The sequence below is a fragment of the Ovis canadensis genome, chromosome 10 (genome assembly GCF_042477335.2).
Source record: "Ovis canadensis isolate MfBH-ARS-UI-01 breed Bighorn chromosome 10, ARS-UI_OviCan_v2, whole genome shotgun sequence".
Taxonomy (NCBI): Eukaryota; Metazoa; Chordata; class Mammalia; order Artiodactyla; family Bovidae; genus Ovis; species Ovis canadensis.
In genome coordinates, this window is record NC_091254.1 from 66,708,175 (window position 1) to 67,284,890 (window position 576,716).

At 38.9% G+C, this 576,716-nt stretch overlaps 3 protein-coding genes and 1 long non-coding RNA gene across 28 annotated transcripts; 2 read left to right on the plus strand and 2 right to left on the minus strand.

Annotated features, from left to right (window-relative positions):
* The first annotated feature begins 10,233 nt into the window (after positions 1 to 10,233).
* CLN5 (CLN5 intracellular trafficking protein) lies at positions 10,234 to 20,090 on the plus strand. 2 transcript variants are annotated; one of them, XM_069601860.1, is made up of 4 exons: positions 10,234 to 10,672; positions 15,760 to 15,925; positions 16,823 to 17,048; positions 19,237 to 20,090. In XM_069601860.1, exons 1-4 carry the CDS (start codon positions 10,494 to 10,496, stop codon positions 19,749 to 19,751), a joined length of 1,086 nt encoding a protein of 361 aa, XP_069457961.1. In that variant the 5' UTR covers positions 10,234 to 10,493; the 3' UTR covers positions 19,752 to 20,090. The 2 variants fall into 2 exon arrangements, with proteins under 2 accessions (XP_069457961.1, XP_069457962.1); XM_069601861.1 differs by having other exon boundaries at positions 10,251 to 10,672; positions 18,009 to 20,090.
* Positions 20,091 to 23,600: 3,510 nt separating this feature from the next.
* FBXL3 (F-box and leucine rich repeat protein 3) lies at positions 23,601 to 46,668 on the minus strand. 2 transcript variants are annotated; one of them, XM_069601858.1, is made up of 5 exons: positions 46,057 to 46,668; positions 39,550 to 39,901; positions 36,450 to 36,572; positions 33,227 to 33,398; positions 23,601 to 26,094 (listed from the first exon to the last, which is right to left on the minus strand). In XM_069601858.1, exons 2-5 carry the CDS (start codon positions 39,898 to 39,900, stop codon positions 25,451 to 25,453), a joined length of 1,290 nt encoding a protein of 429 aa, XP_069457959.1. In that variant the 5' UTR covers position 39,901; positions 46,057 to 46,668; the 3' UTR covers positions 23,601 to 25,450. The 2 variants fall into 2 exon arrangements, with proteins under 2 accessions (XP_069457959.1, XP_069457960.1); XM_069601859.1 differs by having other exon boundaries at positions 45,890 to 46,629.
* Positions 46,362 to 62,106, plus strand: LOC138446645 (uncharacterized). Its single transcript, XR_011259487.1, has 4 exons — positions 46,362 to 46,693; positions 49,263 to 49,339; positions 52,486 to 52,735; positions 59,645 to 62,106. It is a non-coding gene; the product is annotated as an uncharacterized lncRNA (long non-coding RNA).
* Positions 57,083 to 330,217, minus strand: MYCBP2 (MYC binding protein 2). 23 transcript variants are annotated; one of them, XR_011259486.1, is made up of 87 exons: positions 329,601 to 330,217; positions 295,099 to 295,174; positions 284,936 to 285,151; positions 277,921 to 278,074; positions 270,195 to 270,391; positions 263,746 to 263,988; positions 263,435 to 263,506; positions 261,928 to 262,024; positions 258,183 to 258,256; positions 257,905 to 258,043; positions 256,104 to 256,180; positions 254,708 to 254,912; positions 253,105 to 253,269; positions 249,636 to 249,794; positions 241,620 to 241,824; positions 236,022 to 236,167; positions 235,666 to 235,767; positions 227,565 to 227,672; positions 220,878 to 220,997; positions 219,724 to 219,805; positions 211,914 to 212,031; positions 205,398 to 205,602; positions 204,618 to 204,771; positions 200,281 to 200,453; positions 199,221 to 199,346; positions 199,005 to 199,132; positions 193,382 to 193,473; positions 188,924 to 189,058; positions 187,510 to 187,593; positions 186,136 to 186,232; positions 183,862 to 184,054; positions 183,093 to 183,367; positions 176,047 to 176,268; positions 172,771 to 172,962; positions 170,414 to 170,620; positions 169,432 to 169,563; positions 167,255 to 167,433; positions 164,792 to 164,934; positions 163,292 to 163,392; positions 162,359 to 162,577; positions 156,924 to 157,149; positions 155,272 to 155,390; positions 154,111 to 154,198; positions 152,884 to 152,933; positions 150,209 to 150,381; positions 147,414 to 147,558; positions 143,413 to 143,628; positions 139,811 to 139,866; positions 138,217 to 138,332; positions 135,916 to 136,013; positions 135,096 to 135,212; positions 134,235 to 134,375; positions 125,439 to 125,513; positions 122,413 to 122,637; positions 121,450 to 121,582; positions 117,445 to 117,567; positions 114,484 to 114,663; positions 103,050 to 103,151; positions 98,562 to 100,205; positions 97,456 to 97,625; positions 96,271 to 96,515; positions 95,194 to 95,361; positions 93,857 to 94,014; positions 92,656 to 92,855; positions 91,491 to 91,640; positions 90,019 to 90,179; positions 88,864 to 89,020; positions 88,459 to 88,683; positions 86,326 to 86,391; positions 84,979 to 85,218; positions 84,569 to 84,658; positions 77,712 to 77,792; positions 76,432 to 76,698; positions 75,334 to 75,617; positions 73,655 to 73,751; positions 71,692 to 71,811; positions 69,659 to 69,760; positions 68,780 to 68,908; positions 68,276 to 68,408; positions 66,946 to 67,049; positions 65,842 to 66,030; positions 64,933 to 65,040; positions 63,601 to 63,810; positions 60,948 to 61,055; positions 60,159 to 60,387; positions 59,852 to 60,017; positions 57,083 to 57,912 (listed from the first exon to the last, which is right to left on the minus strand). XR_011259486.1 is itself a non-coding variant. In XM_069601839.1 (86 exons), the coding sequence occupies exons 1-86, from the start codon at positions 329,897 to 329,899 to the stop codon at positions 57,797 to 57,799; spliced, it is 14,367 nt and encodes a 4,788-aa protein (XP_069457940.1). In that variant the 5' UTR covers positions 329,900 to 330,217; the 3' UTR covers positions 57,083 to 57,796. The 23 variants fall into 23 exon arrangements, 21 of the variants coding, with proteins under 21 accessions (XP_069457940.1, XP_069457939.1, XP_069457936.1 ...); XR_011259485.1 differs by having other exon boundaries at positions 84,560 to 84,658; XM_069601839.1 differs by lacking the exon at positions 60,159 to 60,387 and having other exon boundaries at positions 84,560 to 84,658; positions 114,484 to 114,639.
* Positions 330,218 to 576,716: the final 246,499 nt, after the last annotated feature.

Below are 576,716 nucleotides of genomic sequence, written 5' to 3' on the forward strand. Positions count from 1 at the left end.
GAGGCATGATGGGTTAAATCATTGGCCATTGGTGACTGAGTCAACTTCCAGCCCTTTTTCCCTAACCAGAATATGGTGGGGGAGGGGAAGACTGAAAGTGCCAATCCTCTAATCAACCAGCTCCCCAGGCAACCAGCTCCCCTCCCACTTAGGTGAAATCAAAAGCTATCTTATTAACACAAAGAAGAACAGCTTCAAGGTTCACTTAGGAAATTCCTTGGGTTATAGGAGCTTTGAGCCAAAAACTGGAGTACATCCAAATATATACAATTATAATAAATCACAGTATCACGAATTAGTACAAAATTTCAGTTTAGAGGGTGGTGAAAATGTTCTGGAAATAATAGTGGTATGGTTGCACAGTACTGTGATTATTTAATGCCACTAAACTACACACATAAAAATGCTCAAGATGATAAAATTTGTTATGTATATTTGGATCACTGGTAAAGAACTCTCCTTGGGAGAAAAGTTATCACCAACCTAGATAGCATATTCAAAAGCAGAGACATTACTTTGCTGACTAAGGTCCATCTAGTCAAGGCTATGGTTTTTCCAGTAGTCGTGTATGGATGTGAGAGTTGGACTGTGAAGAAGGCTGAGCGCTGAAGAATTGATGTATTTGAACTGCGGTGTTGGAGAAGACTCTTGAGAGTCCCTTGGACTGCAAGGAGATCCAACCAGTCCATTCTGAAGGAGATCAGCCCTGGGATTTCTTTGGAAGGACTGATGCTAAAGCTGAAACTCCAGTACTTTGGCCACCTCATGGGAAGAGTTGACTCCTTGGAAAAGACTCTGATGCTGGGAGGGATTGGGGGCAGGAGGAGAAGGGGACGACAGAGGATGAGATGGCTGGATGGCATCACTGACTCGATGGACGTGAGTCTGAGTGAACTCCAGGAATTGGTGATGGACAGGGAGGCCTGGCGTGCTGCGATTCATGGGGTCGCAAAGAGTCGGACACGACTGAGCGACTGAACTGAACTGAGCTGAACCCGCAGGAAAGGAAAAAGTTTCCGGATGCGTCTGGCCCCACAGCTCCACAGGCTGCAAAGTGAAAATACGCACCCAACCACCTCCCCGCCTCCCCCGCCCCGCGCCCCATCCGCAGGTAGTCCTGACCTTGCCCTGGTGCCTCAGGTGCACTGGCCTTTGATGCGCTTGGCTGCCATTGAAACGTCGCATCAGCCAGGAGGGCTGGCAGCTGAGCCTTGCCGCTAGATGGCCGGAGAGGGCTGCACTCAAGCGCCGCCTGGCGGCGGATCGGACTGAACAACCAGATGGAGAGAGTGTGGCCAGGGGACAAGGTCGCGTGGGGGACGCGTTGCACCCTCTGAAACTGCGCATCCAGAGGCGGGGTAGCTGCAGTTATTCTGTACTTTGTGCTAGGAAAAAGAAAAGTGTGCGAGGGAGTGTAACCCAGATTTTATTAATCAGAAGCTCATTTCAAAATTATCTTTAAAAGGAAAAAAATGGAATTCTACCTTTAGCTGGACTAAAGTAAGTTCCATACAACTTATTCCAAAAGAGAACATCAATATTTACATACAATAATTTTTAATTTAAAATTTCAATAATAAAAATGAACCTGTATCCAAACAGACACACACTCACAGACGTAGAAAACAAGCTTATGGTTACCAAAGGTGGAAAGGGAGGAGAGAGATAAATTAGGAATACAGGATTAATATGACACAAACTGCTGCTGCTGCTAAGTCCCTTCAGTAGTGTCCGACTCTGTGCGACCCCATAGACGGCAGCCCACCAGGCTCCCCCGTCCCTGGGATTCTTCAGGCAAGAACACTGGAGTGGGTTGCCATTTCCTTCTCCAATGCGTGAAAGTGAAAAGTGAAAGTGAAGTCGCTCAGTCGTGTCCGACTCTTAGCGACCCCATGGACTGCAGCTCACCAGGCTCCTCTGTCCCTGGGATTTTTCAGGCAAGAGTACTAGAGTGCCATTGCCTTCTCCAAAGACACAAATTACTATGTATAAAACAGACCAACAATGAGGATTTATTTCATAACACAGGGAACTATATTCAACATCTTGTACTGAACTATAATGGAAAATAATCTGAAAAATATTTTTATATATGTGTAAACTGAATCACTTTGCTATACACAAGAAACTAACACAGTACTATAAATCAACTGTATACTCCAATTAAACATTTTTTAATCATATGCAGTAGATTTTTAAAGTACTCGGCTCCAAGGCTGGAAGTAAAAATGGTATTTTTGACAGAAAAAAAAAAAACTGGATGAGAAGTGCCACTGCACCCTTTCATCTGCATCAAAGCTGAAGAATAAATAATTTCTTAAGACACTTAAAATGGAAAGGTTGATGACCAGGTACAGCATGGTAATCCAGAGCAGAGAAAGGAGGCAGTCTTGGCTAGGATTCATTGTTCCTAGTGATATTTTGTGTTTCACAAATGTAGCAAGTTTTTAGAAAATCCAATTTCCATATATGTAACCTAGTTTTCTTCTATGATCCTAGGAAAGAAATAGTGAAGAATGTGCTTGCCTTGTTTAGAAAGCATGCTCCCTGACTTTCTTTTGTATGACTTTATACATTGACCAGAAATTTGAAAGAAATTTAGCCTCGTATTATCAAAGGATGAAATCTACAATCTCTATCAATTACACTTCCACTTCCCCTATTAGATCTTTAATTAACCCTGTCTTCCTCTAACAGAAACTTACTAAGCCCTCATTATGTGCCTTGTGCTAAATAAAGAATTCATCTAATTTCCAAAAAAAAAACCCTACATTTCTCAGTCTAGAGGTAGATGCTGGTCATAAGTCATGCATCAGTTCAGTTCAGTTCAGTTCAGTCGCTCAGTCGTGTCTGACTCTTTGCGACCCCATGAATCGCAGCATGCCAGGCCTCCCTGTCCATCACCAACTCCCGGAGTTCACTCAGACTCACGACCATCGAGTCAGTGATGCCATCCAGCCATCTCATCCTCTGTCGTCCCCTTCTCCTCCTGCCCCCAATCCCTCCCAGAATCAGAACCTTTTCCAATGAGTCAACTCGTCGCATGAGGTGGCCAAAGTACTGGAGTTTCAGCTTTAGCATCAGTCCTTCCAAAGAAATCCCAGGGCTGATCTCCTTCAGAATGGACTGGTTGGATCTCCTTGCAGTCCAAGGGACTCTCAAGAGTCTTCTCCAACACCACAGTTCAAAAGCATCAATTCTTCGGTGCTCAGCTTTCTTCACAGTCCAACTCTCACATCCATACATGACCACTGGAAAAACCATAGCCATGACTAGATGGACCTTTGTTGGCAAAGTAAAGTCATGGATGGAAGACTACAAACCCTTGAGACTGATTCTAACTCTTGACCCAGAAGGACATTTTCATAGCGCATCACTGATGCCTAAATTCAGAAAGAGGAAGTATACATGGTACCAACATCAGGCAGGGGAAAGATCAGCTGCCTATGAAAACACCTATGCATCTGCCCACATCACTGAGGTTAAGGGGGAGCAAGAGAAGGAGGAGGAGAGTTAAAAGTCAACTTGACAAGCAAGATAACCTGGTGGTGGGTGCAAACCTGGTAGTGGGTGCAGGTTTCAGGTCTGCCTGCTAGGGATCTACCCTGAGTGATATTTGGAAGGTTACTACAGTCTCTGCCTCTGCATTTCCTCAGTTTGAAAGATGAAAGGGGGAAGCAGCACCTTTTTCACAGAGCTGTTGGAAGGATTAAATATAGTAAATGCCAGCTGTGTCAAAACCTTAATAATCATGTGTTTCAGCTCACTGAGTGGTAGGCGCTGCTTCCTTTTGCTTGATATGCATGGAAGAAAAGAGAAGTTTTTGTTCTGAAGCTGGTTTTTCTCCACAACAGAAGTAAACAAACAAAAAAATGAACAGCTATAAGATTATAAAGATTTGTTTAAAAGATTTAATGTAACAAGAGTGAAAATTCAAAATTATTAAAATTTAGGGCTCAGACAGTAAAGAACCCTCCTGCAATACAGGAGACCTGGGTTCAATCCCTGGGTTGGAAAGATTCCCTGGAGAAGGAAATGGCAAACCACTCCAGTATTCTTATCTGGAGAATTCCATAGACAGAGGAAATTGGATGGCTATAGTCCATGGGATTGCAAAAAGTTGGGCATGACTTAGCAACTAACACTTTCACTTTTTCACTTTCAGAACATTAATTCTAGCTCCATAGGTATTTGTTTTAAAGTATTCCATGTTAATATAGGACACTAACTTCTTCAAGTGAATATAATTTGTAATGTTATTAAATTCACAGTATACTGTTAAATTATCTTTCACTGAAATAAGTTATACTATAAGTGAAACTGTTGATAAAAATCTGAAAAAAGGATTTATCAATCTATATCTAGTTGATATCTATATAATATATATATATAAAGTTGATTGTATTTGCTTAAGCCAGTTAAGCACCTGTAAAACATGAAAAAGCAAGAGAGTTCCAGAAAAACATCTATTTCTGCTTTATTGACTATCCCAAAGCCTTTGACTGTGTGGATCACAATAAACTGTGGAAAATTCTGAAAGAGATGGGAATACCAGATCATCTGACCTTCCTCTTGAGAAACCTATATGCAGGTCAGGAAGCAACAGACTGGACATGGAACAACAGACCGGTTCCAAATAGGAAAAGGAGAATGTCAAGGCTGTATATTGTCACCCTGCTTATTTAACTTCTATGCAGAGTACATCATGAAAAACACTGGGCTGGAAGAAGTACAAGCTGCAATCAAGATTGCCAGGAGAAATATCAATAACCTCAGATATGCAGATGACACCACCCTTATGGCAGAAAGTGAAGAGGAGCTAAAAAGCCTCTTGATGAAAGTGAAAGAGTAGAGTGAAAAAGTTGGCTTAACATTCAGAAAACGAAGATCATGGCATCTGGTCTCATTCCTTCATGGCAAATAGATGGAGAAACAGTGGAAACAGTGGCAGGCTTTATTTTGGGGGGCTCCAAAATCACTGCAGATGGTGACTGCAGCCATGAAATTAAAAGACGCTTACTCCTTGGAAGAAAAGTTATGACGAACTTAGATGGCATATTAAACAGCAGAGGTGTTACTTTGTCAACAAAGGTCCATCTAGTCAAGGCTATGACTTTTCCAGTAGTCATGTATGGATGTAAGAGTTGGACTATAAAGAAAGCTGAGCACCAAAGAATTGATGCTTTTGAACTGTGGTGTTGCAGAAGACTCTTGAGAGTCCCCTGGACTGCAAGGAGATCCAACCAGTCAATCCTAAAGGAAATCAGTCCTGAGTATCCATTGGAAGGACTGATGTTGAAGCTGAAACTCCAATACTTTGGCCACCTGATATAACAAGCTGACTCATTTGAATAGATCCTGATGCTGGGAAAGACTGAAGGTGGGAGGAGAAGGGGATGACAGAGGATGAGATGGTTGGATGGCATCACCGACTCAATGGACATGAGTCTGAGGAAACTCCAGGAGTTGGTGATGGACAGGAAAGCCTGGCGTGCTGCAGTCCATGGGGTCACAAAAAGTCAGACGTGACTGAGCAACTGAACTGAACTGAAGACATGTACTATATACCCATTTCATAAGCTTTGAGGAGGGGCTGTAAATGATTTGATTAGCATCAAGATATTATGAAACCCTCATAATAAAATTGGTACAGAAAATGAGTGTGTCCAGGGCAAAGGATCTTACCCTTTATGTTCCATGGACCTCTTTAGTAGCCTGGTTAAACCCCTGTTCAGATGAATGTGTTTTAGTATCTAAAATAATAGTAACACTGGATTTACAATATTCACACTGGATTATAAATGTCAGTGAGAAAACTAATCAACAGTCTATCTAAGGGAGAAATGGAGAATCTTATTCAAGCCAAACTGAGGATTATCACCCAGGAGACAGTCTCTCAGAGAGCTCTGAGAACTGTTTCAAAGAACTAAGAAGGGGGGGAAGTCAGTATCTATGTGGTTCTGACAAAGTGGGTACGTGCAGTCAACCACATAGCTTGGCAGAAGGTTGCTGCTAGTCATGAGGAACAGATATCTTAGTTAATGGCTTTATGCTTTTCTAAGTATGGGAAGATGTAAGAATCAAGGTTCATAAAAATCTTTCTCATGAAAACATCTAACTCTCTGAGGGCCAGTTCTATCAGTTTTCCCAGAGCACAAAGTGCCTTGTCCTGATCTTCACCCTGAATTCCTTTTAGGGTGTATCATAGGTCAGCAACTGCAGTGGCTAATAAAATGATTCTTGTAGAACTGGATGGTGGGCAACATTATTTTCCAGTCCCTTCCCTTTCAGTCTTCATTTCAACCAAGGTTGGGAGGCATTTCATGACCAGTTTGTCCCAAGGTACTAGGAATGCTCATCCCCAGGTCAGGAGAGGATTTCTTTAATAGCCAACTCAGTATGCTGTTACTGAACTAGGTCCTTGGGGCTTCCCGGGTAGCTCAGCTGGTAGAGAATCAGGTGTCCCCCATTCGATTCCTGTGTCAGGAAGCTGGCCTGGAGAAGGGATAGGCTACCCACTCCAGTATTCTTGCGTGGAGAATCCTCTTGTACAGAGGAGCCTGGCGGGCTCCATACAGTCCATGGGGTTGCCAAGAGTCGGACACAACTGAGCAACTAAGCACAGCACAGTGCAACCTTAGCCAAAAGCTTCTGGACTGACTGTTTTATCAGTATGTCCTGGTCGGGGACATGGTGCCCTCTTGCTGCTTCTTCCCATATCTAGAGTTACACTATTACAAGCATTCATCTTATAGAACTGTATATGTGGTCAATCATTTCAAGTCACATATGCATTCATTGCATCTGAGCTTTAGTCACACTTTTGGTAATTCCAGAAACAATAATCTTGTAAAAGCGGTAGAAGAGTAACATAGCTAGTAACATTACGAAGTCTTAATACGTATTTAAGCTAAGAACTTCCAACAGGTATGACTTAGAACCTCCCCTGGTCCTCTGAGCTGTCTGTTCTGCATTAATACCTATCTTTAAGACAGTGGCCTTGTACATGAAATTCACTAAAGATACCTGCATGTACGAAGCCAGTCGTGGATCCTGTGACTCCTTACAGGACTGAGAAAGGAATGACACTCTCTGAGGAGTTACAACATGCCTGATGCCAGAAGAAAAATTGATCTTTGTGGTTACGCTGGGATTTCTGCCACTGGGGAGGTCTCATTAACACATAATGCGGTTGCACAGTACACACTGGTCAGGAAGGGAGGAGGCCTAAATGGGCAGGGAAAAAATTTATGTTTAAGTTATTCTTGTCTTGCCTTAAACTATGAATTTTTATTTCATCATAAGTGAGAAAGGAAAATTACCTTGGACTGTAAAAATTTGCTCTGCCATTCAGTAGCCTGGAATAAAAGGCTGGTAAAACCAGCTGCAAAATTAACATAAAACAATGTGTGTACATACTCAGTGGTGTCCAGTTCTTTGTGACTCCATGGGCTGTAGTCTGCCAGGCTCCTCTGTCCGCGGAATTTTCCAGGCAAGGCTACTGGAGTGGGTTGCCATTTCCTCCTTCAGAGGATCTTCCCGACTCAGGGATCAAACTCTTGTGTCTCTTACACTGGCAAGTGGATTCTTTACCACTGCGCCACTTGGGAAGCCCAGAACATAATATAAAATTTCTCCCCAGACACAGTAGAGCTGTAAAGTGTCATCGCCACCTCCTGCTTTCTGATTCACTGAGAAAATTTGTTCCCTAAACTTAAAGACTTAGAGAGTTTGGGCTGTTGAAATTATATCAGTAAGAATGAAATATCCCACCTTTGTCTGAAGTTTCTCAGTCCCTTGACACAGGGAAGCAGCTTCTATTGCAAGCTTTATAACCCAGGTGCAGAGCTCCCAATCAGGGACTTCTAGATACAAAAATTCCACCCCTATTTTAACTTCATAGTTTCCAAAGAAATAGAACCTTGGGTCCACTTTGTTGTCTAGATTGCACATTGATTCTGCGTTGACACACAGCCTTGCTTTGAGCCTACCAAAATTCTGCTCACTTAGAATTTACCTAAAGGCCACACTACCTCAGAATCCTATAACTCTGTATTTCCTTTGTTTGGGGAGATGCCATGAAGTTCCTCTATGTACAGTCTCCCACAATGCAATGATTAATAAATCTGATTTTACTAGACTACAGTACTGTTTCACTATTTTGATCTTAGGCTAACGGGAAACCCCAAGGCAACCCAGTTGAATTAAAATTCAGTCTATCTTTTGGGTTCTCAAAGTTTAAAAACCTCGAACTAGAGAAAAGTAACCAGTATGATGCGGGATGCGGCTACAACAATCTGGAAGTATCCTGGAAACATCCCAGGGTACTGGAGTCATCGCTAAAAAGAACAGAAGGCAGAACCAGAGTAGAGCAGATGGGAGCTACCAAGAGGCTGAGTTAAGGTTGATAGGAGGAAATGGTTTCTCATCACTAGAGCTCCCTGACCTTGGAATGAAGAGACTGCACCTTCAAGAATCTCCCTTCAACCTGAAGCTTGTTCATTGCAGCTCTGGGAATTCCTGAGCAAGATGCAAAGTTCCAGTTGGCCCTCTGGTTGTCTGGTCTCTAACACTACAATGTTACTTCCAAGAACTGCTTCTTTTAGCTTTAAGCTGAAGTGCAGGCCCACGCAGAATGCTACAAGTGCCCTTCAAATCCAACGGTACACATCTGCTTGCAGGGCTTGGATGAATTCCCTCATCTTGGCCAGGACTTTGGAGAACCCAGCTTAGCCTTGACGATTTTGAACTGGATGGTGGTATTTGGAGGAAGGTTAGCTTTGGCTACCTAAATGCTTGTGAAAGTGTTAGCCACTCAGCTGTGTTCCATTGTTTGGAACCCCGTAGACTTAGCCAGCCAGGCTTCTCTGTCCCTGGAATTCTCCAGGCAAGAATACAGGAGTGGGTAGCCATTCCCTTCTCTAGGGGATCCTCCTGACCCAGGAATTCAACCAGGGTCTTTACTGTCTGAGCCACCAGGGAAGCTTAGGCAAGTGTTAAAATGAAGCCCTGCCTGAACTTCCCCAGAGCCCCCAAACTCCAGCAGCAACTGGGTGAAGGCGAGTGTGTGTGTGTATATGTGTGTGCGTGAGAGAGAGGAGGGCAACAATTCTCATCAACCCCCACGAGTCCTGGGAGGCATGGGGAAACCAGTGACCCCATTCGCCACCCCATGAGTCATGGTGGTCACTCAGATCATTACAGTTCCCACATACCTTACAAACACTATGATGGATCTATCCTGTTGTAGAGGAAGGAAGGTGCTGGAAAGCCCGGTCTAAGTTCTGCAGGCCACCCTCTTGTAAAATGTGACTCTAAGTGCCATGTCTTTAATGTCCTATTAATAGACATAAACCAACCTCTGTGTATGAGAATAGGGCCGGCCATGTATGAGGGCAGAGGAAGGGCAATTGATCGCCAGAAGGGGAGTTGATCCTGTTGCTTTCCTGAGGCGGCTGAAGGGTCAAGGAAGACAGAGTGATGTGGACTCCTGTCCCCAACCAAAGTGGCAGAGCTACCCAGGAGGAACCCGCCTGGGAGGCAGGTGGGGCTGGACTGTGTCACAGCGCTTAGCGGCGATAGCCCCGGCTGTGTCGTCAGTGTGGCCACTGGCATCACCAGATCCGTCGGGTGAGAACCAGTCACCGCGCCATCTCCGTTTTCCTCACTGCACTCACCTCCCCCAAATACTCTCCTTCACTCAGATGTCTGTTGTCACCTAGTCTGGGCCCTAAGGGATGAAGGGAAAGTGCGGCGCTCCCAGGGGGCAAAGAATCCACCTGCCAATGCAGGAGACGCAAGAGTTCGATGCCTGGGTTGGGAAGATCCCCTGGTGAATGGAATGGCAATCCATTCTTGCGGGAGAGTTCCATGGACAAAGGAGCCTGGTGGACTACAGTCCATGAGGTCACAAAGAGTCAGTCTCTCTCTCTCTCTCTCACACACACACACAGACACACATACCCCAGAGGAGCCCAAATCCCATGGACAGAGGAGCCTGGCGGACTACAGTCCCTGAGATAACAGAGTCAGACAGACAGACAGACAGACACACCCAAAGGAGCCCAAAGCTGGCTTTTCTGTGCTTTTGCTTTTCGTGGTGGTTGTTGGGAGCAGACGCTCCAAAGGAGCGCAGCCGTGAGGCCAGGAGAACTCGGTATTACGAGTCAGTCAGAGAAAAAGGGTTCCTGTTCGGGCTGCTCAGGGGAGCCGGACCGGAGCGCCTTCCGGGTCGGCCAAGTCCGGAAGCCGCCCCCGCGCAGGGCGCCAGGCAGGAGCAGAGCCTCGGCGGCTCCGACACCCTGCGCTGAGTTCCCCTGCGCTCGCGGAGGCGGCGGAAGCCGAGGGGACCGAGCCCTCCGCCCGGGCGCGCCAGGCAGGGGCGGGGCCGCGGGCGGACCGCCGCCGGGGTCCCGAGTTCTGCGCATGCTCGGCTCGCTGGCCCTCCGCGGTCTCGGGGCTGGGGAGGCGCCGCCCGCAGCGGGAGCCGGCACATGGCGCAGGCGGGGGGTGCCGGTGCGGGGGCCTGGGGTCGGCGGGGCGCGGGCGCAGGTGCGGGCCCGGAGCGGGCGCCTTGGCGCTGGGCCCCCGCGCTGCTCTGGCTGGCGGCGGCGACGGCGGCGGCGGCGGCGGCGGGCGACCCCTCCCGGCGCCAGTGGCCGGTGCCCTACAAGTGAGTGCGCGGCTGGACGGGGCGGGCGTGCGCGCGCGCGACCGAGGTTTTCTGTCCAAAGTGCGTGGGGGCGGTGGCGGGGGGGAGTTGCGTCCAGGTCGCGTGATCGTGCGGGGGAGGCGCCGGGAGACCGTGAAGGCGCGGCGAGGAGCGAAGTGGAGAGTTCCTGGGGCGCGGCTGTTTGTTGCACGATGCCCTGGGGTCTTTCTTCCTCCCGAGGCCGTTGAGCCAGTTCCAAAGTGACTGTCCTGAATCGTGGGGGAAAAGGGACTAATGTTATTTCGTTGTGTGATTTTCGGTACAAATCGCTGACAATTTGAGTAGTTTGGGGAGACTTAATAAAGTATTTTCTATCGTGTCAGGTCCCGTCATTAGTTATCGTGCGTAACATTTGCACTCCCAGTTACCAGTTAACCTAGCTATTGGGACTTCCCGTTTTCAGCACTCAAAGTTGGGTATCTAGGGAATCCCCTCGCCACGTCCTGTCCCCCCACCTCCTGGGTGAGTGGCCTAGACTGTCCACAGTCTTCAGCCAGGAGGTATAGGTCGCTGGTGTTATGCTGTGGATGCGGAGATGTAGGAAGCGTGTTTGAGCCTTTGAACTAGAACAGTATTTACGTAGCCTAAGGATCAGAGGTTGCTAAGCAGAGAAAAGGAAGATAAAGTGTCAACATCAGGCAGGGGAAAACCTAGCAGCTTTTGAAAATGCACACTCCTTTCGGATGAAAATAGCGAGTTGGCAGGCAGGATAACCTGGTCGCGAGCGAGTTCTAGGCTCTGACCGCAGCAGATCGAGTCAGGCCCCATCATCACTAGCTGTGTGATCTGGGAAAGTCGCTCAGGATCTCTGTGCCCACGTATCCTGAGTCAGAAAGTAGGAATAGTAGTTACTTCAGGTTTTATTGTGGTGGTTAAATCTAGTAAAGGCCAGCCAGCATTTCAGACCTGATACAGTATTAATGTATTCTGCCTGCTGAATGGCTTGCTGGGCCTTCTTTTGCTTGATATACAGGAAGAGAGAAGTTTGAAGCTGGTTTTCTTGAAAATGTTATTAACAACAAAGTGTTCCCCCCAAAGTAAAAATATAATATTCAGTAAAACAAAGAAGAGAGTGAAATCCAAAACTACTTGATTTACATTTAAAAGTTTGAAATGTTAAGCACGTGCCTTCATTTACCCCATAATAAAATTTTAATTTTATTATGTTTACACTTAAATTATACTTTTGAAATTACCATTGACCTAAATTTGATTTTGCTGTAAGCAGATGAAATTTATGTATAGTTAACTATTCATTTTTAAATCAGGTAAGCACCTGTAAAACAGGTAAAAATTTAGGTGAGTTTTTAATATTTTTGTCTAAATCAAGATTTAAACTTTTTAAGTTATAGACATTTTTGTTGATGTGTCCCTGCTGCTGCTGCTGCTAAGTTGCTTCAGTCGTGTCTGACTCTGTGTGACCCCATAGACAGCAGCCCACCAGGCTTCCCCGTCCCTGGGATTCTCCAGGCAAGAACACTAGAGTGGGTTGCCATTTCCTTCTCCAATGCATGAAACTGAAAAGTGAAAGTGAAGTCACTCAGTCGTGTCCGACTCTAGCAACCCCACAGACTGCAGCCCACCAGGCTCCTCCATCCATGGGACTCTCCAGGCAAAAGTACTGGAGTGGGGTGCCATTTGTTGATGTGTTAGGATTGATTTCACAAAAAATCTGGTAACTTCTCTGGCAGTCCAGTGGTTAAGACTTCACCTTCCAAGGCAGGGATGCTGGTTTGATCCATGGTCAGGGATCTATGATCCCACATGCCTCACAGCCAACAAACAAAACATAAAACTGAAGCAATATTGTAACAAATTCAATAGACTTAAAAAATTAAATGATCCACATTAAAAAAAAAAAAAAAACACCCAAAACAGTAGGTCTAGCTAGGGCCCCAGAGATCTAGGATTCTTAGAGGACAGATGAAGTGAAGTGAAAGTAGCTCAGTTGTGTCCGACTCTTTGTGACCCCCATGGACTATACAGTCCATGGAATTCTCCAAGCAAGAATACTGGAGTGGGTAGCCTTTCTCTTCTCCAGGGGATCTTCCCAACCCAGGGATCAAACCCAAGTTTCCTACAGTGCAAGTGGATTATTTACCAGCTGAGCCACAGTGGAAGCCCAAGAATACTCAAGTGGGTAGCCTATCCCTTCTTCACCAGATCTTCCCGACAAGGAATTAAACTAGGGTCTCCTGCATTGCAGCCAGATTCTTTACCAACTGAGCTATCAGGGAAGCCCATAGAGGGCAGATAGCAGCTTGTTTCTCCCTTTCCTCTCTCTCCCCAGTGCTACGTATGAAAGGAGTGAGCTCCTGCTGATCTCAATTCATTGTAGCCCTCCCGCCGCTATTGCCATGGCCCTCTCAGGGCCCTTCTTGATGCATGCCATGACCTCCACTGACCTCAGCCTTAACTTGGCTTCCCTCCCCACCCTCTTCTAACTCATAAAATGAGGTTTATTTTGGAGCAAATTCAGTTATATCACACCTGCCTACTTCAGATCCTTTAAGCTCCTTCCTGGGCTCAATCCTCCCCAGTTGTGTGCCTCTAGGGGGGGTCTTCACAGTGTCCAGGCAAACCTAGTTGTATTGCACTTCTCAGATACTGTGTTTTCTACAAACTGAAGATTTGTGACAACCTTGTGTTGTCAGATTTTTTTTTTAGCAATAAAGTATTTTTTAATTAAGGTATGTATGTCTTTTGTAGACATAATACTGTTACATGCTTAACAGACCACAGTATAATATATATATTATGTATCACAGTATAATACGTAATATTATGTAATATGTATCACAGTATAATATGATTTTTATATGCACTGGGCTGGGAAACTAAAAAATTCCAGTGACTCACTTATAACATTATTTAATGTACTGTGGTGGTCTGGAAGCGAACCCACACCATCTCCGAGGTGTTCTTGAATTAGCTCAGAAAGACCATCCCTGCCTCCACTTGCTCTCACCACTCCTGCCTCGAATCTTGAATTCCAGTCTTAAAACTACTCAGCAGCTCAGTGGTAAAGACTCTGCCGGCCACTCAGGAGCCACAGGAGACATGGGTTTGATCCCTGGGTCAGGAAGATCCTCTGGAGGAGGGCATGGCAACCCACTCCAGTATTCTTGCCTGGAGAATTCCATCGACAAAGGAGCCTGGTGGGCTACAGTCCATGGCGTTGCAGGGTCGGCTGCAACTGAGCATGCACAGACCCTGCTGCCCTTCATCACTTGTTTAATGTCTTGCCAGCTGTTACTCCCCTTGAGTAGTTCAGTTCAGTTCAGTCACTCAGTCGTGTCCAACTCTTTGTGACCCCATGAATCGCAGCACGCCAGGCCTCCCTGTCCGTCACCATCTCCCGGAGTTCACTCAGACTCACGTCCATCCAGTCCGTGATGCTATCCAGCGATCTCATCCTGGGTCGTCCCCTTCTCCTCCTGCCCCCAATCCCTCCCAGCATCAGAGTCCTTTCCAATGAGTCAACTCTTCTTCGCATGAGGTGGCCAAAGTACTGGAGCTTCAGCTTTAGCATCATTCCTTCCAAAGAAATCCCAGGGTTGATCTCCTTCAGAATGGACTGGTTGGATCTCCTTGCAGTCCAAGGGACCCTCAAGAGTCTTCTCCAACACCACAGTTCAAATGCATCAATTCTTCGGCGCTCAGCCTTCTTCACAGTCCAGCTCTCACATCCATACATGACTACTGGAAAAACCATAGCCTTGACTAGACGGACCTTAGTCGGCAAAGTAATGTCTCTGCTTTTGAATATACTATCTAGGTTGGTCATAACTTTTCTTCCAAGGAGTAAGCGTCTTTTAATTTCATGGCTGCAGTCACCATCTGCAGTGATTTTGGAGCCCAAAAAATTGAAGTCTAACACTGTTTCCACCGTTTCCCCATCTATTTCCCATGAAGTGATGGGACCAGATGCCATGATCTTCGTTTTCTGAATGTTGAGCTTTAAGCCAACTTTTTCACTCTCTTTCACTTTCATCAAGAGGCTTTTTAGCTCCTCTTCACTTTCTGCCATAAAGGTGGTGTCATCTGCATATCTGAGGTTATTGATATTTCTCCCAGCAATCTTGATTCCAGCTTGTGTTTCTTCCAACCCAGCATTTCTCATGATGTACTCTGCATATAAATTAAATAAGCAGGGTGACAATATAGAGCCTTGATGTACTCCTTTTCCTATTTGGAACCAGTCTGTTGTTCCATGTCCAGTTCTAACTGTTCCTTCCTGACCTGCATACAGATTTCTCAAGAGGCAGGTTAGGTGGTCTTGTGTTCCCATCTCTTTTCAGAATTTTCCACAGTAGGAATAGCATTTTATGTTTTGTGTCCCTCTTTCCTAGTATAATAGTAGATCCTCAATAAATATTGAAGGAATTCCCGCCCTACAGACTGTGTGCTCAGTCGTGTCTGACTCTTTGCAACCCCATGAACTGTAGCCCACCAGGCTCCTCTGTACATGAGATTTCCCAAGCAAGAATATTAGAGCAGGTTGCCATTTCCTTCTCCAGGGGGTCTTCCTGACCCAAGGATCGAACCCGCATTTCTTGCATTTGTTTCCCTCCTTCCTACCATAATATATTCCTAGTATGATACTCTATAAATATTGAAGGAAATGCTGGCAGATTCTTAATAGAAAATATATTCTATTTAATAATGATAGTTTTTGAATAATGTTAACATATAGAATGTTTGGGAAATTAAATAACATTGAAAACTACTCTTTTATTCAGGAAATATGTCTACTAAATAAGATGTAGAGGTATAAACATTTCAGATATGGTCCTTGTCTTCAGAATTCTCACAGTGGGAGCAGGGAACTGGGAAGCAGGCAATTATCAGTGCTTTTAATGTATCATTTGCTATTAAAGACTCATTGGAGTTTGTTCATAGGATAACAAATGTCTATTTATGCACTATGGGCAGAATTTTGGATATTTTTTCTAAAAATGTTACAGTGAAATTAAGATCTGGATTCTAAGATCTGTGAGAACCAAATTCCTCTTGGAGTGTAAGTTGATTTTTTTTTTCGTCATTAGACGCTTCTCCTTCCGTCCGGAACCAGATCCTTATTGTCAAGCTAAATATACTTTCTGTCCCACTGGCTCCCCTATACCAGTGATGAAGGATGACGATGTCATTGAAGTCTTTCGATTACAAGCCCCAGTGTGGGAATTTAAATATGGAGACCTCCTGGGACACTTGGTAAGGTTGCATCTTGATCTTATAACTTAAGTGATTTGATTAAGTGGATTTGAGGGAATAATCACTATTCAAAGGACTGGTTTTAGAGTATGTTCTTTGGTGTTCCTCTTCAGTTCAGTTCAGTCACTCAGTCATGTCCAACTCTTTGACCCCAAGGACTGCAGCACACTAGGCTTCCCTGTCCATCACCAACTCCTGGAGCTTGCTGAAACTTGTGTCCATCCACTCAGTGATGCCATCCAACCATCTCATTCTCTGTCATCCCCTTCTCCTCCTGCCTTCAGTCTTTCCCAGCATCAGGGTCTTTCCCAATGAGTCAGTTCTTCACGTCTATGGCCTAAGTTCCTCTTCACAGATTTAAAATGAGCAGTCCAGAAAACACCAGGTTTTATGATGCTGACAGTAATCGATGCAGTTGCTTTCATCCCTTTTGATATTCTGAACCCAAACCCAATTCCTGTACCCAGATCCTAGAAAGAAGGAAAGGAGGAAGCCCAGAAAGGGAACAGGGCACGTAGGAGTCACTTCATGCCCAGGGCCTGTTGTGCACACGTTTCCTGGGTTAGCTCACCATCTGAGCTTCTCATCACCTGAGAGCTACACAGAGTTCGAGAGTCTGTGGCGTGGAGACTTCTCTTACTCATTCTAAGCCGTAAGGAGATTCTGAACATCTGCACATAGCATGCAGTCTTCCTGAGATGAGCCGCAGTGGCCAAAACCAGAGTGGATGAGGGCAGGGAGTTAGAGGAGCCATGAAGTGGATGTGAGAATAGCAGTAGGGAAGGGAAACAGTTGTGCTACTCTGTATGCACTTCTGGTATTGCTTTTTCTCCTGTCTGGCTCCTGAACCAGTGGTTACTTTCCAAATGCTTTTATACATATATGACCTTTCCACAGAAAATCATGCATGATGCCATTGGATTCAGGAGTACTTTAACGGAGAAGAACTACACGATGGAATGGTATGAACTCTTCCAACTTGGAAACTGCACGTTTCCCCATCTCCGACCTGAAATGAATGCCCCTTTCTGGTGTAATCAGGGAGCTGCCTGCTTTTTTGAAGGGATTGATGATAATCACTGGAAGGAAAATGGGACGTTAGTTCTAGTAGCAACCATATCAGGTAAGTTTCAAAAATATGGCAGAATTAGATGATTGAATCAGTATCTGAGTGACAGAAATGACTTTCATTGAGGCCTCTCAATAATGTTCTGCTCTTTAGAGGTCAACTTATAAAATACATTTCCTGAACTACTAACCTTTGACCCTATTATTCATGCAAATCTTCAACTTATCATGTCTACAGATACGATATCTTCCCTATTGTCATCATAAAAATAAATGCAAAGAAACTTCGTACAAATTGGACTTTCTAAAAAAAAATAATGGAGTTTAAATCTCTGTCTTAGAGGTGACCACTAGTTTGTTCTCTGAATCTATGGGTCTGTTTTTTTTTTTTTTTTTATTCTACATACCATATGAAGTCATATGGTAATTTGCCTTCCTCTGTCTGACTTACTCAATAAACATAGTATCCTCTAGGTCCATCCATGTTGTCACAAATGGCAAGATTTCATTCTTTTTTATGGCTGAATCATATTCTATTGTATGTATAAGCCACATTTTCCTTAATCATTCATCCCTTGATGGAAACTTGCATTACTTCCTTGACGATTGTAAATAATGCTGCCATAAATTTAGGGGTACTTGTGTCTTTTCAAGTTGGTGTTTTCTCTTTGTTTGGGTAAGTACCCAGGAGTGACTGTTTTGCATAGAAGCTGCACCAATTTACATTCCCATCTACAGCACCTGAGGCTTTCCTTTTCTCCATATCCTCACCAACACTTGTTGTCTGATGGCTTTTTTGATGATTCTGACAGGTGAGAGGTAACATCTCATTGTGGTTCTGGTTTGCAGTATTGCTGTCTTTTAAATGTAATTTGGGACTCTCTTAATTATGTATCGTGCTGGTTTTTTTCCTATTTTCTAATTGATGTGCCCCAAACCACCCCAATCATATAAAAGTCCATTTCTCTTTTAACAGTGTTCAGCATGATAAATGACTCCCCTTCTTTCATTCCAGGCCAGCTCACATCTCTCCTTTCTCCGTATCCACCTACCTCATTATCTGCAAAATCTTCCTTCTGACATAACAGTATGACGATATGGACAAGTGCTCATTGTTTATTCTGTAGAAGAGTCTGTAATATGCTGGCAGTTAAATCTTTTGTTATTCATCTGCCTTGTGATTAATCCTGTTCGTTGACCTGTTTTCATGTTACCAAATAGTGTTTTGAAGTATTCTTATCTCTTCATCACAAGCAGTGGCTTTTCAGAGTTGGAGAACGCTAAGAACAGTATCCTCAGTTCTAAGAAAAGAGAATTTATATTATTCTACAAGTTTAATTCCATACAGTTGATAAAAGGAGCCACTCTATCCTATAGGGCTTGAATTGATTTTATGGACTCAAGCTGGAGTAACCTAAGAAAGTCACAAACAGTGACAAAGTGAAATGTTGGGATCATGCTGTTTTAGTCTCAGATGAGGTTGTAACCATGCAGAGTATAGTATTTTGATAACATTTGGAGAGATCCCTCTGGTCTGATAGAAGGTGGTAGGAGAGAGTGTTAGCCATCCTGGAGTCTATATAATCCATGAATTTGGTCAAAACTATTTCCAGTTTAGTTGATTCATTGGAAGAATCTGTGTGGTGGGTAGAAAGATTGTAAGCAGACACCCAATAGTCGCAAGTACAGGGAGAAAGGGGAGATGCTAGATATTGAAGGTAAATGGGGTATGGGGTTCCTTCTCAAGGAGCCATTCCTTGGACAGCAAATTCATATCCTATGCATACTTTGTTTTACATAAAAAAGCTTCATGTTTCACCCTCCTCGGTTCTTCATACACGGTCTTGGCCCCATTCACTCATTCCTTTTCTACAGTTTTTCCCTTGCTTCCTTTTACTCTTTTGCTTCTGAATCTAAGATTTGTTGAGCCGAGCAGAAAATGAGGGCTTCAGCATGTATATAATTTAGCTTTTGACTATAGCTTAAACAGTTACAGAATCTGTATTTTTTTATACACTTTGTTATGTCTAATGTTTATAGTTCAGAGGTATCTTGTGCCTTGAAAAATGAAACAAAAAAATTGGCTGAACATGGATTCTTGTTGTAAGATGTAGGTTTGGGAAATTGAGAAACTGTTGTTTATTCAGGTACTTATGGCCTAAATCTGGTTAGAGCATTTTACTTAAAACTAACATGATCAGCTTTAATTATGTTCACATAATTTTTGTTTTGTTTTTAACTAGGAGGCATGTTTAACAAAATGGCAAAGTGGGTAAAACAGGACAATGAAACAGGGATTTATTATGAGACATGGACTGTCCAAGCCAGCCCGAAAAAGGAGGCAGAGAAATGGTTTGAATCCTACGACTGCTCCAAATTTGTGTTAAGGACCTATGAGAAATTGGCTGAACTTGGAGCAGACTTCAAGAAGATAGAAACCAACTATACAAGGATATTTCTTTACAGTGGAGAACCTACTTATCTGGGAAATGAAACATCTGTTTTTGGGCCAACAGGAAACAAGACTCTTGCTTTAGCTATAAAAAAATTTTATTACCCTTTCAAACCACATTTGTCAACTAAAGAATTTCTGTTGAGTCTCTTGCAAATTTTTGATGCAGTGGTTATACACAGAGAGTTCTATTTGTTTTATAATTTTGAATATTGGTTTTTACCTATGAAATCCCCTTTTATTAAAATAACATATGAAGAAATCCCTTTACCTAACAGAAAAAACAGAACACTCTCTGGTTTATAAAACCTTAATTCTACTGCTTTTCTTTCTACCAGCACATCAGTTTTTCAGGGAGTGGTTTTACAAGTGTGGGATTTCTAAGGCCTTTCTTCCTTGGGGCAGAAAGCTAACATACATATGGGGAGCATTGCTTGCATAATGGTACCTCAAGAATTTTTGGAAAGCTGTAAACTCTTACTGTGTTGGCCAAAGTGAACCAACCCATGAGGTGATCTGGATTTCAATCTCCAAGCCTTCGTTCATATGAGAATTATATCACGTCAGATATAAAGGATCTTTGGACTCAATGTTGCATTGTGGGTATGGTGTGCTGAGGCTTAAATTAAAATACCTTTGGTGACATTCTCATGGTGGAAGCTACTTTTTCAAGGTATGATGGTTACGCATTTTCTCATTTTAAGTACGTTTTGGTAGTTTTAACGGACTTTATAGCCTTTTTAACTTCAGGAACCAGGTCTTGCAGTTTGATTTTGTTGTATTCACTTACCTTTAAAGCGTAATTTGGACACCATAGCTGGAGCGGTCGTGTGTCCAGATGCGGTAAAATCAGTGGTAAAGAGCACAGGTTTCCACCTAACGTTTCAGAACTAGCCAGTAACCAGCAATTTGTGACTTAAGCAACTTAACATTTCCTAACGTCAGTTTCCTCATCTCTAAAGCGATGTTAGGACTGTTACAAAGATTGAAGCCATGTATAGTTTGGTCTAGTGAGGCCCCAATAAGTGGTTAACTGTAATGATTAACCAAAGAAACTGCCATCACTGATCTTGTCTAATGTTTACATGCCAGCCTCTCCTGACTTTGTAACAACCACTTAGCCTTTGAACTGGCAGCTTAGTGCTTCTGCAGTTCTTCAAACATACAGGTCGTGGGAGCAGCTGACTGCAAGTTATGTCCGGGTGAATAGGCACGCTCTTAACTCCTCACTGCTTCACAGTCCTTCCGCCACACACTAAAGATACAGCAATAGATGGAGGTACACTTCCCAGAGAGAGGGCAGGTTTTTGTCAGGGATCACCAAGTAGCTGTGCTTCTCTTAGGGCCATCAAACAAGGTTTCAAGGTCCTTAAAGTGGTTGATGATCAACTGAACACCTTATTTCTCTCCATGGGAAAAAATACTAGTCAGTAAAATGATGCAGAGATCAGAGGAAACTGTCTGTATTTAATATTTAAATGTACCAGTCTTATTCCGTTTCTGCCCACATTTGAGTGCTTCCCGGTTAGCACACTGAGTTTTCATAAAAAGCCTAAGCATAGGTACTGTTTACATGATTCAAATGAGGAAACAGACCTTTCCATAGCTACCCAACTAGTGGTAATAGAGCCTCATTTTGAACCAGGTTCTGCTGACCGAATGGGATGCAATCAAGCAGGGTTTTTCAGTGCTCCTCAAAGTGTGGTCCTCAGACCAAGGCCTGGACCAAATGTGACTCACCCCATGTGTTACTGGTCTGTGAGGACGTACTCTGAAAGCAACTTAGACTAATTTTCTGTTGAATCTTAATAAAAAAAAAAAAATGGAGCTTGTACTTTGTCTTTGCTTTTCTTTCACTTGCCTAGGAATTCATAAGTCGTCTTCAAAACTAGAGGCACTGAAACACAGTCTGAAAACAAAAACCCAGCCCTTTAGCACAAGTAGCTCAAGAAGCACCACACCATTTTGCTGATGCCTGCTGCAGGGAGGGCACCTTACCCACGTGGACACACAGAACTTGCTCTCACTGCCTCCATCCAGCCGACTCATGTTAATAGCATAAAACATTTCTCCTTACTTTTGCCTCTAACCTGCTGGATGTCTTCCGAACGTGTCCTAAGAAAACTTGGATTCTGCACTATCACCATCTAGTGGCTAAAAGCAGTCAATGTCAGCTTCTACAGACTTAGGAAAACTGCTCTGGGAAACTGTTTGGACTTCTAGAACTGCACTGGGGTAACAAGCAGAAACTGCTGTGCCAGGTTTGTGGTAACTGTCAATCAGAGAACTTCGCTGCAAAAACAAATCAGCACATCCGTACCTGGGACTTGAATGCAAGATTCTAACAGTTACATTGCTTCCCTAGTGGCTCAGATGGTAAAGGATCTACCAGCAATGCAGGAGACCCAGGTTCAATCCCTGGGTTGGGGAAGATGCCCTGGAGAAGGAAACAGCAACCCACTCCAGTATTCTTGCCTGGAGAATCCCATGGAGAAGCCTGGCAGGCTGCTTACAGTCCATAGGGTCTCAGAGTGAAACACGACTGAGCAACTGACACACACAAAAAGCATTCACAGGTTTTCTAAGAATACTAAGTGGAGAAATTCTATGAAAGTGACATATAGACTCAGGTGACTGTAACAGCCTACAGCATTCATGTTAAGTACTGCTGAAGAATTTATCAGACCTGCCAACTATGCTTAGAAGATGAAGGCTTTGAAGCAGAGATGATTCAGGAACAAGCTTTTAAAATGATTATTGGGAAACCAAAACAACTGCCAATTAAATTTTGCTGTCATCTGAACTACTATGTAACTTACACATTTCTGTTTTTCTGTTAAGTTGTAAGTGTATAAAATTTTGTCTATGAAAAACCATTTGGTTGCAGTTTGACTTATGTTACAGCCTTAGAATAAGTATATCCTCACTCATTCATTCTGGCTCCATATTAGGTAAGTACACCCACAAAGTGTCATCATTTATAGCTACAGGAGAATAGTCAGAAGGTGAAAACAGCTCTTAAACTTTTAAATATTTGGGACTTAGAGTAATGTTCTCAAACCTCACACATACTTTTCCCTGTTCACAGCAAATGAGTTGGCCAAAGTTTGTTCCCAGCATCTTCCTCATATTTACCCTTTATTGTCCAAATAGCATCGTGCTCCTCGAACCTTCTATAGTTTCTATTTAAAACAAGACACTTAGTCATACATTCTTTTACTGGACTGATGATTCTAAGGATAAGCTCTTAATCCACTTTAGAGTAAAAGGTTTTGTGTTCTTTTTTCATGTATCATATGATCTGTCCTTTTTTTCTTTAAGGAAAGTTGGGTACCAGCAAGTGGGTAAAATTTTTCTGGCTGCTTGGTAACATTTAACCGGCTTCACAGATAAACTGGGCTGGAATCTACAGAAAGATAGGGTAGAGCTTGTGAAAAAAGTGTTGGTTGCAGTCATGTCTGATTCTCTCTGACCCCAAGGACTGGGACCCATCAGGCTCCTCTGTCCATGGAATTCTCCAAGCAAGAATACCGCAGCAGGTAGCCATTTCCTTCTGCAGGGGATCTTTCTGACCCACAGATCAAACCAGGGTCTCTGGCATTGCAGGCAGATCCTTTACTGTCTAAGCCACCTCAGAAGCCTGGAGCTTATTTATAGCTTATTAAAGGACCTAGTTCAGGCCTGAGCCGCCTTCATACCAACCCTTCCCTTCTATCCTAAGCTTTTCCATAAATATAAAAAATTCTTTGAATGCAGTAAATTGATTTAATCTTCAGTCATGCCTGTTTTTTCCTGATAATATTGTTAGTAGCCCAGATTTAAGATTTACCAGGGTAAAGTGAAGTTATTTTATGAATGTCATTAAGACAGGAGATGAAAATAACATTGTTTAGAAAATATTCTGATTGTACAGATTTATGTAAAGACGTTTCTAAAAATGCTAGCTGGTTACAAGGATCCTAAGGATTCTATTTCTGAACAGTCTGTTTTATAAATGCTTATTCTAAATGCCTAATCTTGTATCTTCAATTAAAAAAAAAACCATCCTATCATATACATTATTTAACATTATAGCCATCAAATATGGATTTGAAACTAAAACCATAAATCTGACTTGTTTTAAAATCAATTTTAAGAAACTAATAATACAACAGCATTAGTAACTATCTTTATTCTCAAATTGATAAAAGCATTTAACATATACTTTACAGTATAAACAAATTAAGTGCTATGCATTTTGCTTATAAAGTGACAAAAGTATTTCAAGCATTATATAATTTGTACAAAAAGTAAATTTCCAAATAAAGCTTTGGTTAGTAAAACTGATTACATACTGTTAAATCCATTTTCCAGAGTTTTTCAAAGAAAAAAGCCTTATCCACTAACAGGTATTTCTTGTACAATCCAAGCTTCTTTACTGTTTAATTAAGAGGGAGGAATATATAATAATTGCTTTTAATTTCCATATCTAGATCAGCCTCTTCCATTTATATGTGGTCAGAATACCATCACTTTTGAAAGCACAAATTATGTAGAAAATCACTTTTATTCTTAGGAAGGTAATCTATTTGAAAAATAGGTTCATAAAACTGTTGGCTTCCGTATCTACCAAAGTGCTTTCTAAGTTTCAAGCACTAATATATTGCACTGGGGGTAAATCACTTCTAATTTCCCCTAGGAGGGTAATGTCTACCAGCACTAGTGCTCAGAATCAAAGTTTATGTAATAACCTAAAAAACTAAATATAGCCCCAAACTTAGTATTTTTACAGTTTCTACAATGTATGGATTACCTTATTCATATGAAAGTAGTAAAAATGCTACCTAACTTAAATGATGTAAAATACCAGTGTAACCAAATTAACAATCACAAAACAGACATTTTTCTATTAAAATTTTCCAGTCTACTGAGCAATATTTACTCAAAAATGTGATCATGAACTTAAATATATGCTCTTTTAAATTTACTGTTTATGCTGAACTGTACATTGGTGCTCCTTTTGTAATTTTTTGAAAATTCTACTTACGTAACTATGTATTTGAAAATGTAAAAATGAGCTATCACTAAAATTCACTGGAGACTAATATTCTTTCATGGAAACAATTTATAAACATTTTTAAGTTCTACCTTTATTTCACTTGGGTTTTTTGAAATACACAAGCTTCTCATTTCAATTATTGTATAATGCTGCAAAACTAGTTTAAACAAAGATAAACCCAAGAAGAACCGGTAAAGCATTCCTTACTTAACATATGATGCCCCAAGTACCACATACATGGTAATGTATCACAGAAAAGAACTGGTAATAGTTTAGCAGATTATAGAGCAATCCTAAAATTTTACACAAAGCTAAACATTGCCTCCCTTCTAGTCCACCTATTTTCCTTTAATTTGATCTTGGCTCTATTTATTATCTTTCTATAATAATCCCTGTGTGACATCAGTTTAAGTGTTCCAATTAACTACATATACCTCTTTAAATAGCTCTGCAACATTTTAGAACATTCAACCAATCTTTTTCATGAGATTCAATATATCCTACATTTTTCTCACAAAACGCTCACTTTCCTGAGCTATATTAAACACCTTATAACAGGTGTATGTATAACTGAAGACCCTAAAATGTCAAGTTTACACTTTAAAAAAAATGCATAGAGAACATTTTGGAAAACTTATTAGTATGTACTTATTAGATATTACAATGTATAGGATTTGTTTCCTTCAGACTATAAAATATTTAATCTTTATTACTGGTTATTACTTTCAGGTCAATCACTTTCTAATTATCTGAGATCTGATTGATATTAGAGAAACAGACTAAGTTTTCTGACCGAAACTGGGCCATGGGTCTTCCAAAATACAACCCTTATATACTCAACGAAGGTATCAAACTTCTGTGCCACAAAATAGAAGAACTGTATCAGACCTACAGGAAATAAACTTTTATTATAATACAGTATGTTAAAATTAAGGTGCTGTTCATCATGCCCTAGGTCATCTGGCCTTTACCAAGTGGGCATCATGTCTGGAAACCACACTCTGCCAAGATGCTTAGACACTTCCCAGTGAATCTGCTCCAAACTATATTTTTGGTCAGGAATTAATACTTCTTCCATAATGGATAATTGTGACAGGCGGCCCCCACACATCTTCACAAACTCAACAAAGGCACTACATGAGACTTCACATTCCCCTAGTCCAATAGCTGACAAATTTTTACAACGTTCTGCAATGCGAATTAACTCTTCATCAAGTGGCCGTAATCCATTAGCACACACTACTAGTTCAACTAGTCTAGGGCATGTCATTCCCACACGGCCAAGCACATCTTTGCTTACTGATCTCCCGAAGTAAAGATGGGTGGCAGGTATTTCATACCGAAAGAATGGATCAAATTCCTCTTCATATAAAAAAAAATACATCACTAAGTTCACTTTGGGTGAATGTCTGATGAAAGCATCCCAGCTGCTCTTCTGAATGGTATGGAAGTGAGTCTGTCCTGGATTCTCACTGACTACATCAATGCGCAAATGTTCTAATCGAACATGTTTTTCAGAAGATAAAGCCAGCAGTAATTCATCACTTAACAAGTGGTAATTCAGGGCCAGTTCACGTAAGCCATGACACTGATCAGCCACACACAGGATACCTTGGAAGAAAAAAGACCCAATTATTTATAAAGTTGTGCTCATCATCTGTTTGAAAATGCAATTAAGTACATGTCCTACAATAAGATTTCACATTTGCTATACCACTTATAAAAGTTTAGGTGCACTGATTGAACCCGCAGAAAGTCATACACACAAATTTATCTGATCACTGAAAAGAGGCTATAAGACATTTTCTGACATTCAAAAATCTAATAATGAAAAAAATAAGATAAAATCAGATATAATGAATTATATTAATATGAAATATCTGAGAAAAAATTTTAAAAAGATTTCCATCAAATGAGCAAACAATTTAACCTCTAATATAGGCTTGTCAAATTTCTAAGAAAAAAAATACTGAGATATCACTGGATGAATGAAACGAAAACTGCTCAGTTAACATTAATGGAAATATACATTATAATTTTTAAAGCTCTAACATTCTCAGAAAGCTCTTAACCATTCTTTAACTGGTTCCTTATACTTCAGGCACTATGCTTCAGAACTACCCAAAACCCCAAACAGGAGCAAGTTTTACCAAAGGTTGGTTTCTGATCTCTGAAGTGGCCTATTGTAAGAACTCTGCCCCAAAGAGACACCCTGATACTACTTCATAAATGACAAACTCAAGCCACTTCTTTCCAGTGTTTAGAAACAAGGATAGGAAACAAAACACAAAATGTATGAGCTACTGTTTATTGTACAAGTATGACATGTCAGGTCCTACATAGGTTATCCTACAAGTACCCACCCCCCCAAAAAAATCTAGAAAAATAAGTATCTTTTCTATTTTAAGGTCAAGTCAGCGATCATCGAAAAAGCAAGAGAGTTCCAGAAAAATATCTATTTCTGCTTTACTGACTATGCCAAAGACTGACTGTGTGGATCACAATAAACTGTGGAAAATTCTGAAAGAGATGGGAATACCAGACCATCTGACCTGTCTCTTGAGAAACCTATATGCAGGTCAGGAAGCAACAGTTAGAACTGGACATGGAACAGACTGGTTCCAAATAGGAAAAGGAGAACGTCAAGGCTGTATATCGTCACCCTGCTTATTTAACTTCTATGCAGAGTACATCATGAGAAATGCTGGGCTGGAAGAAGCACAAGCTGGAATCAAGATTGCCGGGAGAAATATCAAAAACCTCAGATATGCAGATGACACCACCCTTATAGCAGGAACTAAAAAGCCTCTTGATGAAAGTGAAAGTGGAGAGTGAGAATGTTGGCTTAAAGCTCAACATTCAGAAAACGAAGATCATGGCATCTGGTCCCATCACTTCATGGGAAATAGATGGGGAAACAGTGGAAACAGTGTCAGACTTTATTTTTTTGGGCTCCAAAATCACTGCAGATGGTGACTGCAGCCATGAAATTAAAAGACACTCCTTGGAAAGAAAGTTATGACCAACCTAGATAGCATAATCAAAAGCAGAGACATTATTTTGCCAACAAAGGTCCATCTAGTCAAGGTTATGGTTTTTGCAGTGGTCATGTATGGATGTAAGTGTTGGACTGTGAAGAAGGCTGAGTGCCGAAGAATTGATGCTTTTGAACTGTGGTGTTGGAGAAGACTCTTGAGAGTCCCTTGGACTGCAAGGAGATCCAACCAGTCCATTCTGAAGGAGATCAACCCTGGGATTTCTTTGGAAGGAATGATGCTAAAGCTGAAACTCCAATACTTTGGCCACCTCATGCAAAGAGTTGACTCACTGGAAAAGACTCTGATGCTGGGAGGGATTGGAGGCAGGAGGAGAAGGGGACAACAGAGGATGCGATGGCTGGATGGCATCACGGACTCGATGGACGTGAGTCTGTGTGAACTCTGGGAGTTGGTAATGGACACGGAGGCCTGGCATGCTGCGATTCATAGGGTCGCAAAGAGTGGGACACGACTGAGTGACTGAACTGAACTGAACAGCTAGCTAAAGATAGCAAAGCTGGAATTCAAACAGACTGGGTAACTCCTAAGTCCATGTGCTCACCTACTGCCTAGAAAGTGACAAGAAAGAGGTCACCAAAGTAAGCCAAAGCTTTTACAAAGTAGTGGGAGGAGAATGTAGGCAGTGGAATCAGTGTAGTGATAAAGTGAATCACCAGTACAAGACAGTCACCAGAGGGAGTAAAAGCCATCTGTGCTTCACAATTCAGCTGCCACGCTTCTATTCTCCACAAGGTGTGTATATATACTCTGAAATAAACCCTGATCACCCAAGTTAACATGAACACATCTCTCTTCTTTGCAATCACATAAAGACTCATCTAAAAAGAAAATGAACACATGGGTAATGGTAAGCAAAATGCAAATGAAAGAAACTTTGAGGTATCCCTTAATAACTACTAAAACAGCTGTTGACAGGCATGATTCTAAAAATTGTCCTCAAGATGTCATGCTATAACCTCTGAAAACTGTTCATGTGATAAGGTGAGCACTCCCATGAGTATGTAGTGCTATAAATAGCACAGTTAGCTGTAAAATAAGATTAGCCAGGCGATCCTAATCTAATCACATGAGCCCTATAAACAGTTTCCTCTAGATGGCTGCAGAAGAAGTCAGATTCAGAGCTTCTGTGACTGAACAGAGAAACTCAAGCCATGCCTCCAGCTCTCACCTAAACTGAGGTGCTAACGAAGAACTGCTAAATTTGCATTTGTTAAATATGCAGCAACAGAAAACTAACACACAGTTACAAGTGTTTAAATATTTAACAGAAAACAGTGACAAAGATAAAACTGGTACATTATTACAATTCAATAATACAAATAACCTAATTACAACATAAGCAAAGAATCCAGGTAGACATCTCTCCAAGGAAGACGTACAAATAGTCAATAAGCACAGGAAAAGACATCTGAGAATTCAAGAGAATACATATCAAACCACAGCAAGATACCAGTTTACATTCACCAGGACAGCCATCATCAAAGACAGATAATACATGTTGATAAGGGGTCAAAAATTTGGAGCCCTCAAACACTGCTAGTAGAAATGCAGAAGGGCACAGCTGCTTTGGAAAACAGTCCAGCAGTTTCTCAAAAGGCTACCCAGAGTTACAATATGATTCAGCAGTTCCAATCGCTGTTATACACCCAAGAGAAATTAAATGATATGCTCATACAAAAACCTGTATATAAATTTGCATAGCAGCATTATTCGTAATAATCAAAAGGTGTAAACAACCCAAATATCCATCAACTGATCAGTAGAAAAATATGGTTATTATTCATATAGTGAAATATCATTTGGCAAGAAAAGGAAATGAAATATTATTACACGCTACAATATGGATGAACCTTGAAAACGTAAGGCTAAGTGAAAGAAAGCCAGTCATAAAGGACCACATATGATTGCACTTACATGAAATGTCCAGAAGAGGCGCATCTACAGAGACAGAAAGTAGAGCAGGGACTGCCTAGGACTGGCTGGGCTAATGTTTTGGAGGGTGACAGCTAAGTGGGACATAGGACATTTTGGGGGTAGTAAAAGTGTTCTAAAATTGACTGTATGATGAACGCACTGTGAACTGTATCATATGTGAATTACATTTCAATAAAACTATTACATTGGTGGTGGTGTATAAATTCATCCAACTCATTTTGGAAAAAAACACAGCAAGAAACATTAAAAAAAAAAGAATCTAAACTCTTTGACCTAGCTCTTCCACTTCTTTATTTAATTTGACCAAAGGAAGGAATTAACAGAAGTAAAACTATGTGTAAAATAGTTCATTTTTTTAAATCAAAGCAAATAGTGGAAACAAGTTAAATATTCAACAGTAAAAGAACTATGAGGCAAATGTTGGCCTATCAACAAGAAAGAAAACTAAGTAGCTAAATGTTCATTAGTTCAGCTGGTAATTACTGAGTGTCTTATATGTTAAGAACTGGTTTTAGGATGGTATAAGAGTCAACAGGAACAAAACATCCTTATCCTAACAGAAAGCCAGCAGATAATTAAACAAGAACACTCTGCTAGTGTTAACAAGGGAATCAGGGAAGACTTTCCAGAACTATCACAGGCCTACAGAATTAGAAGAATCAAGCGAAGGCAAAAGGCAAGTAGACAAGGAAAATTAATGGTTATTTCCTGTGCAAACACTTAGACATGGACGAAAACACAAACATTCTAAGAAATGAAGGGAACACAACATGTAATATGTAAATAAGAGAGTATGTCAAAGACTGAAACCCGATAGAAAGACAAGGACCAGAGCACATGGGACACCTTGTCAGCCTCAGTAAGGAGTTTGGATCTTACGTAAAGCATAGTGAAGTTCTGAAGGAAACTGGAGGTTAAAAAAAAAAATCAAATTTCTATTTTAGAAAGATTACTCTGGCACTACCATGGAAATCAAATTAGAAAAGAGCAAGGCTGCAAGTTAGGAAATCAGTTAAGAGGGTACTCACAAGGGTACTCAGTGAGCTAGATTAGAGATGAAGGAAGGCAGTGTGTTAATTTCAGCTGCTTAACAGAATACCACAGACTGAGTGGCTTAACAATAAACATTTATTTCTCCCATTTCTGGAAGCTGGAAGTTCAAGATCAAGGAGCCAGCAAGGCTGGGTTCTTCGAGGGCCAGGACTCTCTCTGGCTTATAGATGGCTATGTTCTTGCTGTGTCTTCACATGGCAGAGAGACCAGATATCTTTCCTTTTCTTTCTTAGAAAAGCACTAATCCCAAAGAGATTTCTCCAAATAACTCCCAACCCATTTTCAGACACCATCACACTAAACTAGGGCAGGAGGTGAGGAGAACACCACAAATTCAGTCCACAGCACAGAGATTTAAAGCCGATTACCAGTGATGGAGTCGCCAGACCTCAGTGACTACAAGGATGTCAAAAGTAAGGGTACAAGAATTCAAGGATGTCTGTTAGGTCCCTGGTGCCATTCACTGAGATGGTAAAAAGGGAGATGTTAGAGACTTCAAAAAGGGGAAAGGACGATCATTAGTCTGACATGCCACAGAGACAGGCTAGAGGCACTGGGTCACTGGCAGTTCAACACACAGCTTTGGAGTTCCGGAAACACTAAAGCAGGAGGCGTTCACATACACAGCACAACTGAAGCCGCTGATGAAGATGACACAGCCCGGGGTTTACAGAGTAAAATAACAAAGGGCCCGGTACAAAACACAGGGAGACACCAAAACTTAAGGAAGGAAAAGAGAAACCAGCAAAGGAAACAGTGGGAACAATCAGAGAGGAAGGAGGAAAATCACGAACTGTCATACAGACGGATGGGATGCAAGGGCTGGAGGAGGCTCAGACAGGGGTAGATACATGTATACTTACGGCTGATTCATGCTGTTACACAGCACAAAAGTAACACAGCCCTATAAAGCAATTATCCTCCAATTAACATGTTTAAAATAAGTCCTCCAATTAAAAATTTTTAAATAAACAAAAAGAACAGTCACTGGTGTCAAATGGTACTCAGAGGTCCGGCAACAGACAACTGTTAAGGACTGTATGAAATGGGAACAATTGTTTGATAAAAATTGAACTAAAAAACTGTTCCGTGAAGAAAGCATAGAAAACAGTTCTTTAATTTCAACTTAGAGAAAGCAACTATCTAAATATGCAAAATATGAACAGAAAGAATACACACAAGTATTAAATTTATGCTTATATTCTTAAAGAATATTACAGGAAAGCTCTCTCTTTCCCAAACAACTAATCCAAATGCCACTCAAGCTTGATAAGATCAAGCAAGCTTATACTATGAGAATTGATATATATATTTAATAAAAATAAACGAACATGGGATGTACCAGGATAAAGAGAATAATGAACTCAGTTTCACGGAGAAACTAGAGACCCAAAGGCTCTCATACAGTGTGTAAGTACTCCAAGTTACATTCAGGGTGCTCTGGGAACAGCAGGTGGGTGTTCTAAACCAGACAAGAGAAGGAAAAGAGCAGGACACATGAACTAAATTTTGAAGGCCGGACTGGAGTTGGCCAGATGAAGAAATGAAAGAAAGAAATTTGTTAAAGGTACTCCTCAAGGTACAGTATACCGACCAAACACATGTACAAAGAACTGTCATTATCTAGGACTCAAATAAAAGCTGCATGTGAGTAAAAAGCAGAGAGCAGTGAAGGTCAGGAGACAAAGAACTCTGTACACTACGAAGCTATGGGGCATGGACCATACTCTCTATACAGTGGACAGTAAAATGTGACTAAGGTCACAGTAACAAGGAACTGCCAAAGCCCAATCTTCTTAACTTCTAATTATACTTAGGTTATCGCCACTAGAAGCGGCAAAAAAAAAGCTAGGGAAACACTGCAATAGACAGACCTCACCATTCCCATCAACCAGACCCTCCATGTGGGAGACAAGGAAGGACAGGAAGTAATGTCCATCCAACAAGGAATCATTTTCTTAGGGGAAGGCCAGGCTTCGGTAACAGCAAGGAGCGGGGGAAATATTCTGTTAAGAGATCAAAACAGATTTCCCCAATAACACAGCTGAAGGCTTAGGAGAGATGTCAACAATAGGAGGGTAAGTCAGGAGTGAAGACTAACACAAACTGTAGGTTTATAATCATTTTACAATACAAACCATGTGGAATTTAAATGCTCTCAAACTGAATAATGTAATAATGCTTAAGTCTATGCAAGAAAAGCTGGAAAGAGCTTTAATAATGCTACTCCTCCATTTGATGGGCTTTCAGCTCCAAAACTCAACTTTGGAAAAGGTTATCTTGCAAAATGTGAGGTAATGACTTCACCACAACTCTTCTCTATGTTATGAAACAAAAAGCAGTTGTGAGATTGCTTTGACTCAAAACTATCATTAGCTCAACCATGATTTGAGAAAAGTCTACTTCACCAAAATGGCCATCTCAGACCAACCTCATACCGTCCCTTCCTTTTATTTTTTTAATTTACACATTTTCTGGCACAGGTTGGACACAAACGGCCAAGAAGATTAGAAAAGTTCAAAGTAAATGTCTAGGTTAGGAATGCTACAGAATTTACCCTACTGCTTACATTAAAAATATTATGCAATAGGAAATAAATCCTATGAACCCACCTTCAAGGTTAATAATTATTAGTTCGCCTTCATTTGATAAACACAACACATTTTACTAAAATATCTGGCAAAACAACACCGCACCTGCTGGAGAGACATGAGGGCAGCTGCTCATTTTCAGCAGCCTGAGTGTATCGCTGTTGTTGGCCACTAGGACTTTGAGCGAGGGATCGTCTACTGGCGTGTCGTCTATCTTCAGCGAGGACAAGGATTTGGAGTTTACAAACACAACTGTCAGTGCAGAGATAAAGTGAGACTGAAAGATAAAAACAGTGAAAACACTGCTTCAGTTTTTACAAACAGAATTGAAGGGTCTTCATATAATACATATATAGTTCATCTGAACCCTGATGATGCATTTATAACTGTTTTGGGGTGGCAGCAGCCCCTCACTCTGTTGAGGGAATATGGCAGGAATATAGTAGAGAGGTGACCTCCTGTCATCTTTGTAAAGGGCCTTTTTATCTGGGGGAAAAAAAGATTTCAAGCCTCAGGACAGGTGTCTCTGAATCACAACAGTCACTGGTCAGTAAACAGAGGAACTGTGGAACTCTGAATGAGAACGCCTCTCAGACACTTCACATCACTCACCTTCTCTGGAAACCCTGCTCCAGTGTATTTAACACTGAACTGCATTCTTTTTTGGTGACAGTAATGACCATTAAAATAGTAATAGCTATTAGCATAATCATCAAAAATTAAAGTCAATGAATTTAGAAGCTATATAAGACTTATTTAGAATATGGAAGCTCATATACAACTTGATTCTAAAATAATAAAAACTGTAACTAAGTAAAAGTTCCAAATTTAAAACTCCTTTAAATATGTTAAATTATACTACTGTCAAAGCTATTATAAGGTATTTTAAACACATATGTACCAATTAATAATCTATACTTTATAATATTCTATATAATAATTATAATATCCTGTTGGACACAGAATCTGACCTAAAGGAACCATTGCAGGGAAACCAGAACTGAAGCACAAGGCATGGGACTCTGAATCAGAGCTAATAAGCCATGACCAATGGACTCGTTACACCAGTGGAAGAGACAAGGGCCGGCTAGTAGCCACATTTCCTCAATTACGTTTTCCTACTGTGGTTAAATAACTATTTAAATTTTGGTTAAGTAACTGTTCAACAACTTAAATGCTACCATCTTTCTCCTAACTGGATTTCCATATCAAATTCAGCTGTATCTTCTACCATCGCACTACATTAGTTATATGCATGACTCCATCTCCTGCCTTCCTTTTTCCCACTTCCCTCAGAGTTAGCTCTGGTCAAATACGCTTCTTTCATGATCTCTCCAGTTCTCTCAGGATTTCCAAGATGTATCAACAGCCTATTTCAATCTTCTACAAAAGCCATTAACAGGAAAAGAAAGAAAAAGAGCATAAGCATCCTATGCTTACTGAATAAGGAAGCAAGCAGTCCCAGATGCACCCCTGGTTCCCCAAAGCAAAATGACATCAAAGGACAACATTAGTACTAGTGATCATCCTGAGTAATTAAAAAAAAAAGGAAATTATATCCAACATACCTTATAGCATGGTATAGCCTATATATACCATATGTTTGCTTTCTAACTACAGTAAGTAATAGAAAAACCAATTCAGATGATTTCATTTCCCATGTGAAGCTTAAACAAGGCACTACTATACCATGTAACTCTGTGCCTCTAAGAGTGAGGGCCTTGAATCATGGTAATCAGAACCATCTGGTCTGCTCTTAAGAAAAAGAAATTTGGGACTAGAAATATCCAAAGTTTAGAAGTTTCAGAGATGACTGTTATGCATATTCAGTTTGAGAACCACATGACTGAACTCATGTCCTCAGAATCGGAAAATGTTGACACAAGCAGACTCTTGCCCATTTCCCTTATTTTATGCAAGGAAATAATTTATCTCAAATGTACCTTATTGAGACTTTGAAATCAACCTGTGATACATCTGTTACTGACAGTCTACTGAACAACCTGGGTTATAATATACACTCAAGGTAGTAACACAAACATAACTCAGATAATGAGGGAAACCGGTTCTGGATCACCACAACAAAGCGACTATTACAATAAAGCAAGTCACACAAGTTTGGCTTCCCACTTCATATAAAAGTAATGTTTACACTATGCTATAGTCTATTAAGTGTTAATAGCATTACATTTAAAAAAACAATGTATATTCTTTAATTAAAAAATACTTTATTGCTACAATATGCTATCACATAAGTCTTCAGCAAGCTGTAATCTTTTTGCAACAGTAATGTCAAAGATCACTGATCACAGACTACCAGAACAAATATAATGAAAAAGTCTGAAATACTGCAAGAATTACCCAAATGTGACATAGAGACATGAAGTGAGAAAATGCTGTTGGAAAAATGACATCAATAGACTTGTTTGACACAGGGTTGCCACAAATCTTCAATTTGTAAAAATCACATTATCTGTGTAGTGCTGCAATGAAAGGAGGTGTATGTCTTCCTGAATCATCCTAGTAAATTCAACAATTAGGTGTTTAAAGAGGTGTCTATATTTTAGCTTGTGGTGTATTCTGATAAACCCTTATGATTTATTGCTGGATACTAACCTACAGAATACGAGCTAACATACACAGGGACTTCATTAGGTGCCTTTCTGAAAATGCACACTTATTTTTCTATTTTAAGAGAAAGAGACTATTTCTCTTTAAAAGAAAGAGACTATTTTCTATTATTAGAGAAAGAGACTATTTCTAATTACATGCAAGAGCAAGTTAGAACATATATGTGAATATAAAAATTATGAATATAAATTTCACCAAAAAAATTTTAAATAAAATCTGTGTATTAATCCTAACTGACTAATATTAACTGTGCTCAAGAAGCAATCTTTACACAGTCAACAAAAGATTTTCTAAGCGAGCTCTATCTGCTCTTAATACTGGCACTACTTTTCATTATAATCTCACCAATCTGCTCTGAAAGTACAAAAAAGAGCATCTATTGATATATATCTCTTTTCTTCTAACATGCTTATATTTCAGTTTTACTTAGTCTATTTCAGTATTTCATATCGAATCCTCTGCAAATTCATTCACTTTTTAACATTACCCAAAAAGAAGCACAAAGTGATTCAAAAACAGGAAAAAAAAATCATTTAAGACTTAACATTCTAAATAGTAACTGGTTTTTCAATATATACACACCACTTTTCTTATGTTCCCACTATAAGTGCATGAAAAGGGTAGAGTTTCCCTGGATTTCTCAGTAAAAACTAATTAAAAAAAAAAACAAACAAACAAAAAACAAAACCACAGATACCTTTGGTAAATCCATAAAGCTTGGCCGAGCAGTTGAAATAAGTCCAAGTGTTTTTAAAGAGCAGTTCACAAGTTGTGATAATATATCACAAGCTGCTTCAGCTGATTCTTTGCTGCTGTCCACCTGGGAAAAGAAATACCCTTTACACATGAATATGGTCACACTTCTCTGTGTACATTTAACTTTACAAAAGCAAGAAATACAGTTATTAGTTTACTGCATTATAATTTAAAGAATTAATATTTATCCTTTCAATCATCTACCCTCACATACAATGTCAGCCTTTTCTGAATTCCCCTGAAAAATTACAAGGGCAACTGTCAAGACGTAACTTTGAGCGTGATAAGATACTTACTTAATGTTAAAAGGACTTAGCTATTAAGTTGATTTATTCCAAATGGACTATAAAACCTAGTGTAAACATAAATTTATAATCTTTGAAAAATAATTATATATTTGGTAGTGGATCGTATCATACATGCAAATACAATGCCAACGGTACAAATGCTTTAAAACAAACTGAACGAGTATTTACTCAAGAGATTCAGGTAAATCACAACCTGGGATTCATCATTAATGTTATTAACTGAAACATGAATGTGAAGTAAAATGAGGTCTCCAACTAGTCAAACATGAAAACCTGAGCCAAACGAGCAGTGCCCACACACTGCGGCCATACACTCTTCCGCACAGACCTTTCCTGGGGGAAGGGAAACAGGACCAAAACACTCCTTGAGGACATAAGGAGCTCTTCTTTCAAAAAAGGAAGATGTCCCCCAGGCTATAAAGCATCTTAAACAGTGCAGTTAAAAGTAACATCATTTCTTTAATTTCCAGATCGATGTACCTTACCTTAACTCAAAAATATTCTGAAGATCCTGCTGTAAAACTGATGCACCAATTTACATTACAGTTTCAGAGCTACTTTTCCTCTTTGGCTAAGCTTCTCTATATCAGTGGTTCTTTTGAGTACTGCTGTGGTCCTGAACCAATAGCAACATCATCACCAGGGAACCTGTTAGAAACGCACACTCTCACGCCCAATCCAGACTACCTGAATCAGAAACGGGGGTGAGGGTGGGGAGGAACCCAGCAATCCTTGTCTTAAGAAGTACTCCAGGCATTTCTGATGCACATAAAGTTTAAGAACCACAATTTTACATTAATAACTCTGACTACAAGATTCTCTGGCCAACAGTCAGTGATGAATTAAACACAAATATTATCAGGAGAGCTCAGAAGGATCTTGGGGTGTGTTCTTGCAAATCAGAAATTTCCTCCGAAAAATAAATGATCCCTAAAAAAAAAATGCTTAAACTTATAGGAGAAATGATTTTATGATGGTTATACAAGTTGGATACAGCTGAGCTGTGCCACAGATTAACACTGAAACAGCCAACCCACTGGATGGAATTGGTCTTTAAACCTAGGAGATTAATGTATTATACTTGTTATAGGATTTACCATAAGAACACTTTTAGACAACTCAAAGATGACTGAAACCAAAGAGAAGGCTCTTTAGGTTTCCTCATGGGCAGGCAAGAGAGGGACAACACATGAGGAGTTCCTGAATTTTCGTTTGTTCTATCCTCCCACCATTCCCCTAGCCTTGCCCTCAGCTAGGGTTGAGATATAACATCCAAGTCATCTAGTTAAGCATTAGATATCCCAAATAATGCAAGAAGAAGGAAATGGCAACCCACTCCAGTATCTTTGCCTGGAAAATCCCACGGACAGAGAAGCCTGGTAGGCTACCATCCGTGGGGTCAAAAAGAGTTGGACCTGACTGAGCGACTTTACTTACTTACTTAAATAATGCAAGGGATATTTACACCAACCATTAGCCACAGATTATCTGAAATTCACTAGGCATCCCTTACTTTGACCTGCTAAACCTAGCAATCCTTCACTCGGTGGTCTAAGTGTCTTTGTGCACTTTTCTGGAAAGACGGCCCTAAGACACCCAACCATTTCCAACATCAGGCCTCTCCTACTCCTGTGACACATATGAGAGAATAAACAGACAATCTCCAGCTGATACAGAATGACAGTCTTGGGAGAGACTTTAGTTTTGGCAAGGATCTCTGGGTTAAGAATCACTGCAGTATCTGGGTTTAACTTGACCTGTTTAACATCAGCTGCATATGGCAAATCAGGTATTCACGTGTTACTTCAACAGTAATTACAGGATGTGTTAAGGACTTAGTGAACATATCCACACTTCATTATTCATCCCCAGAACAAAACATGACAAGCCTGCTCACATACACCACTGTGATTCTTTATACCACTCTGAACCTCTCAAAGAGCAACCTCACTTCACTTATCTCATTACTGCCTCACTTCCAGTATGTCCCTGCTAGCAAAGAAAAGAAATAGTTTTCTTTGGCATCTTTCATGTACCTTTTTCTATTTCTCTCTAAAATACATTCATCTATAGTTTCTGTATCTCCTTTCTCTTTAAGGAACTCCATATCACAAAGCCATCAACAAACAAAACTCAGACTTTATTTTATTAAAATGAAGCTTTAATAAAAACCTCTACATCTAACATATATTTCTTTGGGCTCAAATTTGTTCATAATAATTCAACGTGACAGTTTCAGTATATGATTTATCTTTATTTAATGGCTGCTTCTGGTTTCAAGAAATTATTAAAATAATTATTAAGATTTACAATAAAATGGAATAATTTAGCCCAATACGGTTATTTGTGACAGCCTCTAAGGTACACAGTTACTCTAAATCTTTAAGCACCTTCCCTAAAAAGGCAATAGTTTAAAAACAAGGGAAAATGTATCAGTTTAGGACACAAAAGCCACTGCATGCATATATACTAAGTTGCTTCAGTCATGTCCGACTCTTTGATAAACCATGGACCAGAGCCCTCCAGACTCCTCTGTCCATGGGATTCTCCAGGCAAGAATACTGGACTGTGTTGCCATGCCCTCCTCCAGGGGATCTTCCCAACCCAGGGATCAAACCTGAGTCTGTCTCCTGCATTGGCAGGTGGGTTCTTTACCACTCGCGCCACCTGGGAAGGCCCCACAAAAGCCACTAAATACACTTTATTTTTAAAAAGAATGATTTAAAGTATTACCTTGAAGCTGACGTATTGTAGATGATTTGAATGTCTTTTAATAATCTGTTTGATCAGCTCTGGATGTGTAGCTTTTAAATAAGATGTAGCTGGCTGATTCAGTTCAAATTCAAAACATCTCCACAAGTCAGGCATGTGAAATACCTGGTTCCAGTTGCGGCAAACTTGTGAAGCATGAGCCCGGTCAAGAAGAGGCAGATACTTAAATACTTGGAGAACAATGTCCTGAAGGAGATTACCCCAATCACAAGTCTGAGAATGCTCACTTGCAGTCCGCAGTCTCTTGGATTTCTCGGCAATACCTTCTTCTGATGAATCATGGCCACTATCTCTTCCTCCTCCTCGTTTCATCCTATTCAGAAAAAAATTCATCATTCTTTTTTTGTACTTAACTTTTCAACAGACATAAATCCAAAATTCATTCTTCTATCACCGAGATTTCTGTACACATGCCTATAAATAAAAACATAAACGTGCAGGAGAACTGGACCAGACATTCAGGGAGAACGTCAAAGCAAAATATAATAATAAAAAAAAACACCAGTAGAGACCAACTGTTATTTCACAACCTTACACCTTTGGCAGGTGCTTTTAAGCATGTGTATTTGCACTGTACTATGTGGGGAAGAAGTTTATCATAGCTTTGAAACCAAACCATGCATTTATATTTCCAAAGTTGTAGTCTACTGCAGGAAGCCAGTGTGAGGAATCCAGCCTGTGACAAGGTCATGAGGAAGGAAGCCGACATACGCAAGGTCGTGATCAGACTTCAGGGGTCCCCCTGGAATTTCCTGAGCATGTACCCCAACAACAACAACAACAAAAAAAAATCTGCCGGCTTTTGTACTCTGCTTTTCCACTTTTCTGATATTTTCTGGAAAAAAAGTCAATTCATGGCTTTAGTCTTCTGCATTTGAAAGGGATGTTTCAGTTAAACCCCCTCTGATAACTCTCTAGCTTGCCTAACAGGTTCCTTGGACCTTTTACAGCTTGTGAATTGCTTCCAGCCCCCCAACTGCGAGAGGCACAAAGCTTAAAAGCGTCTTAAAGATACAGAGCCTTTTCTAAAGAGTTAAAAATCATATTGGTAGAGGGTTTTCACTGTTGACTCAATGACTGCTGCCAGGCCTCCATATTCTTTATCTTTTAGGCACCTGGGAGGATGTTAATCAATGTAAATGGGATATGGAAAAAGATATATAGTAGTTTTGATGTTAGCAACACTAGACTTTTGAGATATTACTTTTCTCTTTGTTATATATCACTGCACTCCTCTTGTGTCCTTGCTATGTAAGAATGTAACTTTATTTAGTGCTTTCTGAGAGTGGCACCAGACTTTGGGAAGATCAACACAAATAAGTCTTCTGGTTGACAAACCCTTATCAGAAAAAAGGCTGTAAAATGTTAATTGGCCCTTTTGGCTGGAAGATGATGTAAATTACCTAAGACTTGTGTATACAATTAGGTATGCAGAGAGAAAAGCCTGGTTTTGATAAGAGTCTGGGCTGCTAACGCTGCCTAACTTTGTGTTACCCACTGATCTCCTTGTTTTATCAAAAGTATAAAAGGCCTTCTGAACAACAGAGGACGGAGCTAGTCACTGGACTGGTTTCCCGTGCGTGTGTGTGTGTGCGCGCGCGCGTGTGTATCTCTCTCTCTCTCTCTCTCCTTTTCTCCCTTTCCCTCCCTCTCCTCTATAATTTCAGGCTGAATTCCCATCTGGGGCACGGAGGCTCGCCAAGTCTACTTACTTGCCCTGGCTGTTAAGACCTGCGTGAAAGGGAGCCTAAGGCGAGGCACCCTTAGGTATTCAAGCGAGCGCCGGTGGCCCAATGTAGATGGTGCAAATTCCTTGTCTGGGATTTTATTGGTCTTCTTCGTAATCCAAGTTATTCAGCCCTCTTTCTCCACTTAATTTTCCTACTACACTATTGTTTCTTAATCCAATCTTATATCAATCAATCAATAAGTCTTTCCTCGCCAACGCCGTCTACCCTTCGAATTCCCTGGATCCACCGGGGCTGGACCCTGGCAGTCAACTATTAAGAAATACAAAAGAGAACCTACAGGGACATCTCCTCAAGATTTCTTAAAAGTCATCAAAGGATACCTACTATATGAGTTTCTGAATTCACGGCAGACGGAGCCACAGGAACGTTCAGAGAGCATCTGAATGAAGTCATTGACAGATCTTTCCACAGTGAGTAGCCTGCCATGTGTGTTACTACCAGACCCAATCTTTGCCTAAAACGAGCAACCTCATCTCTACTGTGCATAGTTTGCTCTGGAATGTGGCTGCTTCTTCCAACACTTCACTAGTTGTTGCAATGTTTTATCCAAGTTGTATTTCTGAATGACAAGTGAGTGTTTATTCTATGTATTGGTACTGCCTTCATTCCATTTGGATCTGGTGGTGGTGTAAAACAGGAATGGAATTTACAGGCAAGAATACTGGAGTGGGTTGCCATTTCCTTCTCCAGGGGATCTTCCCAACCCAGGGATCGAAGCGGGGTCTCCCGCATTGTGGACGGATTCTTAACCATCTGAGCCACCAGCGAATGGCGTAAAATAGTAGTGTGAGTAAGGAGGCTGGGTTCTGGAATTGAGCTCCCTGGCTCTCCCTCTCACTGCTTATGTGGCTATTAACAAATTACTTGACCTTCCTGGGCTTCAATCTGTAAAATGGGGATAACAGAAACACACTGGGATCTTGTGAGGAATTATGGCATCACTGACTCGATGGATATGAGTCTGAGTGAACTCCGGGAGTTGGTGATGGACAGGGAGGCCTGGCGTGCTGCGATTCACGGGGGTCACGAAGAGTCAGACGCGACTGAACTGAAGGAAATGGCAACCCACTCCAGTGTTCTTGCCTGGAGAATCCCAAGGACGGGGGAGCCTGGTGGGCTGCCATCTATGGGATCGCACAGAGTCGGACACGACTGAAGTGACTTAGCAGCAGCAGCAGCAGCAGCAGCAGCAGCAGCAGCAGCAGCAGCAGCAGCAGCAGGGCTTTTGAAAGGAGACATCAATGGCTGCTGAACTCAGGTATAGGAAAGTAGTCTTGTATTAAGAACATTAAAGTAGAAACAGAGGTTCCAGCCAGAAGGCAAACAATGATCCTAAATTTATTTTAACATGAAGTATATATGAGAATGTGTGAGAATACAAGGTCATGTATGAGAAAAACACACTGGAAATAGATTACCACATTAATATAGTAACTGTAAGAGTGGGACTGTGTAATATTATATTCATAATTGTGGTATAACAACTGTGGTGGGATTACATAATGATTTTTTTTGCAATATGCTTTGTTAAACTTTACACATGCCTGTTAATGTCAATGAATTACACTGCAATCAGATAAAAGGTCTTGTTTTATCTGGAAATTTAAGTACTGAAGGCTCTAACTAAATGAGGGCAACTGCAGTCCACTCACTGGTACCTCTATTTAGTTCAGAGCCTGCGATTCTTTTGTCTCTAGAGAGCAGTTTCTGGCAGGTACAGTTTGGATTTAGAGTCACAGCTTTTTCACACAGGATGGCTTGTAGCTCCAACTCCCTTCTCCTGGCACATCAGTACATCAGAATTCTGATTCCTGTGTGGAACAAACATACAGCATGCATGGCTCTCAACCAAATACGTCTGTGCAGACTCTTTCTTTCCAGTAGCTAACTCTGAAGGACTGGAAGCAGAGGACCCTGGCTCTCATGCCATTAAGATCAGTCCAGGAGGTCTAAGGACATGCGCAATAAACTGCTTATTCCTCATTACTCCTACTTCCAACTATACATTAAGTGAAGTAAATGATGTATATTCCCCTATGCAGAGGGAGAGAAAGGGAAAACAATGAGAGATGATAGCAAGAGGCTAGTTTTATGGAAGACTAAAACTTACATGCGAAACAAAGAATATGTTTTTCAAATATGTTTAGAGAAAAGATGTATAGTCTATAATGTCATCTTTAGTATTAAAACAAAAAATACTCTCCTAGGAATAATGTCTCACTAAAGGCTGAGATAACACTGTCATTATGACCCATTTTGCTGCTTTAACTTATCCTGAAGGCGTACTTTAATTTTAGCATACAAAATTTGGGTCAAAGAACAAAGAGTTTGCTACCCAGGGTTTATAATTTCTCTTCTGACTACCTAAAACTACTCAGCATTTTGAGATACTGAGATTCAAAAAAGAATGAAGTTATTTTTATAATTTCTACCGCTCACTACAGACTGTTGATCTTCTACTTCTGGAGAAAAGTCTTCTAAAACCAGAACTATTCAATTTAAAGATGGAACGATTCATACAGATACATAAACAAAACGACGACCTTATTTACACAATTATCTCTGCTAATACATTGCTGGTTCTAACAACATACTTTCTTTTGTCTACTGCATCCTTGGTTTAAATAGAAGTACATTTCAGTATCTTTCCAAATGGAGTACAGAAAAAAAGCTGACATATTAAAAAGAGGGCTTCCCTGGTGGCTCAGTGGTAAAAAAAAAAAAAAAAAAAATCCACCTGCCACTGCAGGAGATGTGGGGTCAATCCCTGGTCAGGAAGATACCCTGGCAAAGGAGATGGCAACCCACTCCAGTATTCTCGCCTGGGAAATCCCATGGACAGAGCCTACAGTTCACTGCGTCGCAGGAGCAGGACATGACTTAGCAACTAAACAACAGTCTCTAACTAGCTGAACTGAAGTCTTTAAACTGTCACATTTGACTGCTGTAGTATGTCAGAATTACAGTATATAAAGCAACAACAAAAAAATTAAAACCAAATGCCAATACAAATGTCTCTGTATTACCCTCATTTATGTGTAAAAACATCAGATCATAGTGGGCACCTAGGAAAGAATGTTAATGTCAAATCTTTTCCAAGACAATTCATGCAAAAATTTGCACTGCCTTCAAAAGTATTTTATTAAATCTATTTACACATGAAGCTCTGATATAAAGAAAGTTAAACAACTTAGAGGATCTACCAGTCTGCAAAGAATTTACATCAATGGACGACTTCTTTTAGTTAAAGTGAAAACCCCTCTCACACTAGAACTTGAGTGCAGAGAAGATGGATGATCAACCTCTCTGAGATTTAGGAGAGCACCCAAACTAGGCCGATTCATAACTCTGGCAGTTCACTTCAAAATGCGACTTTTCCAGGCTCCCAAAAATCGATTCAACTTGGGCCACTAAAAGCATTCGCTGAGACTGATACTCCTATGGAGCATCAAAAAAACAAACGAATGAGGAAAGACTCCATCCTGATCGAGCAGCACAGAGAATTATGGTATTAACTCTTCACATTTCCATACGCTCTGAAAGGAGTAGTCACTTTGTTCATCAGATGAAGAGCCTAAGAAAACACTTGGCTATGTGCCCTTCGTTGTTTTTTTAGTACACTGCGATCATAGTAATTTTAAAAGCTCATTTGTATTCAGCTCTAAAAAGCCTGTTTTGGCATCACATTTCCTTTCCATTTATGCTCTGCTTTTGACTAATAATTGACATGCATTCTTCGGCTGGAATACAAAGACCAAATGGGTGCAAATAGTCTGACTCTCAAAACTAGATGGTATTAGAGAGTGGGGTGGTGAAAATTGGTTCACCGATCATTCGTAGATACTGGGAGTTGATGGCATTTTTATAAAGATTTCAGGAGAAGAAAAAAAAGATTCTGAAAGATCTGAGAGATACTTGACACATTCAGCAACAAAATAACTGCTTATCTCTAAGCACGGTAATGCAGGCCAATCACTTAACAGGCTTTTTCCTGATCCCTGTCTGCAACTTCATCTAAAAGAGCTACTCTCGCTCAAAGCAGGGGCAAAGCTGCTCATTCCAAGTTGACCAACTTTTCCACTTGGCTACGCGCGTCCGAGGTTTGCCCTCCTCCCGCGCCACCTCCTCGAATTGGCTTTCCCAGACTTGTCTCCCGCCCTACCCCGGGCGGTCTGTTTTGGCATCTTAATGTCTCTCATCTCTCAAAGCCAGGCCGAGCGCGAGCTCTAGGGTGTCGGTCACCAGGCCCCGCCGAGTCACAAAGCCGGGCGCCAGGCGCGGCGAGCCCGGGGCGCGGCGGCGGCGGCGGCGGCGGCGTCGCGCGGAGGCTGCCGCCGGGCGCCGCGCGCGCACCACGCCTTGTTGACATGTTTTGAAGCAGGTTCGCGGGGCAACGCCCCCAAACGGGCTCCAGCGCCCCGCACTCTCGAGGGGCGGCCCCCGCACTCTCGGGTCCCCGTGGCCCCCTCCGCCCCCGGCCCGCCCACCTCCGCGACCCTACCCGGTTCCCGCCGCCGCCGCGAGGCTCCGGCCCCGGCCCTCCGCGTTACCTGCTGCCGCGGGCGGCTTCCCCCACCCTCCACCCCGGACTCCGGGGGCGTCTGGTCCCGCGGCTCTCACATGAGGCCCCGCGCCTCGCGCTCCCGCCGCCGCGGCCCCCCACGCTCCGCCCGCATCCGAAGCGCTGGTCGCCTGGGGGACGCCAACGCGGCTCCACCTTTGCGGCTCTGGCTGCCCGGAGAGAAGCCGCCCTCCTCAGTCTCGCGCCATCCGTGTCCTTCTCCTGGGTCCCTTCGTCGCCGGGAGAGGGACGGCTGCAGGGAGCTGCAGCCACCGCGTAGGTTCTCGGCGCCGCGGCCCAGAGACAGAAACCAAAATGGCGCCCGGGCTCGCGGCCGCGCGCTTCTCCCGGCGGCGCGTCCCCGTCTAGGGGGGCGGGCGGGTGCTCCGCGGCGAGTTCCAGGAGGATGAGCCAGGGAACCCGAAGGGGCCGCACCCACGCGGGAGCGCGCTCCGTCCCGCACGGCTGGGGGCTCGGTCTCCTGGTTCCCCGGGGAGTGTCGGCAGCCTTCCTCCCCGAAACGTGACTGCGGCTTGTAGGTTTTTTGTTTTGTTTTGTTTTGTTTTTGCGTCTTGAAGCCGAACGTGAGGGGGGCTGGAGCCAGCTAGATGCCTAACAGACTGCGGTGCAAAGTGGAAAGTTTAGGGAGGCGGAGCAGCTACAAGAAAGTAGAGTCCCTGGGGCGGGCTGCAGCTGGTTCTGGCCGACCCGTAAACTAGCTGCGGCAGCGGACACACCTCCGCGTGGGAGGCTGGGCCTCCGATGGCCACGCCCGCTCACGTCACGGGAGGAGGTAAAACACAGCTTGTAACAATACACACAAAATAGACCATCCTTGGCATACTACGATAATATGCATCTTGTATACATAAGGTGTTATATGGCGGGGCATTAAAGCAGAATGGTGACACTGTTAACGCTGGGATGACGGGTGATATTTTAAAAATCGCCTTTATAAAGTAGACAGACTCGTTTGTAAATTGCTTTGTAAATAGCTTTCTGAAACACAGTAAGAATAGTGTAAGGGAGTCGATGGCGGATAAAAGAAAACTCCGGTGAAGGCTTTTGTAAATAGAGGCATCTTTGTGTGTAACTGCTACCTGGTTAGCTTGTTTTCAAAGTTTGGATTTGGGGATACTGGGTTTTCTTAAACTATCCTTAGGTGCAAAATCTAACTTGAATCATGCACCATCCCCATTCCCCTCAAAAATAATTTTTCATCATAGATGTCTTGTCAAAGATCTGCCCGGTGTGTAAGAGACTAGAAGACAGTGAAAACCAGGCATCCCAGCACTCCTCTACTCCCCCTAAACTTGAGCTAGGAAGGCGTGGGTAAAAGTACGGTGAGAGTCATTGTGGGAAAATGCCACTGTTTTTCTGTTAAGGCCTGGCCATCAGATCAACAGTCAAAGGGAACAAAGTCTAGCAACAAAATAATGTGTCTGGACCTGCACTGCAACGCTTTTTAGGTTCCTCCTTGACTGGATGAGGAAGGACAAGAGGAAGAAGGGCAATGATAATAGTTACAAGAAGAAACACAAGTCAAATACAGACATATTTATTTAAACTTACTTTAACAGAATAAATGATCAGCAAAACACATTAAACCAGTCAACATAACTAGTAAACACTGTATCTCATTAAAACGTTCATACTCCAATTGTAGCCCCCTTTTAAAGCCTCAAGACAGTCTCTTCTCTCCCTAAAGACAAGGGTGGGACCTTGGCTCACTTTACCAATATCTAATGCTTTCTTTCCTTCCCTGTTACTGTTATTTAAAGATTTTATTTTCCCTTTTTGCAAAAAGCAACTTGTGCTTATTTTAAAACCAGTCGAGGGCTTCCCTGGTGCCTCAGTGGTGAAGAATCTTGCTGCCATTGCGGGAAACACAGGTACAAGCCCTGTTCTGGGAAGATCCCACGTGCTGCAGAGAAGCTAAGCCCTTGTGCCACAGGTATTGAGCCTGTGCTCTAGTCTCCAACTTCTGAAACCAGGGGTGCGCCTGAGAGCCTGTGTTCCACAAGAGAAACCACCGCAATAAGAGGCCCTCACACCACAGATAGAGGGGGGCCCTCACTTGCTACTACTAGAGAAAATCCTGCGTACAACGAAGACCCAGCATAGCCATAAATAAATACAAAATTAGTCAATACTTAAAATTTTCAGTTCTGTTTTTTAAGATCAGTGACACTGTCTGGGGAAGGGAGAGGGTGGCTGTTGAGTAATCTGGTCCAGCAAGGAAGAATATTTTGTTACCAACCCAGTTTAGGATTGTTGGTACAAGTGGTAATAAAAAAACAAACCAACAAAGAGTCAGATTTATTATTGTTTTTAAATTCTCTGCAGATAGTGTAACCCATCTGCTGGGATGATCAGGTTAGGTTAGGTTATGTTGAGTAGTTCTTTCAATACCATCTTATAATTCTTTGTTTCAATGACCTTCACAGTTTTTAGGAGCACTGTTCCAGACTTTTGTAGAATGTTCCTCAACTGGGGTCTGTCTCTTGTTTTCTCATTCATGGTCAGACTGAGGTTATGAGTATTTCAGAGGAAGGACACACATGAATAAAGTATCACTGTCATCGTATCATATCAAGGATACAAGTTTGAGATCAACTACAAACTGGCACTTGCCATCTGTCTCTACCAGGATTAAATCATGTGCTGCTGCAGCTGCTGATTTTCCAGACCCTCTGAAATGAGTCAGGGTGGAGAACAGAAATGAAGCACTCTGTGCTCTGGGGAAAATCTGGCATAACAGGTCTTCGGATATTTTCAGGAACTGATTTTTATGAGCCCAATTCTTATACCTCCTTATATCTGATATACATGCGTGTGAAGTCACTTCAGTCGTGTCTGACTCTTTGATACCCTATGGACTGTAGCCTGCCAGGCTCCTCTGTCCATGGGATACTCCAGGCAAGAATATTGGAGTGGGATGCCATGCCCGCCTCCAGGGGATCTTCCCGACCCAGGGATCAAACCTACAGTTCTTGTATCTTCTGCACTGGCAGGCAGATTCTTTACCACGGGAGTCATCTGGGAAGCCCCCTCATGTCTAGAACAGCACTAAAATTTTTCATGGTGATGGCTGTTCCTTGTGACCAGCAGAAAGCTTCACCAGACTAGCAGAATGCTTCTGGGAAAAATACGTGCTTGATTGCATTTACTCTCCCTTCACCAAAATCACATATATACTGACCTTCTCCTCTTTGGAGCAGTTTCTCAGAGCTATCTGAGGTGTTGTCTCCTAGGCTGCAGTCCTCATTTTCCCCCAAATGAAGCTTAACTTGCAACTTTCCCATTGTGCTTTTTTTTTTTTTAAGTCAAGAAATGTAAATTTTTTTTTTCTCCCTTTCCAGACTACCCTTTTTGGGAGGAAGTCTCTGCATTCACCCCACACTAAAAGGTTGGAGAAAGTTATGTTCCATCTCCTGAGGTGAGACTATCTACATATATTATTTGGGATATGTCTGCATGGAGGTTTGCCTCTCATCTCTCTTTATTTCCTAACTTTTCCTCTATTTTATTTCTATTTTTCTGTACTGAAGCCTTTCTAATTGCCTCAAATCTGTCTTCAAAATCAATATCTCCAAGTCAATGCTTATTCTTTGGTCAGTGTGCTAGAACTAGCCACCAAAATGGGAGAGAACAAAGCTTCATGGGGCTGAGGCCGGAGGAAGATGGGACTCCCCAGGATAAAGCAATTGGAGATTCATTCTCTATCGACTGAAACTCCAAGACAAGAACAGCAGGGCAATTAAGGGAGGAGGCTGGGCCCTGCTCAGACCACATACTTCTCCTTTCCGAAGTAAGGAGACCTCCCGGACCATACATGCTCAGAAAGACTCCTTGGAGGCCAAAGAGCAGTGGTGCTCACTAACGCCAGGCTCCCACAGCCTCTTTGGTAGAATCTAGTTTAGCTAAAAGATGCCTGTGCTCATGTGGGAGGATCCTGAGATACACTAAATATGGACTGTGAACCCGGTAAATCAAAATGACTGGCCAAAGGAAGCCAGGAAGAAATACCCTGTAAAAGTGATTCAATCTGCCACAAGGGCGCAGTTCAGGGACTCTCCCTCTGAGTCTGCCCATGTGCCTATCCCCATGTACTGTATACTTGCTTCACTACTTTCCGTCTTTGTGGAAATTCTTTTCTGCAAAGCCAAAGGGTCAGAGCCCTTGTCACTGACCACTGGCCTAGTGGCTAGGCCCTGCTGCTTTCACCACCATGACCCGACCTCAATCCCTGGCTGAGAACCCAGGTCCCACTCCAAGCTGCTGCAGGCCAAGGCCACCCAAGATCAGGGCAACGCTTAGCGAACGCCAACAGACAATAATAAACACCTGTCTCAGTCAGAAAGTAATGAGTGGTTCATCATACTGTAGTAGATAACTGGAAGAGAAATAAATAATAAAGACAAGACAGGGAAAAAATAAGGAAGAAAAGCTGTGACAAACCTAGACGGCATATTAAAAAGCAGAATCATTATTTTGCTGACAAAGATCCCTGTAATCAAAGCTGTAGCTTTTCCAGTAGTCATGTACAGATCTGAAAGTTGGACCATAAAGAAAGCTGAGTGCTGAAGAATTGATGCTTTTGAACTGTGGTGCTGGAGAAGACTTGAAAATCCCTTGGACTGCAAAGAGATCAAGCGAGTCAATCCTAAAGGAAATCAACCCTGAGTACTCACTGGAAGGACTGATGCTAAAGCTGTAGCTTCAATACTTTGGCCACATGATGTGAAGAACCGACTCATTGAAAAAGACCCAGATGCTGGGAAAGATTGAGGGCCGGAGGAGAAAGGGATGACAGAGGATGAGATAGTTGGATGGCACCACTGACTCAATGGACATGAGTTTGAGCAAACTCCAGGAGCTGGTGGAGGACAAGGAAGCATGCAAATAAAAGTTAATAAGGTAGATACAACTCTAGTCAGACTGATTAAGAAAATGTTGCAAATTAGCAAAGTACAGGATTTTTTAAACAGGGAACGCACATTAATGTAGCCACTGCTACTGCTACTGCTACTGCTGCTAAGTCACTTCAGTCGTGTCCAACTCTGTGTGACCCCATAGATGGCAGCCCACCAGGCTCCGCCGTCCCTGGGATTCTCTAGGCAAGAACACTGGAGTGGGTTGCCATTTCCTTCTCCAGTGCATGAAAGTGAAAAGTGAAAGTGAAGTCGCTCAGTTGTGTTTGACCCTCAGCGACCCCATGGACTGCAGCCTTCCAGGCTCCTCCATCCATGGGATTTTCCAGGCAAGAGTACTGGAGTGGGCTGCCATTGCCTTCTCCGAATGTAGCCACTATAGGTATTCAAAATAATAAAGTATGTTGTAAATAATTATTAGCTAATAAAATAGAAAGCCTAGCTGAAACAAAGTCTAGAAAAATATAAAATGCCAAAATTGACAGGAAGAAGTAGAGAACTTGAATAGATCAATAAACATTGATGTAATTAGCAAAGCCCTTTCCTTCCAAATAACTAGATTCCAGTATTCTTGCCTGGGAAATCCCACGGACAGAGGGGCCTAGCAGGCTCCAGTCCATGGGGTCACAAAGAGTCAGACAGAACTGAACAACTGAGCACACAAACACACACAGATGGAATTACATGTGAGCCCTGCCAGACTTCCAAGTAAGAGTTAGTCCTGCTGCAAGTTGTCTGAGAAAAAAGCATAAAGAGGAAAAGCTGCCCAGGTCATTTTATGAAGCTAGTATATTCATGATTCCCAAAGAAAGGAAAACTGAAGCACCATTTCTCTTATAAGTACAAAAATTCAGAAAGAAATATTAATCAAATTCAACAATGAACTCCCAAAACCAAAAAAATAAATAAAACTAGGATGAAACAGTGAAAACAACTCTGGAGCCCCCTTGACCTCCTTCGCCTCTTTCACAGCACATATCACCTCCTGGCAAATTATATTTTGCGAGTCTGTTGTGTAACATCCCACTCAGATATAATAAACACCGTGAGTCTTAGTCTGGCTGACTTGCAGATCCTAGGCTCCTGGAAGAGTTCCTTGCTCAATATATATTTCTTCAAAGAGTGAAAGAGCATGACAGGACAGGACTTCGGTGTAGCAAGCTGGACTTCAGCCATGTTGCACGTATAATAAACCTGTCCTGGGGAGTAGATGGGAAGATCTACATTGCAGGGGAGGAAGAATTCTAAGAGGTGAATCAGAGAGGGACAAGAGGGCTTTCATAGGTGAGTTTGATATGAACCAGAGGATCCAGATCATACCAGCAGCCCTGAGCTTTGACAGAGTCGGACACAACTGAGCGACAAAGCTGAAGCAGATTCTGTGCACGACACTCAAGCACTGCACAGTGACTGGCCACTGTAAGCCTTCAACAAATGCTCTCTTTTATTATTAGCAAACTTTGATTACTGTTCATAATGTTGTGCTACTCACATGTTCTCTATTTTTGTTCTGCAACTGTCTTGTCCGTAGGAGCTGGCCCAGCGCTGCACGTATTAACTAACTTGTACATTTCACTTCCGCAACTGTCTCATCCTTAGGAGCTGGCCCAGCGCCGCACGTATTAACTAACTTGTACATTTCACTTCCCAGGCACTCTCTACGTGTAAGTCACGGTTACCAAGCAAGTGGGAACACAGCCTCGTGAGCATGTCCTGTCAAGTGTGGATATAGAACAGGTGCTCAGCTATTTATTAAATGACATAATGAAGCAAAACAGCTTACTTCCTCCTCAAGGAACACATCAACGCCATAGCTGTCACCACACTCTCCCTGAAATGCCTTGTTCACTTATGCTTGTCAAAACTTATCCATCCCTGCTCTTTTTGAGGAAATGGACATTGTAAGTAGTGACTGGACATGTTTCTTTTCGTGCTTCGTTAGCTAACAAATGTACTGTGCAGTTGATGGCCTCCTCTCAAGCTGTGTTGGGAGACTGCATGGTTACTTACTGCATACTCTCCTCTAATCTTGGCTTTGATTTTCTTTCATAATCTGTCTTCAGTGTAACTCCACCCAGTATCTCTGTTATAGTCTATGTATTTTTTTTCTAAGTTACCTTATGTCGCTTGTGAAGTGAAGCAGCCATAAGTCATTTAAAATGTTATCCTTCTGTGTCAGTCAGCGAAGTCCTCTAGGAGGCGGATGCCAGGATAACGTTAGAAGGGCAAAGAATCTGTGTGTTGGGGGCTGCCTATGACAGAGCAACGGGTGGGGGAGCCTGAGGGGGCAGGGAGAGCTTTCAGACTGCCGTGCAGGTTGGCATCTATGAAAGGACAGGGAGGAGTGTGGGGCAGGAAAAGCCTCTGATTGCAGCAGGGCTGTAGGAATCTCCCTCCGTTAGGCTAGCCCAAGTGCTGGTATACAGATGGCCCCAGGAAAGGGACTTCCCTGGTGGCCCAGTGGTTAAGAATCCGCCTGCCAGTGTGGGGGACACAGGTTCGATCCCTGATCTAGGAATTAGGATCCCACCTGCTGTGGGGCAACTAAGCCCATGAGCCACAGCTACTGAGCCTACCTGCCCTGAGACTAGCCCCGGCTTGCTGCAACTAGAGAAAGCCTGCTTGCAGCAACGAAGGGCCCAAGTGCTGCAACAAAGACATAGCACAGTCAAATAAATTAAAAAAAAAAAAAAAAAAGATGGCCCAGAAAAGAAAGATTCTTTAGGCAGAAATGGCCTGGCCCTGTACCCTGCCATGTTCTGTCTTTCACTGGCCAGGGCTGCAGGGGAAGAGGGTGGCTTTGGACCAAATGCTGTGCTGCGGTAGATCTCCTAGGAGGGGCAGGTACAGGCTGTTGGCCCCTCCCCCGCAACACCCCCCCGCCCCCGCCCCCTGCCCCCCCATCCCAGAAGGAGATGGGAGCCGGGTCCTTCCAGATCTACCTTGCACTGTCCTGGAGGCAAAGCCTGTTTTGTTCCCTTTTGACTCTTGCCCATTTTACTGGTTTCCAGTTACCACTTCATATTACTTCTTTTCATCAGAGCAGTTGGTAATGTTATAGTAATAGTATGATGGGGTAGGAAGTTTGAGCAAACTCGGGAGATAGTGGAGAACAGGCAAGCCTGGCTTGCTGTATGTAGTCCATGGGGTTGCAGAGAGTTGGACAAATCATAACAACAAAACAGTAAGATCTGGATTCACCTCTCAGGTTTTTGTCCAGCCAAATCTGTATTAGATTAGCTGAAACCGAATGCAAGTTCTTTAACTTCTTTAAGCCGCTGAAATGAGATTAAAACCATCTGCTGAAATGAGATTAATGTTTTACCTACTCAGTTGTCTGCTTAGCAGCTCTTTTGGGGGAAGCAATGGAGTTGCTGGAAGGATTAAATAAAACCCTTAGAATTTAATGCCTGCTGTTGAGGAGGTGTTGAATAAATGTTCTTCTTTGCTCTTCACTTTCGAATAATACTTTGTGTGGGTTAAAGCACTTTTGTGAACGCTTTCTCAACTGACTGAGATTAGATATTATTACTTCTGAGAAGCTATGACCAAGAGGAATTAGTGACTGACTTAAGGTAACACAGTCAAAACCGAGGCTGACTCGACTTGAACCCAAGTCCTCTGACTGTGGTTGTACTGTTGGCAGTTCTCAGGAAAAGGAGTGGTTACTTTTCCATCCTATCACCACCGTCAGAAACACGTGTGACTAGGTAATGGTGGAATTCAGTGACAGAGTGGCCAGAGAGAGATGTCGGGCTGAAAAAAGCTGAAAAAGAAGGAGAATAAGTAATCACTGTATGTGAAAAGTTAATAGAGAACTGCATATATTTTTCAAAAATGCTTACTGATAGAATAAGGAATTTTTAGACCTAAAGAGACTGGCCAGAAAGCTGCTTAAGAAAACTGGCTTTTTCCAGGTCTGAAAATATAACAGAAAAAGAGTTTATTTCCAGACGCTCCAACACTCGCTCTCATGATTCTGCTGTTTCCTGCCTGGTGTGTTCCGTGCACAGCATCTGAAACCCGGGGGCACAGTATGCTTGAGCCAAGCATGCTTGACCCATCGGCCTTCTGTGCTTAGTCAGAACGTACTTATTCATGAAATGCTTTTCTGGTTTTGCGACGTCTGGAATACGACTAAAAGTAGTTTCCTCAAAAACAGAGAGAAACTGGAGTCACTGAGAGAATGTTTCAGGGCTTTGCTGTTTTTATCCTTGCTATTAACAGCAGTATTCACTTGAGATGGCTCATGCCAGTCAAGCCAGTTCCATGGTTTTCCTTCCCTCTTCCTACTTATACAGATTACAGTTCTCAAGTGTCTGTGACGCCTCCTATCTGTGTGGCATTCTTAAGTTTCATTCCTGTGGCTGATGAGTTTAAGTCAGATGTGTTCACCACAGCCTCATCACATCTGGTTTTCTAGGGTGAACCTAGGAACTGCTTCTGTCTCTGACCTACTTGTGCTTTCTGGAAACTCTGAAAGCCAGTCCTGAGCCTGTGCCCTCAGAATCCTCCCACAGGCCTGGGAGTGGGACAGGATTACTGTGGAAGGCAGGGCTGGGAAAGGAGGGAGAGGGAGAGCTTTGCTGAGGTGGAAGCCAGGCTGCGGGGCTGTCTGGGAGCAGTGTCACCGTCGTCCCTTCCTGATACCTGTTGCCCAACATCAGCAGGGCAGAATGACTCTTGAAGAAAACGGCTGTGTTGCCCTGAAGGTTCTGGAATCTTTTTGAATTTAGGGAGAGAGTCCCATCTGGCCCTTTGTCAAAGACAAACTGGGAGGGCTTAGTAACATGTGAATGCATTCAGCACCCTTTTCTTCTTCAGGTATCAGGGTTTCTTCCAGAATGATTAATCCAAAGTATTCTGAAAGTTGAAATTGAACTAGTCCTGCCTGCAACCCTTTTGGTTTGACTTGGGACCACCAGAAATGCCCTCAGTAACAACAAATTACTCCCCTCACTTTTGAACACACTGGGCAATTAAATGTGGCTTGCAACTCTGGGGCACTGTCACTAATACAAATAAAGTTTGCATAATGTCCTTCTCCTGAGAGATTTTGAAAGAAAGTATTGTCATTACTTTTTCAGGGATGGTTCAGACGTACCTTATTTAGATGAAAGGGGAATTTTGTACCATTTCAAAGTTCATTCTGGCTCAGCAAGCCCCTCCCTGCATGAACTGCATCACACCAGTCTTTGTGAGACACCTAGGTTTGATCCCTGGATTGGAAAGCTCCCTGGAGAAGGGAAAGGCTACCCATTCCAGTATTCTGGCCTGGAGAATTCCATGGTCTGTATCGTCCCTGGGGTTGCAAAGAGTCAGACGGGACTGAGTGACTTTCACTTTCAGTTTTTGTAATCTTCAGATTCTTTTTTTTGTTTGTTTTTTTGCAGTAAGGTTTTGAACACCAGAAAAGTTTGACTACTCACACTGTTCTATCACATTCTAGAATTTTCTGTGCACCTACTTTTTTCCCCAGGCCTTTCTCTACATCTCCGCCTTTGATATGCTATTTATTTTTCAAGAGGCAGCTTAAAGGGCCTCTTAGCTAACCCCACTCCCAACAACAAAAATAACAAAAACAAAATACCACCACCAACAATCTTTCCTAAACCCTGAAGCATCTGCCTTGGAAATTTTTATGTGATTTATTACAAGATTCTCTAATTAATTATCTGTGCTCAGACTTGATCTTTTCTTTATATTTTAAGTTCCCTCAAGGCAAAGATTATTTAAAATTTCTCATGAATGCTTAACAAATGGCATTAAAATAATGGATACTAATAAATTATATATTTTCAACAGCAGGAATTTAGAACAAAACTGATCAAAACTTTTCTTGGTCTCATAAAATAAATATAATCTGATTTAACTGTAAAAAATGATCTACCAAAACACACAGTCTGTAATAAAAACAAACTAGTGATTTTTGTTGATCATGTTATAAAAGTTCAAAAAGATACTGGTTAAGAAAGTGGAGGTTGGTCAATTTCCTAAATGTTTTCTTCTATCTCTGGCATATGTCCATTTATATCTATTTATCTATCCATCCATCCATCCATCTCTCCCTCCAGTGTTTAGTTAAGATTCCAGCACTGTACGTCATTACTACTCTTATTTTCCCTAAAAGTTATAAAAGTTATGATTTGTGCTATGTTAGTAAATTCCTTTCCAAGGAAAACTGGATAGAGGTTGTAGACCTTAGGTATTTAGACTGTCTTTCCCAATTTAACACTATACACACTTGATAGACTTTATCACTGTATAAAAATGTACAGTGGTTTATTGACATGTACATTCCAATATGTTTACAGCTGCGAGATAATGAGGCACACTCAGTATTGCACTTCATTAAAATTTCAGGCTCAAACTTAACCTAGAAGTTTAAATGAAACTGCATTTGTAATTTAGTAATTCTTATACAGGACAAACATTGATATCTTTATATACAGTGATACTTATTACATTTATATGCCATCCTAACACATTTTGTTTTTTAAATAACAGTCTAGGAAATAAAACAGAATATTCCTCTTTTTATCCCCACCCGTGATGCAATTGTACAGGATTACAAAAAGGCAGTATACAATAAACAATGATTATTTTTCTTTTTTTTGCTTGAAAGCCAGCATCATTCTTAGTCCATGGGCATGGCAATTCTTTGATATCAATTATCTATAAATGTCCAATGCTTCACAGGCCAATGACGATAATGGCCACATGCAAACACCTCACAAGTTTGATGTCTTGGTTCAAAAGAAGATAAACTGAAACAATGGGGAAACTTTCCATAGCAAGAATTATGTACATGGTATTTGGCATCCTTCTTGCACTGTGAATGGTTTATTTTTATGGATGTAAAAATGGTCCCGTCCTTATCCTGAGCAGAGTTTAAACTTCACCACATCCGCTTGGGAGATGAAGGCAACTTCTCTCTCTGTAGACAAAGGAATCTGAGTGTTCTAAAAAGTGTGAGCATTTCTGCACACTCCACAACCCAGAGCAAACTCTTCTCCAGTGGGAGGATGAACAACATGGAGAGGACATTCAGTTCCTTCTAACTGTTTGCCTTTGGGACCTGTATACGTTTTGAAGGAGGCAAAAGAATATAATTAAAACACACACACACAAATCTAATGTGATGGTAATAAAATAAGAATATTAAAATCAAAATGAAAGTAAAAACACTTGCAGAGGTTTGTGTGCTTACTGTTGAGGCGGTGTTCAAATACAGCAATCCACTTAATTCTCTAAGAGCCACAGAGGCAGAAAATATCCCATTTTACAGATAAGGAAACTGAGGCAAAGTTAACATAATATTTCTGACTCTTAGGCCCTCATCAATACTTAACTCACAAGTGCTGTGAAGACTAAGTTCCCTGGTACCAACAAGGCAGTCAATAAATTTTCTAGAAAGGAATGGATAGACAGAGAGATTCTCTTCAACTTCTTAATCTGGACTCTTGTCCTTGTCCATACAACACTGTCCCCTTTTCACACCCTTCTTCCGTTGACCTTAGCTCAACACTTCCCCTCCTGTTTATCATAACCATTACCCTAAACACTCTAGTCTCACATTATTCTCATCCTGCTTCTTCCAAAATCATAAAGTACTTCTACTGTTTTTTTTTTTAAAAAAAGAAGTTTTTAGAGTAGCCATACTTAAAAAAAACCCAAACAAACCCTACTCATCTTATTATCTTTGTTTTGGAATAGATAATATATTTCACATGGTTTAAAAATAAAAATACTTTAAAAATTACACACAAAAAGAAGTCACCTTTGCCCCATTTTTAGCCAATTTTTCCTATTTCCCGCAATAGTTAATTTTATTAGTTTATGACTTTTTCCAGTGCTTTTTAAATGCAAATAGAATATATCTTTTCATTTCCCTGCTTCTTACAAAAAGCAGCATACTATGCACATTGCTCTGATTTTTCATTTAATAGCCTCTCCTACAGATCTTTTCATTTCAGTACATAGAAACTCCATCCTCAGTCCCTTTCATTTTTTAATAGAGCACAGTAACTAGCGTTTAACCAACCTCTTATTGGATACTTGCACTGTTTACAGATTTGTATTATTATTATAAACAAGGATGTAATGAATAACCCTTTGTATCTGCTCTTCAGTATTTTTCTCACATGTGTATCCCCAGAAGTGGGATCACTGAAGGGTAGATAAATCTGCAACTTTGAAAGGGACCTCAGGGTTCTGCCATTTGCATGCTGATAAGCAACGGATGCGAGTGTGCGTTTCCCTTCCCAGCTTTAACAACACTGGCGTATGTGGTGTATGTGGTGTGTGTGTTTCTGTGTGTACTTTCACCAGATCTAGATCTGTCTCCTCTATGTTCACGTTTTAACTCCCCTTCCGCTGCTCTCGCTTCTGTTCAGCCTGGTATTCCACCTTACTGCGATCACTAGCCTCCCGACCTCTTCTGACTTTTTCAGTCTCCTTTTGGTTTCACATTCATTTTCTCTCAGCCTGACCTCCAAAGACCATCATTTCCCCTGTCTTCTCAGTGGCTTCTTTAATTCCCTCGGCTCTCTGATGCTCATTCACTTTGCTGCCGATTCCCAGCCATTCTAGATTATTAAATCACTCGTCCACTTTATGGTGCTGATTCCAGACTTCATTTAAAAACAGAAAAAATTCATAGCTGCTCACAATAAAGGCACATGTGTGACTCCTCCTCCCCCAAATCCTTTTAAATGGTTCTATTATCAATTAATAATTTCAAACCTCTCACGGCACTTTAGTACTGAGCAGCAATCCTTCTGCTAATTCTTAGCTGTCTTCCTTCTCAGTCCCCATGCTCTGAGCCCCTCGCTCCTGATGGTCATCTGTCTACTTCACTCAGAAAGTCGGAAGCTTGCAAGAGCTGAGGAATTCCCTTTGTTTAGGACAGTCTGAACTGGATTTCTGCCACTTGAAACAAAGTGTTCTCGTGGGATCATTAAATAAAAGAGAGACCATGTGCATCATAACCGTATTTATAAATACTGAAAGCATACCTGCAGGACAGTGTGGAAGTTCTTCCTTAGGAATACTAGTCATTCTCTGAAAATCATCATGACAAGCATTACAGAAATGTGTTGTTCCAAAACAGAAAAAGACAGCTACTGAGCAGCAGTAGCGACACTTATACTCCAAAAAGTCTGTGCCGTGTTTTGGACACATCTACAGCGAAAGAAAAGAAACGCAAGATTATGGTGAGTCTATTTTAACTGCACTTAATATAATCATATACATAGCTCATGAATTCATGCTTTGAGAGCGTACACAGCTCTCAAAACTGACTGAAAACTGGATGATACATACATTAAAACACTGAATAAATGTGTGGCTTGGCCCAAAAGGTTTGGACGAAGTCCCAAGTTTAAATCCCAGCTCCATAATAACCAACTTATTTAATAAGCTATCCATATAATTTTTCTGTGAATGCTTCTTGGTCAACAAAATTGAAACTTATTAATATTTCTTTTATCTCTCATTCTCAGAGATGTACTGTTAAGATTTCATTGAAATGGAGAAAATCCTAAAAGTGTGCCTGCAGGTTTAAGAAAACGAAATAAGTAAAATTTATTACTTGTTGATACATGGTGATTATTTTATGGGACACAAAATTATAAAATGCAAATACCAATACCATCCAAAAGAGATAATATATACAAGATGATCTGGAAAATTATACTCTGCCCTATAAATCTCAGAAAATACTGGGGAAGAAGCCTATTATACCATCCCCATGATTATTATATTAGTAGTCTAAAGAGGCAATGGCACGCCACTCCAGTACTTTTGCCTGGAAAATCCGATGGACACAGAAGCCTGGAAGGCTGCAGTCCATGGGGTTGCCAAGGGTCAGACACGACTGAGCGACTTCACTTTCACTTTTGACTTTTCACTTTCATACACTGGAGAAGGAAATGGCAACCCACTCCAGTATTCTTGCCTGGAGAATCCCAGGGACGAGGGAGCCTGGTGGGCTGCCATCTATGGGGTCGCACAGAGTCGGACATGACTGAAGTGACTTAGTAGTAGTAGTAGTCTAAAAAAACAGATGTTTAACATTTCTAAACTGTTCCTTCTAATGAAATGTTCTCCCACCTGAGCCCTGGACACATCAGAACAGGCACCACAAATGAGTTCTCTGGGATCATAATCATCGCCTTGTCCAGCCTCAGCATCACAGCGAGCTTCACCGCCAAAGTACGCCTAAGGAGGGAAGACACTTAGGTTACAGCAGCAAACAGAGAACTCTGCCATGGGAGCCTCAGTGTGGCTGCGGTGGGAGTGAAACCGAGAGGCCTCCGCAAATGTCATTGTCTGTCAGACATTCCCTTGCAATGCCGAGCGGACACCTATACAGGATGCCGCTGTAAGAAACAGATCAGGACAAGAAATACGGTTTCTGCAATTCTGGAATGGACTCATGCTTACCGTAGGAAGTTTAAAGACTGAACTGTGATAGCAAAATAACAAAAGAATGGATAGTACTCCAAGTAAATATCAAGAGCAGGATATTAAGTAGTAAAGAGAAACTATGCTTTTCCAAGGCAAAGTTTGAATAGTTTTTCCTTTTTGAAATATTAAATACCATATTCCCTTCTACTCCTCTAAAAATATGCCTAAAATAAATATTAGTGTAAAGTTATAATCTTGAGGTTAATGGGAAAGAAAAAAATCAAACATGATCATATAAAAGTTTTTAAAAAGGAAAGGCAAATTTAGATATTCCTTTCAGAACACTGCTCATACTTACAGAGCTACACTGTATGCAGGAACTCAACAGTATCTAATACAGACACCTGAATATATGAACTTATCACAATGGGTAATTTATCTTTATTTGCTTTGGGCACAAAATAAATTCAACAAATTATAATTGGGGCATTCTGCATATATAACATGTCTCACAGCCAAAAAAACTGTATCCATAATTCTGTATAAATGAGTCAATAGAAAGTTATTATATGTACTAGAAAACAGGTTGAAAGACAAGGCTTCATTGATGACAGAGAGGTTATAAATGGTCGTGCACTGGCTAAATCAGACCTCAGAAATATTTATTTGTCCTGGGGGCCTATTCCAGCTGTTTCACTTTTCGAGATTCCTGGCTTGGCTTCCTAGGCATTTGACTCTCATCTGTGTGGTAGCACAATATTCATTTATGAGATCCAGTACATTTAACACAGAGAAATAATATTTTATTCTTTGTAATAATTCAAGGTTCACAAATAAATGGTACGCACTGGTCTTTCCTCGAGTGTGGATATTTGTCTGCCTTCTTGGCTTTCATCTATTTAGCCTGCCATTTATTATCTGTATTTTCTTTTCCTTATGTTGAGAGACTACACATCTTTCATATATTGATTTCTTCCTTCCTTCCTTCATTCTCCAGTGGTGTCTAATAAGCAGTAACTACTGGAGATAGAGAAATTATAAAAAGTTGTCTTCATCCCCATGGAACTTACCAAGTGGGACAGAAGTTCCCCCATGGGAACTTACCATGTGAACATCACTGTGATGCAGAATAAGAAGGGTTAAGATGGATGTATCCAAGACATCAGAATGGCGTGGTGGCACTGAGGGGGTGGGGCACACTAGAGAGGAGAAACCTGAGCCAAATCCAGAAGTGTGATTGGACAGATTTGATCACGCATCAGAGCGTGTGGGGATGGGTGGGTCACGGGTGAGAGTAAGATGCAGAGTAGGAGGCAGAGAAGAGCGTTCCAGGAAGAGAAAGGCCTACAGGATGGGATGGAAAGGCGTACAGGATGTCAGTGAGGGAGCACACACGGCCCAGCTTGGGGAGCTGCAAGTTGTTCTGTAATGTGGTGCATGGGGCACAGATGGAAGCATATTGGGAGATGAGACTTGGAGAGTTGGGGTGTGTGGCGGGGGGCGGGCTACAGGATTGTAAGCAGAACAGTGACACTGTCAGATTCAACATCGACTAGTGGAATTGTAAGTGTGAAGCATGGAGTGGAGGGAGGGGTTAGGGGCTCCACACAATGAGCCCAGAGAGAAGGTTCCTCCTGTAATTACCAAAGGAAATGATTCAGGATGCTGAAGATGTACGAAAAAGGAAAAAAGCTCAGAAGAGATTGAGAGGCAGAACCGATTTTGTTAATACAGACTGGGGAATGAGAGAGTCAGAAGTATCTGTGAGAAATCTAAATGTCTGGTAGACAATTGGATATTTATATCTAAACCTCAGAAATTCTGGAGGGTCAGAACAATACAGGTAGGCAAAGGCATGGGTCTGCAGATCACCAAAGTCACGGAGGTATTACTGGGCTAGAATGGATGGCTGGGGAAACAATATGTAAGAGTAGTGAATAAAAAGAAACTCTGCAAGGGAGTTAAAGAGGAGTCACCAGAAAGGCAGGAAGATACCAGGAAAAGTCTCGTCCTGGAAACCGAGGAGGTAAGGATTTTTAGAAGGGAAAGGTCAAAAGAGTTAATTAAGCAAGAGAAGTCTATTTAAGAAGTAACTGGATTCAACAAACAATACTGATGGGAAAGAGATTATGCAGAGAAATATTTCATGTTCTGGAAACAATTTGCATATATTTCTAAAAAAAGCCCAAAACAAACTAAGAAAATAAAGTCTACTTGAAGCAGAGCACCAAACGTTTTCATTTTTAACTTCAGACTGTAGGCATGAGAATAATTAGACATCATGTGACAATTCAACTTCTTAATCTCATAGGTAACCTCTGGTTCTTAAAAACTCGTCCTATGACTAGCAGCATACCTTTCTGCATTTGTAACAGACATAATATGCATATCTATTCATGGCATAGCCAGCGGGGTCGTTGTAAAATCTCACACCAGGAGTTGTGATAGCTTCGCTCTTATGCAGACCCTCGTATTCCAGTCTCATCAGGGCTTTTCTTCTGACATCCTCATACAGCTCCTTTATTGGATCAAGCAGGTCTTTTAACACTATATGATTTATCTTGTTCTGAAATTAAAAAAAAAAAAATGAACACTCTCTACTCAAAAGAATAATTTATTTATTAATTCAACAAACACTTGGTATTCATCTAAGTGCCAAGCACTGTGCTAGGAGATAATGAAAACATTTCCTAGATAAAATATCATTGAAAAATAATCCTGGATGGTCCTCACAAGCCTGTATTTTCCCAAGAGCAGCGAAAGTGGGTCACAAACATGAAAATTCCAGTGCAGTAGCTTCATATTTCCGAGTATGAAATATATCTCTTGCTGTTATATCTTTAAATATATCTTTAGCTGTTCCTGGAATGAAAGGTTACCCTGCTGCAAAAAGTGTGTGTGTGTGTGTTTTGGTTCCTTGGGGGTAGGGCAGGTTACATAATAGATATGAACAAACAGTATTTCTCTATTACTTTCCTGTATCATTTCCTAAACGTGACTTTTCTCTGCGACACCAAACGAAAAGGGAGAGAAGATACTACCGTCTTTTTGAACATGGCTCAGTCTTACCAATGGCTGTGCTAAGTCCATGTTACATGCTACACGCCATGTGCAAGCACATCCATGAACAAGCTTTTGTGTTAAGCATTGTTAGCCTGCCAAAATAACTGCTACTCTGGTCACTAGCTTTGCAGAGATATGTCGGAATGTGGAGAATTTTCTCCTTATTTTCCCTGCGCCCTAAGGAATCTGTCCTAATAGCACTTCAAGCTCAGGTTTTACTCTTTTGTGGCAGCTGTGAGTACCTACTGGCACCACAGGCTCATTCTTCTTTTGGGCAGTCATGCACTGTTATGTCATGTGGTCTGAACCCTCAGGGGTCTGAAAGCAGTGATGTGTGCCCTTCAATGCACGACAATATCTACATCAATTTTCTGATGTGATAGTTTAATTTAATTAGCTTTTCAGGGACAATTAATGTCTTGAAATGTATTAGAATAGATACAGATCTTATAATATTCTTAGGTGCTACCTGTGTGAACAGAGTAGAAACTGAAGGGGGCTGTTGATACACAGCAGACTGGGAAGGTCACCTAGAAATGCTGCCACGTGTTTATTTTGAAACACAAAAGATGAAGAGAGAAATGAAAATAAATAGAAAGTAGATAATTTCTGATGCTTTCCATACCTTGCAAATGGGACAAGATATAAATCCAAACGTTATCCTTGGACCAAGCCATCTGTTTTCCAAAACTCGTCGACAGCACTGTAAGTGGAATACGTGACTGCAGTCCAGCTTAAAGGAAAAAAGGAGAAGATATAACCACATGCAGTAACCATAAACACGAGTAACTGACAGGTTACTCAACGTAGGCTGCTATTTAGAGCAGGTAAGAGAAAAATCTAGAAATAAGGTAGAATGAAATTCCAGCCTTCTGTTATTCATGGGACATTACAAACGAGATCTTCAGCTCCTCCCAATTTTCATTATTTATGTATCAATATCACCTTATAGAGAGTAAGCTGGGTTAGGGAGAAATGAGAAATATTCAGTTTTGTATCTCTTAGGAAGAAGAAGAAGAAACTATTGATTAAAAAAAATTTAAGATCTGTTTTCGAGAATACTCATTGTCTTAGAGTCACAAGAACTGAACATATAAACAAACAACCAGTAAATGTTAAAGAAAATCTTACTGAGCAAATTCTAACTTCCATAATATTACTAGTATATTACAGATGTATGTATATACATTATATATAGAGGTATGTATTATTATGCATGGATCAATTACATAATGCTGTAAAATGCCATGCTGAATTTGGAAATTAAGAAGAGAGAAGCTATTGAATAATTCTCCTTTATGAACACTTTAGACATTCACTTGACTATACAGGCTCATACAAACCGAAGACGAAAGCTCAGTGTAAACATGGACACAGAACAAAAAGAGCATTTGCTCTCTAAGAAACTGGTAGACATTAGTGGGACAGTTTCAGCCAATTATAAGAAAGAGTCAATCGCTTGTTTACTTGATGAGTACATTCATACTTCTTACTGAAAAATCTAGACAGTTAAGGCTTTAAAAGCACAGACAACCTGAATGGCCGGCGCGGCCGAGAGTGCTTCCGTGAAACAGATCATGCACATGTCGTCAGCGTCCTGCTTCAGGGTGGCGGCACTTTTATCACAGCCGTGTAGACAGGGCAGACAGTGCTCTTCGTTTTTAACACCTCCACATGGATGGCCACAAGGGTGGGTCTTGCTACAGGCTATCTTAGCATACTCCTGTTAAAGGTGAATTACAATACGGCACAGAAAATATATTTTAAAAAGGCAAACAGCCTGGTAAATTACATCCAGTATGTTAATTTCCTAAGATACTTTCCCATAGGAAATAGATATAAGGCTAAATAACCACAAAGTAGTTATTTTTATTCTCTGCTTGAATATAACTTAGGATTATTAACAAAGTTTATTTTTCTTTTAATGTGATTAAAAAAAATTTACTTTACATAAAGAGAAAGCTGATTAAAAACTGAACTGCAATTTTAATCTATTTGTTATCATGCATAGCCAGGAAGTAAAAAAAAAATTCCTGACATTAATCATCCAATCACCAACTGTGTGTATGTTAAGTCACTCAGTCGTGTCTGACTCTGCGACCCCATGGACTGTAGCCCACCAGGCTCCTCTGTCCATGAGATTTCCCAGTCAAGAATACTGGAGTGGGTTGCCAACCAACTACCCTGCGTCAAAATGGGGATTACAAAAAATACAGGTATCTTTCATTATCTGGATTTATCCAAATTCTTGTTAACTAAAGTGAATAATCAAAAGTATTTGGATAGCATGGGACATATATAGATGTTTAGGCTTAAACAAATTCAAGGAAACAAGTGAATAAAATGTGTAATGCAGCCCATGAAGCAGATCTTTATCTGCTTCTAGCACAGAAGAAAATGTTAAATATATACAATGCTGACGGCTGGGAAACATAAAAGAGATTGCTTTGGGTTTGAGGGCTTTAACTGATCATTCTCCAGCTTTGGTAACACATCCAACTCTTGACATGGGTAATATGCTAATTTAGAAAACAAAAGTGATTCTGAGCTCAAACTCTCACTTACACCAAGTGAAGGTGTCACGAGGGAACACATAAGAAAGCTATTCCTTACTGTGATGGCCCAATGCCACACGCACCTGGCAGTCTGCGTCGGAACAAACGCTACCAACAGCAGATAACTCCGTTCCGCTCCTGGAGCCACAGAAACGGCATGCCTCCGAGCTACTTGTGGTGGGTTTTCCTAGGCGCAAGCAGAAAAGAAAAATCCTCCTTAAGCATGTTTTCTACATATTTTACTATAACTAATTAAAGGAAAAAAAAAAAAGCAAACCAGGAATATATCACTTGCTATCATTGAGAAATCAGCCTGGCAGTTTTGTAGCCAAATGGTTGTAAGCTGCCCTAATTACAAAGCAAATAATCGCACACACAGAAAAGGATAAGAAACTAAAGAGCTATCTGAAACCAAATAAATTATTAACTGATTTATTTATACCTTACCACAGAAATAGACTAGTCAAGACAGCAGGTCGAGCAGCTATGGTCAGCTTCCTCATTATAAGACCACAATATCAGACAAAATATAGCAACAAAAATTAAAGAAAAACACAGGGAAGAAAGAGAAATCATTCAAGTATCTTTCCCAGCAACAATGTTACAAGATATAGAGAAATTACCAGAGGATATGAAATGTGAATAACAGAAAAATCCCCAGAGAACTGAAGATAACAGAGCAATTTGAAAGGAATTTAAATCTATTTGAAATAGCTGAAGAAGGAACAGAATCCATAAAACAACAAAAGGGAAGAAAACAAGATTTGAAAAATACAGACCAAGCTCATTATAAAACATAAATATTGTATAAAAATCTAAATATAATAACTGAATTTAGCAATACTTACAGAAAATATGTTTTTAAATGAACAGTTTATATCATAATTACAAGGATGGTTCAAACACTAGAACAGTTACTAATGTAATATATGGTATGGAGGAATAATAGGAGGAAAAAAATCAGCAGTGAAGGAAAAAAAGACTATGCTCTTGGAGCATGAAAAGTTATTTAAATTTGTTAGATTTATGCCTAACATCAAAATTAGAAATTTGTGTCAGATAAACAGCAGACTAAAGAGGTGCTGAAAATCGGGAATTTCTAAGATTCAATGTACCTTTAAGCTGAGAATACTCCAGAAAAAAATCAAAAAATTAAAAAAGTTTAAAAAATTTAAAATGAAAAATTCATGTTTCAGATAAAATGACTTGCTCAAGGTCACACAGCTAGTTTATAATATAGAACACTGATATAAAAATATAGATGGTGATCAATGCTGTCATAATCACTTATCAGAAAACACTCAAAATTATTCACATTAAATAATTAAATTAAAGTAACATCTAGTTTAACCATACTCAGTAGGGATAGTTCACTCTACTTGCTAGGCATGGTTCACTCCTAAATCTGTTTACCTGTGTGTTCTCGGAATTCCACCATTGCCTTCATTGTTTTAGAATCTGCTAATGCCATCAACCAGAACAGTTTGGTTCTGCCACAACCTTCATGAAGGTCAACCTTTATAGCTTCTTCTTCTTCCTTGAAGACCTATGGTATCATTAGAAAAAAGAGGGAAATAAATTTATCACTCTGAAAGAAAATGTATAAAATTTAATTATGCAATAATGAAAACAGCTTTATTAGGCACTCTAAGAAACTTTAGGTATTTCTAGTCTTCTCTTTAACCTTCACAACCACCTCATTTTTTTATAAATGTGGAAACCAAGTCTCAGAGATTAAACGACATTCTTGATTGACACAGTTGGTAAATGAGACAGCTGGGAATTCCACCAAGGTCTTTGATTCCAAGGTCCGTTATTTTTCCCCCACGACACCAAGTCTCTTTCCCATATTTATTTCTCACTGAGTATATTTTATGTTCCAGACACTCTTATGCATGTAAATGCAGAAATCGTCACCTGTCTTTGATGAGTTTTGGTCCGCCGATGCAGATGAAGGAATCTGTCGCAGTCAGTACATAGGTTTCCACATACATTGCACAAAATGATTGCTGCAGTTTCACCGTCATCATGGTTATCACACATTGGCTAGAAAAGGACATTTCCATATGTTACAGCAGATTAACCAAAAAGGCTTAAATACTCATACACCCTGAATGTGATTTATTTACAACAGGATCAGACTGTTACTCTGAACTCTAATAAGAATTTAGAATTTGAATGTTAAACAGAATTATGGCAAATGTACTTAATTATAAAAAATCCCCAAATCCATGATTAATGGGCTACGTATGTTCAGTGATGAACAAAACAAACATTATACTTTTTTTAGAGACTTAATAAAATTTCTCCTGTTATATTCAAACATTCTGTATGCTAAATGAATAAATAATGCATTTTTGACACATGAATGTTAAGGAAATGTTTGGCCTATATAAAGTTTTTCCTTCTGGTGAAGCAAGGGATACTTCACTACCTCTAGGTACATTTGTGAATAAGTTGTATCTCATGTTGCTCTCTTACTGTTTTATTTCCTTCTCATAAGACATTTTAGTACAAAATCTAGATACAGAATCAGAGTCTGGCTAAAACCAACTTTTGATATGATGCAAGCATGACTCAGAGAAGAAAGGAGTTTTTTTCAATATAATTAAATCCCCTAATACACTATGAAGAGGAAACCCTAACTGCAGAGACTTGTGAGATGAACTTGGGCCGTGTGATGCAATTTTTTAAGAGCTCCACTAATTGTGCATTTTGACACGTGGAGTAAAGCTAGGCTAAAGCTTAGTATAAAGAAAAACAAGCTAGATTTGTATAAAGTAACTCTGATCTTACCATCTGTTTCTGCTGTCCATCCTTTCCCATCCATCTCCCTGAGGAGAGGCGGTCAACATGGTCCTGGTCGAGAACGCACAGCGAGGCCAGAGCAAGCCAGAGCTGGTGAAGAAACGCAGTTATACCACCAACTTAGAGGACATGCACTGCCACGGCTAAGCAATGTTAGCTGGACTTGAAAAAGTGTAGGTCCCCAGAGGTACTCAGGTCTTCCTGATGTGGTAGCAGGCACACACGCCCACTACTGTGTGTACCAGGTTCATAGCAGGAATGCAAACATGTACTGAATAAACCACTTGCTCTGATGAACCATTCTGTTGTCTTTCTGACATATAAAATTACCCTTTATTATTCTAATGTGTAAACAGCATATCAATACATAGATTTATATACTTAATATACCAGTGTCTCCTACAAATTTTTCCATTTAGTGGCACTGAATTCTAAGGAAGGTGGGAGAAAGGGCTGTTGAATTTTTCAGTCCCATGAGAAGTAGGGTAGGTAAGGGACTCTCAGAAATCTCTGTATACACCTAACAGCCTAGTGCCAGGCTTGACACACTTTGTCAGGAATAAGTCAACATCTTACAAGGTTTAGAAAACTGTCCTCAAATACAATTTAGAATTTTCTGAGGCTTAAAGCATAGGCTTTATTTTTACATAGAATATTACTTCACTACCGAAAAACAGAAAATGACTCAAATGTTTCAACGCTGAGAAGTGCAAATGAGTGTCACTGGACGTGGAGTAAAGAGAGAAGAAAAGCAGGGAAAGAAAAACCAGAAGAAAAGTGTGCAAGGACAAAGGTGAGAGCCAACTGCAGAACCTGTGCAGCCTGTGTGTTGGGAAAGGGTCCCAGAGTCACACTCACTGGCAACCTGGCATCAACTGGCTTTTTCTGCCCAAGGGAAATACAAGTATATTCTTTTTCAGACTTCTGAGGATCAGCTTAGGCAGTTTCTACCAGTTTTTACTTCTTCCTAATGCTGTCACACTACCCTGCTTCAAGGAAATGTCAAATCTCTTTTGGAAATATATGGGACATGATACTAGGTAGGTTAAGATCTACAGTAGATCTCTCATTTGAAGGATGCAATCTCACTTCCTAAGAGACTCTGCCCCACTGTGCCCTGCGCACACTTTCTGCTCTTTAAAAGTAAGGCCTACATACTCAGTAAGTAGGCTATGGGCTCTATTACGGAAGAGGCAGGTGGGGGCCTTGTCTTTAAAGGATCTTCAGTCTATCACAGTGTCACACTGATACTAAAGTTATCAGGAAACATCATCAGAAACACAGTACACTGACATATAGGTAATACAAAATCAGTATATCCTTTACAAAATCAGTATATTCTTGAATTAATAGTGAATGGAAGTCGCTCAGTTGTGTCTGACTCTTTGAGACCCCATGGACTATACAGTCTATGGAATTCTCCAGGCCAGAATACTGGAGTGGGTAGCCCTTCCCTTCTCCAGGGGATCTTCCCAATCCAGGGACTGAATCCAAGTCTCCCATATTGCAGGTGGATTCTTTACCAAGTGGAGCTATGAGGGAAGTATACCCTTAGCTCTCTTAAAAATAACAAAAACAAATGACAAAGAACACATAACAGTGAATATTAAAAATTACTATACTTAGCTTGTAATACAAAAAACCCTTCATACGTTTTCAACAAATACAATATTTGATATGAAAATAAAAAAGTGAAGCAGGTGGGGAAGGGATGGATTGGGAATTTGAGATTAGAAGATCCCATCTACTATACAGAGAACTGATAAACAGCAGAGTCCTACTGTATTGCACAGGGAACTATATTCAATGTCCTGGGAGAAACTGTAATGGAAAAAGAGTATGAAAAAGAATATATTTATATGTGAATCACAGCAGAAATTAACACATTATAAATCAACTATATTCAATAAAGTAAATTTTTTAAAAAAGTAAATTAAGCTGACTTATTGATTTAAATTTGTTTAAACCTATAAGGAAAAAGAACAGGCAACAACAATGCCGACCAAATCAAGGAAGCCTACCCTAGTTGTTGCAATACACCTCACGGGAGATCTGAACTCCTCCTCCATCTTGGTCAGGGCAATGATGGTTTCCGCAATGGCATTCTTTGTCACTCTCGACCACGCTTCTGACAGATGACCCTAACGAGCAGGACAGAATAATGTGATAAGCAACCAGATTAGGTATAATCAAAGCAGAAAATTCTGTTCTTTTAACATTCCTCACCAAAAAAGAAACTTTGCTAGTGGAATTTTAGATCAAAGGGCATACTTTAAAAATCCTGTACAACCATATTATAAACTCAACCTCTAATTACTATTTAGATGATTCAAAAGAAAAGTATGTAAAAATTTAGGTTCCCAAGATGGGGAAACAATGGAAATAGTGTCAGACTATTTTTCTGGGCTCCAAAATCACTGAAGATGGTGATTGCAGCCATGAAATTAAGACACTTACTCCTTGGAAAGAAAGTTATGACCAACCTAGATAGCATATTGAAAAGCAGAGACATTACTTTGCTAACAAAGGTCCGTCTAGTCAAGGCTATGGTTTTTCCTGTGGTCATGTATGGATGTGAGAGTTGGCCTGTGAAGAAAGCTGAGCACCGAAGAACTGATGCTTTTGAACTGTGGTGTTGGAGAAGACTCTTGAGAGTCCCTTGGACTGCAAGAAGATCCAACCAGTCCATTCTAAAGGAGATCAGTCCTGGATGTTCACTGGAAGGACTGATGCTAAAGCTGAAACTCCAATACTTTAGCCACCTCATGGGAAGAGTTGACTCACTGGAAAAGACCCTGATGCTGGGAAGGACTGGGGGCAGGAGGAGAAGGGGACGACAGAGGATGAGATGGCTGGATGGCATCACCGACTCGATGGACATGAGTTTGAGTATACTCCGGGAGTTGGTGATGGACAGGGAGGCTTGGCGTGCTACGATTCATGGGGTCACAAAGAGTCGGATATGACTGAGTGACTAAACTGAACTGAACTTTTTTCCTACAGAATTCAAGGGCATTTCACCTTACATTTAGATAAAAACATAACAAATACTAAGGTGTCTATGACTGAGACATTTTGATCATTAAACCCTGTTATTTAACATAGAATTCATACATCTAAGCTGATTTGCTTTAGAGGAGTATTACTGGAACCCAAGAGCATAAGTGGATTTAAATTACAACTACCTTAATTTGCTAACTTGATTTTTACTGAACATCAACATGTCACTACTATAGAATTTTGGTATTCCCAAACATCTTTCCTAAATATGTTCATCCAGTGAACATACTTAGAAAGCCTATTTGAGAACTGAAAACATTCTCCATTTCTCCCACTGAGGAAATGTCCATGCTGCTGGAAAAGTGATAGAACTTCATTTTTTTCCAGAACACACTTACTAATCTCATATCCATGTGCTATCAATCTTTAAAGGCACAGCTCCAACTTCAATTCCTCTTCCTCCAAAATGCTTACCGTTTACTCCACCTCTCAGGATCTACCATCCACAGTGTCCTGCCCTCTTCGGGCTGGACTTCTGGAAGTAAGAGAGCCAGGCACTCTGAGAAGTAACTACCTTTCCTCCACACTCTTGGATCTCCCCACAAAAGCAAAACCTGGACAGCAGTACAGGACATTCAATAAACCGTGACAACAGAAGAAGACTGAGAAACTTCACACTGAAAAAGGCCTTTTCTTGGCTAGAGTCTTGGACTCAGGCTGCTTTGTAGGGTTCAAAGAGTATACTTTGTTTTTAAGCTTTAAGTCTTGGAAGACTTATGGAAATATTTTTCAAGCAAATTAATTGGGAAGTTTGAAATGCACACAGTTTACACAAAAGGAAAATTTTTCACCAACTGAAAAGACAAAGTGTGTGATAGTGAACTTACTAAACAGGGCTTGTGAATTAGGCAAAATAACATGAATGTTGTCTGAACAATGATTATACTACTTGTTTTGTTAATCAGGTTTCTACTGGGAACTTACTGCGGCCATATCCTTAACAAGTTTAATGATGATCTCTGAGATCTGGGTAGGAGTGGAGCCCTTCATCCACCAATGACTCTCACCTCGACGGATGTAACTGCAAAGAAAAGTCAGCATTTGTAAACCAACCAGTAGTAGTTACAAATGAATAGGACAAAAACTTATTTAAAATGATTCAATTGGTTAGGGCATTTTAAAAGAAAATTAATCACAATATTACTCTTAATCTATCTCTTCAACTCTAAGAGAGTAGCTATTCTGATATATGTTCCCTTTCAAGTATTTCATTGTTTATTATTATAAATATCAAACATTATTTTTGCATACATCTTTTGGAACAGTACCATTCAAAATAGATCCACAAACACAAACTATTTGTTACCAGTCCACATAAAGATAAGCGCTTGCACCAGAATATGTCAACTATGTGACTTATCTACTACCATTTAGTTCAGCTCACCAAGGAAGGGATACACTTGTAACATTCTGGTGCTTAATGTCATGAATAGGCTCCTTCTTTAGCATTATTCCAGATGTCCTTAATCTTCTGCTGCTATATACAATTCTGTAATAAACAGCCCTCTTCAATATCTTTCTGTACCTGTATGAGCGTTTTTTGAGAGAAACAGTTCTACAGAAGTAAAACTGGTAGGTCAAAGGATATGCAGATTTTAAATAGACTGATGTTATCAAACTGACATCCAAAAAGGTTTTAGCAATTTAATTAGATGTCAGTTTGCCAATGCAAAGATATTTCACTATTGTTTTAATCTACATTTCTCTGACTACCACTGAAGCACCTTTTATTTATTGGGATTTGTAGTTTTTTAAGCATTTTTAATAATTTTTGGCTGTGTTGGGTCTTGGATGCGGCACATGGACCCTGAGATGTGGCATGCAGTCTTCTCTGTCATTGTGGCACGTGGGCTCCAGAGCACGTGGGTTTGCAGTTGCAGGCTCAGTAGTTGCCCAGCAGCATGTGGGATCTTAGCTCCCCAACCAGGGATTGAACCCACGTCCCCTGCATTGGAAGGTGGATTCTTAACTACTGCACCACCAGGGAAGTCCTGGCATTTGTAATTTTTCTTCTCTGAACTGACTATTCTTGGCAGAAATCTGTATTGGTTGTTTGTTTTTTCACTGATTTGTAGTCATTCTTCTAATATTATGACAAATAATTCATTGCCCACTAACTGTTAAATATTTTTTTTTCCAAGTCAGTTGTTTGTATTTTAAAAACAAACAACTTTCACTTTTATGTAGCCAAGCCTCTGAGTCTTTTCCCTGTTACTTCAGGTTCTGTGTTTTATTTAAGGACATCTTCTCAAATTGATGATTACAAAAATGTTCTATAATTTGTCCTAGTAGAGTTTAAAAGCAAAAATATGTGAAGTTTCAGTTGATCTCAAGTTTACTGTGTACATGGTGAGAGGGTCTATAGTTTTTTGTTTTGACTTAGGAAGTATTCTAACATCATATACTCAGCAAATTTTTCTTTCTCCACTAATTTGAAAAGACACTTTTATTATACACAGCATTCTCTTTCACACACAGGTCAGTCATTTATGGCTTCTATTTCTGGTAAACAAGCAAACAAGATGGAATCTGAAGTGTCTGAAACCTTCAAACAGTAGCTCACTCTGTTCTATTTTTGTACCAAAACAAATGCAATGACCCACCTGGAATTGAAAATCATCGGGAGGGTGACTGTTGTCACTCCTTTGCCCACGGAGGTGCCAGCTGTTCCTGTGATGGTGGTTCCTTTGGCTTTTAGCTGCACTGTGAGTGCTTTGGCAATGCATCCTAGAAACATGTCCAAGATACCTAGCTTATTCCAATCTCCTTTCTCTGTTGAGTGAATAATGTCACTGATATCTGCTGGTGGGAGAGACTTGACTCCTATAATGCTGGCCAGACGGTTAGGGGTCACTTCAGGCAAAACTCTTCTTAGTAAGGAAGTCACCTGGTACGAAAAATAAAAACATTCTATTTAAAGATTTGGGACTGACATATACACACAGCTATATTTGAAATAAATAACCAACAAGAACCTACTGTATAGCACAGGGAACTCTGCTCATTATTCTGCAATAGCCTAAATGGGAAAATAACTTGAAAAATAATAGATAACCTGTACACGTGACTTGAATCACTTTGCTGTCCACCTGAAACTAACACAACATTGTTAATCAGCTATACTTCAACTTTTTGAAAAAAGATCAGTGTTTTATTTAAAGTATTCTTTTTTTTTCTTTTTTTTGAGTCCAGCTGCCATTCTATGACTCCAAAAGTTTTGAGGGCAGAGAAACGATTTAAGCTTGATTTAATTTCTCAAATGACTACCACTCCAGGGCAGCAAGAAAAAAACACATCTCTTACTTGGTCATTATATATTTTAAGGTAATAAGGCTGAGTAGCAGAATACTATTTATCACAATAGCACATTACTAAAATGGAACATATTTTGTTCTTCCATATTCTCACTATAACGAGTCAAAAAGAAAAAAATGGGGTTAAAACACAATCCAAAAACCAAAATATGCTATAACCAACAAACAAACAAAAAAAAACCCCCAAAAAACAAGAAACACTGATTCTCTTTGTTAGAATAATTTTTAACAATGTTTCAAACATGTATACCTGTGGCCAATTCATGTTGATGTATGGAAAAAACCATCACAAATACTGTAAAGTAACTATCCTCCAATTAAAATAAACAAATTAATTAAAAATAAAAAGTAACAAAATAAGCCTCCAGGTAGGAGATGTGCAGTCACCTGTCTCTGGACGCGTGGGGAGGCGGTGTGGAGCAGTGAGAAGAGGTCCTGGAGTAGAGTCAGCTGCTGGGCCAAGTACTGCCGGCCTACGTTGGAGCCGCTCAAGGCCAGGACCATGGAGAGCAGCTCAAAGCAGTAGGCATCAGAGGAGGCATCTTCATCGTTGGGCTGGGAATTGGCATTTTCTTTGCTTGATATGGCATGTTCCCATTCCTCGCGGACTCTGGTGGCTTCCATGCGAATGGCCTGGACGATGTGAGCACACACCTGTTCAAGGGCAACATAAAGAAAATGTAAAAGTGTATTTGTAAGGTCTAATTAAAAAAAAAAAAGAATATTAGTTGATATTCAATTTAATACTCCTCCTCCCAGTTAATTCTCCATCATACCATTCTCTTAACACATCTTAAAAACAATTAAGGAAAACGACGATTAAAAACCTGAGTATTTAAATCAATTAGTATAGAAATGAATGCTATACTGGTTACCAATTCCCTTGCCTGTGGTTTAAGACATGAAATGAAAACAAATCATATTTAATCACTTCTAAGGCATCTTTGTGATTTGTAATTGATACAACTCATAATTTAATTGGCAGCAATTTCCTTTTTTTTAGTGACAGAAAATAACAGCACATTTTACAACCGGTAGCTTCTACAAGTCAATAAAATGCTGTTAAAAAGATAAAGCACAAATAAATTTATGTGATTTATTTAAAAATGACTTAAGGTGTTGAAAGTTAAAATAGTGGGCCAATTTACAACCTAATTCAAAAGTCAGTATTTTATTTGACTTCGAAAGGGTTAATTTTATGTTATTTAGGTATTCCCGAAGTGAATTCCCATCACATGAATGACCTAGTGCTACTATACCATCTCATAATAATTAGAAATATCTAACACTGGTTTAGTTAACATTATAACTGCTCAGCAGAATAATTTAAAAAAAAACAACAAACAAACAAAAAAAAAAAACAAAGGGGAAAGGAACACAGGAAACGCAAATGAAATCTGATATAACTGGGTATTTGACACCAAAATGAAACAATCTACCTGAAAATGAGAAAAACAAAGAGCAGCAAGGTAAGAAAGTTAACATTCATAACAAAGTCTTTAAAGTGATGCAGGTAGCCAACATACTCCTTTCTCTCTAGAAAAAGGCAGACACATTCTGCAGGACCTATAAAAGAGTCAGCATAAAAAAGCCTCCATAAATTTTGGAAAATGCTTTATGCCCTAAAAACAAAACTGATGAAGATTATGAAATGACTATTGACCAACCTGTTTTTGTAGGTTAGTCAGTTTACTCCTGCTGAAGATGATTCCAACCATATGCTCTTTCAGGTCAGCATCTGATGTTGCCTTTAGATACAGAAGGGGAAAAAAAGGAAGCAGGCTCTTTTAATAAAATTCATATATTTGACATTTTGAAATGTCTTGATAAGTAATTATGCAGGTATATTTATAAGGTGAATTCATTTTAAATTGAGATCTATAACACTAAGAAGAAGGATAAAAAGTTTGAAGAAATCACTATTGGCTAAAGTGACCATAAAAAAGACAAAATTTCTGACTTTAAGAAATCCAGAGAAGTATATTTCATGGATTTCTTATAATCTAGTCAACTTGTGTCAATTTGTTTAAATCTATTTCTAAACTGTGAACACTATTAGTTCATATCCTATATTTGGTTATTAGAAAAGCAACTCAGGAAATCGACATTTGGTTAGAAAGGAAGTGTCCTAACAACACTCTCTGATAGTGGTGGTCTTAAGTTATTCCAACACTGACAGTAAACAAAGAAACCTATCACAAGAAGCAATATGAAGGCTGAAGTTTTATAGAGCCCATCATGTGTAGGACACTGTTTTAAGGGATAAATATACGAACAGATATAAGTATACACATACACACAACCTTATTTAATCTTAAGAAAAACCCCATAAGGGGTTTGATGTTCTGCCTGCTTTATAGGTAAGAAAACTGAGGCAAATCACCCTTGTATTAGAATTGAAAATGACTCTTGGTTTCACTTTTCTTAGGATAGAGATAGCCACAAGAGAATGTTGCTCCCAACTTAATAATGAGAAAAGCTGGTAATCTATAGAACTGTAATTTTTGGGTGCCCACTAGAAAGCTGATATAGGCAACCAGGGGAACTAAAATCTAAATTGACAAACCCATATTGCTGGACACTTCAAATTGTTTTTGTACCTAATACAAGCAAATGAGCAAACAATGAACCTTACCTATCAGCAAGGGTCTTATAGATCTGAACAAAACTATCAACCAACTGAATTAACCACATTTATAGAACTCTTCAAATAATAACAGCAGAGTTCACATTCATTTAAGTGCACATGGACATTTGCTAAACTATATCATTACTATGAGCCAGAATTCAGCTCTTAATAGTCTCAAAAGTGATAAAATTATACAAAGTATATATATATGTATATATATATATATATATATAGTATACACACACATACACACACACACACATATTTGACTACAAAGGAATTAAAGTAGAAATTAACAATACAAGGCTATCAGGAAAACTCTCAATATTCAGAAATTAAATAAGACACTTGTAAATTACCCAGAAGTGAAGGATAAATCAAAGTAGAAGTCAGAAAATATTTTGAATTGAATGAAATGGGGAAAAAAAACAACACTCAAATCTGTGACACTAAAGCAGTACTAAGAGGAAAATCACAGCATTACTTATATGAGAAAAGAAAGATCTCAACTCATATTAGGAGTTTAAGAAGTCAGAAAAAGAACACATTAAATCCAAAGCAAACAGCTGGAAAGATATAAAAAAAGAAGACACATCACAATAGAGTCTAAGGATAAGAGTATATTATGAACAACTTATGCCAATAAATCCAGCAACTCAGATGAAATGGGCAAATTACTTGAAAGGCAAAGCTCACTCAAAAAGAATGGATAACTGCAGTTTCCTTGTATCTACTAAGGAGAGTAAGTTTGTAGAATAAATTTTGTGTGTGTGTGTGTGTGTGCTATGTATAGGTGGAATACACATTAACACATGAGTTCCTTTTAGAGAGGAAGATCTTTTAACTTCTTTCATAATTTATTTTGCTTTTTCCTTTTTAAAAGCAGCTGTATTGACATATCGTTCACATACCATATTATTCATTCATTTAAAGTATATAGTTCAATGGTTTATATGCATGCCCAGGTAAGTGCAGCCATCACCACAGTCAATTTGAAAGCATTTTTACCACCCCCAAAAGAAACACTGTGCCACTCAGTTATCACTCCCCTAGCTCATCTTCCTTAAAGAAAAATGAAGTACATATAAGGAAACACTGCATATCGATTATTATACACAGCAATATATGGGTTATTTTACTGAATAAGAGAAAATGAAAAAAGGGAAATATATAAGAAATCCATTCTGATAAAAATTCTTAATAAACGAGGAACATCCTCAAACTGACTAAGCGCAGTCACAAAAAATCTACAGTGAAAGACTGAATATTTCCCTTTTCCAATCTAGCAAAGGCAAACATATGTGATCTCACGACTTTTATTCAACATGGTAACTGAAAGTATTAGCCAGTGGAATAACACAAGATTGGAAAGAAAGAAGTAAAACTGGCTTTCTTTGAAGACCATATGATTATCTATGAAGAAAAATTCCAAGGTTACTACAAAAGAGCTTCTCAAACTATTAAGTAAATTTAAGAAGACCATGAAAAAAAGTGAAAGTGAAAGTCACTCAGTTATGTCCGACTCTTTGAGACTCCATGGACTATACAGTCCATATGATTCTCCAGGCCAGAATATCAGAGTGGGTAGCTGTTCCCTTCTCCAGGGGATCTTCCCCTCTGGGGACTGAACCTAGGTCTCCCACATTCCAGGCAGATTTTTAACCAGCTGAGACACCAGGGAAGCCCAAGAATACTGAAATGGGTAGGCTATCCCTTCTTCAGTGGATCTTTCCCAACCCAGAAACTGAACCAGGGTTCAAATGAACCAGGGTTCCACTGAACCAGGGTTCCTGCATTGTAGGCAGATTCTTAACCAACTGAGCCACAGGTGTCCCTTAAGAAGACTACAGGATAAAAGTTTAATGCACAAAAGTTAATTGCATTTTTATGTACTAGAAATGAATAACTGCAAAGTGAAATAAAAATATTTACAATAGTATCAAATGCTTAGGGATCAATTTTTTAAAGTGTGTATAAGACATGTACACAGAGCTGAACTATAAAACATTGCTGGCAGAAATTAAAGAAGACCTAAATAAATGGGCAGAACTAAATATAGTATTCATGGATTTGCTGTTGTTTAGTTGCTAAGTCTTGACTCTTGTGCAACCCCATGGACTATAACTCACCTGGCTTCTCTGTCCATGGGATTTCCAGACTCAATATTAAGATGTCAGTTCTCCCCAGACTGACTTTGCACTTTGGTGCAATTCTAATCAATATTTCAGCAGGCTTTTAAAAAAGAATTTATGTTTTTTAGTGGAAGAAGAAGAAATTGATAATCTGCTTTTAAGCTTTATATGGAAACGGAAAGAACCTGGGATAGCCAAAACAATTTTGAAAAAGAACTTGGTTGGAATCTCTCTCTACAGTAATGAATGTACTGAATCTCAATACAGCCTGATGTTGGTGTAAGAATGTACATATAGATTAATGAAACAGAATAGAGTCCAGAAACAGACCTATACACTTCTGGTGGACTGACTATTGATAAAGGATAGTCTTTTCAACAAATGGCAGTAAAAGAATCAAATATCTTCACATCAAGAAAAAGAACCTCTACTCTTAATTTATACTGTATAGAAAAACTTGAAATATATATAGGTCTTAATAAAAGAACTAAACTTCTAATGTTTCTAGAAGAAAACAGGAGAAAATCTTTGTGACCCTAGATAAGACACAAAAATCATGAGTCATTAAAAAAAAAAAAGATAAATTGAACTTTATCAAAACTAGAAACTTCTCTCTGAAAGATAAGTCACAGACTAGGAGAAAATATTTGAAAATGTATTTTTACCAAACATGTATTTGGCAGAAGACCTATAAATATATCCTGAATACATGAAGAAATCTTCCAACCCAATAATACAAACAGCTCAATATAAGAAATATGGGTAAAAAATCTTAATATACATTTTGGTAAATGTAGTACAGAGATGGCAAATAAATACATAAAAATTTGCTCAATATCATTAGTCACTGGTGAAATCCATGTTAAAACTACAACAAGGGGCTTCCCTGGTGGCTCCGTGGTAAAGAATCTGCCTGCTAACACAGGAGACATGGGTTAGATCCCTGGTCTGGGAGGATCCCGTATGCCAAAGAGCAACTAAGTCCATGCACCAAAACTACTTAGCCTGTGCTCTAGAGGCCAGGAACCACAACTACTGAGCCCACGTGGTTTGGCATTCATGCTCTGCACAAGACAAGCCACTGCAATGAGAAGCACGTGCACCTCATCTCGAGAGTAGCCCCCTGCTCGCTGCAACGACAGAAAGGCCAGGGCGGCAACAAAGACCCAGCACAGCCAAAAGTGAATACATGAATGATAAAAAGTATTTACAAAGTTAAAAAAACCACAAGATGCAAGTACACACCTATAAGAATGTATAAAACTAAAAAGAGTGACAGTATCAGGTATTGTCAAGGAGATATGGATGTTGGTGAAAATGTAAAATGGCTTAATCACTTTGGAAAGAGTCTGCAGTTTCCTAGGAAGTTAAACATATACTTATTATACAGCAATCCTACTCACAGGTATTTGCCCAAGAAAAATGAAAACATGTCCATACAAAGATCTGTATGCTAACGCTGACAGCAGTTTTATTACTAATAGCTAAATAGAGGACATAACACAAACATCTATCAGAAATTTGTGAAAGGATAAATAAACTACGGTACTGTGATTCATGGGGTTGCAAAGTCTTGGACATGACTGAGAGACTGAACTGAACTGACCTGACTGAAACTCACACAATGGAATACTCCTCAGCAACCAAAAGAACAAACAACTGATACATGTTCTTATAACTACCTATAAAAAGTCAGACAAAAAGGCTACTTTCTATACTGTTCCATTAAATAAAACCTGGGAAAAAGCAATACTATAAAAAGTGAAGTCGCTCAGTCGTGTCCAGCTCTTTGCGACCCCATGGACTGTATAGCCTGCCAGGCTCCTCCATCCATGGGAATTTCTAGGCAAGAATCCTGGAGTGGGTTGCCATTTCCTCCTCCAGGGGACCTTCCCAAAGCCTGGGATCAAACCTGGGTCTCCCACATTGCAGGTGGATTCTTCACCATCTGAGCCACCAGGGGATGGCAATACTATAGGGGCAGAAAACAGGCAGAAAATAGTTCAGCGGTTGCCACGGGGGAGGAATGAAATAAGAGGGCTGAATGCAGAGGAATGACAGGGAAATTCTGGGGGGGGATGTGTTTTAAAAATTGCTTGTGATGGTTTCACCACTGTACACATTGGTCAAAATTCAAAACAAATGATTTTAAAAGGATAATTTTGTATGTAAGTTTTACTTCAAAAATCTGACTTAAAAAATGCTTCCCTTAAAAATTACATTATCTCACCAGAATCCAACCACTAGCAAACCTTTCCCATTCATCCCCAATGCCTCAGCATACACCCTTCTACTGTTTGGCCAGCCTCTGTAATGCTCCCATCCTCTCATACTTTTAATCTAACTTTCCTCCACTCTCTTTCAGGTCTAACTCAAAGTCTAATATCCTCCAAGAAGCCTTCTCTGTCCATTCCAGGGACAATAACTTCAATATTATACTCTGAAATTCTACGACATGTGCAATTTTCCCACATATTTAATATAGTGATTATATACTAGAGAGTATCCCTGATGGTCTGTTTTGGGAGGGAGGGCATGACTGTTCATGTTTAAGAATACAAGGCAAGGTTTTTGAGGGCTTGATACCAGTTCTCAAGGTTGTTCAGCAAACAACTGCCATTTGCTAAAATTCAGTTGATAGCTTAATGAGTTCTCAGTCTTATAGTTGTCAAAATGTTATCTCCAAAAGATGCTGAAAAATAATTACCAGGGTTTATGAAATCCTTTTTTTTTTTAAAACAGATTCCAGATAGAAAAATGTGGATGATTTAGTTGCCTCTGTGTCAGAAGGCACAGAGTTAGCTTAGGTTAAGTCCTTGAAAATATCTTTCAGAGAACTGTTAAGACGAGTATTTACAGCATCTATTAATAAATACACAAGAATATGGAGACTAGTAATGGTTGACTTCTCTTTCTGAAAATGGATGAAGTTCTCTTCTTAGACACAGTGCTTTAGTTTAGACCAAATAAGTCAGGCAAATGCACTTTAGAAGAAATTTCAAGGACAATATAAAGGACAGGTTGTTCCAATAAAAATTCACTGCACACATGTGTGTTTATGCCATGGTGGATATAAAGACAAACCAGACATGTTCTTGGTCTTTAGGAAGCTTTGATTAAGTTGAAGATACAAACCATGTATCTATCTTAGACATGGACTTGGGCAAACTTTGGGACATGGTGAAGGACAGAGAGGCCTGGAGTGCTGCAGTCCAGGGGGTCGAGAAGACTCGGACATGACTGGGCAACTAAACAACAATAAACCATGTGTACCAATAAACCCAACAAGAGAGAAACCAAGAAGAGACACAGAAATTACTATGAAGTTTAGCAGAGGAAATATTTCTTTGTGTCTTTGCCATGAACCTTCTTCATGATTTCCCTTGAACAATCATAAAGAAGGCTCACGGAGAAGACAGTAGTTTTGAGCTGAACTGTGAAGAACAGAGAAGATGGAGGAAAGTGCACAGCACAGTCAACAACGAAGCTGATTTTACAAATGACATTTAAACACAACAGCCCAAGGTTTCGAGCAAATTTTGTTGTTACTTAAAATACCAGCTAGATCATACATGAGCAAAAAGTGAGTATCTTCTGATAGTTCCTTCATCTTCTTTCTAATATAAGTAAAAAATACTAACTGCACAGAAACTAGTATCACATATACATTAAAATACATAGCAATATGGATTATTCCACTGAACAAAAGAAAATGGAATAGGGAAATAAATATTTTTAGAATATAAATAAATACATTGTATACTTTTTCCTCTCCTTCAGGTGATGACAACAGTGCCTTTTCTTCTTGTTCTGGTGTGGGCTCTGCGTCTCCAGAGATGAGCTTTCCAAATACCTGGTGAAGGAGACAGGGAGGTGAGAGCAACCCAATGGCAGGAACTACCTCTGTGATGGCTGGAGGACTCAACAGCTGACTCTGCAAGCTTTATAATGTTCCTATGCTACTCTTACTGTACACCTCTACTTTTCAGAATTTTGAATGCAAAATGAAATACAAGAATTTGGGCTTTGAGAAGAAAAAAATGGGCCAAACTTGTAGCTAACAATCTCTAACAAACTGAACAAAATACTTTCTTAGGCTCTTGATATTATTACTGAAGTAGTACATTATTTCATTTTATCCTGTGCTAGAATATGTGTAGTAAGGACACTCACTTGAGATGTAATGAGTCTGAACACTCGCAGAGTCTCAGCTTCACAGTTCCTTTGCTGGGCCACACTGGCTGAGATCTGGCCAGCAATTTTTGTGCTTTCGCCATCCTTCCAGCCCAGGACCTTAACCTGTCGAACTCTCAGTGTATTTTCTGGACCCTTTAATTCAATTTTGATGATGTGATTATCCCCTCCTGGAAGTTCACTTGTTACCCAACCAATGTGCCTGGAATCCAGATCAACCTAGGGGGGCAGAAAAGGGATAGAAACCCGATACAAGTGGATTACTATTTTGTTACTGTCCTAGACTTTATGACAGTGGTTATTATGTCCTAGTGTTAATAACAGTAAGCTCAAATAACAAATAATTGTACACACAGAAAGTGTACTGGATTATTTCAGATTATCTTATTTAAATCTTGTAAAGATAAGCAATACTCTAATAGCTACAGATGAAGAAAGTTAGTTAACACAGATGACAGGAGTCTAGTAAGTGGTGGAGTGGAGAATTAAAATACAGGTCTGCTTACATTATATGTATTATATGGCTTCTGAGCACAAGTTACATAAGTGAAACCACTGGAAACAATTTTCATGACTGTACCTGTACTGCCTGTAAGTAGAAATACTCAAATGATTAGCAATGAAGTCCTGTTTTGTGCATCTTTACATGAAAGCACATTTAAAGCAAGGATTTTAGCTGTGCAGTTAGTTAATGTTTTACTTTTGAAGAAACATTATAATACTATGTAAATCCACATTTGTGATGACTTATTTCAGTATATTTCATTGAGAATCTAACTCTTCTCAAGGATTAAATTTCAGTGTACTGTAAAATGGTTTTTGACACTATTCACTCACAAGGGAATGAGTTTATACAGCATCTGTCACAAGCCCAAATAAGACATGTTTTCTAGAGTAGGTTTGTATATTGACTTTTAACCTGGATATACTGCAGTGTTGTAAATTGAAAGATCTTCAAGGTACAGGACAATAATCTACATTATAATCTGAAGTGTGGCTGAATTATAGCGGCATTTGTGAATCAAATCTATGAAGAATTCTAAGGCACCCTGAATCTCCACAGGGGAGCAGAAGTCAGGGTGGAGGGCTGTAGGCACAGTCTACTTACTCATGACTACAGAACATTTAGGAAAATAATGGGTAAGATGTTTAGAACAGAGACAGTTATAACTATTCCCATATGTGGACTATTTGCCAACTTAGTGTTTTGAAAAGGCATGATTTCCTATAACAGTGTGGCATGCCAAAATGAGAGCTCAGCAGTGGGGACTGAGAAGAAGACATCTCCGCCAGGCAGTGAAAACATCCAATGACAGCTTTAATTACCTGCTTTATTCTGCACAAATCTTCTACTGCTTTGCCAGTTAAGAAGGTCATTGAGGTGACTTTATTCTAAAATAAACAATTTAAAATCGTTATTACACCATGTTCCTGGCTCTAGAGCGGACAGTGATTTCTTACAGCCTATCAATATCATATCAACTCTTCTGCTTGTCTTCTATAGCCCTTCTTAACTGACTTCATTCCATCTGTGAAACCAATCACAGTTCCCACAACTCCAGTCTTTTTCTTATCCTCACAAACTCCGTCTTGAATCATACATTTCAGTCCTTCTCTATGGGCTCTGAGAGAGGAGGCTGGCATTCCCTCTTTTCATCCAAAGTCTAATCATTTAAATTCTATCTCTATCATGAAGTCTTTCAACAATTCGCCTTGCTACTTACGTCCCATTCTTATTACATTATTCTCATTGCTTCTGGTGTAAAAGCGAGGAAGGCAGGTAGCTTAAGCGACAAATACTTGCGAGTATCATGATGCCCCCGGACAGCCATCGGGACTTGGGGGAGGACACATGAGAGAGATGAGTTCTATCCCCTTGAGATCTTTGCCAAATTAGGGAAGGACCATTTAACATATAAAGTAAAGTAGCAAAAGAAATTTAATAGCTTTAAGTACTGGAAAGAATCATACTGGTACTAGAGTCAGAGAGACCTTAAGATTGAGTAAGTTTTATGCCAAGTACATCAAGACATATGGACATATGAATTCCTTAGAGAGTTGTATACTTTTAAGTGCTATAGGCTGATGCAATTCAAATTAACAAATGCTGTGTTTAAGGCAGTGTGATGGGAAGGCTGGGGGACACACAGTACACTATGTAAGTCTTAATGATGATATAAATCAGAGGAGGTTTCCTAAGAGAAAAGCTGATGCCAGCATATCTGTAAAAAATGAATATTACCGTGATTCTCTCTCCTAAAAGACAAAATGTTAAATTGATTGCAACCACTGTTTTGATGGAAAGTATATTCTACCTTAAAACATGAATCAAAGATAACACTGTACTGAGCAGTGAGTTCCTGTCAGAAAAATGTTCTGATTTATTATACCTGACTTTCAAGTAAGACAAAGTTGTACCGACTGAACTCTTGGGTCTGAAGAGGTGATAAGCTAGTGATGTAGTGATAGAGTAGCTAAGCCTTTCTCTTACTCAATCTGTGCTGACGGACAGAAGGTGGGGTGACTGTAGACAGCAGGGAATGCTCTGACTGCAGACTAAACTTCTGTGGTCGGCATTCTCCATTCAGGTCATCTGAGACCCAAACCCACCACTCTGGCTCTCCCAGGGAAAGGAAATATACAAATGGGACAGGAGCAGCTTGGCAATGGCCCAAGGGGACTTATTAACACTGTACCTACAGGCCACTTCCTTTCTGAGGGAAAAAATTCTAGAAAGTATTCTTTCTCAAGAATGGGATAGAAACATGGGAATTTAGCAGTTGGTTTTACAGTCTTATTGGCTTTTAATACTCAAGTAAATAGGATGCTTTTTCTTCTCCAGTGCTTTTTGTTAAAGAGTGCTCAATTCAGTTGAAACATGTAGACAGGCTAGAGCTAGGGGGAATATATAGTCTGATTATATATGTTAATACAGGAATTTTCCCCAACTCCCTTCTGATGGTGCGGGTAAGGATTAAAAACTGAAGGCTAATTATGCTATAGGTCAAACTGCATTAAATGCCACTAGAGTAAGGTAAAAAAGAATCCAGAGGAGAGAAAGAGTAACTTTTATAGAAGAGGTACTGTGGGAGAATTTGTCTGCTGGGTCTTATACTTGGGAAGAATCTGAAAGGTAGAGTTTAAGAGAAGGACTTCCAGGCCAAGGAAATAACTTGAACAAGGGCATGGAGGTAAAATATCATGGAGTAGATATTTATTTTGCCTAGCTATAGATTTCATATATTTATAATCAGAGCCTTTCTTAAAATGGGTATTCCACAGTGCCCCAAGTCATATTAATCTGTTTTTAGACTTGAGTTATTTTGAGAATATAAATAGGTTGTTTGGTTGGTGAAGTTCCAGATGAAAGCCTTTTTGCTAAAACTCAGAAATGAGACTGTTATCATTAATAAAGGTCTGACAAGAACTAACAAGCCACAGGTAAGTTTCCTTTCTTACCCCAAGATCTCGGGAATTGTCCACATGAATAGATACATAGCGGGCATTGATGCCTTTTACACAGTTGATGGTGATGTTCTTTGTTTTGTTTTTATCCTCATCTCCTGACTCCCAAAAGGTTTCTGTGGAACCATCCGTCAAACTGCCAATCATGGCAGGTCGGCTTGAAGTTTTTATGTCAACAATGCTGGTTAAGTCCTTTAAGCACATTACTATGCACAATTCCTACCAGAAACAAATAGACATAATTGAAACACTCAAATGGAAATCTTCCACAACAGTAAAATAGACATGAGATAGAAATAAAAGTAAGTATCAAGTTGTTTAGGAGTAATTTTCAGTTTCTCCTTCAGTACATTGTTGAGTATTAACAGGATAACACAGGATAACTGTTAGATGACTGACCTGACTCATAGCTTCAAAGCCAGACTGTATGCTGATGCTAAAACTCTCTTCACTGTCTCCATCATCTGATTTTGACAAAATATTGTTAATGTGATGAAAGACATTGCTCTGATGGAGGAACTGGTGATCAGATTGCTTGAATTTCAGACTCCAGCACCTAAAAAGGTGTAAGTAATATAGTAAATAATTCTTTTTCAGGAACCTTTAAGGAATTCCTTAAAAAAAAAAAGCACTCTGTAGCTAATCTTAATGCTGTAGGTAAAATAACAATATTAGAAATTTTTAAAATTCAAGAAACAAAATGATTTCTATTGGCTTTTGGAGAAATATACATCATTTCTGTTGAACAATGTAAATTCTAAGGAAAGTTCATCCATTTTAAATACAGCCAAACTGACACATGAAGATCAAAGCTATAAAAGCAAAAAAGGTAATCAGTTTTGTAGACAAGTGTTATCCCAACTATAACAGCCTCTTAAAATTTATTAGTCCAACAATTCTACACTAATTCATCAGAGTATAACACACTTTGTACTTCTAAAATCTTGCACTACAGAATCTCTTCTCTGCTGGTCTCATCATTAGGAATGTGGGTAGACAAAATCACTCTGTCAACCTATTTCTTATAAAAATCAGTGGAGGATTTACTTGTATGTAGTCCAGTATGAGGTTCTAGTGATAAAGTTCACAATGTAAAAGTAATGGTGAGGACTTAAAAGGAGGAGATACTCTTCAATGTAGTTTCAGGATTGGCTGCATTTCTCTTGATATTCTTTTCAATTCAAAACCCTATTTTGAATTCAGTTTTTGAGATTTAATTGCCGTCTCCATTTTTGCAACATTTAAGTTTCTACTCTTGAGGAGCACTGAGACATGTGATTTGGGGTAGCAGAGAAAGGAAAGTGAGGAAGATGGTTTCAGACTGTGACAATTTAGAGGACTCAGAAGTATACCATCCACAATTTACAGAGGGGCCAACAGGCATGAGCTGAGGCGAAGGGCAATTCTAAATTATAACTATAATGAGGGAGGTCATTCATATAACACAGGATTCTTTCTACCTTAAGTATTTAAAGAGATCTTTCAAGCATTTCATGCTCTGACTGCTTCAGAAAACTTTTCCAGGGTACTTAGGACACTTGGAAATAAGATTACCTCAGGGCCATCTGCTGTAATGAACTGCCACTGGGGAGAGACATCATAAGATCGGAGATGGTCTGAAGTAGGCGGTGAAACGTGTGTGGTAAAGGATGAGCAGCTTCCCCTGCAATCACTATATCTGAGAGCGGATGCTCACATACCCTCGTATCTTTCTCCTAAGACAGAAATGGCAGGCAAGTTCATCAGTTTGGGAGCTGGAAGGAATTTTTCCCACAAAAGAAAATGTGTACTTTAACGATACTGATGTAGTAGAAATGTAAACAACAAAACCAAACCATACCTCAAACATCCAGTAAGATTAATTATGCTTACATTTTTAAAGGAAAAAATGATAAGGTCACCTATAAATAAAATCACCAAACCAAATAAATGCCACATATGAGGATCAATTCCTGCGTACTCACTAATCTACTAGCAGAAATGAGCCTTTCCCTTCAGCTGAGCACCACCCAAACTGCTGGCCCACAAAGTTGGGAGCCAGTAAGCAACTGTTTCCATTCAGTAGGTTTTGGGGTATCTGTTACACAGGAACAGACAGCTCTTACGAATGTGTAATAACGTCACATTGTAATTGTGGATTGTTTTCAATTTTCCCTTGCAACCCTATTGATTTTCATTTGATATCTTTGAGGTTATTTTATTAACTACATGCATACACTGAAGATACAGAATTACTCTTTTTATCATTTTGTAGAGAGCCTCCTTATCCCTATTGATAATTATATCCTGAAGTCTATTTTATCTGATGTTGAACTAGCTGTAGCAACCCAATTTTGATTGGTATTTATCCAGTATATCTTTTTCTACTTTCAACCTTTTACTTTTAATCTTCCTCTGTCCTTATGTTTTAAAAGGTACGATGCTTATAAACAGTACCGAGCTTTTGTTTTTTTCTATCTATTCTGACAGCTTTTTTAAATTGAGGATTTAGTCTTCTACTTTTTTACTGTAGAAATATAAATGAGATCCATAAATCACAGCTACAGAGGTATAAATGTGGCTGGAACCCAGGCTTCCAGGGCCCACAGTCAACGCTTTTCCATGATACAGGCTGCCTCCTATAAAACTAAAGTCTCTTCTAGCCAAACTTTTTGACTTTCAGGTCCAGGCACAATCTCATTTTCATTCTCTGTGCCTTACAGTAATGCTGTGAAGTAGATGGCCCTTCTCTATAATAATGTTGCCTTCTTCATCTTATATTGCACTGTACAGTATATATCTTCCAACTGAGTGCTTTGTGTGTGACAGTGATGGCTAGTGAGAAACCAGAATTGATTGACAGTGTTTCTGGAGACAGAGAACTTTCATTCAGCATAGTTAGTATGTTGCTCATAGCTCTGAATTGGTATTCTTGCCTTTAGGTTATATAATCTGTGAATACCTCATGTAAATTATGGTATTACCTGAAGAGAGTTCGACTCTTCTATAAAAATATGGACAAATAAAAAACCAAGAGTCTCACTCACTTGTTCTGCATTTTCTTTGTTTGTTTTGTTTTCCTCATCCTCTTCTTCCTCTGGTTCCACTGGAGCAGGAGTCAGAGACGCCACGAAATGCCACAGAACATCATGGAGAGAAGTGGTCTGGATGACGTTACACAGAAGCCAGTTGAAAGCCTGCACGAAAGAGAAAGTGAAACTCGCTCAGTCGTGTCTGACTCTTTGCGACCCCATGGACTATATAGTCCATGGAATTTCCAGGCCAGAATATTAGAATGGGTAGCCTTTCCCTTCTCCAGGGAATCTTCCCAACCCAGGTCTCCTGCATCACAGCTGGAATCTTAACCAGCTGAGCCACAAGGGAAGCCTGAAAGCCTGAATAAACAATGTTAAATAAGTCCAAGATAAAGAGAACCTTCTGGGACTCAAGTATTTTATGGGAAGACTCTAGGAAGACTGATTGTCATTTCACTGAAAGTACACTGAACTTACACTGTCAATAATTCTGGCCCTAATTTAAAAATTAATAGTAGGGAATATAATACCTATGAAATGCAATTCAAAAATACTTTTCCAAACTACTTTTCATTTCAAAAATTTGTCTGAATATTAATTTACACAAGCACATTTTTTCCAACTTGCATTTAGAATCAACATGCATTTAGAATGTTTCTTAAGTTCTACACAAGCTGCTACTTACTTAAATATAGATTCATGTGGTTCCCACTGATGAATATCATGAGTACTTTCTACTCCATGATAAAGAAAAAAGATTTGTTATAGATACAAGTCTATGATATACAGTGATCCATTTTCAGAGAACAGAGACCCAGATAAATTATCTTCGTTAAATTTATAATTCAAAAGCCCTACTTCGGATCCCTTTTGCATGATTACTCTAACTGAAATGACACTGTGATTATAAAAAGCTTTTTTAAGAAGATATTGTCACGATTCAGATAATAAAGCAATGTAGAAATGATGTTTTTCAGAGTGCTTAACTATGAAACTCAAATTCATTTATATTCCTAAACCTAGGAGTTTAATTTTGTTGCAAACACAGTATTTTCTATTCACTGAGGTCTCTTAATTTGTCACAATTTCTGTTCAGTAGAAAACTGACATCATTAAACAGAACCATCAGATGAAGCTTATGATTAATGAATTAATAATCCTATTCATGTATTCTTACCTCCATAGCAAAAACTCGACAAGCAGATTTCCTTAAAGCTTGTTTCATTGCTATTTCCAGACCTTCTAGATCATGATGCTGTATAACAAAGGCTAAGACCGGCCACTGGAAGTTTCGTTCTCCTTTGGAGAGGGAGCTGTGGGCTGAGATGAGCCGGGACAGCTCGGGAGATGGATGCCTCAAGAGCGAAGAACCCACTTCTGTTTGAAGGAAAAAAAAAAGTATCAATTTTCATAGGCAACACATATTAATATATTTAAAGTGATTTCAAAAAACAGTATCCAGCTTATTCACTTAAGTGTCTTTGGGGGTTTTTTTGTTTTTGCATTTGACACAAATCTTAATGATTTCAATTTTTTACTGAAGCTCAGATTTAAATATCTTACTTAAAAGTTATATACCTATTAATTTTCAAAGGTAAGTTTTGAACCCAGGTCTGAAAGTTCACACTTTCTATAACACTATACAAAATGTGATTTATTTTCTCCCCAAATGGAATCCCCAGCATTTTCTAAAGGACTGCTTTGTAACAAATGGTATTTCATTAAGAGCCCAAAGATACTTGTTGAATATATCCTCAATATTTTCCTAGAAGATCTTCAACAAGATATATAATCATCTACCTAAAAATATTAGGTCAGATCTTCGTTTAGTAGTTGGCCTGATAAACCACTAACAAGTTATCCTTTGCTTCTTGGATTTCTTTCTTTATTCTTAAGACAGAATTAATTAGCCTCAATTTGGGGCTGCCAATACTAATTAGTCCAGACTATCTAAAATTTTTCACTGATTACGAGCTAGCCGTATCTCCAGTTTTTATTATCTGTTTGAGTGATAGTACTTACAAGAGTTAATAAGTTTCTATTGAGAATATCATTGTGAAAGTGTCAAGTCACTGGAACTGCTGATTTACTGAAGCTTAGTGGGAGGGATAATGGTAGCAATATTCAGCTTAGATACCTAACAAGTAATATATTTTAAAGATCTGTTTATTCTTGAATAATAGTGCATGATGTCTGGGTGTCTCTTCCAACTAAGATGTAAAATTTAAAGAGGCACATTTATGGCTGTGTCACACAGAAGGAATGTTTAACCACGATTTAAAATTAATCCATTCCTCTGCCTTCAAAAATTAGATTTAAAAAATCTACAAATAAAATCATTAGGATCACTCAATCTTCTTTTTCATCTTTATACTTACCAGTGTCTCCACTGTTAACTCTTCTTCGAGGAATGGCTTTAACTCGTGCAGGTAAGATGGAGTGCTGTTTATCATATTCAGAAGCAACAACGGAGTAGGATCTTTGGAAGACAGTTCTCTTTGCGAGATCAGTATCAGTTATGGGACTAGTTTCCAAACTGCAGATAGAACAAGGTGACAGATAACTCAGGAGAAAAAGGGAATGATATTGACACTGTATTTACTTAGTTTTTAACAGCGTAGTCAAATGTGTGAACCATGTGGAAGAATACAAATTCAAAGCCAACTTGACAATATCTCTTTAAGCCATAACTGGATCTTTCCAAATGTAATCACATTTTGACCGATTTCAGAACTGCATCTTAAAACTTTTGCTTCTCTTAAATCTACTTTGCATTTTAAATGAAAAAGAAGAAAAGGCATCAAATATTCTAAGCTTCTCTCAGAAGCAAAAGCACTGGTGGAAGACACGTCATGATATTCAGGAAAAAAAGGCAGATATATTCATAATAACACTGAATACGAACAATGAAAATATATACACGAGGAAACCTAATAAGAGGGAAAATGAAAGGATATAATTTTCCTCTGGTTCTGAATGTTCTATGAGGTTTCTCATTCTCTGGAGGTGCTACCCAAAGCTCTATCTGGAGCATGGCCATACCACAGTGTACTGAGAGATGACAAACTGGTTCCTAGCCTCAGTTACACTATACTTAAAACTGTTTGAGAACTCAGTGGTTTTCAGGAGGGCTGTTGCACACGACTGAAGCAACTTAGCAGCAGCAGTAGGAAACCAACCTCTTTTTTTTTCTTTTTTAACTATACAACATTAAAAAACAGTTACAAAAGTATTAAGGTGGTTATGTAATTTCTTTTATTGGGGCATTTTAAGAAAAAGATAAATACCTTTCTTTACTTTCTAAGACAAATTTACAAAATATTCTTTTTGTTTCTTTTCCATTGGTCAGGCCTGGTTTAAAATCCTATGGCCCTCAGTAAAGCTTATATATAGTAACTGGCTAATTCTGGCCATGTTGTGTCCTTACTGCCTAAATGAGTATACATTCTTGTTAGAATAGATGATGAATGTTGTATATAACTAATTGGAATAAAGGTGATCTGTGCTCTCCAACTGGATCTGCTATCAAAGACCTCACCTGATTCATGAATGCATGCCTTTTCTTACTGCTCTAATAGTCAGGACAGTTGACGTGACTTCCTTCCTGAGATGGAGGGATGCATCACTATGAAAGAACCTCTAGAGCATTCTCTTCTGTTTAAAATCTCTCTTCCACCAAACACTGGACTCAACAAAAATATAGTAACTCAAATACCTGGGTGGCATGGACTTCATGTTGCTCTCGGGCTCTTCAAATACGTTGGGACTCGCATCAGGGGTTACTGATATGTACGGGGCTGGCACAGATGTTGAACGCAGGTACCTCATTTCATCCTGGAATAGGTTGTCATCTTGATAGCCCACAAAATTTTCATGATGATGCCTGCATTAAATCAAACCCAGTAACTTAAAGTATGATGGTAATACAGATACTTTCCATTTTTAACCTCCTTTGTAAAAGCAAAAATAACTCATACATCTATAATTGAGGAGTGTAAAGTATTAAAATAGCGGCAGATATAAGGAGGAAGAAATAGAAGGCTGATAATTTTACACATAGGTATTCCAGGTACCACAAACATTTCAAATACAAAATTGAATTTCTTTCCTTTTGAGAACTTTTCCATCTTTCAATGTTTCAGTGAGTGATCCCACCAGCTATCTGGGTGCCTTAAGCTAAAATATTTTGGTGTCACAGAGGGCTCAGCCCTCGGCCATGACCAGTCCTTCAGGCCTGTGGACGCTGGGTTCCCTTTCACTATTCTCTCTTCTTATTTCCCCATCATCACTGCCTTGCTTCAGGCTGATGACATTTCTTGCGTGGACTACTGGAGTATAGGTAGTGACCTTTATGGTAGGAACACATGTTAGAGTGAAATTTGAAAAAGATTAGAGATATATGAGATGTTTCGTGGGTTAGGGGGGAATATATCTATTCCCCAAAGGGCTAAAAATTGTAAAATTCATAGAGTATGCCATCAATTTTTATATGTTTTACCATTTGATTCTATCCTTTTCAAACTGGAACACAGAGGTGCTAGTCTAAGTACAATAAACAGGTGACTGAAGCTGAAGGCTTTTTGCACTTGGCATTCCCGGTGATTTTTTCCAACGTCCCAAATGTACTTAGTCTCACATTTTCATTTTTGTTTCCTGTTCATTTTACTGAATTATAAGTTCAATGACAAACAAACTACATAACTCTGCTTCTTAAAATGGAACTGCTGGTTGGTAAGTCATGCCAGCAGGCAACTTCCAAAGTGATTTAAAAAAAACAGCCAAGTGATATTACCTAGCTAATGTCTGCAGGTAGAGACAAGGCATTTTAACAGGAAGGTCCTCAGAAATGCCCTCTTTCACGCTGGGGAGTTGAGACTGGAATGGCTTTGCTGGATGGTAGCACAGAATGCTGGGTTCGGCAGCGCTGCTCAGCGACAGCAGGAAGAGGGCATTCGCTTTAATCACCTGGTGGGCTTCCATGGTGGGCAAGGCACGCGGAGTCTTGACTTGCATCGGTTTCCTCCTAGACTGCTTGACCTGGAGGGAGAATTTTTAGGGATCTTTTCCTGCTTATATTCAAATGTGAGATTTTTTAACCTAAATACTTTTGAGTTGATAATACAAATTATTAAATACTTGTAGAACTACTTTAAAACAATAATAGTGATTACCAAAAACAACATTCACTTCATGTTTCTGAACTGACTGAAACTAATTTATATCAAATACAAACTGTATTTTTTTTCTCTTTTTGGTAAAAGTTAAAAACCTAACTAGTAAAATCTAGATGTAATTATTTAAATAAAAGAGTAAATAACGTGTGCGTGCGTGTGTGTGTATGTGTATCTGGCAAATCTTTTCAGTTAGGTGTGTCACTAATGTGAATGATCCTCACTTTCTGTAAATCCTTAATATAACTAAGTATTAAGAAAAAGAGAGGAGATAAAACAGCAGAAAAAGAGAAGGAAAAGGAAAAGAGAATTTAGAGAGAGAAAGGGTTAAGAGGGAAAGCTAAATTATGTAAGCAGATGACTGAGTAGCATAATATTTTTAATATCAACTATATGAAGTTGTCTGATGACATGATCCTAAAAAGAGATTTTTTTTCCTCCCTCTTTAATCTCCTTCCCCATCCCAACCCTCTGGGTTGTTACAGAGCCCCTGTTGCTTTTTTTTTTTTTTTAATTGAAGGGTAATTGCTTTACAGAATTTTGTTGTTTTCTGTCAAATATCAACATGAATCAGCCACAGGTATATGTATGTCCCCTCCCTTTTGAACCTTCCTCCCACCACCCTCCCTAGCCCACCTCTCTAGTTATTTCAGAGCCCCTGTTTGAGTTTTCTGAGTTGTGCAGCAAATCCTCAATGGCTATCTATTTTACATATGGTAATGCAAGCATCCATGTTGCTAAAAAGAGGTTTTTTTATAAGGTTTATCCTTATCATTCACAGTATAGTCAGAAAAAAATAAAACTACCTTCTCCCGGGCAGCAGCCTGTTTCTCCCGGAGGTATTTTTCTCTGCAGCGATCACACACCAGATACCACGTGCTTCCCCCTATGCCGCCGTCGCCACAGTTACCAGCCCATCCGCCACAGAAGTGCCCGATGCTATTGTAACCTTGTCCACCAGCATACCGGCCACAGCCTTTGAAGTAAGACCATAAATAGATACTGAACTAAGAGTCCTTAATAGTCTGATGCTTGCTTCCTATGCACAAATGACAGATTTCCCTTCTGAAAGCAAGCAAAGTACTAACTTTTTCACTTTTTCTAACCCCCCTCCCCCTGCCCCCACAGGCTGTTAGTTATATCAGCAAACATGCACGTATGACCAGAAAGTAATCGACTATATGACGTCTAAAATACTGAAGATACTCTATACACGCAGATGAAAAGAAATGTTAAGACGTGGGAACATTTAGATTTATTTAAGCGTGTCATAAATTTGGACAAAATAGATATAAAACATTCTGTACGAACAGTAAATTTTACAGATCACATATTTTACGAAAGGTTTCAGGAAGAGAAAAGCATCTACCCAAATCCGTAATAGGTGAATTTTGTAATACTAATCAATTGTTATAGAAATAGTTACATTTATCTAAAATACTGTCTTTTGATGAAACAGCTGATTATCTCTTTCACAGGAAGAGGCCCATAGAAATCAATATAATCTAATTTAATTTGCAGTTTTGGACGGGAAAACAATACAGTTAAAGGAGACTTAACGCTGAGACCTCTCCTGTGTGTTTGGATATGTTATTTCTACTGTGTGAGACAGCAATCCTTTGGGTAATATGTAAAATATTTTAAAAGTTAACAATATCTCAGAATGTGACACACTAAAATGAAATAGTACTAAACTGCCTTGCCATCGTAGTATTAGAATTTCTTTACCTATTTTCCACAAAACTTATGCTGTATTGATAAAGCACTTTAAAAATTACATTCTAAGAAAACTATAAATTCTGGGCAAAAGTGTCCCTGTCCTTTAAGGTAATTCATGGAACAGCTTAAGTCGGAAGCTACCGCATCTATGTTTTACGCAAAGCGCTTGCGCGCACTCCAAAGCGCCACTTACCTGGGTGAGCCTGCCTCATGTGGTACGTCACAGGGTACGGGTGGGGCTCCCCACACAGCTCACAGATGGTGTCTTTCTCTGGCCCTCCTACCGCCAGCTGGGCCATCTCCCCAAACAGATTACCCCTGGGCCGGACTTCGGTCTTCTCTTTTTTCTTCTTTTCTTTCTTCGCCTTCTTATTCTCTTTCTCACACTCTTTCTTTTTGAGGACTGCACAAGAACCGGGACTTGGGAAAATCATATTCTGGGACGCTGCTTTGATAGTGGCCAAAGAGATGTCTTCCCAGAAAGCCACCAGGTGCTGCAGCGTCAAGGGGAGCGGTGACTTCGACTTCGTCGTGTGGTGCGTGGACATCTCAAAAGTGGCCTCGGCTTTCCCGTCTTCGCATTTTTCATGCAGGGGGGGTTCCTTCAGCATGGACAACACCTTATTTTTGTTGATGCTACCCATTTTAGATATGTCTGGCCCATGAGGTGCAATATTAAACATATTCAGTGCTGACGATATTTCCAACGAGTGTCTATTTTTTAATTTGGTTTCCTTTTCTTCTGACGGCTGCTGGCTGTTTAAGCTACTTCTTATAGGCGCGTGTTCTTTGGAAAGGTCTGGATTAAATTTTAAGAAAGAAGAACAAGCCATGGCGTCATGTACTATGCCTTCGTGCCACAGGAAAGAGGCGAAGACGGCCCGGGCACACTCAGCCACGGAAGGGGACATGGCTTGCTTGGCTGGCTCCAAAGGTTTGGATCCCTCTCCTTTGAAGAGAAAGCTGGATTTTTCCTTCTTGGGCCTGGTGTGCCTGTTAGCACATTTTCGACTTATTTTGGGGGACGCCCTCATTTCCTGTTCCTCTTTCAGTGGGGCTTTTCCTATGCTGAAATGCACTTTATTTGAACCTTCATCCACACTCTTAAATTCACTGCTCTCATCACAGGTGCTGTCTGTTAGGCTGTTGGTTTTTAAAGTACTTGAGGTGCAGACTTCAACCACCTCACTGTGGAGGTTTTCTTGTACCACGTGGGGAGAGGGAGCTCTGTTTTCAGAGCCGGGGGAATCTTTAGAATCCTTTGGTACTGGTTTTGGTTTTGGTGATGTTGATCGCCCCCTCAAGGGTTCTGTGAGGGGCATTTTCTTCTTGCGCAGGGTATCTGGATCAAGGGTGTAAGAGTCTGATTTGGAGCGTTCCCGGGGAGGATCGAGTTTCGTCTTAACAGGAGCAGTGCTTTTCTGAGGTAGGTTTTTATCGTGTGGTGAGGAGGATCTCGGAGAACTAGCACCGGACGGGCTAGACCTATTGGCTGGGAGCGTCTTTGGCTTGGGAGAGGATGACCGAGAACCTGGGCCTGGGGACTCAGCTCTGAAGCCAGAAGACATCCTCCCGTCAGATTTCAGAGTCTGCAAGGTGTTGTGGTTGGGGGACAACGACCGACTATGAGAATCTGACCGCAGCTTTGCAGCGTCGGATTTCAGCATGAGAGACTCACTGGCCGACAGCCCTTCTGTGCTCCTGGGCTTCCTCTGCTCCGCAGCAGTCCGGCTCATGCGCCCATCAGGTTTAAGTGCTCTACTGTGTTTGGAGGACAGTTCTGGTTTTCCCGACGTACACACTGGTCTAGGAGATGCTGAGATGGTTCCTCGGTCACCTGTATGGTCCATTTCATAGTGAAACTTGTTAATACAATTATAACTTACTGATGATTTATCTACTAAACCGTGAAATAAAAAGTAACTAAAAAATTTGTGTTGCTTTTCACAGACAAAAATATTTAAAAATTAAAAGCAAAAAAGGGGAGCGAGGAATGATTTCTCGACAAAGTTCGATTACATTTTATAATTCTAATATTCTTATGATTGGATTAGAATAATTTATTACTAACATATGAATGCTAACAGAAAAAGGATAAAAAGAAAAATAATCTCGCTTTTTCTCAAGCAAAGCACTAGGAGTTTCTAGATGGACACCATTTATTTTCGGCATCCTGGCCCTCCTTTGGTGTCTCTCCCTCCTACTATTTCATGCCTTCTTTAGAGGCACGACAGCAAGGATGCCTTTGCTGTCGGGAAGTGGTACAGCCTTCAAGATTATCTTTCCTGCCTAATATCAAAACTCCTGCCTTTATTGCAAGTGATATTATTGTTAGGAGGAAAGCAATCTGACCAAAGTGACTCAACTGGCACAAAAAAACCTGAAAATCCATAAATCTTGCTAGAAGCGTTCGGTATTTTTTTTGAAAACGGATACTTAGTAAATTGAGAAGAATTTGTTAACTGGTTACGTTGCAGTTTGTTCTTTTTCTTTTTTAAAGGGAAATGAACAAACTTGGATAAAAGTAGTAAAGTGTTTTGGGGCTTGTTTGCATATGTGTGTGTGTGTACAGTCATGCTCTAGTTAGTACTCTGGCAAGAGAGTTTTGCCATCGAATCTGTCTCCTCATGGAAGGCTCACAAAGGTTGATATTTTTGTTTGTTACTCCCTTTCACTGATGTCATGTCAAGAATGGGTCAATATAATAAGCATTTGATAAATATTTGTTAAGTGAGTAAATAAACTGCTATTTTCTTTTTTCCCTTCTGCTAGTCACAATCTTCAGATTCTCTGAAAATCCATTACGGCCAGCACCACCACAGGGCAGAGGGGACAGGAGCCACTGCTGTGTAAGGGTCAGATTTTATAAGCCAAAGACTGTATTTGGTAGAATCAGACATCAGCCCAGTCCTTGCCAACTGATTGATGCTGGAAATACCTTCATCATCACTTTATTTCATGAGCTAAACCATACATAATGGTGAATCCAAGCAAATAAGTAGTTAATCTTTTATACTTGGCATCTCTCTCTACAAGATCAATTTGTGAATTTTCTGAAAGGGGCGTGCTTTCTAATTAATGATGCACAATTCTTCACAAAGGAAATCTCTACTGTGACTGGCTAAACAATAGACTCCTTCAAATGTCAGGAACACCATTTATCACATGCCAGCAAACATTGCTTGTTATATAGAGAGGGTCAGCATGCGGGCTGCTCTATATCATATTCCTATGCTTCAAGTAATGGTGAGTATTTTTTTAGATCTGTTAAGTAGTGACAGCTGAATGCCTGTTGGAGCCTAGGTGCATAAATAATGCACAATTACTTCTTCCTGACATATATTTGTCAAATTATAAATGAATCCTGCTGAAAAAGTTAGTTTTCCAAAATATATTTCATATATTGAAAAAAAATGTCAAGTTAGCTAAATGTGGTAAACCCATATGCTAACTAACTAATGTGTATCTTCTTCGTTTGGGGTTTAAACGTTTTGAGGCATACAATAAATATCACTAAAAATGGTCATATGGCTGTTTTAAGTGTCACTAAATAAAAACACACTTTGTCAAAAAGCTTTTGATCATAAATACTTTCACATTCATCACTTAATTTTGTTTGATGCTCATGTTTATCATGTGTAAATTTAAGTGATAATAGACACTTTCTTAATCTCAAAAGAATTCTGAAGAAAAAATAATACAAGACAGGATAAAAATTTAGTACATTCTAACAAATTAGTAAAAATGTTAAATAGTAATTCATTAATAATCTGCATTTATGCCAAAATCATAAGTAAAAGGTTATATAATACCCTTCTATAATATAATGCACCCATAATACTCTACCCTGTAATATGATATGCCATAGTATATACTACTTATGGGTTACACCAGACTATCTACTACAGAGATCAGGTTCTACAATTATTCCATAAGATTATATAGCATTACTGTCAACTGTAACAAGGAGAAATATAAAACTGTTTTACTCATTTTTAAGAATACAAGATTTTAAAAGTTAAATATTACTCTAAGATAAAAATATGTGATTAGGAATATACAGTACTTTAGAAGACCAAAGCAAATTTTAAAATGGTCTGACATTTTATCAACTGTCAATAGCTTAAACATTTCTAAAATTAAGCGACTAAGGAAAATATAAGGAAGACTCAAGCCAAATAGGATGGCTCTGAAAACAAAGGTAAACTAAAAAACTTATATTATCAAACTTTCTCATAAAAAACTAAAACAGGAAAGTTATTTTTATATTAAAAAACAGAAAAGTGAGTCTAAGACTAACCTGTCACATAAGACACTATATTCTTACGGATCACAACGTGCTCAAGGCTTACACATATATCACTTTGTTCTGGTCATAAGGGCTTTACAATTCCCCAAAGGCATTTCTTTCTATGTACTTATTTTATTTAAGACTTCATACAGGTTCGAAATTAAACTAAAGTTTACTACAGATATAGTAAACAGGCATATCAATTAGGATAATCAATACAATATTGAACAGATACATCACAAATTACCCCAAAATATCAAGTTTAAATAAAATGATAAACTTTAATCTTAATGGAATGAGATGAAAATGACTGAAGTGAACTAAAACTTCTTTCTTGAAAGCTCCTACGTTCATTAAGAATGGCCCATCCGTGGAGGCACGCATACCCACCCTTCAGTTTGTGAGACAGAGATGAGAGAGCAGAGGCAGGCCCAGCTACACCATAATTTTTGTAAATGCGCTCACGAGAAGCAAGGTTGCGAGATGGAGATTCTATAGTGGAAAACATTGGCAAAGAAGCAGCACAGATTCAATGGAAAAAAAAATTTAGCAGAGAACACAAGCAGAAACAAAGCATTTCAAATGGTATGCAAAACTATTAACTGCTATTAAAAATTTCATATTCTGCTAAAATTTTCAATAAGTTTATATTTCTTTAAAATTAAAAACTGAAAACAATGGTCAAATTAATTAATTTAGACTAATAACGACAGCGCCAAATGTGTTAGCTTAAAAGTTAAATAACAGTCACAGCACTGATAAATCAAATTTGAGCATTTCTTTTCAGACTAATATTTCTTTAATTCAGTTTTCTTTAATTTGGTGCTCACTTACTTATAAATGAAAGTTTATAAGTAATTTTTTTGGTAAACAGTGTGAGATTAAAAAAATGTTACTTACAGTTTAACCTACTGTCCTCTGGCTTTCTGTATGGACACAGGACTATAATTTTTCCAGTATGCATCTCAGAATGGACCCAAGTTGACATTTATGGTCAACTACTTTTCTGAGTCCATCTTCAGTAAAAACTACTAGTGCCAATTCCAATATTTAGCGTTTGTTTTGTAGATCATATTACTGAGATACCAAATTTTATTTATAAAATGTATCACAACACAAACAAAGCAAAAAAAAAATTACAAGTCACTGAAATGTTAAACACATTAATGATTCACCATGCAGAAAACAAAGTCCTTAAAATGAAAAAAATATATATATTTTTCAAAGAATTAAGAGAACCTTTAAAGTGGTCTTTCAAAAGCAGTATGCTTTAAAAAGAAATTTCTAAATCTGAAAATTAAGTCACTATTTAAAATTTTAATTTCTGGCAGTTAAATGTAATCAACTGAGCTGAAACAAATTCAGGTAATAAGGAGATAAGTTTCTTAATATCATTGAAATAAAAAAATGAATACACACTTATCTCAAGAGAAAAAGTAATGGCCAAGATAAAAGATGAACTATTCATAAGGCAAATGTCCTTCTATATATGGTAACAGTGTATGTATTATGTGTCAGACAATGTCCTAGAAATTGAGCAAAAAGTAACGAATAGAAATGAAGTCCCTGCTCGTACGGAACTTATCTTCCAGTAAAAGGAGAAAGACAATGAACACATACACCCTAGACGGAGTGGTGATAAACTTGGGAGTCGTAAGCACACAGATGTTGGGTAATACCCCATGCCTGGGTAAGACCCCTGGGGGAACGAGGTCTAGATGAGACCTCGGAATACAAACCTGGACATTCCTAGAAATACAGAATAGAGGAGGATGTAGGAAAGAGGTCAGAGGTGAACAGCTGAGGTAGGAGATAACCCGCAGGAGAAGAAGGTGTTTCAAGGGAGAAAGAAAAGGCAATCCTGTTAAACACTGCCAACAGAGCAAGTAAAATGAAATCTTAGAATTGACAATTGAACTTAGCAAAACAAAAGTCAAACACTGACTAGGGTGATATCGGTCGATAAGGACAACTGCAAAGACCCCTTGTAAGCTGGTTCAGGAGAGAATGGTAGGAGTGGATGGAGGGATGGACCCACACGCCATCAAGTCATGTTCATCTAAGCTAAAAAGCTGTTAAAATTTTAGTATCTTTGAGCATTCTTCTTTTTAAAGTCTATAAAACTCAAAGGCATCAGACTCTACAAAAGGAGTTCTTACGCTATTAATACTGAGTCTACAACTCGCCCCAAAAACGTCAGTTCGAGTGCCAGTTTTTGACTGGAATTCAAGGGCAATTCAAACTGCCCATGTAAGGACAGTTTCATAGCCTGGTCACTAAAATTTGTGAAGACCGTATGTAGCAAGGGGACACAAGAGCAAGAAATTAGAAGACTATCTTAATTAAAAATACCGATAACATAAATGTACAAAACTATTGATACATGGACACTTGTAGGATAAGATGTTAGAGGTTTAAGGACAAACTCCTGGAGAGGGTTTTGAAGCCAAAATATGCTTGAAGTCTTTTCAATATGTTACAAAACCTAAAGAGAATAGGTATGATTCAGAGTGAACAAGAAGAAACAAATATTTTTTGAAGGTCTAAAAAAGGTTACTTTTAAATGTCTAAATAAAGTAACCTGCGATTTCACACAACACTTCTAGTCATTTAATTTTACAAAATTTGCCCATGTTTAAAATACTTTGAACTAAAGATTGATCTTTCAATTTAAAAACAGAAGTGATCTGAAGAGAAACATTGCTACCTACGCACAGAAGAAAAACTTGATCAGCTTTTAGACATTTGATGAAGATTAATCATGCACCTTTTTATCTTGCTTTAAAACAACTAATTATTAATCTCTGTAGGCTTTTGATTTTTTGTGCATAATATAGTTAACTAAGGAGAATAATCCTTAAAACAAAATCCTTAAAAAGCAGGATTTTTTTCTCCAGTACTCATTTGAAGTCAATGTTGTTTTGTATCAAATATCCCTTTATTAACAATATGACTCTTTACATGTCATTTATTCTTTGTTTTCTTTGTTTTAAATCCCAAGTTTCAAATTCCCTGGAATATTTCATTCATTCTCTGGTCACAGAAACTCTGAGTTCACTGTAATCTGTATTTAAAAACTTATTCCCTAGGCTAATTATAATAAAAGTTTATCTATTTTTTTTTTAATAAGGAAAGCATTCACATTTCAGTTGGCCAAAGACAAATTGTGGGACAATACACTGGAAGAAATCAAGGCACCTATCACCATTTAGATTTAAAAAGGAGCATATATTCTATCCCTGTGTCAGGAAAATCCCCTGAAGAAGGAAATGGCAACCCACTCCAGTATTCTCGCCTGGGAAATTCCATGGGCAGAGGAGCCTGGTGGGCTACAGTCCATGGGGTCACAAAGAGTTGGACCCGACTGAGCATGCACACATATATTCCTTCAGTGTTGAGTCAACAATGAAGAAATGATCTTTATCCATATGTTGATTAGCACCCAGGGTGCTTCCATATCTTGACAATTATAAATAATGCTTCTGCAAATACTGGGGTGCATGTATCTTTTAGAATAAGTGTTTTTGTTTTCTTTGGATTATACCCAGTGGATCTGCATCTAAAGCTGTCAGTCTAGACAACTGCTAGCTTGAGCATGCAATTGTCATCACTATCATCTTATTCTAAACCCTCCAAGACATCAATAGACAGATGTGGGAATAATACTTATACTTAAATATACTTATTTCTTATCTGCATATCTTTTGGCTAGGTTGGCTATTATAAGTTTGGCTATTATTTATGTATTGTCTCCTTGATAACCAATACATTCGCTTTTTGACTTTTTAAAAAAATAAATAGCTTTAAAATAAGTAATTTCCAGAATATCTGAATTGTAAGTTAAGCTTAGCCACTTACTGCCTGTCATAAGAGTCTATACTGTCAAAATATCTGTAGTTCTATTCAGAGAAAACATGCAAATGTACAATTACTGAGGTTCAAACTGAGTGAAGAAAGTCAGCAACACTGTCCCTGTCATTCCACTGCAAACATGACACAATGTTATCACTGTTTGCAGAAGACTCATACAACTAGATTTCTTTCTACATCTGAAAAACATATACATAAATAAATATAGGTATGAATAAGCACTAACAGGATACAGAATCTTAATAAATGTGTCAGAAGAAAAAGAGCTTAAGACACAGAATTGAAACTAAAATTTGTTTACATAAATGTCAGTATACTAAATGAATTATAAAACTAGAACAAAATTTTCAACCTTAGAATAAAATAGAAATATGTCTTTCACTAGAATATAACATTAATCCATGATAAAAATGCAGTAAGGAAGATGGATGAAAATCTGTAATGATATATTATCAACTTGTTAGTCAACAATGCCATCTTCAGTTATGCAAATGCTAAACATTTATTCAAATTATAGCTTTCTGGAAGCTAAGTTACCCAACTGAACTCATTTTTTCCTTAAAATCTTTTTATTCTGTGTATTGGTATCAGGTAAGCATATAATCTTCCAAAACAAAGGAAAACTGGACATCATTCTAGACTGGCTCCTTCGACTATCTTTAGCACTTCCTGTACAATCTCACTGCCTACATGTTTCTAAACGTGTTCCTTCTATTTTCCCATTGTAATTTACCTTAGTTTAAGCCCTACTCAGCTCTTCTCTGGAATTTCTGCTTCTAACACTCTCCCTTTCTCCAGAACCCTTCTCATAATATTTTCAGTTATCTTTCACAAATGTAAGACTGATCACATCATTCTTTTTATTTAAAATTCTGCAGAACTATATAATCCTTCATCTGTTTCTTACACTTTACTCATTTTACACAGTATTAAGTCTAAACTACTGAGAATGGCTTACAAGACCTTCACGAGGTGGCCCCACCCTGTCTAGTGTAAGACAGTGCCTGGAGGACACTAACACTCTAAGCTACCAATGCATGAGTTTCTTACGTGAATCATGTTTTTGAACATAATCAAATGAGCTTATTCTTTCGAAGTGCTTAAAATGGTACCTGTTATGTAGTAAAGGACTGCCATGTGCTACTGCTGCTGCTGCTGCTGCTAAGTCACTTCAGTCGTGTCCGACTCTGTGTGACCCCATAGACGGCAGCCCACCAGGCTCCCCCATCCCTGGGATTCTCCAGGCAAGAACACTGGAGTGGGGTGCCATTTCCCTCTTGAATGCATGAAAGTGAAAAGTGAAAGGGAAGTCGCTCAGTCGTGTCTGACTCTTTGCGACCCCATGGACCGCAGCCTACCAGGCTCCTCTGTCCATGGGATTTTCCAGGCAAGAGTACTGGAGCGGGGTGCCATCGCCTTCTAGCTATTACTATTTCATACTTTCTCCTCTTTCCTCAGACCACCAATGCACTCTCCCCGTGCTAATTCTGAGCTGATGACGGCTTCTATTCTACTGAGAAAACAAAACAAGACAAAAAACAAATGGAGAAGATTCTCATGCTGTGAACACTACGTATTCTTTTCTCTCCTGTTCTGACAGATGAACTATTTCTGCTCCTACTTGGCCAACATTTCCACTTCGTGCTAAATCCCATCCCCTCTTCCACAGAAGAATACTGTTCCAGCAATTCTCCCCTCTCTCCTGCATCAGCAATATTTCTCTCTATTGGATCATTCTCATTAAAAAAAAACACCTTAATGTTACCTTTTCCCCCCCTTAAAAACCAAACCAAACAAAAACCTCACCAGATCTCACGTCCTCTATCTTGGATTCACTTTATTTTTTCCTTCCCTTTACAGTAAAACAAGACAGATTTATCTATAATAACTATCTTCAATTTCGCATTCCCCTTTTTATCTTGAAGCTACTCCATCAAGCTCTGGCAGCTCACCCTACTGGAGCTGCTCTTATCATCAGTGACCTCACGGTGCTAAATCCACGATGCTCAGTCCTCACTTTACCCGACACATCACCACATCTGATACAGATGATCACTGTTCCCTGAAATACTTTTCTCCACTTGGCTTGGTTTTCCTGCCTCTGTGGCCACTTCTCATTCTCTCTCGCTGATTTCTCCTCTTTCTCATGTCAGAACACTGAAATGCTCCCAGGGTTCTGTCTTTAGCTATCCTTTCTTTTCTCCCTACACACACTTTCCTGCTGCTTTAATCCACCCTTAGGGCTTTACGTGTATATAACAATTTTCAAATCATTCTGCTATAAGCCAAATAAACTCCTAACTTATGTGTCCAGCCCAGACAGTTCCCCTGAACCCCAGGGTCATGTGTCAATCTTATCTCCACTGGATTTAACAGGAATCTCAAACTTAACATATCTAATCAATCATTTGAGAATACAGTGACAATTATTGCCACCTTGATCCAGGCCCCTTTGCAGCGAGCAACTCTAATCAAGGAGTGGAGTCTATTTCTCCATTCTTGAATCTAAGTGCACTGCTTTGACCACCAGAGGATGGCAGATGTGATGGTGTGTCAGTGCAAATCTCAATAGATTGTGAACACTTTTTCTTTCTCAGAATCCTGCAATGTCCAGGCAGATAAACCCAGGTTAACCCACTGACTGACAAAAAACAGGCCTAATCATCCTTTTCACACCAGCCAATGGCCAGCTAACCCCCGAGGCAAAAATACCTGGCTGACCTACGGATGCATGAAGAATCCCAGGCAGGGTCCCAACACCTATCCAGCTGAGCCCAGTCTTCTCTGCCAATCCATAGAACTGTGAGCTAAACAATGCTCATTTTAAGTCAGGAAGTTTTGAGGTGGTTTGCTATGCAACAGTAGCTCTAAGCTCTCTAATCTTTTCTGGCAGAGTAGGCAGCTTTTCTCCTGTGTTTCCAATGCATCCTGTGAATATTTGTTCCTGTAGACTTAAAAAATAATGTCATTTTTAAAAAACATGGCTGCCTTTGACAGTATTTCAAAAGATTAGTGATGGTATTTTCTCTACCTTATTGCTCCCTATAGCCTAGCATAGAGCAGATACTTAACAAACTCAGGTAAATAGGTGATGGAAGAATAAATGGCCCATCTGAAGAAAAACAGGAATGAAGTGTAGAATAAACTTAGTAGCCAAGACAGAAATGGGAGCGAGAGGAGAGACAGAAGGTCAGATCTTGTCAGGAGAAAGCAAAGAGATGCACCAAGGCACACTGTGCTATAAATAACAGCAGCATTCTTTGGGGTTTAAGCTTCTAGAATGAACTTCATCAGGGCTGAAGAAGAGGAAGAGGAACACGGGTCCAGACTTTGCTACCACCGAGAAGATGGTGACATGGAATGAAAATAAATTCTGGCCCAGGACTGAAATGACAAGGATGTGTAGGGAGGCTAGAGATGTTCGAGTGCAACTGAAATATATATATATATATATATATATATATATATATATATATAGGCTCCTGTGACAGACGCTATAGGCTCAAGCATGAAACATTTTATTGAGATTATTTGACTTCATAACATCTGTTGATATCCTTTAATTTTTTTTGACAAAAATTATAAAGAGGTAAAGGACCTTAGAAATCAGCTTAGTGTCACAAAACTAACTGGAGGGAGGAGAAGAGATTAAAACACAGGTCTCCTTCCTAAGTCAAGTGTTCCATCCATGCCTCAGCTCACAGCGGGCAAGGAAACAAGTGGATAGATTCTAGGCTGAGACTGCAGTCCAGGATAAAGATGAAGTCTAAGACTCAGAAACAAACCTGCCTTTAACACTAATATCTGGTTACAGTGTTACCATATGAAGAATTAATCTCAAAGCAAATAATGAAGTTAAGCTATGAAAATGTATGGAGCAGTAGCTAAAAAACCTCCTTTGTACCTTTCCAAACCCCATCCTGACACTCACTCCACAGACAATAGAATGCCCTGTCTGAGATGGTGATTTTTCCCCTCTCTGCCTTGGACTGTGAGAGATGCTGAACGTTTGCATCAAAAGGCAATATATCAGCAGATAATGATCATCAGGCACTGCATTTTATGGATGAGTTAAAAAGGGCTCTAGAAATGTGAAGTAACCTAACTAAAGCTAGTGAGTGGCTGGAGAGGAAATGTGAGCTTAAAGTCTTTCCATCACTACATCACTGGAGGCTAGGTAAGTAAGTAACAGTGCTTTAATTAAATGGTAGTATATTCAAACACTAATCAGTACGCATGCAGATACTCAGACGGACTCTTGTCACATTTAGCAAAATTTCTGTCTCACTTGAGAATGTGATAAATGAGTATAAAAGAAAAAGTCTTGTTGCAAAGTAACACAGAACTCTCATAGCTGAGCTTAAAGTATGATAACCATATTATATGTTATATGTTTAAAATCTCTGACAAAATGGTGAACTGTCTTAATGCTCTATTTGACATTTTTTTCCTACAAAAAAGCAAATTATTTAGCTTTTTGGACAGCAGCTAGAAAATATGTATGCTAAACATAGTCCTGTGAAAAACACTTTTTCGATTGGATTAGCTTATGCAAAATTCCATCAGTATAAACTCAGAATTATTAGACATCACAACATTAAAGCTGGATTTAATAACTAAGGAAATATTCCTTCTCTATTTTTAAGATGTATTATGAATAAGTTCTGGAATATTGATCAGAAGATAACAAGAAACACAGCATCTCAAACTCATGGTTCACACTGCAGAAGTGATCATCTTAGGCATTCACAATCAATAAATACTCTCTGAATGCTTGTGACGTGTGAGATATTGTCAGAGGCAATGGGATAAATAAAATGATGTTTTCAAAAGAAATGAGGAAAGACAATGAAAATTAAGAATGCAATATTCTTAGAAGAAAATGGGCAATTCCTTTTCAACTCAATTCCTTTTCAAGAAAAGGGGACAATTTCCCACCTCAGTCCATTAGAAACTTACTGCCAAATTACCTACCAATTCTAAAGTCTACTTAAATAATTTTGAAATGAAAAAGTAAATGGTAGAATAGCAAAGGAAAAGTTTATATACACACCTCTCTCATGCCTTTGCATACATATAAATATGGTAAGATAAGGAAAATTTGTGACTTTTATTCCTATAATTATTCTATTTCATTAGAATAACATGAAATAATTTGTATGTACATATGCATGTGCAAAATAATTTTGCTAATTTAAAAAATAACCAAATTAATTTAATGTGCCAGATTATTTTCAATTCCAAAGATTAATTTAAAACACCCTATGCTTAGGGGGAAGAAAACCTAAAGAAATATTGACAAAAATGCTCATAAAGCTGACATGTGAGGAGGTTTATATATGTCCTCCTAGAGCCCATCTACTTAAATGGGAACTTGAGTTACGGTATTTGAAAAATCTTTTCCTTTCAAATCATGCTATAGTCTTAAACTATGAAGGAGAAAATAACCAATACAAACAAAGCTAATATCCTAGATGTTAGAACTAAATGGAAATAGAAATTTAAATATTATATATTAAAGAACAGATTTTTTTCATTATCTTTTAATAGGCAAAGCTAGATATATAAAAACATGGCCTTTGTAGTCAGGAGAACTGGCCTCATCTTCTGACTCTACCATTTACTATGTGTGTTTCTAGGGCGTATCACTTATCCTTTTTAAGCCTCCATTTCTTTACCTGTAAGATAAAGATATCATCTCAAATGAGAATATACTACAATGCTTAAGGACAGTATTTAGTACATAGTGGTGACTTATCAGCATGAGCAAAAATTAGTAAATACGGTCTTCTATACATAATATTTTATTTTAGAAACACAAAAGGATAAGACAAAAATGATGCTTATTTTACTAATAATTAGTAAAGGAAAATTCAGTATGAATAAACCATTTTCTGAAGCAATATGAAAAACCGGTGGGATGGATAGCAGTGGAATTCAGGAAAGAGTATCTTAACGGAATTTTAATTCTGCCGCATTCAATCTTCCCAATATGATGAGATTACTACAATTTTAATGTATTTATAAAACATTAAACTATTTTTAGATTCCACACTTGTTTTTAGTTTTGTGCTAAAGATTAAAACTTCTGGTTTCTGGAATATGGTAATCAAGCTTTAGTGATATTCTGCTGAGAATAAGAAGTTTATATCACTGGAGCACACACAAGAAATGATTCAGAAAACAGGTAATTCTGAGACATTTCTATGCCATGATTTCAAATGTGCTCCAATATGGTGGTAAAGGAAGGGGTCGTACTAATAACACTCAGACAGAATGTGGACAAGATTACACTGACACAATGTCAGTTAGGAACCTACTGTCCTTTAAAAGAGACAAATCTGATTTTCTTTGCATTGTTTCATAATATTTCACTAAATAATTGGTAAAATAAAAACAGTAATTATACTTTCTTTAGACAAGTTTTTGAAGAGTTGCAATGACCCTTGAGGAGGAACAAATAGGTCCTTATTCCTTAGTTCTCTTGTCTGCTGCCACTATGACATTATCAGGGTAACTTCTCTTTTACAATTTTATATTTAATATGAATTTTCTGCCTGGTTACAATTTTTTCCTTTTTATTTCCTTGTCCTTACCTTTAAGACTTCCTACAACCTGGGTACATCTAATGTAAAATGTTTGTTGCTCCATTAAATGGGTAAACTAAGTCTTCATCATAATATTTATCAAGGAAGAAAAACACTATTTCACACACATGACACTATCATGTTTCCTTGAAATTCTTCTTTTAAAAGATATTAAAGTGAATATTATATATGAATGGAGATAATTAGCTAGAAATTGATACTACTTATATTTAAAAGCTAATTAATTGAACTTGCCTAATGCTTAGTGCAAACCTAGGAAAGCTTATACTCCAGTATATTCTTTTCCTAAAACAGATAATAATATCACAATGAATAATATCATTTGCTAACGATATACTACCTAGGTCCTAACAAAAACTAAACAAGCTGGTATTCTCTTAAGTAATCCCAATAATAGTCATGAAGGTATTTTTGTAGAAAAATAATTTAGATCTAAGTGTGAATGGACTTCCTTAAAGTAAAGCAAAGAGGTCATACACTTGAATTCAGACAGATGACTCTACAAGCTGAGATAAACTTTCTCAATTCTGTGACTGTGTTTACATACTATATAGTCAATATGTAAGCTGACAGCCAAGAAGAGCATACTGGTGTCATATTAGGAATTTTGAGACATTTATGCGGAAGCCTCAGTAGCTTATTAAGAAAAAAGAAGACTTGGCTAGTATAAGTGCAGTTTGTTTGGTTCTATTTTCCAGATCAGTATGAATTACTATTTATATCATGGATGAAGGGCCTTTTGCCTAGAAGGCTGAACTGGAATCAAATAACCAGTTTAATATATTAAGAACAACAACAATAATAAGCAAGAAAAGAGACAATTTGAGATAATCTGGAAACCTAAGTTGCTAGTCATTTCAGAGACATCAAATTCACTTAAAAGAAACAAACAAACCTGCCCAGGACAGCCTCTCCTCCACCCACTAGTAAAGTGAAATAGGTTCATTCTCTTGGGGCATTGCTAAGTAACAAAACTCCAATGTAAATCAACAAAAGTTATCCCTAGAACTGATGCTTAACATAGTCATGCATTTTATAAAAAATATATATCAAATGTTTTCTTTATATATTTTATAGTATAATTTGCTTATTTTGGAATTAGAACAAAAAATAATAGTAATGTTTTAATAACCACACTTAATAAAAATGTGATTACAAATAAATGTCTTAGCTGAGGTATGTCTTAAGTCAGAACACCTTAAGTGCTTCAAAAACGTGGGAAAGGATAACATCCTTTTTAAATAAAACCAACTAGGTGAGTTGAAAAATAATTAACAACTGATAAACAACTCAGAACAAAGCTTCAGAAATGGTTTGATGAGGCAGGTAAGGCTGACAAGACTTACTCTGAAGCTGAGGCTGCTGGAAGGAAAGGGGCTGTCCGAACACAAATGGGCTGTGGACTAGGGAAGAGGGAGGTTTTGCAGCTTGATCAAAGATGGAAGGAGCTGGGAGATTGGGTCGTGACTGAATGGAATTCAATATGGCACTCAGTTGGTCACCTGCAGTGGGCAAAACAGCGAAGACTACAACTTGTTATTAATTAACATCCAAAATGGCAAAGTAAATGGTGCTTTACGACATTTCAGATAGTCAAACACTAGATAAAACAATGCCAATTCAGAACTCTTGAGGAAGTTGGTGATCATTATCCTCAGATAGGGACTGAATGCTATGTGTTGTTTTAATAACAGAAGCACTCCAACAAATTTTACATAATAGCCCACCTATAAAAACAAACCCATTTAAATTTACTTACATCTAGCAGTAGTAGGAGAACATACAGAGTCTATGAAGTAACTATGATAAGCTCATTTGTATCATACAAATATAAATGAAAACCTAAGTTAATGTCATCTTCTATGCAGGATCTGACAGTGATTATCATCACTCTGTCTCATATGTAGTATACTTCATGCAGAAAATATGCAAATAATATGAATAATTTAATGTAGGATTGAAGGGGGGCAAAGTATGTTATTAACTTAGCAATATTTAGTTATAAATTACTAAATTTATATTTTCTTTTTTAAAGTTGCTATTGCCAAAGAAATTATACATTTTTAAAAACATGAACTCTTTTGCTCAGATAGACAATATAAAAATCCGTCAGACCTATAAGATAAAAAGGAATATAATCTACCTTATTTAAACAGTACCTCAAACATGAATTCTGAAATTTTGTTCAAATTAACTACAAAGGACATTACTACAAAAATAACAAAATATGAAACGATATAACTGGATGGATGATAGCTCCTTATTTATGAGAATACATATATTCAAAGGTTTAATTGACGTTAAAGAAGAGGGGAGAACAATAAACATTTCCAGACTAGCTGAGGCAGAAACTGGAAAACAGCACTTCCCTAGCCTAAAACTGTAAATGAAACACCAACAAGAAATAGCACTGTGAACAAAAGTTATATGTTTTTACTTAAAAAAAAAATTTAGTGCTGCAGATTACAGGAAAGATTTTAGAGATGATGAAGAATTTTATAAAATTGTTTTAAGGGAAAAGAATTTTTGCAGAAACAATTGCTTGACCTTGGGTAGTTCAAGAGTTAAAGAAAATGAGAACTACTACTAAAGGCAAGATAAAAACAGAGGTTATATATATATAATCAGATCAAAATTTCTTAATATTTCTTTGCTCCATCTAAGAACCTTTAAAGTCTATTAACAAGTCCATGCTATTTCTGAACAATATTAGCAAAGTCACTTTTAAAAAGTAATACACTATTTTTATTTAATAACAAATGTTCTCAAGAAAAAAAAAAAAGACCAAACGTTCTCAGAAATGTCTGTGTCTCTTAAAAGTTGATTTTTATTCTTAAGATGTTTCATCAAACTATGTTTTAAAGACTGATTTAATGTGACAGCCACCAGTACAGTCTGGACATATTAGAGACTTAAAGCATACAATTTGAATTAAACATGGCTTTAAACAGATTGCTATACAGGTATATGTGGTAAGTAAACATTGAGATTTTAATTTAAGGATTGGCAGTGGTAGAAGGAAAGGGACACGAAGCAAACACCACAAATCACTTACCCTACTTAAGCATGAAGATCTAGTTTAAGTTAGCTGAAATCTGAGCTACCAGAAATGAGAGAGCAGACAGTACCTAAGCCTGTAGGTTAGAGCAACCCAATACAGGAGGAAGAGCCAAAAGAAATCTTGTAGCTAAGGCTTCCTTCATAAAAATACATTGTGGAAAGCAATAAAGGTATCAAATAGAAAATGATTTTATTTTGAATTGAGTATTTCCTCCATAATGATGTATTTTGTATTTCATTGACTATTTCACTATCTCACTTTCTCTTCAAGTCATGTATTAAGACAACTGTATTTGTTTCTGAAAATCAAATCCTACGAATTAGTTAAAATAACATTTTAAAGTTGGAGTATTTCCATGGAGACTATCTTCTCCTTCCTATTGTCCGGTTGAACGCCACCTGCCGACAGTATCACTGATTTTGAAGCTATGAGTTAGGATCAGGTTCATTAGAAACACTGTCCAAATTTACATACAAATGGAATTACAGATGAAATTCAAGCATAAATTATTCCAAAGTAATTATTATTTGGACTGTCCGTGATTCTGGTCTCTTCTGTTAAAGCTACCAAAACAAACTGTATACTTTTAATATTTATATGGCTTAGGGGTTTTGTTTTACTTTTTACAATTTTTTGGTTTCATTATAAAATCAAACCCAAAGATATCATTTCATGTAATTCAAAATTAACTACGATAACTGATTATATTCAAAATTACACATATTTAATAAAGCTAATATACAATATTACTTAAAAATATTACTCAAAATATTTTGATTTTAAACAGATCATTGTGGAAAGCTTTTTTTTTTTGCTCATTAACATTTAATAGCAAGTGGATGATTAAAAAAAGTTCTACTAGATATAGTGATATAGAATCTTAATGATGTGAATTCAAAATGAGTGTTTATAAAATGGGAACAAGTAAATAAGAACTATAAACTTAAGCTAAAATGGATAGAAACAAAACTTGTTAAAATAATACTTTCAAATCGAATATGTATGTATACCTATGGCTGATTCATGTTGACATTTGACAGAAAACAGCAAAATTCTGTAAAAAAAATTATCCTTCAATAAAAAATAAATTAATTAAAAAAGAATACCTTCATAAGCATTTTGTTAGTTTTCTTTTAACAAACTTTAAAAAAGTTCTGTGGGTGAACAGTAATAATAATGGGTAAGAGAAGGTAATAAAAATACTACAGTTGTTAGGTAAGTAAGACACTCACTTTTAAATACCTACCTTTATTATTTCCCAGTCCATAATCAAATCCTTGGGCACTGCAACTTGCCCCTTTATTAAAAGCTTGTACTGAGAAAGGGCTTGGAGGAGGAGTTTGAGAATTTTGATCCAGAAGAACTTGTTCTACAATAAAAGGAACATCTATAAAATTAGTTTCTTATATGCTATTCTCTATAGAATAAAGAGAGAAAATGGCAAGAAAGATTTTTATGATGAGTAAATTTCAAAATAACCTCACATTTAGATTTGATAATAAGTCTACCAGTTAGGTCACTGACACCGACAAAGTGCACAACAAAGCTTTGTTTTCATCTATCAAATCCACTATTATATTTAGAAATGGAATATGCCGTTATGGAGTCAATTTGCTTTTATTGTGGCAGGATATATCATTGAATGTATACTAATATTTCTGGACCAGGAACTTATATTCGTAACAAACTTATACAAGGACATTTTATAAAATAAAAACAGATGTCCCATAAATCGGAAATTAAAATATCCTCTATACCAGTATTCAAATAGAAAAGTATCTTCAAAATATCTAAGTATATAGTATCAAAAGAAATTTTCATTTATAAAATATTTTAAGTTCTCAATGTGAAAATTATGGAAAATTTAACTCTGTACTTATTTTTACTCATTATATAAAAGATATGTTCCCTAAATGGAAGGATGATAAACCTGGTTTTATAAGCACTTTTATTAACACAATGTAACTAATAAAAGGCAAAGTAAAATCTATCAAATGAATGGTAAAAAAGAAAAAATAGTATTTATTCCATTAAAACAGCATTATGAATAGCTGATGGTTTAAAATATATTTTAAAATTTATATCCCTTTAAACTGAAATGGAATTATAAGAAAGTGGCAATGTTTTCTTCCTACCCATAAGTCAGAATTCTGCTGTACTGGTGGTAGTGTATGGTCTCACTCTTTACCAGCATGTCTAGGCTTTTTATTTCAAGAAACTAATCCCAGCACTTCTCTTAGGCAAAACTCTTCAGTATGAGGTATTTCAGTAGCAAAACATTTCTTCTGAAATTTACCCATGAACAACAATCTGAATGGAAAAGACAGCTCTGCTCTCACCCTCTAGACTGAGAAAGTCTAAGTACCAAGTATGTTTGTTTTGACCACAGCAGTATCTTTGCCTATTAGCTTTTTCTACAGACATCAGAGGCCTACAAAAGATTTTTACAAAGAGGAAAGGATTTGTTTTACTTATGCTGCTCTATATGAATAAATTACTATAGTGACAAATCTTACTTCCATACTAATTCAGTTACATACTAATACCAATGAGCAGACTAGTTGAGTAACACATCAAACTAATCTTAGTGACTTTAGGGCACTAGCTTTTTATTTCTTTCCTATGACCCCAGATTTTATGTCAAAATATTAAGATTCACACTACACACACACACACACACACACGCACGCGCACACACACACACGCGCGCGCACACACACACAGCAAAAAATCATTAAGCGATTACAGAGAAATTTAAACTTCTCTTAACACCTCTTTTAGGGTTGAGTATATACTTTAGTAGAAACAACATCCTGATTTAAGAAGCATTTTATACAGGAAGAACTTCTACTTTCTAAATAGATGGGAATACAACTTCCCATATTAAAACTTACTTTCTAGTATGGAAAGCATCTTATATTTTAACAATAATAGCTAACCTTACCATCTGCCAGCTTTGTTCACTTAGCTTTCATATTCAACTTATAAATTATCTTCATTTTGTAAATGAGAAAACAGAGGCACAGAGATACCAGGTAATTTGGCCAAAGTCATACAAATGAAAAGCTACAGAGGTGGCATTAGTACCCTGGCAGTGCAGTTCCAAAGCCCGCTGTTAGAATTTATGCTCGTTGCTAGTTGAAATTATTGCTGTTGTTTGTTGTTTAGTCACTGAGCTGTATCCGACTCTTCTGCAACATGATGCGCTGCACCTCAGGCTCCTCTGTCCATTGTATTTCCCAGGCAAGAATACTGGAGTGGGTTTCCATTTCCTTCTCCAGGGGATCTTCCCGACCCAGGGATTGAACCCAGGTCTCCTGTGTCACAGGTGGAGCCTTTACCTGTGAGCCACTATGGAAGCCTTGGTGTTAAAAGCTAAAATGATTACTAAGCTACAAAGGCTCTGACAGTCACTTAAACCCCTCTCAGATTATTTAATTATGTTTATAAGAAGCTGATCTTACTTTAGGTTATTTTCATTTGTATCTCAATATCCCTGTATAATGGAAATGTTTAAAGACTGATGGATATGTAATAAATATATCACTAATATATATGTAGTAAGTATACTATAACTACTAAAGTTAGCTTGTAAAATGTCTGATTTACATGAAATGAAGTCTTCTACTTTTCAAAACATAATGAACAGTTCTACTCTCTCAGAACATTATTTTATGATGATATCATCCTTGAATAAGAAAAATGTATCTGTAAAGGCAAGGGGAAGAAGCAGGTTCTCAAATCATGTTCAGTGGATAACTGATGCAGTGTGGTATAATGAGCACAGCATTTGAAATATGGACGAAGATTCTGGCTCAAGCCTTTCATCTGCCCGGTATCCAGTGGTATAACAAGTCATTATAAATTCTATGAGCTTTAGTTTCCTTAACTGTAAAATGAAGATTATATAACCTATCTCAAAGCATGTTGTGAGGAAAATGGGAGAATGTTTAATGTACCATGTTAATAAATCTAAACATACTCTATTATCCATACAAATTCCAAACTTGCCTTGAATCTATCTATACTATGGCCATATTACCTCTTGGATAATGATTATTACAACTTCATACTCTTCTGGATTAAAAAACACATGTTCTTTTAACTGTCTGACCCTATCTATAAATTTTGAGATTTGGTAGAAAAGTCTTATTTTGATAATACTTTTGTGACTCAACTTGTATTTAGAAAACTTAGTGAACAATGAGTATGTGCCAAACTGTTTGAGCACTAGGAATACAAAGATAAAGAATCTGTGGCTGACCAAGAGGGATGCACAATCTGAATATGAAGAAATAAAAATTAACTTCTAGGTAATATCAGTTTTGTTCTAGCAGTGAATTGGGATCATTAGGATCAGGGTTAACCCTTTACTCTGTCAGGAGCGGTTAAAGCTTCACCTGAATGATGACATGACTTCCCTGGTGGCTCAGACGGTAAAACGTCTGCCTACAATGTGGGAGACCCAGGTTCAATCCCCAGGTCGGAAAGATCCTCTGGAGAAGGAAATAGCAACCCACTCCAGTACTCTTGCCTGGAAAATCCCATGGACAGAGGAGTGTGGTAGGCTACAGTCCATGGGGTCATGAAGAGTCGGACACGACTGAGTGACTTCACTTTCACTTTCAAATGATGACATGGTCTGAACAAGGTTTGGCCACCAGGAGAATGAAGAGAGGACAAAATGGAAAATCTCTTATCAAATGAGATCATTGTTGAAAAACAGCAAAATAAAGTTTAAAGCTGAAATTCTAACAACAAAACAGGAAACCCTCAAAAGAAGCTATGCATATATTCAATGCTCCTTTAACTAACAGAGAATTCAACAGGATGAAATTGCCTGGGAGAAGTACAATGATCAGTGGCTTGAAAACTGAACTTCCATTTAGTGGTAGAAAGAGTAAAACGTTTAGTCCTCAACAGGAACAGAAGAATTATCATTTTCAACGATGATTTAATAAAATTAAATAAAATTCTGATTTTATTAATGAAATAAGAAAGCAGGTTTTATAAGACCAATTCCTATGTTTCACAGTTCCTTTTAATTCTCTTCTTTTACGTGCATTCATTTAGCACCTAGGTATTTCACACATGAAGTTCAACACTTGCAAGATTTTTAAACCCTCAGCTTTGATTTTACGTCAAAAATAAACACACATAAAAGCTCTTTACAACAAAAGAAATACAGTACACTTTAAATTTCTGGTTGCAAAGGTAAATCGGAATAAATCACAAATTTAAGCCAACTTGCCATCTTCATGTCGGAGGTACTGGTTTCCGCCTCTGTCTCTAGCTAAGGACCATGCCTCTCCTTCATCACTCTCACAGAACTCTACCATGCTGTTCTTATCCAGCTGCACCCATGTACCTTCAGAATTGGTTACCTAGTACATAACAAAAAGCATGATTGATTGGCTTGATTCTTTCAGAGCGCTCAGGCCGAACACCAGCAAAAAGTTTGAGCAATTATTCCAGTAACTCTCTAACATCAAGTTAGTTTCTGAAATTAAGACCACAGCCTGAGGTAAGACAGAAATCAATAAACAGTCTTGTAAAATAATGCTCACTGATGACTTCAGTAAAAACAGTAGGTTTTTAAGGCACAGGATAATTCATACATAAATTTAAATGGTACCCCCAAACACGTGGCTCTTTGTTTGGCACGTAAAATGTCCTAACATAGCACACTTTCTATCGGTTAGGTTGATAGTGCCTATACTGCAATCTGAAAGTGACCCTGACACTGAGAAATAGCATGACACACTACATCGTCAGCTGAGGCAAATGCCAGAGTGGACTAAAGAGGAATGTTATTTGCTCAGGACTTCAGTGAGACACACGAATGGGCACAAAGAAATGAAACCCTTTAAACACATCTCCATGCTGATTCATAGCAAATATTTTAAAGTGCTATTCATCCATGACAGTGTAGTACACATTTGTAATAACGGAAAGATATGTGCAAATACCGAACATTTATAAACAGTACAAATCATTTTGCTACACTGCTTTCACAAGAATAATTATGAGAATAAAATTGTTTTAAAAAAGCACAGATAAATCGCATTAGTATTTTCAACACAAGTAAAGATTAAGAACATTAACATTTAAAAACCTGGGATGGAAATGACAACCTCTGGAAGAAAGAGATGCTTTGGTTGTATTATATTAAGAATGAATGTCTTAGAAGTCATGAAGCTACAAGAATCCATACCTCTCCCACTGCTTTGACTTTGTTTCCCAGAACTAACATTCCAATTGGGATACCTCTAAGGTTAGGGCAGCTTCTGATGTTGTGACCGGAAGGTCCCGTCTTCACTACCTTGTACATGCCTGGCCCTCCTCGCAAGAACGGCATATCTTGTTCTTGCATTGTGGCTTCCTGTGGGCAGCAGGAGTTTATGTCTTTGAAAAAGTCATCAGTATTAGTTTTAGGTTCCTGAAAATTTGAATAGGAAAAAGAAAGTAAACAAAATACAATCTATTATCACTTTCAACATACTCTTCTTAATAGCTTTTAAAGCAAGTTCATAATACAGCAACTAAGAAAAAGTACACATATACAGAAATAACTGAAGTGTCTGTTAACACTACACTAAAGAATCTTTCTGTTATTAAATTCTGAATAATGTTTAAAATAGAGCTGGAGAAGAAAATTATAGCAGGAGAGCAGCTGAACTTTAGCTCCTGTCCCCTCTAATTTGAGGAACATGGCAGTACTTGATTTTACGTCTGTCAGTGAAATATTTAACAATAGGAGAAATGAAAATAATTTACTATATGAACCACAACTGAAGAATTCTGAATCATTATTATTGCATTGCTGCCTGTTGGTATGGGTTAAAATTCTAAATCTTCATTTTCTTCCATTTTTGTTTGTAATAACTATTAACAAATAGGAAAACAGGTATAAAAATTCTGGAGACTTATCTATAAACAGAGATAACAATGATGAAAAATGTGCAAGAAATAAAACCACTCAATTTTAACTAGTTATGAATAAGAGTACTTATAAGAGTTTAATAACTCACCTTTTCTTAATATAGCACAAATAAAAGTCTCGTTGATTTGCTAGACTATTATTAGACAGTGATATATTAATGCTATTAACAGAAAAAGATGATCATGTTTTAGTAGAGAGGAGAGATTAACATTAAAAAAGCAGTTTCTATAATGTATTTGGATACCAGAATCACTTCTAAAATGAATGAAAAGAACATGCCTTAAACTATTTGTTGAATCTAAATGCCATGATGAAACTACTTTCTATATAAATGTAATAAAGAGAAATAACAACCTTCCCAAAATATGGGAACATCTTTTTCCCAACTAGATGTAAACAAAAGTTCCACACTGGAAGTTCTTTCATTGTTATTATTACTTCTTTAAAACACATCTAAACTGCACTTTAAAACATTTTTTTGTATTTATTTATCTGGCCGCACCAGGTCTCGGTCAGGCCACATGGGATCTTTCAGCTGTGGTATGTGGGACCTAGTTCCGTGCCCAGGGATCGAACCCAAGCCCCCTGTATTGGGAGCAAGGACTCTTAGCCAGTGGACCACCAGGAAGTCCTGAAACTGCACTTTTAAACACAGTGATACAGGCTCTACAAATTGCTTTATTCAAATACAGTAAAAAATGATCATAATGGAACAGTTATTTAAATACTTGGTTAAAATTAAATTGATATTTAGTTATGTTATAAATAGGGTAAAATTTAAAAATCTACTAATATATTATGCAAGATAAAATATGACTGAATAGCTCTATCCCTAAGAGTAGTATCATTCTAAAAGATATGTATAGATACCCATTATGTAGTAGAAATTAAAAATAAAATCACAAAGTTAAAAAATATGGATTAAAAAATTCTCTGTACCTCTGACTTCAAGATAGGATTGGTCTGGAAAAATTTTCAATCCATTATTAACCTTCACATAATACTGTGCAAATTTCATTGTGGTGATAAACAATTATCAATTTTGACTTACACAAATACAAGGAATGGACAATATTTACTTATATTTTATATAATTTTATATCATATAATCCAACACTCAGTTATCCATTGACAATTTCATGAAAATGAGAATTTTAACTATTTGAAAAATTTAAAATCTAAAATAAAATATGCATTTGTTTACCTATTTTTGCATATGTGTAAAAGTTTATACATGTGCACACCTATAAGAATACAAAGACAGTACTCAAAATAAAATCGAGAGTAAGGTTTAAACTTTAATTGGGCTATTTTATTCACAAGGTTTTCAGTAAACATTTAAAATGTCTAGAAGTGAATAATTAATTTTAGCAAATATATCATTTAGTTGTAGCAAACACAACTATTTCATAGTTTTTTAAAGAGTAAAATTAGTCATATGTACAACTGTTGTTTTAAAAATTCCATGGTATGATGTAAAAACTAAGCAAACAGTAATAGATTTAGTGAAAAAAAAACAACTTCATTGGTCTTTATGATACATCTTGAGCATTTAATTAAGTTTTGATAATATTTCTCATTTGACCACTCAGGGTAACAGTGAGGGAAAAGTCTGGGCAAAAACTAATAATAACTGCAAGTTCTTTACTGAATGACAACATAGGAAGACTGTATTAAACTACTTAATATTTTATTGATTAAAGAAATATATAAATTAATAAATATATAGCAAATTTTATCCTTTTTTAAAAATACTGAACAGTATAAAAATAACTGATAGACCTAAAATCACAGAACTATGTCTGTTATTCTCAAGCAATTCTAAAATTCACGTTTTAGTTAATACAGAGATTTAAGACCTGGGCACCATCATATGAAACTGATGAACTGCAATGTTATTTTTTGCTCCTTGCAATTCCATCCCATTCTCATATGAATATTCAAAACAGCACTGAGCAAGGCTAGGGAAAAAAACAGAATAGCCATGGGGCTGAAATTCTCCCACTTAATAAGCAAGGTCTGAAAAAGCTAGACTTGTATATAATTGCTGGAGAAGCTAGTCATAAAATTAAATATAGCAAATCTGAAGTCAAGTAAAAGTTGAATAATGCAGTCTTTGGCAGAAATAAAGGGAAAGGGTTTATAGGGAAACTCAATTGCAGTACTTTGTATGTAGACTGTTTTCAGCAAAAAAAAAAAAATAATCTTAAGCACAGGCTTCAAAGATATAATGTAAAGTTCGTTATACATGCTGAAATACCTGCACAATGTATGACTGTTCCTTACAGTTAACTCACCTGGGGGAAAAAAGCTTTGGAAGTCCATGCAAATACGTCCAAATCCCTGACTCCTGGGCTAGCATTAAAGATATTCTGAGTGACAAAGTTTAAGAAAGAAAAATATCAACAAAGAAAGGGAACAGGAGATGATCTGCAGAAGACGCGTTCATAGGAGTAACAACGTTCTGTATGCCAGCACCAGCACCAGAATATTATTTCACTACAGGGAAACTGAAGCCACCTGAGTAAACCACACAGCAAAAAAATTCTCATACATAAGTTTTTGTCAAAAGCTCTCCATGGATATAGTGTGTCATGCCATTTGCTACAATTAAGAGTCAGACATTGATATCAAGCTTAAGACAGTGCAAGAAGGACAACTTAAAACTCCTTTAAATGACTGACGTATCTGTTCCAGTAAAGCCAGATTTGTTTTATTATTAAAAAAAAAAAGGTCTGCTGTTTATAAAGACAATGTGAAGAATACAGATTGTATAGATAGTGTAACTAGTACTACGAATAATAAGTGCATGTAATTAATATATGTGAACTTGTTATTACTTTTTTAAGTACAAAAAAATCAGAAAGTAAAAAAAGTCTAATTCATTTTTTTACTTTTGCTCTCTTCTATAAGTGGGAAAAAAAATCACTTGGAAATGTTACTGAAAGCTGTTAGCAAATTTGACAAGAAAAACATAGAGAAAAAAACAATTAATTTTTATCAAAAGGTAGACCTAGTTTTCTCCCTCTCAAAAGTTTAGGAAATGCACAGAGCATTTAGAATCTCTACATACAGTCTAAAAATATTCTGTTAAGGAACAACCAATTCACAGCAACATGGTCCCAGAAAAAACAACATTTTTACAAAATGTTTTCATGACAATTAAAATGATATACATCTACCTAGATATATCATTCTATTAAATATATTTACTTGATCTGAACTGAAAATCTTTTCAAAAACTAGCAATTACACAATTTTACTGCTTATATAAATACAAAAAAAGAGGACATTAAAAATGTTAATGAAAGTTATGAACAACAAAATTCCCAACCAACTGCAAGCCATTTTATATAATGAGAATCTATTTCATATTCTCCAGTTCTGTATCTTCCTCACGTATATATGTACATGGACAGATACAGATATATATCCATATACATACACCTCTGCTAACACAGAAATACAAGACATATAAAAGCCAGGGGAAAAGCGTTTCTGTTAATGTGTCCACAGATAAATGCAAAACAAAACCCAAAGGTCCCTCCACATTTAAAAATAGATAGCAGACAGGGTACTTTCTCTTTAGGTAAAGTGGATACATATTGCAACGCATTCTGAAATGCCATTTTGGGCGTGAAAAGGTGTCCTTATTGGTTCATCCATGTATATTAAGAATTTGCGGAGTATTTGCTCAAAGGTTTTTCTCCTTTTCAGAGACAATGGTATGGACTTTCAAACTAAAACAATATCAGTGTTTTTTAGCACATTCTATTTTTTAGCATAATTTTTTTCTAATATGAAAAGCAGTGTGAAAAACATTGTAAGAAGTAATGCAGACTGAGTTAGGAATAAAGAAGCAATGTGGTGACTGACAATTTCAAAAATTTTATATTTATTTCAGTGTTTAAACTCACTGAGTCTGACAGCATGAGTTAGTATGTCCTCATGCTAACCTGAAATAGCTTGAGATACCTTAAAGTGACGTAACTGCTAACCATGGTAACAAATTGCCAATACAATTTGTACATGTAAATTATACGTGGATTCAAATTTGACACTTCTTTTGCTTTGTTCTACATTTGTAGAAAATTCTTAGTGTACACTGGTTTATTGTAAGGCTATTTTTAAAACGCGGTGTCCTAACAATACTGCATTTATCAAGTATCAAAAAAGCACCAAACAGAAAACTGAAGTTTAAAAATAAAATAAACTTCATAGTTTCTTTTGAAAATACAGGAAAACTTAATCTAAAGATATGGACATACATGAAAATATTAATTTCCTCAGAGTCTCAATTTCTCACCATTAAAACATATAAATTAGTTTTCATATTGCATAATTTTATAGACTGAGTACCATTACATATGTATGTATGTATATACATACATATACATTAAAAAATACATACATATCTACAATAATCTAAGTCATCTTATCCTCAAAGACTATTCTGAAGGCAAAAAAGTTCTGCCAAATAAAATTATAAAACTAAAGTATGCTAAAAATCTAACTAAATTGATGATCACCAAATTGCAGCTCTAAGACAGTACACTTCAAGGCACAGAAGAGACAAAATAAAAGAATAATTTTTATGGTGAAATACATGACCAAACATGCCCAATGCTTGAGCACAGAGTTAGGAATTACTATTTTTAAAGTGAAAAAGATAAGTATCTCAGGAGAATTAAATACAACATATATACCATGACAGTGTTATTTTAAAGGCCTCAATTCCATTCTGTTTAGGAAACGTAAATGTCAAGCTTAGGAATGAAATAAAGCTTTTGACACCCATTTAAGGACAACATATTTATTAATGGTGTATTAAGTAAATATTTAGTATTTACTAAGACTGAAAAACAGGTCTATGCATACACATACACACAAATTTGCTAAGAAAACAAAACTAAGAAATTTGGGGTATATTAAAGCTGTGACTACCATGCATCATTAGGTATCCCAAAAGAATTAAATTGGACATAAAATATATGCTAATTTTACCAAGTACTCTGAGTAATGTTATATGAGAGAATAGCGAATGATATTTTTCCTTCTCTCCTCCAAATCTTCAGAGTCCCCAAATATAGAAAAATCAACCTACTTTCTATATGTGAACATCAATCAGCCTAAGTAGGTAGAAAGTGGTTTGTATAATTGCATGGAGATTCAAGTTGCTTCTATAAGAATTTGAATAATATTAGCATTGTAAATATATCTTTGAATATTTCTAATGAAGTATTGTCTGGAAAATCCCATGGACGGAGGAGCCTGGAAGGCTGTAGTCCATGGGGTCGCTGAGGGTCCGACACGACTGAGCGACTTCACTTTCACTTTTCACTTTCCTGCATTGGAGAAGGAAATGGCAACCCACTTCAGTGTTCTTGCCTGGAGAATCCCAGGGACGGGGGAGCCTGGTGGGCTGCTGTCTATGGGGTCACACAGAGTCGGACACGACTGAAGTGACTTAGCAGCAGCAATGAGGTATCATCTACTTTCCTTGATATAAACTTTATCACTCAACCTTACAATGTTAAAAGACCTCATTTTTGACAAAGTAGACAATGAAGTGTGCCTATAAATTTCAAATCACTAGTATCTATTTTTATAATAGAAGTAAACTTGCTTTCCAAAAAATTTAGGCTCTATCACAGGCACTCAAATGTTTCCCACGTTACATGCATAAATTATTTTTTCTCTCTTTTTAAACTTATTGTTTTCCCTGGTGTATGAAACATTCTATTAGCTTAATGTGTAGTTTCCAAATCTTAAGAATTTTAACTTAAAACCAGCTTTCCCCAGGTATCCTTGAACATACATCACAGTATTCATTCTCATTTAACCATTAGGGTTATGAGCATTTGTATTTATTTAATTGTGGAATTCTAGCCAAAATAATATGATTTTTATAGCTATATTTACTTTATCCTCTTATAACTGTATCTGCCCTTACGTCTTCACTAGATGAAGATAGACTAAACACACAAGCACAGGCTCTGGAATTATAAGGACTGGAGTTTTAGAACTAGCTCCACTGCTTACTACTTATGATCTCGGAAGAATAGTTCTCTTCTCTCATTGGAAAAATGAGAATGATACAAACTTAATATCAAATGGATATACTGAAAAGTAAATGAGAGAATAAAGGTAAGGAGCATAAGACAGAAATTATTTTAAGCAGTATCATCAAACCAAATGCTAAGAATTAAAATTTAGCATTCAACAAATGTTGAAAGTCTGCTACAAACTAAATGAAATATTTAACACTTTGGAAGAAACACACAGAGTAAGAGGGGATCTTCAGTGAGTCCTAACCCTTAAGGACCTTAGAAACAGAAATAAGAGGTATATAAATACAAATGGGCTAAAGAGAAGGAAAACAAACTAAGCATTATGAGTAGCTGGAGAAGATGTAAGCCTTTTCTGCTTTTACAGACAAAGTGCTACCTGAGCAGGAAGGGAGAAAGTTAATTTCCCCAGTATGTAGAATCTTTCTGTCCTCAATTCATGCTTCACCCTTATTAACTATTTATTAGTTACCAAACGCAGTATGCCTTCATAACTTTGGATATTTGATTCTCTAATGTGAAATTCCTTCACTCTCTTCTGGCAATGTTTTTTTGAAACCTCCTCAAATGTCACCTCCTAAGTGAAGCCACTCTAACTCATCATAACGCAACTTAACTTGGTGAACACAGTACATCTACCACATTACACAGAGAGCACTCTAAGAACAAGAATTGCACTCTCAATTATTTTGTATCCCCTCCCCTCTACCTCTCCACCCAACACCTTCTTCCCAGCTTAGTGTCTGGTACATAGCAGGGACTCATATGCTGAATGAACAATTAGTGAAGCGATAACTAACTACATGGATGAACAATGTCAACAGAAATTTTTGAGCTTGGCCAATTAGGAAAGTATTAGAAAAGTTAGGGGGTTGGGGAAAGGAAGCAAAAGCATTTTAGACAAATGAAATAACATAAACAGAGACTAAAATGTAATGTTAAAACAGTGTATTCTAAAAGGGGCAATAAGTGTAACAGACCAGGAGTACCTCACAAGGAAGTATCTGTGTTCTTCATAGTTATCCTGATTCTTTCCAATGATTTAAAAATGGTTTTAGAAAGAACACTCATAATATGAATGTCTAATGCAATTTAATCTCTAAACAAGAGCATTACTAAAGTCATATTTGAACCAAATTAGGATGTCATTATTTTTTAGTAAAGTAATGACATTTAAGGGCTTCCCTGGTAGCTCAGACAGTAAAGAATCTGTCTGCAATGAAGGAGAACAGAGTTTGATCCCTGGGTTGGGAAGATCCCCTGGAGAAGGGAAAGGCACTCCACTCCAGTATTCTTAACTGGAGAACCCCATGGTCAGAGGAGCCTGGCGGACTACAGTCCATGGGGTCACAAAGAGTCAGACAGGACTGAGCGACTAACGCTTTTACTTTCAATGACATCTAAATAGAACTACTGCCGGTCAGGCCAAAATGTGACTAAAGAACATATCTACAATGAAAACCAGGGTTCTGCAGTATGAGTACAGAAACAGGACAGGGTAACAAAAATCACTTTAAAGTTTATTCTAAATATAGCTACTTATGGCAATCTTTTTAAAAAACAGATCATCAAATATTCAGTGTTCAGTTTCCAATCCCTACCCCTATTCTCCCCTTCAGTTTGCTTAGGTCAGGCTCTAAATATGGCACATCCATTCATGTGAACACAAAATTGTTTTAACTAGAGAAGTTGAACATGTTGATGTAAAGATTGCTCAAGGCAACTTTTTGGTACTTTTGCATTTTTTTAAGTGAGTGGCATCAGTCCTTGATAATCTCTAATTTTATCTCAAATCTGCCAGCTTTCTGTTTAACTGAATAGTTTTTACAATGGTTAGCCATAACTGACAGCTGATTCATTCACCAATGAAGTATAAAAAGGCAGAGTGGGTGGCAAGTTATTTCTCCAGCAGTAGAAGAAGAGAAGCAGAGGAAGCAGCAGCAAAGTGCATTTCTTTCGCTGTATTAGTTCCCCCAGGGGATGAGATGGACTCATACGCTCTGTCCTGCAGAGTAAGGTACTCACGAAAAGCTTACTGACTGTCGAAGAGGCCTGTCCTGGTCCTGAAAATCAAAACCCTGGGAAATCAGCCTGTTCCTGCCTATGCCAGGCTCTGACTCCAGTTTTCATCTAACACCCACACTGAAGCAACTTATTACCAGTTCTGTCTGAAGCCCCATGCCGGTTGTCACACATACCCTCTGTCCTCCTTGGTCACAAACATACAATGCAAATCCTTACTTAGGTCATCTACCTGTCCTCTTATTTTTATACCAGAACTGTGCTAGGCTTCTTCCTGATCCAACAGCTAATTATTCCCATTTGTCCCATAACTTTATACTGTACCTAATGGGACCCTTTCTCTGATGGTAAATGAACTCACTTTCAAACCTCACAGGTCACAGTGTTGCCAGCACCTGTATATGTGTATGTGGCCACATTAACAATCCATTTCATTCAATAAAATGCTCTAAGTATGAAATCAATTTCAAATATGCTACATTATCACACAAGTTGCCTGTCTCCTTCCAGCTCCTTTAGTACAGTGCATTCACTATACTGTTGCATTTTATTAAGACCTCCGAGTCCCTTGGACCCTCCACTAATCCTTTCACATTTCTAACTTAAGCTGCAACCCACAGCTGGTGCTCTCAATCGCTCTTTCATCAGCATCTGAAATTCCCTTTTGTCCCTATTTTCCTGTCACAGCAGCCCAGGAACTTCCGGCCAGCACTGTCTGCTTTCCTGGCTTTCTTAATTCTGGAGACCCAGGGCCATGGGGAAGAAGGGTGTCTCCAGAATGCATCTATCCAGCAGTCTCACTGGGTCCTTCGTGGTGCAACAGTCCCTAAACAAGTAGTTTTCTTTGTCAGATCGTGCTATTTCTCTCAAATATTACTACAAATTCTTATGGCTTTTCTAAACTCTCTAACATAACTCAGTTGTTTTAGTCTCAGCTAATGGCTTTTCTCTTTTCTCTATGGAAATGATGGTTTCTTTCACCTCTTCCCTCTCTTCCTCATTCCTAAAAACTTACCTACTGCCACAAATACCATCTCCTTATTCACAGAAACAATTTACCAGTGTGCCTTCAATTCCATTTTCTCCTCCTTTACAGCCTTCAGATTCCTTTTCTGTATCTTTGATGCCCACCTTTTTTACTGGCATCTTTTAATTTATAATGATCTCAAGTCACTATCATCCTTAAAATTAAGGAACCAGAAAAATCTCAGCTTTCTCAGTGATACCAGATACTCTGAGTTACTTACATCAAAAGAGAATTCATGTCATGTTTCAACATAAAGACAAACTAGAAAATACCAAAAGCTACTTCCTTTTGCTTTCTGTCTCCAATTAAGTCAGAGATAACCTCTTCATTCACTCACACAGCAGTGAAAAGCCATTGAGTACTTGTATGGCTCACTCCATTTACCTCCTCTCCCTCTGACCTCAAGATTGTCTGCTAAAAACCATCTCTTGGCTAAAGTTTAAAAGCATCAGGTAACAGAACATGAGGATTCCAAAATGAAGCCATGGCATTCAGAATACTTCCTGCTCATCCTTGCTACCTTTGTTTATTCTCTTGTTTTGTCTGTATGAATATCCTCCTCCTCCAAAAGTACCTCCTCAAATGAGCCACAAAGGAATTAGGAAAAAAAATCTTTGAAGCAGAGGTAATTTCGAAGTCATAAAGATAATATAATCTAACATAATGCCTTATTAGGGCCTTAAAATACACAAAACCCTATATTGGTCAAAATTTAAAATATAAACTGCTAACAAAATAAACACAATGGCTACTGTAATTACTGCTGTAAAATATCATCTTCATTATCCTGAAGAATATCTGGTTACTATAATGAGAGATGGATTAAAACCATTTAAGGGCAAGTTTCTAGCCCTAGATTAAAAAAAAAAAGCAGTAGACCAAAACTCTCTTGACTTTCTCTATCATGCATCTAGTAGTTAAAAATATATAGACAGCTTCTTTCCCCATTGTACTATATAAAACAAATACAAAAGAACAGAAAAAAGAATGTGATTAATAAATCCAAATAGAAGTTCTATTATGTTCTTCTCAAAAGCATCATTTTGTATAGCCACCCTTTTGGAGAACATTACTCTGGACTATCAAGGAGAAAAACAAACAACACAGTGACTGATTTGATAGAGTGAGCTTTATGCACTGATTCTTTTTAAAGAAATTCAACTGTTTAAAATACTAAGATTATTTTTAAAATAAAAATTTATATTAGCAGTGTCATGTCATTAATGTCATTCATTCTTCAACATAAAGTCAAACTAGAAAATACTAAGAGCTACTTCCTTTTGCTTTCTATCTCCAGTAAAGTCAAATATTTAGTTGAGATGGAAAGGAAAAAATTATAAAGAGAGCCATGGGTTCCTATCAGATTTAGTGACACAGTAAACTTTTGAACACTGGCTCTATGTACTCCACTGCATCTGTCAAAGAGGCTAATAGAATTCTCGCAGACTCTGAGACTGAGCTTCAACTAGAGCGCTATAGTACTGCAAGTCTAAAAATCCACCTTGTTTTAACGAGGTAGTATCATACACCAAGAATGAAAAGATTCAAACTTAGACAACACACAAAATTACAAACCACCACCAAAAAAAAAACCAAAACATTATATGTGTTTCTGAAATGAATAGTAATACTGAATTCTTAAATTTTAGTGTGGAGTTCATTCCAAACAGTAGCGTGAATAAGAAAGGAAAAAAAATGTTAACTACTCTCATTAGCCACTCTCATTCCCTGTCTCCCTGGAAAGAAATCAGCAGGCCTAGTTTAATTTACTGCTTCCTCCTGTGATGGACTATATAAGTGTTAAAGGCCTTAGCCTTGCCAAATTTCACCTTTATTAAACAGAAGCTCTCAGAATTCAAGCACTTGAAGTTATTTAGTTGTGGTTTACCTCAGAACTGAGAAGCCTTAATTAAAGAAAGCCCTGTAATGAGGACAGGGTACACCTATAATCCTCTTTAAAACCACCTTTTACTTACGTCAACAGGGACCAGAAGACTTTTCCCAAGATGCTGATTAAAAGAGAGGCACCAGGCTTCGGTATAACCGTTCATGTTAGGAACGTACTTCTTTATCGTCTCATCATTGAGCCTCAGCCACACACCATCATCATTGTGGATCTATGGGATACAAGCACCAGAAACAAGCCATGCCTGCCCATCACTCCGAGGAAGGCAGCAAAGTTCTGAAAGGCTCAAAGCAGGCAAATAATGGTGGACATGGACATTAAGAATCTAGTTTTTGCATAAGTTAAGTATGAGAGAACCTTTAAGGAAAGAAACCAGGAAGCCAAGCAATATGATAATTCACATGGTGAGATCGTAAAACATATTGTCACTTTGAAGTAAAAGCACAAAGAAGTCACAGTTTGAGATAAACACTTCAATAATAAAACCAGAGGTTTCCCAAAAGAACACAAGCCTTTCTTCCCCTCAATTTAGATTTTAATAATCAGAAGTTACTGATTATTCTAATAAGTTACATTATTAGAAAAATGTCCTGTCCAAAGTGAAGTGATACAACAAACACATACAAAAACAAACAACATTTTAAATATTTAAGAAAAACTACTCGTTTTCACTGAATTCTCATACTGGTTCTGACTAGCATGTTAATTTTTATGCTAAAAATATAATTTTAGTTATTCATTGATAGAGAAAAATAAATGCAATGTTTGAAACTCAATGAACAAAATTTTGAAATTCTGTGAAACAATTTTCCAAACACTACCCAAACTGCTTAAAACATATTCTAACAAAAAATTTAGTAACCTTATATCATGCAAACAGTACAAAAATTTTTCATCCAAAATTTATTACAAGTGTTTCTTTACAAATTACCTCATCAATGAAAGTGATGGTTCCATTGACCTTCACTATGCCTATCTGCTCACTCTGAAGGGAAGGGTGGCTACGGATACGGAGCCCTGCACTATCCTTGGCCACAAATTTTCGAACCTGAGAAAGGCAAAGACAGACAGATGAAACAGGGGAATCATGGTAGAGAGACCTCAGAAGTGGTAACAGATAAATAGACTTGAAAGTATAATTCTGAGAAAGCTTCCAAAATTATTTGTAGCTGGTCTTCCTGTGCAAATAACAATGGCTTATTTGTAACAATAAGAGAACATTTTTAAGTATAAAACTGTAAATCATTGAAAAAATAGAAAATTATTTATATATTGATAAGTTCTTTTCTAAACTTTGAAGACATATGATAAAAAGGAAAAAAGAGCCTTTTTTTCCTTTTAGGAAGGTATGATATAAATTCTATTACCTATGTTTCTTTTTTTTAATAAGTAAGTAGTTTACTAAAATTCCTATAGCACTTACTCTTTAAATGTTAGGAAATGAATTTAACAGCACAGGATACTTTAATCTTGACAACTGTACACACTTTAATGTCAACAGACGTTTTGTTAATCGTAAACTTTCAATAACAGAAAGTATACAGAGTCTATAAATTACTATAGCATTATACCAAGAAATCAAAAAGTACAGTTTTATCCTTGAATTACCATGAACTAGTCTTCAAGTTTATTTAGGAATACTTAGAATTCAAATACTGAAATTAGTATTAGACGTTGGATCCTTGAAGCATCAATGAAGAAAATTAATAAATTTCAGACTGATTCATGTTCTAATTTCATTCTCCCCTAACCTTATTTGGTTGAGGCTCAGTCTTTGGTTTGACCAGTTGAGTTCCTGGTGGTATCATTCCTTTTGGTGGGTCTTTTACTTTGACTTCTAGGCCAGCATCTGTAAGAAAAGGAAGGGAACTGTAACATTTGAGAATATAAGGGACGGAAGACCCTTAAACCTAACTTCATATACATTCACAGGCTGTTTTAGACAATTAAAAGAAATATCTGAATTCTGTCCTTCAAGGTAATTAATATTTAACAGCTAAAAAATAGACAAGTACTTGGAAAAATGACTGTGAGATTCCAAAGGGGAGTCTCAGGGATTCAGGAAAAGAGGAGGGGCTATAGACTATATTAAATAATACTGAAAATTTTTAAATAACAAAAAAAGAAACCCTTGTGTGATTGAACATTAACATCTGATCAGAGCACTACTTGTCATCTATAACAATCTTCTCATGAGTAACAGGCAGCACAGCTTGGTGTTAGACTTGATTGTTCCTAATTCTGTCATTAACTGTTTGACTCTTTAAGAACAGCGCCTAGTTCACCGAGCTGTTGTGAGAATAAAAGGATTTTAAAAATACATATAGAATATATGATTGTATAAAAATTTTTGATATATATTACTCAATAAATGTTAGCTATCATCATCATCATTATTCTAATGAAACTTGTCCTTGCCTACAGTCAAGCAAGGTCCTAGCCTACTATCAGTTTAGTCACCTCTGGGGAAAGTTGATTTAAGAAGTTAGGGAAGAAAATGAAGGTTCTAAGCGACTATGAATCTTTTTCTTCAATGTCATTCCAGAAAATATGTATGAATATGAGTGGATTTTTCTTATTTATGTTAGTTTTCTTTACCCACTATTAGCAAAGATAAAACCTTTCTTGACTGTCTCCACTTTTGAACTTCTGTAATTTGTATCCCTTGCATGACACTACTTGTATTTTATTTTACTTCCTGTGATTTTGTTTGCCCCCTTTATCTTGCAATCATCAGTAAGCTGTTCACTTGACAGGAACTGCCTTATCTAGAACAATGTTTCACTTAGAACCAACAGAAGTTTGCTGAACTAAAGGCTTTAAGGATACTCTGAAATAAAAGAGTACAGCAAAAGGCTTCCGCTAAAGGTTTCTCAGATGGTACAGATGAATCTGATATATCTAATCCTATAGTTGTTCTTTAGCTGCTAAGTTGGGTCTGACTCTTTTGCGACCCCATGGACTGTAGAATGCCAGGTGTCTCTGTCAATGGGATTTCTCAGGCAAGATACTGAAGTGGGTTACCACTTCCTTCTCCAGGGGATCTTCCCGACCCAGGGATCAAATCCATGTCTCCTGCAGTGGCAGGTGGATTCTTTACCACTTTGTCACCTGGGAAGCCCCAATCCTACAGTTACACTACATTTAATGCATATTCTATATATCTTACAGTTACATCAAGGTAAAGCACCTCTTTATCTTCATGTAAAAACAAACTAAAGTTTCCCAAAGGGTATTTTGGTGGAACGTTCGAACAGTGTTACTTTTATCTCTACCCCCTCCTTCTCTCTTCTCTACATGAAAGGGTTTCATGATAAGTATTAAACGAATTGAGAGGATTTTTAATTACAGAATGTCTTAAAAGTCCAAATATGATAATATGAATTGCATGAATATCTGAGACGAGACTACAATATATGGTTTGTTCTAAATCTACCTGATCAGAGGAACCCATTTGCTTGAGGAGCATTAAAAAAGATAAGTGTTCTAAAGAATCCATATTGATAAACTTTTTAGAGCTTTCTTATCCAACTGCTGTCCAAGTATTTGGATAATTTAAAAATAAAGAGTAGAGAAAGATTAATCCCCAAAGGAAAGGTAACATATTTTTCAAAGTTAGTGGAAGGTAAAGAAACTCACTCTTTCAACAAGTATTTACTGAGCACTCATTGTGTGCCAGGCACTGAACCACACTGGGACATCCAAAGATGCAAGAGGCCTGCTCACAGCCAGGAGAGGAAGATATACCATGACGGGGAGACGAGGTATGCATGTGGTTACAGGGCAGCACGGAGGAGATGGAACCTGACTAGGCACATTAGGGAACGCAGGAAAGGAGTCATGAGGGCTACAATGACTCATAAATTATTACAAAATGTTAGGACCTCATAAATGCACAAGTTACGTACTCATTATAAAGGAAGACATGATGCTCCCTGCAAGTTAGGAAGTCTGTCCATGTCTGTGATACATGGACAAGGGCAAGCTAGAACAGAAAGAGGATTTTCATTCTAGTTCTTTATACTAAGTAACTCACAACTTTAGAAAAATACCTATTTCAATGCCATCGATGGTAACATGAATAGTGTAGAGCCCAATAGCCCCTGGAGTCCAGTTGGCACAGTAAGTGCCATCATTATTGACACGAATCAGCATATTCTCACTGGGTCTGAAAGGAAATAAGATTGATACTGCAATATTTACTTTGGTTAAACAGCTGACATCATCATGAACATGTATCAGCAAACATTAAATTTCTGATTATATGATCACAATGAATAGCAACCTTACTGCCCTGTCATAGTATGTTTTCCTACTCTCCATGATTAAATTTACTCTTTCTTCCTCACTGCAAACCTCCAGTACCCCTCTTTCTGACTCTCAGCTGATGCGACCTCATCAGTTTCTTCCATTGAAAAACATAAGCAATCAGATACAACCTTAAGGTTGCAGTTAGATTCAATCTACTTTCCTCCACCTGCTGTTACAATGGAAGGAATGGCCTGGGTCCTGTCCAGTGCCAGCCCCTCCATTTGTGCTACGGATCTCATTCATTCAACACTTCAGTGATATAATTCTCTTGCTCTCTTTTGTTCATCATTAACTTCTCCCACTTTACTGGGTCATTTCTATAAAAACTTCAACATGTCCCATCTTAAACACCTCCCCGTGATACCATACCTTTCCCTATAATACAGTCTCATAGCTCTTTCCCCATTTACAGCAAAACTTACCTGAACAATTGTCAACGACCACTCTCCATGTCCTCATTTCCCATTCTCTTCCAACGCTTATCCTAACTATGCTTTTGCTCCCAATACTTCCTTGCAACTGATTATGTCACAGTCACCAATGTCCACCATGTCCCCAAATTCAGGGGCTGTTTCTTTATCTTCAGCAATCTCTCAGTGGCATTTGATAACTTACAACTCCTACTTTTTTTGAAAAACCTTTTTGCTTCTTCTGATTTTTCTTGTATCTGACTGGCCACTCTTTCTAAGTGTTTTGTTGGCTTTCTCTTTTCTGACTACCTTGGATTGCCCCAGGATTTAGGTCTAGGTCTCCTATTTTCTTTCAGTGTCATCTCTGCAGTTGGTCATTCGTCATTAATCAATTTTAAATACCATATCTATAAAGATGATCAAAAATTTATTTCTCTTCTTCTGAATTTCAAACTGGTATTTCCTGTTGCCCTGGGAATATCCCCTAGTGAGCAAATAAAACAGTCGGCCAAAAAACATGCTTCAATTTGGAGTTAACAGAATTACTCAGAGCTCAAAAACAGAGTTCTCATAACTAAGTTTCATAACAAGTGCAACATATATTAAAATCACTCTGCCACTCCATTAGGTGATGGAGAGAAGGAAATAAAAACAGAAAAAACAAGCCAATTTAATATATACTTTTAGATACTAGTTATTTCTATATTACCTCGGTATTATATAACATATTGGCAGTATTTACAGTTCAATATAAATACATGCTTCCTGCAAATCTACACATTATAAAACCTGTAGCAAATCTCTACTGGGAATTTTAAAATGCTACAAAATATTTCCTTAATAGACAAGAAAGTTGGAACGCATGGTGATTTTAGTCGTAAGCAGCTGACATGTCTTGGCTAAGCTTCGAGGAAATGATCCTCACCTCTTAGGAGTTGGTGATGCAAAACGCAGTTCTTCAAATGAGTAATTCTCATAAACCTTTAAGAAAGAGAGCATCAAGAATCACAAAATCATTAGAAACATTCTTAACTAATGCAGTGACAGAACACTCAATAAATGGTACTGAGACAATTGGTTATCCATACAGGAGAAAAAGAAAAAAACTCAATTACCTACATTACACCATCTACAAAAACAAATTCTAGGTGTGTTAAAGACCTACATGTAACAAACAAAACATCAACAAATTCAGAAGAAAAAAAGGATAACATGTCTTGAGCACATTAAAATTTTAAATTTCTCCAAAACAAGGACACCATAAAGAAATGGCAAAGATCAGCCTTCACCTGAAAGAGATTTGTGATTCATTTAACCAAAATTGGATATAAAGCCATAATACATAGAGAACAAATTAATACAAAAGAGAGAAACAACACAAGAGAAAGGTAAGTAAGTCTAGTCACTGAAGAGGAAATCTGAAAGGCCAATAAACACTTAAAAAGTTACTCAACTGAACCAGGAATCAAGGAAATGAAAATGAAAACAAGATAATCATATCACAGTCATCAAATTGTGTTGGTGAAAACCAAATGCTGGTGAGAACATGAAGCATCTTACATTTTGACACACAGCTATAAATTTTTGCAATATTTAATAGAGGTGAAGACAAGTATGTTCTACAATCCAGCAATTCTACTTCTAGATATGTATCTTAGAGAAACTCTTGTTCATGTAGAAAAGGTAGTACACACAGTTATCTGCAAATGTTTGATATAAGAAAATCCCCTTTCCTGAAACAAGAATTAATATCTCAAAGAGACAGTTCGGGAATGGTATTCTGTAACTTCCCTATCCTGGGCCTCTCAGAACATTCCTAGAATACTGAATTCAGTCCTGGTAACTAGATTTTCAAAAGAAATTATACAAACAAGTAGGCTACCAGGAAACTAAAAGAATGCCTAGAGAGGTAAGGAGACAAGAAGTTAAATTCTTTAAAGAAAAGTTGAATGAGAATGTTTAGCTTCAAATTCTTTAATAGTCAAAACTATTAGATTTTCAGTCCCTTTATTTCTTCAACCTCAATCATCTCAACTTCCACTTTTAGTCACTTGCACTGACAGTCACGGACCTGTGACACTACTTGCTCAGTTTTCTGCCTCTGCAACTCCTAACCACTTCTACTCTTAAGGCTTCTGGTCATTCTCACCTCCCCAGAGTTCTCTCTCTGAATCTACTTTTATTTTCCTTCCAAATGAGCTGGATTCCACTGACCTTTCTTTAACCACCAGATGCTCAACTTCCTTCTCAGTCACTGTTTGCTTGTTGAATTATCTGGGACAACATCCATGCCGACTCAATCTAAACGATTATGATCATTTTTTTTTCATGTTCATAAGACTCATACTGCATTGCTAATACAGGATCTTCAGTTTCAACTGATTCTCCAAGGAGGGCTGATAAATCTTTTCTGATCACTTTCTCCTCATTCTGTACAATAACTACTTCATTTTTTTTTCCCTTTGTTTCAAAATCTTGATCCTAAGATTCATCACTCCCATCTCTAATCTAAGACATATAATTGCTCTCATAAATAGTTCCATGGCCACACAACCTATAAACTTATTAGCAATTGATTATTTTATTTTCCCTCTCCTGGTACAGTGTAAGAGGTAATAGTTCTTATTTACAGCCAATCCCTCCACCTAAACTACAGAACTATTTTTATCTCTTGGAGTATCTTCATTGTCCCTTCTCAAACGTCTCCTCATCAGTACTAAAAGATGTCTTTCTATATTCAATCTCAAGACTCTAAAGCCTTATCTCAATTCTATTTCCTCTGTCTCTTTTTACAACCAAACATCTTGAAAGACTACTGTACACTCATTTTGTCTTTAGCTATTCTCACCTCTCTTTAAAATTTTTATTTATTTTTAATTGAAGGATAATTGCTTTACAGAATTTTGTTGTTTTCTGGTAAATCCCAACATGAATCAGCAATAGGTATACATATGTCCCCTCCCTCTTGAACATCCCTCCGATCTCCCTTCCCATCTCACCCCCCTAGATTGATACTATTTTCACCTTCTCTTCACTGCAATTTAATTAACCAACTATGTCTCTAAAGCTGCTCCTGTCAAGATCGCTGCTAGATCCGTTTCAGAACTTCATTTCTGCCGCAAAACATCATTAATCCTCCTTAATATGCTTTCTGTGACTTACAAGCCATGGCATAAGGCAGCTGAGGAAGTAGTCAGGAGATAAAATCTGGAACTGACTACCTGGCATTTAGGCGCCCTTTGACAACTTACTCAACCTCTCTATGCTTCGGTTTCCACATATGTAAAATGGGAATAAAAACCAGTGATGTACAGGGTTGTTATGAGAATTAAATGAGTCACCATATGCACCGCAGTGGTAAAAGGGCCAAAGGTAAAAATCGATGTCCTAGTTTATACTAGCCCTTTGGCTGGTATTCTTGCCAACATTTTTGTTTCCCTTCTCCATTTCTTTTTAACCTAGTAAATCAACATTTCTCAAAGCGTAGCTTTTGAATATGAATCATTCTGCATATTTGTTTTATATATATAAATTTTGGAACCTCTTTCCTATCTACATCTTCGGATGATAGGAAAATCTCCTTTTTAAGTAAGTGCTCCTGGTGATTCTGATGTGGACAGAAGTTTGAGCATCATCATTACTGATGTTCCTCAGGACCCTGTCCTGGAACTTCTCTATTTTCACCATTTTAGATAGACATCTCCTACTTTCATAATTTATGAGTAATCCAAGTACTGATGATTCTCCAATTCTTTTCATGAGGTAAGACTGTCATCACGTCAGGTTTGTAGTTTCAGCTTCTTTTCATCTATCTTCAGATGGATATTTCAGAGGTATCTAAAACCACATCCAACGCTGAATCTATTACCCTCCTCAACCAAAAACTGCCCCTTCTCCAATATTATCACTCTTACTACTCAAGCTCAAATTGTGAACTTCGGGTTTTATTTCCTTCCTCTTTCCTAAAAATCTCCTGAATCTATACTGACTGACAACTCACTAGTCCAAGGGATGAGCATATCTCACCAGATTAAGTCAGCAGTCTCCTAAACAGACTTAAACCAAACCAAGCCTCTTGATTACCCACCCAATCACATTCTCCATATTCTACCATAATCTTTATAAAACCAAAAATTATGTCATTCCTCCAAATGAGAGCCTACAACGGCTCACACTGCTCTCTGAAAATAGCATAATTCCTAACTCTGATTTCAAATAATGACCATCTTGATAATTTAGATTAACACTGGCCTCTAAAGATTAACTAAAAAAACTAGACAAAAATTTTAAAAAATCTGTCTAAAAGCGTCAAGCCCAAAGAGGGAAGAAACCCAAAGAGATAAGCCTAACATTTGGAAGAACCCAAAGCTGAAGAGGGCCTCAATAATAAGCTCAGAGTCCTGAAGGGTTGCGTCCGAGGAATAATGGTAATTTGAAAATACACAAGCATTTTCACAGGAACTGAAATGTTTGCTACATAAATGAATGGTAAAAAATAAAATTTTCCTGGGAGGTAAAATGAATTACCTTCATCATTGTTATGGCAATATATCGAGCCTCCTTCACTATCATGGGTTCATACGAAACATCCAGCTTTGGGGATGCTAGTCCGCCAAAGGTCATGTCAGTATTAGAAGATGCAGGCGGTACTGCAGGACTACCAGGAATCCTCTGAGGTTTCTTTACTTGCTCTTGTTGTAAAGATGTTTTTTTCTGAGAAACAGGAACGGCTTTCACTTCCACCTAAATGAGATATTATAAAAACCAAATGCCATTATTATATAACTGTCCGTGACACATCAAAAGAAGCAATTAACAACTTTAAACTGGCAATTCTGTAAGTTTTACATTACCACTTGTCCTTCTTGGGCTTTCCTTTTAAAGACTATTTAACAGTGCCAAATGATTATGAAGAATGCATCTCAACAGGGATCCTGAACATAGTGCAAAAGAGAGGCTTTGTTTGGGGGAATAAATAATCACAAATATCAAAACAAAATAAAAACATGTGCCACCATTAGTAACATCTAGGAAAGGCCAGTAAAAGGTATCTACATTCTTGCTGGAATTATTTTCCAGTAATTTTCACATATTTTAAAGCACTAAACTCAACTTTAGCTATACTGTTCTGCAAAGAAAAAGTACTCCCCTGACAGATGTCTTACAAATTAACAGATAATAGAGCAAATTTTATACCTAAAACTTAAAGATGTTTATTTACTTTGCAGAAAGAGTACTATCAGGTGGTTCTGTCACCAACATGAACTATGAGGGCCAAGCAATCTATTAAACTTTCCAACTCAGTTTCTTCAGTGATAAAATGGGGTATTTTTTATCTGCTTTACTATAGAGATGCAAAGAACAAACTTCCTAAGGCATGTTAAAACACTGAAAGCACAAACTGCCTCATAAACAATACTCAGAAGTACCTTCCAACAATTATAACAAAATATTACATTGTTATTTGCTATGCACTGGCAAAAAACACTTGGAACCTAGACAACCACAAAGTTACCAACGATTTAAAGACCATTTTAGCTCTTCATCATTTTGAGGGTCACCCAAAGTTTCTTCTGTTCTTTTCAGATACTACTGTGGCTGGCAAGAACAGGTAATTCAACAAGAGGATCTTCACAGAAATAGGAAGAAACACATAAATGAAACTGAGAATATTACTCAAGTAATTGAGAGACATCCCAGGAACGTGGATTGTTCTTATCAGTGTCATTCTGTGGAGTTAGTAGTTTTGAAACTCTCACTGTCTACATAAAGTGCAGGTAGCATACATGTTTCACTAAATAACCACAATCCTTCGTTGGAGTTACAAGAAATCAGTATTTGGATTGGCATCATGCTCTGGAAATATTAAAAACCCATCTGACTTTTTTAAAACACAGAAGTTTAAAAATAAATAGTAAAATTGTTCAGCTCATATACACTGCCACCATTAAAAGCTTTAAACTTAAATGTAACAAAGGAAAAAAAAAGTAAATGCTTCCAAATTTTAAGAATTTGATTTTAAATTATAGCTACTATTTTCATATATATTATTTTGTTTTAATATTTCTTTAAACAACTGTATTTTCCCTCAGTAAATTAAAAGTAGAAGTACATCTGCCTATATACCACCAACCTTGAAATAAATCAATAAATAATTTCATATTTTATGAGTACTGAGATTAAAAAATGATAACCATTCTGCTTTCTTTTATAAACTGTGCTTCTTCATAAAATATGTTATTCTTTTATTTCCTATGCAATTTTCTCTTTTTACTAAGCACAATTTATTTGGAGTAGTCATTTTTATAAGTTAAAAAAATACCAGTAACAGTTGCTATTTTAAAAAAGCATTTTGGATCTCAAAAATACTATCTGTAAACCAACTTTTATGTTCCAAATAATTGATTATTACTCTATTAGGATACTTCAGGAGTTTCTGATAAGTCTAAAATGTCCTGAAAACTTCATGAACTAACAGGCTGAAAATGAAACATGCTGAATTAATTTTGTTTTCAGCTAATATGATAATGCAGTATCAATAAATCTAACATCAATAGGTATGCAAATCACTTTTCCTAAATAGTACTTATTGGAGTTTCCTAGAATACGCTTTCTATGTTACAGATATATCTGATATGAATCTGAGTATATTAAGAGGCTTCAGGATTCTTGTCCTTAAGAAGTAGATTATACAGGCAAAAAAAAGAAGAGAAGTAATGAAAGAGAGAGATGGAATTCCCGGTGGTCCAGTGGTTAAGAATCAGTGCTTTCACTGCCATGGGCCTGGGTTCAATCCCTGAACCTGGGACCTAATATCCCATAAACCACACACCACAGACAAACACAAACACAAATAAACAAAAAAGAGAGGAAAAGGGGGAGAGAGAGAGAGATCACGTGGCTAAAAAAGAACCCAAAGAGGAGAACAAAAAAGATAAAGCATAAAGTCTGACTCTGAAATGTGAGATGTAAACAGCTCAGATACTAAAATGCAGCAAGAGACAGTAAAAGGTGCAAAGGAGGAAACATAAGAAAATGCAACTAAAGATCTACCATAAGCACAATAGTAAGGATGAACATTAAAAAGAAATGAAATGTTATGCTGACTTGGAAAATGGTAACTACAATACAGTCACATGAATAAGGGACTTACTGTGGGCTTAAAGACGGGATTTAACAATTCACAAATACACTGTGAAATGAGAAATTCACCCATGAATACACAAAACCCTTCAACATATTAAAGCATACTGTATTGGGATAAAAATTCTGTCCTCGGGTAAAGTCATTTTTTGTTATCACTACCAGAATTACGTTATTCTCTACTCCATTTTTTTCTTACAATTTGTGACGCTTTTTAAATTCTAAAGAGTAATTCTTAGCATGAAAACACTTTGATGGGGTATGATCTTCTTTAAAAAGGTAAGCAGAAGAAAAAATGTAAGAGTGAAGCATTACTATATGGATATGTATTATGTATACTGTATGTAATTAAAAGAGTACATACTCTTCCATCCTATATATGTTTGGGTCATGGCCAAAACACTGAAAGCCACTAGTAAAGCCTGAATTTTCTTTAGTATCAGGGCCAAATGCTTTTCATTACAGTTTTACTTACTGGTCTTAAGACATATAAACTATTGTCCTTTTTTTTTTTTTAACTGTGAATCAAGTAAGTGGTATTGTGCTTCTCCATGGTACAAATGAAATAAAGTACCAACTAGTTGAAAAAGTGCTAGTATATTGAGGTAAAATCAGCTTCTCTGTGAGCAAAAAAGATTTCAGGCTTAATCAACTCCAAATAACCTAATCACTTTGTAAACACAACTTTGAAGGGCCGGCGTAACTGGGGATTGCCTATACAAACTTTTGTTCGATATTCACTGTTTCCAGAAATCTAATAAAAGTTTTAAATAAGATATTTAATTAATATATAACATAGAAGACTTAATTTTATGCCTTTATTATAATATGCTCTAAAGTGTCATTATTAACTAATGTCTCAGGGAAGAAGTATTCAGAGAACTATATTCTTCAGTATAGCACAGAACTAGTTCCATTCCTCATTCTTTTACAATCCAAATTTAGGTATTTCTGATTTATTTAATAAGTATCAATATTATATTTTAAAGGTTGCTTCAGTAGTACCAAATGTAAAACATATTTAAGTCTTTTAAAAACATACATAAAATTTTTAAATGTATTCTTTCATTTATTTATTCAATGACTAATATATGATGGTCTTCCCTCTTTGTGCTTAGCACTCTTTTTATGGACACTTTCTTATCGTCCCTTTGAATCACCATAGCATCCAGCGTATGTGAAGCAAAACCCAAAAAGTATATAACTTGCATAATCGAGTACTGATTAATGTGAACAAATCATTTAAAAATGTTTCAGCTTCCTTCACTGCATATAAGTAAGGAGCGCACTGCAAATAAGACTCTAAGCTCTTGTCATTTCTAAAATTTTATGAGTTACAATAGTCAGTGCCTAGATGTCTATTAATTTAATCCCAATACAATTACCTTCATGTTGGGAACGTGTACCACATCCCCATACTGGTCTTTTGTTTGCACTGTGATGGTGGTAGGCCAACCACACCGAATATCATCCTTATTCAGAATCAAAGATGTTTTCTGAGGATCAGCATAGGAATCTGGCTGAAGCCACCTAACAGGAATGAAAAAACAAGTAAACAAAAAACCAAACATTCATCAATATCTTCAGTGATTAAAATGAAACTAGGCCAAATGAATAAAACTATACTAAACAAAGGAGAAGCCAATGGCACCCAACTCCAGCACTCTTGCCTGGAAAATCCCATGGACGGAGGAGCCTGGAAGGCTGCAGTCTATGGGGTCGCTGAGGGTCGGACACAACTGAGCGACTTCACTTTCACTTTTCACTTTCATGCATTGGAGAAGGAAATGGCAACCCACTCCAGTGCTCTTGCCTGGAGAATCCCAGGGACAGAGGAGCCTGGTAGGCTGCCGTCTATGGGGTCGCACAGAGTCGGACACGACTGAAGTGACTTAGCAGCAGCAGCAGCAGCATACTAAACAAAGTGCTAAAGGGATTATCATTTCCAACTCAGTAATAAGGACCATGGGCTTCCCAGATGGTGCCAGTGGTAAAGAACCTACTGGCCAATGCAGGAGACCTAAGAGATAGTGTTCGATCCCTGGGTCAGGAAGATCCCTTAGAGGAGGGTATGGCAACCCACTCTAGTATTCTTGCCTGGGGAATCCCCATGGACAGAGAAGCCTGGTGGGCTACGGTCCATACGGTTGCAAAGAGTCAGACACGACTGAAATGACTTAGTATGCAGGCACAATAAGGATCACAAGTATTAATAACTTCCTCGGAAATTATTAATGACAAATTCATTAAACAAATATTGAGAGAGTCATTTCCTAGGCAGGTAAATAAGTCTAGGGGTCCCCAAGGAGAGAGGAGTCTGGAATTCTCAAGGAGGAAGAAAGGACAAACTTTTTTTTCCTTCTCTACATTCCTTAGGACTATATAACAATAATGTATCCTGCCTGAGGACAGTCTCTGGATTAAACCTTCTGGCTAATTCTGTTATCTTAAAATGTAAATTATGGGAGTAGGTCTGGTGAGGTCTTTACAATCTCCAGACATTCTTTGGATTCTTTGGAGAGCATATAACTTCATTGCTAACACTAACAAGGGGGTACTCTTTCTGCCCCCTTCTGATGTCTATGTCAGAAGCTTTCTCTATGTCCTTTATACTTTAATAAAACTTTATTACACAAAAGCTCTGAGTGATCAAGCCTTGTCTCTGGCCCCGGACTGAATTCTTCTCCTCCGGGGGCCAAGAATCCTGGAGGATTCAACAACCTTTCAATATGCTAAAGCATATGAGATTTTTGATGATTACAAATAAAACAGAAACAACTGTAAAATCAGAAAGTGTGAAATTTTAACTATGGCTGATTTAAAATAACCAAGAAAATGAATTTAGGTTGTATATTCTTAGAAGTCCCAAATAACACTACTTAAGGAAAGTGAAAGCGAAGTCGCTCAGTCATGTCTGACTCTTTGAGATCCCATGGACTGTAGTCTACCAGGCTTCTCTGTCCATGGAATTTTCCAAGCAAGAGTACTGAAGTGGGTTGCCATTTCCTTCTCCAGTGGATCTTCCTGACCCAGGGATTGAACCCAGGTCTCCTGCATTGCAGGCAGACACTTTAGCCTTTGAGCCCCACCAGGGAATCCCTATTTAGGGAAGGTTTGCCTAATTGCCAACCTGAAGACCTGGGAAAGAGCAGCATTTCTGTCAAAGCAGAAACAGAAGTGACATTTTGCTTGCTGGGGAGCACAAGGTTAGAAATACACCACCTTCTCTTTACACAGCTTAGTAATGATTTTCCTTCACTACCATTCCTTCCATGCAAATTCGCTTTTTTGTGATATCCATGCGTGAATTCTTTGCATGATCTGCATTCAAGTGGTCCTGTGAGATGACTGAGGAGTAAATTGTGATGTATACTACATGAAAAGGTCCATGAAGAAGGCAGTGAGGCTGACTTAAAAGATGTTTTCTATTTTTCTCCAATCACCACTTTAGTTTTTAAAAACCAAAGAGTAATCTCTGTATTTTTAAAATTAAAGCCAGAAAGAGGGTCATATTTCTGTATTTACTAGTAGTGTGTGCGGTGTACTTAGTCACTCAGTCGCGTCCGGCTCTTTGCGACCCCATGGACTAGCCTGCCAGGCTCCTCTGGTCCATGTGATTCTCCAGACAAGAATACTGGAGTGGGTTGCCAAGCCCTCCTCTGGGGATCTTCCCAACCCAGGGATCAAACCCAGGTCTCCCACATTGCAGGTGGATTCTTTACTCTCTGAGGCATATTTCCTAGTGAAATTACTCAAGTCAGCATATTAGTTCACCTTCAAAAAAAGCAAATAGCAACAAAATAAATGAGAACTCTATCATCTTAAATTACCTGATTTAAATTCCTAATTTATATCTGCATTAACTGTAGATTTGGAAAAAATCCTCATATTAAGACAAATATAGTGACAAATTTAGTAGTATAGATATTAAATATTACCATCAAATTCTAGACTTCTCTATTTTACCATGTAGTCTATATATTTTTAACAATTATTATATATTTTAAAAATATACTGAAATATTAACTACTACTTTATATTTCAGAGAGTCCAAAACACATAAACTACATTATTTTAGGTAGCACTGTAACATCCTAATGACTCCTCTCCTTTCTCTTCAGAAATGAAAACTAAGGTAAGCCCTGGAGGAAAATCACTGTAGGACTTAGGAATGCATTACCTCGCAAGCCTTCCACCACTTGATCCTGGAACACAAGCGATAAAATCGTCCAGAAAGGACTGTTCATTGCTCTGGATTTGAAGTGGTAAGTTTCCTTCTAGTGCCTCCAATATAGTTGGTGAATGAGAAAGAGCTAAACCCTTTCCAAGAATACCAGAATGGGTTTTGCACACCTGTTGGGTAAAAGAGAACATTTATATCTTATAGTATAAAACTTAAATCACATGATTGTTTTGAATTTGCACCCAATTTTAGATAGGCCTTTTTTGGGGAAATCGTTTTCTCCTCATGTCCCAGTGCTCCTTTACTCTGTACAGTAGAAAACTTCCAGCAGGGAAACACTCGGGGTAATACTTCCAGTTTCATTCTGCTCACAAAAGGAAGCGATTTATCTGAGTGTTGCAGGTTAGAGCTAACGCTGCATCTCCCCCTACCCACGCTCTCCATGTTTCCCTGCACGTGTCACATCCCCGTGTGTCGGGACCAGGGCTCCCCTCTGAAGACAGCTGCAGAGGTTGCCCGCTTTCTGTGTCTCCATTACTGGTGGTTCTCTTGGGTAGGCTGTGTCTGTGCTCTTGGGCAGGTGGGTACCAAGGTCTTGACTCAGGCAAAAAGTAGATGCAAGCCTGACTGTGGCTGCACATACACTGCATTAGCCTGTGTAAGCCTTATTAAAGTTAAGGAAAAAGGGCAGATGAAACAGAAATTTTAGCTCTCAACTAGATGAGAAGCACGCCTAACATTTTAGAAAGACTTGCTATAAGTGCTAAAACTCTAGAAAAATCTTAATGACTGTATAATAATTTCAAAACAAAATATTTTCATGGAAAACTATTATATTTCCAGTTCTTTCAATTTCTACAACAGTAACTTCTGCTTTTATGAACCATGCAATTTCAAAATCATAATCTTTAATAACAAATGGACAAGTTAAAATTCAGACTTTGGACAAGTTATTGCTATGTCCTCTTGAGCTAACAAGTTACAGACCATTCCTGAATCAGTGAAAGGTATAAACTGGTGATCAAATGATCTCTTGTAGTTATTACACAATTTAAATAACTCATTTAAATGGGGCTTCCTAGGTGACGCAGTGGTAAAGAATCTGCCTGCCAATGCAGGAGATGCGAAGAGGTGTAGGTTCGATCCCTGCGTCAGGAAGATTCCTGGAGGAAGAAACGGCAATCTGCTCCAGTATTCTTGCCTGGAAAATTCCATGAACAGAGGAGCCTGGTGGGCTGCAGTCCATGAGGTTGCAAAGAACTGGCGTGACTATGCAACTAAGTATATACACACAACACATTTAAATGCTCACCATCTGCCTAACAAGCAATGGGTGTTTAATGTATGTTAGACCATCACAACGACTACCTTACATGCCAAAAAGGTGTGTAATTTGGGACATCACTTTTTTCTTTACAGAAGCACAATAAAGATCTCCTCATATCTGGCCTAAATAACATTCTATAAGCCATAATACCTGGGATGATGAGCTACTTGATGGATTTCCTTAGCTAGAATGCTATATGACACACAGCATGTTCATTAAACATTTTTTTAATTAACTTTTATTTTTGTATCTTAAGATACAGAGATTTAACTTTTCTAAAAGGAAAAACAAAAGCTGGTGGGATTTTAAAAAACATAAGTTTCTTAACATTATTGAGGACACCATGGTTCCCTACAATTAGAGCACAGTGATCAAGATCATGGACTTTGTCACCAAATTGCCAAAGGTCAAACTCTAGACCAGCTGCTCACCAGCTGTGTGATTCTGAGCCAGTTATTTAAGTTGTTTGTATCTCAGTTTCCTTATCTATAGTTAGGAGTTCCTACTTCATAGGACTGTTGTAAGGACTAAATGATTTTAAAATATAAAACTGTTTGGAATAGTAACTGATAAAGTTAAAAATCATAAATGTTTATTTTTATTATTACTGCTGTAATCATTTCAGAAAATAAATAACATGTAAACCACTGTAAGTATTAGAAGACCTGGATACCAGCTTCGATCCCCCAGTTGGCTGAATCCTTAGATAAATCAAAACTTCTCTGAACTGATATAATTGTCAGATACAAGAGAAAATAGTGATTTCAAAGTGCAACTGCAGAAATAGACAGATAATGTCAAAGATATGGCAAACTACTGGAGAAGGAAATGGCAACCCACTCTAGTATTTTTGCCTGGAAAATTCCACAGACAGAGGAGCCTGGTGGGCTACAGTCCATGGGGTCACAGAGTCAGCCACGATTGAGCACATCAGTACAGTATATGGTAAACTATAAAGTTGCTCTATAGATATTATTTCGATTACTATTACTAACATCTTCTTTCTAACTGGTAAATAAAACTTCTTTCAAGATCTAATTTAAATGTCCACCACTGGACAAAACCCTCCTCTGGGCCCTTGGCACTTGGTAGCTCTTCTTCCTCCAGCGGGGCTTACATCTCACTCCAGAGTCAACACCCACCGTGCAGTTCAGTAAGGGCTCATACAGGGGTTGATTCCATCAAGGGCAGCAATTATGAGTTATTTATCTTTATAACTGCCAATTGTAGGATGAAATACTCAATGAATGAGTGCTATGCTCAAGAAAAACAAGGTTGATTTGAGTGAAAATTTGGCTTAAAATTAATGTACAAAGTTTATCCTTATAATTATTGAGGACAATACCTGTAAAGCAGCCTCTTCAAGAATTTCAAGATCCTCCTCTAATTCATTACCTGGTATGTAAATGAAAAGGTTTACCAAAATATATCAATGTTTCATTTAACTTTCGAGTCTTCTGCATTCATAAATGTTCTCCAAAAATTTGATATTCCAAATTGAAGAGAACTATTATCATTTTGGAAAAATCTCAGTGGTTTAAATTTTACAACGCTTATTTTCAGTGTGAATATAAGCTGTAAATCTCAAGACAATACTAAAAAAAGCACCCATCAAGTGTATCAAAAGATAGATATTACATTTATATACACCTTTAAAAGGAAACTGATTATTCAGAACCTCTTTCTTTTTCAGTTATATTACAGAAGAACCTCACCTTTAGTAAACAACAGTTACTGACAGGAAAGCCCAAGACAGTGACTGTATTCTCTAACCATCTTCTGCTTTACTGCTTGATGTAGAACATTTATTGAATTTTCTCTGATAGCTTAATGAACTTATAAAATATTATAACCAAACTGATACATGTTCAAAGGGAAATATTTGAATTATACAGAAGTGCAGAATAAAAAATTCTGCCACCATCCCCTTTCAAAGACGAAGAGTATCACCAGTTTCCTATGTATTGTTCTAAAAACTTTGTATGCAAATAATCACTGTATGTATGTATGTGTCAACCTACATACACGGGAACATACACATGTATTTACATATATGTATACAATATGATGTTCAAAAAAATGAACATCATATAATTATATAATCTGGACATCTTTCTTGGCCTGGACATAAAGGTTTACTTTTTTGTTACTGTATTTTAACAGCTACTTACATTTGTTTTGTATAGATATACCATCGCTGATTGAACAGTTCCCAACTGACAAACATTTTGGTTGCTCCTAGGTTTTACAACCACAAGTACTGATATATTAATCTCTTATATGTTTTTGAGTATTTGTATAAATATGTATAAAAATGCTATATCAAAAGGTATATTTATATACAATTTGAATAGCTATTGATGAATTTTCTTTGAAGAGGTTGTACCAATTTCCCTCATATGAATACAACACAAATGTCTCATTGTCTCCAGTATAGTAAGCAGCTGCCCATGAATATATGTGACTGTTAAATTCATTTTGCTATTTTTAGGATGTTTTTCAATAAACATTCTATTTGTAATTTTGTAACTTTTAAAAGAATCATAAATACCTAGTACAAGATCACACTTACCAACAGGAAGTGCTAGATCCTTTTTCATCAAAGCTGCTGCACAAACCCCACCAAGATTAGCTAGTTCTTTTTCCAACTGAATGACTCCCTGGAGAATTGAAAAAAATCAGATGCTGTAAAAACTGTTTGGAAGATGCAATTTTTTAAAAATATAAACTTATTTATTTATTTTAATTGGAGGTTAGTCACTTCACAATACTGTATTGGTTCTGCCATACATCAACATGAATCTGCCACAGGTATACACACGTGTTCCCCATCCTGAACCCCCCTGCCTCCCCTCTCCCCGTACCACCCCTCCTGGTTGTCCCAGTGCACCAGCCCCAAGCATCCAGTATCATGCATTGAACCTGGACTGGCGATTCGTTTCACATATGGTATTATACATGTTTCAATGCCATTCTCCCAAATCATCCCACCCTCTCCCTCTCCCACAGAGTCCAAAAGAATTTTTGAGAGATGATGCAGATTATCAAAAAAATGTGACTTGCATTCCAGCATAACGTTTGAAACAAAAAGGAAGCATGTGTTAGCAGCTAATGGTTAATTAAGAGTTTAAGAGATTCAATATATGTCTCACATTGGTTATATTGTTTCAGACCAAAAAGTTTTAGACCAACAACTCATAGTCCAAAGGATTTTTCATTTATTACTTTGATGGAACATGATCACTGTTTCACCTTAACTTTTTTTTTAAACAGTACTACTTGAAATCTTTACGACAGATATTAAGTTAGTGCCATTGTGAAATTAGCACCCGTGGCAGATTCATGTTGATGTATGGCAAAACCAGTACAGTATTATAAAGTAAAAAAAAAAAAAAAAGAAGAGAAAATAAATAAATAAATAAAATTTTCATTAAAAAAAAAAAAAAATCACTCAGAAAGGTACAGTTACCAACCAGGTTTGGAACAGGCATGATTATACTATGTCTTTAAAGGCTGGGTCATGCTGCACAGACTCTGATCTCTCCACGTATTAAAACCAGCAATATCAGACACAATTCATTTGTACAAAATTAAACTACAAAATAGTTTGACACCCTAGCTTAAAATAAAATTTCAGGCTTCTTGAATATATTCAGCAAACACAATCCAAGTCAACAGTAGCCCTTAGAAACACAATCTTCCTCAACAGAATAAGAAGATAATTCATTCTCACCTCATCAGGTCCAGGGCTAAACTCATATCCAATTGCAAAACATTTGAAACCATAGAAAGAAGCTTTGTCATCTTTCACATAATCTGATGCAGTCTCCAATGAAAAAAGGGCCTCATTCCCTAAGAAAAAAAACTAACACTGAGTTCAAAATCTGAAACAACTTTATTAAAATCTCCTTACTTTTATCCATCTCAAGATAGGTAGCAATACAAATCAGGCTTCCTAGGTGGCGCAGTGGTAAAGAATTCATCTGCCAATGCAGGAGCTGTAAGAAACGTGGATTTGACCCCTGGGTAGGGAAGATCTCCTGGAGAAGGAAATGGCAACCCACTCCAGTATTCTTGCCTGGAAAATCCCATGGACAGAGAAGCTTGTTGGACTACAGTCCATGAGGTCGCAAAAGAGTTGGACATGACTTGAACACACATGCACTAAATAATGTATTTGGTTTTGGGGTTTCTACATTTACTTGAACAAAACTGTGCTAAAAACAACACTAGAAACAATAAAACCATACCAGGTTGTTATTTTTATGATTTAATTCTCCTTAATCACATGTCCTAAGTAAGTTACATGAGCAATCATTGTCAATTATCTGTCAATTACTGAAGTGACCTCTGTGTGTAAGTAGCTCAGTCATGTCCAACCCTTTGTGATCCCACGGACTGTAGCCCACCAGGCACCTCTGTCCATGGGATTTTCCTAGGAAGAATACTGGAATGGGTTGCCATTTCCTTCTCCAACTGAGGTGACCTGGATTAGCCTTTTTTCTAAGCTGGAATCTGGCTTTGATCTCTTCACAAACAAACATGGCAGGTCAGATCAGAAGAAAGAAGTTTCTGAACTTGAACTGGCTCTCAGCTTACAAGATCACAGGATCACTTAACTTATGATTAAGTGGTTAAAAAAACAGTTTGCAAGATCACAAGATCACTTAACTTATGGTTAAGTGGTTAAAAAAACAACAGACTACAATAACAAATTTGTGGCACCCACCTGGCCACAAATACTCTTCAAGCTTGAAAACAAAGCTTTACATAACTTAGTGGGCTCCATGGATCACTAGCTCTCTTGAAACAAAGAAGTCCTCAGCAACTTTTTAAAATTGAACACTTACTGGGAAAATAAACACCTAATCCAACTTTTTCTATAGTTTGGCCTCAGTATTAACTCTCTGCTTTGGTCAAGCTTCCCTGGCGGCTCAGACAGTAAAGAATCTGCCTGCATTGCAGGAGACTTGGATTCAGTCCATGGGTCGGGATGACCCCCCAGAGAGGATATGGCAACCCACTCCAGTACTGTTCCCTGGAGAAACCCATGGACAGAGGGGCCTGGAGGGCTACAGTCTATGGGGTCACAAAGAGTCACACACAACTGAGTGACTGACACACTTTCTTTGGACAAGCTAATCTTTTCTCACAAGATTCTCAGAACAGTCTCTTTTCTAAACCTTGGTCATGTTATGCCCAGTGCCCAGAGTCTTCTTCACTAATCAACTGCAATCTAGATACAGAAGAGGTCTTGAAGACATTCTTCTGAAAATTAAATAAACATTTTCAATAGCGTGTCTTTACTAAACATAATTCTCATAAATGCATGTATTTTACCATATAAAACAAAATAAGACAAAAAAAAAAAAAAAAGAAACTTACCTGGCAACACTAAAACCATAGTAGGCCACCCAGAAGACCCTGAAAATTTCTTTAGTTCTATCCAGGAATTCAGATTTTCATGAACAGCTGTCAACTTTGGTCCATATCCTGAATTCTGAACAGTTCTAATGGGGATCAACAAACGGAGGACGTCTTCCGACTGTGCAGTGCCACACTGAGGGTCAAACTCGAGTGTCATCCACCGCACACACTCTGGGAATGTCACCTGAGGTCAACAGACAAGAGGCCACTTGCATAAGAAGAATCAGGTTTTAGCTTCTGGTCTAGTTTAGAAATAGGACATCATACTGGAAAGATGATCCCTTCAACTTACTGTAACATTAATGTTAAGTAAGGGATTAATACTGTACAATTTTAAGAATTAAGTGATCAGAAACCAAGGTATTAATGGTCAGTATCAACTGTCTCTGCTCTCCCGCTGTATTATCTATTGTTTGCTATCTAATAGGTGGTTGATACTGCACTGTGTTTAAGTACATACTGATATCATTAAAAAAACAATTACAAAACTGCTTAATTTCTGAAAAAAATAAGCTATCTGATTGTCCTGTGGAAGAGCTTATTTAAATAATAAATTTTCCATTTGAGTCAGTATGCACTTAAGGAATATAGGTAGGTAATTGACAATGTAATTGGATAGGTAATAAAGATACATTGATGGAAATGAATAAATCATTAAAATGTAAGGTTTTAGTCACTTTTAGGTTATCTATCATTCACAGTACCTAATGCAAATGCTTCTTCTCATTAACCAAAAAAACTTTGCAACTTCAAATATTATGAGAATATAAACACACACACTTATACACTTGATAAAAGCCTTGATTTTTATAGTCTTCTATCCTAAAATTTTACTGTACGCAGGAATTTATGATGGCACATAATTACATGTATTTTTAAGGCCATTTTAAAGTTTCTGTCATCATCATAGCAGAAGGAATTCTGTAATTGCAGCAAATTACAGTTAAGCAGGACCACATCAAGTAGTAAACTATGAATTGGTTGTAGGACATGACATAAACCTTAAGAAATTTCCCAAGTATGATATTAATCTAAAAAAATTTACTTTAGACTATATTTAGTAAAGGATTTTTTATAATCCTTAAATAAAAAGCTCAACTTAGTTCACAGTAACATAAATGCAAATTAAAACTAAACAGGCACCATTTTCCCAACATTCTTCCCATTATATTGGCAGAAGCTTCCAGATTTAAACACATACTCCTGTGGGGAGGCCATGAGAAAATAAGCATTCCCATATATTGTTGGTGGGACACAAAAAGCCATAACTTCAACGGAAGGGAATTGTCAACATCTAGCAAAACTACATATGCATTCACCGTCAGAATCAGCAACTCCAGATATACCGAGCACAAGGCTCCTCATTCTTTGCTTAAGCCAGCAACCCTACCTCTAGAAGTTTAGTTTGAAGATATGCTTCTAACAATATGAAAACAAAAACAAACCAAAAAACCCCAACCATATGCACAGTTTATTCACTGCAAAAAAAGAAAAAAAAGAAAACACCCCACATGCTCACACACCAGACTGGCTCAAAGACTATGATACACCTTGACAACAGTGGAGCACTATGAAGTTGTAAAAAGGAATGAGGATGATCTCTGCAAATGGATATGGAGAGATTTTTACACACAGTGTTACTTTTAAAAAGCAAAGTACAAAGTAGTATATACAGTGTGCTATTTAAAAAAAAAGAAAGAAAATAAGACTACATCTGAATCAATCTTTCTGATTTTTTTTCCAAAAAAGAATGCAGTAAGGATAAACCATGATACTTACTGGAGTAAAGCAGAAGCAGAGAAGGAAAAGGACTTATAATTCTGAGTATGTTGCTTTACATAATTTTATTTCTGTAGCTGTATTAGTATTTCACATAGTTTAAAACTAATATTAAGTCAAGTGGGGCAGGGGAAAAACTCATAAAAATTAAGTACAAATAAACAAGACTAACTTTATATTAAACTAATCATGTAGTCACCTACACATATATATAAAATGAACTACTCCAAACAACTCCTGAATAAAGTACTTTGATTATATTAATGCTAGTAGGGTTAATATCGGAGAAGGCAATGGCACCCCACTCCAGTACTCTTGCCTGGAAAATCCCACGGACAGAGGAGCCTGGCAGGCTGCAGTCCATGGGGTCGCTAAGAGTTGGACATGACTCAGTGACCTCACTTCCACTTTTCACTTTCACGCATTGGAGAAGGAAATGGCAACCCACTCCAGTGTTCTTGCCTGGAGAATCCCAGGGAGGGCGGAGCCTGGTGGGCTGCAGACAGAGTCGGACACGACTGAAGCGACTTAGCAGTAGCAGGGTTAATATCAAAAACACTGCAAATAAACTATTTAAGTAGTATTTTTAATTTTTATAGTGGCATACATAGACGAAAATGGTATGAAGAAAATACCTCAGCAGTTTTGACTGGAATTAGTAAGAAGTGCTCAAAAACTGATGAAAACATAGGAAAAGGACACAGAATCTAGTTTGAACAGAATTCCCCTGACCAAATCAACTGACATTTGAGCATCAGACTGAATGACAGCACAATATTGTAACACTGAGCAAAAAGAGAATCTCTGAGTACATACTGGTATAAACACATGCAATAAATATATAAATGAACACACTTTTTCAAGTAGAAGGGGTGGGAAACTCTCCTTTACAACAGAACACCAGCTGGGGGGAAAAACAGAATTAGAAAGCCACCGTCTTGCAGCCACCATAGCAGTAAATGATTTGGGTAAGAATAACCAAAGTGAAAGTGAAGTCGCTCAGTCGTGTCCGACTCTTTGCGACCCCATGGACAGCAGCCCACCCGGCTTCTCTGTCCATGGGATTTTCCAGGCAAGATTACTGGAGTGGGGCGCCATTTCCTTCTCCAAGGGATCTTCCCAATCCAGGGATCGAACCCAGGTCACCTGCATTACAGATAGACAAATACATAGACCTACATTACAGATAGCTTTACCGTCTGAGCCACCAGGGAAGCCCTAGAATAACCAAATGGTGCTAAAATTTGTTGAAAGACAGTATTTTTTACACAGTCTCTAACTCATGGATATCTACCCATAGACATTTTCAAAGGAAAAAAAAAGATGCTATTTTTTGGTGGAACTGTCATCTTAATCAAGTGACTAAGTACTTCCTGATGGGATACACTGAGGAGAACACAACAGGTTGCCACCCAAAATGCACAACCTGAGTCTATTCATTAAAAAATAATCAATGACATACAAATAAAACACTGATTGTATTCTTCAAAAATGCCAATCATAAAAGATGAAGAGAGGCTGAGGAACTCTTTCAGATTAAAAAGACAGAAGTGGCCTAACAACTAAATCCATGTTTGAATCGGAGAGGATCCTGTGCATGCGTGCTAAGTCACTTCAGTTGTGTCTGACTCTCTGCGACCCCGTGAACTGTAGCCCACCAGGCTTCTCTGTCCATGGGATTCTCCCAGCAAGAACACTGGAGTGGGTTACCATTTCCTTCTCCAGGGGATCTTCCTGATCCAGGGATTGAACCTGCATCTCCTGAGGCACCTGCACTGCTGGAAGATTCTTTACTGCTGAGCCACCAGGGAAGCCCAGTCTGGGTTTAAAAAAATTCTATGAACACCGATGGGAAAAATGGCAAATGTTCAAACCACAGCACTTTGAGAAAACGGCAGGTTTCAGATTGAGGCAGAAATGTGTAAGCCTCTTACAACATCTTATACCAGAGCCTATAACATCTTATACCAGACAGTAAGGATGCTACTGTCCTTAAGGATGACTACAGGGGGTGTGTCTAAAGGACTCAGGAGGAGTCTATCAAAAAAACACACAGTCCAATTTCTTAAATAAAATTCAAGGAAACAAAAAACAGAGAGATGGAAGGGGAACAATAGATTAAAAGAGACTTAAGAGACACAACCAATCATAATGTATGAATCTCATTTGGATTCTAATTCAAATATTTTAAAATGTACATATACAACAACATGAAGGAATTATTAGTTTTTTTAAAGAGTAACAAAGACATTATCTTTTATAGGTCCTTACATTTTTAGAGATACAAAAACATCCATGAATATGCTTTAAAACTATATTGTTACTGTTTAGTCACTAAGTCACGTGTGACTCTTTTGCAACCCAGTGGACTGTAGCCCTCTGTACATAGGATTTCCCAGGCAAGAATACTGGAGTGGGTTGCCATTTCCTCCTCGAAGGGATCTTCCTGACCCAGGGATCAAACCCACATCTCCTGCATTGTCAGGCAGATATTTTACCAATGAACCACCTGAGAAGCCCTTAATACAATATGAGAAGGGACAAAGAGAGTGGGGAATAAATAAGAGTTTGACCAATAGTTGATCACTGGTAACTGGGATGACGCACAAATGGGCTAAACTACACTGGTGCATCTTTTCATATGTTTACCATATTCTACAACAAAGAGCTGAATATTTTATAAATGGTAAAGAATACACCTGCCATTGCAGGAGATACAAGAGACATGGGTTGAATCCCTGGGTTGGGAAGATCCCCTGGAGTAGGAAATGGTAACCTGCTCCAGTGTTTTTGCCTGGAAAATTCCATGGGCAGAGGAGCCTGGCAGGTTATAGTACTTGGGGTCACAAAGAATTGGACATGACTGAGTGACTGAGTACCAAAACGTAAACTTGTAATTAAATTTAGTGGACAAATTCTCTTTCTTTCCCTTAATTTAAATGATACAATTGAGAAAGCAAGGAATAGGATTTTGAGTACTCTATAAAAACATTATATATATTTTATATGTACATTTTAACATTGTGTGTAGTATTATAAATCCTGCACTGGGTATATACATTTTCAGAGATCAGGCTGTGGTACAAACAATATCAGTCCAAAAAAATTGATTTTCATTTATTATTTTTTAAATTTTTTACTGAATTTGTTACAGTATTCCTTCTGTTTTTCAATGCCTTTTTTTTTTTTTTTTGGACTCTGATGCATGTGGGATCCTAGCTCCCTGACCAGGTAGCAAACCTGCAACCCTGCACTGGAAGGTGAAGACTCAATGACTGGACCACCAGGAATGTCCCCAAATATGTGATTTTTTTTTTCAATGTCAATGCTTATATCCACTATTATGATATACAATGTGCAGTTGAGCATTACACACAGCCTTGTACTTACAAAAAGATATGAAAATAATTTTCATAAACCCCATAAAAGTATACTATTTAACAGTAAAAATTCTGTCTTAAACCCTTTTGTGTGCTTGACAGTGCTAACCACCTGCTGATTCCCTATGCACAGAAGTTACACTTCTGAACAGAGGCTAAGTATCCTTCAAGATATCAATATAGAACATCAAATCAGGTTTTAAGTTTAAACTGTTCCTAGGAATCAGTGCCCACCTTGTAGTGCATGACACATGCAGGCTTATAGGGGTGCTCACTCTCTATGACAGCATAGTGATTAGAGGTCGTACAGGCGGACAGGCCTTGCTCAGGTTGATTTCCTGTGGTACTATCTGTTGACTGATTAGGATTGAAGGCAGGGGGTGCATACTTCTGATTCAGAATGGCAACTGAAGGAAGTAACTGTTGGACAAGTCCAAAGACTTCTACAGCCACCTAGTATAAAAAAGAATGATTAAGTGAGATAGTAAGTGTGAAAGTTGCTTTAAAGTTACTAGTTACTGTAACTGTTGATTAACCTTATTATTAAGAATTTCCATTTAGAGTTTCTTCTAGTTACGTTTTCACTCAAAGAGAAATTTGTACTATGGGAAAAAAAGATTTAGCTTAAAAGTCTTAGGTGTTACATGAATATAACCAAGTTTATATTTTTAAACCCTTCTGCCTTTCTGTAATCCGCAGTAAACTGGATTTTACTCAAAATTTATTATGCCAAAGGATCAGTAGTTTATAATTTCTTCCATGTCTTGAATATTTCACAATTTAACAACCTTTTTACATTGCTGTTTTTGTACAAAATGGAGGTTTGGCATCAACATTATAAATTTTAAAGGTCTTAGTTAACTTAAGCTTTCCTTACATATCATATTCTAAAATATATTTCTTATTTCCAGGTTCCTCAAATGTAAAGCCAACAAACAATACTATTACAAAGTAATACTATCACAAAACAATACGATTACAAAGTAAACTAGTAAGCGATACTAAGATCACAGTTAGTTGTTTAATAACTTCTACCATTTACATGTCTATCTACTTGTTACCTGTAACCCAGATGCCTGAAAGATTATCTTTAAAGGAAAGACACAAAGTCTAAATAAAATTACATTTACAAAAAAAGATTCAAAGTTAGAGAACTGAATCACACACCTTAGGAATAGCAGCAGCTACTGGTCCTATGTAGGCTATAATAAGGGGAAGCAGCATGGAAAACAGACTGGAAGAGCTAAGCAGTTCTGGAATGTCATCAGCTAAAAAAGGCATTAAAACTACAGTTAGAAAGCAATTTCACTGTAACATATATACAACTGTACTAAACCTGTATTCTAGTTTTCTGAGGAAAATTATAGTTGACATTGACCAGGTACTTATCAAGGACCTGGCACTATTCTAAGGGCTCTACACTCATTATCTCCATTAATCCTTACAATAAGGTTCTCTATTATCGCCCCTTGTTTAGAAGTGGAAACCAAGGCACATAGTGTTTAAGTACCTTACCCAAAATCATATATCTGTAAAATGACAGAACCAGAATTAGACCTCAGGGTTACAGTCATGATGTTAAACCAGTACTCTTGGTGCCATACATAGCTACACGTCTGAAGCCAGGTAAACAACATAATCTTTGTGTGCAGGTTACTCAACTGTAATGGAGGATAACATACTTCCCTCATCAGATGTTGTGATGATTCAGTGAGTTAACACCTGTAAAATGCTTAAAGAATGCCTGCAGACATAGCTAATACTCCAAAAATGTTTGCTGTTATTAGCTACACTGCCTTCTATGCTTCCCAAGGAAAGCACTGTGCTGATGGACATTTTATTTTTCCATGAGAATGGTGCTAGGAAGATAAGCTGAAGACCTCTCTATTAAGGGCCAATTATTTCTAGATATTTTTTTCTACATTTGCTGTTGCATCAGAACAGGCTGGGCATTGAGGTAAAAAATATAGTTTCCTCGTCCAGCCTAAGCTACTGGTTTGGATAGACCAAATACTCTTTATTTCCAGCAAATTTCTTACGTGATTTTGACATGCAACTACATTTAGGAACAAGTGTTATAGTGAACAGTAAGGTTTTTGTAAATTTAACTCTGCTGCAGTGTGGCAGTGGGGAAAAGGTGGCAGGGAGATTATTAGGATGTTATCCACCCATGAAAAAGAGGATGTGTGCTTGAACTACAGCAGCCTGAACTATGGGAGAACAGATAGAGAGAACAGAAACTGGAGAGTTTCCAGGGGAAGAACTTGCAAAACTCAATTTAGATAAGTGAATCTGGAAAGACGTTTGGGGTTGCCCAGACCTTTGGATGCATGGTGATGCTATTACAGAAAGAAAACCAGGTCTAAGGTGGAAAACAAAAAATTGTTTTTTAAACTACTAAAAGAGGCAAAGACTCAAGAGTTTTCCTCTTAATGGGCTAACTCAGAACACTACAGTGTAAAATAACTGCTTTGAAACATTTTAACAAATTTTGCATTAGTGTATGGAGAGCATGGCTGATCCAAAATGAATATGTGTATATGTGCAGACCTATAAGGGATCACTCTGGTATTTTACAAGGTAGTTCTTCTTTAGTAACTCTGCACATAAGTTGGAGAATAAAGAATCTAAAATATCACTATTAAGGAAGTAAAAAAACAATCTTACCGTCTACAGCAAGAGCTCTGTGCAAGAGGTCTTTTGCAGCTCGAACAACAGTGCTTACCACAGAGAGAGCTCTGCTACAGTTTTTATCTTCTTCATTGGCTTTACTTAGAAGTTGGGATTGTAAATCTCCATCAAATTCACTCCTGTAACATGAGTAACACGACAACATTTTACATAGTGGGTAAAACATGATCTAACTCTAGGAATCACATCTGGATCACAAGTTTAAATAATTAAGTTAAAAAATAGTAAATGTATAACTATATAGTTTCAAGGCATAACAGGGCTTCAAAGAAAAAAGCCACATAAGAGCTTAAAGTTATTTTATTTTTTTAAGTAAATAACATCATGACAGAACCACTATTTAAGCAAAGTCTTGAACTATATTTTCTAAAAAAAAAAACCTGGAGGAACTGGGAGAAGAGTAGTCAGGCCAAAAGAACAGTAATTTGAAGGTTCAGACAGGAACAAGATGGGTGAGATCAAGGAATAGAATGAAGACAAGTGTGACGAGAATGAAAGGAGAAAGAGTGAAAGGTGACAGGTGGCTAAGGCAAACAAGAGTCAGGTCACACAAGTAAAGACTTCACATCTCATCCTGGAATGGGAAAGGGGAGCTATGAGGGGAAGGTGAGCAAGGGCTCACCTAAAGACTTGACAGGATTTATATTTCGCTGAGGTCACTCTGGCTGCAGGGTGCAGGACAGAGTGTAAGAGAGCTCAGTGAAAAGAGAGGTTTAGAGGCTAGTTCCTTTCGAATCCAGTTATCCAGGTGGTTACTCAAGTCGAGGTGGAGATGGTTTGGGCTTGATGTTAATGATAGGAGTGGGAGAAAAGGTCAGATTTAGGCCAAGACTTACTGATGCAAAGTGTGAGGGTAAGATAGGCATTGGATGGGGAGGAACACTGGATGGAGACCTGCGGATGGGGAGGAGTTTCACCCAGATGCCTGTTAGCCAGCCTCAGAGAGGATGTGTGTGTGTGGTACGGTGGTTAAAGGTAGGTCACCTGCAGTCCAGTCTCCTGGCTACAAATCCCAGGACCACAGCTTACTGAAAGTGTGACTGCAGCAAGTCGCTGAGTCACTCCGGGCCTCAGGTCCCTCATCTGTAAAGGAGGGATAGGAAATTGCACACCCCACGGAGTTCCTGCAAGGACTGGCTGAACTGACACAGGGTGAGCACTCAGAGCACCGTATGGCAGAAAAGAGTGCTCAGGACACAGGACCTCTAATCACCATCTCCCTTACCATCACCCTGATGAAATTCAGAGGGGCCTGGATATTCACTCCAGGGCTCAGAGGAGCTAGGCGCTAGAGACGCAGACTTGGCAGACATCAGAATAACACGGCTTTCCCAGTTAAGTGATTTTAATATTTTAAAACTAAAAATGAAAGCGAAGGATACTTAAATCTTTGTGGAAAATATCAAAATATAAACATTGCATTTTGTATAATGTATAAATTCTGGAAAGCAGATGCTTTTAAGGGATTCTCCATCTTTTTTATCTTTAGCGCATGATGTGGTTTCTAGTCTACACTCTGACAGAGAGAAAAATGTACTGTTTGTTGTGAGGCTATGTAACAGAAAAGGGTTTTCATTACGGTGAAAGGACTAGAAAGCTTTTGTGTGTCAGCAGCAACATGCCACTATAGAGCTATTTGTGCCTACTATTTCTATTCTATTTTACACAGAGAAAGAAAGCAGATCCTCAGGACAGAAAGCAGTTAGGACAGAAGTGTCCTAACTGCCAAGGCAGTGTCCCCAGATTGTTTGTGAAGGAAAAAGGAAGCAGTAAGCCTCTGAAACCTATGGGCAACTTCAGTGATTTGCTGTCAAGTCAGATTGAGGACAAATGTGGTGAATGCTACTCACTACTACCTATGGTTCCAGCTAAGCTGTTAAAAGAAAAATGTAGACTCAGTGAGAAATGTATATTTAAAAGTGTTTTTAAACTCAAAATTATTGTAATTCTGTTTTTCACTGTTTACATAAGGAATGATTTTTGTTAAACACATTATTACAAATACATTATTACATACTCTAGGGCTACAAGGACTAGATTCACAGACACCAAAACACTCTGCAGAAAGGATAGCTGGATCAAGGTAACAACAGCACTTTGGCAGAGTTGATTTCCTCGTTAACTTTTGGCATTTAAAATAAATAAATTCCATTAAAATTTGGCCACAAATGCAGACCACAAAACTATAAAAGGGACAACAAAAAGCATATATACCCTGTACATAAACATTTCAAAAGGAAATAATGACAAAGAACATTTTAAAGTAAACACTGAATTTATATATTAAAATGAGACCTTTTTGTACAAATTAGCATGTGCAAGGAAGATACACTGTGCAATTTAATTATCACCGCCCATTTAGCCTCTTGTACCTTGGTAGTAAAATGCACATGTTCTGCTGCTGTCGAGTAGTCAGCCCTGATCTCCATACACACCTACCTGTAGTAGAGTATCTGGGGAATCTGTCCTCTGGTTTGATTTGTGCCATTACTACTCAAACTGCACGTACTGAATGTGAACGTCACGCCATCAGGGCACTGAACCGTGGTCATTCCTCCATCTCCATTGGCTGTGCGGCTTCCATAGTTCCTCAGGCGCACAGCGTACTTAACATTTTCCTTCACAATAAAGATGTAAAGCATGTTTATACTTATTTACAATGTACAAGGATACAGTAATATAAAATGAACTCTAGTAGTAAACTGGGCAAATACATGTGGCCCTTGAGCATCATGGGTGTGAACTGCATGCGTCTGGTACACAGAATATTCTTCAACAATAAATACTACAGTACTACACGACCCAAGGTTGGCTGAATCAAAACATGTATAACCAGCATTTTTGTTTTGTTCAGTTTCTAAGCTGTGTCTGACTCTCTGCAACACCATGGACTGCAGCAGGCTTCTCTGTCCTTCCTATCTCTCGGAGTTTGCTCAGATTCATGTCCATCGAGTCGATGATGCCATCCAACCATCTCATCCTCTGCTGTGCCCTTCTCCTCCTGCCTTCAATCTTGCCCAGCATCAGGGTCTTTTCCAACGAGTCAGCTCTTCACATCAGGTGGCCAAAATATTGGAGCTTCTGCTTCAACATCAGTCCTTCCAATGATAATATTCAGGGTTGATTTCCTTTTAGGATTGACTGGTTTGATCTCCGTGCTGTCCAGGGGACTCTCAAGAGTCTTTTCCAGCACCACAGTTTGAAAGCATCAATTCTTTGGCACTCAGCCTTCTTTATGGCCCAACTCTCACATCTGTCCATGGCTACTAGAAAAACTATAACTTTGGCAGACCCAGCATAGGTAGGTATAAAAAGGGCTGACTGTAAGTTATACTTGAATTTTCCACTGTGAGAAGGGTCAATACCTCTAATTCCCACATTGTTCAAGGGCCAACTGTATAAAGAATGTCATATTTATACACAATTTGGTTAAATGAGTTTTTAGTAAGTCAAGCAGGGTAATAATTAACACTTACTGATGTTTATTACTTAACAGAAAACTTTCTGTGATTTACTTAAATTAATCCTTAAAATGGTCTCATAAGGTTAAGTCCCATTATTACCCCTATTTTACAGATGAGGAATCTGTGGTACAGAGAAGGTAAGTAATTTGCCAAAGTCACACAACTAGTAAATAGTGATGAAGTAGGATTTAAATACAGTGTAACTCTAGCATCTGCTTTTAATCCCACTGTAAAGAATATTAGCCATATTAAAAGATTTTGAATACATGAATTTAGATTTTCCTTTGCTAAGTTTAACTTTTAAGCTTGTTTTAAATATAGGAAAAATACAATAATGAGTTCATTATAATTTTAAGAGAGACAGAAAGAGACAGGCAAACATGGGAAAATATATCTGTAAGACAAAACAAGATTCACTTGTATAAAAAATATGATATAGATATTGGTGCCTAACAATCAAAGACATAAACTTCATAATGATGTTTTTTGTTTTTTTAGTATCATATATCTTTTTGATGAAGTAACTATTTAAGTTACCTCATCCAAAACTCAGCTGTGTAATGAAAATTATTATGGTTGGATTCAGAATTACTCTATTATTACTTTAATATGAAGTAAAATTTGTTTTCCTAATAGTTATTTACTGCTAGACAATTAAGTTATATACAATAATAATAGCTTTAATAGTTAACACTATTTGTTAAGACCACTTGTTCTTTAAATGAGTTCTCGCACAATGAGAAGAAAAAATAGGAACTAATATTTATTGAATTTCTATATTGTGCTAGACACTGAGGCAAGTACTCTCCTCCATTTCTTAATTTAATCTGAACAATGTTACAATGGAGGTATTATCCTTCCCAACCTATAGATCAGTCTCAGAGTGGGCAAGTGATGACATGTCCAACATCTCAGAGCTAATATTGGGAAAAGCAAGTATCTGAAAGCTAGGTTTATTTGACTCCAAAACCTACGGCTACTTTCCACTATATCAGACTTTAACCTTTTGCATAAGTAGAGTACAATACAGTAACACATTAGGGATACAGTCAATACTGTATTTAAAGGACCACAAAAACTTTTTATCATTGTTTTTACATAAACTCATAATAATACATTCCATTTACAAACTAAACACATTGTTAAAATTACCTTTAAAGGAACAACTTTGTCAAGTCTGATTTCAGCTATATCACTGGGTGAATCATCTGTTGTGTAAGTTCCTTTGACTAATTCTAGAGATGTCCATCTGTGAGAATGAGTTGAATCCCCTGCATGCTCACTCTAATTAAAACAAAACAAAGCCCGCACATATTCTTAATTTCATTAAATGAACAATTTTGACTTATAATCAATTACTGTTTTTAAGCAGTCTATTTTCTTGCATATAAAATTATTATCCATTAGCACTCATCCATATAAACTAAAGAAAGCATTTTTGGTCCTCTATTCATTTGTATTCATTTTCTGAACTATCTGCAAATTATATCATACACAGGCTTTTCTCATCTGTCTTAAAATGATTTCCTCTTCTTCATCAGAATGCTATATCTAATTACAGAGTTTAAGGAAACAATTAACTGAATTAACTGCTTAAGAGAAGCAAAATACAGATAGCCTTATTTATTAGCAAGTGATTTACATGCTACTTGTCTCATTTTAATAAAACTTTATGAAACTTAGGCGCTTTAAAAAATCTATAGTGGATACAGCAAGATAAAGCTAATTCAACCAACAACATTCTTTACTATTAATCATCCATTAGCACTCTTGACAAAACTGCTTAATCACTGACGGGGTAATAATATCAGTCTGAATACTGTTCTTATTTTCTGAAATATTACAATAGTAAAAAAAAAAATTACTCAAGATTTATAATCTGAGGCCTGGTTACATAATTTCTCATTTTCACTTAAAATCTTCCCTGGTAGTGCAGAAAACATGACGCAGGAGCGATCCAAATGGTATATAAACAATCAAGAAGAATTGCTCCCTTTAAATTCCTCTAGCGTTGCCCATCTATGACTAATCTGCTAAACTGCACTATCTGGCTCTGGACCACCGCACTATTATAATGATGTATGTCCTGACACACAACCCACACACCCAAATGCATACTCAGAGTGGCACTTACATCATCAACCAACACCTCTAATTCATATTCATGAATTCCACCTCCTCCATAGACAGAAAAACCGACCACAACTATTCCAGGCTTGTCTACCGAAAAACAGATGGCATCTGGGGACCCATTCCCGGTGTTCCAACTTCTCCCCTGACTTGTCTTTGTGAATCGGTTAGCACTGGCTTTAACAGAGTGGAGAGAATTAAGGCCGTCAACCTGTAAATGACAAAAGTAAAAATATCAGTAGTCTGTACCTAAGTGTTACTAACATGCCTTTAACAAAACTATTCAAAAGTTTCTAAGGAGTTCAATAAAATAACCTACCTTTAACAAGAGGGTTTAAACCTCTCTAAAGGTATATTCCATTAAGAGATTAACCAGGAATAAAATCAGACTATATCACTCTAAATTCACAAATCAGTGTCTTTTTAGTCAAATTATACATTTAACTTAATTTATAATGTCAGAACTATAAACTTGTAAGTTATCACAGTCGTAACATGTGAACAAATTATCACTCACTTTGCAAAGAGATACCAATATTTTTAAGACCAATAGTTTTCAAACTATGCTGCACAGAACTCTAGGACAGATGAATATTCAAGAAAGAGGTGGACTGAGGTTCCTCTTTTCAGTCAGACCATCCTTCCTCTTATCTGTGAGTTTCAAGCTAAGACTCCATTGCAGAAAATGTTCTATGCCTTAAGTCTGAATATCACTAATGTATATCATAATAACTTGGTAGTCAGTATGGGAAAATACACATATACACAAGAACTACATCATTAATTACAGACTTTGATTAGGGAGGATCAAAGCACTTATTTTTGGTTCAAAACTAGCTTTTTAATTACAAAGCCTATTTCTGCTCAAAGTTGGCTGCAGAAGTTTGGAAGAGCTACAAGAGGAAAAAATTTAAGATTCCAGCAAGCATTACAAACTCCTCTGAGAAAGAAAAAAGTATGGATATCTAAGTCAGGACCTTTAGAAACTCCCAAGGTTGTGAATTAGGCACTTGAAATTTTGGGCTTTCCTATTAAAAAAGTAAGTTCATAGGAGATTGATTACTAGATAGTAAATTTCTGAGAAATTAATGTATTCTGGGGACCAACACACTATAAACTTTCATCCAAGGTCTATAATAGTATAGGAGGGTAGTTTATTACAGGCTGAATGAACAAGTGAAAAGGAAAATTAAAATGTTCTGACAAGGGCTTCACCACCTCAACCAGGGTGAGACACTGAAATCTGCTCAGATGTGTGTAATCATTTAGAAATCCTAAAGACTTACCTCTCACTCTGAATCAGTAATGAGTGTAGACTGAATGGATCAAGTGAAAATAGACTCTTAAATAAATCTGAGAGTAAGAAAAAGTAAAGACTAGGAATTATAAAATTAAAATAGAGCAAAGACATTCCTTGGCAAGAAACCAGAGACTTGGGGTCACTGAGTACATAATAGTTATTAAACAGTCATTTGAATGATACAATGTACTGTACATTGTGACATAAAACCAATGTCTACTGTCTACTTTTTCAGAGAAAAAATAGAAACATTCACCAAATTCAGTCAAAACATTTAGATGAATTATAAAACAGTGAGCAGGACAGTGAAATGGTGAAAAATAATTACTTTAAAAAATGTAAAGGCACTTTGAAGATGTTGCAATGTAGTTTTCTCAAACATATTAATATTTGATCCTTTAAAGACTTTGTGATAATAATGGCTGTACAACAATGTGACTCCACTTAATACCACTGAACTGCACACATAAACATGACTAGAATGATTAATTTTTTGTTGTGTAATTTACTACGATTAAAAAAAAGAAAAACCTTTGTGATACAGGTTTCTTTAACCTGTATAATAACATAAAGATAACATATAAGATAATATAAAAATTATTATTATTCCCATTTTACACATGTGTTTGTCTATGGTAACCAAGTGAGCAGAGCTAAGGTCTGCACCTCTTCACGTTCTCCACCCCACACACTCATCATTAGTAGTCCTACTTCTACTTCCCATTACCCAGCAACGAGAACTATTTCTGCCTTCACTAGGACACGGTGGTGGGCTGTGCAATGAGGCAGTTAAGGGGAAATGGTATACTTTGTATTAGTGCAGCATCCCGGGTAAACTGCTGAGAGGGAGGAAGCAAGTAAGAGGAGAGAGGAGGTGTAAGGAAGTGGGGGTGGGGAATAAAAATTGAAAAAAAAAAAAAAAGGGACAAGCCAGCTTGAAACTATTTTCTTGATGAAAATTAGTTTCTATGAAGCCAAAATACATGAGGAAAAAAAGAAAAAGAAACAATGTGGAGCGCTGAAACATGTCCTCGTTATCCAGTATCAGAACACAACCTCACCTCAGATCCCAGGGCAGATGCGGTCAGTTCACTGACAATGCTGGCCAGCAACCCGCAGGTGTTGGAGACCAGGTGGGAGGAGAAGAGCTCATTTTCTCTCCTCAGGCTGTTTCTGACGGGGAGCACCACAATTACCAGCATTTTCTCCAGAACTTCACGGAAGCTTGTCATCCCAGAGATATTCTCTTCATTCTGTGACAAATGAAAAGAAAAAGTTCCCAGATAATTGCTTTATTTTCCTTCGCCTGAGTACTCAATTGCAAAATATTGTTTTCTAGAAGACACCTTTAAAACCCAGATTTGAGTCTTCATCTATGTATGCATCCAGCTGTATGTGGGCTCACCATGTCTACTTTTCATGTAGAAGTCCTTTCTCAAATTATTAGTCTCTAGATATCATAAAAGTACCACACATTTACAAAATGTCTGTGCTTTCATTAACCTTGAGTCATGTTCACTTACCCTCTTATTTGACTTTTCACTAACAATCATATGACAGAAAAAAAACCTCTTCCTATTTAAAAAGCTATTTCTGCAGGACAAGATTCCAAACTGAGATAATTATTTCTGATATGCAATAATTCCCAGTATGAAATAATATAATGACTACTGATTTAAAGGCAAAGCAATTGAGCAATAATCTATATAATCTGTTTTCTAATACAATTATTTCTGTACATGTATGGGACAAAAATATGGAACTGTACAATGAATTGTGCAGTTTTACAATTCTTACTATATTTGATTTCAGAAGTGAAGATAAGAAATTTCCACCCCTACAAATGAAAAACTTTCAAAATAAGAAATTAGTCCCATTAAAGACCAATGGGAAAATACTTTTTTCCAGGAAAAAGGAGAAAAGATGAAGCACCCTCAACATAATATGCACAATCTTTCTCTCATACTTTAATAATGTCCAATCTTAGGCTAAAAATAGTCACTTAGAGATATTCTTCAATCTTTAAGTTATTTCTACTATCTCTGAATTAAAATTACCATAACATTTAGGTCAGTATCTTAAGTAATTGGGTTTTTGTGGCTTTCACTCTCCAAAATCTTTACTTTCTGGGAACATCTCAGAAACTTAACTTTGGATAAAACTCAATTTCCAACAGTACTCCATAGTCAGTACTCTGGAAGGGCTTTCTTTGGGGGGTGGGGCATGGGGGATGCGTGGAATGCATTTATCTAGTTACATCCACTTAGTTTCTAACTAGTAATTAAAAGATTAATAAAAGAAACTGCCCATAAAATCTTAACATGGAGTCGAGTGTCAATGTATTTTAGTTAAAGGATACATATCTATAAAAAAGCACATTACTAGCCACTAATATTTTAGAAAAAGGGAACTCTTATTCACTAGTGGTGGGAGATGCAAGCTGACATTAGCCTTCTAGAAGGCATTTTGGCAGTTGGTAGCAAAATCTTAACATATTTTCCCCGACTTCAAATTTTTCCACACTTTAAGATTTATTCTGGAAAATTCACAGTGTATATAAATAAAAATTTAGTCAATGATATTTTCAGCAGCACTGTTTAAAATATTGAAATACTGGGAAAAATCTAAATATATTTACATAGAGGAAAAGTATTGAATGATTATATTATGCTATTCCCAAATGGTAGAATTCTATATTATCCATTAAAAAGCAAAATATACTAATCAGTATATACTGTCACAGATTAATAGATATGTGAATATGCAATTAATTTCAATAATTACCAAATGTTAGTAGTTCTAAAAAGCTTTTAATATCTTGAAGTTTTACTACACTTTTAAGGAAAACACTGCAACACTAAAGGGAATCCCAAAAGAAACACAAAGCTTATCTGTAACTTTATCACACAAACATTATCTTTACTTCTAGCATTCTCTTCCAAAATATGTATGTTTTTGCATACATATTTTACATAGTTTGTCACCAAAGTTGTCTATATACCTTGATTTTTTACTTTATTTTAAAAACTTAACAAACATCTGCCTTGATATTAAATGTAAAGTTATTTTTAATGACTGATAGAACCATATTTTATCAAGTTGACATATCCAAATTCAATTATTTCACTTAATGATAGATATTTAAGGCTCTAAGCCACTCACTTTTCCTTTTAATAATATATATATCTATATATAGCTTTAGTCTTCCAATTACTTCCTCAGGTAATTTCCTTTGCAAATATTCATCACACATACTACTGAATTAACAACTTATTTTTTAAAAATACCATTCCAGTTTAATGGGTCCTCAATTCAAGAGCTATATTGATCTTCTTAATTCTCATCTCAACTAGTACCTAATAAACGCCTAATAAATAGTAGGTACATGATAAATACTTGCTAAAAGGTCGAAAGAAAAGGATTACTTACACTACATAATGCTATAAACCATCTATAAGTTTAGTGGTTTCCTCACAATCTTACCAGCACAGCATTTTATAAAAGCAAAAGATTATTTTCCTGATATTTTACAAATATATTGATACCATCACAGAACTTTCATCTACGTTTAATTACTAGCTAAGACTGAAAAATTTCCCAGGTTGACTTACTCTCTAGAAGTCCTCATATTTATTTCCATCACTTCTGTGGGATCCTGCCAAAGTGCGATATTAACTGCAAATTTGCTTCCCATTCCACTATTGTCCTATTTTGTTTCTCTATGTCTCTGAAAATTTTCTCATAATTTTTCTGTTGCTTCAGTCACTAGAAAACTACTACTGTACAACAATTGGTATAACTGTTCTATTTTTATACCCTTTTTTCCCTTTAAAGATTACTTCTCATCAGCTTGGTAGTAGGTTTCCATGCATACTTAATTTTTCCCCACAATGCTTTCTAATATACCAGAAGCAATTACTAAGTAATGTTTCCTATGATTATTGTTTTATAATACTTATTTGAACATACCAAATTGTTGTAGAAAAAAAGTTTTAAAACTTATCTATTTCCCTAAAATTCTATCTTGGCAATCTAAAATATTATTTTAGAATGTAAAAGTTTGCTTATAGTATCTGCAATTTTTAAATGGTTTGGCAAAAAAAATACACAAGAATTTATCTCGTAAGTCTATCAAATTTTGCATAGGTTAGGGATCATTTAAAATTAAAAATTAAGAGAAAAGACTGCTCATTTACAGATAAACATGAGAAAATTTTTTTCTTAATTTTAACTCTTCTTGCAAAACTCATTATTTGGTAAATATCCACCAAGCTAAGTATGTTTCTATTTACAGTTTTATTACTTCAATATGGATGATATTTCAGAAAAAGACCTACCTGGCTGAGTTTTTCCATATGTGCTACCAAAAGGGGAAATCGGTGAACCAGTGTGGAGTCATTCTCTGTGCTAACTTGTTTAACAATTGACCGTAGCAATACTTCTCCATCATATGCAATAGGGAAGATAGAAGTCAGCTTAACAGATGTGTGACACAGAGCTGACATCACAGCTGCAAGGAGTCGGCTACTTGATGTCTTGAAGTTTGCCTCTTGGATATCCTTTTAAAAACAAAAAGGCAAACAACCTTAAATCATACTAACATTTTCTAGCACTAGGTCACTCTGTCTGGTTATAGGATAATACACTATTATTATCAATGCTTTTACGCACAATTGCTTAAATTACTACCCAATGAAGCTGGAAAATAACTAAATACAGCCAAGAAAAATCAGCTTCCTGTACTATTTATATGTTTGTAGACCCTAAGAATCACAGTCCTCTCTAGTACAATTTCTCAAAAATGATTTCATAAAGGTCCCAATTAGTATACAGTGAAAGTTATTTCCAGTAACAAGCACTGAAACCATTTCCCTCAAATAATAAATGACTTGTCAGTCGGTGCTATTATAAGAAGATATCTACCTCATGTTAATGTAGCTTAATGTTATTATGCCGCTGCAGCAGCTATTTCACTAAGATCACAAAATTATGTCATCTTATTACACAGTTTATTCAGAAAATTTATCACACTTGGCAAGATTTTATAAAAAAAGTATTAAAAACTTATCAACACAGGATATGCAGGATATACAGAGGATCATACAGTTTTGTCTCTCCATTCAGTTAATATGCTTGTAATAGCAACTCAAGTATCAATTATGTTAATTTTTAAATGTAAAACTAACCTTTCATTTCTAAAATAAACTCCAATTGCTATAATACACATTTTATTCACAATTCACAAAAGTTGTGTACACTGTACTTAGTTCATAAAGTATTTGTGTTACAAAGTCTAGCTGAGAGCAAAGCTAGTTTCTGTATGTTAAGACAATGTTTGTTAAAGTTAGCCTGTTCAGTAGCAAAAACCACCAGGTCAGAATGGGCAGGCTGAGACAGTGAAAGAGTAATTAAGTTGCACACTGATCCAGGCAATAACCCTACCCCAGGAAAGTAAGTGGTAAAATACATTATCCTGCTCCATGGCAGGGATGAACGTGGAGGACATTAGGCTAAGTGAGATAAGCCAGTCACAGAAAGATAAATATTACATGATTCTACTTTTTTGAGGAATTTAAAACTGTCAAACTCACAAAAGCAGAGAACAGAATGTTGGCTGTCGGCCTGAAGGGAGAGGAAATGGAGAATTGATGTCCAACAGGTATAAAGGTTCAATTATGAATGATGAATAAGTGCTAGGGATCTGCTGCACAACATTATATCTGGAGTAAACAGTATTGCATTGTGCTCTCAAAATGCGTCAGGAGGATACATTTCATGTTAGGTGTTCTCACAACAATGAAATAAAACTTTTTTAAGTCCAGTGAATATAAATTCAATATTAAAATAAGTTTAAAAAAATAATAAAATAAAAACAAAGTTGCCTACCCAAATCTCATTACCAGAAAAACCTTTTTAACTCCACTAGGATGCCCTGCTTCTGACAGTGAATTTTTTGGTGGTGCTGGAGGAGGGGGCATTAGTAATGCTAGAACTTCCTGTACAAAGGTAAGCAAAGGTGTGTACAACAGACGCCTTGTGCCTTGTTCCCAAACTTGGGGGAGCAACCAGTATTTCCCCATTAAGTAAGATATTAGATGCAGATTTTTTATAAGTATCTTTTAGTAGACTGGTATTTGTTGAGTTTTCATCAGTGAGTAAGGGATAATTGTCAAATACTTTTCATGTATCGCCTGAGAGGATCAGACAGTTTTTTTTTCTCCATTCGGTTAATATACTTGTAAATATCAATTACATTAATTTTTAAAAGCAAACCTAACCTTGCATTTCTAATATAAACTCCAGTTGGTATAATAATACACATTTTATATTGCTGGATTTGAGTTGATAATATTGTTAATATCTATCTTTCTAAGTATGTTTGTCTATAATATTTTTTCTTTCACAATCCTTGTCAGGTTTTATTTAGTATCAGGATGGGTGTAACTTGAAAAACTAGTTTGGAAGTGTTGCCTCCTATATTTTCTGAAAGAGTTTGTAAAGTCATTTCTTTCCTTTATGTTTAGTAGACTTCATCAATGGATATATTTGGGTCTAGGGTTTTCTTTGTGGTAAAATTTTAAATAATTCAATTTTTTTAATGGACATAAAAACATTCAGATTATTTTATTTCTTGTTGTGCCAGTTCTCGTTAAGTTGTAATTTTCAACAAATTTGTATACTTTATCTAAAGTGATAATTTATTGGTATAAAACTGTTTATAATATTCCCTTATAATATTTTAATGTTTGTTAGATATATAGGTATATTTCTAATTTCATTCCTGACAATGGTATTTTTGGTTTTTTCTTTCTCTCTCATCTCTCAGACTTCTAGGAGTTTAAAAATTTTATTTTCAAAGAACCAACTTTTGACTTTCTAATCTTCTCTATTTTCTATTTCATTGATTTTGATGTTCAACTTTTTTATTTCATTCCTTTATCTTTATTACTTTCTCCTTACATTGGGTTTGATTTGATCTTTCTAGCTTCCTAGAGTAGAGATTTAGATCACTGATGTTAAACTTTTCTTTTTTTGCTAGTAAAAATAATAAAAAGTATAAATTTTTCTCCAAGCAACACACTGGCTACTTCTCACAAACTGGGCTATATTTTTATCTTCATTGTGAAAATGTCTAATTTCCTTTGGAATTCTTCGATTTGCTGGTTACTCAGAAGTGTTGCCTACTTTCCAAATATTTGGTGTTTTCTTTGATATATTTTATTTTATTTATTTTTTTTAATTAGGTTTTTTTTTTAAATTTTAAAATCTTTAATTTTTACATGTGTTCCCAAACATGAACCCCCCTCCCACCTCCCTCCCCATAACATCTCTCTGGGTCATCCCCATGCACCAGCCCCAAGCATGCTGTATCCTGCGTCAGACATAGACTGGCGATTCAATTCTTACATGATAGTATACATGTTAGAATGCCATTCTCCCAAATCATCCCACCCTCTCCCTCTCCCTCTGAGTCCAAAAGTCCGTTATACACAGCTGTGTCTTTTTTGCTGTCTTGCATACAGGGTCGTCATTGCCATCTTTCTAAATTCCATATATATGTGTTAGTATCCTGTATTGGTGTTTTTCTTTCTGGCTTACTTCACTCTGTATAATCGGCTCCAGTTTCATCCATCTCATCAGAACTGATTCAAATGATTTCTTTTTTACGGCTGAGTAATACTACATTCTGTATATGTACCACAGCTTTCTTATCCATTCATCTGCTGATGGACATCTAGGTTGTTTCCATGTCCTGGCTATTATAAACAGTGCTGCGATGAACATTGGGGTACATGTGTCTCTTTCAATTCTGGTTTCCTCGGTGTGTATGCCCAGAAGTGGGATTGCTGGGTCATAAGGTAGTTCTATTTGCAATTTTTTAAGGAATCTCCACACTGTTCTCCATAGTGGCTGTACTAATTTGCATTCCCACCAACAGTGTAGGAGGGCAGAAATAAATGCAAAAGAAACAAAAGAGACCATAGCAAAAATCAACAAAGCCAAAAGCTGGTTCTTTGAAAGGATAAATAAAATTGACAAACCATTAGCCAGACTCATCAAAAAGCAAAGAGAGAAAAATCAAATCAATAAAATTAGAAATGAAAATGGAGAGATCACAACAGACAACACAGAAATACAAAGGATCATAAGAGACTACTATCAGCAGTTGTATGCCAATAAAATGGACAATGTGGAAGAAATGGACAAATTCTTAGAAAAGTACAACTTTCCAAAACTGAACCAGGAAGAAATAGAAAATCTTAACAGACCCATCACAAGCACGGAAATTGAAACTGTAATCAGAAATCTTCCAGCAAACAAAAGCCCAGGTCCAGACGGCTTCACAGCTGAATTCTACCAAAAATTTCGAGAAGAGCTAACACCTATCCTACTCAAACTCTTCCAGAAAATTGCAGAGGAAGGTAAACTTCCAAACTCATTCTATGAGGCCACCATCACCCTAATACCAAAACCTGAAAAAGATGTCACAAAAAAAGAAAACTACAGGCCAATATCACGGATGAACATAGATGCAAAAATCCTCAACAAAATTCTAGCAATCAGGATCCAACAACACATTAAAAAGATCATACACCATGACCAAGTGGGCTTTATCCCAGGGATGCAAGGATTCTTCAATATCCGCAAATCAATCAATGTAATTCACCACATTAACAAAGTGAAAAATAAAAACCATATGATTATCTCAATAGATGCAGAGAAGGCCTTTGACAAAATTCAACATCCATTTATGATCAAAACTCTCCAGAAAGCAGGAATAGAAGGAACATACCTCAACATAATAAAAGCTATATATGACAAACCCACAGCAAACATTATCCTCAATGGTGAAAAATTGAAAGCATTTCCCCTAAAGTCAGGAACAAGACAAGGGTGCCCACTTTCACCGCTACTATTCAACATAGTTCTGGAAGTTTTGGCCACAGCAATCAGAGCAGAAAAAGAAATAAAAGGAATCCAAATTGGAAAAGAAGAAGTAAAACTCTCACTGTTTGCAGATGACATGATCCTCTACATGGAAAACCCTAAAGACTCCACCAGAAAATTACTAGAGCTCATCAATGAATATAGTAAAGTTGCAGGATATAAAATCAACACACAGAAATCCCTTGCATTCCTATACACTAATAATGACAAAGTAGAAAAAGAAATTAAGGAAACAATTCCATTCACCATTGCAACGAAAAGAATAAAATACTTAGGAATATATCTACCTAAAGAAACTAAAGACCTATATATAGAAAACTATAAAACACTGATGAAAGAAATCAAAGAGGACACTAATAGATGGAGAAATATACCATGTTCATGGATCAGAAGAATCAATATAGTGAAAATGAGTATACTACCCAAAGCAATTTACAAATTCAATGCAATCCCTATCAAGCTACCAGCCACATTTTTCACAGAACTAGAACAAATCATTTCAAGATTTGTATGGAAATACAAAAAACCTCGAATAGCCAAAGCAATCTTGAGAAAGAAGAATGGAACTGGAGGAATCAACTTGCCTGACTTCAGGCTCTACTACAAAGCCACAGTCATCAAGACAGTATGGTACTGGCACAAAGACAGACATATAGATCAATGGAACAAAATAGAAAGCCCAGAGATAAATCCACACACATATGGACACCTTATCTTTGACAAAGGAGGGAAGAATATACAATGGAGTAAAGACAATCTCTTTAACAAGTGCTGCTGGGAAAACTGGTCAACCACTTGTAAAAGAATGAAACTAGATCACTTTCTAACTCCGCACACAAAAATAAACTCAAAATGGATTAAAGATCTAAATGTAAGATCAGAAACTATAAAACTCCTAGAGGAGAACATAGGCAATACACTCTCAGACATAAATCACAGCAGGATCCTCTATGATCCACCTCCCAGAATTCTGGAAATAAAAGCAAAAATAAACAAATGGGATCTAATTAAAATTAAAAGCTTCTGCACAACAAAGGAAAATATAAGCAAGGTGAAAAGACAGCCTTCGGAATGGGAGAAAATAATAGCAAATGAAGCAACTGACAAACAACTAATCTCAAAAATATACAAGCAACTCCTGCAGCTCAATTCCAGAAAAATAAACGACCCAATCAAAAAATGGGCCAAAGAACTAAATAGACATTTCTCCAAAGAAGACATACGGATGGCTAACAAACACATGAAAAGATGCTCAACATCACACATTATTAGAGAAATGCAAATCAAAACCACAATGAGGTACCACTTCACACCAGTCAGAATGGCTGCGATCCAAAAATCTGCAAGCAATAAATGCTGGAGAGGGTGAGGAGAAAAGGGAACCCTCTTACACTGTTGGTGGGAATGATATATTTTACATTTAACTTTGAATTTAATTCTACTGTGGTTTGAAAACACCTTAAGATCTTAATCTGATAAAATATACTAAAACTTATTTTGTGGCCTAGCATACAATCTACCTCTGTGAACATAACGTGTATACTTAAAAGAATATGTACATTGAATCTGCACATTCTATTCCGTAAATATCAGTTCTTCTGTATCTGAACTGATTTTGTTGTCCAGTGGTTCTATTAATTACTGAAAGAGTTCTATGTTTTATTAATTATGCATAGTCACCAACTATCAATGTGATTTGTTTACTTCTCCTTTTAGTTCTGCCAATATTCTGCTCAGGTGTTTGAAACTAATTTGAGGCATACACTTTTATTAAAACTGCAGTTCCCTCATGAGTGAATGAATGACATCAGCATGCAAAGTCATTCACAGTCCCTCTCCTGACTGTTCCGGAGATATGGGAGTAGCAGGAGCTACCATAAGTGCCCTTGCTCTCACACACATGCTCACTAATATATTCAAAAAGCAACCCAGCATCTGAACAACGTGCTTGCCAATTCAGTAATTGAGAAAGGATAAAGCAAATAGAAAGTTTTGTTTACCTTTGATTATTTAAGTCACACATACCAAAATGATTTCCTAATTTACCTTTTATACAAGGGAAAGGCTAAGGCAACGGAAATGTATTTTCTTTGAAAAGTATTAAGTAATATATCATATTTTCAGCTGCTGCTGCTGCAAAGTCGCTTCAGTTGTGTCCGACTCTGTGCAACCCCATAGACAGCAGCCTACCAGGCTCCTCTGTCCCTGGGATTCTCCAGGCAAGAATACTGGAGTGGGTTGCCATTTCCTTCTCCAAGGCATGAAAGTGAAAAGTGAAAGTGAAGTCGCCGAGTCGTGCCCAACTCTCAGCAACCCCATGGACTGCAGCCTACCAGGCTCCTCTGTCCATGGGATTTTCCAGGCAAGAGTACTGGAGTGGGTTGCCATTGCCTTCTCTATATTTTCAGCTAACATTTTACAAACTTAAAATTACCTGATCCAAACAATTCAGCAGGTCACAAAGGCAAGCCCATTGTAAGGCAGGAGTTGGATAGAAAGAATGGAAACAGGCAGTGAAGGTATTATGACACTCCTGAAGGACAGCTTCTAGGAGACTCAAGGGTTGACTGAGATATCCTTGGGGGTCATTATCCAGTTTCACCATGCAGTGGTCAACTCCTTCGGACAAAATTTTTCTTAACAAAGTTCTGGTTTTTCCAATACATTCTGCTAATTTGCTAGTTTCTTCTACAACAGCTTTTCCTGTAGCTTTAAGAGGAGAAAGCAGATAAATAATTAATTAGGATAATAAATATGCATGAAAACACTCAATAAATTTCAAGTAACTTCCTATATGGCTATTCATAACCTAGAAGTGAAACAAGAGAGATCACATGTTGGTTCAAAAGTATTTTTTTTTTTAATCTAAATTAGGACAAAAAAACTTCTAGTGGTTGCAGCATTTAAGTCCAAATCAGTCATTCAAAATATTCCAATTTGACAGAATCTGTTTAAAATAACACTTTATTAGAGTAGTTAACTTTAGCCGAATATGACTTTTTGTTATCAGAATGACATATAATCTATTATATTGTTTATAAGTAAATATGAGCATCACAACAAGCCAACCTTTTCCACTCAACTCAGAAGCAGGTTAAATAAAGGCAGTTGGGGATTTTAAACTCATGGTAATCCCTATGCAAACCTCCTCAATGTCTCAAAACATTGTTTCCCCTTAGGTCATTAAAAAAAATGCATCATACCTGACACTGGGTAAATTTCACAGGTATAGACACGCAATAACCTCAGACAACAGGTTCCCACAAAGCGCAGTCTCTCTAAATCTAGAAGCGTAGCTGTAAACTGGAATCCTTTTAATCCTCTAAGTTCTTCAACTCCTAAGACTAAGGTGGTCCAGCTCCAGTGAAGAATACTCAACAATGACTCAAAACATTCCTAATCCAGAATATGAGAAAACAGACACCAATTAGTTTAAGTTGTACCATAGGTTGACTCAAATGGAAAGATGACATTCAACTTGAAAAGTTAATCTTGAGGTTTCTACTGAGTTTCATAACCCAAATAATAGAAATTCTATTAGTTCATTCATTAAATGACCATTAGGAACATCTTTGAAGCTTGACAAAAATAAAAAATAATTTACTCTATGTCTACATATTAAATTTTACAATACAAACTATAGCCAAATCTTGATAAACAAGTTAAAAGGAGATTAAAATTGACTATGAAATACAAAAAACACTTATTTGGGTCTTCAAAAATTCTAGAATATGGGTTTAGGGTGGTGAGCATAGTTTGCCATTCCAGTTGGCCTGCAGGTTTTATGATGCTTACATGATGATGGATACAACACGAATCTCAAAGTAAATCTCATCTCTACCAAATATCAGTTCTCTGGTGTGACAGTACCAAGAATAAAGGTTTGTAGTTTAAGTTTTTAAAGAAATGAATGAATAAATTTATTCTACAAAGATTATAATTACAATTACCTAATGACCACAAAACCACTTAGACATTAATATGAAAGAATTTCCAGGCACACAAAAAAAGAGATCACTGAAAAAGACATAACAAAGGCAAAGATACTTATTGGATCAAAAGATACCAAACCCATCTTAATACTGAAAGGAGGTCAAGGAACCAAGGAGCCAAAACTCTTAAGAGTTCCTTATTCAAAGTGCCCCTTCTGTTAGAAGGTGTATTTGACTTGATATATCCAAATTTAAATGAGCCCACTTCCACTAGAAATATTCAGAGAAGTACGTATCAAAGACATGTATGTACAGACATGAATATAAAACCAACCCTCTGTATTCAAAGGTTTCACACCTGCAGATTCAACAAACCAAGGGTCAAAACTATTCAGGAAAGAAAATTTCCAGAAAGGTCCAAAAAGCAAACCTCGAACGTGTGGCATGCCAGGGATTATTTATATAAGTTACATTGCATTAGGTATTATAAGTAAGCTAGAGCTGACTTAAAGTATACAGCTGACTTAAAGTATACAGGAGGATTTGTGTAGGTTACACACAAATGCTATGCCATTTTATATAAGGAACTTGAGCATCTAGGAATTTTGGTATATGTGGGGGGTCCTAGAACCAATCCCTCCTTCAAGGACCAAGAGACAACTATGTAAAAGTAAAAAATGAGATACAAACAATCCTTTGATAGGAACAGAATTGGATAAATTAGAGTACATCAATCTGCTGGGAATTCCTTGGCCGTCCAGTTGTTAGGACTCTGATTTTTCACTGCCGAAGGCCCAGGTTCTATTCCTATTTGGGAAGTAAGATCCCCCTAGCTGTGTGGCACAATAAAAAAAAAAGCATTCTATGGAACACCATTCTATGGAATACACCATACACCATTCTATGGAATACTATGCAAACATTAAAAAATTCAGACAGAGCTCATGTATCAACATAGAATATCTGTAGTATGTTACTTGCTCAGTCATGTTCAATTCTGTGTGACCCCTTAAACTGTAGCGGGCTAGGCTCCTCTATCCTTGTAATTCTCCAGGCAAGAATACCAGAGTGGGTAGCCATTCTTTTCTCCAGGGGATCTTCCTGCCCCTGGGATCAAACTTGGGTCTCCTGCACTGCAGGTGGATTCTTCACCATCTGAGCCACTAGGGAAGCTCGTATATTTGATGAAACTTTTCATCATCAATCTCACTCCTTTGCATATATCCAGAGAAAACCATTAATTTGAAAAGATACATGCATCCCAATGTTCATAGCAGCACTATTTACAACAACTAAGACATGGAAGCAGCCTAAATGTCCGTTGACAGATGAAGGAATAAAGATGTAGTGTGTATACAAGATACACACACATACAGAGAACACCTCTATTTTCACATTATCTTAAGTGCATATTCTTCGGCCTGGGATGTCAAAACTAGTACAAACAAATCTCAGTTACAAAACTATGCTGAGATAAACTGTGCTAACCATCTAAACGAAACTGAACACTGGACAGAAAAGCTGGAATTTTTTTAAATGGCTTACCACTGAGACAGTTCTCGCAAAAGATCTCTTTAAAATATGTACAGGTTCACTGGTTTGCTGTTTGCCCTTTGAAGCACTGCCGTCACTAGTTGGAAGTCTGAAGGTAGCAGACACACACAAACTTATGTTGGAAAGTTCAATGACATTTTCTTCTCAAATATACATTTTTGCAATAGCAAAGTAAATTAAACATTTAAGTATTCTGTTTGCTAAGCAAAATTTTTAGCACATAAGCAAAGCAGTTCATCTTCTAAATGTCACCTTTGTAAAAAGCTGGGTAGTAGAAACTGTCTTCTCCTACTAGACAGCAAACATAACATGTTTTCTAGTAATGTTACTAATAAATGCTAGTAACTGTACCCAGGAGTAGACCAAGCAACTAGTAATTTTCAAAAAGCTACCCATGGCAAATTCTGACTATAACAGATTGTAAAATAGCAAATAAAAATCTCCTCTTGTAAAAAGTGAGGTTATAACATCTAGGTTCTTAAAGAGATTACTAGAAAAGATATGGAAGAGAGAATCACTGTTCTAAAGCTATTTCCTTTGATATTTACTACTTAAAATAAGAATGTCATTGTTTAGTAATGGTTTATATCTACTTAAATTCTTTTATCTAAAAATTATTATACTAATCTCCTAGAAATAGATGGATACACACATAGGCAATGCTCCCATATATGTCTCAATTCCCATAAAGTAATTAAAATTCTTAAATGATATTAAAATATAATAGTATGTCATATGAACAAGTTATCATTTGATATTTTAATTAAAGGCAGAAACTTTTCAGCAGTAAGGGATTTTCCAATTCATTCTATCACAAGATGAACAAGAAACATAAAAAGTGTAGAATAAATCAACTAGGCCTACATAGAAAAGTCCCTAATACTCAGATTTCATTTCTCTAAGATGAATTTCATTAGTTTAAAACATTCAGAAACTGGTGAGAAAATCAACAGATTAAAAAAATCAGTTCAGTTCAGTCGCTCAGTCATGTCCAACTCCTTGCGACCCCATGAATCGCAGCACGCCAGGCCTCCCTGTCCATCACCAACTCCCAGAGTTCACTCAGACTCACATCCATCGAGTCAGTGATGCCATCCAGCCATCTCTTAAGTCATTAAAATATCACAGGCATAATATAGATAATGTGAATCACTAGTGACATTTTACTAAAATTAACCTTCAGGTAAAAAAATGTTTAAAGATATACAAAACTTAGATGTTTCTGTTCTATTTCTAATGGTATATTATAAAGTGCTGAATGCTTCAAGTAATTTCTCCCTTATTATGTCACAAATTTTACAGTAATCCTAGTGCATTATATTAAAAGAATAAACCATGTTAATTAACTATAAATATGCTAAATACCTGTATAATAATTGAGGTATCTGACCAGCATTAACATCCGTGCCATTATTTGATTTCTTTGAACTTTTAAACTGGAAAACAACCCTATGAAGAGAAAAAAATAACAATGCAACCAAAAACAACATGATTCCAAGATTCATGAAAGAAACTGAAAAATGTAACAATCATGTTTTCAAACTTTATGTAAGTGAAGAGAAATTCATTTTTCAGGGGAGAAAGTAAAAGTAGAAAGACACTGTTGTGATCTCAGTTCTAGCTCCAAATAGCTTAATGGGTTAAATGAAAGCACTGAACCTGATTGGGAGCTACTGCCCGATCCCTCCTGTTAAAGCTCAACATCAACCAGAATGGTACGTTTTTACCAAAATATCGATACTTCAACAAACAGTTTAAAATCTATTAAACTAGATACAGTATAAACTTTAGCTTAAAATGCTATCATATTTCAAGGTTGAATCAATTGTATATGGAATAATGTAGTATAGGACCAAAAAGGAGTCTCTTGAGTTTTACCATTCAATTTGAAAAGGATACGTTATGACAACAGACTTCATTTCTCTACAACATTCTACTTTGTACATTCAGGAACACAGAATTCACCTCATAAATTAGTCTGCTCTGTTTTTGGTCAGTTCTGAGTTGAATGAAACTATATGAAATATATCCAGTTCAAACAGCTTATGCTCAAGAATGATAAAGAATAAACTGAACTTCTCTTATAAATGATAGCTCCTTCACATGAATCAGAGTACAGAGTAGGCTAGACTTGGAGTCAAGAGACCCCAGGTCGAGACTTGGCTCTGCCACAAAGCAGCTGTACAATTTGATGCAAAATTGTTTCACCTTTTATTTCTTTATTCCCGACTATAAAAACAGGGCTAATAACCCCTTTACAAAGTTATTGAGAGCATCAAATGAGATATTATGTATGAAAGCATTTTATAAACTGGGAAGAGCTTTATATTTGAAATTTAAACAGCAAACTTCCCCTTACATCTTATTAAAACTATATCATCTCATATCATAAAAGCTTTGCAACTTGTTATTTTCATAAGCATAATCAAATTTTATAGCAAGTATATTATTTCTTTTTTCAAGTTTCCAGATGCCTAACTATTCTTGTCATTTTCCTCTGTGTAACTTCTAATTTTGGTATAATAAGGTTTTAAACATTGTAACATCCAGAAACACATACAAATGCCAAGTGACAAGAGTAAAGAATAGCAGAATATCTTCTCATTTTGTCTTACTTTATTTAGCATGAGATCACACGAATTTAATTTTTAGCAGGTCATATTATGTTCTAGACCTACAAAGATTTTTTTATCCTACAAAAAGACCTCTGAGCTTTCCAATCAACATTCAGCTAACAAAAATGAGAGTTGCTTAAGTAATGCTGAAACATTCTGCTCACCCATCATCTGTGGTAATAGAGGCTTGTCCGTGAGATCCACAGTCACTGCTGGGTCCTGACACTCGTGCCCAGGCAACATACCACCAGCCTGCCTGCAGGAGGACTGGTTCATCAAACATCATTGCATATTTTTCCCTAAGAGGAAAATCAGACCGTCAAAGAAAGGGCCTCTGCACTTCTTTGGTACATACATTTACTTTTTAAAATCCTTTTTATAAGCAAAACATGAAATACACGGTATTAGAAGATTCTTGCCAAACGACATGAAAAACCCTCTATTTTAAAAAGTCTGGGCAGTGGAACAAATTTGAGTCAGTTGGAGTTAGGTGGATGAACTTAGAGACTGCTATATAGAGTGAAGTCAGAAAGAGAAAAAACAAATATATATGGGATCAAGAAAAACAGTACTGATGAACCTATTTGCAGGGAAGGAATGGAGATGCAGATGTAGAGAACAGACTTGTGGAAACAGTGGGGGAAGGAGAGGGTACAACAAATAAAGAAAGTAGCATACACACACACACACACACACACGTGCACGAAAGCACACATGCACACACACACACACACAATCAACTGCCAAATAGATAGCTACTGGGAAGTTGCTATACAACACAGGGAGCCCAGCCTGGTGCTCTGTGACAACTCAGAAGGGCGCAGTGGCAGGGAAGAGGGAGACTCAAGAGGGAGGGGATATATATATATATATAATTATGGCCGATTCACATTATTGTTTGACAGAAAACAGCAACATTATAAAGCGATTATCCTCCAACTGAAATACACAAATGACAGTTACTTGTGTTATGGTCAAGACATTTTCGTCCCCTTCATTGTGAATTCTAAAACTTGCTTAAAAAATATAAAACTTTCATACTAAAATAAGATGACTTTTACATTTCAGTCACTGTCATATCCAACTCTTTGTGACCCTGTGAACTATAGCACACCAGGCCTCCCTGTCCATCACCAGCTTCTGGAGATTGCTCAAACTCATGTCCACTGAGTCAGTGATGCCATCTAACCATCTCATCCTCTTGTCGTCCCCTTCTCCTCCTGTCTTCAATTTTCCCCAGCATCAGGGTCTTTTCAAATGAGTCACTTCTTCACATCAGGTGGCCTAAGTATTGGAGTTTTCAACTTAAGCATCAGTCCTTCCAATGAATATTCAGGACTGATTACCTTTAGGATGGACTGGTTGGATCTCCTTGCAGTCCAAGGGACTCTCAAGACTCTTCTTCAACACCGCAGTTCAAAAGCATCAATTCTTTGGCACTCAGCTTTCTTTATAGTCCAACTTTCACATTCATACATGCCTGCTGGAAAAACCATAGCTTTGACTAGATGGACCTTTGTCAGCAAAGTAATGTCTCTGCTTTTTAATATGCTGTCTAGGTTGGTCAGAGCTTTTCTTCCAAGGAGCAAGCGTCTTTTAATTTCATGGCTGCAACCATCTGCAGTGATTTTGGAGCCCAGAAAAATAAAGTCAGCCATTGTTTCTCCATCTATCTGCCATGAAGTGATGGGACCAAATGCCATGATCTTCGTTTTCTGAACATTGAGTTTTAAGCCAACTTTTTCACTCTTCTCTTTTGCTGTCATCAAGAGGCTCTTTAGTTCTTCTTCACATTCTGCCATAAGGGTGGTTTCATCTGCGTATCTGAGGTTATTGTTATTTCTCCTGGCAATCTTGATTCTGGCTTGTGCTTCACCCAGCCCAGCATTTCGCATGATGCACTCTGCATAGAAGTTAAATAAGCAGGGTGACAATACACAGCCTTGACGTACTCCTTTCCTACTCTGGAACCAGTCTGTTGTTTCATGTCCATTTTTAACTGTTGCTTCTTGACCTGCATACAGATTACTCAGATTTCTCGTTTTCCAACTCTTGAAGAATTTTCCATAGTTTGTTGTGATCCACACAGTCAAAGGCTTTGGCATAGTCAATAAAGTAGAAGTAGATGTTTTTCTGAAATTCTCTTGCTTCTTTTATGATCCAACGAAAGTGGCAATTTGATCTCTGGTTCCTCTGCCTTTTCTAAAACCAGCTTAATCATCTGGAAGTTCTCAGTTCAGGTACTCTTGAAGCCTGGCTTGGAGAACGCTGAGCATTACTTTGCTAGGGTGTGAGATGAGTGCAACTGTGTGCTGGTCTGAACATTCTTTGGCATTGCCTTTCTTTGGGATTGGAATGAAAAATGACCTTTTCCTGTCCTGTGGCCATTGCTGCATTTCCCAAATTTTCTGGCATATTGAGTGCAGCACTTTCACAACATCGTCTTTTAGGATTTGAAAAGCTTAACTGGAATTCCGTCCCATCCACTAGCTTTGTTCGCAGTGATGCTTCCTTAGGTCCACTTGACTTCGCATTCCAGGATGTCTGGCTCTAGGTGGGTGATCACACCATCGTGGTTATCTGGGTCATGAAGATCTTTATTGTATAGTTTTTCTATGTATTCTTCCCACCTCTTCTTAATATATTCTGCTTAGTTAGGTCTGCCTCTGTCCTTTATTGTGCCTGTCTTTGCATGAAATGTTCCCCTGGTATGTCTAATTTTCTAGGGATCTCTAGTCGTTTCCAATCTATCATTTTCCTCTATTTCTTTGCATTGATCACTGACAAAGGTTTTCTTATCATTTCTTGCTATTCTTTGGAACTTTGCATTCAAATAGATATATCTTTCCTCCTTCCCTTTGCCTTTTGCTTCTCTTCTTTTCTCAGCTATTTGTAAGGCCTCCTCAGAAAACCATTTTGCCTTTTTGACAACCTTTAACTGTTATCCAAGAAATGGATAGTTTTTTCAGGAAGACTGAATTTTAAAGTAGATTTATTCAACTAAAGTGTTCTGTGGGCTCTGGAATCAGATGGCCCGAGTTCAAGGCCTGGCTTTGTAACTTGCTGGCTGGGTGATCTTGCGCAAGTTACTACAGCTTCTGTGTGACTCAATGACTCATGTTTCCTTATTTGAAAATAGGGATAACAGTAATATCCAGGTCATAGGACTGCTCTGAGAACTGAGTTGAGACAAAGAGTTTGGAACCGAACCTGTCACATAGTAACTACCCAAAAAGTTCACTAAATTAGGAGGAAAGCTAAAAAAAAAAAACCAAAAACATGAATAAATAAGAGAATCTGATATATACCCAAGTTGAAAAGTCCTATTAACAGAGTGGAAGGAATGTGTACTGATTGCAGCTAGGGATAGAGAGATCAGAGGATACTGAGGAAGGGGAAGACTGTCACGAACAGTTCTGCAGAGGTCTGAAAGTACGAAACAGGATATGAAACTGGCAAAGTGTCTAGTAGGATTAGAGCATTAAGGCAGATAAAGAAGAGTAACAGGGAGAAAGTTAAAAGAGGCTGTTAAAGATTTTGGAAGTTCTTTAACGCTAGCCATAGGAATCTGGGCTTCATTAATAGGCAAATGAAGAAAATCTAGATGATTCTGTCTATATAAAGCCATATACTGCATATTTGACTCATAATCATCGGTTCGAAATATGATGACAATGGTATCTTGAGCTTTACTAAAAATTACTTAATAATAATTAATCTTCCTGAAATTTCCCTAATTTTCATTCATGGATAACATAAAAGTTACTAGAAAAATATCTCCTGATATTGGTTAATGCCTAAAGTGAAGAAACAGTTGGAATTTTCTTTAGGTTTACTATTTTGTTCACAAAGTATTATCTATTGAAAGCAAACTCAATGCCTTATCACCAGTTTCAGAAAAGATATATTTTCATTAGTAAAAAGCTTTTGAATGCCACAGGAGGTTTTCTTAACATAGTGACTGGTGAAGGACCATGTGTTACTATTACCATTAAGTTCAATTCATTTCTTTTTCACGTTATCGTCTTCCCTGGTTTATCATAGCACAGGCCAAGATAATTCTTAGGATTACACAGAAAGACTGACAAAATCTGCCTCTCTTTTATTTAATGAAAACTTAAAAAGCAAGCATCCTGATTCTGGCTACTCCTGAGGTTTCAGTAAAGCTGGCCACCTCTCCAATGGTGCTATAACCAAGCAAACACTACAGGTACGGTGTCAAGGTGTCAGAGTATGCAGGTGATCTAAAGTACGGCCCACTGTGACTGCTGGACATAGCACACGTAACGCTACTGGTAGTAAATAACTGCACTGCATCATTAGAGTAGCATATCAGATGTCCTCTAAGTGATGCATGAAAATATGTGTGCAAAATATACATGTATTTCCACCTTCAGTGTAGAAACAGTCAATTTATCTTGTGAAATACAAATATGAAGGACACTATAGTTTTAATGTACTATTGTTAAAAGCAACACTTATCACCTAGTACATAATTTGGTTTCTTAAGCATCTGATCACAGATTACTTAAAACTTCCTTTTTAAATCATGTTATTCATTTATAATAAACTTGCCATATCAAGTATACAACGATTACAATGAATACAGAAGAAATCTTTACCTAGCAGCACAGTCATAAGCCAAGACATCTGTCTCTGCAAGAAGGTCTCCATCAGTTTCATGATCTCCTCCATCAGGACCTAACTCAAACAGCTGGGGAAAGGAGAAAAGCATATTGTGATCACTCAATCACGTAAATCTGCTGAATAATGTGCTTATAATCTTGGGTCTCTAATATACACTGGATATTATTAAATGTAAAAGAGTACCTGCTTAAAAAAAACTTAGTGAAATAAACAAATCTATATATCTAAATTAAGAAACTTATATGGAGAAGGAAATGGCAACCCACTCCAGTATTCTTGCTTGGAGAATCCCATGGACAAAGGAGCCTGGCAGGCTACAGTCCATGGGGTCACAAGAGTTGAGCATGACTTAGTGACTATACCACCACCACCACCAGCACTCTGCATATAAGTTAAATAAGCAGGGTGACAATATACATTCTTGAAATACTCCTTTCCCTGTTGCCTATTGTTCCATGTGCAGTTCTAATTGTTGCTCCTTGACCTGCATACAAGTTTCTCAGGAGGTGGGTAGGGTAGTCTGGTATTCCCATCTCTTTAAGAAATTTCCACAATTTATTGTGATCAATACATACTTCCTATTGCCAGCTACTCCACAGTGTCTTTCCTGATTCTTTTACTCACAATTATTAAGTGTTTTCCTTTTACTTTCATGGTCATATGCTTATTTCTCTATTCAGAGCAAATTTTAATCTGTTAAAATATGCTTGTATATGTTTGATTGTTTACTTGTCATTATTACAAATTATATGTACCAAAAAGTTTGAAGGACAAGCAGAAAAGAAATCTAATAACTGAGAATAGATAGAAATACCAAAAAATCATATGTTTTGCCCATTTTCTAAGAAAAAAAGTATTAAAAGTATTTGTTCCAGACTACTTTCCAAGAATGTTTTTATTGCACTCACTATGGAGGGACAAACATAAGTGATCAAGGTAGTAATGACTCAGGGCCAAATTATGGTAGATTGGAAGCAACTCCCTTATAATATTGGGAGTTTCCCTTAGGTCACATTTCCTCAGTTTTGTCATAGAATGTACTATGTGGACAGCATCCACCTGGACCCACCTAAAAACACTGTGAGGGGCTTAGGGGTAAGAGGAAGTGATGGGTATATGAAGTCCTTGATCCCTGCTGTGCAGTGAGGCATAAAGTTCTGTGATCCAGGTATTTTGTGCTTTCTACTTGTAACTATGAACCCATGCATGGCAACTTCATAGTTTAACTTAGTTTTCAAGTAGAGCAAGATTTCAGAACTCACAATTCCCTATATTACCCATTTGTTTTCTGTTTTGTTTTTTTTTTTCTGATGAGAGGGCCTAAAATCAATGACATACCTATACCAAGATCATCATACCTAACATGTAGATATTGGTCTTTGAATATCATTTAACTCTGAAAAGAAAGAATTTTTTAAGAATACACTGAACCCAGGGCTCCTGAGGGTGCCGAGAAAGTAATATGAAGAATGTTTGTGGCAAAGCTTTACTAAGTGTTTATATTTAACATCACTGACTATGGGGACCAGTAAGCATCACTTGCCTTCTGCTGTGATACACTGAGAAGAACATATCACTTTAATACTATTCCTGCCTATACCTTACAACCTAAATGTAATCATGAAGAAATACTAATATCAAAGAGGAACATCCTACAATATAAATGGCTTGTGCTCTTCAGAAATATAAAGAATACAAAAGATTAAAAAACAAACAAACAAACAAACAAAAAACACCTCTGAGGAATCATTCTAGTTTATGAGATTAGCAGCACCTCACAAATAACTGCAAAGTGTGACTTTTGTAGAAAGAACATTTGACCATAGGGCACCAAATGACTATGCTTCTGAATGACACATTCTGCACGGGGTACTGATGACCTGCTAAGTCATAATGTCTAATCAGTCAGCCAAAGATGGAAAAGATACAACTGGGATCAAGCATCAATAGCAGAGGACTGAGTAAGCTGCATCTCTTGGTAGACACCTCCACACAGCTTAACCCAGGGCTTGAACCTACTGCCACCTTGGATGTTTCATCAGATTAGCTGAAGAAGAGAGAAATGCCCAAGTTAAGTTATGGATGAGTTGGCTTGATATGTGTAAGCAATTTGGAAATGTGTAACTGCCTCACAATCACATTCAGATATGACCTTGAAAGACACTGGAGTGAGAAAATCTTTCAATAGGCAGAACTGAGAGCAGTGCATCTGGTCATCCACTTTGCAAGGAAGACGAAGTGGTCAGAGGGGTGAGAATACAGACACACTCCTGGGCAGCACCAAATGATGTGGCCTGAACATGGGCCTGGAATGAAAATGCCTGAAAAGCCAGAGGAAAACAGGTCTGGGAAAAATCATGAATTTGAACAAACAGAAGTGGACATAAACTTAACTATAGGCCAATGGATGGGTAAATTAAATTGAATACTACAAAACAAAAACCAAAATTAAAAATTGTGTTAAGTGCAATGTTCATCAGTCGGAGCTTTGAGAAAGATTAATTTGGAATATAAAAAAGATAACTTTTTGACATTGGTATTTTTGCATGAATGTACTGTATTAAAGCAATTGTCAAAAATTACGTTATAATGTTTTCATAATAAAAGAATATGTATAAACTACTTTTTCAAGATCACTAAAAGAAAAAAAAAGGATATGTTAGAAGAGAAAGTTTTAAAGAAGTCAGAAAATACTCTAATGGTCTTCTAATAATTTTGAAGTATATACTGTTACTTAATTTCAGAATTGTTGGTCTTAATTGCATAATTAATAAAGTATTTTAAATACTCTGAGAAAGAGCTATTAAACATTATGGATTTTCACACACACACACAAAAAAGAAACTTATACAATGTCTTGTGGTCTATATTAACCTCAGTTTTTCTTGCTTTATATATTCACCTCCTTATATCAAATGCTCCAAAAATGTTCTTTACCAGATATAAACATCTGAAAGAGGTGAGAGAACTCTAATTTCTAAGTGAGGTTCCAAATGTAGAATTTTGCCTTAACATGTAACTAGCTATGAGATCCTGGGATCCGGTTTCTTCATCCATAGAAGGGAGATGGACACACTAGCAGTGCCTACTTCATTGTAACTGTGAGAATTAAAAGAAACGATACTTGTAGAACACTTATATACCACAGCACCACCCCCTACCGCCCCAAAAAAAAGGCTAGAAAAATATTAGCTGATGAGTTGGCAATAACAGAAGGTAAAGCACTCAGGTTACTCAGTGGTAAAGAATCCACCCACCAGTGCTGGCCAGTGTAGGAGATGTGGCTTCAATCCCTGGTCAGAAAACTAAGATCCCACCTGCCATGGGCTCCAGAACTAAAAAGAAGCCCTCATACCACAATGAAAGCTCCGACACGCCACAGTGAAGATGTCAGGAGCCACAACTAAGAGCTGAAACAGCCATTAAAAAAAAACAAAAACAAAAACAAAAAAACCCTGGGATAATCCTTTTGTTCCATCTCTCTCCACCAGTGCTGTATCTATTCTATTGCTGGTACCAAACACTGTCAATGCCACTGTCAATGTGTTTCCAGTATTACTAGCTGAAAGAATTCAGTATGAACTAATTAATTCTCTCCTTTCTCTCCTTGTTCTAACCCATATTCCACAGTTAAAGGTTTTTGCTTTTCTTTAATAATCCATAGTTGTCTTTTTAAAATGCATATCTGATTAGAATACTTCTTTAGTCTAAAATTCTTCAATGGTTTCCCTCCTTTTCATTGTAAATAGCATGATATAAAGGTCCTTAATAACTTGCCCCTATGGCTCCACTGTTTATCTTCAGCAAATAATTTTGAACACATACTGTGTGCCAGGCAGGGTGGTAAGAATCAGGCATACAGGGGTACACAAGGCAAACAACAAAAAATGGGGGCAATTGGAATGTACAGTTTTTAAACAGGCTCACCACGGAGTTGAGATCTTAAGGTAAAGAAAAAGTGAGCCATGCAGGTATGGGAAGGAAGAGCTGTAGTCAAAGGGAGTAACAGGTATGAAGCTCCTGAAGTTTGACTGTGCCCAGCATGTTTGAGGAACACAGGCAGCCAGTGTAGCTAGACTGTGGTGAATTAACATAAGGGCAGAGGGGTGATGGAAGTTACTTCTGAGGGTGTTTTTCAGGCCCTTGTAAGGCCTGTGGTTTTCATTCTAATATAAGAAGCACTGCAGGAATCTGAACAGAGGAGTGGCATACTCTGGTGTACATTCCAAGAGAATCACTCTGCTTTGCAGAGAAGACAATGAAGGGAGCAAGGATGGAGTAAAGGCTACTCTTGTACTGATCCAAGTGGGCGGGGTTTGGACCAACCTAGTACTAGGGACAGTTTTCAGAAGTAGTTAGATCCTGGATTAATTTTTGAAGTGCAGCCAACAATATCTGCTGCTAGAGTGAATGTGGGATGTGAAAGAAGGCAGTCAAGAAGGACTTCAAGATTTTTGGCCTGAGCAACTGGAATAATAAAGTTAATTCTACTGTGAGCCCGTTAAATGGGATGGGGAAGGACAACAGAACAGGAGGTTTAGAGAAGATGTCAGAAGCCTGGTTTTGAGTATGTTACACCCCAAATACCTGTTAGCTATTCACATGGAGATGCAGAGTAGGCAGCAGTGTAAATGACTCTGGAGGTCTATTAAGTGTAAGAGTGATAAAAAGAAAAACACTTAGAGCCATCAGGCTGGATCACTGTGGGGTGAGCAGACTTTAAAAAGATGTCCAAGACTTTGAGTTCTGGTACTCCATCATTTACAGATCAGGAAGATGATGCGTAACCAGTGGGAGACTAAGAAGAGCAGCCAAAGAGACTGGAGGAAAATGAAGCCTGGTGTCATGGGAGCCATGTGAAGAAATTGTATCAAAGAAAAGCTCAATCAGATTAAATTGTGTTAACTGAGGTAAGGAAGATAAAGACTGGGACTACAGTAGCATTTAACTGAGAAATTTTTTATGAAGCCTGCTACTGAAGTTAAGGCATAAATGACAGTTTTCTCTTTCACTTTAAGAGAAAATCAGATAATGTGACAACAGAACATTCGCGCTATCAGTGAACTTTTAAAGACTGAGTAGATCCTTTACTCAGTGTAACAGGTGGCCCTTTCTGACATGCATAGTGCAGTAAACTTATGACTCCTGGTTGTTTTTTGACTCTCTACCAGATGCAATCCATCCCCTTACTCACTTCATCCCTGGTCCCCCTATGTCTGTGGTGATGATGTATGTTTACATAGCATCTGGTGATATATAAATGCTAAAAAATTTTAAAGCCACATCAAAATGCCTCTGTATCTTGTCATTAAAATGGCTACAAGAAAGTACGCAGAGAGAAAGGTATACAGAAGATTGAGATTGACTGCTAATGCCTTTTTCAACCTAAAATGATTGAAAAATCATTTTCTATTTATTTTACTCCTTTTTAATTTGACTTCTGAATTTTTCATGAGTTAATGATTTATTATTACTCTATTTGATCGTAGCAATGTTTCCTCAGGTCCTTTATTAGAGGAGGCATTCTATAAATTAATAAAGCAAGTTAAAATGATCATCTTCAAACACAGAGAACAACAGTGTGAATGGACTGCTTACCTTAATTTTAGCAGTATATTCTCCTCTACCTCCAAACAGACCAAGGCCACCAAGTAAAATATCGGTGTCGGCACTAAAACGTATCGCTTCCACCGAGTGAGCAGAGTAGCCCCAGCCCCCTCCATGACCTAAAAAGACGCAAATGGTAATTGACATTTTAAAACATCCATGTAATTCATTTATAAGACAGTATTTCCTCAACATAAATGTACATACTTTCAAACCTGTTTACTACACTATAATCTTCTTTGGAATAAACCTTCATCACTGCTTGAGTTTCCTCCTCTGTGCTCGCAACACCCATTTTTAAATCCTGCATAGTTGCCAAGGTATCAAGACAACCTAAAATCAAACAAACGAAAATTCAACTGCTTGAATGAACACTTCCCCTAGTATTCGTAATATCTGAGATGCTGGAGGTGATAAATTAAAACAGCAAACTCTAAATGTGCTCAACAAATTTACACCAAGCATTTCATGGAAGATACTTAAAACCAATACAAATTATCCTTTGCCTGTGTTAACTATCATATTTAAATATATGCTGTATGACAATGTTTCACACAAAACTCTCTCTGAAGAGTTGCAAGAGCTTATTTAATATCTCAGTCCTTACAAGGTCTGTCATTTATCAAACTCTATGAATCACTTCAGACTGATTCTTTTTTTTCTGCTTACCAATGATTAACACTTTAGATTGATTCTTAAGGAACTATTTGAGGAAGACACAGTAGCCTGAGATAAACTTAATCAATGCTAGTTTGGCATGTTTACAATGGTTTCCAGATGTTGTAAAAATGCTTATCTCAAATTAATTAATTAGAAGTAAATTTAATGTGCTGTGAAAAACTGTTATGTAAGAAGAAACAGAAGTGGTAATTATAAAATTATATATTTTTATAGAATTTATTTTAAAAGAATGCACAAAAATTAAATACTGTAATTATATATTTGAATATTTAACCTGCTTCACTAAAGTTTATGCATTCAAAGTAAGCAAAAAACATTATTTTAAAAGCTTTACCTGTTAGGAAAATTATATTCAGGGCTGCTTTATATTTGGGAATATAAAAATCTTTCATGGTGTTGGTATAAGTCTAATGTACTTTTTTCTGTAGGAAAAACCTTTTAAAGTTAGATGATTTAACTTATTTTGCACCTAGCACATTATTATTTAACAAACATGACAGAATGGTACACAAATTTAAATACTCTTAAAAAAAAATCTTCAGGACACATTAGCGAAAATTAGTTGATCATCAAACACCAACCCTACCTAGGATGTGCAAAGCTGCATGAGACCGGGTGGTGAGAGCCCTTGAGCCCGTCGGTAAGGCCAGCTCAGGACTCAGAATACTACATCGGGACTGCATGTCTGCCGCAGAAGGAAGTCGGGCATCAGCAACCACTGCATTGTAGCACCACAGTTCTCTAGTGCTTGGCCGAAACCTTTCAAGAAAAAGATTACAGCACCTCAACATACAGTTTCATTTTTTAAAAACATTTTAAGCAAAATTGATGACACAAAGAGAATAATACAGCCAGCTCAAACAGGACAAAATGTAGCTCATTACTTTCCATATCTGAGCTAAAAATATAAAATGATTTATGTTACCATAAAAAATTTGAACAAAACAGCAATATGTATCACATTATTGCATGAAAATAGAGCAAGAGTATATTTTAAAGTCTAATGTGTACTTAGAAATATAAAACCTTTGTACAGCCAAACTCCATAAAAAAAAGTGTAAAGTCAAAAGAAAATACACAAAACAAACACGAGACGAAACAACAATAGCCATAATGGAGAGGAACTCCTGCAACCCAACGAGAGATAATCCAAAACCAAAAGTGTGCAAGGGACACGGAACTCTGTTCTTCGGAATGGAGATGCTGAATCTTACTAATCAACAGTAACGCATCATAAATACTATGAAGAACCCACAATGACATCCTGCCACTGTCTCATTCCTTTCATCTCTTCCATAACAAAATTCTCAAAACACAGTCTTTTATTTACTAAACTTTTTTTGGAAAAGCTGTTTTATCAACTACTGAGTTAACGCAAAAGAACAGTAACAAAATATTTTTAAAATAAAGCATGAAGAATAATGACATGATGTACACTAGTAAAAGGAACATTATCATTTATCTCTTAAGTATCCTGTTGCCATCCTCCCTACTCAATTCCCTTCCTTCCCCTTTCAAAAGGAACAAGTATCTTGAATTTCAAAAGTTTATTATCTTCTTGCTTTTCTTTTCAGCTTTTCATGTCTGTATCAAAATAGCATATAATTTAAGTTTTGTGTTTTGAATTGTCTATGAACACAATACATACTTTGTGTATTCTTTTGTGGCTTCCTTCAAACAAAAGAATATTCTTACAATTTGTATTTACACACTGCAATGTGGCTGCAAATTCACTCAATCTCACTGTTGTAAGGGTATTAGCTCATGTGACTATATCACAACTATTTGCCCATTTTATTACTGATAGCAAAATATGAAAACCATTCAGTCTTCTACTATAAAAAAATGCTGCTACGGATAATCTTTTACACAGTTTCTAAAGCACAGGTACAAAAGTACATGGGAAGGAAGAACAAATCCTCATTTTTCACAGCTGGGATGTCTACACAGAAAACACTGATCCTCTAGAAAATCTTATTCATGTTAGATACAGCTGACATTTCAGATCAGTTTAGAAAGGATGATCTTCTCAATCGATGGCACTTGATGATCCAAACTTACTAAATATGTAAGCATTTAAATCCAGCAGTCCGACTTTGGGTACACAGCCAAACAACTGAAAGCAGGATCCTGATGAGATATCTGTATGCTCACGTTCAGACCAGCATTATCCACAATAGCCAAGAGGTTGGAGCAACCCAAACATCCTCTGATGGGTGAAGGGATAAAGTAAATGTGGTAGAAACATACAAAGAACTACCATCCAGCTTTAAAAAAGAAAGAAAGAACTCCATCCGGTCACAGGCTACAATGTGGATGAACCCTGATGACATGACCCTAAGTGAAATAAACTCGTCACAAAATGAATCAGTTTACAATTTCACTTACACATCCGAAGAAGGCAAAGGCACAGAAACAGAGTAGAAAGGTGGTTGTCAGGAGTGGGAGGGAGGAAGAAATAGGTGTTCTTTGCACACGTTTCAGTTTTACAAAGTGACAATGTTCCAGAGAGCTACTGTTCAACAATGTGACTATATTTAACACTACTGAACTGTACACTTAAAAAATGATTAAGATAGTACATTTTATGTTTTTTTATCACAATTAAGAATTATTTTTAAACACATACTTAGAAATAATACTTTGCAGAGAATAAATTCTATGAAAATATTAACTGCTGCTATAATTAGTAGCATTAATATTATTGGGTTATTGCTTTTTTAATCTATCAATCTACTACTTGCAGTTCTAATTTATATATAAAAAACACAAAAGACATGCATTTTGAAAGGTATCACACAATATAAACCACACTTTGTGACTCACGGAGGAAGTTAGTGGGATTTGGTATGGGGGAGAAGAAAAAGACACAGAGACGGACCACATCATTCTTACTGTTTGTATATTTGCTTTGTCTTTTAAAACACTAGCAACACAGATTCATGTGTCAGTTCTGTAAATTTTGAAATGAAAAATAAAACTGCTGCTAACATTCATCTGTTCTTTATAGGCATGAAGTTTCTAATTATTCAGGAGAAGTTATTGTTAAGAATACAAAAGGATGCAGGCTTGGACAGGAAGGAAAGTCAAAGTAAGCTAATACTGAATCTGCAGTGTCTGTGATGGAGTAAAATGCAGGTACCCTACTGAAAAACACAATGGACACAAAGCTGCCAGAAGTCAGCATAATGAAAGGAACTCTCCAACTTCCAGCTGTTTCACTGAAACATAGGAGGAGACTGCCCTTCAGGTTTTAATCTCTGTTTTGGAATAAGGGGGTAAATGATCAGAGACCTGGCCAGGCATCTGAGATCACTTGTCCCCCTGCTGCCACCATATGTGGAAAAGGCAAGGTTCACCTAACCACATACCACACGTCACAGTTGAGTTAAGGCTCCAGGAAAATGACTCTAGTTATATCGTTAGAATCTACTCCTACCATTATTTCTAAGTTAAAGAGTGCATTTCTAATCTATCAAATGTATCCAGAAACAAATTCCATACTGCCAGCTTTCGTTTTATTCTATTAATGCAAATTTAATTGGTTTAAAACTAAAACATATTATAAGGATCATGGAAAACAAAACATCAATTTAAATGTAGGTCCAAACCAGAGCTCGCTCTTTGGTAGCTAAGTTTCTTGTACCGACTTCTAATCAGTAAATAACTGAACACAAAATCTACCTTTTCATCATTTGCTTCTCTATCCCTGCCATTTATTTCACTGTGACCACTCTAATTCTGGTTCCCAGGGCCTCATGTCATCACAAGAATCACTTTAAGACTACTCACCCCCCAGCCGCTTGTTATCTGATCCATCCTGTATATTGCTGCTGGGGAATCAAAAAGCACTACTCAATTCAATTCTGGCCGCCAAGTTGCCTCACAAAATGCCCAAATGAGACAGTAAGCTTGTCAGCAACCTGGAAGCACTGTAACTCCTTCACTTGGAGTCATGACTCACAACTGATAGAAAATATGGCCTTTTAAGACCTGGCCGGCTGGTAGAAAGGCAAGTAGGAATGGGCAGAAGAAAGAAGACAGAGAAAGTCTTCTCCTGCCAACTAAGGCTAGCCGAATAAACAACTCGAGGGAGAACAAAAAGTAAGTCCTGGGATGTGCCACTCTGGTACAGGCATGACTCCCTTACGAGTCATCAAAGCTAGAAATCTGGCATAACTCCTGCCTTGACTCATGTATATAAAGCACTACAGTAAATTTTAAACAAATGCAATATAATTTCTTGGATTGCTTGTGTACCTGTATCCATCTGTACATTTTTAAAATTCTCAGAGTTTGATAAACCAGTGTATTTCTCTACCAATATGGGAATTTTGTTATGTACATTCCTAAGGGCAAGGTTCACTGGTTTTATTTATTCTGCAGTCTTTGGCATAATTTCATCCACATAGTTGGTAATAATTAGATATTTACAGAACCAAGAAGTAGAGTGAATTCTGTATAATACAGATAAGACTGCTGACAGACTAAAAACAATGAACAAGAGAACTCTTGAACATGAAACTGCTTACAATAACGACAGTGACAAAGCCTTTCATAGCACCTTGCTATGTGCCTCTGCCCTAAGTTCTTCAACTCTCATGATAGCCTATGAGGCCCCATTAGTATCCCTATTTTATAAATGAGAACAGTGAGACATGCAGAGTCAAAGTAACCTCTCCACACTGACAAAGAAAGCAAAGTGTGCAAGTGGGATAAACCTAGGCAGCCTGGCTCAGAATGCATGTTTTTAACTGCGGCACTATACTGGAGAGGTCCCGGAGAGGCACTGCAATAGTGTAGCTAACAGTTGAACAAGAGAGTTCTCATCGATGAAATGTCTGCCTGTACATGGCTTTCATATTCCAAAGTACAATTTGATCAAAACATATGTATTACTCTCTTAAAAATGGAGAAGCTCACCTCCAAATGACATCATACACAGGATCAAGACATACGCCAAATCCCTGCAGGTCCTCTTGTTCAGAGTCATTAAAAGTTTTACAGCTCCCATCCACTTTATTTATCAGAAGACACTTAAATGGAGGAGGCTCTGATATAGAAGCAGGTACCAAGCCTTGGGAAAAAAAAAATTATGTATTTTAAAGATGCACTACCTTTTCACACTCCCCCAACTTATAAGAATTTCCTATAACGTAAGTATTATTACTATCTCCATTTAATAGATGAAGAAACTGAACTAAGACTTAGGGGTTAGGTAACTAAAAACCTTTAAATAGCAGAATGTGGACTAAAACCTCAGGCTTTCTAAATCCACAACACATACTCTTAATTTCCATACTATACCACCCTATTATATAATTATTCATCATATCATAGACACAAGTATAAATTGACACCTTGGTCTCAATGAAACTTTAAAGTCTGATTTATGTAGCGAAATTTCCATACCGAAATTCTATCATTTATTTATCAAGAACCGATACAGAAAACTTCCTCTTTCTAATACAGGTTTTATATCATACAATTAGGTTCCTATTTCCAACACTCTCTAGTTTATAAACTAGTCTCCTAATAATTTCATTCTTTCCGTGCATACATACATATAAACACAGGCACTTAAAAGCTTCTTTTAAACTTCTTCGAACAGAAAGAAAACAAAAAGCTACAGGACAACATGTCGTAATAGGGAAAGATGAACCATTTGCTTTCAGAGGGAGATTTGTTTTGGGGGGGTATTACCTATAATGTGTTTACTGGCAAAAATTTCTGATGTAGCAAGCACATGAGAATTAATAAGTGCTTCATCAATTCGTAGGAAAGTCTGGTCCCCACTTGCGCCTATCCAGGTAGCTTTTCTTCCATATTTTGATCCAATGTTAGGCATGGGAGCTGGTTTTGCATTCCAATATGGCACATCCAAAATTGGTCTGCCCAGTTGTCCTTTCTAAAAGATTAAATAAACCACATTAACAACATGACTAAATAAATAATTTATAATTTTCTATAAAGTTAAGGAAACAGTAGACAAAAATAGCTCTATGAGACATTATTTTTCATCAGTTGTTGGCTGTTTCTTTCTTTAAGTAAATGAAATTCACATGAAATTTGGACCAAACTTGGATAAAGAAGTAATTTCTATTATTCTTAGGCATTCTCCCCTTAATATTAATAAACCACAAAGAATATATTAAAAAATAATAATGAAGTTGAAATATTTTTCCATGTAAGGAATCTCCCTGAAATACTGTACTGTCTTTAACATCTAAACGAAAAGTATAATAAATATACAATGTATTTAAAAAGTAGTAATACAAAGCGTTCATTTAAAAAACCACTTTGATATTTTAAGTTGATAGTCCAACAAAATGTTAGTATCGAACTCAAGAGAGTCTAAAAACATTTGGGTAAAAGATAAAAAATAATGACTACTGCAGCTGTGAATACAATTAGGAAATTACATCTTTTCACATATGATCACATGTTAGTAAGTTACTTCATTCATGTTTCAAGATAAATAGAAGAATTATTATGCTGTCTTAAGTAACTGTTAACTCACTTTAAAAGTACGGCTGTCCATAGGTTAGAGAAGAGTTTAATTTAAAAAGTAACAGGAAGTTTCTCACTAGTAAGCTGGTAGCTGTAAATCAAAGTGAATGCTGGACTGGTAAATATTCATCTACCCCCCACCTCAGACTCTCTCTGACACACTCTCTCTGTTAGTATCACCCTGTCCAACGCCCCCTGGACGGCAGACAGTGCTGCACCATAGCAGCCAGGGTTCACTCCAAGTAATGGGAATGAGAAACCACAGCAAACTGCCCCCGCCCCAAAGACCCAGGGAGCCGAGAGCACTGCAAATGCTGTGGCTGAATTCTCTCCCAACTATGAGGCTTCTAATGAGTCCTACCATTCCTTAACCACCACACCAAGAAAACAGAGCCGCAAACTGCAAAAGCAATAGAGCTTCAATCTCTGGGTGGAACGAACAGAGGCTCATGATCAGAGAAGCAGCACATGATCAGAGAAGAAGTCAAGACATTTCAATGTTTATGCTCGGCTTCTTTCAAAGTCTATCCTTATTTTTTGACAAAACAGCAGCATAAGCAATGTGTCCATCACATTGAGATATTTATTATACTTCTGGAGGAAAAGAAATTATATTTTTCATTGACTACTGACATAAATATTTATTCCTCTACTGTCAACCAACTAATTCGAAGGAAAGCAGTCTAAAACTATGACAGGTGCCTGGACAGCCCCATGGGATTCAAAACATGGTTATACATAAGCCATGTTTAAACATACAGAGGTTCACACCTGGGGCTTCTGGGGCTAGAAGACAATAATGACTGTCTGATTCTAAGTATTACCATTCACATTCCTTTCAAAACAACATAAAACCAACACAGAGCAAAGAAAACCACACGTGCTTCAAGCCTTCAGCAGTATTAGGAAATAGTGGATCTCACAACTTTTAAGTTACCTGAAACCAGAGGAAAAAAACCAAAATTTTCTTCACCCACCTGCCTCTACAAGCCCCGGGGGGCCAGGGCTGAAGAGGAGGTGCCAGGGCTGGGGTGGGGGTGGCGCTGAGTGGAGAGTGCAAGGCACAAAAGGCTTCAGAAGGAGAACAGGAGAGTTGATAAAATAATCCCCCCAAGGGGAAAACCCAAACCTTGATGTGAAAATGCCACACACAGCAAGAACTTGAGGGTTCTGAGCACCAGCTACAGGAAAAAGCCTTCCAAGTATGCAGGGCCATTTCTCACCCATCAGGCTGACACAAATGAAAAGGTATAACAGACAACACATTCTGCTGGCAAGGCCGTGGAGAAAGAGGCGCTCTCATGGACTGCTGGTGAGAACGCAAAACAGAAGGAAAACTCTCACAAAACTACCCAGGCGTTAGCCTTTAACCCAACAATCTTACTTCACACCTCTAACAATATTCATTGCTGTTGTTGCAAAATATTAGAAAGTACTTAACTGTCTAAGCATAAGAAATTGATTAAATAAACTACTATGTATATATATATATATATTTACACACACACACCATATGCTATGCAGATGTAAAATATGAATTATGAAAATCTCTATGAACTGAGAAGGAATGACTTCTAGGAGATACAGTTAAGTGAAAAGACAATGTACAGAAGAGTATATATAAAAGGCTATACTTTGAAAAATAAAAATGGAGAATAATTACATATATATGTATATACATATACACACATACTATATTTTTACCTATGTCAATGCAGATACAGATGGTGTGTGTGCTTATTTATTACTCTTTAAAATAATAAACACATGAAGGAGAAACTGGAAAACAATGATCCTCATAACCAACAAGCATGGTGTGAAGGGGAGTAGGGTGCCAGAGATGAGAGAGGGAATACACTAGGGTGAGAACACCATTTTTTCACAAATTAACTTGTGGAAACACGTTAAGTTCTACACATTCAAAAACTAAAACTACATCTAAGGATGTGCAAGGAGGGATCCTTAAACTTAAAAGTAAACTGAAATGGTACACTGGGTCACAGACCACTCTCTATGGAAGTCTGAGAGCTCCAGGTTGGGAGGACACGCTAGAGGTCAGCAATTAAACCAATGACCTCTACAAAGGGCTGGGAAGACAGTTACAAGAGGGAGAAGAGGAATCTGACTTGGCGACACACCTTTCATCCATCTCTTTTCTGCCATACCTTGGGCATTCCTGGGCAGCCTCACTCATTGTTCAAGGCTAAGTTATCTCCATGCCTAAAGGTCACCCCTCCTTCTCCCCCTCCCTGAGATCAGATCTTACTCACTCTGAGATGAACCCCTGTCCCAGGATAGGGTGAGACAAAATGGACCAGGTAAAAGGTCCTGTCTTCAGGAACAAGGGAAGGAAGGTGATCCTTGACTGTCGTCACATTTAAAGACTCGACTAGCTCTACCTACTTTCATCCACGTTAAATAAAGTTGAAAGAAACAGAAAAGGAAAGCAAATGAACCCGACTCTATTCCAAAGGAATAACATAACCCCACTGAAAGGGTGTGGGGAGAAAGAACCAAGGAACTTATGAACGCAGTAACTTAAGAACACGGTACCTCATGAACACAGTTTGACTTCAGTCCTGGGGTAGGACAAGGTTGGGGGGGGGCGGGGTAGGAGCAACAGTGACAAATCCTGAACTCTTTTTAGTGAGTTTGTTTTTATAGTAGTGTGGAAAAAGCAAATATAAAACTATTTTAGACATATTTTCAGTTCAGTTCAGTTCAGTTGCTCAGTCATGTCTGCTGTTTGCGACCCCATGAATCGCAGCACGCCAGGCCTCCCTATCCATCACCAACTCCCGGAGTTCACTCAGACTCACGTCCATTGAGTCAGTGATGCCATCCAGCCATCTCATCCTCTGTCGTCCCCTTCTCCTCCTGCTCCCAATCCCTCCCAGCATAAGAGTCTGTTCCAATGAGTCAACTCTTCACATGAGGTGGCCAAAGTACTTGAGTTTCTGCTTTAGCATCAGTCCTTCCAAAGAAATCCCAGGGCTGATCTCCTTTAGAATGGACTGGTTGGATCTCCTTGCAGTCCAAGGGACTCTCAAGAGTCTTCTCCAACACCACAGTTCAAAAGCATCAATTCTTCAGCGCTAAGCTTTCTTCACAGTCCAACTCTCACATCCATACATGACCACAGGAAAAACCATAGCCTTGACTAGACGGACCTTTGTTGGCAAAGTAATGTCTCTGCTTTTCAACATGCCATCTAGGTTGGTCATAACTTTTCTTCCAAGGAATAAGTGTCTTTTAATTTCATGGCTGCAGTCACCATCTCCAAAAAAGAAAGTCTGATACCGTTGCCACTGTTTCCCCATCTATTTCCCATGAAGTGATGGGACCAGATGCCATGATCTTCATTTTCTGAATGTTGAGCTTTAAGCCAACTTTTTCACTCTCCTCTTTCACTTTCATCAAGAGGCTTTTTAGTTCCTCTTCACTTTCTGCCATAAGGGTGGTATCATCTGCATATCTGAGGTTATTGATATTTCTCCCAGCAATCTTGATTCCAGCTTATGCTTCTTCCAGCCCAGCGTTTCTCATGATGTACTCTGCATAGAAGTTCAATAAGCAGTGTGACAATATACAGCCTTGACGTACTCCTTTTCCTATTTGGAACCAGTCTGTCGTTCCATGTCCAGTTCTAACTGTTGCTTCCTGACCTGAGTATTTTAGGACTAAGTAAATGAGAAATAAATACATTGATATTGTTGGGAGCCAGGAAGAAGGGACATAAATATGAAATGGGACAAGGTAAGAAAGAATCATAGGGGAATGGGCTGGAGGTACCAGTGTGGACTTAGGATTTCTGAAATACACAAATGTATGTATGTCTATATGCACATACAGGAGTACTGGGGATGCAGTGAATACACCTAGTGCTCAGCTGCTGTCCAGGAGTGTTTCCCGCTAAAAGCAACCTAGGTTTTTAGAGAAATAACTGATTCTAGAACTCAAACAGATAAGCCTGGAATAACCTGTTATGCCAGGAAGTAAGGTAGTACTTTTTTTTTAAAAAAAAGAGGCATGCTATCAGAACACAGAAGCCAGCATGAAGGATCTCCCACTAGTGAAGTCTGAGCCAATCTAAACATTCAAATGATAAATTAAGTACAGTAATGAATAGAAAAGAAACATGCATGTCTATACCAATAATAAGATGGCAAACAAATATTAAATGGACTTTTGCTTACACTAAAACCCAAAGGGCTAACAGGTGAATGTGAGGGGGTGCTGTGGTTGGAGAAATCATCATTTTTGCAACCATTATAGTAAAGACTGGTTCAGGCAAGAACAATCAATAGATGCTAAATCTAGAGGGTAATTTGGAAGCAGGTATCTTAACAGTGTCAATTCAAAGACTGCTTATTAGTTTCAAGGGAAAAAATTCTAACTATGCAGTAGTGATATCAAACAAAATCCTGTAGGTGATCAAAAATTCTATCACCAGTGAGGGGCAGGTGGGCCTTCTGTGCCCCCAGATGGCTGTGATGCCCTGAGAAGGACTCAGCACCACTCACATGGTGTTTTGGTCTGGAATGCACAACCTGCATCTAAGCACAAGGAAATATTAGACAAACAAAAACGAGGAACATCTCCTTGGAAAAAAATTTTAAAAAGTACCACATTCTTCAAAAATGTCAATGTCATAATAAACACAGAAAAGGTGTGAAAACGTTAACAGATTAAAGGAGACTAGAGTCATGAGAAATAAATACAAAGCCTGATCTTAGACTGGAGGGGGAAAAAAGTGCCAAAAAGGGATCACCAGATCAACTGACGAAACACAAAACTATTTAAGAGTAAAGGATCATGATGCATACAAGTTATTCTTAGAGGACTCAAGGAAAAAAAAGTTTTACACACACATATACAGAGTGTGCGAGAGAGAATGAGAGCATGAGTATACAGACAGTAAAGCAAACAGATCAAAATGCTGCCAACAGGTGACGCTGATTCAAGAGCATAGGGTCATTTCACGCATTATTTTTATTTTTGACAATATTTCTGTAAACTTAAAATCATTTCCAAATAATAGATTTTTAAAGTTCAGATTTACATTAAAAAAAATCAAGAGTTGCAAACTGCACCCCAGAGACTTAGGTTGTAGAGTTCTGAAGAGTTACCCATATCACAGATGGTATCAGCTTATTAGCACAGTATTATTAAGCTTTTCCTTGACTTCTCCTATGCCCAAACTATACAAAATTCTCAGATTATTTTCTAGTTTTGAAAAAAGAGAAAGAGCAAAACAAACAGGCCAGACAGAAGTTGAGAGGAAGAGGAAAAAGTAAACTATAATTCTAAAAAATCTAACAAGAAAACTGGGCCTTTAAAAAGTTCTAAAATAGATATAATTCTACAAGTTAAGAAAAAAATTTGATTCTTTACAAGCTAGCTGGGAAGGAAGGTTTCAATGACAGAAACAAGCTCTACTGAATGCTTAATAGACTCTGATCTGGACTGAAACATGTCCAAATCTAACACAGGTGTTAAATTTAATAAATTCTAATGCTACCCTGGAGAAGAAACTAATTTCAAAGCAAAGTTCTTTCCAGTTTTGTGTACGTTGGATATGGAGACAGGAAATATGCATGTGCAATAATAATACAAGAATTTCACTGAAACCAGAAAAAATAGCTAATGTAGACAAATTGCAAGGCAATAGTACAATGCAACATTATCAATGCTTAAAAAGTTCCTTACAGAAAAGCTTCCGAATGTGAAGACCTGTCCATCCATTAAAAGCGCTGCCGTGTGGTTACTGCCTGCGGTAACTTGTGTGCTAGGGCCTGGCAATGCTTGAACAAGAGTGGGACATCCCCTAGGTTAAAAAAAAAAAAAAATTTTAGTCAATTTCTCTCAAGATCCAACTGAAATAAAGATCAATAAACAATGTAATAAAAAAACAAGAGATAAAAGGCACTAATAAGAATATTCATCAAACACTTATTTAGGTACTATATTATGCCTATCTCCAGTCTTCATATTAGGTACACAAAGATGAGAAAGACATAATCACTGACATGACGGAGATTCATAAAAAGATTTCTTGAATTTACTACTCTAACTATGGACAAAGAATTATTATTTTTTCTGAAAGACTATACCTACATTTGTTTTAAAAGAAAAAAAAAAAGTTAACTTATAAAGTGAATGGTAAGTCAGAGAGCTCTACAAATATTTGTTAAATAAAATAAAAATCATGCACTGATTTACCCAGAATACAAACCAAGGACCACACAAAACAGTTTTATGTCTTCCTTTCTACCCTTTTCCCACTGAACTGTCAATTAACTTTTCATCTTCTTTTCTACCTTTTTCCACTGCACTTTCAGATTTTAGCATACAGAGTATCTCATGAGTTAGAACACCATATCATGAGAGGCACCACAGCAGCAGCTGCAGGCTCAGACCCTAAAGCAGACTGCCTGGCTGTGAGTCCCGGCTCCACCACGCAGCAGCAACATTCCATGACTCTCAACAAGTTACTCATCCTTTTTGTAGTTCAGTTTTCTCTTCTTTTACATGGAGATAAAACTAAACCGCGTTTACCCCATAGGGTTCCTATGTACAAAAAAGCTCATATATGTCAAGTGCTTGGCTCAGTGATTGGTACACAGTTAGTAATTAACAAACGGTAACTATTATGATAAATGGCATCCTTGGCTCTGTCGTATCTGTTCTTGTAATCACCCTTCTATCACCTTATTTATCCTTTATTAACCACTTTCAGTAATCACTATGTATATACAGAAGAATAATCATCACTGTAGAGAAAGTCCACACATAGAAGAGCTCTGTTTCTGAGGTGCTGTAACACTTTAAATTTTTTAAATTACATATAATATGTTTTTAAATGGTTATTCAGAATGCAGCGAAAAATGAATTGGGAAGAGGCAAGACTAGCAGCTGGAAACCTAGTTAAGAAAATGTTGTGATGATCTGGATGAGTTATAGTGAAGACCTGAACTAGGAACAGTGCGAACTGAAAGGAATGTTTCGACAGCTCTGTAAGGAACACACCTGACTAGACTCTGGAAATGGCTGATGGGGGGCGGGGGGTGGTGCAAAGAAGAGTTTCTGCTTAAGTTAACAGGTAGATGGTGGCAACATTCACTTAAGATAGAGAATAAGATCTAGGAAGACAAAGAGAGAAAAGAGAGAGTTTTCATTGTAAGTTTCTTCTATAATTTAGGTAGGAACAAAGGAAGAAGAGCTCACAGAAGTCTAGGTCATAACAATGAACTCGGGGAAAAAGTGCTATGTAGTCATTTCAAGGAAAGAGGAATACTGTACACGCTGAATGCCTCAGAGACAGAGACAGATGACCACTCAATTTTGCAAGAAGTCTTTGGTAGAGGCAGGCGTGATACTACGCAGCAAAGGAGGCACTCACAGTGGGGTCAGAGACTACACAAAATCCCTTCAAAATCTTAGCAGGAAAGGGAAAAAGAAATGGGAACCAACAGCTAGAGGGAAAAAGAGCTGAAGGGGAAGCTCTGTCCTTTTTAAGAACTTGCGTAAGCTGAAAGACAGTGAAGATGAGGGGATATGGTTCAGAGAGGGGACAAGAAACAGAATCAGATCCCCATGGGAAAGGCAGAAAGGTCTCAGGGTGGGGACATGAGCAGGCCCTCTTTCAGGGTAACGTGAAGAAGGAGCATAGAGGAAGTATGGACACAGGCAGGTGTGTAGAGTCACTGGGCTGAAGAACGTCCCATCTAATGTTTTCATTTTTGCTGTGACAGGAATAGAGGTCAAGGGCTAAGAGCAAGAAGAAATGAGTGAGGCGAAGATCTGAAGATTATGCAAAGGGTATCATGGTGAGTGGAAGAAAGAGAAACCTAGACCACAAGGTTTTAACCCAGATCCAAATGACTTACAGGAATTCTAAGAGTGAGCTTCAAGAGACTGGTGAAACTTTTAATTTTATAAGCCAACTTTTACGTGTATATCCTTATGTCTGTTTTTCTGACGAGACAGCCCATATTCTTCATCACATTCTCAAAAGGGCTTAAATCAAATAGCTCAAAACTAGAAAACAGGGGGATCACTGCCCACTGTAGAAGGACTGACTGAATCTAGGAGTCATAACAATCTGTGTAAGTACAGAGACTTCCTTTTCTTCCAGAAGTCCCAGCGAGACATAGAAAACGTAAGTAGACTGATTGATGCTTGAAGTTTTGTCACACCTTAGCATCAAGATCAAGAGGGTGAGAAAACTCAGGATACTGGTAAGGGTAAGGGTGAAGAAAATAAATGACAACCTCAGACTTCGGTTGTTAAGTGATCCTAGAGAGTGAAAAAAAGTAGAGGGCTGCAGAGAATGAAGTACTGATACAGTCAAACACCAAGTAAAGCCATGCTAAGTAACAGAAGAAAATTTTGTCATCAGATTATGTGTTGTTTAAAATGAAAAATTCAGAGTTAGAGCTATCCACTGTAGGTCCTGGGAATGACCACCATGAATACGGAAGTAAGGTTCACTAGATCTAACTAAGGTGTCAAGGTGACTATATTGTACGGGACCATTCAGGAGCATGGTAAGACTCAGACTGGGAAAACACTGTGAAAACTACATTTTCAAAGAATGAAAGGCGGTGACTAACAGCAAGATGTGTAGTAACAAAAGCGGAGGAAAGCAGAACGGCTCTGCCTCCAAGGAGTAGTCGTTTCTACCTGAGGGCACAATAGTATGGCTAGACTGAGTGGTTCTCAAACCTGAGGTACCATGAGCTTTTGCAATAATCAATTACCAAGCCAAAGGACTGTGTGGCGAACGACAGGGCTGCCCTGGTGGCTGTCAGTAAAGAATCCGCCTTTAATGCAGGAGACCACCTACAGTGCAGGAGACTTGGGTTCTATCCCTGGGTTGGGAAGATCCCCTGGAGAAGGAAATGGCAACCCACTCCGGGATTCCTGCCTGGGAAATCTCAGGGACAGAGGAGGTTGGCAGGCAACAGTCCATGAGGCTGCCAGAGTCGGACATGACCAAGCAACTAAAGCGCCACCAAAGCCCTCACAGAAATGTCCGGTTTGATCCAAACAAAGAATTATTGGGAAAGTTCCTGTAACTGTTGATCAGTTTGCAGTTTATGCAGCATTTTCATACAAACTATATCACTGATTATCAAAATAATTCTATGTATGGATCTGATGTGCTTTAAAAAGGACTTTCCCAAAGTTGGTGGCATTTCTTCTAATAAACTCTTTCATGATACTAGAGTCCATTTATTAAATTATTTGGTAAACAGAGGAAGAACTGGAAACAAACATTACATCTGTATGTGTATGCATGCCAGGCATTTTGTAGACAGTATATTAATTCTTTAACAATCCTATGGGATTATTTAAACTAAGGCTTAGTAAATTACAGTTACATAGTTGGTAAGAGATGAAACGAAGATCTAAACCTCGTCTAAATGGTTCCAGACACCATGATGTGTAGCATATTAACACAGAAGGAGGATTTATTAAAGCAAGAAAAAGATGAGACTCAGAAACATTAGAAGTATCAAGATTCTACTGGAAAAAAAAAACCCGAGAATAAAGGCATCTAAACTATACAGTCTCTTTCCCAACATCCAGGTTTACATTTACTGAAAATTATAAAATAATTTGTAATTCAGAGATTTAGAAGCATACTGAAGAATACAAACAAACAAAAAAGAGGGCTGAGTCATGAGTGAATGCATAAAAATCCTCAGAAGCTTTTCGACAATCTCTTTTAAAACCAGCAACAGTAACAGCCAACATTTATTGAGCATTTACTATGAGCTAGGTGCTTGTGCTAAGAAAACAACACGTATTATCTCCCTGAATTCTCACAACAACCTTCTGAGAGAAACATTTATTCCCATTTAAGAGGAAGAAACTGAGCCACAAAAACAGTTAACTAATTTGGGCAAGGTCACACTGGCACCAAGTGACAAAATCAGGCTCAGTCACTCTGGCAGGACAACACATGAAATGAAGAGAACACCAATAACGTGTTTCTACCCTCAGCACATGCACACTACAATATCTACCTTACATTCATCACACATTACTAATGTGTGCTATACAATAAACTTCAGTTAAAAACACTTGGTTACGAGAAACTTTAAAAAAAATACCTTTCAACTCTATTTTCAACAAAATATTTATAAATGCTCTGCTTTGTGGTAAGTTAGTTAATAGGTATGCTATTGAGGCGTTGTTCCCTCCATATACATGGTCAACTCCTTTCGGAATCTGTTAACAGTTCCTGACTCCTGCCTTCCAAATCCCACACGGATCCAGAGAGACAGAGTAACTAGCATGTTTACAGCACAGATGGTTTTGACTGGTTTTCATTTCATCCACCAGGTACAACGTGTAGGCATTATGTCATTCCATGCCCCAGCTTGACACTCCCCACAGCACACGGAATCAGCCCTCCAGTGACAACTCAATCAATAGAACCAGGAGTGAAAATTTACATGTTGGGAAAGAACAACTTTGGGCAGTTAAGACAAATCCCACCAGAGTTTAATCTCCTTAAAAAAACCCTAATTGTTTAAACTTCAACATTAAAAGCTATCCTAGTTCATGAAGATACAGTCAAACTATTAAAAATACTTAGCATATTGCTATGATACTGTTGCCTGAGCAAGTCACTGCAAGGCAAGGTGTGGTGCTCACTGGGTGATAATCAGGACCAGGAGGCAATGTTTTTAGGTACCCTCTTCATTTGAAAAGCTGACGTGAGGTCCTTCCCTTTCAAAAGCCGTTAAACCTCAAGGAGGGGTGGCAGAGTCTTGCACTTATTCTGTTCATTCTTCACACAGCACAGTCACCTGAGGGTTGCAATTTAATCATAGATATGATTTTCATTACTTCCCTCCCACTCAGTCAAGACCAGGAAACACAGCTATCTGTTAACTCTTTTCTGCGGAATGACATCCAAGTACAAAGTCTGATTTGTAAAGATGTGTCCCCCTTGCTGCACACATGACTGATTGCTCTCTCACATATAACTGTAAAGCACCTTTCCCAGGTTATGTCATGACTCACAAAATAATTGCCAGCTAAGTAACAATGCAAAAATGATGATGACGATGATGGTAATAATACTAAATCCTCTTCTGGGTCATGAATCTTCTGGGAGAAACAGAACAAAAAGCTTCCAAATTCTTCTCCCCACATATTACAAGCCCTGTCTCAGTCTCTGCAAGAGTAATGGTCATTAACCCTGTGAAACAAAATATCTGCTACCTTCTAAAGCCTGTAATAGTAACTGCTCAATCCTGCAAAGCCACTGATACTCTGTGATATCCAACGCCCAATATATAAATGCCATATCCAGTGACATTCGGTAAAATAATTTTGTTAAAAACTTTTTTCTCTTTCCAAGCACAATGCTTGTCACTAAGATTGTGCTGGTTTTATAAATGTCTTAACAAGTATCAAATGTATGCTTCACTTATGCTTTTAGTGAGAAGCTGAACTCAATGATACCTCAATCGTCTCTTCTCATTAGTAACAGCATTCATCAAAGCAACTAAGGACATTCCTTTCATCCTCATTTTGTGTGCGTTGCACTGCACATAGGTCTGAGCCTGCCCTCTAGGAGGGACAGTGTTTCCTTAATCCTGGAGGCACACTAGAGCGTCGAGAGCATTTAAGGAAAAACTGATGCTAGCATTCTATCCAACCCTTGTGGCCACCATCTCCCACTCCCAATGCCCACCTCTCCACACACGCCTCTTAAAAATTCTAGACTTAGAATCCAGGCGTGGTATTTTTGAAGTCCCCCAAGCAACTCTACTGTGCAGCCAGGATTAAGGATCACTGGTCTTTACTATGTTAATGGTATCATCCTTGCCACAGTAACGCAGTCATTTCAGAATAAAGTGAAAATTCTGGATTTTATTTAATGACTGGAGTGACTCAGTGTATGTGAGTGAGAAATCATACAGTTCCAATTGATTCTGGCAGGTATCTTATGAATACATGGAAGAATTAGGCAAGAGCAGAGAGAAAGAAAGGAGGTTCTGTGGCACACTGGATTGGTGAGTCATGTCTAGCCTGAAAGGGTCCTATATCTCCCAGACTTACACATAAACCTGGTGTCAGTGACGGGGCAGCCATACATGGGGACCATTCAGATCCTGAAGACCACCCGCTGCAGGGAGCACAAGTGGCTGACAGACTCTGGTGATGCTTCTTTGGGTCCACGAGGCCATCCTTCCCCTGGGAAGCTACCAGCTTGTGACTGAGCTCTGCGAAGGATGAGAGCTGGCCCGTCCTGCCCAATGTGGAACTCTTCCGAAAGTCACCTTGGCTTGAGGACACCCCGCTGGCCTGGCTAACACTCAGTCAGAAATGCACTGTGACCTGACTCGTCCTGTCCCATTCTTCTCTCTTTCCTTTCACAGGGGTCAGACCTACCTCAGGCAGACTCGCATTCTCTTCCCTTTCACAGTAGTTTTCTATCCATGAACTCTTTGTACATCTAATCCTGCTTTAGTATCTTCTGGGAAGACGTGAGCTAAAAAGATGAATTTTCTACACTTCTAACCCAAAGCAGTCTCATTGTATTAAGCAGATGTGGACTCAGCTGCTGTGATGAAAGTCAAGAAACCAGGACTTAAACAAATAGAATTTCTCTCTCAGGTAAGCACCCAAGTATAAGGAGCTGTTGTAGAAGTTCCATGGTATCAGGGACCCAGACTGTTTCTATCTTGTGGCTCTTCCACTCTCAATACACAGTTTCCAACTTAGGACTGCTGTGATGACTTCTCCAGCTCCCCACCACCAGGCATGGACTCCAGGCAGCAAGCAGGGAGGGGAGACAGAGAGATGGAAGGGTATCCCCCTTCCCTTTAGCAGTGACCCAGAACGGCACACAGCACTGTAGTTCACACAGCCATATCTTGCTGCAATGGAGGTGGGAAAATGAAGCCTTTAGTTTCATGGTTCTGTCATCAACTAAAACCTTATTACCAAATGAGGTACGGAAGAAGGAATAATAAAATATGTCCAGTAGTCTCTACCACAATTAGTTCTTAACTATTCCAGATAAGTCTAAACAGTTTCTCTGACTGACCATTTTGTTTGAAAATTATTCAAAAACTTTGATGATATCATGTTAATATTAGGCTAAAATTTTAAAATAGATAACATCAAAGAATATGAATATAGCCTTTGCTGATTTATTAAAATGCCATTTGGGGATAGTCACTGTCTTTACTATTGCCATGAACAGCCTTTAATAAGATATTAATTCTGAAGAATATAGTGTGATTTCCTGGTAATCATAATCGCTCTTACATTTTAAATGTATAAAATGTAAATCAACTTTTCTCCTAAAACACAAAATCATTTGTCCCCACAAAAGCATTCAACCACAAAATCAAGAACCGCCAATAATTTATGGGCCATGCTTTCCAAAACTGTGGTATAAATACTATATAGAGTGTAGAAATATATACTTCAAAGGAAAAAAGTAAAGAAGAAAAAAAACCCACTTTCACACAAGATGTTAAAGTACCTGGAATTGACATCTCCATGTCCGAGCTGCCCATGCTGCCCATACCCAAATGTGTAGACATCACCATTTTCCATTAAAACCACTGAAATAAAAATTCAGAGCTTTATTTTTTCATTGTATGCATTTTATATTTCTATCACAAGTATACTGAAAGCAGTTCAAGTTTCACTATTTAAAATTTGTAGAGTCATTAAGAATTGGCAATAGAAGTAAAGACATTTATATTTAATGAGAAACAATATAATTTTACTTCTGTAAAATATTTTTAAGTTATAAAAATGTATAATGTTTTTAAAACATACAGTTTAAACTTATAAATGCCATTTAATAACACTAAAATTTAATAAAACATTGGTCTGAGTCAACCGTTAAGTCTTTTTTTAATGAGTAACTACATACAAAAATGTTCTCTCCTATCTAGGATAATTATATAGGTAGAGGGTCTGAGCTCTGCACGGTTATGTACAACGTCAGTATGTCTGTCAGAACTTTAATATCTGTCAATATCTTACCAAATAAGGAAATACATTGAACAATAAAGAAAGAATTTTTTATTTTTATAAAGGTTGAATAGTACAGCTTAAGCTATATAACCCAAATGCCAATGATTTAGTAGGAACTGAAATACTTTCTACATTTAAAAAAAGTTTTCTAATTTAAAAATTGATATTTTCTTATAAATACTGCACAACAAAGCTGAAGTAAAATGTATAGTTTTTGCAAATGCTTTAACAGCAGATAAAATTTTACATTTATAAAATTAATAGACTGTACTGGTACAAAATAGTTTTAAAATTATGTTTTAAAAAGCTCTTAATAAAGGAATTTGTGGATGCACATTTCCCACTGAACAGTAACAAAGCTTGTGACCAGCTTATAAAAAAATTAGAAAATTATAGAGTTTAAAATTATCTTCAGGAATTTCATGACTTGAATTACAAAATCAGTCCATCAGAAGACAGATGAGAAGTCAGATCTCTAGACAAGCATTCCACAGATTAAAAAGGACTGTCTAATAAATATGCTTTCATAAATCTGAGGGACGCTATAGCTTTTGACACACGGGTAACAGGCTACATTTGTCCAAACTAAACAAACAGGCTATTCAACACAATTGTAAAAATGCAGTTATACCCTAAAGTTCCAGCTGCTACCTGAGTGGTGAAATCCACAGCTGACTTGTACTGCCCGGAGCTCACAGTCAAATCGCACGGAGCCTGGAGGGTATGTTGTGATTTTGCTTGCATCCTTTTCTCCTCGTTCTCCACTTCCATCTGCAAGTGTTATAATTTGTAATTAAGCCATGACTCATCTTCAAAATAAAATTTTAAATCAGTTTACTATGGAAAAACAAGAGAAAATGTTAAAAGGAACAAGCGAGAAGGAACTGTAGCTGTTAGAAGTGATAGATCAAGAATCTACCTGCAAAGCAGCCAATTTTGAAAATATAACCTATATATTTCTGTTGGCAAAATCCTACTAAATCAGTAAAAACACAGATAAGGCCTGGTTACAGATAAAGCCTTTTAATCTAATCAGCTATGTGATGTAAATGGGTCACTGAGTTATAGAAATAACAAAATTCTACATGTAAAAGTTTATATGGGAAATTTTAGTTTGTATAAAAAATAACTGCATGCAAAGTCATTTAACAACTGTTTTAAATTTAGTGACATTGTTAGTGCTAGTCATTAAAAAAAAAAAAAAATTCTAGCTGACTTGCAAATCACTTAGATTTCCCAAACACATCTTAGGAAGACTACTCTGTCCACCAGTATTGCTAAACTCAGTTGAATTTTAAAAAATTTATAAAGATCAGATAGCTTTATCCAATTACTGTAGTTCAATGGTTTCCTGTCAATCATTTCACCTGTCCCACCTTGACTCTTAGCCAGTCTGCTTTGTGGATTTCTTTGGCCCTCAACCGCAACTCTCAACCAGACCCTCTGCTTTTACTCCTTCTTTCTTCCCTTCTCCAATTCCCTACCATAAACTTGCTTTTAAGACCCTCCCTCCCCCCTGGTCTCTACATTACGTATTTTAGTATTTTAACTATAAAATTTAAAAACACATTCCAGAACACAACAACTTTCTTTGGAATGTGTAAATAAGAAAGGTAACTGAACTTTCCTAGTCTAATACTACAGATGAACTAAAATATGACTTCTATATCATCAAGATTCGAATTCCTTACACATGGAATAAATGTAAGTCTGAAAAGAATTTCAGGTCAAACAGCCTAAGTTAACTGCTTTGTGATACAGTAAATCTAAGTAAGTGTCTATAATATGTGGATACACATGTGGATCTACAGACACACATTTAAGATAATTCTGTATTTTCACTACCCATTTTAGAATACTAAACAGAATAATATCATTTCATGTTCATGTATACTTTCCTTACTCTAAGATTTCTAATCTTTAGTAATATCCAAGGTAAGACAAAACTGGCCTAAATTACAAGTTCCATTTCTATAACTAAATGACTTGAGCATTTTAAAAAGCTTTAAACTCTTTACAACACTAGGACAGTAAAACCTCACTAATTCGGAATAACACATGGCCTATATGACTTACTGGAAAGGTCTTAATAACAGAACGTTTAAATAAAAATTCAGTTTTATTACCTTCAAGCAGTATAGATTATAGATTAAACTAAATGCTACAATAAATAAAATGTGGTTACCTACATTATAATTCAAAATAGGCCTATATTACATAAAAATGTACCATAAACATGAAAGTCCTTTAACATACAAGAATTAATTGCTGGACCCAGAGGCTGAAGGCACGCTGAAGGAATCCTTCATTTCTTGAGCCCTTGGTTTGAAAAGCTAGTGATTTTAGACAGGTTTCCCCTTAAAAGTATGGCCCTGAAAATTCAGAGGAAGAAGTTATTTTGAATTTTTACTCAAAAAAAATCACAAATACTGCATCTGAAGTACCATAAATTCTGAATTAGTGAGAGGTTTTACTATAAAAAGATAATAATAATGATTGCTCTTTTGCTAAATTATCTAATATAGGTTTGCCAATTAAATCTGCAAGAATGTGTACTTGTGTATGGGATTTAAAAAAAAAAAATCACATTTAGTTTCACTCTACCCAAAATGCAATATATTTTTAGTTCAAAGACTCTTCATCCTGGAAAGATAGTGGAATGGTACTTCCCTGGTGGCTCAGAGGGTAAAGCGCCTGCCCGCAATGCGCAAGACCTGAGTTCGATCCCTGGGTCGGAAAGTTCCCCTGGAGAAGGAAATGGCAACCCCCTCCAGTATCCTTGCCTGGAGAATCCCATGGATGGAAGAACCTGGTGGGCTACAGTCCATGGGGTCGCAAAAGAGTCGGACAAGACTGAGCGAGCTCACTTCACTTCACTTCAAAGTATAAACAAGGGCCTAACCAAAAAGTAATAAGCATCTTTCAAAGACTATTTAAATAAAATGACAGATACATAAAAAATTTACAGCTTTATCTCAACTGGTAAAAATATCTCATTATTAAAGCCAACTCTGATTTATCATAGAAGACAAACTGTGTTCATTTAATTGTGCCAGACCTAACTATATTCAGTGTTACACTTTAATTTCACTTTCTAAAAATTTATTGATGCCTAGTTAAAGCTTTCACCTTTGAATTTGGCATTTTGCCTTCTCTCTTGAATATAGAGATTAAATATGGATACAAACCCCACAATAGAGACACAGCATCAGGGAAAGAGGGAGAAAAAGCCTAGTAATTTACTGATTAAAATCATAGCGATTAAATGAGTAGTCATGACCATCATTTAGAAATTAAAAATAATACTAGAAACATTTTGTTCATCTAAACAAAACTGTTATCTATAAAAATAATTTGTCAATTATTATAGATGGTGAAATATTATAAGAAAAATTTAGGGATGAAATTCTTGATCACTAGCAGCAGCAGTGACAAAGGTTTTAATATTTATATCTGTATCTGAAATTTTATGTCACTTAAAAAAATAAGTACAATTCTAATAATTTAGAAATTTACAAAAGTTTATCAAAGCAAAAAGACACCTAAACAGTCAAGAGTATAGTGCAAATTCAAAAATTAGGAAGTGAAATTTAGCAAGATTAATCCTGCTCAAATTCATTATTCAGAAAAGTATTAATGAGGACAAATAAAATAAACCTCAGATTCTTAGGAAAGTTAGGCCTAAATATTCTTATAATTGGCCATTTAGGCACATCTATCTTTTCCCTAACATGAATATGCTCATATACATATCATGTGATATTAAAGCTCTGATAGCTGTAAAGTTTTGTCTCTAAAGTATGGCATGTATATATATATTATTTACACTTATTTGTGTACACACACAGAGGAAAGAAGATTCAGTATCTAAAAGACTCTACCCTTAATTTTAATTTAAATCTATACCTTTCGGCTAATCTCATAAACATGCATGTTGCTGAATGTATCACAGAAACAGTAAGTACTTGGAAGAAAATCACTAAAATAAAACAGCAAAGCAGTAGTAATATCACTTTGCCAAGTATCTCTGGCTAAACACTGAAAATTTAATTAGCACAGTAGATAAGTGTTTTTGGGCACTGGAACCTAAGAGACTTGGATTGGATTCCTGGCTCTATATATTCATTTGCCAGTTTTATGAAAACTGGATGCTGGATCTTCTCTTTCTTTTAAAAAATTTTTCTTTTTTAATTTTGATGTTGGATCTTTTTAAGTTTTAGTTTTCCCGTCTATAACAACATGGCACATTACATCACAAGGTCTTGTGAGAAATAAGTGCAATAATGTATGAAAAGTGCTCAGTCAATATTCACTACTGTTGCTCTCCCTAATCAATTCAGTAATCTGATGAAATAGATATTGTTATTCCATTTTGCACTTGGGAAAACCAAGGCTTTAGAGTGGTTAAGTAGCCAGCCCAAAATAATAAACAGTAGAGCAGCTTTAGAAATTGATCAAAAATAAGGCTCACGTATTTTACCACCATCAAATGGCTGATATCTTAAATCTTTTGATAAAATAAACTAACCATACATTTAACAATCTCAAATTTTGTACCTTTAAGATAACTCTAAAAAAGAAAGCAAAGAATTCAATTGGAAAAATTTAAGCTACTATTCATGGAGAATTTTTATTTGCAAAGAAATATATATACATATATATATATACACACATATATATCAATTTAATTTTCATATCAACATATTCAGTTTGGAATTATTATTCCTATTTTTGAGATAAGGAAACTGAAACCAAAGAGGTTAAGAAATTTATGAATGACCACACAGTTGGAGTAAATGAAAAACAGGATTAAAACTGAGGCCTAATTCCAAAGGCCACATTTCCATTACACCATACCACTTCTCTACAGAAAATAGGTGTAAAACAGAGATGATTTTAGGAGTGCCTTCAGATTTTCATGTCAGTCACTTCTAGACTATCTCTAGAACAATTTGAATATTCCTAAGAGTAGTACACTAAATTTTTTTTTTCTATTTAAGGCACTGAATAGCTGAAACAAATGTTAATTCAGGTAACTATTTATAATCTATAGTTACATTCTTTAAATACTATATGTTATATGGATTATAAATTCTATGTACTGATTCAGTCTTATGCACTACTGGCCTCTGGTCAAAATTTGCCTGAAAACTTGACAGATCCTGTGACCTTCTCTGAATTCTCTCCAATCAGCCAGAAGCTCTCCAACTTTCCATGTTAGAACTCACTCCTGTTTACAATAAATCCATAGTTCTTACCCTCTGCACACCCCCACAAGAAAGTCACAGTCTAGAAGATTTAAATCGTTATTATCCTACAATCTGTACCACCAACATAATTAAATGTAAGGTAGAATACAGCAATTAATACAGTGACTTTCTCAGTGGAAGATAAGTAGAGTAAGACACAAGAGAAAAAAAATACACAGGAAAATAAATTTATTAAAAGACTATGACTATATGCAGCAAGAGTAAAAGCAGTGCCTGGCAAGGGGGTTAAATGATAGGAACAGAAAATGCAAAGGGAGCAACAAAAAGCAAACCTGTGGGTTTACAGTGAGTGCTAAGTGAATACCTTCCACATAAAATGGAACACCATGTGATAAAATACTACTTACACTTTAAAGTCATTTGGTGGTAAAGAAATGAAACTATTTCATTCTATAAAACCATACAATCTGATGATTTTTTTAAAAATGGCCCTACACTGTAATACTACAAAATCAGTCCTTCCAAAGAGGTTGCTACAGTCCCATAAAATAACCCCGTTACAGACAAGATGGAAGTGGAAAAGTTTCTATAGCTAATCAGTGCGACATCATAAAAAGTGTTTTAAATTTGTAACCTTGGTCTTCTTTAGCATTTATTTTAAATTCTGGAAAAAAAAAAAACACAAAGATGACTGTCTATAACATACTAACATGGAGCTGAAAAAGTTTTAAACTGCTTATTGAAATGTAAATAGTGAACCTCAGGTAAAGTATTGGAGAACTCCACTTTCATATAATTGGTGAGAAAAAGACCTGATAAAAGCTCCTCTAATACTGGCATAGTGGAAAATATGAGATCAGAAATTCTGGCAAAAACTAAAATAATTTGCAAGGATACCCCAAATAGTATTCCTTAGATTTAAATATTAATGGCACTGTTAAGAGCATCCAATAAATAAAACAATCACAAATTTTACTATGGTTAATCACATTAGATTTAAACTAATCTCAATTTTTATTCCTACAGAATATAATTTGAATAGTTCTCTATTTGTGGCTTAACTAAAAATGGGGGTTTCTTTTGTTTTGCATTTTTGCCTTGAGTGACAAAATGAAAGACTGAAAGAGACAAATAAAAATAAAATTGATTACAATATATTGCATGTGAAAGTTTAAAAATAAAATTCATCTGTTAACAGTTCTGTAGCCCTTCCCCTAAAAAGAGAAAATATTACTTAGATTAACTTGTACAGAATATGTGTTTTTAAAATCTTCTGCTCTACTTTACAGGGTTCATTTCAGGCATTTAAGAAAATATTAAATCTAAGTTGTACTATTCCAAGAGTGGCTGGTTCACATGCCAGGATTCAAGGCAGAATTTATACATAAATTTGTTAGTTCCCTGCATTAAATTCTTTCCTGATCTTAGTTGACCCATAATTTCTTGTTTAAACAATTCTTGCTTTAGGAATATTTTTAATTAATCTAGAACTCAGATCTCAAACAATTATATGGCAAGATATTGCCAGTCACTCAAGATTTGTTGAGACCTATGACAGTTTCTGAGGACTACAGTAGGTCTACTCTTTACTGACATCTATCACTTTTAAACCTCAAATATCAAATAAATCATGTGTATTATATATATAAACTTTTATATTAAAACAAATGAAGCATCATAGAGGTTAACTCATTATCACTCTATACACTGAATTTAGCAATTCTGTTAATTCTGAAGCAAATGAACAGCATTAAAAAAAGAAAAAAGGACTGCAAAATGCCAGATGACAGTCATCTAAGAGCAGATAATAAAGTATATAAAATAGAGAGCTGTAATTATTTTTCCACCTTTCCTAAACCTTAGGAAATTTGACAAGAAATGGTAAAGAAAAAGATACATTGTAAAATGTCTTCTTTTTATTAAAGTTAACAAAAAAATACAGTGAAATAAGATTGACAGTCATTGACAAACAGTACACTTTTCAGCATGTTCTTTCTCCTCAGGCTATATAACAATGATAGAAGCAAAGTAGAAGAATTAGGTTTGTGCATTTTCCCAGAGACAATATTCAAATAAGTGGAAGAAGTTGGGAAAGCATCCCGCCTAGTTGAGAAGGAAGACCAAATACCTTTGTGCTTGTCCCGCTTATGCTTTAGCTGTGCTGGATGGGATCTGAGTCTGGCTAGAGTCTGTTCTCGGTGGTTCATAAAAATAGGACCAGCAAATACAAGGGGGCCTGAGGAGAAACATTTTGTATGTGCATAGAAAAGCTCACAAAATGAAAACACTGCAATGAACAAAAGTAATTCAAACCAAAAAGCATGGAAATTAAAGTTTGGGACATCATTCTTTCTCCCAAGTCCCCTCCGTTAACATCCCGCTCCCAACCATAACCTATTCACCATTCCACACACAAGCTTTAGTATCTTAAGTACAGTTAATAAAGTACAAATTCTAATCTTTTATACTCATAATATTACTAGGTAGTTACTAATAGTCTCAAATAGATAATCAGAAAGTTCAAACAGAATAAATCAAATTTTCCTATAAATCTTTTAACATCACATATATTCACACTTAGTAAACCATATATTCATTAAAAATAAATACATTTCCTTTTAAAATACCAAAAACCAACTCAGTCTTAAATTAATGATTAAAGTTTAACAAGGTCTTCAAGATTTAATATCCATGTTACTCTTGATATAAAACCAGAGATTATTAATTTAACTACATTTTGTCAAAGAAAACAGGTTGTCAAAAACAAAACAAAAAATTCTTATGATCTGAGATACACATATTTATATATATACACATTTATATCACACATATATATATACATATACATACATACACACATACATGTGTATATATAAATGTAAAATCACTGTGCTTTATAAACACAGTATTTTGTAAGCTGTATTTTATTTTCTAAAAAGATAAATCTAACTTTATGTATGATTTCTGTAACCACATACACAAAATCAGACATAAGGATAAGCTCAGTTTCACACTAATGATAAAGAAGGGAATCTAAACCCAGTTACATTTTTGAAACATAAACCATTCTCTCATAAAATGATTTCTTTCTGAAGCCCCTCTGTGTACATAACGCTATACATAAATATGTTCTGATGAAGATTACAGTCATTTCTACTTATACAATATATAAGAAAAAATTTATAGCCAAATTCACTTCAATAAAATTCAAAAACTGTTTTCATCATTACTGTTTAGCTTGAAAATAAAACTTTATAGAACTACAGTTTCCTTGAGTTTTAGCAATATCAAAAATGCTTACAAATTTCAAAACAGTAAATTGGACAGTTAAGGAGTTACCAGTATTTGAAAAGGAAATTGACAGTATATACATACTGAACATTTAAAATTAAATTTCATTGTTACTCTCTATAATCTTTAGCTATGACTAATATTTCTAACAATGGGACAAAGTTAAACTATTGCTCTGTAATAAACTTTGAAAAATGTCATGTTAAATACCAAAAGACCCTGCATTAAACATTAAAAATGGGTAGAAAAAATATTTTTAAATTATGTCTCCAGATACAGGAAAAAAACATAAGCAGCATCAATTCTATAAAACACCAAGAATAATATATCTTATGATCACTACAGATGGAAATATGCTAATTTAATGTTAATAGAAGAGCTAAACATTATTTTCCAGTAACACAGTATCAATCAATTTCAAACTAATATTATATAAACTAAGCTTCACCTTTAAAATGTAACAAAATGAGGCACATTTCAAATACGAACACATTCTTATCCATATGCCCTATTTTCCAATTGATTTACTAAAACAGATAACATAAATCACTCTAAAAAGTATATGACACTTTCTAACTACACAAAAGAATTACAAATATTAAAATAACAATAATATTAAGCTGTATTACCATTTTATAATTCCTATGGTCTGAGATATTATTTCTTTCAGAAAAGCATTATACCCATAATATTCATAGTTCTTTAGCATCTCATAAATTCAAACTTTTTAGAGACCTTTCTGTACATAAACACAGAAGGCCTACAAGCAATCACACATAGAAAGTACACCATTCAAACTCAACTTAAGTTACCATTTATACTATCAGGTTACCAGGCTCTAAAATACTCTGTATCCCATGGACTAAAATAATTTTTCTTACATAATTAAGTCACTCATTTATTCACCGAACATTTTTTATTATCTTCAATGTCACAGATGTTGGGTATCACAGATATAATGACAAAGACACAGATTTCATTCAAATTCAGTCCACCAGAGAAGACAGAATGAAAACTAAGAATTGCAATATGTTCTGATAAGCATTATAAAGGAAATCTGTACACACTATATCTTGAAGGATGAAAAGTAATCAAATCAACCTGGGTGAACTAAAAAAGTTTCAAAGACTGAGAAAAGGTTTGCCAAGAGAGAAAGAAGAGAAGAGAGGGCATTCCAGGTAAAAAGAATAGGATTTATAAAAGCAGGAAGACATAAACAACGTTACTATATGGTCATAAAAAAAAAAAAAAAAACAGCTGAAATGGATGGAGTATAACGTTATCAGGCAGAGAGTAGTAGGAAATGAGTTTGGAGATGAATATACAAAAGAGGTAATTAATGTCTTTTGATACTATTAAGCCTCACTGCAGAGAGTGATAAGTCCATGAAATGTTTTCAATTAGTTGACAAAGACATATTAAATTAACCAACTTCAGGCACAGGTCCTAGGAACACTTAGACAAATATGATGACACCACCTCTGACTCAGGAAGCTTACAGTCTAATGACTGAGAAAGAGTTTACACAAAATTCAAGAAGAAATTATTCCAGTGTGCTAAGAGAAAACTGAGCATACTGGAGGGGCAGCCAGCAAATCTTGAGGGTGGGGAAGTAAGGAGTTCCCTTCAGAAAGTTACAGATTATACATTTCAAGAACCTAAGATTATTATTATCTTTTGGGCCAGTAGTTATATATCCAGAAATCTGTCCTAAGGAATCTGAAATTTTTTTAAAGATTTCAGCTCAAAAATGTTAATAACTTGTAATTATAACAAAACATTTAAAACAATCCAAAAAGAAGCAGAGTTAATAAAAAACTATGGTATCTTCTCTCAGAGAAAAAATAGTAAGCCATTAAAACAGAATTTGTGAAGAAAAAAAGTGCTTCTGTGCTATTTAAATTAGCAATGACAAAACGTCATTCATTAACATTTTCCAAAAATTAAAAATAATATAGCAGGTGGTGCTAGAGGAAAACACCACTCATATATTAGTCTTGAGAAGATAAATTCTTATAACACTTAAAAAATAATTTGAAATACATTTTAAAGTTTAAAACAGGCACAATCTCTGGCCCACATATTCTATCTCTGGGAAGCTCTACTATATAAAGAAAAATTCCACTACAAATGGCTATAAGTTAAGGAATATTTATTATAGCAAAATCTACAAAAAGCTGAAAATAATTTTAGTGACCACCAATAAAATATTAGTTGAATAATCTGTGGTACAGACAGATTATGAAATGTTATGCAGCTATTAAACAGAATGTGGCAGGTCCATACTCACTGATACAGTACATGTTCATGCTGTATTGTAAAGTGGGGAAAAGATGCTGCAAACAACTGTATATTTAATACAGTATCACTTCTGTAAATAAACTGCTAAACTTTTACATAACTGTTGATATCTGCACATGACTCTATTTCAATGGAGTAGGACACAGAAATACACCTAGTAGGCTAAACCTCATTTGCTTTGTAAAAGAGAACGGGAAGGCAAGGAAAAAAAAACTGCTAGAAAATTTTAAAAATGTGTATACCACAACATTAAGCAAATATATAAAGTAAAATTCAGTCAGTGATTATAACTGGAAATGTATAAAACCTGACTAGAAGATGACGAAGAAATAAAGTAATAATTTAATTAAAGGATATGTTTTTAGAAAACCTTTAACCTAAATTCCTATAATACTGTAATATGGTATTGCAATAAGGCACAGAAAAATTTATGTTGCAACCATTAAGAGGAAAAAACAGCATACCAAGATACATCACAGTAAGAAATGATATAAAATATCTAAACAAAAAATCTATAAACAGAAAAACTTCAAGAAGTATACCAAAATTCTAAAGCAGTTATCTTTGGATTAAAATTTACATTGATATTTTTTCTTATTCATGTTTTCTAGGTGTGTCATATAATATTTTTATTTAAAAAGGGACTTTAATGTATATAGTATTAGATCAGTTGATACTGGATTCAATATGTCAGATCAAGAAAACAATGGCTTTTGAGGCTTAAAAGTCAATAGCAATAACTTCTCAATCCCCTTGAAACTGAGAGACTATAACACATTTATTTTTACATTCTAATTTGTAAGTATGGGAAACTGAATTTTTTCCTTATCAAAATGGAATCACTTTATTTTATAGAAGAAGTAGTGGGTTTTGTTACTAATAATCAAAATTTTTGTCATGAGCATCCCAGGGTTGCAAGGAAAGCAACCAAGTAGAAGCCAGAGCAGGAAAAGAATCAAATCCAAAGAAAACAGAAGTTTATTAAATAGCCACCACCATCACTAGCATCCTCATCATCACCACCATCAAATGTTTACCTAGGGCTGAGTATATATGTCAGGTATTTTCATGCATATCACTTAATCCTCATCCTTACTTAAGTGAGTGCAGTTGCAACCCTCATTTTAAAGGTAAGGAAACTGAGATTCAGGGTGGTTGTACTCCAAGTAAAAGTTAAGAAGCCAGGATATGAACCAAAGTCTAACTTCAGAATCTATACTCTCAACCACCATGCAATGTAGCCAGGCTAATTATAAAATGTATTACTCAAATGAGACTACTGAGAGCAAAAGAGGGCTCTGTAAGTAATATGTCCAGACCACACACATAAAACAGGACTGTCCCAGGCAAACAGGAGGCATAAAATAGGACTGTCCCAGGCAAAGGACATAACGCATTTACCAACAGTTCACAATTATGAAACTTTGATTTGGCAGGGGGGAAGAAAGAAGGAAAGACAGACAGCATTATTTGAGCATAGCTTTCCTTACAACAGAGTGCTGAGAAGGAATATAAAGACAAGAGCACTCATATAATCACCCAGGAAACCTGATGACGTAAGAGTTCTACTAAAAATCAAACTGAACAAGCACTCCACTTGTTAAACCAGTCTCAGAGACTCATGTATCAATCAACTCTGTCTCATCTAAAACACAGAATCAAAATTTACAGATTATAAAATCTGTAAATGAATACGATCAGTACCTAAGAATATATATATAAGAAAAGAATTACCTGGAAGAATAATAGCATAAAAACAACTAAAGACAAAGTTCCAACTTTATCAAAAAGTAGTAACCACACTGCTTTTGGGGGTTTCAATAGCAACAGAAGAGTCTGTGTCATAAACAGCAGCTAAAACACATCAACAGGCCTGAGGTTAATAAGTAAGGCTTTAATACTAGAGCTAGGTCCAAAAATTTTGATCAACTTCAAAACAGCTAACAAAAACTTGGTAAACAGGATGAGATAGATTAATCAAGTAAAATAATTTAACTTTATCTAATCCCAAAAGCCTGAAATTTAAACATAGGTAAAGCCAACTACTGGAGAAGGCAATGGCACCCCACTCCAGTACTCTTGCCTGGAAAATCCCATGGATGGAGGAGCCTGGTGGGCTGTAGTCCATGGGATCGCTAAGAGTCGGACACAACTGAACGACTTCACTTTCACTTTTCACTTTCATGCATTGGAAAAGGAAATGGCAACCCACTCCAGTGTTCTTGCTTGGAGAATCCCAGGAACGGGGGAGCCTGGTGGGCTGCTGTCTACGGGGTCACACAGAGTGGGACATGACTGAAGCGACTTAGCAGCAGCAAAGCCAACTACTAACAAGCCTAACTGCCAACAGACTGCTTTTAATTATCTAAAAAGCATCAAGTGGAAGCCAAGGTGGCAGGGTGGGGGGTGGGGGGCACGGGGGGCGGTGATGCGGGCTGCTGACAACTATATGAGTGGCAGTTGGAGCACTAAAAATTTATTTGACGTTCCTGTTCCTCATGAGGACAAAACAAGACTAACAATCCTCACTAGCAATGTACCAAACAGGAATTCTAGAATGCTGTGCATGTGACTCAAATCTGTATTGAAGACCCTCAGGCAGGCAGAAAGCATGAGGCCCAAGTTGATTCTGAGAGTGAAGATCCATGGAACAAATTTTGAACATTACCACCCTAGAGTAGCGGTTCTCATACTCCGGCACCCTCAGAATCACCTGGAAAGCTTGTTAAAGTACAGATACAAATAATCTAATTTCCATAAATATTTAATAAAGGAGTTTTTTTAAACTTGAAAGAGTATATGTTTTAAAGGTCCATGATACATCTTAAAATATATGCAAAAGAATATTCTGCAATCACAAAGTTTTGTTGAATAACCAGTGCATAATCAATATTCTTTTATTGCTTCTGATATACAGAAATATACTGTACCAAAAGAATATCTTTTGACAGAGGAAGGCAAAATTTTACTAAGATACACAATGCTGCTGCTAAGTCGCTTCAGTCGTGTCGGACTCTGTGCGATCCCATAGACGGCAGCCCACCAGGCTCCCCTGTCCCTGGGATTCTCTAGGCGAGAACACTGGAGTGGGTTGCCATGTCCTTCTCCAATGCATGAAAGTGAAAAGTGAAAGGGAAGTCGCTCAGTCGTGTCTGACTCTTAGCGACCCCATGGACTGCAGCCCACCAGGCTCCTCCACCCATGGGATTTTCCAGGCAAGAGTACTGGAGTGGGTTGCCATTGCCTTCTCCAAAGATACACATTAGGCAAACAATTAAATGTCATCATAAGGATCTACTATACTTAGGTTGACACATAGGAAAGTGGGGGTTTTGTAGGTGATTTTGTATGATTCAAGCTAACATCTCCAAAAAAAAAGAAAAAACAGGTAGTAAATCCATCACTGATACTTAACCTTGAGTAAATCATATTATCAATATAAAAGGAATTATTAATTACTATGCATCAGAACTTAAATTATACCACATTCTCTACAAAACATTTAATATGCAATTTTCCCATACATTTATATAAATGACAGTATATATCTACATTAGTCTCATTAAAATATCATTTAAAGGCAATGACTTTATATAAACAAAGCCAAACTAACAGCAAATATTCACTGTATCAATTCCTCAACATTGCTTATTAGATACTATAAAGAACAATTTTCAAGTTCTAAGCAGATGTTTTATGACCTGAGTTTTTATTAAAAAGAATTTACTATGTGTACTACATATTTTCTACTTACTCCCTTTTATATTATAAAAATGGAATGCCTAAAAAGTCAGTAATGATGGTTCAATGAGTAAAAGGTTTTAATCTGTATCAAATATCATGCCATTCTAATAAATATTAAAATATACAATATCACTAAATATTTCTAATTAAAATTTTACCTAGCAGAGAAATAAAATCACAGACCTTTGTAACAATATGTCTTAATTCTGCAAAGAAAAGAATCTATTGGACAACAATAACTTTAGTAATATTTATATTTACCTCTGCTTGTTGGATATATAATAAAATATTTATAATCACTGTTAAATGTATTTTTCAGGCTGAGAAATGGTCAAGAACAGTAGGGAAAAAATAAACAATATCTCTATCTTCGCAATTAAAACCTGCAGACCATCTAACTTACCCTTCTTGTACATAACCAGAATAAGCTTTTTTCCAGAAAGATACATAAAAGCGTACTTATGCACTAAACTGGAAGGAATAGTGCTAAGACCATGTCCAAATGATAATGACTGCAAATGAGTAAGAAAGCAAAACTTAAAATACTAAACTAATTTGGTATTCATAGTTAAGTAGATATGTCTACATATGGGTGAAGGAGAGTGCCTAGAATTTTTTTTTTTCTAAAGGTTGCCATTGATAATAGTTTTTGATGCTTGTCATATGGCACAATTCTTAACATGGCTGACTTAAGCGATAGACACACTAATGAAATAAATGTATGTATTAGCACAACTGTAAATACCCAAAATATTTTCACATTACTTTCATAAGTTACTAGAATGTTACTAATTTTAATTTCGTACCAAATCAGCCTATTTTATAAACTTCTAAGTGGTCTCAGTGTAAGAAAATGGATTTTCATACATATTTTCTCTACAGCTACATCTTACCTCTTCCTTCATCTAATCTGTGTCTCCTGATTACACGTTGCCGTTTTTCTTCTTGGCGTAACTGAAGGTGTTCTTCAATGTTAACCCCAGGCACTGGAACAGCTGGATGATGACAATCAATCAATTAGTTTTATAATAGATACGACAGAACTAAATGAAATTCAAGAGAATAAGCTAACAAAAACATTGTCTAAAACACAAATGATTTTTACTGCAAGAATTTTAGGAAAAAAGCAACTCATCCCTTAATCAATGACAAATTGTCAGTTACCAAATAAGCAGCATTGCATAATTAACCAGTACCTTAGTTGTTTAACATGTCTACAAGGAATCGTTTAAACTATCAGAATTATTACCTAACAGAAGGTCTAAAGGTATCATCTCTTTCACTGCGTCAAGAATTCCTCTTTGTCTTGCCTCTTGACCATCCAGTTCTCTCGCACAAGCCTTGCAACATCCACATACAGCACAGCCAGATTCTCCAGAACCACAACCACAGATCCTAAAAACAGATACATTAATTATTAGCTGGAGTCGTTCTCTTTCTTTAAAACTCTATGACATCTTTTCTGCATTTTTAAGATTAGCTCAAATGAGTCTGCAATGCAATCACCCCTTCAGAAGACCAGAATTTGTCAATTTTAAAGAAAAGGTATGAATAGATGAATAATTAAACTGTATGAATCAATATACTAAAAACACCTAATAGGCACAATGAATATATTTCTACAGAAAATACAAATGGATTCTGCTGTCTTCAAAGGTTCTATTAACAGTCTTTTAGAAGTTTTCATAGTTAGTGAGGCACCAGCAGCTTTAGTACTAAACGGACAGCACATAAACAACATTCCTATTTCCCAGACAAGTTACAGGAGGTGTGGGCAGCCTTCAGGGAGTGAGCTCAGCCTGTCAGCTTCATGCATTCTGTCTCCTTACCCCTTCCTTTCCTTTACATGCCATCATCTCCCATTCTCTCCTTTCACAAACATTAAAAATATTTTGTAATATTTGAAGTCATTTGTAATAGCAGTTTTCTGTATGTTTATTCTTAGGCTGACTTTATTCATGTATTTATTTCCACTTGACTAATAAAGAAATTACTGGATGTGGTTAGATACTGTCCATTTAAATCTATAAAAAATTATTGGAAACTGACAGTATATCTCTGGGAAAAAATATATAAAGAATAAGAATTAACTTCAACAAGGACTAAAGAATTCAGAAATTAATTTACGATATTTATCAACGGCTAAAGTTCAGAGATTGGGAACACCTAATTTTAAATGGAAATATAGCTTGGGAGAAATCCAGAAAGCTAAATTTCAATCTCAATTAAAAAAAAAACAAAACACAGAATCTTTCTTTTATCCAAATTAAAGTGTAAAATAAACAAGTTAGGGGTTTAAATAGAGTAAACAGACCCAAACATACAATTTTCTAGAAGAAATATTATCCTTTAACAAAGAAAGCCAAAATATTTTTTAAACCAGGCTAAAAATGCAAAGAAAATTTATTCTTAAAAAATCGTAATATTCCAATAGCCTAAAAGAAACAGCCTATTATACACACATGATCTAATTAACTATGTTAGGCCAAGTTATAAACCCAGAAATATACTCATAGGAAATCCAGACATTATTTGGGAAGAAGCACCTAAGTACTAACAAGGTGTCAAATAAGGAAGCCAGAGATCAAGAAGCGGCTAGTCTCACTCAGAGTTTTTCTTCAAAAGATTACCCCTACTTCCCAAAGTTGGCTAATTATCATAGATAATCTGATCTTAGAAAGATAAGATCTATCATAATACAAAGATGTATGATAATTAATTTCATCTCCCAAAGGATATCCCATTGTATTAGCTATAAACAACAACTCAAAATTCTATCCAACATTTTAGGGGAAAACTGCATTCTGATTCTGACAAATCCACATAATAACTTTAAAATGATAATACAACAGAATCCTGGGGGAGGGGGGAGACCCAACAAGAATAAAAAGGATAAATGTAACAAGCATAATGCAACTTTAGAAGTGACAGTTCCTAGAACTTCTAAAGTTGGAACAGTTTATTAATTAAAAAGAAAACTATATGCCACTAATTTAGTATTCAGTATGATCTTTGATAATTCCACACAGAAAAAACTCATATTCAACACAAATTAATAGATATTTGGCCATAAAGAAGTCTTAGAAAAAGACTACAAATGAAGGCAGAGATCCATGCATTAAAGAAATTCATGACCTGTTTTAAAATAATAGTTTAAGTCAGAGAAAGATAAATACATGATATCAATTTTATGTGGAATCTTAAAAAAAGGCTACAAATGTACTTATCTACAAAGCAGAAATATAATTATAGATACAGAAAATAAACTGATTGGGGGGTACGGAGAAGAGATAAATTAGATAAATTTATTTAATTTATTTAAAGATACATCTTCTAATTTATTTAAAGATAAATTAGAAGATTGGGATTGACACATACATACTACTACATATAAAACAGATAACTAACTAATAAGGACCTACTGTATAGGGAACTCAATACTCTAAAAGCCTATATGAAAAGGGAAACTAAAAAGGAGTGGATATGTGTATAACAGATTCACTTTGCTCTACACTTGAAACTCACAAAACATTACAGATCAACTATACTCAAAATTCTCCAAGCCAGGCTTCAGGCATACGTGAACAGCGAACTCCCTGATGTTCAAGCTGGTTTTAGAAAAGGCAGAGAAACCAGAGATCAAATTGCCAACATCAGCTGGATCATGGAAAAAGCAAGAGAGTTCCAGAAAAACATCTATTTCTGCTTTCTTGACTATGCCAAAGCCTTTGACTGTGTGGATCACAATCAACTGTGGAAAATTCTGAAAGAGATGGGAATACCAGACCACCTGACCTGCCTCTTGAGAAATCTGTATGCAGGTCAGGAAGCAACAGTTAGAACTGGACATAGAATAACAGACTGGTTCCAAGTAGGAAAAGGAGTACATCAAGGCTGTATATTGTCACACTGCTTATTTAACTAATATGTAGAGTACATCATGAGAAATGATGGACTGGAAGAAACACAAGCTGGAATCAAGATTGCCGGGAGAAGTATCAATAACCTCAGATATGCAGATGACACCACCCTTATGGCAGAAAGTGAAGAGGAGCTAAAAAGCCTCTTGATGAAAGTGAAAGAGGAGAGTGAAAAAGTTGGCTTAAAGCTCAACATTCAGAAAACGAAGATCATGGCATCTGGTCCCATCACTTCGTGGGAAATAGATGGAGAAACAGTAGAAACAGTGTCAGACTTTATTTTTGGGGGGCTCCAAAATCACTGCAGATGGTGACTGCAGCCATGAAATTAAAAGATGCTTGGTCCTCGGAAGAAAAGTTATGACCAATCTAGATAGTATATTCAAAAGCAGAGACATTACTTTGCCAATTAAGGTCCATCTAGTCAAGTCTATGGTTTTTCCTGTGGTCATGTATGGATGTGAGAGTTGGACTGTGAAGAAGGCTGAGCGCCGAAGAATTGATGCTTTTGAACTGTGGTGTTGGAGAACTCTTCAGAGTCCCTTGGACTGCAAGGAGATCCAACCAGTCCATTCTGAAGGAGATCAGCCCTGGGATTTCTTTGGAAGGAATGATGCTAAAGCTGAAGCTCCAGTACTTTGGCCACCTCATGGGAAGAGTTGACTCATTGGAAAAGACTCTGATGCTGGGAGGGATTGGGGCCAGGAGGAGAAGGGGACAACAGAGGATGAGATGGCTGGATGGCATCACAGACTCCATGGACGTGAGTCTGAGTGAACTCTGGGAGATGGTGATGGACAGGGAGGCCTGGCGTGCTGCGATTCATGGGGTCACAAAGAGTCGGACACGACTGAGCGACTGAACTGAACTGAACTGAACTGAATACTCCAATTAAAATAAAAATAAAATCTGAATAAGTAGGAAAACACATCATGTTACTGAATGGAATTATTTAATACCATAAATATCAATTTTAAAACTAATCAGTTCAGTTCAGTCGCTCAGTCATGTCCGACTCTTTGCAACCCCATGGACGGCAGCATGCCAGGCCTCCCTGTCCATTACCAACTCCTGGAGTTTAGCCAAACTCATGCCCACTGAATTGGTGATAACTTCAATTAAAGTTATATTTTAATTAATTATCTAAGAATAGTCCCCCAAATGATAAAAAAGACACTGAGAGAGAAGTTAACCTTACTAATACTATATAAACCACATAGTATTAGCATCAGACTGGATCAATAGAGTCTGAGAAAATAGATTGTGATATATAAGGAAATATAATAAATGATAAATCTGGTAGCCAATTCAAATGTAATGACTGTACAACTGACTACATAATATGTAAGAAAATAAAGTTGGATATCTACCCCACATCAAAACCATTTCTATTGACATTAAAATCTAAGGAAATAAAACAGGTTTTAGAAGAATATTTAAGGTATCATATAATCAACTAGAAATTGAGACATCTTTCTAGTCTAGATAGAAAATTCAAAAATTTCAAAGAAAAACATATTTGTTTATAAAAAATGTTTAAATGCTTCTGAATAATAGAATATAGGCTAATTTAGCTAAATGATTATCAGTAAATCGGGAAACATGTGCAGAGAAAACAGAAAATGGTTAAAACTAAGAATGTTCAGAGAACACCTTCCAACTGTTAACACAGGCAAAGACTTTCAATAAAAAACTCACAAAAGAGTATATTTAAAAAGCCAGGAGAAGTGTGAGTCATGGAAATATGAATGAAAATACTGATGTGACATCACTTTACATCCACTGAGCTGACAACATTGAAGAATTATATGAGCCACTACGGCAGTATTTCAAAAGTGTGCCTTCTTCTGTTATTAGTGGAAACAAACCGTTTATCTTTTTAAGAAATAACCAGCAACGTAACCAGAATTAAGAGAGACACATGAACCCCAATGTTCACTGCAGCACTCTCTACAATAGCTAGGACATGGAAGCCACCTAGATGTCCATCGGCAGATGAATGGATAAGGAAGTTGTGGTACACGTACACAATGGAATATTACTCAGCTATAAAAAAGAATGCATCTGAGTCAGTTCTAATGAGGTGGATGAAACTGGAGCCTATTATACAGAGTGAAGTAAGAAAGAAATAGAAACACCAATACAGTATATTAACACATATATATGGAATTTAGAAAGATGGTAACAACAACCCTATATGCAAGACAGCAAAAGAGACACAGATGTAAAGAACAGACTTTTGGACTATGTGGGAAAAGGCAAGGGTTGGGACCATACGAGAGAATAGCACTGAAACATGTATATTATCATATGTAAAACAGATGACCAGTGCAAGTTCGATCCATGAAGCAGGCACTCAAAGCTGGTGCTCTGGTACAACCCAGAGGGATGGGGTGGGGAGGAAGGTGGGAGGGGGCTTCAGTTTGGTGGGTCACATGTACACCCATGGCTGATTCATGCCAATGTATGGCCAAAACCACCACAATATTGTAATTAGCTTCCAATTAAAATAAATAAACAAATTAAAACAAAACAAAAACCACCATCAAAAACAAAACAAAAACCAATACTTTTTAAACAAACAATAATAGTCCTGGGGATACACTCCATAGAAACAGATTCATCAATATATAAAAAAAACTCTGTACATTTTTTTGTGAAATAAAAATTTAAGTAATAAAATGAACTGAGGACTTGGCGGGGGGTAAATAATAAAGGTTTAAACAAATTAAATGAAAGAGAAGCACCTTAAATAAAATAAGAATGACTTAGAAATTATTACAATAGAAAATAAATATAAGAATTATAGGTGTCTGCCAATATGCTTTGTAAGAAACAACACAACAGAATACACTCAAGCGTAACTGCGCAAAAGGGTTTGGCATATTTTCCACTCTTACTTCCTCTCTCGAGTACTGCGCACTCACCCTCCAGGGACTCTGTCTGGACGCCCGCTGCTGACGCAGCTGGCCCCGTAGCCCGTGCAGTCTCCGCACACGGTGCACACCATGCACTGCTCCAGCTTCCACTTGTGCATGCCAGGAGGGCACATCATGGACTTCTCGTCCTTCTCATCCAGCTCCTCTTCCAGGTCCTCGTCCATCGCAGTGGCCATATTTTCAACTCCAAACCCTATTTAAAAGATCAGTCTATCATTTTCATCTAGATTATTCCCTTGTCTAAAAAACTGGTAATTTTACTTCCCCATTAAAAAAAAATACATAACACAAACTAATACAAGTGAATATACAAAGGTATGCTAAAATATAACAGCAACAAAAATAACATTTAATTTAGGAACCACAAATAAATGCTCTCTTCATTTCCTTTCTGCAGAAAGAGGCAGTGATGGCAGGAGTATTTCTTAACTGGAATTATATGTCATTCGTTAATTCTAATTTTTTTCTGATTTTATTCCCTCTTGTCCATCCTCACCAACAATACTTTCATTCAACAGACCAAAGAAAATGTCCTAACCACATTCTAAGCCAAGACCTCCTTCACTCACTGCTAGAGTCAATCAATATCCTCTCATTGCTAGAAATCAGCTTCTTAAAATATATATTTGACCCTATGACTTCACAAACTACAAACCTCTAATGCCTTTCGAAGGTCTTAAAGGAACAAAACTGCTTAGCAAGATATAGTCAGTCACAAAACTGCTCCCAACTTCCTCCAAGCTCATTCCCTCTATACAAATTACATTCCACCTGAATTCAAATTCCCTGTGCTTTCTGAACATCCTGTGCCCTTTCACAGGTTTAGGGCCTTTGTTCAACTTTGCTCTACCCGTATCTCTATATGTCATTTATCAGATGCCTCTTCCTATCTCATCTGGAGAGAAACTCCTTCCAAAACTCAGCTCCAAGGTCATTTCCTATGAAAACACTTGCAATTTTTTCCGGGTAAGTCATTATCTCTTCAAAGCCTGTAAATATCTCACTTAAAGCTTATTTGTGATAGAATTCATTTAAGTATTTTTTTAATTAAACACCAACTATGCCCCAGACATTACTTTATGGCAGAATCAACTAACTTTTTGTAAAGGGCTAGGTTGTAAATAATTTAGGCTTTGGGGGCTACATAAGTCTATGTCACTCTTCTACAAAAATCAGTTAAGTCGCTCAGTCTTTTTCAACTCTTTTTCAACTTTTACAACCCCATGGACTGGAGCACACCAGGCTTCCAAGTCTATCACCAACTTCTGGAGCTTACTCAAACTCATGTCCATCAAGCTGGTAACGCCATCCAACCATCTCATCCTCTTTCGTCCCCTTCTCTTTCTGCCTTCAATCTTTCCCAGCATCATGGTCTTCTCAAATGAGTCAGTTCTTCACATCAGGTGGGCAATGTATTGGAGTTTCAGCTTCAACATCAGTCCTTCCAATGTACTTTCAGGACTGACTTCCTTTAGGATGGACTGCTTGGATCTCCTTGCTGTCCAACGGACTCTCAAGAGTCTTCCCCAACACCAAGTTCAAAAGCATGAATTCTTCGGCACTCAGCTTTCTTTACAGTCCAACTCTCACATCCATACATGACCACTGGAAAAACCACAGCCTTGACTAAAAGGACCTTTGTCAGCAAAGTAATGTCTCTGCTTTTTAGTATACTGTCTAGGTTCATCATAGCTTTTCTTCCAAGGAGCAAGCATCTTTTAATTTCATGAATGCAGTCATCATCTGCAGTGATTTTGGAACCCAAGAAAATAAAGTCTGTCACTATTTCCATTGTTCCCCCCATCTATTTGCCATGAAGTGATGGCACCGGATGTCATGATCTTAGTTTTTTGAACACTGAGATTTAAGCCAACTTTTTCACTCTCCTCTTTTCACCTTCATCAAGATGCTCTTTAATTCCTCTTCATTTTCTGCCATAAGGGTGGTGTCATTTGCATATTTGAGGTTACTGATATTTCTCCCAGCAATTTTGATCCCAGCTTGTGAGTCATCCGTCCCAGTATACTCTGCATATAAGTTAAATAAGCAGGGTGACATACCCCTTTCCAATTTGGAAACAGTCTGTTGTTCCATGTCCAGTTCTAACTGTTGCTTCTTGACATGCATACAGATTTCTCAGGAGGCAGGTAAGGTGGTCTCATATTCACATCTCTTTCAGAATGTTCCACAGTTTGTTGTGATCCACACAAAGATTTTGGCATAGTCAATAAAGTAGAAGTAGATATTTTTCTGGAATTTTCTTGCTTTTTCTATGATCCAATGGAAGTTGGCAATTTGACCTCTGGTTCCTCTGCCTTTTCTAAATTCAGCTTGAACCTCTTGAAGTTTTTGGTTCACATACAGTTGAAGGCTGACTCGGAGAATTTTGAGCATTACTTTACTAGCATGTGAGATGAGTGCCTTTGTGTGGTAGTTTGAACATTCTTTGGCACTGCCTTTCTTTGGGATTGGAATGAAAACTGACCTTTTCTAGTCCTGTGGCCACTGCTGAGTTTTCCAAATTTGCTGACATATTGAATGCAGCACTTTCACAGCATTATCTTTTAGGATTTGAAGTAGCTCACCTGGAAATCCATCACCTCCACTAGCTTTGTTCATAATGATGTTTTCTAAGGTCCACTTGACTTCGCATTCCAGGATGTCTGGCTTTAGGTGGGTGACCACATCATTGTAGTTGTCTGGGTCATGAAGATCTTTTTTGTATAGTTCCTCTGTGTATTCTTGCCACCTCTTCTTAATATCTTCTGCTTCTATTAGGTCCATACCATTTCTGTCCTTTATTGAGCCCATCTTTGCATGAAATGCTCCCTTGGAGCTCTAATTTTCTTGAAGAGATCTCTAGTCTTTCCCATTCTGTTGTTTTCCCTTATTTCTTTGCACTGATCACTGAGGAAGGCTTTCTTATCTCTCCTTGCTATTCTTTGGAACTCAGCATTCAGATGGGTATATCTTTCCTTTTTCCTTTGCCTTTTCCTTCTCTTCTTTTCTCCGCTATTTGTAAGGCCTCCTCAGACAACCATTATGCCTTTTCGCATTTCTTTTTCTCGGGGATGGGTTTGATCACCATCTCCTATACAATATCAAGAACCTCCATCCATAGTTCATCAGGCACTCTGTCTATCAGATTTAATCCCTTGAATCTATTTGTCACTTTCACTGTATAATCATAAGGGATTTGATTTAGGTCATACCTGAATGGTCTAGTGGTTTTCCCTACTTTCTTCAGTTTAAGTTTGAATTTTGCAAGGAGTTCATGATCTGAGTCACAGATAGCTCCCAATTTTATTTTGCTGACTGTATAGAGCTTCTCCATCTTCAACTGCAAAAAATATAATCAATCTAATTTCGGTACTGACCATCTGGTGATGTCCATGTGTAGAGTCTTCTCTTGTGTTGTTGGAAGAGGGTGTTTGCTATGACCAGTGCTTTCTCTTGGCAAAACTGTTAGCCTTTTCCCCGCTTCGTTTTGTACTCCAAGGTCAAACTTGCCTGTTACTCCAGTTATCTCTTGACTACTTACTTTCGCATTCCAGTCCACTATGATGAAAAGGACATCTTTTTTTGCTGTTATTTCTAGAAGGTCTGTAGGTCTTCATAGAACCGTTCAATTTCAGCTTCTTTGGCATTACTGTTTGGGGCATAGACTTGGATTACTGTGATACTGAATGGTTTGCCTTGGAAATGAATAGAGATCATTCTGTTGTTTTTGAGACTGCACCCAAGTACTGCATTTCAAACTCTTCTGTTGACTACGAGGGCTACTCCACTTCTTCTAAGGGATTCTTGCCCACAGTAGTAGATATAATGGTCATCTGAATTAAATTTGCCCATTCTAGTCCATTTTAGTTCACTGATTTCTAAAATGTCAATGTTCACTCTTACTATCTCCTGTCTGACCACTTCCACTGTACCTTGATTCCTGGATCTAACATTCCAGGTTCCCCTGCAATACTGTTCTTTACAGCATCAGACTTTACTTCCATCACTAATCACATCCACAACTCAGCACTGTTTTTGTTTTGGTTCCATCTCTTCATTCATTCTGGAGTTATGCCTCCACTCTTCTAGAGTAGCATATTAGGCACCTATGACCTGGCGAGTTCATCTTTCAGTGTCGTATCTTTTTTGCCTTTTCATCCTGTTCATGGGGTTCTCAAGGCACGAATAATGAAGTGGTTTGCCATGCCCTTCTCCAGTGGACCTCATTTTGTCCTAACTCTCCACCATGACCTGTCTGTCTTGGGTGGCTCTACACAGCATGGTTTATAGTTTTAAAAAAATAACCTTTCATAAATGTAATATATATTCTTAGTTTGAAGGGCCATACAGAAACAGGCCACTGAGAAGTTAAGGCATCAGATTACAGTTTTCAAATCTCTGCTCCAGACATGAAGGACTATGATAATAAGTAACAAATATAAAGCTTGAAAGCTAGTAAGAAAAACAGACATTAACCAAATAACCATACTGAAAAGTATAAATATACAACTATGACAGAACTGTGACGAACATAAAGTGCTACGAGACCATAAAATGAAAGAGCAAATCTGTGGGAATCAAAGAATTATTTTTTATGTTTGTCTTTCCGAGCAGACCTAGATTCTCAAACACAAGGTTATATCTTATTCACTTTATCTCTTATTCTTAGTCCATCTTATTCTCTGATCACTTACACTTAGATGTGGTACAGGTCTGTCTAATCAAAAAATGAACTCACAGGATATGTAATCTTTTTTTTTTTTTTAATTTTTGCCACTTCTAAGCTATGGACAGGTTGAGAAATTAGATGACCAAGACTGAATAACTATGTCAAGAGTTAGAATAAAGCAATCCTTAGGAAGTCATGTGCCATACTTTTAACAATAACTAAAATACGTTGAGCATTTACTTGTACCCAGCTCTACATGTATATTCCTTATTTAATCACCCCAGCAGTACTATAACCATCATGCTCAAATCAATCTCTAAATTCAAAGCAATCTCAATCACAGTGACAAGTAAAAACACTGATTCTAATTCATACGGTAGACAAAGGTCCCAATCTGACTATATAAAGAAAAAATATATAAAGAAAAATAATGAAGAACTTGTCATCAATATTTAAAAATTAAATACAACAAATGAAACCATAAAAAAACGTAGATGATAGGCCACAGGTTGGTTAAAGATATTTCCAATGCACACAATAAATATACAAAATATTCCTACAAATCAATGAAGAAAAAGACAGGCAAATAAGAAAAGTTTGAAGAGAATCTAACTTGTTATTAATATCTAGGGGATGTAAATTACAAGAGAAAATCAGTAATTATACTCCTAGTTAAATATAAAAAAAAAAGGGGGACTCATATTTTCACCAACATTTACTAGAATGTTCACAGTAACACTAACATAACTCAAACTATAAACTATCTCAATGTCCATAACACTAGAAAAGATTTTAAAACTACAGTATAGTCAGACAATGTTATACTCTACAACAGTGAGAATGAACAATCTATAACTAGCTGATAACAACATGGAAGAATCTCATAAACTTGAATGAAAAGAAATAAACACAAAAGAGCTCATAAATATATGATTCCATTTATACAGTGTATACAAAATATATACAAAAGTAAATGACAGTGTTAGGTAGAGACGTAGACAGTAACTGGAGAGGCACATGAAGGGGGACTTCCTGGGGTACTGGTAATATTTCCTAATCTTGGTGCTGATTATATGAATGTGTTCATTCTGTGACAATTCAAGATGTGTACTTATTCTATGCAAATTTTTCTGAACGTATGTTATACTTCAATATAAAAAAAAATTACAATGGAAAACCTTGTCATAGCCATCAAAAGAACAAAACCAGCCTGTGGATACTATTAGAGTATGGAAAATGAGACTTTACTTGTAAGAATATACAGTGGTACAACCTCTCTCAAGAAAAATCTAGCACTGAACCTGCAATGTACAACACAGGAGTTATACAGAGTAGAGTCTCCCACATTTTTGCCATGAACATGAATAAAGGAAGCTTTAAAATTGTTTACAATAGTAACTATCAGCAGGAGAATGGATAAAGTACGATATGGTAGTGGTATGGTTTATTACACAGCCATTAACATGAGTCATCTAGATCTATATGTACCAGTGTGGCCGTATTTCAAACACAATGATGAGATTTTTTAAAAAAAAAACCATAAATAGATTTGCATTATAAAATATCTTTCTATGCACAGTATATGAGCATGTAATATATAAAATATGTAAAAATAAGTAAAAATATAGGAACATGACTGAAAGGATATTAATCAAGGTTATGATCATGCTTAATACTGGGTAGACATGGAGTATAAAGTCTTAGAAGGGGAATGTGGGACACCTGAATCTGATCTATAATCTCATCTGTAAATATTTTTACTGAAAAATGATTAAATGCAGTAGATACAATTTTTATACTGCAATATTATTTTCTATACTTTTCCTGTCTTTCAAAAAAATTTTTTTAATCCTTTCTTTGCAACCTGTATTTATTATTGATCTTACCCTACCAGTTTGCTTTCTTATGTATTACTTACTAACAGAGTGGATTTAATTTATATTAAGTAAAAAGCAAGAATAACATAACAATTTCATTTTGGTTATTACAAAATTTACTCTAAGAATTCAGGACATAGGTATAAACATATTTCAAAATTTCATGAAAGAGTTTAGGAATAATAAAGAAACAGTTTGTTCGGCTCAGAACTCTTTATGAAATATAACTTGAATTGACATTTATACAACATATAGAAAACTAAGCTGCTTCTCTCCTTTATGCCTAATAGGTGTTATCCAAATTTATGGTTCACTAGTTCAGAAAGAAGGGGAAAAAAATCCATTTAGGAATAATTAATTCTGTGTTTTGTTCTTCCCTCTTCTTTAATATCAATATGCTCTAGCAGACTTGCTCTTTTAAAAATGAAAGTATTTTAAATACACATTTAAGATCTTCCCGACCCAGGGACTGAACATGGGTCTCCTGCGTTGCAGGCAGATTCTTTACCATCTGAGTCACCAGGGAAGGCCATAAACAAGGTAAGGAAAAAAAATAAGAGGGCTTCTGAAATCCAGATGAGCCTGCCATCAAGAAGGTCCCAAATGAATTAAACTTGTTTTTGTTAATTTATACAAATATTAACCCTCAAATGCATTCATGCTTCAAACACAGCTCAGTGCTTAATTCTAATAATATGTCTCTGTTCCCTACTCTCCATCCATATAAAATTAGGAAGAGAAAACCAGAAATTGTAGTGAAGACTACAGGACAACACCGATAGCAGCCAGAAGTAAAAACTGAGAGTAAGAATGAGGTAGACACAACTGTAACCAACACACAAAAATCAAACAAGAAATTCACAATGAGCACAGCAAAGGACTAACTCCTCTCATTCCCCTTCAACAGCCTGAGTCTTGGGGCAAAGGATACACTATATAAGGATCACCTATAATTTCACTCTTGGTAAAGGGTCAAGGATTCCTACAGATACTCTTAGTTGTGAAGAACTCAGTTGTCAAGAACTGATTAAATCGCAGGTAGTACCTGCTGTTAAACAGGAAGGTAATATTTGCAGATACACTGCTGCCAAAAATTGTCATAATTGAAAAATGGGGTATAAAAGGACCTAATAACAAAGAGTTTCAAAAATGCACTTTTCTGGGATAATTCAGTTACTAAAAATGCCAAATCAAAAAAGTATTACATTTGTTATAAAAATAAGGAAACCATACAAGTAAAATAAGCTCATTTGCTCGGAAATCAGAAGTCTAAAATATATTGATTATTCCAGTGAGTGACAGACTGTCAAATAAATAAATAAATTCAGTAGTTTTCATAACTTATAAGTATAAAATCAAAAGTCACTTTGGTTGCAAAGTTAGATTCTTTACCATAGTGTTCTGGAAAACTGTTTAAAAGAGAACACAAAACTTTATATTCACACACTAAACACTTACCTTTCCCACCTTGGTTCATGGCACCAGTGTCTCGTCCACACTGTCCTTTATTATTCACACCAAATGTCCAAACTTCCCCATTCTTCATTAAGACACATGTATGAGCTTTGCCCATAGCTACCTGAGTTACAAAATGGCCCTTCAAGTCTGTTACCAAACCTACAGGAAAGAAACAAATTTGGTAAGAAACAACTAAAAAGCCTTTCTGAGCCTAGTAGATCATCAGTAATGTAAAATGACCACTGCAACGCAGAACTTTTTATTTCTGGGATAAAATAACCCCAAAATGGGAAATAGTGGCCAAAAGATTGGCAGGGTATCTATAAATTAGTTTTATAGTTATGTAATGAAGTTTCAAAATCTTAAAATGTTCTCATCCAGACTTGGGACAAACCTTCACTCTGGCATTAGCTCAGGCCTGCTTCTCCTGAATGCTAGCTCTCAGTGGCAGCACATCCAACAATGCTTAGGAGGGTTACTAGATTTCAAACTTTCCTGACCTGACCACAAAGGAGTTTTCGAACCACGTACTTTACTTGCTTTGACCCTTCTCAGCAAAACAGAGTAAAACACGCACCAGAGTATTCTGAAATAACATTGTTTCTATAGAAACCTGTGAGATTTTCCAAAGCACTTATTTTTTCAATCCTTTATAATCTACAATGCATTCTTCCACAACCCAACAGACAGCTAGCTCCTAAATTTCACTTATTCACATACTGCAATCATTCTACTTGCCATATCCAAGTGCCACCCATATTATCTTGATATTTTCACATCAATTTTAAATTTGACCAAAGCATTTAACCTTATCCAGTAGCATTAACAGTAAAAATTCAAAGATTGTGGAGTATTTCTAATATATACTAAAATAAAAACATTGTAAAGCTGAAATATTTATTTTACTTAAATTACAAATAAAACAATTCTCATATCACACTTTGGAAAAGCTATTCTATATTATGAAGCTTAGATATCACTTCCTAAGGCTGACCTTCCCTTTCACTACCTTAGGTCTTTTAATGAAGCATACCTCAAAAACTCCCATTTTTAGTTTTCAGCATACTTGAAAAAGACATGTACATATACAGAAACAGTATTTATTACTATTATTCACAGTACTAGCTGACATGTCTTGAGCCTTTACATGTGCCAGGCTCTGCTGTAGGCATTTCATAAGAATTATTTATTACTTTGTAAGAACCATATGAAACAGGTATTATCATTAGCTTCCTTTTACAGGCAGAAGAAAAATGAAAAGGAAAGCTCTGAAAAGTTACATAATTTACGCTAGTTAGCCAAATAAAAAGTGGTCATGCCAGGATCTGAGTCTATATACATAACCATTAGATCTCTACTATTTAAGTTCTCGGAGAAGGCGATGGCACCCCACTCCAGTACTCTTGCCTGCAAAATCCCATGGACGGAGGAGCCTGGTAGGCTTCAGTCCACGGGGTCGCTAAGAGTCAGACATGACTAAGCAACTTCACTTTCACTTTTCACTTTCATGCACTAGAGAAGGAAATGGCAACCCGCTCCAGTGTTCTTGCCTGGAGAATCCCAGGGATGGTGGAGCCTGATGGGCTGCTGTCTATGGGGTCGCACAGACTTGGACACGACTAAAGCGACTTAGCAGCAGCAGGAGCAGCATTTAAGTTCTTTACCATCATTCTGTCTCTCAGAGCCTCAAAAAGAAAGGGACATGTCTGTCTGGTCCACTAATGCCTGATGTATTATTAGTTTTCAATAAATATTTGCTGAATAAATGCAAAAGTTTCCATCAGCCTTAGCCAAGAGGATTTTAGCAAGCAGCCATGAAATTAAAAGATGCTTGCTCCTTGGAAGAAAAATTATGACCAACCTAGACAGCATATTAAAAAGCAGAGACACTACTTTGCCAACAAAGGTCTGTCTAGTCAAAGCTATGGTTTTTCCAGTAATCATGTATGGATGTGAGAGTTGGACTATAAAGAAAGCTGAGCGCCAAAGAATTGATGCTTTTGAACTTGGTGTTGGAGAAGACTCTTGAGACTTCCTTGGACTGCAAGGAGATCCAACCAGTCCATCCTAAAGGAAATCAGCCCTGAATATTCATTGGACGGACTGATACTGAAGCTGAAACTCCAATACTTTGGTCACCTCATGTGAAGAAATGACTCATCTGAAAAGACCCTGATGCTGGGAAAGATTGAAGGCGGGAGAAGAAGGGGACAACAAAGGATGAGATGGTAGGATGGCATCACAGACTCAATAGACATGAGTTCGAGAAGGCTCCGGGAATTGGTCATGGGCAGGGAGGCCTGGCGTGCTGCATTCCATGGGGTCACAAAGGGTTGGACACAACTGAGTGACTGAACTGAATTTTACTGAATATTATTTTTAAAAGGTACACACAAGCCCACCCTCAAATTTTGATTCACTCTGACAGCTGAGGCCTGAGACTTAATATTCCCACACTAAACTCACATAAACCACCTCAGCACAGTTTTCAACTTGATAATGGGCTGTTATAAATGTTCAATACATGTCATTTCCTCAGCATGAGACAATCAGAAACTTCATTAATCCTGATTCCCTTATTATAAAAAAATGTATAGGCTTTACATATTCGATTCATGTAAAACCTTTCCAGGCGGGTTGCTATAATCATTATACTCATTTCTAAATGCCAGAAAGAAAATCTAACAAGCAAGTATGACAAGTTTTCGAGATAACAGTTTATAAATGTAAAATTCTTTGGCTAGTTTTTCCCTCATATTCATTACCCAAAGTTATCAGTCAGCCACTTAAGTAATTCTTGAGACTGCAATGTGCCAGACACTGCACTGGGGATAAACAGTAATTAAGAGAGAGACAGCCCTTCTCTAACGGCTTCCCTGGTGGTTCAGTGATGAAGAATCCACCTGCAATGCAGGAGACATAGGTTTGATCCCTGAGTCAGGAAGATTACCCGGAGGAGGGCATGGCAACCCACTCCAGTATTCTTGCCTGGAAAATCCCATGGACAGACGAGCCTGGCGGGCCACAGTCCATGGGATCACAAAAGAGTCAGACACGACTGAGTGACTAACATGTTCACTTTCAGGCTTTCTCTAACTACCTAACAACAGGGGGAGATAAATAATCCATCAGTTTTAAATCTGCTAAGACATGAAAATCATGTCCCCCGAGTACCACCAGTAACATGTCACATGGGCATCTCACAAAGTCTAGAAAAACCTTTTCAGAGAAAGTAACAGGTAAAGTAGAGCTGCAGGAGGCAATTCCCAGGATTAGCTCTGCAGGGAACTATTGACAGTATTCTCAGCAATAAGACAGGAAGGAAGAACAAAACATTGTATTTGGAAAGAAATGTGAAAAATGTAGAGAAAACATGTTACAAATATTACTTTTCAAGATACATCTTTGCAATACATAAGGTGTAGTATAGGACTTTCTGTGCATAAAAGTGAAATAGTGTTTAACTTACTTGAACTATCAGAGTAAATGGCATCTTTTCCAAACATGTATAGCTCTCCATCTTTAGAAATAACAGAACTACTTCCATTATTGCAGGCTGTATACACCACAATCTTTCCTTCCATCTTAATTATCTTTTTAGGCTTGTAAGGTTTTGATTGCCGCCTGCTCTTAGCTTTAAAAAAAAAAAAAAGATATTTAATTTAAGGCATCTATTTACAAATAAAAATAATGATTTGTATATAAAGCCCAAGGAAAAAAACCTATCATTTGCATTTATCATACACTTGATTTATTTATTTTCACAAAGGCCTGAGCTTCCCAACATGTCAATTAAATGAGTCAATCTGAAAGCCTCATCGTGTTAAATATTTATCAGGCTACTGCTACCAGATCCTCTTCTTCGTAGTACACTGAAATTTCAAAAGAGAAACAGCAATTTTCTACCAAACTCCTAGGGAGCCCAGTCTCTAGATTAGCTACTTACATTATCAATACCATTCCACTGTCATCTGTATCTATTTTAAATCCCTTTTTATCAAACTCTATCTCACATGTATTCCTCTGTGAGATCCTGGAAAGTATTTAAAACCAGCTTCTCATCCATTCAACACATATTAAGTATTTACTCCTAGTCAGAGACTGAAAGGAAGGGAAATGTGCACATGGAGGGAGAGCAAATAGATTTAAATGTAGATGATTTAAGCCCCCTCTGCTCTCAAAAACTAAGTCCCTGAAATGAGAAAAAGATGGGAAATATCAGTCTTCTGTTCCCTCAGTCAATCCCAGTTCTTGTATGCCTTCCTGAATAAAAACATATTGCTATGCTGAGTACAATTCTAGGATTAAAATACCACTGTATTTTTTCTTGTAACATGAACTATATACATATATACAGCAACTAAGTCATCTGGTGGTCAAGCAAAGGAAGAATCATGTCCTCCACATCCTAGAAGGAAAAGCTGGCTGGGCTGAGTTTCTGAGATATGGCAATATACTTCACGGCTATTTTAAAAGATTTTTTCAGGATTACTTTTATTTACGCATGATATCTACATTAGAAGTTGACTTCAAACCTAATCCTCCTAAGATGCTACCCCAACTGCAACAATGTACTATGTACAAGTTACAAAAAGACACAAAGGACACTTTAAGGAAGACTGAACAGAAGCATAGGAAAGATAAGTGAAAATTGTTTCATTTTTCATTGCTCCGGAATTTCATCATAATGAAATAACACCAAGAACAGCGTTTCATAACTGATACTATTACACAATTCACATAAGGTTTACTTCATCGTGAAATACATACTCTTTAAAAACCTTGGGGTTACCTAAAAGAATATATTGGAATAAATAAGTTTTTAAAAATGACACCAACAGACAAAACAGATAAACAGCCATGTATGAAATGTATAAGGCCTACAAAAATTCATGAATATGAAGTCTAGTATGAAATCAGCAATCACGGTTCTTTAATGAACAATACACCACCACCATTGACTGAATATTCCTCGGTATAAAATCTATTAACTTGAGAAGGCTAGTACTGTTGAAACTGATATACCCTTTGTTAATAAATTCCCCAGCATTTCTACTGAACAGTCCACTCACTCGACTCTCCATCCTCTCCTTTACTGGCAGATCCTGTGAAGAATATGCTTCCATCTTCTGCGACTAAAAGGGCATGAGAGCCATCATGTCCAACGGAAAAGTGCACGATCTTTGGGGATTTCGTAATTGGCAGCTCAACCCATTTTCCTGCTGAAGGACCACCTTGTTTGATTCCGAGACTCTGGTATTTGCCAGTGTAATATATCTTAACAAGTGCAGAAAAAAAAATACAAAACAGGAATTACAGTGCCTTTTGGAGTAGTACACTAGGTTTCATATGACAGAAAAAAACCTCCCTACTTTACGGAGAATAAAAACAAGAATTCAAAAAACTCTTATTTTTTTAGGGCTTCCCTGGTGGCTCAGTGGTAAATAATCCGCTTGCAACGCAGCAGACACAGGAGACATGGGTTCTATCCCTGGGTCAGGAAGAGGCCCTGGGTAAGGGAATGGCAACCCACCCCAGTGTTCTTGCCTGGAGAATACCATGGACAGAGGAGCCTAGCAGGCTACAGTCCTAGGGGTGGCAAAAGTGTAATATATCTTAATGGATATAAATAAAAATTCAAAACAGGAATTACAGTGCCTCTTGGAGTAGTGCACCAGGTTTCACATGACAGAACAAAACTTCCATACTTTATTGAAAATAAATACAACAAGAACTCAGACTCTTTCTTTAATACCATTCAACTTCTGAGAACTGAGCAGGAGAGAAGCAGGCATACATCTGCAAAAATACACAGTTCACAACAGTTTTTTCATATCTACTCAGGATACTTATCATCTTTTGTAAGTATCCTGAATAAATATGAATAAATATATGCCATAAATATACTCCAAACAGAGGAGGAAATTTATAAAATTCTCAATTCATTTTTCCCAGTGAAAAAAACCTCACATACAAATATACTGTATATGCCTCATAATTTTCACTTTCATGTTCTTTTAATTACCTTACTTTATCCTCATATCACCAGATACAAAAAAGCTTCCACCTCTATAAACAGACCTCTACAATCTGCAACTTAATTGTACATCCTTCGACTTTCCCCAACTTGTAGTCTACATGTCTACACATTTACAAAAATTTCCAAGGGACATCCTATCCAAAATGAACACAAATGTGAATTCACCCCAACTCAAAAAATTACACAAAGAGCTCCATAATTAAATATCTGTATAAAGGGAACATTTTATAAAGTTTAGAAAGTTTTATACTCAAATGTTACAATTTTTTAATACTATTTCAACGTGAAATTTTACTATATATAAAATCTTTAATCAAACTTTAAAACATGATTGTTTATACATATAAACTATGTCAGCTAATCAATTGATTATACCAACTACAGCTTAGAGCAAATAATATTCATTTTTAATCCTAAGAGTAATTTACCTTTCCATTTGCTGTTTTCATTAGTGCAAACTCTCGTCCTGCACCAAGAACTGCTGACTCCTCATCAAATCCGGTGCCTAACAATACAGTAAGACTTCATGAATACTATTATAGTTTTAATATGGATAACTTGAAGCACAACTTGTATGACTTTGAGTAACGAAAAAATTAATCCAATTAATATCACTCAAAAATAAGGATGACACAGTATGTCATATGGCTCAATTTGAAAAAATATTAACAGTAGCTATACTACTCCAAGCAAGAATAAAGTTACCATAAGCTTCTTCGTTTCAGGTTGTGGTTTAGCAGCTAAGTCACGTCCGACTCTTTGTGACCCCATGGACTGTAGCCCATCAGGCTCCTCTGTCCATGGAATTCTCCAGGCAAGCATATTGGAGTGGGTTGCCATTTCCTTCTCTAGGGGATCTTCCCCACCCAGCTATCTAACCTGGGTCTCCTGCATTGCAGACAGATTCTTTACCAAGTGAGCCACCAGGGAAGCCCAGGTGTTTCAGATTAGTGCCAAATTATTTTCTTAGTGTTGAAAAAATTGTTTAAATCAATGTTAGCTGAATTCCTTCAATTAATGAGTGAACTAATTTTTACTGGGCATCTATTAGCTATCAGGCATTACAAAATGCATGAGACTTTCCTATTTGGTCCTCATAATTAGGGCTTCCCTGGTGGCTCAGATGGTAAAGAATCTGCCTGCGATCAGGAGACCTGGGTTCAATCCCTGGGATGGCAAGATCCCCTGGAGAAGGAAATGGCAACTCACTCCAGTATTCTTGCCTGAAGAAATCCATGGACAGAGGAGCCTGGTGGTTTACAGTCCATGGGGTCACAAAGAGTTGGATACAACTCTTTGTATCCAACTAGTGTGTGAGCTTAATACACATACACCTCCTAATTATACTGTTGGGCCTACAAATGAGCAAATATATCAAGTGTGGTGAGGTAGGTCTTGCCACGGGAGTGTTTGGGTTTGAACAATACTACGCAGATATTTGAAATAAGGTATTTTAGATTCCCTGTTCCAAGTTTTTTCTACAGAAGGTTTCATGTAGATCTCCATGAATTTGAATGCATATGTGTGCATATACACACACAGATCCTTCTGCATACTTCCAAGCTGTGAAACTATAAGTAAACATTTATAAGCACATTTTATGAGTTTGTCCAATTATATAAACTATTAATAAGTTTACAGGATTTTGAAATTTGGAAAAGATTGAGTTCAATACAGTATTTTTCTATGAAAAACAAAATACTATACAAATGTGCAAGATAAATCACTAATGAAATTTAATAAATTTAATAAGATAATAGTCAAAACAGCTGAGTCTTCCAAAGAATCCCACAAGTTAAGACACGGAACTACTAAATTGGGAGCAGCATGGCAAACCAAAACTGAGACCCTCATGGAAACTAATCCTACTTACTACTATGACATGGCAAGAGTAGGTATGCTACATCCCAGAAATACTCTGCGAATGTCTATATTTCTATATCCAAATGAAAATTTTTAAATCAAATGCTAGGCCAATTACCATTTTGAGAATCTATGGACTCATTCCATGGCTATCCTGATAAACTTGTTCAAATAAAAATCAAAGGCTTCAAGTTACTCCTAGTTACTTGTACATGTTTACTCGTAAGTGTGCTTCATAGTAACAGACAGCAAAACAGCTACCTAATACAAGCTGTAATACAATGCTGAAAACAAAATGTTAGTTTTCAAAAGAAAAAAAAAATCTGAAAATAAAATATGGAAGAAAGGTTTTTTTGACCATCTTACTTATAATATGCAAGTCCTTTTCCAGATCAAATAGTGAGATACCACAGGCATGCAAGCATTTTCTGGCCAGTTTAAGTTGTAATTCTTGCTGTAGCACAGGTTCTGTGCTTGTAGCAAATATTCTGACAACAAACCCATCCTAAAAGAAATAAAACAACCAGAGTATTCTGTTACATGAATGGATCTTTTAAGGCTCTACTTCCTACCTAATAAAAATCAAATAATTTATGAAAAAAGGATTCCCTTTATACCAGCTTTTCATGACTCAGAATACTTACATCTCTGGAAGCAGCTATCTGATTAATATATTCTCCATCAGTGAATAAAATATTTTGACCTTCAGTGTGACAATCTGTGCAAAAGGAAGAAACAGCAATTACATTACAGTATAAATAAACATCTCAAAAAATGACTTTATTCCTCTGCTGAAGTCAGAATGAGAGTTCTCCACACAATAAAGATAATTTAAACTCAATAGGAGACTGTGATTTTTTAATAAAGAGCTACAGATTAGCAGAAACTAAACAATTCAACTAATTACACGCATTACATTTTGTGCTTATATTTATTAATCTTCCATAATCATGGACCTGAAAGTCCGCCTAATTTCAAAATGAATTAGTATTAGATACAGTCTGATAATAAACATGCACCACGATGAACAAACTATAATGTTGGTTATAACCATGTCAATACAATCACATGCGAGGTAGGCAACACTCTACCTTCAGACATACATCACAGTCATTAGTGTCACAGAAAAATACAGACAGACTTAAAGCTTCTGCATTTGAGGTCTATGCTGTCCATCTACAGATATCCCTTGCTTTATAAAGTAGAACTGGCTGTACAGTTTTCATGGTTTAATGCCTAGTCCCAGTATTTTTAGCATATAGCATGCTATATACACTTTTAAAATGTTCATCCTTCATAAAACAGTCACATCTAAGCTGATTTATCTCTTTTTTGGTCTGAAAGTGCTAATATTTTGTCTGGAATGCCATATTTCATCAATACCATACAGTCTCTGTAGAATAGTGCACTACATACTTTGATCAAAATATGCAGACAAGCACAGTTGTAACAAGGGATAGCCGTATTACAGAAGGACCACTGGGACATGTGTTAGTGATTGCTACTAAAATAACATGAAACTACAAGCAGCTCAGTATCTAAGTATAAACTGTATCCTTTTGATAAAACAAATGTTCAGCAAGCAAGTCTAAAAGCACACACACACTTCCCAAAATAACTGCAGAGAACTAGGATGAATCTCTCCATTAATTACAATGCCAAAGAAATAATATTTCATTTCTATTTGCACCTGAATCAGCAGAACATAAACGTCTGGTTTTGGAATGCAGTAATGGAGCCCACCCAAGTAAGCTGGATTACTCTATATCTTTGCCCAGGAGCTTCATACTAGCATACTTCCTTATTATAAATATGCAAAACACAGGCAGACCCTTACCAAATAGAGAATTCAGTGATCACAAACTGGAAATAGAAACTGGGAGACAAGGCCCACTGGTAGCCCAAGAGACTTGGTAATCAAAGAGAGGAGAAATCGAAAGAAAGAGTTCCTAGTCCACTGTACAGAATACAAAGAGGCGCAAGAAAGATGCTTCTCAAGCTCTAAGCAGTAAGATTTTAAACTAAAAAGCAAAGAAGAAAAACTCATTATAATTTCAGATAAATGCAGGGGTGAGGAGTGAAACGGCGCAAGAAGAGTAGCAAAAGCCCTCGTGATCGGAGGCAGCATGTCACCAGACACAAGAGTAATGACATAGGGGTACAATATAAAAGGTACGCCAACATACAAGGCTCAAGTTACAATTAACAGAGGGGAAAGTATGCTTTCAGCTCATCAGTGCTGGGCTGAAAATAACTCATTTATAAAGTAGACTAAAGACAAGTTGGAACATGAAGCTCAAAGAATTACTAGATTTCTCTCAATTTTAAACATGGTATTCATTACCATCTATAAACCCCTAGCTAGGGGAAAAAAGGGGACTATTAAGGAAAACTGCCGTCCAGGTCAAAGAAAGGGAAAAACGACCACAGGCTTCTTCAGGCTTGAAGGCAAGTCTTCCTGCCGCACGATTTCAAAAAGATTGCGCTCTTCATCCTCTCTGTCTCCGTCATGTGATGTCCTAAGACAGCATCTTCGGGAAAATATCAAGACACACAACATGGGACTATTGCGACCCAGTTTGGTTCCTTCCTCACCATGAATATGGTACTTATTTGTGAAACACAGAAAGCCACATTTGTATTGTTAAAAGCCGCATTTCATATGCTAAATGAAGTCAAGGGATTTCAACTGAATAAGAATATTAACAAGTCATTTTTTTTTCACCATGATGGAATACATAAAACAGCTGCATGTAGACCATTTTCAAATGGTCTTTCTCAGCTACAGTCTCTGTTAAATGATCAAGGTTTTTCAAAAGCAAATCCTTTCTATTCATCTGTCTTAGGGGGATGGGGCATGGGATTGTGAACTTTTCTTCCATTAAGACATCCTAAAATGACTTAACACAAAGAGTGACAGAGGTGCTCACTGGAGTGAGATTCACTCTGCACAATGGAATACATTTTGTGACACTAAAATCATGTCATAGAAGACTATTTAATGACCTGGAAATATATTCAGAATACTGAGTGGAAGGGATAGGTTAAAAAAGCAATAGCATACAATCACTTCTGTACATGTATGTACATGATATGCACAGAAAAAAGGAAGAATATTTTTCACTAATATGTCAGTAGTGGTTACAGATGGGAAGTGGGGTTACAATTAATTTTTATTTTGTTTTGCTCATATGATATTTATCCAATAAACATGATTAATTTTAACATATGTATACATATATGGGGCACATGCTACTTCTGAACATTTTTGCTATTATTGTTGTTATCATCATCATCATCACGATCAGAGACATGGCCTTGGCCTTGTGGTGATTAAAAAACAAACAAACACAAAGCAAACAAACCTCCTGTAGACATATTTGAAAACAGTGTTATTTACCAAATGGCTTTAATAAGTCATCTGTTTTCCAGAGTAGCTTTATTTGTGAAACACACATGAAATGTGACATTTAGCTTACCAGGTACACTAATTTGGAGATATATATATATATATATATATATATATATATAGCTATATTCAAATAAATGTTTCATGAGGTTATAAAAAATCTTAAAAATTAACAAGCAGCCAGGGAGCAATTAACCTTCACACTGTGTTCTTCAGAAGTTCTCAATCATTTTCAGACGGCCAAGTGCCTTGAAGTAGTTTTGCTGCTTACCATGAAATTGTTGGTAGATGTATTAAACACTGAAGATTTTAGTACAGAGAAGGTATTAAGGTATAAGCAAATTCAAATACCTTACAGTGGAGAATATATTATGCATTTGCCCAAGAATTTAAGACAGCACGGTGATCTGAAGGATAAATACATATGTACAACCTCAAAATTACAACAAAATGAATTGTGTCCAAAATGCCTTATCAGAGTATTATCAAAAAGTATCAACGAAAGAATTTTTTAAATTTCTGACCCACCCTAAAAACCTGTCTCTGAAAAACCTTTAAAAATAAATTAGAAAACACAAAGCACACTGCTGTTAAACTAAAAGAGAAGGTTCTTTACACCAAGGTTATTCAAGAGCCAGGGTCGTGGGTTTATTAAGAACAACAAAGCCAACAGCCCCCCACTGATTCAGGAGCTGAAAAGGCATGGTGGGGTGAGGGTGGCAGGAAACAAGCTACAGAATTTGGGCAAGAATTTGAAAATAAGTATTAAAACACTTCAGACTATATTTACAGTATCTGTTTTTCTCACATGCATTAATTTTCTATAGACTATAAAATGATCTGCATGTCAAGATTGCTTCAACCTGTTTGTAAGCAAGCACCGTTCCTTGCTAACCATTCTTTATATGTCTCAGCGGCCTGACATGCACATCTCTTAAAATCACCTGTGAAGACAACAGATGACTAGTTGAGTAACATACCTGGTAACAGCACAGTGCCATCCTGCTCCAGTGTTTCAGGGCTTATTCTTATGGCTGTCATGCTGTGGTTATTCACATCTCTATACAATAAATAACCCTGACAACAACAAAAAAATGTGGTGTTCTTATATACTAAAATATTTTTTCATTACCCACTTACTAGAAGAAGTAGTCATACAGGTCTGTTTTAGTGTTTTGATGTACAATAATACATCAATATTGATGTCTAAAACAGATTATAGATTTAAAATATAAGAACCTGAATATACTTTAATAGGAGGAAGTATACACCACTAAATAGCAATTTAACCTATTAATTCTACAATATAAATATTAAATACACCACACAGGACAGTAAAAATATTTTGGTCAAAATTATTATATAACTTGCCAAGTAAATAATAGAAATGACTGCTGTTATTTTCACAAATACCTAGGTTAATATTTAAAAATCAATAAAGCAGTGGTTTTAGATAGAGTGATATGTCATTGAACGTACTTCAGTAAGTGTATTTCCCAGGACATTATTTGTTGGATAAAATACAGCAGTGGCAAATAAAAATTTGAAATTTTAAACTAGGTTATGTTTTGAGAGACAATCACTGAGTAATTAATTTGATATTTAAATTTCAATTTCAAAATCTCCCCCAAAAGTTGACAGTAAGATTATTTTTCATACAACAATAATTTTTATAATTTTCAAAATGCTTTCAAATATCTTTTTTCAACGGATGCTGACAACAATCTGAGAGCTAGGCAAGATAGGAATGCAGGGACACCTTTATTCTATAATCTTCCACAAGGAAACTTGGCTTCACTTCTCAGGAAAGGATAGGATAAAATAAATATTTCTGGCCCTTTGACCTTCATTCATTTGCTTCATTGTTCGTTTGCCTCATGCATCCAATTGCTGACACCCAGTTGGTCATGTCAGTCAGGTGATGAGAACACAGCATTAATAGAGCAACACAGGCCCAGATCTTTTCTGTCACTGGATATTCTCTGCATGTACTTCCATGCAGGAAGCTGCCTACTGGGGAGACCACACACCACTTCCTGGAAGGCACTGATCTAGACTTAGAATAGAACAGTTCATGGTAAAAAGCTTTAATTTGGCTTTGGGTCACAGTTACATTCCCAATTCAGATTTGCAAATAATAAAGGTAGGCTTTGATGCTTAACTAGAGGCTCACTTAAACAAGGACTCCAATAGGAGACATATTTATTCCCATTTTAAGCTAAATCACACAGGGTCAAATAAACTAGCTGAATTGTCCACAGTCTCACGGCTGGTAAGAAGCAAGGCCAGACCTAAAAGTAAACCTCTTATGAAAACGTCAATGTTCTAAGCCAACATTCCTTATACTACACCATATCACTGGTATTACTAAAAACACGCTATATCTGTTTAAATAGAAGTGATATTATTTACTGATGACACAAGTATGAACCACATATTTTGAAAGATAGGAAGAAAAGTTTGCTTTACTGTGAGATATTCTCCTACCTGAGCATACCCTAACCAAGATTTTTTTTCTTTTCTGTTTCTGATGCGAGATGTAGAATTATATATATGGCCCTGCAAAACAACAAAAGTTAGTTCTAGCAACAGTTTTATAATTAATAATCTGTGAAAACTAACATACATGGATGAATGACATTTAACGCATATGTTCCATTTTTATTTTCAAAGAAATAACATCAAACTTAGATGGCACTCTAAAAGCAAGAAACAAACAGAAGATAATTCAGTATAAGATATAACTTCCACTCTGATTAAGAATCACTTACCCAAAAAAGAAAAAAAAAATCACTTACCCTAACCGTTCCACTATATCCAGAGCCGATTTTGTACAATCCATCTTTACATAACAGATACAGAAAAAATCCATCATTCTGAAGTAGACATTGATCATCTTCATCAACAGATATTTCTTTTAATGGCCACTTGTGCATTAAAGCTGCTTTCTTAATGCCATTGCTAAACCAGTCCTGAATTTGAATTTTTCCCACCAACACTGCCTGTACACTTCTCTGTAGTGAATTCAGTATCATTGGCACCTAGTCAGAAGAAAAACACAGTCATTTTCAAACATCTCAAACACAAAGATACTTTATTAATATATCATTTATAAGAAAAAACATTATTCAGAAGGATCATATTTGGCATGTCAGCAAAAAGTAGCAACTGAAAATCTATAAGAAACAAATCTCAAGCAGGACAAAACAAAACTGTAAACACAAAGAACATTAATTTGCTTTGTGACCAAAAACACTGAAATATGCATTTTTCTCCAAAACACAGGTTAACATACTAGATTAGTAAAAAGTATGAATACTGAAACATATTTTTTTGCATTAGAGTACACACAAATCAAAATGGTATCTTTGTATGATATGTATATCCATTAATATATTGCATGACATTGAAGTACAAAATTAAGCATAAGAGAAATACTGCTCTTCTACAGATGAAACAAAATTTCCAATATTCTCTTCTACATTGTTTCTTTATTATGCCCAGTACCCATTAACATCAACATTTTTCTGTGTTGCAAAAACTTAATTTTATGAACTATGTATTTATCCAGCATTCATTTAACCAATATTTATCAAATATCTGTATTTGTGGTAAATGAGTCCTCAAAAGGCACCAGCATGGGACCAATAGTCGGGCCCCAGAGAAATCCCCCTGCTTCTCACTCTCTGCCTCTCTTTCACTACCCAAAGATGGCTGCCACCTGCCACGTATCTGACTGCAGGGCCAGACCCAAGGGCACTGTGTCAGCTCCAGTTTTCCAGCTCCACCATCAGATATGGCAGCCACCAGCCACACGTGAGTACTGAGCTCTTGAAATAGGGTTAGTGCGACTTGAGATGTGATTCAAATATAAAATACACACTGGCTTTTGAAGGCTTAGTAAAAAAAAAAAAAAAAGAGAGAGAGAGAGTATAGATTTTATTAATTTCGTATTGATTACATGTTGAAATTATTTTTGGATATGTTGAGAAAATCCATTATTAAAATTAATTTCATCTGTTTCTATCTTCTTAACATGACTAATAGAAACATTAAATGACATAGGTGGATTACAGTATACTTCTATTAGACAGCACTGTTCTAGAGGGCAGAGATTCAGAGGGATCCTAACACACTGTTCACTGATATTTCCTCTTCCCCTTTGAGATCTGAGGCCTCTGACCCAATCAAAACACAGAACTTTTACTTTTATGAAACTTTTATTTATGTATATGGTTGAATACTACAAATTCTCCCCCTAGAAGTAACTACATTAAACTTAAAACTGTCTTATCTAGAATTGATACCCACATTCTTATATGCCACAGTTTCATTTTCAATTTTTGTTGTTTCAGATACTTTCTAATGAACCTACTATCAAAGATGATGCTCTTCCTTTTTTCTCAAATCCTCCAAATTGAGCTATATAATCATCTCTAGTTAAAGCATTATTCAGAAGTCATTTTATTGTGCCTGTGTGATCATGGTGCAGAACTGAACAAAATGGTATCACATACTGTACTTTTCTTACATAATTTTTCTTTTTCTTCACTGAGTTAACAATTGCCCTATTTTTGCATTTGCTAAGTTTCTTCCATACCTACCCCTATGGGTTCCTCACGTTCCTCTCAAACATTATCTCTAATGTTTCCCATTGGCAATATCCTTCAAGAAGCCCTGCTCCCTAAGGACAAGGGCAGGCACAGAGGTTGAAACTGTTCCACGTTTTGCATGCTCAAAATCATCTTTATCTTCCCTCACACATGACTGAGAGCTGAGCTAAATAGAGTGAACATCATTCTCCCTCAGAATTCTGAAGGCACTGTTTGTTATTTTTTATGCCAATGCTGCTTTTGAGAAGTCCAACAACATTCTGCTCAATCTCTGGTACATAACCTGGTTTTGCACTCTGGGACTGCTATTCTTTCTTTATGGTGTTATGATTTTGCAAAGTTATACTTGATGTGAGTCTTTCTGTCATTCACTGTGTTGGGCACTCAGTGTGGGTTCTGTCGATACGAAATGTGTATCTTTGGGGGATGGGAAGTCTCCTTATGAAGCTTAGGTGATTTCTTCCTCTCTGCTTGTTGTTTAGTCACTCATATGTGTCCAACCCTTTGTGACCCCACAGACTGCAGCCCACCAGGCTCCTCTGTCCATGGGATTTCCCAGGCAAGAATACTGTAATGAGTTGTCATTTCCTTCTCCAGGGGATCTTCCTCACCCAAGGATCAAACCCACACCTCCTGCATTGGCAGGCAGATTTTTTACCACTGAGCCACCAGGAAGCCCATCCTCTCTGCTTGAATACCTATTAAATAATGGATTTTCTAGAAGGATTCTCTAATTTTACTTCATATAATCTATTTTCTTTCTTTTGCTCTGTTTCCTATTGTCAGGGGACCTCTTTAATCTGAACTTCTAACGCTTCTACTGATTTTATTGTGATCTTATATTTTTAACTTGCAAAATCTCTGTTCTGAATTTTAAAAAAAACACTGCTGTTTAATGTAAATAATCATCTTTTCATCCCTCTTTAAAATACAAATTACTCTTACTTAGAGTTTTTCTGTTCCCTGTACTCTTTTCAGCAAAATTGTTATTATTATTATTACTATTTTTACTGATTTGGGGGACTTTGTCTTTCACGTCAACCCAGTAATACTTGGTTCTCTCTCTCTCTTTCGTCTCTAAGTTGTGTCTGACTCTTGCAACCCCATGGACTGTAGCTTGCCAGGCTCATCTTTCCATGGGGTTCTCTATGCAAGAAAACTGGAGTGGGTTGCTAGGCAAGAAAACTGGAGTGGGTTGCTGTTTCCTTCTTCAAATACTTGGCTATACACTTATTTGTAAAGAGTAAGCGACTAAAAAAACTGACAGGAAGCTGCTGTCAATGGACAGGGTCTGACAGACGGCGAGCTCACCTCAGGAAGCTGCTGTGAACCAATAGGGTCTGACAGACAGCGAGCTCACCTCAAACTGATCCCACCAAGTTCAGCAGTTTCACTGGAGGGTCTCTCATTCCCTGCCAAATGTCTGTATCTGTAAGTCTTTCCTCACTTTTTTCTCCAAGGAAGACTCTTCCAGTCTTTTTCCTCGAAGCTATAAGCCTCACTCTCAGTATACTGGGAACTCTGAGGATGGAGGAAGGCCATCATCAATACGGAGACTTTCACTTAATCTTCGTCTTCAGCCTGGCTCCTCAATTTCAGTCTCAACTGTGCCTGGTTTCCCCTGGCCTCTCTGGCTCAATTTCTTTACACAGAAAACCTAACTCTTAGGGGTAGGAGAAGAGGACAGGTGACTGGCTGGGAAGTGGAGAGGAAGGGCTCTGGGGTTCTGGAGCTTTCATTACACAGACTCCCAGTCTATTTTTAGCTTTTCCCCTCACCACCATTTTCCAGGCACCTATTACTTCCAACTCTAAATTCTATCTGTATTTTTAGGTGAACATCAACTTACTTTCTGTGGGTATTAACTTCTTCAGAAGTTTAGGTTTAAGCTTTCCCAGTATTTACGTTCTAAAAATGTGTCCCATTCTTAGACGTTTATACTTTAAAAAGAATCCTTTACTGTAATCTTTGTGGAGACTGCAAGGGTGGAGAGCAGAGCAGAAACTAGGCGTCTCCAACATGGCCCTATTTGTCTCCTGCTTTCTGAGTGTTAGTTTTAAGAAAACCCAGAACTACAATTAGAAATCTCAGATGTACCCCTTTTTCTCTCCTACTGATCTCTCAACAACAGTGTGGCAGGACCTAGAAATTTTATTCTGATAAACTAAACATTGTTAATCTGAGGATTACAAGTCTCACCAATTCTGGAAAATCTTAGCCATTATTTCAAATACTGTCTCTTCACAAATCTATTACTGGCCTTATGGAGTTCAGATTGTACTGATACTTCAAACTTCCTCATTCTCTATGTTTCTTATTTTTCATGTTTTATCTCTCTGTGCTGCATTCTGAATAAGCTCTTCCTCTATCTTTCAGTTCACTGCTTCTATCTTCAACTACATTATCCACTGGTTAATTCGTCCTTTAAGTTTCTAATTGTAACCATTTGGTTTTTCACTTCCAGTAGTTCTATTTGGTTTGTTTTCTGATCTGATTATCTTGTATATCCTTATTCCTTAATAATACTTTTGACACTTTATTAACCATATTAAATATATACATACTTAATATCAAATTTTATATATATATATAGAGAGAGACTTGGCAAGACTGATTCTGCTTTGCTTCTATTAACTCTCAATGCTGGTGCCTTTTTTCTATGTCCTTTTTGTTTGTGAGTCCAGATTCAGTGGTGGTATGTCAGTGGAAGGTCTGTGAAGTCTGGAGTTCATCTTTACAGTTCATCTTTAGTCTCTTCCAATAAGAGACCTCACATTATGACCAACCATACCTTAAAAGTCTCAGCTTAAGCTTTTTGGAACAAGATAAGTAATATGCATTTGGATCCCAGATAATTTGAGATGCAACAGTTACATTTTTGGAGAAGGCTTTTCTTACCTGCTCCAAATCATTGCCCAGCCAAGAGAGTTTCGTGAAATGAATAGGTAGGTGAAATGGGACCAAATCATGAAGAACACTATAGGTCATGTTAAGATAACAGGTTTTAATATGGCCTTTGACTTAGGGCTGGGTATACAGTGATGGGGAAGGTCCTTAGAGAGCCTCGGCTGTTGGTTCAGGGGACTGAGTAGTTTTGTGCAGCCCAATGCTTGAGCATAACTACAGCCAGACAGACATGGGTTCAAGTCCTGTCTCTGCTTTCTGACAGCTCTCTACACTGTAACTACATAAACTTCTTCCAGCTTTCAGCGTCCTACTCTTACTGCTCTTTCCATGCATTAGCACACAGACACCGAGACTATTCTCTCTCTCTACACCACCAACACCAACACCTCCTCCCTCTGCACTGGCTAAGTTCAACTCACTGTTTAAGATCTCATGTCATATCTTCTCAAATAAATCTACACACAAAAAAATCACTGGATTCTAATAAGAACCTGTATATATGGTCACTATATTTTTAACATTTGGCATGGATATTTGAATGTTTGTGTTATTCTATTAAAATTTTGAAAGTATTTGTATACATTTAAACTGAAATTTTGCTGAATCCTCAAAGCTTCCCTGGTGGCTCAGCTGGTAAAGAGTCTGCCTGCAGTGTGGGAAACCTGGGTTCGATCTCTGGATTGGGAAGATCCCCTGGAGAAGGGAAAGGCTACCCACTCCAGTATTCAGGCCTGGAGTATTCCATGGACTGTATAGTCCATGGGGTCACAAAGAGTCGGACACAACCGAGCGACTTTCACTTTCATTTTTCACTTTCAAAGCACAGCAGAGAACAGTTTGAAAATCAATAAATTAAAGGGACTTCAAAATAAGTTAATAATAATAAAGAGGGGAAAGAGGACTTCAGGCAGGACAAAAAGAGGGAAAAGAATAAGAACAGAAATCTAGAGAAAGGAGACTGCTCGTATTTGATAAGGAAAGTTCAGAATTGCTGAACAAGTCACAGACAGTAGCCCATTTATCCCCTTTCACTATCTTTGGCTGCTAATGACAGGGTTCAGGCATCCCTTCTACATGTTCTGGAGGTCATCCAAGGGGCCAGAAAAGAACACATGAGACTTAAAATTGTAACTTCTTCCTCAATTTCCAGAAAACATTTCAAAAGAATTAAGTCAAGTCCACCTATAAGTAAGTTTATATTTCTCATCACTAACAAGGATGAAGAGCTTATTCCACAACTGCCCAGTAAAAGCTCAAAAAAAAAATTTCTGTATGTGAAGCAGAAATAGCTCAGAAACACATCAATCCATGAAAAACCATCATAACCGATTAGAAACATTGGAAAAATAACATATGCTCCTCTTTCAATGGGGATATATAGAAACTATGAAGGAATTCTGCATTTGAAGATTCAGGGCAAGATGGGAGGTGGGGGAGGACAGAGAGCAAGACCATGTCAAAGGAAGACGAGGCTGCAGTGCTGACGTAAAGACTACACTAAAGATTTAAGCTTTTGCCAAATTTCATTTTATTATACCTTTCATGTTGCAGAGTTAATCACACATGCAGCTTAGATCAACTATCTTAGGTTATTTATAGATCAGCCTGGGACAGATCAAACCACTGTACTGAGTGAGGAAAAGCAGTGAATTCCGATTGACAGAAATTGAGGCGAAATGGCAACTTGGTCTCGTGTCTGTTTCTAAGCAGCTTGAGATATGAAATACCTGAATAGTTTGGCAAGCGTGGCTGCCATTGTTGGTGAGGATGGCAGAGATGGCCTGCAGTGTCCTTCCTGTCTCTCCCCAGGAAGCCACCAAACTAAAGAGACAAGCGCAGGAAAGTGCTGTCAGAGACTGTCCTGTGCTGTCGTTCATTCCAGTACTTCGAACGGTGATTTCCAAAAGGAGCTGGAAGAGAGACTCTGTGGATAAAACAGAACTCAATTATATCATTCAACATATAGGACATTATATGGTACCTGTTCGTTTATTTAAACCTTGCCTCATTTTTCAAAAAAATACCGAAGGTAGCTACTTCACATTTGTTCCTTTCTAGTTACCCTTTTTCGCCCAAAGTTAGAATATTTACATAAAAAGGATCTTACAGAATACTTAGTCCAACTCCATGTTTTTATAAATGAAGAAATGGAAATCTACCCACAATCATTTAAAAGAAACTTGCTTTCAGGCATTCATAATATTCAAGAACTAGCCTATTAAGGAGTAACAGACTACTCATTGCATTTATTTTCACCTTTTAGATTAGGAAAATACAGGCTTCTTAAAATGTTATGTGCCCCAAAACCTATGTATTTATTTGCAAAACAACAACAGAATACATAGAACACATGCAAAAATTTGCTTTCATATAAAATTGGTTTAATTGCTAACACAACAGTAGTGCCTACTCAGAGGCACAGAGAGAAAGAAGAGGAAGAAAAAAATACAGAGTCATAAAGAGAGAAAATTTGAGAATGATGGAAGGAGAGGGGGAAAGGGGAAGGAAGGAAGAAAGCAAGAGAGAGAAATGATGTACTGGAATTCTCTGCAAACTGAAAGGCCATCTGCATTTTATTTCTTAGCTCACAGAAACTGAGGCTTCCTCTAGTAGTCCCCGTCTTCCGCATCTAATCCCTAACTAATTAAGTCCTGTCAATTTTACTTCCTAATTAATTCCTCCACTTTTTGCATGTCATCAGCATCTCCCCAACCCATGCTATCTATCACCTTCTCTTAATTGGACTACTATAAGTATTCATAAATTAGCACCCTGATAATCAAAGAGAAATTTTAAACCTAAAAATCTGTTTTTTCTTTCAAATCTATTCACTCTTTTGTTACTTACTCCCTTCCTTCTTTCCTTTCTCACTCCTTACTTCGCTTCTCTCTATATCCTTCAGTGTTTTCCCTTATTCCATCTACCCTTTACTCTGTCTCTCTCTCCAACTATCCTTCTTTTCCTCTATCCTTTCATCTACCTTTTTCCTTTGTCTATCCCTCCATCATTATCCTGCCCATTCATCTTATAATTATTCAGCCAGTATTTCCTGCATTCTCCCTGTATATCAGGAACTACTCCAGGCATTGACGAAGACAAAGAATGTCCCTGGCAACAAAAAAAGTTAGATCAAATTGAAGCAAATAGTGTAAGACTATAAAGAATTTTCTAAACCTAAGTAGACAGTGATGTTCAATTCCTCCTAGAAACAGGGCCGTCCTCCCTGGACATAGCCTATCAAGCTCCACACGGCCTGCTCCCTGCCTCCCTATTCTCTCACTCTCCACTCTGCTCACAGTCTTTCTCCAGTCATTCCCCTTCCTACCTCAAAACCTTCCCAGTGTGGAGATTCCTTAAAAAACTGGAAAAAAAAAACAAAAACTGGAAACAGAACTGCCATATGACCCAGCAATCCCACTGCTGGGCATACACACCGAGGAAACCAGAACTGAAAGAGACACATGTACCCCAATGTTCATCACAGCACTGTTTACAATAGCCAGGACATGGAAGCAACCCAGATGTCCATCAGCACACAAATGGATAAGCAAGCTGTGGTACATATATGCAATGGATATTACTCAGACATTAAAAAGAATACATTTGAACCAGTTCTAATGAGGTGGATGAAACTGGAGCCTATTATACAGAGTGAAGTAAGCCAGAAAGAAAAACACCAATACAGTATACTAACGCATATATATGGAATTTAGAAAAACAGTAACAATAACCCTGTATGCGAGACAGCAAAAGAGACACAGATGTATAGAACAGTCTTTTGGACTCTGTGGGAGAGGGCGAGGGTGGGATGATTTGGGAGAATGGCACTGAAACATGTATATTATCATATGTGAAATGGATCACCAGTCCAGGTTCGATGCATGATACAGGATGCTCGGAACTGGTGCACTGGGATGACCCAGAGGAATGGAATGGGGAGAGAGGTGGGAGGGGGATTCAGGATGGGGAACACATGTATACCTGTGGTGGATTCATGTCAATGTATGGCAAAACCAATACAATACTGTAAAGTAATCAGCCTCCAAAAAATAAATAAATAAATAGACTAAAAAAAAACCTTACCACATGCTCTCCTACCTGCCTGGAAACTTAGTTAACTCTTTCTTACGTGCCCTTAAATCTCAAATGTCACATCTTCTGTGAAGTTTGTTATTAATTCTCAGAATTCTTGCTTACATGTGTCCAACAGTCTAAAGCTAAATTCCATAACAACAACAATGTTTTTACTGATCACCCCTATATTATATGCTCTTAGCACAGAACATTTAAGTGAATAATTGAGAACATGTAGTCTAACCTTAAATTGAACAGAAAGATCGATATAAGGGAAGGATTTTTTAAAAACTGAACAATTTGTAAATCAAATCCATCTGCAAAGGAAAGTCTGACATATAATAATCATCAAGCTATCCTAACAATATGAAAGATGCATATGTATTTTCATGAGCAACATGAAAAAAACCACTGTGGAAAAAGTGTAACTAATGTGATTATAATATTAACTCAAAAGGAAAAACAGAGAGAGATTTCTATACAAATTTTACTTTAAAGAACCAAATTACTACTCACACCTTGGAGCTAATTAAACAAAATAAAGAATATGAAGTCATGGTAAATGCCTGAACAGAAAAATAAGTCAAAGCAGTGAAGAGATCAGAAATAAGCATTGGAAGGATAGAAGAGAAACCAAAGACTGTAAGTACAGCAGCATTTAGAACTGTTAGTAGGAAAATGAAAACAAATTACAATCAGGGGACCTAAGTTTGGATAGAAAGAAGACAATTAAACTATAGCACATATTATAATTTTAAAAGCCAGCATTAAGAACAAGATCTATTTTGAAAAGAGTAAAGGAAAGGGAATATTTATGTATAACATGAAAATAAAAGAAAGTATATAACCAATGGCAGAGGGAAACAGAATGGCAGAATATCTAGGAGGAAAGGAATGATCAGCATGTTGTTCTAAGTTAAGATACAGGCTTTACCGGTTTCAGTGGATGTTGTAAATACTTCAATTACGGGCTAATTTACAATCAAGAGCCAAGGATAACTAGCAGTTCAGTTCAGTTGCTCAGTCATGTCTGACTCTTTGCAACCCCATGGACTGCAGCAGGCTAGGCCTCCCTGTCCATCACCAACTCCCAGAGCTTACTCAAACTCATGTCCATTGAGTCGGTGATGTCATCCAACCATCTCATCCTCTGTCGTCCCCTTCTCCTCCTGCCTTCAATCTTTCCCAGCATCAGGGTTTTTTCAAATGAGTCAGTTCTTCACATGACGTGACCAAAGTATTGGAGTTTCAGCTTCAGTTATCAGTCCTTCCAATGAATATTCAGGGCAGATTTCCTTTAGGATGGACTGGTTGGATCTCCTTGCAGTCCAAGGGACTCTCAAGAGTCTTCTCCAACACCACAGTTCAAAAGCATCAATTCTTCAGTGCTCAGCTTTCTTTACAGTCCAACTCTCACATCTATACACAACAACTGGAAAAACTATAGCTTTGACCAGATGGACCTTTGTTGGCAAAGTAATGTCTCTGCTTTTTAATATGCTGTCTAGATTGGTCGTAACTTTTCTTCCAAGGAGTAAGGGTCGTTTAATTTCACGGCTGCACTCACCATCTGCAGTGATTTTGGAACCCCAAAAGAATAAGGTCTCTCACTGTTTCCATTGTTTCTCCATTTATTTGTCATGAAGTGATGGGACCAGATGCCATGATCTTAGTTTTCTGAATGTTGAGTTTTAAGTCAACTTTTTCACTCTCCTCTTTCACTTTTATCAAGAGGCTCTTTAGTTCTTCTTCACTTTCTGCCATAAGGGTGGTGTCATCTGCATATCTGAGGTGATTGATATTTCTCCCAGCAATCTTCATTCCGGCTGTGCTTCATCCAACCCAGCATTTCTCATGACGTACTCTGCATATAAGTTAAATAAGCAGGGTAACAATACACAGCCTTGACACACTCCTTTCCTGATTTGGAACCAGTCTGTTGTTCCATGTCCAGTTCTAACTGTTGCTTCCTGATCTGCATACAGATTTCTCAAGAGGCAGGTCAGGTGGTCTGGTATACCATCTCTTTCAGAATTTTCCACAGTTTCTTGTGTTCCACATAGTCAAAGGCTTTGACATAGTCAATAAAATAGAAGTAGATGTTTTTCTGGAACTCTCTTGCTTTTTTGATGATCCAGTGGATGTTGGAAATTTGATCTCTGGTTCCTCTGCCTTTTCTAAATTCAGCTTGTGCATACCAGGAGCCAAAGATCCCACAGAGACTGAGACAGAACTGTGTCTGAGTGTCTCCTGTGGAGGTACGGGTCAGCAGTGGCCTGCCACAGGGGCAGGGGCTCTGGGTGCAGTAGACCTGGGTGTGGCATAAGCCCTCCTGGAGGAGGTAGCCATCAGCCCCACCACAGAGCTGCCAGGACTTACACAGAAGAAAAGACTCTCGGAGGGCACAAGCAGAACTTTGTGCATACCAGGACCCAGGAGAAAGGAGCAGTGACCCCACTGGAGACTGACCCAGACTTGCCCAGGAGTGTCCAGGAGTCTCTGGCAGAGGCATGGGTTGGTGGTGGCCTGATGCAGGGTTGGGGGCACGGAGATCAGTAGTGCCTGCATGGGACCTTTTGAAGGAGGTCCCATTGTCTTCATTACCTCCACCATAGTAAGCAACAGGAAAGGAATACAGTCCCACCCATCAACAGAAAATTGGATTTTCTGAGCATGGCCCCACCCATCAGAACAAGACCCAGTTTTCCCCTCAGTCAGTCTCTCCCATCAGGAAGCTTCCATAAGCCTCTTATCCTTCTCCATCAGAGAAGGTTTCAGACAGACTGAAAACCACAATCACAGAAAGGATAACTAGCAAGTAATTCTTAAATAAAAGTATTAATTTAATTAAATCTTCAAAAAAATGCCATGAAATCAAGTAGTGCATCACAATGGAAATACAATCACTGGTGCTACAGTGACAGTAAACATGATGCCTGCTTCTTAATATATGCAGCTTGTATTTGGTAGTAGCATGAATAGCATGGTGCTGTTGTTTTTAAAAATCCTCAGCTTCTTTTCATGGCCAGTACTCCCTACCACTAACTAAAACAAAACGGTAACAAAATAAACTGAACACAGAAACTAATTACAATATGTGACCAAAATAAATAACAATCTGACATCAAAATGAAAACCAAGAAATGAGGTTCTCACATGTGGGTCTAACATAATCCAAACAGCCAAGCAAAGAAAAAGACCCAACATCGAGTTCAGACCAGCAGTATGGTCCCCTGATCAGCAGCTGTGGCACTACCCAGAAACTTACTCAAAATGCAAATTCTCATGCCTCATTCCAAACCTACTGAATCGTAAACTCCACAGTTAGGGCCCACATATATGACTGACACAAGCTAATGCATGCTTTTCCAGTGGTCATGTATGGATGTGAGAGTTGGGCTGTGAAGAAGGCTGAGCACCGAAGAATTGATGCTTTTGAACTGTGGTGTTGGAGAAGACTCTTGAGAGTCCCTTGGACTGCAAGGAGATCCAACCAGTCCATTCTGAAGGAGATCAGCCCTGGGATTTCTTTGGAAGGAATGATGCTAAAGCTGAAACTCCAGTACTCTGGCCACCTCATGCAAAGAGTTGACTCATTGGAAAAGACTCTGATGCTGGGAGGGATTGGGGGCAGGAGGAGAAGGGGACGATAGAGGATGAGATAGCTGGATGGCATCACTGACTCGATGGACCCGAGTCTGAGTGAACTCCAGGAGTTGGAGATGGACAAGGAGGCCTGGCGTGCTGCGATTCATGGGGTCGCAAAGAGTTGGACACGACTGAGCGACTGAACTGAACTGAACTGAACGCATGAGATTTAGAAAACTCTAGGCTCTTTCCCAGATCAGGAAAGGAGTACATCAAGGCTGCATATTGTCATCCTGCTTATTTAACTTATATGCACAGTACATCACACGGAATGCCAGGCTGGATGAAGCACAAGCTGGAATCAAGATTGCCAGGAGAAATATCAATAACCTGAGATATGCAGATGAACCACCCTTATGGCAGAAAGCAAAGAACAACTAAAGAGCCTCTTGATAGAAGTGAAAGAGGAGAGTGAAAAAGTAGGCTTAAAACTCAACATTCAGAAAACTAAGATCATGGCATCTGGTCCCATCACTTCATGACAAATAAATGGAGAAACAATGGAAACAGTGACAGACTTTATTTTAGGGGGCTCCAAAATCACTACAGATGGTGACTGCAGCCATGAAATTAAAAGATGCTTACTCCTTGGAAGAAAAGTTATGACCAACCTAGATAGCATATTAAAAGGCAGAAACATTACTTTGGCAGCAAAGGTCCATCTAGTGAAGGCTATAGTTTTTCTAGTAGTCATGTATGGATGTGAGAGTTGGACTGTGAAGAAAGCTGAGTGCAGAAGAATTGATGCTTTTGAACTGTGGTGTTGCAGAAGACTCTTGAGAGTCCCTTGGACTGCAAGGAGATCCAACCAGTCTATCCTAAAGGAAATCAGTCCTGAATATTCATTGGAAGGACTGATACTGAAGCTGAAACTCCAATACTTTGACCACCTGATGCGAAGAACTGACTCATTTGAAAAGACCCTGATGCTGGGAAAGATTGAAGGTGGGAGCAGGGGACGACAGAGGATGAGATGGTTGGATGGTACCACCGACAAGATGGACATGAGTTTGAGTAGTCTCTGGGAGTTGGGGATGGACAAGGAAGCCTGGTGTGCTTAAGTCTATGTGGTCGCAAAGAGTTGGATGCAACTGAATGGAGCCGAACTGAGACTCTTTGAAGGCCCAGAGTTAGGAAAGCAATTAGCCTTCAGAATTAAGCTTCCATCTCTTCCTTTTCCTTAAAGAGTCCCCACCTTGCTTACAAGAGTATGTGTTGAGTCTAGGTCACTGGCAAGTGAAAGACAGGCATTCATAAAACTTAAATGTATTTTATACAAAGCCAATAGTTTTACCTAATGGAAGTTGCTACTAATTCAAAAGCTTTACCTTCAACATGATAAATACAAATCTATTTTTGTTTAGAAACTAACTGTGTTGAGTTGGTATTTGTTTCCTCTTTTCCTCCAAAATAACATGTAAAATTAGATGAAGTCAACGTCAGCTATTCCGGCCAAAGGTTTAGCAAGAATGATTTAAGTTCATGGTGACAATAAGGCTTGAGGATTATTTCTGGGTTCTAAGAATTTCTATTTCCCAGCATCATCATAATAAGGAAATGTCTGTGCATGAACCATAACTCCAGGGGAACATAGCAAAGTAACCTAAAATTTATACCCCTGCTGTTTCAGCACCATCAACAGAGACTGAATTACAGGCTGTATTTGGTATATGCTTCATAAGAGAAGCTCTTTACATTTAAAGGCTTCATTCAATGTGCCTAAGCTCTTACCTAGGACCTCGGGTGGCTCTGACTGAAGGCCTTCCGGTTGCTGACCCTGAAGCACGTTAAGCAGGGCTTGGAGACTCCTGAGGCACAGGGATGGATGAGAAAATCGTGTCTCCTTGATCAACTCAAAAACTTCACAAAGTCCAACCTCAATGATCTATTTAAGATAAAACAAATTATACATGTGAGCTAATAACACTTCTCAGGCAGTATAATCAGTACAGTTTATTTCCAACAGCAAATGATTAATGGTACAATATTTTAAAGGCAAGACAAAATCATCACATTAAAAAAAGAATAAAACCCATTGTGTTTAATTTCATGATTTAGAAAATCATCTGGTTACACAGAAGGTTAAAAAATAGTGGCTCTACTTAAAAGTAGTTTTAGTATAATGAAGCCATAATAAAACATCATGAAAATGGTTTAACAGTAAACCAGTTACGAGATTGCATTTACTCAGGAAAAAATTAACTGATAATATACAAAGTTCATTTGGCTGTACTCAAGTAAAAACTGGCATTCTATTTTATGTTAATTTTACTCATGGCCAGAAAAAAAAAAAGTAAATATAGCACAATATAGCACTACACTGTGAAAAGATTAAAAAGGAACCAAAGCTTCTTAGGATTCCCTATAACGGTAAATCAGCCAATTCTTATTTGTAGATAGTGTCCCTTATTCTTATAGGATTTACCACAAAAAGAATCAAAAACTACCTATCTAAAATATCATGGCTATTTTTACTTTTAATTATCTTATCATTCCTCATGAGGACCAAGAAAAATGTAACTCATCCTCCAATTAAAAGTAAATAAATTTTTTAAATATATAAATAAAAATTTAAAATATATTTGTAACTCAGTATCTAGCAAAAGATAGACAAATTTGCAACAAAAGACGGAGAGCAAATATGATTAACTTGTATAAAGAGATATCTTCAGAAAACTGAGAGAACAATAGACAATGAATTCAATTTCTCAATCAATGCCAACATTTTGAGAAGGAGATGTGTAAGATCTCACGAAGTATAAGAATAAGTATTTCTCTTATTTGGAGAAATAAGTAAGTAACAGAAAAAGTTAAAACTAGATTAATTAGTAGAAATGCATCAAAGAATTAATTCCACTGAATGAAATATAAACGATACTCTCTGATGAGATTTATACATTAATTCATATATGACATAAATAATTTTAAGTACTTCTTTCATGCAACTCATTACAGGAAATATGAGATATATTAGACCCTATTCTCTAAAAGTTTATAATCTAACAGGGTAAATGCATTTTATATATATTTTTTATCCAGCCCAACCTCTATTAGAGCATTTATTATGCTATAATATAATTGACTATTTTTATTTCCATTTTCCAAACTAAAACTTCAATCTCCTTGTGGACATGGAGTATATCTTAACTAACTTCTCCCAAGACTAGCCCAGTGCCTGCACATGATAAGCAGACAAGAAATATTTATCTCAGCTATTTACTCTCTCAGTTGTGCACTAAAAACCACTGCAACTCATAAATGTATTGTCTAGGCAAGGGTCAAGTCAGTTGCAGGCAAGTCAGCTGCAGTTATCTAACATCCTGGAATACTTAATCATAGTTAAGATTATGGAACTGCTTGTACAGAGTTTCAATTGATTAAATGGAAATGAAAACATTCCATTTCATATAGTTTACCTTCTGGAAATAGACTAGAAAATAAAAACAAACTGGCCAAGATTTCTGTTTACGTCCTTATAGGAAGCAAATCTGAAGTCAAAGGTCTCCTAAGTATACAAAAGTGAAAGTGAAAGTCACTCAGTCTGTCCAGCTCTTTGCAACCCCATGGACTATATACAGTTCATGGAATTCTGAAGGCAAGAATACTGGAGTAGGTAGCTGTTCCCTTCTCCAGGGGGTCTTCCCAACAAAGAGACTGAACCTAAGTCTCCCACATTGTAGGCAGATGCTTTACCTGCAGAGCCACAAGGGAAGCCCAAGAATACTGGAGAGGGCAGTGATCCCTTCTCCAGCAGATCCTCCCAACCCAGGAACTGAACCAGGGTCTCCTGAATTGCACACGGATTCTTTACCAGCTGAGCTACTAGGGAAGCCCAAGAACAAAGTAGGGCTCTATTCTCAGGCCAGTAGGAGACTATCCTATCAGTCTTTAAGATTGTTTACTACTGCCAATCAAGACTGCCTGGAGAAATATCAATAACCTCAGATATGCAGACGACACCACCCTTATGGCAGAAAGTGAAGAACTAAAAAGCCTCTTGATGAAAATGAAAGAGTAGAGTGAAAAAGTTGACTTAAAACTCAACATTCAGAAAACTAAGATCATGGTATCTGGTCCTATCACTTCATGGCAGATAAGATGGGCAAAACAATGGAAACAGTGGCTGACTTTATTTTTCTGGGCTCCCAAATCACTGCAGATGGTGATTGCAGCCATGAAATTAAAAGACACTTGCTCCTTGGAAGGAAAGTTATGATCAACCTAGACAGCATATTAAAAAGCAGAGACATTACTTTGCCAACAAAGGTCCGTCTAAGCAAGGCTATGGTTTTTCCAGTGGTCATGTATGGATGTGAGAGTTGAACTATAAAGAAAGCTGAGGGCCGAAGAATTGATGCTTTTGAACTGTGGTGTTGGAGAAGACTCTTGAGAGTCCCTTGGACTGCAAGGAGATCCAACCAGTCCATCCTAAAGGAGATCAGTCCTGGGTGTTCATTGGAAGGACTGATGTTGAAGTTGAAACTCCAAACTTTGGCTACCTGATGCGAAGAGCTGACTCATTGGGAAAGACCCTGATGCTGGGAAAGATTGAGGGCAGGAGGAGAAGGGGATGACAGAGGATGAGGATGAGATGGCTGGATGGCATCACCAACTCGATGGACATTGGTTTGGGTGGACTCCGGGAGTTGGTATTGGACAGGGAGGCCTGGCATGCTGCAGTCCATAGGGTTGTAGAGAGTCAGACACGACTGAGTGAGTGAACTGAACTACCCATCACAAATTTTCATATGTCAAAGAATTCTTCACAGATGACATTCTTGGCTAGAGTTTCTTTGTATAAGTAGATTCCTGTAGTAATAGAGAAAGTACTAAACCTTGCCAAAAATAGTAAGGCTCCTTACTGAACAGCTTCCCAAGCTGTCTCTCTGATAAGGTAAAGGTGTAATAACAAATGCATGACAAGTAACTCAGGGGGCTGCTTAGGAACAACGCACTAGATGGGTTTAGCGAAAAATACTCCTCAAACGTTAGTCAAAATGATCAGGACAAGGAATTATCCATCTGTCCAGATGAACCACTGTAAATTCTCACTTATCACCTATATCTTAGCTCAGTGTATAATTTTCTTTTTTTAACAAGGAAAAAAACTAATTCATTTCCAGAAATGTGATATACATTCAATATACAACAAAATAAAAAATCAAACTCAAGTTTCCCAATCATATTTAACTTTGAATCATTGAACAGAGGAACAAAATATGTTGCAAATTAAGACTTTTTGCTGAGGTTTGGCTGAGAGTATTTTACTACACAGAAGAACTCTGAAACTGCACTTTATACTCTGAAGTCTGTCTTACAGTCACTAAGAATATACTCTATGTCCTCCTCCCTCGGTAATAGGAGGAAGAATATAAAGAGAAAAAAATATAGTACTGCAAATACAATATGATTTCATTTGTGCAGAAACAAATATATTTTAATGTGTATATGTAAAAATGTTTATAATGTGTATATTTTGGTTATAAGGATTTTAGAAATAACTTCCAGCTTTTAAAATTTTCTTTTATAAAATGTTCCCCATTTTTCAAATGTTCCTCTTTTATAAAAATGTTCCCCATGTTTTCAAATTATCTACACTGAATACACACTGCCTTTATAAATAGAAAAATAGCTTATTAATAAGCTTGACTGCTCTATAGAATAATTCATTGTAATAAGATAACACACTAAGCTTTCAATACTTTCCATGACAAACCATAACTAACCACCAAACACATGGTCTTCCAACTTCTCTTCAGAAAATAGTCTTTTGTAAATTTACTGAATGTTATCATTACTGTTGCTTTCAAACAATTAAATCCTGAAAGCTCTCTATTTTACTTGAAGGAATACAAAACCCAAATAATTAACTAGTATAGCCAGTCCAATGTCACTGTTGTGAAAAGTGAGGCAAAAAACATATTTGGCCCAAGAAAAGTCTTTTGATGTTTTATTTTGCTCTCCTCAAATCATGTATTTCCAAAGGTGGCATTATCATTTGCACTACCAATAACATGAAGGTTTAGATATATCACACTTAGATTTAATAATAATAAACTCTTTGCCATTAGAAATTCAATCTTCTATTAAAAAGTCCTAGAGTCAATTCTAAAACTTACAGAAAACAAGTGAAATAGCTCAAAAGGAAATCAAAATCAATTTAACTAACTTTTAAAAGTCAAGGAGGGAAAACAGAATTGTATCAAAATGATACCTCGGCAACAAATAAAAAACTGGCTCCATTACGTAAGAGAAAAAAGGAGCAAGAGAGAAGTAAAACTCCAGCAAGAAAAAGGAAAATGACAACCACACATTTGGGAGGAGCAAGAGAGGAACAGCAAAGGAAAGGAAAGAAGTGACAGGAAAGAGCATCTGGAGAAGAGGCACAGAAATGGCCAAAAGGAAGAGAAAAGTCAACATTTCATACCTGCCCTCACGCTCCCATCATCTCAAACCGTAAAGGCCTCATCTCTTCTGTGTCCTGCAAACTGCTGCCAAAGACCTGAAAAGTTGCACTCCCAGTCCTGCCCCAGCCCACAGCACTCTGACTAACTCTGCAACAAAAGCATTCCACTGCTCCTTCCTCTCTGATCTGACTGTCTCATTTCCATGCATATATAGTACTTCTTAATAACTGAAGAGCTCCCTGAAAACTAACTGAAATTTACTTGGACCTACACATTTTCCTATTTGCACCTTATAACAATAGCTAGCATTTATTAAGCATGCATGCATTTACTACTCTTTGAATCCTTAATACTACCCTATGAGGAAGACATTATCCCCATTTCACAGATGACAAAACTGAGCCACAGAGAGGTTAAATAACTTGCCTAGCATCATGCAGCTAGCATTTGTAATGGCAAGTGTTTGAACTCAAGCAGTTTGACTCTACTGCCCATGTTCATCATTATACCTTGTTTCCTGACAGGCCAGAACTTGATGGAAAACTCAGTATTAATCACTTGAGTTACCCGCTTTTCTTCTTTTCACTGGAAGCTCTCTTTTAGATTCTGCATCTTTTGACTCTATTAATCATGCTAAAAAAAAAACCACTGTCTTAAAAATGCCTGATATTTTATTTCCTTAATAGTGATTCTTCCTAAAGTTTTAAAGTAGCCTATGAATCAGTAGTTCTTGATTGTGCAGTATCCTTTAAATTAAATACAGTTTATTATCTGATGTTTACATACCAGTGTGAAAGGCTTCTCTGGGTCTTCATTCCCCTTCCCAGTGCTGAACCTAAGCTGAGCGACTGTTACAGTACAGTGAGACCCACCCACGCACAGAATGAATTCTTATACCGGAAGCACAAGCCCATATCCTGAGTTGACAATGTAGCTTTGCTCAGCCTCCCCTAATTAAGCATAAGAAATCAGTATTACAGACCATGCTGTTTACTTGGAGAAACTTGCACAGAAAAGACGAGTCTGTTTTAAGCTGAAGAAAGAAGCCAGTAGAGATGGTACAGCTATGGACACTGGAGAGAAAAGGAATAACGGGAAATGGGTCCCAAGAGCAGATAAGGACACTTGAAGGTGACTGATTAAGACGTTAAGGGACCCCACAAAATCTCTACTACCCTATGAAACAGGAAGCAAGTCAACTGTTGACAATAAGGGGAGAAGAACCTGGCAGTAATGATTAAGGACGGGGATGAACTTACAAAGAGCCACCATGAAAAGTGAAAACAGATCAGCAACATGGCCTCTATCTGGCTGCTATGTCTGAGTAATATAAAAAAAAAGTATCTACATGGTATCTTATGTTGGCATATGAAAAAGTTTTTAAGGCACAGTCTTAAGGTACCCATTTAGTAAAAAGAAAATATATATGAATCATTTATGATAAGGGAAATCATTTTTAAATGTCTATATTCAGAAAAGAGCAATATGTATAAATAATTTATGATAAAGGTACCATTTTAAAATACGTCTATATTTTCATCCATTCGTTAGAAATATTCACTACACATACGATACAGAAAAAAAAAAAATATATATATATACATAAAATAACATTACAATCTTAAAACAAACTCAATGCTTAAATACAACAGAATACCTTAAGAACAGTTTGTTCCACTACAATACATGTTGCTATGATACCAACTGGATTATATGCCTCTGGTAAACATGGGAGTGATATCAGAACAATGCAGTTTGATTTATATGTATTTTTCCCCTAGTCAAAGGGAGCCAGGATAGCAAGAGTACACTTAAAACCTTAGGCAGAAAAGGCAGAAGCTCTCAGCTCAGCTCTTCTAGCTCTGTGTCAAGAAAAATAAAAATGTATACCTGTACCCAGAGGGAGGGCTGGGCCCCTAGCCTTCCGTGGCTCTTGGCTTTGGCAATCTACACCTCCTCCTGTGCCCACCTTAACAGCAGCCCACTGGCTCACACCTCTACCTCCAACCTCAATGGCTTAGTGCCTGCAAGCCACCATTGCCCCTCTCTTGCTTCTGTACATTTTTAATAGCCCCTGAACGAACTCCAAGCCACGAAGCTCCCTGCCTGGGCTTTCCAAGTACTCCCCACTGAGGTACCAATTATTGACTTTGTTAGCTCTCCAATTAAAAAGTTGCCTAAGGTTTTCCTGATCTAGTCTAAACCTATTTTTACCCATACGTCCTGTTATTTTCAGTGTGCAATTTTATTAAAAGCAAGGTGTTTTAGCAATGCAGATATATGTATTCTAGCCCAAACTCCTGTAGGTCATTCATCTAAGTGGAACCTAAGTGCCTTACCTTTGGAAGCTTGATAGGGGGCTCTTTGGATTCCTCCTCTTCATCACTATCTGATTCTCCGCTCTGCACAGAGTTCTTAGAAGCCGCTGCCAACGATGTTTCCTTTTTCTGCCATTCCAGAACGCAATGGCGTACATTGCAATAAATATTGAATGCAGAAGGATTGCTATGTAGTTTGATATCTGGTATGATTACCGTGTTCTCCAAGTTCTCCGACTGAAACACAGGACACAATATTTCAATTTCATACTCCTTTCCATCATCACCACTACTCATTTTTTAAATCAAAAATTAAACATTAGGCTAGATGATGTGCAAAAGTCACACAGGTGACAAAGATAATCTAAATCTATTGACTCAATTTATAGCACTTGTTACTATACTTCACTACTTTCTAAGTAACAAAGCAATAACCGATCTGGCAAGGGCTAGAAAGGAGCCAGTAAAGAACTTATCAGGATTACCCTTTTACCCCACAAGAGGAAAAGAGCCCACAATGCTTAACTACCCAAGTTTCAAAGAATACTCCACTTGTTGCTCTTCTAGGGGGCACCATATATACTGCAGAGTCTCAATGACCCACTACATATGTTGAATTATATTTTGATTTCTTTCAAAAGTAGATATAGGGCCTTAAACAGATATTAGAACTTAAAAAAAAAACACACGCCTTAGTTTTAGTTGATACTAATTTCATTCTCATTCACATAATGGTGATGCTGAGAAAACTACGGATTCTGGGCACATGCTTCCTGAAAGCTCTCTCTCTCTTAGCTACAAGGTTGGTGCAAAAGTAATTTTGACTTTGCATTGCTGAACTCTGTCATACTTGCTGTTTATTTTATGTATTTTAGACTATGGAAACAACGTTACACAAAAAGCAAATTCAAGCGATAGTCTTATTTGAGTTCCAAATGGGTCATAAAGCAGCAGAGACAACTTGCAACATCTACATCGCATTCGGCCCAGAAGCTGCCAATGAACGTCCTGCAGCACAGTGGCGGGTCAACAAGTTTTGCAAAGGAGACTAGAGCCTTGAAGATGAGAAGCCCAGTGCCTGGTCATCAGTAGTTGACCATGACCAACTGAGAGGATTACAGAAGCTGATCCTCTTGCAACTAACTACACGAGAAGTTGCCCAAGAGCTCAATGTCGACTATTCTATGGTCCATTCTGCATTTGAAACAAATTGGAAAGGTGACAAAGCTCAATAAGTGGGAGCCTCGTGAGCTGACCACAAATCAAAAAAATCGTCATTTTGAAGTGTTATCTTCTCTTATTCTACACAACATGAACCATAAAAATGCACTGAAGAGCAGATTTTATACAACAGTCAGCTCAGTGCCTGGACCAAGAAGCAGCTCCAAAATACTTCCCAAAGTCAAACCTACACCAGAAAAATTCATGGTCATTGTCTGGTGGTCTGCTACCCATCTGATTCACTACAGCTTTCTGAATCCCGGCAAAGCCATTACATCTAAGAAATATGCCTAGCAAACTGATGAGATGCACCGAAAACTGCGATGCCTGCAGCCAGCAATGGTCAACAGAAAGAGTCTGATTCTTCGTGACAACACCTGACTGGACATCACACAACCAATGCTTCAAAAGTTGAACGAACTGGGCTATGAAGTTTTGCCTCATCTGTCATATTCATCTGACCTTTCACCAACTGACTACCACTTTTTCAAGCATCTCAACAATTTTTTGCAGGGAAAATGCTTCCATAACCAGCAGTACACAGAAAATGCTTTCCAAGAGTTCACCGAATCCCAAACACAGATTTTTATGCTACAGGAATATACAAACTTGTTTCTCATTGGCAAAAATGTGTTGATTGTAATAGTTCCGACTTAGATTAATAAAGATGTGTTTGAGCCTAGTTATGATTTAAAATTCAGGATCCAAAACTGAAATTACTTTTGCACCAATCTAATATCTGTTTTAATAAGTACTGTAAATCACAATCACATGCTTGGTAATTCAATTGTTATAACTAAATATCCCAGGTCTATTTTGGCCCAGCATTTTATTTATCAGACTCCAACCACATTTTTGAGATCAATATTTACATTATAAATATACAGAACTAGCTTAAGACAGTATACAAAAGTAAATCTGAACAATTAGAGTATGGCTAGGAAGTATCCACAAAAAATAAAATGAGACAGTTTGAGTACCAAGAAAATTTGAGTCTCAAAATTCTACTTTTCTTCAATAAGTATTATAATTAGGAAAAAACTGAGTATTCCTTGTTAAATAAAAGAGTACTAAAGTTAACTGATACATAACATGTGACTATGTCTTTCACAGATACTAAAAATAAATGAATATTAGCAATTCAAATCCAACAATATACTCTTAAAAAGATAATATATCACATTCAACTCAAAAACAAGGATGTACAACACTGGAAAAGCAATCCAAAATCTACACTGACAAAAAAATTAGAGGAAAAAAAACACACACTATAAATAAACATGGAAAACACACTTGACAAAAATCAAATACCCATTCATGACAAAAAGCCTAAGTATATTAAGAACAGAAGAGAATTTCAAAACTCAAGTTGAAGGTACCTACGAAACACCCACAGCTAACATAATAAAAGACTGAATGCCTTCATCCTAAGGCCGTAAGCAAGGCCAAGATACCTACTCTCCGCAATTACACACAACATTGTGCTAGATCTGCTATCCTCTGCCATTAGTCAAAAAACAAGAAATGAAAGGTATAGTTATAAAGAAAATTATCTCCCAGAAATCAAATGCTTTTATTTGTAAGAGACATAAAAAAGAATCTTAAGTATGCAGAAAAGAAAAAAAGTCATTTGTAATAATGTGTAGATTTAGCAAAGTCTTAAATATATAAAAATGAGTAATATATTTATATCCTGGGAGTAAACAGTTAAAATATGTAAAAAAAAAAATAGTATCAGGAAAGTTAAAGACTGGGAGAAAATATTTTGCAAACCACATATCTGACAAATGACTGTGCTGTGCTTAGTCACTCAGTCATATCTGACCATGACCCCACAGACTACAGCCCACCAGGCTCCTCTGTCCATGAGGATTCTCCAGGCAAGAATACTGGAGTGGGTTGCCATGCCCTCGGTCCAGGGAATCTTCCCAACCCAGGAAACAAAGTCAGGTCTCCTGCCCTGCAGGCAGATTCTTTACTGTCTGAGCCACCAGGGAAGCCCAAATGACTAGCATTCAGCATATATAAAGAATTCTCAAAATTCAACGAGTAAAAACCAAACAAGCAAGCAACCCAATTAGAAAATGGGCAAAATACATGAACAGACATGTCATGGAAGAAGATATACAGAAGGCAAAGAAGCACAAGAAAAGAAGTTCAATATCATGAGCCATTAGGGAAATACAAATTAAAAAAATAAAATGAGAGGTAGTACACACCTATCAGAAAGGCTGGAATAAAAAATAGTGACATTAACACAAACAGGTGAAGAGGTGGATAAACTAGATTGCTCATGCATTGCTGATAGTATAAAATGAAACAGAGACTAGCAAAAAAGTACAGTTTTTTAGAAAAGTAAACATGTACTTACAGTATAATCCAGCAATTGCACTCTTAGGCATTTATACCAGAGAAATGAAAACTTATGTTCATACAAACACCAGCACATAAATGTTCATAGAAGCTTTATTCAAATAAAACTGGAAACAACTCAGATGTCCTTTAATGAGTGAAGGGTTAAATAAAATGCGGTATATCCATGCCATGGAACACTTACTCAGCAATAAAAAGGTGCAAACTATTACTGATATATGCCAACAACTTGGATGAATCTCAAGAAAATTATGCTGAGTGGAAAAACAGCCAATTCCAAAGGTTACATACTGCATGAATCCATTTATATAACATTTTTGAAATGACAAATTATAGAGATGGGGAACAGACTTGTGGTTTGCAGAGGCTAGGGAGAGGGTGAAATTTGGAAATGTATTTGTTTACATAAAAGTAGCACAATGGATCCTTACAATTGAACTGTTCTACATCTTCACTGCAATGGTCACAAAGACCCACACATGATAAAACTGCATTAAACTACATACACACAAACAAATGAGTGCATACAAAACTGGTGAAACCTAAATAAGATCCATAGGTTGTGTCAATATTGACTTCCTGGTAGTGATATTTATGCTACTACAGTTATGCAACACCTTACCAATGGGAGAAAACGGGCAAAGGGTACATAGGATCTCTCTGTGTTATTTCCTAACAATTGCAGTCATATCATAATCATCTCAATTGAAAAAAAAATTTGTAAATAACAGCATTTACAATAACATCAAAAATACATAATAATTAAAGTATGCAAAAGTCCTGTCCACTGAAAACCAAAATAACATCACTGAGAGAAATTAAAAACTTAAGTAAACGGTAAGAGAAACTGTTTATCAATGAGAAGATTCTGTATCATTAAAATGGCAATTTTAATGCCCCCAAACCTACAGATTCAATGCAATTCCAGTAAGAATTATAGAGGCTTTTTAAGAATGGAAATTGACAAGCTGATTCTAAAATTTACATGGAAATATAAAGAACCTAAATTAACTAAAGCAATTTTTTTAAAAAAGACCACAGTTAAAACATCTGATCTATTTCAAAACTACTGTATTGAAGACATATGGTATTAGTATAAATATAGATCAATTAAACAAAATAAATTCCAGAAATAAATAGGCTTACACAAATATAGTCATCTGATTTTTTACAAAGATGCCAGGATAATTCAAAGGAAAAAAGATTCTTTTTAAGAAATGATGCTGGATCAACTGAATACCACCATGTGAAAAAATGAACATCAACTTTTATCTCACACTATATACAAAAATTAACTTGAAATGGATCACAGACCTACATGCAACAGTTAAAACTATACAATCTCTAGAAGAAAATCTATAGACAAAAACCTAGGACACAAAACATATGAATCATAAAAGAAAAATCAATTCTTTAAAGGTATAAAACTTTTGCTCTTATAAAGCACTCTACAAACACAAAAAAGCAAACCACAGGAGAAATTATTTGCAGCACAGTTGACAAAGGACTCTGATCTAAAATATATAAAGTACCCTGAGAATTCAATAAGAAGACAATTATTAAAAGGGAAGGCAAGAGTTGAACAGACATTTCACAATAAAAAGACGTAACTGGTGAAAGGCTTATCATATGATGATGATGACAACATCATACATCATTAGTCATGAGAGAAAAGCAAGGTAAAACACCAGTGAGATACCCTATATCAGAATGACTAAAATTCTGTGTAACTCTTACAGGGTGAAAGACAGTGGTATCTTTTCAGGAGCAGTTTTTTTTACTAGCGTATAAACTTTGACCATAATTGTTTCATAGGAAATCATTTTAACTGCTTTAAAATCATTCATTTTCAGCTATGATTCTAAGAATAGAATTAATATATAAAACATGACTAAAATTTTAAAGACTAACAAGACCATGTGTTTGCAAATATATAAAGTAATTAAACTTCTCACACACTATTGGTGGAACAGTAAAATGGAATAGTCACTTTGGAAAACAGTTTTCAGTTTCTCAAAAAGCTAAACACCCACCTATTAAGTCACCTGTGAGGAAGTGTTAACACTGAGTTAACACTGTTTATTCTCTGTATGTCTCCAAGGGAATCATCACTGTCCCATGGCCAAAGCTTGGGAATGGAGTCTTTAGAGAGCTTTCTCTATGTTAGGTATTGATGATTCTGTTACATACTCCTACAACAATGGACCTTACCCACTAGCTGGGCCAACCGCTTTGCAGAAATATCATGACTGACAATGTGAACCCAAGTTTCACCTGCTGCAGCTGGTTGCCTATCAGGATATACCTATGTGACCAGATCCCCATAAAAGTCTCAGATCCCAAGACTCAAATGAGCTTCCCTGGACAGAAATATTCCACACATACTCCTGTGTTTCACTGCCAGAGAGAAAGCATGGCCTGTGTGCTCAACAAGGCAAGAGCAGGAGGCCTATGTCGTTACTCCCTAACCACCAATACATTTATCTTTCCCTCTGCTTACGCTGTACTCCTTGTGGTAATAAATCTTAGCCATTACTGTAAACTGCTTTTGAGAGTCCTCTCAAAATCAAAGAAATCATCACCTTAATCATCCCAAACCTAGGTATTTACCCTCCCCCCAAAAACAAAAAAGTGTACCCACACACAGACTAGTACACAAATGTTCATAGTGGTTTTATTTGCAATGGTTGGAAACTGGAAACAACACCAAAATGCCCATCAACAAATGAGTGAATTAACAAATCAGGATATATACAAACAATGGGATACTAATCAGGAAAAGGAAAAAAAAAAAAGGAAAAACTATTAATATATACAAAAACATCAACAGAACTCAAAATCATTATGCTGAGGGAAAGAAGCCAGATACAAGAGTATACCCAGTATGATCACAGTTACATGAAATTCTAAAAAATGAAAACTAATCTATAATGACAGAAAGCATATCTGCGGTTGCATAGATTTAAGGCTGTAACCGGGGGCGGGGGCGGAGGAGTGGGGGTGGGTGGAATGCAGCAGACAATAAGGAAAGCCTTAGGGATGATGGAAAGTTTCTAAACCATGACTGTGTTTTTCAACACTCCCAGTTTCAGGTTCTGCCATTGAAGAACCTGATTTAAGATAAATACATTTGATAGCAGGAATTTGAGGATGTTTCCTGTGTCATGGATTTGACTTCTCTTATAAGAAAGTGAAGTCATTAGCTGGAGAGCAGAACTTATCACAAGTTTGAGGAGAATGGCAAAGGACTGAAAAAGACACAGGAAAAATGGAAGAACTATTTGACCAGAAAAAATAAGAAAATAATCTGCCTATGGAAGGTTCCTTTGATGCTGGCAATCATGAAAGGGTACTGCTGTCCATAAACTCTCTTTCGTTTAACTCCCTTTGGCAGGAGGTGCTCACCTGCAGGGAAAGACGGCTGCATTTGGACGGCTGAGGTTTGTTTTTTTTTGGGGGGGGGCGGGCCTGTGCTGGGTCTTTGCTGCTGTGAGGGCTTTTCTCTAGTTGTGGAGAGCGGGGCCTACTCCAGCTGTGGTGCACAGGCTTCTCACTGTGGCAGTTTCCCCTATTGCAGAGCAGGCTCTAGGCACGCGGGTTTAGCAGCTGTGGCACATGGGCTCAGTAGAGCACAGGCTCAGTGGTTAGGGCACATGGGCTTAGCTGCTCTGCAGCAAGTGAGATCTTTCTGGACCAGGGCTTAAACCCATGTCTCCTGCACTGGCAGGCAGATTCTTTATCACTGAGCACGAGAGACACTCCAGCACTTGTCAGATAAATCCAACAAATGTACAAATGAGGAAAACGAAGATGTGGTAGTCAGAATAATGGCCTCCAAAAACATCTCCCCCCAATCCCCAGATCCTGTGAGTACATTACCTTATATGGTAAAAGGGAGCCTGCAGATGTGGTTAAGAATTCTGAGATGGGGGTAGTTATCATGGATTATTGAGGGAGGTTCAATGTAATCCCAAGTGAAAGTCGCTCAGTTGTGTCCAACTCTCTGCAACCCCATGGACTGTATAGGGGTTCTCCAGGCCAGAATACTGGAGTGGGTAGCCTTTCCCTTCTCCAGGGTATCTTCCCAACCCAAGGACTAAACCCAGGTCTCCCACATTGCAGGCGCATTCTTTACCAGCTGAGCCACCAGGGAAGCCCGTGCAATCCCAACGGTTTATATAAATGGGAGAGGGTGGCAAGACAGTTGGAAAAATAAATATCACCACAGGAAAGGTTCAGAGTAGTGTAGCATGAGAAGACTCAACCAACAATTACTGGCTGTGAAGATGGAAGGACACAGAACTCGAGGAATGCAGGCTCTAGAAGCTGGAAAAGGCAAGGAAAGGAATTCTCTCCTAAAGCCTCCAGAAAGAGTACAGTCTTACCAACACTTTGATGGTAGCCTAGTGAGACCACCCACCTGAGACTTCAGACTTCCAGAACTGTAAGATAATTTGTGCTGTTTTAAGCCAAGTATAAAATAAAAGGTTTGTTATAGCAGCTATAAAGAACTAATACAGTAGATTAAGCAAGAGTTTTTCTAAAAATACTGTGGAATCTATACCAGATACGGAGAGTAATGAAGACGATGGCTAATGGAGAAATAGAGGGGCCAATGAGAGCAATAAAGAAGATGAATCAGTATAGCTGAATAGCACTTAAAAAGTAATTTTTATAAAAAGAGGTGGATGAAAAAATAGTCCAGAAATAGTAACAGAGGACAGAGACTACCACCACCACTTTATACACTCACCATGAACAGGAAATGCTTCCTACTCATCTTTGCATCCCAAATACCCAGCACAAGGTCTGCACAGAGTCAGTAATTAAAGTCTAAGGAGTAACTGAATGAAGCTTTTTTTAATATCATTCTTATCACAAGCTGCTCCTAAAAAGTAGATAGAAAACCTAAAGGCCAACAGAAGAAAGGTAAATTATTAAGGAAACAAAGCTAGTCAGAGACAGAACTGAAACAGAAGAAAGACTTTGACTTTTTATCTCTTCCTAGATATCACATGCCACCACTTTTAGGAAAATCAACAAATGAAACCTTAAAAAGGACTCTAAAAGACTTTCAATATTCCTATATTCAGACTCTGCACATAGCACCAAAAAGTAGAAAAGGGGTAGAGACTGTAAACCTGAATGACTGTGTATAAATATTTGTTAAAGGTTTCCATGCATCAAGATAGTAAGAATACTCTCCACTTACTTCCCTCTTCTGTCCCCAAAACAGATGTAGTAAGATGTGATACAGTGAACATATATTATTTATCTGCCCACGCAGTAACATTTTCCTTAGGGCAACCACATTCCACATAGGCTGTTCATCAGGGTGCTCACCCACCATCCATTACAAAAGTAACTCAGAATCTAACCAATCAAAGCACCCCATTTTCAAGATCAAAGTGAATAAGGCAGGTCAATTAAAAACCCTATCCGAGATTTTCTGCCACAATTAGTGGAAGAAACTGCCTTTTGCCTAAAGAAAATAAAGTTGGAGCTGCCAGCAGCCTTAGGCCTCAGCCACAGGCAATAAATCCACGCTCAGAGGAAAAGAGAAGCAAGAAGATTCGATGATATTATTATAATCCCTGGGTCCAAAGGATCAATTTCATCCCCCATGCTTTTATTTTTGATTTACTACTTCAAAGTAGATTTCTTCCAGCTAGAGAAGCAAGAACACTCATTAAAAAGGTCAGGAAACAACTGTCTATAGAACGTAAATATGCTATACAACCCAAGCTAAGTGACTGTTTCTATAACCAAAAGTAGAGCTCCTCAGAAATCACAGTTAGAATTTCTCTCTTCTGCCTGTCCATTAGAAAAGAGACTCTTTTATAGAAAGTGAAATGCTTAAGAAAAAACTAGGTGGATTTTATAGAGAAGATGTCTGCATTAAGTAGGAAAACGGATCCTTGATCTCTTAAGGTACCACCAAGTTCAAATATTCTCTATTACCTTTTCTTCTGTACAGCCACCAACAGCCAAAAGAAGTTCAGAACAATATGCACGCACCAATACACTCTCTAACTCACAATGCGTGCACAGGTGTATGACAAAGTTGAAACCAAGTCCCAACTCACAAGCCAATTTCAGTCAGTTTCCAGTGCATGTGGTCAGAATGAAAAAGAGAAGAGAAACAGATATCCTCCCCCAGTGGACTGATCAAAGATAACAGGAATAAATAATAAATAATTTTCAAATTCCCAAATAATAATTTGCAGGTCACCAATCAAAAATGCCCAAAAGATAAAATTAAACAGTGTGATCAAATGATAAGGGGCTTTAAATATTACTTTAGTGCACAGAAATGATTATACACATATCTTATTATTTTTATTGAAATAGTTGATGTACAACATTATATAAGTTTCAGGTGAACAACAGTGATTCAGAATTTTTAAATGTTATATTCCATTTACAGTTATAAAATATTGGCTGTATTCCCTGTGGTGTATTATATATCCTTATAGCTTATCTATTTTATACATAGTAGTTTGTACCTCTTACCTTTCTAGCTTTTGTATTTTTATTCAAATTACTGTATGAAAAAGTCCTTATTCCTTTTAAATTACTAACAGTTTTACCTTGCTTCTTGTCTTTACTTTTGATTTGCTCTTCTGTTTTCTTTTCAACTTCTTCTTATTTAAAATTTTCTTATTCCTAAAAATTAAAAAAAAATGGAACAAAAGAATGATGAAAGTTCATATTTAGAATATATAAAGCTATTAAAAACAGGTACTCCCAAAATTACAAAACAATATATACTCTAGGTGTACATACAAGATACTAACACACAACAGAGCTATTGACAAGACAGCACAATACTGGACAGCTAAGAAATATACATTGTATTTTAAAGTGTGAATTCTGAACATACTTTTCTAAAATTAAAAAATGTAATAAGGCATCAAATGAAACTGTTAACACTTTATTCCACAGCAGGGATGCTAATAAATATTAGTTATGTTTCCTTCTCAGAAAAATCTGCTCTTTGTTAATAGTGAGGACTACAATGCAATAAAGCTCAGGAGTTCATTTTTACTAAATTACTCTAAGGAAACCCCAACTCATACACTCCTCATATGCAGCAGCCAGTTTTTCATTACCTCACAGCCCTAAGATCAAATTATCCTTTAAGCAATAGAAAGTCCCTTAATGACTTTGAGGGGGAAAAAAATCTTTAATGTGGCAAAGAATAAGAATTACAGTGGGAGAAATAAGAATCAAGGAACATGTTTTATTTTCATCTCATTTAATATTTTTCATGTCTACCATGTCGAAGTGCACACTGCCAGGTACTAAAGACCAGATGAAAAAGACAGTTCTCGTCCTCAAGGAACTCTGAGACTTGAGTGAAAATCATAGTTGAATGATCCAACAGAAGGCTGCTACTGCTATAACAGAGACAAAAGATGAAGAGGAGGAGGAGATGAGGAGGAGATCCTAGATACTACAGAGGTCCGTCCTTAACACTTGGTAACTAACGCAGTGGAAGCTATGACCAAAACAAAAACTGCAAGGCTAGGTCACTTGGAGGTAGGAATGTCATTCACAAAACAGGGAAATCAAGGGGAAGAATTAGTTTGCAAAAAAAAAAAATAAGTTTGCTTTTGAAACGTTTGAATTCAAGATACTAAAATGTCAACAAAATACACATGAACAAGCATATGAAAACTTCACGCTTCAGCTTCATACTTTAACCACAAAATCTTATTACATATAAATAGTTCTTAAATCTATCTACATCAGCTCTTTGCATTTGCATCAGGAATTTATGCAAATCTGTATCTCATATAGGAATTCAATCAACTTAAAAAAAACAAACAAACAACAAAAAAAAATGAATAGGTAATTCTGCCACTACAAACTCTATCAATATGTTCTGTTCTCTTCCATAAAGACCAAAAGCACTGACCTGATTTAAAAGATTCTCTACCAAGAGCTGACTCACCTCATTTTGTATCCTTTTCCAACTTGTTCATCACATTCCAGCCACAAGGACTATTCTTTCAGCTGTTTGAATCTGCTAGGCTCCTTAGGGCTCTCATGAAGTCTTCCTGGAATTTTATCCCACCTCTCTTGCTAACTAACTCCTGTTCATCTCTGAGGCCCCAGTGTAAGTGACACTTACTCAGAAATGTCCCAGACTGGGCTAGTTTCCCTAACACGGATTTTCATTTCATCTTACACGTGTATCTCATCACATAACCTACAACTGCAATTATGCTTAGAGTTGTCTCTTTAGCACTGCTGCTGCTGCTAAGTCGCTTCAGTCGTGTCCGACTCTGTGCGACCCCACAGACGGCAGCCCACCAGGCTCCCCCATCCCTGGGATTCTCCAGGCAAGAACACTGTAGTGGGCTGCCATTTCCTTCTCCAATGCATGAAAGTGAAAAGTGAAAGGGAAGCCACTCAGTCGTGTCCAACTCTTAGCGACCCCACGGACTGCAGCCCACCAGGCTCCCCCATCCCTGGGATTCTCCAGGCAAGAACACTGTAGTGGGCTGCCATTTCCTTCTCCAATGCATGAAAGTGAAAAGTGAAAGTGAAGCCGCTCAGTCATGTCCAACTCTTAGCGACCCCATGGACTGCAGTCCACCAGGCGCCTCCGTCCGTGGGATCTTCCAGGCGAGAGCACTGGAGTGGGGCACCATTGCCTTCTCCATACTTTAGTGCTGCACTCGCACCAAGAAGTAAGCTTCAAGAGTTCAGAAGCCACATCGTTCTTGCTCTCTGCTTCAACCTCTTTGCTCAGAAAAGTGTCTCAGATAAAGCACTCAAACTACTTTGAGGGAAAGTGGGAGGAAGGAGAGAGGCCAGGGAGAAAAGAATTTCAGAGCTATAGCTACCAGCCTTAGAGTAAAATAAGGGGAGGGTCAAGGATGGATTCATCAATATGCCAATACATTTAAAGGATATCTAGCCAGAAACATCCTTTAAGGAATTATCCGTGGGATTATTTTCCTCAGATTTTCATGCAAAGGTAGTAATGGAAATCATGTATGCACATGGGATTTCCCCACCACAGTATGCTACAAAAGACAAGAGAAAGAGAGTAACAGTATCAAGCGCTACACATGGATAGATATACCTGCTCACACAATCTACTCGGCTATGAGCAAAAAATATCTATTTCAACACTTTCCCTCTTAGCACCTGCATCAGTCTCTGACACATCATAGATGTTCAAGAAATACCAGACGAATAAACAGGGTGATGAAAAGTAATGAGTATTTTTCATGTATGGTTTAGAAAATCAACTTTCCTTTATACTCAAGTTTATGTAAGTGAAATCAGTTATTTGATCAAAAGAAATAAGTAAATACTAAAAGGTTAACCCCTTCTATACAGTTTAGAAAAGCATCAAGGTTCATTCAAAAACCAATCATCAGAGAAACAGAATAAATATATATACGTGTGTGTGTGTGTGCGCGCGAGTGTGTAAGTCGCTCAGTCGTGTCCAACTCTTTGCGACCCCACGGACTGTAGCCTACCAGGCTCCTCCAACTATGGGATTTCCCAGGCAAGAGTACTGAAGTGGTTTGCCATTTCCTTCTACAGAGGATCTTCCCCATCCAGGGATCGAACCTGGGTCTCCCAGGTAGGCAGACGTTTTACCATCTGAGCCACCAGGAAGTCACTATATATATATATATATATATATATATATATACACATATATATATATCTCCAAATTAAAATGGATTTCCTGGAGCCTACTTATCATGGACTTAAATTTTTCAAAGCATACACCAACACTTTTGTCTGTTTTGTATAATGGACTTTCTTAAAATTCAAATGACTTTGAATGTATTCCTAAAATATTTTTATGCATTTGGCATCTAATTAGTTATAACAATTTTAATGAATCTGGACCCACCAATTTTGAATATACACATCATCTGACGCTTTCCCCAAGTCCCCACAAATTGGTGTTTTTTGTTGATGTGGCTTGTTTTAGAAGTAGATTATTGTCCAAAAAACCTAGTAAAAAGCCAAAAATTATAGGCAGGAAATCTGTGTTCAACTTAGAAAATAAAAGTGCCATTTACTAGTAATACAACATCCTACTATATGACTGCATTTCAGAACTAAGCTTAAACTTTTCATGGTATCTAACGATGGATAGACAAAAGAAAAACTCTAGAAAAAAGCCTTACACATTAACATTGCACCATGGAATTTTTGATGATTTAGGACTTTAAATCTTAAATCAATAGGAGCTTAATGAAGAATGTCTGGAATTGGTACTGTAAGATTTTTAGTCTTCTTACAAAAAGAACCTCAGACCCATGAGATTTGGAAGAATTATGGGTGGTAATGAAAGGCAAAGGTTATTAACATGCTTTAAATATTTATTTTAAAATATTTACTTTAAAGATTCCAAAGAAAAAATTCTCTTAATAGCTACCAGTTCAGTGAAACTAAATACTTCTGCAACAAGAACAAATAAATCTTGCAAGTTGTTCCATGTTACATATCATTAGTTTCTATATCCATTTAACACTAAGTCTATTTTCTAACAAAACAAAAATCAGCCATAATTTTATTTATAACTTCCTCTAAATCTGTTTCTCTCTTTGCAAAATAAAAGGTTGAAGGAGATTATCTCTGAAGTTCTTTCTAACTCTAAAATGCTAGTATTTAAATAAGTCAAAATTCAAAGAACATATGGAATAAGAGGGTTTCAATCATTTGTTCGATTTCCCTTAGAAATGAGAAATGAAAAATTCCCAAGTCTATGGTCTGAAACATGAATAAGCACATTTTTTTGGTAAAGGGCCAGACAGCAAATATTTTATGTTTTGTGGGCCATAAGATCTCTGTTACAACTGCTCATCCTCCACTAACATGAGCAGTCATAGGCAACACAGGGACAGATCAGGGCGGTCATGGTGCTGGTGGTAAAGAACCTGCCTGCCAACGCAGGAGACACCGGAGACACAGGTTCCATCCCTGGGTCAGGAAGATCCCCTGGAGGAGAAGATGGCAACCCAGTCCAGTATTCTGGCCTGGGAAATCCCATGAACAGAGGAGCCTGGTGGGCTACAGTTCATGGGGTCACAAAGAGTGACCTGACTTAGCGACTGAGCATTACAATCTGACTGTGATTTCTGAATACTGAAATTTGAATTTCATACAATTTTCATGGGTCACAAGACATGTTTCCCCTTTGACTGACTGACTGATGTGTATCTGTTCATTTTAAAAATGTAAAAACCAGTCTTAGCTCACAAGGCGTACCAGAAAAGGAACTGAGCTGCATTTGGTCTGTGGCCCATAGTTTGTTGACCCTGGCCTAGCGTATATTTTGATAAACAGGCTCATATCAGGAGAAAAAATATAACTATTAGTATGCAACACAGATAAAACTATTCAAAACATCACTATGTTTATAGAAATAAGCACTCTGGAAATTATCTGCCTTTTCTTTCTGCAAAGATAAACTCATGACTTCCACTTCTATTTTACCAAAGAAAGATACTAAAGGAGCAAGTCATCGCTTTTCCTTCAAAAACTGGACTAATACAAGAAAGGTCTGGAAGCAACAGGGGAACCAGATGAATCCAGATATGGACGAGCACTTCCCAGAAGAGCTGAGATCACTGGCATCTTCCTGCATGAGGGCATCTGCAGACTGGGTATAAGTGAGGACTGAGTTCACTAAAGGAAACCAAAACTATGGTGCCTTAGATGTCTGCCTGGGCTGGGATGACAGACTGGAATCGAGAAAAGCTCCAAATACATAACCAGGACATCTGAGAGTACATCTGCTTAGTGATGGTGCACTCAAGAAAGAAATGAGGGGGCTGAGCCAAAAGGGTAGGGTCAATATCCCACCGCTACCTAGTTTCAGAAGGCAGACTCTCAGCAGCTGGAGGAATCTACTCAATCTCTGATTTGGACTGAGGTAGCCAATACCTCACCCTATCTGTCTTACACAATAAAAAACAAACCTTATCATCTGAAATAAATGCACTGTTCTTTTACACAAAATGTTAGATATAAAATAAACATATTAACAGACATCCAAGGAAGCAAAATAACGGGACAGTCAAGAGAAAAACAGACAGTCAGGTAGACTCAAGATAACCCAGACACTGGGAAGCAAGGACTTGACCTAGATGCAAAGATGAACAAAATGGATGAAATGATGTAATTTTCAACATTTAAAGAAAAAGCCAAGTGGATTTCCTGGAACAGAAAAATCAATACCCGAAATTAAGAACTTGTCAGAAGATTCTAAGAGCAGAACAGAGCAGAAGAAAAGAGAAATCACTGACTTGCACACAAGCCAAGAAAAAAATATCATCCAAACTCAAGCACAGAGAAAAGACTGTGATAAACCAAAGAATATGAAACATGTGAGACGGAGCCAAACTGTCTCATATTCATGTATCTGCAATCTCAGACAAAGAGACAAAATAAAGAATGGAGCAAAAGCAATATGTGAGGAAACAATTGATGATGCTCTTACAAAAGTAAGGAAAGAAATCAACCTAGAGATTCAAGAAATTCGGGAAATTCTAAGGAGAAAACACAAAAAGAAAAACACACCTAGACATACCAAATGCTTGGCACAGTCAAACCGATGAGATAAAGGATATAGAGAAAATGTTAACAGTAGCCAGAGGGGGGAGGAAAAAAAACATTTGAAGACTGACAGCTTCCATTTTTTGTGTGCTGAAAAGTGCTGGGGGGTGGGGGGAGGATGGGAGGGTTAGCAACCTAGAATTATATATCTATCAAATATATCCTTTAAAAATGAACACAAAAATAGGGCTTATCTCTAGCGGTCCAGGGGTTAAGAATCCACTTTGCAATGCAGGGCACACAGGTCTGATCCCTTGTCCTGAAAAATCCCACATGCCATGAAGCAACTAAATCTGAGTCCCACAAATACTAACCAAGGCTCTAGAGCCCCAAGAGCCACACTTACTGAACCCGTGTGGCCCTACTGAAGCCCATGTGCTCTGGATCCTGTGCGCCACAACAAGAGAAGCTCCCGCACAGCAACTAGAGAATAGCCCCTGTTTGCTGCATTTAGAAAAAAGACAGCAATGAAGACCCAGCACAGCCAATAAATAAATATTTTTTATAATGAAGAAAAAATAAGAGATGATTTCACATCCACAGAAGCTGACATAATTTCCCATCAATACACCAATACTCTTAAGAAGTATGAAAGAAAAGACTTCCTTTAAAAATTGCAACATCAAAATTTTAAATAAAAGGACACAGTCTAAAAGTAAAAGGATTGCAGAAGATATATCCTGCACACACCCACTGGCCTCTCCAAAAAAGCTGGTGTGGCTATATACTTGATGAAGTAATTTTTAAGGCTAGAAGTGCTATCAGAGATGAGCAGAACATTTCGCAATGCTGAAAGGGTCCATTCAGTAGGAGGACACAAAAATCCTAAATGTGAATGTGTATAACAGCAACAGCATAGCTACAACATATAGAAAGCAAAACTGAGAGAAGGTAAAAGAAGAAAAGACAAATCCACAGTCACAAGATCAGAATTTACCGTCTCTAAGTAACTGACAGAACAAGTAGAGGACAAAACAGGATGCAAGCAGGAAGATGTAAAACCATGACTAATCAACCTGACCTAATTAGCAGACATAGAAAATCACATCCAACAACTGCAGAGTGCGTATCCTTTTTTAAGGCCGATAGCCTATTTTCCAAAACAGATGGTATGCTGGGCCACAGACCAAGCCTCAACAAATTTTTAAGGACAATGGTCACAAAAAAATTAAACTGTAAACGAACAACAGAAAACTATGAAATTCTCAAATATTTGGAAATCTAAAAAAACAGATTTCTAAATAACCTACGGATCAAAGAGCTATAATGGAGACCTTACAATGGAAATTAGAAAATATCTTCAATGGAATAAAAATTAAACATGACATATCAAAACTTGGGGAATGTCACTAAAGCAGGACTTAGAGGAAACACATAGTTTTTTGCATACAAATGCATTCGATGAAAAAAGAAACTCTGAAAGTATAGGCTTACAACTTAAGAAACTAGAAAGAAGAGAGCCAACTTAGTGTAAAGAATGTAGAAGGAGAGAAATTAAAATAAGAGCAGATATCAGTGAAACAGAAAGAGGAAATCAAGGAGTCAAAACTGGTTCTCTGAATAGATTAATAAATCTAATAAACTTCTAGCAAGATTGGTCAGGAAAAAATAAAACCACAAATTACCAACAAGAGAAATAAATAAGGAAGGGGACATTACTACACACAGTGCCCCTAAATTTCACAACTTAGGTAAAAGGACAAAATAACTTCTCAACACTACCCAAGGGAAAAACACAGTGTCTGAGTGGTCTTATGTCTGTTAAAGAAACTGAATCCCTAGTCAAAACTTTCCCACGAAGAAAACTACACTCAAATGGCTTCAACAGTGAATTCCTCCAAACACTTACAGAATTCGCTGGTACAGTCTTGCAAATATCAGTCTCAGACTAATTCTTTCAGAGAATATGAAACAAAAAAAACATTTCCCAGCTCATCTTATGAGGCTAGCATAATTCTGATACCAAAGTCTGAAAAAGACACTTTGAAATAAGAAAATATCAGCCCAGTGTCTCCTACGAACATAAAAGCAAAAATACTACATAGCCAAAGAGTGGAAACAACGCAAATGTTCATCAGCTGATAAACAGACTCAACAGAATGTGGCACGTGCCTGTAACAGAATATTATTCGGCCATAAAAAAGAATGCAGTAGGAACATGCTACAGTCTGGGCAGACCTTGAAAACATTATGCTAAATGGAAAGAAGCAAGGGCCACAAAAGATTACAAGTGGTAGGATCCCATTTAGATGAATGTCCAGGTCCACAGCAACAGGAAGTTGATCACTCGGGTTGCCAGGGGCTGCAGGAAAGGTGATAGGGAATGACAACAAAAGGACACAGTTATTTGAGGGGTGAAGGAAAATGTTCCCGTTGCACAACTTTGTGAATATACTAAAAATAACTGAATTAAATACCTCAAAAAGTTCAATTTTATGGCATGTAAACTACATATCTCAATATAAAAATATGAGGAAAAAACGCCACTGACCTAAAGACAATTTCAGTGTCCATCAACATATAAAAAGGATAATAAGTAAAATGCCAAATTTATTATTTTTTAAGTTTCTCCTTATGCTGAATAAGGGAAATAAGGGAGAAATATGATCATTTCAACAGAAGCATTATTTTATAAAACTCAACAACTATTTGTGATGAAATGCTTCAGTAAACTAGGAAAAGAAGAGATGTTATTAATCTGATTATCAACAAAAACCCTACAGCTAACATTACACTTAACTATACTCAATAATGAAAACTTAAATACTTCCACAAAGTACAGGGGAAAAAAAATAAGAATTTACACTATTACCACTTCTACTTAATACTGTATTGGAAGTCAGTAAGTCAAGCAAAAGAAATAAAAGTCACAATGGTTGAAAAGCAAAGAGCAAAGCATTATTATTTGTAAAGAACATAACCATATTTATAGAAAATGTAAAATAATCCCACAAATAAAGAATTAATAAATGAACTATCAAGGTCAGTAAATATAAGACCAATTTTTAAAAAGCAACTAATTTATAAAACACCATGTGTAAATTGAAGCTTCTCTATAGAAGCCAGACTTATTTCTCCTGTGTAATTAATGTAATGATATTCTCATTGTGTTCATGCATCACTGAATAAATTAGGGCAGGACAGCAGTCTGATTACTAAGTAGACAACTTTTATTTACTTAACTTAGGCTGATAATTAGTAATAAGAACAGAGATTTTAATAGTTCAATTGGTCTAGGAGAGAAATGCAAAGAGATTTCCTATACAGCTTCAGTCTCTTGATTTTTATCTGCAAGTCTTTAGATCGGGATAGGAGTCTTTAGGTTGGGGGTCTTTAGGTTGGAGGTAGGGCTTCCCAGGTGGCATGCCTGCCAATGCAGAAGATGTAAAAGATGCAGGTTTAATCCCTGTGTCTGGAAGATCCCCTGCAGGAGGGCATAGCAACCCACTCCAGTATTCTTGCCTGGAGAACCTCATGGACAGAAGAGACTGGTGGGCTACAGCCCATAGGGTCACAGAGAGCTGGACATGTCTGAAGCGATTTAGCATGCAGGGATGGGAGGGGAAGGGCGGGGAGGGGTAAGGCTAGGCAGTGAGCAGAGCAGCATAAGAAAAGGAGAGACTGGGAGGAGAGAGTGAGGGGAAGAAAAGATTGAAAAATTATGACTTTATTAGACCATGCTTCATGAAAACTTATAATCTAGGCAAATGGAACCCAGGTGGGCAAGCAAAACTCGAGCCATGAACCAACTCCAAAACTTTCTGAAGATAATTCATTCATCCTAGGACTAAGAGAGCCACAGAAGGGTCATGAGTTAGCAGTGAGGCAACCAGGCACAAAGATACAAGGTACTATTAGTGAGAATTAGCAAAAAAAGACAATAGAAAGACAAACTTCAGAAGAAATTTTGAGACACATCTATGCTTACCAAGCTTAAATTAAAAACTAGCTTAAAAATATCTGCAGGGTATGGAAAACATAGCACATTTGAAAATAATCAAATTCAACCTCCAGACATGAGAAAACAATTGCAACTAAAGAAGTGAGCTGACAGCATATTAGACATGATAAAGACACAAGTTGAAGAGATCAGAAAAAACTACTACAGTTCAGATAGAAAGATAAAAAGGGGTGAAAATATGTCCCTGAGACCTCTTCCAAAACTGAAATCTCCTCTTTCAAGTCCGTTCATCCCAAGAGAAAGCACTTGCCACAGGGACACCCTTCCTCCCATGTACTGGACCTCATCTCACATACCCTCTTTGGGATTTTGCTCAACCACTTACACCTTTTCTTTGTTCATTCTTTAATCTCTCACTTCTATGGCTTCTAACCTATTTGCCTCCTCCAATCTAAAAATTAAAAAAAGTTTCAAATGGTTCTCTACCCGCCTTCTCTCTCCATCACTAAGCTTCTTGAGAACAACTGTCTCACAGTCTCCTGGGATTAAGCTCCTACAACTGTATGAGGCTTCCCAACATCACAAACTTACTTGTTGCCAATGCATTTCTCATCTTCAGTCTTCATCCTTTATATTCTTCTACATGAGCACTGTCAAACAGTCTGCTTCTTTAAATACTCCCCTACCCTCAGCTTCTTGAAGAGCCTCTATTTTAGTGTTCTGTCTTCCCTTCATGATAGTCATTTCTCCTTCGGTATTAGCTCCTTTCTCTTCCTTTTCCTGTCCCTTAAATCTTTAGCATATATATTACTTCTCATGAGTTATCCGTTCTAATCTATACGTATTTCTGTACTGGTAACTCACATTGTTTTCAATAAGCTGTAACGACATTAATAATAGCTACTGAGAGGTCACACACAGCATCAGAATGGTGGTCTAGAGCCAGTAACTTTCTCTGACAATAAAGGTACATCACCAGGAAAACCTACCACCTTTCACCTTGATGTGGTGGGCCACTTCAAAATCCCATCACTACCTATTTAGCTTCGAGCACCTAATCTAACTCTTTACTTGTTAACTGCTAAAAGGCATGCCATTTGGAATGTATTGATACTACTCCCTTTACTTTACTTTCACCCACCTTAAAATAACCTCTATGAGGTCCATTAATGTCTTCATTTTCTCTTTTTTGTTCATCACTTTTTCCATTCTCCCTTAGTCTACCAAGTTATCAATAACCTCAGATATGCAGATGACACCACCCTTATGGCAGAAAGTGAAGAGGAACTAAAGAGCCTCTTGATGAAAGTGAAAGAAGAGAGTGAAAAGTTGGCTTAAAGCTCAACATTCAGAAAACGAAGATCATGGCATCCAGTCTCATCACTTCATGGCAAATAGATGTGGAAACAGTGGCTGACTTTATTTTTCTGGGCTCCAAAATCACTGCAGATGGTGATTGCAGCCATGAAATTAAAAGACGCTTGCTCCTTGGAAGGAAAGTTATGACCAACCTAGACAACATATTCAAAAGCAGAGACATTACTTTGTCAACAAAGGTCCATCTAGTCAAGGTTATGGTTTTTCCAGTGGTCATGTATGGATGTGAGAGTTGGACTGTGAAGAAAGCTGAGTGCCGAAGAATTGATGCTTTTGAACTGTGGTGTTGGAGAAGACTCTTGAGAGTCCCTTGGACAGCAAGGAGATCCAACCAGTCCATCCTAAAGGAGATCAGTTCTGGGTGTTCATTGGCAGGACTGATGCTGAAGCTGAAACTCCAATACTTTGGCCACCTGATGCAAAGAGCTGACTCACTTGAAAAGACCCTGATGCTGGGAAAGATTGAGGGCAAGAGGAGAAGGGGACGACAGAGGATGAGATGGTTGAATGGCATCACTGACTCAATGAACATAGGTTGGGGTGAACCCCGGGAGTTGATGATGGACAGGGGTGCCTGGCGTGCTGCAGTTCATGGGGTCGCAAAGAGTCGGACATGACTGAGCAAATGAACTGAACTACCAGGTTAAGAGGACAGAATTTAGAGACATATGGCATAGGTTCAAATGCAAGCTCTATCATCTATTAGCTCTGTGATCTTGGGAAAGTCAACTAAGTTCTCTGGGTCTCACTTGTCTCATCTGTAAAATAGGATGAAAATAGTACTTATTAGATTATAAAGCACTTATGCTTAATATTTATTAAGTGCCAACAAATTGTATTTCTTTTTGTTAACCATGCTAAAGTGTCTACCTTGGTTTGGGTTTCTCCAAAAGCAGACATGATTCAAGGATTCAAGTGCAAGTAGTTGTTTGAGAGGTGATCAGGGGAAAACACTGACAGGGGAAATCAGAAGTAAAATAGGGAAGGGAAGGCAATCAAGAAAAAGTGCATTATTAAGCCAGTTACCTTGATGGGCACTAGAGTGTGACCTTACTGGAGAACTCAAGTAGATGGCATAGAACACGGCTCAGGTTAGATGTGAAAATGAGGTATCTACCCACCACATCTGTATCCATCACTGACTGAAAGTCTTTCTGATGGTGTTAACTCCCTGGCGTTTCTGGCTTACCCCACACACAGGCCAAGTATCTCTCTATCGCCAGTAAGAAAGTTCTCAGGTAGAAATTCATACATGTAGTAGACAGGATAGAGATGAAAGCCACAGAGATATGACTAGGACACTAAGAACATCTGCAACAGTGTCTGTTATCCAAAAGACAGATCAATTCTTTGTCTTCTTCCTCAAGTTACCATCTTCTTTCTTTCCCTTTAAACACTCATTCCTAAATGCTGCACTTCCTTCTCCACCTAACCTCAGTCACTTTCCCACTTTTCTCAGCCTCCGGATAAAAGGAGGTGAATGGGTGTTAGGTCATTATGATCTCTTAATGAAAACTTCAGGATGATGTCTCGACATCACGCATGCTCACGAGGAACCTTTGAATATACTGCACTTAATATATTTGAGACAGGATTGAGAGACTCCTAACAGAAGACTTTTCAAAGTACAGGTCCAGAAACCAAGAGAAAGGTTTCAACTACAAACCACAGACCAGGAAGCCCAAAATGATTAGGTAATTATTGAAATCACAGGACTGGCTGAAACAACCAGCAAAGAAAATTTAGAGAGAATGGTATCAAAAATGGTCTTTTGAGAAACTAGCTCTTCCTTCCTCCCTTGCTAACTAGAAGAAAGGCATCAGTATTTCTATATTTGATGTCTAGTCACAGGCTATACCTATCATCCTTTTATCATCTATCTAACACCAAAATGCCTCTCAAAACTGTTCCATTTCATCTATTCCCACTGCCTTCTCTCAGGTTTTATCATCACTCATCAGAACGACTGCAATCACTTTTTTAAAGGTAGCTAGCCTGCCCTAGGGGTCGGACACAACTGAGCGACTTCCCTTTCACTTTTCACTTTCATACATTGGAGAAGGAAGTGGCAACCCACTCCAGCGCTCTTGCCTGGAGAATCCCAGGGACGGGGGAGCCTGGTGGGCTGCCGTCTATGGGGTCGCACAGAGTCGGACACGACTGAAGCGACTTAGCAGCAGCAGCAGCAGGCCTGCTTTGGGGATCTATGTTTTTTTCTCCCTTTACAATGCTACTAGAGGTATTCTTAACAATTGAAAGTTTACCTCTATCACTACTGTTCTCAAATAAGGCAATACACAGAAGACAGCAGCTCAGTCCTAACGTATCTTTCAGTCTCTTCTCTTACACTCTATCCTTATTCTCACTCACCTGGTTCCCCCACACTTCTGTTACCGCCAATATCTGTATTTTATACTTCTTTGATTTTACCTCTATATTCACAAAGTAACTGCAGCAACCATAACTGTCTACACTTCAGGAGTCAGCAAACTACAGTCTGCAGCCCAAATCTAACCTGCTACCTGAAGAATTGATGCTTTTGAACTGTGGTGTTGGAGAAGACTTTTGAGAGTCCCTTGGACTGCAAGGAGATCCAACCAGTCCATTCTAAAGGAGATCAGTCCTGGGTATTCTCTGGAAGGAATGATGCTAAAGCTGAAACTCCAATACTTTGGCCACCTCATGCGAAGAGTTGATTCATTGGAAAAGACTCTGATGCTGGGAGGGATTGGGGGCAGGAAGAGTAGGGGACGACAGAGGATGAGATGGCTGGATGGCATCACAGACTCGATGGATGTGAGTTTGAGTGAACTCCGGGAGTTGGTGATAGACAGGGAGGCCTGGAGTACTGCGATTCATGGGATCACAAAGAGTCGGACACGACTGAGCAACTGAACTGAACTGAACTGAACCTATTTTTGTAAATACACTTATACTGGAACACAGTCATGCTTCCTTGTTTAAAAACTGTCCATGGCTGCCTTCAAGCTGTAACAACACAGTTGCAACAATCTCAAGGGAGACTGGACAGCCTGAAAAGCCTCAAGTATTTACTACCTGGCCAGTTATAGAAGAAGTCTGCTGACCCTTCACCCATAAGACAATATCAAGCAGCCTCATGTGTGTTTAAGTGGATTCCCAGAAGGAAATGAGAGAGAGAGAGGCTAGGTTTGAAATAATAATACTAGAGGAAATAAAGGCCACAATGTGTCAAATTAAACAAAAATTATATTGTACAGATCTAAGAAGTTCTATAAACACCAAACACATGATAAACACACACTAAGAAAAAACATTTAGGAAGAGCATGGTCAAGCTGCTAAAAATCAAAAATAAGGAGAAAAGTTTTAAAAGCACCCAGAGAAGGAATTCTGATGCCAGTACAGTGACATAAAACACACCCTGTCTTTCATGCTGTTTACAACTATAAACTTTGGGCAAAATACAAGACTGAAAGAGCAAAAAAAATTACTTGAGTACTCTGAAAACGATACAAAATACTGTGGGAGGGAGTCAAATTTGGAAAAGTGACCCAGAGGACAGTGAGCTTCCCAGCCTGGCTACCTGTTCCTCTTTTCTCTAACAGCTTTGCTCTAAGACCAGGAAGCAACCACTGCATACACAGAACAACAACACAGAAGTTAAACCTCCAAGAGAAACCCTACATTTCTGGCCACAGGAACTGGGGAAAGGGGCTCCTGCATGCTGGAGAATGTGGAGAAAATCCTGGAAGGGCGAAGGATGGAGAAAGGGATTCTCTAACCCTGTCTACAAAGCCCACACAAATCCTGGGCTTGCTCTGGAGCTGCATGGTGTTAAGACAGACCCCACCAACACAGCAAAGGCTCTGAGAACTGAAAACCATCACCCACAAAAGGCAAGATCAAATCTGCCATCTCAAGCTAAATGGGTTGAAAGCAAAAGTGTTAGTTGCTCAGTTGTGTCTAGCTCTTTGCAATTCTATGGATTGTAGCCTGCCAGGCTTCTCTGTCCATGGGATTTCCCAGGCAAGAATTCTGGAATGGATTGCCGTTTCCTACTCCAGAGGATCTTCCTGACCCAGGGATTGAACACAGGTCTCCACCAGGGCTTCCCTGGTGGCTCAGATGGTAAAGAATCTGCCTGCAATGGGGGAGATCCCTGTGTCGGGAAGACCCCCCTGGAGAAGGAAATGGCAACCCACTCCAGTATTCTTGTCTGGAGAATCCCATGGACAGAGGAGCCTGGCGGGCTTCAGTCCATGAGGTCGCAAAGAGTCGGACACGACTGCAGCAACTTAGCCAACTTAGCTCCTGCATTGCAGGCAGATTCTTTACCATCTGAGCCACCAGGGAATGACAGACTGCTAAAAGAAACAGCAACAAAAATCAACATTCTCCAGAGAATTACAGTAAGCTTCAAAGTTTTCAAAACAAACACTCAGAATGTCCAAGATACAATCCAAAATTCTCACAATGCAAAAATAAAATGTGATAGGGACTTCCCTGGCAGTACAGTGGATAAGAGTCTGCCTGCCAAAGTGGGGGATAAAGCCCCATGCACCACAACTACTGAGCTCAAACTCTAGAGCCCACAGGCCGCAACTACCAAGCTAAGACGCTGCAACTACCGAAGCCCATGTGCCTAGAGTTTGTGCTCCACAACAAGAGAAGCCTCTGCAATGAGCAGCCCAAGCACCACAACGAAGAGCAGCGCCCATTCACTGCAACTGGACAAAGCCCGAGCACAGCAACGAAGACCCAGCACAACCAAAACAAATAAATATTAAAAAAAAAAAATGTTATAAATTTCATGGGAAGAAATAACTAATGGGTGTCAACCCTGAGATGATCCATGTTATAATTATTCGACAATACCTTGAAAGCAACTATTACAAGTATGCTCCATCAAGTAAAGGCAAACACACTTGAACTGAGCAGGGAAATGTTCTCAAAAGACAAAGAGAAAAAATTTTTTTAATGAGCTAAATGTAAATTTTAAAACTGAGCAATGCAGTATGTGAAATAAAATTCACCTGGGTGGGCTCACTAAGAGAATAAAGAGAAAAGAGAAAAGAGTCTGTGAACTTGAAAATGGACCAATAAAAATTACCTAATCTGAAGAACAAAGAGGAAGAAAGCTGACAACAGAAAAAGGGAATGGTCAGAGATCTGTGGGACAATCTCATTGGGATGTTAGAAGGAAAAAAAGGCATGAGAGTAGAATATTTTAAGAAACAACAGCAGAAAAGCAGAAACAGGTACACAGAAGGAGAGAAAGGACTTATGGATACTAGGGGGGAAGAGGGGTTGTGGTGAACTGGGAGGCTGACACTGACATATATACACTACTGAGCATAAAACAAGTAACTAATGAGACCCTACCACACAGCACAGGGGACTCTACTCAAGGCTCCGTGGTGACCTAAATGGGAAGCAAATCCAAAAAAGAGAGGACACGTGCGTATATATAGCTGATTCACTCTGCAGAAACTATCACAACATTGTAAACAGCTATATGCCAATAAAAATTAATTTCAAAAAAATAGGATCAGTGCCCTATGCAAGTACAGACTATCTTGGACTTCTCAATGAAGTCGGTCAGAAAGAGAAAGACAAACAGCGACCGATATCACTTGCATGTGGAATCTAAAATATGACACAAACGAACCCATCTGCAACACAGATTCATGGACACAGAGAACAGATTTGTGGCTGACAAGGGGGAGGGGTAGGAGGGATGGCGTGGGAGTTTGAGGTCAGCAGACATAAGCTATTACATTATGGGATAAACAACAAGGTCATACGATATGGCACAGAGACCTATAGTCAGTATCTTGTGACAAACCAAATGGAAAATATTTTAAAAAATTAAGCTATATACATGTATAACTGAACCACTTTGCAATACAGCAGAAATTAACACAACATTGTTATACTTCAATTTAAAAAAAAAAAACAATAGGCCCTGGAGGAGGAAATGGCAATCCGCTCCAGTATTCTTGCCTGGAAAATCCCATGGACAGAGGAGCCTGGTGGGCTGCAGTCCATGGGGTCAGAGAGTCAGACATGACCACACACGAGCATGAGTGGACACTGATCAGCGTGATCCTCTTTGAAGAACAACAGAAGAGTAAATCCTACGAGTTTTCATCAAAGGGGAAATTTTTTTTTTTTAATTTTTGTACCTATGAGATGATGGATGTTCACTGAATTTACTGTGGTAATCATTTCATTTGATGTATGTAATAAGCCAAATCATTATGCCATATACCTGATACAACCATACATATCTCAATAAAAATATAAGAAAAAAAGAACACAGGACTGAAACATTTAATGGCAGAAACAAAAAACCTTTAATGTATCTAAATATTAAGAAGTTTCTTTAAAGGGTTTCAAATACTGAACATACTTAATAAAGGTACAAGAACAAGATTCCTTTCATATCTGCAGATGACACCTGATCCAAAGGCAGAGGGAAACACACTCCGAGTTCTTGGACTCCAGATCCTCCTGACCATGTGAGGCGGGCAGCACCCTTTCTGATCAGAATGTACGCGGGGAGAATGAGGAGAAATCCTGGTGACAACGGCCAGCCCAAGCAGCTGAAGACTGCTGGCTGTTGGGAGTGAAGGAAGCTGGAGGAGAAGAGAATGTGTGTGGGGCAGCCTGGGTCTCTGTGCCCAGTGAGAGGCAAGTAGGTAAGTGGAAGCGTTTTAGCAGGAGACAAAAGGAAATTGAGAGAGGGAGGTCCAGTATCTGGGAAATACAACATCTCCTAGATTAAAAAAAAAAAAAAAACAAGACCAAACAACCAAGTAAATCCAAATAAATGCCCCTGAGTGACCACAATAGGCACCACTAAGTCCCTACAATCAGATTCTAATGCAGGACTCACTGAGCCTCAGACACGATTCTAATAATATAGATGATGGCTCACTTTCTAATTTCATAGCAGGCTGCTACTGCTGCTGCTGCTAAGTTGCTTCAGTCGTGTCTGACTCTGTGCAACCCCACAGACAGCAGCCCACCAGGCTCCTCTGTCCATGGGATTTTCCAGGCAAAGAGTACTGGAGTGGGTTGCCATTTCCTCCTCCATCATAGCAGGCTAGAATCTGCCAATTAGGATGGGGCAGACTGATAGAGCTGGTCTCTTTAGGGATAGTTGGCAGCCTAAGAATGAGGGAAGGAGAAGAAAAAATACGTATTTTACAAGAAAAAAATACAAATTTTAGTTTTAAAACTAAAAACTATTTCCCCAAGTTTAAGTGATCCACACTGATGTATAATTAGGGACACCACCAAATGAAGCATCATACAGTAACTAAAAAAATTAAAATGATGACCTTACATCACTGAGACAGTAAGAGGCTCATGTTCTAGTTAAAGACAGCTTAGACCTAGAAAAAGGTTTATAGCCCATATTCATGTCACTGATTCCATCTACAGCACTGTAAAGTGACCACCTCCATAGGTCATCTTTAGGTCACAAATGTAGGCACACACAGCCTTTTACCACCCTGGCATAGAGTTAAGCCTGTACACAGAAAAGAGAGAAAATGATTCCATGTCAGAGGGCTTCACGAGTCTCACAGCTCTACTGCAAAAGTGTTCTCATTCTGAGTAATTCCAGGTGTCCTGTGACTTCTTTACACTCAGGAAGTAGGCAGGGCCTTGGGTGAATGGCCTCAGGGAAGGATAGCCGGCAGACAGATGGGCTACAAGGTTTAACTTCCATGATCACTCAGAGTCGAGGAGAGAGGGCAGTGGTTTAGTCACTAAGTCGTGTCCAACTCTTGCAACCCCGTGGACTGTAGCCCGTCAGGCTCCTCTGTCCATGAGCTTCTCCAGGCAAGAATACTGGAGTGGGTGGCCATTTCCTTCTTCAAGGGAAAGGAGGAGAGAGTGATGAAAGCAGAGGAGGAGGACGTGGCTGTGACCTTAAGAAGGCACTCTGGGCCCCTAGCCTGTATCACGGGTAGAGGGAATGGGAGACGTGGGCATCCAAGAGCGAGCAGCAATGGCGGAGCCTGGCGGCAGGGCAGGGGACAGCAAGATTCCCTGCACTGCTCTGTGCCCAATGAGGGGTGGAGCGGCAGGTGGCAAAAGCTGCAGGCTCAGAGGCCCTCCCTCACAGCACAGTGTACAAGAAGCTGCAGCCCCACTGCCGAATGGCTTCCTCTGGCTGTTGGAAAGGGCACAACTGTGGCAAGACATGGCCCAAGTCTGCAGGCAAGGCGGCTGCAGCACGATCTAGATGGGTAATGCTGGAAGGCCAGAGAGGAATCTGGAGGTTTCTGCAGAGCATAAGCAGGATGACGACTGTGGGCCACAAGCTCCCCTCAGCTCCAATGTTTCTGGTTCCCGGTGGGGAGCCAGAGATGAGATGAAGACACCTTGGAATAACAGATGATCTGAATGGACTGAAAACAGGATTCCTCTAAGCTGAGCTGGGGCTCCTGCAGTTCTAAGCTTAGTTATTTGGCAGGGCTGGAGGGCAGGGGAGCAAGTTACACGGTTTGCATGTCTACCTTTGTGGATTGAAACCTGTGATTAACATGCATATGTGTGAGCACTGTGGCTAGGGCCCTGTGTTTGATGGCTAGAATAGCTGTGTTGCTACTTTGCAGGTGGGAAAAAAAAAAAAAGAATAGGATTAGTGTCCTCATAAAACAGGCACCAGAGAGGTCCCTACCCTCACAAGTGAGGACAAAGCCAGAAGGCGCTGACTATAAACCAGAAAGAAGGTTCAGGTTGAGAAGAAGGCTCAGGTCATGCTGCTGCCTTGATTTTGGACTTCTAGCCTCCAGAACTGTAAGAAGTAATGTCTGTTGTTCATTAAAAAAAAAAACAACCCAAATTTCGTAAAAGACAAATTTACTGATTCAAGAAACTGAGCATTCTCCAAAAAGGAGAAATTCAAAGAAAATAATCACTAGATACATCAAATCAAACTGCTGAAAACCAAAAACAAAAGAGAAATTCTTGAAAGCAGATAAAGAAAAATGACATATTACATAACAGGGAAAAAATTTTGAACTACTAAAGGCTAGTAGTTCAGAAATCATAATGGTAAAAAGATGGTGGAACAACATCATGAAAATGCTAAAAGGAAACAAGCTTTTACTCAATTCTGTGTTCACTGAAAATATCCTTTAGAAATCAAAGCAAAATAAAGACATGCTCAGATGAAGAAAAACAAAGAGAATTTATCCCCAGTAGACTACTCCACAAGAAAACGCTAAAGTAAGTACCTTAAGCTGAAAGGAAATACAGCTTCTTCAGGAACGAAGGAAGAATAACAAAAATAATAAATATATAGGCAAATATAAAATACCTTTTTTCCTTTAAGTTCTTTAAAATATGTATGACTATTAACAAAAATTATAATATTGTATGGTGAGGTTTTCAAAGTATGCAGTCATAACACATGTAACAACATTAACATAAAGGAGGGAGTGAGGTATAGCAGAGGGGGTAAAAAAAAAGCTTCTGTATGGTTGTAAGATGTCTCTATTTCACGTGAAGCAGTACAACAGTAACTCTCAGTAGGCTGTGAAAGGTTAGGTACCTATATTGTAATCCCTAGGGCATTAAAAATTAATACCAAAAGATATAGCCCCAAAGTCCAAAGGATACATTAAAATAGATACTAAAGAATAATCCAAAGGAAGATAGAAAAGGGACAAGAAAGGAATGAAAACCAGAGGGAAACAGTAGACAATAAAATGGTACACCTAAAGTCAACCATACCAATTATTAATTACATTAAATATTAATGGTTAAACTCTCCAAATAAAAGGCAAAGATTGACAGATTTAAAAAAAAAAAGGCAAAATCCTACCTGTACTGCTCAAAGAAGAGAAAGTTTAAATATAAAAATATAGACAGATCGAAAGTAAATGGACAGAGTTTCCCTGATGGATCAGAGGCAAAGAATCCGCCAGGCAAGGCAGAAGACATAGGTTCTGCCCCTGATCTGGAAGATCCCACACGTGGTGGAGCAGCTAGGTCCATGCGCCATGGCTACTGAAGCTTTGCTCTCGAGTCTGGGGGCCCCGACTACTCAGCCCGTGTGCCGCAACTAGTGAAGCCTGCACGCCTAGAGCCTGCGCTCTGCAACAAGAGGAGCCACCACAATGAGGGGCCCACACATTGCAACTACAGAGTAGCCAGCCCCCATTTAACACAACCAGAAAAGAGCCTGCACAGCAGCAAGAGAAAAGCCTGTGCAGCAATGAAGACCCAGCACAGCCAAAAAAATTAATAAATAAAACTATAAAGAATAAAAAATGGACAGGAAAAAAAATTACCAGGAAAATAGTAAGCCTGATAAGTCTGAAAAGACGACTCTTGAGAGTCCCTTGCACTGCAAGGAGATCAAACCAGTCAGTCCTAAAGGAAATCAGTCCCAAATATTCGTTGGAAGGACTGATGCTGAAGCTGAAACTCCAATACTCTGGCCACCTGATGCAAAGAACTGACTCACTGGAGCATGAGCAGACCACCTGACCTGCCTCTTGAGAAATCTGTATGCAGGTCAGGAAGCAACAGTTAGAACTGGACATGGAACAACAGACTGGTTCCAAATAGGAAAAGGAGTACGTCAAGGCTGTATATTGTCACCCTGCTTATTTAACTTCCATGCAGAGTACATCATGAGAAACGCTGGGCTGGAAGAAGCAAAAGCTGGAATCAAGATTGCCAGGAGAAATATCAATAACCTCAGATATGCAGATGACACCACCCTTATGGCAGAAAGTGAAGAGGAACTAAAAAGCCTCTTGATGAAAGTGAAAGAGGAGAGTGAAAAAGTTGGCTTAATGCTCAACATTCAGAAAACAAAGATTATGGCATCCGGTCCCATCACTTCATGGCAAATAGATGGGGAAACAGTGGAAACAGCGTCAGACTTTATTTTGGGGGGCTTCAAACTCACTGCAGATGGTGACTGCAGCCATGAAATTAAAAGACACTTACTCCTTGGGAGGAAAGTTATGAACAACCTAGATAGCATATTCAAAAGCAGAGACATTATTTTGCCAACTAAGGTCCGTCTAGTCAAGGCTATGGTTTTTCCAGTGGTCATGTATGGATGTGAGAGTTGGACTGTGAAGAAGGCTGAGCACCGAAGAATTGATGCTTTTGAACTGTGGTGCTGGAGAAGACTCTTGAGAGTCCCTTGGACTACAAGGAGATCCAACCAGTCCATTCTGAAGGAGATCAGCCCTGGGATTTCTTTGGAAGGAATGATGCTAAAGCTGAAGCTCCAGTACTTTGGCCACCTCATGGGAAGAGTTGACTCATTGGAAAAGACTCTGATGCTGGGAGGGATTGGGGCCAGGAGGAGAAGGGGACGACAGAGGATGAGATGGCTGGATGGCAACACCGACTCGATGGACATGAATCTGAGTGAACTCCGGGAGTTGGTGATGGACAGGGAGGTCTGGCGTGCTGTGATTCATGGGGTCGCAAAGAGTCAGACACGACTGAGCGACTGAACTGCACTGAGGGTTATATAAAATAATTCTAAGTAATGCATGAATCAGGCTTCCCAGGTGACACTAGTGGTAAATAACCCAACTGCCAATGCTGGAAACAGAAGAGACGTGGGTTCGATCCCTGAGTTGGGACGATCCCCTGGAGGAGGAAATGGCAACCCACCCCAGTATTGTTGCCTAGAGAATCCCCATGAACAAAGGAGCCTGGGGGGCTACAGCCCATAGTGTTGCACAGAATCGGACGAATGAAGCAACTTAGCGCACACACAGTGCATGAATCAAAGATGAAATTACAAAGAAACTTAGAAAATATTTTAAACTAAATAACAAAGAATATACTGAATATCAAAATTTGTGGGATGCAGCTAAAGATGTGCTTAGATAAAAATTCAACACTTTAAATACTCATATTAGAAGAGAAAAATCTAAAATCAATGATCTAAGATTCCATCTTAACAAACTAAAAAAAAGAGAAACAGCAAGGTAAAATAGAAGAAATTACAATAAGAGGAAAGTCAATGAAACAGAAAATAAACCAGTAGTAGAAAAAATTAATAAAGTCAAAAGTTGATTCTTTGAACTTAAGAAATGACAAACTTCTAGCTAATCAAGGGGAAAAGAGAAACGATAAACATGAGGAACGATAAAGGGATTATCACCACAGACCCCCACAGACATTAGAGGATTATAAAAAGAATGCTATAAACAACTTCATGCCAAAAATTTCAAGAATTCAGATAAAAGGACAACTCTCTCGAGAAAAAGTTACCAAAATTTATGAGAAATAACAACAACAACAAAAAATCTGAATATCCCTGTATCTGTTTTTTTTTTAGTTTTTTATTTTTTAAATTTTACAATCTTTAATTCTTACATGCGTTCCCAAACATGAACCTGTATCTGTTTTAAAAAATGAATCTGTAAACTCTTCCCCCAAAGAGAATTCCAAGACCAGATGGTACCCTCAGTGAATTCTATCAAATATTTAATCCCATGAAACCTCTTAAAAAATACAGAAGAGAAGTGATTACTGATCAATTCATTCTACAAGACAAGGATAACTATAATACAAAAACCTGACAAAGGTATTACAAAAAAAAAAGATTATAAAACAATATCCTTCATGAATACAAACCCCAAAATTCTTAACAAAGAAACAAATCAAATTCAACAATATAGCACATACAAAGTTTTATCCCAGGAATGCAAGGTTGACTTAATTTTCAAAAATGTATTAATTTACTTTTTCCTTTTATTATCTTTATGGTAGCAATAAATACATAAAAATATTTGACAAAAGTCAATACACATTTACGATAAAAACTATAAGCAAAATAGGAGAGTAAAATACTTCCTCACATTGGCAAAGGCTATCAAAACATCTACAGCTAATATTACACTTAACAGTGAAACACCAAAAGACTGATTTGTCGTTGTTTCTCCCTTAGATTAGGAACAAGGAAGGATACAACTATCATTTCTACACAGAAGTAGAAAGGTTCTTGTCATTGGAATAAAGGTGCAGGGAGTACACGGTTACCTAGAGATCAGAAAGAATGATGATGTGATTATACAGAACATCCCACAGAATCTACAAATAAAATTTAGTCCACAGCATCCCCTACAGTTCACCTATTATACTACTACCATTCACTTGCTTTAAATAAATTCTGGATAATGCTCCTGGAGAATTCTGCTTAGTTTCATTTCCTGGAGAAACTTTCCAGAGGAAGTAAAGTATTGTAGGACAAACTAGAGCCTCCACCACTGGTTTCAAGGCCAAAACTTATAGTCACAACCTCTTCTTTGTAAGTCATCCTGGATTCCCTTCGTCTTGGGGTAGAATCTCTGCTGGACCAGAAATTCTGACTGATCCTGTGAGGTGGCCATCCGGCCTTTCTCATGTCCACATTCCACAAAAGGTGGAAAAGGAAGTACCCATAAACAGCCAATAGAACACTCAAAAGAGTGTGACAGAGCAGAGTGTGCCAAACTCCACGCTCCACCGCAAAACCACAGCCCTGCCTCCTCCAGATAATCACGTACCTTTACCCTGTCCAAATGGTGACTGCTTATCTCAGAAAAGGAGCACCAAGTCCCACAGCAGCTGTGCCTTAGTATGAGGACTCTTACAGTGACTCTGCCGAAAATATTTCCCTTCTGACCAGTGTTTAGAGCTACAGAGACGGGAAGCATAAATTCCCCAGGGGATCACTGATACTAACTAGAGGCATCCCAATTTCCATGTGTTCTTCCTACTGGGAACACTGGAGGATTCACACTCATCCTCAGCTGTGCCACCCTGACCATCTTAACTACTCTATCGGTCAGCAGCTTCTGGGTGGTTATGAGGCATAATGGGACAAACGGATCTGTGGGATCCATGTGCTAAAAGCAGGTCCTTCGCTGGAAACAATCTTATGTGGCACCTTGTGCTGATGGACCACTCTACAGGCCCTCAAACAGCAGTGCTAGTTGAATCCCTATAAGCTGGAAAGGGAAATAGACTCAGAATATGCGTCAAATTCAGTCAAAATGAATCACAGTCCTTTCCAAGGCACAAGTATTGGCTGCTTTCCTTGAAGGAAGGTTAGTCTCTGTTACTGTTGGGCTGGACATTCATCAGCTCAGCTGACAAACAGAAGTCCATTATTGGGCCCTTGCACAGTCATTATCAGTAATTTTTCCACAACACTTTGTAGACCAAAAGGAATACCTAATTATTATTAATGAAAACCAAATAATAAGAATCTATATTCTAACAACTTAGTAGCCATGTGAAAAAATAATACACATAAACTTAAAAAGAAAGATACTATATTTCATTCTTAAATAGCCACAATTACTCAGTAATTGCACAATGCACTGGCTGGGTCCTGTACAACTTGTCAAACTTGTGCAGATTAAACAGGCCACCCTCTGTTTCTGTTCGACACTGCTTTTTGTGTAGAAATTTATGTGTATCACGTGTGCATCCATGTTCAGTCGTATCCAACCTTTGTGACCTCATGGACTATAGCCTGCCAGGATCCTCCATCCGTGGGATTACCCTGGCAAGTATACAGGAGTGGGCTGCCATTTCCTCCTCCAAGGATCTTCCTGACCCAGGGATTGAACCCACATTTCCTGTGGCTCCTGCACTGCAGGCAGATTCTTTACCACTGAGCCACCAGGGAAGCACCTTCTTTGTATCACAGCAAATAACAAAACTTCAGCTTCAAAAAAGATAAGACATCATGGAAAAGAGTGCAACATGATCTAATGTCAAAACCACGAGCTACCTCAAGGGAGTAGTTTGTGACTGACATTTCTGTGTTTCCTTAAACTTCTGAAATAGCCCATCGTATTCTCGTGTGTCTGATGGAGTTGGGGGGACTCAGTTTGGGACTCACTCTTCGTGTGTGCGTGTGCACACGCGCACCTTAGTCCCTCTCCTCCTCAGCAGGCCCAGCATCTCCCAGGAGGTTTTGCTCTGACTTAACTCTAGTTACTGACTTGGTGATAAGCAGCAGGGGAGAGGAGAGGAGGCAAGCAGTAGGGGCAGCATAATCTCCAAGCAACTACCCTCTAGCTGGGAGAAGACCACTTCTGTAGGCTCAGAGGGTTCAGAGGAATTGGGGGTTTCAAGGTTTCAACTGGCTGTCCAGTGCATCAACTCAAGATGTCCCATCTTAAAAGCCGGGGTCCCATTTCTTCCTAACCAAAGCACAGATGTTGGCCTAGCAGACTTTCTGAGAAAGCAACGCACCCTGGAGTTCTGCTACCTTTGCAACTAAATCTTGGGTCTAATCTTTAGCTTTTTCTTTCCTCCTACTGCAGAAGATGAGTTTCTTTACATGATGCCAAAGAAAGTAATCACCTAACTTTCTAATTTTGCTCCTAGTTACCTTCAGTCTTTCACGGTCTTTCTCAGAGTCACTCACCAGTTATGTGACACCACCATCCTTATAATTAAGAACTTCCCTAAACATCTCACAAGCCTAAGATACTGTACCCACCAATACAGTCTCTTCTACAGGAATCCCACTCCACCTCACCACCAGTGAAAGTTTAAGCAGGTGCACAGCTACAGTACATGCCAAGGGTTACCAGTACCACGCTTCATCTACAACCAGCCGTGGGCTCTTTACTGCCAGCTAGCCAGCAGGTAAGTCTAGCTCCAAAATCCCATTTTAGAAAGTACTTCCTCAGACCACTGCTGTCAAAGCTGTCTTGGGTAAGGATGCCAAAGAAAAAGACTCTGAAATGGAGATTTGCACACCCCAAGTATTGAAAAATGCCCTGCACATCAACAACTGTGGGAGGGTAGAGGAAATGAGACTAAACAGAGGCAGGAGGTGAATTGAAACACTGTCACAGAAGGCCTGAGCCAATCCATGGGGAGCTCCGGAGTTGGGATGGATCTTCAAAGTTGTCCTACCTGAAGGGCCAGGCATTTACAGCCCCACAGAGAACAGGCACTGGATGCAGGCTGGCCTGGAAGAAGAAAAGTGACTTTGAGGGAAGCAGCTCTGTTGGCTCAGAGCAATCTGGGGACTCAGCTGCGGTAGATTTTAGCAGCCACTATTCTCAATGGCTGGGGGAGCCTGTCCCTGAACCACACCACTGTTTGACTACTATCACCAATTCGGCTAATGACGGGAGAAAATCAATCATCTACCCTGCTTTCTTAGGAGGAACTAACCTTACAACCAGTTAGTTGATAAGGGAAAATTCTTTGCAGAAGAGCTGCTGCTGCTGCTGCTGCTAAGTCACTTCAGTCGTGTCCAACTCTGTGCGACCCCACAGACGGCAGCCCACCAGGCTCCCTCGTTCCTGGGATTCTCCAGGCAAGAACACTGGAGTGGGTTGCAGAAGAGCATCCGCTACCAAATTCTACTTTAACAGAATTATAAAAACCATCATTTTGAAGCCCCTAATGAAACTGACTCAGTCAAGGATTATCACAGGATGCTAAAACCATTAGGTGGAAGATATCCAGTGTGTGTCAACGTTATTACCCACGATTAACTGCTTACTGCAAGTGGAAGAAGCATACATACACAGAAAAAGAGATCTAGTGGGTACCCAAGTAATTCAGGTGGCCAGACTGAGCATCACCAAACAATGAGACATAAAAACCGCTGGATGGGACACAATGTGCAGTACTCAGCATTATACACAAAATATTCTTGCCCAAAAAACGTCTAACTGAAACCTACTGAAGCTTTAAAGCCTAATTTCCATTTATAGGAAATACAGGGACAGATGACAGAGAGAGGAACAATACATGTGATCCTGCCCTTAAGGAGTGAGATTTATAAGACATTTCAGAAAAGGAAAAATTTAGTGAAATACAGAAATACAGTGAAATACAGAAAATTAGTGAAATACAGAAAAATGGTCTGTAGTGGCCAGTAGCTAGGGGGAGGAAAAAGGAGTTAAACTTTTTAGAGTGATGTACATATTCTATACTTGACTGTGATGGTTCTAAGACTCTTCAAATGGACATGTACAAAAGGGTAAATTTTATTATATGTAAATTAAACCTTGATTAACAAGACCCCTCCTCCCAAAACCTGAGTATTTACTCTTAAAAAAAAAAAAGTGAGACTATTCTAACTATTCTGTTGATGTTTTAAAATGCAAAACTAGTTTTAAATTAACATTTTATTTTCTTTTTAAGCCCAAAGGCAAGATTTTCTCGTGAGCTAAGAAATGAATTCATTTCATACTTCTACCTACTTATATGCCAATAGAGCAACTTTTGCCTTAACACGTGTTTGTATAGGATTCCACAGATACAACAGCTACATGAAGCAAATTACTACATATCCACAAATACACTGACTCAACCCTGAATCACTTCCAATAACACTCCTACAATAATGTTTCTTCACAGCTCAAAACTATCAGTGTCTACTGAATAAAACTGAACTCTTACCTGGTAGTTCAAGCTGCCTTACCCTCTGACCAAAGGCTCCATTTCCAGAATGAATTCCCATTCCTCTCCCTCATGAAAAATCATCTATATTGTAGCTCTAACAGAATTTTTAATATTACTTACACACAAACTATGCTTTCTCACCTTCTTGCTCATGTTTCTGCACCAGCTCAGTAAACCATCCCTTTGTCATAACAGGCTATGCTTTCTTAGTCATTTAACACTTTTATAACTACCTGCCTTTGTACCTTTCACTCCCATCCAGAAAATAAACTCAGGTGGAAACTGTCTTACAAATTTTTATAGGGCCAATGGTTAGCACCAAGTATTAATATCAGAATCTGTGTTGGATTAACCTCTTATAACCAAAATCCCATGCATTTGAAGGATGGGCTCAAACAGCATTTCTAACAAGAAAAAGAGATAAAGCTGAAGGAAGTAAATGGGTTTAGCTTAGAGAAGAAAAGCAATTTCCCATTTTAACTATAAACTCCCCTGTTGTTTCCACTAACACTGTTCTTCTACCACTTCAACCCTGATACCCTGACCGTCTTTATCTCCCAGTCTATCAGTTCCCTCCTGGGATCACTTTTCTTTTTACCACATGGTCAATCTTTGTCACCAAAAACCTTCACTTTCTTTTATTCTTTCATCTCCACGGACACTTCAACCTTGAATCAACTAGTTTTGTTTTCAGTTCTCTTTTGAGTGGAAAAGCTTACAACATCATGCTGATTGGAATTTTAAGCACGTGATTTTAATAATAACAGTAATAGTAACACCATGACCACCACCAATGGCAGCTAACATTTAATGAGCATTTACCATGTTCAGGCACAATGCTCTTTCAATAACCCTAAAAGGTTATAAGTAGAGAAACAGACATGGAAATGCTAATTAACTTGCCCATTTTAAGAGACCAAAAAGCAGAACTGAAATTTGAACTAAGGCAGTCTGACTGCCGGGCAGATTAGTCACTGTGCTATAGTTCTTCCCAAATGCAATCAAAGTTGTACTGCCATTCACATTCAGAACTGATCAAACATTCCTTTATTCATTTCCTTACAATCCTTTTCTTCAAGCAAATGTTCCAACTTTCACTGATTCATTCATAGAAAAATATATTTATTCAGTCACTGAACAAATGGAATAGTAATGTTGGTTACTGAGACCAGCACAGAAGAGGAAGACATGATCTTTGCCCTCTATTTAAGTCCCCGAACTCTATCTGTCCCTTTACTCTCAGCAGAAATCATTAACTAATATTTATTAGCACTTACCGTGCCAAGCACTTTACATGTACAGAATCATGTAACCTATGATACAGTCCTCATTATTATTATTCCCATTCTACACAGAAAAAAAACAAAAGCAAAAACAAACAAGTGTGACTACATCAAATTAAAAAGCTGCACAGCAAAGGAAAAACAAATATGGAAAGGTAACCTACCAAATGGGAGAAAATACTTGTAAACCATATATTGATAAAGGGCTACTATATAATCTTATATATAAGAATTCATAGACCTCAGTATCAAAAAATTAAAAGGAACAAACAAACACCCACAAACAATCCAGCTTTAAAAATGGAAAGAGGCTCTGAATAAACATTTTTGCAAAGAAAGATATATGAACAGCCAACAGGTACATAAAAGATGCTCAGCATCACCAATCACCAGGAAAATGCAAATCAAAGCTACAGTGAAGTATCATTTCACGCTGTTAGAGTGACTACCATCAAAAAGACAAGAAATAAAAAGTACTGGCAAGCATGTGGAGAAAAGGGAATTCTTGTGTACTGTTGGTAGGAATGCAAATTGACACAGCCACTATGGAAAGCAATATGGAGCTTCCTCAACAAATTCAAAGGAAGAACTACCATAAGATCCTACAATTTCACTTCTGAAAATGTACTCAAAGGAAAAGGAAACACTAACCTGAAAAAATATCTGCATCCCTACACTCACTGCAGAATTATCTACAATAGCGAAGAAGCAATCTGAATGTCCACTGATGGATGAATAAAGAAGATATAATTTAAAATGGGATATTATTCAGCCACAAAAAAAGAGGGAAATCTTGTGAGACCAGGAATGGATCTTGAGGGCATTATGCTAAGTAAAATAAGTCTGACAGAGAAAGATAAATATACCAAAACCAAAACACAAAAACCAAACCCAAACTCTTACATACAGCGGACCGACTCATGGTTGCCAGAGGCACGCGTAAGGAGATGGGCAAAATGGGCAAGGGAAGTTGAAAGGCACAAACAAAAATTTACAGTCATAAAATAAATAAGTCATGGGGATTTAATGTAGAGGGAGGTAACTACAGTTAACAACACTGGAACGTATATTTCAAAGTCGCTAAGGGAGTAAATCTTAACAGTTTTCACTTCAAGAAGAAAAAATTTCAACTATGTGTGGTGATAGATGTTAACTTGACTTTATGTGGTAATCATTCCTCAAAATACGGAATGATTATGTTGTACGCCTACAACTAACACCATGTTATATGCCAATTATATCTCAAAAATATTTTTAAGCAAAAAACAGAGGCACAGAAGTTATGTAATATGCCCAAGGTCACACAGCTAAAAAGTACCAAAGCCAGGATCTAAAACCAGTCTAGATTCAGAATCCAAGCATTCATTAGAATGCCATCAAAGTCAGTGATGCCATTAGGCTTCTGTCCCTCAAGTTCTGTATCTACACCTAAAACATAATCCTCAGTAACTAATATATTCAACACTGACTGATAACGCTGACTGTTTTGTTCCTTGAATACAACCTTGTTTCTGCACCAGAGACTTTGTACTTTCCTAAAACATTATTCCTCTAGGTCTGCCTTCCAATCATTATGACTCAACTTAAATGTCAACTAACCCTGACCCGTCCTGATCACCCTACCTAATATATCACCTTCAACTACAAATTGTCCGTCACATGAAATCGGTTTTATTTCCTCCACGGCTATTTATCACAACCTGAAATGATCAGTTGCTTATTTCTCCCTCCTTGAGTGAAAATTCCAAGGAGGATAGAGACCTTGTCTGTCTTGCTCACTGCTACATCTTCAGCACCTCAAACAATCCCTGGCACAAAGCAGGTACTGGATATCTACAGAACAGACGCCAAAACTTCTGCTACACATTAGGATTACCAAAATAAAAAAGATACAGTTCTTCATAAACTCCTGGTCTTTAGATTTATAAATATGTACCTCCTCCAATTCTATATTAAAGGATGACTAGCTCCTAACATTTTTAGTGGCTAACCTCTTTACCTGTCATGTTAATCTGTCCCTGAGATCTCCCTTAGACTTCCCCCCAAGGATTATCCCCTCTCTCACTTCTTTAATTTCTCCTCCTCCACTTACTGAACATTTCCCACCTACTCTCCCACACTCAAATAACCTTCCCTCAGCCCTACATCCCCCTATTACCCGAAAGTATCCCATGGACTCCTTAACCACACCTCTCTTACAAACACATCTTGACCACTTCCTTAAAAGTCACCAGTGGCCTGGATAGTTTTCTCACTTTCTTCAACATTTAACCCTGCTGAGGACTTTCCAGTCCAACCAGAGGTGCTGCTGTGCCACAGTTCTCTTAATTTTTTAAAATCTTTTTTGACCTTACTTCACTGTCGTCCTTCTCTCACACTTTTAAACTTGATTTTCACTAGAACTTCATCTTCTATTCTTGCTCCATTCTGTCTCTGAAACATTTCACCTTTTCCTCTATCTCAACTAGTGCCCCATACCAATAATTACATCATTCATTCAGAACCTAAATTCCAGCTCCACTTTCCCCATTAATATTTAATATGAAATGTGACTTAATTCTTCAGCAAATCCTCAATAAAGAGTAGTTGCCGGCAATGACTTAGAAAAAAATAATGTGAACTAAAATAATGTTCTGAACAAGCACTGGAAGGCAATATCATACAACTTAAAGCTTGTTTCACGAGTACTTCTTGAAATATAGTACGTAAACTAATCCTTCACTAATTTTAACTGACAGCTTGTACAAAAATAAACCAAAGACTAAAAATCATTCATACACTTTATATATGTGGTTAATCTATATTAATTTTGCCTAAAACTGTTTATACAGTTCTAAATACACAGAAACAGTATTACTGCACGAATACAGTAGTAGAAAGCTAAAACAGGGAACATGCCAGTCACAAATTATTGCGTAAGTCTGGAAACAGCATATGAAATAAATTCAAATTCTTTAAAAGGGGTTTGTAAAGATACACCTACAGTGCCATAATTAAAAGACTCACAGCTCAAAATTACACCTAATTATTACAGCAAACTGTCCATTGAGGTTTTGTGCTATTTTCAAAAACATTAGCAAGAAACAGACTTGTGACATTGTGGCCTTTAATTTAGATAGCCAAGGGTAGTTAGTTATATACATTTATATCAGTATGATAAAACTAAAGTCCCCGTCCTATAAACAAGAATATAGACCAGAAGAAATGTTTACCTCTCTGCAGTGGACAGGAGCCACAGTCCACACTGGTCAACCACAAATACCTGACTCACAGCCTAGCCCCTCTCATATGAGAGAAAATGACATCTGGTTATTACCGAACAAACTGCACATTCAAAACCTACAGTGAACTCTCTAACTTGTTCAGCAAAAATCCTCCTATGCTTTCCTTATGTACTGCAAGAAGGTGTGAGGGGGAAAAAAAAGACGAAGCCAGCTCCCAATTATCACTGCCAAAGCCAAGCTGGTGAAACAAGTCAGTCACCATGCTTCAAGGTATGTGGCATGTAAAGGCATGGGCAGGAAAACAATAGCAGAGACTTAAGCAAAAAGACACCTACATTCTAAGAAAAAGAAAATGAAAGTGATTTCACATCTCCTCCACCAAGGGAGCTGTAGGTGCACCGAGTCTTGAAATTCTAGGAGCTGCTCAAACGTTCTAGTTGGTGGCAGTTGATCACTACACCAGCTGTCACCTTTTGGAGTTTTCCAGGTTTCCCCTTTTCCCCCACAAAACCCCCTCTAGTCTAAGGCAGAAAAGTAACTGAGGAAATAGAACAGAAGATGAAGGGAAATGGCCGATGGGACAACAGACCACGAGAGCTGCTGTAACCCTGTCTCCAGAGGACCCAAAGCTCTAGTTATCAAAGTACAGCTCTAGAAATCTGTATCAGACACCTTTCACATCCAGGGAAAACCTCCATCTGTATCCCTTTGGCATCTATCTCGTAAACTGAAATCCCCTGTCTTATCCTAAACTCATCCTATATATATGACATTATCCTTAACCGATACCATTGCTTCCCCTAGTGAAAGGCAGATTTTTTTTTTAAGGGAGGAGGAAAGGTGAGGATGGAATGTCCTGAGGGAATGGGGGGAGGGGAGGGGGTGAGAAATACGTGCAAATACCATTGCGGCAAAGACACTGGACACGCCAGTTCCCTCATCGCTCCTGCAAATTCTCTTCGTGCATGACCCTCCGCTCAGCCCTCCTCCTGCTTCAACAATACACAGACACGTGTCCTAACCGACCCGCACCATCACCTTTTCTAGCATCGCACGCTCCCCGTTTCCACCCTCCCTCGCCCCCCAACAAAGACAGTCACACACACTTAAAAGAGGAGAAACTGCTGCCACCGCACCCTCCTTTCTCAGTAAGTGCTTCTACCATCTAGCATCTAGTGCTGGCTGAAAGACAGCTCGATAAACACGTATGTAGACAGACACACACACTGTCACTGACACACACACACACACGGGCGCACATGCAGCATGTGGCGCAAAGAAGGGCACCCGGAGACGCACCTGGAGGCCGGGTGTCCAGCGCTGCTGCCCCCCTGGTCCCTGTCACTGAGCGCAGCTGTGTAAATCCTCCGGTAGCGGTCGGCCAGGGCCCGGCCTGACAGGAGCAGCTGGTAGTGACCCCGGGAGTCCGGGGCCGGCAACCCCAGCCCCAGCCCCGCGGCCGCCAAGGAGCCCTCGGGAAGCGGCATGAACAGCGCCCCCGGCGCCGGGGAGGAAGAGATGGTAGCGGCCGGGAAGAATCCGTCTCCGCCGGGCCCCGAGGAGGCGGCGGCGGGAGAGGCGGTAGCTGCGCACATCATCCTCCTCGCCGCCGCCTCGTCCCCGCGGGCCGGGCAGGCAGACACGCGCGCGCACACACAGCCCTTTTCCAACGACGACGGCTCCGGCGGCGGCCTCTCGCTCCCGCAGCAGCTGAGACTACAAAGACAGCGACCTCCTCCTTCTCCTCCTTCTTCTCCTCCTCCCCCCCGCGCCGCCCTCGCCACTACTGGGGCCGCTCATCTAACCCCGCCACCCCGAGAGTGTTAGGAGGAGGCGGTGCCGCCGCTGCACCCGCCGCCGCCTCCGCTGCCACCGCCGGAGCCACCCGCAATGGGAAGCGGCCGGCCGCTCTGGGCATGCGCCACTCCTCGCGCACGCTCAGTCCCTCCGGCCCCCCGTTCCCGCCCCACCCCCTCTCCGCCGCCACTGCCTCCGCCTCCGGGCACTGGGTGTGGGACCGGGGTGGCGTGCGGGATCGGGAAAAAGTCCACTTCTCCGGGTTTTACTAGCGGCTTGAGGAAGAGTCAGGAAAGTGCTGGGGAAGCTGTCAGCTCCATCCAGGCGGCTTCAGGTACCTGGGTTCCATCCAGGTGGGAGAACTGGAATCTGAAAGAGAGAGCCGGTGCCCGCCGCGGGAGGATGATCGTTCTGTATTCCTGTTCCCTTTCCCCAAAGCGTGCGCTGCCAGCGGGAAGATTTACTGTGAATGTGCTAGTTGAACTCAGAATTCAAGGCAAAGGAGGCCAGCCGAATTAGAAGTACCTTTGGTGGTCTTAGTTTGGGGTTTTTTGTCATTAGGATTTAAGTCTGTTAAAAATAGCTTTTACTTACCGAAGGCAGGTAGTAATTTGGTGTACCCTCTTTTTTTTTTTTTCCTGTGGAATTATAGCTCCCAGGTAGGAGAGGATTCACAAGCCAAAGTCTTTCCCAAGTTCTTGTTCTTAACATTTATATCCGAGCTAAGACTTAATGCAGTAGTGCTTCTCTCAAATATTCTTTAACTCCACATTCACCCTAAGAGGAGGGGGCCCTCATCTCTTGACAGTGGATACTTCATGACTCATCTTTCTCAGCCCACATTTACATCACTAAAGATAATTCTTGTATATTACCTGAAACTACAGTTGTGACAGACTGTGTAATTAAGCAAATGTCATATCTACCAAAGATCTTATCAGTGTTATCTATAAATGTAATATTTGCTGAGTCCCCTCTTCCCAGTTACTCTACTAACTTCTTCAAAGTAAATGCTCTAGAAATATATGTGCCGAAGTACCCTGATTCCTATTAAATTTTATCCTTTTGTTTTTTATATAAATTTATTTAATTGGAGGCTAATTATTTTACAATATTGAATTGGTTTTGCCATACATTGACATGAATCCACCATGGGTGTACATGTGTTCCCCATCCTGAACCCCCCTCCCACCTCCCTCCCCATACCATCCCTCTGGGTCATCCCTGTGCACACATCCCCCCCCTACCCCCCACCCCCCCCAGTCTCCCTCTCAACGGGAGACACAGGAGAAGCAGGGTCAATCCCTGGAACCCGAAGACCCCATGGAGAAGGAAATGGCAACCCACTCCATGGACATCCCATGGACAGAGCAGCCTGGTGGGCTACAGTCCAAAGGGTCACAAAGATTTGGATATGACTGAGCACATAAGCACACATATCTTTTATGTACTTACTGGCTCTTAAGCCTCTTTGAATGTTCTTTAGCAGGAAAAAAAAATCAAGCCCTGTTTACTGTTTGGAGAAGTACAAACAAGTAGTGGAGAAATTAAAATAATTCTAGTTTTTATGGGGAGACAGTGCTGAAGGATTCCTTTTTATCTGGGGCTTTGAATAATAAATGGATATCATTTTGATTATAAAAAGATAAGTAGAAGTGGAATAATAAAGCCATGGGACAAAGGACAGGCAGGGGAAATCATAGTATTTTCCTAGTGTGTGTAGCTCTGTTGTACAGATTTTGTATTTATCTTGTTGCCTCAGCTATCTTATAAGCTCCTTCACGGCTTTTTGTTTATCTTGATGTCTTCCTCAGCACCTGGTCTAGAACCTTGCCTATGGTAGATATCCAGCAGTTATTTATCGGGTGAAATTTCCTGTGCTGATGCTCCACCATGGTTACCCACCTGTGTTAAACTGCCCGTCCCTGCTCCCCGCTCCCCTCTCCCATCCCCTCCTCCCATCCCCCGACCCCCCTACCAAGCCTGGGATGAGAGCCAAGACACGATAGAGGCAGCTAAATGCTGGTGGAGTGAAAGGCGGACTCCTAGCGGCTCTAAGGGCTAATACTGTGTTGTAAGAGCTAGAGAGATAGCCAAAAGGCTCTGGCACGGGAAAGTTTGGGTTCTGACTCTGCTATTTGTATGTCTTTGGACAAGTTTCATCCTCTAATGGGGCCTCCCTGGTAGCTCAGCTGTTAAAAAATCTGCTTGCAACGCAGGAGACCCTGGTTCGATTCCTGGTTCGATTCCTGGTTCGATTCCTGGGTTGGGAAGATTCCCTGCAGAAGGGATAGGCTACCCACTCCAGGTATTCTTGGGCTTCCCTGTGGCTCAGCTGGTAAAGAATCCCCCTGCAATGTGGGAGACCTGGGTTCGATCCCTGGGTTGGGAAGATCCTCTGGAGAAGGGAATGGCAACCCACTCCAATATTCTAGCCAGGAGAATTTCATGGACTGTATAGTCTATAGGGTCACAAAGAGTTGGACAGGACTGAGTGACTTTCACTTGCAGCCTTTGAAACAGGGTCAAAATAATACTGCAGGAGATTGTGGGAGGACTTCCCCTTGTCAGGTGGCTTTTCATAAACAGAACACACTAGACTTTTCCATAAGGACTGGAATGATGCTTGAGTCTGTTCCCCCCGTGCATCCCCACCTCCTAGCACAGAGGCTAGCCCTAAGCAGCAGGGAAATAGACATTGGTTGAATGAATGAATATGTGAATGAACAAATGTTGCTGGCAGAGAGAAATATTTGCAGCTCAGGCTCAGGTGGTGGCCTGTGCACTCACTGTCCATTTAGAGCTTCTAGTGGAGACTGACCTGGAGCATCTGTCTCCTAGTTCCCCCTTACCCGTTCCTTAATTTCCCTTGGGTCCTTACAGAACCCTTCGGTCCCAGACGGGCCCCTTCACGAGCCTTCTGGGTACACACAAAACCCGGTAGCTGGATAATTTTTAAAGAATCCCGTTGTCACTGAGCGGCGCCACTAGGCGTGCGCAGAGTCACACACATGCTCACTTAGGTATCCGAGGGTGGCGTTTCTGTTGCGGTTGGCAGCGTTTCCTTCCACGGCAGCGGTAGCGGCCGCTCTACCCTAAACTGATAGCCAATGCAGCGTTTTTTCTCCTCTTCTTCCTGATTCTGCACTGTGCGCTCCCGGGTCACTGCAACTTGCTACTCCTCTGCCTGGGCAGCTGGGCAGCTTGGAAGGCTACCCTGGAGTTGGCGGGGAATAGGGCGCCAGCAGGGAGGGAAAGGGCATTTGGACTCACCCTTGACTCCACTGTCCAGGGGACCTGAAGGGGAGGGTGCCCCCCACCCCACCCAAGGCAAGTCTCGAGGGTCACCTGAAGCACCAATGCAAAAGAGAGAAGTGGATTTCTCGAAATGTACGAAAGCAAGTGTCCCCTCCCGCCGGTTACTGTTCGCACTACTATCGAAAGCCCTGTGTTGGGAAGGCGGACGCAGGGTGGGGGGACTCTCACTATTCAAGAAAATGTGCAGAATGAAAAAAACATATAGAGGGCTTTGCTATTGTTTTCCCAGCCCCATTGAGCGGGGCTCTAGTACTTCCCGTGCTGCCATCTTAGCTTTATCTTCTGGCCGGGCTGGGCGTGTGTGTGCAATCCTGTTAGGAGGAAGGGTAGAGGCGTGGAGGGGCCATTGGGCGGGTTGGGTGTCAGAACTGGCCAGACAGGAGTTCAGGGCACAGTCACCCTCAAAGAACATTGCACTAAGGCAGATCCTGACTTTTCCCATTTTATTAGTGAAACACATGCATAGTATTTTTTTATAGTCTTTGTGGTAGATATCATGCTCATTTCTCGAAAACCTCTCTCTTCTCTATAATCGTAGAAGACCATGGCTTCATCTTTTATCCCTATAACAGAGTTTGTCACTCTTTTCCACTTGACATTCCAAACCTGGGGCTACAATTTTCTGAACTCTTAGCGGATTTACATCTTTTGTACTCTATCTTTAAGCAGATCTTTTAAAGGAAGCTATACCTGGTTTCCCGCATAGGAGGCAGACACTTTAACCTCTGAGCCACCAGGGCAGCCCCAGATGCCAATGTAGTAAATAATAAGCATAAACCATAAAGTGTATGTAAGAGGACACTGATTGATATTGTTTTATTTAAAAGGTTAATATTGTACTAATACTACACAAGATTTCAAACACAGGAAGCATGTATATAATCAGAAACATCAAGACTGCTGGAAATGTTGTTGTCAATGTCAAGAATCTGAGTTTGTTTCCTGGATTTGTACGATAATGCATGTAAACACCAAGAGTGGTGGCTCAGAGCATCTTAAAACAAGCTTAGTAGCTGAGAACAATTTGGAAGGAAAAAAGACTCCAGAAATTCTTTACTCTTCAGCAGCCACTTTCTAAAGACCACAGAATTCTGCATTCTTGACGAATATGACCATATTGCACTTTAAAATGAAATATATTTCATATAATTTAATGCTGTAAACTAAATAGAAGTCAGCATGGTGATTGGAATTCTTTTAAACAAAAATTGCATATTAGATCCCCTAGATACACTGACTTATTCCTTTAAACAACTATTTTTAGAGCCTTGGAAGAAGGGTCAGCAATTTATAGTCATGAAGAGTTAATACTTTTACGTTTTGATTCATATTAGTTTTAAAAGATACAAATTTTATGTCCAAATTTCCCTACAAATAAAAAAATGTAGATTCTAGGGGCCCTGAGTTAAATTTTCATCCCTGAAAAATGTTTCTAAAATATTGATTAGTGAGAATATTCTTTGAACTATCTAGATTCACTAATATATATTTGAATGCAAATCATAGTTTTAAAAAATCTCCTTGTGATTTGTTTTAGCCCAGAGGAAGCTGTCACAACTGATACAGAAATTCATATAAAGTATAACTCTGAGAGAAATGTCAAAATCATTGAATTTTAATCTTGAAAACTTCAATATAGTTTATAAATTATTAGGTTTATCTTTATTACTAAGGTTAAATAGTTTAATATTAAATCATATTCCTCAAACCCTAAAGGACTATTGAAATTTTTCTATAGAATAGCAATTTTACAATGTCAAAGTTTCCTTGAACTATATTATTTTAAATAGGGTTCTTGGCTAATCCAGATATCAGGATATATCTAAATGACTCTAAACTGATTGTACTAAGCTCTTATTTTAAAGACATTTAGCCTCCCTAAGGCTAAGTTTTCTCATCAGTAAAATGAGAGTAATAATAACACCTAGTTCATTAGATTCTTTGAGGATTAATTTAAATAACGTGTATGAAGGACTTGCTAAGCACATTATCTGGCAGGCAATAAATATTATTATTATGTGCGGTGCTCTGTTTGAGGTGTATCCTGGTCTTGTGCTAGAGGAAGTGATGAAACAGTTACACAGTTTGAGTTGTTTCCTCACAGAGTCCTATCCACAAGTATAGATTTACTATATTTTGTTATGACAAGAAGAATTGAATCTAAAGACTATTCATTTCCCTAAAATACTCTGTTCTTGGATGATTTATTACTTTACAAAATATATTGCTGATTTTCATCAATTGAGTTTCTGGAATTTTAACTGATGGCTATATTTTGACATCTAATAATCAAAAGATTATAGTTCCTTCTCAAGTGGCTGGTGGCACTTCCAGGGTCAAAAATTATAAATCACCCATGGCTCACATTCGCTTGTTAGTTTATCTGTAATTAACATCAAAATCTTAGCCCCACCCAGTTCAACTTCCTGTTTTGATCAATAGTTTGACTTTAATATTTTGAAAGTAAAAAGGAGTTGATTTACTAGCTCTTCATAAATAATTCTCTTAAAAATATTTTGCTTCTTCTTTATCATGTCCAATTTGTCTTCCAACTGGGCCAGATGCAGTTTTAAAAATTTTAGAACATATACTTCATGAAAAATAGTTCTGCTTTTCCTAAATTAATTTGTGGTAAGTAATACTGTTTTCTTAGTTCAGACAAAATAATCGTATCTGTATAATGTCAAATGTTGAGAACTAGATTATTTACTTATGTGGTGGAGCAAAGACAACACAGCTTCCCAAGAAAAGATATGGCTTCCTTGCAGGTAGTCCTAACATCCATGTCACTGCACAGGTGGAATGAGGTACCAGTAATTTTCTTGTTTGCTCTCAAGTTTATTCCTGCAAACTTCATTTTCCAGGCTCTGTTGTCAGCTAGCTTCAAATTAGGTTAAGCCTGTGGGGTGAGATGGGTGATTGGAAAGTGGGAAGGAGGAGAAACTCTGCCTCTCCCATCCCCCACCCTCATTGCTCTTTCCATTTTTGGAGCAATAGCACCTCTGTGGTTCCAGCTTCTCCTGGACTGCTTCTCCTTCCATGATCCAGCTCCAGCCAAATACCCTCTGTTGTACAACCAGTTCTCACTGGGCAGCCCTGGCTCCTGGAATCTGGTAACAGTTTCTCCTCCAGTGGGATCTCCATTGCCAGGGATTATAGTAATTTCCTGCTGATATCACTCCTTAAGATGTCTCTATCCCTCCTTTGGCTTTTCAGCTCCTTCAGTACCATTGCAATTAGTTCTCCACATTCAGTCCCCTCTCTGAAAGACCTGGTATGCGCTTGTTTGTTTTCCTGATTGGACTCCAAGTGAGGTGGATAGTCTCCCACGTGCATAATAGACCTGAATTGGCTCCTCAGCCAAATGACATGTCATCCTCTTTCATCTGGTCTTTAAAGCTTGTAGATCTGACCTCAATTAGCAAAACAGGAACCTACTTTGAGAACGATATTGACTGACTTACTGCGCCCATTCCAAATCCCCTTCTTCCATTCCTGCCTCTACTTTAGAGACAGGGGGAAAAAAAAGAAGTATTCTCCCTGGGAGACTCTGCTACATCTAGGTTGGCTTTGGGGCACAATTCAGGCCAGCAGGATGAAGGAGACTTTGCTGGTACTTGCTCTGTGGTCTCTCTCTTTCCACCTCAAAGATGGTCAGGATGGTTGATGTTTGTAGCTGTGAGCTAAGACATATGAGATAAATGCCAAGGGCATCACTGACATCATCCTTGATATGTGGAGCCACTGAACAAAGTTATTTTTATGATTAAAAAAAGAAAAACCTTTCTTGCTTTATGCAAGTCAAACATCAAAAAGTTCACTGCAGTGTTTTATGTCATGCCTTCAGGTTTATTAACGATTTCTGCAGTGCTGTGCCTCCCAGATATCCTCCAGGTCTGAGGCACTTATTCCCCCAGCTGCTGGGAGCACTGACCACTAGCTGCTCACACCTAAGCCCCTTCTGTAAGTTGCCCTTGGTCTTAGAGAGTTGTCCAGGATTCCAAGGTTCCAGCCCCTCCGCAGGGGGAGCCCCCATCAGTTCACTGCTCATCAAGGTGTACAAAGCCCTGGCCCTCTGACCATACTTCAGGATGACTTTGAAGAGCCACGCAAGCTCACATCTCTCCATTAACTAAGGCCTTTGTTCCAACTGCCCTGCGTCAATTTCTCTTTCCCACCTGCTTTTCTCACTCATTCACAGGCAGTATTGTTGAAAGGACTATCTATGATAAACTTTTACATGCAAGTCTCCTTCTCTGAATCTGTTTCTTAGGGAGCCTGACTTGTCAGTTAGTATAGATAGTGGCCTGAAGATGCAGACTCTAAAATGGGATTTTGGAGCTGGGTCACCCACTGGTTAGATGACAATGAGGACCCCATCTGTGGTGGATGGTTTCTAAAGTGACACCATGATCTCTGTCTCCTAATACCCCTGTCCTTACATGAACCTCTCCTCTTGTGTTTGGACCTGCAAATTCTTTCTAACCAATAGGATATGGTACAGTGACAGGGCATACATGTGTGTGACTAGGTTACATAATATCACAACTCCCATCTTTCTGGGACCCTCTCTTTTTTTGCCGACTTTGAAGAAGCTAGCTACCATATTGTGAACCACTGTATGGAGAGGGCCACATAGCAGGGAGCTGATGGTATGTTCTGATCAACAGCCAACAAAGACTTAGCTCTTCAGTCTGGCAGCCTACAAGAAACCTAATTCTGCCAAAAAATATATGAGCGTGAGAGTGGTTCCTCTCCCAGCTGAGTCTCAGATGAGACTATAGCCCCAGAGGACACCTTTATTGCAGAGGACAAAGCCAAGTCATGATAATATGTGTCATTTTAAGCCAGTAAGAATGTGATAACATTGCACTGTAGAAGGACAATGTAATGCTGAGTTAGGGGTCCAGTGGTCTGAGGCATGCCAGATGCCTGCTACAAAGTATAGGGTAGGCTGTCACACCTTACACTTGCTACCACAAAGGAGGGACAAGATCTGCTAGGCTTCTCTGAGTTCTGCAGGTATATTTGATTGAGAATATTGCTCTGACACATTTCATGAATGACACAGATGGCTGCTAGCTTTAAGTGGTGCCCAGAACAGGAAAGTGCTCTGCCCCGTCTCTTAAGTGTGGGGCAAGGACTTCTGCTTCTTGGACTATACAGCATGACAGCATGTATGATATTAATATGCTAGTGGTGGGGAAAGATGCAATGCAGTGAATGGAAAGTTTCAATGGGAAAATAACAAAGAAGAGCATGGCCACATGACCTTTAGAATAAAAATCATAAACTATTGAAAATAGCTCCTGGCACACTGTGTGTGCCAGGAAAATGGGAAGAGCACCTCATCATGAGATGTCAGGTGGCTAGAACTGCCCAGCAGGAACTAGGTTTTGCTGAATCCATCAACTTATAAGATCCAGGGGGCCCAACAAAAAACCTCTGGTAAGATGGAGTTAATATACTGAGGATTGGGTGTGAACAGGGCCAGAGAGCAAAAAAGCTGCATGATTGTGTGGCTAGATGTCATCAAGCCTTCTTGCACTGGTACCTGCATCTAAGCTCACATATGGCTGCATGGGATTGGAAGGGCCCTTATGACTGATGTAGAATAGGAAAAAGGCTGAGCTTGGTGCAGGCATAAGATGACTTGGTAAGTAGGTGCAAGTTGACAGGAACTGCTGCTTGTCTATGATTTGATAGATAATAATGAGGCAAAATCCTCTCAGTGATTCAAACTTCATGCATTGAGCATAGTCATCCATTTTGCATGTAAATGGCCTGAAGTAAGAATATGTAAGATCCATGGGTTGTAGCAGGTGGCTTGGCCATTTGGTAAGGGCCTGAATAAAGAAAGATTGGAATATTGGGCAGAAGAAGATCTATGGAAGAGGCATGTGAATGGATCTGTGTGAGTGAGCACAAAGTGTGACTTTCTTTGAATCACATGGTGATGCCCATTAGAGATGTCCCACCGTGACCACCGAGAGAGAATGACTCCTCCAGTCGGTGTCAGCTTCTATTTTTGTCCACCCAATAGGGGCACAGAGGGCACATGGACAGGATAGCCATGATGCAGAGATGGAGGCTATTGTGTGGGTGGCAAGGATAGAGGTTATGCATGGACCTTGCAGAGAGGGCTTTCCCTTAACAATGCTGATCTAGCTACTACTACTACTGCAGAATGTGCAATCTGCCAGCAAAATGAAGCACAGTTCCTCAAGGAAACGAACCCGCCACTTGCTTTATATTTGATCACATTCCACCCTGGAAGGGTCAGTGATTCACCTGGGACTGATGCATATTTTGATATGGACTTGCATTCCCTGGGGCTTCCCAGTTGACTCAGTGGTAAAGAATCCACCTGCAATGCAAGAGACTTGGGTTTAATCCCTGGGTAGGGAGGATCTCCTGGAGAAGGAAATGGCAACCTACTCAAGTATTCTTACTGGGAAAATCCCATGGACAAAGGAGGCTGATGGACTACCACCCATAGGTCTCAAAAGTATCAGACACGACTGAGCAACTACACAAACATTGCATTCCCCACCCATATTGGCCAGCACCCTCATCTGAAGGCTTAGGGAGTTCTATTTCACAGGTATGAGATCCTGAAAAGAATTGTCTCAGCCCAGGGTGTCCACTTTATAGTATATGTCTGTGTTAGATTGAATAATGACCCACCAAAAAAATTGTCCACATTATAATCCTCAAAGTCTGTGAATGTTACCTTACCTGTTACCTTACCTGGCAAAAGGCTTCCCACATGACGGTAGTGGTAAAGAACCCGCCTGCCAATGCAGGAGACATGGGTTTGATCCCTGGGTCAGGAAGATCCCTTGGAGGAGGGCATGGCAACCCACTCCAGTATTCTTGCCAGAAAAATCCCATGGACGGGGGAGCTTGGTGGGCTGCAGTCCATGGGGTCACAAAGAGTCTGACTCGACTGAAGCGATTTAGAATGCACACATGCACACCAGGCAAAAGGGGTGTTGCAGATGTGATTGAATTAAAGATCCTTAGATGAGACGAGCACTTTGTATTATCCAGGTGGAACCAATAGAATCACAAGCGTGCTTACAAGGGGGAGGCAAGAGGCTCAGAATGAGGGGAGGGGCTGTGTCTGTGGAAGCAGGGTCAGAAGAGAGATGATGGCAGAAGCAGAAAAGAGAAAAAAAGAAATTTGAAGATGCTCTGCTGCTGGCTTTGGTGGTCGAAGGAGGACTGTGAGCCAGGAAATGTGTATGACCTCTGGAGGCTGAAAAAGCAGCGGAAACTAATCCTTCCCTGGAGCCTCCCAGAGGAGTAAAGCCCTGCTGACACCTTGGTTTTTATGGCTTCTGACCTCTGAAACTGTAAGATAAATTTGGTCTGTTTTAACCCAGTAAGTCGGTGACAGCAACAAAAAGAAACCAGTAAAATATCCATTGGCTCAGATGCTCAGTCATGTCTGACTCAGTCATGTCCATGTCATGGACTGTAGCCCACCAGTCTCCTCTGTCCATGGGATTCTCCAGGCAAGAATACTGGAGCGGGTTGCCGATGCTCGGGGTGGGCTGTCTTGGATATTATAGGATTCTTGACCAGACTGATGCCCCTTCAGAACTGATTCTCTTATTTCCAGTCAGAAGTGTTGTCTGCTGATGACTCACAGCTGAGCCCTCTCTGAGCCTTGGACTCAGAAGTCAGTGGAAGGTTGCTGTCTGGACCATGGTTATGTCCCCTCCCTGAGGTGCAGTTTGCATTGAGTGACTTAAATTCCCCTTTATTATAATAATGGCTAAGTGAGAGGACAGAGTTTAATGTAAAGCCAAAGAAGCTGTGTTCTCTGAACCCCAGATGTTAGCAGTTTTAGCCAAACAGTCGCTTTAAAACTGGCAGGGCAGTCCTCATTACACTGTAGGGAAGAGTTGGTGTGCTCCCTGAAGCCACCTAACCCCCAGCTGGATGAAAGGAGGACGAGAACAGGGCGAGGCTATAAACACCCATGCGTTTCTGCTTCCTGACTCAGCAGTGAGATAGGCAGTGCCCCTCCCCCGCTCATCCATCTTCTGTCATGTCTGCTCTGCCTGGTGATGGATGTAGCTTGGCACCAGGAACAAAGGAGATTAGGTGGGCAGTTAATGTTGTAGTTTAGCATGACCCACTGAGAGTCTCAACTAAGGTAGTCATCATGGAGGGGAGAGGACCACTTAAGAGGTAAGACACACAGGGAAAAAGTGATCTCACATGAAGGGTGAGGGAAATGGAGTCTCCCAGTCTTCCCAGTCTCTGGGTGGACCTTGGTGTCATTTATTGAAATAGAATCCAGGGAACAAAGGCTGTTTCAGGATGGGAGATGAAGAGTGCTGTTTATCTTCTCTCTTTCTTGCTCTGAAAATAATTTGGGAGTATGTTTTTAGAGAATATAATCACTCCCCTTACACACATCCCTTTGCCATTAGTTTTTGGCTCACTCCAAAACCATTCTGGGCTTCCCTTGTGGCTCAGCTGGTAAAGAATCCACCTGCAATGTGGGAGACCTGGGTTTGATCCCTGGGTTGGGAAGATCCCCTGGAGACGGGAAAGGCTCCTACTCCCATATTCTGGCCTGGAGAATTCCATGGACTAGTTCATGGGGTCGCAAAGAGTTGGACACGACTGAACGACTTTCACTTCACAAACCTTCTCCAGGATTCTTGCCCGGGAAATCCCACGGACAGAGGAGCCTGCTGGGCTACAAACCATAGGGTCACGAAGAGTCATACATGACCTAGCCACTAAATAACAACAAAACCTTTTCCCTACGCAGCCGTCATCTTTAAAAATTGTATCATATGCAATAAAATATTTTCCAGCAATAAAAAGGAATATATGCTACCACACGGATGAACCTTAAAAATAACATGCTAAGGAGCCAGACAAAAAAGGCCACATATTGTGTGGTTCCATTTATACATAACATCCAGAATATGCAAATCCATTGAAATAGAAAGTAGATTGGTGGTTGCCAGTGGCTGTTGAAGTCAGGGGTGGAGAGAGACTGCTTATGGCTATGGAATTCTTTTGGTGGAGGGGGGTGATGAAAAGACTCTATAATCAGTATGGATGATTGCACATCTTTGAATATTCCAAAACCTCTTGCACTGTGTACTTGAAAATGTTGAATTTTATGGAACATAATTATATTTCAATAAAACTTATCTTAAAAGTCTGCTGAAAGTGCATCAGTGATCTCGTATTGACGTAACGAGAGCTAGTTGCCACAACAGACAAACCTTGAGAACTGCTCGTTCTCTTTATCCCACAGAGCCATTCTCCTCCCTTAACCGAACTGCTTTGTGCCCCTGGAGTCTAGGTCCTGTGCACCACATCAGCTGGGCTCCCTGGAGGCTGCATTCTGATTGGGTTTGGCCGATAGGGATGCCTTCTCAGGAGACTGCAGCACAGGCGAAGAGGTAGTTCAGGATGTTTCTTCCCCAGCTCTCTTCTGATAGCAGTTGTGTTGCCTCCTGAGTGGAGTTCCTGCAGGGCCGCTCCTCCTCTTTGGCACCAGCGGCCCTGGCTCTGAAAACTCTTTTCCTTTCTTTGCCCCTTCAGTTCCAGGAATGAAACAACTTCCTGCCTCCCATGTCTCTTCCCTTACCCTGCCCACTCCTCTGAAAAGATTTCCTTCATTGAAGTCTCTTCATTTGAACCATCTGGGGTAATGTGTTTTCTGACAGAATTCTGATGGGTACTCTTGAAACCTTGATGAATTAGGACAATAAAAGCTTACTCCTCACATTTGACACAAGGCAGATTAACTCCCTTTCATCTTGGAGCTTTGCCATCTGGACCATGTGGTCTCCAACACAAAGCAGAAAAAAGAGTGAATTGGAAGATTGCAAGGGTCTGTATAGTCAAAGCTATGGTTTTTCCAGTAGTCATGTATAGATGTGAGATTTGGACTATAAAGAAGGCTGAGCACTGGAGAATTGATGTTGTTGAATTGTGGTGTTGGAGAAGACTCTTAAGAGTCCCTTGGACTGCAAGGAGATCAAACCAGTAAATTCTAAAAGAAATCAACCCTGAATATTCAATGAAAGGACTGATGCTGAAGCTGAAACTCCAATACTTTGGCCATCTGATTTGAAGATGCTGGGAAAGACTGAGGGCAGGAGGAGAGGAGGGCAACAGAGGATGAGATGGTTGGATGGCATCACCAACTCAATGGACATGAATTTGAGCAAACTCTGGGAGATAGTGATGGACAAGAAGCCTGGTGTGCTACAGTCCATAGGGTCACAAACAGACACGACTAAGCAACTGAACAACAACAATAAGGGATGCCATCAAGGGCCAGGCCTGGAGGTGGTTTACATCCCTTTCACCCACATTCAGTGCTGAGGACAAGTCACAGGGCCACAAGCTAGGTGCAAGGGAGGCTGGGAGAGTGGTATGGCGAACGTAAGATACTTTTTCTAGCTAGTATTACAAAATTGCCTTCAGGTTTAAGTGGATGCTTTCAGTTCAGTCCCTCAATCGTGTCCAACTCTTTGTGACCCCATGAACTGCAGCATGCCAAGCCTCCCTGTCCATCACCAACTCCCGGAGTTTACTCAGACTCACGTCCATCGAGTCTGTGATGCCATCCAGCCATCTCATCCTCTGTCATCCCCTTCTCCTCCTGCCCCCAATCCCTCCCAGCTTCAGGGTCTTTTCCAAGGGGTCAACTCTTCGCATGAGGTGGCCAAAGTACTGGAGTTTCAGCTTTAGCATCATGCCTTCCAAAGAACACCCAGGACTGATTTCCTTTAGAATGGACTGGTTGGATCTCCTTGCAGTCCATGGGACTCTCAAGAGTCTTCACCAACACAACAGTTCAAAAGCATCAATTCTTCTGCGCTCAGCTTTCTTCACAGACCGACTCTCACATCCATACATGATCACTGGAGAAACCATAGCCTTGACTAGATGGACCTTTGTTGGCAAAGTAATGTCTCTGCTTTTCAATATGCTATCTAGGTTGGTCATAACTTTCCTTCCAAGGAGTAAGCGTCTTTTAATTTCATGGCTGCAGTCACCATCTGCAGTGATTTTGAAGCCCCCAAAACTAAAGTCAGCCACTGTTTCCACTGTTTCCCCATCTATTTCCCATGAAGTGATGGAACCAGATGCCATGATCTTCCTTTTCTGAATGTTGAGCTTTAAGCCAACTTTTTCACTCTCCTCTTTCACTTTCATCAAGAGGCTTTTTAGTTCCTCTTCACTTTCTGTCATAAGGGTGATATCATCTGCATATCTGAGGTGATTGATATTTCTCCTGGCAATCTTGATTCCAGCTTGTGTTTCTTCCAGCCCAGCGTTTCTCATGATGTTCTCTGCATATAAGTTAAATAAGCAGGGTGACAATATACAGCCTTGACATACTCCTTTTCCTATTTGGAACCAGTCTGTTGTTCCATGTCCAGTTCTAACTGTTGCTTCCTGAGCTGCATATAGGTTTCTCAAGAGGCAAGTAGGGCATAAAAATACACCAGCATCTGGCCCCAGTCCACCTTACTCTCTTTATGGCTGCTAGGGCCCCCCGCTGTGCTTTGGCACAGGCTGTTTCCTCAGCTTGAGTTTCTATTCTCCCTCTTCTCTACCTGGCATAACTTCAAAACTTGGCTTAATAATTAACTCCTCCAGGAAACTTACCCTGACCCTTCCTAAGGCTGATTTAACTACCGGATTTCTGTACTACTACAGGGCCAGGAAAGAATCTCCATCATAATGTTTATGATTTTGTGTTACTTCATTCATTTTTTGCCAATTAAACTGTGAGTCTCTTAAAGGCATGGATTATATTTCATTTCTACCTTTTCCAGTATCTATCATGTGGTCACTATACAAATAATTATTTTAGTTAGTTGTTCTTAGCAGAGTCAGTACCTAGAGAGCATTTCAAAAATTTGTAGAAATGTTTTGGTTGTGATAATAACCACAAAACACTACTTACATTTAGGGCAGCAGCTAGAGATAATAAACATCCTGCATTATATAGGACAGTCCCTCATAATAAAGAACTATTCTTTTTCCTTCAACACTTTCAAACATCCCAGTAGATTTTCAAATAGATGAAATATCTATTTATAGCAACCTGACCCTGGAACTGAATTCAGTTTTACATATAAATGTTGTTTTAGTTATCTACTGCTGTACTGTAAACAACCCAGAACTTAGAGGCTTAAGACAATAGAAATGTATTATTTCCTAAGATCTTATGGGATGACTGACTCATCTGACTGGACATTCTGCTCCAGGTGACCTTGACTGTTGCTGCAGTCAAGTGGGCTCACCTGGGCTTGAAAATCTAAGAAGGCCCGCTCCCAGTACCGAAACTGGATTGGTCCAAAACTTCACTCAGGTTTTCCACCCATCTTAAGGAAAAGCCCGAACAAACTTTTTGGCAAATCCAGCACTTGAGTAGGAGTTGATCTGGAGCCGTCAAGTGGAGCACCTCAGACCTCCTTCGTGTGGTGCTTTCACATGGCTTGGTCTCTCATAGTAGCTGGGTTCCAAAAGGTGGCAAGTGGAAGTTGCCAGGGCTCTTCAGGCTAGGGCTGAGAAGTCTCAGAACAGCGCTTGGGCTGCTTTCTATTGCTAAGGTCCAGTCCAGACTTAATATGAGGACAAAGAAACTCTACCTCTTGTGAGAAGCAGCTTGCCCATACAGGGAGGAGAAGAACATTGAGGGTCATCCATCTTCGGAGAGTAGCTGCCTCAGACAGTAAGTGATCTTTGTCTAGTTTTAAGAATTTTCCAGATATATTGCAAAAATATCAAGAGAAATTTGAACTGTTTCTTTTGAAATTTTATTCATTATATTTGTTTTTTTTTTAATTTTTTAATTTTTTTTTTTAGTTTTTTATTTTTTAAATTTTAAAATCTTTTATCAAAAAAATACATCCACATCAGTCTATCTTTGTAGTTGTCATATTCATGGTAAGTCAACATTTAAATTCACGTATCTGATTACTTCTTTATATCTTCTAGTGAAATCTTACCAGTGTTTATAAATATTTAGTGTGTATATATATATATTATACACACACTACATAGATGTAAACATAAGGAAAGTATTTTAGTTTGAAAGTGAAGTCGCTCAGTCATGTGACTCTTTGTGACCCCATGGACTGTAGCCTACCAGGCTCTGAGGAGCCTCTCAGTCCATGGAATTTTCTAGGCAAGAGTACTGGAGTGGGTTGCCATTTCCTTCTCCAGGGGATCTTCCCAACCCAGGGATCGAACCTGGGTCTCCCGCACTGTAGGCAGACACTTTACCATCTGAGCCACCAGGGAGACAAGCATATTTATATATTCTAGTATAGTAAAATAATTATAAAATATTTAGAAAATGACATATAAATATCTTTATATGTTCATTTTATTTATTAAATATATATAAAACACCAAAATACTCATAGGATTATAAATGTAAATTTTCATTTTAGTTTTCTTTTATATAAGGTCATTTTTTGGGTACATATGAAGGTAAAGTTTTTTATTACTTATTTAATACCAGGAGAGTAAAGCAGTTGTTACACAATATTTACTATTATATGAGAAAGAGGTGTGGTAATTGAGTTGAAAAATATCACTGGTCCATGTAAACTGAACTGATACTCTGACATTTCCTTTTGGTTTCCATATTTATCTTCTCCTTGATGTTAATTTTCTATTTTGATTTAAATTTTGTTAGCTCAAAATACGTATTCTAGACTCATATCAACTCAAATCTCTGAGCAATAACATGGGAAATATAAATAAATGAATGACTAAATAGCAAATTCTGTGTTTTTTCCAATTATTAAAATGTATGATTCTTATATAGCATTTATCTTTGAAAATGACTTTTCTCCAACGGAAATAATTCTGTTATTTTCTAGTTTGAACCAGGTTAGGAAAACTGTCTAGAGATGTGTTTTAGTAACACTCTTGTATTTTATTGATGTAACTTACTTTGAAAAAATTTTAAATTTGTCTACTATATTATTTGGGGAATAAAAGTGAAATTTTACCTAATTATTTTAAACTTGACGTTGCAAAGTGCTTCACCTCATATGATGCTCTCAAGAAAAAAAATTATTAGACTTTTTAGTGAAGTCAGACTATGCACAAATGTGTTTATCCCTTCTCCAGGCAAGAATACTGGAGTGGGTAGTCATTCCCTTCTCCATGGGATCTTCCCAATGTAGGGATTGAACCCGGGCTCCTCCATTGCAGGCAGATTCTTTACCATCTGAACCACCAGAGAAGCCCTCATTTATCCCTTAGCTTTCCTTAAAATACTGTATTTAAGATATATTCACCATCTGAAACTAAATTTTGTAGAGCTGTGAGTACTGATCATTCGTTCCTGTGACCTCTTCCTGCTCTTCCAAGTGTAATTCCTTACTCTGCAGGGTTTGTTTTCTAATATTTTTACTTTTATACCAAAATACATAAGTGAGTCTTTGATTATCAGCATTTCCCATAGTATGTTTTTAAAGCAAGTAGACAAATATAAAGACCAAATAAATTCACTTTAGTTTTTTGCTCTGAGCTCTGAAAAATGCCACTCTCCTGATCTGGTTGGCCAAGGCTACCGTCCTGCCTGTTGGATAGATGAAACCTCTGGTTCTGGTAAACAGATACCACTGTCCTGGTCTAGGAGGCAGGTCATACTCTCCCAGTCTGGTAGATGCTGCTCTCCTGGACCAGTCAGCAGATTATCCCCTCCTGGTCTGGTCGACATGTGCTATTTCTTGGCCTAGTTGACAGATGTGCTTCTGGTCTAGTAAAATAGAAGAGAAGCAAGGTCTCAAATTAAAACAGTCCTATATATCATCACTCAGCCTCTGCTCAGGAAATAGTGAGTGATTCTCTGTTCACTACTGGTCTAGTTGACAGATGTGCTTCTGGTCTAGTAAAATGGAAGAGAAGCAAGGTCTCAAATTAAAACAGTCCTATATATCAACACTCAGCCTCTGCTCAGGAAATAGTGAGTGATTCTCTGTTCACTACCGCCGTGTAAGGGGTGAATGGCCCTCGAGAAGTATATCACAGAAAAGATGTAAGAGACATAATTACTTAACCACTGTTGCTACAATAAGTTCATGTAAACACTAATATTTTCCTTGTTTAACTGTTTTAAAGAGGGATGAGAGAAATCTAGCTTCATATCAGGCTTTATCAACATGATTTATAAAACTACAGCCTCATGTGGGAACCCCATGAATATTAGACCACAGAGAGAAAATCCCCGCTCTAAGCCAACCACCGTGTCTACTTCAGTTTTAATTTGGGGAACTAGGTCAGCCTCCATTCTAACATGGCAAGAGAAAAATGAATCTGACTTCTAAGTGCAAACTGTGACTGATTTAACAGTTGATTTTTTAAAAACTGGCAACATACAGTATTAAAAGTTATTACAGATAATTTTTTGATGTATTTATTTTCATGTCATCCTGTTTTCTTCCAACCCAAATCATAGTCTTTCTTCAGTGGGTAAAAACTTAGCTTAATCTTTGCGCCAAGGAAAGAATATTACATAATAGTAAATTTTAGAAGTCAGCCCACCACTGTTATTTATAATATGGGTGCATGGTCAATTTAAGTTAATATCATTCACTTACATTCTTTTACTTACTCTTTTTAAAAAATTTTAATTGAAAGATAACTGCTTTACAGAATTTCGTAGTTTTCTGGCATACATCAACAAGAATCAGCCATAGGTACACCCATGTCCCCTCCCTCCCGAACCCCCGTCCCATCTCCCTCCCCATCACACCCTTCAGCCTGTCACAGAGCCCCTGTTTGAATTCCCTGAGTCATACAACAAATTCCCATTGGCCATCTATTTTACATATGGTATTGTCAATTTCCATGTTACTCTCTCCATACATCTCCCCTTCTCCCTCCTCTCCTCTCCCCCGTCCATAGGTCTGTTCTCTATGTCTCTTTCTCCATTGCTGCCCTGAAAATAAATTCATCAGTGCCATCTCTCTAGATTCCATATATATGTGTCAGTACACAATATTTATACTTCTCTTTCTGACTTACTTCACTCTGTATAATAGGCTCTAGGTTGGTCCACATCATTAGAACTGACTCAAATGCATTCCTTTTTATGGCTGAGTAATATTCCATTGTATATATGTATCACAGCTCCTTTATCCATTCACCTGTTGATGGACATATAGGTTACTTCCGTGTTCTAGCTATTGTAAATAGTGCTGCAATGAACATTGGGGTACATGTGTCTTTTTCAATTTTGCTTTCCTCAGGGTATATGCTAAGAGTGGGATTGCAAGGTCATAGGGTAGTTTTATAACTTACTCTTATTTCAAAGCAATACAAGGCTCTAAAAGTAAGCCCTGTATACAAGGCTCTAAAAGTCCTGTCCTAAGGACTTTTACAGGACTCAAGAGAAAGTCAATTCTGTTGAGAAACAGAAGCACTGCCTCAGAGTTCTTCAGCATTGCCTCCATTGTGTGTGTGTGTGTGTGTGTGTGTGTGTGCACGCGCACCCAGTATCTTGGCCCATAAATTCATTTTCTAGCCACCAGCATGGAACGGAGCACAGGCTCTAAATTTCTTTCTTTATTCTGACATCAAGGCATAAAATAGTACAAAGGAAAGACCAACTTCCTATCCTTCCCAAGAAAAATGCATACCTCAATGAAAAATGTACCATAAAACACACTTAAAAATAATAAATATCTTGGTTAGTAGTAGGAATATTATAATTGCAGTATTCAAAATAGGCATATTTTCTGAGTGTTCACTTATCAGAGTTACTGCTTATTCAGAGTTGCATGAATCTGATAACTGTTGAATAAACTATTATAAACTCTGTAAATCTCACTGCTATGATCCCATACTTTATATACTCAGTGATAGGACAAAAGCATTGTAGAATATCACAGTAATGGTTTGTCTTATATGAAATTAATATACCACATGAGATCATAGTTAATACATATTAGATCATATTAATACATTTTAAAAGCCAGAATACTTCTGGGACCATTGTACTGTTAATTATTTGACTACTTTAATATGGCTAACGTTCATAAGGAAAATAGCACTAGTTCCTAAAGGAAAATAATGGGGTTGGAAAAATAAAATGTGAGAGGATGGGCCATAAAGGTAACTAGATGTTTACCAGAATTTTGCAGAGTCAATGAGAACATTCCATTCTTGTTCTTACTCCATTCTCCACAAGAATCATAGCTATGGCATCCTATCCTTTATGAGTATGAAAAATTATATGTCAAAAATAACCTCAATAAGCTGATTCATTGTTACTGTTCCCTTCCCATGAGAGTGCACTTGGAAGTCTGACATTTATTATTTATTTATTTATTTATTTTTAAGTCTGTGACATTTAAACTCCTATAACCAGCTCTGGTGAAATGAGTATTTACTTACAAATCTTCATGTATACACACATCATGCATGCATGTATGCATAAATATATAGCATAGAAAGAATGAAAATAATAAAGCTTAAGTTGATAATTGACTTCATTTATTGCATGTCTCCAGATTTTCTAAATTGTGCTTTCTAGCTATCCTATTTTTTTTAAACTTTAATTGGAGGCTAGTTGCTTTACAATATTGTGGTTGTTCTAGCTATCCTATTTTTTTAAATTCCACTTTTATAGCACATGAGTGAATATTAATATCTATTTTATTAAAAATAATTTCTAAAATATAAATAATAAAGTACCATAATACCATGGTACCAAGTACCATACTTAATAAAGTGCTGTCTTCCAGTTGAGTAACCTGAATCCAGAAAGGTTAAAAATTGTGCCCAAGATCACACAGTTAAAAAGTGTAGGAGTGAATCATATTTTTAAAATGGCATTTAGAACAGAGTCTGTAAACCATGTAAGCATACAGCATTTTTAACTGAGCTTTAGTGAATTCTTTTTAAACAGCTTGGGCACAGTACTTAATCTCTCTTTATCCCTCAGTGTCCTCCCAGAAATTTGTGTGACTATGAAATGTTATCAGATCTCTACTGCCACCAGCCTGCATTATTTCCTAGGAGATGCTGATTGAGCATACGGCTCAACCGAGTGTCCACACACAGAGCAATATGGTCCATCTGTAACAGAATGGGGACTTTTCCTGTTGCCTGAGACTGAGGCTCAAAATTGCTCAGGGGCCACAGAAGGGCTCTGAACTAACCAACGCCCACCATCCTTTCTCAGTCCACCTGAGTCAAGATACTGAAAAACAGCAGGGGATTGTCAGCTTGGTGGAGGTGGTGGGGAAGACGGACCAAGAGAGTCTCTTCCCCAGATGGGGAATTACTGGCTAAAAGAGGCTGCCATTCTGTTTCCTGGTAAACATTTGTCTCAGTTGGAAGAAATTCTTCCCGTTCCTCATGAGCCTCTCACATGTCTGCTTGTCTCATAAGTGAAGCGTGAACTACACTGTGTTCTGGGCTACATTTTCAAAGATGTTTGCCTAGCCAATAGTCTTAGAAGTTAGGGATAGTGTTTCCCTCGAGAGCAAAGGGCCAGAATGCTTCCTGTCTAATATAATGAAGACATCTCTTCCTGGAGCAAAGGTGAGGCTCTACAACCGTCTATCTTAAGAGTTTGGTTCCTTAAACCTGAGGTTTCTCTCCTGAAATACTACCTACTTCATATGCAGGTGTCATCTGGCCCTCTTCAAAACTCCTTGTAAGAACTGGGGCTTGGGGAAATAGCACAAAATTAATGATACTCTTGCTGTGAATAATGAGCTACTCATCTTCTTTGGTGCAAGAGTTTTATGTTTTCTACCAGAATCCATGAAACTGGCAGGCTAAGATGCTGGCTTGCAAGTAAGGTAAAGTTTCACACTCCTCACAGTTCTTAACAATCTGCTTAGGCAGTGGATGTGTGTTGCTCTTCCCGTGTGCTTTTTTGAGCATAGGAAAAGGGAGTCAGAGAAAGATTGCAAGACACAAGAAGGAAATTTAATAGACCAGCTTTGGCATAATCATCATTAAATGGCGTATACAAGTTATCTACTGCCACAATAATGTCATACAACAAACAACAATGAAATTTCATTGGTGACAACAAATATTTATTTCACTCAAAAGTCTAGAAGATTAGCTGATTTGGGCTGTGTTCACTCATTTTCTGGGGGCTGATGGTTCTTGAATAAACTAAGATGGCATCAGCTAGGATCAGTTCAGTTCAATCACTCAGTCGTGTCCGACTCTTTGTGATCCCATGGACTGCAGCATGCCAGCCCATCGCCAACTCCCAGAGTTTATTCAAACTCATGTCCACTGAGTCAGCGATGCTATCCAACCATCTCATCCTCTGTCATTTCTTTCTCCTCCCACTATCAATCTTCCCCAGTATTAGGGTCTTTTCAAATGAGTCAGTTCTTCGCATCAGGTAGCCAAAGTATTGGAGTTTCAGCTTCAGCATCAGTCCTTCCAATGAATATTCCAGACTGATTTCCTTTAGGATTGACCGGTTGAATCTTCTTGCAGTCCAAGGGACTCTCAAAAGTCTTCTCCAACACCACAGTTCAAAAGCATCAATTCTTTGGTGCTCAGCTTTCTTTATAGTCCAACTCTCACATCCATACATGATTACTGGAAAAACCATAGCTTTGATTAGATGGACCTTTGTTGGCAAAGTAATATCTCTGCTTTTTAATATGTTGTCTAGGTTGGCCATAGTTTTGCTTCCAAGGAGCAAGTGTCTTTTAATTTCATGGCTGCAGTCACCATCTGCAGTGATTTTTGAGCTTACTCCCCCCACCAAAAGTCACTGTTTTCATTGTTTCTCTATCTATTTGCCATGAAGTGATGGGACCAGATGCCATGATCTTAGTTTTTTGAATGTTAGTATTTTGAATCAGCTAGGATTGGCATTTCTGATCCTGGGATTAGTTGGTTGACACAAACATGGAGTTCTCATGGTGAAGGCCACAAGCAAGAACATGCAAAGCCCAATTATATCAATACTTTTCAAGTTCCTCCTTGTGCCACGTTTGCTAATCACCCATTGACCAAAGAACAACCCAGAAACAACATTTAGTAAATAAAATAATTTTGAGACAAGAAATCCCAAGGCAAGTACAGATTCAAGGAATAAAAAGTAGACTATGTCTTCAGTGAAAGAATCTGCATATTACTCTTAAAGGGCAAGGAAATAAAGAGGGTACAGAACTGGAATTCCTAGAAACAAGTTGATCAAAGAAGAAATTAAAGGGGAAATGTTAACGTTTTTTGAGACAAACAAAAACGGGAGCACAACATATCATTACGAGAAGCCCCAAATGTAGTTCTAACAGGGAAATTTATAGCAGCAAACACTACCTTGAAAGTGAAAGTCCCTCAGTCATGTCTGACTCTTTGCAACTCTGTGGACTATACAGTCCATGGAATTCTCCAGGCCAAAATACTGGAGTGGGTAGCCTTTCCCTTCTCCAGGGGATCTTCCCAACCTGGGGATCAAACCCAGGTCTTCCACATTGCAGGTGGATTCTTTACCAGCTGAGCCACAAGGTAAGCCCAAGAATACTGGAATGGGTAGCCTATCCCTTCTCCAGGGATACTGGAGTGGGTAGCCTTCTCCAGCAGATCTTCCTGACCCAGGAATCAATGACTCTGACCAGGATTTCCTACATTGCAGGCGGATTCTTTACCAACTAAGGTATGAGGGAAGCCAACACTATGTTAAGAGGCAATAAAGATCCCAAATAAACAACCCAATTCTACACCTTAAGGAATGAGGAAAAGAAGAAAAGACTAAGTCCAAAGTTAGCAGAAGAAAGAAAATAATAAATGTTAGAGCAGAAATAAAGAACAGAAAAATGATAAAAGGTTAAGCAAACTAAAAGTTGGTTCTTTGAATAGTTAAAATTGACAAACCCTTAGCTAGACTAACCAAAGAAAGAAGCGAGAGCACCTGGGTTCAGTCCATGGTTGGGGAACTGAGATCCTGCAAGTCGTATCATGCAGTCAAAAGAAAAAGAAAAATGAAAACTCACCCATAATCATACAACCTGGAAATAGTACCTGTTAGAATTTTGGTATAGTTTCATTTAGCATTTCTTCTCTGTGTGAGCATATGAGGTGGATGAAACTGGAGCCTATTATACAAAGTGAAGTAACCCAGAAAGAAAAACACCAATACAGTATACTAATGCATATATATGGAATTTAGAAAGATGGTAACGATAACCCTGTATGCGAGACAGCAAAAGAGACACTGATGTATAGAACAGTCTTTTGGACTCTGTGGGAGAAGGTGAGGGTGGGATGATTTGAGAGAATGGCATTGAAACATCTATATGTGAAACAGATCGCCAGTCCAGGTTCGATGCATGAGACAAGGTGCTCGGGGCTGGTGCACCGGGATGACCCAGAGGGATGGGATGGGATTTTATTAATTAAAATAAATAAATTTTTTTTAAAAAGAAAAATGCTCAAGAAAAATGAAATAAAATAAATAATAAATTAGAAAAAAGCTATCTTAAGATTATACTGTATATATCCAGTATAATATTTTACTCAAAATTATGTTATAGTAATTTTTGTATAATTGAAAAATTCATTTTAATGACTATATACTAAGCAACATATGAAAGTACCATGAATTATTCAACAATACTCCTTCTGTTATTCAGTTGTTTCTGTTCTTTCACCCTTATGAATAATGTTCAGTTGTAGATCATTCTTTACAAAAATTTGAAATTATCACCATTTTTTTTCTGTTGGACTAGATTCCTAGAAGAAGACATACCAGATGAACAGATTTTTGTTTTAAAATCTGTACATACTGTACATCACTTTCAAAAGAAAGATGATGTCAGTTTTAACTGTAATAGCAATTGTATCAGACCTGTGACATAGAACTCTTGCTAGTATTAAAATAGTTACCAAGGTGATGGGCAAAATGAACATATGATTGTTTTTATTTGTTATTTTTTTGCTTACTAGAGAGCTAATTTTAAATATGTGTGTGCATATATATCTATATACATTTAAAATGTATGTGTGCATATGTGTATATATATATATAAAATGTATATGTATATATATAATTTTTTTTGTTCTTTCTTTTTCTAACCACCAGTAGCAATTTATAAAAGTTTATTCTATTAAGTTCCAGTTTTCAGAGTTGATTAAATAGCAATCAAATTGTCTAATCTTAACACTTGTCAACAGTTCAGAAATCCCATGTCTTATAAAGGTAGATTTAGGAACACTTTTTTAGGCTATCAAAGTAGTTTAGACTAACAAATAAAAAGCATTATGTTGGAGCCAGAGAAACCCAAGTCAAATTTATTTTTATTATTTCCTAGTACTCTTGCCTGGAAAATCCCATGGACGGAGAGGCCTGGTAGGCTGCAGTCCATGGGGTCACTGAGAGTTGGACATGACTCAGTGACTTCACTTTCACTTTTCACTTTCATGCATTGGAGAAGGAAATGGCAACTCACTCCGGTGTTCTTGCCTGGAGAATCCCAGGGACAGGGGAGCCTGTTGGGCTGCCATCTATGGGGTCGCACAGAGTCGGACACGACTGAAGCGACTTAGCAGCAGCAGCAGTTCTGTGATCAGGATCCCTATTTACCTTCTCTGAGCTTCAGTTAATTCAGTTATAAAATAGGAAGGATAATTCTAGTCTTTTGAGGTTATTGTGAGAATTAAAAGATACAGGAGAAAACCCAGCGCTTAATAGATGTACAACATGCTATCATCCTCTGACATCCCATGAGAGCGCATCTACATATACAGTGGAAAACTGATTAATGGGAGAGTGTAATTACTTGATACTTTAACAGTTTCACCCCATAACATATTGGCTTTTCTGTTTTTTTTTTTTTAATGGTGGCTCTTATATTTCCTGTCATCAGAGGTAAAATTTCAAGTTAATATATAAAAACCCTTGCTCTATAAACCACTTCCTTTTCTTATTTCCTCTTTAACAGAGCTGTAAAGTTTGACTCAAGTCTTTCATTACATCTCTTTCCTTTTGTTTCTTGTTTTGTTAAGTGCTTCTTGATCTTAATCACTTAGTGTTCTGCTAGATTCATTCTATTTAGTAACTGAAATTCTTTCTTCATCTTTAAGTAGTGCTAGCTCCTTGATCAAACTCAAGGACTATCAGTCTTCTGATTGGTACTCGCTCTCTGTTCAACTAGTCCTCCGGACAGAGAACTAAGTTTAATTTCTGTGTTACAAGCTCATTTCACAATAGCAGTGAATTAAACTGAGTGAAGTGTGAGCAGTTCTTCAAGGTGATGCTTGTTGTAAAATATATTTGTATTTAATATTAAAAATCTATTTGACCTAGAGAAGTGAGATGGGGGGAAGCTCAAGAGGAAGGTGATGTATGTATAATTATGGCTGATTTGCAATGGCGCCCCACTCCAGTACTCTCGCCTGGAAAATCCCATGGATGGAGGAGCCTGGTGGGCTGCAGTCTATGGGGTCGCTAAGAGTCGGACATGACTGAGCGACTTCACTTTCACTTTTCACTTTCATGCATTGGAGAAGGAAGTGGCAACCCACTCCAGTGTTCTTGCCTGAAGAATACCAGGGATGGGGGAGTCTGGTGGGCTGCCGTCTATGGGGTTGCACAGAGTCGGGCACGACTGAAGTGACTTAGCAGCAGGGCAGAAACTAGGGGCTTCACTGGTGGCTCAGCAGTAAAAAATCTGCCTGCAGGGCAGGAGTCACAGGAGACACAAGTTCAATCCCTGGGTCAGGAAGATTCCCTGGAAGAGGGCGTGGCAATCCACTCCAGTATCTTTGTCTGGAGAATCCTATGGACAGGTCTTCACTGGTGGATCAGTGGTAAAGAATCTACCTGCTAATGCAGGAGACGTGGGTTCAATGCCTGATCTGCGAAGATCCCACATGACTTACAGCAACTAAGCCCGTGTGCCACAATTATTGAACCTGTGCTCTAGAATCGGGGGCCTCAACTACCAAAGCTTGTGTCCTACAGCCCGTGCTCAGCAACAAGAGAAGCCACTGCAATGGGAAGTCCTAGCACCGAAACTAGAGTAGCCCCAGCTCGCCGCAGCGAGAGCAAAGCTCACACAGCAAAGAAGACCCAGCACAGCCAAAAATAAATGAATAAAATTAAATAGAAAATTTTTAAAAAAGGATCCCATGGACAGAGGAACCTGGTGGGCTTCAGTCCACAGGGTCACAAAGAGTCAGACATGACTGAAGTGACTTAGCACGCCCCCACAGCAGAAACCAACACATAAAGCAATTTTCCCCCAATTAAAAATAAATTTTAAAAAATTAATTTTGTGTAGAAAAGTATTATATCCAAAAGAGTGCTGGTTTTTAGAACTGATCCCAACTGAAATAAGAGTATTTCCTCAAAAATATTAAAAATTGCATTAAGACTTTCTCCTTCTGATAGTATGTTGGTTTAATATCCCTGAAAATATTTTCCTTGACAGAATTTTAAACTTCTAGACAGTATACATCTTGGAGGTATAACTGACTTTGCAAATAGTAGAATTCTCTAAGAATAAACCGCTAAAAAACAAAAGCAGAACTGCAAATCTGGGACTAGACCTTTTGTGTATACTTGAATATTTTCATAATGAATCTTAAAAAATATCAAGATAGTTGGAGAGGAGTTTAGAGGATACACTGAAGAAGAGCATTTTTGCAGATTTATTGTTGTTGTTTTAGATTTTGGATGGCATATTTATGGGTATTATATTATGTTTTATAACATATCTTTACTACATGAATTATTTTGTATTACTTATTTTTCAATGAAAAAATTTTAATTTGCCTGACAACTTGTTATTTTAAAATGTTAGATATACAGAAAAGTTGAAAGGATAATGCAAAAAAAGCATTCATATACCCTCAGTAAATTCAACAATTTTAACAAGCTATCAAATTTTTAAATATTTGCATATATACATGTATAACTTCACTTTCTTGCTAAAATATTCAAAAGTCATTTGCAGATATACTAAACTTCCCTCCTTAATATATTTCATCATATAACTTCTAAGTATTAGAATATTTTAATATTCTACTTAATCCTGATGCCATTTTGTAATCCACAAAATTTTTTAAAATTTCACATTATTTGATATCCACTCCATATTAAATGGAGAAGGCAATGGCACCCATATTAAAACTTTTCCAATTGTTTCCAAATATATTTTATAGATATGTATATTTGAATATATTAAATTTGACATATTGAACTTGATTTTGTCTGTTTTAAACCAGAACAATTTTGTCCCACTTTTTCCCATGATGTTGACTTTTTGAAGAGTCCAGGCCAGTTTTCTTATAAAGTTTATTCTATATCCTGATTATTTCTCATGATACTATTTAACCTATTCCACTATTCCCTTTATTTTATGTCGAGTAAAATTCAGATCTGAATTTCATTAAAGTCAGATTAAGCCTATTTGTAAAGAATGCTTCATTAACAATACAGATTATGTTGTGACTTCACATCTAAACTAAAGACATATAATGTCAGGTTGTCCCACCACTAGTGTGGGACATTTTTTAAGTTCAAATTGTAACTACCAGATCTCTGTTATAAAGGCCTATCTTACCGTTTAGAATTAATAAGTAATCTGAAAGGTGATTCCTGGGCACTGTAGGGTTATCCTATTCTCCCACAGCCTTCTATTCAGTGGTTTAGCAGTCATTTACTAGAATTTCAGGAGTTTGATTTTCTAATACTACCATACTAACAGGAACTTTTCCAGTACTGCTTTTTTGAATTTTTTTTTAAGAATTTCATCAGGTGCCACATCTTTAAATGGACTAAATAAGAGGTAATTATCATTTGCTTGCCTGGAGAATCCCGGGGACAGAGGAGCCTGGTGGGCTGCCGTCTAAGGGATCGCACAGAGTCGGACATGACTAAAGCGACTTAGCAGCAGCAGCAGCAGCAGCAGAGCCATTTTATAGTTAAATAGACTTTGATAGATTATTCTTTAATATAATGTTATGGACTGAATTGTGTCACCCCAAAATTCATATATTGAAGCCCTAACAAATGTGATGATATTTGGAGATAACTAGGTTTAGATGAGGTCATAAAAGGGGGGGACCTCAATTTGGGTTTAGTGCACTTTCATGCATTGGGGAAGGAAATGGCAACCCACTCCAGTGTTCTTGCCTGGAGAATCCCAGGGACGGGGGAGCCTGGTGGACTCTGGTGTTGCACAGAGTCGGACATGACTGAAGCGACTTAGCAGCAGCAGCAGCAGCAGCTCTTCTAAGAAGAGAAACCAGGGAGCTCTCTCTTTCCCCATCATGTCGAGGACTTAGAGGGTAGATAGCCATCTGAGAGCCGGGAAGAGGACCTTCACCAGACACTGACCATACTGGTACCCTAGTCTCAAATGTCCAGCCTCTGGATTGTAAGAAAATAAATTTCTGTTGTTTAAGCCATGCAGTCACTGACATTTTGTTATGGCAGCTTGAGAAAACTAATGCAGTTTTCTAAGTATTGTAGAAACTTTTTTTCCACCCTAACTCCTACCAAACTTCTCCCTTAATGCTGGACATTTCTTAAGAAATATGACTCTCTGCTGTAAATTACATAAGCTGAAAAACATTGAGTAGCATACTTATTGCTGTTTCTGTGTACTCATTACAGTGCAGACAAAGGTGATCCTAGCAAAGGATTTTCATGGTTGCCTTCGCCACAGACTAGTGAAGCCAACTTTTCACTATTATAAACAGTGAATATTGCTCAATTTATATCTTTCTCCTTAAGGTAAGTTCTCTACCCCCTCCCCATCCCCAACCTTTATTGGGATATAACCGACATACCACATTGTGTAAGTTTAAGGTATTCAACTAGTTTATTTGATACACTTATGCATTGCAAAGCAACTATAACCATAGCACTAGTTAATACTTTCAACATATCGCATAATTACCATTTTTTTATGGTGGGAACATTTATAATCTAGTCTCTTAGCAATTTTTAAGTATGTAATGCAGTATGAGTAACCACAATCACTATGTTGTGCCTTAGATTCCCAGAACTTAGTCATCTTTAACTGGAATGTTGTACTCTTTGACCAACACCTTTCCTTTACCCCACCCCCCAGCCCCTGGTAACTAGACTCAGTTTCTATGAGTTTGGCTTTTATAGATTCCACATATAAGTGACATCATGTAGTATTTGTCTTTCTCTATCTGCCTTATTTCACTTAGCATAATGCCTTCAAGGTCTATCCATGTTATCACGAACAGCAACAGGTGCTTCTTTCCCATGACTGAACAATATTCCATTGTATGTTTATATTACTTTTTCTTTGTCCCATCGTCCATTGATGGATACTTAGATTGTTCCCATATCTTAGGTATTATGAATAATACTGTAATGAACATGGAGTGCAGATGTCTCTTTGAAATCCTGTTTTCATTTCTTTTGGAGATATACCCCAAAGTAGGATCCTGTGCTGGATCATACGGTAGTCCCGTTTTTAATTTTCTGAGGAAATTAATTTCTACATGCTGTAGAAATTTTAAAATTATAAATACTCTAGGCCTTTTGTTTTGAAATTGAAATGTTTGAAATATAAAGATTCTTCCTTAAGCACATTTTCTTCCTCCTGCAAATTTTCCTAACTTAAACCTTATACACTTGATCAAGGATGAGAAAACCAGTAATGTTCAACCCTGTTTACCAAATTCTATTGAATGATATTGCTAAATAGCATAGCCAAATGGCAACTTCTTTTTGTTTTCTAGAATGAGTGCATCTTATGGCTAGTCAACCAATGGCTCAGCTCCACTTTGAGGAGCAAACATGGTTCATGGACTGAGACATCTGAATCTCAGCTCTTGTCACCAGTGATATATCTGATGAGTTGTCCATACAATGATACCCTCTATAGAAATATAGGATTTTGTTCTTGTGTTTATCAGTTATACTTTGCTTTATTTTGTGGTTAATTTTATATTTGGCTAAATCTGCTCACCCTCCTTTCAATATTGTAACTCTCAGATGTCAGAGATGTATCTTCCTGCATCACCCCAGCCCTGCAGTGAGACTTCATGTGAATTTTGGTTTTAAGAAATTGAGGAATCCTGTTTTTAGTTTCTGTGAAAATTATTTGAAATAAGTATTAAAAGTATCAACTCTACCCTGTTTTTTAAAAAACCTATAATCTTGTGACAATATATGTCCACATTTCACAATCCTTTCTTGTTGTTGTTCAGTTGCTAAGTCGTGTCCTACTCTTTGTGACCCCATGGACTGCAGCATGCTAGGCTTCTCTGTCCTTTACTATCTCCCACACATGAATTTGAGTTTGCTCAAATTCGTGTCCATTGAGTTGATGATGCCATCCAGCCATCTCATCCTCTGTCATCCTTAGAGTCCTTCTAATGGCTTAAAGCTCAACATTTAGGAAACTAAGACCATGGCATCCGGTTCCATCACTTCATGGCAAATAGATGGGGAAACAGTGGTTGACTTTAGTTTTCTGGGCTCCAAAATCACTGCAGATGGTGATTGCAGCCATGAAGTTAAAAGACGCTTACTCCTTGGAAGGAAAGTTATGATCAACCTAGACAGCATATTAAAAAGCAGAGACATTACTTTGCCAACAAAGGTCCGTCTAGCTAAGGCTATGGTTTTTCCAGTGGTCATGTATGAATATGAGAGTTGGACTATAAAGAAAGCTGAGCACCAAAGAATTGATGCTTTTGAACCGTGGTGTTGGAGAAGACTCTTGAGAGTCCCTTGGACTGCAAGGAAATCCAACTGGTCCATTCTAAAGGAAATCAGTCCTGAATATTCACTGGAAGGACAGACACTGAAGTTGAAACTCCAATATTTTGGCCACCTGATGCGAAGAGCTGACTCATTTGAAAAGACCCTGATGTTGGGAAAGATTGAGGGCAGGAGGAGAAGGGGACGACAGAGGATGAAATGGTTGGATGGCATCACCGACTTGATGGACATGGGTTTGGGTGGACTCTGGGAGTTGGTGATGGACAGGGAGGCCTGGCGTGCTGCGGTTCATGGGGTCACAGAGAGTCGGACACGACTGAGTGACTGAACTGAACTGAACTGAAGTGAATGTCTAGTTCAAATTCTTCCTATTATATTTTCCATCTATCACGCAGGGCTGAGAATAACTGTTTTATTTTATATAGGAACTCTTTTCATACTCAAAAACTAGTGTCAGTCTCTCTTAAACCTTCTAAACTTCAGGTTATATAAATTCAACTTTTTTGCTCAAACTCAACTTTGAATTTTATCTGTCCTTTGTAGCTGACTTTCTTGAAATTGCCATAAAGAACTTTAGCAAAATTCTGACTAATACATGGTTGTTTACACTATGTTGCACACAGTGAAATTCGCTTAGTTGTGTCTGACTCTTTGTGACCCCATGGGCTATACAGTCCATGAAATTATCCAGGCCAGCATACTGGAGTAGGTAGCCTTTCCGTTCTCCAGGGGATTTTCCCAACCCAGGGATTGAACCCAGGTCTTCCGCATTGCGGGCAGATTCTTTAACAGCTGAGCCACAAGGGACGCCCAAGAATATTGGAGTAACGTGTCCCTTCTCCAGCGGATCTTCCTGACCCAGGAATCGAACCAGCGTCTCCTGCATTACAGGTGGATTCTTTACCAGCTGAGCTATCAATTGTATATTGATATCAGTTGTATATTGTATATTGATATATAGCTGAGCTATCAGCTATATATTGTTGCACATAGTTGTTTGTGTAGTTAAATCATTTGTATGCTTGTGGGATCCAGAGGTCAAGGGAATCTTGAAAACTTAAGATATGAAAGAAATTTAGTAAAGACCAGCTAACCACCCCAATCAGCTCTCTTGGCGGGGGGGACCAAAAAAACAAGTACCAGGAATTTTGTTAAAGGAGGTCTCTTTTTTATTATTCATCCTGTGAGCCTAATAGAGGGAAATGTTTCGCTCCCCTAGCGTACAGATATTAAGTAGCTAGGTAAAAGCCAGTTCAAATTTCATGAAATGAATTTTCTGCCAGATCAGGTTTGTGGGACAAAATTAATCAGTAGACTCTAGTTCATGTGTATGAAGACACTGAAACTGATACACCAGACTGTACATTTAGAGTAAGATCTTAATATTGACACTGATACAAATATTTTCATTTTCTGGGATCATAGTGTGATCACTTTCCCGCTGCATCCTTTCACCAGTGGTGTGTGGCCAAACAGCACAGAACAGCTGATTTACCTTTCTGGCCTGTGAAAGAGTTACCATGGTTTTATTAGCTCAAGCTCTACTACCTCCAAATAACTGACTGAAGAAAAGTCTGCTGTATGATCTTCCTATATTATCTCTCTTACATGGCAAGTTAATCAGTCAGTCAGCTCAGCCACTCAGTCATGTCCAACTCTTTGCGACCCCATGGATGGCAGCATGCCAGGCTTCGCTGTCCATCACTAACTCCCAGAGCTTACTCAAATTCATATCTATCATGTCTATCAATCATCTCATCCTCTGTCATTCCTTTCTCCTCCTGCCTTCAATCCTTCCCAGCACTAGGGTCTTTTCCAGTGAGTCAGTTCTTTGCATCAGGTGGTCAAAGAATTGGAGTTTCAACTTCAGCATCATTCCTTCCAGTGAATATTCAGGACTGATTTGCTTTAGGATGGACTGGTTTGATTTCCTTGCAGTCCAAGGGACTCTCAAGAGTCTTCTCCAACGTGGCAAAAGGAAATAAAAATTTATTTTGAGCGTGTGCATTTTGTCACTTGACTTTCCTGTGCAGCTGCTGCTAAGTCACTTCAGTCGTGTCCGACTCTGTGTGACCCCATAGACTCCAGCCCACCAGGCTCCAACATCCCTGGGATTCTCCAGGCAAGAACACTGGAGTGTGTTGCCATTTCCTTCTCCAATGCATAAAAGTAAAAAGTGAAAGTGAAGTCGCTCAGTCGTGTCCGACTCTTCACAACCCCATGGACTGCAGCCTACCAGGCTCCTCCGTCCATGGGATTTTCCAGGCAAGGGTACTGGAGTGGGGTGCCATTGCCTTCTCCATCCCTGTGCAGCAGCAAAGCCTGTTTCCTCTTGGGCATAACCAGTCACCTGTAGCCAGGTTCGTCCAGGGTATGTGGAGAGCTGGACTCCACAACTTGCAGCCCCTAGTGCTGCTGGCCCAACCAGGTACTCCCAGGTGCTGCCACCATTGACATCACAGTGGCCCTGGATACTGGCTGCTACCCTGGCTCCCCCATGTAGCTCTTTGCCCTGCCCCTGCCACTGCCAAATGGATCCATCACCTCCCTGGATCTTTAGTGACTAGTTTCAGATTCCAAATCCTAAAGAGGCTGATCCTGAAAAATCAGCTGAGCCTTGCTCATGTGCCAGGTTCTAACTACCACCCTTTCTGGGAAAGCAAGGACCCATCCTTTTTCGCCTCTTTAATGAGAGGTTGGAAAGATGGAGGGCAGGAGGAGAAGGGGCAACAGAGGATGAGATGGTTTGATGGCATCACCAACTCAATGGACATGAGTTTGAACCAGCTCCTGGAGATAATGAAGGACAGGGAAGCCTGGTGAGCCGCAGTCCATGGGGTCGCACAGAGTTGGACTTAGCGACTAAATAGCAACGAGAGATAGACTCTGCCATCTGTGAAGATTCAAAAGGTGGGGAAGTGCCTTGAACATGAAAATGGGGTTCATACAGATATACTACAAGTTGGGAAATGCTAGATATCTTCTCAGGTTGGAAAGCACAGAGAAAAAAATCTAGAAGTTGGACCCAGAATTAGGGACACTCTGGAAATCAAATGAAAGAATTTAGACTTCGTTAGGCAGAAAAAGTCACTGGGAATACCTGAAAAAAGGGATTAAAGTAGGATTTAGGATTATCAATCTGCAGCAGTTAGCACAGAGGAATATTTGGAGAGAGGACATTTGGAGACAGAGAAACAAATGAGCAGTCCAGGGAGCTGCTGCTGCTTCTTAGTCGCTCAGTCATACCTGGCCCTTTGTGATCTCATGGACTGCAGACCACCAAGCTCCTCTGTCCATGGGATTTCCCAGGCAAGAATACTGGAGTGTGTTGCCATTTCCTTCTCCAGGGGATCTTCCCAACCCAAGGATCAACCCCAGGTCTCTTGATTCTCTTCCCCTAGCAGGTAGATTCTTTACCACTAGCACCACCTAGGAAGCCCAATCCAAGGAGTTCAGTTCAGTTCAGTCGCTCAGTCGTGTCCGACTCTCTGTGACCCCATGAACCGCAGCACACCAGGCCTCCCTGTCCATCACCAACTCCCGGAGTTTACTCAAACTCATGCCCATTGAGTCGGTGATGCCATCCAGCCATCTCATCCTCTGTTGTCCCCTTCTCCTCCTTCCCCCAATCCCTCCCAGCATCAGGGTCTTTCCCAATGAGTCCACTCTTTGCATGAGGTGGCCAAAGTACTGGAGTTTCAGCTTCAACATCAGTCCTTCCAATGAATATTCAGGACTGATTTCCTTAAGGATGGACTGGTTGGATCTCCTTGCAGTCCAAGGGACTCTTTAGAGTCTTCTCCAACACCACAGTTCAAAAGCATCAGTTTTGAACTGTGCTCAGCTTTCTTCACATTCCAACTCTCACATCCATACATGACCACTGGAAAAACCATCGCCTTGACTAGACAGACCTCTGTTGGCAAGGTAATGTCTCTGCTTTTTATTTTTTTTTAAATATAAATGTATTTATTTTAATTGGAGGTTAATCACTTTACAATATTGTATTGGTTTTACATACATCAACATGAATCCACTGCAGGTATACATGTGTATGGGGTTCAGGATGGAGAACACATGTCTCTGCTTTTTAAAATGCTGTCTAGGTTGGTCATAAATTTCCTTCCAAGGAGTAAGCGTCTGTTAATTTCATGGCTGCAATCACCATCTGCAGTGATTTTGGAGCCCCAAAAAATAAAGTCAGCCACTGTTTCCCCATCTATTTGCCATGAAGTGATGGGACCAGATGCCATGATCTTCGTTTTCTGAATGTTGAGCGTTAAGCCAACTTTTTCACTCTCCTCTTTCACTTTCATCAAGAGACCTTTTAGTTCCTCTTCACTTTCTGCCATAAGGGTGGTGTCATCTGCATATCTGAGGTTATTGATATTTCTCCCAGCAATCTTGATTTCAGCTTGTGCTTCCTCCAGCCCAGTGTTTCTCATGATGTACTCTGCATATAAGTTAAATAAGCAGGGTGACAATATACAGCCTTGACATACTCCTTTTCCTATTTGGAACCAATCTATTGTTCCATGTCCAGTTCTAACTGCTGCTTCCTGACCTGCATATAGGTTTCTCAAGAGGCAGGTCAGGTGGTCTGGTATTCGCATCTCTCTCAGAATCTTCCACAGTTTATTGTGATCCACACAGTCAAAGGCTTTGGCATAGTCAAGAAAGCAGAAATAGATGTTTTTCTGGAACTCTCTTGCTTTTTCCATGATCCAGTGGATGTTGGCAATTTGATCTCTGGTTCCTCTGCCTTTTCTAAAACCAGCTTGAACATCAGGAAGTTCACGGTTCACGTATTGCTGAAGCCTGGCTTGGAGAATTTTGAGCATTACTTTACTAGCGTGTGAGATGAGTGCAATTGTGCGGTAGTTTGAGCATTCTTTGGCATTGCCTTTCTTTGAGATGGAATGAAAACTGACCTTTTCCAGTCCTATGGCCACTGCTGAGTTTTCTAAATTTGCTGGCATGTTGAGTGCAGCACTTTCACAGCATCATCTTTTAGGATTAGAAATAACTCAACTGGAATTCCATCACCTCCACTAGCTTTGTTCCTAGTGATGCTTCCTAAGGCCTACTTGACTTTGCATTCCAGGATGTCTGGCTCTAGGAGAGTGATCACACCATCGTGATTATCTGGGTGGTGAAGCTCTTTTTTGTACAGTTCTTCTGTGTATTCTCGCCACCTCTTCTTAATATCTTCTGCTTCTGTTAGGTCCATAGCATTTCTCTCCTTTATTGAGCCCATCTTTGCATGAAATGTTCCCTTGGTATCTCTAATTTTCTTGAAGAGATCTCTAGTCTTTCCCATTTTATTGTTTTCCTCTGTTTCTTTGCACGGATCACTGAGGAAGGCTTTCTTATCTCTCCTTGCTATTCTTTGGAACTCTGCATTCAGATGCGTAAATCTTTTCTTATGGCAAAGGACTCTGCCATACATATACACGTATGCATTCTCCCTCAAACTCCCCTCCCATCCAGGTTGCCACATAACAATGAGCAGAGTTCCATGCGCTATACAGTAGGTCTTCATTGGTTATCCGTTTTAAATTCGGCAGTGTGCATACACAGCTTTTTAACAATTAGTGTGATGAAATGGGACATACCTATTAGATAATTCTACATATCAAAATGTCCAGTTCTTCCAGGGAAAACACTGACATGATTGTTTTAATTACAAGCTAGACTAGCTCCCCCCATCCCCACTACCCTAAAGCCATCATTTTTACTTGCAAGAACAATTGACAGACTATAATTTTTTGAGCCTTAGCTATTTGGCAAATATATTCTTTGAAGTGAGTGAAATGTCTGTCACTTCAGGAAAACAATAGTGGGGTTTTTTGTTTGTTTGTTTGTTTGTTTTTACTTTGTAAATGATAAAATTACTATTTTGTAAAACTTGTATCTGCCCCTTGACAGCTTCCTAACACCTAAAGATTTTCCTAATGAGATTATTGGTTAAGTTAATGAATGTGATTTTTTTTTTTTACTATTTGATATGAACTGTGTCATCATTTAGAAGATCTGTATAACTCAGTGAACCAGTAAGCGCCAAATGGCCAAAGTAGGAAGTTACAAATTCTCAGGCAAGAAATCTATTCCATAACAGACCAATAGATTTTAATGTAACCGAGAATGAAAAATTCACTGGTATGGTTTTAAATTCCATATTGCATCTCACGTCTTAGAAATGACCACTGCCCAGTTATCAGTTGAAGGATATGTGTATCATCTGAAAAAGCTATTTAAATACTACATATTATATATTATATTATGTACATATAATATTACCTATTATATAAAATACTACAAAATACTCCTTTTTCAAACCACATACCTGAGACTGGATTTTCTTCACTTACTTCAGCCACAACATATCACAACAGATTATACATGGAAGCAGACATTAGAATCCAACTATTTTCTATTTTAAGCCAGATATCAGACAGATTTCCCAAAAGGTAATATAATAGTACTCTTCTAATTTTTCAGTTTTGGAAGATAAGATAAAACATTTGTTGTTGCTATTTTTTTATAGAAATATTACTTTCCTAATTTTTATTATTATTTTAAATGGCATCATTAGTCATCAGAGAATATAAATCAAAACCACTTCATACCTACTAGGGTAACTGTGATAATAATTTTGAAAAAGTAACAAATGTCAGAATGTAAAGAAATTGGGCCCTCCTATGTTGCCGGTCAGAGAAGGCAATGGCAGCCCACTCCAGCACTCTTGCCTGGAAAATCCCATGGACAGAGGAGCCTGGAAGGTTGCAGTCCATGGGATCACTGAGGGTTGGACACAACTGAACGACTTCACTTTCACTTTGTACTTTCATGCATTGGAGAAGGAAATGGCAATGCACTCGTGTTCTTGCCTGGAGAATCACAGGGATGGGGGAGCCTGGTGGGCTGGAGTCTATGGGGTCGCACAGAGTCGGACACGACTGAAGTGACTTAGCAGCAGCATGTTGCTGGTAGGAATGTAAAAATGATTTGGGAAACAGTTTGATAGATCTCAGAAAGTTAAGCATAGAGCAACCACATGACCCAGCAGTTCCATTCCTAGGTGTGTGCCTAAGAGAATTGAAAACATATATTCACAAGGAAGCTTGTATACAGATGTTCATAGTAAGATTGTTTATAATTTTGAAAAGTGGAAATTCCAAAAATCAAGATGTCTATTAGCTGATGAATGGATAAAACAATGTGGTCTATCCACACAATGAAGTATTATTTAGCCATTTAAAGGAATGGCGTACTGATTCATGCTACATTATGGATGAACCTTGAAAATGTTAAGCTAAGTAAAAGTAGTTAGACACACAAGGTCTCCTACTGTACGATTCCATTTATGTGAAATGTCCAGAAGGGCAAATGCATAGCTACAGAAAAGAGACTAGCAGTTACCAGAGGCTAAAAGGAAGAAGGACTGGAGAGTGGCTGCTCAGGAATAGTGGTGATGGTTATAAACCTTGTAGATATACTAAAAATTGATGAATTGTATACTTTTAAATGCTTCATTTTGTTAGTATATAAATTATATTTTAATTTAAAAAATTATATGCCAGGGGGAAAAAAAGCATAATTTTAGTGGTTAGTAACTAATAATAAAGTTATTCCCAGTGCAAAATTGTTTTGAGTAGTAGCCACAGAGACTAGAATGGTATGGTTGATCCCTAAAATCTCAGTTTAGGGGTCAGAGATTCCTGAAGTTTGTCCTAAGTATCAGGTTTATTTTCCAGAGCTAATTCTAGATCTAATCTTAAATCTTAGCCTTACATTTCAGCTTGGGAGGAATTTCTAAAACTGTTAAATGCTTATTTATCTTGCATGTGGACTTTTGCTTGCTTTTTGCACACATTTTAACCAATGATGAGATATTTATTACTACTGAAAGACAAAAATTACTAAATTACTGAATATTACTGATTGACAAAGAAAAAAAAACCCAATACAAATTGTGAAAACACTGCATACTTACAACATAGAAAATAGAGTCACTGAAAAGAGTTAATTATAGAAAAACACACTTTACAATTTTGCTGAGTTTCATTGTATAGTTTAAAATTGGTTTAATTTCCATTTTTAATGATAGGAACTTTTCTCCTCTTTCACTGAGAGCAAACCCCAGTTAACATAAAGACAACAGTGATTTGCATAACAACAACTTCCTTGGCCTTAGAGAAGCTTGGTATTTGGTTTTCTTTAAATGAAAGGTTTGGTCTTTGTAGGACATATTAATATTTTTATCTTAATATTTTGTAATCTTTCCACTGTTTTCTGAAATGTGAATTTGAGTACATAATATACCATCATGCTCTTTGCCAGCCTAGCTATGAAAATGTTTCTTAAATTTTTACAGTTTGACTCAACTTCACTTTCCATTTGTACCAGCTTCCACTTCCTCCCATGCTCTGGTCAGAGATTGATCTTCTCCACAATACCCAAATTAGCTATGGTCTTTAACCTTTGTAACATTTGTAAAAAGTGGGTACCACTTTTCTTGCTTTCCCTACACTTCTCTTCCTCTTCTTCACCTGCCCAATTCTGTTTTTCTTTGTGGAGAATTCATCACTCCTAGCTCGTGTCCCCACCACACTCTACTGCCAACCCCAGGCTTGGGGTCTGACAGTGGTTCTTCTGCACTGCACTGCACACGCTCTGAGTATGCCTAAGTACAGGCAGCAATGTCTCAAAATTCTCATGATCCTCCAGATACACCTCTCATTGTGGAGAGAAAAGAGAATAAACCCTGGAGTCAGACAGATCTTAGTTGACATTTAAACTCTAGCTCTCATTAGCAGGGTAAACTTGATGACTCACTGAGTCTCAATGACTCTAAGTTTCCCATTTGTAAAACTGGATGAATACTGCCAAACTCATAAGATCACTGTGAAGATTAAATCAAATTCTGTATATATTGTGCCTGGCCCATTAATATTAACTCCTGACTTCCCCTTTCATTTTTAACATGTATAATTTTAACATGTTTATATTGCCCATTATAGTATACCAGCAGAGAGAGACAGACAGACAGACATAACACAGAGTCTGGCCCAGATCAGGCACTCAATAAATCTTTGATGAATGAATGAATAGCTGTGATTTCTTTCCAAATTTTGGGGAGTTGTGGCTTTGTGCCTGCTTTAAGTGAACAGTTCTGTTTTCAAATCAGATATATGTCCAATTCAAATGGAAAACTGGATGAGGTTATAGCCGTCTCACCTTCTCCTTCATCTCCAACTTGTTTTAGATTCCAAGTAGTCATATGTTTTTGGAGAAGGAAATGGCAACCCACTCCAGTGTTCTTGCCTGGAGAATCCCAGGGACAGGGGAGCCTGGTGGGCTGCCATCTATGGGGTCACACAGAGTCGGACACGACTGAAATGACTTAGCAGCAGCAGCAGTCATATGTTTTAGAATTCTTTGTAAAAATTTGAAGTTAAAGATATTGCAACTTCATATTTATACCCATTTTTTAGCTTCTCATTCCATTTAGACTATTTTGTTCCATGAATTTCCTCAGTTTCATTACAGTTAGTTTTCAAACAATTTTTCAAATAAAAAGGTATTTATTGGTGGAGTCTTTAGGGTTTTCTATGTAGAGGATCATGTCATCTGCAAACAGTGAGAGTTTTACTTCTTCTTTTCCAATTTGGATTCCTTTTATTTCTTTTTCTGCTCTGATTGCTGTGGCCAAAACTTCCAGAACTATGTTGAATCGCAGTGGTGAAAGTGGGCGCCCTTGTCTTGTTCCTGACTTTAGGGGAAATGCTTTCAAGTTTTCACCCATTGAGGATAATGTTTGCTATGGGTTTGTCATGTATAGCTTTTATTATATTGAGGTATGTTCCTTCTATTCCTGCTTTCTGGAGAGTTTTTTTTTTTATCATAAATGGATGTTGAATTTTGTCAAAGGCTTTCTCTGCATCTATTGAGATAATCATATGGCTTTTATTTTTCAATTTGTTATTGTGGTGAATTACATTGACTGATTTGTGGATATTGAAGAATCTTTGCATCCCTGGGATAAAGCCCACTTGTTCATGGTGTATGATCTTTTTAATGTGTTGCTGGATTCTGATTGCTAGAATTTTGTTAAGGATTTTTGCATCTATGTTCATCAGTGATATTGGCCTGTAGTTTTCTTATTTTGTGGCATCTTTGTCAGGTTTTGGTATTAGGGTGATGATGGCCTCATAGAATGAGTTTGGAAGTTTACCTTCCTCTGCAATTTTCTGGAAGAGTTTGAGTAGGATAGGTGTTAGCTCTTCTCTAAATTTTGGTAGAATTCAGCTGTGAAGCCGTCTGGACCTGAGCTTTTGTTTGCTGGAAGATTTCTGATTACAGTTTCAATTTCCGTGCTTGTGATGGGTCTGTTAAGATTTTCTATTTCTTCCTGGCTCAGTTTTGGAAAGTTGTACTTTTCTAAGAATTTGTCCATTTCTTCCAAGTTGTCCATTTTATTGGCATATAATTGCTGATAGTAGTCTCTTATGATCCTTTGTGTTTCTATGTTGTCTGTTGTAATCTCTCCATTTTCATTTCTAATTTTATTGATTTGATTTTTCTCCCTTTGTTTCTTCATGAGTCTGGCTAATGGTTTGTCAATTTTATTTATCCTTTCAAAGAACCAGCTTTTGGCTTTGTTGATTTTTGCTATGGTCCCTTTTGTTTCTTTTGCATTTATTTCTGCCCTAATTTTTAAGATTTCTTTCCTTCTACTAACCCTGGGGTTCTCCATTTCTTCCTTTTCTAGTTGCTTTAGGTATAGAGTTAGGTTGTTTATTTGACTTTTTTCTTGCTTTAAAAAACTGGAAATAGAATTGCCTTCTGACCCAGCAATCTCACTGCTGGGCGTACACAGCGAGGAAACCAGAATTGAAAGAGATACATGTACCTCAGTGTTCATCACAGCGCTGTTTATAATAGCCAGGACATGGAAGAAACCTAGATGTCCATCAGCAGACGAATGGATAAGAAAGCTGTGGTACATATACACAATGGAGTATTACTCGGCCATTAAAAAGAATACATTTGAATCAGTTCTAATGAGGTGGATGAAACTAGAGTCAATTATACAGAGTGAAGTAAGCCAGAAAGAAAAACACCAGTACAGTATACTAACACATATATATGAAATTTATAAAGATGGTAATGATAACCCTGTATGCGAGACAGCAAAAGAGACACAGATGTATAGAACAGACTTTTGGACTCTGTAGGAGAGGGAGAGGGTGGGATGATTTGGGAAAATGGCATTGAAACATGCCATCTTACGTGTATACTATCACATAAGAAATGAATCACCAGTCTAGGTTCGATACAGGATACAGGATGCTTGGGGCTGGTGCACTGGGATGACCCAGAGAGATGATATGGTGAGGGAGGTGGGAGGGGGTTCAGGATTGGGAACTCATGTACACCCACGGCGGATTCATGTCAATGTCTGGTAAAACCAATACAGTATTGTAAAGTAAAATAAAGTAAAATTAAAAAAAATAAATAAATAAGGTATTTATTGAACATCTATAAATACTTCTGTTTTCTCTCTTAAAATTAACCAAACTTAATGATGGCTTGTTAGTTTATAGGTATGCTTAGAGAACAAGAGCACCAACAAAACAACAAGTCTTAATTATTGCTATGAAAAATCCTTAAAATATAAATGGATATTGGTTGTATAATAGCTTTTTATTCAACAGAGGATGAGATATTTAATGGGGAAAGAAGGTTTTTCTTTCAATATATTAAAAATTTCATACATTCAAGTTTAGAGTTATTGTCTCAGAAGGAACAATAGTTATTGCAAGTTCTTTTCTCCTAGAAATTTTATTAACCATGAAAAGATCTCTCTGGGCAATGTTTTTGATCCTGAACAAAGCTAGTCGTATGTGTTTTTTATGAAGTTTTTTTACAGCGGAAAGAAGTAGTAAAAGCAAATATTAGGTAGCTTCTTGAAAAGTAATTATATGAACCAGGATACCATTGACAAGAAACTCTTTTTGATCATTTTAGAGGTTAAAGCTCAGAGAAGCATCTGGCTTTGCCTGGAATACTGAGAAAATAAGTAGAGTTCATGTTTGAGTGGAGTCTTGAGGAATTAGTACGAGTTTGCACATTAAAGAAGTGGGGAAAGGATTCCAGGCAGAGGGAACAGCCTTTGCCAGTTGATGCTGGGTTTCGCTTTTGTGCGACAGCCCTACAAATTTGAAAACACCTATTATGAGAACCATCCGTCTTTGCTCTTTAGAGAAATGTACGTGTTAAGAGTATGAAAAGAATAGGCAATTTCTCTTTTTTTTAACCTCCCTTTCTCTCCTGGAGCAGGCTACCTAGCAAAATTGGCTGGGCAAAATTCCAGGTTGCTCCTAGTGTTTCTAAGGATGTTAGGTTACTGTCACTCCCCCAAACATCTTTACTCTCTTTTCCTGCATTATCTATAAAAATTATACAAACAACTCACACACACAACCTTCTGAACCCTGCCTTGGAGGAGATAACTGTTTTTTCCTGAAGTCAAATCTTCATTTTTTTTTTTCTATGAGCTGCAACTTGTTGTCTATATTATCTTGTTCCCATTTATTCCAGTCTTTTATCTTGGGGAAAGAATCCATGTCCTGAACTTCTTTATATTTTTCTGTATGACTTTATTATAGTACTAAAAGCAGAGACATTACTTTGTCAACAAATGTTCGTCTAGTCAAGGCTATGGTTTTTCCAGTGGTCATGTATGGATGTGAGAGTTGGACTGTGAAGAAAGCTGAGCACAGTTCAAAATTGATGCTTTCGAACTGTGGTGTTGGTGAAGACTCTTGAGAGACTGCAAGGAGATCCAACTAGTCCATCCTAAAGGAGATCAGTCCTGGGTATTCATTGGAAGGACTGATGTTGAAGCTGAAATTCCAATACTTTGGCCACTTGATGTGAAAAGTTGACTCATTTGAAAAGACCCTGATGCTGGGAAAGATTGAGGGCAGGAGGAGAAGGGAACGACAGAGGATGAGATGGTTGGATGGCATCACTGACTTGATGGACATGGGTTTGGCTGGACTCCGGGGGTTGGTGATGGACAGGGAGGCCTGGTGTGCTGCGGTTCATGGGGTCGCAAAGAGTTGGACACAACTGAGTGATTGAACTGAACTGAACTGAGAATCAAGATAGAGCTATCTAGGTAATTTGAGTTTACTGAATACCTATTAGATTGCCTCTTGATTTGCCCATCATGGGGATGAGAGAAACTGCTGAAAAATATGAAAAGCTAGTGAAACTGGAATTACAATGATGGAAGGGAATATGTGTTGGATATTTCCCAATGCCCTTCTAGACCTACTCTCCACCTACTATGGCTGATCCTTATGGATTGTATTAATTTGCTCCCTTGCCCTCTTATTTCCACTTGGGTTCAGCCAGTGGGAGTCACTGGAAGGAAATCTGAAGGGCAGAAGGAATGAGGTTGCAAAACTCCCTCTCTGCAGGACCTCTTAGCTGCTTTCTTCCTGAGTCTACAGCTTCTTTTGAGACACACAGCTTCTTCTGCACACACAGCTCCAACCCTCTTCAAGTTCCAGTAATTGCCTGCTCCTTCGATCTAGGGACATCAAGACTCCCTGGTATTTTAGCCTAGAGGTGCTTCACTTTCACTTGTTGATTTCCCTAGCCCTGACCACCCCTTCTAAGTCAGTTCAGTTCAGTCTCTCTGTCATGTCCAACTCTTTGTGACCCCATGGACTGTAGCATGCCAGGCTTTCCTGTCCATCACGAATTCCTGGAGCTTACCCCTTCTAAAGATCTCTCCATTAAACTCTTTCCTTACTCATCTATATCCTGTTGGGATTATAACTGATACAGATGGTGGCATAACTTTCTGAGTCACTGTGACAATCACAATTTGCATTTTATTTTTGTTTTTAATAGAGTAAAGTGCTTTGTAATTCAATGTAGTTATTTATTTCTTAGAAAGAAAAACAAAAAAAAGTCCCCAAACCCAGCCATATAACCTCCTGAGATGGATGTTTGAGAAGACTGCATGTAATTGTAAGTTATGACCTTCAGTGACTGTGGAACAAACCAAATTTCTTACTCAGCACTGTACTTTCATAAGCTTGTTTATGTAATAAAGTTGTTTCCTGCACAATGATTCAGTGATCCGTTATGAGCCAGCCTTGTTCATTCTAACAAATTGTTTTAGGAGCTTAATTGACTTAGTCCTCCCATACAAGATAAAATTTGCTCAGGAACCCCTTTGATTATTAGAGTAGTTAAGTAGACGAGAGTGAATTAAATGATTGTGTAAATAACAAATGATAGTCACACTGACTACTTTTCCCCTTCGATAAGTGAGAGAATAATAAGAAAGATCACAGTATTAGAAATGAGAAATATTGACATTTAGGTAATTCTTGATTTATGGAAGAATATGGTAATTCACTTTCATGCATTGGAGAAGGAAATGGCAACCCACTCCAGTGTTCTTGCCTGGAGAATCCCAGGGACAGGGGAGCCTGGTGGGCTGCTGTCTATGGGGTTGCTCAGAGTCGGACATGACTGAAGCGACTTAGCATGGTAATTTTAAAATATTACTACTATCCAGGTTTTTCCTTTTTAAGACAAAATTTGTCCTTTAGTTAAGGGCATTCATTCATCAGATATTTTACATTATGACATATGACTTTGCACACATGCTTCTGCAAATATGACAACTATTTAGCTGATAGCAATGCCAAAGAATGCTCAAACTACCGCACAATTGCACCCATCTTACACCCTAGTAAAGTAATGCTCAAAATTCTCCAAGCCAGGCTTCAGCAATACGTGAACCGTGAACTTCCTGATGTTCAAGCTGGTTTTAGAAAAGGCAGAGGAACCAGAGATCAAATTGCCAACATCCACTGGATCATGGAAAAAGCAAGAGAGTTCCAGAAAAACATCTATTTCTGCTTTATTGACTATACTAAAGCCTTTGACTGTGTGGATCACAATAAACTGTGGAAGATTCTGAGAGAGATGGGAATACCAGACCACCTGACCTGCCTCTTGAGAAACCTATATGCAGGTCAGGAAGCAACAGTTAGAACTGGACATGGAACAACAGACTGGTTCCAAATAGGAAAAGGAGTATGTCAAGGCTGTATATTGTCACCCTGCTTATTTAACTTCTATGCAGAGTAAATCATGAGAAACTCTGGCCTGGAAGAAGCACAAGCTGGAATCAAGACTGCCGGGAGAATTATCAATAACCTCAGATATGCAGATGACACCACCCTTATGGCAGAAAGTGAAGAGGAACTAAAAAGCCTCTTGATGAAAGTAAAAGAGGAGAGTGAAAATGTTGGCTTAAAGCTCAACATTCAGAAAACGAAGATCATGGCATCTGGTCCCATCACTTCATGGGAAATAGATGGGGAAACAGTGGAAACAGTGTCAGATTTTACTTTTGGGGGGCTCCAAAATCACTGCAGATGGTGACTGCAGCCATGAAATTAAAAGATGCTTACTCCTTGGAAGAAAAGATATGACCAACCTAGATAGCATATTCAAAAGCAGAGACATTACTTTGCCGACTAAGGTCCATCTAGTCAAGGCTATGGCTTTTCCAGTAGTCATGTATGGATGTGAGAGTTGGACTGTGAAGAAGGCTGAGCGCCGAAGAATTGTTGCTTTTGAACTGTTGTGTTGGTGAAGACTCTTGAGAGTCCCTTGGACTGCAAGGAGATCCAACCAGTCCATTCTGAAGGAGATCAGCCCTGGGATTTCTTTGGAGGGAATGATGCTAAAGCTGAAACTCCGGTACTTTGGCCACCTCATGCGAAGAGTTGACCCATTGGAAGAGTCTGATGCTGAGAGGGATTAGGGGGCAGGAGGAAAAGGGGATAACAGAGGATGAGATGGCTGCATGGCATCACCGACTCGATGGACATGAGTTTGGGTGAACTCCGGGAGATGGTGATGGACAGGGAGGCCTGGCGTGCTGCGATTCATGGGATCGAAAAGAGTCGGATCCGACTGAGCAACTGAACTGAACTGAACTGAATTGAATGTTACTTAGGCAATAATCTTAAATTCTCTTTTAAGGTTGCTCTGTAACTAGTACTAGGAAATGTATCCTTTTCGAAGTGTATCAAAAAACAATTTCTATAGAATGTTCTTTCCTCATTTTTGTCTTGAAGCCAATTGACACCTGAGTTAATGAAGAAATCTCTCGACATGGCTGGAAGCTATCATAGCACGAGCTCTAAAAACATAAGGTAAAATGAAGGAAGGAGACTTTTCTGTATCACTTTAAAAATAGTTTAATGAAGCAGTATAAAATTTATGCATTCATCTGTTTTAGCAATATATTTGAGTGGCTTCTCTGTTTCAGGCACTGGACTAGGCACTCAGGATGTTTAGGGAAAAAGCCAATGTCACTGAACTATTCCTTGTAATCAGGAGTTCTGTTCAACTATTTAACGACTTACACATCCCAGGCTAATACAATCAGCAGTAAAAACAGATTTCGCTGCATCACGCATCTTGGCTGAGGGAGTCCAGGACCACATTCTTCTTGGTTTCATGGCTGGTGGCCTCTGGACCATTCAGTGGGGATTTTCACTTGCTTCTTAGTTGAGACCAGGACCGCTGGGTCTCTCTTCCTTGCCCTGGGTCCTATGCTCCTGCGGTTATGGACTGCACCAGGCCTTTAGACTTTTCACTGCTCTTTCAAGTATGTCAGTCATTCAGTCTCAGGTGCCAGCTTGAATTCTGAGCCTCTGCTTTCTCAGCTTCCAGTTACCCCCTTGATATTTCTGTCGTCACACACTTGCTTCTGGGCTCTTGACTGTATTCCAATACATACTCCACTTCTTCCGTCTGCACTTGACCTCCGTTCTCCGACCATCGCATGGCATTTCATCTCTACTTTTCTTATAGTGCTTGTTTCTCTTGATTATTTAAGCAAAGGTCTTAACATTCCTTCTAGATTTAAACTCTTTGATAGCAGGGAGCAAGTCCTATAGAACTGGAAATATACCAATAACATCTAATATTAAAGAATTATTGTTACTTTCTTTAGTATGATGATATTATGATTATGGTTTTAAAATTCCTCACCTAATACAAATATGCCATTAACTATTTATGAGGTAAAATATGATATTTGGTATTTATTTTAAAAGTATCTCAGGAAACAAGTTTTAGGATATAGAATAGGTACAAGAATAATAATTAAAAAAATTGGTTATTAGTAAAGTTGGATGATGGATGCATTGAAGGGTCATTGTAATTATCTTTACTTTTATGTGTTTGAAAATTTACATACTAAAAGTTAAATTATATAAATATTATGTAAATATTAATTATATATAGCTATAATATAAAGAGATATACAAATGGACAATAAAGTCCGGATGAAAATATTTATTTGTTAACAGAATTGACCTTGAAACTGCCCCTTGCCTTGTTCTAATTTGATTTCTGGACAATATAAATGTCCTCCCTGTGTATCTAAAGGGGTTGTCATCTAGGGTGGCCACTTTGGCTCATAATAGTTTCCTTTTTCTCTGGGAATGGATCAAAACACTGGAATAAGCCTCTAGTGGTCATGCCTGTACTAAAGGACACTGACACTCCAGTCAAACTTGGTCGATCCAGGTATAGGTGGACAGTTGATAGAACCTGGGCCAATCATACCCTCTCTGCTGACAATTTGAAACTTGTGAGAGAGAAGTACAAACTGGTCTGATTGGAGGCCTGCTCTAGTAATGGCCTGCTCTAGATAAGGCTTCTGAACTCTTGCCCTGAGCTTTCCTACTTAGTTGCTTTTGAACCTACCTTCCAGTGGTTTGGTTGACCACTCTCCCACTGATCCCATGAAATGCCTTAGTATTCATCCAGTAAACCACTCCTCCCCCATTTTTTAAATTTAAGTTATCCAGAATTTGTTTCTGTTACTTAGAATTAAAAACATTTATGTCATGTACCATCTGAATGAAATGAGCTCATTCATGTTACAAGGAATAGATTGTCTGAATGCAATGCAATTCTGCACATGAAATATTATCATCTAGTATTATGCAGAAGATTTTCTGTCTCCAGTCTCACTGTAAACAAATAATAATTAAGTAATTATAATTGCTTAATAATAATTAAATGTCTACTATTTGTCTATACTGTGACAAATGCTGACTATTCAAAGAGAAGAAAAAAACAGAGCCCCTGCCCCCATGGAGTTACAATTTTATGGGGAGACAGATATCTTCAGGAATGATACTTGCAGTTGTATTATTATAGAGATGAGTATCCAAAAGGACAGAAATGTGTTTCTAAGAAGTAGAGAACAAGAGAACTTGATTCAGAGTAGATGATGGAGGTGGGGAATAAAGTTAAAGGCTTTTTTTTTTCTCTTGTTATTGAAATATAGTTGCTTTACAGTTATTTTCAACTATGCAACAAAGTGGATCAGCCACATGTAGACATATATCCCCTCTTTTTTGGATTTTCTTCCCATCTTCATCATTGCAGAGCACTGAATAGAGTTCTCTGAGCTGTACAGTAGGTTCTCACTAGTTATCTGTTTCATCAGTTCAGTTCAGTTCAGTTCAGTCACTCAGTCGTGTCTGACTCTTTGTGACCCCATGAATCGCAGCACGCCAGGCCACCCTGTCCATCACCAACTCCCAGAGTTCACTCAAACTCACGTCCATCGAGTCAGCGATGCCATCCAGCCATCTCAGCCTCTGTCGTCCCTTTTCCTCTTGCCCCCAATCCCTCCCAGCATCAGAGTCTTTTCCAATGGGTCAACTCTTCCCATGAGGTGGCCAAAGTACTGGAGTTTCAGCTTTAGCATCATGCCTTCCAAAGAACACCCAGGACCGATCTCCTTTAGGATGGACAGGTTGGATTTCCTTGCAGTCCAAGGGACTCTCAAGAGTCTTCTCTAACACCACAGTTCAAAAGCATCAATTCTTCGGCACTCAGCTTTCTTCACAGTTCAACTCTCACATCCATACATGACCACTGGAAAAACCATAGCCTTGACTAAACAGACCTTTGTTGGCAAAGTAATGTCTCTGCTTTTCAATATGCTACCTAGTTTTATACATAGTATCAATAGTGTAGGGCATCCCAGGAGGCACAGTAATAATCAATAGTGCAGGGCTTCCCAGGAAGTGCAGTAGTAAAGAATCTGCCTGCCAATGCAGGAGATGTGGGTTTGATCCCTGGGTCAGGAAGATCCCTTGGAGGAGGAATTGGCAACCCACTCCAGTATTCTTGCCCTTCAAATCCTGTGAACAGAGGGGTCTGCTGGGCTACAGTCCATAGGGTTGCAGAGTCAGACACAATTTAGTGACTGAATACATGCACACACGCATCAATAGTGTGTATATGTTATTCCCCATCTCCCAAATTCATCATTTCCCTCCTTGATGTCCACATTTGTTCTCTATATCTGTGTCTCTGATTCTGCTTTGCCAATAAGATCACCTATACCATTTTCTAGATTCCACATATATGCACTAGTGTACAATATTTGTTTTTCTCTTTCTGCTTTACTTCATTCTGTGTCACAGACTCTATGTCCATCCAGAGCTGAGGGCTTATTGATAAGCAAATTTATCATTATGAGAGAGTAGTGAAATAGACGTGTGAGTGTAAAATCATTCCTGGAAAGATGACCTCCAGAATTCTGTCTAATCAACATAGTGGAAGGAAACAGAACCCCTACATTCAAAAAGATGTTTGTGACTGATTAATAGTTAAGACTAAATTGCAATCAGTTTAATGTTCGCCATTAGGGCTGTAGTTAAACAAACTAGTACATTCACTTTATTACAGGTGCAAAAGCTCCGTCAGGTTTATTGGCTTGAATTGGGACACATGTGTGTCCTCTCTAAGATGGCTAACAGTATGGGTGACAGTGGTAGGATGGCTGGCAGAGAGACTAACTGTGATTCCTGACCCCCGAACTAGAGAAAAGCCCAGGTGTCCTAAGATATATGGTTGGTCTTTTTTTTTGTTTGTTTTTTGAGCAATGGAGTTGGTAGAAGGAAATAGCTACTTCCTGAACAGCTAGCCATATATGAGGCAGATAGGTCAAATAACCTGGACAGGAGGAGTTCTTTGGGAAGAACCATAGGGAAGCCATAGGGAAGAAATCTGATTGGAGAGGATTCCAGAGAGAAAGACAGCAATTAAAGCAATAAATGTCAACATCTCTCTTGAAAAATTTTGCTATAAAAGCTAGAAGAGAAGCAAGGTAATATCTGGAGAAGGATGTAGGGGCCAGAAAGACTTGCAGGATTAGATGTAAATATGTATGTATTTGGGCTTCCCTGGTGGCTCAGATGGTAAAGAATCTGCCTACAGTACAGGAGATGCGGGTTTGTTCCCTGGGTCAGGAGGGTCCCCTGGAGAAGGGAATGGCAATCCATTCCAGTGTTCTTGCCTGAAGAATTCCATGGACAGAGGAGCCTGGTGGGCTGTAGTCCATGGGGTTGCAAAGAGTCAAATACGACTGATCAACACATACACACACACACGTATATATTTAAGACTGGAGAAATTACTGCATATAATGTTGATGGGCATAAGCCTACGGAAAGGCAGAAACTGAGATGCAGAAGAGAGAGGAAAGAGTTGGAATGATGTTTAAGGGAGAGGTGGAAGGTATGAATGCACGGGTGAAGGAGTTGGTTTCAGAAGGAAGACTCAGGACTCAGATGATGGTTAGCATTTTTAGCAATATGGTATATTTTAAATGAAGTATAGATAGATAGATATAGATATGCTATCCTACACTTAATAGACTATATATAGTATAACATAACATAACTTATATGAACTGGGAAACCAAAAAATGTGTTTGTCTCACTTTATTGTGGTGGCTAGAACCACCCCCCTGCAATATCCCTGGGATATGCCTATAGTTTATAAGTGACAGAGACAATTTGAGTTTGAACTCAAGGCCCACATTGCTATTTTCACTATTCCTATCACCTCTCATTCCACCATACATGTCTGGTTTTTTGAAAGTAGAGACTATGCTGTATTCTTTTATCTCCACTAGTGTAGTGTCTGGCACCTAGCAGACGTGCAACATGTTTTTTCTTTTTATTTTGTATTGGAGTATAACCGATTAACAATGTTGTGATAGTTTCAGGTGACAGCGAAGGGACTCAGCCATACGTATACATGTATCCATTCTCCCCCAAACTCACCACCCATCCAGGCTGCCAGATAACATTGAGCAGAGTTCCCTGTGCTATACAGGAGGTCCTTGTTGGTTGCATGCCTGCGTGCAAAGTCACTTTAGTCATATCTGACTCTGTGGCCCCATGGACTGTAGCCTGTCAGAAGCCTCTATGAGTTTCTCCAGACAAGAATACTGGAGTGGGTTGCCATGCCCTCCTCTAGGGGATCTTCTTGACCCAGGGTTCAAACCTGCATCTCTTAGGTCTCCTGTACTGGCAGGCAAGTTCTTTACCACTAGCGCCATCTGGGAAGCCCCCTTGTTATTTATACATTTTAAATATAGCAGGCAACACATTTTTTGAATGAATGGAGGGGAAATATCACTTACCAGTTAACCTGTATAGGTTTTCCCCACTATCTGAAAGTTCCTAAGCTAAAATGGGGGTAAAGCAAAGAAGCAATTACTTTAGGACACATTTTGCTAATGAACACACAAAGTTAATCCAGATAACACGCAGACGCTCACAGACACAGTTCAAAGCTCTGGTGGCTTGATGTTGAGATGCTGTGTGGAGTTCCCGGGAAAGGAAGTTGGCCATGCCACTCTCCCTGCTCACCGTGCACACTGCCTCTATAACTGGATCACTGCAAAACCAATACTGAATGCTATTTTTGCTTTTGGCCTTTTTCCATAAAAGTAAAAATATTCTTCAGGTCTCTTGGTTGTCAAAAATCAGCTACAATGCCAACTCTTTCGTAAAAGCTGGGTACACATAAAGGGAACTTTGGAAAAGTGGGAGATACCTGTATTTCTTTTCTTTGGGAATACCTGTAGCAGGTCTTGGATACCATATTATTTCCCAAATAAATATTTCTTATGCTCTTTTTCACTTTTAATCAAAGGTACCTTTCATACCCTTGATTTGCTACTATGTGCCTTCCTTGCTCAAAATGTAGATACATCATGCCTCAGAGACAAAGATGTATCTGGCAACTTGAAATGGTTAGAAAATAAAAATGCAGACAATGATAATATTTCGTGAGTCTGGGGTGAAAATCATAGGGAGACATTGTTAAAAGCCAGTTTAAGTCCACCCTTACTTTCTCTTAACACCCATTGTTTACTTGGATACACTTTTGGCGAGGTCAGTTCTGTTCCACCACTGCTAGAATGACGAGGTTCAGTCTTGAGTATCCTAGCATATATACAGCAAATACATAGAGTTTACTGATTGTCATAGAATATTATAATCATTAAAACATATATACCTGCCTTAGAAAATGGCTTGTGTGTTCCGCGTGCTCAGTCATGTCCGACTCTTTGTGAACCCATGGACTGTAGCCCGCCAGGCTCCTCTTGCCCATGGGATTTTCCAGGCAAGAATATTGAAGTGGATTGCTATTTTCTTCTCCAGGGAATCTTCCCTACCCAGGTATTGAACTCACATGTCCCATGTCTCCTGCTTTGCTTAAGAAATTCCAAATGAATGATACAAATTGCAAGTCTAGACATTGTAATTCTTATTTGCTTAGCCAAAAACAAAGTATGCTGACATATTTTATAGAGGGTTTAACAGAAATGCTTGCCACATTCAAGAGCCACAGTATTACCTGTGGGCAGGACATTCTGTGGTAGGGAAAATGCAAACCAAGTCTTGCTTTTATTCCTACGGTAATGTTTTAGCTTCTGCCTTGGGAGTTCTAATTTGGAAATAAGTGAATCAAAAGTCATAGAGCACTGAAATTTTACAAGTGAGCAAAGAAATTAGATTAAGAAACATATAATTTCAAGTGTTTAAATTTTTACTGACTTGTTCTTATTAAACTTTCCTCGACCTTCTTTCAAAAAATTTCAACTTGACAGAAATATCAAAAGAATAATTAAATGAGTATACATATACTCTTCTCCTAGATTAACCAGTTAACATTTTGCCATGTCTGTTTTATCCCCCACCTTTGTAACTAATAACATTTCGAAAAGAGTTTTGATAAGTTAAAAGAAATTTCACAGTCATTCATTCTGTTGTCTTTAGCTACAACTAGATATATAAAAAAGCTCTATGAGGGCAGGAACTAGGCCTATCTTGCTCAATGCGGCATCCCCAGCACCTAAAGTGATGCTTGGCGTATAGTAAAAGCTCAATAAGGGCTACCCTGATGGCTCAGTGGGTAAAGAATGAACTTGTCTTGTCTCTAATGCAGGAGGCACAGGAGACATAGGTTCTATCCCTGGGTCAGGAAGATGCCCTGGAGATGGGAATGGCAACCCATTCCAGTATTCTTGCCTGGAGAACCCCATGGGCAGAGGAGCCTGGTGGGCTACAGTCCATGGGGTTGCAAAGAGTCGGACACTATTGAGCAACTATTCATGCACACAAAAGCTCAATAAATATTCACTAACTCATAGACTGAGTTGTTCCTTATATTCTTGACCTTTACAAGCAGCACAAATCAATCAAAGCTTGAAAGAAATTGTTGATTTGATCTTGAAGCAAAATATTCAAAAGTGTGCACAAGTCTGAAGGGAAACCTTTTATATCTTTCAGCACTGATTATAATGCCTGGCATCAGATACGGCTCATTAAATATTCCTTGAATAACAGAACAAAGAAAACTTGGTTAGAGTATCCAAGATAGTCCTGACTATGATGGAAATGTTGGAAAATAAGCCACAATGATAGAAACTTAAGGGATGATTGTATTCAGATTGGGACAAGCCGTAAATGAAGCTGTCAGTCTCTGTTGCCAGGCTGAGTTCTTGCCAGAATTTAAGAGAAGAGGAAGTACAATGAACACAGACAGAAAATGAGTAAATTAATTGGGACTCCCCTGGCAGTCCAGCAGTTAAGGCTTTTCCTTCCAGTGCAGGGGGTGTGGTTCTATCCTTGGTCGAGAAGCTAAGATCCCCTATCCCTCATGGCCCTCAAACCAGAACATGCACAGCAGAAGCAATATTGTAACAAATTTAATAAAGGCTTTAAAAATGGAGGAAAAAGTAAAATAACTTAAAGTACTACATAGAATTCTAAGACACACAAAGGAATTTCTTAAGAGTGAATGCTGTTAAATTTTGAACTTGGATATTTACAGAGGTTATTCTCTTCAGTAGCTTTCTTCTTCTCTGGAGGAATTTATTACAAAGTGGAAAGTCCCTGGGCTCTTTTTAATATGTTTCTGACTAAAAAGACCACATCTAAACATATCAAATAGATAAAAAAGAATGCCAACAGGATATTTCTCCACTGCTTACATAATAAAGTCCAAATAGCAGCATACAATTCAAGGTCCTCTGCAAAACTAGCTCCCAACTATCTCAATACCTTCATTGTTCTTGTCCCACATCCAGCCTGGGTTGTGGCCCAGAGTTTTTCTAACTAAGTTCTATGAAACTCTACTTTCTCTAAGCATCCAATATCTCTAATACAAAACATCTGATGTTAAATATTTTGCATGATGAACAAAGTGTGGAAATGTTTTCTACTATATTCCTCATCACATACTGGAGATTCAATGATAAATGAATCTCATTAGTCCAATTAGATCTACATTAGCTCAATTAGAGGCTCTGAAAAATTTAACAGTGTGTAGCTTACCAAACTTACTTGATCAAGTAATTTTTTTTGGTGGCAAATTATTTATTAACATCATAAAAGACACTTGTGTTCACCAGAATATAGTTTGCAAATACTGCTTAATCATCATACTGCTTGGAATTCCTTGAATGTTGCTCATGCCATTTCTGACTGGAATAACAGTTTGTTTAGAAAAAGCCCCATCCTCAAAAAGATATACCAAAGCACTTATAAGAAGGAAGCCACAAAAGATAGAGGTGACTGGTGAACTATTTCTGTGACTTAAGCCTTTGTCGATCTGCCCTTCAAGGCTTTTGATCAACTCTGTAATGAAGTTAGAAGCCAGCCTTTATATATAAAAGTTTTCTTTATTACTTTATGTTGACTAATTTCAGTCTCAAAATTTAGTCATTTGCACTTTTGTCTTTGGGATAAAGATTTTTTACAATCAAGAGATGTGTACAATAACTTACATGTGAAGTGATGGAGTGATATTTAAGCTGTTTTTTGTGAAGTAGATGATAGCATCTGGTAAGTTAAAAAGAATCACTCATTACGTTTTGTAGGATTTATTCCAAGGAGTGCCAGTTATTTGAAAGAGTGACATACGTTTAAATTAGTAAAATGAGAGTCACCTGGACTTCCCTGGTGGCTCAGACAGTAAAGCATCTGCCTACAATGTGGGAGACCTGGGTTCAATACCTGGGTTGGGAAGATCTCCTAGAGAAGGAAATGGCAACCCACTCCAGTACTCTCTCCTGGAAAATCCCATGGACAGAGGAGCCTGGTAGGCGGCACTTCATGGGGTCACAAAGAGTCAGACACGACTGAGCAACTTCACTTTCACTTTCACTTCCTTGATGAGCAGAAATGACCTGGGCTGACATATGCTTGTGTGCTTATTTAGAGAACTAGAAAATGAATAAATTATTTGTACTGAGTACTCATTACCTTGTCTCTTTCTCTAAGATGTCCATAAATTTATTCATTTATCCACTGACTTTTACTATTTAATGTTAAGAGACAATTTTTCAAGTGTTTCTCATGTTCCTGTACATCTTGTGAGCAAAGGTGCTGAGACAGTCTTTTGTTCTGGATCCTCTTTTCAAAGAGGAATAGAAGGTAGAAATGATATTTCCCAGGACCTCCGTGGTGGTCCGGAGGCTACGACTCTATGCTCCTAATGCAGGGGGCCTAGGTTTGATCCCTGGTTAGGGAACTAGATCCCACATGCCACAGCTAAAAGATCCAGGGTGCAGCAAATAAGAGCCAGTAAATAAATATAAATAAATAAACAAATAAATATTATTTATTATTTTTTATTTGTCAGCTGCAAATAAATAAATATTTTTTAAAAAGAAATGATATCTCACACTGGAGCAGAGGGCTAGTTCTTTTACTGTCCAGTGTAATAACTATAATATCTCCCTCTGAAGCACCTCTAGACAGGTTTTCTTGTCCATTTTTTATAATAAAAGATTGGAGTTTCCTAAGCCCACAGTTTTTCAGTTGTACTGCAAACATACTGCGTGAACAGCATCTGCCCAGGTCGCTCCATGTAACTCCTGTGGGGCTTGAAGGATGAGGGGAAGCAACGTGAACAAGAAGCTCAAGGTGCTGCCTGTGCCATGAGTGATAAAATCCTTTGTCTCTGACCTTGAAGGCTTGCGTCTTCAGCTATTATCCGAGGAACTGTGGCAGTCTAGCTTGTCAGCCTGCAGAGCTTGGTAAAATCTCAGAACTGTAACAGTGCTTGACACTTGCAAAGAAGTGTCCTTTTCAGGTCATGGGTTTGGAAGGTTTTCTCCTTAGGTGTTATCAAGGCTTGCCCTAAATCAGGACCACCAGTGTGGATCATTGCTGGACGATCAGGGTGGGGCAGAGTGAATTGGGAGAGGAAAGCTTAAGACGAGGCAAACATCACATGAACAGGGGTGACCTGGAATCACTTATGAAATGCAACGTAGGCTGAGTTCAGAGTTTACCTGAATGAATGGACAGACTAGGAAACAAGGAGCTCTCTGAGGTCAGGGTGACTCAGGGAGGCACATATCCCAGACAAAGGTAGTTAGAAACAGGTTGGCAAAAAGTACCTCTTTGGTTCCTTTCCATTCTAGAGCATGCCTTTCATCCAGATTGACTTGTTTTCCCTCCTCCAAAAGGGGCCCTTCAGTCAGACTTTGTTTTCTTAAAGTTGCTGAATCCCTGGACTGTTCTAGACCCAGACAGGGCAGGCCCTGGTCATTTTCACTGTCCATGTTTAAGAGAAAGCCATGCTCTTTGCTTGATGGAGGATATTGATGGAACCTTGAGACTTCGCTTTCTTTAGGATGTGTTGGTTCCTGGTGTCTCTTGTCCAGGCTCTTCTCCAGAATGGTCTTCCGTTCTTGGGACCAGTCTGCTGGGTAGAAATGCAGCATTTGGGCCATAAGAGATCACTCTGGCAAATAAAAACAAACAAAAGCCAAGCTGATAGTGGCTTAAATAGTAACAAATTTCCAAGTGATGTGTCATTCTATTTTTTTCTGTATAAACAGTTATGGTTCCCTCAGGAATTTGGAACTGTTGGCCGTATTCTTTTTAAAGGGGAATGTGGTTAAAATAGGAACAGTCAGTTTAAGCTGGCAAGCCAGAGCAGTGGTGGCTAAGCCTCTTTGTACTCAGAAATAGACTTATAAAAAAGGGTTATGCCATAAAATGCAAAGGACATGGTGTGATCACATGAAAGTTTAACACTCTTATTAATTTTACCCAATGTATAGTATTCTTCTAAACGGTTAATCAGCTATTCTATCAATGTTGGCAGGAACTAAAAAAAAAAAAAATTTTGTATCTTTAAGGGAAACATTCAGGAGAAATTTAAGTATTTTCAAAGTCTATCACTGACTCAGAGAACATGAATTTGAGCAAACTCTGGGAGATAGTGAAGGACAGGGAAGCCTGACATGCTGCAGTCCATGGGGTTGCAAAGAGTCAGACACAACTAAGCGACTGAACAAAAACAACATAATGTCCTATGTTGCCCTTCAGTTTGATTATTTTTATCTTCAGTGGGGAAGCCTGGCAGGCTGCAGTCCATGGGGTCGCTAAGAGTCGGACACGACTGAGTGACTTCACTTTCACTTTTCACTTTCATGCATTGGAGAAGGCAATGGCACTCCACTCCAGTATTTTTGCCTGGAGAATCCCAAGGATGGTAGAGCCTGGTGGGCTGCCGTCTATGGGGTTGCACCGAGTCAGACACGACTGAAGTGACATAGCAGCAGCAGCAGCAACAGTGGGGAACATGTGTCTGGATGTTTGAAAAAAGGTTTGCCTTCCACAAGTGGAAAAAAGTCTCAAGCAAAACACAGGTCCCAGAGCAGAACCAGTTTCAAAAGGAGGTGTGGAAATTGAAGGGCAGAGTTGGAGGACAATCCGAGAGAAGTTAGTAGAAAGCGATGGTATCTAGAATTCTGGGTGACCACACTGGATTTCAGGAACAGCTTTTTAAGAGGGAAGACCCCTTGAATGGAAGTGCAGGAAAGCAAAAAAGAAGCTTGATGACAAACTGGGAAAAATGATTATGGACAGAAAGATTACTCAAGCATTTTAGCATCTCAGGGTAGGTCATATAACTGCAGCAGAACAAAGCACCAAAGAATGAAAGTCTGACCAGACTGTTTTAACAAGCAAACTAGGTGGAAAGGGAGCTACTAATAATCTATCATCCAGGGAGCTACAACTATCATCCAGTTGTTCTGGGCTCGGGTGGGACTGTGCCTAATAACGGCTTAGGAGCATTATTAACCTGATAATGTTTAGGAGCAACTGGAATAGCAGTGGGTCTGTTGGTATCTTCCTCCTTAGACTGGAGAACAGAGTTTCTGTGACTGGGAGAATCCTACCAGGCTTGTTTAGGTCAAGAGCCTTTCAACTAAATCCAGGGTAGGTAGGAGCAGGAGAAGAACTAAAGGCCAATACAGTCACTCAGAGAGGAGATGTGCCCACATTACCAATGAGATGGGTCAGAAGGTATCAGAAGTTCTGGGATGGGGTCAGGGATAAGCAGTCCTCCCTTCCTTCATTCATTTTGTGTACATTATGCGCCAGGTGCCACGCTAGGTTTGGGGAATACAAAGATGATAAGACATAATTTAGAGTCTTGAAGTTCAGCTAGACAAACTGATTACAATCAAGTGTGGTCAGAACCATAAATAAAGGTAAGCACAGGACCCTGCAGGAACTTACAAGGCAGTGGTGAGGAGTGAATGCTGAGTCGCTGCAGTCATGTCTGACTCTTTGCAAGCCCATGGACTGTAGCCCACCAGGCTCCTCTGTCCATGGGATTCTCCAGGCAAGAATTCTGGAGTGGGTGGCCGTACCCTTCTGGTGAGGAGTACAGGCTGTGAAAGATGGCTTCCAGGAGGAGGTAATGAGTGATCTGTGCCAAAAAGGGTGAGGTAGTAGACTGCTGCTACTGCTAAGTCGTGTCTGACTCTGTGCGACCCCATAGACGGCAGCCCACCAGGCTCCCCTGTCCCTGGGGTTCTCCAGGCAAGAACACTGGAGTGGGTTGCCATTGCCTTCTCCAATGCGTGAAAGTGAAGTTGCTCAGTTGTATCCAACTCCTAGCGACCCCATGGACTGCAGCCTACCAGGCTCCTCTGTCCACGGGATTTGCCAGGCAAGAGTACTGGAGTGGCTTGCCATTGCCTTCTCTGGAGTCAGTAGACTATAGGCAGGTAAAAGTGAGGATTGCTCTCAATTGAGGTTTGTACAAATTCTGTAAATTGAGAGAAAACAAAATGCCTTCAGGAACCTTCAAGATTTCAGGGTAGCTAAGGCTGGAGAGACACGAACATCACCTTAAATGTCATGATTTCTCTACAGAAGTGGAGGAACTCTAACACTCAGTTTTAGATCTCTCAGACCAGCTCCAATCTTGGGTGACAGTGTCCTCTTGATTATCTTTGGGTCCTTCTCTAAGCAGATATAACCTTGCTGGGATTCCCCCTCTTCACAGAATAGTCTAAACTGTTTCTTCAAAGGCCAGGGATAAGGGTAGAGAGGGAGAGACAAAATGACCTATTTATTGCTCATAGGAGATTCTAGCACTCTTCACTCTCAAGTCTTTGGAACAGAGTCATTAACTAGCATATCCAGGTCAACCGACAGTCCTTTTTTCCATTGCTGTTGTTCATTGGCTAAGTCATGTCTGACTCTTTTGTGACCCCATAGACTGGAGCCCACCAGGCTCCTCTGTCCATGGGACTTCCCAGGCAAGAATATTGGAGTGGGTTGCCATTTTCTTCTCCAAGGATCTTCCAGACCCAGGGATCAAACCATGTCTCTTGGGTCTCTTGCACTGAAGGCAGATTCTTCACTGCTATGCCACTGGGGCTTCCCATAAGCCTTCCCTTTTGCAGAAGGGTATGGACTTCTACCCACCATTCCAAATAAATAGCAGACTCTGAGGTATGTGCTTGTGACAAACTTTGGGCCTTTTTTCCTGGGAGGACATGTCATATCCCTTAGGTCCTTCAGTCCTTGGGATGAATTCATATTTAACACCTTCCTTTCTGGTTTAAAGATGTGACAGAAAATGAAAATTTCATGTTTGTTTAGATATTATCTATGGTGATAGATTGTTGCTATGAATATTTGAGTTGCTATGAATGCTTGAAGAGGCAGAGTGTGCATGTTAAAGTGAAAAATACTAGGATGTTGTATGAGCTGCAAGGTTCTGATGGTTCTGATGCTAGAATGCTGCAAGTAATGAGTCTTGCCTTGCCCACTTCATGTAGTTATTTGAAAGATTAAACTATGGAAGGTATGTGAAAATAAAGTATCACTAGGATGCTATACAAGCATAAGATGTTATTAATCTAACTGCTCCTTGTCTAGCTTTCTAAAAAAAGGTTATTTCTTTTTCTTCTGAAATATTTTTTAACCAGAACTGTACGACCATGGTATTATTAAAGACACTTTAATGACATATGGACAAATACATTTTAAAAAACTGATAAAATGTTGTCATTTAGGACTTTTTAAAAATTAATTTTTATTGGAGTGTAGTCAGTTCACAGTGTTGTGTTAGTTTTTGCTATACAGCAAAGTGAATCAGTTATACACAGCTGTTTTCTAATAGCATCTCAAAGCATCAAATAACATTTAGGCTTCTTTTCTCTATTCTAATTCTTTATTTAGGGCTCTACTTGCAAACTGGAAGATATTTGATCCCATAATTCAACATATTTTGCTGTAGGAACAATGAAATAGGTGGCAGTTTTTTGAAAGATAATTGCTTTAAAAGAGAGGTTTGGCTCTGACTGAGAGAAAAGTATTGGCAGTTTCCAAGGGTGCATAAAATGGGTGTATTCAGAGAGGAAGCAGTCCAGATCAGTAGGAGTGAGCAGAATGAGTGTTCTAATAGTTTAAATGTGCCCAGAGAAATGAGACATGAGGAAATGCAAGGAGGTGGAGAAAGATTTGCAAGCTCGTTGTCCTTCCATAAAGGGTGGTGCTCAATACATAAGTATTGCTAAAAGGGTCCAGATCTTCCCTTTGGTAGCCCTCGGTGTCTAGGCTGAAATATCTGTCTTAAGCTCCTCCTATCCAGTCACTCTCCCTGCTTGCCAGGAGGCATACTCTCTCTGTCAGAACTTCCAGAGGAAATCCTCTGGGCGTTTTTGTGGGCAGGAGTATCCTTTCACAGTCCACTAGCAAGGCCGCGGACATTGACTTGGGGCTTGGAAACCTCCCAGGAAGAAGTGGCAGAGACTTATTCTTTTTTTTTTTTCTTTCTGATTTTCCTGCCCTGATCAGAGGAAGAGTCCTTTTAGTGGCTGCAGAGGCAACCTGCTCCTACTGGAACTAGGTGCAGGGCTGGGTGAGGCTCCTTCTGTGCTCAAGGAAATGCATTATTTACACACAATGAAGAGGACTGACCTCAGATTTATTGAGTATCATTTCCTATAATACAGTAGGAGACCTCAAAATGAAATGAATCATTTTATTTACCAAAACTATGCAATTGGACCAGTGTTGTACTTGTGTTTGAGAAGGAATCAAGGAAATGTTAAAGCCCTTGAATATTTAGTGTGGCTGGGAATTATGTCATATGTTCATCTGACGCTTTCAGTGCGGTATTTCTAATTAGTGCTCACAAGTCATCTAATTCTATTTTTGGGAGGAATAAATCTAAATACCTTTACAAAACAGGTACTGTGTGCTAAGTCACTTCAGTCGTGTTTCTTTTGACCCTATGGACTTGAGTAGCCCACCAGGCTTCTCTGTCCATGGGATTCTCCAGGCAAGCATACTGGAGTGGGTTCCAATGCCCTCCTCCAGGGGATCTTCTCAACCCAGGGATCGAACCTGTGTCTCGTTTGTCTCCTGCATTGGTGGGCAAGTTCTTTACCACTAGCACCACCTGGGAAGCCCTTTACAATACACACCCACACCAAAATACTCTTTCAAATGAAAATTCATAAGTAGGTTATGAAAATTCTCTTTCAGTACATTGGTTATTAAGTTCTAGAGCTAAAATACTAAATTCATTGTTTTCTCAAAACAATATTTTCTTGAATAAGGGACAGGAACCATGTCAATAGCAGTAGTAATGAAACATCTGCTGCTTAATCATTTAGAAAGCACAATGAATGAGTTTTAACTTTGGATTTTTCGATGTTATGAAAAGAGGTCAGAAACTTTTTGAAGGTGCTGCCTGTGTAATTTTCTACTTAGCAAATCCTGTTTTGAGGTTAGGGCGATAACGCATATGCAGGACAGATATTTCTTGTTGAATGGGTGTGGTAAATCTTGCAGAATGACTGGCTTTTTCTGTCTACCCAGAGGCTTGTGTCTGCCTGTTTCTGAAAGGGTGAGTCTGAACCACAGAGTGTTTGGGTATTCTTTTCTGCTGCAGAGTGGTTTTTAAAGAGGCTAATCTGACCTTAAGGGTATATATGCAAATAGGAAAAAAAAAAAAAACTCACCAAAAAACCTGCCAAGAGATTAGAGTATGCATAAGGTTTTAAATACATGCCAAGTATGGAAGAGCTAGACTTGACTGGTTTATGCAGCACATTCACAGACTTTGAGATCATTTGAGTAATTGTAGAATCAGTACAAAAAAGCTTTTAATGACCCAGATAACCACGATGGTGTGGTCACTCACCTAGAGCCAGATATCCTGGAGTGTGAAGTAAAGTGGGCCTTAGGAAGTATTACTACGGAACAAAGCTAGTGAGGGTGATGGAATTCCAGTTGAGCTATTTCAAATCCTAAAAGATGATGCTGTTTAAGTGTTGCACTCATTATGCCAACAAATTTGGAAAATTCAGCAGTGGCCTCAGGACAGGAAAAGGTCAGTTTTCATTCCAATCCCAAAGAATGGCAATGCCAAAGAATATTCAGGTAACTGTTTAAAAGGCAATGGCACCCGACTCCAGTACTCTTTTGCCTGGAAAATCCCATGGACGGAGGAGCCTGGTAGGCTTCAGTCCATGGGGTCTCTAAGAGTCGGACACGACTGAGTGACTTCACTTTCACTTTTCATTTTCGTGCATTGGAGAAGGAAATGGCAACCCACTCCAGTGTTCTTGCCTGGAGAATCCCAGGGACAGGGGAGCCTGGTGGGCTGGTGTCTATAGGGTCGCACAGAGTCGGACATGACTTAAGCGACTTAGCAGCAACAGCATTCATTTTCACATTCTAGCAAGATTATGCTCAAAATCCTTCAAACTATGCTTCAACAGTATGTGAACTGAGAATTTCCAGATGTACAAGCTGGATTTAGAAAAGGCAGAGGAACCAGAGATCAAATTGCCAACATAAGCTGGATCATAGAAAAATCAAGGGAATTCCAAAAAAATATTTACTTCTGCTTCATTGACTCTGCTAAAGCCTTTGACTATGTTTCACAATGAGCTGTGGAATATTCTTATAGAGATGGAAATACCAGACCACGTTACCTCCTGAAAAACCTGTATGCAGGACAAGAAGCAACAGTTAGAACTGGACATGAAACAACAGACTGGTTCTAAATTGGGAAAAGAGTACATCAAGGCTGTATATTGTCACCTTGCTTATTTAACTTATATACAGAGTACATCATATGAAATGCTGGACTGGATGACTCACAAGCTGGAATCAAGATTGCTGGAGAAATATCAACAACCTCTGGTATGCAGATGATACCACTTTAATGGCAGAAAGTGAAGAGGAACTAAAGAGCCTCTTGATGAAGGTGAAAGAGGAGAGTGAAAAAGCTGGCTTAAAACTCAACATTCAAAAAACAAAGATCGTGGCATACGGTCCTATCACTTCACGACAAATAGTGGAAACAGTGTCAGATTTCATTTTCTCAGGCTCCAAAATCAATGCAGATGGTGCCTCCAGCCACGAAATTAAAAGACACTTGCTTCTTGGAAGAAAAACTAGACACTGTATTAAAAAGCAGAGACATCACTTTGCCAACAAAGGTCCATATAGTCAAAGCTATGGTTTTTCCAGTAGTCATGTATGGATGTGAGATCATAAAGAAGTCTGAGTGCTGAAGAATTGATGTTTTTGAACTGTGGTGCTGGACAAGACTCTTGCAAGTCCCTTGGACTGCAGGGAGGTCAAACTAGTCAATCCTAGAAGAAATCAGCTCTGAATATTCATTGGAAGGACTGATGCTGAAGCTGAAACCCCAATACTTTGGCCACCTGATGCAAAGGGCTGACTCATTAGAAAAGACCCTGATGCTGGGAAAGATTGAGGGCAGGAGAAGGGGACGACAAAGGATGAGATGGTTGAATGGCATCACCGACTCAATGAACATGAGTTTGAGCAGGCTCTGGGAGATAGTGAAGGACAGGGAAGCTTGGCATGCTGCAGTCCATGGGGCTGCAAAGAGTGGGACATGACTGAGTGACTGAATAGCAAGAGGCAGAAAATGGACTGCCTGCCAGTGTAGGAAATGTAGGTTCCATCCCTCAATCAAGAAGATCCCCTGGAGCAGGAAATGGCAACCCACTCCAGTATTCTTGCCTCAGAAATCCCATGGACAGAGGAGCCTGGGAGGCTATGGTCCATGGGGTCTCAAGAGTCAGACAATACTGAGTGACTGAGAATGCACGAAGTTTCTTCCTCGATTTTAATTAAACTTTTAGAAATTGAAGTAGAACATTCATAGAACTTTTGAAAACTGTTCAAATCAAGTCCCTATTTGTTTAGGGCCTTCCCTGGTGTTTTAGTGGATAAAACTCTGCGGTCTCAGTGAAGGGGGCCAGGGTGCCATCCTTGGTCAGGGAAGCACGTGCCACAGCTGAGAGTTCACATGCCTCAACTAAAGATCCTGCATTCCTGAATGAAGACCCAGCATAGCCAAATAGGTCATGTTTATAAAAGTGTATGTTTTTCTTTGAGATGGATATTTAGATCATTGAACTGTAGCCCTCTGTTTCCTTAATGTTACCGTTTAAAGCTCTAAATTTCATCCTAAACACAGTTTTAATTGCATCTCTCACATTGGATATTTCATATTTTCTGTTTTATTAATAATTTGGTTCAGTTTTATTGTGAGCGATTTTTTGACCAATGGGTTTTTTTCTTAAAGCTTTCCTCCCCAAACATTTGGACCTCTTCTATTAATAGTAACTTTTAATAATTTATTTCCAGCCCCATTTCTTAAGATTAATGATTTAAATTCTTTGAAGTTTGTTGAGACTTGACTTATGGTACAACACTTGGTTAATTTTGGTAAATGGTTTATGTATACTTGAAAAAAAAATACATACGTTACACATACCAGGTAAATGAGGCTCGTTAATCATGTTTATAAAAATCCTTCTAAATCCTAAGATTTTCTTTTTTGCTTGTTCTTTACTGAGAGTGATGCATCCAGATCTTTAAATCTAGTCTTGATGCATCCATTTTTCCTTTGGTTCTGTCAAATTTTGCTTCTTTTGAGGCCATGTTATTAAAAGTACACACTTTTATCATCATTAAGTTAACTTAGTGGATTGACCCTTTTATATTGATCATATATTTGCTACCTCTAGTAAAGCCTTTTCCCCCTAATATTAGTACAGCTCTAGCAAGTTTTTGTTATTGCACAGTATACATTTCTCCAGTATTTCTTTTTTTTAAAATTTAATTTTATTTTTTTTTTAATTTTTTTTTCGGTTTTTTATTTTTAAAATTTTAATATCTTTAATTCTTACTGCGTTCCCAAACAGTATTTCATTTTTAACCCCTCCATGTCCTTATGTTTTCAAGATGTGTCTCTTTTAAGGAATATGTAATGGAGTTGTATTTTTAAATCCAGTCTGATTTCATTCAAATTGCTATTTTTATTTTCAATGGGTCATTTTGTTGTTTCCTACTTGTTACTGTTTCTTCTTTCTCTTTCTTGCTTTCTTTGAATTGATAAAATATTTTTATAAATCTATTTGGTCCTCCATGAACTGGAGATTATATGTTATTTCATAATATTTTCTAGTGATTACCATAGACATTATAACATGCATTTGTGACTTAATAGAGTCTACACAAGTTAGTACTTTTATCACTTTCTAAAAATTTCAAGATATTCAAACACTGACTCTGTATGCTACATTCTTGCTGTTTTTCTTATATTTTCATGTTTAAGTGCAGTGAGCCCCTTCCGGGAGAAGTATTATTGTTTTCTACTGCAGCAATTATTTACTGTTTCTTTTTATTGTTTTCATTCTATCTTACATTTAAGTGTTTCTACTTGTGGTTATTTTTCTTCTGACTGAAGAACGAGTTTTTAATTTTCCTTTTATTACTGATCTGCTAAGGATGAATTCTCTGTTTTTGTTTTTAAATGTTTTTATTTCTTCACATTTTAAAAATAGCTATTTTAAAATTAGAAATAGCTTTATTTTTGTGGTATGTGCTTTTTACATACCACAAAATTCACCTTCTTCTTCACCTTATTTTTTCCTGTTTCCTTTACTTTTAAAAAAGTTGCGGTAAAATTACAACATAAAATTTATCATTAAATTAACCATTAACTGTATAGGTAACCATTTTAAGAATAAGTTCAATAATGTTACATGCATTCATATTGTCATGCAATCAATCTCTAGAAATTTTCATCTTGTAAAATTGAGCCTTCACTTTTGATGATTGGTTTTTGGGGCTATGGAAATATAGCTTGACAGTTACTTTCTTTCAACATGTATGGTAAGACAGCTGTCCGTATTATTGTTGGTTATTTGAAGGAAATATTTTTTGTTTTCTTTTCCATAAATGACAATTACATTATTTGATTATTTGTAGATTCATTCCTGTTGTCCACTTTCCTGTTGTTGTTTAGGCTTCTGGTTTTTGATAACTTGGCCTTGTCTCCTGACATGTGCACTAGTTTTTGACTGAATGCTGGATATTAGGCATAAATATTATAGACATTCAGATGATCTTATATTCCTTTCGGAGAAGATATTCTTTCTGTTGGTAGGTAGTTGTCTTTGATTTAATCAAAATTAAGATGATTTGCTATTTAACAGTGAAAAGTCAGAAAAAGAAATTAAGGAATCAATCCCATTCACCATTGCAACAAAAAGAATTAAATATCTAGGAATAAACTTACCTAAGGAGACAAAAGAAGTGTACACAGAAAATTATAAGACACTGATGAAAGAAATCAAAGACAACATAAGCAGATGGGAATATATCCCATGTTCCTGGATAGGAAGAATCAATATTGTGAAAATGACTATATTACCAAATGCAATCTACAGATTCAATGCAATCTCTATCAAATCACCAATGGCATTTTTCATAGAACTAGAACAAAAAATTTCACAATTCATATGGAAACACAAAAGACCCCAAATAGTCAAAGCAGTCTTGAGAAAGAAGACTGGAGCTTATTATACTACAAAGCTATAATCATCAAGACGATATGGTACTGGCACAAAAACAGAAATATAGACCAATGGAACAAGATAGAAAGCCCAGAAATAAACCCATGCACCTATGGGTACCTTGTTTTTGACAAAGGAGGCAAGAATATACAATGAGGCAAAGATAGCCTCTTCAATAAATAGTGCTGGGAAAACTGGACAGCTGTAAAAGAATGAAATTAGAACACTTCCTAACACCATACACAAAGATAAACTCAAAATGAACTAAAGACCTAAGTGTAAGACCAGAAAGTGTAAAACTCTTAAAGGAAAACATAGGTAGAACACCCGATGCCATAAATCAAAGCAAGTTCCTCTATGAGCCAACCCCTAAAGTAATGGAAATAAAAACAAAAGTAAACAAGTAGGACCTGATTAAATTTAAAAGTTTTTGTACATCAATGGGAACTATAAGCAAGGTGAAAAGACAATCTTCAGGATGGGAGAAAATAATAGCAAATGAAATAATAGCAAACTGACAGAGGATTAGTTTTCAAAATATACAAGCAGCTCATACAACTCAATACCAGAAAAACAAACAACCCAATCAAAAAGTGGGAAAAAGACTTAAACAGACATTTTTCCACAGAAGACATACAGGTGGCTAACACACGAGAAAAGATGCTCAACATCGCTCATTATCAGAGAAAACTACAATGAGATATCACGTCACACCAGTCAGAATGGCCATCATCAAAAAGTCTACAAACAATAAATGCTGGAGAGGGTGTGGAGAAAAGGGAACATTCTTGCACTGTTGGTGGGAATGTAAATTGATACAGCCACTATGGAAGACGGTATGGAGATTCCTTAAAACACTAGGAATAAAACCACCATATGATCCAGCAATCCCACTCCTAGGCATATGCCCTGAGGAAACCAGGGTTGAAAAAGACACATGTATCCCATAGTTCACTGCAGCACTATTTACAATAGATAGAACATGGAAGCAACCTAGATGTCCACCAACAGATGAATGGATAAAGAAGTTGTGGTACATGTACACAATGGAATATTACTCAGCCATAAAAAGGAACACATTTGAGTCAGTTCTAATGAGGTGGATGAACCTAGAGCCTATTATACAGAGTGAAGTAAGTCAGAAAGAGAAAGATAAATGTTGTATGTATACTAATGCATATATATGGTATCTAGAAAATTGTACTGAAGAATGTTTGCAGGGCAGCCATGGAGAAGCAGACATAGAGAACAGACTTATGGACATGGCGAGAGGGGAGGAGAGGGTGAGATGTATGAAGAGAGTAACATGGAAACTTACATTACCAAATGTAAAATAGATAGCCAATGGGAATTTATTGTATGGCTCAGGAAACTCAAACAGGGGCTCTGTATCAACCTAGAGGGGTGGGATGGGGAGGGAGATGGGAGGGAGGTTCTAAAGGGAGGGGATATATGTATACCTATGGCTGATTCGTATTGAGATTTGCCAGAAAACAACAAAATTCTGTAAAGCAATTATCCTTCAATTAAAAAATAAATTTAAATTAAAAAAGATTTAGATGAATTTCAATCCATCTAAAGTTTGTGTGGCGCTAGAGCGAGAGGCGGCTGTGTGGGGCTGGAGCAAGCAGCAGTGAGGAGATAACCCATGTCCGAGGTCAGAGAAACTCGAGTAAGACGGTAGGCACTGGAGCTGCTGTGAGGAGATACCCTACACCCAAGGGCAAACGAGAAGCCCCAGCAAGATGGTCGGAGGGGCGAATTTGTGTTTAGAATCAAACCCCATTCCCGCCAGAGATGCTCAGAGGGCTCAGACATGCCTTGTGTGCACCAGGACCCAGGGACCCCACAGAGACTGAGACAGAACTGTGTTTGAGTGTCTCCTGTGGATGTAAGGGTCAGCAGTGGGCTGCCACAGGGACAGGGGCTCTGGGTGCAGCAGACTTGGGTATGGCATAAGCCCTCTTGGAGGAGGTTGCCATCAGCCCCACCACAGAGTTGCAAGAAATTACACAGGACTGGGAAATAGACTCCTGGAGGGCACAAGCAGAAACTTGTGTGCACCAGGACCCAGGAGAAAGGAGCAGTGACCCCACAAGAGACTGACCCAGACTTGCCTGTGAGTGTCCAGGAGTCTCCAGCAGAGGCGTGGGTTGGTGGTGGCCTGCTGCAGGGTTGGGGGCGCTGAGTGTAGCAGTACATTCAGGGGATCCTTTCAAGGAAGTCGCCATTATCTTCATTACCTCCACCATAGTTTGAACGTGAACGTGAAGTTGCTCAGTCATGTCCGACTCCTTGCGACCCTATGGACATCAGGCTCCTCCGTTCATGGGATTTTCTAGGCAAGAGTACTGGAATGGGTTGCCATTTCCTTCTCCAGGGAATCTTCCCGACCCAGGGATCGAACCTAGGTCTCCCGCATTGTAGACAGATGCTTTACCATCTAAGCCACCAGAGAAGTCCTTTGGCCCCAGGTGAATAGCAGGGAGGGACACAGCTCCACCCATCAACAGAAAATTGGATTAAAGATTTACTGAGCATGGCCATGGTTTTTCCAGTAGTCATATATGGATATGAGAGTTGGACTGTGAAGAAGGCCGAGCACCAAAGAATAGATGCTTTTGAAGTGCGGTGTTGGAGAAGACTCTTGAGAGTCCCTTGGACTGCAAGGAGATCCAACCAGTCCATTCTGAAGGAGATCAGCCCTGGGATTTCTTTGGAAGGAATGGTGCTAAAGCTGAAATTCCAGTACTTTGGCCACCTCATGCAAAGACCTGGCTCATTGGAAAAGACTCTGATGCTGGGAGGGATTGGGGGCAGGAGGAGAAGGGGACGACAGAGGATGAGATGGCTGGATGGCATCACTGACTTGATGGACGTGAGTCTGAGTGACCTCCGGGAGTTGGTGATGGACAGGGAGGCCTGGCGTGCTGCGATTCATGGGGTCACAAAGAGTTGGACACGACTGAGTGACTGAAATGCACTGAACTGAGCATGGCTCCACCCATCAGAACAAGACGCAGTTTCCCCCTTGGTCAGTCTCACCCATCAGGAAGCTTGCATAAGCCTCTTATCTCTCTCCATCAGAGGGCAGAGGACTGAAAACCACAGTCACAGAAAACTTCCAATATAATCCCATGAACCACAGCCTTGTCTAACCCAGTGAAACTATGAACCATGCCGTGTGGGGCCACCCAAGACGGATGAGTCATGGTGGAGAGTTCTGACAGAATGTGGTCCACTGGAGAAGGGAATGGCAAACCACTTTACTTTTCCTGCCTTGAGAACCACATGAGCCTTATGAAAAAGCAAAAAGATAGGACACTGAAAGATGAACTCCCCAGGTCATTAGGTGCCCAATATGCTACTGGAGATCAGTGGAGAAATAACTCCAGAAAGAAAGAAGAGACAGAGCCAAAGCAAAAACAACACCCAGTTGTGGATGTGAGTGGTGATATAAGCAAGGTCTGATGCTGGAAAGAGCAATATTGCATAGGAACCTGGAATGTTAGGTCCATGAGTCAAGGCAAATTGGAAGTGGTCAAACAGGAGATGGCGAGAGTGAACATTGACATTTTAGGATTCAGCAAACTAAAATGGACGGGAATGGGTGAATTTAACTCAGATGACCATTATATCTACTACTGTGGGCAGGAATCCCTTAGAAGAAATGGAGTAGCCCTCATAGTCAACAAGAGTCCAAAAAGCAGTACTTGGATGCAATCTCAAAAATGACAGAATGACCTCTGTTTGTTTCCAAGGCAAACGATTCAATATCACAATAACCCAAGTCTATGCCCCGACCAGTAATGCTGAAGAAGTTGACGTTGAATGGTTCTATGAACCTACAAGATCTTCTAGAACCAAAATCCAAAAAAGATGTCCTTTTCATTATAGGGGACTGGAATGCAAAATTAGGAAGTCAAGAAACACCTGGAGTAACAGACAAATTCGGCCTTGGAGTATAGAATGAAGCAGGGCAAAGTCTAACAGAGTTTTGCCAAGAGAATGCACTGGTCATAGCAAACACCCTCTTCCAACAACACAAGAGAAGACTCTATACATGGACATCACCAGATGGCCAGCACCAACACCGTCAGATTGATTATATTCTTTGCAGCCAAAGATGGAGAAGCTCTATACAGTCAGCAAAAACAAGACCAGGAGCTGACTGTGGCTCAGATCATGAACTCCTTATTGTCAAATTCAGACTTAAATTGAAGAAAGTGGGGAAAACCACTAGACCATTCAGGTATGACCTAAATCAAATCCCTTACAATTATACAAAGGAAGTGAGAGATTTAAAGAACTAGATCAGATAGACAGAGTGCCTGATGAACTATGGACAGAGGTTCATGACTTTGTACAGGAGACAGGGATCAAGACCATCCCCAAGAAAAAAAAAATGCAGAAAAACAAAATGGCTGTCTGAGGAGGCCTTACAAATAGCTGTGAAAAGAAGAGAAGTGAAAAGCAAAGGAGAAAAGGAAAGATATACCCATTTGAGTGCAGAGTTGCAAAGAATAGCAAGGAGAGATAAGAAAGCCTTCCTCAGTGATCAATGCAAGGAAATAGAGGAAAACAATAGAATGGGGAAGACTAGAGATCTCTTCAAGAAAATTAGAGATACCAAGGGAACATTTCATGCAAAAATGGGCTCAATAAAGGACAGAAATGCTATGGACCTAACAAAAGCAGAAGATATTAAGAAGAGGTGGCAAGAATACACAGAAGAACTATACAAGAAAGATCTTCACTACCCAGATATCATGATGCTGTGATCACTCACCTAGAGCCAGACATCCTGGAATGTGAAGTCAAGTGGGCCTTAGGAAACATCACTATGAACAAAGCTAGTGGAGATGATGGAATTCCAGTAGAGCTATTTCAAATCCTGAAAGACGATGCTGTGAAAGTGTTGCACTCAGTATGCCAGCAAATTTGGAAAACTCAGCAATGGCCACAGGACTGGAAAAGGACAGTTTTCATTCCATCCAAAAGAAAGGCAATGCCAAAGAATGCTCAAACTACTGCACAATTGCACTCTTCTCACACACTAGTAAAGTAATGATCAAAATTCTCCAAGTCAGGCTTCAATAATACAAGTATCATGAACTTCCAGATGTTCAAGCTGGTTTTAGGAAAGGCAGAGGAACCAGAGATCAAATTGCCAACATCTGCTGGATCATGGAAAAAGCAAGAGAGTTCCAGAAAAACATCTATTTCTGCTTTATTGACTATGCTAAAGCCTTTGACTGTGTGGATCACAATAAACTGGAAAATTCTGAAAGAGGTGGGAATACCAGACCACCTGACCTGCTTCTTGAGAAACCTATATGCAGGTCAGGAAGCAACAGTTAGAACTGGACATGGAACAACAGACTGGTTCCAAATTGGGAAAGGAGTACGTCAAGGCTATATATTGTCACCCTGCTTATTTAACTTATATGCAGAGTACATCATAAGAAACACTGGGCTGGATGAAGCACAAGCTGGAATCAAGATTGCTGAGAGAAATATCGTTACCTTAGGTATGCAGATGACACCACCCTTACAGCAGAAAGCAAAAAAGAACTAAAGAGCCTTTTGATGAAAGTGAAAGAGGAGAGTGAAAAGGTTGGCTTAAAGCTCAACATTCAGCAAACTAAGATCATGGCATCTGGTCCCATCACTTCATGGGAAATAGATAGGGAAACAGTGGAAACAGTGTCAGACTTTATTTTTGGGGGCTCCAAAAATCACTGCAGATGGTCACTGCAGCCATGAAATGAAAAGACGCTTACTCCTTGGAAGGAAAGTTATGACTAAGCTAGACAGCATATTAAAAAGTAGGGACATTACCTTGCCAGCAAAGGTCCATCTAGTCAAGACTATCATTTTTCCAGTGGTCATGTTTGGATGTGAGAGTTGGACTATAAAGAAAGCTGAGCACTGAATAATTGATGCTTTTGAACTGTGGTGTTGGAGAAGACTCTTGAGAGTCCCTTGAACTGCAAGGAGATCCAACCAGCCCATCCTTAAGGAAATCAGTGTTGAATCTTCATTGGAAGGACTGATGCTGAAGCTGAAACTCCAATACTTGGGCCACCTGATGCAAAGAACTGACTCTTTGGAAAAGACCCTCATGCTGCAAAAGATTGAAACTGGGAGGAGAAGGGGACAACAGAGGTTGAGATGGTTGGATGGCATCACTGACTCAATGAACATGAATTTGAGTAAACTCCAGGAGTTGGTAATGGGCAGGGAGGCCTGGTGTGCTACAGTGCATGGGGTCGCAAGGAATAGGATACAACTGAGTGATTGAAATGAACTGAAAGTCTGATATAGTTTGATTTGTCCTTATTCCTGAGACATAGCCTCTGTGGGGTCTATTGTGGGGTCTAATGCAAAGCAAAAGTGTTTACCTTGATGATTCTTAAGCATCAATTTTTATTTTCATGCTTGTGAGTATGCTGAAAGCTCTGAGCTTGAAAGTTGGATGCTCTGCTTGGCCACTCAGCCCAGTCTTGCTTCAGTTCAGTTCAGTTCAGTTCAGTCACTCAGTTGTGTCCGACTCTTTGCAGCCCCATGAATTGCAGCACTCCAGGCCTCCCTGTCCATCACCAACTCCCGGAGTTCACCCAGACTCACGTCCATTGAGTCAGTGATGCCATCCAGCCATCTCATCCTCTGTTGTCTCCTTCTCCTCCTGCCCCCAATCCCTCCCAGCATCAGACTCTTTTCCAATGAGTCAACTCTTCTCATGAGGTGGCCAAAGTATTGGAGTTTCAGCCTTAGCTTCAGTCCTTCCAATGAACACCCAGGACTGGTCTCCTTTAGGATGGGCTGGTTGGATCTTCTTGCAGTTCAAGGGACTCTCAAGAGTCTTCTCCAACACCACAGTTCAAAAGCATCAATTCTTCGGTGCTCAGCTTTCTTCACAGTCCAACTCTCACATCCATACATGGTGCTGCTGCTAAGTCACTTCAGTCGTGTCCGACTCTGTGTGACCCCATAGACGGCAGCCCACCAGGCTCCCCCGTCCCTGGAATTCTCCAGGCAAGAACACTGGAGTGGGTTGTCATTTCCTTCTCCAATGCATGAAAGTGAAAAGTGAAAGTGAAGTCACTGAGTCATGTCCAACTCTCAGTGACCCCATGGACTGCAGCCTACCAGGCTCCTCCATCCATGGGATTTTCCAGGCAAGAGTACTAGAGTGTGGTGCCGAAAAACCATAGCCTTGACTAGACGGACCTTTGTTGGCAAAGTAATGTCTCTGCTTTTAAATATGCTATCTAGGTTGGTCATAACTTTCCTCCCAAGGAGTAAGCATCTTTTAATTTCATGGCTGCAATCACCATCTGCAGTGATTTTGGAGCCCCCCAAAATAAAGTCTGACACTGTTTCCACTGTTTCCCCATCTATTTGCCATGAAGTGATGGGACCGGATGCCATGATCTTCATTTTCTGAATGTTGAACCAACCTTTTCACTCTCCTCTTTCACTTTCATCAACAGGCTTTTTAATTCCTCTTCACTTTCTGCCATAAGAGTGGTGTCATCTGCATGCACATGTTATTGATATTTCTCCCAGCAATCTTGATTCCAGCTTGTGCTTATTCCAGCCCAGTGTTTCTCATGATGTACTCTGCATATAAGTTAAATAAGCAGGGTGACATTATACAGCCTTGACGTACTCCTTTTCCTATTTGGAACCAGTCTGTTGTTCCATGTCCAGTTCTAACTGTTGCTTCCTGACCTGCATATAGGTTTCTCAAGAGGCAGGTCAGGTGCTCTGGTATTTTGCCAATTTTGTCTAGAGGCAAAGTGGAGGAGAATATTATTTTACATTTGTATGCTTCTCTCTGTGATCTTGCCCCTTTAACTATTGCTCTTGAGTGCCTTCAAATAGCTGATTTCTTCTACAGGATTTGATCCAGGTCCTTGGGGAGTGTTGGTCTGATACATAGTTAGGAGTGGATTTCCTTTATGTCAGATTGAAGCTAGACTGTGTAGATTCTCTCAGTTGGAAATTCAGGTCTGATCAGAATTTGTAGGTGGTTGTTCACCTCTCTGGAATGTGCCATCAGTAGTTTTATCTCAATGGGGAAATAGGTAATGGACAGTGGTTAATATTTCTTAGTAATAATATGAAAGTGGCCAGGAATCCTATAAACAAATGTTCGATCTCAATAAATATTTAGAAAATGGAAACTGAAATAAGGAGATGACTTTGCTTTATCAAATTAAAAATAATTTTCTTGCTATTGGTGGGAGTGTAAATCAACCCTATCTACATTAACAATAATGATAACTGACATTTATTGAGAACTTCCTATGTGTGTCATGAGCTATTTTGTAGGAAGGAAAAAACTCTCTATACCAACTAAAGGAAAACTACTTTTTCCTACTCATTACATTCACACAGAACACTTCTGTGACCAGCTGAGTGTTTTTCCTACAGCAACCAATTCTCTGATACAAACTCAGCACCCTATAATTCAGTTCATTGGAAGAACTGATATAGCTGGGCCTCCATGTATATTCTTCGGCAGGACAGATACTGAAGATGAAGCTCCAATACTTTGGCCACCTGATGCAAAGAGTTGAAAAGAAAAGACTCATTAGGAAGGATCCTGATGCTGGGAAAGATTGACGGCAGGAGGAGAAGGGGATGACAGAGGATGAGATGTTTGGATGCCATCACCGATTCAATGAAGATGAATTTGAGCAAGCTTTGGGAGATGGTGGAGGACAGGGGTCGAAAAGAGTCAGTCAGGACAATTGAACAATTGAAAAACAGCAACATTATATCGGCAAGACGGATAATAAACTCAGTTTTCAGCTTCTCTCCCCTCCCTAGGGAATGGAGAGTAGGACTGAAACTTCCAAGCTTCTAATCCATGTCGTGGCCCAAATCCAAGAGCCCACCAAGAATCATGAGAATGAAAGATGCTTCTATTACCCAGGAAATTCTAGAGGATTTAGGAGCTCTGTGGCAGACACTCCTATCGCTCAGGAAATTACAAGGATTGTAGGAGCTCTGTGTCAGGAAGTGGGATCAAACACCAAAATACGTATATAAATGGCAGGAACTAGGGACAGAGTTATACATACATATATATATATATATATATGTATATATACATATATATATATATATACACACCCTGCTGCTGCTGCTGCTAAGTCGCTTCAGTCGTGTCCGACTCTGTGTGACCCCATAGACGGCAGCCCACCAAGCTCTCCCGTCCCTGGGATTCTCCAGGCAAGAACACTGGAGTGGTTTGCCATTTCCTTCTCCAGTGCATGAAAGTGAAGTGAAAGTGAAGTCGCTCAGTTGTGTCTGACTCTTAGCGACCCCATGGACTGCAGCTCACCAGGCTCCTCCATCCATGGGATTTTCCAGGCAAGAGTACTGGAGTGGGGTGCCATTGCCTTATGTATGTTTCTTGTTATTTCTTCTAAACACTTTATATGTATTGTTTATTCTCACAATAATGTTATCATGTGAGTATCATTACTACTAATCCTATTTTCAGAAGAAAAATTGATATTCTAAGAGCCCAAGACCACTCAGATTGTCAGTGAGCAGCACTGACATTCCTTCCCAAGCCGTGTGACTGCAGTGTGCACACCCTTGCCCACTAATTTAGACTGCCTCTCCATCCTATTTCTAAAACTTTATTCTACCCCCGTGGTCACACTAATGTACAAAGAGACATGTACAAAATGTTCCCTCTAATTTTGCTTGTAATAGTTAAAAACTGGGAACAAATGAAATACCATATGGGATTATGAAAATGAAATCATCCATGAAACCATCCAAGCAATGGAATTCTCTGCATCAGTTAGTAAGAACAAGGCAGATCTAAAGTTGCTGGCATGGAAAGGTGTCCAAGATACAGTTTTTGGTGTTTTTTTAAGCAGTTTCATTTATTTATTTATGGCTGTGCTGGGTCTTCATTGCTGCATGGGCATCTCTCTAGCTGTTGCGAGCAGGGGCTGGGGCTGTTCTCTAGCTGCCGTGTGTGGGCTTCTCATTGCAGTGGCTGCTCTTGTTGGGGAGGATGGGCTCTAGGAGCACAGGCATCAGTAGTTGCGGCGCATGGGCTCAGTAGTTGTGGTTCCCGGGTTCTAGAGCACAGTCTCAATAGTTGTGGTGAACTGGCTTAGTTGCTCTGTAATATGTGGTGTCTTCCTGGATCAGGAATCAAACCTGGGGCTCCTGCATTGACAGGTGGATTCTTTACCATTGAATCACCAGGGAAGCCCCCCAGATACAGCTTTAATAAAGAAAAGGTTAAAAAGCACTTTGGCACAAAAATTAAATATATACATATAGGTACATGTAGAAATGTCCATATTGGTACATACACCAAATTGTTCATAGTGATTTCCTTTGTAAGTTGGATTTATGGGTGGTGGTGAGGGAAGACATCAATGCGTGCATGTCTTATATTTTAAAATTCATACCCTTACATATTAAATATGTGTTACTTTTGTATTATTTAAAATATTTTTATTTTAAAAGATTTAAATACACGTAAAGTAGAAGACAAAATAATGAATCTCCATGCATGTATCATTTAGTACAGTCAACAATTATCAGGGTTTTACTTTACTTACTGTATACATGCCCCACCTCTTTTTTCTTTGCTAAAATGCCTTATAGCAAATCTCAGCATACCATTTCATTCCTAACTAACTTAGTACGTGTCAACAAGAATTATAGCAATTTTATTACACAACCACAGTGCCATTATCATACCTCATAAATTGACAATAATTCCTTGGTATCATGTAACACCCAGGCCATATTCAATTTGTTCCAATTGTCTCAAAAATATCTTGTTACACTTGGTTTGTTTCAAACAGGATCCAAATTAAGTTCTCACATTATATTTAATTGTTACATTGTTTTGACTTTTTTTTTTAACTTAGAACATTTCCCCTCACTTAGTTTTTTCACACCATTGACTTGTAATTTATTAATAGTATTTTTCAAAGAATTCAAACAGCAATTCCTATAGCTGCTTAAATTAGGTGGTAGTTCATGTCACACATTAAATCCTATGGAAGTAAGACATTTTAATCCTATTTGTATCTCTTTCTCCCATCATCCATCAATACTGTACTTCACAGTATTTATTGAATGACTAAGATAGTCCAAGCAAAAGACATTCTGAGAGAATAACAGTAGAGGAGAGGAGAAATACAAAAGGAAAAAAAAGGCAAAGTCATCAAATGTTTAAGTTCATTAAGCATAAGAACTGGACTAATTTTGAAGTTCTGACAGTTTTGTTTTAAATTACAAATTGGGTTAATCGATCTCATAGTTAAAATGGTCATAAATGTATTTTGTGTTAAATTCCATTTTGATGTTATTTTTGGTAAGTCACACCTTTTTCTTCCCTCTCTTCTGTCTCTCCTCCACCCTGCCCCCCATCTTTGTCTCCTTCTTCTCTGGAGATAGTTAGAAATCATTGGTGTAGGTGCTCACATTTTCCTTAATATATTCTAGTGAGTTTTAAATACTTATTTACCTTGGAAAAGATCAGAAAATTTAAGAACTTCCAAAGAAGGCAAATCAACATAATTACAATCTCAGGCAGAATTATTCAGGCCAATTTACAAGTATTCGGTGCATAATAAATAAAGCTGCGCATCATTGTCTACAGCATTTGAGAGAGTGTACTGAAATGGAACTGTATTCTCCCTGATCCAAGGGGACCTAATTAGCACTAATGGGGGGAAAATAGCAAATGAGAGCAGAAAGCTCAATATTATATAAGGGAAAATAACCTAATGGACAGATTGACCACTTAATGGGAAATTCCCAAGAGAAGTAATGTTAATGCAATTGAAATACGTAATTAAGAGGGCAGAGAAAACTGGAGGAGGCATAAATGTACTGTTTGTAGGTCCCTCTATGCAGCCCTTCACAGATCAGTTACTGTTTAGAACATTTCAGTCTTTATTTTGGAAATAGGAAAACTAGTATAGCTGTATCTTTGCATGATAAGTCGCTTTAGTTGTGTCTGATTCTTTGCAACTCTGTGGACTGTAGCCCACCAAGCTCCTCTGTCCATGGGATTCTCCAGGCAAGAACACTGGAGTGGGTTGCCATGCCCTCCTCCAGGGGATCTTCCCCACCCAAAGATGGAATCTGCATCTCTTACAGCTCCTGCATTGGCAAGCAGGTTCTATATCCCTAGTGCCACGTTGGGGAGAAGGCGATGGCACCCCACTCCAGCACTCTTGCCTGGAAAATCCCATGGACGGAGGAGCCTGGTAGGTTGCAGTCCATGCGGTGGCGAAGAGTCTGACATGGCTGAGCGACTTCACTTTCACTTTTCACTTTAATGCATTGGAGAAGGAAATGGTAACCCACTCCAGTGTTCTTGCCTGGAGAATCCCAGGGACAAGGGAGCCTGGTGGGCTGCCATCTATGGGGTCACACAGAGTCAGACACGACTGAAGCGACTTAGCAGCAGTGCCACATGGGAAGCCAGGAATATCTACAAAGAGAAAAGAATTATAAAAACTGTTTTCACGTCTCCTGTTGATGTTAGAACATGCCTTTTGGAAATTCCCAGAGGAGGCTCATGCTCTGTTACTCACTTACTTCAATATCATAAAATTGGTTTAATTACAATATAATCATGATATTACAAAAATTCATAGAACAACATCATACATTCATTTATAAGCCAGTTGAAAATACTATACCATATATTAAATGCATTAGCAAGTTGAAAACAGTTGGAAAACTGAAGTTAATTTGATATCTGTTTATACTAAGAACATACTCCAGAAAATTAAATCAGCCTGTATTAACTTTGTTTCCAAATGATGAGAGAAGTGAAACGAATTCTTTAAGAACTTTTTAAGAGTATGATCATCTAGGCTAACCCAGAGTAGGACTCTCCTAGGGTAGGAGAGTCCCTTGGACTGCAAGGAGATCAAACCAGTCAATCCTAAAGGAAATTAGTCCTGAATATTCATTGGAAGGACTGATGCTGAAACTGAATCCCCAATACTTTGGCCACCTGATGCAAAGAACTGATTCATTAGAAAAGACCCTGATGCTGGGAAAGATTGAAGGCAGGAGGAGAAGGGGATGACAGGATGAGATGGTTGGATGGCATCACTGACTCGATGGACATGAGTTTGGGCAACCTCTGAGAGTTGGTGATGGGGTTCATGGGGGTCACAAAGAGTCGGACATGTCTGAGTGACTAAACGGATCTGAGGCTAGCCCAACTAACCTTAGTCTCAAAATAATGGATTATTTTGTATTACTAAGCTCCAGTAGTCATGTATGGGTGTGAGAGTTGGACCGTGAAGAAAGCTGAGTGCCACAGAATTGATACTTTTGAACTGTGGTGTTGGAGAAGACTCTTGAGAATCCCTTGGACTGCAAGGAGAACCAACCAATCCATTCTAAAGGAGATCAGTCTTGAGTGTTCTTTGGAAGGAATGATGCTAAAGCTGAAACTCCAGTACTTTGGCCACCTCATGCGAACACTTGACTCATTGGAAGAGTCTGATGCTGGGAGGGATTAGGGGGCAGGAGGAAAAGGGGATAACAGAGGATGAGATGGCTGCATGGCATCACCAACTCGATGGACATGAGTTTGGGTGAACTCTGGGAGTTGGTGGTGGACAGGGAGGCCTGGCATGCTGCGATTCATGGGGTCGCAAAGAGTCGGACACGACTGAGCAACTAAAGTGAACTGAACTGAAGCTCAGAATGTGATTTTACTATTGTACTTTCTTTTAATATTATTTTGTGAAAATTTTAAAATTAGAGAATGAGCTGAGAGTCCTCAAGAACTTTTCCAAAGCCCTTTTAATTAAGCTTGGGCATGTTAACCAGAGCTACAGTATATAATAATACATAATTTTTTCCAGTTCATATTAGCAGAATCAAATTTTTTACTTTTAGAAAGAGACAACTTGATAACTAAATAGTGATTTGGGACTTTCCTGGTGGTGCAGTGGATAAGAGTCTGCCTGCCATTGCAGGAGACATGGGTTCGATCCCTGGTCTGGGAAGATTTCACATGCTGTGGAGCAACTAAGCCCATGGGTCACAAGAGCTGAGCCTGCACTCTAGATCCACACACTGCAACTACTGAAGCCCACATGCCTTAGAGCCTGCACTCTGCAACAAGAGAAGCCACTGCGTTGAGAAGCCCAAGCACAATGAAGAATGGCCCCTGCTTGCCGCAACTAGAGAAAACCAATGTGCAGCAACGAAGACCCAGCACAACCAAAAATAAAAAATATAAATAAATAAAATACATTTAAAAAGGAGTGATTTTGCTTCCATAGGTTATCAATATAGACGTGAGTTATTCAGATCTACTATATCCAGCTTCATTTCCTTAGATCTTCATTTTGCTCTGTGTTGTATAGATATAGGCAGAGCATTTAGAATTTAAATCAACTTTCAGAATGAGGGTTAAGTGCTTACAAAATAATGACTTATTAATAAGAGAGAGGGTTATTATGAAAGGTTGCAAACTAATGATAAGGAAGTGCCTACCTAATTATGGTCATTATGCTTCTACTACACCCACTAGCTGCTTTTGTTTTTTTAAACTTGCTGACCACAATCTAGGACACATTTATGTGAATGATGCAAAACACTTCCTTATTTGAGAAATGATCACACGAGCAGTTAATCTTGGTTCTAGAATTTGCCAAAAGAAAAGTCTGAAAATAGAATTTGACGTCTATCACCAAGGTAATGAATCAACCTGGAAACATCCTACGGATGTCAAAAGAAAGTCTATAAGGAAACAGCAATCTTCATATTTGACAAGGATAAAATCAAACTAAAGATAATTTAGGCTTTGTGAACAGATAATTTGCTACACAGTGTTATATTTTCCTTCTTTCTTTGTACCCAGACATGCACTGTGTTTGATCTCTTTTGTGTCAGAGTGTCTGATTCACAGGGTGTTCACAAATCAAAACCATAACGCAGTGCTCTTTATTCTTCCATGGGCATAAAGCCATATTCCCTATAAATTGAGGGCAATTGTTTTTGCAATTATAGAGTTACATTTTATTCTTTAGCAATACTATGTCTGCTAAATCACATGCATGACACAGTAATAATGCTTGTCAATACTAAGATAATACTAAACTCTGAGTCCCTTAAGACCTTAATTTCTCTCATATGCCCAGCATACATTGCAGGCCTGGCACATAATACAGTGAACAACCTGTAATATAGATTTGATAAAAGTATTATCATCCTGCTCAGTCAATGGATGTCTTTGCCCACTGAATGGCTAAAATGCTATGTACCTAATGCCAGTTAATACCTCCAGAATTACTAGCACAGCCCACAGAAATGCACTGTGTTCTATGTGTTTAGGCTAAAACTTTGGGGAGAGTGGACCCCTACTCCAGTATCCCTACATATAATCCTTCTCAAATCAGTTCAAGGCTTTCCCCTTAAAGGATATTAATTTACAATTTCAGTGCTTCAAAAAAGTATTTTCACTTTTTGCTATTTCACTGTGGTGTAAAATAAAACTGTTAGTGACAAAGTATTGTAATTTCAAATATCCATTTATTTGCAGACTGTTTAGAAGGTAGGAAATTGATATGAGAGGCTTCCCATGTGGCTTGGTGGTAAAGAATCTGCCTGCCAAGCAGGGGACGTGGGTTTGATATCTGGGTCAGGAAGATCCCCAGCAGAAGGCTACGGCAACCCATTCCAGTATTCTTGCCAGGGAAATCCTGTGGATAGAGGAGTCTGGCAGGCTACAGGCCATGAAGTCACAAAGAGTTGGACATGACTTAACAACTGAACAACAACAAGTTGACATGAGTGTTAATTATTTTTAATGTTGGTGCCAAGTTTGAAGCTTCAAGTGATAATTCCCACTGGGTAATGTGGGCAAAGTATTTTTTAATGTGTGTTTTTTTTAATGAGCATTATTGAGATATAATCATCACTAATAAATGACATATATTTAAAGAATAAAATGTGATGTCTTAGCTCATTTATTCTTCTCAGAAAACATCACCACAATCTTGATAGTTAACACTCATGTCACACCCAGAAGTTTCCTTGTGTTGCTTCATAATCCCCATCCTCTCTCTCCTTTTTCCTCAAGAAAGCACTGATCTGTTTTCTCTCACTCTAGATTAGCTTGGATGTTTTAGAATTTAATACAAAAGAAACTGTGTAGTACTCCTTTGTCTGTCTTCTTTCATTCAGCATAATTATTTTGGACTCATCTGTATTGTGTGTACCAACAGTTCATTCATTTTTACACTGAGTAATATTCCATTATGTTGATTCATTACAATTTCATTATCCATTAACTTGTTGATAGATATTTGGGTTATTTCTAGTTTGGGCTATTACAATAAAGCCAACATGAACATTTTTATATAAATCTTTGTATGGACACATACTTTCATTTCTCCAGGTAAATACATGGAGTGGAATGGTAGGTCCTTGTTTAGCTTTTTAAAAACTGTCAAGCTGTTTTCCAATCCATGTCACATTCCTACCCACAGCTGAATGAGAGTCATAGGTGTCCTGTCAACATTTGGTGTGACCAGTCTTTTCAGTGTTAGCTATTCTAATGGTTAGGGCTTCCCAGCCGGTGCAGTGGTAAAACAAAACAAAACAAAAACCTACCAGCTAATGACGAGTTGCAGTTTCTGTCTCTGGGTCGGAAAGACCTCCTGGAGAAGGGAATGGCAGCCCACTCCAGTATTCTTGTCTGGAAAATCTCAGGGATAGAGGTGCTTGGTGGGCTATGTCAGTCGTTGCGACACGACTGCACCAAAGCATGGACTTTTAGAATCTCTGTTTTACTTAATCTGTCTATCTCATATCAATATCACTGTCTTAAGAATTGTAGCTACATTTATAAAAATCTGGTAGCATTAGTCCTCCAAAAGTGCTTTTCTTTTTCAAAGTCGTTTTGACCATTCTAAATCTTTTGTGTTCATATAAATTTTAGAAGCTTGTCAATTTCCATACAAAACTCCTTTTTTTTGGTTAGAACTGTAGTGCATCTATAGATCTATTGGGAAAACAGACATATTCTTTAAAAATTAATTTATTTTTTATTGAAGAATAATTGCTTTACAGAATTTTGCTGCTTTCTGTCAAACCTCAGCATGAATCAGCCATAGGTATACATATATCCCCTCCCTTTAGAACCTCCCTCCCAACTCCCTCCCCATCCCACCCCTCTAGGTTGATACAGAGACCCTGTTTGAGTTTCCTGAGCCATATAGCAAATTCCCATTGGCTATCTATTTCACATATGGTAATGTAAGTTTCTATGTTACTCTTTCCATATATCTCACCCTCTCCTCCTGTCTCCCCATGTCCACAAGTCTGTTCTCTTTGTCTGTTTTTTCACTGGTGCCATGTAAATAAATTCTTCAGTACCGTTTTTCTAGATTCCGTAAATATGCGTTAGAATACAATATTTCTCTTTCTCTTTCTGACTTACTTCACTCTGTATAATATGTTCTAGGTTCATCCACCTCATTAGAACTGACTCAATTGCATACCTTTTTATGGCTGAGTAATATTCCATTGTGTTTATGTACCACAACTTCTTTATCCATTCATCTGTCGGTAGACATCTAGGTTGCTTCCATGTTCTAGCTATTGTAAGCAGTGCTGCAATGAACAATGGGATACATATGTCTCTTTCAATTTTGGTTTCTTCAGGGTATATACCTAGGGGTGGGATTGCTGGGTCATATGGTGGTTTTATTCCTAGTTTTCTAAGGTATCTCCATACCATCTTCCATAATGGCTCTATCAATTTACATTCCCACCAATAGCGCAAGAGCATTACCTTTTCTCCACACCCTCTCCAGCATTTATTATTTGTAGAATTTTTGAGGATGGCCATTCTGACTGGTGTGAGGTGATATCTCATTGTAGTTTTGATTTTCATTTCTCTAATAATCAGTGATGTTGAGCATCTTTCCTTGTGTTTGTTAGTCATCTGCATGTCTTCTTTGGAGAAATGTCTGCTTAGGTCTTTTCCCCACTTTTTGACTGGGTTGTTGTTTTTCTGGTATTGAGTTGTATGAGCTGCTTGTATATTTGGGAAATTAATCCTTTGTCAGTTGTTTCATTTGCTGTTATTTTCTCCCATTCTGAGAATTGTCTTTTCATCTTGCTTATATTTTCCATTGTTGTACAAAAGCTTTTAAGCTTAATCAGGTCCTGCTTGTTTACTTTTGTTTTTATTTCTATTACTGTAGGAGGTGGATCATAGAAGATCTTGTTTTGATTTATGTCATTTAGTGTTCTATCTATGTTTCCTCTAAGAGTTTTACAGTTTCTGGTCTTACATTTAGGTCTTTAATCCATTTTGGGTTTATCTTTGTGTATGGTAAGGAGTACTCTAATGTAACTATCCAGTTTTCCCAGCACCATTTATTGAAGAGGCTATCTTTGCCCCACTGTATATTCTTGCCTCCTTTGTCAAAAATAAGGTACCCATAGGTGCATGGGTTCATTTCTGGGCTTTCTATCTTGTTCCATTGGTCTATATTTCTGTTTTTGTGCCAGTACCATATCATCTTGATGATTATAGCTTTGTAGTATAATATGAAGTCAGGAAGATTGATTCCTTCAGCTCCGTTCTTCTTTCTCAAGACTGCTTTGACTATTTGGGGTCTTTTGTGTTTCCATATGAATTGTGAAATTTTTTGTTCTAGGTCTATGAAAAATGCCATTGGTGATTTGATAGAGATCACATCTAATCTGTAGATCACATTTGATATTACCAAATTGATTCTATTACCAAATTGATTGATACCACAATATTGATTCTTCCTACCCAGGAACAATGGAATATCCCTCCATTTATGTCATCTTTGATTTCTTTCATCAGTGTCTTATAATTTTCTGTGTACAGTTCTTTTGTCTCCTTAGGTAAGTTTATTTCTAGATATTTAATTATTTTTGTTGTAACAGTGAATGGGATTGATTCCTTAATTTCTCTTTCTGATTTTTCATTGTTAGTATATAGAAATGCAGTGATTTCTCTGTATTGATTTTGTATCCTGCAACTTTGCTAAATTACTGATTAGCTCTAGTAATTTTCTGATACTATCTTTAGGGTTTTATATGTACAGTATCATGTCATCTGCAAACAGTGAGAGCTTTACTTCTTCTTTTCTGATCTGGATTCCTTTTATTTCTTTTTCTTCTCTGATTGCTGTAGCTAGGACTTCCAGAACTATGTCGAATAAACATAGTGGTGAAAGTGCACACCCTTGTCTTGTTCCTGATCTTAGGGGATATGCTTTCAAGTTTTCACCATTGAGAATAATGTTTGCTGTAGGCTTATCATATATGGCCTTTACTATGTTGAGGTAGGTTTCTTCTATGCCCATTTTTTGAAGGGTTTTAATCATAAATGGGTGCTGAATTTTGTCAAAAGCTTTTTCTGCATCTATTGAGATTATCATATGGTTTTTATCTTTCAATTTGTTAATATGGTATACCACATTGATTGGTTTGTATATATTGAAGAATCCATGTATCCCTGGAATAAACCCAGCTTGATCATGGTGTATGAGTTTTTGATGTGTTGCTGAATTCTGTTTGCTAAAATTTTGTTGAGGATTTTTGCATCTGTGTTCACCAGTGATATTGGCCTATAGTATTCTTTTTGTGTGTTTTCTTTGTCTGGTTTTGGTATCAGGGTGATGGTGGCCTCATAGAATGAGGTTGGAAGTGTTTCTTCCTCTGCAATTTTTTGAAAGAGTTTTAGAAGGATAGGCATTAGCTCTTCTCTAAATATTTGATAGAATTCTCCCGTGAAGCCATCTGGACCTCGGCTTTTGTTTTATGGGAGATTTTTGATCACAGGTTTAGTTTCAGGGCTTATAATTGGATTGTTCATAATTTCTATTTCTTTCTGGTTCAGTCTTGGAAGATTGAACTTTTCTAAGAATCTGTCCATTTCTTCCAGATTATCTATATTATTGCCATATAGTTGTTCATAATAGTCTCAATAATCCTTTGTATTTCTGCATTGTCTGTTGTAACCTTTTTCATTTCTGATTTTGTTGATTTTACTCTTTTTTTCTTGGTGAGTCTGGCTAAATGTTTGTCAGTTTTGTTTATCTTCTCAAAGAATTAGCTTTAAGTTTTATTGATTTCTTTCCTTCTACTAATTTTGAGGGGTTTTTTTTTTTTTTGGTCCTTTTTCCACTTGTTTTAGGTATAAAGTTAGGTTGTCTATTCAATGTTTTTCTTGTTTCTTGAGGTAGGATTGTATTGCTATAAACTTCCCTCTTAAGACTGCTTTTGTTGCCTCCCATAGGTTTTGAGTTGTCATGTTTTCATTGTCATTTGTTTCTAGAAATTTTTTGATTTCCCTTTTGATTTCTTTAATATATTGGTTATTTAGAAACGTGTTTAATCTCTATGTGTTTGTGTTTCTTACAGTTTTTTTTCTTGTAATTGATATCTAGTCTCATAGCATTGTGATCAGAGAAGATGCTCGATACAATTTCAATTTTCTTAAACTTATGAGGTTTGAGCTCTGGCCCAAGATGTGGTCTATCCTAGAGAATGCTCCATGTGCACTTGAGAAGATAATGTGTTCTTCTGCTTTTGGATGGAATGTCCAGAAGATATCAATGAGATCCATCTCATCTAATGTATGATTTAAGACTTGTGTTTCCTTATTAATTTTCTGTTTTGATGATCTGTCCATTGGTATGAGTGGGATGTTAAAGTCTCTGCTATTATTGTGTACTGTCAATTTCTCCTTTTATGTCTCTTAGTGTTCATTTTACATATTGAGGTGCTCCTATGTTGGGTGAATAGATATTTACAATTTTTATGTTTTCCTCTTCATATCAATGACCATTGATGCTTCCAATCAGTGATCATTGATCCTTGATCATTATGTAGTGTCCTCCCTTATCTCTTGTAATCTTCTTTATTTTAAGGTCTATTTTGTGTGATATAAGGATTGCTACTCCAACTTTCTTTTGCTTCCCATTAGCATGGAATATATTTTTCCATCCTCTCACTTTCAGTCTATATGTGTTTTTAGGTCTGAAGTGGGTTTCTTGTAGACAGCATATATATAGGTCTTGTTTTTGTATCCATTCAGCCAGTCTATGTCTTTTGGTTGGAGCATTTAATCCATTTACATGTAAATTAATTATTGATATATATGTTCCTATTGCCATTTTGTTAATTGTTTGGGGTTGCTTTTGTAGATCTTTTTAGTTCTCTTGTATTTCTTGACTATATAAGTTCCTTTAGCATTTGTTGTAAAGCTGGTTTGGTGGTATTGAATTTTCCTAACTTTTGGCTTGTCTGAAAAGCTTTTAATTTCTCCATCAATTTTGAATAAAATCCTTGCTGGGTACAGCAATCTTGGTTGTAGATTTTTCCCTTTCAGTACTTTAAATATATCCTGCCATTCTGTTCTGGCCTGCAGAGTTTCTGCTGAAAGATCAGCTGTTATGCATATGGGGTTTCCCTTGTATGTTACTTGTTGCTTCTCCCTCGTTGCTTTTAATAGTCTTTGTTTGTGTTTAGTCTTTGTCAGTTTGATTGGTATGTGTCTTGGCATGTTTCTCCTTGGGTTTATCCTGTATGGGACTCTTTGTGCCTCTTGGACTTGGTTGATTATTTCCTTTTCCATGTTGGGGAAATTTTCAACTATAATCTCTTCAAACATTTTCTCATACCCTTTCTTTTTCTCTTCTTCTTCTGGGACTCCTATCATTTGAATGTTGGTGTGTTTGATACTGTCCCAGAAGTCTCTGAGACTGTCCTCAGTTGTTTTCATTCTTTTCATTTTATTCTGCTCTTCAGGAGTTATTTCCACCATTTTATCTTCCAGCTCACTGATTCATTCTTCTGCTTCAGATATTCTGCTATTGATTCCTTCTAGAGTATTTTCAGTTTCAGTAATTGTGTTGTTTGTCTCTGTATATTTATTCTTTAATTCTTCTAGGGTTTTTTCACTGATTCTTGCATTTTCTCCATTTTGTTTTCAAGGTTTTTGATCATTTTTACTATCATTATTCTGATTTTTTTTTTCAGGTAGTTTGCCTATTTCCTCTTCATTTATTTGGACTTCTGTGTATCTAGTTTGTTCCTTCATAAGTGTAGTATGTATCTGGCTTTTAATCATTTTTTTTTAACTTATTGTGTTTGAGGTCTCTTTTTCCCAGGCTTCAAGGAAAGTTGAATTCTTTCCTTGATGAAGGTTGAAGTCTTTCTTCCTTTTGGTTTCTGCCCTCCTAAAGTGAAGAGGAACTAAAAATCCTCTTGATGAAAGTGAAAGAGGAGAGTGAAAAAGTTGGCTTAAAGCCCAACATTTAGAAAACGAAGATCATGGCATCTGGTCCCATCACTTCATGGAAAATAGATGGGGAAACAGTGGAAACAGTGTCAGACTTTATTTTTCTGGGCTCCAAAATCACGCAGATGGTGACTGCAGCTATGAAATTAAAAGACACTTACTCCTTGGAAGGAAAGTTATGACCAACCTAGATAGCATATTAAAAAGCAGAGATACTACTTGGCCAACAAAGGTCGGTCTGGTCAGAGCTATGGTTTTTCCAGTGGTCATGTATGGATGTGAGAGTTGGACTGTGAAGAAAGCTGAGTGCCAAAGAATTGATGCTTTTGAACTGTGGTATTGGAGAAGACTCTTGAGAGTCTCTTGGACTGCAAGGAGATCCAACCAGTCCATCCTAAAGGAGACCAGTCCTGGGTGTTCACTGGAAGGACTGATGCTGAGGCTGGAACTCCAATACTTTGGCCACCTCATGCGAAGAGTTGACTCATTGGAAAAGACTCTGATGCTGGGAGGGATTGGGGGCAGGAGGAGAAGGGGACGACAGAGGATGAGATGTCTGGATGGCATCACCAAGTTGATGCACATGAGTTTGGGTGAACTCCGGGAGTTGGTGATGGATAGGAAGGCCTGGTGGGCTGCAATTCATGGGGTCGCAGAGTCGGACACTACTGAGCAACTGAACTGAATGTTGGTCCAGTGGTTTGTGTAAGCTTCATATAGAGTGAGATTTGTGCTGAGTGTTTGTTTGTTTGTCCTCTGATGGGCAAGGCTCAGTGAAGTGGTAATCCTGTCTGCTGATGATTGGGTTTGTATTTTTGTTTTGGTTGTTGGGTGATGCTGGGTCTTATATTCAAGTGGTTTCCTCTGTGTGAGTTCTCATTATTTAATACTCCCTAGGGTTAGTTCTTTGGTAGTCCAGGGTCTTGAAGTCAGTGCTCCCACCCTAAAGGCTCAGGGCTTGATCTCTGGTCAGGAACAAAGATTCCACAAGTGGCTTGTTATGGCATTAAGTGAGATTAAAACAAATATCCAAAAACAAAAAACCAAAGATGAACCCTAGACAAATGGCAGTTATAAAATCAAGCAAAAAATAATTAAAATAATGGAATATACACATATACATATACACCCATGAGCAAAGTCAAAATAGTCCAGCAAAAATAAAGTACAGTAGATTAATCTGGTGAACAAAGGAAATCAAAAATTGTATTTACCAGTTAAGAACAAAACTAACTAAAGCACAAACTGGAAAACAAAACTAAAGCAAGGTTCCAAGTGGGGAATAAAACAATGAAAACAAAACTAACAAATATGTTGAGAGGAAAGGAAAGAAAGAAAAGAAGGAAAAAATAGATATGCAAAGTTGAATAGAGGTAGATGAAGAAGATTTATATGCATTAAAGATTAACTGCAAGGGGAAAAAACAGTAAGAAAGGCAAAAAAAAAAAAGGAATAAATGTAGAAAAATATAATAGGTTTAAAAAATTAAAATTATTAACAAAGAGAAAAAAAAAAGAAGAAGAAAGAAAAAAGGGGAAAAAAAAGGAAAACTCCACAGAACTGCAAAAGCCCAACATAGAGGCAGAGGTTTATAACAACAATAACATGTGGCTGAATATACACATATACAATATACACCCATAAGCAAAATCAAAACAGTCCAACAAAAATAAAATAGATTGACCTGGCAAACGAAGGGAACCAAAAATTATATCTACCAGAACAGGACTAACTAAAGCACAAACTGGAAAACAAAACTAATGCAAGGTGCCAATTGGGGAAAATAGCAATGAAAGTAAAACTAACAAATATGTTGAGGAAAGGAGAGAAAGAAAAGAAAGACAGACTAGATTTGCAAAGTTAAATAGAGGTAGATAAATAAAATTTATATATATTAAAGATTAACTGCAAGGGGGAAAGAACAGTTGGAAAAGCAAACAAAGGAAAGAGACACAGATGTATAAAACAGAATTTTGGACTCTGTGGGAGAGGGAGAGGATGGGATGATTTGGGATAATGGCATTGAAACATGTATAATATCATATAAGAAATGAATCGCCAGTCTAGGTTCCATGCAGGATACAGGATGCTTGGGGCTGGTGCACTGGGATGACCCAGGGGGATGGTGTAGGGAGGGAGGTGGGAGTGGGGTTCGGGATTGGGAACTCGTGTACACCCGTGGCGGATTCATGCTAATGTATGGCAACACCAATACAGTATTGTAAAGTGAAATAAAGTAAAATTTTAAAAAAAATTTTTAATTAAATTTAAAAAAAAGAGAAAAGAAAAAGAAAAGAAAAGAAAACTCCACAGAACTGCAAAAGCCCAGCATAGAGGCAGAGGTTTGTAACAACAATAAAAATGTGACTGAGATGAAAAAAAAAAAAAAACAACGCAAAAGCTGAATTGTATTCTTAGTGCCAATAAAATCAACAACTACAATAGAAGGGGAAATAAGAGAAAAAGAAATCCAGAAGAATCTATAAGAGAAGTCAAATCATAAGAACAATAAATGTTTTTCTTGAGTCACTGCTGTCAGAGTCCTTTCTCCCTCTGGGAGTCACAGTCCACCTCACCTCCCTAGGATGCCTTCCAACACTGTGCTGATGTCTGTACCTGCTTTGCTGCTGCTGCTACTGCTAAGTCACTTCAGTCGTGTCCAACTCTGTGCGACCCCATAGACAGCAGCCCACCAGGCTCCCCCGTCCCTGGGATTCTCCAGGCAAGAACACTGGAATGGGTTGCCATTTCCTTCTCCAATGCATGAAACGGAAAAGTGAAAGTGAAGTCGCTCAGTTATATCTGACTCTTAGCGACCCCATGGACTGCAGCCCACCAGGCTCCTCCATCCATGGGATTTTCCAGGCAGTACCTGCTTTGAGGGCAGCTCATATTCTAATCTGGTCTTACTCCTGTGTGTTCTTGCCTCCAATGTCCACAGCTATCAGAACCAGTGCATTTTCTTTTGTTGGAGCTCTCAGTGGCCTTTTATATATTCCACAGACCCAGAGTCTGCCTAGTTAATCATGTGGATTTAATCCACAGCTTGTAAAGCTGGTGGGGAGGTTTGGGGTCCTATTCCTTAGCCACACTGCTCCTGGGTTTCAATTGTGGTTTTATTTCCACCTCTGCATGTGGGTCGTCCACTGGGATTTAGCTCCTCAGGTTGCCCTGGAGGACTTGGGTTTTCCCCTGTGAGGGCCAGGTGTGGAGGTGGTACAGCTGCTTGGGTTGCAGGGATTCTGGCAGCACCAGGTACTCAGGGGGGTTGGCAGCTAGGGCAGCAGGAAATACAGTGTTCTAGAAGGTTATTGGACAATACACTCCAGTATTCTTGCCCAGATAACCCCGTTCCCTGACAGAGAAGCCTGGCAGGCCACAGTCTACAGGGTCGCTAGAGTCAGACATGACTGAAGCAACCCTGCATGCATAGGCACAAGACTTTTTTGCCTGTGACAGCTCTGCCCCAGTGAGAGTTGAGCGTGAAGGTGGCACAGCTGCTTGGTTTGCAGGGACCCTGGTAGCGCCAAGTGTGCAGGGACAGAGACTGCCTCCGCTGCAGGAGTTATGGCCCTATCAGAGTCCTTTTTCAAGCCTCTTGTAGTTGGGAATCAGAAGGCCTCTTTGGCCAGTCTTTCTCCATAGCTGTGCCCGTTCAGGCACTTAGAGGGCTCCCTTGCCTGGGGTCCTTCTCTGTTGTTCTGGGAGTTAGGCATATAGAGGGGCCCCCTGGCTGGGGTCCAACTCTGTAGATCTGCGATTCAGTCACATAAAGGAGCATTCTGGGTGGGGTCCTACTCTGTAGTTCAGTGTGTCAGGCGTTTGATTGGCCAGCCTCTGTTGTTCAACCGCCGATGCTGGCACATGGGGAGAAAAGGGCTATGGTGATGGCTCCACCCCATACATGTGACTCAGCAGTATCGCCTTGCTTGCATGATTGCCTGCCTTTCCTCCACCTGCATTTCCCACCACGATCTCCTCCCTCATATCCTCTCAATCCATCTCTCTGCACTCAACAGCAGCCCCTGCCCTGCAATTGCTCCATAATCCCTAAACTCCAGCTCCCAGCCACTGCGCCTTCCAGTGGACCAGTGTTCCTGTTCCTTGTATGCATGGCTGCGGCAAGGGCTGTCTGATTCTCATTCCATTTAGGCTGCCACATATCAGCTGTTTCACTCTCAGCCGTAAATGTTTCTCCTCTGACTGGGACAGTTGCCCAGATGTGGAGATCGGACCCCTGTTTCAGTTCCCCCATCCCCCGAGGGCAGGTCCAGTCCTATTAACACTCCGTTTTCTCCCCCTAGTTCCTTTGTCCTGCCGAGTTTTACGTGGTTCTATATATTCTTTTCCACTGGTCAGGTATTTCCTCCGCTCTCGGTGTTCCACATGCACTTCTGTGTCTGAAGGTGTATTTCTGATGTATCCGTGGAGAGAGATGTACTCCAAGTCGACCTACTCCTCCACCATCTTGTTCTCTGAGGCTCCAATGTGCTTACTCTACTGTGAAAACAGACATGTTAATAACATAAGTTTTTAATCTATGAACTTAGTGTATCTATCAATTTATCTATCAATGAATCTAAAATTGATTTATATTAGATCTTCCTTAATTTCTCTGAGCTACATTTAGTAGTTTTCAACGTGTCATGCCTATCTTTTGTCAGAATTATCCCTAAGTATTTTCATATTTTATGTTCTTGTGAATGGTATTCTCTTTCCAATTTTAATTTCTGATTATTGCTGGTATACAGAAATACAGTTGATATTCCTGTGTCAAGCTATCTTACAGCTTTGCCAAACTCGCCTGTTTGTTTTAGTAGCATTTTTCTGTAGATTCCATAGGATTTTCTGCATAAATAATTATGTATGTCTTCTCTGAATGAAGACAGATTTTTGCTTCCAGTAAAAAGGAGTTAATTTCTTTTTCTGGCCCTTTTTCACAGGCTAAAATCCCCTATTTAATGATGAGTAGAAGTCTGAAGAGTGGACACCCTTGACTTGATCACGATCTTTGGGAAAAGGTATTCTTTCTTTCATCACTAAGTATTATATTAACTATAGGGTTTTTTTATTTGTTTGTTTCATTTGATATAACAATCATCTTGTGAGTCTATCTTTTAAGAGCATGTCTATAAATAGATAAATATTCCTTGTTCTTATGTTCCAAATAATAGAAACAAGGAGATTTTCCTAAATGGTTGTGAATAACTCATTTTACCTTCTACATTCTTGATACACCTGACCATTGTTGTTAGCCTTTTATCTCACACTGGATATATTCAGGATGGCTGCCAGCTTTTACAGTTGTTTTTGAACACACTAGGGGCAACATTGGAGTGTAAGCTGTATTTCCTGCTAGGAGTCAAGCATGTCTGACTGGCTGGGTGAGTGGGCCTGCAAGAGATCTATTTGCATGAATAAATGAAGGTTCCTGGGAAAGAACTCAAGCTTAAGAAGGAAAACTCAAGCTGAGAAGGCTTGGTTTAATAGATGCCCCAGGCATTCAAGGGAGCCTTTTTTTACATATAGCACCTTGTCAGACTCTCGGCCAATGTCCCTTATCCAGCATTACACAGGTCTTATAGAAAATAGGAATTAAGGATACAAGTGTCCACCACCTCTCTCTAAGACACAAGGACACTAACTACTCTACTTGGGTCTCTAGGCACAAAGTAAAAAAGTGAGAGATTCACTCTTCTTTTTCTGAAGGGAATACAGCATGGCTTTGGCACATGTAAGTTTCCAGAGAGCTTGCGACATTTAGTGACATGAGAATTTAGCATCATGATTGCTTCGTCTGGCAGATGCCAAGCGTCCATGCTAGTGGAGGCAGAATGGATCTGCTCCTAGGGATTACCAGGTGAAACCAGAGGGATTTTGAGTGAGTTTGGAGGTCCAAAAATTGTGGTTGGGGGATAAAATCAGAACTATGGCTTGTTACTAGTAGTGTGCGTGTATGCTAAGTTGCTTCAGTCATGTCCAACTCTTTGCAACCCTATGGACTGTAGCCCACCAGACTCCTCTGTCCGTAGGATTCTCTCAGCAAGAATACTGGAGTGCGTTGCCATGCCCTCCTCCTCCTCTAGTGTACCTTAATTCTATTCTCTAGGTAGTTGTTCTGTGGTAAAATATGGGCAACAATTTTTGATTAAGTTAATTTAAAATACTTTTATTTTAATTTTCAGTCCAGTTTAATGAGGTGAAAGAAAAAAGATGATAAAATCAACTACTAATCAACATATCTTTATTAAAAAGCCCTCTGATTTGGCACAATAATTATTTTCCGCTATTTTTGACTATTTTTAAATGATAAAAACTTTGCTGTGATGTCTAAGTGCTAATTAATTCTAAAACTCTCTCAGGTTTGTAAATGGTATTTTTCCTCTTATTTTTTCTGGCATTCTCTAGAACATAAACTCTTTTTTTGGCTGTGTCATGGAAGAGAAATGGAAGGGACCTCGTCTGGAATTGAGACAATATGAAGATTCTGGCAAATACATGAGGGTCTAGAAAAGTATTTAGTAACTATAATCTTTGGAACTGAATCTAAGAAAAGTAACGTGTTGAAACATTAAGAAGCAAAAAAAAAAAAAAAATCTTTCTGGACCTTTGTAGCCTAATCATAGGCTATCCTAAACTATTAAGTTACTCTTTCAGAAAGAACTGTCAGGAACTACAAAGAGCCCAAGGTTTCACCCTTCCTGCCAGCTAACAGATAAGCTGGCCATGGTTTGATGGAGGCTGGTGGAAGACATGGCACTCCTGGGCCTGAGAGTAACAAAAATATATGGGCACAAATACTTGGTTCCTTTTGCCTCCAAACTCCACAGAGGTGGTACAGGCAGGCTCAGATGGATGCCTTCATGGAAGTGGCTTGAGTTATAGGAGAGGAACCCTAAGCTTAGGGAACATGAATTTCTTTCTTTCTTTCTTTCTTTTTTTAATAATGGACAATAAGCATGTCTATAACCTTCAAGGCTGTTTGCCATGCCAAAGTCCTTGAAAAGATAGTTCAGGAGACAGAAAAAGATGGCGGAGGAATAGGACGGGAAGATCACGTTCTCCCTCACAAATTCCTCAAAAGAACATTTCAACGCCGAGCAAACTCCACAAAACAACTTCTGTAGGCTGGCAGAGGACATCAGGCAACCAGAAAAGCAGACCATTGTCTTCAAAAACAGGTAGGAAAAAATATAAAAGACGAAAAAGGAGACAAAGGAGGTGGGGAGGGAGCTCCGTCCCGGGAAGGGAAGCCCGTCCCGGGAAGGGAATTTTAAGAAGAGAGGTTTCCAAACACCAGGAAACACTCTCCCTGCCGAGTCTGTGGCGAGCCTTGGAAACACAGAGGGCAACATAACAGGAAGGAAAAATAGATAAATAATTAAAACCAAGAGATTGCAAGCCCACCAGTAACTCCCCCAGCGGAAAAGCAGCACAGACGCCTGCATCCGCCATTGGGAAGTGGGGGCAGGGCAGGGACGCGCGGGAGGCGCGGGCTGCAGAGCTTTGTAAGAATCGGGCAGGAACGCCCCACGCGCAACCAGAACGATCTAACTTGGGCTAGCAAACCAGACTGTGGGATAGCTACCACGCGAAAAGCTCGAACATAAGACACCGCCAGGACTGAGCACAGAACAAAGGACGGAGCAGAAAAAGCCGGCTGCAGACCATTCCCCGCCGGGGACAGGCAGCCAGAGCCGTAAGGACTGGAAAGGGGCAATTGCAGACCCGGAGAGACTTTACTTACCTAACTGCAAGCAGGCTCCTTTGCTAAGACTTCTGGGGGTGCTGGACAGTCACAGTCTGCCTCACGGGGTGCGCCAGCGGTCCACCCAGAGAGCTGAGCGGTAGCGGCGGAAAAGGTGACAAGCCCCGGCGATCGCGCTCGCCAAACTCCTGAGCTACTCGGACCTGGGAAGGGCACAAAGCGCAGTCCCAGCCGCATTTGTGCCTCTGAGGGCTGCCTGAGGGCCGAACCTGAGCGGCTTGGACCGGGGAAGTGCACGCAGCCTAGGGCCGGCCCCAGACGGTTCCCGGCTGAGCATCGTAGAGCCAGAGCGGTTTGTGCGCCGCGAGAAAGGACAGGTCAAGCGGGGCAGAGATACTGTGTACACACGACAGTGCTATTTGTTTGCAGCATCCCCCCTCCCCACAGCGCGACTGAACTAGTGAGCCTAAAAACCAGCAAACAGAAGAAGTTAAACAGAGGGAACCACCTTGGAAGTGAGCCCACACGGCCCATAACATCAGAGAAGAGCCAGATATATTTTTAATTTTTTAATATTTTTAAAATCATTCTTTTTTTTTTTGCCTTTTGCTTTTTTTTTCTTTTTTTTCCGAGCTTTTTTTTAATTGTTAAGTCTTCTATTTCTCCTCTAATTTTTATTTCTATAACCTAGTATTACTATTTTTTTAAAAAAAAGACTTTTTTTTTTTTTAAGGCAAACACCATATATACTCTTTGGATGGTTGTTGGTGTTTTGTTTTGTTTTTTTTTGTTTGTTTGTTTTTTAATAATTCTTTTTTTTCTTTCTTCCTTTTTCCTTCTGCTTTTCCTTAATATTGTATCTTTGAAAATCCAACCTCTACTCCAGATTTTTAATCTTTGTTGTCAATTTTGTACATTTAAAAACCCAAACTTCACTACCCAAGTTTACCTGAGAGCGAGATTACTGACTTGTCCACTCTCTCCTCCTCTGGCCTCTCCTCTTTCTCCACCAGGTGGCCTCTGTCTCTTTTCTCCCCCATCTCTTCTCTATCCAACTCTGTGAATCTCTGTGTGTTCCAGACGGTAGAGAACACCTAAGGAACTGGTTACTGGCAGGATTTGTCTCTCTCCTACTCATTCCTCTCTCTTATCCTCCTGGTCACCTCTGTCTACTTCCTCCCTCTCCTCTTCCCCGTATAACTCTGTAAATACCTCTGAGCGGTCCAGACTATAGAGCGCACATAAGGAAGTGACTACTGGCTAGCCTGCTCTCTCCTCTCTTGATCTCACCGCATCTCATTCCAGTTACCTCTAACTACCCCCTCCATCTTCTCTTCTCCTTGTAACTCAGTGAACCTCTCTGAGTGTCCCTCAAGGTGGAGAAACTTTTCATCTTTAACCTAGATGTTTTATCATCGGTGCTGTATAGATGGAGAAGTCTAGAGGCTACTGTGAAAATAAAACTGAAAACCAGAAGCAGGAAGCTTAAACCCAAAGCCTGAAAACATTAGAGAACTCTTGAATTCAGGGAACATTAAGCAATAGGAGCTCATCAAATGCCTTCATACCTACACTGAAACCAAGCTCCACCCAAGGGCCAACAAGTTCCAAAACAAGACATACCACGCAAATTCTCCAGCAACACAGGAACACTCCCCTGAGCCTCAATATACAGGCAGCTCAAAATTATCCCAAAACCTTTGATGTCTCATAACCCATTACGGGTCACTCCATTGCACTCCAGAGAGAAGAAACCCAGCTCCACCCACCAAAACTCCAACACAAGCCTCCCTAACCAGGAAACCTTGACAAGCCACTGATAGAACCCCACCCAAAGTGAGGAAGCTCCATAATAAAGAGAACTCCACAAATTATCAGAATATAAAAAGGCCTCCCCAAACGCAGCAATATAACCAAGATGAAGAGACAGAGGAATACTCAGCAGGTAAAGGAACAGGAGAGTTGCCCACCAAACCAAACAAAAGAGGAAGAAGTAGGGAATCTACCAGAGAAGGAATTCCGAATATTAATAGTGAAAATGATCCAAAATCTTGAAATCAAAATGGAAACACAGATAAATAGCCTAGAGACAAGGATTGAGAAGATGCAAGAAAGGTTTAACAAGGACCTAGAAGAAATAAAAAAGAGTCAAAATATAATGAATAACACAATAAATGAGATCAGAAACACTCTGGAGGCAACAAATAGTAGAATAACGGAGGCAGAAGATAGGATTAGTGAAATAGAAGATAGAATGGTAGAAATAAATGAATCAGAGAGGAAACAAGAAAAACGAATTAAAAGAAACGAGGACAATCTCAGAGACCTCCAGGACAATATGAAACGCTCCAACATTCGAATTATAGGAGTCCCAGAAGAAGAAGACAGAAAGAAAGATCATGAGAAAATCCTTGAGGAGATAATAGTTGAAAACTTCCCTAAAATGGGGAAGGAAATAATCACCCAAGTCCAAGAAACACAGAGAGTCCCAAATAGGATAAACCCAAGGCGAAACACCCCAAGACACATATTAATCAAATTAACAAAGATCAAACACAAAGAACAAATATTAAAAGCAGCAAGGGAAAAACAACAAATAACACACAAGGGGATTCCCATAAGGATAACAGCTGATCTGTCAATAGAAACTCTTCAGGCCAGGAGGGAATGGCAAGACATACTTAAAGTGATGAAAGACAATAACCTACAGCCCAGATTACTGTACCCAGCAAGGATCTCATTCAAATACGAAGGAGAAATCAAAAGCTTTACAGACAAGCAAAAGCTGAGAGAATTCAGCACCACCAAACCAGCTCTCCAACAAATTCTAAAGGATATCCTCTAGACAGGAAACATGAAAAGGGTGTATAAACCCGAACCCAAAACAATAAAGTAAATGGCAACGGGATCATACTTATCAATAATTACCTTAAACGTAAATGGGTTGAACGCCCCAACCAAAAGACAAAGACTGGCCGAATGGATACAAAAACAAGACCCCTCTATATGCTGCTTACAAGAGACCCACCTCAAAACAAGGGACACATACAGACTGAAAGTGAAGGGCTGGAAAAAGATATACCACGCGAATAGAGACCAAAAGAAAGCAGGAGTGGCAATACTCATATCCGATAAAATAGACTTTAAAACAAAGGCTGTGAAAAGAGACAAAGAAGGCCACTACATAATGATCAAAGGAACAATCCAAGAAGAAGATATAACAATTATAAATATATATGCACCCAATATAGGAGCACTGCAATATGTAAGACAAATGCTAACAAGTATGAAAGGGGAAATCAACAATAACACAATAATAGTGGGAGACTTTAATACCCCACTCACACCTATGGACAGATCAACTAAACAGAAAATTAACAAAGAAACGCAAACTTTAAATGATACATTAGATCAGTTAGACCTAATTGATATCTATAGGACATTTCACCCCAAAACAACGAATTTCACCTTTTTTTCAAGTGCTCATGGAACCTTCTCCAGGATAGATCACATCCTGGGCCATAAATCTAAACTTGATAAATTCAAAAAAATCGAAATCATTCCAAGCATCTTTTCTGACCATAATGCATTAAGATTAGATCTCAATTACAGGAGAAAAACTATTAAAAATTCTAACATATGGAGGTTGAACAACACACTTCTGAATAACCAACAAATCACAGAAGAAATCAAAAAAGAAATCAAAATATGCATAGAAACTAATGAAAATGAAAACACAACAACCCAAAACCTGTGGGACACTATAAAAGCAGTGCTAAGAGGAAAGTTCATAGCAATACAGGCATACCTCAAGAAACAAGAAAAAAGTCAAATAAATAACCTAACTCTACAACTAAAGCAACTAGAAAAGGAAGAGTTGGAGAACCCCAGAGTTAGTAGAAGGAAAGAAATCTTAAAAATTAGGGCAGAAATAAATGCAAAAGAAACAAAAGAGACCATAGCAAAAATCAACAAAGCCAAAAGCTGGTTCTTTGAAAGGATAAATAAAATTGACAAACCATTAGCCAGACTCATCAAGAAGCAAAGAGAGAAAAATCAAATCAATAAAATTAGAAATGAAAATGGAGAGATCACAACAGACAACACAGAAATACAAAGGATCATAAGAGACTACTATCAGCAGTTGTATGCCAATAAAATGGACAACGTGGAAGAAATGGACAAATTCTTAGAAAAGTACAATTTTCCAAAACTGAACCAGGAAGAAATAGAAAATCTTAACAGACCCATCACAAGCACGGAAATTGATACTGTAATCAGAAATCTTCCAGCAAACAAAAGCCCAGGTCCAGATGGCTTCACAGCTGAATTCTACCAAAAATTTTGAGAAGAGCTAACACCTATCCTACTCAAACTCTTCCAGAAAATTGCAGAGGAAGGTAAACTTCCAAACTCATTCTATGAGGCCACCATCACCCTAATACCAAAACCTGACAAAGATGTCACAAAAAAAGAAAACTACAGGCCAATATCTCTGATGAACATAGATGCAAAAATCCTCAACAAAATTTTAGCAATCAGAATCCAACAACACATTAAAAAGATCATACATCATGACCAAGTGGGCTTTATCCCAGGGATGCAAGGATTCTTCAATATCCGCAAATCAATCAATGTAATTCACCACATTAACAAATTGAAAAATAAAAACCATATGATTATCTCAATAGATGCAGAGAAGGCCTTTGGCAAAATTCAACATCCATTTATGATAAAAACTCTCCAGAAAGCAGGAATAGAAGGAACATATCTCAACATAATAAAAGCTATCTATGACAAACCCACAGCAAACATTATCCTCAATGGTGAAAAATTGAAAGCATTTCCCCTAAAGTCAGGAACAAGACAAGGGTGTCCACTTTCACCGCTACTATTCAACATAGTTCTGGAAGTTTTGGCCACAGAAATCAGAGCAGAAAAAGAAATAAAAGGAATCCAAATTGGAAAAGAAGAAGTAAAACTCTCACTGTTTGCAGATGACATGATCCTCTACATGGAAAACCCTAAAGACTCCACCAGAAAATTACTAGAGCTCATCAATGAATATAGTAAAGTTGCAGGATATAAAATCAACACACAGAAATCCCTTGCATTCCTATACACGAATAATGAGAAAGTAGAAAAAGAAATTAAGGAAACAATTCCATTCACCATTGCAACGAAAAGAATAAAATACTTAGGAATATATCTACCTAAAGAAACTAAAGACCTATATATAGAAAACTATAAAACACTGATGAAAGAAATCAAAGAGGACACTAATAGATGGAGAAATATACCATGTTCATGGATTGGAAGAATCAATATAGTGAAAATGAGTATACTACCCAAAGCAATTTACAAATTCAATGCAATCCCTATCAAGCTACCAGCCACATTTTTCACAGAACTAGAACAAATAATTTCAAGCTTTGTATGGAAATACAAAAAACCTCGAATAGCCAAAGCAATCTTGAGAAAGAAGAATGGAGCTGGAGGAATCAACTTGCCTGACTTCAGGCTCTACTACAAAGCCACAGTCATCAAGACAGTATGGTACTGGCACAAAGACAGACATATAGATCAATGGAACAAAATAGAAAGCCCAGAGATAAATCCACACACATATGGACACCTTATCTTTGACAAAGGAGGCAAGAATATACAATGGAGTAAAGACAATCTCTTTAACAAGTGGTGCTGGGAAAACTGGTCAACCACTTGTAAAAGAATGAAACTAGATCACTTTCTAACACCGCACACAAAAATAAACTCAAAATGGATTAAAGATCTAAATGTAAGATCAGAAACTATAAAACTCCTAGAGGAGAACATAGGCAAAACACTCTCAGACATAAATCACAGCAGGATCCTCTATGATCCACCTCCCAGAATTCTGGAAATAAAAGCAAAAATAAACAAATGGGATCTAATTAAAATTAAAAGCTTCTGCACAACAAAGGAAAATATAAGCAAGGTGAAAAGACAGCCATCTGAATGGGAGAAAATAATAGCAAATGAAGCAACTGACAAACAACTAATCTCAAAAATATACAAGCAACTTCTGCAGCTCAACTCCAGAAAAATAAACGACCCAATCAAAAAATGGGCCAAAGAACTAAATAGACATTTCTCCAAAGAAGACATACGGATGGCTAACAAACACATGAAAAGATGCTCAACATCACTCATTATTAGAGAAATGCAAATCAAAACCACAATGAGGTACCACTTCACACCAGTCAGAATGGCTGCGATCCAAAAATCTGCAAGCAATAATGCTGGAGAGGGTGTGGAGAAAAGGGAACCCTCCTACACTGTTGGTGGGAATGCAAACTAGTACAGCCACTATGGAGAACAGTGTGGAGATTCCTTAAAAAATTGCAAATAGAACTACCTTATGACCCAGCAATCCCACTTCTGGGCATACACACCGAGGAAACCAGAATTGAAAGAGACACATGTACCCCAATGTTCATCGCAGCACTGTTTATAATAGCCAGGACATGGAAACAACCTAGATGTCCATCAGCAGATGAATGGATAAGAAAGCTGTGGTACATATACACAATGGAGTATTACTCAGCCGTTAAAAAGAATTCATTTGAATCAGTTCTGATGAGATGGATGAAACTGGAGCCGATTATACAGAGTGAAGTAAGCCAGAAAGAAAAACACCAATACAGTATACTAACACATATATATGGAATTTAGGAAGATGGCAATGATGACCCTGTATGCAAGACAGGGAAAGAGACACAGATGTGTATAATGGACTTTTGGACTCAGAGGGAGAGGGAGAGGGTGGGATGATTTGGGAGAATGACATTCTAACATGTATACTATCATGTGAATTGAATCGCCAGTCTATGTCTGACGCAGGATGCAGCATGCTTGGGGCTGGTGCATGGGGATGACCCAGAAAGATGTTCTGGGGAGGGAGGTGGGAGGGGGGTTCATGTTTGGGAATGCATGTAAGAATTAAAGATTTTAAAATTTAAAAAATAAAAAACTAAAAATTAAAAAAAAAAGATAGTTCAGAATAAATGGCAGTGACTTGCTTCACAAGAGGTGTAGAATCATGAGAGACTCATGAAAAATTGTCTTCCAACAAGGTTATAAAGGACCTCGCTTTTTGACAAAGCCAGAAACTGATCAGAATTTGTCTTTCTGAAAGCAAAACTGAGACCAGTACTCACTAGGGTGCTGACAAATGGCTAACAACTGGTTTTCTTCAAAGTAAAAAAAAGCCCTAATTTGTACCACTTGCTGATTTTTCACAGTGCAGAACTTCCTGTCATGACATTTTAAACTACCAATGTAATCACTGAACATGGAATTAGGAAGAGATGTACAGTAGCTCACACTTGTACAGTACTTCTCCTACACACGTATAATAGGCAAAAATAATCTCCAGAGCCTGGATAACACTAAAATTTAGTAAAATAATTAGGAAGTGCTGAGTTTTGAATATTTACTACCTTTCAGTTTAATATATTTAATTAGGTTTATGTAATTTTTTAAGACGAGCTATCTTTAACAATTGGCTTGCAAAATCTCTGAAAATTGAACAATTGGCTGTTGCAAGCCAGCCTTAGCCAGCTCTAGCACCCCGCCGTGAGGACTCCTCCTATCTAATTAACCGAGTTCCACTGGAGATTCTTCAAAACCCAGTCTCTTCTGTGTTTTTTCTGCTAGCTTATTTAAAAATCCTTTTTCTTGGTTTATTTAAAGCTAAAATGATATTTGTGCAACCTGTTTATTTTTCAGTCCCATGTGGTTAACATACATAAATCTGATCTACTGTATCCAAACATAAATTATGTTAGAAGTAACTCAAATTAGATAACTTTGGGGGTTCTCTTTCTATCATTTTTAGAACTATGGGATGAGTGTGAGTAGAAAACCTATTTGACTTTTTCTAGGAATTTGATATTTTTAAACCATCCTTTTTTTCTCAGGATTATATAAAGAGAGCTACCTCTGCAAAGTCTGTCAGAAAATCTTGGGAGAAGTCTTGGGTTCTTTATATTTTGAAAAGAGAATGTGATTGTTTTGTGCCCCTCCTTTCTCATGATCAATATACACTCATTATTAAACATTTTTACTGCTTTTCTTTTTTTGGCTATGTTGGGTCTTTATTGCTGCCCACGGGCTTTTCTCTAGCTGTGGCCAGCCAGAGCTACGCTTTTTTGTGGAGCACAGGCTCTAAGGTGCATGGGCTCAGTAGTTGTGGTTCACCACAACCGGGAAATGTTCCCCGACCAGGAATTGAACTGATGTCCCCTGCATTGGCAGGTGGATTCTTATCCACTGCACCACCAGGGAAGTCCACTATGGTATTTTTAACTGGAAACCCTAACAAGACTACCCTAAGGGCTCTGAGAGAGGAAAACGTATCCATATTCTGTGTGAATGTATAACCACAGAATATGGTGACACATTTTTGCTTGTAGTGATAATATATGCATAATAGATTAGTGTATCTACAATGTATTCATGTATCTATTAGATTCTCACATATAGTGATAATATATACATTTTGGCTATTGTGATAGTCTAGAATGAAATTGTGGGTCACACTTTACTAAAGTATGCAAAAACATTTCAAATGAAAGTAATCAAATTGTTTATCAAACAGAAAGTGTAACTCAGTTTCAGGAGAAGTCACTCTCAATATCGTTAAAAATGGTACACAGAGCTATTAATATATAAATGCACCGATGAACATTTTTTAAAGGTGATTTAAACGGCACCCCACTCCAGTACTCTTGCCTGAAAAATCCCATGGATGGAGGAGCCTGGTGGGCTGCAGTCCATGGGGTCGCTAAGAGTCAGACACGACTGAGCGGCTTCACTTTCACTTTTCACTTTCATGCATTGGAGAAGGAAATGGCAACCCACTCCAGTGTTCTTGCCTGAAGAATCCCAGGGACAACGGAGCCTGGTGGGCTGCTGTCTACGGGGTCACACACAGAGTCGGACACGACTGAAGCGACTTAGCAGCAGCAGCAAACTCAGACTATACTAAAAATATCAAAGTTTTCATAGGTGATTATTTTATCTCGGTGGAATATCTCCTCTTTCAAGAAAGAGGAAAAGACCACAGCAAACTCTTACAGACTTTGGGTTAAGTACAGCTACAGAGAGTTTCTCAAGAGAAATAATACTCTGACCACGTTATTTGATAAATCTAAACCTAATGAGAAAATCAGTTAGTCACATCACTTGGTTTGTTGTGTTACTGTCATTTACTTATTAAGGAGAAAATAAATTATACTCATTCCACAAGTAATAAAATGCTGTAATTGTATAATATAATTGTATGACTCTGGGCATAGCTTAGTGAGTATTTGTTTAATTTGTGAGTTTATAGAAATCATTATTTCAGTGGATTTATTTTTTTTCCCCCAGTGGATTTATTTTGTGTCCATTTCATAACCACCATTTCAGTGGGTACACTTTTAATGATTAACCATTATCTGAGAATAGCAATTTTAAAACTGTAGAAGACAATTTAATATCTCATGTACACAACTTAAATTCACAAGATAGAGCCTGTTGTGTGGCTTATTTTGTTGGTCTATATTTATTGCTGGACAATCTGTTCCTTTGGGGAGATATCTACCAGCAGCTGGCGTGAGGGGCTGCTGTGGTAAGTTACGTATGATAGAAGATGTGGGCAGGGTATTTTCATTTAGAATGACCTAGGCAGATATGCAGCATAAGGTGATTTTACTAAAGAAAGATTAGGCACCAGAAATTAATAGTGCCTATCTCCAGGTAGGAGGATTATAAAGGTTTTGAAAATAATTTTTCTTTTATGTTTCTCTATTTTCAAATTTTTCTTTAACAATTATGTATGATTTGGGAAATAAGGAAATAATATCACTGCAATGTGCTTTGTATTTTGTCCTCTGTAGTTTTGTAGTTTTGGTCTAATTCCATTTGGTAGAGAGATTTCAGTTTCTAGCAATATGATGCTGTGTTAGGAAAGATGAAATGTACTGGCAAAAAGAGAAAGAGAAAGGGAGGGAAAGAGAGAGAAAGTTAAGCATGTATTTCTATTTTAACCAACCAGAGCCAGTACTGGGTACATTTTTGAGTTGTTCAGTTTTATAGCATGGCATATGCTGGGGCTGCTGGTACTAAAAAGATCTATACTCTAAGACAAGGCCTCTAACTCCAAGTTCAGCTCAATAAATCGTTATTGAGTATTTTAATGTAGAATAGGGATCCAGAGGTGATAAGATACAATCATTGCCTTCTCAAAGAACTAGCAATGCAGTTAATTATAGGAACAGGAAAATAAAATGAATAATGCAGGGTGATATATGTGAAGGGTCCAGTGAATGAACCAAGAGTTCAGAGTAGTGAGAAATCATTTCATATTGGGATACATGAAAAGGACCACATAAGAGGTGTGGGATTTGAATTGGTCTTATTGGGTGGTGACAGCTTGGGTAAATGGGTATATAATAGAGGGTTTTGTTTGACTGAGGGAATAGCTACAAAAGATATATAGCTAGGAAGGCACGAGGCGTGTTTGGGAGACATGAGTAATCTGTTTTGTGGGCTCATGCTGGAGAGTAGTGGCAGCTAAGATTGTTAAGTACTGATAAGGTTTCATTGAAAGCTTTTCTAATATGATTTCATGAAATACTTCGGATATAGTTTGTGTGTGTGTGTGTGTGTGTGTGTGTGTGTGTGTGTGATTTAGATTACTTTGGGGCTGACCAACTAGCCTATATCTGATAAGGGGAATGGTAATCCATTGTCCTGCATCTGCTTCCATCCATGTCTTGCTTACGAACCCAAAACCTTAGAATTATCTGTAATGAATAAGAACCCAAAGACCATCTCAATTTAACTGTGACATTTTTGTCCTGGCATTCTGATGTGGAATCCTTATTAAGACTTTTACTCCATTGGAGGCTCTTAATCTCCTTTTAGGGACTTCCCTGGTGGCTCAGCCGGTAAGGAATCTGCCTGCAATGTGGGAGACCTGGGTTTGATCCTTGGGTTGGGAAGATCCTCTGGAGAAGGAAATGGCAACCTACTCCAGTATTCTTGCCTGGAAAATCCCATGGACAGAGGAACGTGGCAGGTTACATTCCATGGGGTCACAAAGAGCCAAATACGACTCAGCAGTTTCACTTTCACTTTCTTTCCATCTGCTTTTGCCCTCCTAGCTATTTACTGCTAGCTGGTTTGCCTCTCCACACACTATCTATTACTCTCTTCACTTGGATGGATATCCTGATTCAAGTCATTGGTCTTAACCTAGCATGTTTTACCATGATTCTAACTTCTTAAAAATTTATTTTTAATTAAAGGATAATTGCTTTTCAATATTGAGTTGGTTTCTGCCGTACATCAACATGAATCAGTCATAGGTATACATATGTCCTATATATTTGAGATTACTTGGGTGCAGTCTCAAAAACTACAGAATGATCTTTGTTTGTTTCCAAGACAAACCATTCAGTATCACAGTAATCCAAGTCTGTGCCCTGACAGTAATGCTGAAGAAGCTGAAGTTGAATGGTTCTATGAAGACCTACAAGAACTTCTAGAACTAACACCCCAAAAGATGTCTTTTTCATTATAAGGGACTGGAATGCAAAAGTAGGAAGTCAAGAGACACCTGGAATAACAGGCAAATTTGGCCTTGGAGTACACAATGAAGCAGGGCGAATGCTAACAGAGTTTTGCCAAGAGAACACACTGGGCATAGCAAACACCCTCTTCCAACAACACAAGAGAGACTCTACACATGGACATCACCAGATGGTCAACACCGAAATCAGATTGATTATATTCTTTGCAGCCAAAGATGGAGAAACTCTATACAATCAGCAAAAACAAGACCAGGAGCTGACTGTGGCTCAGATCATGAACTCCTTATTGCCAAATTCAGACTTAAATTGAAGAAAGTGGGGAAAACCACTAGACCATTTAGGCATGATGCAAATCAAATCCCTTATGATTATACAGTGGAAGTGAGAAATAGATTCAAGGGATTAGATCTGATAGACAGAGTGCCGTATGGACAGAGGTTCAGACATTGTACAGGAGGCAGTCCAGGCCATCCCTAAGAAAAAGAAATGCAAAAAGGCAAAATGGTTTTCTGAGGAGGCCTTATGAATATCTGAGAAAAGAAGAGAAGTGAAAGGTAAAGGAGAAAAGGAAAGATATACCCTTTTGAATGCAGAGTTCCAAAGAATAGCAAGGAGAGATAAGAAAACCTTCCTCAGTGATCAGTGCAAAGAAATAGAGGAAAACAATAGAATGGGAAAGACTAGATAGATATCTCTTCAAGAAAATTAGAGATACCAAGGGAACATTTCATGCAAAGATAGGCACAATAAAGGACAGAAATGCTATGGACCTAAAAGAAGCAGAAGATATTAAGAAGAGATGGCAAAAATACACAGAAGAACTATACAAAAAAGATCTTCACAACCCAGATAATCACGACGGTGTGATCACTCACCTAGAGCCAGACATCCTGGAATGCGAAGTCAAGTGGACCTTAGGAAGCATCAACACAAACAAAGTCAGTGGATGTGATGGAATTCTAGTTGAGCTATTTCAAATCCTAATAGATAATGCTGTGAAAGTGCTGCACTCAATATGTCAGCAAATTTGGAAAACTCAGCAGTGGCCACAGGACTGGGAAAGGTCAGTTTTCATTCCAATCCCAAAGAGAGGCAGTGCCAAAGAAAGTTCAAACTACCACACAATTGCACTCATCTCACATACTAGCAAAGTAAAGCTCAAAATTCTTCAAGACAGTCTTCAACAGTACATGAACTGTGAACTTCCAGATGTTCAAGTTGGATTTAGAAAATGCAGAGGAACCAGGGAGCAAATTGCCAACATCCACTGGATCATCGAAAAAGCGAGAGAGTTCCAGAAAAACATCAATTTCTGCTTTATTGACTATGCCAAAGCTATCGACTGTGTGGATCCCAAGAAACTGAGGAAAATTCTGAAAGAGATGGGAATACCAGACCACCTGACCTGCCTCCTGAGAAATCTGTATGCAGTTCAAGAAGCGGCAGTTAGAACTGGACATGGAACAACAGACTGGTTCCAGATTGGGAAAGGAGTACGTCAAGGCTGTATATTGTCACCCTGCTTATTTAACTTCTATGCAGAGTACATCGTGCAAAATGCCAGGCTGGATGAAGTCCAAGCTGGAATCAAGATTGCCAGGAGAAATATCACTAACTTCAGATACGCAGATGACACCACCGTTACGGCGGAAAGTGAAGAAGTACTAAAGAGCCTCTTGATGAAAGTGAAAGTGGGGAGTGAAAAAGTTGGCTTAAAGCTCAACATTTAGAAAACGAAGATCATGGCATCTGGTCCCATCACTTCATGGGAAATAGATGGGGAAACAGTGGAAACAGTGTCAGACTTTATTTTGGGGGGCTCCAAAATCACTGCAGACGGTGACTGCAGCCATGAAATTAAAAGATGCTTGCTCCTTGAAAGGAAAGCTATGACCAACCTAGACAGCATATTAAAAAGCAGAGACATTACTTTGCCAACAAACCCCATCTAGTCAAAGCTATGGTTTTTCCAGTAGTCATGTATGGATGTGACAGTTGGACTATGAAGAAAGCTGAACACTGAAGAATTGATGCTTTTGAACTGTGGTGTGGAGAAGACTCTAGAGAGTCCCTTGGACTGCAAGGAGATCCAATCAGTCCATCCTAAAGGAAATCAATCCTGAATATTCATTGGAAGGAATTGAATTATTGAAGCTGAAACTCCAATACTTTGGCCACCTGATGCGAAGAACTGATTCATTTGAAAAGACCCTGATGCTGGGAAAGATTGAAGGTGGGAACAGAAGAGGATGACAGAGGATGAGATGGTTGGATGGCATCACCAACTCTATGGACATGAGTTTGAGTAGACTCCGGGAATTGGTGATGAACAGGGAGGCCTGGCGTGCTGAAGTGCATGGGGTCACAAAGAGTCGGATGTGACTAAGTGGCTGAACTGAACTGTTACATGTGTCCCCTCCCTCTTGAACCTCCCTCTCACCTCCCTCTCACCTCCCACCCCATCCCACCTCTCTAGGTTGTCATAGAGCACCGTTTCAGCATCCTGAGTCATACAGAAAATTCCCACGGATATCTATTTTATATATGGTAGTATATATATTTCCATACCTTGGTACTAATTTTTCCTTCCCAATTTTGAGGTCTTTGTTCCAGATCCCAATCCATGGTATTCAGTTACAATCACTGATGGAGGGAAATTTAGTACAAAATGTAAAAAATGGATCCTCTTTATCCTGAGATAATTTACTGGATTGAATGTAAAAAATAATACATATATGTGTTTAAATAAATTAGCTCACAAAAAGTTTATTTCATAAAATAGGCACAAAGGACAATGTTGATACTAATATCCATTCATACTCTTGTTTATAAAGTTGGTGTCCATTGTATTATGCTAGTAATTAAAAAAGCATAAAACCGGTTTTGAGAACGTTTTCCAACATTTTTCTCTTTCCACCTATTCTCCTCATTAACTTCTACTATCTTCAAAAGATGATGATGATGTTGTTGACTTTAATTATTCAAAATAAATATTTTTAAAGCAGCGTAACTGTGTTTGAACTTCTTCACACAACACTAGATTGTTCTGAGAAGATGGTCACTATCAGTGGTACCATGGGGCAAGAACACTGGTCCATTAGTGAATCATTAGTGAATGCTTTTTGGTTTGTGACATCAGAGCTGTTATTAATCTGAAAGAATCCAGGGCTTAACTAATGCACAATTTATTTATGCAAACTGTATGTCTTTCTGTGTAGTGGTTTTTAAGTACCTGATAACTATATCTTTAAACCTTACAGTATTACGTTTTCAAAAAAGTACTGGCTTTTCATATAAATCAGATTGGACCAGGTCCCACCCAAATCATACTATGCTAGAGAATATTTGAGGTGCTTCATGTAATTCACTGAATAAGTTTACTGAATACCTGCCATGTGCAAGGCAATATGCTATAAGGCTGCTGCTGCTGCTAAGTTGCTTCAGTCGTGTCCAACTCTGTGCGACCCCATAGGCAGCAGCCCACCAGGCTCCCCCGTCCCTTGGATTCTCCAGGCAAGAACACTGGAGTGGGTTGCCATTTCCTTCTCCAATGCATGAAAGTGAAAAGTGAAAGTGAAGTCGCTCAGTTGTGTCTGACTCTTTGCGACCCCATGGACTGCAGCCTACCAGGCTCCTCCGTCCATGGGATTTTCCAGGCAAGAGTACCGGAGTAGGGTGCCATTGCCTTCACAGATGCTATAAGGCAGGTGTTCCCAAACTCCAGTATCTAATGCCTGATGATCTGGGCAGAGCTGATGTCGTAATGGTAGAAATAAGTGTTAGTCGCTCAGTCTTGTCCAACTCTTTGCCACCCGTGGGCTGTATAGCCTGCCAGGCTCCCCTGTCCATGGAATTCTCCCAGCAAGAATACTGAAATGGGTAGCCATTTCCTTATCTAGGGGATCTTCCCAATCCAGGGATCAAACCTGGGTCTCTTGCATTGCAGGCAGATTCTTAACCATCTGGGCCACTAGTGGAAACCCTAGAAATAAAGTGCACAATAAAAGTAATGCTCCTGAATCATGCGAAAACCATCGCCCCGGCCCCAGTTCGTGGAAAAATTTCTTCCCTGAAACCTGTCCCTCATGCCAAAAAGGTTGGGTAACACTGTAAGGAATATAAAAATGAGTGAAACATAGTTCTGGCTCTAGTGTGAAAGAATTAAGACAACCACGCGTAGACATGGGCACAGAATAGGGTAGCCAATATGATTTTTAAAGGACAAGAAAGCAGTTTTAATAATAATGATATGATCTCAGTTTTTTTTTTATCCTTGGCTAAGATAAAGAATAATTATATACTTCAGGTGCAAATTATTCCTGGCTTAATTATCTCTATCAGTTTGAAGGAGCAGACACTCAGGTGTGCAGACAGATGCCATACTTCCTTGGGAGCACTTAATCTATGTCCTTTTATGGGGGTTGGGGAAGATATTCACCGATTTAAGCTGATGTTGCATTCTCTAAGAACAAGGTGTCAGAAGACCTTTTCTCCAACTGTACTTCAGTATCTAAGACCTTTGCCTGAATGTTCTTCAGCAGCCACAAAGACAGCCTAGCTGATGACAAAATCCACATCTTTGTGTTAAGCTAATTTAGGGAAGATTTTATCACCTAGCTTCACAGTGCAAAGAACATTAATAATTCAGTGGTTTGTATACATTTCCATTCATTCTCCTTGCCAAGCTGTTGATACTGCAAAGCACCGGGGAAGGGATGGAGGAGTTGGGAGGAATACAGTTGATGTGCATTCTAGTTGACGCAGTGCTAAATCATCTGCCTGCCAGTGCAGGAGATGTGGGAGATGTGGGTCTGATCTTTGGGTTGGGAAGATCCCCTGGAGTAGGAAATGGCATCCCACTCCAGTATTCTTGCCCAGAAAATCCCACAGACAGAGGAGCCTGGCGAGCTACAGTCCATGGTGTTGCAAAGAGTCAGACGCGACTGAGCAACTGAGCACATCCGGGTTGGAGACATGTTCGTGTGGTGTCTTTTTGCCGCCGTGTCCCCGTGCATGTCTCTCAACCCCTCTTTTTAGAATGTCTGTGGTTTCAGCAACAGTGAAAATCCAGTGGTGCTGAGGAAGTGGTGGGGTTTGTTAGTACCTTATGCCTTTAGCAGCTCCTCACCAATGATACCCTGCATGGGATCTCTAAGTTGTTAATCTTTTTTTGTTTGTTTGTTTCTTTTCTATGCTTTGGTGCTGGTAAGAATAAGGTTTAGTGTAAAATGTCTTTTTCTGTGTTGAAATAAAGACTTTAAAAAACGTAGACTTTGAGGGAAGATTCCAGAGACTTGGTCCCTTGGGAACTACCCATCGGTGAAAAAATGTTATATCTGTTGGACTAGAGACCTGGCAGTAGCAAAATGGACTGCCACTGTGAGCCATTTTTTCTGTCTCACTGGACAGAATAAATGGTTTCCTAATTGAAGCTATGTCATGACATGAACTGTAAAATGTGGTAGCAATAATTTACTATCAGCTTAAAGAGACGACAGAAAATTGTCTGCTCTTTTTAAAAGCTTTCTTCCCCCAACTAGACTGTGAGCTAATGTTTCATAAAGGAATACTTTCTGCAATATTATTTATACATGAAGGGACATATTTTGCAACTTTTTAAAAGGATGAATTAAAAAGTATTGTGTGTGTGCTTTTGAATAGCATCATTTTTTATAAGTGCACCAGAGTTTCTTGAGCATAATTTCATTTATTGTGAATTGTAAATTCATTTATTATGTCCATAGGGCATAAACACTATTGCTGCCTTTAGGATGAAGTCTATAATATGGGAAGCTTGCCTACTAGATATTAAAACATGTGTATAGATGTAGCAACTACACACATACTCTGTCTCTCATGCACATACACAGACACACACACACACAGACACACACTTTGTCTTTATTCACCACTGACACATCTGGAAATTTAGTGTAATAGCAACTGTGGAACTTCAGAAATAATAGGAAAAATAATTATTCCAAATGATGTTAAGATACTTGGTAATGTAGTTAGATCTCTATATCATGCCTTTCACAAAAATATATCCCAAATAACTAAAGATCTAGGCAGTTAAAAAAAAAAAAACAGACTTATAAGAATGCCAGAAGAAAATGAATGAAACATAGGCTTATAATTGTGGGATGACGAAGGGCTTTCTCAGTATGAAATAAAACTAGAAACCATAAATAAAATCAACATATTAAAGATTTATTCGAGAAGATAAAAAATTAGGGTAAAAGATAAGTGAGAGGTTGAGAGAAAAATGCAACATACATATGTAAAGACAAAAGATTACTATCCAGATTATCTTATTAACATTCAATACTAAAAATTTGAAAAAAGATAATCAGCCAAACAGAAAATTGACAAAGAACTCAAATAGGAAGTTAGCGAAAGAAGGGGTATAAATGTCCATTAAACTTATGAAAAAATGATCCATTTCAATAATTATTAAACAAATGAAAATTAAACAATAACAAGATACCTTCACCCACTTGATTGGCAACATTTCAACAGATTGATAACATGCACCTTTAGTGAGGGAAAATGGGCACTTTCATAATTGTATTGATGGGAGTGAATATGGGTATCACTTTTTGTAAGACAAGTTATTTATCAAAATTAAAATATGCATGACTTTTGACCCAGAAATGTCATTAGGAGTTCCACTTCTAGGGGTCTATCCCACAGAAATACTAGCTTGATTACACACAAAATAAATGTCCATGGATGCTGACTGCATTGTTTACTAGTCAAAAGTTGGCAGAGAACTCTCAGTAAGACAATGGTTAAATCAATACAGAATATTCATTATGGGAAATTCATATAGCAATTAAAAAGAAAGTTATATTAAAAAGAAAGTTGTATTGAAAAGGTTCATATGTACTGACTTGGAAAAATGTTCATTGTCAGTAAAAAAAAATTACATTGCCAAGCCATATTTATAACCCAATTCTATTTTAATTTGGAGGAACCAACAAAAATATATATTCTTATAAGCATAGAATAAAATCTGGAAGAATGTAAAATGATCTCTCGATGGTGGCTACAGAGCTGGATGCTAAAGAGAAAGGAGACAAGAGAAAGCGTTTCACTTATTTCATATCCATTAAAAGATAAAAGTGGGATTATGAGTGATTTTCTTTCTTTGTATTTAACATCTCTTCAGTTATCAACATGTATTACCTATATTACTTTTGTATTAAGAAGCCAAATGTAACCTTGAAAAGATAATTCTTGAAAGATGGAATGAAAAGATGAGAGACGGGAGACAGGAGGATAATTTAGGAGACCTTGAATGACCTTGGGAAGGACGTGAGCCACTGGCCCAATGCAGAGACAAAGGGGTTGAGAATGAAGGGCTGAGGTGAGACTCTGAAAGATGAACTTGAGTGGAGAGGTCAGGTCTGGCTCACGGGTGACCATCAATCTGAGTTTCATCCCTAACTGCCAGTCCAGAACTCTTCCCCAGAGCTGTGAAAGGACCCGTGATCCATCATACAGGCCACACGCTGAGGCCCTCAAGGACCAGGATTTGGACATAGGCATACCCAGAGCACACTTATAGCAGATAACAAAACCCAGGTTGTCTGGTTCCTAAGGAGGAATCATCTCAGTTCTGATTTCCCACTTACATGTTTCCACATGAGACCAGATGAAAGCAACATCATCTTTGCCAAGGGCCCCTTGGGCTGTTTTCTGCAGCTCGGTGATCTGAAGGTTATGCACCATTACATCAGCCTCCTCCTCGGGGGCTGGCAAGCATCTCTCAGGCTGTCTCCAGGGAAGCCAGCTCTCCTTACTTCACTCTGCTTGATCCTGACGTTTGCTGTATGTAGTCCGCTCAGTTCAGTCACTCAGTCGTGTCCGACTCTGCAACCCCATGGACCACAGCATGCCAGGCCTCCCTGTCCATCAGCCTGTACTAAAATCTTCTGGTTCCTTTTTACTAAGCTATGTTCATAAACACGAGACTTAACCCACCTGTAGTCTGCTCTGACTTCCAGCATTGTCAGCTGCCCTGCCGAGTCATCATGAGCACTATTTGTGACCAAGGCATGTCTTACCTTCTTTGAGTTATTTCAGGCTGCTGGGCACACATTCCAATGTGTATAACAGACTGCTGGACACAGAGTAAGCAGTGTCATGTGATGGAAACTAATTTTTCACATGGGGCATTTCCCTGATGAACCTGTTCACTTTTTGTTTGTTTACTCAGAAACAGATGTTTAAACATCTGCTTAAATGTTGTGAAATCTTTTCCCAGATTGGACCTTTGGTTCTTGCAGCATAACGGGGAAAGCTCATGTTATGAGTAGAGGCAAACTGCATGTTGAAAAGGAGAATTTAGTAGAACAGCTTTTCCAGCATTTCAATGAAAACAAGTACAGTGTTGATAAAAATTCACGTGTGTGATAGGAAATGCCTTTGGCTGTTTGAAACTTTAAAGCTCAGTAGTATATTATTACCTGAAACTTTTTTTAAGTTTTATGGATATATAGAGTGCTACACATAAAATTTTATGGAAAATTTTGAATGAAATTTAAAGTATATCTGAGCACTAAACAAGTATGGTAGAGAAAATATGTACAAAGCATTATCCCTTTTTTTCTTCTCCAGTAGAAGGCTGGGCAACCTTTCTCATTTGAAGTTATTATATTTCCACATCAACATCTCCAAGGAGCTGGCATATTGACCTATGAGCATGTAGCAACAGTCCTATTGCTTTGCTTCTGTAATGCAATAGATGAACATTTGGCTTATACAATTAAGATAATCAGGTTACTTCACAGAGCTAATGTCTTACTTTGAATCTGAGTGATTTCTGTCTGATGTCACATGGAAGAAAATGCAATTGTTGCCTTGTTTTAGCGGCAGATAATTTGTAGATTTTGTTGCCCTGTGGCTTATCTTTAGAAGGAATTTTGAAATTACACTTTGAGGCTTGTATCATTTTGTATATGAAATAACTGATACTATTCACTGGTAGCTTTTTTAAGCAGAAGCAGGTGACTGGATGGAAGTGGAAAATTCAGTCAGTTGTTTGCCCTCCCTGATCTCACTCACTGGTTTTGACAGAAGTTGCTTAGGCATCATGGAGAACAGTTTGGGGAAGAAGAAATTATTTCTTATTCAATCTTTGTTACCTTTCTGGGCTCAGTTTTTCCAGTAAACACACACACACATACACACACTGAAATAACAGGGAGATTTCAATCCATTTTAGAGAAAAATAAAAAGCAATTATAAAATATTATTAAAACTCTCTTTTTCTGTTTAAGTATTAGCAATGTGCTATGTCAAGAGTGAAGTTAATCTGGCGACCTTGAAGGGTGACCTCCACAATGACAGTGCTTTATTGTTCCTTCATGCAAATATCTGATGACCAGGAATTTTAGATTAGCTCTTCAGCACTCATAAAAGATCATCACTCGTTTCATTTGATTTGAAAGCCTATTGATCTGCCCTTAGTTATAAACATAGCCTAGCTGTACTCAGGTTTCCCACTCTAAATTTTTAAACTTGAAGACCTTGCTTCTCATTCAAAAACTCCATTCAGAAGGACAAAATTCATAATGTGAATATCTAATATTTAAAACTCTCTATAGAAATCATAGCCACAGATATATGAATGCCTGATATTCATAGGCATGCAATTGCCTGCAGGACACGTCATTCATCTCTCTTCTTGGACACTTTAAACCTCTCCACCAGGGAAGGACAGGCCATGAGAGAGTTAGATCTTGCTCCTTGTTCACACTTGTGTGTTAGGATGTCAGTCTACCTGTTTGAGACCTAAAGTGCTATGATACTGCAAAGCTGCAAAAGTGTTTGAGCAACTTGGATTTCTGTCTGTGGCTATGCCTCCCAGCTTGCCTTAAGCAGATTCTGAGCAGCTATGTTCAGGATCAATTGCCCGCGTCCTTTTGGTTTTATTTTCTCTAGCTTCCCTTGTAATTGGCATAGCTGGTATGAGGAAGAATACCTGTCCATTAATGAGGTGCCAAGCTTGTCCCTGAGGTCAGTGATGAGGTGATGAGTAACAAGTCAGAAAAAATGAATGAATGAATTAATGATTTTTTTAAAATTTGGATCTCACTAGAGAATGTAGTTTTTCCTGAAAAACTACAGACTTACTTTGCTGTTGTTCAGTTGCTCAGTCATGTCTGACTCTTTGTGACCCCATGAATGGCAGCATGCCAGGCTTCTCTGTCCACTGTCTCCCAGTTTGCTCAAACTCATGTCCTTTGAGTCGTTAATGCCTATGCGGTAAGGGAAATTACCTAGATTTTCCACACTATATATCTGATTTAAACAGGAGACAAGCAAATGTTGGTCATCTGAGTGCCTCATACGATGCCTTTAATAAAAATAATTAGGTAATTACTTAAATTTTGCATTTGTTTTGTCTGTAAAATCATTGTCTTCATCATGGGTCAAACTTTGGTTAATGGTCAGGGGGTATTTTGTTTTTGAAAGGATTTTAGTAGCATCCATGGCCAAATTTGTTTTTAGACATTCTTGAGTGAAATGAAGATGCCTGCCCCCATCTAATTCCAAGACACCCAGTTTATTAACTACAAAATCTAATGAAAGTCACTCTCAGTTATATTAATAGAAAACTGTAGATATGCTACTTGTTTACTGGTTGTTTGTAATACAGAGAACAAAAGATTATAGCTTCCATTTATGCGTGTGAAAGAGGAAATGGTGACGTTTTTGCTTTGTCTCAACAGAGTAATTCCTTCAGCTCATTTTCTAAACCCTTCTGCCAGAACAAGCTGGTTCTTCTGGGAAGATAGAACTGCCTATGGGCACATGCCCCCATCTGTTCTTCTTTGCAAACATGCTTTGGTCTTTTCTACACTCAGCCAGTGGGTCCTAGGGGTACCCAGTGCAGGTGGCCAGGCAAGGTCTCAGCCAGATGAGAGAGCATTTAGAGTTAAATGTGTGGCTATAAGGAAACAGTTACAAAAAGGAGTTTGCCATAACCAAGTTATTTCTCTGCTTCCACTAATGGCTCACATTTTTCTGTGGGCTCTGTACTCTGCTTTATAAATGCTCTCCTTGGTCTTTGTCACCTATGATCAAAATAGCCTGTTTGTGTGCTATTTGTGTTGTGTAATTGATGCAAATAGTTGAGATATGTGGTTCTCCAATTCTTTTGTCAAAAACATCAACTAATTACCATTCTTCCATTTTTGCTTTCTTGCCTCACTTACATTTCAACTCTTACTGAGAAAATACACCTGAATTCCCAGAGCATCCACTACATAGGCATCATCCATGCGCTTGTAAGAAGACAGATTGGAATAGAAGGAAACTGGTGTTCCTTCCTTTTTAATAAAGAGTTCCAAGATTTTCTTTTCTCTTAATAATCTTTCTCTTCTGGCTATTCTGTCTTGAAGCTATGTAGGTACAATAAGTGAACTCTAGTATTCAATTCCCATCTAACATTTTATTTTGATTAAAAATTATAAAGCTTATATGAAATTCACCACAATGGGGTTTTGCCCTGTGGGTAATGAGGACACACAGACTTAAAATCATAGAACCCAAGAGTCAGAGTGATTGAGGCAATCAATTCAATCCCTAATTATTTGTCAGAGAAAAAAGATCTAAGAGATTCATAAAGTATGTTTACTTCCTATGGCTATGAGGTCGGACTTATTTAGGAAGAGAATGAGTTGGGGAAATTATGGCAAAACAAAACAAAACAACAACAAAAAGCCAAATTCACCATCTATTTTCAAAACCAATATTGCTCTGGGTTTTACTTGGTGGTTGTTGTTCAGTGGCTCAGTTGTGTCTGACTCTTTGCAACCCCATGGAGTATAGCACTCCAGACTGCCCTGTCCCTCACCATCTCCCGGAGCTTGCTTAAACTCACGTCCATCCAGTCGGTGATGCCATCCCGCTGTCTCATCCTCTGTCATCTCCTTATCTTCCTGACCTCAATCTTTCCCAACATCAGGGTCTTTTCCAGTGAATCAGCTCTTAGCATCATATGGCCAAAGTATTGGAGCTTCAGCTTCAGCTTCAGCATCAGTCCTTCCAATGAATATTCAGGACTGATTTCCTTTAGGATGGACTGATTTGGTCTCCTTGCAGTCCAAGAGACTCTCAAGAGTCTTTTCCAACACCACAATTCAAAAGCATTCATTCTTTGGTGCTCAGCCTTCTTTATGGTCCAACTCTCACATCCATACATGACTATTGGAAAAACCATAGCTTTCACTATATGGACCTTTATCAGCAAAATGATGTCTCTGTTTTTACCTAGTTTTACTTGTTTTGTATTTGCATAACATCCCCTCAGGGTACCTAATTGATCATGATCTCTGAATAAATTATTAAAATTCATGCTTCCTACATTGGATACAATTATTATATACAGATCTCTGAAATTTAATGGTGTCACTTTCTCAGCAGTTCTGTTAAAAGTAATTAAGCTATATCAAATAGTGTTTTAAAAATGATACCTCTGTACAGTTAAATGCTTTTTAGGACATGGACCTGGAGTGATAGCCAGAAGTTGTGGTCTGAATGGAAATAATTTTCAAATTTAGCAGGTACATACTTTTCACATCTCCATCCCACTAAACGAACTGAAAGTTAACCTATGGTGATAGAGAGCTTAATGGAAACTGGGAGTAACCTTTGCTTCCCTGTGGTTGGACCACACCAGAGTGTGACGTGTCTTTTCACACACTAGCCCTCAGCCTGTCCAGCTGCCTGTTTTGGTACTCACTTCATCACAAGTTCCCTTCGTCCCTTCCTTTTCTGTGCAGTCCCCTGAGGCTGTCTTGGCCTCTTCACTTGCCTCCATTACAGCATTACTAGACCCAGAGCCTGCCCAAGTTTGTGGCAGGCACATCCTCCAGGCTCCTCTCTCCATGGGATTCTCCAGCCAAGAATACTGGAGTGGGTTGCCATGCTCTCATCCAGGGGACCTTCCCGACCCAGGGATCAAACCCTTGTCTCTTATGTCTCCTGCGCTGACAGGCCAGTTCTTTATCACTAGCGCCACCAGGAAACCCACCTCCAAAGAGGTACATGTATAATTCCTAGGACCTATGAGTATGTTGTTACCTTACATGGTTAAAGAAACACAGCAGATGTGCGATTAAGTTAAAGATTTTTAACTGGAGCGGTAATAATGGATTATCTGGGTGGGTCCAATGTAATCACAAGAATTTTTATAAGGAGAGGCAAAGAAAAGAAAGAAAGAAAGGGTAGTGGCTCAGTTGTGTCCAACTCTTTGTGACTTTATGAACTGTAGCCCACAAGGCTCCTCTGTCCATGGGATTCTCCAGGCCAGAATACTGGAGTGGGTTGCCATTTCCTTCCCCAGGGGGTCTTCCCAACCTAGGGATCGAACCTGGGTCTCCCACATCACAGGCAGATGCTTTACCCTCTGAGCCACCAGGGAAGCTGGAGCTGTGTTAATAGAACCAGAGGTCAGAGGGATACCCTTTGTACACTGAGGAAGGAGCCAGAAGCCTAAGAATGCAGGCAGCCTCTAGAAGCTGGAAAAGGAAAGTAAACAGACTCTTTCCTAAAGCCTCCATAAAGAACTGGTCCTTCCAACATCTTGATTGTAAGCTTCTGACTTCTTGAACTGTGGAGTGGAATGGAAGTCGCTCAGTCATGTCCAACTGTTTGCGACCCCATGAACTGTAGCCTGCTAGGCTCCTCTGTCCATGGGATTCTTCAGGCAACAATATTGTAGTGGGTGGCCATTCCTTTCTCCAGGGGACCTTCCCAATCCAGGGACTGAACCCTGGTCTCCTACATTGCAGATTCTTTACCGCCTGAGCCACCAGGGAAGCCTTAACTGTAAAAGAATAAATTCATGTTGTTTTAAGCCACTAATTTGTTATTTAAAACTAATTAGAAACTAATATAATTATTGCATATATTGAATCCCTCTCAAGATCTTAACATGATAAAAGGTATTATTCATTGTAAAAGATAATAATACATTTAAACCCTTTTCCTTAGTACTGTGTTTAAATAGTAAATGTCCTTTTTAAAAGTATATTTCTAAGCTTGTTTCAAAATATTTTTCTAAATAAATCTTGTACCATTTCTATATTTTGTAATTAATAAATGTATTCACTCAGCTTATTTTTACTAAATATGTACTGTCTACAAAGGAACACGGAGGACATAAATGTTTATGACATGGACTTTGTTTCCAAAGGATTCGTGAAGTTAATCCCTAGGAGTTCATGTATGTGTTTATGCTCAGTTGCATCTGACTTTTTGTGAGTCCATGGACTGTAGCCTACCAGGTTCCTCGGTCATGGAACTCTCCAGGCAAGAATACTGGAGTGGGTTGCCATTTCCTCCCCTAGGGGATCTTCCTGACCTAAGATCAAACCTGTACCTGTATCTCCTGCACTGGCAGGCAGATTCTTTATCACTGAGCCACCTGGGAAGCCCAGCAACTAGTTTATATGCATAAATAACTATTACCCAAGGTGGTGTACTATATTCATTTTCTAGAGCTCCCATAAGAAAGTACCACAGACTGGCAGCTTAAACAACAGACATAATTTTCTCACAGTTCTGGAGGCCGGAAGTCCAAGATCAAGGTGTTGATAGAGCTGTTTTGTTTTTTTTCCTAAGGCTTCTCTCCTTGGCTTGGAAATGGTTGTCTTCATCCTGTGCCTTCACATGGCCTTCCTTCTCTGCATGTCCGCATCCTAATCTCTTCTGATATGGACCCTACTCAAGTATTCTTGCCTGGAAAATTCCATGGACAGAGGAGGCTGGAGGGCTACAGTCCATGGGGCTGCCAAGGGTCGGACACAACTGAGAGACTGAGTTCATATTGAGTTAAGTCCCTCCCTAATGACTTCATTATACCTTAATTACCTCTTTAAAGACCCTATTTCCAAATACAGCCATAAATGAGGTACTAGAGACTTGGAATTCAACATATGAATTTTTTAATTGAAGTATAATTCACAAAGTTGTATTAGTTTCAAGTGTACAGCAAAGTGATTCAGTTATTCATATATATATGAATGATGTATGCACATATGGTATATACTTGCACGTATCATTTTGAATGAGAGTTTTCTCCAGATATATGCCCAGGAGTGGAATTTCTGGACATATGGTAGCTCTGATTTTAGTTTTTTAAGAAACTGCCATACCATTCTCCATAATGGCTGCGCTGATTTGCACTCCTGCCAACAGTGTAGGAAGGCTCCCTTTTTTCCACACCTTCTGCAGCTTTTCCTGTTTGTAGACTTTTTGATGATAGCCATTCTGACCAGCGTGAGGTGATATTTCTTGTAGTTTTGATTTGCATTTCTCTAATAATTAGCAATATTGAGCATTTTCCCTGTGTCTGCTGGCCATCTGTATCAACACATGAATTTTGAGAGAATACAACTCAGCCCATAACACACATAAAGGTCATAAAGGATGCAAATAAGTTGCTTTGGGAAAATTCAGAGCAGAGTGAGATACTCCAGATACTGCAAATAAAATTCACTTAAAAATCAAATGATTGACAAAGAACTTCTTTTGCCATGTGTGATTACTTTTAAGGCTGGGCCATCCCTCCTACAGCACACTGAGGCAAATGGAACAATCCTGATGAAGTAGTGTGGAAATGGTAAATAAAATTATGGAGCATGCTCGTGTCTTTTTATGAAAGGCAGTCATCATTGTGCAGTTTCTCAATTCCATTCCCAGGTAACAAATAAAGCCAGCGGCTAACAAGCCTTCTGATGAATTGGCCCTTTAGAAGTAAACAGATTCTCTTGTGCTCTTAGGAACTGTCAGGCTTACAGATATGAATGCATCTTTGGGGAGGCAAAAACAAGACAACAAACAAGCAAAAATAAAAAAACCCACAGCAAAACATTTTGAAAAGCTTATTGTTCTCATAGGAGAAGCTATTTCAATAAAAAGAGGACAGCATATTAACATGTAAGGTGAGCAAAACATGCTATGTTCCTTAGAGTCCTGATACGTTCCAGAGAAAAGACCCACCCCAAAGTTAAGTCAGCTGCAGCCAAGATGTAATCCTGTAGAAACAGTCTTTTCATTGCCCTGGCAGCAAACTGGGAATGCTCAGGATGGTGGGAACTCACTGGAGCTGGTGATTTAATCAACCTAATTTGACCCATATTATTCTAGTGCCGCAGAAGGAAAAATGTGGACCTGGGCCCTGGAAAGTCCCTGCTAAGGGAGGTAAGATATGTACACATGATAACTCACTCATTCATAAGTGCTAATTGCTTTAGTCATGTCCAACTCTTTGTGACCCTATGGACTGTAGCCCTCCAGGCTCCTCCGTCCATGGGATTCACCAGGCAAGAATACTGGAGTGGGTCGCCATGTCCTCCTCCAGAGGATCTTCCCAACCCAGTGATCAAACCCTCGTCTCCTGTATCTCCTGCAATGGCAGGCAGGTTCTTTACCAGTGGCACCACCTGGGAATGCCAACTCACTCATTCAGTTCAGTTCAGTCGCTCAGTTGTGTCCGACTCTTTGCGACCCCATGAATCGCAGCACACCAGGCCTCCCTGTCCATCACCAACTCCTGGAGTTCACTCAGATTCACGTCCATCGAGTCAGTGATGCCATCCAGCCATCTCATCCTCTGTCGTCCCCTTCTCCTCCTGCCCCCAATCCCTCCCAGCATCAGAGTCTTTTCCAATGAGTCAACTCTTCTCATGAAGTGGCCAAAGTACTGGAGTTTCAGCTTTAGCACCATTCCTTCCAAAGAAATCCCAGGGTTGATCTCCTTTAGAATGGACTGGTTGGATCTCCTTGCAGTCCAAGGGACTCTCAAGAGTCTTCTCCAACACCACAGTTCAAAAGGATCAATTCTTTGGCAGTCTACCTTCTTCACAGTCCAACTCTCACATCCATACATGACCACTGGAAAAACCATAGCCTTGACTAGACGGACCTTAGTCGGCAAAGTAATGTCTCTGCTTTTGAATATACTATCTGGGTAGGTCATAACTTTCCTTCCAAGGAGTAAGCATCTTTTAATTTCATGGCTGCAGTCACCATCTGCAGTGATTTTGAAGGCCTTAATACATGACAAAACACTGTATCAAGAGTTTGAAGGACAAATAGGTATAAGTGACTTTGAATTTCCAGGCATAGAAAGAAATGAAGAAATTCCACTTTTAGTTTATTTGTTTGCATAAATATTTGCTAATTTTGTACCTTATACATTTCTGTATCTTATATATCACTGTATTATTCTAAAAAATTTGTGCCACTATAATTTTGAAATAATTTAGTTCTCAAATCCCAGATGGTAGTACTAGTGGGGCAAAATGAATCTTTTCAACAAAAAACTAAAATGGGAGAATGGAAGGATGCTTAGTAATGCCAGTTAAAATGCTTCCCCCCACCCCGCCCCACCACCATAACATAGTTCTGTTGCAGTTGTAAAGTAACTGAATTTGGTTGTCTAAAAAGTGTTTGCTGGGGTCACGTCAATTGGTTTAATGATAGTGTACCATTTTTAGTAGGAGTTACTGGAAGTTTTCTAAGAATGTTGATTCATCTCAAATCACATTGTTCTCCACATGGTGTCTATTGGGTTTTAACAAAAACCCCTTGGTTAATTGCAGGTAGGAAATAACTATATGACATAGCTGTTTACACTGATGGTGTTGATTTTGTCTTAGATCCAGTACAATGTGCTTCTTAGCAATACACTTCCTGTAATCAAGGAGGCATTGACACGCACGTAGAGGAAGAGATGGAAATTGATATCTAGGGCTGTCCTGAAGGTATTGAGAGTATACTTGCTCAGAAATTACTGTTCTCTATTTTAATTAAATTAAAAGCAATTTTAATCATAACTTAAATGATTGAGATTGGAAAAAAAATTTTTTTTTACAGTAAAGATGCCTAAACTTGGCTACAGAGAGATTTTTATAGCTGGAGTATGACTCACGTGAGTCTTAAGGTACAAATTATCCCCCAAATTGGAGATAGAGCCAACTCTAAGATTCTATGCCTGAGAGATGGGGTGAGTGAGTGAAGTTGCTCAGTCGTTTCTGACTCTGCCACCCCATAGACTGTAGCGTACCAGGCTCCTCTGTCCATGGGATTTTCCAGGCAACAGTACTGGAGTGGATTGCCATTTCCTTCTCCAGGGGATCTTCCCAACCCAGGGCTCAAACCCAGGTCTCCTGCATTGTAGACAGATGCTTTACCATCTGAGCCAAAAGAGGGCTTTCAAGAAATGTGAAAAATGTAAAGAAAAGCCTGAAGGGAAAATTTTCTTGTTCCTTTACCCATATATCTCAGTAATCACATAAAGTTACCCAACGAGTCTTTGTAGATCTGCCCTGCTCTGCTCCAAACCAACAGAAGAGCATATAAAACAGCAACAAACTGGCTCTGTGCTTTCACCTAATTGCAGAGAAGCTTCAAAGAAAGTATTCAGCTCTTTCATATTGAAGTGCAGGCATTGGCAAACTACAGCAGCTACGTGCATGCTCAGTTGTGTCCGACTCTGCAACACCATGACTATAGCCCATCAGGCTCCTCTGTCTATGGGATTTCCTAGGCAAGAATACTGGAGAGTGTTGCCATTTCCTCCTTCAGGGGATCTTTCCAACCCAGGGACTGAACTGTAGTCTCCTGCATCTCCCACACTAGCAGATGGATTCTTTACTATTGTGCAACCTTGGAAGCCCAGCAAACTACAGACTGTGAGCCAGATCTTCCTGCTGTCTTTGTATCGCCTGAGAAATGAGTATTTTCTATAGAAGAACGTTCGCAATTTATTTGATGACAGGACACACTAATTTTGACCCCTAGTTCAGCAATCACTGGCAAAAGAATTCCATTCATCTCGTTAGAAGACCTGTATTACAAAAAATTATTCTCCGTTAATATTATGATATTTTTATTTTTTTGCTGCTCCACACAGCTTATAGGATATTAGTTCCCTGACCAGGGACTGAGCTCAGGTCTTTGGCAATGGAAGCACAGAGTCCTAACCACTGGACCACTATGGAATTCCCATGTTTTGAATAAAAATTTTTTATAAGCTTGTTTTCTCACTTCTATATAATTTATATATAGTATACATTTTGGCCTCTTGACCCACAAAGCCTAAAATATTTACAATCTGAGATTTTGTACAAAGTGTTTTCTAACTTTGTTCTAGTGAACGAAATAGATGATCTGTATAGTTATAGCTGTTTCTGACATCTCATCTTGCACAGCTAATCAGAAAATGATTGGTAACATTTATCAGCCCATCAAAATACACTTGACTTTTTACCAGTTGCTATACTTTTAGTAAATGTGTGTGTGTGCTTAGTCTCTCATTCATGTCCACCTCTCTGCAACCCCATAGACTGCAGCCTGCCAGGCTCCTTTGCTCACGGGGATTCTCCAGGCCAGAATACTGGAATGAGTTGCCATGCTCGCCTCCAGGGGATCTTCCCAACCCAGGGATCCAACCCAGGCCTCCCACACTGCAGGTGGATTCTTTACTGATGGAACCACCAGAAAAGCCCATAACCCTGATAAATTCATTTGTTTCACATGATATTGATAAAGGTTAATTTGAATTTGAGATATTCAGCTGGTAGATGGTTTCTCTCACATGTAGCTTCTTGGTAGGGATGGCTAGAAGGCTGGGCTCATTTGGGATTATTCACCAGGGCACACATATATGTCCTCTCCAGCATGGTGGTCTCAGGAAAGTTGAAATTAGATGGTAGCATTCAGGAAACGTTGGGTGGAAGTTTCAAGCCTAAAAGTCCTAGAGTTACTTCTACCATCTTCTATTGGTCAAAAAAGTCACAAAGACCAGCCCAGATTCAAAGTGAGGAAATGCCTTCTGGTTTTGGCTTGTCAAATTTTTAAAAAATGACTATTTGTTTAAATCCCAAATGAGTTTTAAAAATGATCAAATATTTTTCTTGAATATACTATAACATTCTTTTTCTACTCTGTTCTATAATATAAGAAATTCTATTTATTGATTTTTCAAATGTGACACCACCTTTGAATTCCTAGCAAAACCTCCATCTTGGTCAAATGCTTTTTATATATTGATTAATATTTTATAGGGCTTCCCTGGTGGCTCAGATGGTAAAGAACCTGCCTGCAATGCAGAAGACAATACTTTGTTTAAAGTTTTACATCTGTGTTTTTGACAGAGACTCACCTGTTGTTTTCTTTCTTACAACTTCCTTGTCAGCTTTTGGTCTAAAAATTATGACGGCTTCATAACTAAGCTGCTACTTGTTTTCTCTGTTTTTTGATTCACTGAAAGAACTTGGTGCTGTTTCTTTCTTAACTTCACCTGTTGGGTAATTTGAACCTGGAGGTGTATTTTGTCTTTTGTTTTTCTTGGGAGGGTTCCAAATTTTGGATTGAATTTCTATAATACATATAAGACTGTTCATTGTATTTATTCTTAAATCGGTTTTGGCATATTGTGTTTTTCTAGGACTTGAGCATTTCCTCTACATTTTCATTGACAAAAGGTTGTTAGTAATCTCTCATTATTATTTATTTTATTAATGACTCCAGCATTTGTACTGATGTCCCCATTTTCTTTCCTGTAGTGATTATTTGTGACTTTTTTCTCATGTTATAATTGGCTGTGCTAGAGATTCACACATTTTATTTTTGTTCAAGGAACTGTTTGACTTTTTAAAAAATTTTATTAGCCTCTTTTTAAAATATTTTTTCCTTTTTATTTGTTTAATTTTTGCTGTTTTTCTAAATTGTTTACATTGGTATATGCATCATTGACTTTAGTCTTTTTTATCTAAATATGTATTTAAGGCTTTAAAATTTCCTCTTAAGAATTATTTTAGTCCATTTCACATATTCCTGATATATTTTATTTTAATTATCACAGTTTAAAAATTGTCTGATATTTATTGTGATTTTCTCTTTGACTCAGTTATTTAGAAATTTTGGAGATAATAAATAGACTAGGGTTTGAAACTTATTTTTTTCTTGCTGAGTTCTTGCTTAATTCCACTGTAGTCAGAGAGCAATTGCTGACTACATGGCCCAGCATAGCTTCAATTTTGCATGTTCCAAATGCACTTTGAAAACGTGTATATTCTTATTTGTTGAGCACATTGGTTTAAATATGTCTATTATGTCAGATTTATTAATCATCAGTGTATATAAGTGTTAGTTGCTCAGCCGTGTCCAACTCTTTGTGACCCCATGGACTGTATGTAGCTCGCCAGGTTCGTCTGTCTATGGAATTCTCCGGGCAAGAATACTGGAGTGGGTAGCTATTCCCTTCTCCAAGTATTGAACCTGGGTCTTCCAAGTCTCCTGCCTTGCAGGCAGATTCTTTATTGTCTGAGCCACCAGGGAAGCCCCAAATTTATGAATGATGTTATTCAAATCTTCTCTATCTGTTAATATTTTTCCACAGTTATTCTATTAGTAACTAAGAGAACTGTGGTAAAGTATCACACTCTGTGGATTTGTCTTATTCTCCTTTTCAGTTCTGCAAATTTTTATTTCTGTATTTTGAAACTGTGTTATTTGATGCATACAAATTTACCTTTTTATATCTTTCTTTCCAACTGTCCCTTTTAACAGTAGGAACACATTTTATCTCTAGGAAGCCTTATTGTCTTAAGGTCTATTTGTCTAATAATTATAACTCTTACAGTTTCATTTTTCTATTGCTTTTATTTGTGAAATCTTTTCCATTCTTTTAGTTTCAATAATTTTTATGTCAGATGTTTTGTCAAAAGTTTTACTTTCATTTTAAGTTCAAAGGATTTGTTGACAAAAGAAAACATTCATTACCGACAAATAAACAATTTCAATTTTTCATAGAATATTATTTGACAATTTCAATATACAATTATTAAAAGAAAAGAAACAGAAACAATAGAGAAAAGTAACAGTGTTTACATCACCAAATTGGGCTGACCTATATCCAGACTGTGAAGAAGGCTGAGCGCCGAAGAATTTGATGATTTTGAACTGTGGTGTTGGAGAAGACTCTTGAGAGTCCCTTGGACTGCAAGGAGATCCAACCAGTCCATTCTGAAGGAGATCAGCCCTGGGATTTCTTTGGAAGGAATGATGCTAAAGCTGAAACTCCAGTACTTTGGCCACCTCATGCGAAGAGTTGACTCATTGGAAAAGACTCTGATGCTGGGAGGGACTGGGGACAGGAGGAGAAGGGGGCGACAGAGGATGAGATGGCTGGATGGCATCACTGACTCGATGGACGTGAGTTTGAGTGAACTCCGGGAGTTGATGATGGACAGGGAGGCCTGGCGTCCTGCGATTCATGGGGTCGCAAAGAGTTGGACAGGACTGAGTGACTGAACTGAACTGAACTGATATCCAGACTTGAACAGCGCTTGCAAAGTCCTTTGTTAATAGCAATCTGAGTCCCAATTGGGAAAGAGTCCCAGGTGATATGTCCACCCCACAGGTGAGACTTCAAATTGCAGTTTTGGGGACCCCCATTTATAATCCCATTTTGCATTTATAATGCAAAAATGCAGCTCTGGTTTTCCTTTAACTTTTACAGTGCTGTTTGTTTTACCTCATAAGTTATAAGTCTTAGACCCTGGAAGGTTGGCCAGGCCTCCAGGGCTTTCTGATGAGATGGATGAAACTGGAGCCGATTATACAGAGTGAAGTAAGCCAGAAAGAAAAACACCAATACAGTATACTAACACATATATATGGAATTTAGGAAGATGGCAATGATGACCCTGTATGCAAGACAGGGAAAGAGACACAGATGTGTATAATGGACTTTTGGACTCAGAGGGAGAGGGAGAGGGTGGGATGATTTGGGAGAATGACATTCTAACATGTATACTATCATGTGAATTGAATCGCCAGTCTATGTCTGACGCAGGATGCAGCATGCTTGGGGCTGGTGCATGGGGATGACCCAGAAAGATGTTCTGGGGAGGGAGGTGGGAGGGGGGTTCATGTTTGGGAATGCATGTAAGAATTAAAGATTTTAAAATTTAAAAAATAAAAAACTAAAAATTAAAAAAAAAAAAAAATAAAGTGATGCTTGACTTTGTGATAACAGTTGGTGTGCTTGCAGTCAGGGGTGTGGTCCAGGCAGGGTTCAGGCATGGTCAGAAGTCAATCAGAGGCCTCCTCCCCTACTTATAAAGCCTGAACAAAACAACCTCCGTTGTAATTTCTCAAACATTGAAGTTATATCTCTTATTTTTAAAAGTTTACTCTGTCCTTTAATTAGAATATTTAGTCCATTTAACTTTAATGCAATAGTGACATATTTGAGCTTAAATTTACCACATTAATATTGTTTTTTCTCATTTTCCCTGATCTATCTTACATTTCCTCTCTTTTTCTTGTTGACAAGAAATTATAGCTCATTATTCATTCATTCATTCATTAGCATTCTATTCTCCCCCAGCTGCTAGCTGTGTGCGCATTCTTTTATCATCCTTTTCATATTACTCTAGAGGTTATAACACGCATCCTTCACATATTAGTGCCTAACATTGTTTGTTTTTTTTTTTTTGAAAATGCTGTTATGTATTTAGGCCTCAGAAAATATTTTTAATTATTTAATATTAACTTAGATTTATCAACACATTTCTCCTTTCTATGATGTTTTATTCTTCCTTGAATTTTCATGCTTTTAATCTGGAATTGTTTTTCTTATGTCTGAAGAACTTCATTCAGTGTTTCTTTTAGTGTGGTTTACTATAAATTAAACCTTTCTGTTTTTGTTTTTCTGAAAATGCCTTTTTGTGTAATTTTTAGAGAACATTTTCCTTGAAAAGTAGAATTTTCTTTCGGTACTTTCAAAATGTCATTTGTGATGATTAATTTTATAGGTCAATTTGCTTGGGCCATGAGATGTCCAGACATGGTCAAACACTATTTTGAGTGTGTGTGAGAGGGTGATTCTGTAGGTCATTTGTTCTTGGGTAGATTTCCCTTTTTATCTTCAGAACATTAACATCTTCTACTCTCTTCCCAGAATTGTGAAAAATACTTGCTTTGCTTCCAGTGGAAAGGTTCTTATTTCTGATACTGTTCTTTTTGTTTTTAATGGAAAACAGTATTTATTTCCAGTATTTATTTCCAGTATGAATTGATTGATCTAAATCTATTTTTTAAAGGAGAATAAAAGTTAATTCAGGCCTGAGGTACACTGGAGTCCACTAGCTATAAAGGGTTTATATGTATAGAACATTTTAATAATTTTGATGGTTACTGTTTTATCTTTTGAAAATGGAAACTTGTTCTTGAGTAGAATCAAACTTGGCCAGATTTTCTTAACAGTTTGGCTGCAATATCACACTATTGGAATATGCTTAGTCACTCAGTTGTGCCTGATTCTCTGAGATTCTCTGTAGCCCACCAGGCTCCTCTGTCTGTGGGGATTCTCCAGGCAAGAATACTGAAGTGGGTTGCCATACATCCTCCAGGGGATCTTCCCAACCCAGGGATCAAACCCAGATCTCCTGCATTGCAGGCAGATCCTTTACCAACTGAGCCACCAGGGAACCCCACACTATTGGCATATATATTTTGTCACTAGCTTTTACAAGAATAGAGTAGGTATAGATTTAAAGCAGATCTCTATTTTATTCCAGTAATCTGAGAACTTTATATGTTATTCTATGAAATGCTTGAGTCACTGTAAATTTCATCTATCATCTATGTAGCTAAGCAGTTGGAAGACCAAATTACAGTAAATAAACTCTAAACATCTATCACTAAATAATGTCACTGAGCAGGTCAAATTTGTCTTTTGTACGTCAGAATTTTTTGGTTAGTGAAAAAATTTAAAGTGAAATAAATGTATTTAGTATTGTGCAGGTCTTTGGGAAAATGTTATGTCATGCCTCTGTTATTTTACTGCATGAGGAAAGCATAAATATATCTTTTGGGAAGTCAGGTGTTCTTTGAAAAGGTTTTGAACATGGTTGGTCTTTGAGAATAGAAAAATCTCTGTTAGTAGTAACAGGGACTAACAGACTAAGAGCTATCTTAGCAGCAGATGACTGATAGTTCACTGCATTTTAGCAATAAGAATGAAGAAATCTTTGTCAGAATCATGTATTCATTTACTTGTCAACAATGCCCGTCATCATAAAGCCTCAGTGAAAATTGTTCTTTCAAGATTTATCATGTTTTCCAGTTCAAAAAACTTCTATAGCCAAAATGGCACTGAAATCTGAAATATCAAATTCTTTCCCTCTCAGCTTTGTCTGATTTGCCAATTGCTCCCTGAACTTTGTCAACTTTCAACAAATCAGGTTGATTAATTCCTTAAATTTCTGATTCTAGTCCCATTAATATACATGGAGGAAAACTTTATTGTGAAGATGAAAAAATTATCTTCACTAGACTTATGGAAATCGTTACCAGTTATTGCTTTGTGTAATTTTATTAAAAGTAAAGTTGAAAAAAATCAATTTTCTGGGATAATAGTAAATTATGTGAGTGCTAGTTTTTCCTAAAGTGGCTCTTTACTAATTTTATCTTTGACAATTTCCATTACTGTGTCTATAGTACAAAATTCTTTCCCTACGTTTCAAAACAGATATTAAAACATAAGGAATACTATGGGAAAATAGTGGTTGACAATCTATTATTGTTTAACATTGGAGATCAAATGGTTGAAAAAAAAATGGAAGCTTTAAAACAGTGATTTTGTTAATGATTAAAGTCCAAAGTTTGTTTTAAAATTCCTACTTTAAGTGACACAAAATTGTATATTTATCAATGAAGTTCTTTTTGGTTTCAAAGTAAATTTCGGTTTTCTACTATAAATTTTTATTGTACGTATTTTGATTTTCTAGTGTCATTAGCTTCCTTTTTCCTCTCTGATACAATTTACTTACGTCTTTCACTTCATGATTAATGATTTTTTTTACATCGCATTTTTATTCCATGTTGTCTATTAACAGCTGCATCTATAATTATACCTTTCATTCCATGCATGCTTCTTTCTTTGATTCCCTCTGACCTGGCATAGAACTCACGGATGTGTTTATCTGGGTTTGTAAGCAGGTTTTTTGCAATACTAAGCAGGCCTTCCAGGGATTTACCCAAGATTTATTAAGCACCTAAGACAATCAGTGTGCTATATTTTAGAGATAAGATAAAGATAGTCCCTTTGAGCTCTTTAAGATTAGAGGTTATGTCTTTTTCATCCTGTATCGATAGTGTTAGACACACGCCTGACCCATAGCAGACCTTCCATGAAATTGTTCATGAAAGTATTCCCCCAAAACTCACCTGCCCTGTGAAGTATTTCATCTATATTGACTATTTCCTCTTAGTTCCAATAATGTTTGATCAAATTTGGGGGACCATTCCATGTACCAATCAGTAAAATACGGGGGGGGGGGGCACATATTATTCTTTGATTTCCAAATGACATTGATGACTATGGCAGTAATTGCCTGGGTACAAGGAACGCACACTGTGCAAAAGACTGCTTCAAGGACTTCATTGCTGTGTTGAGCTGGGTTGGAATGAAGCATTATGGGTGAGCTGATGACTCTCTGGTTAGGATGTCTGCTGTAGAAAAAGCAATCAATCTGTGTAGCACTAGCTTCATGAGCCTGCATCTGAAGTATACCTTCTGTTTTGTGACCCAGAGACCAAAAAGTTGATGCATGTACAATGTAAAATGAAATTAGTTTGTGTATTTTGAAAGTTTACAGGGTAATTAATTGTATTCATATCACAAATAAAGAGAATAACACATAATAAGATCTGTAAAATCAAGACATTTATGAAATTAATTTGATTTTTATTTCTGAATAAAATAGCACACACATATTTTTAAACTTCAGAAATGCATTCCAAAAAAATCTTAATCAGTATTTCCTGACCTTTCTTCTCTGGGTAATCAAAATGACATGTTCACATTCAATTATTCACTGCTTGACCTTGCAAACTTGGCTTAATATAATTTCTTTTCAGCCAAACTACTTCCCAGAACTGCGAAACCACTGGATTTATACTTGAAAGAGTCAATTTGTGTATGTATGGCATTGGGTCGGCACGTCCTTCTGAAATCTCCTTCTTTGTTCTGCCCAGTTTTCTTGTGAAGAATGCATTGCTGACTAATTTTAACAGCTCCTCCCTTTTTTTCTAGATAAGGTGTTAGTCTTCATGCTTTGCAGAGTTTTGCCTCTTTCATGATCAGACTTGTTCAATGCCATTTCCTTCCTTCATTTGTTTCCTTTGTCAGGAAATTACCATTTCAGGGTCAAAGGAATTGATAAAAGATAACTCTCACAGTCAAGTCTGTTTTAAATTGTTTACCAAAAGAGGATATGAAAGGAGTCTACTTCCAAGGGGAGGCTTAAATGACTGAGAAGAGAAAGGAAGCAAAATGAAATCTAACAACCTAAAGAACAAAGACATGGAATTTGAAATAAAAAATGTAAATCTGTCTATACATTTCTGACATATTTAATCATAATTTTGACCAAAGTCCTTTGTCCATAAGACTTCACACAAGTTCAGAATATTGTTCAGTTAATTTTTACTTTCATCTAAAATAAATTTTGTCAAGCGTCTTCTTGTTAAAATATTTTAGAACCAAACCCACAACACAATTACATCTAATTACATCTCCAGAAATGACATTAGGCTTTCTAAACGAACATCAATCTACTTAGAAGTGTGAGATCCATATTTTTAAGCTTGTTTTTACACAGATGCTTTTTTTCTATAGGCAGCGTGATGCAGTGGAAAGAATACAAGATTCTGGAATTAGAAAAACTGGGCATGAGTCCCAGACTCTGTGCTACCAGCTGTGTGACCTTGGGTAAGTCACTTAATCCATCTGAGGCTTGTTTTCCTGCCTATCAAATGAAAAATGAAAGACACCAAACTTTCAGGTTTGGTGTGCCAATTAAATTGGGAAATTGCTTTGTAAGTCATAAAGCATATTGCAAAGGCTAATTATTTTATTTCAGATTAATTCAAATATTGCTCTAAATTATTATATCCCCAAACAAAACAAATGACTGCTAATGCCTGTAGTTCTATCTTAATTTTTTCCCCCCTTTGGAGAAAACTTTTAATTAGCCAACTGTCCACTTGTTTGAAAATCTTAAAAGAATTATTGTATACTTGAATCATTCAAATACAAAAAATGTATAAGACTCCTTTAAGAGAACCTCCTTAAGGCTGAATCATTTTACCCTTATCTCAAGTTTGGTTCTATTCCCAAGTTGGTTCTATTTTGAAACCAAACCCATTCTCCTTAAGAGAAGCCTCATTAGGCTGTGGATTATGTAAGTGAGAAAAATGTTTAAATGAAAGCATAGACACACAGGGGCAGTTTATTCATTACATAAAATAGGTACAGTGCCAAGGGTCCACTTTACTCTTAGAGGTCAATGAAAATGTTTTACTCTCTTTTGAAATTGGAAGAAAGACATGAACTTTAGGTCAAAGAAAATGTTGTAGTATACAATATTATGGGGCTTCCCAGGTGGCACAGTATTAAAGAATCAGCCTGTCAATGCAGGAGACTCAAGAAACGTGGGTACCACCCCTGGGTCGGGAAGATCCCCTGGAGGAGGGCATGACAACCCACTTCAGTATTCTTGGCTGGGAAATCTCAGGAACAGAGAAGCCTGGTGGGCTATAATCCATGGGGGTCGTAAAGAGTAGGACGTGATTCAGCGACTGAGCATACACACATACAATATTGTATATTTATCTTTATACCAGTAAGTCATAAATGTAACTTGTAACATTTGTTGTAGCCCTGGATAAGCTAAGATGAATTCTTTGAGGAGTCCAGTTATCTGAAGTTCAAGGCACACGAAGGCGTTGCTCCAACATTGTCAGGAATCACAGATGTGGAGCAATTAGTTCTATCTTGGGAAATAGGAAAGGCTTTGCAGATTATTGTTGCTGTTTAGGCTTCACAGAGCTGATATTACATCAGTTATTTGAGGATAAATATGTTTTCTACAGGTGAAGATGGTGGGAAGGGCATTTCTGGGAGAAAAAGCAGCATAAACCAAGGGATAGGGCTATGGAAAAAGGGTGTTGGATCTTGGCAGTGGTCAATAACCAATAATGCCTTCCTCAGTATAAAATCATAAGGGAAAATTCTGTTACTTCTATTGCTAAATCTTACTCAAGTAGTTCTTGTCCAGTATTTTGCATGAAAATATTTTAGAGCTAAACTCCAAATTACATGAACATCTGTGGCAATACCTAATGAGTAAGCAGTTGGTTCTTCAAAAAGCTAATGAGCTTAGAAAGAATTACTAGGGATATTATATCAAGAATGAGCAAAGTATTTTATGTAGCAGTTTTTCTTTGATTGCTAGCAATAGGAACTGATGCTATCTAATTCAAACAGAAAAGAAACAAAAGGGGGAAGAAAGAAAGGATGCTGTTCCTACAAACACTAATCTTTTTAACTTTGAGTGGTATTCTCCTTTCCCCACAACTGAACCAAATAATCACCTACACAGGTTCTAGTTAACCCCAGAGACCATTGGACCAATCCCATACTTTGTCAGCACCTCTAGGTCAATACTTAGGGTGCTGCTGCTGCTGCTGCTAAGTCACTTCAGTCATGTCCAACTCTGTGCGACCCCATAGACGGCACAGCCCAACAGGCTCCTCTGTCCCTGGGATTCTTCAGGCAAGAATACTGGAGTGGGTTGCCATTTCCTTCTCCAGTGCATGAAAGTGAAAAGTGAAAGTGAAGTCGTTCAGTCGTGAAGTCCGACTCTTAGCGACCCCATGGACTGCAGCCCACCAGGCTCCTCCGTCCATGGGATTCTCCAGGCAAGAGTACTGGAGTAGGGTGCCATTGCCTTCTCCGAATAATTAGGTTCCCCAGCACCAAATATGCAAGCATCTGATACGTGCTCAGCTTTTTTAATAACACGTGTGCCTTGCTTCAAGGCTGATATGAATGATGTGGTTAGCAAACTGTGTTTAATCCTGTTCCTCAAAACAAGTCCTCACATTATAGCCTCGTTCTGTGGTCCTCTGTCCTCTTATCGATCTCTCTCTGTTCCCCATCAACCACATCTGCTTTTTATCTCCAAGGACCTATGAGTAGTGTTGTTACTCATGCCCTAACAATGCATTGATTGGTAATTAATACTGATATATTCTTATCTATTGAGGCATCCTTTGGCAGGGTCATGATATCTGTTGTGACTAGTTTGTGCTCATGTATGTATCAGTGGTTAGATACATTCATGTCATTCCTGCCCATAATCAGCATTTAATTTGACATCTGATGGCATCATTGGAATCTCATTATGAAGATAGTAAATGTAGATCTTTGTATGGTGAAATATTACCTCTCCTCTTCCTTTAAGGATCAGCTAGAAGTGTTTGTCCACCAGAAAATGTTATTTTCTGAACTGGACTGTTTTTGTTACTTAAAAGGCCAGGCATGCATGACTCTAATCAGAACTGTTAACCGATTAGACTTTTAGTATATGTTTGCCAAATATGCCAGGATTTAGGGAAAAAGGATAAATTCGCAATGAATTTTGTCTGCAAGGAACTCACTGAGTAGGGCTTCTATTCATGAATTTGTTGTTTATTACTTTATTCAGAACTTTATTCCCAGGTAGCTCAAATGGTAAAGAACCTGCCTGCAATTCAGGAGACCTGAGTTCAATCCCTGGGTCAGGAAGATCCCCTGGTGAAGGGCGTGGCACTCCAGTATTCTTGCCTGGAAAATTCTCTGGACAGAGGAGCCTAGTGGGGTACAGTTCATGGGGTCACAAAGAATCAGACATGACTGAGTGACTAACACTTTCATTTTCACTTTATATTTGTTAAATTTAAAATTATGGTAGATTTCTTACTGACTTAAAAATGTGTGTGATTAATTAGATTCAGAAATATGTTTGAGAGTATTACAGTTTGCTTGCAAGGTGATTGGATAGACCTTTGGAAAAATCCATGCAAGTAATCTGTCAAATGCTCTTTATCTGTCCATCCATCCATCCATCCATCCATCTAGTTATTTGGTTGTTGGATTCATCTGTCTTCCAGGAAATGTGCTTACAAACACAAAAAGACTCCCAAGGAGCTTACAGACTAGTGTAGAAATAAACACACAAATGAACAATTACAATGCACTTATGGAGGTACCTTTACATGTGGACGAACTCACACAAGTTCTAGGGAATATAGTGAAAATGATCCTATAATCTGGAGGATGTACATCTGGATTTGAATTTCAGCTCGGTTCTTGTTAAAGCTATGGCTTCAGGTGACTTGGGCTTCCCTGATGATGGCTCTGCAGGTAAAGAATCCACCTGCAATGCAGAAAACTCAGGAGACTTGGGTTCCATCCCTGGGTTGGGAAAGTCCCTTGGTGGAAGAAATAGCAACCCACTCCAGTATTCTTGCCAAGATAATCATGGACAGAGGAGCCTGGCAGGCTACAATCCAAAGGGTCGGAAAGAGTTGGACTTCCTTTGTGGCTCAAGTGGTAAAGAATCCGCCTACAATGCGGGAGACCTGGGTTCAGTCTCTGGTTTGTGAAGATCCTCTAGAGAAGGAAAAGGCTACCACCTCCAATATTCTGCCCTGGAGAATTCTGTTGACTCTATAGCCCATGGGGGGTCGCAAAGATTCGGACACAACTGAGCAACTTTCACTTCACTTCACTTCACAGAGTTGGACACTCACTGAGTGACTGAGCCACCTCCTCGAGTGACTTATTTAACAACTTTATGTCCCAGGCTCCTCATCTATTATATATGCATAATGTCATTTGTCTGATACACAGCAAATGCCCATCATGTTACCTACCTCTGTCTCCTCAGCTCTCTATCATTCGTCTCTAAACTTTGGTTTCTTTATTTCACAATGGAAAGGCTTTATGATTTAGGAATGATCTCCCAATCTTGAAAAAGGTGCATTCATTTCTTATGGTCAAAATATGCAGTGTGTTTTGTAAATACAATAAAGCTTTTTAATAGCCTTAATTAGTCTCAAATATACCCTCTTTTTCAGGACTTGGCACATCCTGTACCTGCAGATGGGTCCCTTGTGCTTACCTGGCTAACACCTGCTCAGTGACAATCACTCTTCCAATAGATCCTTCTGGGAGCAACTTTATTGTTTACTCTAGAGAAAGAGAATCTATTTATATTTCATCCTCTCAATGCAAAAGGTGGATACTAATTATTAATGGCCAACATGTCTAAATCATTCAATACATGCCAGGCACTATGCTAGGCACCCTATATGCATTATTTCATTTACTCCTCACATTCACTTTAAGGAACAGGTTTATAAATAAAACAGGCATGCAGATGAAGAAGTGGTGACTTCAGAAGTTCATATAAACTGCTTACCATTACACAAATTCAGTTCAGTTCAATTCAGTTGCTCAGTCGTGTCCAACTCTTTGCAACTCCCTAGACTACAGCACGCCAGGCCTCCCTGTCCATCACCAACTCCTGGAGCTTGCTCAAACTCATGTCCATTGAGTCGGTGATGCCATCCAACCATCTCATCCTTTGTCACCTTCTCCTCCTGCCCTCTATCTTTCCCAGCATCAGGGTCTTTTCCAATGAGTCAGTTCTTCACATCAGGTGGCCAAAGTATTGGAGCTTCAGCTTCAGCATCAGTCCTTCCAATGAATATTGAGGACTGATTTCTTTTAGGATTGACTGGTTGGATCTCCTTGCAGTCCAAGGGTCTTCTCAACACCACAGTTCAAAAGCATCAGTTCTTCAGTGGTCAGCTTTCTTTATGGTCCAACTCTCACATCTATACATGACTACTGGAAAAGCCATAGCTTTGACTAGATGGACCTTTGTCAGCAATGTCTCTGCTTTTTAATATACTGTCTAGGTTTGTCATAGCTTTTCTTCCAAGGAACAAGTGTGTTTTAATTTCGTGGCTTAAGTCACCATCTGCAGTGATTTTGGAGCCCAAGAAAAGAAAGTCTGTCACTGTTTCCATTGTTTCCCCATCTATTTACCATGACGTGATGGGACCGGAAGGCATGATCTTTGTTTTTGAATGTTGAATTTTAAGTCAGTGTTTTTCACTCTCCTCTTTCACATCAAGAGGCTCTCTAGTTCCTCTTCGCTTTTTGCCATAATGTTAACATACTATAAGCTGTAAGACAAAGCAAGGCCAAGAAAGCCCCAAATATCAAAGCTTCAAAATAAAAGCCAGAACACTATTGGCTTAACAACAGCTTTTCAGGGAGAGAGAAAAAAAAATGGCCTTATATACACACAGCAGTTCTGAGATGATCCTGAGGTCAGATGTTTTTGAATTGAGGAGCCTCAGAGGCAAGTTTGAACTCAGGACTGTATGGCTTCAGAACCAATATTTTTACTATTATTCTCTGCTCTTCCAATTCAAAACATCAGTCCTCAACTACAAGATACTTGTGAAATGCTCATGAAGAAAATAAAATTCTTATAGAAAATTGTGAAAATAAGAAAATATAAAACGAAAGGAAAATATAAAAAATGCCGCCAAATCAAAACAAAAACACCGTTAAATTCAAACTTGCCAGCAACATTTAAAATAAATACATAAAATATAGACTGTGTATTATGTACCTGTCACTTTATATAATTTATCTCATTTAGTCTTCTTAATAGTTGTATAAAGTAAACGTATTATTCTAATCCATATTTAACAAGTGAGGAACTGAGGCACAGAATCTGCCTAGTTTATATACTAATAAAGGGTAGAGTTTGTATTAGATCTAGAGAGACCACAAATTGTGGAACTGGTAGAAAATTCTATAATTTCCCAGATCACAAGGATGCAGCAATGGTTTCTGAATAATTGGATGAAATTAATCAAGAGAAATGTTTGCTGCTGAAGCAAGGCTTTTATCATGGGGAATCTGGTTTGCTGTGGAAATGAGATCCTTCCATATCCCCTATTTTCTACTGGATGTTAATTTTGCCAGCTCCCGTTTTGACAATCATGGTAATTTTAGGAACATGATCCCACGAAAGCCTAAAAGTAACTGCATTGTAATCTTTGGGTACCTATTTAGTGTACCTAGACTAAAAGCTCTTTGTGGTCAGGTGGTATGGTTTGTTCTTGGGTATATTACTGTCTGGGACAGCCAAGGAACTCAAAACATACTTGTCAAATGAATGAACCATATAGGAAATTGAGTGCAAGCAAGTTGGGTTTAAGATTAAACAAAGAATATACATATCATGAAGAATATATTATCAAAGAATTAAACAAAGAATAATATCATGTGGTCACCAGGCCACAACCAACCTCTGCAGGGCTTTTTACAAATTAGAAGAGTTATCCCTCGGGTTGGATAAATTAGGAAAAGGCATCCACTTGATAGATATGTTCTTTCTGACTTCCTCTCTGCTCATCCTCTCCACACCCCAGAAGATAACCTCCTCTGGAGAGCTATGGAGTCCAGCTAGGCAAATAAAGCCTAGATTTCCAAACTCATTTGCACCCACCTTGATAATATGCATTTAAGCAGTGTACAAAATATATAACTGTATGGGATGGTCTAGTTTATTTCATTTTCTCCTTGATTTTTTGGGGGGAGTGGGGTGGTAGGGCAAGTGTCCTTTTGTATTTCTCAATCAAAAAAGTACCAGTCTGCCTAGTTTGAAAAGATATAAAATGTTTGCATTCTAATGATTTAAACCTTATTAAACATCCATGTCATGCTTTATTTTTCAAGGAAAATGCATTAGGTAGATTAGTTCCTTCCCTTCTAATACTGTAATCTATAAATAATAGGCCCTTTTGAGATTTTGAAAACCAAAAAACATTGAACTCTGAGCCTGGATATTTTAGTAATGAAACAGTCAATGAATTTTCTTATTTCCTTGTGCATTCTTATTTTGTGTTAGAAGAGCCACTAGAAAAATGCACTTTAAAAATTAGCAAAAGCCACAGTCTAAAAAACTTGAAATCACTTTTTTCTCTTCTAGACACATACACAGCTTTTCTGTGCTGTGTAACAATTTAGGGGCAACCTAAGTCACAGTAAAAAACAAAAAACAACCCCCTCCCCCAGAAATTCAGTTGGAATTAGCGGCTCTCTAAACAGCTCCAATTGAATGTATGTAACCATCATAATGATAGTTCTTCAAGAGGAATTTGTTAAAGCTGAAATCTTAAAACTCCATTTCATCTCACTTAGACATACATACATTCCAAATATTAAGGAATTAAAACCAACATTTACTTTGTGTTTACTTTTAATAAGGACTACAGAATCTTTCTTTTAGACACTATTAGAGGAAGAGAATGCCAGTCTTCAGGTTAGACTGTTGATTTCCTGTCTCCAAATCCATTTAGAAATGTAATCTTTGTTAAAAAATATAAATTTATTTATTTTAATTGGAGGCTAATTACTTTACAATATTGTATTGGTTTTGCCATACATCAACATGAATCCGCCACGGGTATACTGTGGATGCATTTTAGTATCTATTGTCCCTTTAATGCTCATCTTCTCCTTTAAGTTTCTCATTCATTAAGCTGAAGCAACAAAGTAGGGAAAATCTTGATGATGAAGAAGAGAACTTCACTAGCTCTGAGCTGTGATTCACTCTGTTGTGTGGGTGATGTGTGGGTGGTGTCCAGATATAAGTGGGCTCTGTTTTTCCCATTGGTAAACAGGGCAGAGTCAACTCTGACAGGAGAACACTTGAGCGTTAGTGAAAAACATTACCTAAGTGTTTGAAGGAAAGCTAATCCGAGTGTTAGGACTGCTAATGCCTTCCAATATCGGTTGCATGAGTGCTATGCCACTTCTTGCTTAAATAAATAAAGTGAAGTCATTCAGTCGTGTCTGACTCTTTGCGACCCCATGGACCATAGCCCACCAGGCTCCTGCATCCATGGGATTTTCCAGGCCATGAATACTGGAGTGGGTTGCCATTTCCTTCTCGCTTTAGTAGAAATATTAATTTGTAGCATCTTTAAAATGATGTGGTTTCTTGATGTCAAAGCACTTTTTATGGTTCAAGTAGGTTTTACCATTGGCTTTACCAAGAAAGTGCATACCCTACGGGCTTCCCTGGTGGCTCAGATGGTAAAGAAAGTGCACACCCTGGACTGGCCTCTATGCACACCAGCAGGACTGGAAAACAGAGGGTTTGGATCATCTGGGAAACAGTTTTGAGTGGTAGTTAAAGGGCAAGGGTTTTAAAGACTTGCCTTTGAACCCCAGCTTGTATCTTACTGCATGAGCTTGGGCAAATTGTTTAATCTCTAAAAGGCTTTGTTTTCTTCTCTTACAACAGCCCCTACTCTAAATGATCATTTAAAGGATTAAATCAGATAGTGATTTAGCATATAATCTGGCACTTGGTTCTCAGTAAAACAGCTTTTTTTTGCCGTTTATGTATGATCCTGGAGCATCTCTTTTGGTCTAAAATTTCCTTCTCAGGGGTTGAATTGTTAAGTCCTCAGTTCAGTTCAGTCGCTCAGTCATGTCCGACTGTTTGCGACCCCATGAATCGCAGCATGCCAGGCCCCCCTGTCCATCACCATCTCCCGGAGTTCACTCAGACTCATGTCCATCGAGTCCGTGATGCCATCCAGCCATCTCTAGGGACAGCTAAAATGAAACAAAACTTTGGAGACTTTTAAGTTTGTACAAAATATACTGCCAAGTTCAGTTCAGTTGCTCAGTTGTGTCCGACACTTTGCAACCCCATGAATCACAGCACGCCAGGCCTCCCTGTCCATCACCAACTCCCGGAGTTCACACAAACTCATGTCCATCGAGTCAGTGATGCCATCCAGCCATCTCATCCTCTGCTGTCCCCTTCTCCTCCTGCCCCCAGTCCCTCCCAGCATCAGAGTCTTTTCCAATGAGTCAACTCTTCTCATGGTAGCCAAAGTATTGGAGTTTCAGCTTTAGCATCAGTCCTTCCAAAGAACACACAGGGCTGATCTCCTTTAGAATGGACTGGTTGGATCTCCTTGCAGTCCAAGGGACTCTCAAGAGTCTTCTCCAACACCGCAGTTCAAAAGCATCAATTCTTTGGTGCTCAGCTTTCCTCACATTCCAACTTTCACACCCATACATGACCACTGGAAAAACCATAGCCTTGACTAGATGGACCTTTGTTGGCAAAGTAATGTCTCTGCTTATGAATATGCTATCTAGGTTGGTCATAAATTTCCTTCCAAGGAGTAAGCGTCTTTTAATTTCCTGGCTGCAGTCACCATCTGCAGTGATTTTGGAGCCCCCCAAAATAAAGTCTGACACTGTCTCCACTGTTTCCCCATCTATTTGCCATGAAGTGATGGGACCAGATGCCATGATCTTTGTTTTCTGAATGTTGAACTTTAAGCCAAGTAGCTACCAAATTAGCTTTAATATGTCTTAAATGGTTTCCAATGAACTTGGTTAAATATATACTACAAATAAAAGTAATAATGATAAAGCTTATAAAGATAATAACATTAAAGATTTCTATTTGTTCAAGGTAAACTTTATTTCCCAGTGACTTTAAATATACAATTTTAAGTATTTATAATAATGGCAAAATTATGTAGCCTTTTTCATATATTAGAGATAAATCAGTCTCAGATAGAGTATAGAACCTGTCAAAGGCTGCACAGCTAGTAAGCAGAAGACCTGGGATTCAAAGCCAGGGCTTTGTTTTGCTCTTTAATCTATGTTCTTTCTACTACACCAGCTTTATGCTCAGAGAATGCGCCAAAAGTTCCAGGAAATGGGTCCTTCCATTTACAGGGAGCGATAATCAGCAGGTGGTTTTGTCTCCTCGGTGAATACTAAATATTTTGCTGCCAATTTCACAATTTCCATTCAGAATCCTACACTCTCTTCTTTGCTAGAATCCAGAATCCCTTTAGCTGATTAAATTATTTCCATTGGTGTGGATTTCAATTCAGTCTAATAGCAACAAGACCCCGTCTTGACAAAGGATGTGCTGTTGTTAGGGGTTTTTCTGAGATGCAATTCTTTCATAATGTTTTCAGTCAGATGAATCTGAGAACAACGTTATTCATATCTGCATAGTCCATGGCAGATAAAAATCATAGTGTAGGAAATAGTGTTACTTCTAGTGGATCTTATCATAAGATTTTAAAAATGATGTAAAAGAAAGAAGAATCAATATGTTATTAGGAGAATAGATCACAGGACACATCAAAGACAAATAAGACATGGACAGCTTAGGAGCAAGAGACAGAGCTAGTAACAAGATTAGAGGTACCAGGAAGGAGAAACGTATATGACATATCAGGGGCAAAAAGGAGGGGGATGGTCTGACTTATGGGAATTCAGAAAATTCCTCAAAGAGTTAAAAATCATTTAACTGAGTGTTGACCAGTGAATGTATGCTTCCAAATGACGGAGGAGAAGAAAGCAATGTGCAGAGCACTTAAAGCTCATATGATGACGTAAAACGTTGGACAACTTGGAAACAGACCAATAGAAATTATCCAAGAGGGACACAAAACAGAACACAAGCAGAATGTAGACCTGTGTCCAACCATGTCAGCAATTACGTTAAATGTTCACAAACTAAATCTGTGCTGTTTAGTATGGATGACACTGCCATATGTGGCTATTTAACTATAAATTAATTAAATACAATCAAAAATTCAGTTTCTTAGTTGTATTAGCCATATCTCATGTGCTCAATAGCTACATGTGGATAGTGGCTACCATATTATATAGTCCAGAGGTAGAGCATTTGCATCATTCCAGAAAGTTCTATTAGATGATGTTGGAAACAGAGAAGATCAAAATGAACTTTAAAAAATTACATGTTGTCTAGAGATATACTTTAAATGTAAAGATATAAAAAGATATACCATAAAAATGCCAGATAAAGCATTCTTCAAGACAATGAGTATTGTTAGAGGTAAGTGGGATTATTTCATAATGATAAAAGAATCAATTCATCAGGAAACCATAGCAATTATAAACGTTTATATACCTGTGTATTTTTTTCTTAACACCAACCAATTCTCTGATGCCAACTGTGGTCCTACATTCAGTTCAATTTATTCAATTGTGATACTTACTATTCAGACATGGTATAACCACAAGAGGTAAAGGCTGAATCCTAGAAGACTGCCCCCCACTTCAGACACCAACCAGAAATGCGGTCCCCAGGAGACTTACACTTCTGCCAGACAGAATACAAATTTGGAGGTTCTCTTGACCCTGCCTCAAATACAATAATTTCCTAAAATGAATCACAGAATTCAGGAAAGTACTTTGCTTAAAAAATTATCTGTTTACTGTAAAGTGTACAACTCAGAACAACAAATGGAAAACATGTATCATGCAAGGTATCAGGGGAAGGGGTGCAGAGGATCCATGTTCATTCTGGGCACATCACCTTCCTGGCACCTTAGGGTGTCCACCAGCCCAGGAACTCCCCAAACCTGGTCTTTAAGGGTTTTTAATGAAAGTTTTATCATGTAGACACCATTCATTAAAATTACTTGTTATTGGACTTCCTAGGTGGCGCTAGTGGTAAAAAACTGCCTGCTAATACAAGGAAACATAAGAGACGTGGGTTCGATCCCTAGGTCAGGAAGATCCCCTGGAGACAGGCATGGAAAGCCACTCCAGTATTCTTGCCTGGAGAATCCCATGGACAGAGGAGCCTGGTTGGCTACAGCCCATAGGGTTGCAAAGAGCTGGACATGAATGAAGTGACTTAACATGCAGAAAGGTGACCAGCCCACATCCTAAAGCTACCTAGGGCCCTTCCCTGAGTTATCTCATTAGTACATAAAAAGACAGGAAATTCTGGGGGTTCTAGGAGCCCTGTACCTCTACCAGGACTGGGGATGAAAACCATATGTTTATTTTTCATTATATCACAATGGCTAATAACTGTGCTTCCAAATACACGAAGCAAAATTAACAGAATTAAAGGGAGAAATAGGCAATTCCACAGTCATATTTGGAGATTTAAACATTCCTCTCTCACTAACTGATAGACTAGACAAAATAATCAGTAAGGACATAGATGAAGTGAGCAACACTATCAACCGTCACAATCTATCTGATGTTTACAGGAGGCTGCACCAAACAACTGGAAAATACACAGTCTTTAAACATGGGCAAGATCCTCACACTATGCTGGGCAATAAAACGAGCCTCCATAAATTTGAAAGAATTAAAATTATTGACCTGAACCAAGTAGACTGCCAGTTATTTCTACAGCAAAAATGGGTTTGCTTGGGATCGACAAAGAAATGCATTTCAGGGTCTGCAATCATGGTGAGCAACTGTGGAATTTGCCAAACAGCAAGGGAAGGAGACATCTTTTAATGAGGGAGAAAGGAAGTTATAAAGTAAATAAAGAGTCCATTGGAGGAACTGAGACTTCAAGTATAGTTGCTTCTCACTGGTGAGTTGTGATGATCTCTTATTGGCTGAGTTCTTGGTAGGTAAGAAGAAGTCTTCTTTCTTCCTGTTGGGATTTGCTGTCATCAAAGGGTGTGAGGGCTCTTCCATCTGGCCTCATGACTCTATTTTAATTGAGGTTATGCTTATTAATTTTCACAAAATCATAGAATATTATTTTGAACCACTACAGTTAAATTAAGAATCAATAACAATGACATGTCAAGGAAAATCTCATTTTTTTTTTGGAATTTTGGACTTCTAAATAAACTGTAGATCTAAAAAGCAATAAGAGAATTAGGAAATAGTTAAGACTGAATGATAAAATGGCAATGTATCAAAATATGTAGAATGCAACAAAAGTAGCACTTCTAGAGAAATTTAAATTTTTAATTAATCTTTTTTTTTAATTGATGGATAATTGCTTTACAGAATTTTGTTGTTTTCTGTCAAACCTGAACATGAATCAGCCATAGGTATACATATATCCCCTCCCTTTTGAACCTCCCTCCCATCTCCCTCCCCATCCCACCCCTCTAGGTTGATACAGAGCCCCTGTTTGAGTTCCCTGAGCCATACAGCAATTTACCATTGGCTATCTGTTTTATATATGGTAATGTAAGTTTCCATGTTACTCTTCTATACATCTCACCCTCTCCTCCCCTCTCCCCATGTCCATAGATCTTTTCTCTATGTCTGTTTCTCCATTGCTGCCCTGTAAATAAACTCTTTAATACCATTTTTCTAGATTCCATATATATGCGTTAGAATACAATATTTATCTTTCTGACTTACTTCACTCTGTATAATAGGTTCTAAGTTCATCCACCTCTTTAGAACTGACTCAAAATGCATTCCTTTTATGGCTGAATAATATTCAATTGTGTATATGTACCACTGCTTTATCCATTCATCTGTCGGTGGACATCTAGGCTGCTTCTATGTTCTATCGTAAATAGTGCTGCAATGAACAATGGGATACATGTGTCTTTTTCAATTTTGGTTTCCTCAGGGTATATGCCTAGGAGTGGGATTGCTGGGTCATATGGTGGTTTTATTCCTAGTTTTTTAAGGAATCTCCATACCATCTTCCATAGTGGCAAAAATGTTCCCTTTTCTCCACACCCTGTCCAGTATTTATTGTTTGTAGACCTTTTGATGATGGCCATTCTGACTGGTGTGAAGTGGTATCTCATTGCAGTTTTGATTTGCATTTCTCTAATAATGAGCGGTGTTGAGCAACTTTTCATGTGTTAGCCATCTGTATGTCTTCTTTGGAGAAATGTCTGCTTAGGTCTTTTTGAGAAATTTAAGTTTTTAAATGCTTATTTAAGGGAAGAAGAAAGGTCTAAAATCATTGTTCTGAAGTTCCATCTTAAGAAGGTTGGAAATGAAAAGCAAAGCAAAATGAAAATACATACAAGGAAAGGTATAAGATAAGAGCAGAAGTTGGTGAAATTGAAAACACACACACACACACACACACACACACACACACACACAACAGTATAGAAAGTTAACAAAGCCAAAATCCAGAGGGAAAGAGGCTGAGTGGTCTGGGGATGCCAAATGTGAGGACTACAGGTCTGAGGGGGTTGAATGCCCCTCAGTGTTGCCATGTCTGTGTAGAAACATCCATCATGGGGGTTCTATTGACACTGTCATTTTGCCTCACTACAAACAGTGTTGGGAGGCAGGTATTATTTTAATAGCATTTGAAATTTTAAAATGTTAGCATAATCTTATGTTGTGCCTGTCACTTTTCTATGCTTCCATTTTCTCTTTCTGCTATTTAGCACCCTTAAAACCTTTTTCTCTATTTCTCACCACCATTGCCTTTGCTGGTTCGCAGCAATATACAGTACAATCCTATGGAGATTTTATTCAGGACCTGAAGGGCTGGGCTTGGTCTTAATACAAGGTCTCCAGGAGAACTATCTCTGGAAGAGAGGGCTCCCTATTCTCACTCCAGTTTAACATGTTGAAATTTGCAAACGCCATGCACACTTGTAAGAATGTCAGTTACAATTTAATCTATAGGAAATGACCATCTGATCAATACATTTTTGCTTTTAATTTCCATTTGAGTTGGGATTTTTTTGTTTTTTGTTTTTTTTCCCCTTTAAGTGGCATTCACAAAACTCAGCAAAACTTTAAGTGGCATTCACAAAACTCAGCAAAACTTTATATATGTTATACATAAGCAATAGAATTTTATTCTTATGCTGTTTGACCATGACATTCTTTAGCTCCATTGTGACTTTTATTTCATTTTTTTTTCCTCCATGCAAGCAGAATAAGAAAAAATATGTGTACATATTAAATGAGATTTGATGAAAACTAGAAAATATAGAACTTCGTCATACAGCAATTTGTGATGTATATAGATTAGGCCACGCCATAGATCAAATACTATCCTCTGAAACATAACTCTATTCAATAAAAAATTCTCATCAAAGATGATTTTTATTCTATCCATAAATATCAACATTATAAAGACTCCACTTGGTAGGAGGTGGGGAAGGTGAAACAGAAAGAATGTGCGCTTGAGTCAGACAAACCTGATTTCAAGTACTAGCTGTGCACCTAGTATTTCTGTAATAATAGTTCCCTTTGTTGTTGTTGTTCAGTCGCTAAGTCGTGTCTGACTCTTTGTGACCCCAGGAACTGCAGCACGCCAGGCTTCCCTGTCCTTTGCTGTCTCCCAGAGTCTGCTCAAACTCATGTTCATTGGTGATGCCATCCAACCAGCTCACCCTGTCGCCCACTTCTCCACCTGCCCTCAATCTTCCCCAGCATCAGGGTCTTTTCCAATGAGTTGGCTCTTTGCATCAGGTGGCCAAAGTCCTGGAACGTATCCCTTAATGGGTTTGAATGTCAGTTTTCCTACCTCCAGGGTTGCAGTGTGCTGTGAAAAGTCCTGAAACACAGGGAATCTTCTGTTTTCTTACCTCCTTGACCTACAACAGTATATACCTATAATGCAAATAATTAAGAGGTTTCTGCTTTTTCAGAGCGAGCATGGCAAAGTGAAAAGAACAGAGCCTTTGAGGTTGCACAAAACCAACCTTAGTCTCCTTTGTCACTCCTTGGTCACTGGTGACTTCAGGCAAATTAATTAACTTCTTTGAGTTTCCATTTCCACATATACGAAAGAAAAAGTAGACTGTCTGCAGACACATGAAAATCAAATGAGTTATGATATGTAAACATCTAGCACAGCACCTGATGTAATAAATGCTCATTTAAGAGTAGCTGCAGCTGTGAATATATTATTTTTGTGCTATTAAGGTTTTCTATTTCTTTTTTAAAGACACATTCTATTTTAATGATCAAAGCCCTCAGGATTACAATCAGCGATGCTAGAGCTCAGAGCAATTTCTTGTTCAAATACTGGATACTTAATTTGATCTCTGCCTCTGTTTATGGGGTCTAGGGAAGAAATCTCATTTTTCCACACACTGCAAGTAGAAAGATGCTCATGAACTCAGTGGAGGTTATTTTTTATGACTCTAGGAATGTAATCTTTATAATTGATGATTGTTGTTTTAAAGATTTTTTAAAGAAGTTCCATCAAATAATTCATACCTCAGATTATTGATTTTTATTTTTTACTTGACTACTTTTCAGTGCAACATATTAATAGTAGATGATCAGGGAGGTAAAGAGCAGTATTTATTTGATAAAAACTTCTTCAGCTTAATTATCTTGTTGCTAGCGGAAACCAACAAAAAAAAATATATCTAAAATGACAGGCAACAACCACAGTGATTAGAGTCTGTGTTTTTATCTTTCCCCAGTTGTAATTTTAAAATAGCCTCTCCAGTGCTTATGGTCATAAAAATGATTACTATATACACCACTTTAGACATATTGACAAACCACCCACCTAAACAACCCTATTGCACTAATGAACCTTTTCCCAGACCTTAAAGTCAACTTCAGGCCACATGTGCTGTTACTAGCCTAAATGGCTGTAAGGAAGGTGATATTGTGTATATTATTGAATTATATTCCAAAGTAAATTTTAACTGGTATGTCTTAGACCAGCATAATATTATGCACAGCAGTAGTATTTACACAGTTTTTCTCTTTTTGAAAACAATATCACTTCCTAAACACACGCACACACAGTGTGTATCTATTTAAGAATTAGATGGTTTTGATATAGATATATACTAAAATCATTAAAGGAAATTGAAAATACATCCTTGGCAGAGCTGTTCATAATACAGTGAAATTCTATGAGGTTACTTTCCAAAGACAAAAGAACATTGAAATAGCAACAAGAAACTAAAAATTTTACAGAAGCATGCCCCACCTTGGGGATGCGTTTGCTGGCTATTCCAAAACTGAACCTGATATCCAGGAACACACTAGAACAGCACGTGACCTTAGTATTTAATAAAGGCCGCTCTTCCTGTGTCATCTTCCTCATTTGTAAGCCAGCAGAACCTTCTAGCTCAGGATTTGATCTCTACATGCAATGATGCTATTTGTCTGACTCCTGACACACAGCATTCACTTGGACAGGAGTTCCAGAGGCGTGGCCATGATCAGACTTGCAATAAGACTTCAGCTGGTTGAGGAGCTTTTTGGATGAATATCATGTATGCTAATTTGCATTTCTTGAGGCCAAGAAAATGTTTCCATACCCTCTGTGTTAAAGGGTAGGATTTCTTAGGAGGGATACTGTAGACCTTTGGGGATGGATCTGGGAGCAAAGTATTGTCTAGTCAGCTGGGAATTAATGAATCCAATACTCCCAATGAGGGAAGGCCCTTAGCAGCCAGATTTGATACCAGAAGTCAGTGCAGGGAGAGCCTCTCTGAGCTGAGCAAGGTGAGAGGGCAGGGGAGGAAGCCAAGATGAGGCTTAAGAAGATCAAAAACATTTTGTCTACTTCATAAAACTTCTTTGGGCTGGCACCCAAAACAGTTTCTAATGAATTTTTTTAAAAGTGTTCGTCTAGCCAAAGTCACAAAATTAAAGAAACAGTTTCCCATTTGCTTTTCTTCTAAATCTGTGCAACATTGCAACACTCTGCTGTCTCCTTGCTTAAATTTGCCGCAAGCATGAAGATCTGACTTTCCAGGCTTTGAGTCTGGGTTGGCTCTGAGGGAAGATTGCCGTGGTGCAGGTTACTAAAGAAGGGATGACTAAACTGTTAAATGCTTACCTCTGCTTGCCTTCTCCATCAGCATTCAAACTGAAAATGAATTAGAACCCTGCTAAAAGATGATCGATCCTTGAAAGAAAAACTATGACAAACCTAGACAGTCTATTAAAAAGCAGCGACAAAGTCCTTTGCTGACAAAGGACTGTATAGTCAAAGCTAAGGTTTTTCCAAGAGTCATGTATGGGTGTGAGGACTGGAATATAAAGAAGGCTGAGTGCCGAAGAATTGATGCTTTAGAACTGTGGTATTGGAGAAGACTCTTGAGAGTCCCTTGGACTGCAAGGAGACCAAAACAGTCAATCCTAAAGGAAATCAACCCTGAATATTCATTAGAAGGACTGATACTGAAGCTGAAGCTCCAGTACTTTGGACATCTGATGCAAAGAGCTGACATCTTGGAAAAGATCCTGATGCTAAGAAAGATTGAGGGCAGAGAAGAAGGGGGCGACAGAGGATGAGATGGTTGTGTGGCATCATAGACTCATTGGACATGAATCTGAACAAACTCTGGGAGATTGTGAAGGACAGGGAAGCCTATTGTACTGCAGTCCATGGGGTCACAAAGTTTCGGACAATACTTAGTGACTCAACAACAACAATTCTCTAGGGCTCCCAGTACGTATATTTTGTTGTTTAGTTGCTGAATCATGTCTGACTCTTTTGTGACCCCATGGACTGTAGCCTGCCAGGCTCCTCTGTCCATGAGATTCTCCAGGCAAGAATACTAGAGTGGGTTGCCATTTCCTTCTCCAGGGGATCTTCTCAACCCAGGGACCAAACCCATGTCTCCTACGCTGGCAGACATATTCTTTACCACTGACCCACCTGGGAATACTATTTATTAATAGTATTTATTAATAGAAGACAGGTTTGCTTCTGGGAAGAAGAATTCGGCTGCAATCCTGACCATCAGGCATTCATTCATTTATTGAACATGTGTACTATACAGCAATTTCTACTGCACTGGGGTATCCTGTGAACGTATCAATAGCAAAATTCCTGGTAGACTGAGGGCGTATGAGAATATGTCCTCTCAGTCATTAATTCAATTATTTTTCTTTGTTGTTGCTTCTGTTCAGTCACTCAGTCATGCCCAACTCTTTGCGACCCCATGGACTGCAGAGTACCAGGCTTCCCTGTCCTTCACCACCTCCCAGAGTTTGTTCAAACTCATGTTGGTTGAGTTGGTGATGCCATCCAACCATCTCGTCCTCTGTCGTCCCCTTCTCCTCCTTCTGTTTTTCCCTTATATTTATTTTAAATATTTTCTCTTTGTGCTTGGGACATCCACTCTCATTGTATTGCTTGGGTTTTCTCAACTGGTTTCAGACAGTAGCGGGGTGATGGAAACTCCAGAGCTAGAAGCAGGGGATTCCATTGAGGACTTGGTGGACTGTGGAGCTTGGTCTTTTTTTTTTTTTAACAGAATATGAAAAATGCTCTTTAAAATAATTTGACTCCATTGGCACAGAATGGAAAATAAGTAAATAGGGGCCTCAGTCAATCCAGATTTTTGAGCATATAAAAACCTGACAAGCTGAAATAGTAATTTATGAAATTAAAGCTATATCTCCCTGGGAAACTGATGGCAAAGATGCTTAAAGACTGGAGGATATTTGAAGGAGGAAGAATTTTTGAAGCTTCATGACAGCAGGGACTGTATTTTTCTTACTAATCTTTCTCACCTTGCATAAAATCAACACTGATTCATGCCAATGTATGGCAAAACCAATAGGTATTGTAAAGCAAAATAAAGTAAAAATAAAAATTTAAAAAAAATTAAAAAAAAGTAGAGTAAAAATAAATCAACACTGAGCAATTTTGTTGAATGAATGAATGAATGAACGTTTATTTTCTGTTTGTGTTGCTGTTTCTCCCTCTCTCTCTAGATCCTGCTTCTCTAGAGCCTATATTTATTTATGCAACAAATATTTATTAACTGCCAACTTTATGTTAGGTACTATGGTAAATTAAGAGTATTTAAAAATGGATAAAACTTGAGGCCTACCCCTCAAAAGACCTCAGTCCGTTATTGCAATCCTTAGGTTTATTGAGCAATGCTGCTTATCTTTACCCCTTTTTCATTTCATTCCTATTACATTTTTAATTAAGTTTTATTTTATACTGGATTATAGTTGATTTACAATTTTGTGTTAGTTTCAGGTGTACAGCAAAGTGATTCAGTTATACTTTTTCAGATTCTCTTCCCATGTAGGTTATTACAGACTATTGAGTAGAGTTCCCTGTGACATACAATAGGCCCCTGTTGATTTTTTATTTTGTTTATAATAGTGTGTATATGTTAATCCCAAACTCCTTTTATCCCTCCCCCAACCTTTTCTCTTTGGTAACCATAAATTTATTTTTGAAGTCCGTCAGTCTATTTTTGTTGTGTTAATAAGTTCAGTTTTTGGATCACACACATTTTTCTAAACTTTTTTTTTTTCAGTTAAAAAATTGTAGTTACTTAAAAGGCTTCCTAACATTTCTCCTCTCAGTAGTTCTAATTTTGAAGAACATTTCTTCAAAATGCTTTGAATTTTGAGCAATCCTAGTGTTTTTGTGAACTTGCTAAATTAGATTTACTTCTTTCCTTCCTTCCCTCTTTCCCTTCCTTCTTTCCTTCCACATTGATTTTCTCTACATATAAATCGCGCACTAATTCTTTCAAAGTTTTTATTACAATGTGATTCCCAAGTGTTTGGGACCAGAGTTTTGAAAGCTTAATGAACTTGTTGTAGGGTAAGGGAGTTAGAGAAGGTGAGGTTTGAAAAAAGAATGAGACTGGTACTTTACAGGAACAGATCACCTTTAATGAGGCGAGAAGGGGCAGCAGTCAGATTAGTGAGCTGCTGCACTAACCCAAGAAAAGAGTAAGTATATATAGGCATATATGTGGAAATCTAGTGTCCTAAGGCAGCCTGTTTTCTCCAAGGTTGTTCAGATTAGTTCTCTCTTAAACGGCTAGGGCAAGGAATTCTGGTGATCAGCCAGAGGCTAGCCGGGCATAGTCAACCTTAATGTCCATTTTTTTTCTTCCCATGAGAGAGTTCTTTGTTTTGCATAGAATGGTGGGGAGGAGGGGCGTTTTAACTCTAGGCTATTTTGAGCCGTGTAACTTTCCTTCATTCCAGACCCTAAGGAATATATATAAAAAGAGAAAGAGGGGTGGGCATCGTTAATGTTCAGGGCTTCTTCGTGCTGATAAATGAGGGTCAGGGGTGTGTGGTCTGGGAGGAAGGAAGTCTAAGGCCCGTAGTGCTGATTTTCTATTCTAGCCATCAGGGTCTTGAGCAAAAGAACAGTCTTGACTTGGTCTCGGGAAAGGGCTCAGATTCGGTCTTGGAGGAATCCCTGTAAAAGATTAAACAAACAAGGCTCAAAGGTGAGTAGGTGATAAAAATGAATGGTCTGAGAAGGGGTAAAAGTTATAAAAGGTTCTCTGTAGCCACAGGATGGAGATGTAATCTTCAACGTGTTCAAACTTGGATCCTTGAGGACTCAAGACCCAAATATCTGCCAGAAATTGTTCCAGGAATAATTGCAGCCGTGAAACTGACAGGCTCATCCATAGCCACTTGGGGCCGATGGAAGCCATGAGAACTTTAGAGTTGTAGGGCCTGGGTGAAAAACTTGGCAAGCATTAGTCCAGCAAGCATTTTGATCGTTGGGCGCACAACCTTTTTTAGATGTACCCAAGGGGTGATTTCTTTTAATTTTGCAGCGGTAGGGGTCAGCAGAATTACTGTGTAGGGACCTTGTCATGTTGGGGTTAGATCTGAGTGGGGCTGAATTGTCATATAGACTTTGCCTCCTATTTGAAAGGATGGGTACGGAAGTTTAGGATGTGGTCGAGGGAGTAAGTCATCCATATGTTGCCAAAGGGCAGCTCGTATCTGGGCAAGTAAAGGAAAAGGAAGATGGGATGGCAGTTTGGGACCGTCCCGGGAGAGGGGACAACCTAAAGGTACTATGGGCCTCCCATACATGGCCTTGAATGGACTGATATTTAAGGGTGTTTTTGGTAAGGCCCGGACCTTTAAGAGGGCTAAAGGGCAGGGTTTAGTCCAGTCTTGGTGAAGTTCAATTGTTAATTTGGTCAGAGTTACTTTTAGGACTCAGTTAGCTCTCTCAGCCTTACGGGAAGACTGGGGGTGATAAGGAATGTGAAACCTCCAAGGAACTTGAAGGGCTAATGCAATATTTTGTGGCATTTGGGATGTGAACTCGGGCCTGTTGTCAGACTGCAGGGAGGAAGGCATTCCAAATCTGGGGAGGATTTCAGTAAGAATAAGGTGAGCCACAGTAGGGGCTTGTTTGTTAGTAGTCAGGAAAACTTCGATCCATCCAGAAAATGTGTCTACGAAGACTAGGAGAAATTTAACCCTTTTTACAGGTGGCATGTGGGTGAAATCTACCTGCCAGTCTTGTGTGGGAAGATGTCCACAAATTTGGTGGGTGGGCGAATGTTAGATTTAGGATTTGTCCACTGACAAATGGTACAAGTTTGGGTCAGATTATTTAAATAAGTCAGCTCAATAAAGTTCTGAAGGAAAGCCTTATGTTCTTTTGCAGAGGGGTGGAAAAGGGAATGTAAATATGAAAGATGTTAGGCTTGTCAATTTGGGCTATAGTAATATTGTTACCCTGCTTATTTAACTTATATGCAGAGTACATCCTGAGAAACCTGGGCTGGAAGAAGCACAAGCTGGAATCAAGATTGCCGGGAAAAATATCAATCACTTCAGATATGCAGATGACACCACCCTTATGGCAGAAAATGAAGAGGAACTAAAAAGCCTCTTGATGAAAGTGAAAGAGGAGAGTGAAAAAGTTGGCTTAAAGCTCAACATTCAGAAAACGAAGATCATGGCATCTGGTCCCATCACTTCATGGGAAATAGATGGGGAAACAGTGGAAACAGTGTCAGATTTTATTTTGGGGGGCTCCAAAATCACTGCAGATGGTGACTGCAGTCATGAAATTAAAAGACGCTTACTCCTTGGAAGGAAAGTTATGACCAACCTAGACAGCATATTCAAAAGCAGAGACATTACTTTGCCAACAAAGGTCCATCTAGTCAAGGCTATGGTTTTTCCAGGGGTCATGTATGAATGTGAGAGTTGGACTGTGAAGAAAGCTGAGCGCTGAAGAGTTGATGCTTTTGAACTGTGGTGTTGGAGAAGACTCTTGAGAGTCCCTTGGACTGCAAGGAGATCCAACCAGTCCATTCTGAAGGAGATCAGCCCTGGGATTTCTTTGGAAGGAATGATGCTGAAGCTGAAACTCCAGTACTTTGGCCACCTCATGCGAAGAGTTGACTCATTGGAAAGGACTCTGATGCTGGGAGGGACTGGGGGCAGGAGGAGAAGGGGACGACAGAGGATGAGATGGCTGGATGGCATCACTGACTCAATGGATGTGAATCTGAGTGAACTCCAGGAGTTGGTGATGGACAGGGAGGCCTGGTGTGTTCCGTTTCATGGGGTCACAAAGAGTCGGACACGACTGAGCAACTGAACTGAACTGAACTGGAAGACAGGACTAACAGGCAGCCTGCCACTCTGCTTCGTAATCTGCTATATTGTTATAAAACGAGATAGGACCATGTTGCTGATGTCCCAGGCAATGTGTTTCAGGGGCTTGTTTTGGGGCTGAGCCACATGGAGGAGTTCAGAAATAAAAGAAACATTGAGAACAGGTGTGCCCTCTGCATCAGGAATCCCTTCTCCTTCCAGATTATAATGTTAGAATGTAACATGATATAGATACACTTGGAGTCAGTGTAAATGTTTATCTTTCGTTCTTTGGCTAGGGTCAAAGCTGGTGTAAGAGCTATCAGTTCAGCCTGTTGTGAGGATGTATGAGCTGGGAGTGTGGCTGACTTGATGAGGCAAGGGGGGATAGCTTTATTGGGCTGTCCCTGGACTATGGCATATCTAGCCCCAAATGGGGCTTGTTTCTGGGCAGTGGCATCTATGAACCAGGATGGGACTGTGGGGTCAGTAAGGGGCTGATTGGTTATATATTCAAAGGGATTAAGTGCCATATCTAAGGTCTGAACACAGTAATGAGATAGGTATCCTGTTTCTGGACCTGGTGTAGGGAGTAATCTAGCAGGATTAAGAGGTTTACAAGGCATAAAAGAAAGGGATGAGTTGAGCAGGTGTGCGTGGAGGATCTGTAGTCGAGCAGGGGGCAGAGAAAGGAAAGCCCAGTGAGAGAGTAAATCTTTGAAGGAACAAGGTGAGCATACATTTAGAGGAGCATTTCGGGTTAGTTTGGAGCTTTCAGGTATTAAGAGGGTGGTTGCAGCTAAGGCCTGGAGACAAGGTGGCCATCCAAGCATGTTTAGATAAGTAAGCTAGAGGCCCCCACATGTCCCCCCATTTTGGGCACAAAATCCCTAAGGCATGTCCTTGTCAAGAATGTACAAAAAGGATAAAAGGCTTGGCGTAATCAGGTAAGTAAAGAGAAGGGGCCTGTAGTAACTGTTTGATAAGAGTCTGTACTGGGGTATGGAGAGAGGTGGGGGCCAATAAGGGTTCATCTAAGTTTTCTCAAATAGCTTGCTAGAGAGGTTTTGCGTGAAGGGCAAAATTTGGGGCCCATATTTGGAAGACGTTTCATAGACCTAATAGAGAAAGAAGTTCCCTCTTGGTTTGGGGCCCGGGGGTCTGGGTCAAGGCTCGAAGTCTCTGAGCTGGAATTATTTTGGATGTGGGAGTGATAAGTAATCCCATGTAACTGACAATGGTGGAAGCAATTTGTGCTTTGGAGAGCCAGACTCTGTGCCCCAGTTGCCTAATACTGTTGCAGTGTGGACTAGGCAGTTATGGCAAGAGGAACTATGTAACAATAAATCCTCTACATATTGGAGTAGAGCTTAGGTCTATTGTAGGTCCCTTTGAAGGGCTTGACCAAAAAAATGAGGGCTATCTCTGAACCCTTGTGGTAAAACGATCCAAGTTGATTGTTGAGATTGATACGTGCCTGGGCCTGTCCAGCTGAAGGCAGATAGGGGCCATGAAGGGTGGTGTAGAGGTGTAGTAAAGAAAGCATCTTTGAGGTCCAATACCATGTAGAGTGTGTCAGGGGAAATATGCAAGAAAAGGGTATAGGGGTTAGTGACCACAGGGTGTATGGGTATTATGGCCTCACTGATCTTGTGAAGATCTTGGACTAGACGCCAGGAGTGGGGTCGCTTTTTGACTGCCAGTGTAGGAGTATTATGAGGAGAACAGATAGGCTGCAAAAGGCCGGCTTTGAGCAGTCGGGAGATTATTGGTTTAAGTCCTTGTCAGGATTCTGCGGTCAGGGTATACTGAGTTTGGGTTATTACCTGAGGGGGATTTTTAAGAAAAACCTATACAGGGGAATGGTGTTGGGCTACTGATGGGGCTTCAGTGTCCCAGACCTGAGGATCTATCCAGGGAAGGTCAGGGGGCAGGTTTTGGCAGTGAGGGCTGGCCAAGGGTTCGGGTGCCATTTGGATGCAAAGAATTGATATGGGATCTAAGAATGGGAGGTTTATAGAAATTTGTAGCTTAGGCAGACGATCACGTCCCATCAATGCCGTTGGGCATTGAGGAACTACTATAAAAGAATGTGTTAGTGTTGCCTTACGAAAGGAACAAAGGAGAGGAGGGGTTATTTGGGGATAAAAAGGGACGCCGGAGACCCCTTCAATGGCCACTTTTGAAGGTTGGAGACGGCCCTTAAAGGAGGTTAAAAGTGAAAAGGCCACTCCAGTGTCTATTAGGAACAAGACTTTGTGTCTGGCCACCGTACCAATTACCCGAAGCTCTGGGTCCATCTGTATGGGGCGGACTTGGGGTCTGGAGCTTGGGCTCCATCACTGGAATAATCCAGACACAATTGGATCATCTCTTTTCTCATCTGAGGAACCATGGTCTGGGGTGCCAGAGCCCCCCATCAGTCTGGTTCCCAGCCCATTGTTGTTGGGCCTAGGGTGGACCCCGAGATTTGGTGGGTGGTGTCTGAGGACAATCCATTTTCCAGTGGCCCCATTGTTTGCAGGTGGGGTGGGGTTTGGTGGGTGGCTGGGGGTTTGGGCAGGACTTGGCCCAGTGTCTCGTTTGGCTACATCTGAAGCAGGGGCCTAGAGGGTTAGGTCCCATACAGGTGGGCCAAGGTTGATGGACCAAAGGGGTTGAATTTTTTTCTTGGATAGCTGCAGCGAATAAAGCATATTTGGCCTTTCTTTCCTTTTCTTTTTCTTTTTTCACGTCTTCCTCCCTATTGCTGAAAATTTTTAAGGCTTTTTTCTAGGAGATCTTGCTGAGGGGTTTCAGGGCCCTTCTCTAACTGGTGTAGTTTTGGTGAATATCAAGGGCTGACTGGCTTATGAACTGGACGTGTAAGTATAGGAGTCTGACGGGGGTGAAAATAACTAGATTAGTGTATTTCTGGACTGCCTCAGTAAGCCGTGAAAGGAGTAGGGCAGGATTTTCATCTTTTTCTTGAGTCACTTCCCTAATCTTATCATAGTTAACCTGAATGTGAGAGCTTTTTAGCATTCCTTCTAATAAACAGGTAATCATATGTGGCAGGTACTGGATGCCAGCATTGCCTGCTTGGTATGTCCACCATGGCTCAGTTAAAGGGACTGCGTCATAAGCCAGCAGATTAGTCCTATCTTGGTTATGGAGCTGATCAGCATGAGCCTGGGCTGCCTGCCATATCCGTTCCTTTTCATCAGGGGTTAAAGTGGCATTTAGGATGCAATAAAGATCATTGGAGCCTCTTGATGCAAGTGAAAAAGGAGAGTGAAAAAGTTGGCTTAAAGCTCAACATTCAGAAAACGAAGATCATGGCATCTGGTCCCATCACTTCATGGGAAATAGATGGGGAAACAGTGGAAATAGTGTCAGACTTTATTTTGGGGGCCTCCAAAATCACTGCAGTTGGTGACTGCAGCTATGAAATTAAAAGACACTTACTCCTTGGAAGGAAAGTTATGACCAACCTAGATAGCATATTCAAAAGCAGAGACATTACTTTGCCAACAAAGGTCCATCTAGTCAAGGCTATGGTTTTTCCAGTGGCCATGTATGAATGTAAGAGTTGGGCTGTGAAGAAAGCTGAGTGCCAAAGAGTTGATGCTTTTGAACTATGGTGTTGGAGAAGACTCTTGAGAGTCCCTTGGACTGCAAGGAGATTCAACCAGTCCATCCTAAAGGAGATCAGCCCTGGGATTTCTTTGGAAGTAATGATGCTGAAGCTGAAACTCCAATACTTTGGCCACCTCATGCGAAGAGTTGACTCACTGGAAAAGACTCTGATGCTGGGAGGGATTGAGGGCAGGAGGAGAAGGGGATGACAGAGGATGAGATGGCTGCATGGCATCACTGACTCGATGGACGTAAATCTGAGTAAACTCTGGGAGTTGGTGATGGACAGGGAGGCCTGGCGTGCTGCGACACATGGGGTCGCAAAGAGTCAGACATGACTGAGCCGCTGGACTGAACTGAACTGAAAGATCATTCCAAGTTATATGATATGCTTGTATAAGGAGGAATTCTTTTCTATCTCTAGTAGGATTTCCTGAAAAAGATTCAAATTCTTCTTCAATCTGGCTCATATCAGAAATTGAGAAAGGCACATGAACCTGTGTAGGGCCCTCCAGTTCTGCTACCTCTCTGAGGGGAAACGTGTTTGCTTGGGTCCTGGTTGTTGGAGGAGGGGTGGAAATCTCTTTTGGGGTTTTGGAGTCATTGCTTCCTGCTTTGGAGGAGGAATGACTAGAGGATAGGGTCTCATCTCTGAAAGTTTCCTCTCCAGGGCGGTAGGGAGGAAGCTCATCTGAGGGCTCAAAATCGGGGGTTGAGGGTTTAGGGGGCCTTTTAAGGGCATTAGATTTGGATTCTTATGTAATGGAGGGGGAGAGACAGCAGAGGAGGATTTGATAGGACAGCTTCTGAGGTCCCAGAAGGTATGAATATAGGGGACGTCTGACCATTTGCCATTCCATTTGAGGACGTTAGTGAGATCTGATAAAATATTGAAAGCGAAAGTCCTGAACTCAGGCCAGCAGTTTTGGTTATCCAGTTTGTATTGAGGCCAAATTTGAGTGCAAAGTGACTCGAGTTTATGAACCTTGAGATCGGTCAAGAGTAAGGTTTGAGGTTTCACTTCAGGCAGGCCAAGGGAGAGTCCCGCGGGATGGATTGGCTTGACCCCATAGCAAATAGCCAGCAACTGTCCAGTTGAGAGAAAAGATCATCACCTAATCTTTCGAACGGGCAAAAAGAGAGAGAGACACTCTGAAGGAGCAAGGGGTGTCCCCCAAGTACCACCCCAGAGGGCCTTTTAGCCGGAGGGTTCCCTGGGAACCCAGAAAAGACGATAGTCTATGGTGCTCTAGAGTACTGTCTGAGCTTACCTGGGCCACTGGGTCAGGCGAGAATTCATGGTGGATGGAGGGAGGTCAAATGGCAAAAGGCCTCTGTCCTGGAGTTGGTCGGTTTCGTGGAAAAGAAGGTGTAGAGAAAAGAGGCAGAGAGAGACCAATATTCCTTGGGGTACATGGAAAACCAATAAAGCCCTTACACAGAACTTGTACTGCTCACGAAGGCACAGGGCATCCTCTCGAGGAGGTCTTAGAAGCCCGGGCAGAAAAGTGAGCTCGGCAGGCTTCCACGCTCCAAAGAGCTGGCTGTGGAGAACAAGAAGAAACCTCAACCTTCAGGGCTTCGGCACCAAAAAGTATAGGGTAAGGGAGTTAGAGAAGGCAAGGTTCGGAAAAAGAATGAGACTGGTACTTTACAGGAACAGATCACCTTTAATGAGGCGAGAAGGGGCAGCAGTCAGATTAGTGAGCTGCTGCACTAACCCAAGAAAAGAGTAAGTATATATAGGCATATATGTGGAAATCTACTGCCCTTAAAGGCCTGTTTTCTCCAAGGTTGTTCGGGTTAGTTAACTCTTAAATAGCTGGGGCAAAGGAATTCTGGAGATCTGCCAGAGGCTGGGACTGGCTGGGAGCTGGGCGTAATCAAACTTAATGTCCATTTTTTTCTTCGGGTGAGAGAGTTCTTTGTTTTGCATAGAATGGTGGGGAGGAGGGGAGTTTTAACTCCAGGCTGTTTTGAGCCGTGTAACTTTCCTTCTCTTGTAGTAGGCTTTTACTGCTGTAACACATGACCACAAATTTAGTGACTTGAAACAGTATGGAGGTGAGAGTATGAAATGCGTCTCAGAGGGCTAAAATCGAAGTGTCATCTGGACTGTGTTCCTTAGAAACTCTAGGAGAGAATTCTTCCTTTGGCCTTTTCCTGACTCTAGAGGCTGCCTGCATTCTTTCAGCAGTGGCTCTTGCATCCTCAAAGCCAATCAGGTCTTTCTCATGCTCATCACTCTGACTTAGTTTCCCTCATTATATCTCCTTCGCTGACTCTTAAATTCTTGCATCCATCTTTCACTTATAAGCATATTTGAGGTTACATAGGACCCACCTGGATAATACAGAATTATCTCCCCAGCTCAAGATCCTTATTTTAATCACATTTTTAAAATCTCTTTTGCCACGTGAGACAATATATTCACTGACCCCAGGATAAAGACATGGATATATTTTAAGGAGTTATTCTTTTGCTTCTTGTTGTTCAGTTGCCAATTCAGGTCTGACTCTTTGTGGCCCCCTGGACTGCAGCACGCCAGGCCTCCCTGTGCCCCACCATCTCCCAGAGTTCACTCAAGTTCATGTCCGTTGAATCAGTGCTGCCATCTAACCATCTCATCCTCATTCTTCTGCTTATCACATATCTAATGGGCTCTTAAAAAAATAAGATTCCTTATCCCTTTTTGACTGAAAGGGTAGCTGCTTCTAACTCAGCTTCTGACTCTCTCTCTTGGCCCAGGTGCTTCGCATATCTTCTCTGCCTTAAGTCCAGTAGAACAACACCTGATGTAATACTTTTATGGAAGAGTGCATTACATTATTCCAGTATTCTTTTCTGGAAAATTCCATGGACAGAGAAGAAGCCTCACGAGCCCTAGTCCATGGGGTTGCAAAGAGTCAGGCACGGCTGAGCACACATACAATATTACCTTATAGATCAGAATGAATTCTTTATGTGTGAATATATGTAGGTAATTCGCACATAAGGAATTCATTCTGGTCTATAAAGTAATATACTCTTTCAACCCCTGGGTTGGGAAGATCCCCTGGAGAGGGAACTGGCAACTCACTCCAGTGTTTTTGCTTGGAAAATCCCACGGACAAAGGAGCCTGGTGGGCTACAATCCATGGTGTTGCAGAGTTCGGACACGACTTAGTGACTAAAGAGCAACAAACAAATACGTGGGTAATATATATTTTTGGTTACTGAAAATGAGCTTGACTCTGCAAAATGTCACTTTACATTGTGGCACTTCTGCTACTTGTTTTATACAATTACATGATTTTAGTAATGGTTTATGAGTGCTATTTTGGGTGCTATAATATTTTCCAGCTTTTGCTCCTGTGTCTTTGTACCTCTTTTTCTTTTTCCCAAGGAAAGTAGAGCAAAATTTTACAGTATTCTCTTTGGAATAGAAGACAGGGACTTTAATCACTGAGATGATGTAAACTCCCATTATTCCATTGATGTGAATATTAGACCAGAATAGTTTATAAGATACAATAAATCATCAGTAAACATCATGGAATCTGCCAGTCCCTGTGTGTTCATAGGAACAAAATGTTACTCCTGTCCTTGAGGAAGCCATACTTTACAAGAAAGGGCATATACAGAAGAGAGAATTAGCAATCTGTGGGGTCAGTACTCATACCAGAAAATTAAATAATGGTGATCCAAATTTTGTTAGTAGATGACATTCAGACTTTAGACATGCAAGCAAAGATATTTCTTCAGGAGCTGGAGATAAATGTCACTTGCTTAAGTTCATAATCGGAACAAAGAAGGTTGGCAGTTACAACACACATCAAAATAAAATTTCTAGTTTGAAAAAATTTTAATTGCTTACATATTTCTTCTTAATGTCATATTAAATTGGTGTTATTAATGAATAGAACATTAAAACTGATATTTCAGAGATTAGAAGTGAAAGCAATTAAAATCCTTTTTTAGATTTGGGGGATTTTTGTTTATGAGATACCATTGTGTATTTGTACCCTAAAAGAATGTGGCAGACATAGGTCAGTGGGGAAATAAAAAGAAAAAACTTCTGTCTCTTGATGAAGAGAGATGACAGGCAGATCCATAACAATTAATTATAGTACAAAAATAATGTAAGTAATTACATCTCAGAGAAACATAGTTACCTATAGTTGTATGGAGCCAATTACATTAATTTTTAGTTATTGGGAAAGAGGGAAGAATAAGCAACTAACAGTATTTCTTAAGTGATTGTTAAGAAATTTCAGTTTTAAGAAAAATTCTCCTGTAAACATGCATTGTTACTGTGAATCTTTCTGATAGAGTTGACTCAGGTAGCTTTAGCATTACAGTCCTTCAGCAGAGGACATGATTATATTTGTGACAAGGAGGCCTTGTGATTATCTCTTGCTTTTGTCTACCCAACCCAAGGTGGTTTATATTGTAACTATGGGGGAAAAAATGTTACCATTTGATCAATGTAGAGTTGCTATTTCTTCATCTCAAAGGATTAAAAACTGCTTTGTGTGTATGTGGTTGAGGTTGAGCTGGGGTCCCATTATATAAGATTATAATGACTGGAGCCAGGATGATGATGTTTGAGAACCACTGCCTTGGGTCATGAGACCTGCATCCATTTGCTGCTTTTAGCCAGGTCATGTTTTATTCCACTTGAAAGTTTGCTTGGTGATTTTAGGTGGACAATAAAATTCAGTCATGGTGATTCCAATCTTGTTGGGAGATGGCGAATCAGTTCTTAAAATAGTATCTATATGTCACCAAAATAACTAAACCTATTGCCTGAATTTGTTATTTTGGCTGCATAAAGTCTTTGTAGTCAAATCCATGTCGAAAAGTAGCCAACAATAAGGGCTGAAAAGAACTTTAAGGAAAATTTAAGGCAACCTTTTCATCTTGGAAATGACAACTTTTGTGATGAACTGAAGAAGCCACAGAATACTTTCCTGAGGCAGTACAAAACTCCTACATGCAAGAAGGTGGTTTTGACCTAAAATTTCCAAATTAGCTGTTTTATTTATTAGATTATTATTCATGGTCCCTTATGTTTTGACTGGGTCTGCTCCCAGGATGGCAAAACTGGAGAGGCTAAAATTGACCAGTGATTTATAGAGGCCAGTCTGTAAATCTTGAATGGCAGGAGCTTGGGACTGTTAGTACCTATGCCAGGAAAGATGAACTTTATCTTTGCTGTAGCTGAATCCTGTGAACGCTGGTCATACCATATTGTCTTTTGTAATATGTCCAAGCTTAAACGTAATAATATGTCCAAGCTTAAACATCAAATTTTCCTTGGAAGTAATCACTCAGTCATGTCTGACTCTTTGCAACCCCATGGAGTGTGTCCCTTCAGGCTCCTCTGTTCATGGAATTCTCCAGGCATGAATACTGGAGTGGGTAGTCATTCCCTTATGCAGGGGATCTTCTTGACCCAGGGATCAAACCTGGGTCTTCTGCATTGCAGGCCGATTCCTTACTGTCTGAGCCATAGTGGAAGCCCGGTAACAGTCACAGATTCTTGATTAGCTTGGTGCTCTTATGTGTATGGTGTCAAAATTTAGTGCATAATACTAATCCATCAATACATGATCCATTGGAAAGAAAAACTGACATGTTAGAAAGCAAAAGTGAATGCTAAATTAGCAATTATGTAAATTTAAAACATAACCATTTTAAGTGTCATAAGGCATTAGTGCAACAGTTTTGTATAAGTGTTATGTTTCTGCTTTTTAAAAGGGATCTGGGGTAATTGATTTGCTTCAATTACCCGTGGTTTTCTGGGTACTTGTCTTCAACCATCTCCTGCTCTGCTTAGCTCTGCATCCTTTCTGCTCTTCAGATGAGCTTGTGGGTGTACTACTTTCTTATGTTTTTCTGTGTTAGCAGTAATTAGACTGGAATTGGGGTTTTGCAAGATACTTAGTTTCTCTTTTTTATTTTTTTTTTGTAAAATGAGGATAATATTTGCCTTGAAGATTTATTTTAACGATGTACATAAATGTATGTAAAGTTCCTCCTACTCAATAAATGTTCAGGAAACTAACTAAAACTATGTTCATCCAGGGAAATGTCTGTGCTTTCTCTTTGTCTTGCTTTAGGGTGGATATTCAAGAAATATTGCCAAGTAAGAAACTACTCAGATGCAAACACAAGAGCACATGCTGAAACTGGCTTATAGATACAAGCCAGCTGGCTGCTCTAGACAGTCTTAGGAAGAAAGTCTCCTTCATCTGATTCATAAATGGAATAGCCAAGCTTAACTGGCTTTGTGTGTGTGTGTGTTTTGCTTTCTCTTTTAATTTTTGTAAGCTCTGCATTGCTACATAACTGTGACAACATTAACCAGAGAGCACAAGAATAAAGTAAGTGGGTGGATGTTCACAATGCAGTGTTTACAACCATCTCTGTGAAAGAGTCTAGAGATGGTTCCATGTAGGAAACCCTCTGTATGGATGATGTGACCTCATCCATACATCAGCACCCCATCCATTAGCACAGCTGATAAGTGAGAAAGTGAGAAAGTGTGTATATATATATATACACACACACAGGCTCCTTTGTCCATGGAGTTCTCCAGGCAAGAATACTGGAGTGGGTGGTCATTCTCTTCTCCAGGGTATATTTCCTCAGCGATGGAGCTTGGGTCTCCTGCATTACAGGCAATTTCTTTACCATCTGAGCCACCAGGAAAGCCCATATAAATATATATGGCATTTATTTCCATACTTTTATACTCTCCGTTCATCATAGGGCTGGAAACGAGACTTTTACTTTCCAGACTCCTTTGCTTTTGTTATTGTGGTTGTAATCTACATTATTAAAACAAAACACAAGAAAGTAACGTCAATAAAATGAACTCATCCAAGATTCTGAAGGCAGAATCGAGGCTTAGTGAGCCCTTATATGAAAAACATAAGAATTTCTGTGCAATATAAATAATAATTTCCATAGTTTATTGATTTTATAAGTTTGGAATTGTGAAGGGAGTCTTTCTACACCCCCCGTGACTTAAAGCAAGAAATACCTGCTCAGCATTTGCTGCAGAGGTTGAATCCTTTATTAGAAAGATGAATGACTTTTCTTTCCCTTTTGCTTGCTCTTTTTATGTGACATTGTTTGAGAGACTGAGCACAGTATTTTTAAACAGATGATAAGATGTCACCTTTGAGTGGCAGAAATTTAGAAGCAATGGTGGAGGATTTTATTATGATTTCCTCCTGTGTGTCCTATGATAATCTTAGCATGAAACCCAAAAGTTACTCCTCCTTGCCTTTGTGATGAAATCACACTGAAGGGCAACATTAAGACAGTGATTGGAAGGAAAGGCGCTGACAGGAGGGTAGGACTGTAATTTTCATCTGAGGAAACAGCCCTAGACTTGCAAGAAGGGAACTGCATGTATTACTGAGCAATGTGATGGTTCTCCCATATGGATAGCTCATCTCCAAGAAGCATTCAATCAGGTGAGCTATCAACAAGATCTGGCCTTTGATAAACACATCAATTTTAATAGCAGTTCCTGAGATGAAAGGTTCAGATTCTTTCAACTTCATGGCACTCAGTTTCTGCAGCCTGAAAATATGAAATGATAACTTCTTAGTGTGCTGCCTTTAAAACCATCAAATTATGATAGAATCATCCTTTTAGACATAAAAGGAGATGTAGGATGTTACTAATTAACCCATCTCCTTTATTATTCCTAAAATGATTTAAGGCAACTGGCTATATGATGTGATGGGTGTTAGGGACCAAACGACGGTCTCTAGGACCTGAGTCATGTTTACCAGAAAGAGACAGGATATGTGCTATCTTGCCTGGCCAATCATGTAACGCCAGCTACTCCTGTAACTGAGACAAAGAACTGCCTGTATATAAGCCGCCATACTCTTTTGTTTGCGGCTCTTGTCAGATTCCCTTGTGTGGGATGAGACTTGGGCCCTAGCGTGCTAGGAATAAACAAACTCCCTTCTTGGGTTTGCAATACTGTGGTGGACTTGCTCTCTTGGTCAGTTCGGAGATACGGGCTTGGAGCATAACATCTGGGGGTTCGTCCGGGATTTCCGTCCCGCCGGGGAGGACAACTCTCCTGGTAGAAGGGAATAACCTCGTTAGGAGATAAGAGGTCTGAGCACCGGTGCTAACGTTGCAGAAACCCAGATTAAGTCCGGGACCTGGTATCTTACTGGGGAGGCATCTGGCTGTAAAGTGCAGAGGCAAGTCAGCGTAAGGCTGGGGCCTGGTTTCGTGCTGGGGAGGCAGCTGGCTCTGGTTACTGGATTAAGTCAGCGTAAGGCCGGGGCCTGGTTTCGTGCTGGGGAGGCAGCTGGCTCTGGTTACTGGATTAAGTCAGCGTAAGGCCGGGGCCTGGTTTCGTGCTGGGGAGGCAGCTGGCTCTGGTTACTGGATTAAGTCAGCGTAAGGCCGGGGCCTGGTTTTGTGCTGGGGAGGCAGCTGGCTCTGATACTGGACTAAGTCAGCGTAAGGCCGGGGCCTGGTTTTGTGCTGGGGAGGCAGCTGGCTCTGTGAACATCCTGCATGTAAGATTGAGTGCATTGTCGGTGGCCACCTTGCATTTGTTATCTGTTTGTCTATTTGTGGTGTCTGCGCTGCTCTTTGTGTGCTCTGTTGGCTCCCAGTGTACTTTTCTGTGATCATGGGACAAACAACTTCTACTCCTTTATCTCTTATGATTAACCACTTCTCTGATTTCAAGTCTAGAGCTCAGAATCTTTCGTTACTGGTACAAAAGAGCAAACTGGTGACTTTCTGTTCTGTTGAGTGGCCCACCTTTGACGTCGGATGGCCACAAGAGGGAACCTTCAATCCTCAAATTATCCAGGCAGTTAAAGAGAGGGTGCTTACTCCTAGTCCTGCCGGGCACCCAGATTAGACTCCCTACATACTGGTCTGGCAGGATCTAGTGAGGAACCCGCCAGAATGGCTTAAACCCTTTGTTCTCGCTCCTCCTAAACCTCCCTGTCCCTCTTCCCCAACTCCAACCTCGCCAAGCCCACAGGTGCTAGTAATGAAGGCTTCCAAAGAAAAAGAAGAAAAAAAGGACGAAAATCGACCAAAGCCGGTATTCCAGGAATCTTCTCTGTATCCTAATCTGATAGATCTGGAGACCGAATTGTTCCCACCCCCGTATGCGGATCCACATCCGCCCTTGCTTCCCCCCTTGCTTCCACAGGTTTCATCGGGAGAAGCCAGGAGGAGAACCGAGCCTTCAGCTCATCCCAGAGAAGGGGACCCTGCCCAGGGAACTCGGAGAAAATGGCCAATGTAGCGGAAAAACGCCCAGAAGTCCCCTCCTCCACTGTTCACGCGTTTCCGGTCCGGGCGGGACCAGCCAGAGAGGGTGGAGAGCGGACATATCAGTATTGGCCCTTTTCCACTAGTGATTTGTACAATTGAAAAACCCAGACTCCCTCCTTCTCTGAAAAACTGCAGGGTCTTATTGATCTTTTAGAGTCTATCCTTTTTACTCGTAATCCCACTTGGGATGATTGTCAGCAACTGTTACAGGTGCTTTTCACTACAGAACAGCGTGAGCGGATCCTGTCAGAAGCTCAAAAAAATGTGCCAGGGGTGGATGGGAGGCCCACAATACAGCCTAACCTCATTGAGGAGGGATTCCCCTTGGTGTGACCCAACTGGGACTTCGAACGCGCTGAAGGTAGGGAGCGTCTCCGGGTATACCGTCAGACTCTTATGGCCGGCCTTAGAGCGGCCGCCAGAAAGCCGACTAATTTGGCCAAAATAAATTCAGTGAGGCAGGAACCAAATGAGAGCCCAGCAGCCTTCCTTAAAAAGATAATGAAAGCTTTTAGACAGTATACCCCTATGGACCCACAGGCAGATGAGTCACGAGCGGCAGTTATGTTAGCATTTGTAAATCAAGCAGCCCCCGATATTAAAAAAAAATTACAAAAGATAGAGAGGTTAAATGAACAATCCTTGCAAGATCTAGTGAGGGCAGCCGAGAGAGTTTTTAATCATAGAGAGACCCCAGAAGAGAGAGAGGACCGCATTAAAAAAAAAAAAAAATTAGAGCTGAAAAAAACCGTAAAAATCAAAAAGAGCTGGCCCAGGTATTTTTTGCTGGGGTTGAAAACAAAAACAGGTTCCAGAAAGAAAAAAAATTGGACTCAAAAACTGAAAACGACAAGGTGTAAGCTTAAAAAAAACCAATGTGCGTTTTATAAAAAGTTTAGACATTAAAAAGATAAATGCCCCCCAAAAAATCTAAAAGAGGGCCCAAGAACCCCAAGAATGAGACTCCCTCTCCAGACAGTCATATCCTCTATGCGGGTGAGGATAGCGACTAGGGGGGTCAGGGCTTGAAGCCCCTCCCCGAGTCCTGGGTAACTATAAATGTGGAGGGGAAACCGGTTGGCTTCATGGTGGACACGGAAGCCCAATACTCAGTCTTAAACCAAAAAGATGGACCCATGTCTAAAAAAAGTAGCTGGGTGCAGGGAGCAACCGGGACTAAACAATATAGATGGACTACAAAACGGCATGTGAACTTGGGGGCCCACCAGGTAACCCATTCTTTTCTGGTAATATCTGAGTGTCCAGCGCCCTTGTTGGGAAGGGATTTACTGTCTAAAGTAAATGCCCAAATTCATTTCTACCACGGACAAGTGTCGGTTTTAGATGAGACCGGGCATCCTCTTCAGGTCTTGTCTCTGGCATTAAAAGATGAATACAGACTCTACTTGCCAGAGGCCCCAGAGACAATAAGCCCCGAAGTACAACCATGGGTTCAAAGATACCCTCAGGCCTGGGCTGAAACTGCAAAAATGGGACTAGCCAAACAGAGGCCCCCTATCATTGTAGAACTGAAAGCCAGTGCTTCCCCGGTGAGGGTACGGCAGTATCCCATGAGTCAAGAGGCTCGACAAAAAATTACTCCTCATATACAATGCCTCATAGATGCTGGGGTCCTAAAAAGGTGCCAGTCCCCATGAAACACTCCCCTGTTGCCTGTAAAAAAGCCTGGGGGAACTGATTTTAGACCGGTTCAAGATCTATGAGAAGTCAACAAATGGGTGAATGATATTCATCCTATGGTTCCTAACCCTTACACATTGCTAAGCAACTTGCCTCCAAACTACATTTGGTACAGTGTTTTAGATTTAAAAGATGCCTTTTTCAGTTTGCCTCTTGCCCCTGCAAGCCAAGAGATCTTTGCCTTCGAATGGCAGGAAGACGGTGGTCAGACCCCTGTGCATCTGACATGGACTCGCTTACCACAGGGTTTCAAAAACTCACCCACGTTATTTAATGAGGCCCTGGACGAAGACCTCTGTGAGTATCGGGTTGAACACCCTACCATTGTTTTATTACAATATGTTGATGACCTTATGCTGGCAGCGGCTACAAAAAAAGAGTGCCAAGAGGCAACAGGTGACCCCAAGGTTTGGAGACTTTAGGTTACTGGGCTAGTACCAAAAAGGCCCAGATTGCCAAGCAAGAGGTTACATACCTTGGTTATAAAATAAAACAGGGCCAGAGGTGGCTAACACAGGCTATGAAAGAAACCATCCTCCAGATCCCTGAGCCGGCTAACCCTAGACAAGTGAGAAAATTTCTGGGAACGGTGGGATATTGCCGGTTATAGATCTTGGGGTTTGCAGAAAAGGCCAGGCCCCTATATGAGGGGACCAAAAAAAAAACAAGGACTGGAAATGGACTGAGCCAATAAAAGAGGCCTTCCAAGAGCTCAGGCGAGCCTTGCTAGAAGCTCCTGACCTTGCCCTCCCTGATCCATCTAAGCCTTTCCAATTATTTGTAGATAAAAAGTGGGAGATAGAAAAAGGGGTACTAACACAGAGATGGGGACCATGGAAGCGACCTGTAGCTTACCTTTCCAAGAGACTGGACCCAGTGGCAGCCGGATGGCTACCTTGCCTCCATATCATCGCGGCCACCACGCTCTTAGTCCACGATGCTGATAAACTGACTTATGGACAGAGACTCTTGGTCTACACTCCTCATGCCATAGAGAGAGTTTTAAAGCAACCCCCAGGTAAATGGATTTCTAATGCCCGCTTGACGCACTACCAGGCCTTGCTACTTGACACCCCACGGATTCATTTCCAAACGCCCTGCACTCTAAATCCAGCCACTCTTTTGCCCAATCCGGGGAAAAATAGCCCCCTCCATGATTGTGATGAGATACTGGCCAGGGTAACAGCAATGCGAAAAGACTTAACCGATACTCCACTGGGTAACAGTGAGCTAAAATGGTTCACAGACGGCAGCAGTTATGTAAAAGATGGACAGAGACGGGCGGGAGCCACAGTAGTAGATGACTCTGGACAGACGATATGGGCAGAGGCCCTTCCCCCGGATACCTCAGCACAAAAGGCAGAGTTAATTGCCCTGATTCAAACATTAGAGAGAGCCAAAGGAAAAAAAATAACTATTTTCACTGACAGTCGCTATGCTTTTGGCACGGTACACATCCAGGGCCCGATATATTGGGAACGGGGGTTTTTGACAGCTAAAAAATAAAAATTAAAAACTTGCCTGAAATCCGTAGACTTTTAGAGGCTGTACAGATGCCTCGGGCTGTGTCAATAGTACACGTACCTAGACATCAAAAGGGTGACAGCCCCACGGCAAGAGAAAATCGTGCCACAGACCTGGCAGCTCAAAAATAGCTGATAAAGATTTCATCAGCCCTGTTTTTGGCGATCGGACTTCCACCTCCAGGTATGGAAACTCTGCCCCCAACCCCTGAGTATTCATCCACAGACTTTGCTTGGATCCAAAAACACACCAACCTTCAAAAAGATAAAGATAGATGGTACCGAGACTCAGACGGCTACTTGATACTCCCTGCTCAGTTGGGACGGCAACTATGTGAGCATTTGCACTTGTCTACTCATCTAGAAAAAAAAAACTCTGATGCTCTTTCAGACTGCACAACTGCGATTTCCCCAGCACCAGACAACTGTAAAGAACATAGTGCATGCTTGTAAGGCGTGTCAACAGATGAGGCCAAAAAAAGGACTACACGCTGGACTGAGGTATCGGGGAGAAAGACCAGGGCAACACTGAAAAATAGATTTCACCGAGGTAAGGCCAGACAAGTATGGTTACCAGTACTTGTTAGTGTTGGTAGGTACCTTCTCAGGGTGGGTGAAAGCTTTTCCTACAAAGGAAAAAACTGCGATGATAGTGGCAAAAAAGATTAAAAAAAAAATAGTTCCCAGGTTTGGCCTGCCAGTGACCATCAGCTCTGATAATAGACCTGCTTTTGTGAGTCAAATAGTTCAGAGCCTTGCCCTAGCCCTGGGGACTAAATAAAAGTTACATTGTAAATACAGTCCACAGAGCTCAGGGCGAGTAAAAAAAATAAATCAGACTCTAAAAAAAACTTTAACTAAATTGGCTATAGAGACTGGCGGGGACTGGGTGACCCTCCTTCCCTTCGCCCTCTTCCGTGCGTGTAATACTCCTTATCAACTTAATCTGATCCCATTTGAGATTCTGTATGGGAGACCTCCCCCTGTATGTCCAATATTTAAAAAAAAAAAACTACCGCCTCCCACGTTGGGGCAACTCCAAGAGGCCTTGATGGCCTTAAGCAAGGTGCACTCTCGTGTCTGAAAACTGCTCCGGGAAATACATGTGGGTCAAAATAAAAAAACTATTCCCTCACATGACATTGGCCCAGGAGACTGGGTATGGGTCAAAAGGCACCAAACCAAGGCACTAGAACCCAAATAAAAAGGTCCTTATGTTGTTCTTCTTACCACCCCAACTGCCCTAAAGGTTGACGGTATCGGGCCTTGGGTGCATTGCAACCACGTACGCCCAGCTGCTTCAGCAGAGCAAAAAGACGCTAAAAAAAAAATAAAAAGCATCTCTGCACCTGTCCAACCCCTTGAGGCTAAAGCTTCAAAGGCGCCAACAGGACCAGGACAACTCGGCTGGGCCCTCTTGTGGATGACCCAGTTACTCTGCTCCGGAGTTGCCAGCGTGAACCCGCATCAACCCATCAAAATCACCTGAAAGCTGCAAAATGGACTAACACGAGAGGTGCTAAACTCCACTGCCGCAATACATCCACCAAACACATGGTGGCCAGACTTGTACTTTGACCTTAAGCCGATGGTAAATGTGCCTTGGGCTAGGGGTTATCTCCGAAAACAAGGGTTCTGGGCATGCCCAGGCGCACCCAGGCATGACTGAAAGACCTGTGGGGGGGCACAAGACTCTTATTGTAAAACTTGAGATTGTGTTATTTCTAATGATGGACCTTGGCACCGAAAAGTAAAAAATCGAGATTTACTTAATTTTTCATTCGCCAAGCCCCTCTCTAGGGTCCTCAGAGATCCAACTTTTAGCTGTAAAAGTTGCAATTATGCACAAGTCAAAATAAGGTTCAATCCAAAAAAAAAGCAAAAAAGAGGAGACCTGGATCTCTGGCCTATCTTGGGGGCTACAGACGAGGAAATCAGGGTTTGGGGTTGATAAAAAAGAGATTATAATAATGAGCCAGGTCTTAGAGCCAATTCTTGTGCACAGTATCGGGCCCAACAAAATAAAAAAGCTGGCTGTAACCCCCTGCCTAACGACTTCCATGCCAACATCTTTGGCAGTGAGTCCCGAAGCAAAAGCGCTCACTAAAGTGGATCCCCTATGAAAGCTGATTAGGGCAGCTTATGCCACCCTGAATCAGACCCATCCTGAGGCAACTAAATCTTGTTGGTTATGTTACAACTTAATTCCCCCTTATTACAAAGCAGTAGGCCTCAATGCCTCTTATGACTTGGCCAACAGCACCGATCCTCCTCAATGTCATTGGGGGGACCAAAAGGTGGGTCTGACGATGAAAGAGGTATGGAAAAAGGGCTTATGCATGGGCACGGTGTTACCAGCAAAGTCTCCACTTTGTGTGCATGTCATTGAGCCTGATGATTTGCCTGTAGCTAAATGGTTAATACCTCAAATGGAGAGATGGTGGGTCTGTTCACACACGGGGCTAACTCCATGCCTGCATAGCTCAATCTTTGACCCCCCCAAAAAATTCTGTGTTATGGTGGCTGTCATGCCAAAGATTCTGTACCGACCAAAAAAAAACAATATATGATTATTGGGCCCAGAAATTAACTCTAAATCCTCCAAAAAAAACTTATAAAGTTAAGAGGGAACCTCTTACCGCCATAACCATCGCAACTATGTTCGGTCTTGAAATAGCCGGGGCTAGAATCGGAATAACAGCTCTGTCCCTGCAAGGCCAAAGATTTAACTCCCTGAGAGCGTCCATAGATAAAGACATTACCTGTATAGAGCAATCTATTAGTCATTAAAAATCGTCTCTAACTTCTCTATCTAAAATAGTTCTGCAAAACAGGAGGGGATTAGATCTGCTCTTTCTGCAACAAGGGGGACTCTGTGCTGCCCTAAAAAAAGAGTGCTGTTTCTATGCGGATCATACAAAAATAGTTAAAAAATCTATGGCCAAAGTGAAAAAAAGACTAGCCCAACATAAACAAAAACGTGAGGCTCAACAGGGATGGTTTAAATCTTGGTTTCAACAATCCCCTTGGGTGACTACCTTAATCTCCACCTTGCTAGGACCCCTGCTAGTACTTTTACTAATGCTTACCTTTGGCCCATGTATTATCAATAGACTTGTAGCCTTTGTAAAAAAAACACATAAATACAGTACAGCTGTTTGTGCTTCGACAACAATATCAAACTGTGTCTCAGGACCGAGAGGAAGATTCCTCTATATGATCTAAGGACAGGGGGGAATGTTAGGGACCAAACGACGGTCTCTAGGACCTGAGTCATGTTTACCAGAAAGAGACAGGATATGCGCTCATCCTGCCTGGCCAATCATGTAACGCCAGCTACTCCTGTAACTGAGACAAAGAACTGCCTGTATATAAGTCGCCATACTCCTTTGTTCGCCGCTCTTGTCAGATTCCCTTGTGTGGGATGAGACTTGGGCCCTAGCGCGCTAGGAATAAACAAACTCCCTTCTTGCGTTTGCAATACTGTGGTGGACTTGCTCTCTCGGTCGGTTCGGAGATACGGGCTTGGAGCATAACAATGGGAAAATACCCGTTGGCCTGATGTAAACTGACAGATTGCCCAAGATAATCTTTATGGTGTCTTGCATAACATATGAGAACGTTCTGGGAGTCCATCATTTAAAACTTGATTGCCTGGGATCATATTAAAATGGAATCTGAATAATTAATCTCCCAGTGTGGAGTTTAAGGTAGGCCTGAATTCATCCTAAAATCTACCCCCTCTTTGCACCGTTGTGGCTCTGAAGCTTATATGTATCCGCAGAGTTGATGTAAACCCAATTCCGTGGAAAATTAGAAGACAAGGACTCATTCTCTGTTCTTGTTACTATCTTGGTGAATTTGGCAAATGGTTGTCACCTTTCAGTGGCACAAATTTTGTAACTAAAGGAGGATGTTATCCAATCTCTATATCATATGAATTCTAAAACTGTTTGGTGATCTGGAGGGAGGTTGGTTAAAAGAACAGTACATTTTTTCTTTAATGAAATGACCCTTAACTTGCAGGAAGGTAATTGTATTAATAGGATTACTGAATAACATGCAGTTTCTTCCTTGACCATATAGATTTCCACCTGAAACAAAAGGTGTCAGTTTTCTCTTATTGAGAAATTTTTTTAGCCAATATTTTACAAGAAACTTCTGCTTTTACAAGAAATGTTTTTTAAAAGAGTTTAAACAGCAGGCGGAGAAGGGGATGACAGAGGATGAGATGGTTATATGGCATCACCAACTCGATGGACATGAGTTTGAGCAAGCTCTGGGAGTTGGTGATGGCCGGGGAGGAGGGGTGGGGTGGCATGCTGCTGTCCGCGTGGTCACAAAGAGTTGGACACAACTGAGTGACTGAACCGGACTGAAACAGCATAAGTCACAAGAGCCAAAAGATGGAAGCAAAGCAGGTACCAATGGGCAGATAAGTGACCAAAGGAAATGTGGTGGCTACTACAGACAGTGGACTATTTTTCAGCCTTAGAAAGGAATGGGATTCTGATGCATACTACAACACAGACGCATGTTGAGGCTATGATGCTACGTGAAATAAGCCAGTCACAAAAGGACAAATATCCTATGTTCCACTTTCATAAGGTACTTAGAATAGTTCAATTCACAGAGGTGAAAAGTAGGATAGTGATTACTGGGGGCTGGGGAAATAGGGGGTGGGGAGTTAGTGTTTAATGGGGGTACAGTCAAAGTTTGGGAAGATAAAAACTTTCTAGAGATAGATAGAGGTAATGGTTACATAACAACATGGCGCACACCCTTTACAGCCACAGAATTATGCACTTAAAAATGGTTAAAATGGCAACATTTATGTTATATATATTTTATCACAGTTTAAAAAATACGTTTAAAAAAGAAAAAAGAGTTTTAAAATTTCTAGGGCCTCCCTGGTGGCTTAGTAGTAAAGAATCCACCTGCCAATGCAGGAGACATGGGTTCAGTTCCTGGTCTGGGATGATTCCATGTGCCACAGGGCAACTAAGTCCATGCATCACAGCTATTGAGCCTGTGCTCTGGAGCCTGGGAGCCACAACTATTGAGCCCGCATGCTGCACCTACTGCAGCCTCGCACCCTAGAGCCCAGGCTCTGCACCAAGAGAAAAGCTCATGCAGCAATGAAGACCCAGCACAGGCAAAAAGATCATTTTTTAAAAAAGACTCTGGCGGCATCTTCATTTTCATCCCTTTTCCTAATTTAAGAAGAAGATAAATATCACTTCTCTAAAATTCTGTGTCCCCACTGCTTTAAGGCCAAATAAAATGTCACCAAAAGTGACTTTTTTTTTTTTTTTTGCTTCTTTTAAGATGTTTCTCTCGGTAGACCATCAACTCAGACATATTTGTGTGGCCCAACTTCATAAAATAGAGTTGCATCTAGCATTTGTTTTACAATTACAAACATGGAAGGAAAAATACTGTTATCATTTTAGGAAATTGCTTTTTTGGAGATAGTGTACATGATGTTAAAGATGTGATATTATCATGTCTTTTTATTACTAAATATATTTTAAAATGTACAGTTGGGCATCAAGTTAAAGATATTTATGAAATATTTTCTTTTGCTAAGGTGAACCCCACCTTAGCAAAAAATATATCAAAGATATATTTCTTGTTCCCTTATGAATATTTGACTAATCTTACTGTTCTTTTATTTTTCTGAAGTAGGCTAATAGAAGGCTTTTTAAAGTAGGCTAGTAGGCTAATGTAGCCTACTTACTTAAAGTAGGCTAATAATGCCTTCAAAAGTTGTTTATTTTCCTGTTTACTTTCTGAGATAATAACTAGCATGAATACCTTTGTGTGTCAAAAATTCATGCCAAAAATACTCAAGTGAGAATGATTTTTCCATTTTTTTTAAAGTAGAGTCACAGTAATTTATCCAGTGTTTCAAAATTCAAATTACCATTCAAAAACTTGCATGAGATTTATTTTAGAAGAGTTGTCTTTCCCCACAGAATGGTGGTAAAAGGTGAGAAAATATGACTCCAAGAGCCTAGACATATTTTGACAGAATATGAAGCATCTAGAATTTTCCTTCTTAATTAGTCCATTTTTATTATGAGTCTCTTGTTAAGTTTTGACAGAAGAATTTCATAAATGATTAATTCTTCCACAGATAAACTAATTTAAAATAAAACAATCATTACAGAGAATAATCAATAACTTGTAGCACTGTGTTGAATTTAAAGGTGAAAGCATTTATAATGCAAGCACAACCACATTTGGAAGTTTTAGGAAAGTTATTTGCACAAAAGTGGAATAAGATATAAACAAGGCAAAGGCAGGGATGGGTGAGGCAGAACTTTTATTGCTCTTCTAAAATTTATTTTAAAACTTCTATTTACTTTAAAATTTCTATTTTAAATTTTTATTGGACTATAGTTGTTTACAATATCGCATTCGTTTCTGGTGTATAGCCATTGTTGTTGTTCAGTCGCCCAGTTGTGTCTGACTCTTTGTGACCCCATGGACTGACCCTCTGGACTGTATAGCCATTACTCAGCCATTAAAAAAAGGCAAAAAACTGAAATAATGCCCTTTGCAGCAACACCTAGACACTGTCATACTGAGTGAAGTAAGTCAGACAGAGAAAGACACATATTATATAATATTTATATGTGGAATCTTAAAAAAATAGTACAAATGAACTTATCTATAAAATAAAAATAGGGTTACAGATGTAGAAAATAAACTTATGGTTATCAGGAGGTAAGGGGGGATAAACTGGAAGATTGGGATTGACATTTATATACCAGTATACAAATGGCAATCCACTCCAGTACTATTGCCTGGAAAATCCCATGGACAGAAGAGCCTGGTAGGCTACAGTCCATGGGGTTGCAAAGAGTTGGACACGACTGAGCGACTTTACTCCCTTCACTCATACACAAAATATGGAGAAGGCAATGGCACCCCAGTCCAGCCTGGTAGGCTGCAGTCCATGGGGTCACTAAGAGTCAGACACCACTGAGCAACTTCACTTTCACTTTTCACTTTCACGATTGGAGAAGGAAATGGCAACCCATTCCAGTGTTCTTGCCTGGAGAATCCCAGGGACAGGGGAGCCTGGTGGGCTGCCATCTCTGGGGTCGCACAGAGTCGGACACGACTGATGCGACCTGGCAGCAGCAGCAGCAGCAGTACACAAAATAGAAAACTAATATGGACTTAGTGCACAGCTCAGAGAACTCGACTCAGTACTCTGTAATGGCCTATATGAGAAAAGAATCTAATAACAGATTGGTTATATGTGTACGCAAAACTTTTATTGTTAAATGCATCCTGGGCAGTGCTGACCCTGGCTTTGGAAAGATTCCTTAATTATTTTTTCCTTCCAAATCTATTGCAGAAAGGAGTTTCAAGTATTCCCAGGAGGTGGTTGGTTCAGTGAAAGTGAAACTTCATGGTGAAAAGTCCATGTAACTGGAGTACACTGAGAGTCAGGTGTTTCCTGGTGAGTGGTTTGACTTTCTTTTTGGATCAGTCTGAGTGAAAGTCAAGGGCTTCTTCATGTGGGGAAAGTGAGCTCTTCTGTGGCACCCCTTATGAAAGGCAGGGATAGTGGCAGGGATAGGGCAGTGCCTCAGTCCTTTATGGGCTCACAGAGTCTCATCCTCACCTCCACTGGGTCCTCTGCCTGGTCTCACAGTCCTGACTTTATATCATGACACTACTTTACCTATCTTAGAAAGTTCTCATTGTATTGTATTTTCCCATTATTGAGAAGCACTCATAAGACCAACAAATCTTCTACTGATCACTTCTCATGGTGCATCTTGAATTTATTCACTTAATTATTAAGTGACTACTGTGTACTAGGTGAGCTTCACCGGTAGCTGAGATGGTAAAGAATCTGCTTCCAATGCAGGAGACCCAGGTTTGATCCCTGGGTCGGGAAGATCCCCTGGAGGAGGTCATGTCAACCAACTCCAGTATTCTTGCCTGGAGAATACCCATGGACAGAGAAGCCTGTTGGGCTACAGTCCATGGGGTTGCACAGAGTCAGACACGACTGAGTGACTAAGCACAGCACACAGTGTACTTGGTACTGTACTATACAGTGGTGAGCAAGCAGATGTGGAGATTGTTTTAATATGTGTGTATGTACGGGGGGAGAGGGGGGTGCAAGTGGCTGACAAGTGAACCAACACTTTTTTTAAAAGAAGATAATTTCAGGTGATGATAAATTCTATGAAGAAAATAAATCAGGGCATTGTAATGGAGAACTGAATGTTTCCTTTAGATTGGAAAGTCAGAAAGTTCTCAGTATTATGCTTAAAAATGCCGTCTCTACTGAGGGTAAGGACGCACACAACAGAGTCCACCTTGTCCCACTGGATGGGGTGTGGAGAGTCAGAGTGAAACACTGTACCTCAGAGTGGGACTTGAACCCACAGTCTCTTAACTATAATCATTTGCTTGGTGTCCATCAATAGATGAAAGGATAAGGAAGGATGTGGTACGTATATACGATGGAATGTTACTCAGTCATACAAAGGAACACATTTGAGTCAGTGCTAATGATGTGGATGACTCTAGAGTCTGTTATACAGAGTGAAGTAAGTCAGAAAGAGGAAAACAAATATCGTATACTAACGCATATATATGGAATCGAGAAAGATGGTAGTGAGGAACCTATTTGCAGAGCAGCAGTGGAGAGGCAGACATAGAGAGCAGACTTATGGACACAGGGTGATGGGGGAAGGAGAGGGTGGGATGAACGGAGAGAGTAGCATGGAAGCGCACACTACCATATGTAAAATAGCCAGTGGGAATTTGCTGTATGACTCAGGGAACTCAAGTCAGGGCTCTGTGACAATCTAGAGGGATGCAAAAGGGTTGGGGGGTTGGGGGGAGGTTCAAGAGGGAAGGGACATATGTATACCTATGACTGACTCATGTTGAAGTACTGCAGAAACCAACACAATATTGTAAAGCAATTATCCTTCCATTAAAAATAAATAAATTTTAAAGAAAAGGGAATGGGGAGAGAGAAGACCACCGTCTTCCTCATTCTTTCAGTAGATGTCAGGCTTACCTCGATAACTCTTCTTTTGCACTGGGCAGGAGAGTATATGACGCTATGAAGTCAAACTAGGACTGTCTCAGTGCTTATGCAAATTAGTAGGAGGGTGGTTCAGTTCAGTTCAGTCGCTCAGTCGTGTCTGCTGTTTGCGACCCCATGAATCGCAGCACGCCAGGCCTCCCTGTCCATCACCAACTCCCGGAGTTCACTCAGACTCACGTCCATCGAGTCAGTGATGCCATCCAGCCATCTCATTCTCTGTCATCCCCTTCTCCTCCTGCCCCCAATCCCTCCCAGCATCAGACTCTTTTCCAATGAGCCAACTCTTTGCATGAAGTGGCCAAAGTACTGGAGTTTCAGCTTTAGCATCATTCCTTACAAAGAAATCCCAGGGCTGATCTTCAGAATGGACTGGTTGGATCTCCTTGCAGTCCAAGGGACACTCAAGAGTCTTCTCCAACACCACAGTTCAAAAGCATCAATTCTTCAGTGCTCAGCTTTCTTCACAGTCCGACTCTCACATTCATACATGGCCAATGGAAAAACCATAGCCTTCACTAGATGGACCTTTGTTGGCAAAGTAATGTCTCTGCTTTTCAACATGCTATCTAGGTTGGTCATAACTTTTCTTCCAAGGAGTAAGCATCTTTTCATTTCATGGCTGCAGTCACCATCTGCAGTGATTTTTGAGCCCAGAAAAATAATGTCAGCCACTGTTTCCACTGTTTCCCCATCTATTTCCCATGAATTGATGGGACCAGATGCCATGATCTTCATTTTCTGAATGTTGAGCTTTAAGCCAACTTTTTCACTCTCCTCTTTCACTTTCATCAAGAGGCTTTTTAGTTCCTCTTCACTTTCTGCCATAATGGTGGTGTCGTCTGCATATCTGAAGTGATTGATATTTCTCCCGGCAATCTTGATTCCAGCTTTTGCTTCTTCCAGCCCAGCGTTTCTCATGATGTACTCTGCATATAAGTTAAATAAGCAGGGTGACAATATACAGCCTTGACCTACTCCTTTTCCTGTTTGGAACCAGTCTGTTATTCCATGTCCAGTTCTAACTGTTGCTTCCTGACCTGCATACAGGTTTCTAAAGAGGCAGGTTAGGTGGTCTGGTATTCCCATCTCTTTCAGAATTTTCCACAGTTTATTATGATCCACACAGGAGGGTGGTAACATAGACTAAAATATGTTAAGTAATCTCAGGTTTCAGTATAATGAGCGTCTCCTACTTTGGAAAGTCACCTTTCCCTTATATTTCTGTGCTTGTTTCTAAGGATCAATTTCTTGATAGACTTCATCAGCAGGATGCAGGCCTCGTTGTTTTTTCACTTAATAACCTGGAGTATGTCTTGTGCTTTTATTGATGACTTTATAGTTAAATAAGTCTACTTCCTTCCTTCCCATAGCTTTCCCAGCTTACAGTGGTCTCCTAAAGTTCCCTAAATTTCCCTGCATATGTATAATCCTCTAGTCGGACACATCTGAAGTGATTTAGCAGCAGCAGCAGTGGGACTTCTAAAACTACCTGTGTAACTATCCTCTATTTCTATCAAAAGGAGTAAAGATGAAAGAACCCTGGTCTAGTTAATCCATCCATTTCAGAAATAAAGATCCAGAGGGCAGAGTTACCTAGGCTACTCAAACATGTTTGACTCAGAAGGGATAAGGTCAAGATTCCAGTCTCTGCCTAGTTATTCTTTGAACAAAAGCACTAGTTCTAGGCCCACAGTATCCAAGTCTTGGAAGCCTTGGATAAAGTGATCTATTTGTCTGTGCAAGTGAGGCTATTACCAAACTAAGTATCAGGGCTAAATGATGTATTCAGAAAGACACTGTGAATGGTTTGAAGACATGAAACCAATGGGCAACATCAAATCAAAACTTTCACAACCATACCATGTCATAATTGTAAAATGGGCTTCTCTGGTAGCTCAGATGGTAAAGAATCTGCCTGTAATGCAGAAGACTCAGGTTTGATCCCTGGGTTGGGAAGATCTAGAGAAAGGAATCTCTACCCATTCCAGTATTCTTGCCTGGGAAATCCCATGGACAGAGGAGCCTGGCCAGCTACAGCCCATGGGGTCTCAAAAGAGTTGGACACAACTCAGTGACAAACACTTCACTCTCATTCATGGAAAAATATCTGAAAGGTTGTAAAGTGGGGCTAATGCAGGATTTGAAATCCAATCTTAAAAAAAAAAAAATCTAAAAAAAAAAATCCAATCTAGGCTTATTTCAATGGTTGACATACAATGTAGCTAATTAGACAGTCTAAAGAAAAGCTTTTTTAGATAGTTGGGTTTAAAAAATCTGCCAAAGGTCACCTAGCCCCTCCCCTCTTTTCTAGGAAGGAATGTGCCCAAATTTTCCCAGAAAGATGGGTGTTCCCTTCAGAGAAATAGATTGCTCAACCTTGCTTGGTGGCAGCCAATTCCAAAGAGTCACAAAAATTAGGACAGGAATTTTTTTTTCATATTTTATCAAAAGGATTGCATAGAAATTCAAGGCTCTGCACAATGGTCTGTGCTTCACTCTGGTAGAAAAAGATCCAGAAACTGCTGTTGCTTGATTGGTGTGACAGTCCCCTTAAGACTCTAACAAGACACCTGGGGTGTACCTTGACATGTGACTAAGGAGCATGGCTTGGCAGAACACGGGGAGATGCTTCTCCTCATTAGCCTTCCAGCTTGTATCTAGTTTAAGGGACTACAATCAAAATTGTCTATACAAAACCAGGAAATAGTCTACCTACTTTAAAAGGGAGCTAAGGGCTTCCTAGGTAGCACTAGTGGTAAGGAACCCGCCTGCCAATTCAGGAGACTCAAGAGACTTGGGTTTGATCCCTGGGTCGGGAAGATCCCCTGGAGCAGGGCATGTCAACTCTCTCCAGTATTCTTGCCTGGAGAATCCCATGGACAGAGGAGTCTGGTGGCCTACAGTCCATAGAGTTGCAAGGAGTTGGACACATCTGAAGCAACTTAGCACTGTGTCTACTGTAAGGGAAATAAAATGACAATTAAAGGGCTAGAAAATAAGATTTATGAAGGAAAATTGAAGAAGAAGGGGAATGATGATGAAGTCTGAAGGGCTCAGATCCAACACTGGTGCTTGATCCTGTTTTCGCCTCATCCCTGGGCAAGACCTCAGTGTCCCTTTGAAAATCCTCTGAAGTGCTTCCAGGAATCTGTTCAAGCTCCATCCAATTCCTATTCCTATTCTGAACTTCCTTCTTCTGGTATTTCTCCTCCCTTCCTCCCCAATTTCTTCATACCTGGTTTGTTTCTGCCTACTCAAGCCTTTAGTTAATTATTTTATTAAGCTGTGCATTTTCTGGGTCTCCACCCTTTTTCTTGACAAGTATTTACCACTCCCATCTAGTGATTAACCAAAGGAAGACTTCCTGGTTTCTGGCACACAGCTTTGCCTACTAAATTTTTTTTTTTTGAATTGAATATTCATAGTGTCTTTGCCAGGGCTATATTATATTGGTCTGGAGCTTTGTGAATGAGTGACAGAAAATGGGAGAAAATAGTAGGTGTTTATATTCACACCAGTTCCCAGCAGCTTGGTTTCCCATTCCAGCACATGTTGGCAAAGAGCTATAGAAGAACATTAATTTTCTCAGACTGGTGTATTAGTTGGAACAGGCCAACTACTATAATACAGAACTTTAATGTTTCAAAGTTTAAAATTTGGATTACAAATCCAAAATAAAGTTTATTTGTCACACATATTAAAGCCTTCACCTGGTTGGGCTGGGTCTACTGGGCAGGTTTCCTCCAAGCAGCAATGTAGGCATTAGATCTTTTTCTTTCTTCTTAGACTTCTCTGTTCACTAGGTGCAAGGGGAAAAAGAGAGAGTACTGTGTATGTGAGCCCTGAAAGTCATATACATTTCTATTCATACACTATTACCATTCATATACTGTTCATTCCATTCATATTCCATTGACCAACACCCAGTAACAGGGCTCTATTCAACTGCAAAGCCAGCTGTGACATGTCGCCCAGAAGTATGTTTGGAGAGAAAGGAAAATTCACTTGGTGAACAACCGACTAGCTGTTGGCATAGATGCAGTGAATGAGTCTTTGTATCTGTTCATTGCAAATGGCTTTAACTAAAAGCTAAGAAAAAATATTGCAGTCTCAAAGGGTACATACAAAGTCCTCAAAGGTCCCTTCAGATGGGAAACCACTACACTTTGACACATCAAGTTATAAAAATGAAGTGAAATATGCTATATTAAGGTCTCAGTTGAGTTCAGTCGCTCAGTCATGTCCGACTCTTTGCCACTCCAAGAATCACGGCACACCAGGCCTCCTTGTCCATCACCATCTCCCGGAGTTCACTCAGACTCACGTCCATCAAGTCGGTAATGCCATCCAGCCATCTCATCCTCTGTCATCCCCTTCTCCTCCTGCCCCCAATCCTTCCCAGCAACAGGGTCTTTTCCAATGAGTCAGCTCTTCACATGAGGTGGCCAAAGTATTGGAGTGTCAGCTTTAGCATCATTCCTTCCAAAGAAATCCCAGGGCTGATCTCCTTCAGAATGGACTGGCTGAATCTCCTTGCAGTCCAAGGGACTCTCAAGTGTCTTCTCCAACACCACAGTTCAAAAGAATCAGTTCTTCGGCACTCAACTTTCTTCACAGTCCAACTCTCACACCCATACATGACCACTGGAAAAACCATAGCCTTGACTAGACGGACCTACCGAAGGTTAAAATATATGTGGTTGATATGCCAGAACTGTGACTCTGCCAATACAGTACATTTTTCTCTTGGCAAAATAATGATCTGTGTTTTAGTGGACATTGAAGACAGTTTGATCATGCTTTGTCATTTTTTGCAGGATGTTTGACACCTTCTCATTTCTCCATTTTTCACATTTTCAAAGGAAAACAATCTCCTTTGTTTATTTGCTAACATGCGATCATGAAAGAATGAATAACCAGAGAGAGAAAGAGAGAAAGAAGAAAGGGAGAATTTTCCTTGTATACTAAGTGGAATATAAGCACCCCTACACTTGCCTTCTTGTCTTCTGTTCTATTTCTCTCTTTGTGGCTGCGCTGGGTCTTTGCTGTCGTGCATGGGCTTTTCTCTAGTTGCACTGCACGGGCTTCTCATCGCGGTGGTGGCTTCCCTTGTTGCAGAGCATGGGCTGGAGGGCTCTTGGGCTTTGGTAGTTCTGGTACACAGATTCAGTTGGCATGTGGAATCTTCCCGGACATGGCAATCAAACCTATGTCCCCTTCACTGGCAGGCAGATTCTTAACCACTGGACCATGAGGGAAGTCTTTCATACCCGTGACCATTTTCTGCATCGTTTTGTTGAACAACGGATCCTGTTAAATTTTAAGATCTTCCTCTGAACTGTGAAAAACAGGCAGAATTTTATTTCAGGGTTTGTTTTGGCACCAGGTTTAGTGATTTTTCTTTTCTTTCAGTTATAGCAGATTATCCCTACCTCTATCAGCATTCACTCTTAATACAGGAGTTTATCAGCTTCTGGGCAGAGTACATATGAAAGGTAAAGTGCCAGCAGTTTCACAAATACCATAACCTGGAGGAGGTTTGGGAAGAAAAGCAGAGCCTGGAGAGAATAACTGGAAACATAGCTACAAATAGAGCTATAAACCAGATAAAAGATCAAAGAGGCCAACTTTTCCCTCAAACATAGAACTTTATGAAACCCTCATTGTGGGAGCTCTATGGCCCATTCCAATGGTATCATTAAGTGTAAAGACAGAAGAGACTGGAAGGGCTTCCAAAGAGAACCACTGGGCAGATTTAGTTTTGAAAATTCTGTCTATATTCAAGAATCCAGAGCTTAATGTCTTTCCATATAGTCATTCTCTCCTTCCTTCCTTCCTTTTGTAGAGCATATTTGCAATATGAGAGATGCTGTGCTAGACATGACCCAGTCCATACAGCCTATGGAGGAGTAATGAGTTAATATCGTCCAACAGCTCAAGAACTTGGAGGTTCATTGGTGCAGAAGTTGACTAGCTTGTGCATCTAGACACGGCAACCAGAGGCAGCACCGACACCTGTGAACAAGGTGGAAACCATCCTTGGAAGTGCTGGGTCTTCTCGCCTCTGGCTGGGGGATTAAATTGCATTAGAAGCGAAGTGCTCAGGCAAGTGTGTTGGCTGAGTCCCACCCCTGGCTTACCTTCTATCTTTGCAATCTCGTTCATTGGGTCAACATTCACTGAATTAGAAATGTATAAGACAGTCCAGGCTGGAGGAAGGCACGGCAACCCACTCCAGTATTCTTGCCTGGAGAATCCCATGGACAGAGGAGCCTAGGAGGCTATAGTCCATGGGGTACAGGACAAATGAATGGTGAATGAGACACTACCCAGTGTTTTAGGACTTTATAGTAACCATAACATACACAGGGCCACCTGAAAGATACAGTTATAAGCTACAGGGGTGCATATCTCTCCTGGTGAGACCAGAGAAGCTTCAGAGAAGAATCTAGAATCTATTTCATTGCATATTTTAACTGGGTGCCCCAAGTCTCAAATGTACATGTACTTTAGCATCTGAACTTTTAACTTACATGTGACTGACTGAGTTTACAACCTGTCCTGAAATTTACACAATGTAGGCTAGATTCTTTGCCTTCAGTAGTAACCAGATATACAGAACCCCTTTGGTGCTCAGAACCTATGTAGCTTATGAAGACCTCCTCAGGAATTTTAGAAATCACTACTCCAAATTCCCCTGCCTCTTACAGTAAGTAGAATAACTCCAGTGATTCCACGTGGCCAAATATTTAAGGCCTGCCTGATTCTACTGTGTGTGTGCTAAGTAGCTTCAGTCGTGTCTGACTCTTTGTGACCCCATGGACTATAGCCTTCCAGGCTCCTCTGTTCATGGAATTCTCCAGGCAAGAATATTACAGTGGGTTTCTGTGCCCTCCTCCAGCAACCTTCTTGACCCAGGGATCAAACTTGCATCTCCTGTATTGCAAGCGGATTCTTTTACCACTGAGCCACCAGAGAAGCACACGTGATTCTACTGCTGCCTTGCAAACCTGCTCTGTAGAAGGAAAAGGAAAGGCAAACCCAAGGTCACATAGATTATCTTTTTCCACTTAGATATTTAGAGAGGAGTTTAGAATAAAATATACTCAGAAGACGCATTGTAAGATGGTTTCCATTAGACCAAATGATTTGTTTTTCTATGCACTCATCTGAAAAGTACATATTTCCTAACAAAAATATAAGTAAATATGTTCAGTATATTGCAGCTCTGTTTTGGACAGATGGTGAGAAAAACTGTCTTGGACCTAAGCATCACACTTATTCCTTTTTACTGTCAGCAAGTTGGGATTAATCATCTCTCTCTGAAGGACTAAGGATGTGGTTATTTCCCACTGTCTCAACTTCAAGTGCCTGAAACTTTTTCCTGCAAGGATCCAGGGTGCTGTCCAGGGAAATACCAACACCTGCTGGCTGACCTCTGCTTCAGAAAAGCAAACATGTTCTGTCCTTATTCATTTCATTCATACCTCGAATCCCTGGAGATTCTTTGGTTACTTTTAACATTTGCAAACTACATTTATCATGACAGTTGCATGGTCAGCTGAACAGTCACTGATATGGAAAAAGCCTCTTGGATGTAATATCACAGTGTAAAGACTTTTGTTTTCACTTTAAAATGGTTAAGAGAAAAATTAGAGACTAGAAATAATGGAAAATAATCTCTGCTGAGATCCTTAAAATACTTCTTATCTGTAAGGTCTAGGATTATGCTTAGAATTAATTCCTGTTCATTATGCTTAGAATTATGCTTAGAATTAATTCCTGTTCACATCCTCCTCACTCCTAGCCCTATTCTCCTTTTGGAAAGATTTTTTAAAGAATAAGAACTGATCTAGTGAGGTGGATGAACCTAGCATGAAGTAAGTCAGAAAGATAAAAACAAATATCATATATTAAGGCAGACATACGGACTCTAGAGTGGTACTGATGAACCCATTTGTAATGTAGCAATAAGGATTTCAACTCTGAATATTCGTTGGAAGGACTGATACTGAAGCTGAAGCTCCAATACTTTGGCCACCTGATTAGAAGAGACGACTCATTGGAAAAGACTCTGATGCTGGGAAAGACTGAAAGCAAAAGGGAAAAGGGCGGCAGAGGATGAGATGGCTAGATAGCATCACCAACTCAATGGACATGAATTTGTGCAAACTTCAGGAGACAGTGAAGGACAGGGAAGCCTGGGGTGCTGCAGTCTATGGGATTGCAAGGAGTTGGACATGACTGAGCGACTGAGGAACAAGACAGGAAGGAGCAGACACAGAACAGACTTGCGGACTCAGGAAAGGAGAGTGGAACAAGTGGAGAGAGCAGCACTGAAACATCTTCATTAGCATGTGTGAAATAGATAGCAGGGAGCTCAAACCCGCTGCTCTGTGACAACCTAGAGGGCCAGGGTGGGGTCGGGGGTGGGAGGGAAGTTCAAGAAGGAGGGAACCTATGTATACCTATGGCTGATTCATGTTGATGTATGGCAGAAAGCAACACAACACTGCAAAGTAATTGTCCTTCAATTAAAAATAAATTTTTAAAAAGAAGAAAAAAAGAAGAACTGAGTGCTTCAGTGTCTGTCACCATTTTATCTGCATTTTCACACGCATTTTAGCAATTTCGTGAGTCATTTTTTCCTCACTTCCCACAAATAGCATGAGTTAAATGGAGCTATGGGAATTTTTTTTTTTGGAGTAATAATTCTGATTTTGGAATCCAAAACGATATCACTTACATTAATAAGACACATATAGACAGTAAACCATCCACCAATGCAGCTGCCTATGAATATTCTGTAAAGCCAGTGACAGTGATTTGTGTTTTGGTGTGTTAGCATTGATCCTTTGCTGTTTGGGAAGCAGTGTTAAATCAGAAGGGATTGGGGGACTGACCTCATCACATCACAGGTGCTGATTCACTGTCCACTGTCCGGCTTCCTTTCCGAAGGCACGGGTCAGACAGAACTGTCATCACCCTGCCATGGAAATGTGTGCAAGTGAAAATCCTTGCAGGCTTTGTGTGATATTTTTTCCTGCTGTCTCCTCGTGTCCCATTAATAGCATGTTAATGCAATCCAGAAGATACTTTGTCTCCCCGCCCCAGCCCGCAGCTAAACAATCAAACATTTTTAAAATCCTGCAAAACAGCTTTCATTTTAAGGTTCTGATCCAGGGACTTGCCTTGCTACATTACCCAGTGTTTTGACTGCCCCCTAGTGGCTGTTTGGAATCATATTCTCTTTCAAGAAGAGAATTTGTCTTTTTGTTTCTTTACCGGGTCTCACAGAAAAACCCGTGTGCTGGGAGTGGTCCTGGAAGAATGCTATGCTTTCCTCTTTGAAAAGAACAAAAAGAATAAGGATGGATTTTAATCTCTATTTTGTATTACCTTTGCTGCAGTCTGAAAAACTCAGCCTCTGAAGTGTTAAGGAAATTAATCCGTGTCTGTTCAGTCCCCGTCAGCGAAGGCGATAGTTTAAGAATAGTCATTCTTTGAGGAACAAACTGCTTTTGTCTGCGCCCCTCAGTTTAAGGGAAAACCACCTCTGGAATGTTATCCAAGCTCTTCATACTCTACACGATTTCTGCTGCCCCTCTAATTATCAGCCAGGACGCTGATTTGTAATCACCGGCTTTCAATAACTTAAACAGGTAGTTTTTCAGCCAAGTATTTTTATTCAAAATGGGACAAAAGCTAAAATTGCATGTTGAATTTTATCCAGAAGCTGTCGTCTTTTAGGATGTGCCAACTGATGCAAAGCAGTTGTTCATTTTCTTATGACATGTCGGAAGCACTTGCTTTATGAATCTAACCAGCAATCCACCTCAAAGTCTACAATTTATATATCAGCTCAGTTGCTTGCCAGAACCAGCATGCAGGGAATTTTAAGATTTAATTCACTGTACCGAATCATCAAACATAACCACACCCAAGCTCTGTTATTCTTCAGAGACTTTAAAGATTAGCTTTTCATTGTCTATTTGAATTTCAGAGAGAATCGTCTTGCTAGTTACATTTTTCACTAGTTATTACAAAGATTATTTTGAATAAATTTATCCATGTGAATAACGCTACTACTTACTGTTTCTGTAAAGACTCTAAAAATCTTTTGTCTAAATTTTCTTTTATACTTTTATGTATAAAATGAACCCATTTCTTAATCTCAAAAAATTGAATCAGACAGAATCCAGATTCCTTAAGGAAAAAATTTCTCTTGGTTCAAACTTTCTTTTTTAGTCCAATAATTTTGGTCTTCTGGGCCAGAAAAAGAAGTCACTCTGAAAAGTCCCAAAGCTGTAAAATTGCAAAACTGAGAAGCTAGGTTAAAGGTCTTCTGTTTTGTGAAATGTGCTGGATTTTGCCACGTTTCAGGTTTTGTGTTGAAAAATTGTGTTTTCCTTTGTCTGGGTCCTTGTTGAAAACACATCTCTGAAGTGAGTAATTGCTGTTAGCAAAGGCAAATAGAAACAGTTGCCTCAATGCAGCTCAGCTTTTCCAGTTCCCAGGAGGCCTCCTCCCCCTTCCTTACTGTGGCTTTTCAAAGTCTTCATTCCCCTCTTCAAATCCTCCCCTGAACTCCCTACACTCACTGTCAGCAGATTACCTTGGCCACTACCTCACAGAGCAAATAGACTCTATTTACAGGAACTCCTTCAAGTTCCTTCCAGTGAGCAGACACGCCATCCTCTGCCGTCTTGGAGTGGAGTTGGGGAGGAGGGCAAGGAGGCTGATTTTCCAAGACCCGTCCCTCCCCCTCAGTCCTCTTTCCTCAGGGCCCTTGCTCAAGCCTGTCTCTTCTCTCTTGATACATCTTCAGTCTCTACTCGTCATCGACTCCATTCTCTCAGCATGTAAACCTGACACCATCTCTCCCATGAAAATCCAAGCAACAGCTCCCCGCTTCCTCCTGAACACAGAGGCCACAGGTGACTCCTCTGACAGAAGCTGCCGTGTTTTCAGGGCCGTGGCCCTACCACCCTGGCCTCAGGGAACTGGATTATGATGGGGGCTGTAGTCAAAGGCAGCAGATGTAAAGGCTGTGGGCTTCCGTGGTGGCTCAGATGGCAAAGAATCCGCCTGCAATGTGGGAGACCTGGGTTTGCTATCTGGATTGGGAAGATCCCCTGAAGAAGGGAGCAGCTACCCAATCCAGTATTCTTGCCTGGAGAATTCCATGGACAGAGGAGTCTCGGGGGCTACAATCCATGGGGTCACAAAGAGTTGGACACTGTTGAGCGACTTTCAGAAAGAAAAAAGGCTGTTAGCAAAGCCAGTTCAAATGTGAGACCCAAAATTACATGGTGTCTGAGTCCTGTTTGAATCCCTGTTTGCAAGCAATAGAAAATGATCCTGCTTAATTTAACCTCAGCAAGATATTCACTGGAAGGATGTCCGTGGTTCACACATTGATGGGGGTCTGGAGGACCTGACTTAGAAAAGAGGCAAAAGCCGAGGAGCTCCAAAGAGCTCTGCTGTGAAGAGCGCAGCAGGTGTAGTACAAGAAGTGTGTTCCATTGGCTGCTTCTGCTGCTCTTCCGAGGCAGTGGTCTGCAGCTGTGTTCACAGCTGTCTTGTCTGACTGGCTTAGGCTGAATGGAAGGCTTGCTCTGTAAGTGGGCTGGGTGGGAAGAGAACACATTGGCTCATTGGCTACTGTGTGGGAAGCAGGTTCTGTCCTTACAACTACACATAATAGGAGATTCCCCCCAAAAGGGGATTGGATCGCTCCCAGGAGTTGGGTGCTGGACAACCCAAACCAACAGATGGTGACTCTAGTTGGTTCTCTAACACAATTGGTACGGAGTCTGAATTTGTACTGCTAGCCATATGATGCGCCAAAAAACTGAGAGACGAGTTGCTGGGTCAAGGACTAGGACTTTACTTGGGAATCCAGCCGACTGAAAAGATGGTAGACTTGTGTCCCAAAGAATAATCTTAGGTGAGTTGTAATTCAGGCTTCTTTTATATGTAAAGGGGAAGAGGTGTGGCTGGTTGTTATAAATTTCCTGATGATGGAATCCTTTGTTCTTGCAGCTGTCCACATAGGTTTGGTGTTTATAGTGTTTCTATAAACCTCTAATAAGACAAATGTAGTTGTCTGTTCTGCAAATTTTTTTATCTCTATATGAATGGGACAGTATTATACCTTCAGGGGTCAGAGCCCTGAGAATAGGCTACGCTGTATATTTCAGACTAGAGGGAATATTGTTTCACAAAGCTGCAGCGCCACCATGACTAAGCGCCGGCAACAGAGCGCAAAGGTTGGAGCTAAAGGAATAGAACCAATATGGAGTCAGGTTTGTTCTTGCCACACAATGAGATGCTCTCCTGAAGAGCACGAATGGGAGACACACATAACAGAGAAACGGAAAGCAGTGAAAGGGAGAAGCAATAGCAGAGAGAAACAAAGATGAGGTAAGACTCAAAGAGACAGGGGGGCTTAGAGAAGTATCATGAACGTGTCAGGAGGTGGAGACAACTGGTGACCACAGGTGCTGGGATGCTGGAGCTGGCTTAGCTCTGGAAGAGCAAGTGGTGTTTCCTAGCTCACAGGCTTTGGAGTCAGAGTATCATGGGTGTCCCTGAGATTCAAACCTCAGCTTAACTGGGTGACCTTGGACATGTTTTTTAACTCACTTTCCTCATTGGTAAAAATTGCACCAAAATCATTTAGGTGAAACAACAGAATGATAATATATATAATGACAATGCATATGCTAAGCATAGTTCATGGCATATGATATGTTACCTATTATTGTTATTATTTTATGTCTCCCGTGGTTTTTTTCAAATGCTATTCTATTCCTTTATCGTCACAGGAAATTCCACCTCACCTTTCAAGATCCAGCTCAGATGTTACCATCTCTGCAAACCCATCCATGAATTTTCCTCTTGCCCTATGTGGGACTAATAATTCAGGTCAGCACTTATTGAGTGACTTCCGTATGCAAGATGTAATATTTTTCTAAATACTAGAAAAATCAAAGATGTCAGAGACAGTTTGATTACTCAGCAGCCTACAATGAAAAGGGAGAAGCAAAGGCATAAAAACACAACTTTAATATAGCCCAGTAAAAACCAAGATAGATTTTGCTTTCCATTTTCTTCCACCCGAATCATATACCTACTGCAGCAATTTTGTCCTTATGATCCAGTTATTTCCATGGCTACCTCTCTCAGTAGGCTGTACACTTCTAAAACTCAAGACTATATCTTTTTCTCTCAAAAATACTAGGCACTCAATATATTTTTTGAATGAAGTATGATTTCATTATGTTTTCAACCAAAACCTTATTGGCTTTCAGACATGCCATTTCCAATAGGTTATTACTATTTAAAAGTTTTATTCTGAAAGTTCACAAAGTTATTTCCTGACCCAAAGTGAAGATTTAGTCTCTGTTCAATGTCATCACCTCTAATCTGGTTGACATCTGAATAGAGGGAGGGAGATGGGTCTGGGATCACCAGGCTGAAACTTGGAATAAAGCACCCATTTGAAGATAAAGCTTCAGGTTTGGAAAGCCATGAAGGGGAAAAGTAGGGCTAGGAGAGCAGGGAGAGACAGAGATGGAGCTGGACAGACACACAACGGGTGGGAGTAGTTCAGGGAGGAGGAGGGAGAAAGGGGAGACACTCAGAGGCATCCACCACGTGTGAGAAGGAAGAGAGCCCAGTGTGATCAGAGCAGAACCAGGCAGAGAACAGGATCCAGAAAGGTCATGAGGATGATGGAGAAGGATTTTGATAATTTATTTAGGGAGTTGTGTGAAACACTGGCATGTCTAGCAAAGGTGTGGGGAAGGTTGGATGAATTACCTAATTGTAACAAGGAGGGATGTATGGAAGTGTCAAAATAGTGGTCCCTGGTGTCAGGTGGGAGAGTCATCATCCCAGCTCCAGGTGAGTCAGGATGACTGGACTAGAGAGGGATGAGGACCCACGTAGTAGGGCTTAATTGTGGTGTTTCTCGTCCAAGTGAGACTGATACCCAAAATATGTCTGGCTCCTCTAGTCATTCATGGGATCATTCACCTATTGGAAATATTATTTTCTCTGCTTTTGACTTGCTGGACCAATTTTGTCAATAGCAATTTCCTTCATCTCTGGTCTTCTTAACCACAATCTGTGTTAATAGCCAAACACTGTTTGAAAACATCTTAAAGCATTATAGAAGTCCTGAATGACCATTTTTTCCTAATGTGACTTGGACTTGGTAACTTTACAATTTTGTTTTATCTTCTTTGGCTGATTACCTTGATCAATCAAGCCAAATGGAAACAGAGCCCACTTAGGTGGGAGAAGAGCATGGGTAAATAGACTTTGCCAAGGAGAGCTGACACTATTTCATGGCTGGAAAGTGAGAGCCAAAATGTTAGTTGCTCAGTTGTGGCTCTTTGTGACCCCGTGGGCTATAGCCCTCCAGGTTCTTCTGTCCATGGAATTCTCCAGGAGATCTTCCCAATCCAGGGATCAAACCTGGGTCTCCGGCACTGCTGAAGATTCTTTACCATCTGAGCTACCAGGGAAGCCCCAGGGATGCAGAAAACACTGTTCAATTTCTTCATTTTGTAAATGTGCAAACTGAACTCAAAGAGGTCACATGATGTGCCAAGCCATTCCATAGGAGTGGAAATAGGAGGATGTATTTCCTCTCCTAGTTGAATCATTATAGAACCATTGATATTTTTTAGAGACAGTTGAAAAAAAAATCTATTCTCTAGTACTGGGTAAGCGGAGGAGAAATTTTAAAAAATTTAAATCAGATTTTATTTACATGTCCTTCATGAATAATCTCCATTCCAAGAGGTGTAGGGTCTATTTTGAGGATCAGTGAGGAATTTGAGGAGGACAATGAAATGATCAGATTTATACTTTAGGAAGCTATTCTGGCAGGAGTATTTTTCAGTACAGGAAAGTGTTAGAAAACTATATCTATCAAAAACTTTTCACTGTTTTTTTTTTAAATTAATACAAGCTAATTCTTTTGGCATTTATGATCAGTGTTCTTTTATTTAGAACCCTGTGTAATATGGAGTATTATTACAAGTTGCAGTCAGGTTGCAGTCATCAGTGGAGGCTCTCTAGGAACCCACTTCAAAGCTGGAGTGTGATATATCCTATACTTACGTACTATCTGACTCACTGCTTTAGAATGAAACATTGCTGTTTGATTTATGAGGTCTGGGACCTTAGTTCATTTATTAACTGTGTGTATAAGTATGTAATGCAGTGGGAATAACGGCCGCATTATTCCCACATGGCCTCTAATCTAATTGGGAAGTAAAAGCATACATATATGAAAAATGCAATAAAAAATAAAATATTTTTACTAAAATGAACCCATTTAAAATAGTGTCTGTTTTGATTAGTGTTTTTAAGTAACAGCTTTCATTGTTTAAACATCTGGCCTTACACCTTACTTCTCATTGCAGCAAGAAAGTTTTCATATCCATTTCACTCATGAAGGAAAACAAAGTTCAGAGAGGTTGACTTGTCTAAGATCAGATAGAAAGTAAAGAAAGTGTACAGATTCAAGCCTGGGCTATCTATAACCATAGACCCTGCCAGTTCTTATTAATATAAATAAAGCTTAATAAGATAATATAAAGCTAAATACTGTAGATATTTAACCAATTTGAGGGTGTCCATCTCAGCATCAGGACCCATTTTCTATGTCTGGGAAATGTTCTTCCTTAGAGCCTTGCCAGGCTCCTTGCAGTTAGGACACAGACCTAGGCTCTGCCAATCAGATCCACTTGATCCCCAGACTGTGAATCTGTCACCAGTGACACCAGGAAGCAGGGGCCTCCCAGAATATATTTGGACAACATATGGCCTTCCCAGGTGGTGCTGGTGGTAAAGAGCCCACCTGCTAATGCCAGGAGACATAAGAGATGCAGGTTTAATCCCTGGGTCAGGAAGATCCCCTGGAGAAGGAAATGGCAACCCGTTCCAGTATTCTCGCCTGGGAAATTCCATGGACCAAGGAGCCTGACGGGCTATGGTCCATGGTGTCCCAAAGAGTCAGACATGACTGAAGCAACTTAGCATGCATGCATGGGATTGGGGACAGCAACGACAACCACATTTGATTGTCAAAGACCACAGTGACAGTGGCTCCCAGGACAGAATCCAGATTCTAGTCACTGAGGCTGCCTGAATGTGCTGAGAAGTCTGTGCCCAGCAGAAGTGTCAGGATGTCTTTTTTTTTTTTTTAGTTAAGATATTTATTTATCTATCAATGGAAGCCTTTCCCCGCTTTTGTCTTCTCCTTCCCCTGCCAAATGCCCCCTTCTGATTTTTTTTTTTCAGGATGTCTTTAATTGTCGAGTCCTGTGGTTTGCCTTTGAGAATTGTTTCTGGCTGTAAAATTCCTTAATGTGCCACTGTAGCCCTTTCAGAGAACACGTGAACTATCCAGCATCTTTTAAACAACCTCCACTCCTGCTTTAATTTGGCAGAGTTGGTTTCTTTTATTAGCATCCTGAAGCCCTGACTGTTACTAAGAGTTGTGCCAGGAGAGGTTGCAGGCAATAGACCTTCAGAAAAATAGGGGAAGTATCAGTCACTCAGTCGTATCTGACTCTTTGAGACCCCATGGACTGTAGCCCGCCAGGCTCCTCTGTCCATGGGCTTCTCCAGGCAAGAATACTGGAGTGGGTTGCCATTTCCTCCTCCAGGAGATCTTCCTGACCCAGGGACTGGACCTGGGTCTTGCACATAGCAAATTTCTCCTGCACTGTGGGCAGATTCTTTACTGTCTGAGTCACTAGGGAAGCCTGAAATTAATTACCTGTTCTGGGAGTAGGTAAGGGGAAATAGAAATCAAGCTGCTATTAAGAAACTGGAACTGAACAGCCATTGGCATTTATGAAAACAAACAAAAACCAAGTATTGAAAAGATCACGTGCTGTCCCCTCGAGTGACAGTTCCATTGAAGTCTGGTGTGTAAGACAATGATTACTATAAGAAGGCAGTTGAAAGAAGGAATTCAAGGACTGTATTGTGTAGCAATGGACAGTTTACTAGCAGAAAATGAAAAACTCGAAGTATTTTTTCTCCTTGGAAGAAAAGCTATATAACAAACCTAGAAAGCATATTAAAAAGCAGAGACATTACTTTGCCTGCAAAGATCCATCTAGTCAAATCTATGGTTTTTCTGGTAGTCATGTATGGATGTAAGAGTTGGACTATAAGGAAAGCTGAGCACCAAAGAATTGAATCTTTTGAACTGTGGTGTTGGAGAAGACTCTTGAGAGTCCCTTGGACTGCAAGGAGATCCAACCAGTCCATCCTAAAGGAAATCAGTCCTAAATATTCATTGGAAGGACTGATGCTGAAGCTGAAGCTCCAATACTTTGGCCACCTGATGCAAAGAACTGACTCATTGGAAAAAACTCTGATGCTGGGAAATATTGAAGGCAGGAGGAGAAGGTAACAGGGGATGAGTTGGTTGGATGGTATTACTGACTCGATGGACATGAGTTTCAGCAAGCTCTGGGAGTTGGTGATGCACAGGGAAGCCTGGCCCGCTGCAGTCCATGGGGTCGCAGAGTCAGACATGACTGAGCAACTGAACTGAATTGATTTTTCATTGGAAGATAATTGCTTTTCAGTATTGTTTTGGTTTCTGCCATATAGCAACATGAATCAGCCATAGGTAAACATATATCCCTCCCTCTTGAACATCTCTCCCACCCCATTCTTCTCAAAGCTTTTAACCCTCAGCTCAAGACACCACTGAAAACCAATCACTTGCTAAAACAGTGCTAAAAGATTAATCTCTCTTTGCCACAGTTGGAATGCACACTCAAAGATTTAGCCTCCACGTTGTTTATGTCAATTTTATAACCTTCCCTTGTCCCTTACATGGAAATTCCAATTTCAGGTAACATAGGAGGCTAAGCAAAGATCCCAATATCAGGTGGAGGCCAGTGAGAGAAGCTGGGTATTCAGCACAAACCATCAGGGACAATGCAAATCCATCCTGACCCCACCAGTGTGAGCCCTATGGGCTTTTGTCAAGACCATCTGAAAGAATTACAAGATTTTGTTCGCTTATATTTGCAAAAATCCAGCTGATACAGATGGGAATGAATTCTCAGGATTGTTAACCAAGGATGGAGGAATGCGATTGAGATGAAGCAGAATGTGTCCCTTGTGCACGCAAGGCTAGTGTTAGTTGCTCAGTCGTGTCCAACTCTTTGTGACCGTATGGACTGTAGCCCGCCAGGCTCCTCTGTCCATGGGATTTCCCAGGCAGAAATACTGGAGTGGGTTGCCATTTCCTTCTAGAAGGAATCTTCCCAACTCAGGGATCAAACCTACATCTCCTGCTTTGCAGGCATATTCTTTGCTGTCTGAACCACCAGGGAAGCCCCCAGAGGTGTCACAGTTTGTGCATGCACTTATATGCAATTCTATATTGAACTGGGGGTGATTTTAGTTACCTTTAGTAGTCTGCTGACAAAATTTGGACTGAACGGTGATCTAGACATTCCTGGTGTAATATAAAGAAGAGGAAGTTAAGACTTAAAGATGTAGGGAAGTGGGAGTGAGTTTCTTGTGTGCAATCCATTTACATAACTCCTAACTGTGGCCTCAAGTCCTCCTCACAGAGCCAAGCATTGAGAAATTCACTGGTGAAGAGCACCCAGTCTTTTGGAAAATCCCCATAGAAGCTGCTCTTCGTGGACCTAGATGCAGTGAGAGGTGGCACAGTCGAAATGAGCTCTCTGATTTCACTTTGATACTAGAATCCCAGAGTGGCAGAAGCCATGTAGCAGCCATAAGTATTGGAGGAAATTGGGGCTTGGATGGCCATCGGGGGAAGGAGAGGCTGAGCCAGTGTGGTAACCAAAGTAGTCCAATCCCCAGAGAGCGTTGGTATTTGCTAATCACTCATACATAGGAATGAACTATGTATACAACCTGCCAAGAGAAATTTGATTCGTCAGACAGTACCAACACCAGTCAAACCCCCAGAACTCTAGGTATGGTAATCAGATGTCCCACTTGAACTACCACATAAGAAAGTGTTGGCCTTTATACCCAGTTTCCAAACTTAAATTCTCAATACTAAAAGGAAGGCAGGGCTTCCCTGGTGGCTCAGAGGTAAAGAACCAGCCTGCCAATGCAGGAGACGTGGGTTTGATCCCTGGGTTGGAAAGATCCCCCAGAGAAGGAAATGGCAGTCCTTTCCAGTATTTGTGCCTGGGAAATCCCATGGACGGAGGGGCCTGGCAGGCTACAGTCCATGGAGTCACAAAGAGTTGGAGTTAGCAACTAAACAACAAACCGAAGGAAAGCTACATTGCCTTGAAAAAGAATTCAGTGCTATGATTGTAAGTATGTATTTCTTCCAGCCTCTTCTGCAAAGGGACCTTCAGCTATTGGGATGACAACATTGGGAAAATGAAGTGCCTGGACTTTTCAGGTATAGCACACAAGTTTCTCTGAGTTAACATTAATTTCTGAGGGGCCAGAACCCCACTGTGACTATCAGTCAGGATGAGCGCTTACAGGGATCAGTTAATAAGTAGAGTTTTGAGCTGAATCTATATCAGCTGAACCTGGACTCACCTCTGTTACTGATTTTATGATTACAATTAAAACACCTCAGCAACTGCAAAATCCCTTTATTGACACTGATACATGAAACAAAGGTTATTGTGATAAGGGCCCAGTGGAAGCCCCTGGAATTCTTCCTAATGGTTTTCAAAAAATACTTCATACACTCATTAAACAGTTTTTGTTGAATGTCTGCTTTATGCCAGACACTATGGCAGTGGTCGTTTATGAGGGAACAAAACAAACAAAAAATCTGCCTGATGGAGTAAAAGTCCTGGAGGAATAAGACAAATTAATAAGGCAAATATATGGTATGGCAGGTTCAGTTCAGTTCAGTCGCTCAGTCGTGTCTGACTCTTTGCGACCTCATGGACTACAGCATGCCAGGCCTCCCTGTCCATCACCAACCTCCGGAACCTACCCAAACTCATGTCCATCATGTCACTGATGCTATCCAACCATCTCATCCTCTGTCATCCCCTTCTCCTCCCGCCTTCAGTCTTTCCCAGCATCAGGGTCTTTTCCAATGAGTTAGTTCTTCACATCAGGTGGCCAAAGTATTGGAGCTTCAGCTTCACCATCAGTCCTTCCAATGCATATTCAGGACTGATCTCCTTTAGGATGGACTGGTTGGATCTCCTTGCAGTCCAAAGGACTCTCAAGAGTCTTCTCCAACACAACAGTTCAAAGGCATCAATTCTTCTGCGCTCAGCTTTCTTTATAGTCCAACTCTCCCATCCATTCATGACTACTGGAAAAACCACAGCTTTGACTAGATGGACCTTTGCTGGTAAAGTAATGTCTCTGCTTTTTAATATGCTGTCTAGGTTGTTCATAGCTTTTCCTTCAAGGGGCAAGTGTCTTTTAATTTCATGGCTGCAGTCACCATCTGCAGTGATTTGGGAGCCCTGAAAATAAAGTCTCTCACTGTTTCCATTGTTCCCCCATCTATTTGCCATGAAGCAATGGGACCAGATGCCATGCATCTTAGTTTTCTGAATGTTGAGTCTTAAGCCAACTTTTTCACTCACCTCTTTCACTTTCATCAAGAGGCTCTTTAGTTCTTCTTCACTTTCTGTCATAAGGATGGTATCATCTGCATATCTGAGGTGATATTTCTCCTGGCAGTCTTGATTCCAGCTTGTGCTTCCTCCAGCCCAGCATTTTTCATGATGTACTCTGCATAGAAGTTAAATAAGCAGGGTGACAATATACAGCCTTGATGTACTCCTTTCCCCATTTGGAACCAGTCTGTTGTTCCATGTCCAGTTCTAATTGTTGCTTCGTGACTTGCCATGGAAAAAAAAAGTCAGGCTTGGCGTGGCAGTGAAGGGATTGCTTCATTTCTCATAGAGCCAACTGGGATTAGAATTGGGGAATTAGTGGCTGCTGTAGGGGTCCTAGACCTCTTGAGGTGACCAATGTAAAGACAGATTGAGGGAATAATGAAATAATAGATAATACCAAATGCAAAACAAGCAAACCAATAACCATTTTCACATGGTGGAAGGAATCAGAAAGTCACCAGCAGGGGCTTGAAAGATGCAAGGATGATAATTGTCTATCTCATCTCCATGTCAAATGTGACTGCCTGGCAGATGCAGGTGGCAAATTGGCGTTGGAGAGAAAGTTTTTGTGTTTCTCTATCAGGATTTAAGCTAAGCATGCCACATAGCGAATCCATCTCATTGTGGGTGATCAGTCAATACCACGCTATATATTTGAGTTCTCATCCTACTTGGTACATCTTTCCTCGTAGCTCAGTCGGTAAGGAATCTGCCTGCAATGCAGGAGACCTGGGTTTGATTCCTGGGTCAGGAAGATCACCTGGAGAAGGAAATGGCAACCCACTCCAGTATTCTTGCCTGGAGAATCCCATGGACAGAGGAGCCTGGCAGGCTTCAGTTCATGGGGTTGCAAGAGTCGAACAGGACTCAGGGACTAAACCACCACCACCTGCTTAAAACTGTGATCTTTTGCACTGATACATTTGATATTAAAGTATTTAACAATTCAGCTGGTCTCCATGGAATGATGCTAGAGAGTCAAGTACTTGGCAGTGTTTGAAAACTATTCTCCGTAGCTTGACTGATTGTTACATTGTTTGTTTCATGAATGGCCTCCTTTTCCATTGTTTTGCTGTCATTAATCAGTGGGGTAGTCTGCTTGGTGTTGCTGTTAAACTGAGATTAAAACCTGTTTGTTAGGGTGGTTTCAAGGAAGTTTAGTACAATAAGAGAGGAGTGATTTGTGCAAAAGTTTATCTCTCAGCACTTTTATTTTCAGAGCCCGCTTAGTTTGATACATAGAGTGAAGCTTTTGACCTTGATCTAGCAAACTGTGGATTTGATCCCAAATATTCAAGTACAAAGAGATTTCCTCCTGTTTAATGTAGTTCTTTTCTAACAATATTAAGAAAAATAATGTCATTTCACTTTTCTGCAAGATATGACTTGGCTGACATATTATCTATACTAGTTTTATTTTTGTAAAAAGCTTTTTATTCTGTTATAAAGTAAGCATATTTACTAAAGAAAATCTGAAAAACTTAGAAAAGCGGGGAGGGAAATGAATTCACTTTCTATCAACACATGACAGATTACCACAGGCTTAGTAGCTTGAAGGGGCTACCCATGCCAGTCTTCTTGCCTGGAGAATCCCATGGACAGAGGAGTCTGGTGGGCTACATACAGTCCATAGGGTAGCAAAGAGTTGGGCATGATTGAAGCAACTTAGCATATACACAGTAGCTTGAAACAACGTTCACTTAATATCTCACAGTTTCTGTAGGTCAGGAGTCTGGGCACGGCTCAGCTGGATCCTCTGCTCAGTGGCTGCCTTCATGGTGTCACTAGGGACTGTGGTCTCATCTGAGGTTTATGGTGTGACTCCAGGTCTAAGTTGTTGTTGGTAAAACTCATTTCCTTCAGCTGTAGAACTCATGCTGCCTAACTTCTTCAAGTCACAGGCATTTCATCTTTCAGGGAAGATCTGGGCCAGCTTTCAAAGGACTCACCTGATTAGACCAGGCCCACCCAGGATCATCCACCTTTTGGTGAACTCAGCTGATGAAGGGCTTTGGTTATCACTGCAAAATCTCTTCACTTTTGCCATATAATGTAACTAAATCATAGATAAGGCATCTCATCATATTCACAGGTTCAGCTAACACTCAAGGGGAGAGGACTATACACAAACATGGGTCAACTTCAAATTCTGCCAACCACAGCAAAAATACTCAAACAGTCTATAATAACAGCCTCAATATTTTAAGGTACTTCTTTCATTTTTCTCCTGTGTAGTGTGTTCTTGACATCAGTTCAGTTCAGTCGCTCAGTTGTGTCCAACTATTTGCGACCCTATGAATTGCAGCACACCAGGCCTCCCTGTCCATCACCAACTCCCGGAGTTCACTCAGACTCACGTTCATCGAGTCAGTGATGCCATCCAGCCGTCCCATCCTCTGTCGTCCCCTTCTCCTCCTGCCCCCAATCCCTCCCAGCATCAGACTCTTTTCCAATGAGTCAACTCTTCGCATGAGGTGGCCAAAGTACTGGAGTTTCAGCTTCAGCATCATTCCTTCCAAAGAAATACCAGGGCTGATCTCCTTCAGAATGGACTGGTTGGATCTCCTTGCAGTCCAAGGGACCCTCAAGAGTCTTTTCCAACAACACAGTTCAAAAGCATCAATTCTTCGGTGCTCAGCCTTCTTCACAGTCCAACTCTCACATCCATACATGACTACTGGAAAAACCATAGCCTTGACTAACCGGACCTTAGTCGGCAAAGTAATGTCTCTGCTTTTGAATATACTGTCAAGATTGGTCATAACTTTTCTTCCAAGGAGTAATCGTCTTTTAATTTCATGGCTGCAGTCACCATCTGCAGTGATTTTGGAGCCCAAAAAAATAAAGTCTAACACTGTTTCAACTGTTTCCCCATCAATTTCCCATGAAGTAATGAGATTAGATGCCATGATCTTCGTTTTCTGAATGTTGAGCTTTAAGCCAACTTTTCCACTCTCCTCTTTCACTTTCATCAAGAGGCTTTTTAGCTCCTCTTCACTTTCTGCCATAAGGGTGGTGTCATCTGCATATCTGAGGTGGTTGGTATTTCTCCCGGCAATCTTGATTCCAGCTTGTGCTTCATCCAGCCCAGCATTTCTCATGATGTGCTCTGCGTATAGGTTAAATAAGCAGGGTGACAATATACAGCCTTGGTGTGCTCTTTTTCCTATTTGGAACCAATCTGTTGTTCCATGTCCAGTTCTCACTGTTGCTTCCTGACCTGCATACAGATTTCTCAAGAGGCAATTCAGGTGGTCTGGTATTCCCATCTCTCTCAGAATTTTCCACAGTTTATTGTGATCTACACAGTCAAAGGCTTTGGCATAGTCAATGAAGCAGAAATAGATGTTTTTCTGGAACTCTCTTGATTTTCGATGATCCAGCGGATGTTGGCAAGTTGATCTCTGGTTCCTCTGCCTTTTGTAAAGCCAGCTTGAACATCAGGAAGTTCTTGACATAAGAAGAATTAAATTTGGGGTAACATTTGCCTAAACTTCTATGCAAAAGTAAAAAGACAACTAAACTCTCATGAACCCCTTACCCAGCTTCAACAATTATCATCATAACATTTGAAGTTTAATAATTTTTCATTATTATTCTCATAACATTTGAAGTTTAATCATTTTTCATTATTATTCTCATTATAGCAATTTTCTCAATTCATTATAAAATACTTAAAACATCATTCATCTCCTTATGGAATTAGTGCATTTACTGAATGTTGACTATATACGAGGAGAGACTAAGCAAAAGAGATAAGGCCCTGCCTTCAAAGAGCTTATTGTCAAAAAGTATCTTGCCAGTAAAAATGCAATTTCATGAATTTGAGCAAACTCCAGGAGGTAGTAAAGGATAGGGGAGTCTGACGTGCTGCAGTCCCTGGGGGTCGCAAAGAGTCAAACATGACTTATTGACTGAACAACAACAATGATGTGTACAACTTGTAATATAAACTGAGACTGCTAAGAGAGGAAGAGATACCAAACCCAGTTTTGAGGACTCCTACGAGTTTCCCTAAAGGAGAAATGTATGGCATATGGTATGCCATATATATTACTTAAAATGTTTTTGTCAGCTATTTCCTTATCTAGAGCCTGAGTTTCAAGGTTCATGAATTTTTGTTTTTATTTTTTTGCTGCTGTTAATGCAGTGTCCAGATGGTCATTTGACGTATAGTATATAATCAACAAATATTTGAAGGACAAGTAAGAACCATAGTAATTGGACAAAAGGAGAGGAAACCATAGGGGTAGGGGTCCGGTGTTTTCTGCAAGTACACCACGTGAGCAAAGTTCTAGAGACAGGAGAGCGGGGCTCATACTATTATTATTAGCAGCAGTGTCCACCATACTGGATGAATGACCCACAATTTACCTAAATAGTCCCCATTGTTGATTAGTTTCAAATTTTTATTGTACAATTATGCATATTTTTGCTAGTAAATCTTGTACTTCTTAGATATTATTTAAATAGACTGGAGTCCAGAGGTGAAATGACTGGGACAACAATTTGACCCTTTTAGACACTTCTGATGCATGTGTCAGTGAGGGTTTAGTCAGAGACAGAACCACAGAGAATAGTAGAAAAGATATATAGTAAGACATTAAAAGGCTTATAGAATTTGGAGAGAGACTAGGTTGACCCTCCAGGGATAAATCTCAATGTCATACTCAGAACTGGGCCAGCAAGGGGACTGATGCCTCTACCAGGAATGGTCAGGAAGCCACCTGGTGAGTCGAACACGGCCACCACAGTTGCCATGTGCAAAGCCACACTGTGCCAGCTAAAACCCGTGCTAGCAAAATGAATGCCCCATATTTGAAACCCAAAAAGCAAGCGGGGGAATATTGGCCATTCTTGTCACCCTGTCACTATAAACCCAAATGTCTCCACATCTGTTCTTGCTGGAAGATATGCCGTAGTGGCCAAGAATGGCCACCGCTTCCTGACTGCTTTCCAAATCCCACCGGGGGCATGAAATTGACATCTCCTGCATTGACAAGCAGGTTCCTTAACACTAGCGCCACCTAGGAAGCCCATACCAACTCAAATCATGTGAGAATCACGGCTACCAGAAACTTTGGAATGCGAATTTTCAGTTTTCTGGCTTTGGCAGTTTAGCAGGTTACAGAACTATTTTAGCGAAGAAGGAGATAGGAGTGGCTGTTGAGTGAGTACCCATCTAGCACATCCACTGAAGGGCAGGTTGTCAAGTTGCTTCTAAAAAATTATACAGGTTGTGGTCCTCTCAGGAAGAGACTGATGTGGAGAAGTACTGGTTTCATAGCACTGAACCCCATTGTTGTATATAGTTTCCTAAACACCTTTATAGGAGGTAAATTTTTGGATGAACTGGAGTGGTACGAAGCTTTTGGCATTGTCTGATGACTTATGAGGTTGATCACTTTCCCAAATAGTTGATAACAAGTGTTCTTGCCTGGAGAATCCCAGGGGCGGGGGAGCCTGGTGGGCTGCCGTATATGGGGTTGCAGAGAGTTGGACACGACTGAAGCGAAGCGACTTAGCAGCAGCAGCAGCAGACATCTCTTTGCCATGAAACTATTAGGTTCTTAAAAGATTTTTCCTAGTGAATTTAAATGTGTATAAGCATACTGTGGACAGGATTCCCTTAGAAGAAAAGGAGTAGCCATCATAGTCAACAAAAGAGTCCAAACTGTAGTACTTGGATGCAATCTCAAAAATGACAGAATGATCTCTGTTCATTTCCAAGGCAAACCATTCAATATCATGGTGATCCAAGTCTATGACCCAACCAGTAATGCTGAAGAAGTTGAGGTTGAATGGTTCTATGAAGACCCACAAGACCTTCTAGAACTAACACCCCCAAAAGATGTCCTTTTCATTATAAGGGACTGGAATGCAAAAGTAGGAAGTCAAGAAACACCTGGAGTAACAGGCAAATTTGGCCTTGGAGTACAGAATGAAGCAGGGCAAAGGCGAATAGTTTTGCCAAAAGATCGCACTGGTCATAGCAAACACCCTCTTCCAACAACACAAGAGAAGACTCTATACATGAACATCACCAGGTGGCCAACACCAAAATCAGATTGCTTATATTCTTTGCAGCCAAAGATGGAAAAGCTCTATACAGTCAGCAAAAACAAGACTGGGAGCTGACTGTGGCTCAGATCATGAACTCTTTATTGCCAAATTCAGACTTAAATTAAAGAAAGTAGGGAAAACCACTAAACCGTTCAGTTCAGTTCAGTTCAGTTCAGTCGCTCAATCGTATCCAACTCTTTGCGACCCCATGAATTGCAGCACGCCAGGCCTCCCTGTCTATCACCAACTCCCAGAGTTCACCCAAACTCATGTCCATCGAGTCAATGATTCCATCCAGCCATCTCATCCTCTGTCATCCTCTTCTCCTCCTGTCCCCAATCCCTCCCAGCATCAGAGTCTTTTCAAATGAGTCAACTCTTCGCATGAGGTGGCCAAAGTACTGGAGTGTCAGCTTTAGCATCATTCCTTCCAAAGAACACACAGGGCTGATCTCCTTCAGAATGGACTGGTTGGATCTCCTTGCAGTCCGACGAACTTTCAAGAGTCTTCTCCAACACCACAGTTCAAAAGCATCAATTCTTTGATGCTCAGCCTTCTTCACAGTCCAGCTCTGACATCCATAAATGACTACTGGCAAAACCACAGCCTTAACTAGACTGACCTTTGTTGGCAAAGTAATGTCTCTGCTTTTGAATATGCTATCTAGGTTGGTCATAACTTTCCTTCCAATGAGTAAGCGTCTATTAATTTCATGGCTGCAGTCACCATCTGCAGTGATTTTGGAGCCCAAAAAAATAAAGTCTGACACTGTTTCCACTGTTTCCCCATCTATTTGCCATGAAGTGATGGGACCAGATGCCATGATCTTCGTTTTCTGAATGTTGAGCTTTAAGCCAACTTTTTCACTCTTCTCTTTCACTTTCATCAAGAGGCTTTTTAGTTCCTCTTCACTTTCTGCCATAAGGGTTCAGGTATGACTAAATCAAATCTCTTATGATTATACAGTGGAAGTGAGACATATATTTAAGGGACTAAATCTGATAGAGTGCTGGATGAACTATGGATGGAGGTTCATGACATTGTACAGGAGACAGTGAGCAAGGCCATCCCCAAGAAAAAGAAATGCAAAAAATCAAAATGGTTGTCTGAGGAGGCCTTACGAATAGCTGTGAAAGAAGAGAAGCAAAAAGCAAAGGAGAAAAGAAAGATATACCCATTTGAATGCAGAGTGCCAAAGAATAGCAAGGAGAGATCAGAAAGCCTCCCTCAGTGATCAGTGCAAAGAAATAGAGGAAAACAATAGAATGCGAAAGACTAAAGATCTATTCAAGAAAATTAGAGATATCAAGGGAACATTTCATGCAAAGATGGGCACAATAAAGGACAGAAATGGTATGGACCTAACAGAAGCAGAAGATATTAAGAAGAGGTGGCAAGAATACACAGAAGAATTGTACAAAAAAAGAGCTTCACCACCCAGATAATCACGATGGTGTGATCACTCACCTAGAGCTGACATCCTGGAATGTGAAGTCAAGTGGGCTTTAGGAAGCATCACTACAAACAAAGCTAGTGGAGATGATGGAATTCCAGTTGAGCTATTTCAAATCCTAAAAGATGATGCTGTGAAAGTTCTGCACTCAACATGCCAGGAAATTTGGAAAATTCACCAGTGGCCACAGGACTGGAAACGGTCAGTTTTCTTGCCATCCCAAACAAAGGAAATGCCAAAGAATGCTCAAACTACCACACAATTGTACTTATCTCACATGCTAGTAAAGTAATGCACAAAATTCTCCAAGCCAGGCTTCAGCAATACGTGAACTGTGAACTTCCAGATGTTCAAGCTGGATTGAGAAAAGGCAGAGGAACCAGGGATCAAATCGCCAACATCCGCTGGATCATCGAAAATGCAAGAGAATTCCAGAAAAACATCTATTTCTGCTTTCTTGACTATGCCAAAGCCTTTGACTGTGTAGATCACAATAAACTGTGGAAAATTCTGAAAGAGATGGGAATACCAGACCACCTGACCTGCCTCTTGAGAAACCTATATGCAGGTCAGGAAGCAACAGTTAGAACTGGACATGGAACAACAGACTGGTTCCAAACAGGAAAAGGAATACGTCAAGGCTGTATATTGTCACCCTGCTTATTTAACTTCTATGCAGAGTACATCATGAGAAATGCTGGGCTAGAAGAAGCACAAGCTGGAATCAAGATTGCCGGGAGAAATATCAATCACCTTAGATAGGCAGATAACACCACCCTTATAGCAGAAAGTGAAAAACTAAAGAGCCTCTTGATGAAAGTGAAAGAGGAGAGTGAAAAAGTTGGCTTAAAGCTCAACATTCAGAAAACGAAGATCATGGCATCCCATCCCATCACTTCATGGCAAATAGATGGGGAAACAATGGAAACAGTGGCTGACTTTATTTTTCTGGGCTCCAAAATCACTGCAGATGGTGACTGCAGCCTTGAAATTAAAAGACGCTTGGTCCTTGGAAGAAAAGTTATGACCAACTTAGACAGCTTATTAAAAATCAGAGACATTACTTTGCCAACAAAGGTCCATCTAGTCAAGGCTATGGTTTTTCCAGTGGTCATGTATGGATGTGAGATTTGGACTCTTAGAAAGCTGAGTGCAGAAGAATTGATGCTTTTGAACTGTGTTGTTGGAAAAGACTCTTGAGAGTCCCTTGCACTGCAAGGGTATCCAATCTGTCCATCCTAAAGGAGATCTGTTCTGGGTGTTCATTGGAAGGACTGATGTTGAAGCTGAAAGTCCAATACTTTGGCCACCTGATGCGAAGGGCTGACTCATCTGAAAAGACCCTGATACTGGGAAAGATCGAGAGCAGAGGAGAAGGAGATGACAGAGGATTAGATGGTTGGATGGCATCGCCGACTCAATGGACATGAGTTTGGGTACATTCCAGAAGTTGGTGAAGGACCGGGAGGCCTGGTGTGCTGCAGTTCATGGGGTCACAAAGAGTTGGACACTACTGAGCAACTGAAGTGAACTGAAGCATACCTCAGAAGTATTGTGGATTTGATTCCAGACCATCATTGCTTTATTTATTCACAATAAAGCGAGTATCATAATAAACCAAATCACATACATTTTGGGGTTTCTCAGAACATATAAAAGTTAGGTTTATGCTATAATGAAGTCTTTTAAGTGTGTAATAGCATTATGTTGGAAAAAGTCCATATACATACCTTAATTTAAAAATATTTTGTTGCTAAAAATGCTAACAATAGAGGATCTTGACTCCATATTAATGGTTGCTGAGTGATCAAGGCTGGGGTGGCTGTAGCAATTTATAAAAATAAGGCTAAAATGAAGTATGCCGCATCAATTGAGCAATTTCTCATGAGCAATTTCTCTGTTTCATACAATTCTGTTTGATAGTATTCTACCCACAGAACTTCTTTCCAAGTTGGAACCAGTCCTCTCAAACCCTGCCACTGATTTATCAATTAAGTTTATGTAATATTCTAAATCATTTGTTGTCGTTTCAACAAGCTACATGGCATCTTCTCAGGAGTAGTTTCTATTTCAAGAAACACTTACTTTGCCCATTCATAGGAAGCATTTCCTGATCTGTTAAAGTTTCATCAGTGATGGCAGAAGTTCAGTCACATCTTCAGTCTCTACCTCCAGTTCTCTTGTTATTTCCACCACCTCTGCAGTTACTTCCTCCACTGAAGTCTTGAAACCCTCAAAGTCATCCATTAGGGCTGGATTAACTTCTTCTGAACTCCTGTTAATGTTGGCATTTTGACCTCTTTCCATGGGTCATGAATGTTCTTAATGGCATCCAGCGTGGTGAATCCTTTCCAGGAGGCTTTCCACTTATTTTGTCATTATATGGCAGCTATAACCTTAGAAAATGTACATCTTATTATTTAAGACTTATTATTTTAAGACTTAAAAATCAAAATTACTTCTTGATCCATGGACTACAGAATGGATGTTGTATTAGCAGATGTGAAAATGACATTAATCTCATTGTACATCTCTATCAGAGCTTTTGGGTGCTTTTTTCAATGAACAGTTATGTTTTGAATGGAATCTTTTTTTTTAATTTTTATGAGCAATTGGTCTCAACAATGGACTTAAAATATTCAATAGATCATGTTGCAAACAGATGTGCTATCATCCAGGCTTTACTGCTCCATTTATAGAGCACAAACAGAGGAGATTTAGCATAAATCTAAAGGACCTAGGATTTTTGGAACGGGAAATGAGCATTGGCTTCAACTTCAAGTCATCAGCTGCATCAGCCACTAAACAAGAGAGTCAGCCTGTCCTTTGAAGTTTTGAAGCCAGGCATTGACTTCTCCCCTTTAGCTATGAAAGTCCTAGATGGCATCTTCATCTTCTGAGAGAAGGCTGTTTTATCTACATTGAAAATCTGTCTTTAATTATCTTTATTAGTTACATTAGCCAGCTCTTCTGAATAACTTGCTATAGCTTCTATACCAGTCCTTGCTACTTCATCTTGCAATTTGATGTTATGGAGATGGCATCTTTCCTTAAACCTCATGAACCTATCTCTTCCAATTTCAAACTCTTCTCCTACAGCTTCCTCACCTCTCTGTCTTCACAGATCAGAGCCTTGCCCTGGATTAGGCTTTGGCTTAAGGAAATGTTGTGGCTGGTTTGATATTCTATCCAGGCCACTAAAAGTCTGTGTATCCGCAATAAGACTGTTTCTTATCATTTGTGTGTTCTTTGGAGTATCACTTTTAACTTCCTCCAGGAACTTTTCCTTTGCATTCACGATTTGGATAACTGGCACAAGATGAAGTAGCTTTTATTCTGTTTCGGATCCTGACATGCTTTCCTCACTAAGCTTAATCCTTTCTAGTTTCTTATTTAAAGTGAGAGACATGCAACTCTTCTTTCCACTTGAACACTTAGAGGCCACTGTGTGTGTGTGGGTGTGTTAGTCGCTCAGTCGTGTCTGACTCTTGGTGACCCCGTGGACTGTATCCTGCCAGGCTCCTCTGTCCATGGGGATTCTCCAGGGAAGAATACCGGAGTGGGTTGCCATGCCTTCCTCCTCCAGGAGGCCACTGTAGGGTTGTCAGGTGGCCTCATTTCAATATTATTTTGTCTTGGGGAAGAGGGAGGCCTGAGGAGAAGGAGAGATGGGGAATGGCTGGTCAATGGAGCAGTGAAGACACAGATATTTATTAACTACCCCATCTTATATGGGTGCAGTTCGCAATGCCCCCCCAGATAATTAGAATAGTAATGTCAAAAATCACTGATCACAATACAAATAAAATAACAATGAAAAAGCTTGAAATGTTGCAATAATTTTTATATTTAAATCTTTATAAACTGTTTTAAATAGACCAAGATTCTATTTATTTATATATAAATATAAAAAATGTATAATTATATTTTAAGCCAAGGTAACTGTTTTTAATATTACAGTTTTATAATATATTGAAACATCTTATAGCATAAATCTTTGTTTTTAAAATTTTCTTTGACCTGCTTCCTCATCTTGAGATAATATCAAAGCTTGTCAGTTACTTGCCATTTCACTTATGCTATAAGAGCGTTGCAAATACTGATGTTAATCCGTAATTTTACAAATCTCCATTTGTCCATACAACTGTTCAAACTGAATGTTTTCTTTTGCTTTTGGAATAGATTAGCAAACATTATACATTCTAACAAAGGATAAAAGAGCTTTATTCTGCAGCTTTTTAGTACAGTTCTCTGAGAAGATCAAAGAAGATTCTCAATTGTATTTTATATGGCAATTGCTTACAGGGTAGGTTGTTATGAATTATTCTTTCCTTTTCTCTTTATATTGGTAGAGTCTTTAGTTTGTATTTTACCACCAGGGTTTCTTGAATCCAGCCCCTTTGGGTTTTCTAGGTTAGAGAAGACCAGGCTGCCATTTGGACAATGTTTGCAAACAAAGCATGCTGTTTCTGCTGCTAAGTCGCCTCAGTCGTGTCCGACTCTGTGCGACCCCATAGACGGCAGCCCACCAGGTTTGTCCATCCCTAGGATTCTCCAGGCAAGAGTACTGGAGTAGGGTGCCATTGCCTTCTCCAAAACAAAGCATAGGCTACACTTTATTTTAGGGCAAAATCTAATCTGCTTAAATAACTAAAACTTCATGTTTTAACTGATCTTTTTTGCAGTCACAGAAAACTTAATAGGGGGTGCAGAAAGCAGGGAATCATCAGCAAAGAACTTTTTGGTTTCCTAAAACATGAATATAGGAAATTCATTTTAAAAAACTTGTATGGGATTTGACATTTTATCGACATGATCTCATGTTTGAATGAGGATATAACACGATCATTTATTTATTCAGTCCACAAGTATTAATGTAGGGCCTAGTCTGTGGCAATGTGTAGGATAACAGGGAAGGCACTCCACCTGGAAGACAGTGAGCAAGGAGGCATGGATTTCAGCATGCTTGATTATTCGGTCAATATCATAAAACAAGAACTTAGTGATGGTTTTATGAAAATAAAAATGTATGTTTAAGTGCTTTAATGTAAGCATCAGCCAAAAATATATAAACTTTTTATAAAACCAAAGAAATTCATTACCCTAGCCTAGGTTTTTGTGCAATCACACAACACCTACCTTCATTCAGATTTTTCTTATCTATTTTCTTTGATCTATTTATTTATCTATTTTCTTTTACTTATTTATCTTTTTCTTTCCTCTATTTTCCAATAACACACATACTCATTTTATTATCCAACCTTCCTCATGCTATTTCCTTCTCTGTATTGAGGCGAAAGGTATTCCATTTACCCTGATTCAAGCTGTGTATTAAACAAACATGAACCTATCTTTACGTCCCTGCTTATGCGTTATTTCTTCAGAAACTTTTCATGAGTTATTATCAGAAATTTTGAGTTTATTCAGTTTATCTTCATCTATGTCATACTCTCATACTCTTGAAATTATAAGTATTTCTTTTGTGTGTGAATTTTTGTATCTTCTCTTTACTATTGGGTTCATTAATCGTTAAGAGATCCACTCTTTACCTCAAACAAGAAATACATAGTAATATAACTTTTATACCTTTTGGTGCTATATTTACAAAGTACTAAAATGAATCATATTATTTTATTTAGGGAATCTCTCATTTACAAGGCACAGATGCACTAAGCCATGCTACATAAGGGCGTAATCAGGGATTTCATGGGACTCTCAGAAGAGTATAGTTGGGAGCTGGGTGCCTCTTGTGTATCAGATGCTTTCTCTCTCTCCCTGCCTATGCCTTTCTCTTAAAATTTAATTAACTAGTTTGTTTATTTCTTCTTTTTGGCTACGCTGTCTCTTCATTGCTGCTCTCGGGTTTTCTCTAGTTGCGGTGAGCAGGGGCTACTCCCTAGTTTCAGAGTGCGGGCTTCTCACTGCGGTGGCTTCTCTTGTTGCAGAACACTAGCCTCTAGAGTGCAGGCTTAGTAGTTCTGTACACGGGATTAGTTGCCCTGTGGCATGTGGGAATCTTTGCAGACCAGGGATCGAACCCATGTCCCCTGCACTGGCAGGTGGATTCTTAACCACTAGACCACAAGGGAAGTGCCTCCCTACTTGTTTCCAGGTCCTTCTCTCTTGTGACTTTCTGCTTCTCTTTGTGTGTGTGTTGCCTTTTATTGTCTTCTCTGTGTCTGTACACTAAGCTGCTTTTCAACTGAGTTCAGTTCAATCACTCAGTCATGTCTTCTCTTTGTGAGCCCATGGACTGCAGCACACCAGGCCTCCCTGTTCATCACCAACTCCCAGAGTTTACTCAAACTCATTTCCATCAAGTCAGTGTTGCCATCCAACCGTCTCATCCTTGGTTGTCCCCTTCTCCTCCCACTTTCAATCTTTCCCAGCATCAGAGTCTTTTCCAATGAGTCAGTTCTTTGCAGCAAGTGGCCAAAGTACTGGAGCTTCAGCTTCAGCATCAGTCCTTCCAATGAATATTCAGGACTGATTTCCTTTAGGATGGACTGGTTGGATCTCCTTGCAGTCCAAAGGACTCTCAAGAGTCTTCTCCAACACCAAAGTTCAAAAGCATCAGTTCTTTGGCCCTCGGCCTTTTTTACAGTCCAATGCTCACATCTATACGTGACCACTGGAAAAACAATAGCTTTGACTAGATGGACCTTTGTTGACATAGTAATGTCTCTGCTTTTTAAGATGCTGTCTAGGTTGGTCATAACTTTTCTTCCGAGGAGCAAGCGTCTTTTAATTTCATGGCTGCAATCACCATCTGCAGTGATTTGGGAGCCCAAAAAAATAAAGTCTGACATTGTTTCCACTGTTTTCCCATCTAGTTCCCGTGAAGTGATGGGACCAGATGCCATGATCTTCGTTTTCTGAATGTTGAGCTTTAAGCCAACTTTTTCACTCTCTTCTTTCACTTTCATCAAGAGGCTCTTTAGTTCTTCTTTGTTTTCTGTCATAAGGGTGGTGTCATCTGCATATCTGAGGTGATTGATATTTCTCCCAGCAATCTTGATTCCAGCTTGTGCTTCATCCAACCCAGCGTTTCTCATGATGTACTCTGTGTATAAGTTAAATAAGCAGGGTGACAGTATACAGCTTTGACGTACTCCTTTCCCAATTTTGAACTGGTCTGTTGTTCCATGTCCAGTTCTAACTGTTGCTTCCTGACCTGCATACAGGTTTCTCAAGAGGCAGGTCAGATCATCTTTAATTTTAAATTCTTAAAATATCTGTAAGAACTTTCCACAGTTTGTTGTGATCCACACAGTCATAGGCTTTGGCATAGTAAATAAAACAGAAGTAAATGTTTTTCTGGAACTCTCTTGCTTTTTTGTTGATCCAACAGATGTTGGTAATTTCATCTCTGGTTCCTCTGCCTTTTCTCAATCCATCTTGAACAACTGGAAGTTCACTATTCATGTACTGTTGAAGCCTGGCTTGGAGAATTTTGAGCATTACTTTGCTAGTGTGTGAGATGAATGCAATTGTGTGGTAGTTTGAACATTCTTTGGTATTGCTTTCTTTGGGATTGGAATGAAAACTGACCTTTTCCAGTTTTGTGGCCACTGCTGATTTTTCCAAATTTGCTGGCATATTGAGCGCAGCATTTTCACAGCATCATCTTTTAGGATTTGAAATAACTCAACTGGAATTCCATCACCTCCACTAGCTTTGCTCCTAGTGATCTTTCCTAAGGTCCACTTGACTTCATATTCCAGGATGTCTGGCTCTAGGTGAGTGATCACACCATCGTGATTATCTGGGTGGTGAAGATCCTTTTTGTACAGTTCTTCTGTGTTATTCTTGCCACCTCTTCTTAATATCTTCTGCTTCTGTTAGGTCCATAGCATTTCTGTCCTTTATTGAGCCCATCTTTGCATGAAATATTCCCTTGGTATCTCTAATTTTCTTGAATAGATCTCTAGTCTTTCCCATTCTATTGTTTTCCTCTATTTCTTTGCATTGATCACCGAGGAAGGCTTTCTGATCTCTCCTTGCTATTCTTGTGAAATCAAATTTGGCAGCAAAGCCACAACTCCTGGTCTTCAATCTTGCTCTCCCAGCTAGTGATCTCACTATCTGTGTGACCTTGGACAAGTTTCTTAATTCCTGTGAGCCTTGGTATTCTCATCAGTAGAATGGTGGTGGGGGGTAGTTGTTTACTAGAATAAAAGCTTCATCGGATAAATAAACTGAGAAACCCACTACGTGAAACCCATCGTAAGTACCATGTCAGTGGTGATTCTTATGACTTATACACTTGATTTTCATTTCCTCATTGTTTCAGCTTGCCGGTTAACCAGCATGTGTGTCCTGATACTTTCTACAAGATAACTCTCACCCTGTTGCTAACTCAGTCCCACATCCTCAACAAAGGAATCTCTTTGGCATAGCTCATCTTTTTAAGCTGGGCCACACTGGCATTGGTTCCTAGCAGGCCAGTGGATTGACTGCCTTTTAGGTAAATGCCTTGCTGTGGTCCAATGCCATGTACAGTGTCAGGGGATGTTCAACTTTAAGGGATCCAATATGTTCTTCTTTTGTGTGCTGTTTCTCAAGGACTCTCTATTCCTTATCAGTTCCTGGAAAACAGGAACAAGCAGTGCCTCACACAGTTCTCAGGACTGAGATCATGAGAGGGGCACCTGCTTGGATTCCTTTCAGTGACTCCCTTCAATGACCTTTTCAGGAATGCCCCTCTTACTCAGGATATTGAATGGTTTCTGACCCTTTGAAGATTGTTATTTGCTGGGCTTTGTTTTTGCTCAATTTTTTTTTTACCACCTAAAGCTGCCTTGTATGAAGATATAGAAACATACATTTCTGCAAATAAAGCACCCTTGTTTCACTCAAGACTTGGGTCTCCTGCGTCCCTCTTCTTGTCGACTCCAGTCCCCAGGTCCCAGTCTACAAAGACCATGGCAGTGCAGGAGGTGGGGGTGGAATCCATGTATAGGACACAGGCGCTGCCTCTCATCAAATGTTGTCAGCCAGTTTTCCAGTTTCCGACAGAAGAGAGGATGGATGGGAAGTGGACACGCTTAAGTGAGCATTGGCTAAAGATGTAAGTAAATATGTTTATGGAAACATCACTTGGCTTTTTAGTGAGTTTTAATAAATTGAATAATGATTTTCATTGGCTTTACAATCTTAAAAATATAATTCATGGACTTTTTACCATTATAAACACAAACATTTTCTTGGGGGAGATTGGACACATGTGTATGTATGGCTGAGTCCCTTCCCTGTTCACCTGAAGCTATCACAACATCATTAATAGGTTATACCCCAATGCAAAATGTTTGGGGTGTTAAAAAAATTTAATAAAAAAACTGAAAAAATTGAACATGGATCCTTTCAATCTGGTAAAGACATGTCACTGCACAGTGTTATAAAAGAAGCACAAAGCTGGGAATTGGGAGATTTGGATGAAGGCTGGCTCCTGCCTCATCCACTGCTTAGTCCTGGGCAATGCATGATATCTCCCTGAGCATCACTTTCTTCTTCTGCTAATAGGGACCAAAAAATCCATCACACAGAGTGTACAATATCAATTATTGTTATAAATATACTGCTTTACAAGGGGTAGCTTCTGCGGGTAGTTCCTTTACTTGAAAAACTCAGCATCAGACCTCGGAAATATAAAGTATGTCATGATCACAATAGATAAAAAGTCTTTTTTAATGTCTGTATTTGGCTGATTCAAAAGGCTAGCAGCACAGAAGAAAAAAAAAATCAATGGTACAGTGAAGATAACAATGAATCATAGATGATATGGAAGAACAGCAGTCAATACTAAGCAGGAAATAATAAAATTCCAGCAGTTTCCCTACATCAAAACCTTAGGCCTCATGAAAGCAAAAGGGAAACAATCTTGAAAATTTTGAATATATTATTGGGCTCAGGTAGAGCAGCGCTCACTCTTACCAATCTCATTTTAGAAATTGCTGGATTAACTTACTTTCTCATGTTCACATTGTGTGTTAGTAGCTCAAGTATAGTCACGCGTAGGATTCTGACGGAAGCCCAGCTTGTACTAACTGGTTGAGTGACCAAACCCTAACCCTAACCGTTTGGGTGATACAGATAGCCCCCTTCCTGAAATTCTCTTCTAATAGACTGACCAATTCTGTATTATTGATTTTCCTTGAGAAGACCCATACTAGCTAAACTTAGGAGTTGTGTTTTGTGGAAGACGTAACTGTCTGAGAAATGCCAACAATTTTCATTTCACAAATATTCCTGAGAGAATAGACTATATTTGTAGAACAAATTCACATTGAGCAACTCACAATTTCATCTTTAAAATGGGGATAATAGGATGCCTTGTAACCATGTTCTTCACAGGTTTGAATGAGCATATATATATATATATATATATATGAAGACTATATAAGTATCAACTCCTATTATGTTAATTAAATGAGAGAAAAGATCTGGAAATGGAATCATTTCTTATTAAGGGTGTGTGTGTGTGTGTGTGTGTGTGTGTGTGTGGTGTGTAGGGGACAGCCAAAAGACATCATGAGACCATTAGGGCTGAAAAGAGTGCAGGTGTTAGAAAATAATATGAAGAGAGCACCCAGAAGAATGATGGGTGTCAATTATTAATCTTCCTTCTCACAAATTTTCACAGAATCATCCAGCCACTGATTAAAGTACCTTTACCACTTTAGTCGCCAGAGAGGGATTAGGGTAAACTTCCTCTCTCATCTTATGGTCCACTAATCCGTTTGTTTGTCAATAGGGGAATTTTCTGTTCCCCTAGTTAGTTATTTTCTCTTCTTCCAATATCCATTAATTTAAGAAAACTTTTTGGATTAAGCTAGAGGAGTATGCAGGCTGTTCAGTGTCTCTCTTATGTCCAAGTAGGAAAATCTCGTACAAGTTTCTTAAAGAAACAGTGACAGAAGTAAACGCTTTATTCTGGGGATGCTAATTTCACTGCTCAGCTTGTATGTTGCATTAAACAGAAAACATAAATGGCTGAAAAGGATGAGCTGAGAACTGAGTTCCCACAGATTTACCCTCATTTCTACCACATTCTACACTGATCATCCTGTAACCACTTAGAATTCATACTTTTTTTCTTGACATGACTTTTACAAAGATGACAGCACAGTGAATTACTTAGAATTGAGTTTACTAATAGTTTCTGCTTTCAATAAAACTCCACTGATAATGCTTTTGTAAAGAAAGTTCATTTTCCTCTCCCATTAATGCCTGTATATAGGCATCCCATCAGAGAAGGCAATGGCACCCCACTCCAGTACTCTTGCCTGGAAAATCCCATGGACGGAGGAGCCTGGTGGGCTGCAGTCCATGGGGTTGCTAAGAGTCAGACACGACTGAACGACTTCACTTTCACTCTTCACTTTCATGCATTGAAGAAGGAAATGGCAACCCACTCCAGTGTTCTTGCTTGGAGAATCCCAGGGACGGGGGAGCCTGGTGGGCTGCCGTCTATGGGGTTGCACAGAGTCGGACACGACTGAAGCAATTTAGCAGGAGCAGCAGCAGCATAGGCATCCCATGGCTGGGATGGCCGACTCTCTGCTTCTTAAAGTGCTCAAGGACCCAGACTCCCATCTTGGTGCTCCTCCATCCAGGGTCTCCATTTCTCAGGTCATGCCTCCATGCCCCACCCAGACATCGTGATGAGAGATTGGAGAAGGGCATGTTCCCATCACTTAAGAACCTTTCTTAGTGCCTCACATACCCCTGGCCACACTTAGTTACAAGGGTAAGCTTATTTGTAAGAGAAACTGCAATGGCACCCTAAACCAGTACTCTTGCCTGGAAAATCCCACGGGCGGAGGAGCCTGGTGGGCTGCAGTCCATGATGTCGCTAAGAGTCGGACACTACTGAGTGACTTCACTTTCACTTTTCACTTTCATGCATTGGAGAAGGAAATGGCAACCCACTCCAGTGTTCTTGCCTGGAGAATCCCAGGGACGGGGGAGCCTGGTGGGCTGCCGTCTATGGGGTCGCACAGAGTTGGACACGACTGAAGCGACTTGGCAGCCGCAGCAGTAAGGGAAACTGAGAGCTACCCTTTTTATTCTGTATAACGATGTGCCCAGGAAGAAGTGAGACCCAGTTATTTTGGAACAAATAGCAGCCTTCACCTCCTGGGTCTAGGCTGACTATAAGTCAACCTGTAAAATAAGAGAATGATGTAACATGCATTTAAATGCTCATCTAAGTATCTCAGGGACATCTCCAATTGCTTGGTTTCTTAGAATATAGTATTCAATTAATTATCATGAAAGAAACTCTTTTATTTCAATCAATGAATTAGGATTTCAAGCCAAGAGGATGTAATTTAAGTGATCTTCTTGGCTTCCTAAACCCCTATTTGTTAAATTCCCATAGCAAATTCCACACAGGAAATGAGGTGAGTGCCTGACTGGGAATTAATTTCATTCTGAGCTGAAATAAATGAAAGGAAATCTAGTTCTATGGCATGGACACCCAGTATCGGGTCACAAGCTGTCAGTTTCCCTCACTGAACTTTGGGTGTGTGTTCTCTGTGCCTCAGTCGTGTCTGACTCTTATGACTCCATGGACTGTAGCCCTCCAGGATCCTCTGTTCATGGGATTGTCCAGGAAAGGATACTGGAGTGGGTTGCCATTCCCTTCTCCAGGGGATCTTCCTGACTCAGGGATCGAACCTGCGTCTCCTGCATTGGCAGGCGAGTAATACTTCATTCTGAACTTTGACTTAAAAAAACAAACAAATAAACAAACAAGCCCCTTGCTTTGCACTTCACTCAGTGGGTCCTGTTGGGCCAAAGTTCTCCTCATTCCTTGGGGGACAATTGCCCTAAGCCTTTCTCTGAGGTCATGTCAGCTTCTGTTCCTGATGTCCACTCACACATCCAGCTCTGTGTTCACTGGACTTCTCAGTACTGTGTAGTTGGTGCTGACACACTCAGGGCTGAGCCATTGTGCCACTCTGGGCCTCTGGGCACTGTGTGCAGCTTTCTGGATTGCTTGATCCCACTGGTGTGTCTTAATCATATAGGTTTCTGCTTCCTTCTTCCAGGCTGTTCCAGGAAGCCGATGACTTCATATGCCTAATGACCCAGATGAAAAATGAGAGGCTTCATGACTCACTCAGAGTCCTACTTGCATGATGTAAAAGCAAAACAAAACTCTTATATACTTGCCATCAGGCTTCCCTGGTGGCTCAGATGATCAAGAACCTGCCTGCAATGCAGGAAACCTGGGTTTGATCCCTGGGATGGGAAGATGGGAGAAGGGAATCTGCTACCCACTCCAGTATTCTTGCCTGGACAATCCCATGGACTGAGGAGCCTGGCAGGCTACGGTCCATGGGATGGCAAAGAGTTGGACACGACTGAGCAACTAACATTTTCACTTCTTGGGCTTCCCAGGTGGCACTAATAGTAAAGACCCCACCTGCCAATGCAGGAGACATAAGAGACGCAGGTTTGATTCCTGGGTTGGGAAGATCACCCAGAGGAGGGCATGGCAACCCACTCCAGGATTCTTGCCTGGAGAATCCCATGGACAGAGGAGCCTAGCGGGCTATAGTCCACAGGGTTGCAAAGAGCTGGACACGACTGAAGCAACTTAACACACACGCACGCCATTCATTGTAGAGACACAGTTCAAGATGGAAGAGTTGACAGTGGGAGGACGCTGCTTGTGGTGGCTGCAGCTACAAATTAGATTTAGAGCCGAGAGATAACAGTGTAAAAGGATTCCCCACAGGAGCAAACATGCACGCTGCCAGAATTCACCACCCTGGAAATGAAAACCAGACACACTTAAGAGAATCAGTGATCCAGATCAGGATGAGAAATGTCACTCCCCAGTAAGCCAGAGATGCCTTCTTGGCTTGACAATGGCTTAGGAAACGGATCGTCTAACTTGCTCCTTACAGATATTCAAAAGAAAATGTACTCCTTTCTTTCAGAAAAGCATATCCTGGGGCATAGGGAAGAAGAGTTCAGGCTTTGGATTCAGGCAGATCTCAGTGAGTCCTGACTCTCTCACTAATCAGCTATGTTACTCTGGGAAACCTGCATTATCTCCTCAAACCTCAGTTTTCTCATCTCTAAAATGGGTATATTAGTAGTACTTATAAAATTATTGTGTAGAGAAAGAAAATAATTCATTTAATACTTAGCATACTATCTATGCATTGTATGCCCTTAATGCAGGCATGCTAAGTCTCTTCAGTTGTGTCCGGTTCTTTGCGACCCTATGGGCTGTAGCCCGCCAGGCTCCTCTGTCCGTGGGATTCTCCAGGCAAGAATATTAGAGTGGGTTGACATTCCCTTCTCCAGGGGATCTTCCCAACCTAGGGATCAAACCCATGTCTCTTGCATTGTGGGTGGATTCTTTACCATCTGAGCCACCAGGGAAGTCTGAATGCCCTTAATAAATATCAGCTTATAAAACTAGGAAAGATACCACTGTAACTACAACTTCATTACTGTCTTTAAAATGAGCAGGTGGGGAATCGCGCATTAGATTAAAAAACAATAGTATGATTCTTCATCACAAACGAATTTGACTTGGAAAATAACAACTCTCGTCCCTCAGGTTCATCAAGATATACTTGACATACAGTTCTGTGTAAGTTTAAAGTATACCGCATAATAATTTGACTTACATATATCATGAAATGATTACCACAATAAGTTTAGTTAACATTCATCATCTCAAATAGATACAAAAGTAAGAAAAAGAAATTTTGTGTGTGTGATGAGAACTCAGGATCTACTTTCTTAATTTGCATGTATAATGTTGAGCAGTGTCCAATATAGTCACCGTATTATACACGACACCCCTAGCCTTATTTATCTTGTAACTAGGAGTTTGTACATTGTGACTACCTTCATTCAATTCCCTCTCTTCTGAACCCCTGCCTCTGATAACCACATGTCTGATCTCTTGGAAATATTGTGATTCTTAGCATGTTCTGCCATTAGACTGTCCTGAACACTGTAGGGTTTATACTGTAGTTTTATAAGTGGTGAGAAGTTGAGGGACTAGCACTCAAGGTTCATAAAGGAAAGCAGGGAGGGGTGCTCTGGAATAGCTGCATAAATATTACTCCACCTAAACCCCAATTCTAATCTCCAAAATCTTGCTTTAAGCTTGTTGTGGTTGCTTTGATTTCTGGGATAACTGGCTGTTACCATACCAGTTTCAAGCAGGTGAAACCTGAAAAGGTCTTGCTTTATTTGACAAAGCAGAGAGATGCAGTTCTCACCTGGTACTTCAAACAGGCATCAGGTGAAGCTTCGCCATGCACAGAGCCGTCTGTGGCTCCATAGATCTATAGCCTCCATGGTGTTAGAAATGCAGTCTTTGGCCCCACCCCAAGCCAGCTGACTTAGAATCTGTTTCTCTTTTTTCTCTTGTTTTAACAGAAGCATAGTTGACTCATAATATTGTTAGTTTCTGGTATACAGAAAATGATTCAGTTATATACACATATATGTGTGTGTGTGTGTGTGTGTGTGTGTGTGTGTGTGTGTGTGTGGTGTGTGGGGCTATTAGCCTCTCAGTCATGTCTGACTCTGTGACCCCATGGACTGTAGCCGGCCAGGCTTCTCTGTCCATGGGGATATTCCAGGCAAGCACACTAGAGTGGGTTGCCATTCCCTTCTCTCTATATATATGTTTTCAGATTATTTTCCATTAAAAGCTATTACAAGATATTGAATATAATATCTGTGCTATGTAGTAAATCCTGATTGTTTACCTATTTTATGTATATCATTTTGGGTCCATTAATCCCCTGCTCGTAATTTGCCTCCCTCCTCTGCCCCTTTCCCCTTTGGTAACCATGTTTGTTTCTACGTCATGAGTCTGCTTCCGTCTTGTACACAGATTCGTTTGTATTATTTTTTAGATTCTATGCATAAATGATATCATACGATATTTGTCTTTCTCTGTCTTCACTTAGTATGATGATCTCTAGGTTCATTCATGTTACTGCAAAATCCTCACAGAAGCACTGAGATGAAGAATATTTAACATCATGTATTTCATTTACATTTTAGAAATAGTTATACAGACTGCTGGACCTCACTATCTGTTTCAATCAGCTTGTTAAAAATTGCATTTTCCCCAATTCTGCCTTTTCTCCTATTCAATAGTTATGACCTTTCGCCTCAGCTTTAGTGAGAAAGTAACATCACTATGTGAATCACTGTCTCCCATACTTTGCCTGAGCTGGTATAGCTGAACCTACCTGCCAACGCAGGAGATGTGGGAGATGCGGGTTCAATCCCTGGGTCGGGAAGATTCCTTGGAGGAGGGCATGGCAACCCACTCCAGTATTCTTGCCTGGAGAATCCCACGAACACAGGAGCCTCATGTGCTACAGTCCACAGGGTCATAATGAGGCGACTTAGCACGCACGCCACAAGCCTTGCGTTCAGAGAGACGGAGACGAAGTTCCATCTCTGCCGCTTACTTCTGTGAAAAGCAGAGTATATCAGTGTTCTCATCTGTATGGGCATACTAACTGGTTCTTTCCCCTTTTTATCTGTCAATGACTATCACAGCTTTGTGGTCAGATACAAGGCTCTGTAGGATCAGTTCATTTCCTAAGGAAGCCTGAGAGACTATCTCAGATTAGCCTATACCTGAGTCAGAATATTTAGAATTTAGGCAATGTAAACTCATCTGTTGATTTCCATTTTTAAGATGAGAACAAAGTTTTCATTTTTCATTGCTCAAGCCCATTAAATTGATTCAGCCAAGACTGAGTGCCCTGCATGTGCCCAGCACTGTCCTAGTGGCAGGGACACCACGCTGGGCGAGGCAGCGGCAGCCACGACTCTCGTGGACCTTATATCTAGAAGTAGCTGCGCAAATTGTAAATGTGTTTGCAAGACTTTATTACAACATTCACTATCCCTTTTTGTTTCAGGTAAACTTCTATAGGGCATGTGTGTGCCTAGACTCTCAGGTGTGTATGACTCTTTGTGACCCTGTGGACTGCAGCCGCCAGGCTCCTCTGTCCATGGGGATTCTCCAGGCAAGAATACTGGAGTGGATTGCCATGCCCTCCTCCCTGGGATCTTCCCAACCCAGGGGTCAAACCCAAGTCTCCCGCATTGTGTAGTTCCCTGCATTTATACAACTTTTATTGGAGCATCACAAACACTGAACTAGAAGATGAAAGACAAAAAAAAAAAAAAAAAGAGAGAGAGAGAGAGAAAATACGGTGCCATTATCCATTATTATCATTTATCATCATCCATAGGGTTTATGAGAGCTGTTAAATTTTGAAACTCAGGAAAAAAATAAAACACAAGTGTAATGTTACTTTTTCCAGGTCATTCTCTTACTATATGGAACTTTAGACATATCCAACACTATTGACCTTACACTTCCTCAGATTTTAAGGACCTAGAAAAGACTGACTACATTTATCCTCATTCAGCTTTGCAAAATAAAAACCAAAGGTACACCATCACTTAAAATGCATATGTTTGGCTTCCACAAAAAATATTTCAAATACCTAAAACTGGCACTTACCACTTTATTTTTTTCTATTGAAACAATGGCTAGCTAGCTCTTAACTATATTACACACACATATTGCATGTATGCATTTTTACATGTAATGGAGATGAACAGCAGAACGAAGGGTTCAAGCCTCAGAGCTCCCAAAAGAGCTTAATGACCCTTGTTACCTAGTACTACTTCACCATTGCTTTGAGTAAGTTTACTGGGGCCCAATGTTATTTTTTTCCCCTTCAATATGAACAATCCCTGGTTGGATGAGGCCAGTTACAAATTCAAACATTATCATTATATCTCAATATCAAACTAATTCTAAAATTGTTCCATATATAAGACATAATTAGAACCAATCACTGAGGTAGCACTTGGAAGATTTGTCTTCCTTCACCTGAAATTTTGCTCCATTTGAAGGTGGAGATGAACAGCAGATGGAAGGGTTCAAGCCTGGAAATTCCTAAAAAGGATTAATGACACGTTATCATCGACGATGAAAGTCTCAAACACATTTTCCTTATGAGAAGTTGAAGCTGAAATGGATGCCCTTAATTGTAATACTTCTTTCTTCAGCCATGACCTTCCTATTGATCTACTTAAAATGAAAGCCAAAAGTCAGAAATGGATTGTTGTCCCCTGTTCTTGCTGCTGCTGCTGCTAAGTCGCTTCAGTTGTGTCTGACTCTGTGCGATTCCATAGACGGCAGCCCGCCAGGCTCCCCCGTCCCTGGGATTCTCCAGGCAAGAACACTGGAGTGAGTTGCCATTTCCTTCTCCAATGCATGAAAGTGAAAAGTGAAAGTTCTTAGTAAGTTCTTAATAACAGCGGAAAATGTGCTTCTACATGTAATTTGGAAAGTAATTTCCTGAAAAGAAGTTAAATAGGCCTTTAATAATAAGCTGGTGTAACCGAAACTCTTCTTGAACCTGAGTTACAGTTTCACTTTTTTTTCCATCTTCACAGGAGTTTCTGCTGTAGATTTATTCCTGAGAAGTAGGATTGAAATATTGTGAAATAAAACCCCAAACAGCATATTTTGAAACCAGGCCACTATTTGAAAGCTTTTTTTCCCTCTCCTAAAGAAGAATTCATTAAGATATTCTTCTCCTAAAGAATGCTTTAATGAAACAAATGTGTTCTTTTAATCGATGAGAATCGTGGTCTTTTAATCATCGTTTTTCTTACTTTGTCTCCCTCTAGTGCTCAAAGTGAAAAGTGCATGGAAAACTTTCTAGGGAGATATCCAACAACCCAAATGAATTTGTTCAATTAAAAAGGAATTGGGTACATGTGGAATCCATAAAAATGGTATGCAATGCTCAGTTGCTTCAGTCGTGTCCGTCTCTGCGAACCCATGGACTGTAGCCTTCTAGGCTTCTCTGTCCTTAGGATTCTCCAGGCAGGAATACTGGAGTGGGTTGCCATACCCTCCTCTAGAAAAATGGTATAGACGATCTTATTTGCAAAACAGAATTAGAGACACAGATATAGAGAACAAACATAGGACACCAAAGGGCAAAGGGGGTGGGGTGAATTGGGATTGACATATATACACTACTATCTATAGAACAGATAACTAATGAGAATGTACTGTATAGCCCAGGGAACTCTACTCAGAGCACTGTGTGACCTAAATGGGAAGGAAATCCAAAAAGGAGGATATATATATATATATATCTGATTCACTTTATGTACATAAGAAACTGACAGAGCAGTGTAAAGCAACTATATTCCAATTTTTTTTTTTTTTTAATGATGATGACTCTCATTTTCTTTAGAAGCTGGGTGCTGTAGTCCCTGTTAAGATGATGTGTGGACCATAGTCCTGAATCCCCTTTACCTCCATAACTCACTAGCTACTGAACTCCTCAATTCCTGCTCATACTCAGCTTTTAAGGGATTGCACCTAAGTATATTTGTTTTTACATCGTTGACCTGGTCTTGGTATTTTGTCTGAATTTAGTCAACATTCAGAAAACTAAGATCATGGCATCCGGTCCCATTACTTCATGGCAAATAGACGGGAAAACAGTGGAAACAGTGGCTGACTTTATTTTTCTGGGCTCCAAAATCACTGCAGATGGTGATTGCAGCCATGAAATTAAAAGACATTTGCTCCTGGGAAGGAAAGTTACGACCAACCTAGACAGCATATTGAAAAGCAGAGACATTACTTTGCCAACAAAGGTCCGTCTAGTCAAGGCTATGGTTTTTCCAGTGGTCATGTATGGATGTGAGAGTAGGACTGTGAAGAAAGCTGAGGGCCGAAGAATTGATGCTTTTGAACTGTGGTGTTGGAGAAGACTCTTGAGCGTCCCTTGGACTGCAGGAAGATCCAACCGGTCCATCCTAAAGGAGATCAGTCCTGGGTGTTCATTGGAAGGACTGATGTTGAAGCTGAAACTTCAATACCTGATGCAAAGAGCTGACTCATTTGAAAAGAGCCTGATGCTGGGAAAGATTGAGGTCAGGAGGAGAAGGGGACGACAGAGGATGAGATGGTTGGATGGCATCACCGACTCGATGGACATGGGTTTGGGTGGACTCCAGGAGTTAGTGATGGACAGGGAGGCCGGGCATGCTGCGATTCATGGGGTTGCAAAGAGTCGGACACGACTGAGCGACTGAACTGAGCTGACCTGAGTGACACTACAGATTACAATGATGTGCAGGCATTAGGCTCAAGTTGGAACAATTTTTATCTTAGAGGTTAAAAAAATCTACTTATAGGTTAAAAAAATAAACTACTTTATAGGCTTAATATAGTCAAATTTTCACTTTGTAATGCCCTAACTTTATAGCAACTTTTCAAAAGGAGAAGTGGATTAATATTCGGATTCCAGGGGGCAAGCACTCCATTTTGACCCAAAGACACTATCCTTGTCATATTTCTAGTTGTTCTTGAGTATCTGAGGAAATAGAAGTCTAACTTGCCCCTGTCTTAAAAAAGAGAAAAATAAATGACCAGAGTTTGCTACCATAGCAAGAGCTAGTCCTTTGGACGAGAATTACTACCTTGTCAGTATTCTAAATGAGGAAGAATATGCTTTTTGGTCACTCTGGGCTTGTAATCTAGAACTGTGATTCAGAGCCATTTAATATTCCTTTTGGCAGGAGGCCAAAGAATAGTTTGGTAGTTTTTCTAGGGTGTGGTGATCTGAGTTTAGACTGGACAACTTCCCACAATGACAGGTCCATTAATCAGAGAATCTTGGTGTGACAACCAGCCAGGGTTGGTTTTGTCCTTTTCTGAGTAAAGAGGGTGCTGGACAGGCCAGCAGGGAAACGTGCAGATGCTCTGCGAGCTTGACAAACCCTCACCTTTTGTGGTCTCACATATATGGTATATGAGCAGATACCTCAACTTCATTCTCCTTGCCTCTTCTCCAGCAGATGATACAATCAGGTGAAATGATAAAATGGCACCTTTCAGATTTCAGCCAACAGTCTCAGCTGGTAGGTTTTTAAAGGTCAAGGTGGAGCTGTAGCAACATCCAGGGTATTTAGAATTAGACCAGGGGAAACTAAGATGAAGTAAACCTGGATGAGAAGATTTTCTCTGGCTTTATCTTAAAGACAGCTGGCAATAATCTTTACAGGAGGGTGTGTGTTTATCTGCTTGGCATGGCTTTTGTTCTCCTGGAGGCCCCCCTTTCATTTGGGGTAATGTTTAATCTGATATCTCTGATGGCTGTGCTGAGGCTGCTCACAGTGACAAATTATCTAGTCAATTTAGGATGAAAATTGGGTCATTTGAATTTTTGGCATCAATTAGAAAAATAATATCCAAATTATTGCTCTGTAGTTCAAAATGCTCGTTGTTACGTTGAGACAACCATAAGGCAATCTGAACAGTGAAAAAATTTTGGTAGCTCATTTGTGCAGAAGTCAGGAAAGTGAACTTTAGAAATAAAATATCAATGAATATTTCAATTCTCTTACCCATTAGCACCAGCTTCACTTTGTATGTGAAAGAACCAGTATGAAAGGCAACAATTTAGGATCTTCAACCATCACTTGACTATAGACCCAAAATCTAAGATGGAAGTGTTCAAGAGGAGCTAATTCTTTTTTTAATTTATTTATGTCATTGGAGGATAATTACTTTACAGTATTGTGATGGTTTTTGCCATACATCAACATGAATCTGCCATAGGCATATATGTGTCCCCTCCAACCTGAACGCCCCTCCCAAGGAACTAATTCAATGCAAAAATATAGCAGTCAAGTGCAGGGTTTGGGAAGTAAACAAGATTGAGGCTAAAACCATGCTCTACGATTTACTAGATGGGAAAACTCTCTAAGGCTAAACATTCAATGAAATTAATAAGAGTTTTTCATCCTTTTATGCCATTTTGTCTTTCTCAACTAACGAATTTCCTGAAACATAGTAAAAGTTGAAATATATTTGGAGACTATACGAGTCTTAAGGTTTAATTTTTTTTTCTGTGCATGAAAATTCTTTTTGAGTTAGTGGCTCTTTGCTGAAGATCAGCTGGGTTCCATAGTGCATTGTATGTTCGAGAAGATGAAATCTTCTCAGAAATTCAATATTCCTTGCTTCCTATTTCCTGTTTGCATAGTCATTATTGAGGGTGCCAATTAAATTGCTTCTGAACCTCCTTTCTTACTGACTGGTTAAATGAAATCAGAGATATATCTAATATTAATTGTTTTATAACATTTAATAAATTAAGGAACTCTCAGCATTCAGAGACTATAAAGGGAAGAGTCATTGAAGCTGAGGACCAATGTGCGTATGTGTGGGTATGAGAGTGAGTGGGGAGAGAGAGAATTATTGACAGTGCACTAGGAGTATTTCTTTTTAAAACTGTGCTCTCTTTATCCTTTTCATTTTTTCACCACCATATAAAGAAAAATATGCACTTGTACCTTAAAATGAATATTGCTAAGTGAAAGAAGCTGGTTTAAAATGGCTAGGTACTATGATTCCAACTATATGCCGCTCTGAAAGAGGTAAACTATAGAGAATTAAAAAAAAAATTATTGGTTGCCAGGGGTTTGGCCAGGAGAGGGAGAGTAAGTAAATAGCGCACGGGATTTTTAAGGCAGTGCAAATACTCTTTCTGATGTGTAATGGTAGGTACAAGACATTCTACATTTGTCTAAATCCATAGAGTGGCCTAGTACAGAGTGCACTCCTGTAAGCTGTGGGCTTTAGTTAGTAATAATCAATGTCAGCTCATCCACATAACAAATGCGCCACACTAATGCGCGAAATCCGTAATAGAAGAGACCCGGGCTGGGGGGTGGGAAAGGGGGTACGTGAGAACTTTCTATTTTCTGCCTAATTTTTTCTGTAAAATGAAAATCACTCTAAAAAATAAATCCTGTTAATTTTAAAAATTGCAAGTTTCAAATCTAGAAAAACTCAGCTAAAGAAACAGCTAATACTGTTGTGAGCTTTAAACCACACCCAGCCCAGTCAATTAATTTATCATCCAAGAAGACCTAAATATTGCCAAAGGTTTTCTGTCGTTGTTGTTTTTCATCATTTGTTTTTGTTTTTTAGGAGTCATAACTTTTCACTTCCATGCATTGGAGAAGGAAATGGCAACCCACTCCAGTGTGACTGCCTTGAGAATCCCAGGGACGGGGGAGCCTGGCGGACTGCTGTCTATGGGGTCGCACAGAGTCAGACATGACTGAAGTAACTTAGAAGGAGGAGGAGTCATAACAAATTTGGAGATTTTTAAAGGTAGAAAATTATGTTTTATTTTGGCTTTCAATAAATGATCGTTGGGTCATCTGTAAAATACACTCTCATAGATGTATTATAGCAAACCCTATTGGAATTGCCTAGTTTCCTTCTGCAGTGGGCACCCTCAGGCAGCTACATGGCTGAGATTTTCTGTACTGTTCTCAGTGGCCAACACTCTGAATCTGAGTTCTGCCCAGCCAGCTCCTAAATTGTGCTTTCATGAGGAGCCTGCTCCTTCCTTGAGCCTCCTGATTTTCTAACTGGAAAAGCAACCATGCTCCTGGGCCTGAGTCCTTGGAAGATACACAGTCTTACTGACTTCTGTGAAAGTGAAGAAAAGCATTAGTCACTCAGTCATGTCTAACTCTTTGCAACTCAAGAACTGTATCTCTCCAGGCTCCCCTGTCCCTGGAATTCTCTGGGCAAGAATACTGCAGTCTGTAGACACAGGCTCAGGGAGCAAACTTGTGTTGCTCTGACAGTTGGGTCGTGTTTTCTATCAGGACAAAGCATTATCTTTTTCTGATAATTCTCCCAGCAATCTTAATCCAGCTTGTGCTTCATCCAGCCCAGCATTTCTCATGATGTACTCTGTATATAAGTTAAATAAGCTGGGTGACAATATACAGCCTTGACATACTCCTTTTCCTTTTTGGAACCAGTCTATTGTTCCATGTCCAGTTCTAACTGTTGCTTCCTGACCTGCACACAGGTTTCTCAAGAGCAGGTCAGGTGGTCTGGTATTCCCATCTCTTTCAGAATTTTCCACAGTTTGTTATGATCCACACAGTCAAAGGCTTTGGCATAGTCAATAAAGCAGAAATTGATGTTTTTCTGGAACTCTCTTGCTTTTTTGATGATCCAACAGATGTTGACAATTTGGTCTCTGGTTCTTCTGCCTTTTCTAAAACCAGCTTGAACATCTGGAAGTTCACAGTTCATGTATTGCTGAAGCTTGGCTTGGAGAATTTTGAGCATTACTTTACTAGCTTGTGAGATGAGTGTAATTGTGTGGTAGTTTGAACATTCTTTGGCATTTCCTTCCTTTGAGATTGGAATGAAGACTGATTTTTTCTAGTCCTGTGGGCACTGCTGAATTTTCCAAATTTCCTGGCATATTGAGTGTAGCACTTTCACAGCATCATCTTTCAGGATTTGAAATAGCTCAACTGGAATTCCATCAACTCTACTAGCTTTGATCGTAGTGATGCTTTCCAAGGCCCATTTGACTTCACATTCCAGGATGTCTGGCTCTAGGTAAGTGATCACACCATCATGATTATCTGGGTCGTGAAGCTCTTTGTACAGTTCTTCTGTGTATTCTTGCCATCTCTTCTTAATATCTTCTGCTTCTGACAGGTCCATACCATTTCTATCCTTTATTGACCCCATCTTTGCATGAAATGTTCCCTTGATATCTCTAAGTTTCTTGAAGAGATCTCCAGTCTTTCCCATTCTGTTGTTTTTTTCTATTTCTTTGTATTGATCGCTGAGGAAGGCTTGCTTATCTCTCTTTGCTATTTTTTAGAACTCTGCATTCAAATGGGTATATCTTTCTTTTTCTCCTTTGCTTTTCGCTTCCCGTCTTTTCACAGCTATTTGTAAGGTTTCTTCAGACACCCATTTTGCTTTTTTGCATTTCTTTTTCTTGGAGATGGTCTTGCTCCCTGTCTCCTATACAATGTCATGAACCTCCATCCATAGTTCATCAGGCACTCTGTCTATCAGATCTAGTCCCTTAAATCTATTTCTCACTTCCACTGTATAATCATAAGGAATTTTATTTGGTCATATCTGAATGGTCTAGTGGTTTCCCCTACTTTCTTCAATTTAAGTCTGAATTTGGCAATAAGGAGTTCATGATCTGAGCCACAGTCAGCTCCTGGTCTTCTTTTTGCTGACTGTATAGAGTTTCTCCATCTTTGGCTACAAAGAATAGAATCAATCTGATTTCAGTGTTGACCATCTGGTGATGTCCACGTGTAGAGTCTTCTCTTGTGTTGTTGGAAGAGGGTGTTTGCTATGACCAATGCATTCTCTTGGCAAAACTCTATTAGCCTTTGCCCTGCTTCATTCTGTACTCCACAGCCAAATTTGCCTGTTACTCCAGGTGTTTCTTGACTTCCTACTTTTGCATTCCAGTCCCCTATAATGAAAAGGATATCTTTTTTGGGTGTTAATTCTAAAAGATCTTATAGATCTTCATAGAACTGTTCAGCTTCAGCTTCTTCAGTGTTACTGGTCACGGCATGGACTTGGATTACTGTGATATTGAATGGTTTGCCTTGGAAATTAACAGAGATCATTCTGTCATTTTTGAGACTGCATCCAACTACTGCATTTCAGACTCTTTTGTTGACCATGATGGCTACTCCATTTCTTCTGAGGGATTCCTGCCTGCAGTAGTAGATATAATGGTCATCTGAGTTAAATTCACCCATTCCAGTCCATTTTAGTTCACTGATTCCTAGAATGTTGACATTCACTCTTGCCATCTCCTGTTTGACCACTTCCAATTTGCCTTGATTCATGGACCTAACATTCCAGGTTCCTATGCAATATTGCTCTTTACAGCATCGGACCTTGCTTCTATCACCAGTCACATCCGCAGCTGGGTATTGTTTTTGTTTTGGCTCCATCCCCTCATTCTTTGTGGAGTTATTTCTCCACTGATCTCCAGTAGCATATTGGGCACCTACCGACCTGGGGAGTTCATCTTTCAGTGTCTTATCATTTTGCCTTTCATACTGCTCATGGGGTTCTCAAGGCAAGAATACTGAAGTGGTTTGCCATTCCCTTCTCCAGCGGACCACATTCTGTCAGATCTCTCCACCATGACCCGTCCGTCTTGGGTGGCCCCACACAGCATGGCTTAGATTCATTGAGTTAGACGAGGCTGTGGTCCGTGTGATCAGATTGGCCTGTTTTCTGTGCTTGTGGTTTCAGTCTGTCTGCCCTCTGATGCCCTCTGGCAACACCTACCATCTTACTGGGGTTTCTCTTACCTTAGATGTGGGATATCTCTTCCCTGCTGCTCCAACGAAGTGCAGCCGCCGCTCCTTAGCTTGGACGTGTGGTATCTCCTCTCGGCTGCTTGCCACTCCAATGCCATGCAGCCAAGGAGGCAGGCAGTGGAGGCTTAGTTTAGTCGCTAAGTTGTGTCCAACTCTTGGGACCTCCTGAACTGTAGCCTGTCAGGCTCCTCTGTCCGTGGATTTCCCAGGCAAGAATACTGGAAGGCGTAACCATTCCCTTCTCTAGCAGATCTTCCCGGCCAGGGATTGAACCTGGGTCTTCTGCATTGCAGGCCGATTCTTCACCTTCTGAGCCACCAGAGAAGCCTTCTGCCCTGAGGTAACCTTCAGTCCCAAAGGGCTGATACCATCCCAAACATTTTGTATGATGTTTTCCTCCTAGCATCCTTCCTGTTTCATAGTTGGTCTTTCTGGCCTTTAGGAACTGGCCAATTATTTCATCTACCCCTGTCCACGGATGAGTCAGAGAGTCTTCCTTATTGCAAAAAAAAAAAAAAAAAGAAAGGAAAAGAAAAGAAAAAAACCCTAAATAACAACAACAAAAAGCCCTTTAGTGCCCCACCCACTCGATGCTGGCATTCAGTAGGTTCATGCCTAGTTCACGAATGATTCACAGGGCTGAGATAATTGACTCTCATTGAGGACTAACAAGATACTCAGCTCTCAGCCCTGGGTGACAGCTCAGGTCATCTCTGTAGTCTCCCCTGGTTCTCCCACTCAGCCTGAGACTCCTCCCTTCTGATAGAGAAGTAGATTCACCCCTTTGTAAACCAACAGAGTAATAACACCTTTATCGCCCAATATTGTACTCTGTCCAAAGCAAGCAGAACCACACATCAGAAATAGGAACTAGACCCTCAGGCTGGTCTAGTTGGAATCCTTGAGATAAAAAGGTGGGGGCTGGAAATGAATTCTTTTCAAGACTTTGACTTTTCGCATAACTGACCTGGCCTGTGGAAACAAAGTGTTAGTCACTCAGTTGTGTCCAATTCTTTGCAACTCCAGAGACTGTAGCCCGCCAAGTTCCTCTGTCCATGGAATTCTCCAAGCAAGAATACTGGAGTGGATAGCTCTTCCCTTCTCTAGGGGATCTTCCCAACCCAGGGTACGAACCCAGGTCTCCTGCATTGCAGGTGAATTCTTTACTGTCTGAGCCTCCAGGGAAACCCAGTGGAAACAAGGTCATAGTTAGAAAGACATTAGCATCTCTCTGCACATACAGTGCCCTCTGGGATTGAAAAGGACACCACGGAGGGCCAGTTCTGTGTCTAAAGCCTGTCATCCCTCCTGAAATGTATGAGGTACTACAGTCTTCTTTACTGGGTTCTCAAAGCTTGCCGTGAATATCAGAAGCTGTTTCACTGCTGTCCTATGGAAGGAGAGAGAAGTTGCTCAGTTGTGTCCAACTCTTTGCGACCCCATGGACTGTAGCCCACCAGGCTCCTCCATCCAAGGGATTTTCCAGGCAAGAATACTGAAGTGGGTTGCCATTTCCTTCTCCAGGGGATCTTCCTGATCCAGGGATCGAACCCAGATCTCCCACACTGCAGGCAGACTCTTTACCATCTGAGGCACCAGAAGGAAGGAGGAGAGAAAAGGAAGAAGTAGAAATGGTACTCATGTATAGCACCTTGTACTAGTTCCATCCTTCACTTGGTTCAGTGCAAGTAATATTTGCCAGGCTAAGTTTTGTTTTGCTATGTTTTAATATATTAAAAATATCAGTAGCAGAGAAAGACTATGGGTATTTTAATGTAAATGTGGGTTTCTGGATAAACACAGGTTAGTAATGATTTCTTCTAGAGAGACTGCAGCTAACCCCATGCCCTTGGCTGGGGAACTTGTTCATTATGCCACACCTCAGAAGGAAGGCTCAGCTGCCAAATTCTTCTGCACAATCCCCAAAGAATGTCTTTGCTTTTGAGAGTGTATTTACTCAGACCTTGTCAGATTTGGCTGTGAAGGGTGGGTCAGCCCACAAGGTTGCATACCTTTCCTGGGAGATCCAGGAAGCTGTCCAACCACTCACAGGACAGTGGGAACTTAACGTGAAACAAGAAATTTTCTTCTGTGGGTAGGCATTTGCCTGGAAATATCTGAAGTGCTTCAGTGAGTTCCTCTCCATGGTAATTGCTTGTTGTTATTTTTAAATAACTCTGGTTACCTTCACTAAATGACATCAATTGACATGATTTTTTTTTAACATTTCTTGATTTGTCTCTGCCCTCCTGGCAGATCACAGAGTTATGTGAAAAATGTTGGCTTTCTGTTGGCTTTCTTCCCTTCTCATCTTTGCAGTCAACTCAGGAGGTCCCTGAAAGAGCACACACAATTTCTCTCTGCCATGACGCTGCTGAATGAGTGAAAAGGAGAGGAGGGTGTTCAGTGCTGCTCTTTTATAATACAACCATTGCTTCACTACTCCAGTCTTTTACTTCACTGGAGACTCCTATGGGGTGCCTTACCAGTTTAACCCCAGTTCTGTTTTTTCCTTACTGTTGGAGAAGTGAGGATTTGGATGAAAGAGTAAAAAATAGCAGGTTTTATCAAGTAGCTTCATTAGAAACCCACTAGGGATTAGTCTCGGAGGCGGCAATGGCACCACACTCTAGTACGCTTGCCTGGAAAATCCCATGGACAGAGGAGCCTGGTGGACTGCAGTCCGTGGGGTCACGAAGAGGCGGACACAACTAAGCGACTTAGCAGCAGCAGGAATTAGTCTTGGCGCAAGACAGACCTTCACTTGCGCTTAGTGTTTGCATTCTAACAGAGGCAAAGTGGGGCTTGTTTGAGAAGAAAGGCAGAGGGGGAGTGTATGCTTATAGGTTTCAGTCATCAGAGAATAAGGCATCTTATATGTACCCCTTTTCTGGAATGTGGGATGAAGATGCAAGTACACAGACCACAGAACTTCTTAAGCAACTGGGTGAGTAACAGGGACCTCCATTCATACATAAGACACATGAAGAATATTTGATTCTATAACATGAACTCTTGAAGCTTTTCTTTTTCAGTTCATAGCTTGCCGTTTAGCCTCTGATGTCTTTTTATTTTAATGGTGAAGGCTTTAGAGGTGACACTTGCCAGTGTTCATAGGAAGATCCACCCATTCAGAAAAGAAGTGTGCACTGGGTGTCTCTCTAGTGAAGTTGCTCAGTTGTGTCTGACCCTTAGTGACCCCATGGACTGTGGCCTACCAGGTTCCTCCATCCTTGGGATTTTCCAGGCAAGAGTTCTAGAGTGGGTTGCCATTTCCTTCTCCAGGGGATCTTCCTGACCCAGGGATTGAACCCAGGTCTCCTGTATTGTGGGCAGACACTTTACCCTCTAAGCCACCAGGGAAGTCTCTATTCCTTCCTATATTTTTTGCACCTACTTCTTCCATGGGGCTTATGGAGAAACAAAGTGGGTGAAGTGGGCAATGTTAGGAAGCCAGGAAAGCCTGACTTGCCAAGAGAATCATACATTTTCACTGTGAAATGAGAGGGAACCCCAGTCTGGGTTTTCAGGGGGCCTTCCATGGACTCCTGGTGGCTGTAAACTGGATAGGGAGCCCCAGAGCTGCTCCAGATGTCTAAAAGAGGAAGAGTGATATTTAGGTGGGCTTTCCTCAGGTTGGAGTGGTGCAAACAAAGATCAAACACTGGCATCCTCAGTCTCTCTACCTGGGACTGGCCACGGGTGTGTAAACTCCAGGTCCCCTCCCCGTTTCTGTGTTGCAGGATAACAGTTAGACTGGATAGGCAAGTCTGGTTATGTGAGTGCTCCTGAGGCGGAAAAAAAGTCCTGACCAGCTTGAGTCAGATGCAGTGGTGGGGAGTCTAGTGTTGGAAAGAAAATACATGCACTAAAGTGAAAGGACTTCTCAAGAGCATCACGAAACAACACTCAATGGAAAGTAGAAAGGGCGGCATGTGGTGCAGCAGCAGGAACAGCAGCAAAGAGCAGAGGGTTAAAAACCCTGACTCTGGACCATGTCTCTTCTGTGAAACTCTCAGCATGTTATTTAATCTTTCTGGCATCTCAGTTTCTTCATTTGTGAAATGAAGATGATAACTTGTTGCGAGGATGAAATCAGATACAGTGTAAGTGCTTCAAAGCCAACCTGACATAGGAAGTGATCAAGAAACATTCCGTCATTTTGAATAGGCTCTGGTTTCATGTGAAATGCCAGGCTATATGAATCACAAGCTGGAATAAAGGTTGTTGGGAGAAATATCAATAACTTCAGCTATGCAGATGATACCACTCTGAAGAGATGGGAATACCAGACCACCTCACCTGTCTCATGAGAAGCCTGTATGCAGGATAAGAAGCAACAGTTAAAACCTACATGGAACAATGGACTGGTACAAAATTGGGAAAGGAGTACATCAAGGCTGTATATTGTCACCCTGCTTATTTAACTTCTATGCAGAGTACATCATGCAAAATGCTGGGCTAGATGACTCGCAAGCTGGGATCAAGACTGCCAGAAGAAATATCAACAACCTCAGAAATGAAGCTGATACCACTCTAATGGCAGACAGTGAAGA

Coding starts and splice junctions, on each gene's coding strand:
- FBXL3 (XM_069601858.1), bottom strand. CDS start 39,900: ATGAAACGAGGAGGAGGAAGAGATAGTGGCCATGATTCATCAGAAGAA. Junction 36,573..39,549: donor TACAATACGTCAGCTTCAAG/GTAATACTTTAA, acceptor TTCTTTTCCCAG/GTGGACAGCAGCAAAGAATC. Junction 33,399..36,449: donor GCTTTATGGATTTACCAAAG/GTATCTGTGGTT, acceptor TTTATCTTTCAG/TCTCACTTTATCTCTGCACT.
- CLN5 (XM_069601860.1), top strand. CDS start 10,494: ATGGCGCAGGCGGGGGGTGCCGGTGCGGGGGCCTGGGGTCGGCGGGGC. Junction 10,673..15,759: donor CAGTGGCCGGTGCCCTACAA/GTGAGTGCGCGG, acceptor TTTCGTCATTAG/ACGCTTCTCCTTCCGTCCGG. Junction 15,926..16,822: donor GAGACCTCCTGGGACACTTG/GTAAGGTTGCAT, acceptor ACCTTTCCACAG/AAAATCATGCATGATGCCAT.
- MYCBP2 (XM_069601834.1), bottom strand. CDS start 329,899: ATGATGTGCGCAGCTACCGCCTCTCCCGCCGCCGCCTCCTCGGGGCCC. Junction 176,269..183,092: donor TGCTGAATTGTTTGGATCAG/GTAATTTTAAGT, acceptor TGTTTTTAAAAG/GATATCCAAGAGGCAAACTT. Junction 139,867..143,412: donor TTGCCATAACAATGATGAAG/GTAATTCATTTT, acceptor TCTTTCTTAAAG/GTTTATGAGAATTACTCATT.